The 576,716-nt window shown below is 40.2% G+C and overlaps 4 protein-coding genes and 2 pseudogenes across 10 annotated transcripts; 4 read left to right on the top strand and 2 right to left on the bottom strand.

Annotated features, from left to right (window-relative positions):
- Window positions 1-39,679: 39,679 nt before the first annotated feature.
- Window positions 39,680-47,444, bottom strand: VIM (vimentin). The gene is made up of 9 exons (XM_024576032.4): window positions 46,729-47,444; window positions 46,013-46,073; window positions 43,341-43,436; window positions 43,093-43,254; window positions 42,479-42,604; window positions 41,908-42,128; window positions 41,419-41,462; window positions 40,933-41,018; window positions 39,680-40,039 (listed from the first exon to the last, which is right to left on the bottom strand). The coding sequence occupies exons 1-9, from the start codon at window positions 47,289-47,291 to the stop codon at window positions 39,998-40,000; spliced, it is 1,401 nt and encodes a 466-aa protein (XP_024431800.1). The 5' UTR covers window positions 47,292-47,444; the 3' UTR covers window positions 39,680-39,997.
- Window positions 47,445-72,085: 24,641 nt separating this feature from the next.
- TRDMT1 (tRNA aspartic acid methyltransferase 1) lies at window positions 72,086-115,486 on the top strand. Of its 3 annotated transcripts, XM_024575825.3 has the most exons (11): window positions 72,086-72,198; window positions 87,292-87,401; window positions 96,508-96,584; window positions 98,690-98,761; window positions 99,380-99,445; window positions 100,730-100,799; window positions 102,188-102,271; window positions 103,595-103,938; window positions 106,496-106,553; window positions 107,613-107,742; window positions 115,174-115,486. In XM_024575825.3, the coding sequence occupies exons 1-11, from the start codon at window positions 72,135-72,137 to the stop codon at window positions 115,272-115,274; spliced, it is 1,176 nt and encodes a 391-aa protein (XP_024431593.2). In that variant the 5' UTR covers window positions 72,086-72,134; the 3' UTR covers window positions 115,275-115,486. The 3 variants fall into 3 exon arrangements, with proteins under 3 accessions (XP_024431593.2, XP_045039606.2, XP_045039609.2); XM_045183671.2 differs by lacking the exon at window positions 99,380-99,445; XM_045183674.2 differs by lacking the exon at window positions 107,613-107,742.
- Window positions 115,487-133,033: 17,547 nt separating this feature from the next.
- Window positions 133,034-377,888, top strand: CUBN (cubilin). Its single transcript, XM_024575816.3, has 67 exons — window positions 133,034-133,332; window positions 133,721-133,850; window positions 134,759-134,854; window positions 135,424-135,462; window positions 137,706-137,807; window positions 138,477-138,580; window positions 144,751-144,877; window positions 145,824-145,986; window positions 147,970-148,101; window positions 148,982-149,077; window positions 150,804-150,922; window positions 151,361-151,547; window positions 152,690-152,802; window positions 155,606-155,840; window positions 158,326-158,507; window positions 160,278-160,440; window positions 161,540-161,727; window positions 170,263-170,407; window positions 170,632-170,810; window positions 173,912-174,077; window positions 174,419-174,635; window positions 177,520-177,650; window positions 190,260-190,452; window positions 191,729-191,889; window positions 192,303-192,484; window positions 193,307-193,463; window positions 195,801-195,988; window positions 215,310-215,460; window positions 235,124-235,305; window positions 243,762-243,936; window positions 245,380-245,549; window positions 267,849-268,008; window positions 269,735-269,848; window positions 271,735-271,845; window positions 273,162-273,290; window positions 274,275-274,407; window positions 280,265-280,470; window positions 281,318-281,502; window positions 282,900-283,092; window positions 285,861-286,058; window positions 292,879-293,025; window positions 295,058-295,248; window positions 295,409-295,592; window positions 299,421-299,595; window positions 300,773-300,951; window positions 302,130-302,339; window positions 302,921-303,061; window positions 304,458-304,639; window positions 308,909-309,080; window positions 310,164-310,370; window positions 312,153-312,302; window positions 314,133-314,254; window positions 314,735-314,960; window positions 316,548-316,735; window positions 319,505-319,661; window positions 321,088-321,237; window positions 331,569-331,769; window positions 334,211-334,340; window positions 337,991-338,208; window positions 354,443-354,651; window positions 362,718-362,880; window positions 363,226-363,431; window positions 366,090-366,237; window positions 367,145-367,326; window positions 370,697-370,862; window positions 373,183-373,418; window positions 377,409-377,888. The coding sequence occupies exons 1-67, from the start codon at window positions 133,220-133,222 to the stop codon at window positions 377,514-377,516; spliced, it is 10,863 nt and encodes a 3,620-aa protein (XP_024431584.2). The 5' UTR covers window positions 133,034-133,219; the 3' UTR covers window positions 377,517-377,888.
- On the bottom strand, window positions 298,343-298,493 carry LOC112319629 (U4 spliceosomal RNA; annotated as a pseudogene).
- On the top strand, window positions 371,228-371,762 carry LOC112318770 (V-type proton ATPase subunit e 1 pseudogene; annotated as a pseudogene).
- A 7,450-nt stretch (window positions 377,889-385,338) lies between the features above and the next one.
- Window positions 385,339-574,647, top strand: RSU1 (Ras suppressor protein 1). 5 transcript variants are annotated; one of them, XM_024576023.3, is made up of 9 exons: window positions 385,342-385,584; window positions 385,835-385,946; window positions 408,582-408,632; window positions 427,431-427,551; window positions 435,414-435,532; window positions 437,432-437,514; window positions 437,793-437,907; window positions 477,067-477,199; window positions 570,059-574,645. In XM_024576023.3, exons 2-9 carry the CDS (start codon window positions 385,838-385,840, stop codon window positions 570,159-570,161), a joined length of 834 nt encoding a protein of 277 aa, XP_024431791.1. In that variant the 5' UTR covers window positions 385,342-385,584; window positions 385,835-385,837; the 3' UTR covers window positions 570,162-574,645. The 5 variants fall into 5 exon arrangements, with proteins under 5 accessions (XP_045039604.1, XP_045039599.1, XP_024431791.1 ...); XM_045183660.2 differs by having other exon boundaries at window positions 385,342-385,605; XM_024576014.4 differs by having other exon boundaries at window positions 385,344-385,599; window positions 570,059-574,643.
- The last annotated feature ends 2,069 nt before the right edge of the window (window positions 574,648-576,716 follow it).

The raw sequence follows: 576,716 nt of genomic DNA, 5'->3' as shown, positions 1-576,716 counted from the left end.
CCCAACACTGCTCCTCACATGTCACTGGCAGAGTCACGAGGCCATACCTACTGCACAGAGGGTAAGAAATGTCATCTATGTGTATAGGAAGGAACAGGAACAGGCTTGGGTGAGCAGCTGGAAACCTCTTGAAATCAGATACCTTTCTTGCACGCTTTTCCTCCACATGCAGAATGTATTTATTCTCCCCAAAGGAGGACAACCCAACAACCCAAAATAATATCCATTTCCTAATAGACCTTAAAGATCAGAGTCTCTGGGTGGAGAACAACCTTTTCCTTAAGGCCCAGGTGTGGCTTTTGTCATTTTGAAAATATATGAATTAAAGGGCCAGTTATCTGCACCCTTTGCCCTCAGGGTCAGGATAACCATAATAAATTATCTGTAGGAGAAAAGGAAAGACTGAGACACAGAACAGTCGCAGCTCCAATGCAATAATGAAGTCCTATGGGGACTGGGGAGGCAGAGTGAGGTCTTTTTCTTTGAAAGACATGAATTTTATCTTGGTCTCTGAAGCACCTTGTTAGATATTTCCCCTATTAATGACCACTAACATAGCCTTCTAGGAGATTTTTCCTTGTACAGTTTTCTTCCACAATTATGTGTGTGCATGTGTGTGTGTGTTATATATATGTATCATATATTATATATAATACAGTGTATAATGTACATTATATATAACATACAAATATGTATATTTACATGTTATATATATGTACATGTATTTGTATATTATATATTAGTGGTGTGTGTGTGGTTTTCTCTTTGGGGGATATACGTTGCTTATATGGTCCACTTCCTACCAGTATAAATCTGGGAGAATAAGGAATGTTTTAAAGAGTGAATAGTCAAAGGTATTTCTGTTCTTCTGGGTTCATGACTTCTGTGGCAATGTGATTCCTTCAAAAACTTTAGAAGCCTTTGATTTTTTACTTCTGGTCGATTTTTTGTGATAGTAATGAAGCCCAAGTTTGGAGTTTTTTTCCCTAGATATAATCATTAAGTCTAATTTTCTTACTTCCTCGCTTGCCTCTTTCTCTCACCTTTTTCTTGGTTAGCTTGAGGCCAGGCAAAGAAACCATAGCAGCCTAGAAGGTGGGAAGGGTTTGGTAAGCTGAACCAAAGCTTAGGCCAAGCTGACACAGCAACAGCCTAGAGAGCAGACCAAGTGCTCTAGCTGTAAGGCAAGAACTTGGAAAACAGAACATTAGGAATGTTAGTTAGTTTTCCCACTTATATTTAGTGAAGTATCACAAGGAAGAAATGGCTGGTGTGAGACACAGGTGATGGAAGAGAATACGGTGACACCATAGATCTGGTGACTGGAAAGATGAGAAAGCCCTTGCTCCTGGACCCTTGAAATATGAGGCAAGACCAATTCTTTTTCCCCAAATATTGCCACTGGCCAAACATCATGATTTTAAAGTATTAAATGCTGCTACTAACTACTTAGTTTTGGTTGAAACTTCAACATTCATAAATATAACTTGTAATTCCCAGCTGACTTAGTGATTGTATAAATGGAATAGGCATGTAATGAGATCTAATGTAATCTTCATTAGATGGTATTCAATTGCCCTCATTATAATAGTCATCCGATTTCAGTAGGTGATGAAAATGTATTATCTTCATCTACAAATATACCCACCCATCCACACTCACATGTTTGCACGTTCACAAGCAACCATGTGTACACCCAAATAAGAGCCTTGTGGCCCATTAGCAGTGTCACTGAGAAAGACAGATACCTGGGTTACTAGGAAAGTACATTAGCATAATGTACTTTCCTAGTAACCTAGAAAATTGGTGTTTTCTACCAATTTACTGTTTTAGTCTATTAACTGAGCATACTTTAAATCTCTAATTTTTGTCTTTATTGCAAGTGTTTTCCCATTTTACTCTAACAAAAGTGACATAATAACAACAGCTACCATTTACTGAATGTAATTGAGTGAGCGTTTTATTTGTATCATTTAACTTTCTCAATTGCCCTCTTCTATCCATACTATTATTTCTCTAGTGGTCATGGTTATTTTGATTTCTATCAGCAGAAATTCACTTTAAACTGTCTAAAAAAAAAGAGATTTACTAAAATTTACTATCTTACGCAAGCACAATTCAGCCTCATGTGTGAGTTGACCCAAGAAAGGGGAAGCCATTGGATACCAAGACAGCCACTTCAGTCATTGCTCCCTGTTTCTGAACTACACGGATTTTTATGTCTACATCTGACTCCTTGTTACTTTTGTCTTTGCTATGTTTCTCTGCCTCCCCTTGCACACATTTCCAGCCACAAGCAGAGGCTCAGTGACAGCTACTCCATCTCAATGGTAACTTCCAGAGAGGAGATCAGATGGTCCTGGTGCAGGGTCAAATGTCCATTTCAGGCAATAGTCACACAGCCCAAAACATGGCCCCTGATACTGCAGAGGAGAGGCCTACGAGGAGGGGCTGTACTAAGAGAATGGGAGCCGTCTCTCCTGAGCTAAGCAGACACGCTAAACCACCATTCTAAAAATAAGGAAACTGACACGCTGCAAGCCCAAAGCTGCTAACGGGGAGAACCAGCAGGATTTCAACTTGGGTCTGTGTGAATCCCAAACTCACATTGGTGAATTTTCGCTCAGCTCACTGTATAGAGTATTAGTGGGCAGCTCTCTGAATGACTGTCTTCTGTTTCCACTATCTGGGTTCAAGTGTGTACACATCCTAAATGAATAGATATCCCATTATGGTCCCAATTGTTAGGGATTTTAGTAAATTTTCAAGGAACTAGTTTTCTCCCTTAGGATTTTTCCAACACTAATACATGCTGAAGAAATAAAAATGAGTAAGACTTAAAAGCCTTTCTATTAATTTATTTTCCCTCAAACCATTTCCCCAAAGTGGTTTTCCCCAAAATTAAATATTAAAAATATTTAATTCATCAATAGGCAGAAATGTGAGGCCTGTTGAGTAGATACGGTTCTCCATGAAGTGACACTTTTTAATTCCAGAGGCTGGTTATTGGCTGATGTTGGAGACTTGTAATTGTCCTTCATAACCAAAATGAAGAAATGCATTTTGAACTAGCTGGCTTCCTAGCTATAATACTTCTGCTCTATAAGGAGAAGTGAAGGGGAACGAGAGTGAGATGTTTGCTGTTATCAGGAGACTAAGATTTTGTGGCCAGAAAAACAGAAGTAATAAGTAAAAGAACACCAGGCAAAGGATTCTGCTCAAAAATGATTCCATTTCTAGGCTTACAAGGGGAAGAGAAGCGATTCTGGTCTGTGGTGCTTGGACCTGTCTAAATGGAAACCAGCTGTCCCATAAAATCAGCACAAATTCATACATACAATGGCTTCTTGATATGGATTTACCATCTTGTAGGACCCTCTAGAGACTGCACCACAATCTCCAAAGCTCACTGTAATCAGTACCCAGTAAGCAGGGTGAAATGATAATGTTTCAGGCCATGCAGGTCTTCAGCTCAATTTGCTGTCAAGAGACTTTCTTCAGTGTGTTATTTACTTTGCTCACTGGGTGTAAAACAAAAATTTAAGGAATGAAGAAAGGGAGCAGTCATATTTTCTTAGAGGATTATTCTCTTTTAGCTGATGGTAGCTATCAAGGGACAGAAGTTTCACAATCACCACTATATTCTAATAACTTGCACTGTGGCTAAATCAGATTTGCGCTTCTATTAAAATGAAGGATTAGTGGAATGGAAGGTGCTGAAGTGGCGATTTGAGGTAAGCTTCTATTTTCTGCAGTTTAAGAGAAACAAGAGTCGCTGGCACTGGATGGGACTCAAAGGTGGCCAGCAGAATGCAGAACGCTGGCAGCCACTGGAAATGCGTTTACTCTCTTGTGTGCACACAAAATAATCCGAACACGCTATAAACTCTGAGTAGTTTAAAAGTTGACACTCCTACTTTGTAGATCACCGGGATGGGATTCAAGAATTCAAGCAAATTCTCCAGATTGTTCAATGGTGATAGGAATCCGCAGTGTCTGATTTTCAAGGGTTTCTATGGATAGTTCGGTTTGCTCAACACTCAATGCTCCTTTTTGTTTCATAGGGAAATAAAATTCTCGCCTCCTCATTGTGGAGATAATTTTGCACCCTCAAGCAGAAGTTCAATAGAGGAATTCTTCAATTTACTTGCTGGGGCATTGGCTTGTAAAGCCTCCAGTACTCATAAATCTCAGTTCATGTGATCTTTTTTGTAGACAATCTGAAAAATTCTAGTCTGTATCTCTTGGATGAAGTGAGTCTTCTGTGTTATGTATGAGCTAGAGGGAACTAAAAAATATTTATTGATTCATAAATTTATAATGTGATGAAAGTGACTGGTAGAAATGAAAGAATAAGTGTTTCTTTTTAAATAAAATAGCACTCAATAAAAAGTTCCCTTTTTTTCCCAGCTTTCTCAGGCTAGACACGGTAATCCTGTCATTCTGAAATATAGTAGTTCAAAGGGCATATTTCTTGCTTTATATATATATATATATGTGTATATATATATATTTGAATGTGTGTAAGACACTGCCTGTGTTTTTAACCAATTCTGACTGTTACTACGCAAACAGTAATAGTAAGTGCTACAAAGAGCCGTATGACCAGATAACTAATATTGACACCAAACGGTAAAAAAGAACTATGACCTACTGCCTTCTAATGCATTCTGCGAGGCCTTTGGGGTAGCAGCTCTGAATCAATAGTTAAAAGAAGTTTTATATTGTGATTTAAAAGGAAAAGACTAGGTATTTGCCCCAACAAGGCTGACCCAACATGTTTGAAAGGACGACTGAGGAGGCGGATCCCTGGGACTTGCACCAGGGCCCTAGCAGCAGCGTGTGTTTGCCTGTCTGACTGTGCACCTGACATGGGAGGGAAGGAAGAGCTGAATTAGGGTTATTCAAACTACAAATATTTCCCGAGTGTCTTCTATAGTCTGTGCCAACTGTTCACCTCACTTGAACTCTTACCAGGTACGTGGTTAGATTCAAATAAATGTCTAAAATTAATGTTATACCTGCATAGCATCAAACAGAATGTTCCTCTGAGCGGCTTGGGAAATGTGGTATAGATTAAGGACACGCTACTACAGATTACTGGACTCCCCTCGCCTCCCGCCGTGATGAAGAAAGAGAAGCATTTCGGCAGCGGGTGAAATCTCTGACTCCCTGGTAAAGAAGAGATCACTGCCAGGACACGTAGCTACCGCACAGCACTCAGAAGGGCCCACGGGCAACCACTGAGCAGTTGCAGCTGAGGACGTCCCGACTTCACACCATGAGGCATTGTGTTAGAGAAGTGGAGATTATTGCAGAAATAAATTCCTGGTGACTGGTTGTATGTCGTAAGTCTCTAGGTCTCTCCAAGACTGTCATAATTTTGCACATTTCCAAGAATAAATGAGACATGGATCTTATGCTCCAGCACCTTACAAGCTAGTTAGGGGTTAGGAAATCCTGCAGAGAAAAGGGACCATTTGAGGTGGGCCTCTCTCTGAGGTGGATATGCTGAAGAATAAAATGAAGTCTTGGCATACTTAAAAGTGAGTATGAAATTGTTTAAAAAATAAATGTTAATGTCTTTCATTAAGACCGCTACAGTGATACTCCTTGTCTTTTAACACCAATTCTTACTGAATTCATCAGTAAGATTTCATGAGGTTTCTTTCCCACCAGGTATTTTAGAATGTAGTTTACATTAACCTCTTTTCTTCTCCTTGTTCCAGGGATAAGGGAACTACAAAGTTATAAAGTTATATAAATCACTAGGGGCAATCGAGTGACAAGTGAAGAAAAAAATGTTTCACTGATGATCTCAGCCTGTGAAACACTCAGCTGCCAGGTGGGGACTTATGTCCTTGCAAAGAAAAACCATTAGTGTATAGCACAGCGATTTTCAACTGGTGTGCCACAAGGCTTTTTAAAACATGCAGTACATGACTGTTTAGTCAGGAGCACTGACCACTTTCCCCTTAGACTGTTGAATTTAAAAAAGACAACAGCCAGCACAGCCGCCATCGGTGCGAATGCCCTGTCTTGAACCGTAAATACCCAGGTCGTATGGTAGAGCTGCATCATATCAGTTACATTGCAAAACAAGGTTGCATCTGATTGGTTAATTCTTGGTGCCAGAAATCCTTATATACAAGTATAGGCAGCTGATTTTTTAAGTCACTTTGGAGCAAAAAGGGTAGGTAATTACTATTATTATTTTTTGTAAATTAATCAAAATTATACCTATTTTTGTTATATCAGCAAAAAACATGATGTATTTTTTGGCGTGCCAGAAAATTTTTGTAATGTGTGTGCCAGGAGATAAAATAGGTTGAAAATTGCTGGTCTAGCACATTGCTCTATGTTATTTTCCTAAAACATTTACTTACCTGTTCAAAAGCCTTCAGTGGCTTTCCCTTCTCTAGAGAAGGTCTAGGGAATACTAGAGCCCCCAGGTGCTCCTCATTTCAAAAAGACAGCAGTCGGGGAGTTCTGTGGTTAAACTGAGGTCAAGAAACATTTGTACCACATCTGATACTGGGGGACCGACCGTGCACATTAACACATGGAAGGCTCTGAAAGATCCAAAGTCAGTCATTTGACTTCATTTATTGCAGTGTTTCCTAAACTTGATCATGGAGTTTTTAATTCAGTGACATCTAATAAATATCTCACAGCATTTGTGTTGTTTAAGAAATACTCGCTTAGAGAAGAAAGTAAAATTTACTGCATGGATATGTGTGTATGTGTGTGTGTGTGTGTGTGAATGTATATACATATGCAGGACAATGACCGAGTGTGAGGCCAAGCAGACCCAGACTGACACACATAAAACTATGGAGAGCCAGGTATGTCAGCATCATGGATTAAATAGAATCATCTTTTCCCTCTAGGGAATTGAAAGTTATCTTACATTAGACTCCCATATGTCCTACATAGTGAGATACGTATCAAGGAAATCTGTTCTGCTTCACAAATGTATTTGTCTAATCGAATGAAAATAACATACTATTTTAATTACGACTTTAAAATATTTGGAAAGTCAAGTTTCCTCTTGCTATTTATTTTTATAACTTTTGACTAGTCTCAAACACTTGTTCTTTTATATAAGCTTGGATTATTTATTTAAATTAAATTCCAAACAAATTATATTCATGTGAGAATTTCACTTATAAACTATTTGCGACATTACAGCTTTGTCTTCCCACAGTGTAGCTTTTTGTGTATTCTGTTTACTTTTATGTCCTTCATTAAAACTTTATAGTTTTGATTATTACAGATCCTTGCTAAAATAAATTTACTTTACATATTTTAAAATTTGATACAATTGAGAGTCCAGTTTTCCATATCTCAATTTGCAGCTGATTATTATGATATAGTGACAATTATCACCCTAGGGATTTTTGGATATTTTTCTTGTATCTATATACCGTAAATAATTCCTGTATTAATCTACTAGTTTTTGTTTTTGCTTTAACTGGGGCTTTGGGGGTTTTTAGGTGTACAGTCTTATACAGAACAAAAGCTTTTCTCTCTTCAAGCACATTATCATCGCCCGGCCCGTGCTGTCTCACCAGACTTCCCAAAGCAGCGTGTGTCTCAGTGTGAATAGCAGGTGTCCTCGCCTTGTGTCTGGTTTTAATGAAAATGGCTGTAGTGCTGCACCATTTCGGGCCACATTTGGTATTGCTTTGTAAGCAGGATTTATCTTATCTATGTAGCTCTCTTCTATTCTTATTATTTAGAATTTTATTAGATGAAGTTGTTTAGTTTCATCAACTGACTTTTCATCATCCATTGCCATGACATAAGCTTTTCCTCTTTCATTTGTTAATATAATGAATTGCATTGATAGATTTCATAATATTAAAACATCCATGAATTTATGAAATAAGTTTTATCAATCATAATGTATTTTATTTCTTTAATATGTTGCTGGATTCTATTTGCTAATAGAATATTTTGCATTTGTATTTCTGTAAAATTGGTCTATATTTCTTTTTCCTTTCTTTCTACTTTTATGTTTTTAAACAGAATTAACCATATAATGGCTTCATAAAATGAATTTGGAAGACTCTAATCTTTTTTTTAGAGTCTAGAATTCTATAAACAACACCAAAATTAGACTTTTTATTGTGGGAACTCAGCCATGACAATAGTACTGCTGTCGTTTTTATGGTAAATCGTTAAGCATCTTTTCAATCCACTCTCTGGTAATTTGTTTGATCTGGGATCAATCCTAGAAGTTTATATTTTGCTCAAAAATATACATTTCCTTTAGATTTTGAGCTTTATTGCTATGAATTATATCTAGGATTTTCTTAAAATGGTTTTAATGTCTTATCTGTTGTTTATGTTTTCTTTCTCAGTGCTAATCCTATATATATTTTATCTCTTTTATTTTAGGAAGCTAGTTATTTTATTTTTAACAGCTTTATTGAGGTATAATTGATATACAAAAAGCCACACATATTTAATGGGTACATTTGATGAGTTTGAAAAAGTTTCAAAAGTTTCTTTCTATCCACACCCTATTTTGTAGTAAAAACACCGACCTTGAGACCTACTATCTATCCAACTCCTCAGTATACAATACTGCATTGTTAACCACAGGCACTATGTTGTACAGCAGATCTCTCAAACTTACTCGTCTCGTATAATTGAGACTTTATACCCACTGAACAACAACTACCCATTTCCCTCACCCCACTGCCAGCCCCTGGTAACCACCAATCTACTCTCTGCTTCTATGACTTTGACTGTTTACAACCCTCATACAAACAGGAGCGTGCAGCATTTGTCTTTCCCTAACTGGCTTATTTCATGTAGCATAATGTCTGAGTTCACGCACATTGTTGTATTTGGCAGGATTTCCTCCTTTTGATAGACTGAATAATTAGACTGAATTTCCACTATGTGTATATACCACAGTGTCTTCATCATTTATTCCTCAATGGGCATATCTTAGCTATTGTGAACAATGCTGCAAAGAACATGGGAATGTTAGTATCTCTTCATGATACTGATTTCAATTCTTTGGGATAAATATCCATAAGTGGGTTTGCTGGGCCATATAATTTTTCACTGTTGAGTATGATGTTAACTGTGGACTTCTCACATATGACCTTTATTGTGTTGAGGTACATTCCTTCTATACTTAGTTTGTTGAGGGTTTTCTTTTTTATCATGAAAGAATGTTGAATTTTGTCAAATATTTTTTCTACATCTAATTATTAAATCATCTAATTTTTATCTTTCAATCTGTTAATGTGGTTTATCACATTGATTGATTTGCATATATCGAATTGTCCTTGCATCTCAGGGATAAATCCCACTCGATCCTTGTGTGTGATCCTTTTACTGTGCCATTTAATTCAGTTGTTAGGTTTTGTTGAGGATGTTTGCATTTATGTGTGTTACCAGGGACACCGACCTGTAGTTTGTTGTTGTGGTTGTTGTTGTGTCTTTGGCTCTGGTGTTGGAATAAAGCTGGTCTTATAAAAGGAGTTTGGAAGTGTTTTCCTCTGCAATTCTTTTGGAAGAGAATAAGAAGTATTGATGTTAATTCGTCTTTAAATGTTTGGTAGAATTTACCAGTGAAGCCACTTGGTCCTGAGCTTTTATTGTTGGGAGATTTTTTATTATGATTCAATCTCATTATTGATTACTGATCTATTCAAGTTTTCTATTTCTTCATGATTCAACCTTGGCAGGTTGTCTATTTCTAGAAACTTAATTCATTTTTTTCTGTTATCCAATTTTTCAGCATATAACTGTTTATAATCACCTCTTAGAATCCTTTTTATTTCTGTGGCATCAATTATAATGTCTATTCTCTTTCTTTCTTAATTAAGCTAAGGAGAGTTTGTCTATTTTATTGGTCTGTTGGAAGAACTAGCTTTGGGACATAGTCAACCTATTATGAGGGTTTTTTCTCATAATGAGGGTTTCTCTTTGTTATCTTAATTTTCTTTCATGCTATTTTGTTTTTTATTTTGTTTCTAATTTCTTAAAGCTATCTTACAATTCCTTCATTTATTTACTTATTTTTTATAATCATGAAGGTATTTGTGCAGGAAGGTGCTAGCAAAGCAGGTCTGACTGCTCGAACTTTGGACGTTCCCAAGCAGGGCCTGTTTCCGGGCCTGGCCTTTGCCTCGCTCTGGAAGATGAGCTCCGAGCTCTTGGCATGTTCCACCTGACCAGAATGTGTTCTCATGCCAGAGAACATGCCTGTAAACTGCCCAGTTTAATCAGGCAGTTTCTGTGAATAGTGTGATTTTTTGTGTGTGTGAATGTGCATTTTTGCTTTGGGGAGCTGGAGTCTGAAGAGCTGAGGCCAGTCACCTGAACACCGTGTGCCTATGTTTCTGACCCCCAGTAAAACCCTTGGGCACCAAAGATCAGGGGAGCTTCCCTGGTTGGCAACACATTGCTGGGAGAATGAAGTGAATCTGTGTTACTGCCCTGGGAGAGGATATGTGAAAGCTTGCTCCTGATTTCTCCTGGACATCATCTCATGCACTTTTTCCCTTTGCTGATTTTAATCCATATATTTTCCTACAGTAAACCATAGCTATGAGTATAATAGCTTTTATGAGTCCCCTGAGTCCTTCTAGTGAATCATCTAGCCTGAGAGTGGTCTTGGGGACCCCAGACACAGCATTCCAGGTTATAATTTTCCACTGAGTATAGATTTCACTGTGTTCCAGAGGCTTTAGAATGCAGTGGTCTTCCTTTATTACTTCTTCTTCAGTTCATGATCTCATACTGATTGTTCTCTTCTATCCAAGATATATTCAGAAGAGAATCTCTCATTTTCTGAGTAATAGAGGCATATTTTTATTTTGTATCTAATTTTATTAGATAATAATCAGAGAATGGGATCTTTAAAATTCCAGTTTTTGAAAATGTGTCTGTTTTTCTTCTTTGAGAAGAAATACTCTGTAATCAAACATATTTTTTTACTATTATATGAAAACAAGATACTATTTCTTCACAGTTAGATATTCTATTTCTTCCCTGTTTTTTCCCATGCACTTGACAGAAGATACACTCAGAATACTTATAATTTTACTTTAATCTCTCCCTCACCTCCTAAGTTTTGCTAAAATATAACTTTTAGTACGAGACTACTAGCATTCCATTCACATTGAGTAGAGGAAAGAAACTTTGGGCTGTACATGGATCAGGTCTATCAAAAGCAGCCTGAATTACTTCTGTAGCTGTTAGGAAGAGACAAAAAAAAAAGCTTTCTGAAAAACAGAAGAAGGTGCAGTGTGGTAGATTCATTATCACAAGGCCAGAAAGTTCACATTCAGAGTGTAGGCTATTATTTATCACAAGTCTGATGAGTTCATTTACAACTGAAGTGAACAAAATCAATTTCCTATAACAATGTTTTTAAGCTTTGTGCTTAAACCATTATATTTACAAGCCTGATTGCCAAGTATTTCTATTTCTCAAGAAGTCCTCTTTTTTTTTCTCATGACTGTCAGTAAGTATAAGGACAGTAAGCAAGCATCTCTGAGTAAATTTAATCTGAAAGACCATGAACCCTTCTGAGTAGTTTTCGGGCACTGCTTGTTTTTTTTTTTAATTTTTTAAATATATTTAGAGTACTCTAGTAGTCACCATAATGTAAGTGTATTTCACCATTCTCTTGTTTGTCTTACTAAAAAAAAAAAGTAATATCAATACAACCCTTGAAGACTTACATCATCAAGACTAGTTTCCTCTCAAGGCTTCCCATCAATTAAGATTGTAAATTAGATAATTAGATTTCTATAACTAGCGTCAGTCAAAACGTTAAATCTCTAATTTCTAATGTTCATATTCTACCCTTCTTCATTTAGATTTAATGATTTATAAACTTTAAGATTCATTACTGATCACTGCTTTCTTCTTTCACCTGTCTTCTGATCTTAGTTCTGAATATTTTTCTGTTTTTCTAAACATTTTTTCTTGAGTATTGACTTTGGATTAGGTTCCTGGAATATATTTTTAGAGTCCTTGCATATTCATAAATACCCTTGTCTTCCTTGAGGGGTGGATGATATCTTGGACAGACACATGTCTCTTGGGTTGCCAGGAACTCTTTTTCCCCAATAATCTCCAGGTGTTCATCATCTTCCATGGTCATCCTACAGATGAGCTTAATGCCAGCCTGGTGTGTTGTGTATGTGTATGTAAATTATTATATTTTCTGTCCAGTGTCTTTTAAAGATTTATTTTGATTTTAGAATTCAGGAATTTGACAAGACATGCATAAGGATGCCTCCAGAACTCTTGGTAGTGAAAATCTAGACTCAGTTGTTGTTGTAGGCTGAATAATTGCTCCTCAAAGATGTCTTAATCCCCAGAACCTGTGAATAGGTTATATATATATTTTTTAATTAATTTATTTATTTTTATTCAGTTACAATTGTCTGCATTTTCTCCCCTTCCCTCCACCCCACCCCAGCCAGTCCCACCTCCCTCCCCTACCTCAACCCTCCCCCTTGATTTTGTCCTTGTGTCCTTTATAGTAGCTCCTATAGACCCCTCTACCCATTATCCCCTCCCCACTCCCCTCTGGCTATTGTTACAATATTCTTAATTTCAATGTCTCTGGTTATATTTTGTTTGCTTGTTTGTTTTGTTGATTATGTTCCAGTTAAAGGTGAGACCATATGGTATTTGTCCCTCACCGCCTGGCTTATTTCACTTAGCGTAATGCTCTCCAGTTCTATCCATGCTAAATCACAAGGGGAAATTAAGTTTTTAGAGGGAATTAGTCAGCTGACCTTGAGATGAGATTATCCTGGTTCACCTGGATGGGCCCAGGTAATCACAAGGGTTCTCATAAGTGAATGCAGGAGGCAAGAGTGTCAAAGTCAGGCAAAGACTGAAGATTGTACTGCCCTGCCTTGAAGATGGGGGAGGGAGCCAGAGCCAAGGAATGTGGGCAGCTTCTAGAGACTAGAAAAGGCAAGGAAACTGATTTTCCCCAGATGCCTCCTAAAGGAAGTCAGCCCTGCTGACCTCATGATTTTAGCCCAGAGACCCATCTTGAACTTCTGACTTCTGGAAGTATAAGATAATAAGTCCACGTTGCTGTAAGCCACTAAATGTGTGATGATTTGTTACAGCAACATTAGGAAACTAATACAGTTGATCTGGCATCAAGAAGGAAGTTGCCTCCTGTTGGCCTGGTCAGAGGCTTTGCTCGCCTCCTCCAGGTCTGCTCATGGAGAACAGGTGTCAGGCTGTGCAGAAACAGTGGAAATTAGAGTCAAGAGGGGAGGACAGTAAGAAAGGACTCAAGGTATCATCTTTCTAAAATTCTCATCACTTACCTTGTCAACCTTACACCTGCCATTCTGTAGCACAGTACCTTCACCTGATCTCTAGACTTTACAGTAAAACTAAGCAAGTTTTTGTGTCATTGGTTTGAATGTTAATGTCCTATTAGGTTATAAAGGTAGAGATTGCAGGCAAAAAAGAAAGAGGAAGAGGGAGGGAGAGAGAGAGTTAGAGAGTTAGACCTGAAAAGTAAACAAAGCCACAGTCAGGAATTGCTTTTCTTGTATGAGGTAAAACCAGTAGAACTATGGGTCAAAGAGATTTTGACATTCCCCGAACACTATGGGCTAAGAGTTCCTCTACCAGAGGTAAGTGAACCCATAAGTGGGAATAATTAAATGACCCAGAGTACAACCAAGAGTAAGCTAAAGAAAAGAACTGACTGGAAGGGGATAAAGTCAAGCTGAGACTCCTTGCAGGGGAATTAAAAAGCAACAGATCAAATTAAGTAGTCCGGCTCACCATTTAGAATTTGGGATTTGATTGTTAATTAGAAATCCTGCTCTCTCTGGCAATAATTACTGCTGACTGGAAAATTTATAAATGCAGTAGTTACTCTTTTTAATGGGGAAAATACACTCCCACTTACTGAAGGAAATGCATTTCTCTATTAAAAGTATGTACTATAATGGGCAGAATAACAGAAGGCATAGGAATATGTGTCAGGATCAGATTGAAGGAAAACAGCAGCTTAAGAAATGCAAGTAAAACATTAGGTGTTCAGGAAAGAATAAAGTGCATATTGGGAAGGCTTTGTTTGCGGGGGAGAGGATGGGGTGTTGAATAAAAGGAGGGAAGGTCGCCAGAGATGGGTCAAGGCTAGATGAGCGGGGAGGGGCCCTGCCTGAGCCTGAGAACGGGGTGAGAGTCAGTTGTCAGGGAGTCAGCAAACTATGGCCCATGGGCCTAATCCAGCTGGCTCGTTGTAATGAAAGTTTCACTGGAACACAGCACACTCATTCAGTTAGGCATCATTTATGGGCTGTGGTGACAAAGTCTAATGGTTGCCATAAAGACTGTATGGCCCACAAAAGTGAAAATATCCATGATCTGGCTCTTTACAGAAGCTAGCTGGCCCGTTGGTTAGAGAAAGGTCTCTGGTAGGAGTTCTCAATAGAAACATCAGTATTAGCTGTGAGGTCCATTCTGAGTAAGTTGTAACTAATAAGAGTTAAAACTGCTCAAGTTAGTAAATGATTTACTTTTTCAAAAAAAATGCAGTGAATTTAAGGTTATCTTCACAGACAGCTCTGGAGTGCTTTCTCTGGGAAAGAAAGAGGTAGTTACAGCTACTAAGCAGACCTGGATGTGTCCTGGGCAGCGCTGAGTGAGTCACCTGATAGACTAGACTCATCTATCACAAATATCAGTTGAAAGGACAAAATTGAAAACTGTTTACCTAGAGAAGCCAATGTTAAGGGTTTGGGGATTTGTAAAATGTTTTAAAGGTGTCAGTGATGAAGAGACCTAGCATCTTTCTCTGTTAGCAGCCCAGCCTGCAGAAAGACTCTCCCAGCAGCCTCAGGCTCCTTCCTCTCTCACGAGAGCGCGTCCCTAGATTGCCTGTTTGACTTCCCTTTCCCCTTGTCATCCATCAAAAGTCCAGCATCAGGTTTTCATTTAGACCAGTGATTTTCAACCTTTTTCATCTCATGGCACATGTAAGCTATCAAAATTCCACAGCACACCAAAAAATATATTCTATGCCAATCTGGCACAAAAGAGGTATAATTTTGGAAAAAAAATGTAAAAATAATAGTAATTACCTACCATTTTTGCTCCAAAGTGGCTTTTTAAAAATCAGATACCTACAACTGAATAGTGTTAGGATTTCTGGTACCAAGAATTAACCAATTAGATGTAACCTTATTATGCAACATGACCAATAAGACGCAATTGGACAGCTATTGTTGTGTTGGCTGTGGTCATTATTTTGGTTTGACAATCTAAGGGAAAAAAGGTCGGTGCCCCACAATAAATAGCCAGGTATTTCATGTTTTGAGAAATTCTCATGGCACACCAGTTGAAAATCATGGCTTTAGACCAGTTGAAAAGGCCTAACATGATCTCAGGAGTCCCCTGGATTCTGAGAATGTTATAACCAAAATGGTTCTAATAGCCATGGCTGGTGCAGCTCAGTGGATTGAGTGTGGGCCTGCAAATCAAAAGGTCACTGGTTCGATTCCCAGTTAGGACACATGCCTGGGTTGCATGCCAGGTCCCCACTGGGGAGCACATAAGAGGCAACCACACATTGATGTTTCTCTCCCTCTCTTTCTCTCTCTCTTCCCCTCTTTCTAAATATAATAAGTAAAATCTTTAAGAAAAAAGGTTATAACAAAAAGTTGATAACAAAAAGTTGCACGTTGGGAGTGGGGGCATTGCAAAGAGATGCAGGGTGGGGAAAGGCACAGGATAAAACCTTTCAAGAAAATGCAATGTCAGGTTGGGCAAACATTTTAGAGTGAACCGTTTTCTGTCAGAGTCTCTTGAACTCTCTCTTGGGACTTTCCCAGTTTGGGTTGAAGGAAGGGAATGAAAAGAACGGAGATATATGGGGTGCCTGAAAACCAGCGTATCACAAGGTTTTCCCATGGCAGAAGTGGGGAGGTGCAGAAGCCGTGGATGGGGCCCAAGGATGGGAATTCTAGAGGCACGATAATTTTATGAACTGCTGGACTATTTACCTTCAGCTAGACCAAGGCCAAGGGAAACTGTAGGTCAAACTTCCTCACTCATGTACAGGCAGATCCTCTGCTTTACATGACATAGAAAGATACTTCAGCAACCTTAGCCTCATGTGTTTGGGTCTCATATGTGTGAATTCTAGCTGCCTTGCAGGCGAGGCATCCTACCCTATCTCACATCAACTGCATCTGTTCCAGTGCCTAACCGCATCTTTCATATGGCACTTGATAAATTAGTTCATTGCAATTAATCACAAGAGTCTCACAAGTGATCATTTACCCAGTGAGTGATGCTGGTACTGGTGGTTAATACAGAGAAAAGACTTCATTCCTGGAGAAAGGGGGGATTAATGCTTCATTTGTGGGGACTGGAATGTTTTTGGTGTTCACCTCCATGAATGTATTGTTTCAAATTCTCTCTTCAGCATATAGTCTGAGAAAGGAAAGAAGTAAGAATTGAATATCCGTTCTTGAGTTCATGTTAGCAATATCTGAAGCGACCCTGGAGGGCACTCTTTGTTCACTGTGTGTTCCCCGCACATACAATACTGTCTGGAGCACAGTAAGGACTGGGAATTTTTTTTTTAATTATATTCGTGGATTTTTTTTCTTGTGATTTTCTTGCTGTAGCTTCAACATTTTGAGTCAAATATTTTGATTTTTTCAATGTCTTCCTGCAACAACAAAGAATTCCTTATCAGGTAATAACATATATATCAAATTTCAGATGCTAATAAAAACAAAAATGGAGGAGACTGGCTATGTTTGAGTTCTCATAAAGCTTTCATTTACTTCCTGGCTTTATGATGTTTCATCTTATTTTTATTCATTTTGCTTTATCAATTCAAAGATATCATTGACAGTGTTTATTTTCATGGGAAAGCCCATGAGATTTGCACAGTTACTGCTTATTTAGGGAAAACCAAGCAACAACTGTCACAACGTATAACACATTCCTGCATTTACACAGCAAGGGTGTGGTTGGTAAAGAGGGACTACGACCGAGCTGAGGTCACTTACGTGAGTCGTGAGGAGGAGGGGCTAAAAGGCGGGCTTCCGAGGAATCTTCACTACGCCTCATTTTTTTTTCTCTTTAACAGGAAATAAATATGTGAAAGTAGAATCTAAAATAAAGCTAGTATTTTAGGACTATTCTGAGCTCATCTGTTTGGTAAGAGAGAAATAGGACAAGCTTTCATTTTTAAATTTTTTTTGGAAATATGTAAAGTAAGTGCAAAAATGTAAATGTACTTCACAATTTTGATCTATGACAGCAACAGATGTTTTAGGGTTCTGTAGGAGGGTTGGCACATACCATGGCTAAGCAGGCAGAAGCAAAGTTCGTCCACAGGCATTTGCAGTGTTAGGTCACCTCCAAATCTGAGATACCCACCCACCTGAGATTTTTCTATTCACAGTTCAGGATAGATGGAAGGAACATGAACCAACAAAAATATGGGGGTAAACAGGGAATAATTGACTTCTGTTTAGACCAATGTATGAGTATGACTTCAGATTTTAGAATAAACAAAATAGTAATAATGTGGTTTTAACATTAACTTGGAGACCATAGGCTGAATTTTAAAGAACAGAATAAAAATTTTCATTTTCTTAATAAAACAAGTTGTAAAGGCTTACACTTCTAAATAAAGGAAGGTTCTGTTTTATTTCACTTTGAGTTTTTTTGTTTGATCATCTCCGACTCAACTCTTTTTGGGGTATCAAAATAAAGTGGGATTTAAAGTCCTATTATAATACTGGGCTTTCTCCATCTGCAAAATGAAGAGTTTGAAGGAACTGTAAAGGGATGTCATTCAAACTTTGAAATTCATTTCATATAAACTTTTTAAAAAGTCATTGTAAATCGAATGGAACTCAAGGTTAAGGAAACAATTAGAGGGTTTGGAGAAGAGGAAGGAAATTGCTATTTTGACTGAGCCCATTTCTTTCTGTATAATGCTATAATTTGGGTTTAATCTTCTGTGGTTATGTGGTAATGTGGTTTATTACACAGTATGCTTTAAGGCTTCCTCAAAATATTGAATATTTTTATGGAGTTTTCAATGTGCTAACTACATATCATATCATGGTATAATGGTTTTTATTTCAGAGGTTAAAATGAAACTCTTTTATTCTTGAAGGAAGAAAAATTCATCATATTGATTCTTCTTTACTCATGCCATAAACCTTGCACCATCACAGTAAAACATAGTTGCTTCATTCTTTTATATTAAGTGCTTTGACATAAAATGTGTTTAATTATCCAGCTAATAGAGCAGCAGTGTGTTCTTATGGGAAACGAGGCCGCCCAGCTTTGTCAGGTGCATTTGGAAGGAAATAATTGCCCTCCCTGCACATCATCTCAGCTAAATGAATCTCAACTCATTTCTGGGATATTTTATGCACCATGACCAGATGAACTTGAGAGGAACATAAAAGTTGGCCTGTGCTGGCAAATCTCTTCATCCTTGATTATTTAAATCTCTAATCCTCATTAATTTCCTTCAGTGAGTTTTCACCCTTCTGTGGACCATAAACCAGTCTTTTCTTTCCAATGCATTGGTCATCGAAATTATGAGACACTGATAGGTGGGTGAAACATTGTTGATTTCATAGTGACTTTACATATGCCATTGCCTCATACAGTGCATTTGGGTGCTGTTCTCTGTTTCGCAAAGGGAAGCTGCAGCTCAGTGTGGTCCGGTGACTCCCACACCAACCCCGCAGCTGGTGGGAGACAGAGACAAAAGGCCAGTGTGGAGTTTCGGGCCTTGAAGCTCATAGAACTGTGTTGATCCATATATTGAGGTTTTAAGATGCCCACTATGAAACGCCAGTAACGATAATCTATGTTAGTCATTATGGGGTTGGACTGAAGCTTCAACTTTCTAGAAGCATTTCCTGTAAAGGACCACTGTTGTATCGTGCAAGAGCATTCTATTTAATCTTTCAGTGTCATCTTGGAATGAGAATTCTTTATCCTAGAGTCTCCAGAAGGTCCTAAATTCTTTAAGCCACAGAAGAGCTGTCCTGTGGAGGGCCAGCAAGCTACCTGAGAGATGAGTTTAATGGAGAAGGAAAAAGGCCCAATTTGCTCACTTTCAAAACCCTATCAGTAAGCCAGGAACTAAGCTAATTAAACCTCCAGCATCGTGGTGTGCATTGGAGACTGAGGCTCCACCAGTTGTGTGGTATCCGTTCTCCTGCTTCAAGAGCACATTTCTCTTAGCGCAGTTTGGACGATTTTGTCTCTGGGATCACTGCCAGCTGCTGACCCTCATTCTGTGCCCTTTTGTGTTTAATAGGCCCGTAAAAGGGACTCCCTGTCTCCTGCCACTAAACTCTCTTTTCTAAGGGACATTTAATACCTAGACTGTTGTGACACATGCACATTTTGCCTGTGTCGAACTACACATTTCTTGAAAAGATGTATTGCCATTATGAAGTTCTGCAGCCTATTCAGTTGTTCTTCACATGAGTGTGTGTAGTAGTTCGTGACTGGTGGAGTGGCATTTATCTGAGATTTTGAAGCTGCTTTTGGCAAGCACCAATTTAAGACAAATTACAGAGATTTATAGGGACCACACTGAAATCAACTCGGTAGTCTACAAAAGTGAGGTCAAGAGAAGCTAGTTCAAACTGCTTGCTTCATCCAAAAGAATTGTGTTTACTTGCCTATAAATGTTCTTACTACAAAGTGTGAATCCATTAGTGATGACTCTCCTTGATGTTTTTCACCTGTGAAAACACAGCTCCCAGAATTAATGTCCTGATATTAATTTCTAGGAAATATCAGCTCTGAGCCTGGTTATACCCCAGACTTAACAGAGCCAAATAAAGGTAAAAATGAAGGAGGCAATTGAGGAAAGACTTCCTTGAATAATTCACATCATAAACCGTCATGCAAAAAACCAACTGAATTCATTTCAAGCTGGAAAAAGCTCTGAGGCTGACCTCTAGACGACTGGATATATATTCCCTAGAGCAGAGTTTGATACTAGGTAGTGTGATTACTCCAATTTTGTTCTTCTTTCCCAGGATCACTGTTGCCACGCAGGGCCTTTTGTGGTTGCACGTAAACTTTTGAAATATTTCCTCTAGTTTTGTGAAATACATCATTGGAATCTTGATGGGGATTTCATTGACTCTACAGATTGCTTTGGGTAACATGCACATTTCAATGATGCTAATTCTTCCTATCCATAAACATAGTATGTACTTCCACTTATTTGTATTTTCTTCAGTGTCTTATTTTTCCCAAGTACTGGTATTTTTACATCCTTGGTTAATTGTATTCCTAGGTATTTTATTGGTATTTTTGATTTGATTATAAATGGGATGGCTTTCTCAGTTTCCCTATCTGACAGTTCATTATTGGTGTATAGCAATGCAACTGATTGTTTAAGATTAATTTTGTATCCTGCTACTTTGCTGAATTCATTTATCAGTTTCAGTAGTCTCCAGGTGGAATCTTTAGGGTTCTCTCTGTAGAGTATCATGTCATCTGCAAATAATGACAGTTTTATTCCTTCTTTTCCAGTTTGGATGCCTTTAATTTCCTCTTCTTGTCTGATTGCTGTGGCTAGAACTTCCACTACCATGTCGGGTAAGAGAGGTGGAAGGGGACATCCCCTGACTTTTCCCATCTAAAGGGAAATGCTTGTAGATTTTGCCCATTGAGCAGGACGTTGGCTGTAGGTTTGTCATATACGACCTTTATTGTGTGCAGGTATAGTCCCTCTACTTCCACCTTGCAGAGAGTTTTGATCATAAATGGGCGCTAGATTTCGTCAAATGTTCTTTCTGCATCTATTGATATGATCATTAGCTTTTTGTCCTTCCTTTTGCTTCTGCGGTGAGCCACATTAACTGATCTGTAGATATCATACCAACCTGGCATCACAGGAATAAATCCCACTTGAGCATGGTATGTGATCTTTTTAATGTATTGCCAGATTCAGTTTGCTAATATTTTGTTGAAGATAAATGCTTCTTTGTTCACCAGGGATATTGGCTTATAATTTTGTTTCTTTGTAGTGTCTTTGTCTGGTTTTAGTATTAGAGCCTGGTAAAATGAGCTTGGGAGTGTTCCCTCCCGTTGAATATTTTGGAATAGTCCCGACTGGCTTCTGGCACCAGGGCCACACTTGGCACAGTGGTCTCTACCACAAGATCATGACACACTTACCAAAATGGCTTTTTCTTTGTATTTTTTTAACCCATGATCACTAATCCATCTGGAATTTCCCTTTGAAATAATCAAAATGCTTTTATTTCAGATAAAAACAAACAAAATATGTGAGAGGACACAGAAACGTACCTACTGCAATATTCCATGGATAGGAAACTCCCAGAAGAGGTAAAGGAACAGAGACAGAAAGCAGATCAAGGGTTGCCAGGGGCAGGAGGAGTGGGGAGCAAGCCCTTCCGGAGCAGGCATCCCTTTGGGGTGCTGGCGCGTCCTGCAGTTACACAGGGGCGGTGGTGCTTGCAACTTGTTGTGAATGGACGTCATGCTCAGGAAGGGCACACATACACTTAAAATACAAACAATATCTTTTATTTATTATTTAAAATGAATCACACCAAGGAAAAACAAAGGATAGAAAAGAAAAAAGAAAACAAGAAAAAAACCCAAAGAACCCCAAATAATAAAAATAAAAAATAAAAAACTGAATCGTGCCATGGAGAAAAAGGAAAACAAACAATGAAAGCAAATAAAAGAAACAGGTCAGAGAATGAAGGTAAAACAAATTCAGCAGGTTCAACAGGAGGCCCTAGAGCTGGCCCTGGAGCATTTTGCAGAGGTAGCTCCTCTGTGGTGGGAACCAAGGCAGGTTCGAACGAGGGAGGGCGCTTCAGGCAGGGCTGGTGGGGCCTCAGTCATGTCAGGAGAGGCTGCACAGGCCAGCCCAGGCTCCAGAGTGGCGCAGCTGTCAGAGGTGGCATGACCGCTGGAAACGGACATCTCTCTAGGTCTGGAGCAGCCTCCTGGTCTGCCTCTGTGTTGGGCTCCTGGGGCTGGATGACAGGTGTTGAAGCAGGAGCCGGCTCTGCCTCCTGGCTGGTGCTGGAGTTGGAGAGGAGAAAAGGTCATCCCTGTGCCTGCATTTCCATGTGCCCCCTAAAGAGAGAACACAGCCAGAGGAGAAGACCCGCCCTAGGACGTCCTCCTCGCAGGCAGTCCAGGACTCAGGTGGTCTGAGGCTGGTCTTTGCTCCTGGCCAGCTGCTGCAGGTGCTCCCTGTGTGTCTGACACTGGCCCCTCCCCGTAAGCTCACATGTGCCTCCACCCCCATGCCACCCCACCTCCACCACCTTCTCACCCTTGGGCTCCACCTCCTTGGGCTCCATGCCACCCAGCCCTGTGTGTGTAAATTGGGCACCATGCTCCAGGCTGCAGTTGGAAATGGTGAGCTGGCTGTGGAGCCCAGGTGGCTTTGGGGGTGGTGTCCTTCTAAGCCATCAACCAGCCCTGGTTCCCAAGAACCCCAGGTGGCCATAGTCACCTTGAGCCTGCTCTGGCCCTTGGATATGTGGCACACCTGCCCCTCACTGTGGACATGGGCCGGGGGTCTTCATCAGCCAGCTGCCATTCCTCCATGACCTGGTGGGAGCTCTGAAATGACAGTGACAGGCAGCCGGCCCAGTGGCTTCAAGCCCTGCCTGGCCCTAGTTGCTTAGTTGCTGCTGCTTCTGCCCACTGGACCTTCTGGTCCTGGATCAGGGCCAGACCTGTGTCTACACAGACCTCCACCCACGGGAAATGAGATTCACCGCCAGGGCTCGGGACAAACTGCAAGCAGAGGGCGCCCCACCCATCACCCACGTGCACCCAGCCAGCCTTGACATGGGATGTGAACATGATCTGCCCACCAGGCTTCTGACACCCCCAGCCTGTTCCCGCTCTGGCAGAACCTCCCCATGTGAACCCCCTTCCACACACACACATGCACACACACAAGGGGAGGGGACATAGAGCTGCTCAGGTGGGATTAGAGTGGTGGCCTGGCCAGAACAAAACGGCCCTGGGTCACCCTGTGCTACCTCTGGATCCCTGCTGTGAAAATGGCCGCAGGCATCTGGGGTGAGTGTGGACCTAGTGCTGCCTCTTTCCGGGCCATGCCTTGGGGACACAGGCAGACAACATGAAAACATCCTGTCAGGTGTCAAAGTCTACACCAAAGGAACTGAGTAGGGGCAGGTTTAGAATGTGGCTGCCTGGTTACCAGGGTTCTAAGTTCTGTTGGGGTCTATCATTAGGAAGTGAGGTCACTGCTCAGTATAGCTCAGTGTAGTGAGGTCACTGCCTGGGTCCCCTACCCCAAGCATCTCCTCAGACAAGAGCAGGGACTTCACTTCTTTTTTTTTTTTTTTTTTTGCACAATACTTTTTTGTATTTTTCCCCATCACCATTCATCCCCCTAAACCACACCCCCGCTGTTGTCCTACCGCTCTCTGACTGTGAGCCTGTCTCTATTTTGCTTGTTTGTTCATCTTGTTCATTACATTCTGCATATGAGAAATCATATAGTATTTGTCTTTCTATGACTGGCTTATTTCACCTAGCATAGGGTTCTCCAGGTCAACCCATGCTTTCACAAAGGATAAGCTTTTCTTCTTTTTTACATCCAAGTTCTATTCCATTGTATAAATGTCCCATAGTTGTTTTATCCATTCATCTACTGATGGACACTTGGGCCGCTTCCATATCTTTGCAATTATAAATAACATTGCAACAAACATAGGGATGCTTGTGTTCTTTTGAATTAGTGTTTTGGGTTCCTTTGGATATAGTCCCAGAAGAGGGACTGCTGGGGCAAAAGGCAGATCCATTTTTTTTTTTTTTGAGGTATCTATCTCCATGCTGCTTTCCACAGTGGCTGTACCAGTCTGCATTCCCACCAAAAGTACAAAAGGGTTCCCCTTTCTCCGCATCCTCACCAGCACTTATTGTTTGCTGATTTATTGATGATAGCCATTCTGACTGGTGTGAGGTGATATCTCATTGTGGCTTTAATTTGCATCTCTCTGATGATTAGTGATGTTGAGCATCTTTTCATATGTCTATGGGCCATCTGTATGTCCTCTTTAGAGAAGTGTCTACTCCCATCTTTGACCTGAATTTTTCAATTGGATGTTCTAGGATTTTATTTTTTTGGTGTTGGATTTTATAACTTCTTTATAAATTGTGGATATGAAACCTGTATCAGATGTATCGCAAATATGTTCTTCCATTCCGTGGGTAGTCTTTTTATTTTGTTGATGGCTTCCTTTGCTGTGCAAAAACCTTTTAATCAGAAGTAGTCCCATTTGTTTATTTTTTCTTTTATATCCCTTGCCTGAGGCAATATATCAGATAAAATATTGCTATGAGCAATATCTGAGATTTTACTGCCTATGTTTTCTTCTAGGATTTTTATGGTTTTGAGCCTAATATTTAAGTTTTTAATCAATTTGAATTTATCCTAGTGTGTGGCCTATGAGGGTGGTTTAGTTTCATTTTTCTGCAGGTATCTCTCCAATTTTCCCAACACCATTATTGAATAAACTGTCATTAGTCCATTGTATATGCTTGCTTCCTCCATCGAATATTAATTGACTATAAAGGTGTGGGTTTATTTCTGGGCTCTTTATTCTGTTCCATTGATCTATGTGTCTGTTTTAACACCAGTACCATGCTGTTTTCATTACTATGGCCTCAGAGCAGAGGTCCCCAACCTTTTGGGCACCAGGGACCAGTTTTTTGGAAGACAGTTTTTCCAAGGCCAAGGTGGGAAGTGGGGCAGGAAGAGGCGCTCAGGCAGTGAGGCAAGCGGATCTTGGCTGGCTGGTCTCTCCTGCTTCTCAGCCCTGTGCCTAACACACCAGGGACAGGTACCAGTCCTCGGCCTGAGGATTGGGAGGCCCTTCCCTAGAGCCCTAATGAAAACAGAAAGAATGAAAAAGAAATCAGATGAAGGACAGTTTGCCAGAGATAGAAAACCAATATATTTTTATTTTGTTATCCCTTCTAAAAATCATGAGCATTTTTTTCAAAATTATTATTTCCTTCTGACAAAATTCATTTCCAAGAACCACAGCACAAGGCATAGCAAGTCCATGAAATTCAGAGATGAACTTTTCTTAACCCTCAGGTTACAAAAATAGAATTTACTCTGCCTACTAGGTGAAAGAAGTAAGGTTATCTTATCTACGAAGCCCTCACTGGAGGCTGGCCCTGTGCTGGGTACTTTTGTATGCACTTGTCTCTGAAGCGAAGAAGAACCCTTGGAGGGGAGAGCAAGGGAAGATGACTTGGAGCTACCAGTGTGCAAACTGCCTGCTTGAGTTTACAGCTTTATTGCAGAGTAAAGGATATAATCTTTAACTAGAGAAAAATCTTTAATATTCTTCCCCTCTCTAAAATATTATTTCTATTTAGACAACTAATGATCCTTAAAACGTCTCATCAAAGAAGCTATAGAACATGTTTAAAGTGAAGAGCTGTTTTTTCTTTCTTTTTCCAGGCTATAAACACTTGACATTTAGGAAATGAAGTTCTAAATTTACGAAGCACATAACATTTTTTCAGCTATCCTCATAGTATTGTAAGGTACCTGATTCATACATAAATACATCCTATCAAACAGAGTTTCATTTATTGGTGTGGTGTTACTTTTTTTTTCTTTTTTTTTTTTTTTTGGTGTGGTGGCACATTTTTAGAAAGGGACATGAATGCCTGATTCACAGAAAATGAAGTGACTTTCAAATTAAAAATTTTAAAAGAAGAATAACCACTTTTAATTCCTTACTCTGCCTTTGTTGGTGCCTCATGTACGCTGCACAATTTTAAGCTACGGTTTGAATTGTGTTGGCTCAGCTCATTACAAGAATGTTGGCAATAGCTTTGGCAAAGAACAAAATGCAAAGCAGATGCTAAGCTCCTGTGCGTTAGTTAGGCTCTTAGTGGCAAGTAGCAGAATCCAACTTGGGCTGTCTTAAACATAAAGGGAGTTTGCCGGAATGATAGGAGAACTGGGGGACCAGGTTTGGGGAACACCAGGAGACACGGAAGCATGGGAACGCGAGACAGCAGGACCTGTGCAAGAGGTTTTGTGTAGTCTAGTCACAGTCATCAATGACGAGGCCGTGACTATGGCCGCTACCCATCCCTCTGCTCGCCTAACGCTCCCCTTGGATCTGAAGTCCTGCTTTGTGGTATAGAGGCAAAGGGACTGGTCACATAGAAAAATTTCCATAGAAAAATAGGAGATTTCCTAAAATGGAGAATAGGGTGCTAATAGGGTAGTTTGGGTGTGGGACAACCCCTTAAATGGCATAAGTTCCTGACATTCAAAGAAAGCTTATCTGAGATTGAGAATATAATATATTCTTCCATTTCATCTTATCTCTTTTCCTCTAGCAATGACCACAATTCATGAACCTAGTTAAAAAGAAAAGAAGGATCTTGGATATTATCTAGCGCAAGGACCTCCTTTGACAGTTACTGGGAGGTACTGAGAGATTGGGGTTTGTCTAACATACCGTGGGAAAGTAGCAGTTCCTGAACTTGAACCTGTGTCTTCCAAGCCTACAGACAGTGCCTTCCTCAGCCCGTCATGCTGATCAAGGCACTGCCACCCAATGTTAAGTTGTCACTTCTGTGGTGAAAACATGGAGCATTTCACTTGCTCACTGCAATGGTACGTTTTTGCTCTGCAAAGTTCTGAGAAGGAAGAGCCCCTGAGTTCCAATTTCAGGGTTTTTTTCTTTTTTTTTTTTTTCTAACTCTGTAATCTTAAACAAGTTATGTACTCTCTCTGAACCTCTGTCCTTTTACCTGTAAAAAAATGCAAATATACTCATCCTTCTTAACTTATGACATTGTTGTACAAAATATTTGTGATAAGACATAAAATATTCTGTATGCTTCAAAAAACTACATGCATGTAAAAATACTTTATAAGACAACTTAACTGGTTACGATAATAATGACTTTTTAAAAACCTGATTCACACAGTTACCCTGTGACCAGCACTTCCTGTCTCCATTTTGTGGTTTACTAGTCCAAGGATACTAATTGATTTACCTAAAATGTCATGTATCTTGAGAAATCAGAAGCATGAGGAGATTTAGAACCCACATCTCCTGATTCAGAGTATAATGTTTTCCTCATTGATACTAATAGCAATGGATTGTGAGGGCTTATTATCCATCAAGAGCGCAACTAACATTTCTAATCCTCATATCAGCCAAGTAGGTTATAATGTCCCTGCTGTGCAGACGGACCCAGAGGCCCGGACGTATTACATAATTTTGCCTGAAGTTATCCCAGCTGGTGGTGGAAATTGGATTTAAAACTACTATCTTGCTTCCTCCAAGACCTTGTTCTGTGCAGTTGCTGCACTGAATTTAGGAAATAAAGAAAACAGCAGCTCCGCTATTTCATCATAAACACAGTAACAATACTGTCATCTGCTGAGCAATATAGTACATGGTCTCATCTGTATTATCTTGTTTGACTTCCACATATTCAAACCTTGCCCAAGACCTTGCAGATGGCAAGATGGCAGGTGGCAAAACCAGGATACAAACTCGCTTGTGACTCCATACTTCAGAATCTTAATTGGTCACCGCTGCCAAAGTCTGCAGAAAGCCTACAGTTCAAATTAGCTGCTGGGGTTTAATTCACCAGACCCGTCCTCTGGGGACGGTTTTGATTTAGAACCAAAATACCTAGTCTGTCTCATGAGATGTGGAATCCATAAGCTGGAAAGGGCTGAGGATGAAGTTTTCAAGTTTTATACATTATCCAAATTCACCTTCACCCAGAGCTTTCTTATGAACTCTTTCATCCATGAATTAGAATAACTGATGTTTTCAGAACTATATACGCTCATTTAAAAATTTCTCCTCAGAGAGGAGGACAATTGATAGAGGCCATTTCAACACTCATGGCCACCAGAGGGCACTGGACCTCACAGATCTTTGCTCCTCCTTGCTGTCCCCACCAGGAGGCAGCACCTGGGAGAGTACTTGCCTCTGACTGATGAATCAGAACCTTCATTTTAACAAGATTCCCTGGTGATTTGTGTGCCAATTAAAGTTTGGGAACCAATCTCCTACGTCTAGTCTGGTTCAGTCAAGAACCAATGCACGCCCCACACTAGGGACCTGGCCTGCAACCCAGGCATGTGCCCTGACTGGGAATCCAACTGGCAATCATTTGGTTTGTAGGCTGGTGCTCAATCTACTGAGCCGCACCAGCCAGGGTTTACGTGAATATTCTTAATCCTCTGTTTCAACTGGAAAGATAGAGAGAGGTTCAGAGAGAACAAGTAAATTGGTAGAAATCACAAAGCCAAGTGAAAGGTTCCTGAATTTGAACAAAGGTCTATTTTCTGACTAAGCATTATCACTTCCCATTTTTTCTTGCTGCTTTGGAAGCACTGTTTTTGAAGGGGTATGTTTTGATGATAAAAAGTTAGTATGGAACTTGGTTCATTTTGTTTTCTCGGTGACTAATTGTCAGATGTAGAGAATTTAGTCAATGATTATCTATCCCGTAGATAAAACGGCTGAAATAAATAATAGAAAAATCAGAAAGAGTCTTATTGTTAATAATAACTTTATTTATTTACATAGAATAGTTCTGAGTTGGATTCGTTGGATTTTAATCCCTCTAATTTCTAACCGCTGAATGTGGCCCATTGGAGAGGCCTGTGGCTCCTAGACCCACCAGTAGATGTCAGTATTTCTTCGGGCACCGCAATGACCTCTCAGGTTCGCCCTACCATTCTCGGTCAATGGCTCACTTTGAAGAATGGGCAGTGGTTTCTTCTACGTTTTCATTTTGTTGGAGCAATCTTCTGAGATAAATATCTTCAAGGGTGTTAATGACCCCAAAGCAATTTTTTTCTCTCTGTTTCTGTCATACACAGAAACATACGCACATTTTGTGAGAAAGATACAAATGGAGGATTTTCTCCCATGATCCTTCTGTGCAGAGGTTGGGAAAAAACACTTGAGGATACTAAAGGCAGATTTCATCAATCCCTCTGGCTGCTGAATCAAGCCCACCTCACTCTCCAGGAATGAGGCGACCAGGGCATGCTGAAGGCCAATCCAAAGAGAACTGTCCTTTGAAGAAGGTGACTGGGGAATGAATCAGCAGGACGGAGAGTTAGCCTTGAATACTTTTGTCAGAGTTAGCTTGGGCAAGACCGAAGCTTTCTACCAAGGCTTTATTTATTTCTCAAATTATGTTTTATATGCAATTTTTTCTGGGACCTGTTTCAGAGAGTTATTAAATGTGTAAGAAGGCTGAATAATTTATCACGTTAACAGAAGACTAGAATTTAAGTTGACAGGCATTTGGTTATAGATGCTGGTATTTGATTTTTGTGTGCCTTTTTCATGCTCCCGCTGGTGGTGGATGAACAAAAACAACGACCCTCTTCCCAGCTGAGGGCTTTTTCTTATTTGCTTTCTGGAATGATTCTACTTTTTTTAAAAAAAACGTTTGCTTTAGAGTACCCAAATAAAATCATTTGACAGGTATCTGAAGAGACTAATATCCCTGACAAGGGAAGGTATTAGTAGCTTCTTGGAGAGGAAAAAGTCCTGAGAGGGATTAAATAAGAGCAACACTTTCTGAGTCATTACCTGCTAGACAGCTTAAAATACCAGAAAAATACACCTCAGCGTTCAATTTGGCACTAGGTAATGACTTAATGGTTCTGTAGATTTCAGATACTGGTATGGCACATTTAAGTTCTACAGAAGCCTGGCTGGCAAACAATTCTACTTCACTGCAAGAAGAGGGTGTATTCAGTTATTAGCTGGAGTATTTAGAAGTGCTTTAGGGTTATATGCCGGTTTTGTAATTTAGCAATTATGCCAATTGATGGTGAGATTCATTCTGTTCAAGGATTTTGGAGATGAGCTAGCGTCTCTCAGAACTCGTGTGTTTGCAAGCCGGGTTTGGGGCTTTGTTGGTGGTGGTGCCCTACAACGGTTGAGAGCATACCCTTTGGGTTTGGAGTCAAAACACAGCTTCATAATTTCCTAGCTAGATGACTTTGTGAATGTCACCTGTTTTCTTATCTGCAAGATAGGGACTATGTAAATCCTATGATTTATAAGATTGTGAATTTGTTAAAAGATTTTTTAAAAATTTATTGATTTGAGAGAGAGAGAGAGGGACATTAGTTTGTTGTTCCACTTGTTTATGCATTCCTTGGTTGATTCTTGCGTGAGCCCTGACTGGAGACTGAACCTGGAGTGCTGGGTATTGGGACAGTGCTCCAACCCACCGAGCGTGCAGCCAGCGCTCTTGTGAGCTGGAAGGGAACAACACGTCTCTGCTCTGTCACGCTCCCTAGCACGGCCTGGTTTTAGGGATGTGTGGAGGAGGCTGTCCTGATAAAATCTGGTGTATGTATTCAATAGGCAAACATCAAGCACGTACTGTGTCAAGCACGTGCGGGCTGAGTACTGAAGATGTGGCCATGAGCAAGACACAGGAGGTTCCTGCTGGCTTGGAATTCACACAGAAAAGTGATCAAGTAAACAAACACCCATGACTGTGATAGCGTTGTGGACAGTAATAAGTGTACTGGAGAAAAATAAGGTAGAGAAAAGGAACAGAAAGTGAAGAAGAGGGGCTGGGGTGGAGGGTTTGAGCAAAAAAGGGGGGAAAAAAAGAGAAAGAACTCAAGGACACAGGCAAGAGTATGGTGATCGCGTGGGAAGGGTGTGGGTGGAGGTGGAAGGAGGTATGGGGCCATAAGTGATGATGGAAAAAATAAAATAAATAAGTAAATAATGTACAAACAGATAGTGAAGAAGAAGGTCCAGGAAAGTCTCTCTGAGATGATATCAAAGGAGAGTGATCATTTCAGAACTCCAGGGTCTTCACGTCTCTAAGGAGAGGCCATCAAAAGATGAATGGGCAGGTTACAGGATTTCTTTCCTCAAACACAGAGTCAGGCATAGTCTAAACAGTTAGAGAATTAAAAAGGGATAGACTCTGCTCTGTCTAATAGTGTAACATTTTACCCCCAGTGGAGAGTCAGAGGGATCTTTGCACATTATGCTCTATAGGGAAATAGTCTTTAGCAAGAATTATTGTGTGGTCCTGGAAGAGATGACCATGGAGGTTCCAAACTCCCTTCAAGAGAACTCACTATGGAGCAGAGCTGATGACAGTCTCAAGCTGTCACACTCAGGGATCCACCTCTGTATTCATTCTCAGTCAATGCTACCCCTAGCCTGTCCCAGCTGACAACTGAGCATGGTGTGTGTGTGTGTGTGTGTGTGCGTGAGAGAGAGAGAGAGAGAGAGAGAGAGAATAGGACCATTTGCCAGATGCAAGATTCCTCTACTGGACAACTTTTTCCCCAAGATTCTCCATTGTTCCAACCAACCTTTTTTTTATTTTTTTATTTTTTTTTTTTAGAGCAGCATTGTAATCTGAGACTCTTTTCTTTCTTTCTTTCTTTTTTTTTTTGAAGATTTTATTTATTTATTTTTAGAGAGAAGGGAAGGGAGGGAGAAAGAGAAGGAGAGACACATTAATGTGTGGTTGCCTCTCACACACCCCCTACCAGGGACCTGGCCCACAACCCAGGCATGTGTCCTGGCAGAGAATCAAACTGGTGACCCAAATTGGTTCACAGCACTCAATCCACTGAGCCACACCAGCCAGGGCAAACTGAGACTCTTCTAAACCAATGCTCCCTACCGTCTGTCCTTTCATAGACATCAGACCAGCATCACAGTCTGAAGTTTCTTCCTCCTTACTTCTTCTCCAGCCCTTTTTATCTTTCTCAGGGATTTGTTCCAATAAATCATTTGTACATCTAATCCTGTCCTGGCTTCTACTTCTTGGAAGACCTGAACAAACAGAGTTAATGTCCACAGGAGCAGTCAGAGAAAAGAAGTGGTTAAGATGAGATCTGTGGGCCAGGGCTGATGGTAGGTGAGACAGCCACGAAGCTGGGCTTGTTTTCAGACCTAAGGATAAAGCCATGAGGGTCCCTTATTCATCAGAAGCCAGGGAACCACAATTGCCATGACAACCAGCAAGGTTGAAAGAGCAATCGAAAGAGATGGTTAATAGACCCAGGCTTCTTTAGGACCAAAATGGACAGTCAGCCGACAAGGATGCTTCTTAATTTCTATAGACCAGAGAAGGCAAGAACGGAAGAGCAGAAGACTAGTGGCAGTCACCCAATAAAGAGTTTTGACCTGCCCTGGCTGGGTGGCTGAGTTAATTGGAGCATCATCCCATACACCAAAAGGTTGCAGATTCCATCCCTGATTGGGGTGCATACAAGAGGCAACGATCGATGTTTCTCTCTCTAAAAAATCAATAAACATATCCTTGGGTGAGAGTTTTTTAAAAACTTAGAAAAAAAGTTTTGATGCCTTGCTCAGCTCTCAGACTTCAGCCAATTTTCAGACCAAGAACATGTTGGCTGAAGGGGTGACTGGGTCTTGAGGAGAAAGAACCCTGAAGTGTTATAACAATAATTCTTGTAATTATTTTAAGTCCTTCCTCCAAACAGACCTGCAATTATTTACTTGAGTGACTGGAAGAAGGAATATCCAGACCTTTTGAGGGCTTTTTAAAAAAGATTTTATTGATTGATTTTTAGAGAGAGCGAGAGGAAGGAAGACAGAGAGAGAGAGACAGAAAGAGAGAAACATTGATTTGTTGTTCCAGTTATTTATGCACTCATTGGTTGATTCTTGTATGTGCCCTGATTGGGGACTGACCCTGCAACCTTGGTGTATTGAGATAATGCTCTGACCAACTGAGCTACCCAGCCAGGGCTTGAGGACTTTTCACATGAGGTCTGAATTGACAAGGGTATCCAGAGATCCAAAGCAGTATTGTGGCTCCTGCTGGAATAGAGAGTTACAGGGGCCAGGGAACAAACAGAATTCTGGAGAAGGCCCAGCTACAGGGGGTCCGCAGTCTCACCACTAATCATTCTCCCCGACTCTGAGAATATAATTAAGATAGACATACTAGACTATTGGAGTGTTCACATGTTGAGACCGTGGGCTACAAACCAAGAGGGATCACTCACTGTTAGGAGAGACCAAGTGGGAGTCTGTGAAGTACCCTGCCTTCTCCACACTCCCAGCCAAGACAGTAAGTCACAAACAGTATCACCTCTCAGGGGAATGGCAAAGATAAATGCCACCACTAAAATCCAAAAAAATGCCAGGGTGACGGTCTCGATCATATCTTCATTTAAGTCACCAGTCTGAGCCTTGCAGAAAGCAGCTGCATCCAGGACAATGACTGTGGCTGACTTGCACACTCAGCCAAGTAGTGGCCCCAGTTTCAGTGGCTATGCCAGACACAGCATTATTGCTAAAGCAGATTAATAATGCCTCAGGTAAATGGTGCACAGCCGTTGATCTGGCGAATGTGGGGCAGGGGGTGTTTTTCCAGTCCTATCAGAAACAGTTGGCATTCACATGGGGTGGATGGGAACTATCATTTACAGTTTTGCTCCAGGCTTTTGTTAGCTCTCCCACCCCCAGTCATGGTGTAATCCAAAGAGATCTAAGCCATCGCATGGATCCACCATACCAATGCCACCACACCGGTTGTGGGGGCGAGGAAGAGGCAGCTGGTACCCTGGAGGCCTTGTATAAAAAACATGCACTCCAGAGGGTGGGCGGTAACCTCTGAGGTCACTTCGGTAAAGTATTGGGGTCCAGTGGTCAGGAGCATGCTTGGGTATTCCCTCCAACCTGAAAAACAATTACTGCAGCTTGCGTCCTTTTCTCCGAGAAAGAGAATATAATACCTGTCAGATTTCTTTGGGCCATAGAAGCACCATGATCCTCATAGGCATGCTTCTCTGGTCCAAACACTAGGAAACTCAGGGGGCTGCCTGCTTTGTGGGGCCCAGAGCAGGGAAGGGCCCTGCAGTGGGTCCCGACTGTGGTGCCAGGGCCTCGATGCAGTCTTGCTGACTCTACAGTGTTGGAGGGCCTGTGGTGAGCAAAGACACAGTGTGTAGTTCATGGAAAGCCCTAGTGAGAGAAAGGCTACCCAGACCTCGGGATTCTAGAAGAGGGTTCGGTCATCTGCAGTGAAGAACTATTTGTCTTCAGAGGAACAGTTCTCATTATGGTCCCCAGGAGAGATGGGAAGGGCACATCCCAAATTAGGTCTAAGAAGGACCAGAGAGCACAAGTAAGCTGCTGGTACAGGCAGCCCAGACACCCATGTCACTGTCTGTGGTTGTATTAGTGTCCCTTCCCCGGCTCTCCCCCTGCAGCCATGTGTGGACAAGGCACCTTACAACCAGCCAGAACTTGCACTTGGTTTACAGATGGGTTGGCTCAGTTTGTGGGTATAAGCTAGAATGCCTGGTGGGCCCACAGCAGCCACATTCAGAGGTGGCCTTGAAAGATAGTGAGGAGGAAAAAAATCTTTTTAATGAGCAGGGATGCAAGTAGTGCAGCTGGCACACACTGGAAGTGGCCTGAGGTGAAGCTCTATAGAGATTCCTGGGCTAAGCACAATAGAATGCTGCCTGGCCACAGGCCTGGAAAGGGAAGGAATTGGCCTGCTAGACCCAGGAGGGCTGGAGTAGAGCCCCATGACAGGCACTTGGGAGATGCACAAAGTATGCAGACTTGTATCTCTCGTATTAATGCCCACTAGAAAGCTTCCCTCCACAGAAGGGACACTGAACAATGAAGTTTAGAGAAAATGACTGGCCAACTCATATTGGCCAGTCATCGCTATGGATCACCCTGGACCTGGAGCAGTGGTCACAGGAACAGAGTGGTCTCAGCGACAGACTCAGAGGCTATACTCATGGGCCGATGGCACGGACACGCACTTGCCAAGGCCGTCTAGCTGCTGCTGATTCTGGCTAGTACAATCGAGAAAGCCTGCCCACTGCTGGGCCATGTTACAGTTTGGGGGGTCCTTCACCTTAAAATGCATGCTTCTCTCTCTTCTGGCCAGCTGGTTGGTTGGGTGTTATACTTCATCTTCTCTAGCTTTGGCCTAAAGACAGTAGTCCATCCTTGGCAGGAACATGTTTACAGCATATTTTTAGAACACACACACAAGCAATACTTGAAATTTAAATATATGTCACTCTGATGGGCTCAGATTTTATGAATTCAAACTGTATGTACAGATATCTGTTAAAAAGAAGGCCCACTAGCCAAATTCTGTGAAAGCAGAGCTGCTGTGGCACAGGCCGCCTGGTAGTTTTTCTCATCAACCATTTTAAAAGGTTGATCCCATTACAAAATCTCACTTGTCCATTCTAGTGAAAATCATAAAATACCATCAACACAGTATTGTCAAGAGAACCTTATGCAAGCCAGGAAATGTCATTACCCTGTGGTACTGAAAGCCAGACCTTGGTCTGAGTCTGTCAAAGTCTTGACTAGAACAGACTGGAACTGCACGGATGCCGTTCTGCTTCCACTTTGCTATGTCCCTTTGAGGCAAAGGAACTAAATGGTGACTCATGGGCTTGCAAGGAGCCTGGACTCCAAAGAACCAGAATGATTTGCTGAAGGACATGGCAATTGGAACAAAAATTGCCTGTTTCTGTCAAACCCCATGGGGAGAAACATTTCGAAATGTATTCCGCCTGGAGCTGATTGCATTGTTTCCTGGGCAGTTCATCCTATCTACCACCTGGGGACAGCTTCCTGCCCATCCATTTCCTCTTCTTGCAGTAAACCAGTTTCCGATCAGTGACTCCCAGAGGGGAAGGGAGTTTATCTGGAGGTGCTGAAGGGAACATTTGATTAGCTGACTATGCCCATAACCCTACACACATTAGAGTATGCAGAGGTGGTTTATATTGCCCATATTTCATCGGAATTGGAAGATGGGGTTGAAGTAGGTAATGCATAGGAAGAGAAAGGATTTTGCTATTGTTAAACATGATGCCTGCTTCCAAGAGCTAACATTAGATTATATATTCATACAAAATTAATCTTGTTCATAGATGGTGAGCAATTAGGTATGGAATTTTTATGTTGTCAAAGAAATCTTTGTGAGCTCTTAGAGGGACATTGAAACCATTCAGCCATCATGTCTTGTCCTCAGGGAGGCACATACTGCTTCAGGTTCAAGACGAAAGAGGCCAGAAAGAGAATATTGGGCCCACACTGCAGAAAGCCTTCAGAAAAATTTTTAAGGATCCTTCTCAAAATGATTTTCCAGTTAATGGTAGAACAATGCTCACTCTCTCAGAAAGTGAATTTTCATATACTTGGTGTTATGGGCTGAATGTGTCCCCTCAAAATTCGCATGTTGAAAGCCTGGAGCCCTAACGTGATGGCCCCTGCAGAGAGGCCTTTGGTGTTGTGGGGCCTGTGGAGACCATCCGGGTTAGGTGGGGCCGTGAGAGCAGGGCCTCAGGATGGAATGGGTGCTTTGTAAGAGACCAGAGAGCCGTGTCCCTCTGTCTCCACCACGTGAGGGCAGAGCAAAAGGGTGGCTGTCTGCAAATCAAAAAGTGGACCCTCACAAGACACTAAATCTGCCGGTGCCTTGATTTTGGACCTTTAGCCTCCAGGGCTGTGAGACATAACTGTTTGTAGGTTAAGCCACCCAGTCCATGGTATTTTGTTGTAAGGGCCCAAAGTGACTAAGATGCATGAGTTTATTTTAGGGTACTCTATTATATTCTCTTGACGTCTATCGCTGCACCAATGCCACACTACTATGTTTCACTATTGCCCTATCTGGACATATCTTCCTATCTTGATGCTCATCTCGTTTCATCTTATTTAAAAGAGTGTCTTATCTCTTCTTAAACTTTGCTTTCCTTTGCATATAATTTGCCTGTAGAGAGTTTTGGGTTAGCCAAATAAGCAATAATAATATGATTTGTAATTAATGAGAGTTTTATCTTTTTTTCTATTACTGTGCCTTTTAATTCTTTTTTCCCCTTATAGTACAATATTGGATATGAGTGGAATAGTGGGTATCCTTGTTCTTCTTGATCTTCAAGGGAATAGTTAATTATTTCACCATTGTTTCTGTTTACTCTTGGTTTCTTATATCTACCTCATATCAAGTAAAAAAGGTCCTTTTTATTCCTATTTTTCTAAAAGTTTCTATAATAAGATGTTAACTTTTATGGAATGATCTTTCTTTATCTATTAAGCAGAACATATGGTTTTCTCTAATATGTCAAAATGTTAAATTATGTTAATTATAATATTAAAATAATCTTGTATCCCTGAGCTATACCCAACATTTATTATTTTTTATATTTATAATACATATGTATGTTTTTTCAATCTCTCGCTAGATTTTTGTAGCAGGAGGGAAAACACATGGCCTGTTTCAAGGAGCATAACTGACTGACAGGAGCAACGTCTGTGGGGCGTGGCTCCAGACTCCCCCTGGCGGACAGGGCCTCCCTCCGCGTGCACGATTACACCCCAGGTCAGCCACTGCTGCGTTTCGCCAGGAGAGCCTGTCTGTCTCAGGTGCTACACGCTGGGAGGGCCCTGCAGCCCTCCCAGATGCAGCCTGATGGTCTCAGAGTGCATTGCTGTAAATTCTTTGTCGAGGACACAAGCTCCTGTGCAAGTACATAGGTCCACAGGAGCTACCCGAACAAGTATGAAGTGCTCCTGCCACTTCAGTGAAAGCTTTCTGTGGTAGGGTGGGGCCAGCCTGTCCCTGTACTTTGAAAACGTTTTCAGGTTGTAATGATGTACAGCATAGATAAGTGTTATTTCTTCCACTAAGTCAATGTTGGAGAGAGCCCTGCATGCCAGTCAATGGAACCAAAAACAAATTTCTGAAGTTGAGTCCTCAGTTTATACCTTCTCCATACTAAACACCCTCTTTTGTTTTCGTTTTGAATGCCACAAAGTTCCCTACTCTGACCACTGCTCCAACATGCAGTAACCAAAACCACGTTGCCATGGCCATCCCCTCCATCTTCCTTTATTTCTCCATCTGGAGTTCTTATTCCCACTGATTGTCAGGCCACCTTTCACGCCCTCCTGACGGTCGCTAGTACGGTGATCTCCACCTTACTCAGCCAGTTTCTCCTTGGTATTTCCAGTCAGTCCAGCTCACATCCCTGTTCATGGAGTAGCATTGGCACCTTCCATATTGTATCTCTGACCCTGTCAGAAGGAAGCAGGAGGGCCTGTGGGACAGGGAATAGAGCCTAGAGTAGTGGACACTAAGGGCCTTGGCTTTCACATTCACTCGCCACTCCCTGACACCCAGAGCCACTTCCGTCTTGCAAGTGCACTCTGCAGGTGTACCATTTGTCTTCTGTACTGTGCCCTTCCTATGTTTAGATATGTTCAGATACAAAAATACTATTGTGTTACAATTGCTACTCTATGCAGTATAGTAACATGATGTACATACAAGTTCACAGCCTGGGAGAAATAGGCTATGTCATTCGGCCTAGGTGTAGTAGGCTATGCCATCTAGGTTTGCATAAAGTGTGCTCTTCGAATGACAATATAGCCTAAGGACACATTTCTCAGAATGAACCCCCATCACTAAGCAATGCATGACTATAGCTAGTTCCCTAGTAAGAAGCGTTTAACTAAGGAAAGAGGCCTTAGAAGAAACCAACCCTGCCAACACCTTGATCGTGGACTTGTAGCTTCCAAAGCTGTGAGAAAAAACTGGGTTTATGCCACCCAGTTTGTGGTGTTTTGTAATGGAAGCCAAAGGGATTAATGCACTTTATTTAGCTGAAGTCTTGCAGGTTGGAGAGAGAGCCTTCTTGCAGGCACGTCTGCTTTATCCCTGCTTCCAAACAAGAAAGCTGGTATCCTCCCAGTCCCCGCCCCTCCCACCTCAGCCTCTCCCCCACCACTGCGCACTCCTAGTCTCACCACCTCGGAGAAGAGACTGTTTCCTAGCACCTCTTGGAGGCTGGCTGCTCTTGGGAAGGTGGGTCCGACATTAGGCATGCTGTAACTAAGACCCTTGTCTCATTCACTGGCCACCTTTTCCATCCGTCACTGCTGTTAGGAAATTAGCAGGACTTAGTTTCACATTATTTCCACGGACTTCAGTTCCCCTGGTAATTTTTTTAAGACGTAGCTTCATGTCATCACTTCCTTCTCGCTAATCCCCTCTCTTTTAATCTCAGATTAATGTTGTTATAAATAAAAGAACCAAGCATTAATCTTTGTTTCACCCTAAGTGGTGAGAACATAGTTTCTATTAGCTTTTCAAAATGGGGGATAAGAAAAATGCTAATAATTAAAGCTAAAAATTTAAAAAAAGACTTAAATAGATTTGAATTCTGAGGCGAGCTCCTGTGAGGCTTCCCATTAAGGGTTAATCTCTGACAGTCACAGAGCAGGGGGCCAGCTCATCTTTCCCATTTCAGGGAGGGGGATTTACAAAGAACTGTAAGACCCAGCTAAACTCATTTTATGAAAAGACCTATCATCACTTTTGTACCTTATTATGTATCATTTATTTGTAAACAAAAAAATTAAAAAGTGAAATCTACCTAAAAAGACCAAAATAAGAACTATACCTCAAACATAATTTATTAATTTACACTTGATTTTTTGTGTCAAATTAACAGGACAATATTTAACTAAAAGAGAGTGCTATAAAATTGAGAGAATTGTGTAGATATTATCAAATAAGACACCAAGAGTTTTCCAAAGATTTATTGAAGCAGAAACAAATTGGTCAGATACTTGTTGGAAAAAAGCAGTTTTTATGGTATTCAAAGTTACTTTTAAAAAAGTATCCTAGCACAAGGCTTCTTCGTAAACTAGATTATGGTGTAAACTTTTCTCTAAATCTCTTAGGAGTGTTGGGTCTTAAGAACTAGAGCTTATTCCTATTCCAAACCTAACTTGCGCTCCTGGAAAACTGCAGAAAGGCACTTGAAAGCTGTTTCTTTAAGATACGAATTTCTTTTTTATTCTTGCTGGTAATATATTGCTGCACCAAGTGTGTGCAATGTTTATTCCAGATCCTCATGATGCTGGGAAGTTTCATTGATGACCTGTTAAAAAAGGTAAAATTCAAATCAAATATAATACCACATGCTAAAGATTAGATTCCACCACTAAGAACGACAAAGAGAATCCTCCTAATTATAGGTCACTTATTGGGAAAGTTGGAAGCTTATGTTGGTTCTGCATGACAAGGGTTTCAGCGAGGGAGACAAATAACATGTGAGACACTCTTCGCCTATAAGCAAAGTAAGTATCCAATGGAATGTTATGACTAAAAAAAGAGACACTTTTGGGGAAAAAAAAAAAAAAAGGTCTGTGTTTATGAGGAAGGATGCTGTAGTAATTCTATGGAGCAAAGTTTAAAAGTAATGAAAATATTTTAAGTTCATGTGCAAGGGAAGATCACGTCAAGATTATAATAAATTTCGACCATTTTTAAGTTTTTGGTGTACTTTTAAGTTTGTGTGCAAGGGAAGATGACGATAAATTTCGACCACTTCTCTGCTAGCACAGAGAGGTAACTAGAAAACCACTTGACCGTGTGGCATGGCCTTGTACCATGTAACAGGGCCTAGGAGTGTTTAGGGAAGGCCATGTGTCCAGGGTCAAGACATTTCTGCAGACTAACGAAAGACTTCATAAAGCTAGTCTAGGAAGGAACTTAAGGAAGCCAAACTCCCATTTTAGATTAAGGACCACAGAAAACTCACTAACTTCAGGCTGCAGAAAAGATCACCGCCTGGCCTTCACACCCAGGAGCCAATACTTACTTGGCCAAGCACAGTGCTGGAAGAAGAGGCCTACTCTCTTTCCAGGAGGCACGAGGGAAAGGGAAACCTTCCAAATCAGCGGGCTGTATCTGAGGTGGACTTACTGATTTATTCAAAAGGCTATCAGTGCCTATCTGGGATTACTCTAGTTTTGATTTAAAGATACCAACCTGTCCATCTCTAGTTTCGACTGTCTTAATCAGAAGTGTCCTTTTTGAGTGGGTGTCAACCAGAGGGAGTGAATCCAGGTTGGTTTCTGAATAAGGAAAATAGGCCCAAAATGAGTAAAAAAGAAATTTCAAAAAGACAAGTATAACCATTTTCCCCAAAGAGTTATGATTTTTGTTCAATTGTAAATTTTAAGCAATTGCTTAAAGCACCACTCCCCAAATAATTCTAAAGACTATTACCTATTTTAAAACCCAATGCGACACCACTGAAGCATCAGGATAGGGTAAACTACCATAGTGTTCGCTCCATCAGGAGGAAGGCCAATGGAGTTTGCATAAAAGGTGAGACATTTTGAAAATCGTGGCTGTTTTATAGAACTTTCCCTTATATGGCATTTTTCAAGTATCATTTTAAAAATGCATGCTTTATAAACAGATTGGTAACAAACTGCTCAAAGTTTTCATAAATGGCGATCAAATGCTTACCCCTCAAGTTCAGGGAAGAAAAGTTGGGAAGAGGCAGAGAAATCCTACGGAAGAGAAAGAAAATCCGTGAAATGTTTGAAACAAATTTATGCACTCTAGTTTTCATCAAGTAAAAAAATTTACTCTTGGATTTCATAAGTGAGGGATTAGCATCAGAAGCATTTTTCTCTGATGGATCTTATTAGTACATTTAAATATTTTACTGCAAGCGTTTGTCTACAGGGGCATGAGCTGGAGGCCTTATAGAGCAGGAAGAGCACTGGCTTTCACAGTCATGGGTTCAAATCCCAGCTGTGCTCCTGATTAACTGGCTAGGGCAGGATACTCAATCTCTCTGAAAATAAGGTTCCTTATTTATAAAAAGTGATAAGCGGCTACCTTGAAGAAATTCCCTAAAGATGAAAGGAGATACTATATGTAAAGCGAGTGGCGTGACACCGAGCAAATGGCAGCTGTTAATTTGTGCACACATGCGTCCTTGTTTTATACCTGCTCTCCTCTCCTTCCAGCAGCTTCCTGTAGGTGGCAATCTCAATGTCAAGAGCCATCTTAACATTCAGCAGGTCTTGGTATTCACGAAGGTGGCGAGCCATTTCTTCCTTCATGTTCTGAATCTCATCCTGCAGGCGGCCAATAGTGTCTTGGTAGTTAGCAGCTTCGACAGCAAAGTTCTCTTCCATTTCCCGCATCTGGCGTTCCAGGGATTCGTTCTGCAAGAGGTGGGAAAGGCTTCCAATGTCACGTCCCAGAAAAACCCAGCTACTCCCAGATTCATTTACAGACCACTGGGAACCATTGCCCTTCCTGGCAAGTGGGGAACACTCCCATTTTAAGTGAGGAATACAAGTACCAATCCCTTTTTAATAGAAACAATAATATAAGCTAAAACCTTCAGATTCCAAGTGCTTTTTTTTTAAATCTGTCTTGAAAACTCATTTTCTTTGGATGGAAATACACATTTCTCTTCATTTGAAGTTTTGCTTAAATGTTGCCATGAGCTTGGTCAACTGAATGGATCCAAGCGAGGTATTTCCCCTCTTTACTGCAGTGTGATACTCACAGTTCCTTTAAGCGCATCCACTTCACAGGTGAGGGACTGCACCTGTCTCCGGTACTCGTTCGACTCCTGCTTCGCCTGGCGCAGGGCATCGTTGTTGCGGTTAGCAGCCTCAGAGAGGTCAGCAAACTGTCAGAAAGAAGTTAGAAATGCAGATCATCCAAGTGGCTTGATTCTATTTAAGATTCTACCTTACCTCAGCAAATGAGAAAGCTTAAAGGTCACAACCAAAGGGATGATGTGATACAAACCAAGTTTTACATTTTAAGCTCAAATCTCAACACCTGCCAAAATGTCTCTAAATTTCTACTTTGAAAATGAGACAAAACGCAGTGGAATGCTGATAGGGTGGTTTCAGCAGAAATTCACTCTATTACCCATATTTTAAAAGGACAGAAGTCAAGGGCAAGGTGTTGGGGTTTATCTGAAGTAGAATCAAAGAAGAGTAATGGGAAGGGAGTCTGCTATGAGTGGTGGAGAGGCTGTTGCAACAAATAAAACTTGAAGTTAAATAAAGCCAGCTTTCTGACTGGAACTAAAGGGTATTTAGGAATGAGACAGGTAGCGTTTGCAGAATACAATGCACTTCTTTTGTTCCAGCCACACTTTTTTCATACCTTGGACTTGTACCATTCCTCAGCCTCCTGAAGGTTCTTGGCAGCCACACTTTCATACTGCTGACGGACATCACGCAGTGCAGCCGTGAGATCAGGCTTGGAAACGTCCACATCGATTTGGACGTGCTGCTCCTGAATCTGGGCCTGCAGCTCCTGGATTTCCTGAAGAAAGAGCAGACAGAAGGTCAGCCGTGCCGAGTACGGTCGCAGCTTCCCTACATTTATACATGGGTAGTGGCTCCCCTTACCTCATCGTGGAGTTTCTTCAAAAAGGCAATCTCTTCCTGCAAAGACTCCACTTTACGCTCAAGGTCAAGACGAGCCAAAGAAGCATTGTCAACATCCTATTTTGAACAAAGAAAAGATGGAATATGGAGGATGCTCAAGTCTATGGTTTATCTCATTTATTTTAAATTAACCATATGAGCTATGTCTTTACTGTAAAAAGGATCTTGACCAATTTATGACCTTTGAATAAGCTTATAAATCACTCAGTGCTCAATACACTATTATCTTCTTTTCATTAATAAATGTAAATTGTGACAATATGTTGTATTCGAGGTAGCTAATAGCCAATTTAAAAATAAATAAATGTATGACAACATAGTAAATTGCACTCGATTAGTTATTATTGAATCTCCATTATACTAGTGAAGTTTTTTTTTTTGTAATCTAGAAAACCAATGCTGTAACATTGAAGGGATTTTTGGTAATGTCATAGAACATCGTGGTGACAGGAGGTGACCAGATCTCCTAACTTCATAAATACAAGTCCACGCAGACCAGAAATTCCCACATGCAAAGTTTCGGTGTAGACCTAAACCTTTTTCTCTACTCAAATCACCTGAAAGGAGTCCTTATGATCGAAAGCAAATATGTAGTCATCTGACATTCACATTACCAGGCTAGATTTACACTCCAGCTTAGGATGGGCACCGGCGAAGATGCAGGTCAGGCAAATCAAGGAGAAGAAATGCAACTCTGAACTGTATTTGCTTTTCTTTCTCCAGTGGACTTTTCTTCTGAAATTGGCATCTCATCCTACAAGGGTGTGCCCATCCTTTTCAGTTAGCACTGTGTCAGTCATTTCAGTTGCTCAGCTTGTTTCAGAATGACTGGTAAAAACACTTACATGTAACGAAACTACTGTGTATGTACACTTCTTGCTGCTTTGCCTCTCCTTCTGAGTTTCCCCCATTTGTAAACTGCTACATTCCAAACAAGAATGTGTAATTTTGCAACTCAGATTTTATCCCCTCAAGGGAATATCATGAGAATTTTTATACCTCTTGTCTTATAAGCAATTGTATTGGAGTACAGTTTACAGCCTCAGTCTTAAGAATCTTGAGATACTTCTATCACCTTAATGGAAATGTGAATGAGGAATTGGTGATGATAAACAAAAATCAGGCTTGGGGAACAATTATTTTTGCTTGTTGCTAAGCCCTAAAAAAGATATAAAAGATAATTTACTAGTCTCTATAAAAATGCAATATGACATTCTACTTCATTAAAGATAATGAGGGATGTTACCTAATCCCTGAACAGACCTTTATACTAATATTATTTTATATTAACTCACTACTCTGCAGAAAACATTATAGATACAATGATCATAAATGTTCAAAGACTAAAATGAACCGCACATTGCTATGTTTAAATTAATTTGGCAAATGTATTTCTGCTTAAAATGTTATTCTAGACTTTTCATGTGAGAGGGTTTTTACAGCTAATCCCAACAAGAATAAAACTATGCTGGGAACTCTTCCTGCTTTTGAATTCTAATTTTATGTTAAAAAATCCTTTAAGTCCATCTAACTTTGGAGAAAAACAAAACAAAACAAAAACCCTTTAATTTAAATTCCATTCTTCAGCCTTATGGTTATTCTTTATTTATGGAGGGAATACTAAATACTGTAAGGACCCAACAAAGAAAGGCTTTCCCTAATGTAAGGCGTGACTGTAGCTTTAAGAACTATTGACATCACATACTTCACAAGTCTGGGCCAGATATTAGATAAGGGATGTTAGCAAATACTTGTGTCCAATTAGAACTGTGCTTACATCATTACACATTCAGTAAGAAAGTAGCCTGTTGCAAAGCTTCTCTAAGAACACAAAGACTCCTATTATTTCTGTCCAGAGCCACCACACTCGCCAGAATGTCTGTATCTACATTCCATAGTGAAGCCCAGAGAAACCATTAATACCTTTCAGCCAGGCGACAGATGGCTCCTTTTCACCCTTATTAGATCACAAAATAGTTGTGCATGCTGATACTTCCATCTAACTTTAGCACCACAACAGAACTTGCAGAGAAGAAAAGAAACTTGCTGGCTTAATGCCAGTTAAACGAAGTTTCTTATGCTCCACAAAGGTTAACATTTTTAACTACAGGGCAGAATCCTGCTTTTTGTGGCCTTGTAAAAGTTAGCTAAATTAGCCAACCGCAATCTAACTCAAACTGGAACTGCTCGAAATCAGAGTATCCGTGTGTTGCAAAATCAAAATATAAAAAAATTATTTCTTTGGAAGAAATCTGGAAACAAAGTAAAAAATTAGACTCTATGTCCTAAGGGACGGTTTAAATCATCCAATAGTTTTTATCCTGAGAAGCCCCACTCTGGGGCCTTTTTGCCACTAGGGGGCCTTGCGCACAGACGTGCAGTTTTGTACTATTTTAACTTGGGGTAACTTTTATTTGTTTTTTAGTTTTATTGTTTATGCTTTTACAGTTGTCCCATCTTTCCCCCTTCGCCCCCCTCTACCCAGGCCGCCTCCTCAACCTTGTCCATGGGTCCTTCATTTGTATTCTTTGACTAATCCCTTCAACTTCTTTCAATCAGTCCCTACCTCCCCCCTCCCCACAGGGTAGGGTGGGTGTGGTCCAGTGGTTGCGAGTAGGAGAGGATTTACAAACCTGTCTGAAGGACTGCAGTGTACCCTCGGCTTCCTCTCTCTGAAGCATCTCCTCCTGCAGCCTGTAACAGTTGCACATTAACCAAAAGTGAAATGGGAAACCACCGCCAGGGGCGGGGCGGCCACACCCAACCACCCAGCCGCAGTTTTGCTTTACAAAAGTAGAGAAGCAACCTCCGCAGGCAGCCAGCAGGCACTTGGGCTTTTCAGAACTACCACTCTCAGCAAGTTTTAGCTGGACTTGGGCCGCAGCGTGGAAAAGCAATCACGGTGGCTGCACTGACCGCACGGCGAACGCCGCCACCCAGCCCCTGAGAAGCCTCGCTACCCTTTGTCTCCCTTGCTGCACAGCCATCCTCTCCTCCCTCCTCCGCCCTTGGGCTGGCAGCCCGCCAGAGGGGCCAGGAAACTTTCTAAAAGTTTGGAGATACCGCGCAAAAGCTTTATACTACAAAGTGGTATTCATGAAATCTGAAAAATTGAAACAGGCGTTCTTAGGCAAGGAGTGGGGGTGGAGGGGAAACACTAACTGTAACTTCTGGGTTCCTGGCGGGGCTGGCCACAGCAGCCACATCCCTGCTGCCCCTCGGTCTCCGCCCCACCCCCACAGCCGCCGCTGATCGCACCCCCTAGGGCGTGGCAGCTCTTTGGGCGCAGGGGTTAGGGAGGGCGTTCCCCTCTTCCTCCCTCCCCGGCCCCTTGTGGGCGCAGCCTTACTTCTCCCGGAGCCGCATTACGTCCTCCGCCAGGTTGTCGCGCTCCACCTCCACTCGGGCCTTGTCGTTGGTGAGCTGGTCCACCTGCCGGCGCAGGTCCCGCATCTCCTCCTCGTAGAGGTCGCCCAGACGCGACTTGCCCTGGCCCTTGAGCTGCTCGAGCTCCGCCAGCAGGATCTTGTTCTGCTGCTCCAGAAAGCGCACCTTGTCGATGTAGTTGGCGAAGCGGTCATTGAGCTCCTGCAACTCCACCTTCTCGTTGGTGCGGGTGTTCTTGAACTCAGTGTTGATGGCGTCGGCCAGGGAGAAGTCTACGGAGTCCTGCAGCAGCCGCACGCCGGGGACACTGCTCCGCAGGCGCACCGCAGAGGAGCGCGTGGCGTACACGCCACCGGGAGACGAGGCGTAAACGCTGCGGCTGATGCTGGGGCGCAACGCGCTGCCCAGGCTGTAGGAGCGGGTAGACGTGGTCACATAGCTCCGGCTGCTGCTCGGCCGGCTGGCTGTGCCAGGACCGCCAAACATCCGGCGGTAGGAGGACGAGGACACGGACCTGGAAGACATGGCTGCGGAGGGTGGCGGTGGGCTAGGCGCAGCGGCGGTGGGACTGGCTCCGGGTGGCAGGCGAGCGAGGCGCGGTGGGTGTAGGCAGTGGGAGCGCTGCTGCGTCTCTGGCGCGAGGACCCCGGTGCGAGAGTAGCAGAGGACTGGACCCCGCCCAGGGAGAACTTTTTATAACCTGCACCTTCCCTCCCACTACCATCCCAGCCAATGGGGACCCGGCAAGTAGCGGGGGGAAGGGTGGGCAGGGAGTTGAGGCTGGGGCTCCCTCGCGTCTTCCTCCTCCCTACTGCTCAGCTCCTCGGGACTGGGCACTGTTCCGTTAGTTAATTCTTGGTTGGACTGGGACTTTCGGGGGCTTTCCTGATGGTGATGGCCCAACCTCTGCTCACTCCGTGGGTGCTGAAAGAGGCGGGGTCGTACGGTGGTGGGGGAAACGGGCCTAACACTGGATCAAAGGGGTCTGGGGCACCCCGCAGAAGAGGTTTGGGAGGAGGCGCGCGGGTGGGAGGGGCGCGCGGCTACTGGGCAGCAGTCAGCGGCGCGGAGCGGGTGGGTGGGGAGACCCGTAGGCAAAGGAACAGGAAGAGGGGGGAGTAGGGGATCCAGCAGATGGGAAGGCTCCGAGAAACAAAGAACGCCTGGATTGAAGCGCGCAGCCCAGGACTCAGGGTCGGTCCTGCGCAGCCTTGTGCACTGTGCGCTTCGAAGGGGGAACCTCTTGCGCCCGCATCTCTTTTTACCATCTTGTCTTGGGGTTCCTGTTTAAGAACCTAACGGGCTTGGTTCGGCTTTGGACCGCGAGAGCAGCTGGGCGGCGGCTGAGTAAAGCCCCGGGGGATCAGGGTGGGGTCGCTGAGTCAAGCAGTGAGTCACCAAGCCCTCTGTCCGCCAAAGTTGAGGGCTGGTAGCGGTTCTCCGGAACCGTTAGACAGGATCTGCTCAGGTTTCCCCGGGCTCTGCGCGAGGTTTGTTCCAAGTTTTACCCAACTTTAATCTGGGCCTTTGCTTTTTTGTGTACCGCTCGCCTTCGGGAGAAACTAGAGTACTTCGAAGTTCTTACGAACTCACCATAGCCAGATTTTGCTCCAACTTGCGGACTTCTTAGCAAGAAACTTCTGCAGACCATCCTTAGGCGTCCCTGACGGGTTTTTCTTGCTAAGTTTCCCCCCACCCTTCCCTTCGGTCTCCTTTCATCGCCCACCCCACCCCCCACCCGGCCCAACCCACATCCCATGAAACCACACCCGACTTTGAACACCATCTGAAAGTTCTGGGCGAAAGAGGAAATTCAGAGTCTGTGGTTTCACAATCAAATTCAGTGATCACTGGTTTTTGTGCTACAGTGGAAATCATTGAAGGTATAATCTGCACCAATTATGGAATTAATTAGGTGTTGCTTTGAAACTCCAGTTTGCTTAATGAAAGGCATTTATATAACTCGAATGTCAGAATGGCGGAAAAAATTTACGTGTTCCTTTTAATTCAGCAATGCACAGGGCCAGATCCTGGTGACTTGACTGGGAAATGTCACAAGTCATGTTGGCCTGTTTTCCAGAATTCGTGCAGATAAAACTGCAGAGCCAAAAACTTCTGATCCGGGGCACCAAGGCAGTGTTCAGATTCCTCAGATGCACCACCAAAACCTTTTTAGGTAAATCACTCCAGGGCTGTTGCTGCAGTGTTAGTAACATGCAAAACAGAGCGGTCACCTCTAAAGGGAGATGAAGGCAGCCAAGGCACGCAAGCCAGGCTTTTTGTTATTTAGTTTAGAAATCACAGGGGTTTGGTTTGTTTGTTTGTTTTCAGTATTGAGAGCACTTAGGGAGTACAGAAAGGATGAACTGCAAACCCTCTTGATTCTATAGTGAGTAGATAGGGGGAAAAGGTAACATCCTTCCCTTCCAGGGTCTTGTACTGGAGGTTACCTGGAATTTAAGGAAAATAGTTTAGAATCAAATGAGGGATTTATTCTAGCGTGTTGGTGCAACCCACATTTAGGCAATATTTTTCTTACCTCACTTCAGTTGGATCTGACTGATGGTGTTGCCCAGGTCTCTGCAGGACCCTTTGCTGCACAGCTCTGCTGTTGTGGATTTTTTTTTTTATTATTATTCTCTGGGCAGTGGAGGCTTGAGTCTATTCCAAGGAGCAATCCTTGGGCCCTGTGCTTTGGCAGACTAGCTGTGATGCTCCATGTTACCATTTTGCTCTCTGGGAGACCTTTATTCATGCCACTACTCAGCAAATGTCACCATTGTGAGTTTGCCTGGAACCCTTAAGATAGAAAAAGCATCTCAATGTGGGGGAAGACCTTACTCCCACCTCAAATGCTGATCCCAGGGCAGTGCTATCAGAGGATGCTTACTGACCAACTCACCGTGGAAAATGAGGGCCAGGATCTGGTGTGGTGCAGCTGTGTGCCCTGTTGGTGACCACAGCAACTACCTTAGGGCTGTGGCAGCTTCCTCTGGGATGACCTGGCCCTCCTCATCATGTCAGGGGGATCCCTTCTCCTTTCCAAACTGTGCCCTCTGTGTTCTCGGGGCTGTGATATGTCCACTTGTGCTTGTAGCTCAGGCTGCTGCAACAAAATACCGCAGACTAGGTGGCTTAAACAACAGACATTGATTTCTCACAGTCCTGGGGACGGGAAGTCCAAGATCGAAGTACAGGCAGATTTGGTGTCTGATGAGGACGTGCTTCCTGGTTGGCAGAGGGCTGCCTTCCTGCAGTGTCCCCCCTGGGGGAGATGCAAGCTCTGGTCTATCCCTTTTCTTATAAGGGCACTACTGCCATCGTGGGGCTCTACCTTCCACATCTCCTCCAAACCTAATTACCTCTTGAAGCCCCCGCCTCCAAAACCATCCCACTGGCAATTAGACCCCCAACATAGGAGTTTGGAAGGGGGGAGGGACACAGACACTCAGTCCACAGCACTCTCCATAGAGCGCATGCATGAGGGTGCTCATGCACAGTGTCCAGCGTGTCTTTGCAATTAAAAATTGCTGTACCTTGGGGTGGGCTGAAGATTATGAAAGCACTTTTACTCCCTTGTGTACACTGTATGAGACTTTGGGAAAATTAATTTCATTGTGAAGTAAATTGTACAGTGCCTGGCACAGTGCCTCAGCCAGTGGGTGACAGTTATCACTGAGGGCTATCCCTGTGTCTGAACTATGTCCTTGAGTGTCAGAGCCAACCCTTCTATATATGCAGCCCATGTTCTTTCCTTATGGAAGTAAACAGTATGCGGACATAGCTTTCTCAGTTTTCATATTTATTTTTTGATTGCTATGAAAACCTATCTCAGGAGTATTTTTAAATGCTGGACTGTGAAACTGCTTCAAACACTGCATGATGCAAGTTGTGTATAAATAAGGACACAGTGGTACAATTGGTAAGCCAGGCATAAACATTACCAAATCTAAGGTACCAGCAGTGATTTTGGAATTTGCAAGCTGTGGTGATGTCATTTGAAGTTTGCTGATTTGAACCGACGGACCAGCCAGCCATGCGGAGAGGAGCTTAGTGGCCTGTGGGAGCTTTAGGAGAGCGGGCTGGCAGGTCCAGCTCCTAGCAGGACCGCCTGGGTGGAATGTAACAAATGAGAACATGGACTAAGTGAGGTGGTGGCGGGCATGGCAAAAACTACAAGGCGTGGTAATAAAAGTAATAGTAATAATCAGTACTATGATAAATAGTACTGTGTGCCTAGTGGATGACAGGCGCTCTGCATGCGTTCAGGTCAACTTCATTGCTCCTGTAGCATGCTGCACAGACGAGAAGTCTAAGATGCAGGCTAACAATTTGCTCCTGGGCTTCTCACTAGTAGGGGAGGGAGAGAGGAGGCAAGAATTTGAATTGAGGCCTGAGTCCAACACACTTTTCTCTTTGCCCCGATGATGACATTCTGCTTTCTATCGACCAACTCAATTCACACATGTTATTTAGGGCCCTACTGTGTTCCAGTAACTGAAAAGATGGAATAATTATCAGAATCTGTTGTGAAGGAAAAGATTCCTAGAGGAGTTTGGCAGATACTTAGAATATCATGCTTGACGTTATTCAGATATTGTAGTAGTGACAGAACAGGAGTTTGGTTTCCACTTGCACTCTAAATCCTTACTCTGAGAGTTAAGCATTTTCACATAGATTCCTTTCCATCTCTTCAGAGGTATCATATCCAAAACTGGACGTGGTGCATCCCACCCTCTAAAACCCACAAACCACAGCAGCAACTTCCCCTCTTAACTTCCTTGTCTAATCAGGGCCACACAGCAAACTAGCAAGATTGGAGACTTTCATCATCATCACCACTTCCTTAGTCTTGGGTGACACACATCCAGTGAGTGTCCTGTCCCACTGCTTCCTTATCCATTCCTGTTGTGTTGCTGTCACTCACCCAAGCCTTTTCCACCTTGTCCCTGCACTGCTGTAACGGGCTTCCCTTCCTCCAGGCTCTCCTTAGCCTCGCCATTGTGCTTGTCTTCAAGATACAACCCCTTTTTCCTTTATAACTGCATTTGTAAGGCTCCCTGAAGATCCAGAGTGAACCAGTCGGCCCCTCAGTAGAATGTAAGCTCCATGAGGGCAGGGTTTTCTCTCTTTTTTTTTCACCATCCTATTTTCAGTGCCTAGAGAGAAGCCTGATGTGTTTACTGAATGTGTGAGCTGATGCAGGCATAGTTCAGAGAGGGAGGGAAGGAGGGAGGGAGGCTGATGTGTGTATGTGTAACTGAGACAATACTCAGGGAAAAAAAAAACAAAGTAATTAACAATTTGTCAGGAAGATGGTAAAGGAACAAGAAATTTTGCTGCAGAGGAGGTTGAAGTGCATAGTTCAACTGTGGCCTTTAAAAGCCATGCTGAGTCTGCACAGACGTCTTTATTCCTACTGCCCCCACCAGACGGCAATGTCAGTGGGGCCCTAAGCTTCTCTCTGTTCCACAAATGCACCACATTCCCCCATGCCCAGGTCTTCACGCATATTCCACTCAACGGGCAGGTGTTACCCATTTTCTGCACCGCCTGCGATGCTTCTTAGTATATTCAGGCAAATGAGAAACTTCTAGTGCCCCAAGGAGCTCCTAACCTTGTGAAAGGATTCGGAACCCCATAAAGAGTTGTCATACACAGCAGAATGTGCTGAGGGACTGATCCGATGGAGACATCAGTGAAATACTGAAGGCTTTCGATGGAGAAATGCTCATATCCATTTGAGGGAGATCAGAAAACGTAGTTAGAAAAGGTGATATTTGAGGAAAGGGGATGATTGTTACAGCTTACCATGGTAAAGAAAGGATATTTAACACGAATGAGACGGTATAAGCAAAGATTGCCTAGATGACAGTTCTGGAGACATTTAGGCGATAACGGGAATCCCGATGTGGCTGGGTTATGGAGCAGTTGTAGGGGAGAAAGGGAATTGAAAGCTAATTTGAGACCACGCATTGGAGGACGAAATGCCAGAGAGAGGAGTTTGTAATTAATGTGGTGGGCAGTGGGAATTCACTGCATTTGTGGCAAGGAGAAAGGCATGCTTGTAGCTGCATTTTTAAAAAGATCGTTCTGGCATGCTGCGGAGGACGAGCTGGGGAGACCAATTTGAGGGCTGTTTGCAGTAGATCAAGTGAATAGAGAAAGGAGTCTGACCTTGGGGGACACAGTGATGATGAAGGGGGATGATCGGTAGAGGCTGTGAAGTTAGAGAGAGGACAGGCAAGTAACAAGGGCTCTGAGCCTTCTGAAGAGAGTGACAGAGAAAATGGAGGTGGTAGACACAGAAAGAAAAGACAGGTGGGACATTAGTTTGAAGTGAAAGATAATTCATTGGAATCCCAGCACCTGGAACTGTCTTCCTTCTCTAGTCTGTATAATATACAGTCAGAGTTCATGGGAAAGGTTGGGGGTACGCTGAACCTTGCAGTTTTACCCTTTACAGGAGTTCCAGTCTGTTGACACGTTGGTATCGATTGCTTTGCATTCTTCCGTATCTGATGCCAGTGTATTGGTCTGGTCTCCACAGTCGATGAAAAATCAGGAACTTCTTCAGTTTCCTCTAAAACAGTTTTTTTAAGTTAAGAGAAAAAGAAGCTTAAAGACAAACTCCTAGAAATCTCTTTGAATCTTATTTTTTTGGCAAAAACACAGATTATAGTTTCCCATAGAACTATGTGTAACTTACAATGTCATCAAAGTCTAATGCACAGTTTATGAGTAAGGAAAAGGAAGGTGGTAAGTATGTGCATAGCACAAAAGATGGTAATATATGGAAAACCTAGTGCCAAAAATAAAATCAAGTCAGACGAAGATGTGAAGCTACCCTTTCACTTTTGGTGCACCTGATCCAAAACACAAAGCAAAACCAGCCCAGTATAAAAACCAGACCGTATTTGAAAGAGACCTCAATAGCTCTGGCACAGTTTAGTGAGACTGCCACAAAAACCGTGCAGGTGTCTGACCGTTGGCCTATAATGTCGTTTATACCATTTTTCAGGGCAGAGAAGAAGGTCCTGTCACTCCAAGAAAATTTGCCAAGTGCTTTGGCGTCCTAGAAATTTCCTTGCCTGTTTGGATGAGGTCATCTAGTTCCCAAGTGGTTGAAGGTTTTTTCAGGAGATATTTAGGTAAAGGGTCTGATGAAAATAACTGTTTAATAACATGGTTTTCTTTGAAAGAACTGAACAAGTTAAAAAAATAATTTCTGATTTGTATTTATGGTAACCTGTGAAGTTGGAAAGGAAATATGAGTATCTATATAGTCAAAATCTCCTTCCTGTATATTTGGAAAAAATGAAGTAAGTCTGTCCCACATATCTCAAAATTGATTAATGAATTGACTGAAGCAAAAATTTGGGGATGCTTTTTAGTTCTGGCATACCACATTCATTTAGCCAGTGAAATGATATGCTTTAGAATCTTGAATATTCAGTTTACTTTTGAATATGTTTTATAAACCCACAGTTTAAACTATACCCCATCAAAGTTTGGCCTCTGTATGCATATGCTGACAGAGATCATTAAGGTTTATAGAGGTTTGGCAAAAAAGTAATAAAGGAATTTGTTACTAATAAAAAAAGATTTATAGAGGTTAGAAGTGACAATCAACAGACCGACTATTAGAAAAACTATAAACGCAGAAATCAAAGTAACACTACATGATATCAATGTGGCAAATGGAGAACCCCTGCTAATCACAAGTAAAGTTTTAAGTGTCAGTGTCTTTTTAGATGTTTATATTTAATCTTTTCCTCATAGGCAGCTTTCTTTTTAAAAAAGCAACCAGTATATCACTTGGGACTAAATTATGCTGTTGTTTTGGAAGCTAAAATGTATTTTTAAATTAAGTTCACATGAAGTTAAAAAAGTGTTAACTTTTATCAGTTGTAAGATAATCCTGGATTCCCATGTGTATTCACATAAACTAGTCTTGAGACAAATTAAATAAAATGTTATGTATTATGTTTAAATTATAACTTTTTTGCATTTCTAGCATAACTTTTTAAATGTGAAAGTTCAGGCACAAACGTGTGTGCAGATATATGCAGTTCTGAGCTCATGCCAAAAACGTCCTCGATTGCCTTGCGATGGCTTGGGAGGGGGGTTACCTGGGTATGATAGGCACATGTACTTGTAACTGGAATATCGTGTCAGTCTCTTGTGTTGATGTGCTTGTCCTTGTGGATTCCAGATACTGTTGTGCCGATTATTTAAGATGCCATAATGATAAAACTATGCAAGGCAAAATATAATTAAAATGTATTAAAATTACAAGAAATAAGTAAAGAAAGACCATGCTGAGTAAACTGTAGCAGAATAAAAGGGAGTGACAATCCTCTTTATAATTCTATTGCAATGGTTTCTAAAAGATTGCATAAGTTTTCGTATTTCTAATTAGCTAAGTATTGGAAATAGGCCCTCTAACATGACTCATATGGATATGTGGAATAACTGCAAAAAATATTATAGAAGTTGAGCCAAATACAGATTCATACATTTCTTCATAGCACAAATTATGAAAAATTGTTCTGATACAATATTGAAATTTATTCCTTTGTCCTCTCTAGAACTTTAGGAGGTGCAGAGATATTTGCATGTCTAGGTCAGGGTTTTTATTTTGCTAACTCTGCGCTGGTTTTCATCATCCATGATAACTGGGCGTACTGTGGTTTCATTATTAGGATCAGGCTGACCCAGATAGGAAAGCTAAGGGTGATCACGATGGCTTGCATATACTGAGCCCCTGTTGTATGCCAAGTGTTAATTTATTTGCCATGTGTTAATTTATTCAATCCTCACAACAGCCATTTAGACATATGAAGAAAGTAGGTAACATTAAATTACTTTCTCTGAAGCACAGAGAAAGTAAGTAACTTACTTAAGCTCACACAGCCAGGAAGTGGCAGACCTGGGATTTGAACCCAGGACTTCTGGTTCTAAATTCCACACTCAAAGCTTCACTGTGCTCTGGTACCTCACATGCCATGGTGTTTTTGTAGTACTGCTGGTAACCTCCTCAGATCTCTTTGGCATTCTTTTCATGGTGTCTCTCTCTCTCTTTGGGCTTTTTTTCCCTGTCCTATTGTAGTGATAGGACCCCTTTTTGATTTAGATAATACGATGCCCTCAATGAACCGCCAAGACATCTATGGACAGTTTTAGGGGTTTTCTTTGGGGATCTCATTTCTTAATTCTGACTCAACCCACCAGAATGATTTCATACATATGGCATATGACTCCTGCATACAATTAAATGAGTAAAAATCCTTAACCACACTTGCTAGTGGAAAAGAAAGAAACTGCCCACAGTTTTGGAACACATAACCCTAACTCATACTTACTCTCTATTAGCTTGAATTTTAGGGAAATTTATTAGCATGTGGGGTACTAACGGTCTACCGTCCAAGAATCATGAGGGAGTTGTGAGAAATGAGAGGTTCAGTGAAGTACAGGACAACCATATTCTCAAGGCCAAACTACAGCAACGGTACTGATGACACATGAGCTTATTACCCAGCTTTTGAAATTTCTTGCACAATACTAATCTCATTGCCCTTGCATGTAGGCTTCTCCAAGCTGTACTCATTAATACTAGCTCTTTTTTAAAATAGAGCATCTTTAAAGCACTTCACATGTATGCAAGTGTGAGAGCAACAAAGAGTCACAGTCCTTGTAGATCTAAGGGTAAAAAAGAATGCATGGAAGTGTTAAACAACCTGACGAAATCCTCACCTGGTACTGGCTCAGTTACTGAATAGGCTGGATTACTCTGAAGAGAGCTAGTGACCCTCTTCAGTCAGTGTATTTTGAGTCCCACTGTGTGCCAGGCTCTCTGCTGGGTGCTAAGGACCCAGAAATGAATCGATCACCTTCCTTGTGCTCAGAGGGCATCTGATCTACTTCTCTCTTCTCTGTTAAGTCATTTTGTCTCCAAGTGTTACATGATCATTCTGTCACGTGGAGACCTAGTTTAACAACTATTCCCCCTTAAAGCTAGAGTGAAATAACACTGACTTTTACTCTGAAATCCGTGGAAATGTAAAGTCTCCTGTTTTGTTGTGCTTGATAAAAATATAGCAGAACAACTAGTTGCTGGGTTACTACATAAAACACAGGCCCCAAACTGCAGCGGGGAAGAGCAGTTAGCAATTAAATAACGGAAATGACTAGTGGGTTTGAAACCCAGAACACTGCCCATGTATTTCTTAGCATAGCTGGGCATCTAGGTTACTTAGGCAACTGTTATCACTAAGGAAGTAGTTCTGGTGACTCATGCTCACACAGAATGACTTCTTTCAAAATCAGTGTATTCAGTAACCTTACCATTATGTGTGTGTTCTTTTCTTTGGAACAGGACAGAAAAAGTACACTTGAATGGCATAGGTTTATTTTTTAGCATATTATTCACTGGCTGACCCATATTTTGAAATTTAATGGACTCGTGGTGATCCAAGTAAAAGGTCAGTAGTTTCTGCAAAATATTGCTGTATTAAATACAGGTAGAACTAACAGCTTGTTTTCCAAGCAGAAGTATTATATCTCATAATAATATTTCTTCTCAGTTTTATTTTTATTTAAAGTAATAGTGTTATTTAAAATACGAGTCACCCATTGATAAACTAGAATCCTGAACTATTTTATGCCACTACATAAAATGCCTAATTTTTTCCGAAGAGATGAAAGATGGAATTAAAGTCTCCCCTGAGAGTTGTCGAGAATGATAATTATAAAAATAAAGAAACTTGAGGGAAACTCCTCTGCCAGCATCTCTCTTCGAATTTTCTGTCTGCTTGATGTTTCAACAGTATTTGCTTATGACAATTGATTTTTTTTTTTTCCTGTGTTAAAACCTAGTGGAGAAGTTGTGGAGGCAGGCGGTTAATTCAAAGAGTTTTAGGTCGATCATGAGTTTGGAGGGCTCTGTGGAGGAACTTACTGTTGACAGTGAAAGGGAACTGGGAGCCCGTGCCTGCCGGGCTCCCGGGGTTCGGACGGGAGCCCTGGGCTGTACTGCTGGCCCGGGGCGCCAGCTCTCAGTGTGCTCAGCCTGCGGTGTGCCCGAGTCGCTGTCACAGCTTTTGTCCCAACGCCGCAAATCATGCTGTAAGTCTCAGATTTCAGACAGTGTAACTTCAGCTGTTTTCATTTTGCTTTCCGTGTAGCCCTTTTCTGTTTTTAATTTTGTGGCTGGCAAAGCTTGAAAAGACAGTGAGTCATGACAACCATTCTTTCCCCTCCAGATAGAAGCCTTCCACGTGGGGCCACGCACTGGCCACCATGTGTGCGCGTCGGGAACCTTAGGCGCTGAGCGCTTTACTGTGGGGGCCCTTTAAGGGAACGTGTGGGAGAAGTATTCGTCCTGTGGCCCCCAAAGTGTGGTCCCAGACCAGCAGCAGCAGCACGTGGAAATTGGGTAGAAATGCCCGCTATCCTTCCCCACGCCAGACTGACTGAATCGGAAACTCTGGGGGCGGGGGGGAGGGGGGCGCCCAGCCGCGCGTGTTTTAATGACTCCCAGATGATTCTGAGAAATGCAAAAGTTTGAGAACTGTTGTGCTAGTGAATTATTAGTACTGTGGCCATGGGGAGTATGAAAAAATACAGAGATTGGAGAGTGGGCACTTGATGAGTCTTTGCTTAGGAGTAAATGAGGAATAGGTAGAAAAAATATTTTACCTTTTCGAAGTCCAAAAAGAACTAAGAAAAAGCCTGGAACTTAATTAGCAGAACTAATTGCTTGCATGCACCTTTGCTTTCTCAGCAAAGGGCAATCTCTCAGATGACTAGGTTACTGTGAAATATGTTGGCACAGTTCTGAAATTCCAGAATAATCTCTCTAGTGAGAAAAGGCATGGCTTTTTATATTAGCACATAAATTCAACTGAAGTTTTACAATTATATAAGATTCTTGTATTTCCTTGAGTCGGCCGACTTGGGTGCCTCTTGAAGCCCCAGTGCCGGCATCTGAAAACCACATGCATTGTTACTCGGCACGAATTATCTCATCGGAATGAAGTGAGGGAGGCAGTGTATGTAAGGGAGTTTGTGAGGCGTAGGGGGCATGGAAAAATGCAACGTGTAAGGGTCAAGGATCGTTACTATAAATATTGATGGGACAGAGGGGTTTAGAAGCTGGTACAAAAGCGGGTTGGTATTTCCGCTTCCCTTTCACTCTGGCCCTGTTAGTTCTGGCGCTGTCATGTATTAGTGTTTGATGTTAAGTGAAAGCTTTTAATCTTAGTTTCCTCATCAAGCACGTAGTATTCATGATACCCACTCAGAGGATTGTTGTGAGAATAAAATTAGATTAAAATGTGACAATGCAGGTTTTTAAGGTCAAACATTACGAAGTTTAGATATGGTTCTCAAAGTCTGGATGGAGGACACTTTGTGAGTGTTGACATAATGACGTCATTATCCAGGAGTCTGGAATTAGTGTGCACGTCAGCAGATTGTCGGAGTGCAGAAAATAGCTGTGTTTACTTTTCTACTAATTCTCCTTGAGTAGAATGTTTCCATTTTCTCACAAAACAGGGGAGACCTACGTGTTTTATTAAAGAAAGCGATACTTTTTATCCTTTGAACTAAGAGACGACACTTCACTCATTCTTTCATGGGAAGATGACAGACCCTGGAGCCAGGCTATCTGGGTACATTGCCCGGCCCTCCACTCACTAATGGTGCAACCGTGGGTAAGGCTCAGCTCCCTCATGGGTGAAGTGGGGGTGATAATACCTCGGAGCTTATGAAGGTGAATGTGAAATGTATATAAGATATACAGTAGAGTGTCTAGCACAGAGGAAGGACTCAGTAGTGTGGGTTGTTGTTAGTGTTAAACTCCGGCCTGGAGAGGAGGATAAAAGCCTGTGTCTGAAAGTCAAGGGCAGGGGAGGATAAAAGAAGGAGAAGCTGAGGGAATGGTTGGATTACTTTACAAATTAAAATTCAAGGAGTTCCTATGACTATTCTGGTCACTCTTATTAAAATCAAGTCTCCGATCACTTCTAACTGAGAAAATTAATCACATAATGTATAATTTTCATGTCCATGTAATAATCAAAATTTCAATCTTGTTTTTAAGTACATGTCTTCCCTCAGCATGAGTGCTGGACGCAAGGAGCCATAGAAAATAGGAGTACTGGATGTCCCCTCCTCTCCCCTCCCCTCCCCTCCCCTCTCCTCTCCTCTTCTTCTCTCCTTCCCTCTCTCTCCTGCCCATCCTCCTTCCCCATCTTGCTAACTAAGGCTTAGAGCTCATGGACAGAAGAGGTTAGGGAGATAAAGTTCTTACTTGGCAAGCACTGTTGATGATGTAGTGTTTGTTTACACCTCTGGTTTCAGCCTGCATTCAAAACTGGCCTATTTTCTGGCAGGTGCTTCTTTGGAGACTTCTCATCATTGGGATGTCTCTGCCAAAGTTCCCTTGACACGCAGAAGTGCATTTTTATTTCGGCTTCCACAGCACCTAGTAGTTTTACTTGTTTGCTATGGTGTCTTCTTTCCGGTGGGCGATGCTTGAACAGCATGTGAGACAGCAGCTCTCTGTGCATGGCTTAGAGCTGCTCCAAGGGAAACACTGTAGCCTCGCAGAGGGTGCCCTCTGGATGGTATTGCACTAGGGAGAGTAAGTCAGTCAGAGAAAGACAAATACCATGTGATCTCTAAGGAAGAGAATGAAGGAATCTAAGGAAGAAAATAAAGGAACAAACAAAACAGAAGTAGACTCACAGATGCAGAGAACAAAGTGAGGGGTGTCAGATGAATGCAGGGTTGGGGCACTGGGTGAAAAAGGTAAAGGGGTTAAGAGGTACAAGTTAACAGTTACAACATAGTCATGGGGATGTAAAGTACAGCACAGGGTACAGAGTGAATGATGCTGTAATAACTATGCGTGGTGCCAGGTGGGTCCTAGAGTAATGGGGGGGAGGCCACTTTGTAAATTATATAATTGTCTGACCACAATGCTGTACACCTGAAACTGATATAAAGTAGTGTTGAATGTCAACTGTAAATGAAAAATAAAAGAAAAAAATATCAGCGGGTAATGAGGAAACAATCTTAAACTTTGTGGGTGGTCCTGTGAGCAAAAGGGCCCCGTAGATCTGGGGAGAAGCTTGCTGGGAACTTTCTCCAAAAATCTTCATCTTCAATGATCTCCAGCTTTTTACTTTCCACACAGATATATGGTTGTAAGAGTTATGAAACTCTTTCTGGAATCTTCCTTCAGAAACATTGCATTATACTGATGTATTTCACTTTGTAATTGGTGTCTTTTAGTCAGAATTTGTGCTTCAGCTCCTCTTCAGGGTAAAAGGAGAGGATCACCTAGATCTCCGCCTCCACGGACCAGCCCCCCAGAGCTGCTGGTGCCTGAGGTGGGTTCCACAGGCCAGGGTTGTAATCGGGACTCTCGGGGGGGGGGGGGGGCATGCTAATCACAAAGTATTTCTTGAAATATGAGTGAGTGGTCGTTTAGATATTGATATTTAATCTTTTCCTCACAGACAGCTATTTTTTAAGAGACTGACATATCACGTGAGGCCAATTTATGTTATTGTTTTTGCAGCTAAAATACATTTAAAAATCGTGTTGGTGTGAAGTTAAAAAACTTTTAACTTTTATCCATTGTAAGATGATCCTGGATTCCTGCATGTATTCAAATAAACTACTCGAGACAAATTAAGCAAAATATATGAGGTCTTCCCTATGTCTGTGCACTATGTTCCACGAACTATGAAAAATAAAGACATTTATTGAAGATGATACAAGATAAAAGAAACGTTGTACTTAGGACAGTGACACCCCAGGCCCCTTCAAAATAGGCACCTTGGGACCTCACACAGTTCTCCCAATCACCATCAGCTGCCCAGTTGTATTTTCCTGTATCTCACTGATAGTCTGAAATGTCTTCCCTCTCTACGGTGATTCTAGTACAATTTGTGAAAAGCCGGAAATCTCAGGGTGCCAAATCTGGGCTGTAAGGGGTGCTGAGTCACCCAGATGATTTAATGTTTCTCCTAAAAACTGCAGGAGATGTGATGCATTAGCAGGTGCATTGTTGTGATGAAGCTGCCAATCACCAGTTGCCAAGATCAGTGGCCTTCTGAATAATCTGAATAGTTTCCATAGAGGAATGTTCAATCTTATGCAAAATTTGATGCAGATTCATTGCTCTACTCACTCAGTCATTTTGAATGTGACAGCCACACAGTACACATGCTCACTCAACAGTGTCTACCACCCCCACTGACTAGTACAGTGAAGTCGTCATTGTTCACGCATATGCATTCCAGTCCACTCTCCTTGGCTGCCAGATTACATGGATGTCACTCAAACTGCTCTCATTATATTAACAATGGCTGGACTTTTTCTGGACAGATCTGATATTTTGTATTGTGCTTAAATTATTATTTATTTGCATTGCAGGCATAACTTTTTTAATATGAAAGTTCAGCCACAGACATATGTGTACTGATATATACAACTCTGAGCTTTTGCTAAAAATACCTGTGATTGCTTTGTGATAGTTTTGGAAGTGGGTACAAATACAATATGAACACGGACCTGGAATGTCACATAGTCTCCTGTGTTGGCGTGCTTGTCCTTGTGGGTCCCAGGTACTATTGTGACAATTTTTGCACAGCTTCCTGGGAATTTGATAATTTGGTGTGTTTGGTACATTTCTCTAATAATTGTTAATATCAACTTGATTATTTTTGAAACGTGCTTGATTGGCATGGCCAATTTAGGGTAGTAAAATTCTGAGATGGTGAACAAATATCGACTAAGCATCCATCCATCCAAGGGACTTCTGAAATATTAGAACGTACTACTAAAATTGCCCATAATTAAAATAATAATAATTAAAAAACATTGGCACAACTTTGAATTAACAAATGAAGCAAAGTCTGTGATTTTGTTACTAATTATAAAAAACAAGAGAAAGGTTTTATTTTATATCTTGAATACTTTCCATTTTATTACTTTGAATATTAATATGCAAAAATGTGTATTATAATGTCCATATAGTTAAAAACTGAAACCTCTTAAATGTTCATTACCGAGGGAATAAACAACAAATTATTGTGGTTTAGGTACTACAGAAACAAGTCAGGGAAAATGCCGAGTGAGCTACTACAAGTGGCTGTGTTTTAGGGGTAAGGGTAAAATCAAAGCTTCATGGAAGGATGTGCTTTTTCCTTTTTTAAATACTTTTATAATTTTGTTTTGCCCCTCAAAATTAGCATGTATTACTTCTAAAATTCAGAAAAATCAAGATAACACTTAAAAGCTGTATGTTTCTTTGATACAGTAAATGAAATTCAGAACTGGTAATGATAAAATGTTAGGTGAAAACGAGTTAGGGTGTGAAATATATATACAAGAAGACTGAGTTTGGTAAAATATAATTCATTCAAAGACCAGAGGGAGGAACATCAAAATGTTAGCCCCAGTTCTCTCTTGTGGTTTTTATTTTTTTATATATTTCTTTATTTTCCAAATGATTAGTTAAAAAGACAGGGCAGAAGAGAGGCTCTCACAGCTGAGCTGGGCTTTCAATACGCTGGGTACTTCTGATGTGTGTTTGTTGGGACTCTTCCACTTGTGGTGATCAAAAGTCTGGTTTTCAAATAACAAGGTCTCATCTTTATGGGGAACGAGTCATATAATGGAACTGCCATCTGACGGCTTTGGACTTTAAAACTGTGAACGCTACAGGGATATATAAGTAACGCTCTTTGTTGCGTTCTTTTCCCACCCTACTTGAGCGAGGAATTAGTTCTGAAATGAATGGAGTAAAGAAAGAAATGACATGCAGATTCCTGACATTCTTTCTGCACCAGAATGATTTTTAACTCCTAATGTGAATTTTTCCCTCAATGTATATGCTGACTCACTTCTTCCACTTATTATTTGATGCCTTCCAGACATTAAACAAACAAATACTGAATGCTTTCTTCCAATTTCTCTTTTTAAAAATGTGATTGTGATTTGTAAATAAATCTGTTAACCTGGAGAATATTGAGCACTGACCAAATTACATGAAGTTTTTTCTTTTTTAAAAAATTCCTTGTAAAAAAATAATAAAAAAGAAAAACTGATAGGTTTAAATTGAATTAATAAGCATTTTAAACATTCATGAAGTTCTTTGAAACTTACAGGCCTATCATATCATTTATTATTGATGTTATCCTATTATTAAAATGTACTTTTGCCATCTTCTAAAACATAGTCAATTTTAGTCATTATGAATTCTTTGAATGGCTAAACATAGAACAAATTCCTTCGGGACTTGTATGATATTTTAACTTCACATTTGTTACCTTAGATGGGAATGAAACACTGATCGTCTTGGTTTGGAGAAATAAGTCTAACTCTCTAATGCGAGGGTTGTTAGCCTCTGGTGCATTCCAAATGGGAAGTTGCACTTGTGTAGTATAATGTTCACGTAAGTGACTGAAAGCTGACAAGGTAAATTTTAACAATTTCAAGTAACCCCAAAATCGGCTTATTCTTTCTTACATGGGGAATAGATACAGTAAGGGAGGTACTATGGATCTGTTATTACATGGCAGTTATTTTTATCCCTGTTGGGTCAAATGGGAATGATACTAATTGATACTGCTGTGCCTCTAAACTTGTACTTAACCGGCAAGGGTAAAATACAAAACCCTCAGGGAGGATTTTTCTCTGGATTTTGGTTTGCCAGTACTGATAACTGTAGCAATTAATAAAAACAGACCATGAAGAAGAATAAGGGCTTTTATGGGGTTTGTGTGTGTGCATGTGTGTGGATACATGCTGTATGTGTGTGGTGTGTCTGGGGGGGTGTATATTTTTCTTTTTCTGGACCTGCTGGTTCTGGCTTGTGGGATTTGAACAGTTCTGAATGTTTGGAGAAAGGGAGCAAAGTAATAACAGCTCCCAAAGTTAATATATTTTTTTCTCCTTTACTCCCATCATGGGCCTTGTTTTTCCATCTGAAATAATGAAGGCTATGAACAATAAGGAAACAATAAAGGAATATGTCTTGTTAGATATTATGCAAATTAGTCTCTTGGTAGCACACCCTTTTTGAAAACATACTAAGAAAGTGGTTTTCTCTATGTAATTGTTAGAAAAAATAGTTATATCTTAGTATGACAAAGTTGTTAAGTAGAAGGCGTTCTATACATTACCTAATCTATTCAAGTAATATTTGAATACAGAGTACCACCTTGGTAACACATATTACTCCTATTTCATAGATGAGGAAAGTGAGTGCTGGAAGCAGGATTCATACTAATCCATCTGTTCTAAGGACCATGTTTCTTGCACTGTATCCAGTTGTCTTTGCAGGAGTGACTGGGAAGAGAGCCTATTATAAATGTCTCTAATTAGGCTTTGAGATTGTTTCTTTTTTGTGAAGCAGAATTAACCTTTTATCTGACTTTTATGACATGCATTGCCATATCACTTCAGGTTTCCTTCACTGAGCTCACAAATTGCCTTCATGCCTCAGGTCAACTCGTGTGTTCTCAGAAAGCAATGTGTTCTGTTGACTAGGGCTGCTGTCGTCTGGACCCTCGGCTGTACTCAGGGCACAGCAGGCATGTGTTAAGTTATGGTTCATGGAAAGACCTCTGGAAGAAACCTGAGTTGGAATTCCCCGTTCTCCACCTAGTTGTGGGCTGAGGCCTTGTTACCTAAACCTTCTGGATCTCTGTGTCTTCATCTCCAAAACTGAGGTTGGATGAAATCAATGGTTTATGTCCACGTCTTACACCTGCAGGATCACTTAAAGATAGCTATGGGGGTTGTTGGGGTAGGTGATCAGGCTTTGTTCCAGGCCTCCTGCCATCCACGCTTCAACCACACAGCAGCTCCATGTGTGCGTGCGTGCTCACGCTACTTCTCCCTGTCTGCCCTGATTCAGGATGCCATTTTGTTTGAACAAAGGGTTCTTTTTGTCAAGTACATTTTATTGATTATGCTATTACCGTTGTCCCATTTTTTTCTCCCCTTGTCCCTCCTCCACCTGGTACTCCCATTCCCTCCAGCAGTACCCCCCCACCTTAGTTCATGTCCATGGGTCATACATATAAGTTCTTTGTCTTCTCCATTTCCTGTACCATTCTTAAGCTCTGCCTGTCTATTTTGTGCCTACCATTTATGCTTCTTATTCCCTGTACCTTTTCCCCCATTTCCCCCCTCCCCATCCCCATTGATAATCCTCCATGTGATCTCCATTTCTGTGATTCTGTTCCTACTCTAGTTGTTTGCTTAGTTTTATTTTGTTTTGCTTTTAGGTTCAGTTGTTGATAGTTGTGAATTTGTTGTCATTTTACTGTTCATAGTTTTGATCATCATCTTTTTCTTAGATAAGTCCCCTTAACATTTCATATAATAAGGGCTTGGTCATGTTGAATTCCTTTAACTTGACCTTATCTGGGAAGCACTTTATCTGCCCTTCCAGTCTAAATGATAGCTTTGCTGGATAATCTTGGATCTACGTAGGTCCTTGCCTTTCATGACTTTGAATACTTCTTTCCAGCTCCTTCTTGCCTGCAAGGTTTCTTTTGAGAAATCAGCTGATAGCCTTATGGGAACTCCTTTGTAGGTAACTGTCTTCTTTTCTCTTGCTGCTTTTAAGATTCTCTCTTTATCTTTAATCTTTGGCAATTTAATTATGACATGTCTTGGTATGGCCGTCTTTGGGTCCAACTAGTTTGGGACTCTCTGAGTTTCCTGGACTTGTATGTCTATTTCCTTCACCAGATTGGAGAAGTTTCCTTTCATTATTTTTTCAAGTAATTTTTCTTTTATTTCTTGCTCTTCCTCTTCTCCTTCTGATATCCCAATGATTTGGATGTTGGTACGTTTAAACTTGTCCCAGAGGTTCCTAAGCCTCCCCTCATTTTTAAAAATTCTTATTTCTTCTTTCTGTTCTGCTTGAATGTTTATTTCTTCCTTTTGTTCCAAATCATTGATTTAGGTCCAACTCCTTGAATAAGAGTTTTATGTCCAAAAATACTTTAAGAAAAAACAACCCTGAAAAGTAGTTCTTCTAGCTGGGGTGAAGGAAAATACGTTCCTTCCAGCTCTAATTTTCCATGAGTGTATGAAAGCAGTTTTAAAGATAGAGAACTTCACTATTTTTAATTTAACTAAACTACAATGTTTAAAATTTGCTGCAAACCATTAAAATTTTTTTTCAGAAATAACCTCAAAGAGAAAAATGAATGCCAAAATCTTTCAGTACTTTGAAATGGAAAAAGTATGAGACAAATTTCATGGTGTCTATGCTTTTTTTAGCAAAATATCTATAAATATATTCCTCTTGATTCTAGTTTTGGAAAACATTTATTTTTTCTTCTTTAGAAGTAAGTGTAAGATAGTATTTACAACTAAAAGTCACTAGAATCTACTTCACAGCAGAAAAGTAGCAATCCTTTAAGACACCATGAGGTTCATCATTTTCCATCTGTTCTTTTTCTCTTGGAAGTTTCTCATGTCATTGAGAGAACACGTCTGCTGTTTCCTGTTTCTTTTCATTTTTGACTGTCTATGACTAAGGTGACTAGACACCAGAGAAAGAAGACAAATGTTTGACTACAAGGTCTGCTTTTTTTGAGTTCCTTTTATTCCATGTTTTGGGGACACTTATTTTAAAGAAGGGTTCAATATGCAGTAATTAACCAATGGCTGCACGTTTCAACACTGTTCATATGATGACCTACCCAGAAATGTCCTAACTTCAAGAGACTGTTACTCTAGCAGCTCTGTCCAGCAGAACTTTCTGTGGGGATGGAAACGTTCTCTATCTTTGCTGAGCAGTATAGTAGCCACCAGCTGCGTGTGGCCACTGAACACTTGAAAGGTGCCTAGTGTGCCCGGTGAGCTAAATTTTGGAAGTTAATTAAACTCAAATTACCAAATATGACTAGTGGCTACCCTATTGCACAATGTAGCTGTAGAGAATCAATGAAAGTTTTGCTTTTACTTTTGAAATTTTTTAAATAGTGCTATGCTTCAGGAGTAGAAGGTATTAATTTTTTAAATTATTGGCTCCTTTATGATCAAAATAAGTAAAGTCATTTTGATGAAAAATTTCTTTAGTGCCTGGCATATAAAAAAGTCAATAAATGATTGGATGATATTAATAGGTTCTCCCTCACTTCCACCACAGATGTCCCCAACTCATATATCCTGCTTTTAAGGTCACTTGAACAATTTTGCCTTAAGATTGCCAGCCCCATAGACCTCTAAACCCACGGGTGGCAAACACAAGGTCCACGGGCCGAATCTAGCCCTCCACCTTGTTTTATCTGGCCCGGCACCTTGTTTCTACCCAGTGGCAGCACCAAGCTCTCGCTTAACTGTTAAGGAGTAGTTATATAGTCCTAAAATTACATTTGGCCCTTTGAAAGCAACTGGGAGGCTGATGTGGCCTCTGGTGAAAATGAGTTTGACACCCCTGCGTAAACCCATTCACACCTCTCCTAGTCTTTCCAGCGGTTAACAGCTAGAGACACCCAGTATCTCTCTTACTGGGTGTGCTGCTGTCTTCTCACTTCCCGTGTTTATAAGCTCAGCACCCCCTTCAGTCATGCCTATGGTTTCCAGACTTCCAGCCTTTCCTTTGCTCTCGTCCAAGACCTGGCTGCTCCTCCCACAAGATAACCTAGGGCCTTCGATGTCTGTGGCGATCTGGACCACTCCATAGCATGCTGTTCTGACCTTGTGTAGGACCCAGTGTTAAGTTATGGCTCCTAAAATGGGCATCACCAAACTGCAGTGGGATTGACTCCAGGGATCAGAGTCATGCTACATTATACAAGTGAAGGGACTGAGAAAGCATCATTCACAGAATGTTATTATAGAATAGTATCTACTATTTATAAAACATACACGTATATTGTGCTAGGCACTGGGCTAAATGCTTTCAATTGTCATTGAATCCTCATAGCAACCACATGTTCTGTTTTCACACATTTTAGACATTTGCTAGGCTCTGAGAGGTTAAGTGACTTTCCCAAAGTCAAAAGTTAGGCAGCAGCAGATCTATGATGCCTACGTATACTGTTTGGTTCTGAAGCTTGCAGTTTTAGCCACAACATAATTCATTGCAGAGCAGAGAGAGTTCCTTAAAATCAGTGCAGAGGGCACATCTTAAAGGACTGGATTTTAGGAGACTATAAAAAAAGAAAGGGTTTCTAATAATTCCAGCTCTTCAGCACCACCTCCCTCTGTGAAGTACACTGTGCCTCTCGTTATCTCATTAGCAGCTCACAAGCCAAGGACTCACCCTGGCTGATCAGAGACACCATGAAATGCATCCTGCAATAAATGGAACTTGCAAGTGGTAGATGAGCCCTCAGGCCTTTCCAATTCAAATTTCTTTTCTTTTGAATATGATTTTCTCTCTTCAGGATATTTATTGCCAATTTACTCCCATGTGACTACTTTTTTATTTTTCATGCAATTCATAGACCATTCTTTTTCTGTGTAAAACCAGAATATAATTTATTCATTATCCAAATTGGCATAAGCAGGGTATGCTGTCCCTGTAGACAAGCCTGTATAGGAATCCGCATCACGTTTCACAGGGGAATAAAGTATTGTCTGGATCGTGGAATCTCAAAGAGGATTGCAAAAAAGTATTTTAAGCATTTGGGAGATGTTTGTTTAATTTTGTTAGATATTAATGATCAGAGAAATAACAGGCAGGAGAAGAAGGATAGAATATCATTAGATTTCAAGTTATATAATGATCCCTTAAATAATTGAGTGTATGCTATTATCATTTTAATATAACCTTTAGAATTATACTGTGCCCCTTAATTATTTCTGATATGCTTCACATATGCCAGGGGACAAGTAGCATTTTTTTTACAAGTGCATTTTCTTTATTTCTCTATTTTCTCTATTTGCACCAAGTATCCTGAAGTCCAAGTTTTGATATTTGTATTTTCAAAAATGCATTGAGTTTCTCTGATGAGAATATAAGCTCTATTAGGTTTATCATTGAAGATAACTTTATGGGAAACTATAGGATTAGAAACCTTTTTATTTTTAATCCTTTGAGAACATTTGGGATTTTCTTTGGGAAAGAGTAATCAATATATGTTTTCTTTTAAAAATTTATCTGCCCACCCTACAGTCACCCTCAGCTAGTCCTGATTGTGGCACCCTTTCCACACCCCCTCCTCGCCCCCCCCCCATTCACGAACGTGTGCCAGTGATTGGAAGAGAAAGCATACATAACTCAAGGGGGCATAACATCTACAGATGCTTCCGTGGAGATAGTTGTAAATTGTGGTTGTGGAGAAAGTTTATATTCTTGAAATGATTATCATGCATGATAGGCTTTAGAGGAGAAATACTCCATAAAGAGGTGATGTGGCATATCAGAAGTCAAAACTGGGCTAGAGAGAACTGAAAGGAGTTAGTGATAGAAGCAGGTGGAATCTATGTCACAGAACTGGGATGGGGATGTGTGTAGATTGAGGAAGTGAAACAAGCTGGGGGTTCTACCCTGGGAGTCTGGAAGGAAGGTTCCACGTGAAGTATGGGTCTTGAAGAATTCTGTGCAGGGTAAAGAATGTGAGCAGGAAATGGTGCTTGGGGAATGCTGAACAGTCTGGTTTGCAGCAAGTTCAAAGGGAGAAAGCAAAGTTAACAAATAAAAGTCAAGTGTGGGTTCTATTGCGAAGACTCTTACATACCAGAATGAGCAGTTTGTAATCAGCCTGTGCAGGGATGGGATTCTACCTCCTGTCTTCTAAGGAAGTTGGTATTTTTCATGAACCCTCCCACATATTTCCGTCCTGTCTCTCCCCTACAGGGTAGGATTCTTGATGAATTTATTTGGACTCAGAGCACTAATGCTAAGTAGATTCTAGATGTATTTAATATGTTGATTGTTGACTGTATATAAATCATGGTGACCAAAAAGCTCCCTTTACATGTCCTGATATATATATTTATGGTACTGATATCATGTAATAAATATTAGAAAAAATGCTTCATGCATTATATATATTAGTGTGTGTATGATTTCTGAGTTGTTTTAAGAGTACATTTGCTTAAAGCAGATTTTAAAAATACCTACTTTCTAGATGATTTCAATTTGAGCAGATAACTAACATGCGGCCAAATCCAGGCGCCCTTTTCAAGTACTGAGACAGCCACAGAAACCTGGAACTGCATGGCCCTCAGCAATCATTTCCCTTTCTTCCTTCCCCTTTATTTTGCACAGGAGGAAACCAGGCTCAGTACAAGTCACACACAGCCAGTTACTGGCGATGCCAGGGCTAAACTCAGCTCTCTGCTATCTTTCTACCACACAACCCTTCTTATCTGAAATAAGTGACCAATAAATGCAAAACATTTAAAAGCCAATACATGTTTACAATTTAAATATTCATTGGACACATCAACATGTTCAGCAATTCAGGTAACAGTCGTCATACTTTTTAGTTGTTATATTAGCACATGTGCAAAGTTTCTAACAAATCAATTAACTTATTAAAAGTGGTCCTTCCTAATTTTTTCTGTGGCTGTAATGGGAACAATGGAAGGCCACTTCAAAATGAGAACATTTCCTCTCCAGCATGTGACCATTTTCTTCTTCATTTGTATCACAGCTTCTAATAATTTGGCCACTGGACTGTCTTGGAGATGCAAGGCCCTAGCACTTGGAGGTTCATAAGTAGTCCTACTTTATATATTGATAGCAGATCCTATGTTGGGGGTATTTCCCAAGCTAAAATACAATTAACCCCACTAACAATTATAGCAAGCACCAGGGGTCTGCTGCACCTGTGCTATTTCCACACTTGTAACTCTGGGACCTTCCCTGGGGAAGGGGCCGATCCGATTTATCACCGAAACCTGAAGCATGTGTTAGTTATGTGCTCAAGGATAACGGAAGAAATGTTGGAACAATTCAGGCATTCGAGGGATTTTTGGAAAAGCGGCATGCCTGAAAAGTGAGTTTTCTAAATTCTAACCTTTGTTAATTTGAGTCAAAGGCAAATAGTGCCCCTCCACTGAGCTCCAGAATTTTCCCTCCCAAAGCCCCTGAACAAAGTCTTAAAAAGATAATGAAGTGTAAACGAGGCCACGGAGTGGCTGCTCTTAATTCGGGAGCCCTCACTGTTATATACCCTTTGTTCTCCAGCTGACCCCTGCCAGTCCCCAGCCCCATTGCTGCCCAGGGAAGTCCTCAGCCTGCGAAGGGGGAGGGGGAGGAACTGAAAAGCCGCGGAACCCGAGGCCAGGGAGCGGGGCGGCCGGAGGGAGGAGAAAATGAGGGACCGGCAGGCCTAGTTTCGAGGAGGCGGCGGCGGCGGCGTGGGGATGGAGCCGCTGCGGGTTCTGGAGCTGTACAGCGGCATTGGGGGCATGCACCAAGCGCTAAGAGGTGAGAGTGCACGGAGCACCCCTCCCTTTATTCCCGCGTGGGGGCCTCTCAGAGCTCAGGCTCCAGGCAGGGGCGGAGCGGCGAGACGCGAGGGGCGGAGACCGCGGAAGGGGGAAGTCGGTTGTCCTGGAAACTGTCCCTGCGGGCCACCTCCTCCAGCTGTTCCGGCCGAGGCTCCCGGCCGAGACTCCCTTCTTCCCATCCCGAACCTTATTCCCAAGGCAGTTGCGGCACCTTAGAGGACTCAGTTTGTGAGTCCTGGTCTGCAAGGCTAGGATATAAAAACAAATTAAAATGATGCCCACAGAGTGGGGTGGCGAGGCCCCTGCCTAGTGCCAATCCCCAATTCCAGTGTCGCAGTCACCGAGAGGCTGGGAGAGTCGGTCCCTGCCCCTCGGGGAAGTCACAGTGGGGGAGGGGAGGTCGCCGAGTAGGTCTGGTGTGGTGACGCTTCGCTGGCTCATTAAAGGGATAACTAAAAGGCAGAAGTTACTGTACACCAAGAACTGTGGGGAAGCGTAGAGGAATAATCTGGTCGCTTCTGATCACTGAAAAGACTCGGTACATCGTTTCTAGATTACATTTAAGTGTGAGAAGAGTTGAGATCAAACTTAGTTGCAGTATGACTTTGGACTAGTTCTTTAACGTTTTTGAGCCCGTTTCCTGGTTTTAAAATGTGAAGTAATTCTTTCAGCTAAAGATTTTTATGAAGAGGGAAGACAAAGCGCATAAAATGTTTAATAATAATTGGTGCATTGTAGCCACTCAAAATATTATAAATTGCTGTTATCACTATTGGTTTTACGTACCTCTTCCATTTTGACCTTTTAAATTTCTTTGGTGCTAAATTGAAACTGAAAAGGTTTTTTGTTGTTGTTTTGTTTTTTTGTGATATTCACTCAAAAATGTGGATTGAGCAACCTCCTGTTCTGTGCCAGGTACTGTGTAGGCATTGGAGGTACAGTAACAGATTTTGAATTGCATGTTTATACTTAAATCACTATGACAACCACAAAACTGAAACTTCCCTGCTTCCTGATTTAGTGCAAGGGTAACAACAGGTTGATACTGTAAGATACAGACAATGTGTAATGGGTTGAGCATGTAAGTTTTCTGAGAATATCTATTGAGTTTTGATTCTAGACTATTGTTAAATTTTTATTACCAGTTATTTGCTAGTTCTCAATATTTAGTTGTCATATCATAACTTACTAGCATGAAAAGAAAACTTTGGTACTATTTGCTTCTTTAGTTAATTTTATAAGATTGTATAATATCAGCATTTTCCCATATTGTGAACTGTGATTTTGAATGTTGCTTAGTACTTTAAGCTATAATTCATCCAGTCCTGAAGTGTTGAATATTAGATAATTCCCTGTCTTTTTTGCAAGTATAAATGTGATACAGTTAAATCCTTGAGCCTTTCTCTTTAAGTATGTTTTCTAAAAGTCAAATTAATTTGTACAACAAAAAAGACTATGTACCAGTTACTAAGTCAAACCTTATTAGTATGAGTGCCTCCCTCAACTACATAGTCATCAGAATTTGCATTACACATTTTTAACTTTTGCTAATTTGATAGGGGCAATTGTATAATTTTAATTTGAATTTCTTGATTAATTAAACACAAATATTTTCTCTCCTATCAGCCAATGAAACCTGAATTTGTATTGTACACATATTTATTTCTATTAGCACTGCCACCATCCTGAATCTAAGCTATACTATCTTTTATTTTAAATATTAAAATAGTTTCCCAACTCCTTCCCTGCCTCCACCCTGCTTTCTGACTCCACCCCTTTCTCCACAGAGCAACAGAATGTGCGTTTTGCACAGTAAACTGGATTATGCCACTTTCTTGCTTAACTGGCTTCCGTTTGAGGTTAGGATCACAGTCCCATCGTCTCACTAGACCTGTGAGGACCTTCTGTCTGCCTCTTCAACATTATCTGCCAGTCTTCCTCCAGCTCTTTTTCAGGCTCACTTTTCTTCTTTCTCTGTATTCCTCAAACCTTCCATGTTCCTCTACTTTCTGGCCTTTGCTATAGGCTCCACCCAGAGTGCTCTAACCCCAGACTTGTCCAAAGCAGGTGCCTTTCATTTTGCATGTCTTGGTTCACATGTGGCCTCTTCAGAGTTGCCTTCCTTGGATGACCCTGTGATCCACAGAGCCTTCCTGCTGCCTCTCTAATGAACTAAGTTTATATCATATGAGGTTACTTAAATATTTCAGCTATGTTTTTTCATCATCTATATTGAAAATGGCCATACATTTAATTTTGGATATCTTCGTGGGGAATATGATGGTGGGGGTGACTTTTATTCTAGGTGTCTTATATTTGGGTGCATGCATGCAGTGTGTGTGCACGTGTGCACGTGTGCACGCACGTGTGTAGGTAAGTGAATTTGGCCTTAGAAAAAGGTTGGGAAGAATGCACATTGTCCTGTTACCAGAATTAGCTCCCGGAGAGTAGATTAGAGATGATAGTCTTCTTACTACCGGTAAACACGCCAAGAACATCCCTGCTTCGGGGCCGTTGTCCTTGCTGTTCCCTCTGTCTGGAATGCTGTCCCCGAGGTAGCCACATGACTGGTCCCTTGTCTTTAATGTCCTCTTCTCAGGGCTTCTCTGACCACTGTCAGACTGCAGCCTGTGTTCGTCCGCTCTACCCCGCTTGCTGTTTTATTTTCCTCTTAGCGCTTATTGCTGCCTGTTATACTATATATAATAGTATGTATACTATATATTTTAAATATATATACTATATATACTTTACTTGTTTATGTTTTTAATTGACGGCCAACCTTTCTAAAATGTAAGCTCCGTGAAGGTGGAGATATTTTTGCTTGGGATTTGCATTTGTTTTGTGTGGGGATTTGTGTATTTTCTGTTTTGTTCACTGCTGTATTCTTGGCACCTGGAATAGTGCTTGCTGCATAGCGGATGCTCAGGAAACATTTGCTGGATGAGTGAACAAGTTCTAGAGCATGAACCTTTTAAAGGTTGATGACATTGTCAGCTTACGTTTTAAAGGGATATATCCAATGAACTGTGTGACCATAAATATGCTAATATAATATTTAAAACTATATAATTGACTCAGTGTTATTATTTTAATTTTTTGAGTAGTAGTGAAGTTGAATATTTAAAAACACCATTTTACATTGATATTCTTTTTGTTTTTCACTGTATGATACATTTGTTTAAAAATTGGGAAATACTGAAAATGTATGCATTTATTCATTCGGCTCATAACTAGTGGGTGGTTTTTGTGTCAGGTACTGTGCTGTGTGATGGGGATACAGCTTTAACAGGATGACCATGCACCTTTCCTCCAGAGATTACGGTCTGCTGGAAAATACTGAAGCTGCACAGACAAAGAAGGAATTTAAAAATAAAAATCATAGATGATGCTCATACAGAAATAAAAACTATTAAGGATTTAGATTCTGTATTTTTAATCTTTATTCTACATGTATCCATGAGTGTTAAAATAAATTATAGCTTTCTGGTTTCACTTTGAATATCTTGAATTTTATTCTTGCCATTAAATATATTTCAAAACTTGGTTTTTAATGGCTGTGTGATATTCCATTTTATGGAAGTTCCATACGTGTTCAAAGCAATTACCTATTTTTAGATATTTAGGTTGCTTATACTTTTTTACTATTGTAAATAAAATAGCATATATCCTTCATATAAATATTTTCCTCCACATCTCTATTATTGCTGTATACATCAGTTTCATATTATTGCTATAATAAATTAGCACAAAATTAATAGCTTAAAGCAACCGAAATCATTATCTTAACGTCTGAAGGTGTTGCCAGGGCTGTGTTCCTTCTGGAGGCTGCAGGGAAGGACCCATTTCCTTGCAGTTTCCTTGCCTTTTCCAGCTTCTAGAGGACACTGCATTCCTAGAACACTCACCTCGCAAGGGGAGCCTGTACTACAAGGGGCCCACCCTCCAGAAAACAAGTCCAGTATTTTGGGGTTCCTCCTCGTACAAGTCCAGGAAGTGCAGAGAGTCCCATTCAAGAGGAACCCAGATAGGCCCACACCAAGACACGTTATAATTAAAATGAAAAAGCTTAAATACAAAGAGAGAATCTTAAAAGCCACGAAAGAAAAGCAGTTAATTACCTAAAAGGGAGCTCCTATAAGACTGTTAGCTGGTTTCTCAGCAGAAACTTTGCTGGCCAGGAGAAAGTGGCAAGAAATATTCAAAATGATGAAAAACAAGAACCTACAAGCAAAATTACTCTATCCAGCAAAGTTATCATTTAAAATCAAAGGGCAAATATTGAGCTTCCCGGACAAGAAAAAGCCAAATGAAGCATCCCTACCAAAGCAGTATTACATTAACTGTTAAAGGGTCTTCTTTAAGAAAAAGAAGAAAAAAAATATGAATAATAGAATGCAATAAATACATATCTATCAATAATTGAACCTGAAAAACAAACTAAAGGAAAAAGCAGAACAGAAACAGACTCACAGATACAGGGAACTTTTTGACAGTTGCCAGATGGGACTGGGCTCTTCTGTCCCTGATATTTACTTTACTTTTGCTATTTCTCGGGGACACAAGCAAGAGAAGTATTGAATTCTTTTGTTCCAAAATTTAAAAAATTGTTTGCTTTCTACTGATTATAAAAATACTATATATTTATTGTAAAGAGAAAAACCCAAATAATTCAAAAAAGTTTAAGGGAACAAGTAAGAATTACCTCCAAATTCCACCTCTAACACCAAGAGAGCACATGTTGACATTTGCTGGGGGGGGGGGTTCTCAATGTGCGCGTACATATACACATACACGTCACAAAACTTGGGTCCTTACTCCACAGGATATTTAGTAACTTGCTTTTTGTACTCAGAAATGTGTGTGCCACTTCATGTCAATATATATGGGTGTCATTTGCAACATGTCTAGTCTCATAGGTATGTGGTCTAAACAGTCACACCTTTACTTTGTTGTCCAAATGTGTCCTTAGCATAAATTGTTAGAAGTGGAACAGTGAGGTCTAATAATAGAAAGGTTGAGTCCGTGTATACTACAGCCAACGTGGGGAAGGGCACATATTCTTAAATACTTGCTAGTACTAGACAGTGTTCATCTTATAAGATCTGTGCTAGTCTGATAGTTAAAAGTGATTAATGTGGATTTTTGTCACTATTAGAGAGGTTCATTATCCTTTTATATGTTAACTGATCCTTTTAAATTCCTTATTTTTGAATTGTCTGTAGTTGAGGTGTCTATTTTAATTGTTTTTACTTTCAGAACTTGAATTTTATAAGAACTGATAAGACTGTACAGCTGAAAATATTACGTGTTTTTTAAAAGACATTGGAGATAACAGGTTACAGAGAATTTTCTACATATTGGTTTTATTTAGAGTATGTATATAAGCTTAGGTAATTGGATAGCCCCATAATGGAGCCCTGGCTCCCCAAATTGGGACTCCTGCCACTATTGCCTCAATTTAGGACATTTAAAGAGAAGTGCTTCTATTTTGTAGATAGTTAGTTACTCATTCACAAAGCTTTTGGCATTCATGTTGCTCTGCTTGCCAAGTTGGAATGTGAAATGCATTTCCTCATAGTGACAAATGATATTTTAAGTGTGTTCTTTTGAATGCCTATTAGAATTGTTATTTTCAAGTTCCAGAAAACTCAACCCAAAGTGGTCTACATAAAAGTTATAAATACTCCTCCTGTAATAATGAAGCTCAAATGTAGGCTTGGTTTGGGGTAGAGTTTGAAGACGGGGCTTAATTCATGTGACCAGAAACCCTATACATCTCAGCCTTGTTCCTTCTGGATTGAGTGTATTTTTATATACACACTTCTCCTGTTGCATGAAGTAGCCTCTGAACTTATATCCTTCCAAGGCTAAACTCTGTAAGAAAGACCAAGTATCTCTTCCTAGTGACCCAAGGAAAAGCCAGCCATTCCCCCTTGTGCCTGATTATCTTGAGTTCTGTGCCCATCCTGAAACCACTCTGGCAAGTCTCACTGGGCAGGTCCTTCATGTTTTCATAGACTGGGGGTGGAGAGTTTGAGGCTGCCTGAACTACTGTGACAGATAGTGAGTGAGGGAAGATGCCCAGAGAAAATCTGGGACTGTCACCAGAAAAAGGGGAGTAGATGCTGGCAAAGCAGAACACAAATGCCCACTTGTCTTATGTTCTCAGTACCTAGCTGAGTGCCCGGTGGGTGCATGATGTAGGTACTCTCTCATAAATGCTGACTGCTGGGCTGCAGCGCTATTCGTGCAATATTTAAGATATTTGTAAGGTCAATAGAATTTTGTAGGCCATTCTGGAAACCTACTTTGTTTCCAAGGTAAATATTTGACTTAAATGTCAACCTACTTAAAAGTGAACTTTGTGGTAGACATTGATGATCACATAAGTACAGGCTTACTAGAGACTCTTTAAGCTAGTTCTGTTCTCAGGGATAGGACAGTGAAGAAGGTAATCAACAGTATTCAGGAGCTGATTTTAGAAGTCAAATTCACTCATACTCATGCATCTCTTTAGTCAAGAGGTGTTTATTGAGTGCCTGTGGGCGCCATTTACGGCGGTGTCTGGGTAGTGAGAGCGCCCAGATGCATGAGGCATGGCTTGAGCTCTGCAGATCACATAGCCGAATGAGAGAGACAGTGTCCTGGGATAAATGAGCAGCTTTCCTTCTGAAAGCTTCCTGGAGGAGTCCTGCCTGAGCTGTGTGAGCCCTGAGGGACCAGTAAGAATGACCAAGAACTGGAGAGATGATGTCAGAGGTTGCGTAGGGTCGGATAGGTCTTTTATGGGCAGAGACACTGAGATTGAGAAATATCGCCCCTTGGGAACATGATGAGTAGTTTGCTATTACCTGAGGGAAAAGTGTATATGATGAACATGGCAGGTGTGAATTGGAAGAGAGTGTAGGGTTGGTCAAGGGACAGTGTTGAGAGGGGAGGTTATATAGGTACTCAGGGTGCAGATTATGCTAAGAATTGTGGATTTTATCAGGAAGGCATTTGGTGAATTACCAGACTTGTAACCTGTAAATGATTTGGCGAGAATCTAGAAAGAACCCTGGCAAACTCCTTAATTGTAAATTTACTGATGTGATTTCAGAAAAAAGAGCATTTGATACTTTCATTTTTTAAAAAATTGACATTGTGTTACATATATTGATACATATAGTTTATAAATAAACATGTCCGTAGAACTCTGACCATCTCTCGTTATGAAATATAGACGTTCATGCACACCATCTAAACACTTGAGGTACCTGTTAGGGTCAGGTTTTTATCATTGACAATTGTCAGTGATACAATACAGTACAATACAGTAATTACTGAAAGAAGGTAGAAGTTTGTTTCCTTTTCACAGAAAATAAGTCTAATTGTGGTAACCAAGGGCTGCTATGGTGACTTTGTGAAATCATTCAAATCCTCAGTCCTTCTGGCCCTTTGCTTTGCCAGTCCTGTAGAGTGGCCCTCCTCTTCATGGCCTAACATGTTGATTAGAGCTCCAGCCCTTACGTTTATTTTCCAAACCAAAAGTACGAAGGCCAGAAAGCATAAGCACCTGTCACCCTCTTTTTTAAAAAAAAAAACATTTCCTAAGAGGGTGATATACTTCTACTTATATCTCAGTGGTCAGAGCTTAGCTCCTAGCCTTCTAGCTGCAGACAGGATGGGATATAGTCCTTTCGTAACCAAGCAAACCGGGGCTCCTGTATGTGGCATCCTGGTGCATGACCCAACAATTAGTGTTGAGAGAAACAGGTTTTTACAGGATTCCAACCTCAGAGGGGCTCTTGCTCAGAGCCCTCCTCTTCCATGAGACCCAGCACTTCCCTTGCTGTCCACCAGGCCATAAGCCAAAAACATGCCCTAAAGTTCCCCATATCCATATCTCTTCTTAAGCCAGCTGTGCAAACAGTTCTCCAACCCCTCTGAAAGTATACTGGTGGGTTTCAGAGTCACCATCCTCTCGCAGCAGCTGTCTCCTTCAGGACCGGGGTATGTTGTTCTCAGCCTCCAGCGGTAGTCCAGGAAAACATGTGCCAGGCTACATGGATCATGGTGGAGTCGGGAAACCACGTGTCCCAAGAAAGTGTCTTCTCTGCAGGTCCTGCAGATGTACAGAAGTCCTGCCGCTGCAATGCCCACGGGTTTTTATGGCCAGAGGTTTTGGGGCTTTATTTCTCTGCACTGGAACCCTGGGTTGTGTGGTCTGTCTTACTCCCCAGTTTTTCCTCCTGGTTTATCTGCATGCAGATGTGGGACTGCTTGGTCTGCCAGCTGCCACCTTGACACATGTCCTCTCTGCCCTGGCTGCCCATCTTGGCCCCTCCTACCAGTCTGGATGAAAATTTCTTGTTTAACTCCTTGGTTGTTGGACTTCCATACAGTTCAATTTTCTGGTAGTTCTGGTTATTTTTTGTTTTTAAATTTGTTGTTGTCCTTCTTTTGGTTGTACGAGGAGGCAAAGTGTATCTACCAATGCCTCCACCTTGGCCGGAAGTCATTTTTCCTTTTATTAATGCTGATCTTTTGGAATCAAATTTTAGTCCATTTTCTCTTTGTGTTTCATAGTAGAGATTGGAACCATCTAGTTATTGTAATTTGTGAAGGTCCCTTCTTATGTCACCCTAAAATCTTTTAGAATTGTTTTTCCTGAAATTTTCACCCAGGTGAACAGTTATATCTCTTAAACTTTTCTCACTAGTATAATTTGTTAGCTGTAATAAAGTATTAACAACAATTAAAATAATCATAATTATTGTTTTGTCTATATAGTCTATAATATTCCAGTTAGAAGTCAGGCAGTGAATAGGAGTTTTAATAATTATTGCTGATCTATTATATACTAGGTATTTTACATATTTTATTTCATTTACATTTTTTAAATCCTCACACAAGGGTATGTTTACTGATTTTGGGGAGAGAGAGAGAGGAAGCGGGAGTGGGGGGAGAAACATGAGAAACGTTGATAGGAGAAGAAACATTGGCCCATTGCCTCCATACACGTCCTGACTAGGGATCAAACCTGCAACCTTTTGGTGTATGGGACAGCACTCCTTCCCACTGGCTCAGCGGGCACAGCTCTTTTACTTTTTAAAGCAGCCCTTTTTGGGAACCGCTATTATGTCCACTTCGTTGGTAAAGAATTTGAGGCCTGGAGAGGAAAAGCAAATTTTCCAAGGCTATATACCTAATAAGTGTCAGATCCAGAAACTGAACATGAGTGGCTCTGACTCCACGGGCTATCACGACACCCCTCTGCACAACGCCTCCGTCCAGGACTGCTGCTGATGGCACCCCCAGCCGCTGCCGAGCTGCGCTGCCCAGTGTGGTAGCCTCAGCATATGGAGCTGTTGAGGTTTAAGAAAATTAAATCAAATTACACTACATTAGAACTCAGCTCCTCAGTTGAACTAGCCATGTTTAAGTCACTCAATAACCACATGTGGCTAGTGACTACCATATTGAACAGCACAGATATGGAATATTTTCATCATTGCAATTCATTACCGACGTACTAAGCCAGCGCTTTCCAACCAGTGTGCCACAAGAATTTTAAAAACACATAGTATCTGACTATTTAGTCAGGGGGCACTGACCTCCTTTTTCTTATATTTTCAAATAAAAAAAATGACAACAGCTAGCACAGCCATCGCCATCCAGTGTGAGTGCTCTGCCTTGGACCATAAATACATAGGTCGTATAGTAGAGTTGCATCTTACTGGTCACATCAGGTAATGAGACTGCATCTGACTGGTCAACTCTTGGGGCCGGAAATCCTTGTCTATAAGAATAGGTGCCTGACTTTTTTGAAAAATCACTTTGGAGAAAAAAGGGTGGGTAATTACTACTATTATTTTTTGCAAATCAATCAAAATCATACCTTTTTTTTCATCAGGTCGTCAAATATATTTTTTTAGTGTGCTACAGAATTTTAGTAATTAGTTTATGTGTGCCATGAGATGAAAAAGGTTGAAAATTGCTGTACTAAGCTATTCTAGAATTTCAAGTTAACTCTAATTTCAAATACCGGTTAAACTTCCTTTGGAGACCAGATTATGTCCCTGGAAACAGTTCTATAGCCTTGGGGGGTGAGGCTCCCTGCACCCCCCAAGGATATACAAGTGATAAGGGTAATGCAGGGCTGTGCAGGGTGTGTGGCCTCTAGCAAAATTGGTTTTTCTCTTGCTTTTCTTCTGCACAGGGAAATTTATGGTGTGGTATAGCGGGGAGAAGTGTGGGGGAACATTAGCTGTACTAACTACTTCATTATGCCAACACCACTTTAAATGGATTTTTCTAGAGGCTTACTAGAAAGATTTCTTACACTTTAATATCTTCTCTCATGGTCCTCTTCAAGATTCATTGCCTCTGCTTCTCTTTATACTATCTGACAGAGCATCTTTATTTTCCTCTCTATGTAAACTCCCTCAGTGTACCTTTTTAAAAACATGAATTTGACATTCCACTTCCCCAGCTCTGTTCTATACACACATCTCAAACAGTCCCATCCGCTTTCTGATCGATGGGCTCTTGTATTTAGTCAGATTCTTAGTAACAATGATCTAAAGTATGCCTTTACCCAAAGTAAATTAGTTAGGGTTGACTACTAGCTAAACTTCTAAGGATTAAATTTTTTTTCAAACTTACTTATTTTATTTAATTCACAGAAATAATTTACTTCTTATTTTTGAAATGCAAAACCTTCAAAAATGGAACAAGAAATGTATTTTGCTAATAGTGATAAAATATTTGCCAATGAGTTTACATTTAGAACCCTTGCAGGTTTGTTTCTTTCTTAGTACTTTCATTCTTAATTAAGCTATTACTTTAAATGGGAGGAAATAGACATTGAAGGTATTCAACTGATCTTCCACTTGACAACTAGATGTCAGTGTTAACATACCTGATTAGTTGTCTCAGGTGTGATTTTTGAGGAGGTAAGTCAAATAATTACTCACCTATATGAGGTGTAGATCAGAAAATAAATTATAAAGAAGGAAAAGAAAAAAAGAAATGTATTTTTTCTTTTTATTACTGTCAATCAGAGATTCTTCCCCATAATTTTTCCAGAAAGAGTGATGAAAATAAGAAGGAACATTATTACTATTCAAATGATGTATATGATGTGTGTGATTCTTTCCTACCTTAATAAGAAACATATTTGAGAGCAGGAATTATGCGTGTATTGTCAGTGATATTTCTGACATCTCACCTAGAAGTTTCTCTTATGTAACTAAATCTTTTTTAGTTCACTGATCATAGCAGTGGGAGCATGATACCCCTTATCCTTTCCTTGCAGATCCAATCTGACAACCTTTTAAAATTATTTATTGGGAAAACTGTAATAATATAATCAATAAAAATACCTTAAAATAAATAAATTTTAAAAAATTTATATTGCATTTCTCTAACTTGAGTGTCTCACCTTTTATACTCATGCTTCCTGTGGGTAGATATGCAATCTGCAATAATAACTAAAATATGAATAAAATCAAGCTATAGCAATAAATCAAGATACTGAAAACACATCCCCTCATTCCATCTCCATCAAAAGATCTTGATGGGTGCCTTTCCCCTGGTTCTCTCTCCCCTTTGTGAATTACTTCTGGATCACTTAAGTGATGGAGCTTACTTAGGCAAAATTCTGTTGAATTGTATTTACTTTGATATTTTTAGTTAAACCTTTTCCAAACTCACTGGCAGCCTAAGATATATTTTGGGGGGGCTATAGATTTAAATACAGTAGGAAATATCAGGACAATTTATCTTTGGAAATCAAGTTAATATTTTGATAGAATTGACAGATTTTCTCTTTTAAATTGTTATGTGTTTAACATTTTCCTTAGAAACACACCCATACCCCCAAATAATTATTTTGAAAAGGCAGAAAAATTAGCATCAGTACTACCTTAGTACATCCATTTCTCATCACAGAAGTAACTTTTTAGGCTCCACAGCAGATCCTATCGTGGAACAGCCTGAAACATGTGCATCAGTCAGTGCAGACAGTGACTGCTTTACTGACTTAAAAGCCCGTTGTTCCTGAGAAAGAGTTTCCAGTTCATCTGTTCTTGAGTCACCACGGGAAGCAATCATTTGGCAATTGCTGCTTGTCAGATTTTATATCTTCCAGGCACGTAAAAAAAGAACAGAAAATTAATTATCGATCATAGTACAGACCCAGCACAACCCTGGATTTTCAACCAGCCTGAAAGAAAGAAAAAGTGCTGTTTACCAACTCCACACTCCCAGTTTGCTGCACATAAAGTGAGAATGCAAGCAGGCTACATCTTGCAAATCACATCTTTTATTTAGCAAACCAATTAAATAGTTCTCTAAAGTTTATTTAATTCTGAACTGTTATGATTGTTAGTAGTAACTTAGTTCTTGACCTGAATTATACAAGGTCTGTCCAGAAGGTATCCAGCCATGGAATGTGAAAAATACAGACATTTATTGAAGAAGATACAGGTCGTACATAGGACAATGATGCCTCAGTCCCCTTCAAAGTAGGCATCTTGGGACCTCACACAGGTCTCAATCGCCATCAGCTGCCCATCGTATTTTCCCAAATCTCATCAACTGTCTGAAATCGCTTCCCTTTCAAAAGTGATTTTAATTTTGGGAAAAGCCAGAAGTTGCAGGGGACTAAATCTGGGCTGTAGCGGGGCTGAGTCACCTGGGTGATTTGATGTTTCACAAAAATACTCTGTATGAGACGTGATGCATGAGCAGGTTCATTGTAGCCATGAGGCTGCCAGTCCTTCTGAATCATCTGAATAGTTTCCTCAGAGGAATGTTCAAGCTCAACACAAAATTTGATGCAGATTCGTTGCTCTGCTCACTCAATCATTTTGAATTCGATGGCCACACAGTAAAAATTCTCTCACAACGACGTCTACCACTCCCACTGACTAGCACAGTGAAGTGGTCATTGTTCACACACATGCAGTCCAGTACATTCTCCTTGGCCATCAGGTTACATCAATGGTGCACAAACCGTTCTGTTATATTAACAATGGCTGGACTTTTTCTGGACAGACCTCATAAATAACAGATTTGTGATTTTACAAAGTGATTTTTTTTTGTTAAAGATTTTATTTATTTATTTTCATAGAGAGGGGGAGGAGGGAGAAAGAGAGGGAAAGAAACATCGAATTGGTTGCCTCTCACACTCCCCCAACTGGGGACCTGGCCTGCAACCCAGGCATGTGCCCTGACCCGAAATCGAACCAGTGACCTTTTGGTTCACAGTCCAGTGTTCAATCCACTGAGCCGTATCAGCCAGTGCCAGTGATCTTTATATACTTTCTTTTTGTTTGTTTAAAAGCCTTCCTTATTTATGTTTCAAGATCTCTCTAATGCTTTTGACAAAGATACAGTTTATAGTTAAAATTTATTTTGTATTATGGCAAGTAACTAGTTGTTGAATTTACACTCAGTTGGAAGTAACTTCCTATGATATTACTAACTGGATCTCAAAGTTTCTGGAGACCTATGTACAAGGCAGCGGGGTACTTAGGAGATGATTGGTCCTAGCCGAGTGTCTTGAGCCTAGCAGACATTTAGTATATATTTACTTAGAGACATACGTGCCCTTGTTTTTTCTCTGGCGTCATCTCTAGGCATCTGTGTATGGTTGTGATTTCTGAATGTGTGTGAGCCTTCCTCTTTTCCCATCTTCTGTGATCTGGTTTTATTTCCAGATGCCTGCTTCATGAATCCTGGCTTCTCCTATTTCCTTCCTTCCTTCCTTCCTTCCTTCCTTCCTTCCTTCCTTCCTTCCTTCCTTCCTTCCTTCCTTCTTTCTTCTCTTTCTCTCTTTTTTCTTTCTTTTTATATATATTTGGGCTATCTAAGCTGTTAACAGCAAATGGGTATTAAAGAAATAGCTATTTGGAGCTACTATGTAGTTTTATGATATTTTATCTGATTGTTTTCCTAAGAAGTTTCAAATACCTTTATTTTTAAAACTCTTCATATTTTCTTTTGAATTGTTACAGGGTATACACATAACTGATTTTGTGTGTGTTTGGGGGAAGAAAGAGGGTGATAATTGCAAAATATCACAGCAGCTATGCTTACAGAGTTCAAATTTGGACTGCCATTTAAAGACTATGGCAGAATCTGAGAAGCATTTTGAACGCGCTTTTCTTTAGCAGAAAGACAGCGAAGGCATGCCCTTGCAGTTACTTCCCTTACTCTTCCCATAGTCTCTCTTGGTCTGTCCAAATTTCTATTTGGTCTGTGAACTTTTCATATTTGGGCACCTATTAATTGTTTCTCTCACTTAAAAACTTACCTAAACCTTAAACAGGTGAATTTTGTGGTATGTGAGTTATTTCTCAGACTGTTTTTATTTAAAAAACCCGAAAAACAAAAAAACTTTCCTTGAACTTACCTAAAAGCATTTTCAGTGATATTGGGAAGCAGCTTTGTAGTAACGTTAGACGTTGAGGAACAAATAGTTATTTATCTAAGGTTCCGAGTGATATGGCTTGTAAGAATTACTTCTCTTTCCTATTTTTTGTATAACTTAAGCCTATATATTAATGGAGGGTAAAAGCATGTATAAGAGACAATGACTAAAATATGTAAATCTTATTTTTAGCATTGGAATGCAGTTAGAGAGACGAATAGAAGCGCTAAATGTTTCACTTCATGCCTGGCCTGGGCAGCAGTTGGCAGTTTGAGATCCAACTAGACCAGCGATTTGCAGCCTTTGTCCTCTCCTGACACACATAAACTAGTCACTAAAATTCTGTGGCACGCCCATCTGGCAGAAAACAGGTGCAGTTTTGATTCATTCGTGCTGGATGGCTGTTGTCATTTTTTTATTTGGCAGTCTGAGGGCAAAGAGGACAGTGCCCTGACTAAATAGGCATTGCTTGTTTTAAAATTTTTGTGGCACAGCAGGGTGCATGCCTGCACTGGTTGAAAATTGCTGCAGTAGGTAATGAAGGCAGTGAGGAATGTGCTGCAAAATTTGTTGTTTTGACTTCTTTCTGTTATGAACAAGTCGATATTAAGGACTTTACATTTGAAGATATCCCACTTCTCCTTACAGAAAGCTGTGTACCGGCACAGGTGGTGGCTGCCATTGATGTGAACAATGTTGCTAACGCAGTGTACAAGCGTAATTTCCCCCACACACAGTTACTGGCCAAGACCATTGAAGTGAGTAACTATTATTATTGTCTTCATAAGTATAAGCGAGGAAAATGCGACTGACAAACACTGCAAGACGCTAGTATCCAAATTCAAGGATAAGTCATATATAAATGAAAAAGTTTAGGAGAAAGGAATTAGTGTTTTATATTCTATCAAAGGATAACATGCTATTTTCTGCATTATTATTTTTTTAATCTCCAACTTGAGAGAGAGAGAAAGACCAAGACCAGTATTTGGGTGTCTGAGAGAAAGGATTGAAATGTAAGAAGATGCTTGACTTCTAAATGCCTGGCTTTGTAGTTACATTAAACTTTGCTTGAATCTTCACTTTTAAGCAATACTCATGTACAAATTATATGTATGATATAGAGGGAGTGAAAACAAGGGAGGCAGTCACTGGATATTACTTTTGGGGGGAGTAGGGAGGGGAAAGGACATGACAAATTCGTTTTCTGTCAGACAGCATCAGCAGGTGAAACTACAGTGGTTTCTCTGTAGATCATACATTCACAAGGCTTAGCCTGACCGTGAGAAAGCTCCCGTGTGTCTTTAACAATACCCACTTCACAGTATAAACAGGCACTATCATTGTGTTCACTTACAATTTCAGAAAGAAAGGCCCAACTGGGCAAAAAAATTGCTATTACTTATTTTAGCCAGCCTGTCAAAGGTAAAGGTACTATTTCACATATGATGAGCTAAGCAGAAGTATTTAACACTGAAGTACATTATTTTTAAAACAGTACGAAATTGTTTTTTTCTCCCAATTTCAACCAGTTGCACCCAGTTGAAGGTGCACCCAGTTGAAGGTGCAACTTGAGTTTTGACCCATCCATGCAACAGTGTAACCACAACCATCGTAGTCTACACCTAGGACATCCATCACCCCTGGGATGTTCCTTAGTGCCCCGTTTTAGTCAGTCTCTGACCCCGGCCCCAGCTAACGGATCTGCTCTGTCACTACAGATCAAGTTTTTGATTTCTAGTATATCATAAATAAAACTCTTAAGTGTAATTTTTTGTCAGTAACTCTTATTTAGTGTACTTTTTAGTGTACAAAAATGTATCCATGTTTTGTGTTTATCAGTAGTCTGTCTTATCACTGCTGAGTAATATTCTGTAGAATGGAATATTATATACTATATTATGTATATCCACTCATATGATATGGATAGACATTTAGGCTGTTTCCAGCTTTTGACTATTATAAAAATGTTCTTATGAACATTCACGAACAAGCCTTTGTGTAGACCTTTGTTATTTCTTGTGGATAGATACCTAAGAGCAGGACTGTTGGGTTATATGGTAAGTTTCTTTACCTTTATGAGAAAATGCTAATTGTTTTCCATTGGGTTTGTACCATGTTACATTCTCAAAATCAGTGTTTAATTGTTTCAGTTGTTTTACATTTTATCAACACTTGCTATTGTCAGTCTTTTACATTTCAGCTACTCCATGAGCATATAGTGGTATTGCAATTTTTTTGTGTGGTATTGTGAATTTAATTTGCATTTTTCTGATGATGAACAATATTAAGTATCTTTTCACATGCTTGTTGGCCATTTCTATGTTCTGTGATGAAACTTCTTGCCCGATTTTTATTATTTGGCATATTTGTGTTATTTAGTTTAAAGAGTTGTTTAAGTTTTCTGGATTCAAGTTGTTTGTTAGAAATATGTATAAAATTATTTTCTCTACTTTTGTAACTTGTCTTTTTATTTCCTTTACTGAATTTATAAAAGTTCAGAAATTATTTATTACTTTTTTCTTTTATGGGACACTTTTTTGTGTCCTAAGAAATCTTTGTTTACCCCATTTCCCCCTGCTTCTTCTGAAGTCTACTTTTCCTGATTTTAATATAGCCACTTCCACTTTCTTATGATTAGTATTTGTGCATATATACTTTTCCTGCTTTTAATTTTATCCTATCTGTGTCTTTATATTGAAATTAGACTTATTGTAGACAACATACAGTTCAGTCTTGATTTTTTTACTTATCCTGAGAATCTCTGCCTTTAATGGGAGTGTTTGTACCATTTGCTGTTAGTCTTATTGTTAATATTGTTGGACTTAATTCTTCGTCATTTCTTTTCTGTTTTTCCAATCTTTAAAAAAAAAATTTTCCCTCTTTTTCTGCCTGCCTTTTGATTTTTAAAAATATTTCATCATTCTCTTATCTTCTTAGGTATATCTTATTATATATCTTTTATTTCCTTAGTGACTCTTCTAGGGTTTACAACATGTATGTTTAATTCATGGGAGGCTACCTTCAACTATCATTATAATATTTCGTGGGTACATTGTAACAGTGTACTTTCCTTTCACCTTCCTGTCTGTTTTGCTATTGCTGTTGTGCACTTTACTGCTGTATGTGTTACAGACCCCAAAACACGCTGTTGTTGTTGTTTGGATTAAGTAGTGCAATATTTTTTAAAGGGTTTTAAAAGGGCAGGTAATATTTTATATTTACCTATGGTTCCACTATTTTCTGCACTCTTCACTTTTTATAATCAAAGTTTTCATGTGATATAATTTTTTCTTCCTGAAACACCTCCATTAGCATCTCCTGTCATGTACATTTGGCAGGTGACAGATTATCTCATCTCTTTTAGAGTGGAGAAGAATTTTATATATTTCTATTGTGAAATACAATTTTCATTGACTCATTGGTTGTATTCATTTTTCAAGGACATTTTCATAGCATTCAATTAATTTAAAAGTCTTTTCATTGTTACCTGGTTTGCTTAAGTTCTGACTAGAAGTTATAATCTTTTCTTTTCTCCTAATTTATTGTTTATTTCTCTGGATGCAATTAAGATTTTGTCTTTATCACTTACTTTCATGAATTTTATTTTGATGAGCTTTTGTATATTTTTCTTTATTCATACTGCTTTGTCCTCATTATGCTTTTCTTATTTCTGGTTTTTATCAAATTTGGGAAGGTTTTGGCCATTATAGCTTCAAATATTTTGTCCGTCTCCTATCCTCACTTACCTCTAATTTATATGTGTGCTTTGGGTGTGGGTATGTGTATCTGTGTATATATAAATATTTCTTTCATATTATTATTCTACTGGAAACACACTGTATTGCTGTATCTTCAGGGTTTTGTGTGTTTTTTTCATTGTGTAATTTTTCATTTCAGATGTTTTTTCATTTAATTCTTTTTTATATTTTCAATTTTCTCATATGTCTCATTTTCTTTCTTTAGGTCCTTGAACAAATTGATAATATTGATAATGACTGTTTTAAAATCTTGGCTAATTTCATCATCTCTTTCATTGTTGAATCTGTTTATATTGGTAGATTCTACCTCATATTTAAAAAGGGATAGGAGGTTAATGGAGAACTTAGAAGTGATGAGAGGCTTTAGGGATTCTGTGTTTAATAAAACAGCATATACTGATCATTTGAACATTTGCTTTATGCAAGGCATTTAGCTTTTCAAGGGAAGACAGATATAACTAAGGTACAGTCTTTGCCTTTCAGAACTTACTATTTAGTGCAGAAGTTGGACTTGTAAACCATACTCTTTGAGTAGACTGATTGAATGTGGCATAAAAATATATTTCTACTCCAAAACTTTATTCCTTTTTCTAATAGAAATAAGAAAAGAATAGAAAAGAGGGGATGGAAAATCATTATTAATTAAAATAGGATTTAGCCATAAGCCCAAACCAAAAGCTGTGAAGAATATGTGCAGTGGAGCTGGGACAAAATCGAATGAGGATGGCAAAACCGCATGCAGACCTCTACATAGTTTGTGCAGCTTGAAAAAGGATAGAATGGCAAGGGAGGAGACCAATATGCCCAGCAATTATTTGTTCAAAATTAGGAGAAGAGACACTTAAAAATTTAAATCACTAGGCTTAAAGGGTCATTGCAACCTCTGCATGCTTTCTGCCTGCCCTCCATGCGACCTGGGTTAGGGACAAAGGCATCATGCTCTTAGATGAAAGGGTATTGCAGGTTCTTCCTGGGAACAGTGCAGCCACAAACTACCTGAATAGGGCTGCCACAGTTTCACCTTGTCTTTCAGCAAACTCCTAGGTTTACATATAGAATGTACAACAGAAAAATACCAGTAAGAAGCAGAAGAAAATTTCAAACATGTCTGTGGGAGCTTGAAACATTAAAATAAAACATGATATATGCAAAACAAGAACTCAAATAAATACATGAGTATATAAAGTTCAAAAAGCAATAAGACAATAAATAGTAGGGCTTGAAAAGTATCAGTGGTCTGAAAAAAACAAAACAGGAGAAAAATGAAATAACTATAGAAATAAAAGTCATGTCAGAGTAGCAAAAAGTAAAATGGCTAGTGCCGCAAATAGGTCATGAAGGGTGGAACTTGAGAAAAATGAAGCAAAATAAAATGGAAAACAATACAGGTCAGAATGTTGCAGAACAAACAACTACTGAAGACAAAAGTGATCCATGAGAAACATAATTAGTGCCCCTGAAGATGATAAAACAAATGTAACAAAAATATTAACAGAAATAGATGAAAAATTTCCTAAAATAACAACCTATAGCAACTCATGAATTATACTACCCACGGTGCTTTATTGAAAAAAATTACTTGATCACTTAATCTAACAAAGCAAGAGATGAACCAAGTAGAAAACCCAGGAATGAAGCTGCCTTGTTAGGAAGAAATTATGGTTAGAAAACAGAGTGAAAATGTAAACCTTTGCGGTGTAGAAATAATAATGTAATTGGAGTAGGAAAGGAAAGTGAGACTAAAAAGTACATTTATCTTCGAAGGGTGAATGAAGCTATAGATTTTTAGGACAATATTTAGTGTTATTGTAAGGCACTCAGTTGAGCTGGGAACTACTGAGCTTTCAGGGGTTAGAGTAGCTGATTAGAGCAACAAGGCAAATGAAAGAGTGAAACCTTAATTATGTACTGTGGTGATAAATGCAAGTCTCTAAAACGCAGAAGAAATGCAGACACCCCCGTTTTATTTCTCCATGTGACAGCACCCTGGTGGAGAGTTGGTGGATCAGCACAGACGTGGGGTCAGCTCCCTGTTGAGGGAGCCCTCGACGTTGCGGGAAGGCTGGTCACGGGGGATAAGGCCAGGTGTGGAAAGTACTGTTAGTGGAAGTGGGGAGAAATATCTTCAAGGTTTCTCCCTTCTCCCCTAAGGAGACCTTGGCGGAAATAGAGGGTGCCTGAAGAGCACCTCTGCGCAAGGTCTCTGATAAAGGATAAAGGGACCTAGGAATGCAAATATGTGAAGAGCACCACTGGCCCAGGGACCTGAGACCGTGACTGCAACCGCCCTCAGAGGCTGAGGTGCACTGCCCTGCCCCCATTCTGCAGCCGTTGGGCGGCATCCCCAGTGAAGCCTGTCCCCTCCCGGGCAGAGCTTTTGTGATCAATGGTCATCAGGCCTGAAAAATCACAGAGAGGTTTTCAACCAGGAGCGGGACCCCTCTGTTATAAAGAAAACTAGTAATAAAACTCAAATCTGTGATTTATTTAGGCAGAAAATGAGAAATTATAAGTCACGATTATGTAAACTTTATGTGAACAGAAACCTTGTTCATTTTTGTATTCCCAGACCTAGCACAGTGCCTGGCATATGGAAGATACTCAAAATATTAATGAATTATGAGCATTGTTTAATGAGCAACATATTGTACTTAAAAATGGGCAAATACCAGGCAAATGCCAACAAAGGATAAACAAGGGGTTCAGAATTAATATTAGAAAAGATGGGCTTAAAGGCATAAAGCATTTAAGAGTCATAGAAAGTTACTTTTTAATGATAATTAGTACAATACTTAAAAAAACATTCGTCATGAATATTCATGTACAAAATAACATCAGGGTTCATAGGGCATGAAACGGTAGGAAATACCCACTCAGTAAGCTTTATCGAATGCCTATTATATGCTACAAAATAGGCAAACCATTGTCTTATGAATATGTAAACTCAGAAATTCTGTGTAAAATATGACCAAATGGATCAGAAGCACATTAAAAGAATAATAAAGCATAACCAAAATGGATTTTATTTTGGGAATACAAAAGTAGCTTAGTATTTAGAAATTCTATTAATATTATGTAACATGTTGACAATTGAAAAGCGCAATCCTATATGCTAGAAAACATTTGACAGAATGTAGTGTCTTTCTGATCACTTTCAGTTTCTCTTAGTAAAATTAGAACAAATGAATACTACCACAAGATATATGTAACACTGATTTTATGTGAGCAGGTATGCACACACACACATACACATGTCTCCAAATCCAGTAACATGTTAAATAGTAAATCCTTAAAAAAGCATTCTCGTGAAGATAATGAATAAGACAAGGATGTGCACTATTATTTAATATTGTTGTAGATATTAGCTAATGCACTTACATAAGAGGAATAGTGTATGTTAAGGAGGATTCCAAAGAATAATTGTATATGCCTGCAAAATACAAAATATATTGTGCTAAAAAATAGTATAAGAAACTATTAGTATATTTAATAGTCAACTAAAATAATATGAACAATTGGTACACTTAATAAGGAGGCTGGTTACAAGGATTTGATAGCCAGCAGTTTACTATATGTAAGTAAAACACATTAGAAAATACAATAGAAGAAAGTTTTTATTTATAGTAGCTAAGTGAAAGTTACAAACACCAAGAAATAAACTTTACAAGAAATCTGCATGACCCGTATGGGAATAAAAGAGATTTGAGAAACAGAAGTATGTTGCACAGGATGACAACATTGTACAATTTTTTTCTTTCTCTTCAGATTAACTATATATACCCTAAAATAGTCAAAAGTTGTTTTCTAATCTACAAAATTCTCCCTAAAGTTTAAGTGAAAATTAAATATAAGAATACCCAGGAAATGTTCTAAGAAAAGAAGGAATAAAGAAGTAGAGAGACAAGTAAAACTGCTCGTTAATATGTGATAAACATTGTTACCACACTGAGTTAATCTAATGTTCTATGAAAGCAAAGCTGTTTTCATTAACCTGTATTGCCAGCTTACGGAAAAAGAATAGATTTCCATTAGCTTTATAATGTCAAATTACAGCTGACCCTTGAACAACATAGGGGTCAGGGGCACTGACCCCCGTGCATCGAAAATCCACGTACAGCTTTTTTGTCCCCCATTCAACCTTGGCTGCCGCCGTCAGACAGAAAGAGTGAGGACCCCTTTTTCTTGAGTCTGCATTTGGCAGCAGACAGTAACTGTAAAACATGCATCCCATACAACGTTTGACTTTCCAAAAACTTAAGTTGTCCCTCGGTATCTGTGAGGGATTAGTTCCAGGACCCCACTGTGTCTACCAAAATTTGCAGACGTGCCACAAGAATTTTTAAAACATGTAATACCTGACTATTTAGTCAGGGGCACTGACCTCTTTTACCTTAGATTGTCAAATTAAAAAAAAGACAACAGCCAACACAAAAATAACTGTCCAATGTGAATGAATCAAAATTGTGCCTATTTTTTTGTCAGATGTGCCGCAGAATTTTAATAATTAGTTTATGTGTGCCAGGAGATCAAAAAGGCTGAAAATCGCTGGCGTAGATCAATGCATATGGCCAGCCCTCCAGGTCTGTGGACTCCCACATGTAGTGCGAAAACGTTATTTATTTTAAAAAATCTATGGATAAGTAGACCCGTGAAATTCACACCTATGTTGTTCAAGGGTCAACTCTATAAAGATAATTTGTGTATATCCATAGCTTGAAGCGCAACACATTTATTGACCTAGAATGCCAGGTTAAAGAAAGTTGAGTCATGTGAGTGATTGTTTTTTGCATAACTGCTCTGTCATTTGGATTGCGCTATAAAAAAAAACAGTTTTCAAGAATCCTTTAAATTTGTAATTTTTCATGTCTAGCTGTATTGGAGCTATTAGCTCTGTTTACCTCAGGATTCTCCTGCTGTAAAAGATTGTTGTTTAATTTTACCTTGGTTCTAGGAACTTAGCCGGCATCAGTCCACATCTAAGTTAGGAAATCAGGAAGCTGCGCATCACATGGCTGTGTGCTGACCGGCTAACTTGGGTGTGATGTGCAGTCTGGTTGTTCTCCCTGCCGCGTGTTTCTGACGGACTGTTCACTGTACGATTTCCAAATTGTTTTTTGTTAGGACCCAATGTTCCAGAGGTGTTTAGGAACTTTTTAATATTAAATTTTGATTTCATTTTACATGTATATCCTGAATTACTTAAAAGCCTGTGAGTTAAAAATGGTAGACATGTACATTTAAACTTTGATACAGTAGAGACAACTAATGTGTTCCCCAGGTTAACTCAGTCTTTACGGAACTCAGAGTACAGCTTTTCCCACTTATTCGTGTACTCAAACTCCGCAGATACGTGTCATGATCAGGAGCGGTGGGTTCTGGGCTTGCTGCTTTAACTCCCTGGTTAAGAGTGCACACTAGGAGCGCTTCATGAGACCTGGCAAACTCGTGACTTGTGTTTCTCTGTACTTTATCTTCTGATACGTAGAACAGAGCAAAATAGCGCATTTTCCAACTGCTTAGCTCAGTAGGGGTTACTTTGATGAACTTCATCTACAATCTTTTGAAGTTCTTTGACTAGACACGACTATAGAACAACATAATTTTGCATAACCGACAGCAGGACCAGTTTCCATTTGGTGTTATGTTGACAGACACATACATGAAAGGGATGGTGACTGGTCAGTACATCCCGTTTCCTAAGTAGAAAATTACTGATGGGGAGGTGTTTAAAACTTCTTTGACCCTATGCCGAAAATCATTTGTTATAAAATAAAGCTCTCCATGTGTGACTCTGGAAAACACAACGGTATCTTGGTGGCAAGAAATGCTTAGGACCCAGGAGAGGACTGCTAGAGCTCTGCTTCGGCCGGCTCTGGGGCTTGGGGAAAGTTGCTTAATTTTTCATAATCTTGGTTCCTCCACAAGATTGCTTTGGAAAGTTAGTTTAACTGAAGTTGATTTGAAAAGTATTGTGTTACATAAACTTTTAGGTATTGTAAATAAAACTATTAACTGTTATAATTTCTGATATATTTATAAATAGCATTTTTACTCCTTTCGCATTCTATACCTCTTTACATTCCCCTCCCAAATGTTTGTTCCTCAGGGCATTACGTTAGAAGAGTTTGACAGATTATCTTTCGATATGATTCTAATGAGCCCTCCCTGTCAGCCGTTCACAAGGTATGTACAATAAATATTTCTCTGTTGAGAAAGAGTACTTTGGAAGGACTAGTTAAATCAAAGCATACCATAGTTTTGAGCATGGACACTTTGAGGTGTATCACCTGCATTTTCATAGTTTTGAAACTTTTCAAAAATAATTTATTTTACCTATTCATATTTATAATTCATTGTTAATTATGAAGAAAATAGCAATTACTGCCACAGGAGCGAAGTGATTTGGTCAGTAGTGGATGTGCAGTGGCCACATGGGACCTCTGTTGTACTGCCTGAGAAGATACAATCTGTGCCTCCTCACGGGAGGGGTACGTTCTGAGAAATGCGTGGCCAGGCGACGTCGTCCTTGTGTAGGCGTCACGGAGCGCACTGACACACGTCTGGGTCCTCTGGTTATGTGCTGCTTCGGGCCACACACCTGTACAGCATGTACAGTACTGAACACTGTAGTCAATTACAACACAATGGTAAGCATTTAGGTGTCTGAACATATCAAAACATAGAACAGGTACAGTAAAAATATGGTGTAAAACATAAAATATGGTACACCCGTATAGAGTATCTACCGTGAGTGGAACTTGCAGGACTGGAAGTTGCTCTGGTGAGTCAGTGAGTAAGTGACTGTGAGGGCCTAGGGCATTGCTGTGCACTTCTGTAGGCTTTATACACACTGCACCCTTAGGCTACTCTAGGTTTATAAAACAACATGGGATTAAATCAAACAAAACAAAACGATGCAATCAAGGGACATGCTGAAAACGTTATATAGATGAGGCTCTTGCCAAGGTAACCTGGCATACTGTTTTACAGCAAACTTAGCTTAAAAAGTAAAAAAGGTACACTCTAAAATGATAAAAAAAATGTATAGTATAATAAATACATAAGCCATTATTTAACCAACATGGTCGATTATCACTTGGTATTATCACTACCAAGTATTATGTACTGTACATAATTATATGTGCTGTTCTTTCATAGGACTGGCAGTGCAGTAAGTCTGTTTATGTCAGTATCCCCACGAACAGGTGATGCATTGGCTATGTATGATGCTATGATGGCTACATCACTAGGCAATAGTTTTTCAGCTCCATTATATAGCCTTGTGCTGGCGGTAGCAGTAACTGATTCTGTACTACTGTCATCGCTTGGATGCTGAAAGGGAAGGGCCAGAGTGAGAAGAACACAAGATTTCTGAGGGATCTGTTCAAATCCACTCTAATCTCCCATTTAAACCTCAGGCCCACTGATGGTTTTAGCCTTGCTTTCAGGTATGAGGAAACTGACACGTGATGTTAAGTAACTTATTTAAGAGTAGGAGGCTAGTAAGTTGCATGGTCCTCTGTTTTCTACTCCTGTGGCCCAATCCAAGTCTTTCTTCCTGCTTGATAATTTGAATGTTTTAAAAAAAAATTTCAATTACAGTTGGCATTCAGTATTATTTTCTGTTAGTTTTGGGTATACAGCATAGTGGTTAGACAATTAACTATTTTGAATCTTATTTGTAAGAAATAATTGCTAGTCCAAATACTGCCTATTTAAATGATCTGTTTTGATCTAGTTGGTGTAAGTAACAAAGTTGCAACTCCTGTTTGTAGAATCAAGACTTCAGCCAGCTTAAGTCTCTCCTTTTTACACTGGACAAGATTAGCTTAGTTTTCCCTACTACTTTGATCTGCTTAGATGGTGTTGCCAGCCTACCCAAGCAGCTCATTCATTGACTGGAACTTTTGTTATCTCATTTGGGGCAGAGCAAATATTGCCATTAGCTTGTGTGTGTGTGTGTGTGTGCATGTATCTTTCCTAATCCAAGTTATTTTAAGAGGGTAATTGACTTTATTCTTCACCACTGACTTCTTGGTCTTTGCCTTATGCAAGTTATTGGCATATTGTTTTGTAAAAATAAATTTTAAGTGTGTTTATTAGATAGATAAGGCTTTCTAAAAAAAATTAAATGAATAAACTCATTTTGTTCTCTGTAGCAACAAGGATGATCATATTTTTTGTGAAGACCAACTAATTTTAATTCACTAGTTTTGACTTTTTAAATGTAATCTGGTATCTTTATGTAAGATTCTTGATAAACTTATGTGTTTTCTCAATCCCTTTAGAATTGGTCTGCAAGGTGATGTGACTGATCCAAGGACAAATAGCTTCTTATATGTTCTAGATATCCTCCCAAGGTAAAACTCAGATTCCTGTACAGACTTACCCTAAATTTAAAACTCTGGACCTGGGGATGTGATGTTGGTCATTGTATAGGAATTAGCATTGTATGCGTGCTGCCTCGAGATACTGCGCAGTCATTTATCCTCTGCCCTGACTAATAACTGCAAGTGTGTTCTGATTCCACAGTTGCCACTACAGTGAGTGACAGGGGATTATAGCCAATAGCTGAATTCTATTGCCTGTGCTCATAGTATCAATGCAGATGAAGCTTTTGTTAGCGAATGCCGGTGCCCATGGCCTGGAAGCTTGCGCCAACCCTGGGAGTCACCATTCGGTGTACAGGGCAGCCCTCTGAGCTGCGGTGCAGAGGCTCTGTGTGAAACCATGTTTTGAGATAAACTCAATGGAAATTGACATTTCAGATGTTAACTTTATCAGGTGTGCCACTATTAATGGGAAAAAATGAATAAAATGAGTTGTTTTCATCCCTTATACAATTCTTTTATTAAAAAAAGAGAGTTCAGGAAATTACTTACATCGTATTTCCCACAGTAAGGATTTTCTTTGTATCTTACTTCTTAGAAATGAGATTTTTGGAATTCCATTTGTTTTTGTTTTTGTATTTTTTTTAGATTACAAAAATTACCGAAGTATATTCTTTTAGAAAATGTTAAAGGTTTTGAAGTATCTTCTACAAGGTAACAAATGTATTTGTCTTGTGTTCATCTTTAACATAGTATAAATATATTAAATAGTGTTAAATATAGTAGGAGCTATTGTGAAATAAAGATCTTAGAAATAAACGTGTACATTCTGAAATTTTATATCATATGTTACTTACTTTATTGAGAATGTTGATTCTGACTAATTAATAATATAAAGCATCACAAGGTTAAGTTTAACTGAGTCTTTCCCATTCTGATGTTTGAGTGTTCACAGAATGAGCACTCACTTTAATGAGAAGATATTTCTCAGTTTTAAGTGTGTATATTGGTGCCTATTTCTTTAGAAGCAGGAGTGTCTTCGGTAAGAATTGGTCCTAAAGGTCCATCCATGTTGTCACCAATGGCAGTATTTCATCTTTTCTTATGGCTGAGTAGTGTACCACTGCATATGTGTACCACGTCTTCATCCAGTCATCCACTGGAGAATCTTGAGAATATCATGTTAAGCAAAATAAGTCAGTGAGAAAACGTTGAGTCGTATGATTTCACTCATGTGCAGTACAAAACTGAAAGCAACAAATCAACAAACAAGAAAAACAAACAAATGAAAACTCACAGACACAGACAATAGTATGGTGGTTACCAGAAGGAAGGGGTGGGGGGATCAAATAGGTATATAGTGACAGAAGATTTGACCTTGAGTGATGGGCACACAATGCAACATACAGATGATGTATCATAGAATTGTGCGCTTGAAAGCTATACAATTTTTATTATTTACTTACTGCATTGTTTTATTAACTAGTGTCACCCCAATAAATTTAATCGACAAAAGAGAAAAAGAAAGATTTGGCCTTGTGGACAGGCACTTTCTGTCACAGTCAGACGGGAGAAGCAAGCCCGTGTCAGGGCCCTTTCCGATGGTGACCCAGCTAGAGAGAGAGAGCACATCCAAGTTTTTGATTTAGCTGCTGTCTCTAACAGTGTTGCCCCATCTGATTTGCCACAGATAGTTCCAGTGCACGTAGCAAATTTATTATCAGTACATGAATGATTCTGTTTCTCACCAGTTTGGATAAATTATTTGATAACTGTATTTATTTATAATGGAAATTATCTCCTTTGGGGGGAAATATAATTTATTAAGTACTGGACTTAATAAGGACCTAGGATTATTCTTTCTAAACAACTTGAGTGGAGGTACAGTTTTCACTTAAAATGCAGTTTTATGTATGATATTTTATGTAAGAACTCCATTTTCAACTGTAGGATGAAAGCTTTTCTTTTTTCTTTCCTTTTATATTTTTGTCTTTTCAGAGACCTGTTAATAAAAACAATAGAAAATTGCGGCTTTCAGTACCAAGAATTTCTATTATCACCAACCTCTGTAGGTACCAACATTATAAACTCTTATATAAATTTTCTCAAAGGGAATTTGAATCAGTAAGAAGAATGTATCTATATGGATAATATAGGTAAATCTTACAATTAGTTCAGACATGGGTTTTACTTTCAAAGAATATAGTACAGGCCTATGGATTCACTTATACATATTTTATGAAAAATATATATTATATAACTTGAAACTCACAGAGAATATATTTTTCTTTCTACACAGAAAAAAAAAAGATGTTTTTTCTTTCCACACACAAAAAAAGATGTTTTGAAAAATATGTGAAATACGGTATTTACAAACTAGGTGTGCTGTAGTTTAGTAATGCTTCAAAATAATCCAGAATAGAAAACAGAATGAACATAGGATACTTTCTAATTCCTTTGGGGGGGCATACCATTAAAATACAAACATTGCTTCTATTTCATGGCTGAGAAATTGATTATGATAAGAATTTGGTAGATTTTTGATATTATAAGTATCACTGTCTATTTTTTAATCTTTGTGTTTATTAGCCTTTTACCTATTTTTACAATTATCACCTTTTACCTATTTTACAATGCTTTGCCCTAACATTAGAAGAAAACCCATTTCAAAAATTAATGTCCATATTTTTGTTTTTATTTCTGTTGTTGTTACTGAAATTAAGTACACCCTAAGACTGCAAATCAAGTACATTAAAAAAACCTTACCATTCACAATGACTTCTCTGTAGGATCCGAGGTATCGCACTACTTTGTGGCCAACCCACATTGCACAGGGCCGGGGTGATAGATGCCCTGGGTGGTACGGGGCTTGTAACCTCCATCCGTCTTCCTCTTTTCAGTCCGTTCCTTTATTTAATAAATTTTTATCGAATAAACACTTACTTCATATGTGGAACTATCTTTAATGGACTGTATAGGCTACTGTTATGCTTTAAACCTAAAACTAAATTAACACCAATATAAAAAAATTAGATGTCCAGCTGTGGAAATTGGCAATATATCAAATCTCAAATTTTATTTCATTTTTATTGCCTTTTACTTTTAAAATTTGGTGAATCCTTTTTTAATAAAATGAGGAAATAAATAGCTAAGAATAGCTGTATTTTATTTCTTTATAGGTACATAGTATCAATAATGAATGTAAAAATGTCTATATAACTTCTTTCCTGGGAAATATAAAATGAAAGTGACTCATAGACATATGATTTATCAGATTCAATCTTTATTTCATTCAAAATAAGGTATGAAAAAGCAGTTTAAAGGGTTTAAGGGTTGGTGCAAAGAAGTCTTCCACAACTCAGTAATAGAATTTTTTTATAGCAGAGGCTAAATGTATCCCTCTCTGAGTTTCTTTACTAGATGCTAACGGTTGATACAGATGTCTTTAATTTCCAGCTTGGCATTCCAAATTCAAGGCTACGGTATTTCCTGATTGCAAAGCTTCAGTCAGAGCCATTACCTTTTCAAGCCCCTGGTCAGGTATTATTGTTGTTGTTGTTGTTATTTCATTATTATTATTTATCTATTGGAAATGTATCTCAGCGTGCTAATTTATTTCAAGAACTACTTTGTGGAAATTATATATATTATATATATATTATATATAATATATATATATAATTGAACCTATGATATAGACCATGCCCTAGGTCTATCCCCTAGGCACTTTTTTCTAATGATGCCAGTTTTATTGCTTTAAACAAAACACTTTTCTTTCATCATTAGAAAAAAAATGAGTTAAAAGTTTTTAAAAATTACCATTAATGCTGTTATCCTCCTTTTCCTTCTATAATTTACCTTCTGACCATTGACTATTTTGCATTTATCATAATTCTCCCAACAAAACCCATTGACTACTTTTGATAAAATTCAATTATACTATCTTTAAAAAATGGCTTAAGAGTATTTTCATGCATTGGTTGCATTTTTGTTGAATGTAATTTAGCCTTAATTGATTAAAAGTAGTAATGATGGTACAAACTAGAATAAAATGCTCAGTTGCTATAATAGGGTATCTAATTATGGAGGCAGTTGTACATGCTTTGTCAGCAGCTGGTCTGAATAATAGAGCTTCAGTGGTTCAGGTAAAGCTCTCCATAGCCATCACAGGTAAGAACTTAAAGTCATGTCCTGCTAACGGGGTCAGTAGCGTAATTTCAGTCCCCTGCATTCCAATATCAGCACAGTCCCCGTCCCATAGTGGGCGATTCCAAAAAGAATGTATAAAGTATATTTACAAAGATTCATCATTAAATATTCCTGGAACTTTTTTCCCCTCCAAAATAGGACTTTATACATAGTTATATGTTTTGTAGGAACAAGTTTTTCCTTATGGGACTCAAGAGTAGAAATAACCTTTCAGGGTGAAAGTGGTTTTTTTTTAGTTACTACTTTTTCTTTAGATCATGGGTATGTTCTAGTTTTTCTTCTTTGATAAAGGGGTAAAGTGGGCTTTTTCAAAGCACAGTTTCCAAAAATGCTAATGTTGCTTTCTAAACTTTTTTCACAGATATGTCCTACATGTTCTACATTTATTCAATATCTGTTACTTTGTTGAATGTTTATTAATAAATACAGAAAGTAGTAACTCCATGAAATAAATCATTTGCAGCCAGATGACACAAAAGCTGTAGAAGAAAAAATTGTAATAATTTGCATAAATGCAAGTAAATCACAGTTTTTATCTTCTTAATGACTCTATAAAGACTAAAAGGTTTTTTGTATAATGTTGACTAGATGTTATTAATTTCTTTTATTTTTAATAAAGCTTTGTACAATTTGTGTATTTTTGCTTAATGCTAGGTACTGATGGACTTTCCCCAAATTGAATTTGAACATCCTCAAAAACATGCAATAGATGCAGAAAAGAAAATTGAAGGAAAGAAAACGGAACCAAATGTTTGCTTTGATAGCAGCAGACAATGTTCTGGAAAAGAAGCCATTCTTTATAAGCTTGAAACTGCTGAAGAAATTGACCGGAAACATCAACAGGACAGTGACCTCTCTGTGCAAATGCTACAAGATTTTCTTGAAGACGACGTTGACACAGATCAGTACTTTTTACCACCGAAGTCATTGCTGCGATATGCTCTTTTGTTAGACATTGTTAAGCCCACGTGCAGAAGGTCCATGTGCTTTACGAAAGGGTAGGTTTTAAGAGACTCTATTCATAGTATGTCCACAATAACCAGGTTTTTGTACCCATTGTTTTGTGTAGTTCTTCTCAAAACAAGGAGCATTTTACAAAATGTTTCTGCTAGAATGAGTTTTTCCCCTTAATGGTCTGCTTTCATGTTCCAATAGAGTGCACAAGTAAAAATTCCTTCTTGGCAGAACATTATGTGCAGAACCCACAGAAGTGCCCATAAAAGACGATGCTGTTTGTTTGGTGACTTTCGTATGAGCTTAATTACCCGCGGTAGAAACATTATTTGTAAAGATGCTGAATTGCTGATTTTTAGCACTTCTTTTTCATGGCACATCAGACCTCAAAAATTTATGTCCACTCATGATCAGTATAGAAGAAGAAATTAAATTTTAGTATCAAAATATAAAATTGAATCATCTGGCACATGTTAGAGTATATTTTAAATTTTATTCAGTTTTGCCCTCGCTGGGTGGCTCAGGTGGCTGAAGTATTGTCCCATATGCCAAAAGGTTGTGGAGTTCCGTCCCTGGTCGGCGCGCATGCAGGAGGCAGTCGATCAGTATCCCTTCCTCTCTTTTTCTCTCTCCCCTTTCCTTCCTTTCTAAAATCAATAAACATATACTTGGGTCAGTATGAATTAATTAATTAATTTTATTCAGTTTTAAAAATAAGTAACATATTCTTATGGTTCAAAATATAAAAGGTATTAAGATTTTAAGACTCTCTTCTACTCTTGTCTTTTCCCCATTCAGTTTCCCTTTCTACATGCAACCAGTAATTTCAATTTACTATCTAATCTTCCAGAGGTAGGTCCTATGTGTGAGGGTGTATTTAAATATACATGTATATTTTACCCCCTTCTTTAAGTAAGTGGTAACACATTAAATACATTATTATGTGCCGTTTTTTATTGCACAATATATGAATCGGATATTATTGCATGTAAGTACATAAAGAAGTTTTCTATTCTTTCACTGCCTGGCTTATTTTACTTAGCATAATAAGCCAGCTAATAGTTAGCTCTCCCCTTTAAGTGGAACCTAATCAACAAAACAAACAAGCAAAATATAACCAGAGACATTGAAACTAAGAACAAACTGACAGTAATCAGAGGGGAGGAGGGAGGGGATGATGGGGGGAAAAAGGGGTATGGTTTCAGGAACAACTATAAAGGAGGACTCATGGACAAAACCAAGAGGGGGTGGAATCAGGGGAGGGAGGTGCAGATGGCTGCGGGGTGGCCGGGGTGGGGGGGCGGGGGGGGGGGGGAGGTGGTGGGAGGAAAATGCAGACAACTGTACTTGAACAACAATAAAAAAAAAAAAATTCAGAACTAAAGAAGATAAAAGCATAAGATAAAAAACAACAACAAAAATAACTTTTCTTATGGTATGGGTCTATCATAATTTCTTTAACTGGTTACCTTTGGGTTATTTCTTAAATGTCAACATATTTTTCATCAATTATTTAAAACCTAGAAAGGAGGGAAAAATTGGACCTTTCTAGAAAATCTTATAAAAGATTTCTGGCTCTGCTTTGTTAATTCCATTCAGCTTCATTGCATAAGTATTTGTGTGATTTGCAACTTCAAGACTTCTTTTTTACCTACTAGCCCTCTGTCTTGCACAAGACATTATGCGTCTGATATAATCATACCAGACTCATTCTGATTTTATCACACTTTGACCTTGTACTCCCAGGGGAATGGGTTTATTTCTTTTCATTACCTTAAAAGACTTCACTCAGCTGTTGTCTATTTCCAAGTCCAGTATTTTCTTTTTAGGATTCTAATAAAATAAGACATCAATTTTGTAATAAAAGACAATCTTGAGATTTTTTGTAATTACATAGTATGAAAGAAGCGTTACTGTAAAAGTCTATTTTAGTGTAGATAATATATAAAAATACATATATAATGACATATAAGAAAACAGTTTGAAAACAATTGTTCCCCAATGTGAATTTTTTCTCTAACTTATATTTAATATTGATCTATTAGGAAAAATAATAATGATAATATGTTGAACAACCAGATTGGCAATTATCTTAGGGAAGAAATATTAGTGACACCTTGCAATGGCCTCATGTTTGCCGTGGTCCCAGAGATCAGGGTCTGTGTTCACGAAAAGAAACGGTGGCTCCGGCATTGTAAGAAAGAGCAGCACCTTATTTCCCCTACATAACATTTGGCTTTAAGTGGAAGGGGTGCAAATATTGAGTAGTATTTGTATATAAAGTTGTAACAAGTGCATACTTACTAGTGATGAACATTTAAAAATGACAATACAAAGAAATGACAATTGATTATACATGATTCAGAATAATATTTACACTGTTCACAAAACTATGCCAAGTATAGTGTTTGAGAAGTTTAAATAGAATGCTGTTATATCCCTCACCTAGTAATCTTCAATTCCCAAGCATATTTATGTGATGATATTCAGAATGTTTCAGAAGGATATAATTATATATGATTAATTTATTCAGTAAATATTTTTTTAAATTTCATTAACAAATACATTAGGTGCTATATAATTTTTGTGTTAATTTTTCAGTTACGGAAGGTACATAGAAGGAACAGGATCTGTGTTACAGACCGCAGAGGATGTTCAGGTACCGTACGCGTGCTTCAGAAGTAAATTGTTTGACAGTTATTTTAAGTAAAATGTTTAATACTCAAAATTTGATAATGTCAAAATAATTGTACATGTTCCACTGGGAATATATATATATGTAAAATTCATATTTATATTCAGATATAGTAATTCTTTACTACAGAAAATTTTCTTTTTCTTCTCTAAGTTTATGTACAAAAAATATTTTATGTTTTTATTTTCTTTTTATTCCTACCTTCTAGATTTTTTTATTCCATAAAGAGTAAATTGACATGCAGTGTACAATAGTTAATTTCTCTAAAATTATGCATATATATCTTAATATTGGAGACTCCCTTTGGAGCACATACTATAAAACTGACTTTTAAGGAAAGAAATCTATGTTTTAGCAAGACATTTTATTAATATTTCACTTATAAACTCTTTATGATGTCCTGGTTGCATATAAGCTTAATATATTACAAGTTTTATACTTTTGAGTAAGTTTGAAATGAAACCACATTATCTTCTTTTACGCTGATTTAAACTCTTACTACTAATAAAATTTACCCATTCTTTTTTACCCAAAAATCCTGTCAGAGCCATGAATGCCTGTATTTGTGAGATTATATTTATTAAATATATTTTCTCATTTTAAGAAAATAATTTGATGAAATTGATCATAAACAGTAAACATTTTGAAGATGTACTTGTTAAGCATTGTAAAATCGATTTCATGGTTGATTGGGTTTCTTTTTTTTAATCTTTCCCTATACTTCCTTTATGTTATATCATCATTTATTGTTTATATTTGTATAATTTAATTTTTGAGGGATCAAAAATGACAGATACCCTGCAAGTGTCCTGATCTGTTGAACATTAGCTTTTTGTTCATTTTCGAAGTTTATGTTGCCACTGATGAGCCAATTGTGTAGGTAATAGAAGAGGCGTTTCTCCCTCTGCTGCCGCCTGCGATAGCGGACTGTGTGCCTGTCTTTTTAAACTGTCTCACAGTGGATGATCTTAACAAGTCTAGCTGCATTCCACTTTCTCAGTTATCTTGGATTTTTTCTTACAGATTGAGAATATCTACAAGTCTCTTACCAATTTGTCACAAGAAGAAAAGATTAAAAAATTGTTAATGCTTAAACTTCGATATTTCACTCCTAAAGAAATAGCAAATCTCCATGGATTTCCTCCAGAGTTTGGTATGTGGGATACAAGCGGACAGCTCTCATTTATTAAAGGTCCCAAAATTCATTAGGGACTCATATGTGTAGTTAATGAAGAAACCCTTGCTCAGCCAGATAGATGTAAGAAACCTTTTTGCTTTCCCGATTGTACAATTTTGACATTTTCCTTCTCTCACCCTTCCACATTCATTTATAACCTGCCTCAATCCATTCCCTTCAGACTTAATTCCTCTTCTCCCTTTATTCCAGTAATGGTCCTGAGGGATTTTCAGGCACTGTGGACCCAATCAGTAATTCCTCACCTCTCCCATGGATGGTTGTTAACAGTATCTCTATTTCCAGCTTATTTTCATGCGTTTAGCAGTCCTATTCTAATAACCCAATACTAAATCTTGTGAAAGAAGCCCTAAAATTGTCTTTTTGTATAATGATATTAAAAGGTGGTTGAGGAATTTATTATTTTTGTGTAAGGGGTTTATTCTCCTTGAAGATGCATTCTTACCAAGTATGTGCCTTTGTCCTTCCCTACAAGGTTTAAGTGTAGAAAAGGGAAGGTGGAGAAATGGTCTAGGAAGGAGCTGTACTCATGGGAAGAAAGGGTGACTCAGGGGCACAGATGCCAGAACTGACAACCATGAGGGGATCCCAGGAACAAAAATAAGATAGATACAGTTACAGAGTAAGACAAGACCCAACTCATTTGCAGTCCAGGAATTCCAGGGGTTGTTGCTGTTAAGAAATGGGACACATTGCCGTTGCTTCTCAGAGCAGCCCTGCTGCTGTTCCTGATCCCTCCTCCGTGGTGCCGGTGCTCTCCCTCTGTGGGTGCCTTGTCTTCGGGTGGGGTGGGGTGTTCACGCCCCTGGCTCACGAGAAGGTGAAAGACAGCCTCCTTAACGTGCTTCCAGGGCTACACAAGGAGCGAATGTGTTTTCGACACTGACTGGAGTTTGAAGGCAGAAAAGCCAAACTACCAAATCCAATGTTGCTTTAATAGTAGTATAGTACTACTCCTGAAGCACATAATGGGCTGAATGGGTTATGTTTTAAATTCTAAGTAATGGATTTACAGAAGAAGGGTTAGAACACATCCTTTTGTACAGTGTGAACAGACTGCTAATATAATCTGACCACCCTCTTGGTAATCGATTCTCTGAGTGTAGTCACAGCAAACAGGTTTATTTTGTACTCTGTCTTTTTCTTGGTGATCTCATTCAGTCACAAATATCCTGGGGAGTGTTAAAGAAAAACACAGACTTTCCTTGTCTTAGTTTATGTCGCAGAGAGAGTGAGAACATCATAAAACAAAGAGCTGAGGATTAAACTCAAGAATTTAATTCCCAGTCTGCTTTCCTTGTTAGTTTTGTTTCTTTTTTAGAAGGAGCAAAGGTACTTTCGATAATACTCAAAAGAGAAAAGAAATCACTATCTAATAACAACTGAGTCCTAGGTTTTATGTGAGTGCTTTTGCAAACAGTAGCCATCACTTCCATAATATTGAAACTTAGCACGGACCTCAGAGTCAGCCTGGTTGAGTTTGAACCCTGGCTCTACCTAAACCGCTCACTGCCTTAGTTTACACATCTGTGAGATGGCGATGGTTGCACCACATTCTTAGGGGTGTTGTGATAGTTAAGTAAGTCAGGATTTGTAAAATGTTTACACATTTACACTTAACATAAAATATGTGTTAGCTTTTATTTTGTAAATCATAAACTTTTATTTGTTTTTGTAGCCTTTACTTCATATATATATATTTCCCATTACTTAAAAATTGTGGATGGGTGAAATATATGTATAACACATATGAGAAAGCCTTTTTCATTGCTGACCTTCTTTGAAAATATGTGATCTGTTTGTGTACCAGACTTGCCCTGATGTCATCAGTAAGTGGCTCTCTGACAGACCTGCCCTTCATGTGTGCTTTTGCCCTTACCGTCTCTAGCTCCAAAATGGGTATTGTTCGACCTGCCTGTCCGCTGGCATTGATGGGTGTGCATTGATTTTCCCGTCCATTTTGTCCTGGTCCCCTTTGTGGCCAGTGGCATGCACTTGTGAGAGAGCAGGCTTTGGAAGAGAAGAGCACTAACCTACACTTACTAAATGACAGCTGCTAGCTTGACCTCACTAATTCTATGTTTTTGTTTATGAGGATTATTATTATTTTTAATGTACCTAAGTTTTTTAAAAGCCACCTTTAAAAAAATTATGTAATTTCCCCATAACCTGGATTAGATTTTAATATCTATATTTATATATAAAATGTACATACATACAAAATTTTTACAAATCTGATTTATTTCTTTAAAGATTTTATTTATTTATTTTAGATAAAGGGGAAGGGAGGGAGAAAGACAGGGAGAAAAACATCAATGTGAGAGAGAAACATCAATCAGTTGCTTCTCATACCCCCGACCGAGGACCAAACCCACACACCAGGCATGTGCTCTGACCAGGATTGAACTGGTGACCTTTTGCTTCGCAAAAACAACACCCAACCAACTGATCCACACTGGGCAGGGCCAAATCCGACTTATTCTCAAACGTTTCTTCCCCTCTGATGTAATCTTAATATTGCAAAAGATCATCTTTATGATGATCTTTTTGTAGATGTATTTGTACCTGTGGCTACTTTGAACTTACTATTTTTTGAGATAACTAATATGCTTGCCTAAGATATATTATCTTTATAATAGCAATTTTATGATTATGCTTAATTGCAAATATAATTTTATTATGGCAATCACGGTTACTTTATTGTAAGTACAATGTCAAGTGTTGATGAAGCAACTTTATCCTCATCAGATATCTCAGCCTTTTGGTCCTCACTAGTATATGAAATTTTGCTATTCTTAAAGCTCTTCATTATTTTTAGTATGTAAACTGCTTTTCTTTTACATAATTGTTATGTCAAAGGGTACTGAGTGTGAATTTCCAACACTGTAACTAACATTATGCTGTACACTCTGAGGCACAGAGTCTTTTGTGTTGATACTCACAAGGCTTTGTTCCAGCAAATGTAGTATCTGTGGGCCATGTTGTTTTGAAAAAGAGTGTAGCAAACAGAAGTTCCCCATGAGAAAGTCAGTTTGTACAAGCAAAATATAAAAAAACAACTGTGAGGAACTTGTATCCAGAATATATAAAGAACTCTTACAATTCAACAATAAGAAGAAGAAGAATCAAATTTTTTAATGGGCAAAGGATTTGAATAGACACTTCTGTGAAGGAGATAGACAAATGGCCAATAAGCACATGAAAAGATGCTCAACATCATTAGTTATGAGGGAGATGAAAATTAAAACCACAGTAGGTACCATTTCACAGAAAGACAATAACAGTGTTGAAAAAGGTGGAGAAATCCCTTGTACCTTTGGGAATATCAAATTGTATAGCTGCTTTGGAAAATAGTCTGAAAGTCCCGCAAATGGTAGAAATAGAGTTCTTGTTTGACCTAGCAATTTCACCCCTAGGTGTGTATCCAAGAGAATTAAAAATAAATGTCCACGCAAAAACTTATACATAATGTTCATAACAGCATTGTTCATAATAATCAAAAAGTAGAAACAACCCAAGCTTCTGAATACGTAAATTAAATGTAGTATATCCATACAATAAAATATTATCTGGCCATAAAAAGAAATGAAGTACTGGTACTTTTTATAACATAAACGAACCTTGAAAACATTACGTTAAGTGAAAGAAGCCAGAAACAAAAGCCGCATAGTGTATGGTTTCGTGAAATGTTCAGAATTGTCAAATCCTTAGAGACAGAAAGTAGATTACTGGTTGAGGGGCGGGGAGGGGCAATGGTGAGTGACTGCTCATGGGTATTGATTTTTTTTTTTAATTGAGGTATAATGAACATAATATTGTCTCAGTTTCGGGTATACAATGATTGGATATCTGTATAAATTGTGAAATGGTCACCACAATAAATCCACTTAACATCTGTTACCATACACAGTTATAATTTTTTCTTTTTTCTTTTTCCCTGTGATGAGGGTTTTTAGGATCTACCCCCTTAGCAGCTTTCAAACAGGGAATACAGTATTATTAACTATAGTTGCCTGTGCTGTACATTACATCTTCCGAGCTTCCTTGTTTTATAGCTGGAGTTTTGTACCTTTTTACCCCCTTTCCCCATTTTGTCCCCCCTCCCCCGCACCATCACCATCAATCTTCCCTCTGTATCGATGAGCTTTGCTTGTTTTCTTGCTTGGCTTGTTCTTTAGGTTCCACGTATGAGTAAGATTATACGGCATTTGTCTTTCTCTGTCTGACTTACCTCTCAACGTAATGCCCTCACTTTCCAACCAGGTTGTCACAAATGGCAAGATTCCATTCTTTTTTTATGGCTCAATTGTATTCCATTGTATATACTGTATATATGACATTTTCTTTTCCATTCCTTTATTGGTGGACACAGGCTATTTCCATGTCTTAGTTACCATAAACAGTGCTACAGTGAACGTGGAAATGCACATACCTTTTCTAATTAGTATTTTTGTTTTATTGGATAAATACCCAGAAGTGAAATTACTGGATCATGTGATAGTTCTATTTCTTAATTTTTTGAGGAGCCCCTATACTTTTCCCACAGTGACTTAACCTATTTGCTGATGCGGTCACCAGCAAGCAGTGTCCCCAGCATTGTGGCTGAGACGAGACAAATTCACATGGACTACCGAGTCCTGTGGTGGAAAAGGGACAGCAGGGCCACTCTCTGAAGGGGAGAGCATCCCTGACCCTTGCCTTGACAGGCTTTTATTGGCTTAATTTGCATAGGAATATAGGATGTATATGGAAAACTCATCAATCATTGTCAGGCAGTAATAATCAAATAGATAACATTCAAAGAACTCTGAGGGCTTGTTTTGAGTCAGGGTCAGATAGCTAAAGGACCATAAAACCTTGGGGAAACAAACTCATTTCATGCTTGGACCCTTATCATTTAAATTGAGGGTATTAGCAAAGCAGATTTCACAGGATTTTCTGTATTCTTTCTTAGGCCTGATTGCCCCAGGGAATTTGCCCTTTCCAGCATAGGGCCACACCCACCTCCAGCATTGTTTCAGGCTTAAGTCAGGCAGGTGAAGTAAGGCAGCCAAGAGATTAGGAGACTTCTGGCAGACAGAATGAGGACTCAGGCCATGTCAAAGCCGAGGGGGAGGGTCCATCACCCCCTTTTTCTGTAGCCCCCCCAAGTCCTTCCCTGTGGGCCTCTTCATGACCATGCCTGTCTTAAGTCATCCCTCCTTTGAGGAACTTACCCATCATTGGCTAACCAGTCATCCACTGGGGGCCAGGCAGGGTGAAGTAAAGTGGGCAGAGGCAGTGCTCCTGCCAGGGAGATAAGCTTTGTCTCCTCAGTGGCTTAGGGTCCCAAGGTCTCTCACTCAGCCTTAGCCATGGGGGGTTACAGTCTCTGAAACTAGACAGGGCGGTTCCCAACAATTTGCATTCCCATCAACAGTGCACAGGAGCTCCCTTTTTCTACACTCTCACCAATACTTTTTGTACTTGTCTTTTTGAAAATAGCCATTCTAACAGGTGTGAAGTAACATCTCTTTGTAGTGTTGATTTGCATTTCCCTGATGCTTAGTGATGCTGGGCTCCTGTTCACAAGCCTGTTGACCATCTGTATGTCTTCTTCCGAAAAATGTCTGTTCAGATCTTCTGCCAATTTTTTAATGTAATTGTTTGGTTATTTTGGTTTTGGTTTTTGCTATGGAGTTATATGAGTTTTTTATATATTTTGGATATTAAGCCTTTATCAGATTCACAGATATTTTCTCCCATTCTGTAGGTTACTTTTTGTTTTGTTTTGTTGATGATGTCCTTTGCTGTGCAAAAGTTTTTTATTTATAGTCTTACTTGTTTATATTTGCTTTTGTTGCCTTTGCTTTTGGAGTCATATACAAAAAAATTATTCACAAGACCTTGTGTCAAGGAGGTTACCATCTATGTTTTCAAGTCTTTAATCTATTTTGAGTTAATTTTTATGTACAATGTAAGATAGGGTAGTTTCCTTCTTTTGCACGTGGCTGTCCAGTTTTTCCAACACCAGTAATTGAAAAACCATCCTTTCCCCCATTTTATCTTCTTGCCTCCTTTGTCATAAATTAACTGATCACAGATGCACTGGTTTATTGCTGGGTGCTCTATTCTGTTCCATTGATCGGTGAGTCCGTTTTTATACCCATACCGTACTGTTTTGATTACTGTAGGTTCCCAATGTAGTTTGAAATCAGGGAACATGATGCTTCTAGCTTTGTTCTTCTTTCTCAAAATTGTTTTTGCTATTTGGGTCTTCTGTGGTTCCAAATGAATTTTATGATTGTATGTTCTATTTCTGTGAAAATAGCCATGGGAATTTCATTAGGTATTGGATTGAATCTGTAGAGTGCTTTGAGTAATACGGACATTCAAACAATCACAGTTCTTTCAATCCATGAGCACAGAATATTTTTACATTTATTTTTGTGTTCTTCAGTTTCTTTCATCAGTGTCTCAGTTTTTACAGTATAGATCTTTCACCTCCTTGGCTGAATTTTGATGCAGTTAATTTTATTAATTTTGATGCAGTTGTAAATTGGATTGTTTTCTTAATTTCTCCTTCTGATAGATCATTATTTGTATATAGAAACAACAGATTTTTGTGTGTTGATTTTGTATCTGCAACTTTACTGAATTTGTCTATTCTAACCATTTTTTGTCTGAGTAGTTAGGGTTTTTGTATACAATATCACATCATCTACAAATGGTGATAGTGTTACTTCTTCCTTTCCAATTTGAATGCCTTTTTTATTTCCTTTTCTTGCCTTATTGTCTGGCAAGGATGGCCAATACTGTGTTGAATAAAAGTGGCAAGAGTAGACATCCTTGTCTTGTTCCTGATCTTAGAGGAAATTGTTCAGCTTTTCCCTATTGAGTATGATGTTAACTATGGGCTGGCTTTCTTTTTCAGGTCATTAAAATGTTCTGGAATTAAATAGTAGAGATACTATTTAATAGTAGAGACACTATTATGACTATACTAAAAATTACTGAATTGTGCAATTTAAAAGGGTGAATTTTATAGAATGTGAATTGTATCTTCATAAACCTGTTATTAGATAAAATAACTGTAAAATAATGGTAACCACTGCTCTTCCTAACGTGCACTAACATGCAGATTACTAGGAGTTTTGCAGATGTTAAATGTAAATATGTGTGTTCACTGTGCATAATATGATATGTAATGCGATATGACAGTATCACAGCAAGTAATATACTGTTACATAATGGCTCTAAATTCTCATTTGTTATTTGAACTTCGTGGGGACCTTAGGGACTTATCTGCGTGTATGACCACTGTGCTTTTACTAAAGGATATATCCTTTTATCTCTGGAAGTTATTATTATAAGTGATTGTATCATAAATTGTTCTCTCTCTTTTTTTAGGATTTCCTGAGAATATAACAGTGAAACAGCGTTATCGTCTACTTGGAAACAGTCTCAATGTGTGCGTAGTAGCTAAACTAATCAAAGTCCTATGTGAATAATTTTAAAATGACCCTGAGAGATGGTCACAGTATTTTGTCATATCCAAATGCTAATTCTGATATTCTAGTTTGAATTAACTTTGATGAAATTCAACTAAGTTAACTTGTTCTCTCTTTAATATAAAACTTGAATTTATCACACAAAAATGACAATTTATTTCCTTAAATTTACACTACTGTGTTTTGTAAAGTGAAATTGTTGCTATGCTTTAGATGAATATATTTTAGGTGAAATTGTTAAGTATATATGTAAAATATTCTCTTTATAATATGTATAAACTAGTTTAAGAACATTAAAATTTTAATGTCTACATCAATATTTTATAAAGTATCATAATAGGCATATTATAATGAACCTGAGAAGTTGTGTATTGTGTTAATTAAAAAAGTTGCTTTATGAATCTTGTCATAGTATTTTTTGTCACATGATTAGTCCTAATTCTAAAATAATGATTCTAATTCTAGTCTGTTTCGAATATTAAGTGTTTTCCTTAGTTTCAATACCTTAAACATTCCTTTATTTTACTTAAATGCTTATAATATTTTAAGCCAAATTATCATCATTCACCTTATATAACAGTCTGAAGAAAATGTCAGAAAAACAATCCTAAATTCTTGATTGCCGCTTTATCAGGAAGCCAGAGAACATGTGGGTACATGCTATCTTCACTCCTCCCTGTGCTAAAAGGCAAAACTCGTTCCTTCTTCATTTGTGCGTATTTCCGTCTAGTTGCTGTTAGCAGAGCTTGCTTTGGTCTTTCTTCTCGGCTTCTTGCTGTAGTTGAATCTGCCATTACATTCTAAGGGTTGTAGCGCGACAGTAAGATTTTAGGGAGGAAACCCTGCCTTCTCACCCCATTCCTTCTAACCATTCTGTGAATTAACTTTTATAAATTTTAACTTTCTCTGTCTCTCCCTTCCAGTAGACTTCTTGGAATTAGGGTTTCTAATCACACTAAGTCTTGCATCAAAAATCCTATGTTTTTGATTTCAGTGGTAAAAGCAAGTGACAAATGGAGGAGAAAATAAACAGAAATATGAATAGAAATTGTATCACAAAATTTTAATTCATATTTTTATCATTTAAAAAATAATTTGATGTGGAGAAATTGGAGCCCTGTGCATTGCTGGTGGGAATGTAAAATGGTACAGCAACTGTGGAAAATAGATGATAATTTCTTTAAGAAAATATAGAATTACTGTATAATCCAGCAATTCCATTTCTGGGTATTACCCAGAAGGATCGAAAGTAGGGACTTGAACAGATAGTCATACATCAATGTTCATAGCAGCATTATTCACGTAGCCAAAAAGTGGGCACAACCAGTAAGTCCATTGATGGGTGAATGAATAAACAAAATATGGTGTAAACCTACAATGGAATATAACTCAGTCATAAAAAGGAAGTTCTGACATACGCTACAACATGATGAACCCTGAAGACATTATGCTCGGTGAAATAAGTCATGCACAAAAGGACATATTTTCTATGATTCCACTTAAATGAAGTATGTAAAAGATCCCGTCCATAGAGAAAGTAGACTAGTGGTTTGGGCTTGGGGTCCTTGGGAACGGGAGATGCTGTTCAATGGCTGTGGAGTTTCTGCTTGGTGTGCGGAAAAGTGCTGGACATGGGTGATGGTGACAGTTGCACCACAGTGTGAATGTGATTCATGCCACTGAACTGTGAACACTTAAAATCATTAATGTGGCAAATTTTTAAGTCACGTACGTTTCACCACAAAAAACCAACCATCACTCCCTATCACCATGTTTTTTCAGAAGAACTCATAGACAAATATGGATAAAGGGCAGTTGTAGGTCAATGCATGTACAGGTGTGGGCCAGAGTAGGTGTACAGTGTGAGTACACAAAGCAGTTTATACTTGTATTATAATAACGCTATTATAATAAGCGTAACCTGCATATCTTTGGGGAGACATTTGTTAACAAACTAGAAGATAGAATATAGCTTTGTGAGATATTTTAAACTGTTGAAGTATAGTCATGGGCAGAGAGCGATTCTTGCCCTTAACTCATACTTGAAAATACACAGTAGCAAATATAAAACTCATGCTTTAATTTATATATACATGCATAATTAATTTAGAAATGTCATTTTATCGAATGCCTGCCAATAAATGTTATTGAATGTTATTGGTAATATGCATAAAATTTGCCAGGGAAATTTCTGACATTTGGATTTATTATATATTCAATATTTTGGAAAATATAGCCTCTTCTTTCAAAAAGAATTACATGTAATTAAATCTGTGTCATTTCTGACATGATTGTTCATTCTCCTCTTTGCATCCCTTATGTTCTTTTAACTGGCTTGCCAAGTAACTTTATTTATTAACCTGCCTCATATTTTAGTAGGTTTTTCAGGCCCCCAAATAATGAAGAATAAGAGATAATCAAATGAGTTGATACAAACAAGATCAGTCATAGTAGAAAATGATTTTGAGGAGATGGTTGGGTAGTTATCATAGGAGAAAGAGCCAGAGCTTGATAACCCTTTCATGAGGGGGTCTCAAATTGTTCTTTACTAATTTCTTTTGGGTCACTATACTTTCGCCTTCTCAGGAAACTTATATTATTGTTTCTTCCTCCTCTTAAATGTTCAAACTCACCTTTTTAGCATTTACTATGTTCCAGTCTCTTCTATATTAAAAACAGTGACCACAGTTAGAAAGCTTCTAGATCCTAGGTCCTATAGTCTTTGATCTCTTCCCACTGGTAGCCAAATCTCTTAGAGAGGTTATCTGCAACTTATCTCCACTGAGACCTCTCTGCTAGCTCTTCCACTGCTGCACTGTAACTTTGGCCTTGGTCAGACTACCAAAAGAGCGTTTATTGTCCTGGTCAGGGATCTCTGTGTGCCTGAAGTTTTCAGTCCTTACATTCGCTGACTTAACTACAGTCAAAACTCCCTCTTTCTTGATACAATTTCGTCCCTTGTCCTTCACGGTATTATGCTGTTTTATTATTATTTTTAATTAAAGTGGAGTTGACATACAATATTATATTAATTTCAGATATATAACACAGGGATTCAACATTTAGATGCCTTAACCCTTAGTGGTAGACAAGAGAGCCAAATGACAGGTAGGAGGGTGTGAGTCACCCTGAGGGATCAGCTGCCCCCTTCAGAGGACCCTGAACATTGCGTTCTGGCTAGTAATTCAGGTCTGCACGGTGGACATGGCCCTGTGCCTTAGAGAGTGAGAAAACATGTCTAACCACCAGCCAACTTGCTCCCCGTCACAAGGTAGAGCCTTTAAAAAAGATAAAACTAGTACTTGAAAATTGTGAAAGTTTGAGGGACTACCCAGCACTTAAAAAAAAAAAATGAGGGTAGTACATAGGATCCCTTAACAAAAATCACAGTCTGTCTTTTGTCCCAATTTCAACCTACTTCAAGTCTGAAGTTAATGAATTAGAGGCTTCTGAGGACAGAGAACTGGAGCTGAGAGCAAATGGAAACGGTTTGATTCTGGCTATGGCAGTGCCGAATGAAAAAGAGAGCAGACTGACAGCTGTCAGAGGGGAGGGCTGTTGGGCTGGCTGAAGAAGGTGAAGGGATTAAGCAAAAACAAAAACCAAACACCCCAGTCCCAGAACAGTAGGATGATACCAGAGAGAAAAAGGTGTGGGGGGAGGTAGTAAAGGGGAAAATGGGGGTAAATGGTGATAGAAGGAAACTTGACTTTGGATGGTACACCAATCATGTACCATAAAATCGTACATCTGAAATCTATATAATTTATTAACCAATGTTGCCCCAATAAATTAAATGTTATTTTAAAAGGAAGTAACCACTATGTTGTCAACTCAAGCACATACTGAAGGATGCAGTCTGAGGCTAGCCGTTGTGTCTGCACCCAAAGTAAAGTAGCTCTGGTTGCTCTTTTTGTTTTGATAACTTTACTTTTTAAACCAAAAGTTAGAATCACGAGTTTCCCAAATAAGCCAAGATAACACAATCAGGATCTAATTTTAAACCCATAAAGAAAAAGTAGTTAAAGTGTGTTTTCCTGAGTTGATTATGTTACTGAAAAGAAAGTTAACTTTTCATAATTTCATCTTCAGCTTGGAACTATGACTATTTTAGGCTACCGGTTATAAACTAACTTACTTACAACTTTGGACTTTGAAGTTGAGTGAGGGTCATACAGTCTCAGCAGTTTTTTCGTAGCCTGTGACTGAACTCATTATGTAATTTGTCAAGAGAGCCTTTGAACCTTCCTGTCTTGAACTCTATGTCTTTCAACTTCTGTCAAAGCCTTTGGCATGCAGCTGTCGTATCAACTTCTTAACATGCATTTTCTGATCCACCTCCAATCCAGCCTCTTCTTTCTCCATTCGCCACACTCACTGAGATACCTAGCAATGCCTGGAGTATTTCATTTCATTAGAAGGCAGTAAGAATGCTGAACATGCTCTTCAACTTCAGATTATACCAGTGAACCTGCCTGCACATTTTTCCCTCTCCTGTTACTCCTTCACTGTGCTTCTAAAATTTTAAAACTTCAGTTTTAAAAAAATGTGTTTCCCACCCTGGCCAGTGTGGCTTAGTTAGTTGGAAGGTCATCTCCTACACTGAAAGGTCACAGGTTTGATTCCCAGTCAGGGCACATACCTAGGTTGGGGTTTGGATCCCCAGTCAGGGTGTGTACCAGAGATAACCAATCAATGTTTCTCTCTCTCATGGGTGTTTCTCTCTCTCCCCGCCCCCCCCGCTACACACACATGCTCTTCCCCTCTGTCTAAAAAAAAAAAATTAAAAACATGTCCTGAAGTGAGAATTTAAATTTTTCCCCCTAGCCTCTCTGCCTCTGTTTCTCTCTTTAGGACTTCTACGAACATCTTGCATGAAGATACTGTGCTCTTCAAAAATCTTTATGAAGCCATGACCCCACAACTGTATTACTATTTTTGTCCTGATTTGTGAATTTGTTTCTTTTAAAATTTCTTTTCCAATAAATATGAGCATATGCAAATAACTTTTCTGGCTTCTTACTCCCCAACTTCTCAGATAAATTGGTTTATATTTATCATGGTTAAATGCAGGTTCTGAGTCCTATTTTCAACTGCATCCAACATTCACAACTCCCCCTCAAATACACCATTATTTGATTCTAAAAGCTTTCAAAATCCTATTTTTCTTACAAATTTGAACCTAGATACAAATTTTCACAAAAAGTAGAAGATAGGAAGTTGATTTTCCCATAGAACTCTTCTTTATAGGCCTCCGCTGTTCTCATTTCTCTGCAGTACATACTGTGGTTTCTTTGTTTACTTCAAGCATTTGCCCAGTATTTTATTCTGTTTGCATCTTTATTCATATCAAGGCAGATTTAAATTATGAGTGTAAATAGGGAACATGTTTATTTAGCCAAGTCGGCCCTATAATCAGATGAGATCATAATCTAGAGTATACAGAAGGAGAGCGAGAGAGACAGAGGACTGCAGAGGTTTGGAGCTGAGCTCTGTCAGAACTTCAGTCCTCGGGAAACCCCTTCAGTGTCCATACATTTTTCTCAGAGATCTCACTCTTTCCTACAACGTTTACCTTTTCGCCCATGACGCTCAGATGATTCCTGATCTGATATTTTTCCTAAGCCCTATTCTAGAATTTTCTTTATTGTTCAAGTACAGTTGGCTCCACTTTCCCCCCACCACTCCCCGCCTCCCTACCTATCCCCACCTCCCACCCTCAATCCTAGAATTTTTGTGCTGCGACATTTTTTACTTGAATATCTTCCTGGCACATCCAATTTAGTATATTTGAAAACAAATCAATTGTCCTCCATTATAAAATCAGTTCCACCCATGACTAATTTCAATATTTTTCTTTATGGTACTGCTTCTGTGCCAATGTCCCAAGTTCATACCCCATCAGCCAAGACCATTTTCACCTTCTTTCTCCTCTATTTCTGTTAAGAAAGCCACCTTCCCAAGAAGGCCTTCCCCGCTGAACCATGATTGATTTTAGGAAAACTGAGAAAACGTCATTTTAAAAGTCTTGATATATACTTGTATATTTGCAGTCAGATTTGTGTGCTTGGCTAAACATGTAGACATTTTATAGATTTTAGCCTTCTCAATTTAATCTAGCACAAATATCATTTTTACTAAAATAGCTACTTTGCTCACTTAGCTAGTTCCTTACACAAATCCAGTTACATTTCACACACACAAACACACAAATGGTTGCCAGTACCTGGGGGGATGTGATGTTCCGTGTGTAGCGTCTGGAAGCTGAGGGGGCCATTTCAGCGCTGCCCTCCCAGTGGCGGTGAGTGTGGCCCCCTGTGGATTGACCTGACAGCTGCATCAAGGCCCCCGTGCTGTGCAGTGTAAACAGTGTCTTCCAGTCCCTCTCCTGGGAATTACTTACTTTGCTATGGCCACTTCCTCCATGCACAAAGGAATAGGCAAGTTTACTCAGCTCTGACACATGCGATTTTAAAAATAATTCCAGTATAGCACTTGCACTTTGCTTTAGGGGTATGTACTGAAGAGCATAGAAAACAGACGCCTATACATAAATTTGTAAATGAATGTTCACAGCAGCATTATTCATAGTAGCCAAAAAGGGGAAATGGCTGTTACGTTTATCAATTGATGAATACATAAGTAAAATGTGTACATGCATGCAATGGATTCGTCATCTAAAGGAATGAGGCACTGATGCCTGCTACCGCGGGCAAACCTGGAAAACAGCATGCTAAGCGAAAGAAGCCAGCCACAGAAGAACACAGAATTATACTTTATCTGAAATGTCCAGAATAGACAAGGTATATTAGTGATTTTGAGGAAAGGGGGTTAAGAACGGTACAGGATTTGGGGGGGAGTGATGAAAATGTTCTAGAATTAAATTGCGGTGATGGTGGTACAACTCTGAATATACTAAAAAAGATTCAATTGTAACCTTAAATAGATTGAACTTTACGGTACATGAATTGTATCTCTCTGAGTGTGTGTGTGTGTCTGTGTGTGTGTGTGTGTCTGTCTATATGTATAAAACCTTGTACAACTTTTTACACTTATTGTTAGGGAGACCAGGTAGTGACATTGAATTAGGCTCATGTGAAATAAAACAAAGAAGAAAGGAAGGGACACAATTTTATGCATGTATATCCTATAACTCTGTGCAACTATTCATTGGAAAATAGATTGGAATAAAATAATAAGTATGGGTTAAATGAGAGTAAATGACTTCCAAGTTTTCCTGTTTATACTTTGCAAATTGAACCTAATATACTTATATTACTTTTATAATTAAAAACATTCCTTCACTCAGAGTGACTTGTACTCCAAGTCTTTCCATAGACTCTGATCATTGTAAACTAGCTTTCACATCACTATTTCGTTTGCATTCTGATGGCTGGTCATTCAGTCTCCTTCCCACACTTTCTCCTCCAAGACAGAGACTGTATCTTACCCAGTTCTGTCTTTTCAGCACCTCCCTCAGATGATGACAGTGCTGGGCATCTCATATGTAACCGTCCGGCTAGCCTGACTTGAATATGACTATGCTGAGTATTACAGCAGAGTCATTGTGGTCTTTCAGGACTCGTTGGACTCTGTCAGTCACCCTAAACAAGAATTGCAAGTAGATGTTACGGGGAAAATGTTTAATAACAGAATTGTGTATAACTCCCGGCGATTGTTTATGTGTGCTCTAAACATAACCTAGCAATGGTTGCACAGCCTAATTTAGCAGTACTTCTGTAATAAACATAGCCCACGCCACTATAAAAGAAAACTTACGAAGGGACAAAGGCTTTGGTTTTACAGATCTTAGCGTAATGGCACTGAAAAGCTGAGAGGTGAGGTCATCTCATCTTCTTCCTGCCCTGGATGACAGCACCTTAAATCTTCCCACTGATCCGTGTGGCACTTCAGTTTACAAAGCCCCTGGGAGTGATGGCCCTTTGTTAGGCATCGGCCTTGTTAAAACTCCCATCATAAATCACATCACCGAAGCAAAGCCTCCCCCACCAGACAAAGATGCCTCTGCCCTGCTCCCATTTGTATCTTCCCAGTTAAAAGCACAGGAGGCAGAGCTCTGCAGCGTGCCGAGTACCCCTGAACTCTTCTTCCTTCCTTCCCCTTGACGGTGACCCACCTACCCCCCACTTGGCCTCTTCCTCTCATCAAACACAAACCATTGTTATAAGAATTCATTTTCCCCTTTTCAAAAGATCCAATTTCATATAAGTGGCAACTGTTTGTTTACCACCTATACTTCTACAGTCTCCCACGTTGAAGTGTTAGTGTGACTTGGCATTTTCCTTTCATTACAGTACGAATGTTGTCTACATCTTTCCCTTTACTGCCTGCCTTGTTGAGGGAATTTTAGGAGTCACCGGGTAGGAAACTTATTTTGTTCTTTTTAGATGGTGGGGATGGGGATGTTGGGAACGTCCCCGGGGAAGGAATGTTGGGAACACTTAGCCATGGTAAACCCGAGCTTGGATGAATCCCATGGAGGAGTGGAAGTGCCAGTGACTAGTGCTGTTGGAGGCAGAGCAAGCTGTTAGTGTCCTCACAGGCTGGAGCCGTTAGCCTGGCCATTTATGGTTCCTCTGCCAGGTGCCCCGTCCTTCCCCGGTCTCTGTCTCACAGTGACACGAGATCTCCTAGTCCACAGTTTATGTTTTCTAGAACCTGAGCAGATACGTAGATTTTCAGTGTGTGTGTGTGTGTGTGTGTGTGTGTGTGTGTGTGTGTGTAACCCGTGCCATTAGCACGCCCGCCGTCCTTATCAAAACACCTATTCCCCTTTTACATTTCTCGCTCTGGATATGAATTTTTATGATATTCTCTTTATTATTTTACTTCAGAAAAGATCTGGAAAAAAAAAGCAGAAAAGTCCTCCAAACTCTCAATAATGTGTAACAATCTACCTTCTCAGGAAAATCTCTGCCAAACCTGAATTATTCAAATGGTAATGATTAACGCATAATTCTTTTTCATTATCCTCAAGGATAATTACAATCATTGCAGTAATGAGCATGGAGAACAAATGCCCGGATTTTGTTCCCGGAGTCAAGACCACCCCGTGTTCAAAAAGATCAGTTCATCGCAGTAGTGGATTTGGTCATGTCCCAGGAGGTGGTGCCTGTCCCATGAAATGAGCAAATGAATAGTTTTAAAATTACATGAATTTCCATAATTATGTAATGTTTCATGGAAAATGAATAGAAAACTGCAGCAATATTTTATTGCCCCGAAATTTTATAGAGAATCACAAAACTGGCATATGTAAGTGTACTGTTTAAGCAATGTTATATCCCCAAAATAGAGAATGAGTTAAGCATTATAAAGGTTAAAATAGAGTATTATATCCACAAATGTTTTTACTAATGGCTAAAAACACAGATTAATTCTACAGTATTATGTTTTAAACTGATATGAAAATGCAAAGGGGCTAAAGAAAGCACCGAAGCCAGACTGAAGCTGTAAAATGAGATGCAAGCTGGAGCACAGGGTGTGGGAGTCTTGTCTTTCTTCCTCCGAAGCATCTCTCACTTCCACCCTCTCCTTGTCTCAGGGCTGCCACACTGGTCCCGCCCCCCAGATACGCCCAGCAGGCCCACCAGAAGTACCACATACGGGTTAGGTCACTCAGGATAGATGGGCAGCCCCTATGGAATCAAAAAGATTAAATAAAAATTCTTTAACCTGCCACTTAAGGCCCATAATTAATGCCCCCGCCTTTACCCAATCACCTTTCTCCAAATGACCTCCTGGACTTACAGGGCCACTGTGCCCATAGTCTGCCCAGACTGGGTTTAGAATTTCACCTGTCATTTGGTACATGGTGTTTTCTAAGCAGCGTATTGGTATATATTTTGTCTACTGTTATCACACCCATCTTCATAGCGTTGCTTTATTGCAGCTCTCTAGATTCATACAGATGCCTTTCTTGCAAACCAGAGGTGGTTATGGCCTTTATTTCTTTTGAATTTCCCTTATTGTTGTGGACATCATATGCGTGCAACAAATGCTTACAAAGACTATGAAACAATGGAATTTGGATGGATCTAGCAGTAATGAAAAGTGAAAACTGGGTATATTAATGTAGTATTGAGGTACTCTCTAAGAAACTGGAGAAAAGATGAAAACAAAGGACTACGTAAAGTCCACACACGTAGCAATAAAATTTCCAGTAAACTTTCCTCATCCAGGTAGAAAACTGAAGAATTTTTTTTTTCTGAACAAAATGAATGTCCCTACAGGAAATGTCTTCAAAAATTGACACTTGGGCTTCCCCAGTGAAATTCCTTGCTTGTCACTCACTCACCTCACGACAAATCCTACTAGTTACGGACATCATGTGCACACAGAGCTCGTCGTCTGCACTTGAGTGTCTCACTCCTAAATTCAAAGGAGCACATAGGATCAATAGACGCTTCAGGAAAACCTCCGACAAGGAATAGAAAGACCCACACAAGCCGACAGGAGAAAAAGCACTCAGAGAAATCAAAGACTACGGTGTAAACAGCAGAAAACTTCAAAAGGCAACTATAATATTTTCAGAGCAATAAGAAAAAAATGTTACAATCATGAAACGAGAAGAGTTTTGAAATTAAAAGATAAGAAAGTTTTAAAAGTCAATATAAAAATAAATTAAAATCAACATGAAATGTAAAAATACAAATGTAACAAATACAAAGAATTTCTCAGAAAGTAGAACAAACGAAGATAAGGAGGTAGAAAAAAGAAAAATGTTATGGAAAATCAGAAGATCAATCTACAAAGAAGAGAAGCAGAAACACAGCTGCAGGGGCGGGGGTGGGGGGGGCGGGGGGGGGGGGGGGGCGGGGGAGGGTGGAGCATGTGACTCTCCCCAGTGAGATACCATCAGCCTCTGGAGCAGAAGGGAGGATATCTGTAAAAGGCAGATTTGGATTCAGTAGGTCTGAGGCTGACCCTGTGATTTACACTTCCCACAGGCTCCTGGGTGATGCCTGTGCTGGACCATGGAGTGAGGCCTGGAGGCAGCAAGGGGTGGTGAATGTTTCTCATATAACTGTGCAATCACACCTGAGCTCATAATCTTTTCTCCAAAATCTCCTTAACCTAATCATTTTCTTGTACTCAAAACTCCTATTCTTACAACTTTTTAAGCAAGAAACCAGAGCCTCAACTTGCCCCCTTTCTTAATTGCTCAAATATTCCTTTGGTAGATCCTGTTTCTAATGTCTCTCCCACCATCTCCCACTCTCTCTGTCCCAGTGTTGACTGGGGCCTCCCCAGGTCACACCTCCTCAACTGTGCTCCAACCTCCTCCTCGCTAACTCCGGGTTTGAGACCTGGCCCACAAGATGCTTGTAAAATGCAAACATGATCATGTTAAACTCCAGCCTAAAATACTCTCATAATTCTCCATTATTTAAAAATAAAATCAGAGCCCATTAACATGTCATTTCATGGTCCTTCTTGCTCTGACTTCCTGCCCATGTAAAACATTGAATCTCCTACAGATACACACTGCTGTGGCCATGCTGAGCTGGTTTCTACCTGGAGAGCTTTGGATGTGCCATTTTTTCTGTCTGAAACTTTGGACCCCACTACTTTGCCTGGAGAACTACTCTTCATTCTTTAAGTCTCAACTAGTCTCCTGGGAAGCCTACATTGCCCTTCCTTCCCAGGAAGAGTTAATTCTGTTCTCTATTGTTTTCCTGGTGGGGTTTTCTTTTTTTTTTTTGTCCTTATCATTTTTTTTGGTTACAATAATCCCTTCTTAACCAGCAATTCACATCATGTGAAGTTGTGGTTATTGGGATTTACTCTCATGCATGTTTTTGATGACCACAGACTTTTTATTTGTGAATTGTGAGTTATTTGTGAATATCATTTGTTCATTGTTGGGGGGTTATTATAAAGAATGGGGACTCAGAATAGAAAAAGGAGGTGAAATCTACGGTGCAGAAGGAGCAAAGGTCGTGCAAAGAGGTCTCGGAAAAGTTAAAGGAAGAAGAAAGAAGAAGATAATTCTGATTTTCATGATTGCATTCTGCTGGTTTTGTAAGGAGGGAAGGAGGAAGAGAAGGGAGCTGCGACTTCTGTGAAAAGAGCTGTGGAGCCAGGCGGAGAAGAGGTCGGAAGGTAAGACCGTGCAGCAGGACTCGGGACACAAGTCGATAGGTCATGAATTACTGATTAGCAATACACTGAACCTGCAAGTGGAGAAACAGATACAACCCTAATTCCATACACCATGTGTAATATCTGCAACAAAGCAAGACACATTCGTGAGCATCTTGCTGAAGATACAAAAGACAGAAAGGCTGGTCAGTAGAGATCAAGAGTACAAGAGACCCCACTACAAACATGAGATGTGTAAATGTCATTGATAATATTAGTGTTCTGAATTAATAATTTTATCTAGTAAATGCAAAAAAGGTGTATAAGGGTTTTCTTAGGTGTACGCTCACACTTGGTTCCCTCCCCCATCCCCAGCAGCTTCAGAGCAAACCCTCCCTGTGTCTGTTTTCTCAGTTCTGCTTTCAAGAAGACATAATTCCCTTTGGGTTGACTGCTCTGGAAGGCTCCTGGATTTACACCTAATCTTGCTCTCCACCCACCCACAGGAGTTCTTCCTTGCTTCCTAGGGCCACCTCGCCTGGCTCTCAGACATCAGTTTGCCTTTGCCTTGCCTACCGACCTGCAAGTCAGTTACCATCTTCCTCATTCAAAGTCCCCAGTATTTATCTCTCTTCTGGACTCTTTTCTGTGACAGAAGATGAAGCACCCCTGATTTCCCTTGTACCCAAGATTTTAAGGTCAACTGAATTCTATAATTTTTTGCTTTAAGGAACCAAACCTATGTGTTGAAAGAGGAAGGAGAGGTATTATTATATTTATTTACATGATAATAACAGTTTGTATTTAGTGTACGCATTATGCACCAGAGAGACCAAATGTGCTAAACATTTCATACACCTTCAGTGCTGTTATAATCTCCCTGCTGGCGAAGAAACAGGGTCACATGTTCGGGAAGTGATGGAGCTGATTTTGAATCCAGATGAATGAACTTGAGAGGCCGTGTTCTTAACCCTTCAACCACGTGGTCTTCTCTAGACATGACTTCAGTGGGGAAAATCTGCAATGTATCCCATTTTGCATTTCTGTCATTTTGTAGCATGTCTAATACATAAAGGGCACATACAGAATATTCGTGGGATGCATTCTGGATTAGGGAGGAAATAGGAGCTTTTCTAGTTCATGAAGGATGGGATTTTAGGCCTCTAGAATATTTACCTTGGGAGAAGGGAGAAGGGAGATTATTCACCTTCTAAGGCTGAAGGTCATGGCTTCTAAAACTATTTTAATTTGTTTGCTGAAGAAATTCCAAGTAGGGCAGGTAAACAGAGTGAGTGATAGTGCTGCAGACACAGCAACTGATTTCATATTGCTCCCACGGCGTCCTCCTGCGCAGGTGGTCTGCCTTGCCTGCTGATCTCGGTGGAGGTTGAGTAGGTGAGCTGGAGGAAAAGCTCCCCAGCTCCACACCCGAAGTCAGTCAGATATTGAAAGGATGTTTCTTTCCTTTCTTTCTCACATATGAGCAATTAGGAATTGTATGCCCAGATTGGGAGCAGAGAAATTACCTATTTTTTTGTTTTATAATATACATATTAGTGAAACAGGAAAATACAGTAAAAGAGGAAGTTCTTATGGAGATCATGCCGGCAACCTTTTCTATTTCACTAAAAGATTTGCTAGGTGCAGTGATCTTTAAAAAAAATATAATCCTGAACATAGTTATGTTATGAGCTCAGGGAGTTAGAATTGTCCTTTGTTGGAAGATTCTAACTCATTCTATTTTAACCTAAAGTTGACAAACAGTTCACAATGTCAAGCTTTCCCCTCACCCCTAACCCAAGTTGTTAAGACTTTAAACCAGGGTGTCAAACTCATTTTCACCGGGGGGCCACATCAGCCTCGTGGTTGCCTTCAAAGGGCCAAAATAATTTTAGGACTGTACAAATGTAACTACTCCTTAACTGTTAAGGAGTTGAAATTACATTTGGCCCTTTGAAGGAAATCGTGAGGCTGAAGTGGTCCCCAGTAAAATGAGTTTGACACCCCAGTTTAAACAAAACTTGGTCTCATATAAAAGAAATGTATTCAACTTGAAATACCACTTATTGTTATTACCCCCATTTCTTAAAACAACAAAATAACAAAGAACTCATCACTTGACCCCAGTGTCACCTCACATAAGCAAAAACTTGCCAGCTATTTTTGCTATTTTGTTGTTGTTCTCGAGGCTGAATAAAACAGGTGTAAAACAGTGTTATACTTTTCCATAATATTAAATTGCACCAACTTTGTAGGGGGGGTATTTTATAGATACTATCTAAAATTTTACATAGCACTTCAAAGATTTTCACACTATTTTTCTAAAGTTGTAAAGCCAATGGCTCTACATGCAAAAACATCCTTTTATTTCTTAAGAGAATAATTCCCATCCCATCTCCTAACTCAAGATTCAGTTTTTAAAAAATTATAAAATATACATAGCATGAAATTGTAAATTTTAACCATTTTTAATTTAGTGGCATTACATACATTCACGTTGTTGTGCAACCATTATCACTGTTCATCTCTAGAACTTGTTTTCACCTTTCCGAAGTGAAATTCTGTGCCCACTAAACACTAACGCCCCACGTCCCTCCCCACAGCCGCGTACACCCCGATTCCACTTTCTATCTCATTGATTTTGACTACCTTAGGTTCTTATCTAAGCATAATCATAGAGTATTTGTCCTTTTTCGTCTGGCTGATTTTTGTTATGATTTACCTCTTCTTTTTTTTTAAGTATATTTCATTGATTATGCTCTTACAGCTGTCCCAATGTTTTTCTCTCTTATATGCCCCTCTGCCCTGCACCCCCTGACTCTCCAGCATTTCCCGCCCCCCTTAGTTCATGTCCATAGGTTGTGCATATATGTTCTTTGGCTTTTCCATTTCCCATACTATTCTTAACCTCACTTGTCTATTTTGTGCCTGCTATTACGCTTCTTATTCCCTGTACCTTTTCCTCCCATTCTCCCCATCCCCACTGATAACCCTCTATGTGATCTCCATTTCTGTGAGTCTGTTCCTGTTCTAGTTGTTTGCTTAGTTTTGGTTTCTGTTTTTTAGGTTCAGATGTTGATAGTCGTGAGTTTGTTGTCATTTTACTGTTCATAGTTTTTTATCTTTATTTCTTAGATAAGTCCCTTTAACATTTCATATAATAAGGGCTTGATGATGATGAACTCCTTTAACTTTACTTTATCTGGGAAACACTTTATCTGCCCTTCCATTATAAATGAAAACTTTGCTGGATAGAGTCATCTTGGATCTAGGTCCTTGCCTTTCATGACTTCGAATACTTTCTAGCCCCTTTTTGCCTGCAAGGTTTATTTTGAGAAATCAGCTGATAGCCTAATGGTAACTCCTTTGTAAGTAATGTCTCCTTTTCTCTTGCTGCTTTTAAGATTCTCTCCTTATCTGTAATCTTGGTTAATGTAATTATGATGTGCCTTGTTTTCCTCCTTGGGTCCAATTTCTTTGGGACTCTCTGAGCTTCCTGGACTTCCTGGAAGTCTATTTCCTTTGCCAGATTGGGAAAGTTCTCCTTTATTATGTTTTCAAATAAGTTTTCAATTTCTTGCTTTTCCTCTTCTCTTTCTGGCATCCCTATGATTCAGATATTAGAATGCTTAAAGTTGTCCCAGAGGTTCCAAAGCCTCTCCTCATTTTTTTGAATTCTTGTTTCTTCATTCTGTTCCAGTTGGATGTTTATTTCTTCCTTTTATTATAAATACTTGATCTGAGTCCCAGTTTCTTTCCCTTCATTGTCGTTTCCCTGTATATTTTCCTTTATTTCAGTTTGTGTAGCCTTCATTTCTTTCTTCATTTTGTGACCGAGCTCAATCAATTCTGTGAGCATCCTGATTACCAGTGTTTTGAACTCTGCATCAGGTAGATTGGCTATCTCCTGTTGCTTAGTTCTATTTTTGGAGTTTTGGTCTGTTCTTTCATTTGGGCCCTATTTCTTTGACTCAGTGCACCTGTTACATAGAAAGGGGTGGAACCTTAGGTGTTCGCCAGGGCGGGGCAACCCTCTTTTTTCGTGGTGTCGCTGTCTGTGTGGAAGGGGTCAGAGAGGGAACAATGCTGGTACTCTGCTCTCCTCCCACTTTCCATCACCCCCCTGGAATCCTACAAGCAGACTGTGCCCTTTCAGATGCTGATTCACAGGTGGGTGGGTTCGCATATGTTTTAGAATCCCGTGGCCTCCTCAATGGACTCTCAATGTGAGACTGGGAGTTTCCCTTGTTGCTGCAACCCCCACACATTTTTTACAGCCAGTAGTTTTGAGTCTTTAGTTTCCCTACCCGAAACCCTGGGTTTCGTGGTCTGTCTGGATCCCCTGTTGTTCCTCCTGGCTTATCTGTGCGTGAATGTAGGATCGCCTACATGGTCTCCCACCTTGCCTTGCTGCAGGTCCTCTCTGCCCTGGCTGCCCTTCTCTGCCTCTCATACCAGTCTGGATGAATGTTTCTTTAACTCTTTGGTTGTTGGACTTCCAGGCAGTTTGATTTTCTGGCAGTTCTGGTTGTTCTTTCCTTTTAAATTGGTTGTAATCTGTGCGAGGAAGAGAAGCATTTCTGCCTACCCCTCCACCTTGGCTGGAACCCTGATTTCTGGCTTATTTTAGTTAGCATAGTATCATTTAGGTTGCAGCATGTTTCAGAATTTCCTTCCTTTTTGAGGCAGGATAATATTTCATTGTGTATGTATGTAACACATTTTGTTTACCCATTCATACCTGTCAATGGACACTTGGGTTGCTTCTACCTTTTCACTACTGTGAATGATGCCACTGTGAACATGACAGGAAAAATGTCTCTGAGTCTCTGCTTTCGATTCTTTTGTGTATATGTCCAGTGGCTGCCATTTTCCATTCCCATCGACAGTGCACAAGGGTTCCAATTTCTTTCTACTTCCTCACGAACATCCCGTTCTTTTCTGTTTTGTTTTGGTTTTGACTGTGGCCATTGTAATGGGTCTGAAGGGTCTGTAATGGGTATCTCATTGTGGTTTTGATTTGCATCTCCCTAAAGATTAATGATGCTGAGCATCTTTTCATCTGTTTTGGGTTTTTTTTTTTTTTGCCATTTGTATATCTTAATTGGATAAATGTCTATTTCCTTTGCCAATTTCTTAAGTTGTTTTTTGTTGTTGTTCAGTTATAGGAGTTCTCTATATATTCTGAATATTAACCTCTTTTCATATATGTGATTTGCAAATATCTTTTCCCATTCTGTGAGTTGCCTTTATAATCTGCTGATGGCGACAAAAATTTTCAATTTATCCAGTTTATCTTTTTGTTGCTGCCTGTGCCTTTGGTGTCATATCTAAGAAATCATTGCTAAATCACATGTCATGAAGCTTTCTCCCTATGTTTTCTTCTAAGAGTGTTATAGTTTCAGCTGTTATACTTAGATGTTTGATTCTTTTTGAGTTAATCTTTAAGCATGGTGTAGTGTAAGAACCTCATTCTTTTGTCTGTGGATATGATGCAAAACTTTTCCCAGCACTATTTGTTGAAAGGTGTGTTACTTCTTAGCAAGGAGTGTTTTAGTGGGTGTTTCCAAAGCAGTGTGTTACCATTTCAAAGGTCAAACAGATAATGATTAAGTTGTGCATCACTTAAAAGTTGAAGAGTAAGGAAGATTAAGATCATTTACATCCATGAGGAAGACAAAATAACAGCCTTCCAGGGCAAAGAAGAAAGGACTGAAAAATTGCAGGACATTCCACAGGTCAGAGTACATGTGCCTGGTTTACTTTCTCTGAACTCCCACTCTCAGTAGGTTGGAGAAGCCTCTCTCTTCCCTGGCAACCTGTGAGGGTTGGTGAGGACCATGTCCTCACCTTTTCTTTGGAGCGTGGTGATTTTATTGGCATTTGCGGAATTAAATGGTGAAGATGGAAGGCTTGAGTTGCAGAGACAAAAAAGGAGCACTAACCTCCAACAGTAAGTAGCCACACACGATTGTTCCTGTTGATAGACTAGGGGAGTTCCTCATCGGTTTTCACAAAGCAAAGGTATAATTTATCTTGAGGAAAATAATTGTTTTAAAAACAAATAGGGGAACACATTTGGGTTGATGTATGGAATTGTCTTCTTATCCACAAATAATTTCTTTATCATTTTGCAAATAAGGCAAGTATGCAATTACTCGGACCTATCTTTAGGAAATTTGCAGAGAAAGAAATGACAGATGAACAGGGAAAATTTGGTTGAGTTGACCACAAAGTGGAGGTATATGCAGTTTATAGTTATTCAGTGAGAAACTTCATTCTTTGGATTTGAAAACTGTAAGTGCTAATTACTGATGCATTCTCTGGTTTGAATTATATAGGCCTCGAATGGCTACAGAAAGAGGAAATCTAGTGTTTCTTACTGGGTCTGCTCAAAACATTGAATTTAAAACTGGATCCCTGGGGAAAATTAAATTAAATGATGAAGACCTTGGTGAATGTTTACATCAGGTAATACATTGGAGATACATTGAAGTAATTGTTTATATCCATACATGGTGACGTAGCTGAACAAGTCTATATTAATTTGGAATCTTTAGCACAGAGAACATCATTGGAGGGAACACAAGTCTGTGTATAGAACAATGCCCTCGGGTTAGTGATGGGTAAAGAGAATAATGCCAGCTTATGTACTCTGGTCCAGAGACGGTGCAGAGGGTAGTACTGGGACTCCTCCACAAGGGAACAAGGAGGATGAGGGACCAGAGACAGGAGTAGAAGTGACCAGTTCACTCCTACCACAGAACAGAATTAGCCAATTACCTTCCTGCCTTATGGCGAGTTTTCAGCATTCATTATTTGCTACGTCGTGCTGGTGTATCCGTCATAGTGTGGAAGCTGGCATTGTGTCAGGCCTCCTGTGGGCCGTCCACTGTGCTCAGGACTTATGCGCATTACCTCCTATAACCCTCACAGCTGCCCCATGAGGTTGGCTTGATTATGACCCCATTCATAGGGAACGTACAGTAACCCTGTAGCAGTTCCATCACTTGCCCACGGGCACAGAAAAAACGGCTGAGCCAAGATCTAAAATCTCAACAGTCCGATTCCAAGCCAGGCTTTTAACAAGCACTGTAAACTGTTATTACGGGGAAAATATGCAAATGGAAAAGGCTTTCATGAATTGTTGCTGACAAAGGTAAATGGAATTATGCCATGGCTATTTTAGCCTGATGTTTATTATACATGGCACTGTTTGGTTTTTATAATAACCAATAATAATGGGCAAGATCTTAGTGCTTAAAATAAAATACTACTCATTTCAAAGTTCTACTCCTATAGAAAATATATAAATTTTTCACCAGCATTCTCTTCCCCCTCCTCTTTCTTTTTCTCTTCCATCTTCCTTTTAAAATTAGATCCAGAAAAACAAAGATGATATTACAGATTTAAAAAAGAGTGCAATTGGTCTGCCTCAAAATATTTCTAGTCAAATCAATCAGCTTAATTCTAAGGTAAGTCTTACGTCTGTACCATTAGAGCAAATGGGTTCTCCTTCATTCAACTTCGTAAGTAACCATTTTGCAAGATATATGCAAACCTTCTGTCCTCTGTAGAAATTGAACACTGAAATTATGGACTCTTTGGTTATACGACACAGCTCTGATAGAGGATGTGGGTGTGGTGGTGGGCAGAATATTGGAAATGCTGTGGCCAGGACTTGTTGCCTAAGTAGCCTTGCTCACAATCTGACAAGGACCTTCACATTGGAGAAGTGGGTGAATCTCTGCCATTTATAAGAATTCCCACAGTCCCTGTGTGCAGAAAAGCAATGAATCAACTTATCAGTGGGTTGTAGTTCTTTTTTAAAAATGCTTTTAAAGAATCTATGTGATGAAAGAGAGTAGGAATGAAGGGAAGCTTGGAGGGGAGAGGACTGAGGGGGGTATGGCAATAAAAAAAGAAAGAAACAGATAAAGTCAGTCCCCAAAACAGGGTATTAGGAAAGCACGTCAAGGGGATAACATTTTGTATAAAATGCCTTTGAACCAGTTAACAGATGCTCTTTCCTCCCAACTTCTAGTTCATGGATCTTCAGAGAAAATTTCAGAGCTTACAGCAGGTAAGTCCGTAACTACTAAGTACATGTTTTGCTTAAATACACTAGACTCATTGGTGGATCTAGTGTTACCTTAAGATGGATTAATGATTAACATCGAGGACTTTGATTTTTCCTGAAATTTAATTCTCATAATAGTTCATGCTTCCCAGGATATAGACTAGGAACCTGAATCTCAGAGAGATGGAGTGACCAGCCCAAGGTCACTGGGCCTGTGAGGCATGTGAGCATGTGAGGCCTTCTGACTGAGTTCAGCCGTCCACATGCTCTTCCTCTTCTACGTCACCCTTTAATGTTGGGTGGTTGGCTTATGTGTGCTGCATCTGGTCAGCTAGTGGCCACCTAACCTGCTGGTTCTGGGGCCCAGGACTACGTTTGGAAAGGTCATGTACCTCTCTAACCCTAAATTCAGAAATCTGGGCTGTGACACAAAATATTCCAAATGTCCTTAAAAGTGCATTTGCTGTTAATTACATTTGAGCAATTTCTAGAATATACCTTGCATTACTTTACTACATGCTTATAAACTAGTCCTTGTAATTTTAGGCTTTTTACTCCTTTTGTAAGTAGTTGGCATTTTTAAGAGTTTCATGGAAGCCATGACCTTCTACTCAAAGAAATGAACAGAATGTCCCAAATTTAAATAAAAGTCAAGAGATTCCAGGTTAATAATTCCTGCCCTAATGTTCTTGATCTGTTTTGATTATACTTCAAATGTTGTCTTCTACTTTGGTGTTTTAAATTTGGCAAACAATTCATATATTCCTTTTGCCAACTTTGATAGTAAACTACACACTTAGCCTTGACCTTTTAAGGGACTGAGTGAGTGAAAATGAGCAAGCAATCATACCTGTGGAGCAAGACTTGGCCCTGGAGTTCTCAGTCTCCTAGAGTGATTCATTCTTCCTGCCAAATGTCAAGGACTAGAGGCCATGATCAAAACTAGCTCAGACTGACCCTCTAGCCATCCTCCAGGAAGAATTTTTAATGATGCTTGAATGTAGGTGCCTGTATCCCTGGGGACAAGGCGAGTGCTCTCTTGCACTACCGGCTGCACTGTTGCCTCTTGTCTTCCTCCTGACCGCTTACTGATTGCATTTCCGTTGGGCCCCCATAGGCTTTTGTGTTTCTATTCCCCAGACAGAACTGCTTTTGTACACCAGAAAAACTTGTAATGAGATTGTGGTTAGCTTTCTTAGTAATGTCTTTTGATGAATAGGACCGATTGTGGTACTGGCACAAAGAGACAAATAGAATAATGGAAGAAACATAGTCCAGAAAGAGACCCTCACATGTATGGTCACCTGCCTTGTGACAAAAGTGGAGAGAAATGGGCTTTGCAATAAATGGCGCTGAGACATTCGGGTGGACATCCTCTGGCTCCTAGTTTCCTCTGTAAAATGAGGGAAACAGACTTGATTTTCTTTGTGAGTTGCTGAATATTTTTTTAAAACTGCAGTAAATAATTTGCTCCTATTTTAATTTTTAAAACATAGAAGTAGACTGTGATTAAGTAAAATTAATAGAATACTTATCCTTACCTAATCACTTGTACTCTCTAAAGATAGTTTCTTTGCCCCCAAAGCCATTAGAAGTCTTACAAGATTGGAACCGGTAGCTGACCTGCTCCCCAGGTGTAGACAAAGACGGTCTGTTTGTGACCCTGTCTGAAAGCAGTCACGTGAGCCTGAGAGTGGCGGGTGTATCTAAGCTGGCCACATTTCAAACAAAGGCACTTGGATGAAAAGAGTTCAGTCATCTTAACCCTCGGCAGGGGGGTGACAGCAAAAGATGATCATATTTCAAATGCTTATCTGGAGGCACCAAAGACAACAATAATGGCAAAAGAACCAGAATTTCCATTTTATTTTCTTAGCACAACAGGAATGTCCATTATTATTCCCACACCTGAACACTTTACACTTGTCTACCAATCCATGTTTCTCTGGTGAACAATGCTTTTCCAAAGAATAGAATGAGACTCTTCTGGCCTCATGCTTCATCCCATCCATGGTTAAATGCATGTAAACAGTGAAGGACTATGAATAGGACCTCTACGAAACACTTTGTTTTTCACAAGAGGATCCATCTGAAGAAGAATTTGAGTAACTGGGTGAAGGTCTGGAGGAGGGCCCTGAGTGACCGCAGTAAAATGTGTTTTGTGCACGCACCTGCACTGAAACTCACCGTTCACGGCTGTCCACGCAGGCCCGATGGCCTCGCTGACCGTCCTGTCTTTGTTTCAGACAGTGGACAAAAAGGTTTGCAGCAGCAATCCCTGCCAAAACGGTGGAACCTGCCTCAACCTTCACGATTCCTTTTTTTGTATCTGCCCTTCACAGTGGAAGGTGAGTCGCTTGCCTTTGGTTAAAAATGATGATGAGTCGGCACCTGTGGTTTCCTTGGAATCATTCAGACATGTCTAATTTTCCATCCAAAGTTTCTAGGACTCTGTGGTCTTCTGAGTCAGAATGAATTACACTGTGTATGTCAAAATCCAAACAACGGCCAGCAGGAATACGGACCCCACTAAATGCCAAGCCATCTGAAGGAGGGGTTCAGTTGAGTGGATAACCACATGGAGGCATGATATTTCAGCTAACATTAATTTAAATTACCTAGTATCAAATGTACTCAACAAATCTGACATAGCCAAGTATATTTTTTCTTGTTCTTTTCTATTAATGGCAAAATGTTCCTGATATGCACATTAAAATAAAATTGTTAAGTGAGCATTCCCAGGCATAGCACCATAGTGAAATGAGAATTAGTTTGTATAGGATTCTTCTTGTGTGACTGGTGCTTTTTTATAAAGAGCTTTTTGACTCTATTAGGCATAATCTGAGTTCCAGAGGAAGGATAACCAGAGATTAATATTTGTATTAGTGTTATTATATTTGGCTTGACTGAGGACTTCTTTACTATCCGTGTGGAGATCCTTAAACACCTCACTTGAATGTGGGCCCCAGATTCCTCTGTTACCTGTGGCACTCACTTTGTTCCTTGTGTGAATGCAGGGTCCTCTGTGCTCTGTGGATGTTAATGAGTGTGAGATCTACTCAGGAACCCCCTTCAGCTGCCAGAACGGAGCCACGTGCATAAACACAGTAGGGAGTTACAGGTAACTGCTTTTTTCTTTTTTTAAACAACAAGCATTTATTTTTTCATACTCCTGGGACTGTAGATTGGTCACAGGGCCTCTGCTCCAGTTTAGGTTTGGTCTGCGTGTCTCCTTCTTCGGTTGGGGCCTGAGGAGCAATAGCAGCCTGAGGAGTGTCCTCATGGCTGAGGTCAAAAGCCCCAGAGGGTTGAGCAAAGAGACATTTAAAGTCTCTTAAAGCTTTGGCTAAGAGCTATCACTTTTGCATATTTAAAAAATATATATTAGTGTGTGGTTTTGAAGGACTAAGACATCCTGTAGTTAAGAGCATTTGAGATTAACTATCTGTATTAGCAGCAAAATTAGGAGCTCCCTGGGGAAATACGTGGCTCTGACCTAAAGTCCACAGAATGGTTTACGTAGAGGAAGAAAAGCTGTGCCTCCTCAACTCCCAGCCCACAAAGGAATCCTGTCTCTGGAGGCCTTGAGGAGCTGGAAGGAGGCCACTATGGCTGGCAGAGAGGAAGGACAGCATGGTGGGAGATGAGGCTGAGTTCGAAGGGGCAGCCTTTTAAGAGTTTTAAATAGAAGAGGGTGTGGATGAAAATGGGGTTCTAGGGAAACTAGGGAAAGTGACCTCTCAGGGTGGTCTGATCCGAAATCCCTAACTGGGCAGGTTATGGTGGGTAGTCAGGCAGATAACTTCTCTAGGAAAAGGCTGATCTCTGCCTTAAGCAAGCCCTGTCCATTGTTTCTGTGCATCTAGGTGAACACACCTTTGACATGCCCCCTTTCAGATCCCCGCTAAAGCAGGACCGCCCTCAAAACTTAATCTTAACTCTCCTGTAATCCAGGTCTTGCTTTTCTTTCTCTCACTTTCACTTAATCGTCCTTACATTCTCTGCTTAATCTCAAGTGCATAAAAGAAACTGCAAACTGTTATTCTGGTGAGCATTTCTCTTCAGTCTGTTGAGACTGGCTTCCAGGAATATCCAGGTTTGACTGGAACAAATTGTTATAAAAAATTCCCCACATATTTGGACATTCTTACATCAACAAGAGCTCCCCCACCACAGCAGTGAACCACTGCTGTGCTCGTCAGTAGGCTGAGTAAGAATACCTGCATTCAGTTCTGCTGTGCATGCATAACAAGAGCAGAGACGGCCTGAGGTTGTTTCAGGTAGTTAACCCTCACTGCCTTTCTTCAGTTAGTTACAAGGCCCCTGACCACACTCATCACGTAGCTCCTGCCTTCTCTCCTTATTGACTCTGTCTAAAGGCTTGTCCACAGCATCCTCCCGCCCAGCTCAGGCACTGCCCTCTCCAGCAGACTTCCTCCATGTTTCCATCCAATGCTAGGAATGCTGGCTGACACATTCTCTTTTGAAATAATCCAGTCCAGAAATTTATGGCACATCAACCTCAAACTTACTTCTGTATGGTTTCTTAAAATCACTTTCTAAAAAAGTCTCTCAACATGATCTTTCTCATATACGGGTTGGTCTCTTGTACTCTGTGATTATTAAGATATAAAGAAATTGATTTTGTCGTGGCATGAACGGTCCTTCAGTACTCTTGGTGTCATCTCGTGGCGTAAAGAGTGATTATTTGTTCTCTTACCAGTATCTCTGCTGTCATGTCCTTCAGTTCCCTCAAAGCAATATTCCTTCTGTTCTTTCCAGCAAAAATAGTGCAGTAATTTTGTTTTTCTGTCCTGGTTATCTGTAAACACACTGTATTTTTTTTTCCAGAAAACAGTCACAAACCTTCTCTTTTTCATTTAATTAATTCTTTTGTTTTTTTGATCTGATCTTAAATTTTTTTTGCTCCTTTTAAGTTATAAGCTTAACTCATTGAAACTTCTGATAGATATATCTATGAGTTAATCATTGTGCGAAACCCAAATTATCCACCTTTAACTTAAATTAAGAATTATATTATTAAAGAGCTTTTTGCTGTCAGGATTTTGTTCCTTATTTAAATGACACTCCCCCTCCCCCCCTGCTTTTATAAACATTAAAGCTTGGACAAGATCCAGAATGTGGGTCTAATCTTTCCCTTTCTTGAAAGCATTATCTCCTGATTTATGTTTATGGGCATTTATCAAGGAGAAGTGCTGCTTGCAGACATTGGTGGCAAATGTCCCAACTCCTGGCACTAATATTTTATTGCCTTCCTGATGATATCTAGGCATGGCGTGGATATTAGATGTCACTATGGCATTCCTTTACCATCACTGTCTCCTGGGGTCTCCCCAGCCAACAGAATATCCAAGATGTTCAAGCGGGACGAGGTCCATGGAAACAGGGCGAAGTTGATCCTCCCCCTCTTCCCCCCGCCCATCCCCCCACCCCGCACATTACTTCCATGTGCCAACCCCCACCCTCGCCCCTGCAAGAAGAAAAGAACGACTTGAACATAACACTTTGCTGCGTGACAGGGGTGAGAATTCATTGTCAGATGCAAATGGGAGAGGGAGGATGTTAGAGATGTTTTTCTGCTGAGGGCTGCCCAAACAGCACACAGCAGATTCCACTTTCAAGCGCAATGCCGAGCTCTCTCTCGCACCCATCGATGAGGGAAGCCCACAGACTCGGCGTGCTGACTCTGGAAATGGTTCTGGTTTCTAATCTCTGCCCTCGATAGCTTCTTCTTCTTGATCTGGGATAGTTTGTGAAGCCTCACGAAGCCCACTTGATTTTCTACAACATAAACACTGCACTGTAGGCATATCAGAGAGACTTTTGAAGGAATTAAAGTGCAAAGAAAAATGTGCGTGAGAAATCCTTGCTTTCCGTCTGATAATGAGACAGCAATCACTTAGATGCTTCTTTGAGTTCTATTAATTATGTGAGATTAAATCCTTGTTAATCAAGTAGCTTCTGTGAGGCTAGTAACCCCTTCGGCAAACTTCGGCCGTTTGCTAACGTTAAACTTGAGAGGCTGTTGAATAATCTGAAGCTGCAACAATAGGGTCACAGTGGGCAGAGTTTGCTCGGGGTTTGGGGCCTCCTTCGGTCTCTGACTCTGGGAGGCCGGAGGAGTTGATTTGGGGAGACAAAGGAGTCTTTGTGTAAGGGGATTATAATTCCTACTTTGAAAGATAAAGCACTATGCAAATGCTAATTACCCGAAAACCCTATTTCGTAGGAACACTTCTGGTTAAAATTATTTGTTGGAGTAGTGAATGTAGAGAGCAGGGACTACTATTGCCTGTTTCTGCGTAGGAGGGTTCCTGACTACAGGTCTTGCCCTCAACTCCTCCGCTGACAGATAATAACGTTTAGCCACTTCACAGTGCTGTTACTGCCTCTTTGTTCTGAAACACTGGTACTGCTCCCTGCTTACTTTGGACTAAGACAGCCCATGGGCTCCAAATTTGCCACACATGGCTGGTGCATGTAATACATCCTTCAGACTCAGATTGAGAAGGCTTTTCAGAAAAAAAAAAAGTTGAGTTCGTTGTTGTTTTCTCCAGGAGCACAATGATGACTAACTAGCATGTTTTATTTAACTTATCTCTCGTGGATTTTTATTTATCACTGGTGCGTTTTAAAACATGGAGAGCTTACACCATGCAGATGGTCTGTTTTTGGCTCAGGTGGTAGTTAGGTATTAAACTTATTACCTCTTTCAGTTAGTCAGTTATGTTAATATTGAACCATGGACTCTAAAGCAAGTTAAATTATGACTCTGGAAGTATAGCTGACCTCTCTCTAGTGCCAAGTGCGCTTGCAGTGTCTTGAAGACCGAAAAGCCTAGTTTTGTTCTGCTAGAGCCAAGTCAACAGTAGAAGGCATTACAAAAGTGACATGTATTATTCTTTTTCTTTAAAAGCCATATCCAGATACTTTGAGAATACATTTTACACACAAACAGTTATGTGAAAAAGACATAAAAGGGAACGTCTTTAACTTTGCCTTGTCTTTGAGGTCATAGCAAGGAAGCTAATAATGCAGCTTCTTCCTCTCAACCCTTCTTCCTATCAAATGATCTAAACTTAAATGAAACAAGTGTACTTTGTAGCTGTTTAGAGAAGAGTATAGGATTAAAATTAACTTAAATCCAAGTGATAATAGCAAGGGAGAAGGAAGAGAGAGATAAAGTGAGAGGATTTAACTGCAAGTCCACATATTAGAATCTCCTCTCAAATCTTAAGTCATTTTCTAGTAGTAAAGCACTCAGGGATAACAGAAACACAATTCCCTAAGCACTTGCTACAGGAGAGTGCCTTTAGATCCCAAGGTGAAATAGTGTTTATAGATTGGCACTACTAATTTATAAGAAGCAGAAGCTGAGGGAGTGATTGCAGTGTCTGAGATGAACAGTTAACAGGTATGGTCAGGATTCGAACCTAGGCAGCCATGTCCCACAAGGCCAGAATACTCAGATCTCTCACACGCGATAGACTCAGAAAGCTAGTAATAGTTTGTACTAAAGATTTAAAAACTGTTTTGGCAGGTGGGTGGAGGTGGTGATAAAATAAACTTTCAGCAAGGGAGCCACCTGGATTAAATATTCAAATATGCATATGAAATTGTCTGAAGTTCTATAATCTCTAAGAATCTAATTAAATTCTCTGACAGATTTGTCTTTCTAAGGATGGGAGAGAGGAGAGGGATGAGATATGAGAGGGATAGTATGGAAAGAGAGAGGAAAGGAAGATAACTTTTGGTAGGGAATAAATAATTGAATCTTTTAAAGCTTAATCATCTATTGCTATTACTCTATGACCTTATCTTAATGAGAAAGGCAACCATGAAATGCTCAAAAATGTGATTTCTTATTGGAACAACTTTTACACAATCACATATTGGTGTTGTGAATTGCATGGGCCATACACGTACCAAAAAAGTATTCATTTATCTGAAATTCAAATTTAACTGGGCATCCTGTAAGTTTATTCACGAGGTCTGGCCCTACTTCATGTGAGTGCCCGAATGGTACTCTCCCTATTCTTACTGTCCACCTCTGGCCACAGTCACTGATATCTTCTTCCATAGAACCCCTTCAAAGGTGCCACCCCAGCAATTGTTTCTGGGATTCGGTACACCAAGTTCTGTGCCCAGAGTGTAACTCTTGATGCTTCTCAAACAGCCAAACTCTCACCTCCCACACTGTCAGTCACATGTCTGTGTCATCCATGGACATCAGCTGAGCTCCTCGTGCCTCGATGTGTGTTGTTAAAAGAGCGTCTTTACCTTGTAGAGCGGCCCCTTTTCCAGAGCCCTCAGAAATGAATTCATGTTGCATGTCCATCAGGTCCTTTCCATTCCTTGTCTCTGACCCCTTAGCCCCAGTAGTCAGTTTCCTCTATGAGGTCAACGATGTTTGACCTCTGGCAGGCACTGACCTCTGGGCCAGCCCTCCTCTCCATCCACCATGCTGAGTTATGTGTAACTAAGATTGGGCTCAGCGACTCCAGCTTCCCCAGGTGCCAATCTCATACCCTCCACATTCCCTTTGAAGGTGCTGTGCAGGTATAAAGCTCATTCAACAATTTTAAGAATTATACAAAGCTAAAAGAAAAAACAATTTTGCCTCTTTGGTTATTGTTAACTGAAATGTTCTTGTAACAAAGCACCCATCACTGGCTTAGGTATTATGTAATAATTACATTTTTGTGAGTTAAAATGTGACTCTGGAAGAAATGTTACTATGTTAACTACATCTCATGGGTAGAAGAAGTGTTGCCCTTTGTAATATAATAATAATTATCATAAATGTGGATATTACATTGCTTGTTGGGTTATACAGTCAGTCCTAAAGAACATTCAAGAATTTATTAGTTCAGTCAAGGTCACCTGTGGGTATCAGTGGGTCCAGCTGGACAAACAATGAATGGACTCATTGATCTCTCTCTTGACCATTTGAACAAACTATTAGTTTATAGATGTCTGACCTTTGAAAAGCTGGATGACATGATACCAGAGAAATTTATGGTGACACCTCGCCCAGATAGTAAGTTGCGCCCCTCTCACACCGATTTGAGAAGATGACACATTTCCTAAACGCACTGCTTAAAGCAGAGCAATGTTCTTTCACGACTTCAGCTGGTGTATCTGGTTTGCTGATTTATGATTCCCTGTGAACGTCATTGGCCTGCAACGGGAATTATTTTCTTAGTGATGCTAAGGAAAGGCGCTCACTCTGACATGAGCCCTGACATCATTCTCTTGTGTGACTAACAGGTGTCTCTGCTCACCTGAGACACACGGCCCCCAGTGTGCCTCCAAATACAATGACTGTGAAGGCGGCTCCAAGGCGCTCTGTGTCCACGGCATCTGTGAGGATCTCGTCCGCGTGAAGCCTGGAGAGGTGGGTTCTTTCCGGGCTGTGACTTCATGGAGGGAGTCAGGGTCACTTGTCATCCTGGGTGACTGTACGCAAGCATGGTCCTGTGAGGCTGCAGAGAGGAAGTCACTTCCTGCCCTTAAGCAGAGCCCTGGCGAGGAAAGAGATGAGAGTTGTCCACAAATAAGCAGAAAGCTGAATCCAGAAGTTAAGACTTCATTCCATAAATTTACTAATATTTCTTATGATGCTTTCATGAGTCTCTCTGTGAGACAGGACTGTCTCTTGGCCTTGTGGGTTTTAGCAGTGACAAGACACGGGAACACAAAAAGGCCACTCTTGTCAGCAACATGCACTTTTAAGGACTCTGGATCTTTTTCTGGCCCCTGTGGCTGCTGCAGACTCTCTGAACCCACTTCCCTGAGTGCCCTGCACTCTGGGTCCTCACAGCCTTGACTCCCGACCCTCAAGGTTGCCCAGGCCCTGTGGCTTGGCCTGGCATGAGATCTTCGAGTCTTTATTTTCAGTTCTCTTTTTTCCTGCTTACGTGATGGAAAATGGTTCCCTTCAAATGATGGCGGATGGGGGGGAAGGGGAGACTTGCAAAAAGGAAACAAACAGAATTGATTTTCCAGGGTCTGTGCCTACATGGGTGTTTTCCCTCTAAAAACCCAGCAGGCTGAGTTGATTGACTTTAATTATATTGACTTACAGTCCTTGATTGTTGTTGCTCTTTCCCTGGCATCTTTGAGGCAAATGATAGGTTTCCCTTACTCTGAAATAAAGATGTTTCTCTTTTTGCACAGTCTGGTCTAAATGCTTAATCACATAGGAGGAAAAGAGAAGCCACTCAATCGGCCTTATGGAAATGAAAGTGAGGGGGTAAACACTCGGGGGCTTGGTGAGATTTTCAAAGGTTTTCTTGCTCATTTCCCTGATTGTCTTTATTCACATTTTGTCACCCTGCCAGCCCGAGTACAGCTGCATCTGCGATGCTGGCTGGACGTCCCCACAGAACAGCTCGGCCTGCACGCTGGACAGAGACGAGTGCAGCCTCTGGCCCGCGCCTTGCTCGGCACTGGTGCAGTGTTTCAACACTCCGGGCTCCTTCTACTGCGGGGCCTGTCCCACAGGTATGTGAGCGCATCCACACCCAGACAGAGACACTGTGCTCGTTCTGCCGGCCAGCCAGGCAAGGTGCCAGGACCAATTCCCTTCCATTGCCAAAGGATAAGACCGATCTTAGGAGGCATTCCCATCTAGTCTCATGTCCTCTTTCACTAGTGCACACCCCACACCATTTCTGGCTTTAACAATTCAACAACAGAAACGGGAGGTTTGCCTGGGCTGTGCTAGAGTCAGGCACTGGGGACCAGGTTAGCCATAGTTTGTGAGGTCACACATTCTGAGTTGCCATCAGCCGGCTAGATTTGAGATCAAAAGACATGTGCTCTAGTCCACCCTTCATATTAGCCAGAAATCTGTCAACTTGGGCAATTTATTTGCCTCTTAATGTCTCCAGTAGAGTTCAGTAGAGTTCTCATCTGGGTGTGTCATTAGAAGATCCCATGGCCTTGCTGTTAATAGGGACATCCAGCTGCATCACAGACACACAGGGACCAAGTCTGCAGGGGAGGTCAAATGCAGATTCCTGAAAGACATGGACGCTGGACTCACAGACTGCCTGGGTTGGAGTCCAAGTTTCATCCCTTATTATACAGGATCACTTTCACCCATTTAATGCATATTTGTCATCCACCTACTCTGAGCTGGGTACACTGGTAACAATTAACCAGAACTCAGAGAGTTTACAAGGCTTGTCTGCACTCCTTGGGTATTCTTAGAAAGTGGAGCACAAAAGGAATATAATAATAGCAGCTATTCTTTTATGGAAATGTCATTAAGGTACTGTGCTAAGCAATTTTTAATTCTTTCAACTACAACAAAGACAAGAAATGGTACCAATTAGTATTATCCCATTGTAAAATGTAAGAACCTGGGGCTTAGAGAAGGTAACTGATTTCCAAGATCACATAGCTTATAAGCAGCCAGAACTCAACTTTGGTCTCCCTGAGTCGGGATCTGAGCCGTGCGGCTTCAGACCCTGTGGTTCTGATTCACCGAGGACTGCCGCCCTCCCCCGGCTCTGTTGGTTTATTTAGTGGCTTTTGGTTTAGTGAATTCATGTGGAATGTTTGAAATGTTCTTATAGTTTTCATCATTTAAATTATGAGTAATAAAACTTGTAACAATTGAGTAAAACAGAAATGTTTGAAGTGATGGGATCTTCCCTGTTTTCACCTCCAGTCTCCTTCTAACGAGACCAGTGTGAGCAATTTGTTCTGGCCCCTCTTCTACCTCTCCCTTCACTCAAACAAAAACTCAGACACGCATGCAAGTTAAAAAAAAAATCTTTCCCCAAATTGGGCTCAATCATAGTTTGCATATTATCCTAAAATTTTGTATTTTCATTCATTATTTCTATATGTGTGCGCATGTTATGAAACATAGTTTGTGTGTTCAGGGCTATAGATAACTCATAATGTAATCAGCTGTGCCCCTGTTGACCACTGGGCTTCCCCCATGAAACAAAGTGCAGTGGACACCTGCTTGCCTATATTTCTATATACTGTGGGTTTATCACTGTAGAATAAGTTTTATGAAGTGGAATTGGTAGTCAAAGGTATGTATTTTAAGAAATTCAATGAATAATGCTAGATCTCTTTCCATATAAGGTTTATTAATTTAACTTCTGACTAACAGCATATAAAAGTATCCCATTTGCCCACCTCTTTGCCAGCATATGATTTTAAAAATTTAAAAGGGTCAAGTCAAGGGGTGCCTGGACAAGGACAATGCAGGGGGGAGGACTGACCGTGGGAGAGGGGAGGTGGGTAGGGCAGAGGAGAGTCACAGGGGAAAAACGGGGATAATTGTAACTGAACAATAAAAAATTAATTTTTTTGCCAATCTGATAAATAGAGTGTATCTCATTTTAATCTATAGTTCCTTGTAGTTAATTAAGCCAGCTTTAAAAATATGTTTTTGACTATTTGCTTTTCTTCTTTGTTGACTCATCCATAGAGCTAACTTTTCAAGTCTTTTTATTTTTCTAGGCTGGCAAGGAAATGGATATGTTTGCCAAGATATCGATGAATGTGCGGTCAATAATGGCGGTTGTTCGGTGGCTCCAGCTGTTGAATGTGTGAATACACCTGGGTCTCACCACTGCCAGGCCTGTCCACCAGGTACTGCACTAAATTTCCCAGCTCCATTGCAGGCAAACCATACATTTGAAAACAAGATCATTTCTTCTATTTTACATATGACTCTGTCTAAGGAGAGAAACTGAGTAGTTAGGAAAGTTTTACTTAACTTATGGATTCTGGGCACATTAGTATAGGTGTATTATAAGAAAGAAATAAACAAAGTTGAATATCCAAGGGAAACAATAAAGATTTACAAACTGTGAAATAGCCTACCAAGATAATGCAGAATTTGAAAATTTTTCTCTGTGAATCACAGACCTACAGCTCCTTTGCCCCCACAAATAATTTATTAATATAGTGTATACATGAGGTGATTTACATATAAAGCTTACTAAGATAACAGGCATCATAGTAGGCATGTAATACAGGTTAGTTTTCTTTCTCTTCTGGAAATGTCTTTACTGCTATTCTCTAATCTAAATTGAGTTACTCGCCAGGAAGTTCAAGGAGTTCGAAGAGATTAACTGAAATGCTGTATGTTTCATTAACACAGAACAACAGTACTTTGGACTTCTACAGTAATTTAGCTCTAAGATCATCAAGTCACTGTAATGAAAAATGTCAACTTTTTTTACTATCAGCACTTTCTAAGTCTACAAGTAGTTTCATGCATCCTTTTATTTTTATTTTTTTGTAATTAGAAACAACCGACAACATTGTTTCTGAAATTAGGTTCCTAATTCTTGTTGTCCTTTTTCTTAATTATGGAAATTTGTGTATGACACTTTAAATGTAGTTTCTGTTTGGTGGTAGAGGATCTCTGGTGGGTCAGGTTCGTGATTTTGGATTCCCGGATTGGGATTCTTCCTCTTGAATATCCTGAATGTTGTTTGCCACGCCCCGCTCCCGCCATGATCAGGGTACCAGGGCGACGGAAGAGTGTGCACTCTCGTAGACCTCTGCTCGGTCAACAACGGAGGCTGCCACCCGCACGCATCGTGCTCCTCGGGTCCAGGTAACGACTCCTCGTTGCCTCTGCTTTGGGGCACTTGAATATGACCCTAGAAAACAAATCAACTTTTTAAAGCCAAATTCCTCTGTCCTCAAAATTCTCATTTTGATCTTCCAATCAAAATCCATGTTATAAAACTATACATTGGGATTTTTAAAAATGCAACAGACTGCACTCATTTATGATCTGTTCGAATTTAACAATTACTTTCCAAGATAACTAGTCAGCTAAAGTTCATAATTGTATTTCAGAAGCAGGAAGGAGGAAAGGAGGAAGGCCGACAAGTCCACTTGCTTTAAGGATACTTTTGTTTCTATGCTTTTGGCCGGGACTGAGCCTGGTGGCTAACCCAGGCTGCAAGGGAGACTGGGATATGTAGTCTTTATTTCGGGTGCCCAGACCTCCAATTAAAATAAAGAATAAGGGAGGAAAATATGGGGTTTAGGTAGATAAGCAACAGTGCCTGCAATGCTGTGTAAAAGAAGCTTCAACTCCAATAATTTTTAAAATGTGTATCACTAAATTTTCTCTCAGAAATGTTGTATCAATTTATATACTCACCAACAGCGTATGAAAATATACATTTACTCTGCCCTTAACAGTAATGAATACTATTGTTATTTTTTATTTTAGTCAATTTTATAGGCAGAATTTTGACTAAATCAAAATTAAGATTTTGATTACTGGCCATTTTTTTTTCTATTCATGTCTTTGCTCATCTGCTTTGTTACTGATTTGTAAAACCTTGTTATGAAATTATCTGTTTTATATTTCACGTGTATTTTTCCTGGCATGTTGTTTATATTTTTTCATTTTGTGGTGGTATTTTCTGTTTAGAAGTTAAACATTTTATTCTGTCAAAAAGGTAACTATTTTCTTCCCCTTAATTACACCTTTAAAAATATTCAAGTTTAACACGTTCTTTTATATTTTTCTTTATCTTAGTTTATATATTAAGATCTTTGATCTTTTTAGGATTTATTCTTATCTGTAACATCAAACAGAGATCTAGCTTGTTATTTTTGTTCAAATGGGTGGCTGGTCCCAACTCCATTTATTGGATAATGTATCATATAGTTTGCTGTTTCAAAATACCACTTTTATTTTTCCTAACATGTTTTATATATATATATATATATATATATATATATATATATATGCACATATAAAAGCATACATATATACATACACTTGTGATCATTTAAATATTTATTAAATGACTAACAACATACTATAGTAGTTAAGAGCATGAATTCTGGAAAAAGACCACTGGGATTTTCATTTTTCCCTCGGCTCCACCATATTCTAGCTTTGTCTGCATCTGTAAGTGGCGATAATAAAGTACCTATTGCAAGCATTAAGTTAGTTAATATATGCACAGTGTTTGCAGCAGATGCGATCATCTTGCTAATCCTCTTTCCTGCTGTCAACCCCCCTGGGACGAGAGACCCCCTCTCCTTGGGGTACCTCACAGGTGTGCACAACTGAGGACCGTGGCATGTGGACCGGTGTCAGTCCGTATGTAAAGTGTTGAAGCCATGCTATGCCTTTCTTATTTTGAAGATAAAAATAGAAAAATAAATATTCTAGTATATTCTCCTTATACTCTGTCTTGCCTGCCACTAGAGACATTGACGGTTTCTGATCTAGACAAGGGACCCTGAGTTTTGTTACTGGGTTTGAGTCAAGGAGACCTTGTATTTCCACTTTCATTTTTATTTCTGAACAGGTTCCTTACCTCTCTGTACTTGCCTGCCGGGATATACTGGAAATGGTTTTGGCCCAAATGGATGCGTGCAACTTAGTAATATCTGCCTGAGTCGCCCCTGTTTAAATGGACAATGCATCGTGAGTCCTTTATTCTTTCTGAGGAGATAGAGTACTTGAGAATAATTTTAGGTTCACATCTATGCAGTACATTTTCTATGATTTATTAATTTTAAAGTAATGATTAAGCTTAAGATAAGGAACTGTCAGTAACTTTGAGACGAAAGGCAGATAGTGACTTTAGTGCTCAGGAAAAACCATTGAGTTAATTTTTTCTCTCAGTGATCTACAAAGCAGTAAAACAAAGCCTCCAGTTTGCTCCAAGTAGATCCAACTTATACTTCCGTATTTAGCAATCACCAGTTAAATGAATTAATACAAGTTAGGCTACTGGAAGCTGCTTGTGGCTCAGCACCTGCTGCATATATCACATACCATCACTTTCCTTTACTATTTGGGTGGGTTGGAATTTATTGTCTATCCATTTGTTGTATGGCGTTATGTTTTTTCTTTCCTTAGGAAACAGTGTCTGGTTATCTTTGCAAGTGTGACTCAGGTTGGGCTGGTATCAATTGCACAGAAAACGTCAACGAGTGTCTGAGCAACCCCTGTTTGAATGGGGGAACATGTGTAGATGGCATTAATGCTTTCAGTTGCGAATGTACACATTTCTGGACTGGGTTCCTCTGTCAGATTCCCCAGCAAGGTATGCTCAGCATTTCTTCTACCACAGATGCTCACAGCTTAAAATTATAAACATTTAATGTGCTATACTGCAGATTTCTCTGCTGAACCTACTTTCTTGTCTAGTTGCTCAAATGCTTAGAACTAAGTGTTTCCTTGCAAAAATTGTATAGAATTCACAAGATCAATGTATATCTCAATTTAAGCCAGAGGTACATTTGCCTCAAAGAAAAAAAACTGCTGTTTTCATTATGTCCATTCTGTAAAAAAAATATGCTAAGGTACTGTAGTTTTCTAAGTTTGAGTTTTCTCTAGAGCAGCCATTTAATTTCCTTACAATATTCCACTTAATCATGTTACTCCTCTGCTTTAGAATATACTGTGCTCCCCTGTGCCTGTTAAATAAAGATTGGGACTGTTTTCAGTTATCTTCTATAACCAGGCTCATCTATCCCCCTTACCTTATTTTTCATTAGTTCTTTAAAAATACTTTCTTTTGACCCAGACATCTTTCCTTACTACCTGACCCCATGTGCTGGCATGAATACTTCTGCCTTGTTCCTTTGTTCCAAATGTTTCTCCCTCGAAACCTCTCCAAAAATCTCTGTCCCTCAGGAGTATGTCACATTCAATCTCTGCCATAAAACCTCTTTTAACTTCTCCACTCCTCAGTTACTACTCCTGATTCTGAGTCAGCACATTTACTGAGTCTTCACTATGTGTTTAGGACTGTGGTAGACCCTGGGGAGACAGAAGCAAGCATAAAATGCTGTCTCCACATAGGAGCTGCTTATCTTCCAGTTGAGGAGACAAGACTAATACAAAACGGCAGAGAAGAGACAAGAACTAAAGATAAGAACTAAATGGTGTTGGGGTCAAGTATCACAGAGGTAGAGGGACTGGAAAGCAGAAAGAACACAAAGAGGCCAGAAGTTCACGGCAGAGATAAGGAGACATGAACATGTGAACGGGACTTTGAACAAGAAGCAGGATTGGGGTGGGTGTCCAAGGAAAAAGGGGACGGGGAAGAAGAAAGAATAGCAGGGCTTTGTATCTAGTGTTAATTGCTCAGCCTTCTCCAGATATTTCGTCCTCCGGGGTAGTTGCCTAGCCTCCTCCTCTGTGCGGTCTGGAAAGCATGGTTCACCTTCTTTTCCTTTGCAGTTTGTGGAGGGTCCCTCTCAGGGGTGAATGGAAGCTTCAGCTACAGGAGCCCTGATGTTGGTTATGCTCATGACGTTAACTGCTTCTGGGTAGTTCGAACTGAAGAGAGAAAGGTAAATGTAGTGTCTCCTGTCCCGTGTAGGTTTCATGTATATATATGTATCTGTAATACACGTATAATACACAAAATATATACAGTGATAACTCATACTTCTTTTATTGAGGCTTTACTAAATGTCAGGCTTCGGGCTAGGCAATGTAAGTGCCTTTCTGTAATCTTACAGGAACTCTTTGAAATAAGGAATAGTATCCTCATTTTATAAATGAGCATGGAAACTAAAAGAAGTGTACTAATTTTTTTAAAAACACTCCTTAGCTGCTAACTGGACTAGCTGGGTTTCAGTCGTCTGTTCCCCAAGTTCCTGCTTTGACCAGTATGGATGATTCTCTGCATGGGTGGCTCAGCTGCAAGCCAGCGATTGCAGAGACGTGTTCTTACTGAGACAGTAGTGTTGGAAGATGATCACCCAATGATGTTGGTTATTGTGCAAAAATGGGAACTGCTATTAAGAAGATTTTCTTATCAGTGTCTTCTCTGGGCCGCTGCATGTGCCAAAGTCCTATGCTAATTGTTCCACAGATTATATCATTGTATTTTAACTCAAATAACCCTCAAAGATAGGAATTATCTATATATCATCATTTTACATATAAGGACAGTGGAGAACTTCATCCAGAGGCATGTGGTTTGTAAGTGGCACGCAGTCACTCGAACTCAGGCCATTCAACGTCAGTGATTCTGAGCCTGAACCGCTGCACGAACAATCTTCAAATTAAGATCTGAGCCTGAGGTTTTTAGTGCTTTTATCCCCAATATTTATTATTCAACTTCCCCAAATATTTATTTTTCAGCTAGCTCTTAGGCTCATTGTAATTAAGTTGTACTTCTGAACAGATAAGATTTTGCCTTGAAATCCTGGTAACTTTTTCCAGCAATATTGCAGAGGTCATTGTACAAGGTCAGGAAACATGTTTCTTCTGTTGAGGAGGGAGGACTCTTTGGAGTCTGGTAACCCACAATAGAATAAGCTCCAAAATCAATTTCCCAGTGATTATGTTATGTGAATTTCCTTCCTTCCATTTAGTTTTCATGAGTTCTATTTCCTGACATTGAAAACAACTTTCCTGGAAAAAAAATTTGTGAAAAATTTTGATATTTTTATCAATTCTTAAGGAAAATTTATGCTGTCTTTCATGATTATTGTGATTCTGTATCTATTTATCCCCAACACAATTTACATATTACACTGGAAATTATGTAGAAATCAGGATATTTCAATTCATGAACATTTATTTTATTTTTATTAAAAATGCTTCAAGGACACACATGATGTAATATTGGGTAACAGATATTAAAAATACCCTATCATGAATTTCAAAACTATTCTGACATCCTTTTTCACTAGTCGAATGCTGTTGTGGTTTTAGATCATAATGGAAATTAAATTGAATAGCCTTCTTTTGGTTGTTTGGTCTAAATGAAGTCAGTACAAAATCTTTTATATGTAATTAACTATAGTACTGTATTTTTCTGTGTATTCTAAAATTTTAACTTATAAACACACTTTTGTGTTTATTCTTTCCTACTTATATGCTTAGAACTTTTCATATTACCTTTTCCCACTCTCTGCTCTCATTACTCATCTCTTACGATATGCAACACTGAGGACAGCGGACTTTACACTTGCCTACACCATGCCTACTCGGTCTGTGCTTGAGACTGCCAATCTGTGCTGAGCATCAGTATCTGGTTGAAAGGTTCAGAGATCCCTAAGGAATCAGTATCTCTGGGGTCAGTGATGAACATCTGGTGTGGGTTACATGTTATTCAGGCAATCAAGAAATAAATTCTTGTGAATGATATTAATCAGTTAAATTTAATTCAAGGTAGATTGTTCAAATGTCCAATGTACTTCACTGATTTGGAAGCATTTGTTTAATGGACTTAACAGTTTAAAGAAATCTAGGGCCCTAGCTGGTGTGGTTCAGTGGATTGAGTGCTGGCCTGTGAACCAAAGGGTCACTGGTTCGATTCCCAGTCAGGCCACATGCCTAGGTTGCAGTCCAGGTCCCCTGTTGTGGGAGTGTAAGAGGCAACCACACATTGATGTTTCTCTCCATCTCTTTCTCCCTCCCTTCCCCTCTCTCTAAAAAAATTAATGAATAAAACCTTTAAAAAGAAGAGAAATCTAGGTAAATCTATTTCATTAACCCATTAGAATTTAAAATTTCAGTTATGCTAGAATGAATCCCTTCTTAGAGATCTGCTGTACAACATAGTGTCTATAGTTAATAATACAGTATTTTGCACTTCAAAATTTGTTAAGAGGATAGATTATGATCTAACTATAAAAATTGAAAGACAGAAACGGAGAGAGAGAGAGAAGGAAACTGGGAGCGTTGGATATATTTGTCACATTGATTGTTGTGACAGTTTCACGGGTGTTCATGTATGCCCAAACTCGTGAAATTTTACACATTAAATATGTGCCCTTCTTGGTGTATCAATTTTACCTCAATATAACTGTAACTCTATTTAATTAACATTAAGATTTTTGCATAATTGGTTATGTATCTGGAGGAAAAATAGATGGAATTTTCCCTCCCACATTTTGATATATGTTGGTATTAGTTGAAGATAAGTCTAAGCAATTTTTAACCTAAGTCATTTAACCAATGGAATCTTCATATGTATTTGTGGGTAATTAGGATTTTTAAATACATCTTTCAAAAGTGACTTACTACATGTTTCCTAACTATATGTTTCCTAATAAACATTTCCTAATTAGTGAGAGACATGCTTTAGAATTAACACCGAAATGAAAAATAATTATCCTGTGACCTTTATATTTTCAGGTGCTGCGGATCACTTTCACTTTTTTCCAGTTAGAATCAGTGAGCAATTGTCCACATGAGTTTCTTCAGATTCATGATGGAGATTCCTCTGCAGCATTTCAACTTGGAAGATTCTGTGGCTCCAGTCCCCCCCATGAGCTCCTCAGTAGTGACAATGCTCTCTATTTTCATTTCTATTCTGAACATTTAAGAAACGAGAGAGGCTTTACAATAAGATGGGAAACACAGCAACCAGGTAGGGATAAACATGGAGAAAAATGAAGCAATATCTTGAGAATATTAAATTTCTTGATCAACATTTAACTTTTGGATACATTAAGATGTTTGAAGATCCCGTGTTATATAATATTTTTAGCATTATTTTTATATCAAATAAATGTACAATGAATATGTATTTGATTTTGTGTTCAGAAATAATAAAATATGGATGAAATTGAAGGGATTAAAAAACACAAGTCTTAATGGGTATCTTATGAAATTATCCAACAGCATTTTAAAAATGTTCTTTTAAAAAAATTATTTATTTATTTTTAGAGAGGGGAGGGAGGGAGAAAGAGAGGGAGAGAATCATTAATGTGTGGTTGCCTCTCACACACCCCCTCTTGGGGACCTGGCCTGCAACCCAGGCATGTACCCTGACTGGGATTTGAACCTGTGACCCTTTGGTTCACAGACTGGCACTCAATCCACTGAGCCACACCAGCGAGGGCCCCAATAGCATTTTTATAAACTCAACAAGTAATTTACTGCAGGCGTGTTACTAAAGACACTGACCACTCCATCGCTTATTATTTCTTATCTTAATGACAATCTGATAATTTGGTTTTTGTTGTATTTTTGTTTTTGGTGGTCTATTTAAAACATTTTTTTTTTACTATGAGATTTTTACACATATAAAGAATAGAAAAAACAGTATACCAAAACTCCAATTCATTTATAAATAAATCTGTGGAACTATTTCTCAAATTTCCTATTTTTTGCTGTTGGTCTATTTATCTATCCTTGTGCTACATTGGCTTGATTAATGACACTCGAAGTCTGGTTGTATAAATTCTCTAACTTTGTCCTTTCAAATATGCTAGGTTCTTTACATTTCCGTATAAGTGTTAGAATCAACTCGTTGATTTCCTCTGGCAGTCTGCTGGGGTTTTGTTGGCATTGTATTGTGTCCATAATCAAGTGGAAGAGAAATAACTACTTTAAAATTTTGACCCTATTGATCCGTGAACTTGGACGATCTGTGTATTGATTTAGGTCTCTATTAATTTATCTTAGCAATGGTTTATGATGTCAGTGTTTACTTATTCCACATCTTGTTACTTTTTTCTAGATATTTGTTATTTTATGTTATGTTAAATGACATTATTTTTCTAAGAGTTAACTTTATATTTGTACCCTTATTATAAATGAGGGTGAACATCTTTTCATATGTACTTTAAAGGCCATTTGAATTTTTTCAGTGAACTCTGTTTATATCCCTATTTTTTTAAAAGCACTTCACATATTAGGAATTTAATTCTTTGTATTATATTGGGTAAAAATTTGTATTTTTCCCAGTTTGCCATTAATATTTTACTTTATTTATGGTGTTATATATTTTTTACCCATATGATGATTTTTTTAAGTACTAAGTTTTGAAAAACTCTCTTCTTCTGAGCAACCGAGATGCTTTCTCATTATAAACAGTGAGAATCATGTATCTAATATGTTTCACTTTTTGCCTTGGCAGCAACAATTTTGTCTAAGTAACGTGCATAACTATATAAATCTCATATCTTGCATGTTTGAAATGCCATTGTATTTTATTATTTTCTAATTTATATTTACAGCTGTCTAGATTTTTATTTAGTGTTTTTAGTTTTTGATTTTGCAGTAGCACTTCTAATAAGCCACCACTGGTTTTCTGTTAAATACATGTAGGTATTAATAAAGAAATGATTCTTCCAGTCATTGATAAGCACCTCAGCAGGGCTGGTGGGGTGTAGTGGAGATGGTGGCGAAGTAGGTGTCAGAAATCCCCGCCCAGTCCTTCACTCGCTCCATCCCTGGGCGAGTGGCTCAACCACCATAGAAATTTGAATTTCTTCCCCTGTAAAATGAACGTTTTAACTATGTCAGTGTTAAGAAACCTCAAATGAAAATTGATCTGGTTTGTTGAAAGACACAGGGACTGACAGAATTTCTAGAATTTTTAAAGAATAAATGTACAGCCCTGACTGCTATGGCTCAGTCATTGCACAAACTGAAAGGTCATGAGTTCAATTCCCGGTCAGGGCCTATACTTAGTTTGTGGGTCAGGTCCTCGGCTGGGGCCACATGAAAGGCAGCTGATCGACTGATGTTTCTCTCACACGTCAATGTTTCTCTTCCTTTCTTTAAGAATAAATAAATAAAATCTTAAAAAAAATAAATGTACAGAATGACTCTCCCTCACAGTTTAAAAAGTGAATCTATCATCATATTATTCAACCCTTAGATGGTTCAGCTCTGCGTTTTAAACCATATATAATCATATGATAGCTGATAAGTAAAAAGCTCAGCACATGGGTGATTTATTTATTAATGTTTATAACTTGATCAACCAGAAGACTGAAAGACTTCTTTAAAACTACACATAGTTATTTAAGTGAAGCGGGTCTTCTCACAGCAAGGGCTATGATAATTTCGCATGAACTGTACCTTGTACACAAATGTGAAGTCATTGTTCTTTCTTCTTTTAGAATGTGGAGGTATACTGACTGGTGCCTATGGGTCTATTAAGTCTCCAGGATATCCTGGAAACTACCCCTCGGGGAGAGATTGTGTCTGGAAAGTCATAACCAGCCCTGGCCTTCTGATAACATTTACTTTTGGGACCTTGAGTCTGGAGCACCATGCTGACTGCAGCAAAGATTATCTTGAGGTAAACAATTGCATTTAGATAGCACTTACTATGATACGCTCAGAACTCAGGGAACTCTGGTTTGGTGATGCCCATGGATGACCAGAATTTATTAGCAATAATTGGATATATTCTTCAATAGGCAGCTAATGTCTAAGTCTTGCTAAGCCCTTTTTCTTAATTGTGCCAGATTGTTACTTCTTCTGAGTTCCATTTGAATCTGGGAAAGAGACTGCCTTGCTTGCCCGGTCATTTCCTGGAAGCTCAGTGCTCAGGGATTTGCATAATTAATGAAATAATTACTCCGTAATGGCTATCTTCTCTGATGCAGATTCAAATCTCCAGTTGTGTGTGGTCAACTGCTAAGGTATTTCACGAATCGACCATAGTGTTCCATGAAGAAAACTAGTAGCAGTTGTGTTGAAATAAATTGATAAAGGAGGAGCCTTGCTGTAATGTATTGAATGATTGTCATTGGGAAGAACAGAGTCAGCCTGTGTCCCTCCCACTTACCATTAATAAAATATGGGAAAAGAAAAGTCTGTTATAGTCTAATGCCATTGGCATATAAGCATATAAAAATATGTGCTCTCCATTGTAGGCTGAAAGATCATTGAGAAGATTGAGTTCTTATGTTGTTCCTGTCTTATCACCATCAATCTCAGTACCCTTTGCAGTAGTGACAAAAATCAATATGCTTTTCCAAGTCCATTAGAGAAGAATGTAATTCTGTGGAATTATTCATAAAGGATGGAAGGGTGGGAGTGTCAAACAGGGATCTCCACAAGTTAACGCATCCGTAATTTAGCAGCTGTAATGGACTTGAGACATCTGGGGATGGTTGTCTGGAAGAGCTTACTCTCTCAGGAAAATTTCATGAAGATAATTTTTTGAATGTTGACATTAAAGTGAACTTTTTTGAAATTAATTTTCAGTAAATTTTGTCAAATTAAAATTAGGAGCATCTTTTCACTTCTACATATTCAGATATTCATAATAGAAAATACCAATCACTCTGACAATATTTAAAGGCCTCTCATTTCTCAATAAGCTCTAATATTTCAAGAAATGAGTTAAATACAGGAATAAAGTAATGCTGCCTTATAACTTTACTGACAATGGTGAAAGTAATTTGAATAGACAAAATAGGCCACATTAAAAAATTATTCAGTCCTTTGCTGCCTTGCACAATTATAGAGAAGTTGACATGATTTCTTCGTAGGTTAAAAACCAACAATTAAAAAAGGGTTTGATTTCTAAGGTCACATCATTATTGTTGTGGTACTTAATTACTATTAAAGTTGCATCTTTTAAATTTCATTTATCCTTCTGTTGTTTCTAATCTGATTTCACTTCCTTTCCACCTCTGGTCCTTTGTAAAGTAAGCTGTGAATCCATTGATGTTGCCAGCATTCCTTCTCCTATTTTCTTTGTATATATTCATTTTCTTCTTCTATATAACGAGGGGCTCATCATTTCAAAAAAAATGGCTGGGGAGAAAACATAGTAAAGAAAACAGTGAGATTAGTAACACTGTGAGAAAAATTCAAAGTATACATCCCGCCTGTGCACTGAAATTCAGACAGAAGATGAGGCATCAGGGATGGTGGGAGGAGGAGACCACGGTTTACTGAGCCCCAAGCTTGTGGTAGACACCTATGGGAATGCAAAACTTCCCAGAGCCATTACTTCTAAATGACAGGTTTTCTGAAATTAACGTACAAAATCATGCGGTTTGTTAAAATTGGACCCTTAGAGTTTAATGATTCATCTTTTGAGTTGTTGTTTTAGATTCGAGATGGTCCTTTGAATCAGGATCCTATTCTTGGGAAATTCTGCACCACACTGTCTGCCCCCCCACTCCAGACCACAGGTCCCTTTGCCAGAGTTCATTTTCATTCTGACAACCAGGTTACCGACCAGGGCTTCCATATCACCTACTTAACATCACCGTGTAAGTAACCTGGCAGAGCCTAATATGAATGTGAAGGATCGTGCTTTGCTTGTAGCTGTTTTATCTTTTACTGTGATCGTGCAGATGACTTACTTTCTTAGCCTAATAACATGTGTTCATAAATCTTTCTGTCACAGTTCCAGGTGTTGTTTTCCTTTATCTTCCCAGTGTTCTATGATCAATGCTAAAATCCCCCTCTGTCCCCACATTATGGGGTCCATTTTACAGTAAGTATACACAAGGCACCTAGAATTAAATGATAATTAATTAATAATTAAATAAATTCACACATTGGTTTCCTAGCTGTTCTTTAGTGCTTTGTTGAGAGAGATGTTGTTCATGAGAGAAACTATAGTCTGTTTTGAAATATGTCAGATTTTATAGTTAGCATGCCTTTAATTTACATTGATACCTTAGAACAAACCAACATCCCAAGCAAAAAAAAAAAAAAAGAAATGCTCTATGATTTTTATTTTAGGGCTGTAGAAGATTTTGTTCTTAACATACCTCATTGCACCTTGATGAGAATTCACAGGAAAAACATCATTTAAGTCTCAGCACCAGGAAATAAACAATGACATGTTTTTACTGGTCCCCTTTCTCTATTTACTTTGGCTTTAGGCTGAATCTGCAGCGGACCTGTAACTTCTGTAGTCCACACCTGTTTCTGTGTGTATCAGCTTTCCCTGGACTGCATTTGCTATTCTCCATTCATTACTCTTTTAATCTGATTCATTTTTCTAGTTATATAGTTTATGTTTTTACATGTGTATAACAAGCAGCCTCAGATCTTTTTGGAATGAAGGAGGTTATAAATGTATTTAAAAAGCAATTTGTACAAAAGGATGTTAGATTGGAATTTGGATTACACATCTCTACATCCATTTCTTTAGGTACTACATGGCCGTCCCACAAACACATGTCAAACTGAAAATCTTACAGTTAGATACAGTATATAAATATGTAAACCTGTATAGGGTGAATAAAGTGGGTATATGATCACATGTGTTTGCGAGTAAGTTTTTCAAACTTGTATCTAATGCCTGGGAGCCAGAGGAATGTCCATCCACGTGACCTTCTCCTTTTCCCTTCTCTTCAGCGGATCTGCCTTGTGGAGGAAACCACACAGACCCAGAGGGTCTTCTCTCTCTTGATTTGTCTGGACCTTTTACGCACAACAAACATTGCATCTATATCATAAACCAGCCCCTGGGAGAACAAATACAGATCAACTTCACCCATGTGGAGCTGGAAGGCCAGAGTGGCTGTTCTCTGAGTTACATTGAGGTAACTGCTAACTACTTACTAGGTGGCTCTTTGATGGTGTTTTTCCATGTTTTTATGTTCTGAAGAGCAGTGGTCTTCAAATGGTGGCTGGGCCAGCAGTGCCCAGATCACCTGGGGATCTGGATGTTAGGAAAGCCATTCTCTACCCTATTTCAGACAGACTGAGTGAGCACCTCGGGGGGTGGGCCAGCCATCTGTCCTCCAGGTAATTCCGAGGCAGGTGGGAGTCTGAGAACAACTGTTCTAGAGAGGATGGAAGAATTTGCCAAAAAGAGATGGATGGACGGTGAAGTGTGATGGAATAGCCAAGGACAAAAATGAAAGTGGACACCAGAAACTCATAAAAATGCTAAATTACAAGCAATTAAATTGGCTCTAATAGCTAAGGTGACTTTGAATAAGTAAGAACAATAGGATTTACTAATGGGATACAGATTTCAAAGATCCTCCAGGGCAATTTTATTTGGGAGAAAACTCAACCCATAGAGGTAAAAGCATTTGCCCAGGTGAGCTAGCTAGTCAGTGGCAGAGAGTTAAGTTAAAGCACAAAAAAACTATTGTTTTAAAGTTTAGATTTTCTTTCTTCATTCATTCTACTTACTCTCTTCCAAAAACCTTTAATTCTGATTTAAATGTGTGTGATAATTGTAACAAGGATATCTGAAACAAAAAGGCGGTTTCTCTTTATCTGGTCTGATATTTCTTTTGCTTAATTATTGATCAAGCCACAAATTAAAGTGCTGACCAAGAGAAACAAAACACTTTTTGCTGCATGCAACCATTTTATATAAACTCAGAGAGGCTATGACAATTTTGTTTGCTCATGTAAGTTAAACCAATTCATGTTACTAGGAAAAACCTATACAACCTCTTGCACTCTCTCCTTCACATGTAGAGAAAGCAAACATAGGGTTTTAATAGCACACGATCTGGACTTAGCAGAAGAATGAGGTCCATTGGCCAAAGCACTACAGCAATATTTTTTAATCCAGAGATTTTTGTCTCAGATAGTGAGATGAATGTGTATATTCATTCAGTTTATGTTTTCTAAAGTCTCTCATAAAGTGTATTCAAGTTTTATGCTGAGGAGCAATTTTAGATATTTTTATGTAAATAAAAATTAAATTTCCAACTTTTTTTTACTTTGACAACAGTAAAAATAGCTCACACTTAGAGAGCACTTATGCCGCAGGTGCTATTTAAGACTTTAAAATACTGTAATAGGTTAAGGAGATAGCAATTGCTGGCATCTTACTGCTTGTTGGGTATGGTACGTGCTTTACGTGAATCAACTCATTGGATCTTCACAACAACCATCATTCCTATCTTCATAATAGGAAATGGAGGCTTAGAGAAGTTGTTACTTGCCCACGGTCGCACGTCTGGGGAGCGGGGGAACTAGGAGTTGGAATTTCATAGTTCCAGGTGTACTGTTCTCCGATAAGAACAGAAACACAGTAGTGTGGCTGTGACTACAAGAGGTGGCTCACCTTCCCTGTGGAGGAAGCTCCTGTGGATTTCCCAATTTCATAACTGGCTCCCTGGCCACAGGACTATACCATGGAACTAAGAACAGTGCTTTTCTCAGACAGGCAAAAATGTAACTAATTTTCAGGGAAACCTGAGTACCTTTCTCTTAGGTTCGTTATGATGATTCTAATGGCTCTTAGGAGTCATCAAAGCAAATGAAATGATATACCCTCCCTGACTGTGCAGTACACTTTAATTGAATTTCATTAAGGAGTTATATGAACTCATAATTGTTCAGAAAACTTATCAGAAAAAAAATCATGAAAGATTAAACTTGGGTAAAACATTTGGGAGAATGTTTTGTAGCCGGAAAGGGATGAGAGTTAATTTCTTACTTTAGTTCAGTCATTTGATGACTGTATGACCTTGGACAATTCTTTATCTGGATGCTGCAGATCCTACTTTCATGAGATGCCCTACCTATTCCTCCCACCTTCGTGAGGATAAATCAAAGAAATGAATGATAAAAGAAGCTTAAAGAATTAAAAACGTTATAAAGTGCAATGTTTTCCCAAGCCAAATTCCAACTCTTGCCTTGGACTTAGCAGTTTACAGACAGCTGATGGGACCCTTTCAAGGTCGGCCATTGAAGTATCTTATTCTGATATGCACACATACCCAGTCTCGACCAAATTTCCCTCAATGGTTGTTGATGGAAAAAATAAAAGTCTATTGTTAGAAGGATGGGTCATGTATAGTCATTTGAATAATTGGGCGGACTTTTCTGTATCCTTGACCATCCATCCTCAGGGAACACAGCCAATTGATTTGTAGGATTTCAGCACCATCAGGAGCCTCAGAGATCATGTAATCTAAATCCTTAATGTTACACATGAGGAAATTGAGGTCACAAAGCTCTAACTCTACTTACTGTCACAATAGGATTTAGATGTATCTCTCTGGGATTCTAGATAGACATGTATTGATTTAGGTCATAGTTCTTACCATTGAATCTTATCTACTGGGATAATTGGTGAACTAAGCCCATTTTGTACAAAGTATATCCACTTTTATTCACGTCCTTCAGAGAGTGGGCATGGAAGAAGGTGATACTAGAACCAAATACAAATAACATTATTGTGACTCAATATATTGTTCCCCAAAACAGTGGTTTTATTTTTAAAGGGTATATCTGAAAAGTGAAATGTTTAAGCACAGAGATGAAAAAAAATAAGAATATGGTATTTCAGATACATTGGTGGTTTGGAGGGGAGTCGACTGCCGTTTACTAACTCTGTTTGTGACAGAGAGAAGATACCGAAAACTTTTGGAAGAATGACGAGCAAAGAGGGAATTCTAGAGAGATGTGGGAATTTTGTTTTGGTGTGACTAGATACACCTCTAGAACCCCAGATCTGGATGTGGCCCAGATATCTTGTTACCATATGAATATATCCTTAAAATGTATGGTTTTAAAAGACTTAACTTTTTGCTCAGTCAGGGAGCTCCATAATAATTTTAGAATAAAATTTAACTACAAAAGATAATAAATGTGGTATTGCTCAGATCCATATCTCTTTTTCCTTTTAACAAGAAGCACACATTTTTGTATTAATCATTGGATTTAAATTTTCTGCTGCTAAAAACAAACATTGCCCTTGGGTGGTGTGATGTGAGTATAGCAAGAACAGAGCGCCTGTTAATTCATCTGTTTTTGTCTAAGAGAGCTTTTATGCTAATGAAAACAAGATTGTGTGGAAACATGATAAAGAACTTCAACTCTGCTTTACTAAAGGGAAGATCTTTAACATCAGAAAGCCTCAGTTTCCTCATCTGTAGTAGGAACAGTATTATTGCCCTTCTTAGAAGGATCAAAAGAGGTCATTCATTCATTTATCCATTCTCTAAATTTTTACCAGACAACTTAGACACCAAGAACTATGCTAATGGGTGTGTACAATAGATACATATTAAGCATGTAAGCAAACAGATACATAATTTTGAGTTGGGAAAAATATCATGAAGGAAAGAGATAGTACTATGAGAGAATAACAGGACTATTGACGTTAGTTGAATGGCCAGAGGTAGCTTCCCTAAGGATGTGGCATTTTTGGCCTGAACTTGTGAAGTATTAGAGTAGTTAGCATTGCAAAGAACCAAGAGAAGAAGGAATCCAGGTTAGAGGTGCTAACATAGGCTTGGAGACTTGATTGAGAGAAAACTTGATAAAGTCCAAGAATTGAAAATAGATCAGTGTGACTGGAATCACAAAGGAGAGGAAGAAACAGACAAGAGTTAGGCAGGAGCTAGATCTTTTACAGCTTTGTAACTGCAGATAGAGAACTTAGCTTTGCTAAATGAAAAGGGAAACAAATAGAATGTTCTTAGCCCGCTACTTCACATACCAGGGAATAACTACGAAAAGTTAGCACGGTGGTGATGAGGATGATGGGGAGAAGGTGGCATACCAAAGTTCTCAATCATGTAGGGTCAAACTTCTCTGCAAAACTAGACAAGTATTCCTGGATATAGAAAAGCAGATTTTTAGAACATCATATAAAGGATAAGTTTATTGATAGAAATGTTAGAAGGGGCACTGTTTCATGAGGGAAAAGAAGCTTTAAAATTTCAAACGTGAAATCATGAAAGATAATAATGAGTACTGAAGGGTAATACCTAAGAAAATAAATTTCAGTACCTGTGTAGCTTCTCTCATGTCCTATCCCTCACCCTTCATTCTCTCATTCCGAGTGGGGTCACAACCCCTTGCCTGTGCACCCACATTAACCCAAGGCTAGTCTCCAGGATCATCCTTATTTTACATAAGGGGCATTTCAACCCAAAGTTCACTTCGCAAGAAGCTACAAGTTAAACACTACTGTATGGCAGGGTTCTGTTTTCAGCCCTTGGTTGGGTAAAGCCCAAGTGATAGCATATTCAGCTTGCTTTGAATTAACATGTAATACTGAAATAGATTTTTGAAATTACTCTATAAAAACAAATCTGGGTACATAGCAGATAAGAACAAATTAACACATGCATTGGTGGCTTTGGGACCTGATCCATTGCAGATGTTAAAGCTTGCACTGACTGGGCTCTAGATTTCACTTTTAAAATTTCAGATAAATTGTGCTTTTCTGGCCCGGTTAATTTTAGCTCTCACTACAGGCTAAAAGTCACGGGTCAGAGGTCATCTATTGGGTCTCTGGGACTGAAACAGTCAGTGTTTGCTGGATGCATAAGGCGATCAGCGAGAAATCTGCGTCTGGTCGGCAGAACACCAGAATATTGAATTGGTCCTTGGCATTCCTTTGTGTATGCGATCCACTGTAAAGAATGAATTTGGTGTGATACTGCAAGCGACTCTGGCTTGGCTTCACCTGACTTCTTAAGAAAAACTCTTTGTTATTACAAACCATGTTCAAATGACTCATCTTTCTCTGATGCTCTAATAACAAACAGTCAATAACAATACAACAAATAAAGAACAGTAACAAAAATTTCTGTGGCTTAAAACAATGCCCATTTACTCTTTGCTCATGTTAGCCTTGGTCGGGGTCAGTAGCAGCTCCTTTGATCTGTTCCCTGCCCCATCGGACCCTGGAACCCAGGCTCTTGGTCTTGTGAGCAGGGCCAGTAGGAGATCATTGAATAACGTACCGACTCCCGAAGCTTCTACTCAGAAACTGTCTGTCACTGCTGTTCACATACTGTGGACAAAGCAAGCCTTGTGGCCAAATCGGTGGGCCGGATAAGTCTTTATTTTCCATGGGGAGACATGGCAAGTCACATGGCCGTGAGCATAAGGAAATAATAAAGTCTATTCCAGTGTACAAGCACAAAGGGAAGAAGGTTTTGGGGGAGGATGAGAGGGGTAGGAAGGGGACATGCGAATTCTTAAGTCCTAGAATATTGAATGCAAGATGTGCTACAAAAGTATTTGGGGTCACTTTAGAACATTTAATGAATTTTATTTGAATGTCTCTTTCAAAGAGGTTGTGGTTAAGGTATTGCTATGTCTGGGATCCAGGGAGAATATTGGCTTTCAGAATTAATGAGGTTTCATTTTCACACAGAGAGAAACCGCAGCCCAAATCAATTGTGCCTGCAGGTTTAGAGCCCTCGAGCACTGTAAGTTCCTTTGCAAACATTTGGACTGCAGCTGCAGTTCTCCTTGCTAGTGCCCTTGAATTTTATTAGTGAGGCCCAGGGGAACGGCCCACTTGATCGGGCTCTGATGACGTTGGGCTGTTTTTCTTCTTTCTGGTCATCTTCTAATGGGCAACATAGAAAAGAGACCACAATCTTAGCAGATGCCAGTGGAACCCTGGAGAATTAGAAAGCAGGAAGGTATCTTGCTCTGTGTTTCATGCTTTCTGGTTTCTAAAAACCGTCTGCATCATACCCTGCCTTAAAATTAGTGGATCAACAAGTATTTGTTAAATACCTGTTTATACAGTTTCGTGTTTAGGTGCTAAAGGAGATTCTAAGCTTTTTCTTCTTTCGGAGATTTGCTGTGTGGTTAGAGAGGTGTTTAGCATGCCTCGATGACAGCATGCAAGGAGTTTGGGTTGCAGCCCTCAGAAAGGAGCTGGTGTGTTGTGAGGCATGTGATTTTTAGTGGCTCTGTAAGACTACCATATGGCTGTGCCCCAACTGATGTAGTCACCCTGCTATTATTAGACATTTGGAATATTTTAATTCTTATTACAGAACATACTTTGATGTGGATCCCTGTGTATCTGCCTGTATCTCAAATGATTGATTTCTTTATGGTAGTGTTAGAGGGTCCAAAACTAGGAACATTTGGAAGACTCCTGGTACATACTGTCAAATTATTTTCCAGAAATTTATACGTCCACCAGTTACAGATAAGAGTAACTGTGTTCCTATATCCCCAGCAGCTTGGAGTATCATACATTTAAAATGTTCCCTCTACTGCCTGTTCCCCTAGGCCTGGATAGTCCTTTAAATCTGTTCAAGGTTTTTCTGCTGAGAAGTATTCCATAATCCCCTGTATGAGTTCAGAGTTCTCGGTGAAGTCAAGGGTTCTTTATACTTTATGACCTTTTTATATTGCCCCTTCCCTATTCTGAAATGAAATCCACAGATGACATAACCTCAATATGCACACGTATATAAAAAATTTAAAGTTATAAGTATAAAGCTTAGGAGAAACAAATTAAAAACTTTATATTTGTTTTCATATGTTAAAAGCCTGGGCAAGATGCACTTAACAGTGAAAGTAGTAAATTGCTTGTTCCCGGAGCCGCTATGAATGCCACGCGACGAAGCGGGCTGACATGGCTGGGTAGGTTGGTGATGAATTTTCCAAAATGGTGACCCGCTCTTGGCAGATTCCCAGAAGAACAACAAAAAAAGAACTTCTTTTGATTTACACTTGACTTGTAATTCTGGAAAATTCAGTGTGTATTATAATTGGGCAAATATATTTTGTGTTCACTATGTAAGATGGAGCTAGATTTTATACTTAGTAACAGAACTGTCACTTACGTGAATGTCACACAGGACATAGAGTCCTTGTTGTGTGTGACTGTTTCTCACATTTCAGGGTATTTAGTATCTTTGGTCCCCAGCCGCTAAATGCCAGTAGTACCTCACCACCGTTGTGTTAATAATGAAAACAAAAACAAAAAATGCCTTCACAGATTTCCGAAATGCCTTTTTATGGTTCCTATCGAGAACCACTGTAAAGTGATGATACAGCACCCTGCGCTTTTTCAAACATGGCAGTCGCGCTTTCAAACAAACAAAAATGGGCTTGCTTGTCGTGAGTTCCTTGTGAATAGTGGCCCTTCCACAGTTCCAGCAGCAGGGGCTGGCAGTTACTCAGGCCTTGATAATGCTCATCAAGGGAATGAGTTAATATTTAGATGGCTAGATCTTGCAAAATAATTCTCTGTAAGGAGTAGCTTGTATACCCATGGAATAATTTCTGATTTTGGTGAGGAGGCTCTAGTGTTAGGACTAACAATAGTCCACACTTTCTATTAGTAAGCATTTTGCTAAGGAGTTCATTCACACTATTGTCTTATCTGTTTGCTTCAACAACTCTTTGAGCTAAGCTTAGACTTAGTACCTTGTTCCAAGTTATTAAGGGAGGAGTTTGGCGACCGAGGTGGGAATGGAGCCCAGGCCGATGTGACTCCATAGGTAGTGCTCATGGCCACTGTACTATCAGATATTTACTGGTGATTAAAACAAGTGGTATTTATTATATGAACAAAATTTTATTTTGATCCTAACTTTCTAAGTTTTCTTTGTAATAAATAAGAATGCTAACAAACTTTCTGACATCTATAGAGATATATGGTTTATCTTATTGAACCTGTTGCTGAGCTTAATTTATAATTTGTCATTTCAGACAATCCTTGCATTACATGTATTCTCACATTTGATTTGGGATATGAGCCTAACCATGGAGTGAATTCATTTTTCTACAGCTGGGTTTAGGATTTTTGTATCTATGTTAGTAAGTGAGATAGATCCATAGTTTCTATTTGTATTTATTTTAGGACTTGGTAAGATGGTTCTGAGAAAAATTAGTTGGAAATCATTCCATGTTTGAGGGTACCTTAAAACAAATTATTAATGGGAATTATTTGTTCCTTAAAAGTTTAACTTACCAAGGAGTGTATCTTCTAGTCTAGTTTAGTCTGTGACTTCTTTTGATTACAGATATGGCTGAAACTTGCATATATTGATATGCTGTCTTCTCATATTTTGTTTTTTTCTAATAGCCCAAATTATACATTTATTTTTCTTCTTGATATTGTACATATTATAAGGAAAACATTTCTGCTTTTGAATCTTATGCTTTTGGATCTTTTGGGCATACGATTTTGTTATCAATATGTAGTGTTATCCTATTGCACTAAAAATGACCCACTGACTACTTTTAAATATAATATAAATATGTAACCCAACTTAGATTCTAACTCATTTTGAATCTGTCATTCCCCCCTCTCCAAAGAATACCACCCTGCCAAGGCAGTTTTTTTTTTTTAAATTAGAACTACAGCTCTATTTTATTTTTCTGTGCAGGTTCGAGATCATGATACCTTACTTGGAAAAGTCTGCAGCAACGAAACCCTCTCACACATTAAATCCATCACGAATAGTGTCTGGGTCAGGTTTATAATCGATGCTTCCGTTGTAAGAGCTGGCTTCAGAGCTGTTTATCAAGTGGGTAAGAAAACTTATGCTTTAGTTTTTAATTGTATAATTTCCATGATTGTAATATTTTTAATTTCTTGAAATACTTTTGTCATTTTACATTTTCAAGTGGCAACAAAAAATTCTAATAGTAATGTCACATTACATTATATCCTTGCACGTAATCGGAATTTGTGATAAAATTAAGGACAAGGACCATTTTTCTGACAAACACCACTCTCATTTTCATATTTGCAGCTTGTGGAGGTGAAGTGACTGGAGAAGGCGTCATCCGCTCACCCTTTTATCCTAACGTGTATCCAGGAGAAAGGGTCTGCAGGTGGACTATCTACCAGCCCCAAAGCCAGGTAGTTCTTCTCAACTTCACTGGCTTTGAAGTCGGAAGTTCTGACCATTGTGACACAGATTATATTGAGGTAAGTGTAGAGCACCTTTGAATATTTATATGTGGTTGTATATTATTAAAAGTATTAAAGTTACGTTGTCTTCAGATCAGTTATGTGAAACAAAACTAGTTTGTGCAGACCACTATTTCTTACGAATATACATGTAAAAATCCTCAAAACAATACTAGCTAACTCAATCCAGTGGTATATAAAAAGAATTATGCTCTTGTATACCATGGCCAAGTAGGGTTTATCTCAGGAATGCAAGATTGGTATACACCCAAAAATCATTTTGCGTAAAATGAAATAAAGGAAAAAGCCACATGATTACCTCAATAGAAGCTGAAAAAGCACTTGACAAAGTCCAAAATCTTTTCATGAAAAAAAACACTCAACAAATTAAGAATAGGAGGATACTCCCTTCATCTGATAAAGGGTATCTATATAAAAAAATCAAAACAATAGCTAACATCATATTTAATGACGAGACACTAAATGCCTTGCCCCTGTGGTCAGCAAAGAGACAAAACTGTCCATTCTTACAACTTCTATCCAAAATTATACTTGAAATTCTAGCTAGGAAATTAAGCAAGGAACGGAAATACAATGTACCCAGAATGAAAAGGAAGGATTTTACACCATCTCTATTCACAGATAACATGATCTTGTGTTTAAGAACATCCTACGGGGTATATGCACACACAAACTATTAGAGCTAATAAGCAAATTCAGCCAGTTGCAGGATCCAAGATCAACATGTGAAAGTAATTTCTTTTTCTATATACTAACAATGAGCAATTGGAAAGTAAAATCAATAATTCTATTCATAATAGCATGAAAAGAATGAATATTGAAAAGTACATCTTTTAAAAGACATGTAATACTTGTGTTCCAAAACTATAAAACATTGTTGAAGGATATTATACACCTAAATGAACACAGAGATATCTCATGTTCATGGATTAGAAGATTTAATGTTGTTAGGGGACGATACCTCCCAAAGTTATCTAAGGCTTCACTTCAATCCTTATCAAAATTCCAGCTGGCCCTTTTGCAAAAATTCACAAGCTGACTATTAAGTTCATGTGGAGATACTGTACAAAGGAACTAGAATGACCAAAGCATTCTTGAAGAAGCAGAACGAAGTTGGAGGACTCACACATACTGACTTCAAAACATAAATCAAAGCTACGGTACTCAAGAAGTGTGTTATCTGAGTAAAGACAAAACAATGGGACAGTAGTGACCATCCAGAAATAAATTTGTACCTTTGTGGTTGATGGATTTTTCAAAAGAGTGAAAAGATGTTCAATGAGAAAAAGTAGCTTTTTGAACAAATGGTACTGGATATCTATATGCGAAATTATAAAACTGGACCCCTTTCTTACACCATTCACAAAAATTAACTCAAAATGAATCATAGAACTGAATGCAGGAGCTAAAACCCCGAAGTCCCAGAAGAAAACATAGTAGTAAGTATCTGTGATTGGCCTAGACAAAGCCTTCTTAGATATGGCACATGAAAACACAGCAAAAGAAAATACAGAAAAATTGGACTTGATCAAAATTTTAAAAAACCTAACTTTAAAAATGCAGAAAGAATATGAATATATTTCTTCAAAGAAGATATACAAATAACCAACAAGCACATGAAATATGCTCAACAAAACTAATCATCAGGGAAATACAAGTCAAACCTAGTGGGTATGAAGCACCGCCTCCTTGTGCTTTGACTTGTTTGCACGGATTTAAGACATTGGAATCCTTTTACATTTGTGCACTGCTGGTGAGCATTTAAAATGGTGCAGTTACTTTGGAAAAGAGTTGGTAATTTCTCAAAATGTTAAACATAAAGTTATTATTTGATCCAGCAATTTCACTCCTGAGTATATGAGGTCTGGCCAGAAAAAGTCCAGTCATTGTTAGCAGAATGAGAACAGTTTGCACGACATTGATGTAACCCAGCAGTCAAGGAGAGTGGACTGAAACACGCATGTGTGAACAATGACGGCTTCCCTGTACCAGTCAGTGGGAGTGGTAGATGCTATTGAGTGAGCATGGGTACTGTGTGGATGTTCCATTCAAAATGACTGAGTAGAACAACAAATCTGCACCAAGTTTTGCGTGAAGCTTGAACATTTCTCTGTGGGGACTTTTTGGATGATTCAGAAGGCTTTTGAGGATAATGAAATTAGAGCAGCTCAAACAAAAGTGTGGCACAAACTCTGGAAAGATGGTTGAGATCCTCCAGGAAGCGATCCATGTTCTAGAAGGCCTGCGATCACCCAGGTGACTCAGCCCTCCTACAGCTCAGATTTGGTGCCCTGCGACTCCTGGCTTTTCCCAAACTAAAATTACCTTTGAAAGGGAAGAGATTCTCTGTGTTCTCTCGTGTTTCTGAACATTGATGAGATTCGGGAAAATATGACAGGGCAGCTGATGGTGATTCCAAGAATTTTGTAGAGTGTTTTGAACAGTGGAAGAGATGCTGGGAACACTGTGTGAGGTCCCAAGGTGCCTAATTTGAAGGCGATCGAGGCATCATTGTTCTATGTACAATGTTTCTTGTACCTTGTATCTTCTTCAATAAATGTTTCTATTTTTCATATTACATGGCTGGGTACTTTCTGGGCAGACCTCTCGTATACCCAAGGGAAATAAAAAATGTGTCTACACAAAAATTTATACCGAATGGCTAGAATCATTATTCATAGTAGCAAAATGGTATAACAATGTAGGTGTCTATCAACTAATGAATGAATTAATGAAGTGTGTTTTATCCATGGAATGGAATATTATATGACATTAGAAAGGAATGGCACATAACTGAACACATTTCGCTAAGTGAAAGAAGCTTGTCACAAAAGGCCACATTTTGTATGATGCCATTTATCTGAAATGGAGAAGAGACAATATAGAGAGCAGAGAATGTAAATTAGTGGCTGCCTGCGGCTGGGGTTTGGTGGGAATGGGGAATGACTAAGGGGCATGGGGTTTCTCTGGGGATGACAAAAATATTCTGAAATTGACTTTTACTATATTAATGAAAACAGTCCAGAAATTATCCTTAAAGAAAATTTTTCAAAATAAGTATCTAACAATGAATTGAATATATCTTTTTTTAACCTTAGATTGGGAGCAGTTCCATTTTGGGTTCTACTGAAAATAAAAAATACTGTGGCACAGACATACCTTCGTTAATAACATCCATGTACAATGTTCTTTATGTCATGTTTGTGAAAAGTTCTTCTTCTGAAAACCATGGTTTCAGTGCAAAGTTCAGTTCTGCAGATTTGGGTAAGTGATTGTCTTTCTTCTGCTTTGTCTCTCAGGCTTACATCAGAGAAAATAAACAATGTAAATACATTATTATAAAAATTTTATACTGTATATGTATACTCATCTACACTGTAAATTTTTAGGGTACACTCAAAGGCAAAATATGTACTTCTTAATCAGCATATAGTGATAGTTAATTGATGTCTACTAATAAGGGAAAAACCAAGTTATCCGAAGTAGTGTATCGGAAAAGTTTTTCTTTTTGAACTTTTAAGAGGTTATGAACAAATTATTTTATCTTGAATATCAGGTAGCTTGTTGGTTACTTGTTCTGACAATTATTATTTTTATTTCAATAGAATGTGGAAAAATTCTCACAGAGCCAACAGGAATCATTCAAAGTCCTGGGCATCCAAATATCTACCCCCATGGTATCAACTGTACCTGGTATATAGTAGTCCAGCCAGGCTACCTGATAAGTTTGATATTCAGGAGATTTCATCTGGAGTTTCATTACAATTGCACAAATGACTATCTGGAAGTTTATGACACTGGTTCTGACACATCTCTTGGGAGGTGAGATTATTTTGTTTTTATTTTTTTTCACACAAAAATTTTCTTGCTTCGGTGAAGGATGTTAAAATCCACCATGTTGTGTTATATAAACCAGGTGAGTTAACATGCTTCTCAATGACCATTTCTACATCACTACTCTGTTGCCTTGGCCTTTTACAATTAAGTTTTGACATATGTGTGTACCCAGGAAGGCATCACTAAAATCACACCCATTATCGCCTAACCCTCCTTCCTGCCCCAGGTCATTTCTCACTTCCGCTCCTTATCCCCATCCTCAGGAACCCCCTAACCTGCTTTCTACCACTGTAAATTAGGTTGCATATTCTGTGGAATCATACTGTAAACACTATATTTTTTCTGGCTTTTCCCAGTCAGCATCATGTTTTTGTTGAGCTTCATGGATCTGAGGGCTTATCATTTTATCAAATTTGAAACATTTTTGGCCATTAGTTCTTGAAATACTTGAAATTCTGTCTCCCCTTTCCTGTGAGGACTCTGATTACTTGTATCTTAGGCCATTTGATATTGCGCCACAACTCATGGATACTCTGTGCATCTGATTTTGAGTCTCTGTTCTCCGTGTGTTTCATTTTGGAAAGTTTCTATTGTTACCTGGTCAATCAAGTGCCCTAATCTGTTCTTCTGCAATGTCTGTTCTGCTGTTTACCCTACCACATGCGTTTTTCTTCTTAGACATCATAGTTTTCCTTTCTAGAAGTTTAATTTGAAACATCTTTTATATCTTCCATGTTTCTACTTTGCACATTAATTTTTTCCTCTGGCTTCCAAAATCTGTGAGATCCAGTTACAACTGTTAATGTCTCTGACTGCTAATTCAGTCATCTGTGGCATTTCTTGCTATGTTTTGGTTGGTCAGTCTTTCTTATTATGGGTTATATTTTCCTCTTTCCTTTCATGCCTGGTAATGTTTGATAGGATTCCAGACATTTTCAATTTTGTGTCTTTGTGCAATGGACATTACTATTCCTTTAGGTATTCTTGAGCTTTTTGGGGGGATGCATTTAAGTTACTTAGAAACAGTTTGATTGCATCCAGTTTTGCTTTTAAAGTTACTTGTTTACCTTCACTGCTTGCTCTTCAGTGTCTCGAAAGCCATTGTTTTATATATTTCAGTTGTTTCAGGTGCAAGTTTACATCCAGACCTTGTTATAACACTTTTGTTGGAAATAAAAATCTCCTGATTTTTTAATTTCTTTTTCTTGTATTTCATTTTTTCATCTATTTTTAAACATTTTTCCTTTATTATTTTCTTAAGCTTGTTTTTCTTTAGCTTTTATTCTTCCTCTTCATTTTTTCTTATTTATCTTTCATTTTTTTAAATCATTTTTTTCTTTTTTATGGTACTTGATTCATAATCACTGAAAAATACAGTTTTGCTGAATAGCATAAACTACTATAATAGTGTTGCCCAATTTGGCAGACATAGATAGGTGTATACAGAGACATTTAAAATACTGATTAGCAGACTGACAGATCTCAGAGGGGAGGGGGTGGAGGCGGGACTGGAAGAGATTAACCAAAGAACATACATGCATAGCCCTGGACACTGACAGCAATGTGCCGTGGGCCAGGGGAGGGCTGGGGCTGGCTGGAGGAGGGCAAAGGGGAAGGAAACAGGGGGATCTGTAATAATGTGGAAAATTAAAAATAAACAAATAAATAAAATATTAATGAACTGATCTATATTTTGATCAAGATATCAAATCTATTTTAACACTGAAATGGCATTACACACATTTTTTTCTTTTTCTCCCTCAGAAATTAATTAATCCACTTCCCATAGTCAACATTTTGCCTTATTTTGGTTTCTGGTTTTTCCCTGTCATTGCATTTGGTTAATTTTACCGAGTGTGCTTCGATTTGTGATTCCTCTTTTCTAGCTGCTCCTTCTTACAGGTGTTCCTCCAGGAAAGTTCTCGCGGCGCGCCTTCGGTCACAGCTCTCCGGTTAGCATTCCCGGAATCGTTCTTCTGTGCGTGACTGCTGCTATTCAGCAAAAGCGGCGTGCGCCTTAGTAATCAAACGCTTAACCTCTGCGCGGCTGGCTGTTTAAAGATAGTAGATTCTACCTGTATAGGGCTTTCTATTCTGGGCACTTTTCTAAGCTTTTTTATATACAGTATATTAACTCATAAAATTCTCAAAACAACCCTATAAAGTAGGTACTGTCATCATCCTTGGTTTAATGAGGGGAGAACAGGCTCAGAGGTTGAGTGATCTGCTCAGAGCCATGATGGCTCTAAGTGGTAGACCTGACCTGAGTGTATGCTTTATGTGTTTATGATCTATGGTTTCACTTTATTGTGAGAGTTTATTACATTTCTGTTAATAAGTTCAATAGTAGACTATATGGCAGCCTAGTATAGCTTGTAATTTCTAATTTCACTAAACTTATAAATGACAAGTCATGCAGCTAGATACACACGTAAAACTGTCTCAGGGAGCCCAGGCCCGCGTGGCTCAGTTGGTGAGAGCGTCCTCCCATAACAAAGGGCTGCAGGTTTGACTCCCGGTCAAGGCATATACCAAGGTTGTGGGTTTGATCTGGTCCGAGAACATACTGAAGGCAACCAACCAGTTGATGCTTCTCTCTTCCCTTGGTGTTTCTCACTCTCCATTCCTCTCTCTCTAAAAGCAGTGAAAAAATGACCTCATGTGAGGATGAAAAGCAAAACTGTTTCAGGGAAGCAGTCATGGCTAAGAAGGTCTTCACAGCTTTGTACATGTTTGTGCCTAAAATATCTTTGTATTTTTTAAGGGCAATGGGGGCTATTGTTGCTTTTTTTACATATCTTAATTTTGGTTTATCATTTCCAGTGTACTAAAAAAATTTAAACTTATGTTCTTTCTTGGTTTCAAATAGATATTGTGGAAAATCGATCCCACCCTCTCTTACCAGTAATACCAACTCATTGAAGATTGTGTTTGTGGCTGACTCTGACCTCGCTTATGAAGGCTTTTTAATAAACTATGAAGCAACTAATGCATCCACAGGTAACAAAACAGCATTTGTATACTCGTTTACCTTTACTACATTACAAAATAGTACTATGAGAATACTTTGTTCCCAAACCCATGGCACACAGTGAGAGCTATATTTAGAACAAAGTGTAGTGACTTCAGTGTCTTCCCTATTAAAAGAGAATAATGATTAGACAAGAGTATTGTGGCAGTGTTAAATTTTCTAACTTTGATCATTGAAAGGTGGTTTTGTCAGAGAATGTTTTTGTTCTTAGGAACTATACATTGATGCCTTCAGGAGTAAAGACAAGCAGTATCTTCAAATTACTTCCAAGTGGCTGAGAGAATAAGAGAGTGAGCAAGTCAGAGTGGGGAGAGGGGAGACAGGAAAAGCAGTGGGGCAATGTGCAAATATGTAGTAAATCTGGGTAAAAGGAATTCAGGGGCTATTTCTTACAATTTTTCTTTTTTTAAAATGACTATGATCTTTTAAAAAAGATTTTATTAATATTTTAGAAAGAGGAGAAGGGAGGGAGAAAGAGAGGAAGAGAAACATCAGCGTGCTAGAGAAACATTGATTGGCTGCCTCTCGCACACCCCCATCTGGGGACCTGGCCCGAAACCCAGATGTGTGCCTGACCAGAAATCGAACCAGTGACCTTTTGGTTCATAGGCTGCTGCTCAACCCACTGAGCAACACCAGCCAGGGCACAATTTTTCTATGAGTTTAAAGTTCTACCAAAATAAACCTCTCTCTCGTACCAAAGAAACCAAATATGTGTTTTGAGAAATTAGAAAAAGAACAACAGCAGATAAGAATAGTCACCTACTACATGGAATTCTATGGCCAGAAATGGAAGCTTTCATGGCAAAATGTACATTTCTAAATTTGACTTCATGAAATTAAACCTTTTCAGCATATATACCTCTTATTATATTTTTTCTATTATTTAATTCTCATCTTTGTTTTGCTCTTTGTAAATGTAGCATGGGAAACAAATATCCTTTGCAAGGAGGGTCTTTGAGGTAATATGTAAACCAGAGATGCCTCAAACCCAAAGCCTATGGGATTTATGAAAGTGTTCCGTTTCTTTAGGACTATGTTCCCACCTGGGATGTGTACCATTTTAGAGAGTCTGAGTTTTCCTTTTGCATCATTTTTAGAGAGAGATTTAGTGCTCCAAAATACTATAGAGTGTGAGTCTGCAGGAGACAGGTGCAGACTGAGCGTCCCAGCCTGTGGGGCGCCCGGAAGCATGGTGCAGTTCACTGCTGCTCCCTTGAGAAAGCCCTGGGAGCTTTTCCTGTGCCGGATGCACTCTCATTGCGTAGTCATGCATCTGGACAGCTCCAGGTGCTCATCCTTTAAAGTTCCCACTCCCATGAACAATCAATTAACTAATGAGTGAATTGATTTTTAAAAATCTCTCATTCAGAATCTGTACCTAATTTCTCATTTATTTCTCCTCAGAGTGGATAGCTGCTAATTTTCACTTCGGGCAAAACTGCTGTTCTCTGCAGTTATTCGAGTGCTATGCTTTGGTGGCATGGCTTCACATCTCCTCAGAATCCCGAGTGTGAGAGAATCATATGCCTTTCTCTCCCGTGGGGTCCTTTCTAGGAAACAGTTCATTATCCAGCTCAAACCCATGGGAAATTAAATCCACAGCGATTAAAACAGGTTGTGTTATACGATTGACATATCTGATGGACTTCTTTCAGGTGTTTAATATCCAATAACCAAAACTGACTTTTCAAAAAGTTACAGTGTGCACACAATTTTCCATACTTTTGTAGTTTTTTCTGCCTCGTGTATTTGGCCTGAATCACACTGAACATTAGATTATGATTTGGAGCAAGTTGCTTGAACTCTCTGGGCCACAGTTTTCTCATCTGTAATAAGAGTTTGGATTTGATGATCTTTGAGAGCTAGCTTTAATCAACTATATTCATGCAGTTTAATTTGCTGCATCAATAAACTAGCTATATCTTAGATAACATACAAAGCAGGCAGGAACTCCTGAAAATGTTATGGAAATCTTTGTAACAATAGGCAAAGTAAGACATATCTCCGTAACGACTAACAGCCCTGCGCACATCACACTAGCTAGCAAGGCAGTATCTAGTGCAGGAAGAACCAAGTGCAGGCAAAATAATCTGGTGGGGAGGATGTTAAATTCTAATTAATTTTTCTTCAAAAAGATAAGATGCAGGTAGAATAAAAGTAAGTCGAGGAAAAGGAAAGAAGCAAGCTGGACAGAAAGGGAAATTGATAGAGAAAAAGAACACAAGACAAGTGATAGAAGGGAAGAGGACCCTTAGGTGGCAGACTGGAAAGACTCCAGTCCACCTCCCTGAGTGCTGATCCTTACTTTGGCCTTTGGTCAGACAGGGCTGAAATCACAGACCAGGGAGTGTCTGCTTTCCACCCCTTGGCTAAGCCAGGCTGGTCACTGGGCGCTTGCCTTTTTTGCGCAGGAAAGAACTGGCCGGGGCTCCGGAAGCTGCTGTGGGGGTTGGGCTGGTGACAGCCAGGTGGTGGGGGAGCCCTCCAGGCAGCCTGTGCCCCAGTGAGATCCCACCTGGAAATAGAGAGGTGTTAGGACACTTTCTTTTCAGTTGTCACCTTTTATACTTTCTGCAGAATAAAACAGTACCATGGAAAAGTGTTCATGGAAGCTCGATCATCAGCCTTCATTCTATTTTATTGCTCTAGCAGAAGTTATTTTCAGAGCAATAATGACAGTTTTGGGTTCTTGATTTCTAGTTCCCCGGCATAACAGGTGTGAGAGTTTCTTGGCCGAAGTCTTGCCTGTCTTGATCTGATAAAGGTTCTATTTCCTGGCTTGAATCCTGTTACTTTTCCATCTGTAGTGCAGGCCATGGGGCTGTGAAGTCAGCCTGTAAGTATGTGTTTGGGAGGACAGAGATGGGCTTTGGGTCATTACTTTGACTCTGTCCCTCATCACTGTTTCTGTCCAGATGTGCCTGGGCAGATAGAAGCAAAAAGTAGCAAGTAAAGAGCTTGTGGCTAGAAACTCAAGATTTTCTTAGTAACTGATCATAAGACAAGGTTTTAAATGTTCGCTAATGTAAAGTATGAAGTATTTGAATTCTGAGAGATTACCTGACTCATTTAATTTGTAAATTAAATCCAGTAATGCAGTGTTCCCAAACTCTGCTGTTCATAAGAAACTTGGGGTGGAATTTTCTTGTTACAAATTTAATTGATTAGTTAACGTTACTGATTTGAATGGTGATTTTATAGCCTCTCAACATCTATTGCATATATATTAATACAATTCTGCCAAGAGAGAACTTTAAAAGTATAAAAAAGAACTGAAAGATGTGCCTTATGTATTTTCTACTTGAACATTAGATGAAAACCCATGTAATATCTAGTTCAATGTTTTTCAAACATTAACACATTCATGATTCATTAGTGGGCCGTGACATTAACTTATTAGGTTACTACCTACGTTTGCTAAGATTATGGAGTAGCATAGAAAGTATCAGAGTTTGCTGAACCAAGTGAAGTATTATCTCATGAAACCTGTTTGCAGTATCTGTGAGTGTGTGTGATTGATGTAAACGTATTTTTATGGTGTGTCAGAAGGTTTGAAACACTACTCTAGTCCAATTACCTGATTTTTTACATGAGGGAAAAAGTCCAGAATTGAATTCATCCTCTGAAGAAGACACAGCTCATTGGTTTAGAAGCCAAACCCAAGCAATCCAGTCCCAACATCCAGTCTGTTTTGCCATCTCTAGACTAGCTTTTGGAAATGCTCTAAGAGTGTCCAACCTTTTGGCATCTCTGGGCCTCACTGGAAGGAGAGTTGTCTTGGGCCACACATTAAATACATTGCGACATGTAATCACAAAAAAAATCTCATAATGTTTTAAGTAAATTCACAGTTTTGTGTTAGGCCACATTCACAGCCATCCTGGGCCGCATGCGGCCCACAACCACGAGCTGGACACCCTGCACCTGGCACGTTGCACCGCTGGCAACGTTCAATTCACAGCTGTGGCAGAATTGCGGTAGACTTTCCTGTTCTCTTAAAATAGAATGCTTTATGATTGTCTGGCGGGATGGCCAGGAAGTATCAGAATCACATCCAATAGGGTTAAAAATGGGCCCTAGTGGGTTTCCCAGTCTTCTTCCCAGCGGAGAGTTCCCAGCTACCCCCACCCCAGGGTGTGTTCAGGGCTGTTTCTCATCAGTCACCTCGGAATGATGAAGATGCATCTGGGGGAAGTCAAGAAATAATTGCCAGAAGGGCACAAGAATGTTTCTTTAGAAAAAATGAATAGAGAGAGTTCTGATTCTATTTTAAAAGTTAAATCCCCTAGAGCAATGCTCGCAAGTTCTATTGTTCATGAGAAACTCAGGGTGGCACTTTCTCGTTCCAAATTCATGTATCAGAGGCCCACCCAGAAATTCTGATTCAAATAGGTCTAGGGTGGCTTTTCGCTGAGCAATTCCAATGATTCTAATGAAACTTCGCAGCTCCTCAAGACTCTGACAGTCGAGTCTTAGCGTACAAATTGCTGTGTGATTACAGGGGAGATGCAGTTGGGGCCAGGGCTGCAACCCCTCCTGGGGGAAAGCACCTCCCACGCTGTGCCCACAGACGGCTGACAGCGAAGTGAGAAGTCTTGGTCCCAGCTCCCGCTCTGGTACCAACTGGGAAGGCTCTGGGCACGTCAGAGCCTCACTGGTTCTTTCCACCTTCCATTCTGTGTTTCCCACTAGGAGATATTCAGGTCTTTTCCCCCTCTGGAAAGGGTTTTTAGAAAGGCTATTGGTCTTTTAACAATTTACTTTTTTTTAATGGTCAGAAGTTTCTCATACTTTTATATACATGTGTATCCCATCACTTCCCAGCCCAACTTATTTATTATTTAATTCTTAATCCTTCAGATGAAAATGCTGAAGAAAACATCTAATCATGGTATTCCTAGTCTTCTACTCACTCTCATTTATGAACTGACATTTCCTGCACAGAGAAACCAGGGATTATTAAAGCACATGGGATTTAGAAAGGGAGGACTTGGGTCTGAATTTGTATCTTTGGCATGTGCAAACTAAGTGATTTTAGAACTTAACCTCCAGGAGTCTCAGATCCCTTATCCGCACCTCTCTAAAAATCAGAGGTTGTGATGGCCGCTGTTTCACAAAGTTGGGGAAGACGAAATGGTGCATTCTATGAATATTACGTAATAGCTGTAAAGCACAAGGACCGTGCCAGGTTTCAGATATAATGACTGATGTCCAAGTGCAGTTGTACAATAGCTGCTTTAGTGAGTTAGCTGATACTCCTATTCATGTGAATTGGTCATCTACGAGGAAAAAATAAAAAGCCGTGCCTGTGACCGCCTAGCAGCAGATTGTAGAGTGAAATGTTAGATTTCACTTAGGGAGGCTTCGTCTTTCCTCAAGGAGAAGAAGTGCATCTGTAATTTCACCTTCCCTCAAGGATTCACTTGGGAGAATGTTGTGTCAGATATGCTAACAGAAGCAGATGGTTCCTGCTTTGACTATTATTTAACCGATATCTACAAAATTTGAAGTCATGTGGATTCATGCAGACACAAAGTGACTCATGACTGATTTCAGAAAGTACCACTTACAGACCGATCCCTAATATAATTGGATAACCGTGTCACTACATGAGGCAAAGAAGGGAGGTGATGGGGCAGTTACCCATTCTAGGGTCTCCCTAAGAAATACATCCTCAAATCCACAGGATCCCTTTGTCCTATCCCTGTCACCCAAATTGTATGATATCGTATGGGACTGATAGCATCAGTGCTTTGTGGGTTGGAGGGGTTGTCCGTGCCTTGGAATATTTCCCTTTCATAATGAGTTGAATGCTCTTATTAAAACTTATTTGAACATGCTAAATGGAAGCAAAGATACATTGTGATTTTCTAGAAAGATATAGCTTTGTGATTTTGTAATGGTCCACAGAGGAAATTTGTATATTTTCTCTTTTCTTTCTTAACTTATTTTTTTTGAGGTTGGTAAGAAAGAAAGATATGCGAGTCTTATCGATAGTTGCCTTTGATCTTCAGAGACGTGCTTTTCCATTGCTAGCTCAGTTGAATATAGTGGGTGGAAGAAATAATATTTTTCTTTCTCATCTTTTTGTAAAAGTTGTTAGGGTATCATATAAGGCAAACTGCCACTGGATATGAGTTTTCCTTTGGCAACATAAGTTATTAACAAAAGGCATTTTTTATGTTTGCATTTTGTATTGATGTAGTAAGAATTATGCCAACACATAAATGTGGGAATATATTCAGTTTTAATTATTTGTGCTTATTGCAAAGTACAAGAGGAAACCAAAGCGTAACATTCATATTTCTCTGTATTAGTATTGTTCTAAAAAGAGCCACTTATTCTGTGGAGGGAAGAAAACATAAACATTGTATTTAGACGTCAGTGTTAGGTAAGAGGAGTTACTAGCCTTTTAAGCAATAGACACAGTAAGTTCAGTGAACCAGTGTTTTTCTCTATGTAACATTAGATACGTGAAACTCATAACTACAACCAAATTTTAATATTAAATATTCTATTGTTAATATTTATAGCAGGTGTAACTTCAAAAATAATTTGTATTGCTCTGTTTTAAATTTATATATTAATTAGGTATTTGAAATATTTAGTGGATTTCCTTTAGAGAGCTCAACCTGTTTTTGCACAGAACTTACACGCTTTTAACCCTGTGGAGGTCACGGCTGATCTGAGAGATACAAACTCTTTTCTTAAATATTGTTCCGTATATTGAGTGTGTACATTCAATGTCATGACTAGCTGCATGTTTGTAGGTGACTAATGTCAAGCCATAACGTTTAAGCTGTTGGTTTGCTTATAACACGTGTTTTGTAAGGGTGTGAGGTATTGGATACTGAAGCATCTCTGAGAGACACCGGGAACCCCAGTCTGTGCTGGTGCCTTCAGCACGGCAGTATCGTTGCGATCACTCTTAGAGATGCTCTGCAAAGCCAGCTATTAGACGTTCTGATTAATTAATGCTAAAGAAGTTTTTTGCTTGCATTTTTATCAATATCCATGTTTCTACTATTTGAAAAGCAAACATTGTATTCTTCATGGTTTTATTTTTATTTATTTAATATTTTCTAGATTGTAACTGAAAATAAATTTAAAATCATGTATTTTATCATATAAATATAATAAATGCAAATTTGCAGTGTTTTTAAAGCTTTTTCCGCATTTCAGCACATGCTAGTAATGAATGTATCTCTCAGATACACACTATCTATGCTGTTAATTTTTTTGACTGCGACCTCCACAGGTTTTAATATAACAAATATTTATTTTGTAATTTTTTAGGTAAAATTCATCTGTCGTTTTAATAAATGTGTGTATCTATGTAATCACTACTCCATTCAAAATATATAACACTTTTATCATCCCAGAAAGTATCCTAGGGTCTCCTTGATCGATCCCTCTACATGTTCCATTTCAACTCCTGCAAGCCTGATTATTATCACTATTGATTAGTTCTGCCTGGTCAAAGACAGGTATGAGTGAGAAGACACAGTATGCACCCTTTTATGTTTGGCTTCTTTCTTTTTTTCTTTCTTTTTTTTAATTGATATTCTAATACAGTTGTCTCCATTTTCCCACCACTACTTTCCCCCACCCTACCCACGCCCACCTCCCACCCTCAATCCCACCCCACCCTTGGCTGTGTCCATGGGTCCCTCATTCATGTTCATTTACATCTCTTTCCCTTCTTTCCCACATATTTCCCTCTCCCCTCCCCTCTGGTTACTGTCAGTTTGTTGTCAATTTCAATGTCTCTGGTTATATTTTGCTTGCCAGTTTGTTTTATTTATTGGGTTCCACTTATAAGTGAGATCATATGGTATTTGTCTTTCACTGCCTGGCTTACTTCACTGTTTGGCTTCTTTCATTTAGCATAACGCTTCTCTAATTTTATTTATGTCATTCTATTTATAACTAGTTTTTTCTTTTTATTGATGAATAACCTTCCATTATATGGATATATCATAATTTGATTACCTGGACAGTTGAATTGTTTCTAGTTTTTAGCTATTATGAAATAAGCTGCTATGAACATTGACATAAAAGTTTTTTGTGGATTTATGTTATCCTTTCTCTTGGGCAACACCTAAGAGTAGAATTTCTGGGTCACATGGTAATGTCATATTTAATTTTATGAGAAACTGCTAGACATTTTTTCCAGAGTGGTTATATCATTTTATATTCCTATCTGCAATGAATGAGAAGCCTACTTTCTCCACATCTTTGCCAACCCTTGGTATTATTAGTCTTAATTTTTAGCCTCTAGTAGTTCTATAGTGGTGCCTCACTGCTGTTTTAATTTGTATATCTCTGGTGACTAATACTGCTGAATACCTTTTCACATACTTATTGATAATTTACATGTCTTGTTTTGTGAGGTGTACATTAAAATTGTTTTGTTCATTTTTGTTTGTGTTTTTTGTCTTGTTGTATGTTATATATTCTGGATACAAGTATGTGCTTTCTCAGATAAATGTATTGCAAATATTTTCTCCCAGTGTGTACAGCGAGCCTTTCCTTTTCTTATGGTATCATTTGAAGAGCAGGTACCTTTTCTTTTGTGGTTTGTGTGTGTGTGTGTGTGTGTGTGTTGGCTAAGAAATGTGTGCCTACTAAAGTTGTGAAGATTGTCCCTTGTGCATTCTTATATAAATTTTATAGTTTGATTTTTTACATTTATGTTTGTAATCCAGTTTGAGTTAATTTTTCTATATCATATGAATTATGTATCCAAGTTTGTTTCTTTGCTTACTTATCAAATGGTATTTAATTGTTCGAACATTATTTTTGAAAGATTCTTATGTTGTGTGCCATTTTTTGTTAAACTCAGTTATTAGTTCTAGTAAAATTTTAACAGATTCCTTAGTCGATCATATCCGTGAATAAGGACAGTTTTATTTTCTCCTTTTTAATATCTCTGTTTCTTTCTCTTTGCCTTATTTGCCATGACTAGAATCTTCTGTATGATGTTGACTAGAAAGAATGAGATTGGACATGTTGGTCTTGTTCTTAGCCTTGAGGGGAAAGCATTTGGCCCTTTGCACTGAAAGGTGACATTATGTTTGGGTTTACATAGATGTCTTCCTCTTTGTTGTTCTTTCCTGCCTTTTTTTGGACTACCGTTCTATTTCCTTTATTGGCTTTTAAATGATACCTTGTTTTTGCAGGTTTGCTCAAAGGCTAACAATATACATTCTTAACTTATCAGTAAGTCTGCTTAGAGTCAATATGCTACTACTTCACACTTCACATCTTCTACTGAACCTTGCACTTTATATTTCACACATGCCTCATTCCATTTCACAGAAAACATGGGACATAAAGAGGAAAAGGACACCTTGCATACAGGGAGACCATGGTATGAAGGACAGCCGGATTCTAAATAGAGACAATGGTGGTAAAAAGAAAATGGAACACATTATTAAAGGGTTGGGGGGGGGGGGGAGATTTAATTGTCCAGCAAAAAGTGTTTTCAAATTAATAGGGCAAAAAAGACATTTTTAGACAAACTGAAGTTGAGAGGATTAATTGCTAGAGTACTTCTACTACATGAAATACTGATGCTGTCCATCACACCGAAGGGAAATGACACCAAAGAGAAATATGTATCTACAAGAAGGAATGAAGGATACCAGAAATGGCAAATAACTGGAAAAATATAAAGATTACTTTTTCTTCTCATTATTTCTTTAAAAGACAACTAATGATTCAAGGCAAAAATAATAGCAAGCTAGAATTTTAATATAAATAGAATGAAATGATATAGCTAAAATTGCATTAATAGGGGGCAGGTAGACAGAATTACATTATTATTATGGTTGCTATGGAGAGGGACTAGTCTAGTACCAGTTACTTGTCATTGCTGGAAGCAGACATTTCTACAATTGAGAGTTAATACACATTATAAAAACATTAATGAATCTCATCTGACTCAGGAGAGAGGATAGGAAGGAGAGGAAAAATGAGGTGAGGAAAGTGGAGGGAGTAATAGGGTGGGAGGAAATTAGATAGTTGCCCCACCCCTCTCAGTTTTCAATACATTGTGCAGTAGAATTTTAACAAATGCTTACTAGATGTGATCTCGGCCAATACTATGATAAGGGAAAGTTAATAGTTAATAAGGTGCTGTTTATATTTGAGGACCTAGTAGAGGAAATACATTCATATAAGAACAACTGCAATAAAATATGTTTGGGACTCAAATTACTGTTTGCATAAAGTTTTATTGAATAAAAGGAAATTAACTTTACTTGAGTAGGAAAGGCTTCACAAAGCAAGAGGTACTTGAATTTGACCTTAAATGACAGGTAAGAGTTTATTTGTTAAAGGATGTGTTGAGAGAGGAGGGGAAGTTGTTAGATAAAGCATTTCAGACAAAGTGAAGTGTAAATATCATTTGAATACATTAGGGAATATGTTTATCTTTGTGCCAGCAACAGGAAAGAAGATTGATATGTAAATCAAAGTTTCAGCAAGGACTAACAAACAACCACCTTGATGCGGCAATAATGACTTGCATCTGGGCAAGGTACAGGAAAATGACTCACCACTACTTCTCAAAACTTCATTATATTAGGTTTCTTTACAGGGGAACCTGATTATACATTCCATTCTGCTGCAGACTTATTGCAAGTTGCATTAGAAATATTCAGTACACTTGTATGTCCCCTCTGGGAGTAGAGTGGGTGAGCAAGAAACATTATCCCTTTAACTACACATGACAGGAACAGATAATTTGCTCGACATTTGATTTACTGGCTAAAGCTATCTGCATGTTGGAGTAGTCAGTGGTCTCAGTTCTGCCAGCTCAGCGAGGCTGGGTCATAGCCTTTTTTAATGTCCATGTGCTCCATGAATTTTTATCTTAGTAACTCTTATTACTGGGTCTGAAATACTTAATCTATCACCTCTGTTCTCACTGCTCTCTCTGCCCCTCTTCCTCCCTCCCGTTTTCTCCTGGTTTTTGTCCCCCCTCCCTCCCTCCTTTTCTTCCTTTCTTCACCCTTGAAGAAATATCTTGACAAATTATACAAAAACAAAGAAAGGCCGTGATCAGTGTGGCTCAGTTGGTTGGGCATTGCCCTGCAAAGCAAAAGATTGCTGGTTTGATTCCCAGTCAGGGCTTGTGCATGGGCGGCAAGTTCTGTCCCAGGTTGGGGCATGTGTGAGAGCCAACTGGTCAATGTTTCTCTCTCACATCAATGTTTCTCTCCCTCTCTTTACCCGTCCCTTTCCCTCTCTCTAAAAATAAAAGAAATAAAATCTTTTAAACATTACAGAAAAGTATACAAAAATATTACTCTTTATTCCTTTAATACAGTAATGCCTTGATTGCTTGCTGCTTAAAATAGAGTAAACTAAATAGTTGGCGAATGCCTGTTACTCCGAGAGCTATACGGTAGAACCTACAATATTTTCTGTAAGTCTCTATGCACTCAGTACCAGAGGTTCCTCTGTTCTTTAATGAGTATGATTACGCAATAGCAGCTGGGGAAATAGCATACCTAAACATCCTTTCTTTTAAACTCATGATTAAGTTAAGAGTTTATTCTCCCCCCAAGCCTTTCAGTAGGAGATCTGTGTCCACTCCTGCACCCTACACTTATATTAGTAGGGTTTAACGGAAGATACATTAACAATGCTTCCAAACCAGATTTTCTTTGAGAAATATCTCAGATTTGGAGAGCATAAGGATTGAGTGGGTTGGGTAGTAAATACGGAGTCTGAAGGACTGACTAGGTAAAGTTAAACTCTTCAAGTATTTCAATAGAACAGTTAATATTTATTTAGGACAAAGATTGCCCAAGTACTGTGTAAATGTTTTATGTGATCTCATTTATTCCTCATAATTTATGCTCGTTTTTCTTACAACTTTCTGGTCTAGTTTGAACCCTAATGGTGATTACTACCATTTGTTGAGTCCATACCCCATGCCAAGGCCTGTAATTGCATTCTCTCTAAGTTTTACATGCGTACTCAAAGTCAGGTACCGGCTCCACTTTAGAGGTGGAGCCCAGAGAGGTGAAGTAACTTGTCCAAGGTTCTCAGCTTGGCAGCGTTTGAACTGGGCATTGATTTGTGGTCTTTCTGATCTCGAGTCTCCTCTGTTCCTCACCTCATGACTGAGGTGTTTGCTTTGTCATGTCTCATAAACCCACACTTTGGTGAGAACCATTTCAAAGGAAGCTTATGAGAAGAACAGAATTAAATTATTTCTAGGCCCTGTCTATGATTTCTGTAGTAGAGCCTCATTTTTAATGTTTATGGTAATTTGCATGAATTAAAAAAAATTGTAACATTTCCAAGAACATAAAAATTTGTTCGCTTATATATATAACAAATTTCCACTACTTAGCTTAGGTTTACTATTAATAATTGTTTTTGACTTTGAGATTGCAAAAACTTCATTTTGAAATAAAATTATTCTTTGAACATTCCAGAATGGCCTATTAAAAATCAAGTGCATTGGCATCAATTAATCAAGTGTATATTGCTGAATGTTTTATGGATGTAGCGTAATGTTTTTTATTTTCCCTGTCACGGTCTATTTCTTTTCACAGTGTGCTTGGAAGACTATACAGAAAGCTCTGGTACACTCACTTCCCCCAACTTCCCCAGTGACTACCCCAACAACTGGCACTGCATTTACAGGATCACGGTGGGAACCAGCCAGCAGATCGCGCTGCACTTCATGGCCTTCAGCTTGGAGGAGGCCATTGGGGGAGAATGTGTAGCAGATTTCCTGGAAATCAGGTAAGCACCTTTATTTCATCATAATGTTTCTCATTGTTTTTATTCATAGTCTTTCCGGGAAAGGGTCGTGAAAAAATATAGAAATTCTCTATAAAACTCTTTGTAGTACTCTTTCTTATAAGATAGAAACTTTGTTATTTGGAGTCTGACTTACTAGAAGAAGAACAGAAAATTGTGTAAGATTCCGTGGTTATTTTGAAAGGATTCTTTTACTAGGACTATTTGAAAATAAGACTCCGGATTTTATTTGGACAGAGTAAACAAATGTACTACCACTCTGAAATTAGATACTTGTTGTTGTTGAATAATTACTTTATGTAAAATCAGTTTATCACAAAATGATGCTAAAATAGCAACTTTATCTTGAAGTTTTCACGGAGCTCATGTGTTCAAATAATAGAGGCCTAGACTTACCAATTTCAGTGTAAGACGAATTTTCTTTACATCTTTGCTACTTTGAAAGAATGTGGTTAGCAAGCTGCATTTGCAGTAAAGGTAAGTTAACCTGTCTATTGATGCCTCTCCAGATCTTTAAACTGAGTTAAATGTGGCTAATCAAGTATGCATATGTGTTCAATATTTTATTTAGCATTTTAAACACCTGGAATCTTACACTATATTATGGTAAATTTTATTCTATGATATAAAGTAAGGAACTAAGAAGAAATCACAATTGTACCATATCATTCTAAAATAACATAATTATCTTAATTTACAAAAATTAATCATTGGATTTTAATGTTGAGCGAATCCTTTTTCTAAAAGAAGCTACAGATTATAAACTAGAATTAAGACTCCAAAAGTTCTTGAAGAAAGAATTATTTTAAAATTTTGCTATATAAATCAAATATGATATATTATATTTTAACTATTTTCTTAGAAGAAAAATTTTAAAAGGAAAACATGTCAGGCTTCCTCTGTAAAATTAAACAACATTTTTTTATACTTTTAATAATTACGTTTTTTTTATCTGCTGTTCTCTGACATTTGCCAGGCACTTTACTTGAGAAGGAGAAGACTAAACACTTTGTCTCAGTTTGCAGTTGACTATGGAAAATGTTGTGTCAACCATAAATGATGGTTATTCTTTATTAAATTATTCAATACTACTTAATAAATTGAAAACTTGAAATGATGCTTTTTTAGAGTATTTTGGGGAGGCATTGATTGGCATAAACTAATCTGTTTGTAATCTCAAAATGCAAATAATGTTAAATGTTTATACAGTAATATTATCAATAACCCAATGAATGTTCACACCGGTATTTTGTTACAGAGATGGAGGCTATGAAACTTCACCACTTCTGGGAAAGTATTGTGGCCCAACTCTACCTCCGAGAATCATCTCTCACAGTAACAAATTATGGTTGCAATTTAAGAGCGACTTATTTGACTCAAGGTCTGGATTCTCCGCTTACTGGGATGGGTCATTAACAGGTAAATAGCAAAGAGCTATCTTTTATTGGTGAGTCCAATTGAGTTGGTTTCTTGGTTTTTGCATTGCCATACTCTTACCCATATGTTTCCATCTGTATTTTGTGATTACCATGTGTACTAAACTTCAACATTGTAAATATTTCTGAATTAATAGCAGCCTTTTGTTTTTGAAAGACAACGTAAGGGAAAATGTTCTGGCTCCCTGGTATATTTCATTCAGCTGGTCATCTGGTCAGGAAAGGGAAGTACATTGACAGGAATTGGGATTTTAGGCTGGCTACTCTTTGGTGATGTCGTTGTTTTGAAATTTGGTTTAAAGGAGGAGTAACAATAGCAGCAGTTCGACATAGAAAAGAAGGTTCAATTTTACCCAAAAGAAAGGCTCTGCATCATCGCCTCTCTTTCTCCGATAGGCTGTGGAGGCAACCTCACCACTCCCACGGGCACGTTCACGTCTCCCAACTACCCGATGCCCTATTACCACAGCTCCGAATGCTACTGGTTGTTGCAGGCCAGCCACGGCAGCCCGTTTGAACTGGACTTTGAAGAGTTCCACTTGGAGCATCATCCGAACTGCACTTTAGATTTTCTGGCTGTATGTATAAAAGTTTCGGTGGTACCATCCACCGCTTCCTCCTCACCCAACACACACAAGTGCATTTATTTTTTATTTTTGATATTTGAGAAAGGGGAACATTTAAACAAAACATCTGCATAAACATTTTAAACAGAATAAAAAATTAACATAAAATTTGATCAAAATGACTTGTCTTCTAAGTGTAGCCTATATTACTGAATGACTAAGTATCTAGATATAGAAGTTTTAAAATATGTTGAATGGAAACTGTATATGCACTAAATAATAAAATATATTAAATATTTGATTACAAGCCTATAAAAGGAGTTATGTGATGTATCACAATTATTATCTGTGTACTTTCTGTATATGCAGTGCAAAATTACAGTTTAGAGGACTATGTGGTGAGTTAGAAAAGGTAATCGAAGTCATCCCTGTATGACTTTTTATAGTGCCAGCAATTCTGCCTTTTCCATTAAAAACAATCTAAATTAAAAAGTTTATTAAAGTGTTATAAATTACCAACTATGAAATAAAAAAACCAGGAGGACCACTGATAACAGGTATGCTCTCAAAAATAGGTATTATTTTTTTATTCTTCAATCTTCAGATTTCAACCTGGGTTTACACCTCTACTATTATACGCGGCCACGACTAAGTGGCTCGAGTTCATGGTCCAGGTCTGTAGACATTTAAATGTAATTTTTAAAGATATTTTGATTCAGGGCTAGTCTCTTGTTATGTCCTATATGCATTTCTTCCCCAGTTCTTAAGGACTGCAGTTGCCTTTACATAGTATTTAAAGCCATGTCATCTGACATTTACAATGTCTCACTACAGGTGTATGATGGCCCAAGTTCCAGCTCTCATCTGCTCGGGCAGCTCTGTGGGAATGAGAAGCCGCCTGTCATCCGATCTAGTGGAGACAGCATGTTTCTAAAACTGCGGACAGACGAAGGTCAGCAAGGAGGTGGCTTCCTGGCCAAATACCAGCAGAGTAAGTATGTGTACTGGCTGCTTGATGCCCGGAGTGGGCCTTCAATCGTTTGATGAATGAAACAAACTCAAGTAAGGATAAGCCACTGGTTTGAGACATTAAAATAAATCTTATTTCCTTACTGCGAAAACTGTAACTACTTGAGGGAGAAATGCTCATGCATTAAATTTATCATATAACTAAAGCTTGTAGTAAGCTATAAAAACTTAGAAGAATATTTAACATGCTGAAATAGTTGCAATTCAGCTAAAGATCAGTTTAACAGATTAATAGCGAATGAGTTTTCATTCGTATCAAACATTATGATCTTCTAATTAGACATTATTCCATTGTACATACTATCTCCCATACATTTTTTTTTTGTCTTGTACAGCAAAAGGTACTATGGGCCTTGTGAGTCACACGTAGAATGGGCACATCCTCTGTTGTGGAAAAATCTGGTCTTTGTAGGGATGTCATATTAAAATCTGCTTCCCTGTAAGGCTGCCTGGTAGAATTAAAGTTTTGAGCAGAAAGTCCAGGGGTTTGTCCTGCCTGGGAATGTCACTTTTCTTCTCTGGGGTTCCATGACTTTTTCTCTTAAAAAAACATTCAATTAGGTGATTGTGAAAGCCCCTTTCTAGCTCTAGAATTAAATACTTTCTAGCTAGCTTCAAAACGGGCATTCAAGAAACAAGGTTTTCTGGATTTGTTACTTAGTAAACACTTCTGTTTTTGAAAGTACATTCCTTGTCCCACTAAATCTAAGTTTATTCATAATTTTGACACACTATCTAAAAATGGAATTGAAGTCACAAAAGTGTAGACTGAATTTACAATATTCCTTTGGATTAGTTGAGAATATTAATGTTTAACTTGGTGTAAATTTGAAGATTCACATTCACTTATATCTGGGGGTTAGGCTGAATTGTAGAGAGATTTGAATACTGAGTTTTAATTACGTATAGTTTATTCTTTAAAAATTCATCATTAGTGCATGAAAAGCCCTCCCAAATTTTAGCAAGGTATATCTGGTTGAGCATATAATACTTTCTCTCATTTTATTATTGCTGTGCTAATTTGTTTCTCAGTTACTTTTTATTTCTATGATATTTTATTTTACTCCCATAATTTCAGAACACTAAAGGAATCATTTAGTGCACACAGCTCCTTAGAGGTAAAAATCAGAGGTAACCAGTGAGATTTCCCATGTAATTCGCCATTTGAAATTGGAGGTTTGCAGGTAGTATAATCGTTGAGCACTGACAGCAGCCCCTGTGAGGTAATGAATAGACTTTCCTGGGGCCCACGGGACCTCTCTGCCTAACAGGTGTAACTTCTTGCAGGCATCTAAAACCACAAGATCGTTCTTTAGAACTCTTGTGCAGACAAAAATGTGGCCGAAAAATATTCAAAGAGAAACAGTTTGAGCCTTCCCCCGCTCTGGCAAAGGAAGATTATTTGAAGAGCCACACGTGTCTACTTTCTCAAACCAAAGTTTAGAAATGGTGCTGCAGGCACCTGCCGGGAAGCTGTGTTGTCGGAGAAATGCATACGAACCACATTCTTCAGAGACAACTTTTTTGATGTAATATTTATTTTCCTATTTTTTTTTACACATCATGCAGACAATATAAAAAAGACAAGTCATTGGGTTTGGGCGAATTTGGCACTGACTGCCAGGACAAACCATACCTAGTCCACAGGTACCTAGGATAGTTTGGTTGAAAAATAACCTGAAGAAAATGCCACCATTGAATTGAAGACTTTTTTTTAAAAGTTTAAGATTTTCATTTTTCTTTAAATCCTGTAGATTCCCCTATTCGTTTGGCACTTCCTGATGACTAACGAGAGGAATAACGGGGCCTTTCTTGTGAATTTCATGCTGACTTTTGAATTCAACAAAGCCGGGTTGTTATTCATTTTTAGCATTCACATAGAACTTTGTGTTTTTAAACTGTTGAATTTAAAGGTCAAGATTTCTGTCCCTTCTAAATGTTAAAGTTAGACAAACAGAAGCATAGAATGTTTAATACACTTCTCTAAACAAACAGATTTCTGACTAGCGCTGAACTGTTCTGCATTCCAATTCGTAGGAATCGGATGCCCATGTAACAGAGGCAGTTTTCATGATTCTTTAAAGTTGGTGAATTCACTTAAGCATCATTTCACATTTGTTCTAGGGGAGACCCTTTCACTCTAAAAATACCACATCAAGTGTGTGTGTGTGCGCACACACACACACACACACACACACTTTTTAAACCTAGATGGTAAAAAAGGAAAACTCACACACATCTTGGAGCAATTTTGACATATTTGATAGTGGTTCCTAACAATCATGGTTATTTTTTCCAGCATGTCAGAACGTGATGATTGTGAATCAAACCTATGGCATCTTAGAGAGTATACATTTTCCAAATCCCTATTCTGAAAATCAGCGTTGCAGCTGGACCATCCAAGCAACAACTGGCAACACTGTGAATTACACATTTTTAGACTTTGAGTTGGAAAATCACATAAACTGCTCCACAGACTATTTAGAGGTACGTATTCTGAAGCTAAGTAAATCGCTGTCTTTTCAGATCATGTTTGGCAAGCCAAACGAGGAGTAGTAATGCTTTGCAGAACAAAATCCCTAACCCTATCCTACACACCTGTAATACACCAACTAGCCATGGAGTTTAACAAGAATTTCATGCATATTCTCTGCATCATCTTAGTATTTAATTTCCTAAATTATATACACAAAGAACTATCTATGTTTTTAGGTTTCATTATAATTTCTAGACTGACTGGCCCCATATTATTGAAATAATACAGAAGTAGAAGAATAACTTCTATTGTTGGTTGTTTTTATGTTTTCTCTCTATAAACAAGAGATCAGAAAAATGTTTGGATTTCATGACTTTATTTAATTTGCCTGATACTAAGATTCATGATTTTGATTTTTGTTTTCATTTGAATTCATGCTCGTTTTAGTTAATTTCTCTTTTTTGTAAAACAGAAGTTTCTGTTTGTTGTAATAATGACCACCACTGACACTTACTCAACTCTCCATATACAATGCTGTGCAATAAAAGTTGCTTGAAAATTAGGGAACTCAAAATATGAGGTAATCTGCTATTTTTATAAGATATTTTATTTACAAGAGCCTTTTTACTAACTTTTCTATTCAACATTTTAGGGCTATAGATTGTAAAGTGAGGCACCTAATTAATTTTGTTAAAGTAATTATGCATTCATGTATAAAATATGTTTGTAAACTATCATATTAATTTAGAAATATTGATTTCTACTCTCATACTTCATGAAGTAATTTTTCTCAAACAATTTACATGTATTTTGACATCTAGTTTTCACCATTAGTAAAAAATCACTTTTTGAGTCATCTAACATGTTATTTTTATATCCATCTTCATTGTTAATATACAATACGATTGAATCCAGATGTGATGTTTTCACTAGAAGTCTTTTCTGAAGTAACAAGTACCAACTCAGATAATACTAGGACATTTCCCCCAAGACACAGAGATTCAGGGTGTTTCTCTTTAAGGCGATCAGTGACTTTTAGAGGCCTCTCTTGTAAAGACTTCCAACATCCAGCATTTGTAATTTTGATGACATATTCTCAGGAAAAAAAAAAACTTTATCCTTGTAACATTTTTAACCCTCTTTTTACCAATTCTTTAAAAAAAGTACCATTGATTGGGGTTGTTCGAAGTTAGCATATCTTTTCTGAATAGCACTTTTCTCTTTCAAAACGAAAAAGAGAAACTTCCTATACTTTGAGAGGTTTTCTGAGGTCCTGAATACATGGACTGCCTTGTTTGTGAGGGACAATTGTAGGGTTAAAGAAAACCTTGCCTTATATTTTGAAAAGTTCAATATTATAGAAATAGTAGCCATGGTGTTTACCCATTAGAAAGTTGTATTTACTAGTATTTAAAGACAATATGATACAACATAAAACAAACAAGTATGAACTTGACAACAGTTTTCAAGCCCACTGCCCTTGATCTAGTGTTTAGAGGGTCTTCGCAAGCTTAATAATGGTGTGCTTTTCTCAGTTACCTGGAGTGGCCACTTTTTCTTTTTCTAAAAATTTTTAAGTTAAATTTTACAGAGAGAGAGACAGAGAGAGGGAGAGAGAGAGAGAAAGAGGAAGGAAGACACAGGCAGACATGGATTTGGTGTCCCACTTATTTATCCATTCATTGATGATTCTTTTTTAAAAATATATTTTATTGATTATACTATTACAGTTGTCCCATTCCCCCCCCCTTTATTTCCCTCCACCCTGCACACCCCCTCCCACCCACATTCCCCCTCTTTGGTTCATGTCCATGGGTCATACATATGAGTTCTTTGGCTTCTACATTTCCTATACTATTCTTAACCTCCCCCTGTCTATTTTCCACCTATCATTTATGCTACTTATTCTCTGTACCTTTCCCCCCTCTCTCTCCCTCCCACTCCCCTGCTGATAACCCTCCATGTGATCTCCATTTCTGTGATTCTGTTCCTGTTCTAGTTGTTTGCCTAGTTTGCTCTTGTTTTTGTTTTAGGTGTGATTGTTAATAACTGTGAGTTTGCTATCATTTTACTGTTCATATTTTCTATCTTCTTTTTCTCAGATAAAACCCTTTTAGATTTCATATAATAAGGGCTTGGTGATGATGAACTCCTTTAACTTGACCTTATCTGAGAAGCACTTTATCTGCCCTTCCATTCTAAATGATAGCTTTGCTGGATACAGTAATCTTGGATGTAGGTCCTTGCCTTTCATGACTTGGAATACTTCTTGCCAGCCCCTTCTGGACTGCAAGGTTTCTTTTGAGAAATCAGCTGACAGTATTATGGGAACTCCTTTGTAGGTAACTGTGCCCTTTGCTCTTGCTGCTTCTAAGATTCTCTCCTCTTTAATCTTGGGTAATGTAATTATGATGTGCCTTGGTGTGTTCCTCCTTGGGTCCAACTTCTTTGGGACTCTCTGAGCTTCCTGGACTTCCTGGAAGTTTATTTCCTTTGCCAGATTGGGGGAGTTCTCCTTCATTATTTGTTCAAATAAGTCTTCAATTTGTTGCTCTTCCTCTTCTCCTTCTGGTACCCCTATGATTCAGATGTTGGAATGTTTCAAGATGTCCTGGAGGTTCCTAAGCCTCTCCTCATTTATTTGAATTCTTGTTTCTTCATTCTTTTCTGGTTGGATGTTTATTTCTTCCTTCTGGTTCACACCATTGATTTGAGTCCCAGGTTCCTTCCTGTCACTGTTGGTTCCCTGTATATTTTCCTTTATTTCACTTAGCATAGCCTTCATTTTTTCATCCAGTTTGTGACCAAATTCAACCAATTCTGTGAGCATTACCTGATTACCAGTGTTTTGAACTGTGCATCTGATAGGTTGGCTATTTCTTTGTCTCTTAGTTGTAGTTTTTCTGGAGCTTTGATCTGTTCTTTCATTTGGGTCTTTTTGTTTTTGGTCTCGGTTTGCCTGTTATGTAGTAAGGGGCGGAGCCTTGGGTGTTCACCAGGGCAATGCAACCCTTGTCATTGCGTTGTGAGGCTGTCTGTGGGGGAGGGGTCCAGAGGGAACAGTGCTGCTTGCTCTGCTCTGTGCCAGTTTTCAGTCGCTTCCCCCACTACCCACAAGCAAATTGGGCCCTTCTGGTGCTGATTTCCAGTGGGTGGTTTTGTGTACATTCTACAACCCTGTGGCTCTCTCTAATGAACTCTCCTTTGAGGCTGGGAGTTTCTCCCGCTGCCTCCTCAACCCCCACAGCTGTTTTCAATCAGAGGTTTGAGGCTTTATTTCCACACTCTGGAGCCCTGGGTTGCATGGTCTGTCTCGCCCCCCAGTTGTTCCTCTCAGTTTATCTGCACTTGGATGTGGGACTGCCCACTCCACCAGCCACCTCGCCGGGTCTGCCAGCTGCCGCCTTGCCCACCCAGCTGCACAATCTGCCGCCTCACTGGGTCCTCCAGCTGCCACCTTGCCAGGAGTCCTCTCCATCTGGCTGCCCTGTCTCCACCCCTCCTACCGGTCTGAATTAATGTTTCTTTATCTCCTTGGTTGTCAGATTTCCATACAGTTTCATTTTCTGTCAGTTCTGGTTGTTTTTTGTTTTTAAATTGTTGTTGTCCTTCTTTTGGTTGTGTGAGGAGGCACAGTGTGTCTACCTATGCCTCCATCTTGGCCCGAAGTTCATTGATGATTCTTGTACGTGCCCTGACCAGGGATCAAACGTGAAACGTTGGCATATCGGGAAAACACTGTAACCAGCTGAGCTACTTGGCCGGGGGAGCCATTTTTACTTTTCTTCACATGTGAGATCTTGAGGATTCTTTACAAAAAAAGTTGCAAATTTGCTTTCAAAGCCCCTGTTCATACCACAAACACATCAGATTGAATTATAGTTTTACAAGTTGTGATTGCGTCCATAGGCCCTACTGGACTCTAAGATTTGTGTAGGTAGAAGCTGTCTTCTACTAACTTTATAACCCAGGGACTGCTTATAGAGTTGGAATCTTATAAGAGTTTAGTAAGTTCAGGGGAAATTGAGTATCACAGCCATATTTTAACATCAACCTAATGACAGCTATTAACTAATGAGAAAAAACTGAATTCCCAACTGGCCTTTTGGTACAAATCCTACACGGTCATTGCAATTCTGTCAGTTTGAGCACAAACCGAAATAGAACTCACAGCCTTGCGGAGCACTGCATGTATTACAATGTGCAAGGCCCCAGGTAGTGATGTGATAAAACATGATGGAGAAAGCTGCAGTGAAGGGGAAGCTTTTGAACTAGACTTTAAAGGAGGCTTTGGCAGTAAGAATAGGGAGGAAATGAAATGAAACCTTTCCAGGGCCTGGACTGCATATCTCTGGACTTTCTTGAGGAAGGAACAGGAACAAGGCCCATCAGATAACTTTTGGAGGTGTTTGAAAACTGTCAGATAAAAAAATACTTGTTCCAATGACTGCAGAGCAGCTCATGAGAGGCCCTTCATGGATGATGGTACAGGCGTGCCATCTGTCTTGTGCGACAGTGATGGGGAAAGCAGCAAAAATACAGACGAGAACCAGAAGTTCAGCAAAGGCTTCCAAGGAATGACGCTGTTGCCAGAGGGAGGAGATTTTTTTCCATTTCTTTAAGCCAAGAGGCAATAGCAATCTCTACAATGGCTGGTCTATGATGGAAAATTTAAAAACACAAATAACCATTAAAGGCGAGCAAAGCCACAAACACAAACTCTAGTTTGCATTATTTTGATAACTTGGAGTTAAAAGTTCTTTTTTTCAAGTGACTTAGCCAAGTCTCAATTGAGTGGCTGTTACTGCAGCCAGAATTGAGTTATTTTGAATTAATAAAACTGAAACTATGAAACTACTTGATTAGGTGCTGGTTGGACATTGCGTCCAACTTTGCTGAGAGGTGTGGGTTGGTATAAGTCCATTGGGAATCTAATCCATCCTTCATTATTTTGTCTTCTGGGCAAAAATTAATGATTAAGATTTGGAAATGAAATATTTAATGGGAGGAAGGGTCATTTGCTTAAAGAAGTAACACCATATTGCTCATGCAGTTATGGGAATTCTTCTGTATTTTACAACTTGATTTCACTTTTTCATTTTTATTTTGACTCTGAGTGTCCATATGGAAGAGGAGACTTTTATAGGTGATTGCATATACAAGCAGAAGTGATGGATTTGGGAGAAATCAGCACAGAGGTGTACAGGAAGGCCAGGGCATGTATTAGGTCAACTTGGAGCATGTGCATGCTGAGAAAAGGAAGGAGGAAAACAAGGAGATTTTTATGTTATGGAAACTGAGGGAAGAGATTATACTAGATGGTGACAGCAATCAATCAGGTGAGATTCTCCCACAGGGTCAAGAAAGGTCAGGGTGGAGCAGTGTCCCTTGGAGATCAGTGTGACTCTGGGCAGAGCAGTGTGTGAGGGATGGTGGGAGGAGGAACAAGACTGCAGGGTGAAGAGGCGTGAATGCAATGTCTGAGCGTGCTCAAACAAATCATCATTAAGTCTTGGCCTCTGTTCCCAATCCTTACCCTTCATTTCCCTCACTGGTCCTCAAGGGGGAAGTTTCCATGGCACACCCACCTTTTCATGTTCTCTTGTATGTCAGTGTCTCTTAAAATTGGCCCAGGACTGGATGCAACACCCCAACTAACCTATCCAGGACTGAGTATGCTGGGACTGTACCACCCAGGTCACATACTTCTGGTGTATGTAGGCTGAGGTTAAATGAGTTTATTGTTAGTCAAGTCACAATGCTGGACCATATTAAAAACTATAATCTCCAGGTAATTTTTACATGAATTGCAATGTCTGCATAGCCATCCCAAGGGTATTATTCCTAGTAAGTCATATTTGACTGCTTTGCTGAGAATTCCATCATTTTACAATTCCTCTAAATCCTGACTCTCCGGTCTTTAGAGCACTATTCGTTTGTATATAGACCCTTTGACCATTGGCCTGCTACTTCCTCAAAAGTAATTGATAAAAACATCAGATGAAACAGTGCCTGTTTCCAATACTTCAAAATGATAGGTATCTTTGGTTAAAATGATCTATTATTGAACACTTTTACAATAGCACCATTCAAACAACTTGGTAATAGTAATGCTGATCTTTATTGAGCACTTATTATTTGCTAGGCACTTATGACAGCAACCCTGTGTACAGGAATATTATACCCATTGTGCAGGTGAGACAGTTGAGGTAAATACCCAGGTTGTCCACAATCACAAAGATCATAGGTGGCAAAGCCAAGCTTTCTACCAGGCTCTGTGGCTCCAGGCGGATGCCCTTAGCTCTAATGCCACACGTCCTCTATCTACACACTCTTTCACAAGTTTCTGCCCCCCTCAGGGGTGATAGAGGGAGTGTCCAAGAAACCCTTGGATCTACCACTTTAGTGACACTGTCACAAAGAGAAATTATGTTATTTTAGCATGGCTTCTTTATGGAGAAGCAGTAGTCATTTATTATAATCACCTCTTTGTTATTGCAGACAAATTATTTTTAGCATACAATCTAGAATTTTTCAAAAACTTACTGTCAATTTTTCTCATCTGTGAGGTTCCAAAATAAATCTTTCCCACATTTTGGAAGTTGAATAACTTTTCCTTCAGACCTCTGGATGTCCTGTTTTTTTCATTGTTCTGCTTTGTCGTCTCGGTTGCAGGTGCACACTCAAACTGAACCCTGTGCGGAAAATTAGTGTTTGTGAAAGGGCTGCTGCTCTGAGGAAAGTGAGAAACCTAATGGCACTCAGAATGAACTGGAAAGCTGGGAGAAGGCAGAAGCGAAAGCAGCCTAGTGGTGCTCCTCTGCTCTCACTGCTTTGCTGCTTCTCCCAGCATTGCACATGCCTTTCCCATCTCTCTCCCTAAAAACGTCCCGGGTTTCTGCAGCCTCACCATGTTAGCTTCAATACGGCTTCCTCAGCCATGACTTTCCATCTGTACGTGACCTTCATCTCAAGTCCTTACAGCCAACCAGATCTTGCCTGGCCAACAAATTCCCAGCACAGGTGGCTCACCTTTTTGAGCGTGACAGCAAAGGCGTGGGTCTAGCTAGTTGTGGACAGGTGCCCTTCCAGGCAGCATGGCCAGATCACACACCTGTCTCTGCCCACCGATCACGTGTGTGGGCAGAGGCAGGGGCTCTACGCCGGGGCGTGGATTCTGCTGTCACCCTAAAACGTTTCTTCCACGTGCTTGGCAAGATTGCAAAGTTAGTTCTGCAATGACTAACTTTCAGTGCTGCAGCATGCAATTCCTTTAGACCTGAAAAATTCTTTTAGAAGTTTGATTGTCTCATCTTCTAAATTGGATTTCAGTGTCTCTTCTTCCAGTTTCAAAACCACATGAGGCAAGTTTCTACTTCCCCTTCACCATGCTATGCTGTCTTCTGCAGGTGTTGGCCCAATCCACATCTCTCTCTTTGCACTGATGACTGCTTCAAGAAGCAGACATTTTTCCCCTAACTGTGCTGTTTCCCAAAGTTGGCTAACTTGGGTGTACGCGCATAAAATGTTCAGAAAGCTCTTATGTAGCTGTATGAATTCTTCTTAATTGATTTTTTTCAGAAGTTTTTCCTTTTATTGCTGTAAAAGTTATTCTTGACTTGGTGGACTCTTTCCTTTCCTGGCGGCTTCCCTTTTTTCTTCCACTGGGGTCTATGGGCTCAGATCTCTTTGGAAGTCAGGCTCCCCCAAACCTAAGGCCTATGACTGATGTGCACAGTGATCACAGCCACTAAGGAACTCGATCCTGCTCTCCTGATATTTTAGTCACTTCTGTGTTAGCAGCCACTTCTTTGCTGGGCAGAATTAGTACAGGGTAGCACTTTTCTTCACTGCTTACACTCTGAGAGAGAAGAATGTAGAAAGAATTCATCAGATATCACAAAGAGACATCTGAGAGATGTCTATATGGTTGAAATTATCTCCCCATTGTCATCCCCGTTATCTCTTTTTGCTTCCCTTTTTCCTTTGTTAAACATTGTGGTCTCTAGTGAGGAACAGGCTGATACTAGAGGATAAAGCCCCTACACCCAGCTGCTAAATCTGGCTGCATTCCAGAATCACCTGGGGATCTTGATGTAAAAACATATTCCTAGACCTCACCCCCGACCCACTCAATCAAAATCTCTGGGGATTTCAGTAGGGGAGCCCACCACCCCGAATCTGTAGCCCACCTCTACTGTGACAGCACGTTGTATCCTCACTTCAAAGCTCTGTCCTGGGAAATTATAAATATTTTATTAGGTATCCTCTTATCATATACCTTTGAATGCTACTAAAGTTTCTTTTTCAACAGGTCTTATTTTCCCATTGCTATAGCTGAATTATACACTTTATCTCATCAAGGCCTGGAGATATTGTTATTATATTTATCTTATTATGTAGAAATGTCAGATATACTTTAAAATATTTGAATTCTGATTCTAAACGTCCTCCCCTCTTTCCTTGTTTGGCACCTTCGCCACCATTGTCTTCCATCACGTCCTTTCATACCTTTTCCTTTTCCATTATGTCAGTTTCAGGCCCTCTTCGTTGTGTCAGTGACTTCTGTCAAATGCATTTCCCACTACTCTTTATAAGATTCATTTCACCTCTTGCCAAATCCTCTTGCTGATGTCATCATGTTCACCAGATGTTTATATCATTCTTTGTTACGCTCCCAGTCCTCCTTTCAAGTACAAAATAATGCATTTAAAATAAAAGAATGGATGAAAATATCATTAATACCCCTGTTTTCTAAGTCTGCAGCCTGAGCAACGCTTTCCAGCTGTGACTGTAAAGCGTCAGGCCCCAGTGACGTTGTAGTTAGTGAAGGTAATTCTAGAGTTGTGGAGAACTCTTAAATTCTCAGACACTTAGTACAAGTTTGCTTCTCAATCATGTCCGAGTTCAGTGCAGGTATTCCTTGCTTTCCAAGTGGTAATTCAGGAACCCAGACAAGGGGAAGTCACAAAGAGCTGTGGGAAAATCCTATAGCTCTTTCTGCATAAGTGTTTCACCAAGATACCCAAATTCTAATAAATCTGGGAAAGCTGACTTAAACACAAATAGGGTTTGTTCCTTCGTTCTGTTTGTGCTGTGGCACTTCCTCAAGCTGTCACTATCACAAATACGCATTGCTCGTTCATTTCTCCATTCACTCAGGTATTCAAATGTATTTTAGACACACAGGCTATGGAAATATAACTGTTTTAGCATCAGTTTTTCTTGTCTTCATGGAGGAGACAGGTGTTAATCAGTTTGTCACACAGTACAAATTGAATTACAAGCTGTGTTACGTGCTATCAGGGAATATTACTGGGTGCGCTGATGGCCTGAGATGGGAGCACCAAGCTCATCTGTGAGTCAGGGAAGTGGTCCTGAGTAGGAATGACTGAACAAGATGTGAAGGAAGCTGGAGGTTTGACTCAGGAAAGTTGGGTTTGAAGGACTGTGGAGGATAAAGGCAGGCACTGGTTACAGTGGGAAGGGCAGATTTTGATTAGTGATGTACTCCTGCAATAGGGAAGAGGGCCCAGTAGGAACTGAGTGCAACTTCAGTGTGTACAGATACGAGCGGGCCTTTTAAGGGGAGAATGAAGGAGTTGGGAGGGCGCCGGTCAGGATCCCGCAGAGTCAGGAGGTGAAAGACTACAAAGGCTCAGACCGTGCAAGTGCGATCAGGCCAGCCGAGTCTGGTGAAGTGAGGCAGTGAAGGGAGTTAGGGTTCTTCCTCCCACAGAGACTGGGAGACGGGGCCCTTTCCTTCCTGATGATGGCGTTTCAAAGGAATGGTTTTCAGATCCTTGAGAAAGACACTCCTGAATTGTTAGAGATTCATATACTTCTCAAAGGGACAGTGGAAGACTCAAAATTGTCAGCTCTTGTTAGTAAGTCTTGGCCGTCCTGCAAAAGTCACAGGGATTCTATATCTGAATCTAAGAAGTGTGGTAGTTAAAATCCTCTTGGCTAGTTGGAGAACTGCAGGGAAGCAGACATGATTTTATGTCGTAGCAGCAGCGGGTCTGAGCTGCCTTTTATCACCATGGCGCCTCCTCAAACGCTTCCTGAGCAGATGAGTCATGCTTCCCGAACTGTCTGTAGGAGAAAGTTTGCTTCTAAGACGCCTGGCGTTTTGCTTAGAATTCGGAGATAAGTTATTTCAGTTCTGAGTACAACTGCTACTCAAAAACTTGCACCAACAGTGACAAGAGTATACCAAACAACTGTATGTCTCTATACCAGGCATGAATCTAGCATTGCACTAAGCACGATCTGGATTCCAAAGGAGTTTCAAGGTAACTAAGTGTATCTATTGGTTAATTAGGACAAATACTTTGTAGTGTCATTAAGGGTAATAAGAAGCATTTTATAAGGTTTTTTAAAAGTCTAAAGTTGCCCGAGTAAAATGTTATTTAACTATAAACATTAAAAAGAGATATTTCAGTGTGATTAACATCCCTTTTCTCAAGAGGAAATGCTGTTCATTTTTGACCATCCCTCGCAATAAAGAATTTTCATGCCATTGCGTTAATTTGCTGCAGTTAATGAGGCAAACACACCAGCCTTCAAAGGAGAGCCTCTGCTCTCAGATTCAAAAGAAACTGTGTTTCCCTTCAGTACTCTCGCAAACATGAAGGACAGAGTCAGGATGAATAATAATCCGAAGTACTGATGATTTCCACACTACTCAGAAGCCACTAAAAATTGCCTTAGATGCTCAGCACTCAAAAGTGCTCTATCCACCTTCCTTTCCTGGTGGTCCTTACCTAGCTCTGCTGAACTAGGCCACCAGAGGCGGGAAAGGGGCAGGTCTCCTCCACCCTGTAACAGGCACATGGCATGAGTAAACACATTGATCAGAATGCTAGGTTTTAACATTGGAGATTGTTATGGGTTCGGTGAATTGCATTGATTGTCTGCTTTAAAATAGGAAAGATTTCCAATTGTAACATTTCAGAAGTTTTTTTTTTTAAACTGGCATCTTTACCCTTTAGGTCTAATATTTACTATTTCCCAGGCGTTCTTTCCCCACCTTCCCTGAGTTGGGGCAGAGTCTGCGTGGCAGCTCTCAGAGCCTTCCCCGCTCAGGATCCTGTGATTCCACACTGGTCTACAAACCAGATTCCTTCCTGTTGCTGAGTCCATCGGTAGCAGATGGTGAGGCTTTTAGGAGGCAGAATAATTTTTAAAGAATGTTTAGTGTTTCACTGTAATGGTCCAGTTGGCAGAAGGAAGGCTGCGGTTTGTGGAATTAAACGTTCGTGTGCCCATGGGAGAGTGCGCTTGGCTTGCAAAGCCCTTCACGTACCGCTAAGGGAGGGAGATGGCACTTAGACCCCTACAGTGACTCGCACAGCGTAGGCTTGTGAGAAGTATTCGGTCCGTGAACATCTGAAGAAATTCTTTTTTAATAAAGAATTAGTCTAATTAAGAATAAAAACCTAGTTACTATAAAAAAGGAAGCACTGGAGACAAAATATGGTTTTAAATGAATAGTGGGGGAGATGACCTTACATAATAACAGTTTAATGAACTAATTTTCCTGCATAATCTTGAGATACATATGAAAGATCATGGAGGTAGACAATACTATGTTTTTACTAGACCAGCTGGATGCTGAGAACCTAAAAGGGTATGAAATTTTGAGATTGGAAAAACATCACCAGTGCCCACCTACACTGTTATGTCAATCGGTTCCCAGAGATAATGCTTTAAAAATAAGCTTATCTGATCACACAGGAGTATGCATACAGTCATTGCAGGAAATTTGGAAAATCTAGAAAAGCCTAGATAAAATAGAAATAACCTACATTACATCACTACTGATAATATTTGGTTGTATTTATTTCCTGTAGTCTCCCCTATGTATTTACTTTATGTTAATATGCAAGAGGGCATCATCCTGTACATACTATCCTAGAAGGACTTCCTTTTCCACGTAGCAAGAGCTTGTGAACGTTTCTCCAGGTCATTTACTAGACAGACCATGTCAGTTACAACGATGCTGCATCTTCCAGCATCGAAATGCAGCCACCAATTCTTGTTGTAGGGCATTTAGAATCTTTTCACATATCTGCTGTTCTAAACAATACAGGCATAAACATCCTTGTAGTTACATTTCTTGCACACAATCATGATTAGACAATGATTTTTAAAAATGAAAAAAAAAATCCCAACCCAAATCAGCCTCTGTGGCTTCTAGAATGAGTAATAGGAAGAAAGCAGAAATAAAAATGTAAGTGCACTATTAAGAGCAGGCAACAACCAGCCACTGCCTGAAAAGGAGACTCTGGTCTGTGTTTGAGACAGACTCTAACTCTGAGTGACACAGAGTCACTGCGAATGTGGTCTCTTGGTGGGTTTCATGCTGTCGTGCAATGCCCAGCATTCTGAGTAATGGTTTAATTTTAGACGTATATTTCACATTTCCTGCCCCGCCTGCTCAGCACATGGCTGCATGGCTTTCCTGCGCCTGTGGGAAGATGTCTGCCTGTGCGTTGGAGTACACTGTGCGTGGCCATGGGTCTAATTGTTGGCCGTGAAACAGCACCAGTTGTTATTGGTGATTGGACCTCAGTTCAGCAACCTTGGTTCTTGAGTTCAGCTGAGAGAGAAGAATTCAGAGCCAAGGAACTGAAATCTCAGTGAAAGTTTATTAAGAAACTCACAGAAGTAGGAAAAGTGAGCCAGCTGGGCGTGGGCTCAGCAAACAAGTTACAGAGGTAAAAGGAGGACCCTTGAAGCTTAGGAGAAAGAGAGCAAAGTACACTGGGCACTAAGAGTGGAGCAGGAATGGTCTAGAGAGTGAGAGCTCGCCCTGGGCTCTTCTCCTGAGGGTTTTAAAGGCCAAGAGTTTAGGGGAGATCTCAAGGGAGGATTTCGGTAGAATATTCATTAGCTTTCCAGGTGTGTCCTTTCAGGGTCGTGGTCAGTACTGACTGGTCAGCACTTCGGCAGGGCATCATTAGTCATCGCAGCTGGTCCTGATGTCGGCCATGGTGTCACCCAACCTGGCCTTGCTGCTTTTCCGGACCTGGAGCTGAAACAACTGAGACCTAAATGTCATCTCTAGTTTGAGCAAAACTGTCTCTGTGGTCAACAGATGCAAGGCTCTGCCTCTGAGATCATTTGATGCAGGTCAGAACCTCATTGTTCTGAGGTCTCAATGCCGGAGGGAGTGGTGGTGCAAGGGCCTGTGTGGGAGTCCTGAGAGGCTATTCTCCAGCCCCCTTGTTCCTCCTCCCAGGCAGTGTAATGCAGGACTTGCAGCATGCTAGGGGAAGAAGGGTCCGGGAAGGGTCCTAACCACATGACCAGCAATAATAGCAAAGGTCAGGGGTCTAAACTGCATGCCCAGGGATATGGTAGGGGAGGAAAGTCACCCTGGGGGCAAGGTCCTAGTTTTCCCAGTTTTGCCTGTTGCTAAGCACCCGGGGCTTTCTACCTGGTGACATTCTGTGCCTGGCCTGTTGTCCTTGCTCTACTCATGTCTGTCTAATGCGTAGACGAGACTTTACCTCCTGGGGCCATCACGGAGCCACCTAGAGTCTGCCATGCTCTGCTTGCTAGCTCTCCTCTTCAACTTTCATCTAATTTGTGCCCCACAGTTTGATTAGTTTTTGCCCGCTGGGCTTTTCTCCACGAGGGGAGCATTTTGCTCTACTCTACGATACTTGTTTGGCAATTTCTACTGTTGTTACAGGAACAGTTCAAAGCCCTTCAAATTTAAAGTAAACTCTGGAAGTGCCAAGTTTATCCAGAAGATTTGTGAGTAAAATTCGGCAATAACATTCTTAATAAGTGGTCTAGTGAGGCAGTTCCCATGGATCCTGTTACAGTTGTTTTTCAGGGTGGGGACATCTGAAGAGATACTCCAAGAATTCACCAATCTCCACCCTGTTGGAGCTCCCTCGGTGAAGCAGCAAGCACTGTGGGTGGGCGGGGCAGAAAGGGCAGAGGAGTCTGTGACAGGAAAAAACACATGGAGACACTTTTCTCACCGGTTGTCTCTCCTAGGCACTTCACCAGGGCAGCCCTGGCAAATTTTCTAATGTTCCCTTCACTGCCATCTCCCATCCTGAGCCACCATCCCCTCCACCCGACACACACACACACCATGTTTACTTTTTCTCCACGATATGCTTTGTGTTGGGCTGTGCACCCCACCCGTCAGGAGTGGGCTCAGTGTCCACGTATCACTGGGCTGTCTTAGCAACGAGCTGCAAGCCACGGCTGTCTGTCTCCTCACAAGTGATTCACTGATCGCTCGTGCTTCCCTGTCTGCTCAGTCAGGGCTGGTTTCGGTGAAATGTACTTAAGTCAGCTCGAGTTCTCGCTAGGCATCATAGCTTTTCTCTCAAAGCTATTTCCGGACTGGTTTATTTGGGAAAAATGCTTTCCTTTGCCTCTAACCAGGAGTAAGAATAACATTTTGAGCATATTCCACATGCCAGTCCTCACACGTAATCTCGTACATGTTTGGTCTCATTTGCTCTTTAAAACAACCATATAAGAACCATCATGATGCCAAATTTATAAAGAACTTTTAATTACAGGGGTTCAGTAATGTGCACAATATGATACCTAAACAAATGTCAGAGCCGGACTGAACAACGAACCTGGGCCCCGATCACTGCGTCTGCCCTGCTGTGCTCCCGCAGCAAAATTTCTTTCCTGCTTCTAGTTCAATTCCAATCTTCTATTAGAGACATTGGCTTTCAAGAACTACTGTATGCACTTGTTAAATATAGTTCTTAGAAATTCAACTATCTTCTTCACACTGACTAGAATTTGTGTTCTTTACAATTATTAGGGGATTCTCTACTGCACCTGGAGCTCTCCCTCATGGCAGGTGAATTATCCCAATTACATATTAGACTGAAGGATAACATTTTTGGAGTTTCTAAAGATGTATAGTAGAAGATGTACCATTTTTTTCTCAAAGTTTCTCCATATTTTAATGACATTATCCCAAGAAATTCTTGATTTAATTTATCTACATGGACTGTATTTAATTAACTCTTAAAATTAATACTTCACTATAAAAAAGAATCTTTTCCCAGAAAATTTTCAAATAAGAAAAACAATAGTTTAAAAAAGTATGAATTAGATGCCAATCAAAAATAGAAAGGGCTGAGTCTTAGTTGTTACTGTGTTTCTAAAATGAGTTTAGAAGTCAATTTATACATCCAAACTCATACTTATGGGACAATTAGTTCTAATTTATTCACGTCACAAATTTTCAAAATAAAATACAATTTAGTCATGAAGAGGCACTTGAAGAGCATGTTTCTGTTCCGAGTGCTCACAATTTATCCACTTGATTCCCACTGAGAGAACATTAGCTGCCTCTGGGTTCTTCCAGACTTGAGGTCCAGGGACCTGTGAAGTACCTATGAAACCCTTAGTCCTACAGAAATGGCAAGTCAGATTTTCTGTCAGTGATGCGCTTTTGGCTTTATGTCCTCCACCCTAATATTGAGTAGGAATCCACAAACCATTTCATGCTGCAACTGGAGTCGGAAGTCACTAGTGGTCAGACAGCCGATGCGTGTGTCAAATGATCAAACCCATGTGAAGGAAGTAGATAAAAGTTGTTAAATGTGGCTAGGCAAGAGATTTCCTTCCTCTCTGAATGTCCTAAGAGTGGTTGAGATATTTTGGGGTGGGGGAAGGACCTAAACCGCAAAAATCCTAAATGAATAGACTCCTTAAAGGACTACCTGCAAACATTTTACAAAAGAGGTTTTGTATAAATACAAATCCACATTTGAAGATACATTTAATGGCTACCTTGAAAATATAAGCATCATTTCAGATATTTAAGAAAACCTCTAAACACGATATACAAATTAAATGTGCGTATTCAAAGTGAGATTCTCACTCTTTCTCTTCTTACTTTCTACTAGTTGCCTTTATATGGATTTAATTCCAACCTCAAATATTTGTTCTGACCTAGTAGAATCTTTAGGCTTTCCAAAAGCAGGGGAAATCATACCCTTAGAAGGACCAATGCTTGCCAGTAGTTGCAATGAGTCACAGCTGGAATGTCCTGTGGTTAACATTTTGCTCTGAAAACAGAATCAGAGGGCTCTGACTGGTTGTCATGGTTACTGGTATTTGTATACTTTGAAAAATGACTGTTCCTGTTTTGTGTGGTAAATTCACACTGGAATGAATTGTAGAGGTGACATTAGCCATCTGCGTGAATACAAAGAAAAAAACCCTGGATTTAATTACATGTAAATTTTAGGACATAGAATTGGGGGTATAGGACTTTTTTGTACAGAGGTATTATTTTATACTAATTAATGTATCAATTTATTGGACATTATATTTAAGCATTTTCATCAGTGTCTATTTGATGTTTATTTTAATGTATCATTCTGTCCCTTCCAAAGGCAAAAAGAAACTAATTGTCATTCATCAGTGCTCCCCCAAACCCACTCCTTTACTGCTGCCCCTATCCCATTCACAATGTGTTATTTCAGAACTGCTTTCCTGGCTTCCCTTCAGTGAAGTAATCCCCTCCGGAAGGGAAAAAAAAGTCTCCTCAAAGTTATGTGAAAATGTCAGGTTTCTCAACCTTGCTGAGCTGGGAAACAAAAGTACTGCTTATGACCCTGAGTAGAACCTGACGTATGGTTCTTCCAAATGTCACTAGCTGGTATTTCAGCAGATCCATCAAGGTTAGAGCAACCGTGGCTATAGAGAAATCTTGCCTTAAGCTGTGCTGGATAAAAATGAAATAGCTAAAGGTTTGGTCACTGAACTACAATTCAAAGTTAAGAATGAGCCTTTTGGAGTGGAAAACAGTAGAGTGTTTTCTTGCTTATTATGCCTCTGCTTGGGAACAGTATGTTTATTTTTGTATTAATTAGTTTTGAATTGGAATTCAGACACTGAATCTAATAAAGTGGAGCTGAGATAAATGCCCTACAGTGAAGCAGTAATTTAGCAGTAAACAGATTGCAACATGGGCCTCCGCTCCCACCTCCACCTCCCACATTAGATGGTGGGGCCTCCGTTCTGAGGCCAAGGGCCTTGGTTGTTTTTACACGTTCTTTTTATGTTGCTTTATTCCTTTTCTTATTTTTGCTCCTCATTATGGCTCCTGTTAAATATCTAGAATATTAGGAACTTGATAATAAATTTATACTTTTGAAGCAGCTGTATTAAAAAAGTTAAAAGGAAGCTGAAGTGATAAACCTGAAAAATAAATCTCATCTTTATTCCTTTGCTTAAAATGCTTAGGGTTAGTACTTAAGAGTGAGTGATGTAATAGGTTTCCGAGTTTCTTTTTAAATCTCTGCTGACCTCCCCCCGGTTCTCACAAGGATGTATGTCTACTGCACAGCCATTTTTGAAAACTCAGAATGAGACAAGCCATGATTTATAAATCTGAGATTTATTATGGTCTTGACCAGGCCCCGCCCCACTTCACAGAATGGCCACAAAGGATTTAGGTGCTTTGCTGCCTAAAAGGAACACGCTGACATTTAGGACTGTAAGGCCCTAATATGTATCTAACTGCAGGGCTCAGTTAACAGTGCAGATAAGTCCCTTTAAAGTAAATGCAGTTGTGGGGAAATCACTGTGTTCCCTCGAGGAGGATGCCCTGCACGAGGTGCTGAGGGGAATGCAGGGGCGGTCTGGGCTCTGAGGAAGCTCACGGTCATCGAGGGACCTAAGACACGTGTGCCTACGGCTAGAATGCAATGGAGTGTGACCATCCTTACACAGAAGCTCAAGTAAAGAGCTGAGGCGTTTCAAAGAGAAACTTACACATGACCGACTCTAGGGATTAGGGAAGAATTTGTGCTTTGCAGGATTTGAGGTTTTTCATGCTCAAATCAGTATGCTTCAAACAGTATCTTCCATCATCACAATTTAGGAAATAGGAATAATTTGGTCAATATGGCATTTGTTGAATGCAGATTAAGCATGTCCCTTACAGACACATGCAAACACGTACATGCCCCCGCAGTCTTACACCTGCGATGCTCCCGAGTCTGTGATCAGGTATCTTCCGCTTGGTTGTCCTGAGCCGCGCTTCCTGAGGGGAGCTGGGACCAGGGTTCACAGCGTTGAGAGACTAAAAGGAAACATCGTGGCCTGAGTCATGAGAAAGCCAGTTTTCCGATCATCGTCCCTGATTGTGGGGATATGGCAGAGAGGTTTATTTATTTATTTATGTCTTAGTTTAAAGCTGTGTATCTGATGAAATTATCAAATGAGACAGGTAAAGGGTGCCTAACAGGATGTATATATATCTTAGTGAGAAAATGGGCAAAGGCCTAAGCAGAAATGTTCCAAGAGAAGAAATATAATTGACCAATAAACATAAAAAAAACTTCAGTCTCAAAGTACCAGAAATTAAGACAATTACTAAAAAGCCCCACAGATTTTTACTGTCAGCACCAGCTTTAAAAACAATAGTCGTAGTTGCCAAAGTTCCACTGCACAAAAAAATTTCTGTTAACTGCCGGCGAGAGGGTAAATTGGCATACACTTTCTGGTAAGAAATTAAATGATGTACTTGAAGAGCAAAAAAAGATTTTACTCTTTGAATCATTTCCCTTACAGAAATCTTTCCTGGGGAAAATTCAAAATATTAGACAAATATTTATATTGGCAAAAATATTGGAATTATCTAAATGAAGAAAAACAATTATAATATAAATAATGTATTACTAACATCTTATGCTACCATTCAAAAAGTTTACATGGACAATTTAATGACATGCTTAGTATAAAACAGGGAACAATACAATGTGTAGACCAAATTTATACATACACTTATATACCTATGCTCATACATATATACACATATACAAATGAAAAAATGATGGCCATAATTATCAACAATAATTATCTTCAATGGGATTTTTTTATTTTCCTTTTTCATAATTTTCTAAAATGTCTGTTTTTTACTGTTAGTATTTATTTAGAAATTCATATCTTATCATTATAATACTATTATTTATTGAACATCTCTTGTGTGTCAATGTGTCAACATATCTCATTCAGCCTACTTTTCCCTTATTCTGTGTCTGGATGATACTTTGAAGGGAATTTGCTCGGCTGACAGAAAGCCAAACAGTATCTGGATTTCCAGGTTATTTGGCTTAGAAATCAGCCCTACAACTCCTGCAGTATAACTTGCTGTTTTGAATTCTTATGTTAAGCATCCTATACTCAACCCACCTCAGCGGATTAAACCTTAACTTTGGAGCCAAAGAACAGCTTTTGCTATATGAGTAGACTTTGCCTTTTCCATCCGACAAACCATGTGAAGTTTGTTTACATTGGAAAGTTTCTCTTTGATTTTAGCTCTATGATGGCTCACGGAGGACGGGACGCTACTGTGGAACAGATATGCCGCCTTCAGGGAGTACCACAGGCTCCATTCTTCAAGTGCTATTCCATACGGACGGGGTTGGTAACCATGAGAGAGGATTTCGGATGCAGTGGTTCATTCACGGTAAGCCCAGTACCGACTTCAGTCATATTTTGTAGTTGCTATTTGTCTGAGAATTGTCCCCGTTCCAGTTCTGTATTTGGAAACAATTCCATCAATACTACTTGAGCCAGGACAGTGATCTGGTGCTAGGCCTTAGAAAGTTTACTCAGATATTGGTGGCTCTTGGAGAGAGAAGTCTTGTAGGGCTAAGAGAGGAAGTGACATCAGAGTAGACAGGATTTGGATAACTGCTTATTAGTTATGGCGATAGATTGCTTAAATTAAGGGAAAGGAGGAAGCAGAATGTAGTTTCTAAGGATGAAGACCTGTACCTGAGTGTGGCAAGCAGATTGCGAGGTAGGATGGGGGAGTGGAGTAGGAAGAGATCTAAGGCTTACTCTGACAGTAATGAGAGAAGGAATGATAGGCTAGAAGGGAAAGAATGAGAGTCAATCAGAGAGAGAAAGGGAGTGGCAAGGACTGCACTGAAAGGGAGCAGGAGCAGAGAACACATGCTAGTGATGCACTAAGTCAGGATACCTGCCACATAGGTAGGGGCCTGCCAGAGCCCACCTATGCAATGGTGGGTGGTTCAGAGAGCACATAGCAGGGTTCTGGCTGGGGTGGCTCAGTGGACTGAGCACCAGCCTACAAACCGAAAGGTTGCCAGTTGGGTTCCCAGTCAGAGCACGTTCCTGGATTGTGGGCATGTGAGAGGTAATCGATCTCTGTTTCTCTCTCTCACAATGATGTTTTTCTCCCTCTCTGTCTCCCTCCTTTCCCCTCTCTCTAAAAATAAATAAAATCTTTAAAAAAGAAAGAAAGCAGGTAGCATAATCATTTCTCTGAAGATGAAAATCCATTCTTAAAAAGAGTTCTGAAATTTTTTGACTGACCTCACATGGCTCAGTCTAAAAAGAAAGAGCCCTAAATCAGTGGTCTCTAAACATACTTCCCCAAAAGCAGCATCAGAATCACCTGGAACTTGTTAGATATGCAAATTCTCAGGCCCCATCCCAGACCTACAAAATCACAAACTCCAAAGGAGGCCCAATAAATTGTCTTAACTGGTCTCCCTGGTGATTAATGTTTGAGACCCACTCTCCTAGAGTGACCCAGACTTGAAAATTACAGTCCTGGTGAAAATTATAGAGGCAGTTCTCAACCAAGGCTCTAGGGCTCACTGGTCTGTTTCAATCAGTTTGAAAGAGAAGAGGAGTTGCAGTGTTAGACCAGGAACCACACACAGACATCTAGGCCGTGGCCTTACTGTAAAAATCGGGGTGAGCACAGGTGAAGGCGTGAATGTGTGTCACGGCTCACTCTGGGGGGTTGTTAGTGTGACTGTGCCTTTATTATGGGAATCTCGGTGCTATGTATAACTGAATAGCCCCATTATATATTTAAGTATTAGACATTCTGATATTATAAACTGGAGATTTGAGTATATTTCTGTTAAAAAATAAGAATGAGGTTTTCAGTGTTAAAAACTATTCAGTGGGTATCCACGGAGCCACTTCTAGCTTGAAATACAGATTGTGAATTCCCAAAGTGAATGAACTGTAATGATTAAGCCTGCAGAAGTCCTCCACTATCCTTTTCTCAAGTAGGTAGATTTAACCTTGGAATGTCAATTTATTGACCTATTAAATGAAGGCACTGGATTGACTCATCTCTATAATACAGTTCATCTCTAATATCCCGTGATTTAAAAATTGTGTGATTCTAAGGAAACTAGAAGCAGTGTGAAAAGACCTAGAAGAAACAGGAAAATCTGGGAAAATGACCCAGATTTGCGAGGGCTAGGGGTTTTTCCAGAGCAGGGTTTCTCAGATTTGCATGTGCGTATGAGTCACTTGTTAAAATGCAGACTGTGATACAGGGGGTCGGAGGTAAGGCCCATACATCTGCATTTCTTAAGAGCTCCCAGGTAATGCGGATGGCGCTATTCTGTAGACCACACTTGGGAGGAGCTAGTCAAGAGCAGATATTATGCTGAAGAAATAAAATGATAGCAAGGCAGCATCCATTGAATCTAGAGAAAGCTTTGCGGTGCTCCCAGGGCTCATTATAATAATAGCAGAATAATGTCTTCAATCTTTCCATGTCAGTGATATAAGAGTGGGGACCCTGCAAGAAAAAGAACCTTATTGCTTAAGTGATCTAAGGGGAAGGGTGGGAAGTGGGGATGGCTGGTGTAGGGGGCGGGGTGTGGTGGGGGGTGGGAAATGGAGACAACTGTACTTGAACAGTAAAAAAACGTGGAAAAAAGAAAAATAAATAAAAAATAAAACAAAAAATAAATGGAAATATCTGAATTAAAAAAAAGAAAAAGAGACACGAGATGGAAAGTTAGAAATGCTGACCAGGAGACTGGGCCTTGGGGCCCAAGGGAGTGATTCTTGGCCCTACATATACACTCAACTTGCCTGGTAGTTTGTAATGAGCACTGTGCCTGGGTTCCAGTCTCCAGAGGCAGGATTCCATTGGTCTGCCGTGGGACCTTGACTGTTGCTAATTTAAAAACCTCCCCAAGTAATTCAAGGATGGAGAGTTTTAGGAGTTCACTTTGCTGGTTATGTCTTCCTCCTCCATGGGCTGCTTCCCCTCCCCTCCAGGCTGCTCTAGCCAAGGCCACCCTAGGGAGTATGATTTAGCGGTCATTGTTAACCAAACCGATTACTGTATCACTGGGTTCTTCCAGACAGCATGCTAGACATGGCTGACTCCTCTGCTGACAGCGCTGTGTTTTTCTTGGGAAAATATTTTTCAATCAGTTCCATTTGAAATCTGTCTTCATAGGGAAGTCAAAGACACCCTCTGTCTATTGTCTTTTCCTGTTTACTATTTCAAAACTTTGCTGAAAACTTGCTAAGCTTGGACCCAGAATTATGCAACAAATTTTTGCCAGCTGGGACCAGAACTGGAAAAAAAAAGAATTAACTCTGCGTTACCCACTGTCTATAAATACATGGGAAGAATCTTCTGGAAGAGGATGGTTAGTGATCTACATCTGTGCAAAATTAACTACTTATTATATACTATAGTCATGCAGTGCCACAAGTACACAGTGTTTCTACTTTGCATGTGAATTAGGTCTTTAACTTGAGATAATGGCCTGAGAAGATTGCCAACAGAATAGATGAGGATCTGCGAAAAGGTTTCAGTGGGACACATTGCCACACTTCTTACTCATTGGAAGTAAATGGAAGACATAAATCTGATTTCCCAGTTATCCAAGTGTTCATTCCACAGATGTTAAGGAACTCTTCTGGGCCATTTGCTGTGTAAGAGCTGGGGACAGTGTGTGACTCCTACCAGCAGGCCTGGGTCCTGCTCTCCTAGAGCTTGTGGGTGACTGGGAGAATACGTTTTTTTCAACTGGACAATGAAATTACTAACACAATTTCGATGTGACTGAACTTGTATGATAAATACATATTACTTTTATAGTCAGAAAACAAGACTTCAATTAAAAAAACTATAGAGTAATATAATATTCTTGAATGTGTGTTTGTGTGTGCACATGAATGTGTGAACGTGTACCTGATTCAAAATGACTGTCTCTGTAACACCTCTCCAAGACTCAATCTCAGAGTCAGGTTCAAGTTCCAGGGCCCACCCAGCCGGACACCTCATTTTCTGAGCATTGCTGCTGAGAAAAAATTCATTTTGCCAATTAATAAATAAACCCGTTTGTGAAATGTGCTTCTTTGTTGACTGCACAAACCTTCTATTTGCTCTGAGAAAATGGATCTAGAATCAGGCTTTATTTGTGGGCCCATTTTTAAAGTGGCGCTGTAGACATGAGATTAAAGCACACTGCCTGGCCTTTATTCCAGCCATCAAAGGGAGTCCCACCCTGGAAAGAAAGAAATGGCCACAGTTGCCCTGCCTGGCTGAACCGTTCACAGTATTCAGTGTTGACAGCATTGTCCAGAGGCTGAATTCAGCCTCAGGGGGCCTCTGCCTGGGTTGCTGAAGGGAATATAGAACTTTCCACGAGCTGTGTGAATAGGGGCCTCCCTCCCAGCCAGCTGCGCACACCCCTCTTCTCCTGTCTCCCAGAGGCCCGCTTTCACTTGGCAATGGAATCCCACATACAAACAAGGTCAAGGAGCTTTGTGAGTGAAAGAGGGATATTTGCAAAGGAAGAGGACCCCTCAGCTGGCAGGAGCAGGGGAAGGGCTGAGTGGCAACGGATCAGGAGGTGATGTCACCCTGGATTTTCACAAAGGAAAGGGTAGCCTTTTCTTTGGGGAGATAGATGACATCAGCCTCTCAGATGGGGGCTGGTTTCATTTTATTTTCTTTCTAGCTATTAATGAGATTTCTCAAGCCTTGAGGGCTTTCAGCAATTGGCTTGCAGGGGAACACTTTAAAAATCAAGATCCTCCATGGCCGGCTTGGTTTGAACATGGGCCAGTGCTTGCTGGACTGACTACCTAGGGACATGCAGCATTGTGTCAATGGGCTTCTGTGAAAATGTATCTTTTAGGGCCCTGGCAAAGAGCCTCCGTGAGGTCAGCAGTGTTTCTCGTAAACCTGCCCCCAGTTCTCTTTCCCTCACTTGGACTCTTTAATAGTCTGTTCATTGCTGGCCTTTCGGGGGAAGTCCTTCTAACTTGTCATTTTTATTCCTTTTAGGACTTAGAGTATGTGGGGGGGATGGGGTGGAATGGGGGAATTCAGGAAGGTTCACCCTTTGAGGACAAAGGTTTTATCTTTTGTAATTTCATTATCCATTTGCCTTTTATGTGAACGCCGGTAATCACCTGGAGGGTGAGGGTGAATAAACTGGGCTCTATCAGATCTGCTGGGCCCACCCTCCGAAGGACAGACAGTTTGCCCCTGCCAACCATGTTATAGTGATTACACGCACCCTCTGCAAGCAGGTATTTTTTGAGAACATGTTTTGCATTCAGTCTTTCATTCAACCAACTGACACATATTGATTCACTACGAGGTTTCTGGTATTGGTAATCAGAATATAGAGAGTGTATTAGTTAGCTCAGGTGACCATAACAAAAGATCTCACATTGGGAAAACAAACAGCAGAAATTTATCTCTCACTGTTCTGGAGGCTGGAAGTCTGAGACTGGGGTGTGAGTGGGTTTGGTTTTTCCCGAGGTCTCTCTGGTTGGCTTGCAGATGGCGCCGTCTTGCTGCATCTTCATATGAGCTTTTCTCTGTGAGTGCACATTCTGGTGACTCCTCATGTGTCCAGGTTTCCTCTTCAAATGAGTGTATCAGGTAGATTAGATTAGGACCCTCCCTGGGGGGTCTTATTTTGACTTAATCACCTCTATGTCCAAATACAGTGATGTTCTGAGATACTAGGGAGTAAGGCTTCAATATGTGAATTTTGGGGGAAACACAATTTAATCTATAGCAGAGAAGGGGAAGATAGCATCCTTGACCTCAAGGAGTTAGTCATTTAGTACAGGAAATAGACAAATAAACGAGTGTGGGAGTAAGTCCATAAGCCATGACTAGGGGGGGCCAAGGAGTTCTGGGAGAATCTGCAGGAGTTCAAGAGGCCCTCCAGGCGGCTGTAATACAGGAGCTGGTGAGTCAGGCAAATATCCAAGACAGGAAGACATTTCTGAGTAGAAGCAGGGAAACTTAGGATAACACCAAAGTTTTGCAACTGGCAAGTATTTCAGCTAGAGCACATATCCTCAATATCAACCCCAAGGTGGTGGAAGTTGGTTCTTGGAAAGGTGAAGAAAGTTGTATGCTTTATGCATAAAGTACAGATATATATATATACACACACACACATATACATATATGTGTATATATGTATGTATGTATAATACATAATGTATATATATAAAATATATAACAGATATGTAATATATCTGTGTTATTAAAATTTCATGGGGGGGAATTGGGGAAAAATAACTAAGATGGCTCCTTAGAAGGGCAATAATTGACCAAAAATGGTTGAGAAATACTGGGCTAAAGGGAGCGATTGAAGTTGAGGCAAGACAGGTTGTCAGAAGCCGATTGATGAGAGCCGTTGGGAGAACTTGGATTTATTACTTGACCATCCTGAGCCTTGCTGCTGCGCAGTGCAGACATTCACAGTCTGGAGGTATGATGTTCACAATGAAAGTAAGTTTATGAATCGTGGTTTGCAAAGATTCCAGGGCGTGCTCGCAAGAGCGGGATGTGAGTCACACTGTCTGGTCCTAATCTCAGGCAGAGACCTTTGCTGGTGATGAATCGCCTTCATAGTGTTACTTCCTGCTAAGTGATGATATATAATACCCAAGAGAGAGCAATGGTAAAACACCTGTCCCAGTCTGCCTCTAAAATAACCTTATTTATGATAAAAAGTGCATCCTTTGTTCAGTGAGTCTGTAAGCAATCTTTTGATATAGACAAACATAGACTCTTGGGATTGTTTTATTATATTGTGTGAAATAAGATAAAAGAAATGCCGTTCAGGTTGGGTAGAAATTTAAGTACAACAGACACTTTTAAGAAACAGTTCTGTTTACACTGAAACTGATTTCCCTAAATGCTGGCTGGGCTTTCTCTCACATCTCCACACCCTATGTCCTGTCCTGCTCATTCTAGCCGCTTCAGCCTGTTTGACATTTTGAACCTTTGTCTCTGTGAGACTCTTAGAAAAGTCTTAAGCATGGAGACCACGAATGAATGTAGTCTTAATGGAGAACTAAGGCAAAGATTTCTGCATTATGACACTGTGCCTGATTTTTATTTTTGGCAAATTCTCACATCTTTTTTTGCAAAGAAGTACTTTATGGATAATGCTAATTAAAAAAATTGTTTATAAAGTAATTCACATTTGTAAAACTGGGATCATTTACTAAAAAAAAAATCTTGCAGTTCTGTTTTGCCTTGGCTTCAGAAATTTTCCAACAAGGCCCTAGCAATCAGAGGCGGCATGAAGCAAAGGCAGACATTTCAGAATGAGTGGAAAAGCTGAATCCTGACATCACTTGCCTCCTTGACAACAGCAGAATATACACATACACATAGTTGACCTTCGTTTAATGTTGGCCCTGAGTCTTGTAACCAGTGGGTTCAATTCCCATGTCACTAGTCCTTGAAAAAGTTGTAGTTCAATTTCCATCGCTACTTTTTGAAACAGTTATATAAAGAAAAAAAATAACTCCCAAGTAACCATGACCTTCCCAAATCATACATTGCACAACTTGTAATCGTCCTTGAGATTTGGGCCAAAGAAAGGGCTTTTAGAATCTTCTGTTTGTGTTCTGGTTCCCTAGTAACAGTATCGCTCACATTGCACATACTTTCTAGGGGATTCCACACTTTTTCATACAATGTGAAAAAAGAAACCACACATTTTTTTTTCACAGTTTCAGATTTTGTTGCATCCAAAAATGACTAAACCTGCACAGAACAAACATGAGGTTCATTGGAGAACCTTAATTTTTGTCCCCAGACGTTTCTTTTTTGAGCATTTATTTAAATATTGCCGTATTTGTCTCTAACACTGCGTACCCAAGGACTTGTGTACCGGGCATGTCCCTGTGTGCTCAGAGAAGCTGGTGCCAGCCCGCAGTGGCAGTGACTCGCAGAGCAGAGATTGAATCTCCGGTATAAGACAGTGATAACATGCTAGAAGATTCAATAGAATTGTATATTCTCTATATAAGCAATGACATTAATTTAGTTTGTCCCTGATTTTTCTCCTTCTAATTATACTTATAGACTACTCTCAGGCTAAATAATATTGTTTTTACTACCTAAATATAATTTACAATTTATTTTAAGACATTAGTTATGATAAAAATAAACCATGTTGCCCTGTACACAGTGAATGAAAATATGATTTAAATGCTTAGTGCATTGATTTGATTGACATCTCATTTATTATTACTGGATCAAGCAGTTATTTTTAAAATATTGAAGTTACTTAACAGCGATGTGATCACTTAAAAATGTTGATGTCATTTAAAAAAATGCACTTGATTTAAAAAATAATGGACTGGGTCCTTTGGTTAGAGTTTTAAAAATATTATATCATGTCTCCTCCCAATAATTCTCTGAAATACACATCATCACCCCCATATTACAGACAAGAAAACTGAGGAAAGGGTTGTAGAGAAGTTAAGTAGCTCCCCCAAACTCATAAATCCAGGAAGTGATAAAATAAGAACACAAAGCAAATGTGCGCTGTCAAACTCCAGAGCCAGTGTTTTAATTGTTGCACTCTGCTTAAAAGTCAATAATTTTTCCTTACAACTTTTCATTGCAAAAAGATTAAATGATACTATAATGAGAGAAGTTTAGAGTTTACAGCAGGTAATTTTGCAACTAAATTCCCACTGAGGAAAATGAATGGTTTTTAAATGATTGTATGCTATCTTTCCCATGTAAAAAATGTTCTGGTTTCCAAGTCTTCCCACTAAAATACACAATTCACTCTTTCTTCGGTTCAAGTAGCAATAATGCCTGAAAGCACATTACTTCGCAAATGATGAGTTCAAAATCACAGATGTTTGTCTGTTCTTCAGTACAATAGCTGCTTTATTTGTTATTTAAAAGTACTTGTCTTTTGGAGTTGCTACATATGGTTGATATAGTCCACAGAGATGATTTACTCTGTTACCAGTAGTTTACAAGGGGAGTGAAAGGATAGCTGCCCACCCCACCTAAACAGGTTGGTTTGATAGAGGTAAACAGTGAGGGGTGGGGTGGAGCTGGGGTGGAGCCCTTGAGGATTTGGTGAATTTAGGAGCCCAGCCAGAGAGTGTTGTGCCGCCTGTAGGCTAAGGACCTTGTCTGGTTGAAGCCTGCGGCATGTGCCCTGCGAGGGACCCTCATCCTGGTATCGCAGTCAGGCTCGGACAGAGCTCAGAACCAGAGGACATCACACCTGTTGGCAGGTGCTGCCTGTATCTGTGCATTTGTCCACGTAGAGCAACCTCTATGTGGGAAAACGGTTAGGGGTCAGGGAAAGGTGAGAGAAGGAATTTGCGGGGCGGCAGGGTCAGGGGGAGAGGTCAAGTGATGCAGAGCCCTAGGGGAGAGGCTTCTGAGTTCTTTCCTGCCAGAGCACTGTGTACCAAAGTAATTAAACTGACAGAAAGCAGGGTTAGAATGAATACTTTTAAATAACAGTAGGAGGGTTGAACTTGGAAATCACATAAAGAGAACACATTTCCTCTGCCTTTGCCTGTTTGGGGATTTCATAAAGTAGCCTTAGGCATGGCTACTTATTTTAGGGGACATTAGTCCTGTTGCCTTGGTCTCATTTCACTTCCTTGGAAGATATTTTTATATTTTCTAAAAATATATTTTGTTCAGAAATCTTCAATAATTTTTAAAAATACCAGAGAGAGAGAGAGAGAGAGAGAGAGAGAGAGAGAGATAGAGAGAGAGAGAGATTGATTTCTCCTGAACTGTAAGCAAAGAATTTCTGCTGGGAAGTAATTTTTTAAAATTTGGTTAAAATGAGTAGATTAGACAGAAAAAGATATAGTCAATCAAAATGTAAAGATGATGAGATTGGCTATAATTTTCTGGGTGAAAATGCAAGATTTTTATTCTTTAATATGTAGGAAATGAAAATTTATATTTTATGAAAAGTTCTACAATATGGCTCAATGAGTTACTTCTCTTTAATGGTGCGCTGGGGTAGAACATGGCAATATTAAGATTCAGGACATCTCAGGATGTCAGAAGGCTCTGAGAATCTTAACTTTGAATATTCATATGACATCTTATATGGTAATTTCGGTCATTTTGTAGCTATGGACAGCATTGATATTTAAGCTCCTTGTATCTATTTTACAAGTCATCAACTTCATGTTATGGCCTTATTCTTTCACTTTTAAAAAAATTTGTCTCTGCCATGGGCAGCAGATAACTCTACTCCATATCTACGGCTATATGGCAATCGGTCAGACAAAATGATCATCACAAAGTCTGGGGCTGGGATGAAGTCCTTATGGAAGGTGAAACTTTCTAAACCCTTACTGACTCCTCAATTCTACAAATCATTGTCCTTAGTTCCTGAGTTTGCTTGTTTCCTCCTAATGTGGTACCTAGCCCTAAGTTTGTCTCTAGTTTTCTCAACAGTAGACTCACCTGAGTCTGAGTGTTTGTGTCCCCTGAAAATTCCTGTGTTGAAACCTAACCCCTAAGGTGATGGAATGAGGAAGAGGGGAATCTGGGAGGTGGTTAGGTGATTGGGATTAGTGCCCTTATAAAGGAGGTTTTAGAGAGATCCCTTTCCCCCTTCTACCACCTGTGGTCTCTGACCCAGAGGAGGGCCCTCACCCAACAATCAATCAATCAATAGATAAATTTCTGCTGTTTATAAGCTACACAGTCTGTGGCATTTTGTTACAGCAGCACAAACAGGCTAAAATAGACTATCTTCTAACCTTATCCTCAACCAGCCATCAGCTAAACCTCAGTAGGATAAATGGGAAGTAGTTAATATAAGAGGGCGTAAGGCGAGCTTACAGGCTCAGACTCGTTCAGATGTCACATTCACAGTTGCTACCCTTGTTTGCCTGCCTTGGAGTTGTCTACCTTGTTTATCAGGAAAGAATGGGAGTATATTAGCCTCCTAGGGCTGCCATAACAAAATACCACCCACTAGATGGCTTCAAAGAGAAATGTATTCTTTCAAAGTTCTGGAGGCTACACATCCAAAATCAAGGTGTCAGCAGGGCCACCCGTGTAAGGCTCTAGGGCAGAATTCTTCTTTACCTGTTCTAGCTTCTGTCGGTTGCTGGCAATCCTTGGCTTTCCTTCGTTTGTAGATGTGTAACTCCAGTCTCTGTGTCTGTCTTCCTATGACCTCCTTCCTTCTATTTATGTCTGTGTCCAAATTTTCCTTTTCTTACAGGACACCAATTATATTGAATTTCAGTCCTGCTCCAATCCAGTGTGTCCTCATTTTAACCTGATAGCATCTACAAAGACCCTACTCCCAAATAAGGTCACATCACACATTCCATGCAGACATGATGTGTGAGGACTCCATTCAACCCAATACAGGAGGTTCTAGAGCTTTGGGTAACTTTCTCAGCTCCTGGAGTCACCTTGCTTTGTATTTTTTCTTCTTGCTGTCTTCTTTCTTCTTCCCTTTTCCTCAGTAGAATTTCACTTTCCTTGGTCTTTATATTACTTGGTTTTCTTTTCTGATTTCATTGCATAATTGCTCCAACTTGTGTCTTTGTCCTCTCGGAATAATTGCTAACCCACAGAGTTCCCCCAGAAAATTGATCTGCAAATCCTTAAGATCAGATGAATTCTGGGCCTCCATCCTTGGCTCTGCCTTCAGAGAGGACTAGTGATCTGATTTTAGTCTTCTCTCTTTGTAGGATACATACCTATCATTTGCCTTTCTCCAGAGAGTGGCATACACTTTTATACTATTGGGGAATTCACTGGTAAAATCAAACCAAGAATCGCTGACTTTCTGTGGTTCTTATACATGCCACAGTCACCTTCAGACAACTTTGGTCATTTTAAGGAGTTCACATTCTTCTTCACCTCCACACCTGTCACAAGCATATGTTCACAATACAGTCTTTCCTATAAGTCCACCAGGCAACTCCTGGGCTAGCTGCCTACTGAGCCACCTGGCACCATGGAACAGGCAAGAGTCACACAAGGTAATGATGCTATTTGCTCAACTTTTACTGAATGCAGGTTCACTCAAAGTGGACATACACTAGTATCCTACTCACACTCTAACAGTCTAATGGAGACATAACACACACACAGCAATCAAGCGGGGATAACGAACCCGAGTCCCCAAGTCTCAGTCAACAGGTCTGGGAGATAGCATGGTGGGCAGGGGAGCCATCAACGTCTTGCAAGAAAGAACCTCCAGAGCGAGGCGGGCGGTGGGGCAGACAAAGTCCTCAGTCCAGCAGGGCAGAGCCTCTAGCAGCACGGCAGTCAGGAAATCAGCGTGGCGTGGAGCAGCACTGTGGTCTGTGGAGCTCAGCTGTCTCAGCAGTGGTCTGGAGCCTGCCTCAGTTATACCCTTGACAGTGGTGTACTCCACCCTTCTGGGTCTCTTGATAAGTATCTTGGTACCCCTGATGGCAAGTGGGGATTTCCCCAGGAGCCTATCTATGGGTGGTCCCGCTCTGCAGACACAGCTGTTCTGATCATGTGTGCAGATGTCTTAGGTGCGTCTCCTTGCCAGATGTGTCTAGGGTGACTTAGGTAGTTTCCTTGAATCAAAGCATCATGGCTAACTCTCAGCCCTCTTGGTTGACAGGAGTGACTCCATTTTTATATACTTTATGCTGTCTTGACCAGACCAATGCCAATTTATTGGTCCTGCTCTCCACAGCACCCTACCCCTGACCTGAAAGTTTCTGTTCAAAATCACCTTAATTGTATTATTTGCATATCTCATATCAGAAGTGAGGCCTGTTTACTCTAGAAAACAGTTCAACTCTGCCTTGATTTGGATCTTCCCCAAATTCTGGGCGCTCAGTGGCATTTCACATCACACCTGCCCCACCAGAGGGATTCTTATCGGTAACTTCTCCCCGCAACTCCACACCCTCCACACGCTTCCCTGGTAAATTTCAGAAGGAAAGTGACTAACCAATGAGGTGTTGAGGAAGAGAAAGTTTCTATTTTTAAATAATAGGAAATTACTAAAATATTAATCAGTCATTTTAATGAAGCATGGGAACATCATAATTTAGAGTGTGTAAGATTTATGCTTTTGTTACACTTATGCTTTTCAACTTGTTTTAAACATTGACCACTAATTTCTAATTTTTGAGGTGTTTTCCTCAAAAATTAGAGGATAAGGTATGTGAAGATGTCTCCTTCGGGCTGTGCTCTGCTCCTTTTTGTCTAGCCTAGGTGGGCCCCTCAGTTCCCAGCTGGCAGCCTTCCCGCTGCTATTGGCGTGTGGAACATAGTTTCAGAAAAATGCCAAGTGCAGAAAGGCGACTGCGTTTGAGCAATCGTAGGGAAATACGGAATGTACCTTTGAAACTCTGCCTCTGATTCCATTTGGCTGTTTCTTTGCCAATTTGCTTTTATTGAAGCTCTTTCACTTAAAAACAACAACCCCAAACCTTGAAGATAGAACATGAATTATGTTCTATCATCATAATATCAGAGTATGCTTAATTTTTTTAAAAAATTATAATTCATTTCTTGCTGTAGACCAAAAAACAAAGTGTTTGCAAAGTCCTGTTATGAAAAAGACTTAAATTATCTTCATAAGTAAACAGGTTTAGGAACAGCTTTTAACTCTTCCTTGGTGTGAGTTCAGCACATCATTGCTTCCTGTTGATAAGGTAAGCACTTCCTTTGCTCATGACAGGGTGTTTGGAGGGAAATAAAATCACATAGATTATCAGTCACCAGTACTAAACATTTTGTAAGGATTAACTAATTAAAATTGAAAAACATAAAATTGTCTTCAGGACATTATTTTATTCCAGTTCAGCTGATGTCTAATGATGTTAATATATTAGATTTTGTCAGATTTGCCTCAAATTAAATGGAAAAGACTTTTGCAGCATTTATTATTTTCAGGTTGCTATGGTGATGTTTTCCTCAGTAGATGGACAGAACAGTAAGGAGGGCAGTCAGTGTTCAGCACTGCCACTCCAGCGCCGGAAGGCTGCAGTGCCCAGGAAGGCGGAGTGGAGAGAACACAGAACTGGGAGTGGGGCAGGGCTGGGGTGGGAAAGGATCGGGGTTTAGCCCCAGATCTTCCCTTTGCTTGTGAGCTGCAAGTCCAGGAGCTTTCTTGAGCCTCGCTTTGTTCATCTCTAAGATGGGCCCACCTTATAAAGTGGTTATGAATTTTAAATAAGATAATATGCTTAAAACCTCTCTGAATTACCATGCAAATATGACCTACCTTTATTGTAGCTTAATGAATAATTGATTTCTTACATCTCAGCTATTTATGATGGTTCTTCACCTGGTATGGTAATTGCTCTTGTAGCTACAAGTATTTCTCTAGTATCATCTCATATCTGGATAAACTGTTAATTACAACACATATACAGGGAGTATCATATGCAACACTTAGCTAAAAACCTTACTTTAGTTATTTCATTTAATCTATATAACAACCCTATGATGTTGCGTACTAATCCTGTCACAAATGAAGAAATTGAGAAATTTCTTGTATATTTTATCATTCATTCAACCAGATAGCATGATGATGAAGATGGTATTGGGAGTCTAAACATCACCTCTTATTTTATTTCCTGGTAGCTATTGGTTGATAAAACTTATTTTATGTCCAGACTTGTCTCTCTTCCATTTCTCTTCCCTTCCCTTCTGACCCCCCAGTCACCCACCCAAACTCAAAGGCGTGACTGACAATGACATGATTTTTAAAACTATTACATAGGCTGCTAAACTGTGTGTTTTCTCAGCAATTTCATTTGCAGATATGGTTGTACCATTATTTTTACTCTAAATGATGCAGACACCTGAGGTTTTCCAGAAGCCTTGTTGTTTTTGTCTCCAAAATGGGCAGACGGATTTAGAAACAGATTTCCTTCTGTGACTCATTCAGGAGAAACTGCATTTTAACACGAGGTTGTCAAATCCTAAGCCCCACTCAAAGGGAAATAGTGCAGTGATCAAAACACTTGTCCCCCTTCCTGGCCCCAAATGAAATTAAGTTTAATAGGAAAGTAAAATTAAGACACTTTATGTGGAAAGCTTTTTGTATTAGACATTAGCAACACTGAGAACAGCTAATAGGTAAAGCAGCTTACCAAATTAGTTTTTTGAATTCCACAGTTTTTATTAAAACTAAAACACAAAGAAATCTTGTCTCTACCACAGGAAATGGAGAGAGAGTAAATCAAATAAGACGAACAGCTTTGCTACTCAATATGAACAAGAAATTGTTGATGAGGCAGCATTAAATCATTTAGCTGGTGATTCATTTCAGCATTTAGAACACGTTTCTGATCTTCAGAATCACACACAATAGGATTTTTAGATGATCTCGGTATGTCTTGTTGACAGTGAGTTAGTGTGTGTTGATACAGGTTCTACATCACATTTTCTGTATTGTAACTGACTCCCTTTTCTGCAGCTAATGAAGTGGAAACAATGCATAAATACGATTCAGAAGACTTACATTATACATTTAAAAAACTCTACCATCTATTGAGTTATAACTATTTGCTTTCATTTGTAATTTTAAAAGTTCAACTCTTCATGTGAATTTATATTTTTTAAATTTTTATGCATAATTATATGATCCCAAATTCATGTTCTAATGTTTCACAGTTAGCCTAATGATAGCTTGAGTTTATGAAACAAGTATCAAATAGTTCATTACATATTTACTTTTTTGTTACTAGAAAATTTCCTAATTTTGTTGTGAATATGTTTTCCCTTGTCACTCAAAAAGAACATAGGGAAAACAGACATTGTTCATTTTTTCAGTTTTAAAATAAATATTTTGGCATATTTTCTTTTGCCTAGTGCCAAGCATACACTTGTGGAAGTGTCCCAAAATCTAGGAAAAAGTGATGATGCCCGAGAGAGTGAAGCGTAACTGGCTGGGTCCTGACTGACCAGCATCTCTCTTGTGTGGACTGGGAGTTAGTGCTGAAAAGCATCATGCTAATTTGTGCCACTGAAACTAACAAATTAAAAAATCTCTTTTCGTACATCAATGTGATGATTTATTTATTCTTATTTGTAACTTAGCACCAATTAACATGTGAAGAATAAAATATAACTCCCCGATCATTTATTTTAAAATCAAAACTTACTAAAATTATTCTTTGAAAAGTGAAGGAGAAGCAAAAAGAGTTTAATGACTTGCAGGGTGCACGTGGTGGTAGCACTGTGTGTGTCTCTGACTGAGTTTTGATAGGCGTCAACCACACCTGGCTTCCCCAGCACAACTTGTACTATGGCATATGCCCAACAAATGTTTGTTGAATGAATGAATGGTAATTGGAAATTTGCTTTTGTCTCTTTTAACATTTACATATTCGAAGACAGAGTTTCTACCATAATTATCAGAATAAACTCTATTTTCCAGTACTTTGTACTTTTTACCACAGAATATCACTACATTAACTTATACTTTTTGCATGTGAACTTTTAAATCAAAATTGTTACCTTCTGATGTGTTAAGCCTTAAAGTAGTGACAGCATGGGGGAGACGTGGAAGCTCCAGGAGTTTTTCTGTCCCTCTCACAGCCACACAGCGTTTCCCACCAGGACGGTATCACTGCTAATGATCCTGGAATTTCTCTGTAGAAGGCACATACACAAGCCCCATTGATGAGAAGAGAGAGTAAAATTTGGTTATGTTTTTATAACCCTTGTTTATGTTTGTTTAAAATCTTAGGGAAAGTACACTGTGGGTCTTTAAGAGCTATAAATGGGTAAATAGAAGAAGTACTGTAATTTTTCAAAGCATTACTGAATGCCAGGAATCTGATATTATCATTCCAGTTTACAGTGACTAGTTAAAGGATATTGGCATCCTGTTATTTGCAAAGGAATTTACAAGGAAACCTAAAACAATTGGAAAAGACAATGGAAAAATGTTATACAGATTTTTAGATGAATCAACTGTGATGAAAAAATTGTATTAGATGGTCTGGTGAATTGAGGCTAAATAAAAAAGCAGAAATGAGATACCCAAGCTGCCTTTCTTGTTCTCTCTTTTACATTATTTGGCCACAGAGTTATTTTTCTCCAAAGACTTTCCCATGGAATTATTTAATATGATACAACTGATACCAAAAACTATAGGAGCTGAAAATGTACGTTAAAAAATATTGGGGTAACAGAATGGCTTTGCTTACCTATAACCTCTTTTAGTAAAAGGTTTATATGTTAAGATGGTTTATACAGGCCACTGCTTTGGCAAACTTTAAAAAGTGTCATTTGATGAAGTATTCTGTGACTGGTGCTCCCCTGGAGTTGTGCAGTGGTACTGGGGATATATACAGTCTGCTGATTTTGGCTTCAGGCATACTTTCCATGTGTAATTGTAGCAGGAAAAACATTTTCATATCTTTCATGGCATTTGTGTTTTTTTAACATTCACCACAGCCTATAAACAATGTCTGCATGTCTAATTTTGAACGGCTTTTCCACAGGGCTTTAAACAGAAATAAAACTAGGAACTTCATAGGCCGTAGGAAAGATACTGCTCTGGGCAACAAATTTAAAGTCTGAAAACACAGCGGTTTTCAAATGGAAGCAGGAAACCAACAACTCAAGGAGGTGGTAACATGTTGAGTGGGGATCAGATTTCTCTACAGCATCAGGATTCTTAGAATTCCCCTCAGTTCTTTTCAGTTAAGTGGAGATTCTGTATAGAGAATATAATTTTTGAACGTTTTAAAAACTGTTTTCTAAGTCACTATGCAGGACGAATGTGCATAGGCAGGCAGGGCATTACCTCAGCTTTAGTGTCTTAAATTTTCAGTCGTGGCAGTTTAATTTCCGTTCATGTGAGAATGCACATGTGCTCATAATGGAACTAGGAGGCACTATTATGTTTAAACATGGAAAAGCCTCGATTCACAATAAGGGAAGGTACTTATAGGAATTTACCCACCAATAAAGAATATTCTGAAAAAAAAATAAAAAGAAATGGAGGTCCAGCTGTGTTAACAGAGCAAACAATGTTTTTCAATCATCAAAACTTGCTATTAGGAAACAAGATAATCTCTCTCTTTTTTCCTAATTTTATCTTTAATTATTTTCTAATTTTATCTTTAAAATTTGAGCCTTCCTCAAATTTTATTTCTTCCATAAAGTTTTCTCTCCCTCTCCATTCTGAAATCTGTCTGAATTCCTGCACATGATGGGAGTGTATAGGATGTAGGAATTAGGTTCTCTGGCCCGACCACCTTGCCTGAATCAGTGTCCTGGCTCAAGCCAGATGACCTTGGGCAAGCCACTTGTTTGCAATGATTTGTTCATTTGAGAAGTGCAAATACTAACAGTATCTGCCTCGTGTGGTTATTATATGAATAAAAATAGGAAATATGTGTAAAACACATCTAAGCACTCAGTAAGTGGTGCTCTTTCTTTCACTGTGTACCACATTGTAGCATTTGGTTATTTGTTGTAATGATTTGCCTTAACACCTTCTACAATATTATGTATAAACACTCATAAAACATATGCTGCAATCTTTTCCCATGCCTGAGTTTGATATATTGGTTTTTATTTGTTTCTTTGGCTTTTAGATACAAGTTGCCTGGGTCAGGACATATATCATTTTTTTAAAAGATTTTATTTATTTATTTATTTATTTATTTATTTATTTATTTAGAGGGGAAGGGAAGGAGAAAGAGAGAGTAAAAAACATCAATGTGTGGTTGCCTCTCACGCGCCCCTACTGGGGACCTGACCCTCAACCCAGGTGTGTGCCCTGACTGGGAATAAAACCAGCGATCCTTTGGTTCTTAGGCCTGCACTCAATTCACTGAGCTACACCAGCCAGGGCTCCTTTATTTTTTAAATAGAATCACATTCTTAGAAGAGTTTTAGGTTCATTGCAAAACAGTGGAAGGTAGAGTTCCTGTATCCCCCTGTCCCCACACAGGCACAGCCTCCTCTGTCATCAACTCTCCCCACCAGGTGGGACATTTGTTACAATCAATGAACCCACACTTGGCACATCATAATCATCCAAAGTCCCTAGGGTTCTCTCTTAGTGTTGTACATTCCGTGGACTTGGTTGCTGTAGGGTAAGTGGAGGCAGTCTGGCTTCCTCACCCCGGGGTCTAAGTAATGAAGGGAAGCAGCGCTCCCGTGGCCTTGGAGGGACCTGATAACTAGCATTCTCCCAGCCTTCAGACTGGGTCCGATAAACTGTTCCCCTAACATGAAGTGGGCTCACACATGCAGAATTATGTTATGTCATGTAATGTTCTGGCCCTTTTCCAGCTTTGTTCCCCTCTAGTACTTAAGTAAGTAGGGGCTTCTCACTAGTTAGATACATGTAAGGGGACAGGTGCCACGGGTGCCACAATGGGAAGCAAGGGCCATGATGTGTGACATACAGGGAGACATACAGCTTGCACGTGTGTGGCTCACTCACCCATGAATAAAGGCATGCCAGACATCCCAACAGCTCCGTGAATATTTTTCCATCTGCACAAATATCATGAACCTGCCGGCCTTGAAGGGTCGCAACACAGTCATGTATTTGGAATCATACCTTTTCAGACTGGTTTCTTCCCCTTATTAATATACGCTTACAGTTCTAGGCCTTAGGTCTGAAAAGCACTTAAAAATAGTGTTAAATGCAAGGAGACTGAATGAAGACTGAGGGACGTGGTGTTCACTGTGGAATGCCGCTCACTCAGTCCACTGTGCTTCTTACTAGGTAATTCTTACCTAAACATGATGAAAACAAATCTGGAAATTAGAAAGACATTTAAAAAATATTACTAAAAGCTCGATGTGGGGAGAATAAGGACTGAAAATTATTGCAAAATGATGTAATCAATACATTTTAAAAAGAATAAATTTAACAAGTTGTAGCCATGACTTTTCCTCATTGTTTCATAACTGCTTGATTATAACTATACTCTAACTTTAATGGTTCTTCTCCTAAATTAGTCATTTGCTTTTTCAATGATCTTTTGGTTAGTTGAATTCTTAAAATGTTCCCAGTGGCCAGCGCTCACCTGGAACTGATTGAGCCTTGCTGACTTAACAGGTTGTGGTGCGGAGTTGGCGGGGGACACAGGCTCCTTCAGCAGCCCTGGATACCCTAACACGTATCCCCCCAGCAAGGAGTGCATATGGTACATTCGCACTGCGCCTGGGAGTAGCATTCAGCTCACCATCCATGACTTTGATGTGGAGTATCACCAAAGCTGCAATTTTGATGTCTTGGAGGTAGGAATTTAGATTGCTTTTCAGCACATTCCAAAATTTGGGGTAGAACTGGAAGTCACTGCAAAAATTCCTAAATTCTTTCCAGTGTTCAGAGCAGTGTTCTATTTTTAGAAATTTTGATGAGTATCAGCTTTTCGTGAATGAGATTTGTAGACAATTGGGATTAATATCTTGGGTTTGGGTTTCTCTAAAAGCTTGATGGTGGTGGTTTAATCGGGAGTGCAGGGAATCCCTATGGACAACCTGGGCTTGATCCTGCCAGAACCCTCTGATCCCCTGTGAAGACTGCACCTTAGAATCATCCCTCTAAGGACACCAGGCTGAGGCACTGGTGCCTGAACTCACACCTCCAACGGTGGAAGAATGCCTTTGGCCTTGTTAACGCCCCACACTCCCTGTCTAAGGAAGCTCGCTTGGGAGAGGCAGTGGCGAGGCAGAGTGTAGAGAAGAGGCACTGGGTGGGGCATGGCCATAAGCAGAGGCGTTGCCCACCTCAACTGCAGCTGCAATCAGAGAGGGCCCACCCACATGGAGCAGGGTGCAAAATGCATCTGCTACAGAAGGTTTTTCAAAAAATGGTCACTGAGGTAGTTTGAGGCATTTGAAGATAAGAACTTTTCCAACACTACTGCAAAGGGTTTATCTCAGGTAATTATGATGGCCTTTGAGACTCAATTATAATCTGCTTTTCATTGCTTGGATCTAGTCATCAGGAGATTATACATATGGTATATATATACATGCTGAACTTTGACCTATCTGCAATATGCAAGGTTTCTAAGTATACACAAGACTCCTATCCCCATAGGAAAAGGGACTGTATAGCTCATCACGACACGGGTTCTATATCTGGTAGAACTTAGACTCCATGAGGGCTGGGTATTTGTCTGCTCTTTTTGTTTGTTTGCTTTACTGCTCTGCCCCTGGGGCCACAGAATACTTGGCAAATAGTACACACTCGAATGTATTTTTGGAATGAATGAAAACATCCAAACGTCTCTGTGATTGACACACCAGTTTGCAAAGCTAGTTTGGCATCCATTTTCCCATCTGAATGTTCCATAATCCTGTGAGGTAAGGGGAATTTTGTCCACATTTTGCCATTGTCAAACAGAGGCTCCAAAAAATTGGCAGGTTTTCCCATAACCACCAGGGTGGGGAGTGGAGGAGCTATGAACTGAATGCATCTGCCACCCAACACTCCGTGCAAACCAGCATGAAAAGATAGAGGTGGGCCTGTACTTGATGAAAACTTTAACACTTAAAAACTTTATTTAATTACAAAGCAAATTCTTTCCTCGTAAAGAAATGAGGTTCTCAAACTGTGCCTTCACCAAGTGATTGCCATCGGTAGGAATTGTGCTTAACAGCTCAAGTGTCTCTAAAAGAGGGTGATGCTGCAGTGAGTGGATTCAGGGACAGAGCTGGTAAGCCCTTGGGTTCACACCCATACCTTCATCCTCATGTAAGTGCTTTTGCCAAGCCATGACTCCATCTCAGAAGAGGAACTGTTTTTTTAGGAGGAGAGAACAAGGTGGCAACTAGAATTCACACTCGCAGTATGAAGTAGGACCGACACTCAAATGCGGAATCTTCAAATGGTCTCTCTTGCTGGCAAGGACATTTCTCAGTTGCATAAACCCCTTGACACTTACAAAGGGCTGGCAGCAGACTTCTCCACAGTAATGTGAAATGTTCCAAACCTTTCATTTTCATGTTCCAAAGTGCGTGAGATTGCTGCCCACTTGGCAAATGTAAATGGGTCCATTGTGCTTTGGGTTTTGTCACACCCACTACGTGAGGAAGTAAAGACCATAGCTGTTCCCTGCAGCAGGCTTGGGGACAGAAGGACAGGGCAGGCTCTCCAGGCCTCAGCACTCAGGTGGGGCACTGTGCCTGGGCAGAGAGGGCTGGGAGAGGAGGCTGCAGTCTGGGTAGGGCTTACTTTTATTAGGACAAGGTTGTATCCCAATGTTTCATGAAAATCAGCATTTGGAGGAATATTTTGAGGCCCTTAATTATTTTGAGAGTTTTGTTTTTTTCCTTAAGGCTGAAATGTGTAACTTCCTTACTTTTTGTTCAGAAACCTAATTTGACCTCTCTGAAAATGCTCAAGACAGGTGGAAAATGTTATAATAAATTTGCATTAATGACAATTGATGTAAGAATGTCCAAACCTAGAGAGAATTTTTATGAGTTTATTTGAGTCAAACTGTGGACAATTGCTGGGAAGCAAAATCTCAATGGGGGAAGGGCAGTTCTGCCGCGTGTTTTATACATTAGAATTAAAGGAGGAGACATAAGGAGGGTTACATGAAATCCACTGGTGCTAGATTAAGGGGGTGGGACAAAATAAAGAGGGAAATCTCTGGAACTGGATAAAGAGTAAAACAGAGAGCCACATACTTCTCTGACATTGGTGGGTATAGGATAGTCAATAATTAACATTTACAGCACACAGAAACAGTATTGAAGGAACAAGGGAGCAATGAGGGGTTCTTCAGTCTGGTGCTCTGGTGTGGTGGATTGCCCTGAGGGGGTTGGAAAAGAGGATTACTCTGACATTTCAAAGGTATGTTATCTTAGATGCAAAAAGACAATGGACCAGGCTCACAGCAAAGGTTGACCTTTGTCAAAGCTACAGGCCTTCTTTTTTATGGTGGAGTAGAATTCCATTGTGTAAATGTCCCATAGTTGTTTTATGCACTCATCTACTGATGGACACTTGGGCTGCTTCATTTTACCCTTTGCAACAGTGTGGATGGACCTGGAGAACGTTATGCTAAACTAACAAGCAAAATAGAGATTCATAGATGGAGAGCAGGCTGACAGCTAGGGGGAGAGGGACCCATTGAGCAAAAGGGGGTGGAGAGATTGAGCAAAAACGGAAAAGGACTCAGGGACAACAGTGTGGTGATTGTGGAGGCGAAGGAATTATAAGGGGGATAAATGGTAATGGAAAAAATACACTAAAAAATTATTCATAAAAAAATTAAAAAGCTACAGACCTAAGATGTGACTGCTGGCCATGACCTGCTTTTAGTTAGTAATTTTTATGTTCAGACCATCATAGGGGGTTACTTTGGTCTCTGAGTTTGCAAGGCTGCCACACAGGCCTCCCCTGAGCTTGTCAGGGTTAGTATGAGGCCCTTTTCCATCTACACAACAAAATGACTTTTTCTATCCCTCATACCACAGATGCTGATAATGTGTTAGCAAGTGGTTTCAAAATTTGTTACCCCTGGTGTGTGTGTGGCCTGGAAACATTGACCCATCTGTTCTTAGTTTGCACATTAATTATCCTTTCCTGTTCTGCTGAGCAGAGCCAAGTAGGACCTCACTGTCACCAGGTATTGGGCGTTTTGAGTTTCACCGAGTTAAAGGAGTCAATATTTTTCTCCCTCAAAAATCTGTGTCCAGCAAGTGGCCAGCTGCATTAATCAACAGCCATTTGGTTACTCATGACCCTGGAATGCTGACTTGATTGTAACAATAAATGGAGCTAACAGAGCAGAAAGAAATGTTCAAAACAGATTAAAACCATAGCCTTTGAAATGTTCTATATTCTAAGAATTTGCTAAAAAACACATTTTTAAATCTCTAATCATCAGACCAATTCCTTTTCCCCTAAAGTTTAGTCATATGCTGTAGTCGAATGAGCCACACCCTGAAATTCTTTCCAACTTTTTCCTCTTTTGAAGAGTCATGTGCTAATTATTGGTTTTATTTGTGGAAGACAAAAGTACCATTTTATTGTTTGGGTCATGGAAACACTCCGGCTGATTTTTCTTCAATCTCCGAGAAAGGAGCTTGAACTGGCATAGAGCAGAAAAGGAAATCCACTCCTTGGTGCAATAAACCTGGACAATTGCTCGGTGTGGGCAGTTAGCTCCCTCTGGTCTCTCTGTGATGGTCTTTTGTGAGCCCAGCCCAGTAAGAAGGGAAGCACAAGTGATGGTGTTTATTCTTCTGGAGGCTTCTAGGCCTAGCTGACTCATACCCGTTATGTTTGTATTCTCAAGGGGACCCACGAGCAGGGAAAACAAGGACGATTTTGCCAACATGCAAGTTTTTTTGTTAGAACTAAACCCTTTTGCCCAATGTTCTCTCCAAATGTGCGCTGCTTATTGGGCGTTGATGATTAGGACACACACTGGCAGTTTCTCACTCTGAGGATTGTGCTGGGCGAGGGGGTAGGGGAATCTTCAAAATGGGAAGGACACCCTAAGCAAGAAGTAATCTTGTTTCTTGCATTTGCATATGTGTACGTGTAAAAGGCCACACAGGGCTCTTCCTGAAGTCCTGCTTTAGATGGGACTGAGGGGACCACACAAACATAGCTCCTCCTGATGAAAATAAGCATGAAGCTGTCAGCCTGCTTCATTCCTTTGCAATTACAGTGCTTGTGCTCAGCCCTCTGTGGAACAGCAGTTTCATTCATTTTGGCCTTTCCCGCATGGCTGGGGGAATTAATCAGACAAAGAAATCATTATAGATTCAAATCACACAGTTCCCAAAGCTAGGCTTGTTGTTCTCACTCTCTCTCCCCAGAGGACACTTGAGTGTTTCCCCTATCAGTCAACAGCACCCCTGAGGGTGGGCAAGGGCTGGGGGCCTAAGGAATGGGGGTGGGAGGTAAATGGATGAGGAAAGCAGCACAGATCACATGGGTGGGAGGGTGCCGCACACAAGTCTCACTGAGCCCAGCTTTCCTGGTTCTGGTCCTGAGTACAGAATTTTGAGCATACGTGTGGGGCAGAGGGACTGAAAACTGTCCCTGAAAATGGTCTTTCTTCCACAAATTTAAGTTTCGCAAGACCTGAGAGTAGGGGCTCAATATCTTTCTTAAAAATTCAACTTAATTAATTGATTTTTTAAAGTTCAAAGTGCTACCATTTATTTCTCTAGGCAACCATATCAATGTACAAATATGATAAATATAAAAAATCATGTGATGAATTCAGAAACAGCCTCTGATTCTGAATTCCATCAGTTTCCTTGCAAGATGTCATCTTACCTCTCTCTCTGAAATGAGGGGAAACTGCCTTATTCTTTGTTGTTCAAAATCCAGAGCGTCCTGTTTGGTGGTGTTTTACCTAGTTTCATATATTTGTCAACTTCTTATTTTATGCAATCCTTTTCTTTATTTTTTGACAGCAGTGTATTTATTGCTATTTTATTATTCATATTTTCAATATTTTTTTTCCTTCTTTTTAAAGAAGACCCTTTAACATTTCATGTAATACTGGGTTGGTGATAATGAACTCCTTTAGCTTTTTCTTATTTGGAAAGCTCTTTATGTGTCCTTTGAGTCTAAATGATAGTTTTGCTGGGTAGAATAATCTTGGCTGTAGGTTCTTGCTTTTCATGACTTTGAGTATTTCTCGCTAATTCGTGTGGCCTGTGAAGTTCCTGGTGAGAAATCTGCTGATGGTCTTATGGGAGCTCCCTTGTGGGAAACTGCTTTTCTCTTATGGCTTTTCAGATTCTCCTTTGTCTTTAAACTTTTGCATTTTAATTATGATATTTTTTAGTGTGGGCCTCTTTGGGTTCATCTTGTTTGGGACTCTCTGTACTCCCTAGACTTGTATGTATTTTTCCTTCTCCAGGTTGAGGAAGTTTCCTGTCATTAATTTTTCAAACAGTTTTTAAATTTCTTGCTCTCTCTCTTCTCTTTGGCACCCTCATGATGTGGTGTTGGTACTTGAAGTTGTCCCAGAGGCTCCTTACACTACCCTCATTTTTTTAAATTCTTTTTTATTTTTTGCTGTTCTGATTGGGCGTTTTTTGCTTCCTTATATTCCAAATCACTTATTTGAATCTTGGCTTCATCTTCTCTACTGTTGATTCCCTGTAAATTGTTCTTCATTTCAGTTACTGTATCCTTCATGTCTGACTGGTTTCTATGTCCTTTTTATGCTGTTGAAGTTCTCACTAAGTTCCTTGAGCATCCTTATAACCATTGTTTTGAGCTCTCTATCTGTTAGTTTGAGTGCCTCCATTTCATTTAGTTCCTTTTCTTGTTCTTTGACTTGGGACCTGTTTCTTTGTCTCCTCATTTTAGTTTCTTCCCTGTGTTGGTTTCTATGTGTTAGGTAGAGTTGCTATGTCTCCCATGCTTGGTAGAGTTGCCTAATGTAGTAGGTGTCCTGTAGGGTCCAGTAGCATAGCCTCCTCTTTCACACAGAATGGGCACTCCAGGTGTGCCCCCTTGTGTGGGTTGTATACACCCTCATGTTGTAGTTGAGGTTTGATTGCTGTTGGCACCTTGATGGGAGGGATTTGCCCCCAGGCCAATAGACTACAAAGACTAGCCAGGACCACTGTGAGGGATCAGCTGTGCAGGGGCCCACCCCATGGAGCAGGACTTACTTCAGCAGGGCTCTGGTGCCTGCTGAGTCCATGTTTCGGTGTATTGTTTGTGGAGTTGGTTGGGTGGTACTTGCAATGGTCTAAGGCTCTGGGGCCTCTCAGGAGGTACATGCTGAGATCAGCCACTGCCTGTGTTCTGCCCAGAGCGTCCCAGCATGAGCTATAAAGTGATCTTCATATGGCTGCTACTTGTGCTGGGCTTGGAGGTGTTCAGGATAAGCCAACCTGCAAACCAAGGGTGGCTGCTGCTAGTGCCAGGCCTGGGGCCACTAAGTGACATGTATGGGTCATGCCGAGGCCAGATGTTGCTTGTTTGAGAGATTTTAGGAAAGTCTGAAGCCTGAGCCAAGACAGGCCACTGAAAATTGTTTCAGTGGTCCTGCAAGTTGGTGGGTCAGGGTCTCTGGGAATCACCAGGGTGAAGCTAAGAGCCTTAGCCAGGCTGATGGAGACTCAGATATGGAGCCTGCCTGCTGACTCAGAAAAGGAACAATGGCCTCTGCCAGCACTTCTGTTTGGGAGAAATATGCCCTTCCAGCTCTTGCCCTTGAGGCAGACAGTTCTGTTCTTCCCTGTATGTCCCTGGTGCCTTTCAAGTTGCTGCCTCAACACTAGAACTCAGAGGGAGTGAGTCCAAGTAAGTTCATGCATTGAACCTTTAAGGGGAATATATGGTGCTCCAGCTACCCTCAGTCTTACTCAGCCACAATCCCTACTGGTTTTTATAACCAGAAGTTGTGGGGTCTTCTCTTCTCAACACTGAAACCTGAGGTTGGGAACCTGATGTGGGGCTGGGAGCCACCACTCCTCAAGGAAAACCTCCACAGCCAGGATATCCCTCCCAGTTTTTATCTGCCACTTGTGGGTGTTGGACCAGTTTGTTCTGTGTCTCTGTTCCTCCTACCAGTCTCGATATTTCTTCTTGTTTATACCCTTAGCTATAAAATTTCTGTTTTGCTAGATTTCAGGCAGTTCTGAATGATGGTTGTTCCTTAGTTTACTTGTAATGTTGTGTAATTGTGGAAGAACATGAATACTGCACTTACTAATACCTACATTGCCATCTTTACCGGAAGCCTAATTTTACTCTTCAGTATCTTCTGTTTGATTGTTATCTTCCCCACATTCCTCACCACCCACCCCCTCAACACATATACTGGATAAGCAGGCCCACTGGTGATTGAGCAACCTGTGTGTGAGGTGTGCTGGAGGCCTGGCCTGGGCTGAGCTGGACTTGCTTGCAAGATGCCGGATGTGAGACCAAGGGGCCACTTGCTGGGAGGAATGGGTCACTGGGGTGTCAGATCCCGGTTAGATAGACAGTTGCAAATGGGAGGAGCCTAGGTCTGAGGAAAACTGAGATGGATCTGAGGGACACCATCCGGATGCTGAGGCAGAGTGTACGGAGCACTTCCGGACTGGAAGCTGGATGCTCTTAGTCATGTTCCTGCAAGTGGGCATGTTAGGAGTAGGAGTAGAGAAGTATTCCTTTCTTGAAGGTACCACAGAACACATTGATGGAAATTATATTTTCAGTCCCTCTGAACAAGCAAAAATATTAATTACATGCCTCATGTTATAATATGTTCAGATTATAAGGTGGAAAATCCAACAAATGTAACTGGAAGATAAATGGCTTTCAATGAACCTGATATTCACAAATGAAATGGCTTCATACTAACTCTATTCTAATGTGCCTGAAAATTAGAAAATCAGACTTGAGGCTGCATTATCTGCAATGCCTCTGCCGAAGAAAGCAGGAAATCCAGTGAAGACATGAAAAAGAGGAAGAGGGGAGATAGGGAAGATTCAGGAATTATGCATTCAGTTCTGCTCTACAATTCTGGCTGACAAAACAATCAGGAATTTTGGGGGTGGTTAAACTTGTGTGTTCCCAGGGCAGAGGGAGTGCCTTTGAAAATTCAGCTCAAGTTTACAGTTCATCCCCACCCAGGAAGCTGGGATTCCAACCTCTAATGATAATAAAGCCCAAGAACTGGTGGTAAAAGTGAGTCAGGGGAGGGCTGTAATTGCTTAAATGTATTTCTTACTTTAAGTCCTTTTTTTTCTACATCCCATCCTAGATCTACGGAGGCCCTGATTTCCAGTCTCCCAGAATAGCCCAGCTATGTGCCCGGAGATCATCTGAGAATCCCATGCAGGTCTCCAGCACAGGAAATGAGCTAGCAATCCGATTTAAGACTGACAGCTTCATAGGTGGGAGAGGCTTCAATGTCTCATGGCAAGCAGTCCCAGGAGGTGAGTGAACCAAAGAGAAATCTATAGGTACTGAAGCCGAGCCCTTGTTAACTTTCATGAAATGAGTGGACAGATGTGTGAAGGCTATATCCTGACAACTCTGTGACTTCCCAAAGGGCAAATACTGCTTTGGCATATACTGTTCCCTAAAACATGGGATAGAGTTTAACTTCTGAAGAGTCACAGTGTATGTGAAAACAAGGAACATATGTGAATCCATGGTGAGAGCAGGAGTGGGGTGATTGGTCAGATTCACTTTCTCTCTAAGGACTTGTGCCACCTGTTCACCAGCCTCCAACAGCAGCGTCAGCAAAGTGCTGAATTACTTCATGCCACAGTTCAGACCTTTGGATTTGGGCAAATGCCAAAGCTGTAAATGTTAAATGAGTGAAATCCATGGAATTACCAGTTGTCAGACAGTGACATTCTGCTTAAGAATTTAGTCAATCTGAATAAATTACCCATTGCACATAGTTTAAATAAAAAAAATTAATGCATAAAATATTTTAGCAAATGTTACCCCATCGAATGACTCATAAAGGTTGAATTTATTGAATATTTACTAAATGCCAGGAACTTCCCTAACTATTCTATAGGATCATCTCATTTCATCCTCACGACCACCCTGTGAGGGAAGTTCATTTCATATATTCTTAATAGTAAAGAACAAATCAAAGCTTAGAGAAGTTAGTGACTTCTAGAAAATACCAGAGCAAAATATAACCTAAAGCTACTTAATGGTCCTACTTTTACAACTTTAAGGTAATATAATAAGTATATCATACATGTATTTCCAGGAGTCAATAGCATATGAATTTAATGAGAATTATAAATATGTATTATTTAGATTACCCCCAAATGATTTGCAGTTATTAGAAAATAATACTGAATTTTTCCATTATTGGTTTATATCATCATCAATCCAAGAAATGATGGGTCATACAGGTAAGAATTGATAAATATTTGATAATGTCATAAGAATAAACAAACTGAATAACTGTACCAGGTCCAGAATATTAAATTTTAGAAAGCAGATATTAAATTACTTATAAAAGCATATATCACTAAATTATTTAAAATTCTTGAAAGGAGATGTGTTCCTAAACTTTGCTACATTTTTAGAGAACCATGGTGAGCTACTTAATGGCTTTATGAAAACATGATTTCATTTGCACTTTTCAGTATTTTAAAAATAAATCTAGCATCGGTATTTAAATTATTTAAAGTATTTTCTTAGTTGTATTTCTTTGTTTTGTTGGAATGAATGAATTAATGGTGGATATTCACATCTTCAAAATGTTTAGCATAGACTACATAAAAGTGGTAGCCAAACAAAATAGCAGCCAAACAAAATAGCATATTGTCCTATGCTACCAGGTTATGGGGTAAAGTTTTATGGATCAGGGATTCCTCTCATTATTGAATTGGGTTTCCTACCTACAGGTTGTGGTGGAATTTTCCAGGCTCCCAGTGGAGAGATTCATTCTCCAAATTACCCCAGTCCTTATAGAAGTAACACTGACTGTTCCTGGGTCATTCGAGTGGAAAGACATCACCGTGTTCTCTTGAACTTCACTGACTTTGACCTTGAACCTCAGGATTCTTGTATTATAGTAAGTAACAGAAATTTCAAGCATTGTGTGGAGTCAAACCTGGGTAAAAAACATTGCCATCTGAGTATATTTAGCAAATATATTAGTTATGGGTGTTTTCAACATTAAACCATAGGAAACCTACAAACTGGCAACTTAAAATATGAAGACATTTATTTTTTTTACTTATGTACAAATCAGAAGGTAGAAAATCCCAGGATTGCTGAGAAACTCAGTTGCTGCTCTGCTGTTCTTAGTGTACTGCCTTTTCACTTTGTGTTTGTTACCTCATGGTCAAAAAATGGCTGCAGCAGCTCCACACATTTTGTATGCGTTCAAACCTGGGGAAAGGGAGAAGAAAGAGTGTTAGTTGTTTCCATTTTGTATTTTGTTAATCAAGAAAGGGAAATTTGCCCTGACTGGTGTGGCTCAGTGGGTTGGGCATCATCCCATAAAGCGAAAGGTCACTTGTTCAATTCCCAGTTGGGGCACATGCCTGGGTTGCAGGCCAGGTCCCCAGTTGGGGGCATGAGAGAGGCAACTGATTGATGTTTTTCTACCACATCAATGTTTCTCTTGCTCTCTTTCTCTCTCCCTTCTGCTCTTGCTAAAAATAAATAAATAAAATCTTAAAAAAAAAGAAAAATTTTCATAGAAGCCCCCTTACATATCATTGTCCAGAATTGGCTGCAATAGACACCAGGAAAGTATATTTGGAATGGAGGAATAGATTTATCATAACTTTGAATCAATTTTTTTAAGCCTTTGGGAGTTCTCACAGGATTCTACTTTTCTTGACATCAGTATCTCTATCTGCTATTTGAACAAATCAGTGTCTGATAGGACAGAATATATTGGGAGATTGGGGTGGAAGATAAGGGATATGGCTATTAGTTGATTAGATGACAAAAAGGTTCTCTTATTGCCAAAAACTTTAATACATTCTCGCCTGTGATTAATGCTAGGTGCTTAATTTATGATTGAATAAGGTTTATTTTGAGGCTTTCTTTTTGGTTTTAATTTAATTATTTTTAACTAAAGGTTTTCCATCTTTTATTTGTATTTTTGTAATACTTTATTAAAATGCTAACCTGATTTTCCTAGCTAATGTATATTTCTATTTAAGTTTCTGGACAGATTCTTACGTGAACCCCAACTGGCTAGCTTTCAAATTTAACTCAAGGGAAGTCAAAAATTGTTTTACATTTTTCAAAGTAGCCCAATCCAATGGCATAATTTTAAGTATTTTTTTACAATATTAAGTCATTAATGTACTTAAAAGTTCAGAGAATTATGACTATATATTAACCTTCTAAATGAATCTTCAGAATCTAAATTAGCAAAGCGTCATGCAAACTTAAGGTTTAGGATGTCTGCTTTATGTAATGGTACCTCAGACAAACTCTCCTGACAAAGACAATCTAAAAATTTTGGATGATATTTAAAAACATCTTCGTAAGTGCAACACAGACCTCACACATAGTGAGAAATTCCAAGCTAACATCAGAGTGAGATGGGAGCCTAGTACTTGGGACTGCTTTTGTCCACTGCACGCGCGCTGATCCTGAAGGAGCTGGCAGCACTTCAGAGAGCCTCTCAGGGCAGAAGGAGCAACGTTTCAGTCCAGGGCCTGAGTAGAGGGAGCCCCTGGTAAACTCTCCTGAATTCCATGTGAAATGAATGTAAAACAGCCTTCACAGAAACTGCATCTCAGCTTCAAGCCACCTGAGGGGCCCAAAATCTGAAGCCATAGAATGAGAGGAAACCTGTAATGCTAATACATTTAGGCATTGGACATCCAGTCAAAATAATTAAAAACCTTCAGAGAGAGATAAAAATCATCCTACACCTCATTTCTACTGATAATTTTCTCTATACAATGGCCGGTACACTGTCAAAGATATTCAAGCACATGAGAAGACAACAGAGCACAAATGAGATGCAACATTGTTTATTAACAGACAATGGAAACAAATGCACCCATATTCCAGACACTAAAATTACCAGGCACAAGTGGTTAAGTAACAATGGTCACTAAGCTTAGGGAGGTAAAAGTAAAAATTTTAGCAGGGACTGCAAACTATAAATAAGTGACATTGCAAGAAAAAAAGAGAATTAACTGAAAATTTGTAATTGGATAAATACAGTAAGTAAAATTAAATTCTCAGTAGAACTTTATTTTTGACATATTAGACAAATTGGACAGAGATGAAGATATAAATAGTGAGCTGAAAGAGAAATCAAAAGAACCTATCTGGCAAAAAAAACATGGATAAACAAAAGGATAAAAAATACAGAGGAGAGGTTAAGATACATAGAGGACAGATATAAAAGGATATAACATACATTCAATTGTAATTCCAGAAGGGAAAAAGAGAAAATGGAGCAGAAGCAATATTTGAAGAGCTAATAATTAAGACTTTTCTGAAACCGATGAAAGACATCATTTTACAGAAACAAGAATTCCAATGAACCCAAACAGTCAAGAATAAAGAATAAAGAGAAGGACATATTATTTTTAAAAAATAAATAAAGATAAAGAAAAAATGTTACATTCAGCCAGGGGAGTAGGTAGGTGGGAGAACGGCTTACCTTTTAGGAGGTGGCAGACTGAATGCTGACTTTTCAATAGTGATAACTGGAAGCTAAAAACAGACAATGGGATAGTATTTTCAGTTTGAAGAAAGAAAGTAACTACCAACCAGGAACTCTGTACTTTCCTAAATAGCCTTTTAAAATGAAGGCAAAATAAAGCAGAGAAGCAGGAGAGGGGGCCTTCAAGTTTGAGTGGGCCAAAGAAAAACTACCTCATAGTTTTGCCTGTGGTGCACATTTCTCCATCACTTGTTCCCTCCCTCTGTATGGTGCCAGCTAAAGTTTCTTGTCTTTGATAAAGTCCATAAACCATAGAATTCAACATATAATGGTGTGTGAACAAAACAAAGCCTAGGTCAAAGGCACACGCAGCATGGAAGCATTATTTCCCTCCTGTGGTCATGAGTAGGATTTTCTACCTACCCGACATATAAATATACAGTGTGGCTTTTCTATTCACTGCTGCCGTATCTCTGCATGCAGCTGGGCTGGACTTAACTGCAGCAAGAGAGAACAGATTAGAGGAAGTGAAACCTCAAATACATCTGGTCACAGGCATGGAGATAAGAAAATAAACCCAAAGACAGGTGCTGGGAGGAGTCCCGTGTGGCAGATAAGGTAAAGTACAAAAAGTAATAGTCCAAACAAGTTGTTGGAATCAGGGAGTCCTGCATGCAGTGGCTGGAGTATCCCCACCCGTGGGCAGATGTGGCATTCAGAAGCTAAGGTCACTAAGCACTTGAGTGACACGTTGATATACAACATGAACTACACCAGCGATGTAAGACACCACAGTACTGTGGTTAAGAAAGCTAGCTCTGTGGTGGGGTGGACCTGGAACAGAGTCTGAGTTTTTGCCATTTTCTACCTGTGTTGCCTAGAAGACAGTTAATTATTCCACTTCAGTTTCCTTAACTATGAAATGGGGATTGTGCCAGTTTGTTGTTGGGATACCTGAGATGATGCAAGTGACCTGCTTGTCATACAGAAAGTTGGCAATTTGTGCTAGCCATGATCCTACTGGTGCTGATGAGGAGTACGCTCAGAGGCATGTTCACCTGGCCCTGAAGAGAAGAAGATGGCGTGAGCTGTTAGGAAGGGCAATGGCCTTAGGAGCCAGGACTTCCCACTTGTGATCCCAGGCCTCACGGTCTTCACTAAAAGAAGAGTCTACCTATGATTCTCTGTCATAGCATAGCACCTAGCATTTAGCGGACCCAGCACTCAATAAATTGTAATAATAATCAGGGGAAGGCAAGAATGATTCATTTAGGCCTGGAAGCCAGAGAAGGTTTCACACTGAAGATGACATTAAAGTGGCAGAATTTCCATGGTGGAAATGTGGTGGTGAGGCCTGGAGAGGAAGCCTTAGGGAAAGAATGAGGGAAATTGGGCACCGAGGTATGAGCATGCACGGACGTTTGGGGATAGGAAAGGACAGTGTGTGCCTGGAGTGTAACTATGTGTTGGAGAGCATGTGGAGACCAAGGGTCTACAGGACACATCCAAGTTGGACAAACTCTTTTTTTTTTAAATTATTTTATTGTTCAGTTATAGTTGTCTGCATTTTCTTCCCACCCCTCTATCCCACCCCAGCCACACCCACCTCCCTCCCCTGCTTCTACCCTCCCCCTTGGTTTTGTCCATGTGTCCTTTATAGTAGTTCCTGAAAATGTTTCTTCCCACTGTCCCCTCTTCCCTCCCCTCTGGCTGTTGTTAGATTGTTCTTAACTTCAATGTCTCTGGTTACATTTTGTTTGCTTTTTTTCTTCTGTTGATTATGTTCCAGTTAAAGGTGAGATCATATGGTATTTGTCCCTCACCTCCTGGCTTATTTCACTTAGCATAATGCTCTCCAGTTCCATCCATGCTGTTGCAAAGGGTATGAGCTCCTTCTTTCTCTCTGCTGCGTAGAATTCCATTGTGTAAATGTACCATAGTTTTTGGATCCATTCATTTGCTGATGGGCACTTAGGTTGTTTCCAGTACTTGGCTATTGTAAATTGTGCTGCTATGAACATTGGGGTGCATAGGTTCTTTTGGATTAGTGTTTCAGGGTTCTTAGAGTATAATCCCGGCAATGGAATTGCTGGGTCAAAAGGCAGTTCCATTTTTAGTTTTGTGAGGAAATTCCATACTGTTTTCCACAGTGGCTGCACCAGTCTGCATTCCCACCAACAGTGCACTAGGGTTCCCTTTTCTCCGCATCCTCTCCAACACTTGTTTGTGGATTTGTTTATGTTGACCACTCTGACCGGTGTGAGATGGTACCTCATTGTGGTTTTAATTTGCATCTCTCTGATGGCTAGTGATGCTGAGCATCTTTTCATATGCCTCTAGTCCTCTGTATGGACAAACTCTTTTATGCTCTGTAAAGAATTTGAAATAATCCTATAGGTAGTATGGGGTTGATGAAAGTTTTCTGTAAAACAGAGGAATAATATACTCAAAGCCACTCTTTATAATGGAAACAGGCAGTTGTTACATATAACACGGTTGGCAGAGAAAGAAAAATGAGATAAAGGCTCTTTGGGAAGCTATGGAGAAAGCTCAGGCAGTGCCTTGGGGATGGAAAGGCCATGTGGAAAACTCTTAGAGTGGTGTAGTCACCAAAATGTCAAGGCTAATTCCATGGTGGAGGGTGGGCTGGGTGATAGAAGGAGAAGAGGTAAGACTGTTCTCTAGAAGAATAGGTGAATGGTGATGCCGTTAACTAAGTGAGAAAGGAGTAGGCTACTGAGGCTGGACACTTGAGCTTGAAGGTCTGCACTATGTCCTTTATATAGTTCAACACTTGAATTCAGTGCTCTGGAAGGTGTGTGAGCTGGCCATACCCATCTGAGGATGATTTCTGTGTAGTCGGCTGGTTGTTCACCTCACAGAAGTAGGTGTGGCCACTTATGGGAATGTTTTGTAAAGAAAAAGGGCCAAGTACACTCCTTTGGAAACACCACCATTTTAGGGGCAGATGAAGGAACAGAGGAGAAGGAGACCGAGGAAGGATACGCAGAGAGGTGGGTTGAGAACCGGAAGAGAGTGGTAGCATAGACTGAAACAAAGCCACTGGATTTGGTCTTTGATGACCTTGTAAGAGCCAGGGTGGTGTGCGTCGTAGTGGGAGACTGCAGATCACGGTGGGTGGGTTAGGAGGTGCAGGAACTTCTTAGCTTTTTCCCAGAACTATGGAAGTGATTGATATAGAGGGAAAGTAAGATCAATGGACAGTTATTTTTTTTAATGATGAAAACTTAGGCATGTCAAAAAAGAGAGGTGCTGGTGGAAACAGAGCAACTGAATGTAAGAGGTAAATGGAATGAATAACTGGTGAAGGCATGTTATCAGGGCAGAGACCTAAAGAAGAGACAGATCGGTCCCATAAATTTCATATTTTCGGAATGAGAAACTGGAACACACACTTGTCCATAAGACATTATTGACTTGCAAATTTATTTATATAGAAAATTGCATAAATCATATACAAACTAAATCATTTTTGTTTTTACAATTTAAAGTCACCCGTACCACAAGGTAAAGGACGGTGGAAAGGGACTGTTCAGGTAAATCGGGATGGAGATCTGCGGTGGATGGTTGCCAAGTGGACTCAATTATGGAGATGGCAGGTCGGCAGCAGTCTGGAGCCAGGCAGGCAATGCCCTGGCAAGGCCGGACGCTTGGCTCCGAGTTGCGGTTGGTTGTCCAGGGATTCATGAAGGCAGGCACTGAGGCACCAGCCGTCCAGTCTTCAGAGCTAGATGGACACTGGATGTGAAACGTACCTTAAAGTCCAATATCGTACACAATCCCTCTGCAGTTCAGTTCGTACAAAGCCAATCATTCATTCTGGAGACATGCAAGTTAATTTCATGCTCCTGTTGCTTAGACAGAGTCATTAGCACAGAGAAAAACATTTAGCTGCCAGTAATGCTGCCAATAGTGTTTGTGTTCATGGAATTTTTAATAGACCTCAATACTACTTAATACCGAGGAAAATTGTGCTTGGAGGAGACCAGCCTTTGTGATTTTTTTAACTCCCACAACAATTTGGATTGTCAGAAGTAGAAATGTTAATTTTAACAGTCACTATGGTTAATAGTCAGGAACACATAGATACATAGAACGTTAAAGTTGGAAGAGGAGAGATTAGAGATAATTTACTGTCATCTCCTGATTTTAAAAATAAGAAAACTGATGTCCAGATGGGTCAGCATCGACACCAGGTAGAACTTCATAGCAGGATCAGCACTAAAATGTAAGCAAGCCTGAAGTAGGAATAAGTATTTTGGTAAAATATAAAAATTATAGCCTATGTAAAAGGAACTGAATAGTAGAATATAGGACAACTGGGAAAATACGGAGAGAAAATCAAATTAGTGTTACTTTGGAACCATTGTGAATTCTCTTTAAGATGAACCCAATATAAGGAAAAGTGTTAGGATTTCAAATATGGAGTGGATGGTGTTGGTGCTTTGAAGTGGGGTGGTCTGCATTCCATCCATTCAACCTGTGGTGTCAGCTAAGGGCTGGGTACTGCTGGGCACCAGTGTCTGTGCATGGTACCTCCACTCACTCTCTTCATGGCCTGGGGACCTTACATTTCTCATTTATAAAATTGAGTGCCTGGGGGCCCAGGCGGGAAGAGAGAAACTAGTGAGGGGTTCCTGTTTGGAGTTGTATTTATGGGTAGGAAGAGAGCAAGGTGGGAGTTGAAGGGATGGACACTAAGGGACAGGTTATGTCAACAGTGGGTTCATTCCGGAGGTCACCATCATACTCACACACACTAAAGCTCTGGTCACCCTGTGGGCCCAAGTCCACCAGGCATCGGGCAGGAGAATAACTACACATTCCACTTGCTATACAGGAGAGAGCTCTTCCTATAGTTGGCCTGATCCCCGGGGGTCCTAAGTAGAGGGAGGGTAATGCCATGGGCAGTCCCAAGCCATCACAATTGGTTTCATGGAACTAAAGGCAAAATTCAGCAAGTGGAAGGAAGGAATGAACATTTTAAAATGGAACAGTAATACACAACCTGCACCCCTTCCCATTCAACCCACAGCAGCAGTCTTTGTATTTCAAAGACACCCGTCTGCACAATGCATGGACTACTAATAGATGCGTGGCTGAAGAGAGGAATACATTTTTGCTGTCTCTGCTCCTGCAGTGATCAGTGGAAAATTGCAGATGACACATTTGGGAATATGCTGTGTAGAGTTCACTCCCTGGCACAATTACTGATAGACAATCTCACTCTTTCCAGCCACATGAGAACTTAGATAATATCACAGACGTTCCTTCTCTAGGATTACATGCTGTTATAATGAAAAAAGAGAGAAACTAAATTTTCTGACTTCTTTTGAAATGGTGATGGCATCATGGAGTGCTAATGACAGTGCTCGACTTGCACTCAAGTTTCAACTAATTTGGTAATGTGTTTGCTCCGTGCCTTTAGAGTGGCCAGTTTAATTAACCTCCGGTGTTCTGCTGCCGAATGACCGCATTCTTGTTCAGCCGCAGTGGGACCCACTGGTCAGGCTTGACTCTGTATGGTCAATGTGAAAATGGCTCCATTATGTTTCAGGAAGGCTGAGTTTTAAAGTGACCTCTGACTGATAGTTTAATTGCTTAATTAGAGTCTCTCTGCTGAGCCTCAAATTCATGTAGCCTCACAAGCTCTTTTTGATCTCTGGGAAACGCTGCTTGCAGCTCAGTGGGAGAGTGGGAGAGAAATCAACTCAGCAGCACCAGGGGGCCCCTGGAGACTCCGACCTCTGAATTCAGCATCCTCTTGCTCAGCACAATGGAATGTCTGCCTTGTGAGAATTTGTAAGAAACAGATAAAAGCAAGCAGACCACAGTCCGGAGCCAGGCTCCACTTGGAGAAAACACACACTAGGGCTCACCAAGCCTAGTACAAAGGAAGGGCACGTGATAAGTAACCGTTTTCTTTCCTGAGCTTGTGCTGATCTAGGAGAAAGAAAGCAAAGTATCTGGTTTAAACTGAAAAAAGCCAGATGCCCCCACCCTCACCCCAAAGTGGCCGTGTCTGTTGTTATGAACGTTATTTGACAATAAGGTACAGGGTGGAACAGGGCAGTTTCCACATTTTGTTTTATTTTTTTAAGACACTACCCACGATGTGTTTCCTTTTAAAACATCAATCATTTCCAAAACAGAGCAAACAGACACAGGAATAATAGGACTCAGTGCTTCAAAGAGATGATGGAAACAATTCCTCCTTAAATATTTGTGTTTTTACAAATAAATCCAAGACAGAAATCAATCTCTTCCCCTCCACCCTCCCCCCCCATTTCTTCTTTCTCTCCTTCACTCTTCACTAATGGAAAATGTAGTTTCCATTTGATACTTGAAGATGATCTCCCTAAAATGTTTAATTTGTGCCCTGGCTGGGTAGGTCATTTGGTAAAGCATTGTCCTGATTTGCGGAGGTTAAAGGTTTGATCCCCTGTCAGGGCACATAAAAAAATCAACGAATGAATTCTTAAATAAGCAGAATAGCAAGTCAATGTCTCTCTCTCTCTTCTTCTCTCTAAAATCAATCAATAAAAAATACATAAAAATAGAGGCATTTTCTATTAAAATAAATAAAATTAATGTGACTTACTTTTCATAACCTGCTTAGCCATTTTGCATTCCAGTGCCAAATTAGTCACCAAACGCTGTGCCAGTGCTTTGCACCCCCAAAGCAAAGAGCAATGGCATTGAAGCCGCTGTTCTCAGATGTGGACACAGGCTTTGTTTTGTTTGGTTTATATGTCGACTCAGAATCTCCTTAAGTGCTTGTTTATTGGTGAATAAAATACATTTCTTGGATTTCTTTTATATTAACACTGGAGTTACTACTTAGAATAATTGTAAATTATTAGTCTTTATAGTCTCCTGCAAAATTTGAAGACTGATTGTGATAATGTAGAACAAAGGAATAGGAGGGACAATGTCCATGAGATGTGTGACTATATATTTAACTTGGTATTTAACTTCAGAGGAGCATAGCTGGAAACTATCACTGACTAAGGAAACCAATGCTTCCCACTTCCCCACCCCAGAGAAAGGCTGCTCGAATGAGTAATGTTTTCATTTCTGTCCTCACATGTATGACTTTAACAGCTTGGATAATGGCCTGAGGGGTTCCCCTCGCTATCATTTAGTATCTCCTCTATCTTTGAGCAGTTCGCATTCCGAAATGGGAATTCCATCAGCAACGGCGCTACCATATGTAGTGTGTGAAAATATTTCATGGACTTTCATTCTCAAAATTGAGTTTGCACCCTCATGGAAATGATCTTTTCTGTACCCTAAATGTCTTATTTTTCACTGAAATTTTTTACCCGGACAAACTTTAAGGCAATCTAAAGCAGTAGACATGTGTTGCCAAAAGGAGTTAAAAATGAAGTAAAGAGTAAAGACCATGTCGAAAGCCAAGTTATACCAGGAGCAGGGTGAGAAAGAGGCCGTGCTGGACCAGACAGGTTATCATTAGGCCAGAAAAGGACAGGAGTGATTTATATCTGAATTCAACAACAGAACTGAGCTTAGAAATTGGGGGTATAAATTTGAGGTTTATTTGCTGGTCCCAGACACTGTGCCCTTTGTTACACATTCTGCTAAATTAGCTGTGCTGGGAATCCCATGCATGTGCAGTGGGATGGAATGCGTGACAGGTGCCAATGACTCTGAAATCCATAGGGGCCCCAAATAAGAATTTCTAAAATGCCACTGAGGATGCTTTATTGTAGGGCTGGATAAGTGGGAGGAGCTTCCATTCTCTACTTCCAGAGCTCCCAGGATTTTCTTTCTAGGAGGCTGCAGACATCTTACTTAGCTTCATAGACTATAGTTAACTCAATATTCTATTCTCAATGAATGACATTGATTTTATCTTTCCAGATGGTTTAGTGATAATCGATGAGATGTCAGATGGATGCGATCAGATGGGTGCTGACTAGCTCTATGCTACTCAGAGTGTGACTGTGAGCAAGTTAATGATGTTTTCTGCGTCTCAGTCTTACCAACTGAAAATAAAATTGTAAGAATGATTGAATTTTAAAAAATGTATTTAAAGCATTTATCACAGTGTATAGTAGTACAGATAAGTGCTAGCTGCTACTCCTAATTCTTATGTTATTTCAACTACTGCTTCTATCACCACTCTATGCGAAAGGTCCTCTTCACCTTTTTAAAAATCGTGAACCTCAGGCACATAGAACTACAGAACTGGATTTGTAATCCTCAGTTCACTGCTAACTATCATCATTAGTTTAGAAATAGATTCATTTTGTTTTCTCTTAAAGTAGTTTTAATCTTAAAATATACATAATAATTTTTTCACACATTCTTCAGTATATCATCCCAGTGTACTTTATTACTTCATAAGTTTGTTATTTTGACACCTCCCAGAAGATCCAAAAGTGAGTTAAGAAAAAAAAAGTAATAGTGCAGAAAATGAAAATAGAAGCATATATTCATATACATTTGTAATTTGCATGAAAACCTCAGCATTGAAGCATTGTCATACTTTGAGGACTGTAAAGTATGCTGTAATTTCCTTTCAAATTAAAATAGTTTTTCTTACTCCAATTTTGAATAATTTTAACCTGCACATTTATTTGGTTTATTTTCGCTATGAGCAAGATGAAAGTTAGTAAAACAAGAAGATAGACCATTCAGTAGAAATGTTTTGCCACCACCTACTCTCCAACAATCTGAGGGAACGGATTCCAGTTTCTAGACATGAAAACACAAACATTACAGAGGAAGCTAACGTCCATTTCCCCCCACTCAGTCATGTGCTCGGGGCTGTAAGTAGTGACTTGCAGGAAGGTGACCACGAGTCACTCGGTCAGCCGGGGTTCTGGTCACAGAGGAGGGCTGTGGGCTGAAGGGCTCTGTACTGCATCCATGTCCCTGCCTTGCTCTCCGGTTCTCAAGGAGAGCATCAGTGATTGCTTGTCTTTATGCAGCTCAGTTTTTTGAAGGATAGGTATGCCTAGCTTTCCTTTTGCATCACATTTCACGTTTTTGAAAGAACAACACACTGCACAGTGGCAGTCACTTGGAGTCTGAACTGACGAGGGCACACATTTAGGCAGGGAGAATTTCAGGCTGCTGCAGTGACTTCGGCAAGATGTGATGCGTTCCCACGCCAAGACACCAAAAGGAGGCCCTGCAGGGCAGGTGGTGGGAAGGCATCCAAGAGATACATCAGAGGGCGAGTTGACAGAACACAGGATCCATTGGACTGGGGGATAAGGGAGAGATCTAACATGGCTTAGCAATTGGGTACGTGCTTCTGGCATTTCCTGAGGCAAGAAATGAAAGTAAAGAAGGAATTAGGGGGGAAGGAGGGAAATGACTTCAGTTTGAGATGTTTACTTTCAAGGTTTATGGGACCATACAAGCCATGGAGTCTGGAATGCCACTGGATATATGAGCCTGGGGCTTGGGGAGAGGTCTATTGCAGTTGTAGATATTGGCCAACTAACGAGTATCTTGCAGATCGTAAAGCAGAAGCATGCCCATGTGACTCGATACATTCCTGTCAGGCAGGAAAAGGCTGGATTAAGCAGCATTAATACCCATCTGGCCCACATACTGCAGGACTGTCACGTGAATTGCAGAGTGTCATGTCTGTGTATGTGACCGTTTACATGTCTGATTGGCTAAACACTTAAACATTTTAAGTATATTATGTTATTTAAAATTTTCAAATGCTCCTCATCTTATATTTTTAAAATACAGAAAAGAATAAGAAATTAATGCCATCCATAATTTTGCAATACAGATACAAACTATTAAAAGTTTGGCTTATTTCCTATACAAACAAATACATGTAAACACTCACATGCACATTTACGCACATGTAAACATGGATGGTTCAGGTGATACTGCACTTCATGTTGTGTCTTGCCTTTTAACTCAGCATTATTTAATATATTCCTCTTAAAAATATTGTCTTTGGCTACATAATCAATTATATAAACATACCAGAATTCAGTTAGCCATTAGCTTATTATTGTTGCTTAGATAAACATCTGGGCTTTTTCTTCTGATTATAAAAATGCTATGAAGAGCATATTTATATGTGAATCTTGGTGTACATTTCCTATTTTTTCCTTTATATAAATTCTCTCTTCTTTTTTGAAAATATTTTGAAATATTTTAAGTATATAGAAAAGTCCAGCTTACATAATGCATGTAAAGTATATAAGGAACAAAGACACCCCACTGTCTCGGCTTGCCGAATATTAGTATTTTGTCATATTTGCTTCAAGTTCTTTTTTTCCAAAAGAAAGAAATTGCTAAAAAGACAGTAAAGCCCCACGTGTGGCCCACACTGACACCATTCCCTGCCCCGACCCAGAGGGGACCAAGAGATTTGGGGCTTATGATTCTCATGGCTTTTTTTTTATTAAAATATAGTCAATATACAATAACATATTTGTTTCAGGTTAGTATTAAACATAGATGTTTTGCATTTTCGGCCTCATGATATGTTGGCTACAATAAGTCTAGTAACATCTGTCACCATACAAAGTTATTGTGTTACTGACCACATTCCCTGGGCTATGCATTACATCCCCGTGGCATTCATTTTATACCTGTTTTCACCCATTCTTCTACTGTCCTTCCCTCTGGCAACCGTCAGCTTGTTCTTTGTATCTGTGATTCTGTTTCTGTTTTGTGTTTGTCCTGTTTTTCTTCGGGTTCCACATTTACGTGAAATAATACAATACTCGCCTTTGTGTCTGACTTATTTCACTTAGCATGGTGCCCTCTAGATCCATCCATGTCATCACGTATGGTAAGATTTCATTCTTTTTGTTTTCTGAATAATATTCCATTGTATCTAGTATTGCCTAATAATATTCATATATATACATATATTACTTCTTTATCCGTCTATTGATGAATACCTAGGTTGTTTCGATATCTTGTCTATTGTAAATGATGCTGCAATGAGCACTGGGATGCATATATCTTTTCAAATTTCTGTTTTTGTTTTCTTTGGATAAACTCCCAGAAGTGGAATTTCTGGGTCGTATTGTAATTCCATACTTTTTTTTTTTTGAGAAACCTCCATATTATTTTTCATAGTGGCTACACTGTGTACAATCTTACTAATAGTGTGGGGGGTTTTTTTCCTCCATATTCTTGCCAGTGTTTGTTATTTGTTGACTTTTCGATAACAGACATTCTGGCAGGTATGAGGTATCTCATTACAGCTTTGATTTGCATTCTCTGTTGTTTAGTGGTGTTGAGCATCTTTACATATGTCTATTAGCCATTTGTATGTGCTCTTAGGAGAGATGTCTATTCAGGTTTTCTGCCCATTTTTTAATCAGATTGTGTTTTGTTTTTGATGTTGAGTTAGATGAGTTCTTTATACATTTTGCATACTCACCTCTTATCAGATATGTCATTTGCAAATATCTTCTCTCATTCAGTAGGTTGTCTTTTGCCCATGGCTAATTTTATACTTTTTCTTATTATATGTATGCATCCATATATAGTATATATTATTATTTTTGCATACTTTAAAACTTTATGTAAATAATATCTCACAATACATATTCTTCCATTTGCTCTTTTCATTCAACAATCTGTTTTTAATATTTTTTTGAAATGATAATGCATTCAGATCTAATGCATTCTTTTTGCCGTCATGTAAAATTTCATTTTATGAATATACCACGAGTCACGTACCCATTCACCCATGTACCCGATGCACATTGACAATAATCTGCACTTCAAGTTTCTTCAAAACTGCTTCCAATATTCAATATTTTGCTATTGCATTCCTTATGACAATGAATATTCTTGTACATATTTCTGAATGCAATCATGCAAGATTTTCCCTAGGATAGGACCTAGAGGTAAAAGCGCTTAGCTTTTATATTTATTCTATGTTGTCAAATTCCAGTAGAAAAAATATATATGAAAATTCCTATCAGGAAATAGGAGAAACTTACTGTCATATTCATAATAATAATCATAAAACTTTCAAGACATTGTCTTATTTGATTTTACAGTGATGAGGTAGGCAGGAGGGATTATCAATGCCTGGTTTTAAGATGATATAACTGATAATCAGAGGCTTAAGAAGTGCCTTGGCAAAAACAGATACCCCAGGTGAATTGAGGACTTCGTCTAGGTCACCTGACATCAGAGTGCTCCGAAGTGTTCCGACCAGAAGATTCCTGTTCTCCAGGTGTTCTGAATCTGTGTTCAGAATGCTGTCTGTCCGCTGGGCCTTCTTGGTCAGGTGGAAAGCATCAGATGGGCTGGACTCTGTACGTGGCCTGTCAGTGGAAGCTGAGCAACTGGAAGAACATGAGCAATGTGCTTTGAGCTGAGCGTGGATGTCCACATCCATTTGGGCTCCACTTTTTGAGTATTTATGAAGTTGTTTTGTGGAGTGGGGCAGGTGTTTTAGGGAAGATGTTTGGAGAGGAACACCAATTTTTTAAGAAAATCACTCCTCTTCCTGAACTAGACTGGATGGATACCTTTTGTCATCCACGCCTTAACCTGGTATATTAATGGATCTAATAAATTCCTGTGTAATTCATGATAGCCTTCCTTTCCAAAGACCTAAGGATGAAACAAAGAAAGAAGACTTGGAATTCCCCAGCAGGGTAACTGGCACTCATGGAGAACTTACCAGATGGCAGGTACCACGTATTACCTCAGTGACTCCTCACTCTGACCCCGTGAAAGCCAGCTGGGGAAAGGAAAGTGAAGGTGTCACAATGTCTCAATGTCCTCCCTTTGCAACAACAGTTCAGCCCACTCAGTTCATGTGTGCTCCACAAGCACACCTTAGACCTCCAGAGACCTCCAGGTCACTAAGTCCCATGAGTAACTTGTGCTTCCTTCATGTGAGTTTGACACAGTTCGTCACTTCAGGTGAGGCAAAGGAGACTCAGAGGTCTGGGAAACATATCACCCCCATAATATTTTCAGGAATTCTTGTACAAAGAATTGAAGAGAGAGGGGAGGTGGTCACTCAGATGTCCCTTTATTGCCTCTGTTAAAATTTGAAGTCATCTGTCTCTTGCTTCTTATGGCCATTTCTTTTCTCCCTGCCCCTTATTAAGAGAAAGTTAGAATTTACACCCCTTTTATTTATTTCTCTAAAATATCACATTCTTGAGACTCTTTTGTATAGTGGACTTTCATTGAATAGTTTAGGAACTGGTAGGTGATTGTGCAGAAAGCAGCGTAGAAGTTGAATGAAAATGTTTTATTAGACTTCTGTTTCATTGTTCATTTCTTCTTCAGTACCACACTTCATCCCCCCTGTATTAGTTATCTATCACTACATAACAAATCACCCCAAAACTTAATAGCTTAAAACAACAGCATGTATAGTTTCTGTGTCAGGAATCCAGGTGTGGCCTACGGGAGTCTTCCCTAGCTCCCTCACAGGGATTTTGGCAGGATGCAGTTCCCTGCAGACTGCTGGCTGGGGGCCTCCCTCCCTCAGCTGCTTGCCATGCAGGCCTCTCAGAGGCCATCTCATGCCACAGAGATTGCTTCATCCGAGCAAGCAATGGGGAGTGGAAGAGAGAGTGCCAACAAGCGGGAGAGTTCCATAACCTACTCATGGAAGTGGCATCACATTACTTTCGTTTGCAATCTATTTATTAGAAGCCAAGTCCCTAGGTCCATTCCACATGCCAGGGGAGATTACATGAGGGCATGAATCATTGGGGCCAAGTCAGAAGCTGCAACTCCCACAGTCCCAGCTGAGTAATCTCCATGGATCGTGTCTCCTGCTTAGGCTCCTGCTTCATCCACTTTACTGGAAAAACCTTCACCCTTGAGACTTTCTGTTTTTGCCTCCATAGATTTCCAGTTCTCTCCCTCCAAAGCTTTATTCATTTCTTAAATAGCAATGTAGCTATCCTTCTGTCTTACTTTAGTAGTAGAGGCTAACATCTATTAAGTACTAACAATGTTCTAGGAACTATACTAAGCACTTTATATCTTTTAACTCAATGAACAATATGAGGTATGTCCATCCCATTTTCAGATTAGGAAGCTGGAGGATAGCAAGGAGAGAAATTTGTCTACAATAATATAAAAAAATAAATAAAAACAAATGTCTCTCACAGTCATTCTCTGAGAGTCTGTGAAGGTGTTTTGCTAAATGAAGACTTTTTCTCTCTCAAAGAAATTCTGGCATCAGCTTCCAAATAATTCATACAGAACAGAATGAAGAAACAAGAATTCAAAAAAATGAGGAGGGTCTTTGGAACCTCTGGCACAACTTTAAGCATGCCAACATCTGAATCATAGGGGTGCCAGAATGAGAAGAGGAAAAGCAAGAAATTGAAAACTTATTTGAAAAAATAATGAAGGAAAACTTCCCTAAATTGGCGAAGGAAATAGACATGCAAGTTCAGGAAGCTCAGAGAGTCCCAAAGAACTGGACCCAAGGAGGAACACACGATACATCATAGTTAAAATACCCAAGATTAAGGATAAGGAGAGAATCTTAAAAGCAGCAGGAGAAAAGGAGACAGTTACCTACAAAGGAGTTCCCATAAGATTGCTAGTTAATTTCTCAAAAGAAACCTTGCTGGCAAGAAGGGGCTGCAAGAAAATATTTGAAGTCATGAAAGGCAAGGACCTATATCTAAGATTACTCTATCCAACAAAGCTATCATATAAATGGAAGGGCAGATAAAGTGCTTCCCAGAAAAGGTCAAGTTAAAGGAGTTCATCATCACCAAGCCCATACTATATGAAATGTTAAAGGGACTTATCTAAGAAAAAGAAGAAGATCAAAACTATGAATAGTAAAATGACAACAAACTCACACCTATCAACAACTGAACCTAAAAAACAAAACCAAAAACAAACTGAGAAAACAACTAGAACAGGAACAGAATCACAGAAATGGAGATCACATGAAATGATATCAGAGAGGAGGGAGAGGAGGGGAAATGGGAGAAAAGGTACAGGGAATAAGAAGTATAAATGGTAGGTACAAAATAGACAGGGGGAGGTTAAGAATAGTATAGGAAATGGAGATGCCAAAGCACCTATATGTACGACCCATGGACATGAACTAAGGGGAGAGGGGAATGCAGGGGGCCTGCAGGCAGAGGGGGATAAAGGGGAGAAGAAAATGGGACAACTGTAATAGCATAATCAATAAAATATACTTAAAAAAAATTCTGGCATCAGCTTCCGAATAATGCATACTGTAAAATAATGCGTATTTCTGTCATCATTAAGTGTATAGCAAGGTAAAATGTTCCTTTTACTTAGCTTCTTTATTTTCTCAAATGACCAGTTCTTAGGCCTCTGACTGTAGGCTTCTATAAATCTCATCAGAGAGGGATACTGGTTTTCGTCCCCATATCACTTTATGGTGGAGATGACATGTGCACTTTGGAAAAGGGCTGACGTTTACCCAAATCTCCTTAAGATTTTAAAGCATCAGTATTAAAATTCATAAATGGTTGGCTTAGTTTCAACTTCTGGCCAGAGCTTAGGGCAGTGATGTTCAACATTTCTCATTTCCTGGCACATATAAACTAATTATTAAAATCCTGTATCACACAAAAAATATACTATTTTTTATGATCTCACCAAAAAATAGGTACAATTTTGCTTCATTCACACTGGACAGCTAACATCGTGCTGGCTGTTGTCATTTTTTTTTTTTATTTGACAGTCTAAGGGAAAAGAGGTCAGTGCCCCACCGAATTGTCAGCTACTGTGTGCTTTAAAAATCCCTGCAGCACACCGGTCGATGATCTTCGGCTTAGGGTATGGAGGGCTCCCGACAGCATGGTGAATGTCCTGTGTTCTGAATACTCTGGGCCTTGGGGATGGGTCTGCTGTCTTCCACCCACCTTCTGCTTTTCATGTCCTCTCACAGTGGGCGACAGGCTGGTGTAGTCAGTGAGAAGGCACCTGGAGCGGCATGTGAGGCCTGGCCTGTGCCCTGTGATTGGACCCTCTCCACTGCCCTTCGGGGCCTGAATGTAGGAAGCCTGCCCAGAAAGCAGCCTCATCTGACCTCTTTCCCACTGTGAATAGCCTCTTATGCCCACTGTCGTGCCTGCTATGCATTCATAGACACTAACCTGTAAGTCAGAGGACAGTTTTTTCCCTCAACCTTATCCTCTGTTCTTAGAGGCCATAGAATCTTATGTATGTTATTCATTTATGTATTTGAACATCAAACTTTTATTGCTTGTTGGCATGGAATGTTTTCTTCTTTTACAAAGGCTCCTATTTTTGATATTGTGAATATGTATGCTGGTATCGGGAAATTTCACAGAACTCTGGATCCTTTTAAAGACACCAACATTTTTTTGTACAAATTAAGTTACCACATAATTAGATCTGCCTGTTTCCAGAGCCCCTATAATTCTAACTCCCAGGGATGGTGGATACTTTTTCTTTTGTGGATTCAACTTTGAAATTTTATTTTACTAATATCAGACCAGAAAATCACTGCCCAGGCCTAGAGAACTCTTGGCAGTAGACTTAAATAAGAATTATATATCTATAAGTCATATGAATATGTTATATGGATAGCCAAAAGTAATATAATTTGCTAGCTCTATGTTGGGCACTAAATGGAAGTAAGGGAAAATGCATATTAATGATTTTCTTGACTTTAGAATTTTTAACAAATGGGAACAAAGTTTCCCATATTTTCTTTCTTGCATTCTTTTTTTGTAACTTTAAAATTAAAACTTAAATTGGCTTGATATTAAAAGTGTTAACAACACTCTGAAATAAAAGACTTGTTATTCCAAACTGTTAAAAAAATCAGTCATCTTCTTGTAACCTGTGGTGTTATACTTTTATATAATGACAATTAGGTATGTATACCTTAATAACTCTCAAAAGCATTTTAAAGAGAAATAACATGATATAATGTTGAATTTGGAGAAAGAGCCCTGGCCGGTGGCTCAGTTAGTTGGAGTATTGTCCCATACACCAAAAGCTTGTGGGTTCGATTCCTAGTCGTGGCACATATGATATGACAGGCAACTAATTGCTGTTTCTCTCACTGATGTTTTCCTCACTCTCCCTCCCTCTCTGTCTAAAAAATCAATAAATATATCCTCAGGAGGGGATTTAAAAGAAAAAGAATTTGGAGCACGAATTGAGTTCCTGACCCTTGCATCACTAGCTCTCATTGTCACTAGCTTCCGCTGGACGAGACAATACTTTAATAGCTAGCACACTGTTAAGTCTCTGTTAATTTATTTTTTAAAAAATCACGTGGTGATAAGGACTAAGTTAGGATGTTTGTGATAGTGCTTGTACAATCGTTAGTCCAACTTAGGGTGCCATGGGTATATACTTTTGATTCAGGGACATTTGGAAACCTTCTAACTTGGATCCATTCCCTATGAAGAAATGCTTAAGCCATGTGAATTTCAACAGAGGTCCTGCAACTCCAGGGTCTGTAGAAGATGGGGGTGGGGCTGGAAAACATGTAGACCCCCCTGGCAGGTGTGCTGCTCTCAAAGGATCCCCAGGCACTGGCTCATTCATATGACTTTCTGAAGTTTCCAGCCTTAACTTTTTACCTTACTGCTTACATTTATTTATTTATTTATTCATTCATCCATTCATTCATTCATCCATCCATCCATCCATTTATTTATTTGCCTTGAGAGGATTGCAATCATTCATAGAAAAAAAAGATAATTTTTAAAGGCAAGGAATAATGTTCATTTACTCACTAGAGCTCTGAATTTAGGGAGAAATAAAGGAGACTGGTAAAAACTCTCTGAATGAGTGTGTTGTTGTTGCTTGGTGGGGGTGTCTATAAACCTCATAGAACCCAGTGTTCCACTAGAGTTTAAGAAATGTTGTTCAAAACAAATAAACAAGTCACCTTAAGAGAAGCAAGTAGTCTTGTACAAGTAGGCTTGACCAAGAATCACCTGGTGTATTGCCAGGCCTTGTAACCCCCGACGTTCTGGAAGGCAGTAGTCTCTATGGTGAGGCAGTATTAGTATAACATTATTGAAATCCCAGGTTGTTATGGATATGACCTTAGGAAAGTAGAAAACTAAGTATGGAGATCAGTAAGTCTTTAATTACACCAATGATGGTAATATTTGAAAGTAGGGTGAAGTGTAAATGTCATAAGATATTTTGTAATGATGTTTCATATGTTATTTCAACTACTATTTAAGGTCTCCAACATGTTCGAAAAAGCAGTCATACTACATGGAAAGTAGATTTTGAATTGGTTAAGAAAATGTAATTTAGAGTTTAATCCATCTTTAAATGTTGAATAAAAATTAGTTTTAATGTTTTATTTATTGGATATATAGATGTAAAATTTGAACATCAAGTAAAAAAAGAACAAGTAAAAAGAAAAGAAAAGAAATGCTGCTTCAGAACCACAGTTATTTAAAATTTATTACTGTAAAATCTTTAGCCCCCCTTGTGAGTTAAAAATTATCTTAATGTTTGATTCATGTACTCGTATGAACTCAGCTGAGAATAGCCTCCCAATCGTACTCTCGTGCTAAAGACAACACCGACGATAATAATCACTAGGTACTTAAAGTCCCTTGCATATATTAAATCCCTGAACTTTACAGTTTTCCCAAGATTTCTTATTATACGTAAATGATAATTTATTTTGAATGAAACAGTATATTTTAGTTTCATATTTTAATCCTCCTGTGGTAGTTGGCCAGTTTATGCATCTCTTCTACTTATCTTGCATTGGACACACTGAGAGTTTCAATCTGCATGCTGGAGCCTCGCTGTCTGTTTCCGTGTGACCTGCTCCCTCTCAGGAATTGTGTGACTTGACCACATTACTTAGGCTCTCTGTGCATCAGTTGTCTTCTTGTTAAAAATGGAGGGATTCTTGGGAGGGAAAAAATGGGCTAATGTATGTGAAGGGCTGAAACCAGTTCCTGGTACATAGTAAGCACTTAATGAATAGTTGCTATTATTATAATCACCCAAAGAAAAAGAATTCATTTACCACTGGTTTGCACAGAAGAGCATTCAAAATTTCACATAGACACACAGAATTCAAAGAAAATGAGCAAGCTTCAATTTTGCCAACCAATACAGCAATTTTGGGTGCATGTAATGTAAACTCTATCTCATTGGTTAAGTACAGGAGGTCACCTCATTCCAGGCTCATACATACTGAGCAGACACAGAGCCCGATCTACTTTCTTACTTTTGATGTAATTTTCTAAATGAAACTCACATCACTATGTCATTTTAATGAATTCTGCCATTTCTCTTGCTTCTTGAGCACAGTCCTGTGAAGGACAAAAAGTGCTAGCAAATGTTGGTTTTCTGAAAATGAATGGTGACTCATCATTAGTTTTCATCGATTTGCTCCTGTATCCATTCTTGCATCAAACATTTTCAGTACATGGGGTGGGTTTGGCCTATGATGTGGAGTCAGAGGAGGAAGGAGGGCTATCAAAGCGATGGTATTAATGAAGACATCGGAGCTTCAACAGTGGTTCTGGCAGAGACACTCCTACTGAAATCCCTAGTGGGTCCCTAGAAATGGCCTCAGACGCTCCCGTGGAACTGTGTGACAAGACAATGAAATAAAGCGCTCGATGTGGCAAATGTGTGGTTTTCCACTAGCTCACCAATGTGCAGATAGTCCACGGCTGTTGAGTGTAAAGTTCTGGACCATTACTCCATTATTTTCTCTGCCATCTCTCTTTGTAGGCGCACGATGGTTTAAGCTCTGCAACTGCCCGCCTTGCCCGTGTGTGTGGAAGACAGCAGCTGACTAACCCCATCACCTCTTCAGGAAACGGCCTCTTTGTGAGATTTCAGTCTGGCCCTTCTAGACAGAGCAGGGGCTTCCGAGCTCATTTCCAGCAAAGTAGGTACCGGTGGGTCTCTCAGAGGTGCAGGTCCTCTGTCCTTAAGCACCTCTCCTGGTGCCGCACTAAAGGGAAACCTAGCCTTAGAAATTGGTCCCAGCTTTCTACTTATTACGCAACAACTTAAATATTAGAACTGAGGAACTATGATTTGCAATTACTCCAATTATTGATCCTTTCATTTTACCATTGTCTAACTTGGTGCTAAACTCCCTTCCAATGTCTGTAGCTCTCAAACAAGTTTTCAGAATTATACTTAAAAGTAGCTTTAATACTAGAGATATGACTTTTTAAAAAATGTCTATCCGAATTCATTTACCCCTAGATAAATTACCTAGCATTTTTCCAAGGTTATATGCCAGAAGGAAATATGCCTCTGTAAATTACAGACTTGCTGGTAATGTGTTGTAGAGTCAGATTCGAACCCCTGAGGCAGCAGTTGCCCACAATTCTGGATCCTGCCATTGTCTGCCTGTCAAGGTTGATTTCCATTGTTTGTGTTCTTCAATCACCACTTTCCAGTTCTTCTCACTAGACCTTTATACCCATTGCCTTTTATCTGGTAATTCTTAGACACGAACCCCTATCCCACTGTCTGAGACGGACCCAGAACAGGAAGGGTTGTTGGTCAGCTTCAACAGGCCTCTGATTCTTATTCAGATGTCCTTGTCCTTTCAAATAAGTTTAGTCCGCTTAGCTGTTTGTCTGTTTCAGGGCCCTTGCTTGCACTCTGTTGTAGAAGAGCCCTGGCTAGGCATAGCTTCCGGACTGAGGTCTCCCAAAGACGCACTGCACACTTCGGAGCCAGACAGACTGCACAAATCAATCACTCTCTGTGCTTTCAAAGAAAGAACACTTTCTGAACACATTTTTCCCCATTTAATTAATTGCTTATGCTTTGCTTTAGAGATAAAAAAAGAAGTCCCCAATACTTACCCTTTCCACATCGTCCTTTAAAGTCCACTCCAAAAAGCCTCGTTCTGATCGTGCCTTTGAAAGTGACACTATCCGTCCTGGCACCGCACTGCCTTGGGAATGGAGCCCGAGCTCCTCCAGATGTTACCCAAGGGCCCAGGTACCTGCTCTGATCTTTTATTCAGTGTCACTTCCAGCACCCCCAAGTGCCACAGGCTTCAGCCAAGCCTGTGTACGTGCAGTCCTTACCGTCCTCTGAGTCTGTGCTCGGGCTGCCCACCCCCCACCCCCGAACTACCTTCCTCACCCCCAGTTCCTCCTTTACTGCTTTCTCTTCCGTGAGGCTCCTCTTACACTCTGACTGGTAGCACACTGGCCCCTCCATACTCCCACGGAGCTGTGTGCTTCTCTGATAACCCACAGCCATCCTGGTAAAGTCTTGTTCAACTGCATATTGATTTTTCTAGAAAAAGTTCATAAACAGATGATTTCTATGCATATAATTTATGAGAAGGCAGAGTAAGTGGATCAATGCCAGAGCTTTGTTTCAGTGATTCAATCAATTCATAGCCATTTAATCTGTTGTTCTATGGCACTCCTCACTTCCTGTAATTGAAGAATATTGTTATAAATGTACAGTGCATTCCCATTTTCTCATGGTTTATGTGTAGCTTCCTTGGCAGATTACTTCCTTAGCCTGAATTTCGGAAATAAGAAAAAAGCAGTTATGTTTTCATTCATCAAATAATTGTTGCGCATAGTAAGTGGACATCAAAAGTATATAACACGTGTGTGTTTGTGTGTCCTCAGTCTGTGGAGACTATATCCTCACCAACTCATTTGACACAGTATCCTCTCCATTGTTCCCTGCCAAGTATCCAGACAATCAGAACTGCAGCTGGATAATTCAGGCTCAACCTCCATGTAAGTAACAAAAACAAAGAAGAAAAGGAATCCAGGATGGAGGGTGCCCGTGGGAAAATCTGCCTATGACTAATGTTCCTTATCTCCTCTGAGGTAACAATTGATGGCCTTCCTCTTTTTTTTTTATTTATTTATTTTGGAAGTCCCAGTTCCTGCTGTGCTCAAGAACAAGCATTTCCTAATTGGATAGGGGAGTTATTTACCTTGTATTCTTAATTTAAAATTTGTTTTAAGTTTCAAGGCCTAACAAAGGGGAAAAAAACCAAACCCTATAACCTTGCTATATTAACAAGTATGTGAGATTGGAGATGAGCAAAAATAATTGATAAATAAATAGTTTTGACACGTATGCACAAAAATAGTTGCTAAATGAATAAAGAAATAAGAACCACAGTCTAGAAAATTAATGCCATGATTTGGGGAAGCAATGCCATGATGTATGGATCTTTAATCAAAGTAGAAGTCAATTATAAAACTTGGTCTCTCCTGTGGTGCATGTATTAAAAAAGAAAATCTCGGCACAGACCTGGAAGAAACATTTAATGAGCACTTATATCATGTTGGTTTTGAAATCCTAGAATCTTATTTTCTGACCTAGTAATAATCTGGTGGTAAGGATTGCTGTTCACATTTTACAGACGACAAGCCTGAGGAGACCCCTAAGGACTCAGGCAAAGTGACGGCAAAGAGGGTGGCCCCGGGGCTATTAGGAATCTTGTTGCAGATGAGCCCTGCCTTTCCTTCAGGTTTTCAGGAAAAATTTATGATTTCAGACATAATGTGAGAAAAGCATTAAGCTCTCGATTCCAATCTATAATTAATGACCTATGTGATCATAGGGAAGTCACTTAAGCTAATGAAGTCCCATTAGCTAATCTAAAAAATGACAAGTTTGGCTTAAATATTCTGCAACGCTATTCATAGGGATGATAAGAGTTAACAAATGGGTATGTGTACTGACACGCATGTGATTTGGAGGCTGGTGATAGAGTCCTCAGCCAATTGCAGCCTGGAGCATGGATCCCCAGAGTGAGTTGCCAGCCCTCTAGAAACTGAGCCTTAGGTAAAGAGGCCCCACCACCCCGCCTTGAACCAGCTGTTCTGCACCTAGGGATAATTTATAATGAATTGTAAAGCATTTAGATGAAAGATCTCATTGGTTCAAGGCAGCAACAAGGACAGATCCCATTCTGAAGACTAGGGACCCTGGAAGAACAACAAAAGGAAAACATACCCAGGCATTGCTGTTGAGCAAGTAATTCGAAGCTTTCTTTCTATTTATTTATTTAATTATTTTTATTGTGTTTTTTTCCATTGCCATTTACCTCCCTGATGCTCTCCTCTTCCCTGCCTCCCCAATCACCTCACTGTTGTCAAAGCTTTCTTCCTCAATGACTCTGAAACTGGAGGGCCCGGGGCTTCAGGTGGAACTGACAGTGCTAGGTAAGATCTGTGTGGCAGGGAGAAAAGAGTCTTATTTACAATCGTACATAAAGAACCATGACTTAAGCAACTATTCTATTGAGAAAAATACTTGGGAGAAGAACATAGTTATGGCTGATACAAAAATGTGTAAAGACTATCTGTTCCAACAAGCTATTCCCCGTAGTCCATGGAGTAAACCTACCCAGGAGTCCTCGCTTTTACTGGCATTTCAGATCCTATAGGCACTTTCAGACACGTGGCCTCTGTTACTCTGCAAAGGAAACCTTCCAGCAGGACAGTTGTCATTTTCTTCCTCACCCCCTTGCCCCCTGTGCAAACCTGCCCTTTCGTTGCTGCCCTGCTGGAGAACCCGCGTAGGAAATCATCAGAGGTAAAATTTCTCTCCCTGTATGCTTTGTTGGCCAGTTCTTTATTGAGCAGACTTCTCTTTTTCCTTACAGTCAGTCACATCACCCTCTCCTTCACCCACTTTGGACTTGAAAGCAGCACGGCATGCACAGAGGACTTTTTAGAAATTTTGGATGGCAATTACGATGACGCGCCCCTCCGAGGTACTGTGGCTGGTGCTCTCTCGTCTCCACCTGTGGCCTCGCCTGGGTTTTATTTGTGTTCTTGCATATGTATGTGCTGTTATTCACAGTTAGAATGTTTACTTGGTGGCAGTATAAACCAAGTAAAGATAATTAGAGGGTAAGAAGCCAGGATTCAATGTGGGGCTCAAAAAACTCAGCTTGTTCATATGCAAGGATGTGACTAGTTTCTGTCTTTTTTTTAATTTAAATTTTTGATATTTATATAGTAGTAAAATACAGTCTACCCCAGCATTAAAAAACATTCTGTGAGAAATTTCTTATTAATATTTGAACATAGTTCTTTTATTCAAATGAGCATTGTTTTTCTGGTTTTGTTTTCAGTGGAAGCAAAAGAAAAAATCAGAAATAAGTAAATAATTTGGAAATTGGTTTGTAAGCTATCCCAGTAAAACTAAACATGGTTGCTATCTAGTTTCTGAAATGTCCTCAAGTAAAATGATCTCAGGTTATTTCTATTTGCTCATGAGTGGCTCATATTTGAACATCTCATGCTGGTCTGGAAGATGGGCTGGGCTTCCTCACGGAAGGGCCCTTGTTCTGCTCATTGTTTATTCCCAGGGCCCAGAACAGAGCCTGAGGCAAGAGAGGGCAATCAGTGCATACTCTCTGCTCTGTGAACACTTCTGATTGTACTGCTTTTTATCTGTGAGCATTTGACCAGTCACGATGGTATAGGATTCAACAAATACATTTAGAACTCACCTTGTGCTGAATACGACTCTAAGAACTTAATAAATAGTAACTCAATTAATCCTCATACACTTATGATATAGTTCTCATTATATATCAATATTATCTTTTCTCAAGAGGAGATATGGAGGCACAGAGAACTTAACTTTAACTTGACCAGGTCGCATAGCTAGTAGATGGCAGAGCCAGGCATTCAAGCCAGGTATTCTGGTTCTAGCATCCACACTTTTCTCAGCTATAATATTTTGATTTTAAGTATTACTGCATTTATCTGTGCAGGTTCCTACTGTGCTACGGATTTTAGGGTTAGTTACAATTGGAGCCAGGCCATCTGTGTTGTTCTTACCTTCTCCATTGTCCTTTATCACGTTTTTATAAATCATCTCTCCTATGCTTGTGTTTATATGTATTTTTTAATTCTCAGAACTGTCTCAAACACTGACTCTAATTTAAGTGGTTCTCCTAATAGTGATTTCTTCTCTTGGCTTTGGTTGCTTGTGATTTCAGGAGATCCACGTCCACTAGAAACAGTGGCCCATGCCACATTACCGTTCATTCTCTTTGTCATTATTTTCACCGTGTAGGCCGCTACTGTGGCAGCTCCATGCCCCACCCCATCACTTCTTTCAGCAATGCTCTGACGCTGAGGTTCATCTCTGATGCTACTGTGAACGCTGATGGTTTCCATGCGACGTACGCCGCGTCGTCGTCAGGTAAGTCCAGTTAGTAAATGGCGCTCCTGGGTTAAGAGGAATGGGGTCTAATTCCTAGGTTTGATTATTTGGGACTCTTACCATTAGAGTTTGGAAGCTAGATTCCTGAGATCACCTCTGTGCCTAATCTTCCGTTCTTCCAAATTAGGTTAACCTACTTAAGAATTCTGGCAGTAGTGAACTCTATCCCACAACTTCTGCACACGTTCACTCACTGATAGGCACTCAGCTTGTTTCTGTACCTTGGCTATTGTGACTAAGGCTGCTAATAACGAACTCTGGAAGTGAGGAAAGTTGACTGGAATGATCTTGGATGGCTTGCTTGCAGAGTATTGGTGTTCTCCTCCACGACAAGTTGGTGAAGGCAGCCTCTAATTGACGGTGTCCAGTGGCATCTCATACCAAGGGGCAACCGCTGTTCTCTTGTCTCCCTGGCCTTGCAAATGGACTCAGGCAGGGTCTGTGTGTCCTCACCGAAGGCTTGATGGATGGTGGCACATGGGCATGAGAGGACAGAGGAGACCTGATACTGGGTCTCTCAGACTGTGCTGTTTGTTAGCTGCCCGCTTCCTTGTTATTAACATTCAGAAGCGTGAGAACAGCTAGGAGATCTGTGTGTGTGTTTCAGTCTCCTGAGAGGAAAAGGCTGGAAACTGCCTTCTGTTTAAGGCCAGAGTTGAAAATCATCTTGGTCAGAAATACTGAGTCGTTGTAGGATTAAAACAAGTCTCTTGTTATATAAAGTTATAGTGCACAGGGAGAATAGCCTTTTAGAAAAGAAACTGCAGAGATTTCTTCTGATCTACCATACCGTGCTGCTTTTAGTTTTCAGTTTTCAGAATCTTTTCCTTATTTTATATGACATGCACTTTTTAAAATGTGAAATGGATGCTGTTAACATCTCTAGTACTCCTTCTTCTTTATCTTGTGGTGTCTTGTATTTGGTCTTTGTTCCAGCACTCACTTTAATCTTTGTCCTTCCAGCATGTGGTGGAGACTTTCACATGGTTGAAGGCATCTTCAACAGCCCTGGCTACCCGGAAGTTTATCCCTCTAATGTGGAATGTGTCTGGAATATCATCAGTTCCCCTGGCAACCGGCTGCAGCTGTCTTTTATGTAAATCGTTTTTTATGGTGTATTGTTTCAGTGAATCTGCAGGAAGGAAGCACTGTTACTAATAGGATGGACAACTAATAGCATGTGTCCAAGCAACTATTAGAAAATACATTCAGAACTTTAGGAAGTCTGTTTTCAAATTTCCTCTGTTTTAGTCATAGTTTGGGTTATAAATAGTATTAAAATCCTCTTGAGAATGGTTCTAGAGTCCTGCCTAATATTACCAGAAGCTCATGCCTGAGCATTAATTTGTGGAGTGTTCATTTTCAGAGAACAATAATTTTGTTTTTTTTTAATTACAAACATTTAGATTATTCCCCCAAATCACTAACATCCTTTCTTCCAGCAGAAATCCTATCTCAGTTAAGCTTCTTACTCATATACCTACTCCCCCCACTCCAATCCACCTTTCCTTCTGCTCCTGCAAAGAATAATTTGGTAAGTTTTTTGGACTTTTGGAACTTAGTGGTTTAGTTGTAAAATCACCCTTAGGTTCCTCAGTGAACTGTAAGACTTTACGAATGTGGACTCTGGATATGGAATTAACCATAGGATCCCACCATGATCTGAGTGGTCTCAAATGAAATTGAACAACAATAATGTTTTGCCCAGAAGCAGATAGTGAAAAGCATGTGCTAAGTGAAATGGAACATCTCAGTCATCTGTACAGAGGCGCCTGTGACTTGCCACTCTGGTAACGAATGCTTAACAAATACTGAATGCTAAGACTTTGGTATTTAAATTCACACATCAAATTAAAAGTTATTTATTACACTGTATTACATATTGTTGGGCTTTGGTTGGGATTGCTAATTCTGTTTTTGAAGCGAATATAATAAGTTAGTGTTGAGGGAAGAAGATTGTTTTGAAGACACTTGGCTGTTTATTCAAAAAAATCTTGCTCCTTCTCCTAGACATGCAATTCTGTGCATCAGGAATGAATTAAAAAATGGATTTAAAATTGGACCACGTTCAGAGATCTCAAGTTTCTTGCTTTCAGTCCATCAATCAGACAGTGCCTCTTCAGCGTACCAGTGGCATTGTGTTAAAGCAGAGCCCTCTGACTACCTGAAAGGCAGTGAAGGTTTAAGTTGCCACATAGAAAAGAGAGGTTTTTGTTTGCTTTGTCTTTGCTGAAAGCACAAAGTTCTGTATGGGAAGAAATATATACAATTTTTACCTAGTATATATCTGTATTCCTTTCTGCAATATTTACTAAGCCCCTACTATGTACTAGGCATATAGTGGCAGATGCTAGACATTTGGTAGTTGCCAGGAATTGGACCAGGCACTATAAATGTTTAAGACCAATAAGATTCTATTTCTTGATAAGTTATTAATAAAGTAATGTCAAGAAACTATTTATTTAAAACATAAAAAGATTCATTTCATCTGTAGCAGATAATCATATACATATAGGGCCACTCTTGAGATTAAAGATGTCAGATTTAAAAGGCATAGCATAAGGCTTACGCATACCAGATGTTCAGTGAATGCTAAACTCCCTCACTTGGCCATTTCTAAAGTATCTTGAGTTGTAGTTCAGTTAAACTCAATCGAACAACACTGGGCTCTCCTGGAAGATGGGAGATAAACACCTAAAGCAAGTTTCATCCATTTTACTTCCTAAGGGACTAAAATCCTAATTTTTGTATAGGCACATCTTAATGACTCAGCCTTTTCCTTTCTTATCCGTAAAAATTAATTTTATTGTTTCTTGTTACTTGCTCGAGTTTTCTTTTTAAAATAAATTTGGTAGAATGCAAGATGTTCCCCTCTGTGCAGATGATAATGAGAAAGGCTTCATGGCAAGGCCTGCGAGTTATTTCTGCCCCCTCTAAACTATCTCCAGATGAGTGCTTGGAAACTTCCCTCTGGGGCTGAGAGGAGCAGATGGAATACGTCAAGTTCCAAACCATGGAGCTTGGACTGTGGACACTGTGGTGAAATTGAGTAGGGAGAAGAATTGAAGAAATTATGGTTGCATCTGCAACAAAAAGGATGGGGGGGGTGAAATATAAATTAAAAAGGAGTTTTTTTGTAAAGGAGTTAACAAAAAATTATGTCTTATGCTTGCAGAGTGCTTTTTGAAAGTGATTGATCTTGGTTCAAGATCAAAATGAGATAATGAGAAATAGTGATTGTACTATTTTTGTTCCCATCAGAGTTTTACTAACAGACCCTAGCCAAAGTGTTTGGAGAAAAGGGAGATTGGCTTCTACAATGTACTGGCCTAAGTTTAATTTGATTCTTCTGAGTATCATCTTACCATCACTTCTAATAAAAATGTCTTTTCTGCAATGTAGCACTGGATCATAGCAGTCTGGTACTAAAACAGAAAAGACCTGCATTTAGTTATCTTCTGGACCTGCGCACCAAACTTTAATGTGCACACTGACTGCCTGAGGTCTTGCCAAAATCCACAGTCTGACTCCGTTGGTTGGAGGGCCCCGATTCTTCATTTCACACACGCTCTCTGTGGTGCTGAGGCTGCAGGACCATGTACCACACTTTGAGTAGGAAGCTTTAGAAGCAATTTCGTGTAAATCATGTGCTGAGGAAAATGATCTCCCTTTCTTTCTCCCTCTCTCTCTCTCTCTCCCCCTCTCTCTCTTTTCCTGAGAAGCAAAATAAAACAATTTCAGCATATTTTCTAGTGTCGGTACCGTTATGGGGGAAAAAACTGACCACCAAACTTCTCAAACCACGCCTGGCCTATTGTTTTCTCTTCCTTTCACGCTACTCAACATATGAGTGGTCCCTAAGCTGCTGCTCTCACCTCTTCTCTCTCTACTTTTATGCCCAACCTTTGGTTTCTTAGCCTCCAGTCTAGCCATGCTTCCAACTATTACCGTGTACATATAAGTGATTTCCAAGTATAGCCCCAGAGTCTCTTCTGAAGTCCACACCTGCATATTGGCTCCAATAGATAGCTCCACTTGGGTGATATACTGTCCTTTTAGATTCTATATAGCAAAAGAAACAAAAAAAGATATTTTTCTGCTGCTGGCAGTCATTACTACTATATGTCACTGCAAGATAATATTCTCAAGCAGAGCTCCCATTATCTAATTTTACCATCCAGAATTCCTCAATACTTTTTAATGTGGTGAAAAAACATAATATAAAAATTAGCATTTTACCCAATTTTATGCATATAAGTCAGGGGCATTACATGTATCCACAATTTTCTGCAACTAGCACTGCTCCCATTTCCAGGACTTTTTCTTTGTACTAAACAGAAACTCTGTACCCACTGAGTAATAACTCCCCCTTTCCTCCGCTCCCAGCCCCTGGAACCTCTGTTCTATCTTCTGTCTTTATGAATTCCCCAATTCCGAATTTCTCATGTAAGTAGAACCATGTAATAAGTATCCTTTTGTGTCTACTTTATTTTACTTAGCATAATATTTTCAGTGCTCATCTATATAGTAGCATATATAGCAGAATTTCACTCTTTTTAAGGCTGAATAATATTCTAGAGTATTTGTGTACATATATAAATGTGGTATATATGTAGTTGTATATGTATTTTTATGTATTGTTTATTAAAGAAGTTGTACATATATATTTTATTTATATCTATATTATATATAATGGTATACAAGTTTATTTGTTTATATATAATATATACATTAACTAGGTTTATATATATATATTTTTAACATATCCTTTGGGTATATTTAATTATATATACTTAACATATATACTTAGAAATGGAATTACTGCATCTTACTATAACTCTATGTTTCAGTTTTTGAGGAACTGCTAAATTGTCTTTCACAGTGGCTGCATCAGTTTTTATTTTCACCAGCAATGCACAGGAGTTATGATTTCTCCACATCTTTGTCGGTACTTGTTGTAGTCCATTTTTTAGATAATAGCCATTGGAATGGGTACGAAGTGCTATTTCATTGTGGCTTTGATTTCTATTTCTCTAGTAACTAAGCACGATGAGCATCTTCTCACGTTCTTATTGGTCACTCATGTATCTTCTTTGGAGAAAGGTCTGTTTAGTCTGTTGCCATTTTTAAATTGAGTTATTTGTATTTTTGAGTTGCAAGAGTTCTATTATATTTAGGGTAATAGTGTGGTCATGTGTTTTTATTTCTCTTGGGTAAAAATCTAGGAGTGAAATTTCTGGAGCACTAATTTTGTGTTTTTATAAGAAACTGCCAAATAATTATTCTAAGTGGTTGTGTTAATGTACATTCCTACCAGAAATATATGAAGCTTCCAGTTGCTGTGCGTGCTTAGCAACATTTGATCTTGTCAATCTTTTCTAGTTTAGCCATTCTAGTGGGTTTGAAATGGTATCTTATTGTAATATTTAATTATAGTGCTGTGATGACTAACGATGTAATATACTTTTCACATTCTCACTGGCCATTCACTCATCATCTCTTTTAAAGTATATGTTCTAATCTTTTGTCCATTTTTTAATTTGCCTATTTTTTCATTGTTTATTTGTAGGAATTCCTTTTATATTCCAGATCTGAGTCTTTTGAGTCTTTTGTTAGATATAGGATTTTCAATGCTCTACATCTCCTTTCCCAAACTCTTTGACTTGTCTATTCATTTTTTAACTCATGTGTTTAGTCAGGAGAAACTTTTAATTTCTATTGTCAAATGTATTAATTTTATAATCTTGTATGTAGTGCCTTTTGCTTTCTGAGAAATATTTGCCTATCCCAAAGTTAAAAAGATAGTCTGTGTTTTCTTCTAGGAGCTTTATGGTCTTAGGTTTTACGTTTATACCTATGAGAAATAGTAAATTCGTTTCTGTGCATGGAGAGAGGCGGGGGAGAGGTTCTTTTTCTCCTCCATAAAGATATCCAGTTATTGCAGCACCACTTGTTCAAACAACTTCTTTCCCCATTGAATTGTCTTGACGCTGTGGATTGGGTTGGACTGGCTCTCTATTTGTGGGCTTTTCTCTGGACTTTCTGTGCTATGCCATTCACTTGTCCACCCGTGCACCAATACCACACATTCCTAATTACATCCAAATTTTGAAAGCATGAAAACCAAGTTTTAAAAGCATTCATTTAGTACCTATGTATTTCAGTCTTTTAATATATGTTACTAATGACCATTATATGAGGTAGATATTATTTCCTACCCTTCATTCTCCCATGTCACAGTGATTGCAGAATACAATACAAATGGAATAGGACATGCTTGAACACTAGCCTGTGTAGTTACAAATGCCATATTTTTCTACCTTCCTTGAAATTGTGTGTGTGCCTTTGATTGACATTTAATCTCTGCCAAAATTAGCCCATCATTCTGCTCCCAGCTATGTCTTTTTTTGAGTACTTTTCTTAAAAGTACTCAAATTTCTAACGAAACCAGACCTCTCACAGATTTCTAAATATGCCCCACCCTTTTTCACATCTGTGCTACTGCTGTCATGTGTCCTCTGCCCACCATTTCCGCACCCGAATTCACCCAATACTTACATTTCCACCTAAAAAAAAATCTCTCCATCAAGGTGTTACTGAGCCCAACAATCAGATGTGGTACCTCTGCCTCAAAGTTATTACACCACTTCGTAGCTCTGAATGGCACTTCCGATATCCTCCCTTATAATATATATTTTTTCTGTATTCTTGACCAATTTTTCCCCCTAAAGAGAAAATTCCTAGAAGGCAGTATATTAATTATCTTTGAATCTCTTGACTAGACATTCCCACAGATTTGAATGAAAGACATTTTTGTTGGCAACAAATGTTGTGATGACACTTAGATGTATTTTAAAGAGGGAGCAGTTTAGCCAGCCTGTGGTTCAGGATAATCTCTAAGTTTATTCTGTCTACTTAATCCCCCTAAATTTTATGTTTTCTTTTCAAATCAGAACTTTCCAGTTGGAAGATTCTCAGGACTGCAGCAGAGATTTTGTAGAGATCCGGGAAGACAACGCCACTGGTCACTTGGTGGGACGATACTGTGGCGGCGCCCTGCCCCTCAATTATTCGTCCGCTGTTGCGCACGCGCTGTGGGTTAGGTTCGTCTCTGACGGCTCAGGCAGTGGCACAGGCTTCCAGGCAGCGTTTGCCAAGAGTAAGTAGGTTCTATTTTAGTGATGGCTTCCAGAACGAATCCTGCAAACTAGAAAGGATAACACTGTTTTACGCACATATGAATGGCTCATTAAAGCCAGTGAGCATGCTCAAGGGTTCTAATATTTTTCTCAAGCTTTAGTTCCATTGTTAAACTCTTTTCATAATAGCATGTTAGTCTTTAAGATATTATAGTTCAGCTTTGTTGCATTTATGTCAAATGTCTTTCATTTGATCCCATAAACTCTATATTCTTCAAATTAAAAACATTCAGTATTATGTTGGGATTGACTTTAAATGCTCAGATATTAGAATAGGGTATTCTTTTAATAGCATACAATGTTAAGTATGTTTATTTTCTAACTCAGCTTTTCCATAATTAACATATCTATCTATCTATCTATATATAGATAGATAGATAGATATAGATATAGATATATAGTCCTCAGAAGTCATTTTCTCTCATCTTTAAAAACATGTTTTATTCTCTTGTAAGACAAAATAAAATAGGTAAACCAAATCAGAAAATTAGAGAATGGGGCTGGTCACCCCCATCTTCCTTTTTCCCAGGTCCCCTGGGGTATGGGAATCCCATTTCAAATGGGGAAGTTACCCTTGGTTTTCACACCATGCAACTTTCTGTAAGGAGATGGAATTCTATGCACAAAATCACCCTTCTCCAGGAATTAATATATAGCACAGAAACCTAAAGAGAAGCAGTATTTCTTTCAGTGTTCAGAAAAGAAATCACGGCCAGTTGAAAGTTATTCTTTTTCAACACCCCTTGCCTGTTGTTTCTTCCATTTGATTAAAGAACTGTTCTGAGTCTCCTCCATTTTTCCTCCTAGTATTTGGCAATGATAATATTGTGGGAACTTATGGGAAAGTTGCCTCTCCCTTATGGCCTGGAAACTACCCCCACAACTCTGATTACCAGTGGATAGTAAATGTGAATGCCTCTCAAGTCATCCAGGGTAGAATCTTGGAGATGGACATTGAATCAACATACAACTGCTATTATGACAAATTAAAGGTGAGTTTCCAAGTGCAACTGATGCTTATAACTTCAGTGAATTGTTATTGGCAAAATAAATCCAAGTTAATACCTATTCAAGCACTTGCAAATTGTATGGGATGGTCTGTTTGCCTTAACTCAGGATTCCCCCCCTCTGGATGACCTGTGCAGAGGTAATTCTGGTATTATATTTATTTGTATTTTTTATCATTATTGTAATTTACCTCCTGAGCTTTGTCTAAGCATATATGTATAGCTTAATTATTTATTCTATCTTATACATCACTTCCTGTTTATTCTTATGCTAGGGTATTAGAATTTGAAGAATCATTTAAAAAGGAGGAAATAAAAATATAAAAATTACGGTAATCATTGCCATCTAGACATTGACTACTGTATGAATTTCATAAACACCCTCAGATTTCCCCCCCACCCCAGCTTTACTGGGGTACATTTGACAAACAAATACTGTATATATTGAAGATGTACAACTGGATGTTTTGATATATGTGAAATATGTGAGTTTTAATATTTCGTTACCAGATCCTTGAAGGTCACAATTCCATCTTATTAATCTTAGGTTCACAATGGCTCACATAGAACTCAGTACTTGACACATGCTCGGTATGTGAGAAAATAATTATTACATAATTTGAAAAACTGAGCTTATATTGTAGCTTCTGTAGAGAAATTTATGATAGCAATTACAATGAATTCGTTCCAAACTATTTAGAAGAAGATGGAGGGAAGGATAGGGAATGTGGTTGGATAGCATCCATCCACATGTGCAATTTTTAAAAATGTGCTCCATGCTGTGCGTTTGGGAAGAATCATAAAATACATCTCTGAATAGGCACTTTAACACTTTGAGCCAATTGAAGAAGATTTATTGAGTGCTTTGAAGGTGTGCTGAGCAACATGTTGCAAGCTACAATCCTTTTGTTGTCATTAATTCTGCTTCTTTACTTCAGTGGCGATGGGAGCCCCTTTAGGACACCTATGTTCACTCTCTGTCATTTAACCTTTCCTATTTCTGGTTGCTCTTTCTCTTTCTTCCTAATTCCCTTTGAGACCCCAAAGCAATTCAGTGAGTGATGTTTGTGTATGATTATCTTAGTTCCTACTTTTCCACCACCAAATTTACTGTAAGTCACACAATGAGCTATATCACATAGAATATGTTTATTAATATAATTCAGCAGCAACGGTATAAGAAATTTTAAAACATATTGAATTGTTGCAATCATTATATATTTAATGGCATTTTAATTTTAAAATATATATGTTTTCTCATTTATTATTTTTCCCTTATGATAAAATTATAATAACATAAGGCGTTCTTCTCGTTTTTTTAATGAAGAAAATAGAGGTAATTGCCTTAATTTGGGGATCTATTATCTATTTTTTACACGCAGATTTATGATGGTGTTGGCACTCATTCCCGCCTGACTGGAACTTACTGTGGTACCCAGACTGAATCCTTTAGCTCCACAGGAAATTCTTTGACATTTCGATTTTCTTCCGACTCCTCAGTCTCAGGGAAAGGATTCCTTCTGGAGTGGTTTGCAGTGAATGCCTCTGTTGGACCCTTACCTACCATTGCTACAGGTATGTTTGGTAATAAATAAAGTTCTTTCCAGGAGCTGGCATGTGTAAACCAGTATTTCAAAGGGTCCTACCATAGTAGGAGCCAAATACACAAATGAGTAAGAAGAATAAAATCAGCCCCCAAACCTTCCTCTGTCTGTTCAGGTGTTCTTTTAATTTCATAATATGTAAAAATTGTGTGTTTGTTTCTAAAAATGCCAGTTTCCCATTATATTTTTCATATTAACTAGGGATTTAATATCCATAAGATAATTCTACTTCCAATATCTAGAGATCACCTTCGAGACCTCTGAAAATTTGATTTACAAATACCACACCCACATCCAAACACAGACACACACATGCACACACTCGTTAAGGGTCCACTAATAGACAGAAGTAACTATTTGCCCTCTGTGCTTCATTTTAAATTTGCTTTAGGAAGTGCTTCACTTTCCCCTTGGCTGGTTGTAAACCTTCATGTTTCAAGGTAAAATTGGTCTAAATGTTAAGCTTTTATTTTATTATTTTTAAGACTTAGTTTCCTCAGTAAGCAGTGTTTTGGGAGACCATGTATTTTCCTTAAAGAATTGTTTAAACAACTTTGAATGGCTTTTATGGGTTTGAGGATTGATATAGAAGAAATTCAGCAGATATTTCTTGGAGGATATACTTAGTTCTTGAAATATTTGATTGGGACACATTATCATAGGATCCCATTGAAGAATATTCAAACTGTGAACTTATTGTAGTAATAAACAGACATTAAGAGATTAGAGTTTGTTTGCTTCTAACTTTTTGAGAGTTTTTATCGATGAAGATCACTGAAAGTATAATTCATACTTATTTTTATTTGATGACCCTTAGTATTCTGTTCTGAGATGTTATTTTCACCTCCTTTATAAGTTACTTTCCTAACAATGAATATGAATCTCTTTCTTAAAATATTGATCTATTTATTCTAGAGCAGAGAGCCATCAGCAAGATTGCCAAATGTAATTTAGAGCTATTCATTTAAGTTTGGATAGCCCTTGTAAGTAAGCTTGAGTTAAGCTTTTTTATATCCACAGATCTTAAGTTGGAGAAGGAATCACTCATGAAAAATATCATATCTGCAAATACAATTCAGTACTCAAAATAATAAGTTTTCTTCTCACATATATTCTATAATTACATAATTGATGTGGAAGAGTAAATATAATATCATAAATCTCATTTTTCTAATCGAGAACATGGAAAGGAGAAAGTAAGTAGGTGATGGAATTTTACAATTTACTAGTTATCTAAATTATATAAATGATTATTTCATGTTGACATAACATTCTGAAAGTTTCATTAAAATTCAGAAAAGCCTAACATTTTAAAACTTATTAGCATGCTGAACATTGTATCATCAGCATTTCTAATGCATACATATACTTAATTTAATTCAACAAATATTTATTGGGGATTTATTGTAGATACACTGTGCTGAGTGTGCATTGACTAAGAAAGGGAACCAATATATACTCTTGACTCTCTAGGAGCTTAACAGTATTTGGGAAAGATAAAGCATTCATTATGTCAGTTAAATGACAATATAGGGCTTAAACGATTAAATGACAAATCAGGTGGTATAGGCAGCAAAAAAAGCAATCGAAGGAAAATAAGCCTAATGTGGACTAGGGTCATCTGAAGGAAAACGTGTCAAGTAGAAACCCTTGTGCATTGCTGTGGGAGTGTAAAATGGTACAGCCACTTTGGGACATAGTCCAGCAGTTCCTCAAAAATTGAAATACAGTATTACCACCATAATATCCAGCAGTCCCACATAAAAATTTGTACATGGATGTTTGCAGAAATATTATTCATAATAGTGTAAAAGGGGAAACAACCCAAATGTCAAACAAGCGATGGATGGAAAAACTAAATATAATATATTCATGGAGTGTAATACTATGTAGCCTTAAAGCGAAGCCAGTACTGATATAGGCTAGAATATTGATGAACCTTAAAATACTATGTTAAGTAAATAAAGGCAGGCACACAAGGCCACATGGTGTATGATTATATTTATATGAAAAGTTCTGAATAGGCAAACCCGTAGAGATAGAAAGTAGGTGAGTGGTTTCCATGGACTGATGGTGTGAAAAGAGAGAACCCAAGCTAATGGGTATGAAGTTTCTTCTGGGCATGGTAAAGGTGCGACAGCAGGCACCAGTGGCGGCTGCAGAACCTGCTGAGTGTACTAAAAACCACTGCACTGCACCCTTCCAAAGGGAAAGTTTTGTGGTGTGTGAGTAATAGCCCAATAAAGCTGCTCTTTAAAAATAAATAAATAACATGAAGGCTGCTATCATTATAAGCTCGTGTGCTGTTTTAAATATTTCAGTTTACCAAATTGAAAATTGTTTCAAAATTGCCTAGATATAAATTACATAATGAGTAGCTGTACTAAAAAGGTAAAGATTAAAGTCCATAGGGAACAGAGTTCTACCTAGATAGTAATAATAACAGGGTCTTCTACCTGGGCTCACTTCATGCTCAACAAATACTAGGCACTCATTCATGAATGGGTTGTGTCACAAAATTAAGGTGAAAAAGTAGAATACAATGTGTTTTTCTTCGCAAAAAGTAAATTGTTGATCACAGCTGTCTGAATCAGTGGGTCTAATAAAATATTTATAGATTTCTTTGAGAAACTTGATTTAATCGGCTGTTTCACTTTAGCACAGGACTGTCGCGGAAGTGAAAGTGCTACTTTCTTTTCATCAGCGGTGTTTGAAAGATGCTGCCTTTCCTCTCTCCAGGTGCTTGCGGAGGGTTCCTGAGGACGGGCGAGGCGCCACTCTTTCTTTTCTCCCCGGGCTGGCCTGAAAGCTACAGCAATAACGCGGACTGCACGTGGCTTCTCCAGGCTCCTGGTTCCACTGTGGAGCTCAACATCCTCTCCCTGGACATTGAATCTCATGGAACATGCAACTATGATAAACTTGTGATACGAGATGGTGAGAAACATTAAAAAAAACAAAAAGCAAAATAAAACAAAAAAACTACCAAGTTTCCACCCTGACACATATTTAGTTACATTCCATTGTAATTATATTTGTTTACTATCTTCATCCATTTGCATGGAATCTCACAGGTATTATGGTCAATGAAGGCATCGAATACTAGAATTGGCTACAGTTTCTGAGGAACATAAGGAAACTGTGAAGTTAGCTCTAGAAAATCATCCACATACTGTGTCAGGGACAGCATTACATTCCTAAGAAGAAACACAACCTGTGGCTTAGATAGGAAATAATAGTCTGAGTTTCCAGGTAGTGCTGCCATCTTGTTGAAAGGCTTTGGAAATATATCTTGATATTTTATACCTATGACTTTAAGATCCTAGTGTGAGAAGTATTTATAATTACAGTGTATTCAATTCTCTTTGTCTACTGAATCTCTGGATAGAATGGGTAGAATTAAGGGCCAATATTTTTCATTTTTTCCTCTATACACAGGTGTGGTATTGCTAGGCGTTGACTGAGGCATGTGAAGAGTGCTAGGAAGCAACGAGCACAAACTGCTTCACAGTTTGCACGGGATGGCGTAGAGTAAGGAGGCCATATCCTGTGACCAGACCAACGTCTCTCACAGTGTGGTCCCCAGACCAGCAGCATCAACAATTGGTTGGAAATGCAAATCCTAAGCCCCACCCCAGACGACTAACCTAGAAACTCCCAGGATGGGTCCTAGAACTGAAATTTGAAGAGCCCTCCAGGCAGGGGCAAGATGAGGGTGAGGAGAATAAGGCCAGGACCAGGCAAAGTGCAGAGTCAGATCTTGCCTTTATTTAAAATTCTAATAACTTGTTCATTTTACGTTAAAACATTGCTCTAAAATATTGTTTATCTTGATTTCTGAGGTCTGGCACCTCCTTAAATTTTGCCCGTGACTCGTGGAGGTGCTTCCTGGCCTGACCCTAGTCCCTCCCTCCAGGTGGTTCTGATGGTGTGGAGTTTGAGAACCACTTCTCTGCACAGATAGGTGCTGCAACTTCAAACGCCGACCTAGCCAATAGCTGACACAACGAGTGAAGTGTTAAAGTGGAGAACAGAAGTAAACAGGTAGCTACTAGGAATGCAGGCTCAATGTTATGGATCTTATTTTTTAGGGTATGTGAAAAAAACAGAATTTTGTATGAGTTTCCCAAATGTTAAATTTTCCAAATGTTAAGTTAATGTAAAATGCTTCAGGGCATTTTTGTTTGTTTGTTTTGGATCAAACAAACATGTGTTTGCTTTTGGCTCACAGGTGGCTAGTGTGAAAACTCATGTCCCCTTATCCCCTCAGCTCTAGATGCAATAAGTACAGTGAACACAGTCAAATGGCAAAGGTGCTTTATTTTTCTTCTGTGGAGGTTGGACCCTAAGTAAAGATTCAAATCAGCCATACAAACAGGATGAGATAATAAATCACAACTTTCCCCTCTTTTCCTATCAACAATCAGCTATCAGCACATTGCCCAGAGAAACTATTATCTTTCCTCATATCAAGGCATTTCTATGGATGTTAAAATTTTAAATTGCTCATGCAATTAAATTTGTGTGTCCTTTTACACATATTCTGAATGTTCAGAACCCAGTGGAAACTTTAAAAATATTTTAGTAGGTAACTGCGTCAATGGGCAGATTATGGTTATTTTTTTAAAAAATCACTTTTAATTGATTTTGTTCCACCAAGAACTTTTCTTGGACGCCTCAAACCTAGGGAGCTGTCCTTTTCTTCTTCTGTGTGACCCAGCACTAATTACTAAATGGCTCCATGTCTGTTTTATTGTTTGTGAAAGAGACTAACATCTACCTCGTGAGGTTGTTGTGAGGCTCTGGAAAAGTGCAACATTCTCTAGAAATTTCAATTTACTTTGATACAGATATTTCTAAAAGAGGTTTTGTCATATCCTCTTTATAGAATGAAAGTGTTCTTGCTGAGACATAGAGCTGTTTGAGAGAGCTCGGTGAATTGAAGTATATGCCAAAACAATGACAATATTTTTAATTGATCGTGTGACCTATCCATATAGATGATTTTTTGTTCCCTAACAATGTGAGCAGTCACCCAATAAGCTTGTTCTTTCCTTATCTTTTTATTTACTCATCCATGAAATAGCTATGGAGTGCTTACTATGTGTTAATTGCTGGGTATTTTTTTTCCATTTGCACAGTGATAATATATTTTTAGAATTAAATTTTAAGTCCCATTTAAATGATTTGTTCTTTGTCCAATCATATTTTTGCTTCTGAGTAGCAAGGTCATAGAACAGTTTGAAGCAAATGTCTAGAGCACATTGGCCACAAGCAATAATAGCTGGCTAGTCATCGTAGCCTCTTAGCCTCACGGTGGCTGTGGACATTCCTGGGCTTCCCAAGAGAGGCCCCTGTGGCTTTTCTAGGAGAGCAGAGTCACTCTTCCACCTGCTTATTCATTTTGCAGAGTTGTCATGATTCAAAATTGAATCAGTCCTTTCCGGGCCGTGTACCAACAAGTTTTGCATACCGAAGATTTTCACAAACTGAGATTCCACGATGCTACATTGGACCTAAAAAATGTTAATAAAAGAAGGGAAGGGAGGGAGGGAGAGAGGAAGGAGAAAGAAAAAAAAATTGTATAAAAAAATCAGTGATCCTTTTAATCCTAGACCTTACTTTCTTTATGATATTAAATACATCATTTAATAACATCATTTGGGCATCTAGAGTTAACTGGCCAGAGTTTCAAACCCTTGCTGACTCCTTTGCTCTGTGCCCTTGGGCAAATTATATATCCCATTTAAGACTGTTTCCTATCTACAAAATGAGCATAGTAGTAATACCTACCTAATCAGGTTACTGTGAAAACAAAATTAGGCATCACTTATAAAGCATTCAAAATGGTAACACTGTAATTGCTCAATAAATATCAGCTACTAATAATCTTGGGGCCTTAGCTTCCACTTCTCTAAAATAAGGATGCTGAACTGGAGAGTGACTCACCAAGTTACCTGCTAGTCCTAGTCCTTTACTTTTCTTTGACTCGCTGCTCTCTTTTAAAGATCAGGTTCAATCCTGACTGGGTAGGTCATTGGTTAGAGCATTGTCCCAGTACGCCAAGGTTGTGGGTTTGATCCATTGTCAGGGTGCATGCGCGAATCAACCAATGAATGCATAAATAAAAATCAGGTTCGTTCCTACTACTTTCCATTTGTTGAGGTTGTGGAAAGCTCTAGAAATACTGCAGTATTTATTATGGCTTTAACGGGAGGGACAAACCATCTTGTGGTTATGGGGTTATCTTCTAAATCAGCTAATAAGCATTTATTTAGAGATAAGCATTGTTGCATCGATCTGGGCAAAGTTTAGAATAGAAATCCCCAGTCACACTGAGAGAAAATATACACATATGAAGTAAATACTAATATATAATAACTTCAGAATTTGGCAATACACATGATAGAGAATAAGGCAACAACAATAATTTGGGGCGAAATGTGTAGCAAAATTGCATGGTGAAGATAAACGCAAAAAAGATTAGAGACAAAATTTTAAACTAAAAAATACAAAGGTTTTTAGAAGCCAGAAACCCTCCAAAGAATGTCTTTTCAAGCATCTTGTATTTAGAGCTCTGCCGTTACCTTTGTAATTACAGATAATAACTTGTTTATTAAAGTAGTTAATAATGAGTGAGTTTTAGATAGTAGTCAGTGACCAAAAGGGTTCATTTTGCTGGTTGTGTGAAAGGGCAAATTAACTCATGTCTTATATTTTATTTTTATTTTTTATAAGCTTGAAATTCATTAATTTTCATCCTTTGGGAATGAATAGTGTGTTTTCCCAGCCAAGGAGTCCAAGCCTGTTCTAATTCCCTTTGCTCCATTCCGGCTTTGACTGTCATGGTTGCTTTGACTGAACCTATCTAATGGAAGCCAAAGGAAGAAGAGCCATGAGGTGACCCAGCTATCCTAGTGTCTCTGGAAGAACACACCGGTTCAATCTACTTTTCTCTCATCTTCCATCTATGGACATAAGTGTGTCCTTTTAACGGCAAATCAAACAACAAACAAATGAAGGGTGAAAACAAGAAAAACAGAAAAACACAAGCTGAAGCTGAAGGCACACATCTTGGCAAATGACTTTATAACCTTAGTATATGAATTGAGGGTGAAGAACCAACTTTTCCTCCCTTTTAGATACTTGACATTGAAAAAGCTTTCCCACCAAGATCAGGAACAAGACAAAGATGTCTGCTTTCACCACTTCTATTCAACATAGTATTAGAAGTCATTGCCACAACAATCAGACAAGAAAAAGAAATAAAAGGCATCAGAATTGGAAAGGAAGGAGTAAAACTGTCATTGTTTTCAGATGGCATGATAGTGTACATAGAAAACCTATAGACTTCACCACAAGTTACTCAACCTAATAAGTGAATTTCACAAAGCAGTGGGATACAAAGTCAATATTTAGAAATTGAAGGGATTTTTGTATACCAACAATGAAATACCAGAAACAGAAATCAGGAAAAAAATCCCTTTTGATATAGCAACAAGAAAAATGAAGTACCTAGGAATAAACCTTACCAAGGAAGTAAAAGACTTATACTCACAAAACTACACAACACTGAAGAAAGAAATTAAGGAAGACACAAACAAATGGAAGCATATATCATTCATAGATTGGAAGGATTAACATCATTAAAATGTCCATACTGCCCAAAGCAATTTATAGATTCAACACATTCCTTATTAAAGTATCAATGACATATTTCACAGATAGAGAACAAACATTTCAAAAATTTATATGGAACCATAAATGACCCTGAATAGCTGCAGCAATTTTGAGAAAGAAGAACAAAGTAGAAGAGAACATAGTATCTGATATCAAACTACATTACAAGGCCACTGTAATAAAAACAGCCTGGTACTGGCATAAGAACAGACACACAAACCAATAGAACAGAAGAGAGAGCCCAGAAATAAACCTATGTCTCTATGATCAATTCATATTCAACAAAGAGGGCAGAAGCATAAAGTGGAGTAAAAATAGCCTCTTCAACAAATGATGTCAGGAGATCTAGACAGTTACATGCAAAAAAATAAAACTCAACCACCAACTTACACCATACACAAAAATAAACTCGAGATGGATAAAAGGCTTCAATATAAGTCACAACACCATAAAAGTCCTAGAAGAAAACATAGGCAGTAAAATCTCAAATATTCCATGCAGCAATATTTTCACTGATATGTCCCCTAGAACAAGGGACATAAAGGAAAGAATAAACAAATGGGACTTCATCAAAATAAAAAAGCTTCTGCACAGCTAAAGAAAACATCAGCAAAATGAAAAGGGAACCAACTGTGTGAGAAATTACATTTTCCCAATGATACATCTGACAAGGGTTTGATTTCCAACATATATAAAGAACTCATATGACTGTATTCCAGGAAGACAAACAATCCAATTAAAAAATGGGCAAAAGACCTGAACAGACACTTCTAAGAAGACATACAGAGGGCCCAGAGACATATGAAAGGATGCTCAGCATCACTAGCCATCAGAGAGATGCAAATTAAAACCAGGATGAGATACCACTTCACACCGGTGAGAATGGCCCTCATAATCAAATCAACAAACAGGTGCTGGCGAGGTTGTGGAGAAAATGGAACCCACCAACAATAGTATATTGTTGGTGGGGATGAAGGGCTGGTGCAGCCCTGTGGAAAACAGTATGGAATTTCCTCAAAAAACTAAAAGTGGAACTGCCTTTTGGCCTGGCAATTCCACTGCCAGGATTATACCCTAAGACTCCTGAAACACCAATTCAAAAGAACCTATGTACGCCAATGTTCATAGCAGCACAATTTACAATAGTCAAGTGCTAGAAGCAACCTAAGTGCCCATCAGTAAACGAGTGGATCAAAAAACTGTTGTATATTTACACAATGGAAAACTACACACCAGAAAGAAAGTAGGAGCTCCTAGCCTGTATAGATGGAACTGGAGAGCATTATACTAAGTAAAATAAGCCAGGCGATAAAGGACAAATACCATATGATCTCACCTATAAGTGGAACAAAATCAACAAAACAAACAAGCAAGAAAAATATAACGAGAGACACTGAAATAAAGAACAAACTGACAGTACCCAGAGGAAGGGGGAGAGAGATATAATGGGGTAAAGGAAGGGAAGGGTCATCAAGGAACATGTATAAAGGACCCATGGACAAAGCCAAAGGGGGGTAGGATTGAGGGTGGGAGGTGGGGGTAGGTGGGGTGGAGGAAAGTAGTGGTGGGAAAATGGAACAAAATTTAAAAAAATAAAATAAAAATAAAATTTAGATGGATGTCTAATGCACACATCAACACTGTTCCACAGTTACTCCCAATCCAGTGTACTCTAATGTTGATTTTTAGTGCAAGGAAGCTGTCAGGCAGTTTTCAGAGAGACAGTGGGAACTGTCAAAGAAGACTTTTTTTTTTTTAAATGTAGTCTTTGTAGTATTTTTTTCCATTGCCATTTAGTTCCCTTATACACCCCTCCCCTCAGCAATCACCACACTATTGTCCATGTCAAAGAAGTCTTTTTCAGAAAGAGTAAAGGAAAAGGCAGGTGGCACCATGATGAACTGGAGCCATAATGATGTAGTCCTTGGAGTGTCCTTGTATTAGAGAACCCCATATGTGCTAGGGACCGTGTCATTCTGAGAAAAATGTGTGAGCTGCTTTGGTTGGGTTCTAGGTGATGGTGGAGGTGATTCTGAAAACATACTTTCACACTGATGTTTCCTTTCTTTGGTCCTAGGTGACAATAACAGGGCCCAGCAACTGGCAGTTCTCTGTGGCAGAGAGATCCCTGGACCCATCCGGTCTACTGGAGAGTATATGTGGATCCGGTTTACCTCGGACATCAGTATAACCAGGGCGGGCTTTAATGCATCCTTTCACAAGAGTAATGTGTTCTAAGACTTTGAATTTATTTTGTCTCATCTCGTTTCATCTCACCTATCTCTTGCTTGCTCCCTTATATACTCTGCTCATTTTTCCATGCCAGGACACATGTTTATTATAAGTCAGAGCACACGGGTCTCTGCCCAGCCTCTGGATGGCTATCCTTACATCAGGTACCGAGTCCTGATCCAAGACACTTGCCACATTGTAAAAAGAAGGCCCAGCCTTCAGGTCTCTGGGTGGTCTGTCTTCTCTGCACAGTAGGCACACGAGTAAGATCTTTAAAACAAATTTTCAGCCTAGCTGTGGCTGGAACTAGGAGACAGCACAAAGCCATTGCACATCAAAGAAGTAATAAGTCAGAGTTATCATCAACCTAAGAAATAACCAAAGTAATACAGAAGATATCTTCATCAATGCCTCGTCCAGAATAATTCAATGGAAGGGTGACAGGAAGAGCTTTTTGGTCTTGAAAAATGCATTTGATGAGCCAGAGAATGTGCACAGTGTATGACAGGCTGTCATGTGTAGTGTGATTGAGATTTCTAAAACTTGACAAAATGTGGAGTCAAATGATAACCTTAAATCCAAACTAGATTAAAGTTTAAGAAGTAGACTGTGAAATATGGAAAGCAAAAGACTCCTGTGATTTTTAACTGAAAAACATGATTTTAAGGTAGATTATCAATCTATACCTTAAAAATTAATATTCACTATTATGTATGCCTTCTGTAGAGTAGAGAACAATTGAAGATAAATTGTCTCCCTCACGGGAGGCAGGCTGCACAGTGATTTAACAGGACGGGCTTCGGAATCAGACCTAAGATGAATTTCCACTCCTGCGATGTAGCTACTTGAAGGCACTCTTCTCTCACTCACTGACAAGCTGCTCAGCCCCTGGCAACTGGCGAGTTATGCCTGCTCTGGCCACTCTCTCTTCCTAACTCCCGACCTCACACCTTACACCATGCATCGCATGTATGTGTGTCTGACAGCTCATGATATAGAAAGTTGCCATGAGGAAGATGGAACTCCTGACTCCCACCATTTTCCACCACCTCCCTCAAACTTTCTCACACCACTTGCTTCTCCATTTTAGTAAGTAAATAGTACTTTCTTCTAGCTATTTAAGCCAAAAAGCTTGGCAATCATCCTTGATTCATCTTTTCCCACTCCATAAATCCTAATCATTAAAAATCAAAATGGTTGTACCCTCACAATAAATCTAGATTCCCACACCTTCCCACATGTCTACCGCACCATCCTAGCCCAGGCATCTGTCCTCTCTCCTTGCACTCAGGAAATCACGCCTTTGTTGGGCATCCTGCTTCTGCTTTCCCCCATGCCCCCACTTACAGGTTAAGTATTGCAGATGGAATGATTCTCTTAAAATTTAAGTCAGATCGTGTCATTCTGATGCTCAAAACTCATTTCCAATGTCTTCCTTTTCTTATTAAAAATAAGTCGTTTAGTTTCCTGAATGGCCTACCCTGCTGCCTTTTGGATCTGTCACTCTGCCTCATCCATTCCGACTTACATGATGTATTTACCACTCACATCCAGACTTTTTGCTGAAAGTTTTCTCGACTGGACTGCCTGTGGCTCAGCCCTCATTTCGTTCAGGTCCTGCCCCGACAACACGACCTTTTCTAACTTCCACAGGCAGTACAGTGCCTTCCTCATTCATTTTTCTTTGGAGAAATTAACACCATCTCACATATTATATGTTTCTTGTATGTCTTCCTCATCTGTAAAGTAAGCTTCATGAAAGTAATTTGTCTCTATTGTTTACTTAACTTTCCCAATCTTAGCAACAACAAGTACCCAATGGTGTGAACTCACAAAATGCTTCTTGTGCTAATCATTTCCCACACTTTGGCCTTAGTTAGTTCCAAACCACCACTTCCATTGCCTAAGTTTGAAAATCCTCAAGAAAAACAGAACAGCCCAAAAATCCAGTTGTAAATGTTATTTAAAGAGTTTCTTTAATTTTTCAATTAAAACATTAATTTTCTTTCTTTCTTCTTGGGAAGGTTGTGGTGGATATTTGCATGCTAACAGAGGGATTATCACATCGCCCAACCATCCCGAGACCTACCCTCCCAATCTCAACTGCTCCTGGCACGTCCTGGTTCAGAGTGGTCTGACCATTGCTGTCCATTTTGAACAGCCCTTCCAGATTCTGAACAGAGACGACTCTTGTAACCAGGGGGATTACTTGGTGGTAGGTCTTGTTTGCTCCTTTTTCTCATTATTTTCTTGGCAAATTTCCTTCAGAAAATGAAATGATGATTTATCTCTCCTGGATCATAAATCAATAGAACTTCTGGACTTCACCTTTATTAATGTGAAGGAATATATACAACCTTAATTTGTGTTTCTAGCTAAAAAATGGACCTGATGTCTCGTCTCCACCCCTGGGGCCCCATGGAGGAAATGGCCATTTCTGTGGCGGTCGCCCTCCATCCACTCTGTTCACCTCGGATAACCAAATGCTTGTTCAGTTTGTTTCTGACGATAGTAATGGGGGGCGAGGATTTAAGCTCGAATATGAAGCAAAGAGTTTAGGTAAGTATTTTTGTTGAGAATAATGTTTGTACTTTTCCTGCAATTGTTTGGTCTTCCTTGTGTAAAGAAACTTGAGAAAAATAAAGTTTTCTTTTCTGAAGTAAGAGTAATGAGAATAGCTACCTGTTATCAAGCACTTACTTTGTGCTCAGTACAGTCACTATCTCATCATGACTACTTTGTAAGAAAGGTATCATCGTTTCCATTTTACAGGTAAGTAAAATGAGGCTCAGCTTTTTCCCCCATGGCTACATAACAAGTGAATAAACAAAGTAAAATTCTCCATGACCATAAATTGAACTGATTTTAATGATCCCCTGAAATCTTTCGGCTTCTCCATTATAAAGTATCTATTATGTTACATTCACTTATAGAAACTTTGTAAGAATGATAATTGCATTGTTTTGTAATCATGTGGATGTTTTCTTTTAAATGAACACATGACCCTCTCATTCTATTATTACCCATTTAATTATATATACAGTAGTTATCTTGACTTAATTACCTTTACTTAATTATACTTGATTATAATTATATTTAATTCTACTGTAATGATTTAATTTTGTGATATTTATTTTTATATAATATTTAATTGAATAAATAAGTAAATAAGCATAACTTCAGACAAAGGAGTAGTATGAGTAGAGAGTATGTTTTTGCTTCAAACTTAGATAATATGGGTTTCAGGATAATCCTGTGATCTCCATTTCAGATTTTTGAATCTATTTCAAAATATACACTAATTTATGGAGTTATATGTTTTATTGCACACCCTCCAAAGTACGAGAATTTAAAATGCCAGCATAATTTCCTCATTTGGGGAAAGGAAAAGTAATAAGTCTCTACCAACGGATACAAAAAGTCAGCTAATCGCTCAAGTAGGTTCTATGACTACAGAGAATGTCCTTCTGTCACTTCTCAGCACACGTGGCTCTGGCACTTGAAAGGAGCCTTTAAAAATACAGCTCTGTGACACCAGCACCATTACATTATAGACCAGGAGTCCGTCATCCATCCCTGTCTTGACGCAGAGCTCTGCTGCTGAGTCTTGAGTGGGCAGGATTCCACCCGGTCCCAAGACTTTGTAGCGTAACAGTGCCTGTGTCTAGTGAAGAGACTTCAGCCTGCTCCACAGAATTCCACTTCTCCATTTTTACCCATGCTAGACTCACTCTTGAATTATATTTTTAAAGTCAATGTTTAGTGGGAATCCAGATACACTATAAAGGTCTATTTGCAAACACTGACTTTTATTATCCCTTTGTGGACCCTCTATGCATGCAAGAATGATATGGCTATTACCTTCTCCCCATCTTTCTGACCTTAATATTAGACTTAGCTGGCCTTGGATTTCAAAACCTACTGCTGGGCAACCCCAACAATTTAATCACTCTTGTTTCTCTGGACTTTCTAATTTAACCATTTTCCCTAACTACACAATCAGCCTTCTACTTCCCCCATCTGTCTTTCCACCACACTTCTCTGCCACTACCATTTCTCAGCCTTTAACATGGTGTTGGGAAAACAACTTTTGACACCAAATCCTCCTAGTTCTATACCATCTTTCTCTGGAGATACTCCTTCAGTATGGTCGATTGAGAGTTCCATGTTCCTATGATCAATGCTGTATATCTTCACCAATTAATTGGCTTGTTAATTAATTACCAAAACATGTACCAAGTGCTTTACCCCTTGAAAACTGCCAAGTTTTATCAAGGAGTTCACAGTGCAGTGGAGGAGCCAGACAAGCGAAGTCCAATTAGAACATGGCACTGCAAGTGCTAGAGAGAGGAGAGCTTCGGGAGTTACGTGGACATGTAAGAGAGACCCTAGCCCAGCTGAAAGGGTCAGAGGAGGCTCCAGAGAAAGTGGGTGAATAGAGAGATGCTAATCAATGAGGAAAAGGTGTGACCACATGTGAAGTCTCAATGGTTATGCGATAAGGCATATCCATGGACTTGAAAGAATCCACTGCTGCTGGAGAACAGAGTCAAAAGGAGGTAAATTTAATGGTGACGAAGCAGGCAGGAATCACAGTGCTAAGGGCCATAGCGGCCACCGTAGGGATTTATGATCTTAGCTGAGAGGCAGTGGGGAGCCCTTGAAAGATTTTAATGCAAAGCATGAGAGTGGGATGATCGGATTAGCAACATCAGTGTGGTTGCAGCACTGAAAAGACATTGAAAGGGAAAATACTAAGGTGGGGAGGCCTGATGAAAGACTAATTCAGGGAAAAAGTATTAGGCCCTGAACTAGCGCAGTGTCAGTAAGAATGTAGAAGAGAAGGCATATTGAGAATGTCCAAGAAACTGAGGGACAGAAGTGTAAAGAAGGAAGATGCGGCCAACCATGTTAAATGCTGTTAGTATAAGAAAAAGATTTAAAAAGACCTTTGGGTGCACAACTGTGAGGCAATTGTAGCCCTGGACAAGAGTGCTTTCATGGGGTTGAAAAGTGAAGGGAGAATGAAGAGGATAAAAAAAGAGGGTGGTGAGGAAGTCAAGAGAGCAACTGTAAATTACTTGAACTTATAATATATAGAAAGATCAAAGGAACAAGGAATGATTGAAAGGATAAGTGGATGGCAAGGTCCCTGAAGAGACAGAAGACAATGGGAGCCCCAGCCAGAGATACAGGAAGACAGTATACAACGAATGACTATAGGAGGGTAGAGAAACAATTGAATTTATTAAGGATGGTAACAAGTGAGGGAGTAACAAATTCAGAGAAGTCTCATCTGACTTCTACTGTCTTTAAAAAGTAAAACTAAAAGTCTGGGGCTGAGACCAGTAAGGAAATGGAGAGAATGAAAGGTTTAGGGCATATAGTCAAGTTTTCAATTAGCAATAATCGTGCCTCAGATAAACCTCATTGGCTACGATACTGCCACTGCGCAAAGCTTATAGTCAAGTTTTAAATAGCTGTTGTCATTTGAAAAATTTTTATTTTAATCCTCCCCCAAAGATTTATTTTTTATTGATTTTTAGAGAGGGAGGAAGAGAGACATTGATTGATTGCCTCCCATATGCACCCTGACCGGAGGTCAAACCCACACCCTAGGTATGTGCCCTGCCCAGCCAGGGTCGAACCCACCACCTTTTGGTGCATGGGACGACGCTCCAACCAACTGAGCAATCTGGCCAGGGCTGTATGAAAAAAATGGGGGTATTGCTTGGCAGTGTTGAGACTGGAGAACATGCATTTGTAATGGCAGAAATTGTGATGAATGATTTGATTATGTTACAACCATGAAACTGAGATTTTGCAAGAATTCTGAAGGAGACACCAGGAGCAAAGCTCATTCATCTTCTTGCAAAAACTGGCTAATAAATTCTCTCATGCCAGTCATCTCTTGCTCTGCAAATGTGTCAAAATCCTGAAGAAACATAATAAGTGAATGCCCACACAGTTGTGCAAATATATATCTGCTAAGTCTTTTAAACACATAAGATCAAGGCTCTGCATTGTTCTGCTAAACCAGATAGTCACCGGGCAGTTACAAGTACTAGTGCATTTACACGCTCATTGCAGTGGCGGGTAATAGTGCCTCGGTGATGTTCTACTGCATGCACTGTGCACCTTGATCATTTTGTTGGCTTTACGGAAAAGTGAAACTTCCAGAGAGGATATATGGTTTGACAACTTAAAAAGTGCCACACTTGGTAGCACCCTTGATAGCAAGTTCAGAATTTATTTGCTTAAAAAGTAAATAAGGATAATTTTAGGGGAAAGGAAATATAGATAAAGAGATATTTTTAAATGATCATGGCGGTTGATTGTGTCCTCTTTCCCCAGCCTGTAGACTGACTTAACTGTGTTTCCTGACAGCCTGTGGGGGCCATATCTACATCCACGATGCGGACTCCGTTGGATATGTGACCTCCCCTAACCACCCAGACAATTATCCCCAGCACGCTGACTGCATTTGGCTCATAGCTGCTCCTCCTGGAAAGCTCATAAAGCTTCAGTTTGCAGATCAATTCAATATTGAAGTGACACCCAAGTAGGTCACCTCCATGTAATTTTCACCTAGTCAGAGCTAGTCCTTCTTTTCAGCTGTCCTGTCTCAGCACAATTTCCGTCTTCCTTTCGTGGCAACATACACTGCACAGGCAGTCTAGGGATGGAGAAGGAAAATGTTTTAACTCCTCCAGCCCCAAAACATTGCCTGACAGCCTCTCTCCCGTCAGCTGAGCAGATCCCGAACACAGATACCGTCCCTCGTGACCCCGTGCACATCCTCCAAGAGACACTGAGGATGGCTGTTTGAGATTTATGTGATCTGCCCTTCCTCTCACAGGAAAAATAGTGTCTCTGGTAGATGAGTATTTATTTGCCCAGCCTCATACTGAGTGTCATAAATGATAAAACATTTGTTTAAAAAATGGAAATTTATGTTATGTGACACCAGGGGTGTCAGAAATAGGACTAAAGCAAGTACAGTACAAATTCTAACTCTTATTTAATAAGAATTCTGAAAGATAACACACTAGAAAGTAAGTCTTACTATGGTGGACACAAAGCAAATGACTACATAGACAAAAGAAAAATCTATGTTTTTTTTCATTTAACAAAAGTGTGCATGCATTTGCATGAATAGGTGTGTGGTACAAAATATATACAAGAGGGTTTTTTTTGCCATTTCTGGGCATCTTATACGATGTCACTCTTCCCCTCAGTGGGCATTAACTGGCTGATTGACTTTCTCAAGAAATATCGGGTAACTACTTGCCCTCTTTTACATACACAGAAAATTCCAGCTGAGTCTTGCCGTTAGCCCTGGTCACAGAGCCGTCAAGAGAGAGTCCATCTGTGTCATGTGAAATGTGTTGAATCACCATGTGAAACAAAATACTTAGAGAAAAATTCCTAGGGGGTAATTTGAGAATGACTTTTAAATTTGTAAAACTAATACAGAAAATAGAAGGCAAGTGAATATTCTTCAGTGTGGTACATGTGGAACCCATCTTTTTGAGCTACTAACTAAATAAAGGGTGTGTTATAATTAGGAAGAATATTCTAAAGTGATGCCGCACTTAAGTTGACTCCATCACAGTGTCTTCTGCTCCAAAAAAGGTAGTTTAATAATGCCCTTGGAAAAAGTGAGAAAAATCTTTTTTAAGCAAAATACGATGGTGCAGTTGTCTTTATATATTAAACAGAATTTTCTTTCACGTTAGCTGTACATCCAGTTATCTTGAATTGCGAGATGGAGCCGATTCAAATGCACCGATAATATCCAAGTTTTGTGGGACATCTTTGCCCAGCAGCCAGCTGTCCTCAGGAGAGGTGATGTATTTGAGATTCCAGTCTGACAGCAGCTCTACTCATGTGGGGTTCAAGGCCAAGTATTCTATAGGTAACAATACTTTTTATATTCAATAAGAAAGTAGTGATAGAATAAATACCTTAAAACTTTTCTAAAAACACACCATTCATTATAAAAGAAGTCTTTCTATCTGCCTAATTTTAATAATTATTTTAATGATAGAAATAAGTAAAGAATATAAATGTTTAAAACTCCAAGTTATTAATTTTAATTTTTACTTTGATTTCCATTTTAAAACACTATTTTTTTACAAATGTGAATATTCTGTATTTTTTCCTAAGTTGTTTTTGAAAAACACATACAGTTAAATCCTTGTTTTTTCCTGTTATCATAAAATATGTATTACTTTAAATAGTAAAACTCTTTAGTAAATATTAATTACATTTAGAACAGTGATTTTGAACTCCTTGTCATTAATAAATAATTGAGATGTTTTTCTCCTAAGCCTTTAGTGCCAAATGAGTCACTAGACAAAAAGCAAATGTATTTTCAGTGTTTTGATTTCCTTCTTAAAAACTGAGCAATAAATATGCATACCAAAAATTCACTATAATATGATGCAGTTACATAGAATTGAAGGTGGGTCTGGACACTAACTAAATGTATCCAACACACCCAACACTTGCAAAGCCTCGTTGTGATAACATTTAACTTACACCACAGGTTTCATAGCCTGAAGCAAATTGTATATAATTCAATCTGTCACATCCACCTAATGAAAAATAATTGAATAGTAATTTTCAAGGCCCTGAGATACCAGTTACTACAGTGAAATATGGATTTGATAATTAAACTGGAAACAGCAGGCATCAGAAACAAACCACAGCACGGTTTCCAGCAGAATTTCTACTCAGCCTTCAGAATCACCAACACAGGATAGAGGCAAGCCCTATCCACCTATCCGTTGGTTCTTGAAATAAAACATAATTACAACTAATAGCTTTTACATGGTGTCCCAAGAGAATTGGAGATATTACAGAATATGCCTTCAATAGTCTCCCAGTCTTTCATTTCCCATTATTGGATTGCACTTGTGTTATCATTTCTCTTTACTCAAAAATAGATTTCCAATAGCAAGGGAAGCACTAACCAAACATTTTCAGAATTTTTAAAACTTCAATTCATGTTCACTTGACACCTGAAAGTTTTCAGATGTGCTGGTGAAGTGTCTTAAAACTCTAATAGAATATTGTTCTTCGTTTTTACAGCCCGTTGTGGGGGGACAGTGACAGGGCAGAGCGGTGTCATCCAAAGCATCGGCTATCCAACACTCCCATACATGGATGATTTATTCTGTGAGTGGCACCTCCAGGGTGCCTCAGGGCACTATCTCACCATCCACTTTGACGACTTTAACCTTCAGAACTCCTCTGGCTGTGAAAAAGACTTTGTTGAGATCTGGGAAAACCATACCTCTGGTCAGTAAAATATGTCTGCTGTCTTTTGGGGGCTGTTTATTTTCACACGTACTCATTTAGCCTTTGAAGTGTCCTCACTTCCAAGAAAAGCAACACTGTGTCTGTTCTTGGCAGAGAAATGCAGGTGTGCCAGCCTTGCTCTCCCTCGATGCACCCGCAAACAGCGGGTGTCCTGAGCTGCAGGTGCCCTTCTACAGCCACCCGGAGACCCCACTGAGAGGACACAATGTAGGGAAGGCTTTGTCTTCCTGCTGTGACATTCTAATGTCATATGCAATTATTTGAGGGACATCCTGTCCCATAGGAGAGGAAAGGGTAATTTAACCTGGGAACACTATGAGATGGACACATGTCACTCTCTTTCCTCAGACCATTTCTTTAACCAAATGAGCTAGCCTTCCTCATTGCCCAAGCCCTGATTGGTTGCCGTTTTTGTTACACTTCATATCTTTGAATATATTGATTTTTCTTCAGGTTTGGCCTGCTTCTCTTGACAGAGATTATCATTTCTTAGCGGACTGGGTCTTATCTTTTATTATCTCCTTCACCTGGACATATACATACTTATTTGACTCTCACAGGAAACTTACTGGGCAGGTACTGCGGAAACACCGTTCCTGACCGCATAGACACTTCCGGCAATGTTGCTTTGGTCAGGTTTGTCACAGATGGCTCTCTTACTGCCTCAGGATTCAGACTTTGGTTTGACTCCAGTCTGGAAGGTAAGTTCATGGATTTATTTAAAGATACGTATTATTGAGCAACTACACTGGATAGACACTATGCTAGGAACTGATGTTGTAACAGTTGGACAAAAAAATGGCCCCTATCTTCTTGGACCTTACAGCTTAGTGTGGAGGCAGACATTAATCTAACAGTCAGCAGTGAGAGAAAAACCACAACTGTGAGCAATGCGTCAGGAGGGGAGCCAGCACTCAGGGGACATGGGAGGGGATTGGAGCTGCAGGTTACTCATCTTAAGGAAGCCAGCCCGTTAGTCCTACTCAGAATTTGCATTCCAAATTCCCTGAAAAACTCAGGTAAAATAAAGATCTTGTCTGAAAAAAATGCATAATTATTTTAGCCCTATTACTTTCCTGACTCTATGATTACGACATTTATTGGTCTGCCATATTTCTTGGGCCATGATGATAAATGCTGTGAACTGTCATCCATGGAAACAAAGATCAAATATTAATATTAGAAATAGGAAGTAAATACAAGTGTTCTAGAAAAGCCCTCACATGTATATAACTAGTTATAAGTGTCAACCAGTGGTTGTTGGCACCAGTTCAATGCCAGCAGGAATCCTCAGTTTGGGGTGTGGTGAAGAGGAAACTCGATTCATTGCAAAACAGCTCAATAGTGATACAGCATGGCTGTGAGGTGACCCTGAGGCTAGGCAGCCCTGGGGCCAGGCCCCTCTCTGGCTGGGCAGCTCTGCTGTGGACTTCACTGGTCTTCTCTGCCCTGCACTGGTCTGCCCCATTCTACTCTGGTGAGACATCTTCGGTGTTTCAGCTCCAGGAGGGGAACACAATCTTGGGTGGGAAGGGAAACTGTGCTCCCAGAGCCACAGGGAAGCTGATTTATATAGATAGAAGTCCCCACTGCTGGTCCCTGATTGGTTTGTCCTCATGCAAATGAGAACTCCAAATTTCACAGTTTGATTAGTCTACAAGGCACTGTCCTAATTGGTCAGAGTGGAGCCACTGATCGGTTGATGAAGAAGCTGATGGGGGTATGGCTATGCAGCTCCAATTGGATGGGGAAGCCTCAGTCCTACTGGTTGAAATAGGGTCCCAGGAACTCCTGTGTAGGGGCTGGCTCAGCCTGCAGAAACATAGTGCAGGCAGGCAGTTCAGTAGTGCAGGCTTCTCCCCAGGAGACCCCTGTGCAGAAATGGCTTCTAGGCTTTGTTTTTTAAATTTGAGCCCAGTTAGCCACTGAGATCCCCTCTTAGTAGGCGTCTTCTTTTTTCACGGTTCACATAAATAAGAGCAATGATTCGTCTAGTATGAGAATGAAAAAAAAAACCCTTTAATTTTGAGAACATTCTTTATAGAAGGGGTTGATTTGGTTTCATTGAAAGTTCCCTTGTTTTTTCTCCCCCTTCAGAATGTGGTGGGGATCTACAGGGCCCTGCCGGAACATTTACGTCTCCCAACTACCCAAACCCAAATCCTCATGGCCGGATCTGCGAATGGAGAATCACCGTGCAGGAAGGAAAGCAGGTCACCCTAACTTTTAACAACCTGAGGCTGGAAGCTCATTCATCCTGCAGCAGCGAGCATGTGACAGTAAGTGTCCTGTGCAGTCAGAGATATTATATTCCATTGGTAAAGGAGTTAATTGACTCATAAATCATAGTCAGAAAACTTGGTCAGGAATATTCCCATTGTGCAACTGTATTTCAGGAAAATTCTAAGTATTTTAAGTAGGACAAAATCACAGTAAACTGCTGCAATATTTGTAAAAGCTGTTTTAAGAAACTATTAGAGGTCACAACATACATCAGGGTCATAGGTAGGATAAATTTTAAGAGCTCATGATCATTATACACGGCAAAATGGGGTAAACAGAGAAATTACGCCTGTGGGTAGCACATGGCTAAATGAGGCCAGAGTCACAGAACAACCCTCCATCAAAAGTGTAAAGCAGATGAGTGGCTCCGCATAATGCTGTTCTATGCAGAGGTACTGAGTGACTCCTCTGAGAGACCAGGGTTGCTTGCCCTCCATGTCGCCAAGCTCAGATGCTTTGATGTACACCCTCAGCATTTTTACCGCCCGTTAGCAAAAGACTAAGTGAGACGCAGGCGTGTAAAAGAAGATTGTTAGTTGTGAAATGACAGATCTAAACGCATATTTACTGTGGTCGTGGTAGATTTATATTAGACTGTTTTCCCACCCAAGTTGTCCTTTCTTCAGGGTTTGTTATCTCAGTAAATAATATAATTCCAAACTCCTGATTGCTCAAAAACCTTGATGTGTGTTTGGGAGTCCTTTTCCTCACACCTCATATTACATCCATAAGCAAATCCCATTGGCTGTATCTTTTAAGAGGATCCAGAGTCTAGCCCCTTTTCATTATATCCACTATTACCACCATCGCCACTCAGATTAGTTTTAATAACTTCCACTCTCGTCTCCCTGCATTCTCAACACAGCAGCCAGTGTGATGGGTTTAAATGTAAATCACATCACGTCGTTCTCATTGAAAATCTTCTAAGGGCTTCTCATCTCACTCAGAGGAAAATCCCAAATCTTTACAATGGCGCACTGGCCCTACATTATTTTCTGCCCCTCCCTTTCCTGCCTCTGCATCTTATCTCACACTCCCAGGATCCAGCCACACTGGCCTCTTTTCAGTCCCTGGAGTATGCCGAGACCCGCCCACAGCCCACTTCACGGGCACTATTGCCTTTGTCTAGATGGCGGCCTGGTTTATTCTTTCACTTCATTGAGGTCTCTGCTCAAAACTTGATCCATTAAATAGACCTCAGCGTGGCCTCTCCCGTTCCCTACATTATTGTTTTCACAGCACGTCTGACCAGCTGCCAGTCCGAGTATTTATGTGCTTGCTGTTTATTGTCCGCTCCCCCACCTAGGGTGTGACCTCCATTAGGACATGCACTTAGCTTCCTTCATTGCCGTATCTCCAGTGCCTGGCACATAAGGAGGACAATAATTTTTGAATGAATAAATAGAAGTACTATCATTTTTCTTTTTAAAAACAAGCCGCTTTTCTTTTCCATTTAATTGTCTCCTGTTGGATAGTGTGTTTCAAAAACATAAAATACCTTGGTGTGTTTGTACCACTATTTACTACCCTAAAATGATCATATTCAAGCTTAACATTTTGCCAAGTTCTTGTATTTGAAGGAAAAAATTAAGTACTCCTACTATATCATATTTTGATACATTTTCTTTTCTTGCCAATGATTAACATTATGTAATTATAACCATGTGACATAAATTCATTTATATATTATTTTAATCTATGTTGCTGATTATAAATACAATGCATGCTTATTGGCTAAAATTAGGAGAGTTTAGAAAAATAAAAAATATAAAAATACTTGGAATCCTACAGACACATTGTTAAAATTCTTCTGTGTATATTGGCTTATTTTTCCTTTGAAATGGTTTTCATAGTTGAGATCATACTGAATGTAATGATTATTAAGGATCTTACCAGCAGAATTTTCACAGGCCCTACAGGAAAGATAATATGAAGAGTCATAGTTTTAGAACTCAAACAATTAAAATAAAATTTACAGTGATAACCACATATTCAGAATTATGTCTTGTCATTTCCTCACTTCTGCATCATCGACGCCAAAGGCATCTACTTTCAACTCTTTTAGCTACTTCTTGTGAGATTTCTGTCATTATTTCAAAATAATATTCCTATTCTGTTACTTCTTTATTTTTGGATCTTAGGCATTGTCTATCTGCCCCCAGCTACGGACGGTGAGGGTTTAGCTCTCCTCACAAAGCAGCCCCACCGCCACCACAAATGCACATGTCACATGCTCCCCCAACTCCTCCAAAATACTTGAGTCACAGTTTGTTTAAACCGTTATTTAATGTTTCCATTACCATAATTATGTAAATACCACTTTCAACTAAGCCAGGTAGCATTTGCTTTTTTTAATGTAATAATAATAATAGGGTCCTTTTTACATTTTCTTGTTTTTCTATAAATTCATCCCTAATTCTTTCTTCCACACACCTTTTGCTCCAGACATATATCCCCACCTTATATAATGAAGCACATTTATTATTTTCATTCATTTTCCTTAGCAATATTCTTTCCTGAGCCTTTGTTCATCAGCTGCAAGCCTGATGCCAGCTGCGTGTAGGGATTTCCCTTCAAATTTCCAGGTCCCTCTGTTCCTCTCTGGGGCTGGATCCCTGGCTTTACGATATAAGAATTTCCCTTTCTTGGTTAATTTCCTGTTTTTGGAAAGGCATATGTTCTTATAGCTTCTTAAGGGTTAGGAGGTGGAGACGGGTGATAAAGTTTTGAGAATGTGTATACCTAGAATTGTACTTATTTTACTCTTATTCGTTAAATATATCATATATTTAAAATAGTTAATATGTGTAATATATTCACATACACATATGCCTATATTAATCATAATTTTGAAGTATTTGCTTTTTTGCAGCCTATTTTCTTTAAGTTCTTGTTTCCCATTTACTGTATTTGTCTCTGCCTTTGACATTAGATGTTTCCCTAAATGTCTGATGACCCTTGGCTGTTCGTTTCTATTTAAGAACGAAGTGCTCAGCGGCTGATTGGAAGCTCTGTGTGCGTGACTGGGGCTGTCAACTTGTGGGCTTCATGGGAGGTGACAAGGGAGGAGACTTGGCTATTTAATTAGTGGAAACTACAAATGTCGTATGTATAGGTCTTTTCTCCTGGGGAGGTTAAAACTCCAACAAAGGAACACTTTCAGAATTAACTTCTGTATTTTCAATATGACATCCATATTCCTTTTTTTTGCAATATATTTTTATAGGTTTGATGTTTTTTTGTTTGTTTGTCTGCTGTTCACTCTACTCCAAACAAGGGGATGTGGGTTGCCCTTTGCTCATCCTTTATTTATTTGAGAAATTCCCAGAAAGAAAGGAAAGAAGGAAGGAAGAAAGAAAGAGGATGGAGGGAGGGGAGGAGGGAGAGAGGAAGGAAGGAGCTAGATTTCACGATAAATTATAGTAAATAATAAAGCCGCTATCTTTTGTGATGGAGTACATTCTCTTTCTCCATAGCTATTACTAGCATACTGTGAGTCATTATTTCCAATTGAGAGACATTCAAATCTTTTTTTAAAAAGGAATGTCAATCACTCACTCTTTCAATGACTGTTTAGTTACTTCTAGATCTTGAACTGTGAACACCATGCATCCTAAAACATGCGCTTGGTTTTATACAGAAGTGAAATAATACTTTGCCGGTTGTTAGAACTATGTGCATAATGGGTTATTGTTTAATATTTTGGAGTCAACAATACTCTAATCTACTTTTTAAAATTCAAATTAGTAAAGGAATTGAAGCTTGAATCTATTAGTAATTAGGAAAGAACTATTGACAGAGATTGGCTTTTCAAGGCATTTTAAAACATTTGATTACGTTCTTCACAGCACCCCAGACTGAGACTTAAGTCCTCATTCTGAACATCAAGGGTGCCGGTGCACTGTCAGGGAGAGCTGCCCATCAGTGAGTCTGTGAGCTGACATGGGAGGGGGTTGGCATTTCTGCTTCACGTGTGGAGCACGGTTCCCCGTTGCAAAGCATACAGCAGTTTTTCATTTGTCAGCGCCTGGCAGGAGGGTATGAGTGCTGTACTGTCATTTAGTGAAATGACCCTGAGGCCACAAAATGTGCTCTGGGTAATATAGTGGTTTGTGGCACTGGGCTAGGAGCCTGTATTGTTCAGTAATTCATTTTAGCACAGGGTTTCCTGAGAAGGAAGTGTTTCTGGACTCAGAATGTAATCTCCTAGGAAATATTCAGTAAGATGGACTGTGTGTCTAAAGGTTAAACTGTTTTTCTAACAGGTATTCAATGGCATTAGAAGTAACTCACCCCAGCTGGAGAAGCTGTGTAGCAGTGTGAATGTAAGTGATGAGATCAAATCTTCAGGAAATACAATAAAAGTAATTTACTTCACCGATGGATCCAGGCCATATGGAGGCTTCACTGCTTCCTACACATCCAGTGAAGATGCAGGTAATAGAGGACGTTATGAATACATATGCATTGCAGATGTCCCCGCAGCTGCTGCCTCCAACAGCAGAGCCATCCGTTTTCACTTTAGTGTTTAAAGTTACACCTCGGATCTTCCGCATTAAACAGACATATGTAACCAGACAGAAAACCCATGATGGATAAGAATTTATAAAAATTAAAAAATAATTGGTTTTGGAGAGAGAACTGCCATTGTGAATTAAAACTTTAAAAAATACTGTTAGAAAAGATGCTAGCTCAATTCCATGCAATGTTGCCATTAGAGTTGGCTTCCAGTTCTGCAGTCTTCTGTCATTCTTTTGTGCTGAGAGCCCACCTACCTCTTAGAAGGTAACCCATTTCCAGGGCGTCACTGCATTGATTTAAGACAGATTTTATTGTTTCTTAGTCATCTATCTACATACACATTTCCAGTGTAAATGAGGAGGGGTTCGCATTGGACATAAAGTATTTAAAAATTAAGCAAGATATGGCTTTCCTATTCCAAATACCTTCTACTTTCCAGATTGGTGTTATTATCCAAGAGGTTTTAAATTTAGGAAGATTGGAATTTAAAAAAAAAAAAAACCCTGTAAGTTATTTTATTGATACGTAGAGTGTTTATTTCCTATTAAAAGGGGCAAATTCATTGGCCCTGCAATGTTAAATGATCTGTTTGATCCAATTAAACTGTTAGATAAGTAGAAAACTGCTAAGTAGAAGCAATTGGGACCACTGTTATATTTTGATATTCCTTTAAATTAAATATTAATAAACAGTAGGCTCAAATGAGGAAATATTAATGCACAGCCAAACCCCACCCACTCACCTATTTTTCACCTACGGGAAGATAAAGAAGGGGCCTTTTTTGGCACATATTTTGTTCTAAACCCACTGAAACTTCTCCCAAGGTTTGCATCCATGAGCCAGCCCCTCACCCACAACCTTTACTTCACCTAGAAAAGAAAATGAAAGTAGTAAACATGTCGCTGCTCTCGTGGTAGAGATCGCTCCTGTATTGTTTATATCTTCTGTTGCGGCATGAGTTTTACCACTGCTTCCTCTGTTGCCCTTTGTTTCTTTTAGTGTGTGGCGGGTCCCTTTCAAATTCCCCTGGAGGAAACTTTACTTCTCCTGGTTATAACGGAGTCAGTAATTACTCAAGAAACCTAAACTGTGAATGGACACTCAGCAATCCAAATCAGGGAAATTCATCCATTTACATTCATTTTCAAGATTTTTACCTGGAAAGTCACCAAGACTGTCAATTTGATGTCCTAGAGTTCCGAGTGGGTGAGTTCAATCAAGGACATTTCTCCCATTTATCTACACTATTCTTCTTATTGCTGCAGACGCCCAGCGATGAGAGGATCAGATGGCTGTAATACACGCACATAAGATCCTGAGAAATGTTGTTCAGACAGAGCCATAACTCCGTGTGTGCTCAGCTGAGGAAAACATACCTGTGGACAATGAGAGGGATGGATCAGTGTCTAAAACCTGGTTGTATGTCTCAGTTGCATGAGATTTACCCAGGGGAAATTCTGGCCTGTCTTCCCTCTCTTACTGAGTTCAGGTGCTCCCTTCAACTGAAATCTAGTACTCGAGACTCCTCTCTTCAGAGAGTGGAACAAAAAATGGTCAGAATGTCAGTGGTTTACTGAGTTTACTGAACTTACAGGATTCACAAAAGCGGCTGTGGAATTCTGCTTAGTCCTTTGAAGTCAAAGGAAACTTTGAGATGCACCAGATGGAGACAAGCCCATGGGAGCTCTGCGAGAAATCATCCCCAGAGCACTCAAGTTTGTCTTTGAGTTCATGACAGAAAGGGACGGAGGTGTAGTTGGTAGTCCATACTTCTCTTAAGAATGTTTAAATATCTTCACTCAGGAAAGATGAATCCATTTTAGTTCTTTCCTATAGTCAAGGCGTAGGCTGTCCATTAAATTGCCCGGATCAGCACATTGACACTCTTTTCCACATTAAAAAACAGAGGAGGAAAGTAACATGGTAGACCATCTATGCCATCCAAGGTTCACCAAGTTCCTGTTACTGCAAAATTTAAAGAAAAGGAGGCTGAAAGCAGTGACAGCTAATGTAGTTTTCTGGTGACAATTTTAGGAATCAATGATGGGTTTGAGAACATGGAGGACAGAATTTTCTAGAAGGAGAAATAGATAAAGTCTGTGATCACAGACCACCTACCTCAGCAGGAGAATCACGTGGGCTCTGGGAGACCGATAAATCCAGAGGAGGCTCATGGGAGAAATGGAAGTTGCAGTTTGAGACTGTTCTCCATGTGATTCTGGTGAACCCTCACCACCACCACTGGCTCAGAGCCTCTGGCGTGTAGATTCAAATGAAGCAGCTGTATGCCAGTGAAATGCAATCTTCTCTCTAGTCCTTCATTTTAGAGACAGTCAAAATACTATATTTTGTTGACTTTTAAGATCAGTGATGTTGTTTTACTTAAAAAAAAAAGCAAGTAAGTGTGAGCTCTACAAGTGCTCTATAAATGTTAATCAAATTACCATGAAAAGTAATCTTCATGAAAATATTCAGCTTCGAATACAGTTCTTGGTCTGAGTACCGAATATTCCGTGTGTTTTAGTTGATTAAATACAGTAAAGAAATCATTAAAATATTAGGTACTTACCACTTTTATCTTGTTTATTTAGTTTGTTACTGTTGGGATTATATTTCTTACTTCCTAAAAAAACAAGGTACAACCAAAAAGTTTTTTTAAAAAAATTAATTGCATCTCTATTTAGATATACTAAAATAATTATGAAAACAAGTTGGAACATAATGGCACCTACATTAGAGAAAGAGGCCCATACCAGAAAAGCATGCTTTTTTGTTGTTGTTTGTTTGCTTTTTGTCTTGGATAGTCTCTTTCTTTTGAAGTTGACAGAGATGGAGAGGAAATTTTGAAATGTCTGTTACTAATGAAAAATTTAAATGTGTGTTAAAGAATACCTTGAAGATTTCTTACTATTGATTCCTACTGAATTCACTAACTATATTTCTTAAAAGCTGTATAAATCATGGCGCTTGATGTGTTATTTTGCTCAGGTAATGCTGACGGGCCTCTGATATGGAGGCTCTGTGGACCTTCAGCGTCTACAGTGCCGTTGGTTATACCTTATCCTCAGGCATGGGTACACTTTGTCACCAATGAGCGCATAGAGCATATTGGATTCCATGCAGAGTATTCCTTCACAGGTAAGACTTATGATTAAGCTTTCAAACTCTGGCACTAAAACAATAGGTAACATTTTTATAATATTTTCCCTAAATATCTCATACATATTTTGTTGGATTTATTTCTAGGTTGCTATTGCTTTTGTTGCTAATGTCAATAGGACATTCTGAATTACATTTTTTTGATTAGATATTGCTGATATCTAGGAATTTTTTAATTTTTATATTGGTTTTTAGCCCAGAGATCTTGCTATACTTTCATTAGTTTAGTATTTTAACTATCATTATCTTTGGTTTTTTGTATAAATAATCATATCTTCTGCAAATGATAGTGCTTTTTTTTTTCCAGCCCTAATACTTCATTTCTTTTTCTTGCACTATTTCACTAGTTAAGCCATCATCATAATTTTGAATGGAAGAGATGAGAGCATCTGGTCTTGACCTTAATGTCAATGCCTGTGACGTGCCATTGTTAAGTACATGGGCTGCTCTTAGGTTTTCAATAAATACTCCTCATCAGAATAAAGAAAGCCCCTTAAATTTGTAGTGTACAAAAAAGTTGTGTTTGCTTTTTTCCCCCTGGGAATGGATGTAAGATTTTATCAAAAAATTTTTCTGCATCTATTAAAATGACTATTTTCCTCTTTTAATATGCTAATGTGATAAATTATTTTGAATTTTTTTTCTCTTTAAACCACTCTTTGATTTCCAGGATAAACCCTATTTAGTCATGATGTATGTTTTGAACATATTGCTAGGTATTATTTGCTAATGTTTTGTGTTAGATTTGCATCTATGATACTTAGTTTGCACCTGAAAATTTCATCCAGGTCAGGCAGGACTACTCCTTGCTGCTTCTTTGGGCCCTTGAAGTTTTTCTAGTTCCTTTCCACCAATATAGCAGTCCTCTCAGATCCGCGACTTTATGTCAACTCTCGACTCCACTTCTTGATTGTGTGGGGGTCTGAGGTCATATGTTCTCTTTCTGTCTGGTCATAAAAACCTTAGACCCCAACCCCTGGGACCCACATCTTGGTTCTCTATCTTCTCAGACTAATATACTTTCGGTGTGAGATTACCCCTCAGAATTTGAGTGCACTTATTTGTTGATTTTGGAGATCTCCTTTCTTCCCATTAAGTTTGGATATGAATCAAAATATGTTTTGGTTATAGTTTTATCTAACATTTTTTATGCTATAATCAAATGGTTGATTGGGAGGAGGAATGAGGAGGAATGACATTAGGACAAGCACTGTCTACTCAATTAATCATTTTGCCAGTTTATTTTTCTTTATTAGATTGAAATAAAGGAGTCAGACTTCAGGAAGCAGTGTAATTTGTGTGAAACATCATACCATGCTATGCTTTATATGTGTATCTGTTTTTCAACTGCTATGCTAATATACAAGTATACTTTGACAGCTGGCTGCAGACATATGTGCTTATTATCAAATGACAAAGTCTTTAGTTATGGAAATAATCATATTCTTCCAGCTTATATATTCCATTGGCCTGGCTTTTTCAAGAGAGGCAATTTTATTTATTTTGCCTCTAGTTCATTCACTCTCAGTTATACACACACACCTAATTTTTCTGCATGATGGTACAGTATTATCTTCTTTCTCCCTTGTACTACACCTGAGCCTGTTCACTCTGTGGTTCTGTATATAGGAATCTGCTTATTCTAATCTTGCACATGGTTTTACATTGCTCTTATCCAATTTCATTTATTTATTCATTTATTGTTTTTTTAATTATAAAATATGAGAGCTTTAAGTATAATGTGCCCTGGTTTTGCAGGGGTTTCCCCCCCTCCCTATCTTATTTAGAAGGTTACAAATCTAATTTCAGACTGCGGTGGAATACAGATAGGTGAGAGTGGAGTGATCACAAGCCCCAACTATCCAGCCTCTTATGACAGCTTGACACACTGTTCTTGGTTGCTGGAAGCCCCGCAAGGCCACACCATCACTGTGAGTTCTGATGACTGAGAAAGTTACTTCTGAGACTATAATGTCATATCCTGTGTGGGAACAGAGTACTTGTAATAAGCAAATATTAGCCTGTGATTTTGCAATCAGATTATTTTCTCCCTAAAATTCTCTCATAGAATGACATCTGTAAGTTTGCAATTAATGAACAATAAGCTCTCTTTCTCAGGCACTGGAAAAGCTGTAAGTAGGAGATAATTCCGCACCCAGGAGTGACTGAGGAGTTCTCCCTAGTGATTCTAGTTTGGAGAGGAACATCCTTTTTCACAATTTCTGAGAGAAACTTCAATAAGGAGAAAGAGAGGAGAGCAAGGGAGAATTAAATAAGAGACATAAATACAAAATTATATAAATTAAAACAAAATAAAAGGATTTGTGGGGACCTTAACTAACTCTGGGTAGATAAACTCCCAACTCGTAAAATAATAAGGAGGGCCTCATTACTTCTTTCCTCTCCTGCAGCTGACATTTAGTGACTTTGATATTGAAATCCATGCAACCTGTGCTTGGGACTCTGTCACTGTGAGGAACGGTGGTTCTCCCGGATCGCCCATAATAGGACAGTACTGTGGGACATCCAGCCCTGGGCCCATCCAGTCTGGGTCCAACCAGCTGGTGGTGATTTTTAACTCGGACCATTCAGTGCAAAATGGTGGATTTTATGCTACGTGGAGCACACAGACTTTAGGTAAAAGAAACATACTCTGCACTTACCATCTTTTTTCTTTGAGTCAAAAAATTTAATAACTAAGTCAGCAAGTGTAGCGTTTGTATACTCTCTGTAAGACTCAGGTCTAAATGCATCAACTCATGTAGCAACACTGAAAGGAAGACACAGCACCAATACATGTTTTTTCCATTTTGCACAGGCAGAAACTTAGGGCACGTGGGTTAATAAATTGCCGAGATTGTGTAGCTAATAATCGGTAGGGTCAGGGTTTGAATAAAGACAGAGGAGCCCAGAAACTTCGATCTTAACACTTCACTGTTCTGCCCCCGTAGGCAAAAGGGCACAACCACAGAATCACAAAGTGTTGGAATTGCAAGGAATTTAACATTTGGCAGCCTGGAGGAATACTGATAAGTGGTGAGCTGATGGCAGGAAGATAAGGGTCCGCATCCTGTGGAGTCTTGGCTTCCATATTATCCTTAAGTAGTGGGGAGCCAGTGAAAAGCGCTGAGCAGCAAAATAACAAGATTTGTGATTTAAGAATGAGTGCTCCGCCTGTAGTACATGACAAATAATCACACATTTGATTTCAAAGGATGCAACATTTGAGTATATAAAGTATGAACTTCATGGAAGTTCCCATGAAATGTAAGAGCTTGCATCGGATACTTTTAGTCAGGAGTTTTTTAGAGCCTTGCAGTGTCACACACACAGGGAAATTCTTTCCAGGAGAGTCAGAGTTATTACAAAGGTCTTTATGGAATGAGTCGAATGTTCCCTCTTTAAAGCACTGGTTGCTGTGAAGTCAGAAGGGAGTTTTTTCCCTTTTTTTTTTTAAGATTTTATTTATTTAGTTTTAGAGAGAGGGGAAGGGAGGGAGAAAGAGAGGGAGAGAAACATCAATGTGTGGTTGCCTCTCCCATGCCCCCTACTGGGGACCTGGCCTGCAACCCAGGCATGTGCCCTGACTGGGAATCAAACCAGCGACCCTTTGGTTCTCAGGCTGGCACTCAATCCACTGTAGTTTTCGTCATGTCTTAAGTACATAGTTCAATAGTATAAAATAATTCTAGATTTTTTATGTCAGTCCATGTACTTTATTTCCATTCATCAATATTTTAATATGAATGAACCAGTGTGATTAATGGAAGAATGTTCCCCTCCTCAAGATCACTTTCTCTAGCCCAGTGTGTTAGAATAAAATTGCAAATGAGTAAGGACTTGTATTCTTGTGTGTTTGTGGTAATAAAACACACAATTTGGGATTGCTGGACCACAAATTGTAGCCTCAAAGGGGGTATATCATATTGGTATTGTCTGAGGACAGGGTAGAAATCCATCCTCTTTGTGACAAGGATTAGAGTTCTCAGTTGAGTTCCTACAGGTGTGACAACAGAGTAGCAGCTGACGCTTCCTGTAGATTCAGAGCGCCTGACACTGACTGAGCACTCTTGTTGTTTGCCTGCCCCAAGGGCCCGGGACTCAAACGTAAGGAGGGGCGAGCTAAAATCTCACATTTAGAAATGTGTCTTCTCTGGAAGTCCTGGCTTATCAACATTGTTATTTTCCTCCAGATTAATGACTTTTTCCATGACAATTTTTAAGGTTGTGGCGGAATACTTCATTCAGATAATGGAACAATCAGATCCCCCCACTGGCCTCAGAATTTTCCTGAGAACAGCAGGTGTTCCTGGACGGTCATTACTCATGAAAGCAACCACTTGGAGATCAGCTTTGACAACGACTTCCTCATCCCCAGTGGTGATGGACAGTGTCAGAACAGCTTTGTGAAGGTTAGTGGGCTCTTTATTGCAGCAGAACTGGTTTTGTGAACATAAACATTTAGAGTAGAAATGACTCATTGCCTCTCAAAGTAAGAAAAGGACAGTTTTGCTGCTTGGATTTCTTGAATTAAAAAAGTGAGAAATCTCGACTATTAGGAGTTAAACTTTGAACCACAATGCGCATATTGCCATGTGGCTTTTTATTTGCTAAAACACAGGAAAAGTAACTTAAGGAGATTGTTTTCTGGCCTTATTAAATTCTCATGAGCATTAATGGTTCTTCCTTTCTGTAGAAACTGAAGAGAGAAGGCCAGATTTTGTTTTCTCTCTCATTCTCTCTGCCTCTCTCTCTCCTCTCTCCCTGATAGATCCTCTGGGACAAAATGAATGTAAGGCACCATTACGAGCACCATTAAAGTATACTATACAAATTACAGAAGGCTAGAGAAGTGGCTATTGTCGCCTTCACCTTGGCCTTACGAGCCCACAGACTGAAAAGACCACGAGAGAGACCCAAGTCGAACAGTGGCAGAGAGGCAGTAGAGAGGCTGCCTTACAGATCCTGCTCATGCGGCAGTGGCCCCACTGTCACTGGCTTATGACCGTGGTGACTGATTGGGAATTCATTCTGTCTGTTCCGTCTGTGCTCTTTTCCATCTTATGTGTGTTATTTCTAGTAGGCTATGCCTTTTAGTGGGAAGGACATCAGCCTTAAATCCACATTAGTCTGGACTCTATTCAGATCTCTTCCATCTGCCACCTGCTTGTTTCTCTGTGAGCTGATTAAACATTTGAACTTAAAATTACTCAACCATAAAATAAAGAGAACAATTCCTAGTTCAGTAGGATTGTTTTAAGCATTCGAGGTAATATAATATAACATAGTGTTCAGTACTGGGAATATAAAACCACCTAATGAATAAAATATTTATTATTATTATTATTATATCATCTCTCAACTCATGTTTTATATCTAATTAATCTGTGCTTACTGTGTAAATAAAAATCCTGTACTTATATAAAATATGTGTATAATAAAACACGCTTAATATACACTATTCCTCATTGCTTTTCTCATGAAACAAATGCACTCTCTCACTCGTGGACTGAGTCAACACCTAATGTGTAGATGTAAGACTCGAAAGTTCTTTAACTGTAAATAGGGATATGAAAAATTTCTTTGGCCCATCTTTCCTCTGGTCGAACTGGAAGTCTCCCCGACATCAGGCCAAGGCAACCCACTAGCAGGCGGGGGCAGGTCAGAGCCCTGCTGAAACTAAGTGGCCTGGGGAGGCGCCCTTTCCCCTCCTTACCTGAGACTCCTATTTCTGCCAACAGTTACAAAAGTTGGTGGGCAAATCCAGCAAGAAGGATCCACCTATAGCACGCAAACTTAAACCTCACACCTTGTATAAAAATTAACTCAAAATAGACCACAGACTGAAATGTAAAATATATAGCCATACACTTTTAGGGGAAATAAATAGCAGAAGATTTTCAGGGCCTAGAGATAGGTGAAAAGTTCTTAGACTAAACATAAAAAGAATGATCTGTAAAAAGAAAAATTAATTAATTTTATCTCATCAAAATGTAAAGTTTTTGTTTTGTGAATGCTTCGGTGAGGAGGGTGAAGAGACAGGCTTCAAGGAGGAAAGATCACAAACCTGCATCTGACAGCAGGCTACTATTTAGAATATATACTGAACTCTGAAACCCAAGAGTAAAAATACAAAATTTCTATTAGAATATGGGCAAAAGATATAAACAGATATTTCACCAAAGACAATATACAGGTGGTAAATAGACCTAAGGAAAGATGAATGTCTTTCCTTAAGTCTCTTTAGTTTTCAGAAAAGCTAGAAGTTGCAGGGTGCCAAGTCTGGGCTCTAGGGGGGCTGAGTCACCTGGGTGATTTGATGTTTCACCAGAAGACTGCATGAGACGTGATGTGCTAGTGGGCACGTTGCCAGGATGAAGCTGCCAATCACCAGGTGCCCATAGCGGTGGCCTTCTGAATCATCTGAACAGTTTCTGCAAAGCAATGTTCAAATTTAATGCAAAATTTGATGCAGATTCATTGCTCTACTCACTCAGTCATTTTGAATGTGACAGCCACACAGTACACACGCTCACTCAAAGACATCTACCGCCCCCACTGACTAGTACAGCGAAGTCGTCATTATTCACACGTGCACATTCCAGTCCACTCCCCTTGGCTGGCAGGTTATACTGATGTCATGCACACTGTTCTTGTTATATTATCCATGGTTGGACTTTTTCTGGATTGACCTTGTCTACTTGGAATTCGTGTCCACTTTCTTTATGCTCTACAAAAATATTAATTTTGACAGGCTCCTTACTTGGTAGTATTCTCTACTCATAACCCACAATTTCCATCCACTCAACAAACGGTAAGCCCCACACACTTCTCTCTCTCTGTCTCTCTCTCTGGGCATCTAGCAAGCTCAGCTAACTTAGATTAGGTCAACTAGGAGAAGGTAAGAGGAAACTGAGTAGTGATTGATTTTTCAAAAAAAATTACTGTCTAGCAACACAAAAATAAACACAATGTGCTTGGAAAAATAAAAAAAATGAGACATGCTGTTAAAATGCAGCTTAAAACTATTCTCAAAAGAAAATGTTGCAGATTTGCATGTGTTTTATTTACTATTATGTTTAGGTTGGTATACACCTTCATACCATGATTTCCCAGCATGGGCACATTAAAGTGTCCACAGGAAAGCCTTGAGCATTAAGTTGTGTTTGTGGCTGTGCTAGGTGTGGGCAGCAACTGAGGCGACAGACACTGCACTGTTATCCACGAGCTGTGGGAACGTGGCTCCCGGCACCATCACCACACCGACAAATGCATTCACAGCTGTGTTCCAGTCTCAGGAGGCACCAGCCCAGGGCTTCTCTGCTTCCTTCGTAAGCCGTAAGTGGCACTAAAAACCAAACTTAGAGATCCTTGAAAGGGTGTGGCTGCCACAGGCAGACCTGGGGAGAGTGGGGCACTGCACCGGGGTTGGCTAGAATGGGGGGTCCATGTGGGAGAGTGTGGCTTGGCCACCTAATCCTGAGAGTATGCCCATCCTTCAAAAATCAGTGAGAATGGAACTGAATTCAGTGGGAGGCCAGTTGAGAATTGATGTAAAAGGCCTGAGTGCCAGTAAGACATCTAAAATTAACCCTAAAATCCCAAGGGGCCAGGAATTTGGCAGGTGCTCAGGAGGCTGATAGTTACTAGTCAACCAGGTCCCTGGCATGTGGCACATTGACTACCTGCGCTGAAATTATCTGGGCCTTTAAAAGCACATGGATTCTTGGGCCTCAACTGACCCATCTGAATTCAGAATTTGCATGGCTGTGGACGGGCATGTTTTAGCTCCCATCCAGATGATTCTCATGGCCAGTAAACTGTGGGAGCCACTTGCTTCAGAATTTTCCCTTCCTTCTCTTGTTACCACTCACAAATGAGGTTAGGGGGAAATGTAGCAGTGTTTAAGCCTCAGAGCCAATGGTGTGTGCCTGTTGGCTGAATTGAATCAAGTAGCTACTAATTGCAAACCACTGTTTAGGAAAAAGTTTGATGGAAGGAATTAGTGGGAATAATGAAGTGAAGGGGTACTTTAGACACAAATGAAAGAAAGAGTGGAGGTAATGAAAGTCAAATCGAGACCTCACCTTAGGTCTTCACTGGGTTGCTTGTGTATGAGTGTATATGTGTAACTGAGTGTGCGTAATATCAGTGTAAAAGGACACTGATATTTATGAACCTGATAGATCAGCACGTGATGGGGGTTAACAAGTTAGTGTCGACATGGAAACAAAAGTCATTTTAGTGGTAAAAACATAGCTCTGTTTCTGACACCAGACATTCCGAGTGTTGGGATTAGTACATTCAACCATTAAAAAAAAAGGCAGGTATTTTTAAGGTCAGATTATAATGATAATTAAATAATAGAGTGTTTTAGTAACATAATAAGATATTTTAAAAGCATCAGGTGTACCAATGTGATACCAGTCACTTTTCATCAGTCATTTCTTTATCTACATGAACCATATTAAGTCTTTGCTAAATTATCCATCCTTTACTATCTTAAAATTAAGTGATTTATAACAGATTTGTGGTAAAAATTTCAACTACTTAGTTGAAAACCCTGCAGCATTTTCTGAAAAATATGTTTTCATTTATTTTTTAAATGAGAATTCCATTCTCTTAGTTATTGTTTCTTCTATTTGGAGTGCCGCAGAGAACACGTCTCTATAGAATTGAGGACATTTGAGTCTTATCCTCACTGATAAAAAGATACCGAATGTAGGAACAAATGTTTTGATAATGCTTTTTTCTTCCTACACAGGATGTGGAAGTCATTTCACTAAGCCTTCAGGTTACATCATCTCTCCAAACTATCCAAGGCAGTATGACAACAACATGAATTGCACCTATTTCATAGAGGCCAGTCCTACGTCCGTGGTCCTCTTGACTTTTGTATCTTTCCATTTGGAAGGTAAGTTTATTCTCATGTAAATTACAATTGATTCTTAATAAATGAATGAGGAATAACTAGAGGCATAGATAGTCTAAAATAACCATTTGAAGAAAATATTTTAAATGTTACAGAATGCCTTTGATATAAACTTGATTAAAATTCCATCCAGTGTTTTAAGAACATAGATACCGTGCTGTTCCCTCCAGAAGTGAAACAAAATAACACAAGAGCTTTAATAACACAAGCCCGAAGTTAACACCTTAAGGAAAATAAGTCTGGAATGTATTACATTTTAATAATAGTTTTTAACTTATTCACTTGCACTTATACTCTATGGACACACGTGTGGATATACATACCCACAGTCATGCACACACTGTAACTGGTAAGAGAAACTATCAAACTAAAATTTATCAGTATTTGAACTGTACTTTTAAGTGTTGTCATGGGACACTCTGTATCTCCTATCTCTTTTATTGTCTTCATCAATCCCGTAGGTTTGTGAAATCTCTAACCACAACCACCTCATCGGGTTCATTACAACTCTAGGGGATGGGCTGTGACTGAGAGAACAGTGGAGCTTCTGGTTTGGGCTGGGCTGTGGGTCAATAGACACAACCTGATGTTTAATGGATGCTTTGACCCTGCATGAGACAGATCCCTCCAAGGAGATGGGTGTTTTCAACCACTCAGTCATACTAGTATTTTTTACAAATTAAATTTTCATTGCTAACGTATAATTAATCAGTAAATTTACCAAGCTACCTCTGCACCATTAAAACTTCTTTCCCTTTAGGTGGTCTACCATGGCAATGAAAAGCTACATTTAGCAAAATGTTCTCCAGTGCTCAGTGTCCGGGAATTTAGGTTTCATAAAAGTGACAATGACTTGTCCTCATACCCTGATAAATTACACAAAGCCTCTCTCTCATCTGATCCTTTTCCTGTGACCTCCTTTTCCTAACTTTCACAAGTTGTGGTTTGGGGCCCCTGTGTTTGCTAGAAATTGCCAAGTAAGCATAGATGTATGTCCCTGTAAAAATGGAATATGACGTTTAATGTGACCTTCTCAGCATTTGCTAGCACCAAACCCCAGCAATATGAAAAGATGTTCATGATGTGTATGGCATTAGGAGCAAGGAAAGCAGTTTATGTAAGATGATCCAGTTTTCTCTTTCAAATAATGTGCAAGTGAATAAATCTGCAGGGTTCTTAGGTCATACTTGAAGAGTTGTTACCACTGTGCCATAGGTTGTCATATTTATTTTCTTCTTTACACCTTTTCTATTATTTTTATACTCAGGGGAAAGTTGTTTTAGTAATAGGGGGAAGTGTGTGGCTTGGACTGTGCATTTCTCCTCTCATTAAATTACAGAAACAGAAGAATGTCATATGCCAATGTCATTTAGAGTAAACAGGAGACTCTGTCCGATGTACTGTGTACAATAGCCACAACGAAGCACTGCTGTACCCGTGGGATATGTATTATTACAAGGGAACCCACACTTACGCTCAACAGGAGCTCCCCGACTAGATGGGACCCAGGGACAGCATACTCCAAGTACTGGACGTGGGGTGTGGCAGGGGCGGGCGCGGCATTTCAGATGGGTCCCCAAGGCCAGGTTGACCGTTCACCAGGCATCTGACTATGTAAATTGCTTAACCTTTTTGATAATCACTTTCATCTTTTTAAAATATAAAATAGGCATTTAAAAGTCAGAAAATGCCTAAAGAAACAGATTTTGTGAGCTATAATTCACTGAGTGGCCACTGTTTTGTCAGACCCCCAGATGTGCCGTGACACAGGATGCCTGAAGGCAGATTAAGTGATTTCAGCTTCTACTAATGGATTTGCTAATCATGACCCAGTTGAAAAGACTGATTTTTAAAAAATAAGATAATATCTTTATGATAATGCCTTGTGACATTTCCAGTGTTACAAGTACTCAGTATTTTCAAACCGCTAAGTAGGTAATTTCTGGCTACCGTTTAACTAAATTATGATGATTACCAGAAAGGGCAACATTAATCAAATCTTTAATTAGATTCTTATCCCTAATCATATCAATGCTGATGTTCATTAAATAACATCAAGAAGCTAGAAATTCGTTAGCTACAGTAAAATAACTTTCTATCCCTTCTAGAATGGGCCCAAAGAATTCACGTGCAGCATGCTGTGATAAACCTGGGAATTGCTCTCAGGGTGAGTCACAGCCTGTGTGTTTCAGGAGCGTTGGCCTTTCAAACTGCTCTTGTCCATAGGAACTGTTGAGGGACTAAGTCCCAATGACTAAACATTTCTGAGCCCAACATACCAGCAGAGCCATCGCTGACCTAGGAGGAGATGAGGGTTCTAGATCTGCTCTTTTGTTGGGCTCTCCCAGCCAATGCAACACTGGAAGCACATTTGTCCGTACATGGTGATTGCTAAACACTGACGTCTGGTTAGGAAAGGTTTTCTCTTCAGGCTGGTATACTAAGTATCCAACTACATACCGGCGGTTTCTGTACAGGGAGGTTACAAAGGTTCAGTAACTTCTTTCTTAACTACTTTTCACTGAAGCTCCTCTAAAAGTATGTTATGATGTTTTACGTTGGCCTAAATTTCTCCACCTTTCTTATTATTATTGCCTTTCCAATACTAGTCATTCTATAAACTACAGACTTATCTTTTCTATATAACCACTACTTAATATAAAAATTCCAGTGAAGTCAGTTAGAAGTCATGGGAGAAACTTTCATTTAAGCATTTATTTATAAGACAACTTTTTTTTTCTGAAAGTAAACTCAACGCTAATATGGCTCTTGATATTCTGAACAGTGTCTTCAAAAGTTGTGAAGTGGGAATTAACAAATTCAAAATGGTTTTTTTTTCTTTTGTCAAAAATGAAACCAGAAACAGATTAAAGTTAACAGGAAAGGATGAGAGAGAAACGTCCAGTGTTTGTACTTATTTTGTAATCTGATGTCATTAAATAAATACTTATTTTATTTTCCCACCCATTGAACAGTCTAGAAGTATATTTTCATGTTCTTATTATTCGTGTGGCCAAGTAGATGCCTCCAAGTTGCCGGGAAGATTAAAGGCCATTTTTTTCATTACTCTGTAAGGTAAAGAAAGCAGTTAGCAGACATAGTAACCTAAGGCAGTGACTGCCTTCTATACATTGATTTTTCTATTATTAAAATTAGATAATAACATTGATTCACCTTGGTAATGATAATGAAGAGTTTAGAAATTGTTAACAAAAAAATTCCTGTAAATAGGCAAATTCAAAACTCAATTTCCTGAGGTCCAGAGTATCTTTTGATAAGAACTGGACAGAAGAGTAGCACCTTAGCACAGACAGTGGAGAGAACTAGAAAGGCAAATGCTTTGGCTCACTGTCCTCTAGGGATGGCCTCAAAAGCCCCCAGGGGAATAGGGCTAGATTTCCAGAACAGCCCGATAGGAAGTCCTATATAGTAGTTGCTTGAGTTCTCTTTTTCTTAAATTAGAAATACTGGTTTACAAGCTACATCTAGTATAAAGCTAAAAGGAAAAAGAAAAATTAATTTTAGACTTTTCCTTTAGCCCTTTTTTTCCCACTAAGAAGCACAAAAATTGAGTTTTGCCAGTTGTCTTAGTTCACATTCCATCCCCCCATTTAATCGAAGTTTTTTAAGTGGCATTACGCAACTACTTATGATTTCTTCTCTTTGCCTTCTCAGTCATTCTGAAGAAATCAGTATGTAGGCACATTTCACAATTCATTACCTTAGAAAGCATTGGGCAATGGTTCTTTTGAAATACTTTCTATGGATATTTTATTCAAATTGGTCTAGCACCGGAGGACAATCTCACATAACATTGGTTATGTGAGATTCTTCACTTGCCTGTGTTTTAAAACTTTGGCCTGCATGCTCTATGGAGCTTAGTTTAATCCTAGCACATGCTTCTTCCTCCCTCTGATTCACGCCCTTCACTGAGGTAACCAGCTACTTGGAGCACAGATAATCAGACAGACAATAGAGCTCATTCACAGCTGCCCCCTAATTCACCTGCCTTGCCTCTCCCTTGCGGCCTTTGCCACATTACTGAAAAACTTTATCTTATCTACAATATTAAATTGTTTCAACCAAAAGAATTTTTCTCTCTCTACTCCTCTTAGGCAGCTGTGCCTCTCTATGACTCTCAGGAAAAAATTGCAATCTGAATCTAAATCCCACAAGTTTATATAACTTTCTGATTTACTCATCCCTGTTTCCCTTTCAATTCTCTCCAAGTTCTCAGAATCAGAATTCAGAATCAAACATTGCTCAGTAATAAAGTTCAATGTAATGAAAATTATATTTTAGTATGTTGAATAGAGCCCTACTCATTTTAAACAATAAATGGGTTTTAAAGGTTTTTAGAAGGAAGGAAAATAGTTATGAAAACAAATCATGGAGGGTCACCTTACACATCAGAGATTTCGTAGTAAATGTACAACAAATTGTTTATGGAAGGTAGAGTTAAGAATAAATGTGGCTCTTTGTTCCATGAAATGGGCTCTAGTTGAAGGAAAAAGTACTATTCAATTTCAGGATATTTCTCTTCCTGACACGTTCTCTTATGTGTCATTGAATGCTACCTCTTGGTCGTAACCTCAACTTTGGTATTCATCCTGCTTCTTGAAGAACATTTTACAGGCCTGAGTTCCTTTCTGTCTCTAACAGGCAATCATGCTGGTTGCATTTAACTGTACCTATTCTACTTAAGAGCTTTGTATACATTTCAGTTAGATATTTAATTGATTCCCCCTATGCTTATAGAAAACTGTTTAATATCATTATTTTCTGATGCCCGTGGTCTTTGTCACCAAGTGCCCGCCCATTGAAAATGAGGCTGTATCTTTGATTTAATACAGTGATGGGTTATGTAGAGCTTGAGGAAAAGCTGTGTATGTGTGAATTATTTGACACCTAATGGCATCTTTATATATCAATTTCTTGTATATATTACCTTGTTTATAATAATCCTTGATACGTTCTCAGACTTTAGGTAACTTTATAAGACCTGATATTATGTAATGTATGATTTCTCGTGCAAAAAAATTGGAAGGACACACTGCTTTAAAGAAGTGACTACTGGATAGGAGAATGTTTTAATCCATCAAGCAACTTTCCGAATATCTTAACTTCCACAGTTTATTGAGTCAGGCTTTGAGAATGGGCAGATTATGTTTAATGGTTTATTTAGTTATTTGATTTTGTGTTGCTATCTATGAAATATTAATATCCCCTCTCAACTTCCTCTGCTTCTCCCCTGCCTAACTTCCTTATTGTTAAATATAGACCTTTTGTAAACAAATGAATTTTGATTATGTCTCAATAGAGATATACCACCTCTATTTTATGGTGACATTTCTATAATTGAACTAGTTCTTTTGATTAATTATTTGAGAGAATAATCAAGCATGACACATCTTACCTTATTTTTCACAGTCTTTTTATTATTTTGTAAGATAACTATCACTATGATAGTCTACGAGGTCTGTCTATAAAGTATCCAGCCATGTATATGTAAAATAGAGACATTTATTGAAGAAAACACAAGAAACAAGAAACGTTGTACACAGGACAATGAAGCCTCAATCCCCTTCAAAGTAGACACCTTGGGAGCTCACACAGTTCCCCTAATCGCCATCAGCTGCCCCTTTGTAGTTTCCTGAATCTCATCGATGATCTGAAATCTCTTCCCTTTCAAAGGGGATTTTAGCTTTGAGAAAAGCTAGAAGTCACAGGGCGCCAAATCTGGGCTGAAGGGGGGCTGAGTCACCTGGGTGATTTGATGTTTCACCAAAAAACTCCGCAAGAGACATAATGTATGAGCAGGCCTGTTGTAGTGATGAAGCTGCCAATCACCAGTTGCCCATAGCCGTGGCCTTCTGAACCATCCAATAGTTTCCATAGAGGAATGAATGAAGCAAAACTTGATTCATACTTTCTCAGACATTTTTAATGTGACTGCCGCACAGTACACATGCTCACTCCACAGGGTCTACCGTCCCCCTGACTAGTACAGTGAAGTCGTCATTGTTCACATGTATGCATTCCAGTCCACCCTCCTTGGCTGCCGGTTACATCGATGTTGTGCAAACCACTCTCATATTAACAATGACTGGACCTTTTTTGGACAGATCTCATATATCAGGTTGCCAACAACTTAAATACAGAATAACTTCAGAGAAGGCTGTTTCTGTCTGATCAGTGCAAGGCCAAGACTGTGATCTAGCATCAGCAATATTTCTCTTAATTCTGTGGTTTTGGATTTATAACTTTATATATTTTTGCAGGCTAAAGATATTTTTATAAATAATACATAACTTTTTCTCCCTCAGACTCACCTACTCTAAATTTTTAATACTCCAGTGGGGCTATTAGTATCTTCATATGGAATTCTGAGTTTATAATTAAGGTATATAATCTGGCAGTATTCAAACTGTAAATCTGAGTTTAGTCTACTTCTTTTTCGTCCTATGTTTCTAACGTTATATTGTTTCTAACTACATAATAAGGTCATTGAAATTAAGTATTTCACATTTTTAACTTGTAGATTAATGCCCACTTAGGAGCATTTCTCTTCTAGGACTTTCAAAATGGAGGAATTCTTTCAGGATAATTTGATAAATATATCTTGAATTGGTACCTCAAGATTTCTTCAAGCTAGATAGAAACTTAGCTGAGAAGCCAAATACATTCCTAAAATGTCTTAAGATTTAAATTGCAGAGATATTTTCTGATAAAAATATCAATTTTATCTAAGAAAGTACTTAGATCTAAAAAGGGGAGAGAATATTTTAATGTATAGATATGTAAAAAATACAAGTGTGTTCACCAAGGGTCTTCCAGTTTAAAGTGGTAGGTTATCTCCCAGTTAGTTTGGATATAAATGAAAATTTATAGGAAGGACACTGGGTTATCTCATCTCCTCAAAGGAAGGTCTAAAAATAGGAAGGGCAGTAATGGGCTTCCAGAACATGTGGAACAAGAACCCTTCAGAATGCTCTCTCTTTCCCCCTTCTTGTTGCTGCTTTCTATATGACAGCCCCATTTTCTCCAACTGCAGCCTGGCTTCTGTCATGTGTCAGGAGATGGTTGCTGATATTTTCCAAGTTGAACATCTTCGGCTTTTACTACTGACTCCCTCTTGCTAAGTTATAGTCTGAACACAGTGGGTCGACGTAGACTAGGTCCGATATTGTACCTTGGAGTAATCAATTTATCAACAGTGCCCAGGATGGTGGAGTTCTATAAAAAAATAAACAACGATTATGATTATGATAATCCATGCTATATTGATTAGGAATTTCTATGGTATAATTAACAGGAAACTTAGCTCAACCTGATTTACACATAAAAGGTCAATTTGTTGGCTTTACTTCTAAAGACCTCAAAGTTGGGTGTGCCTCAAACCTGCTTGATCTATCATTTTACTTATGTCATTAAATATTCTACTTTTTCTATTCTCCCTCTGTGCTTCCCAGTGTGAGCCTTGCCCTAAGGCCGGTTCCTCTCCTGGCTGCAGGTGGCTGCCCTCACAGCAAGGCTGCGTGCCCCTCAGGCACATCTAGGAAGAGAGAGAGCAGCTGTGCGGTGGCCTGCAGGAGTGGGCTCAGGCCGTCCTGCAACAGTCCGTCATGCTATTGACTCTATTCCAAATTCTGCATCTGATGACCGCATGTTGGTAGCATGAAACTGGCTACGGGGGGATATTTATATCATGGAAATTGGCAAATGCTACAAATCAGAGCTTTTTTTTTTCCCTTAAGAGAATTGATTGTTACATTTACCAGCACACTACTGTCTATTCCAGGTCTTGAAACTTACCCTAGTTGAATTGTCTTAGGTCACACGCCCCCCTTGAAACAAGGTCTATAGCCTGGGGACTTGAAATTATAAAGTAAATGTATATCATACTTTCTTTAATTTATAAGAGTGTTCTGGCAGCAAACAGGTAATCTGATTTCAGAGTCCACCATGTATGCAATTATACAAAATATTGCAGTGTAGTTTTGGCCAGTTCCAATGGGGAATTTATAAGTAGGTAAATTTTGTGTGTGAGAGGGAAGGAAGGGTGTCAGATATATGCTCGTTTTAACATCTGTGTTAAAGAAAAGCATTTTGTCAATGAGAACATGAAAAGTATTCTACATCATTAGTCATCAGAGCAATGTAAATTAAATATCACAATGAGGTTCCACTTTACACACACTGCAATGGCTGAAATTAAAAAGACTGACAACACCAAGTATTGATAAACATGCAGAGCAAGTGGAAGTCTCATACATTCCTGATGAGAATGCATACAGATATAATTACTTGGAAGAATTGATTGGCAGTTACTAACAGAATTAAATACACACCTAATTTATGACCCAGCCATTCCATGCCTAGGTATTTACGTAAGAGAAAGAAAAACATGTTATCATACTGATATCCAGAATGTAAAAGAGCAACTCAACAATAAATGACATACAACCAAATTTAAAAGTGGCAGAATAGACATATTTTTCAAAGAAAATATACACATGGCCAAGTAGCACATGAAAGGCTCTTAGCATAATTAGGGAAATGCAAATCAAAGCCACAGTGAGCTACCACTTCATACCCACAAACATGGCTACAGTAAAAACAGACAATCACAAGGGTGGGGGTTTCTGTGGGAAGTTGAAACCCACATGCATTTCTGGTGGTGCAGGAAAATGGCACCGCCTCTTTTGAAAACAGTTTGATAGATCCTCAAAATATTAAACACAGAGTTGCCATGAGAGTCAGCAGTTCCACTCCTGCCTGTATACCCAAGATTACTGGAAACAGATATCCAACAGAAAACTTTGTACCTGAATGTTCGTAGCCATATTATTCAGAATAGCCAAAAGGTGGAAGCAAATCAGATGTCTATCAGCTGCTGAATGGTTAACGACAATGTGTTCTGTTCGTGCAATGGACCACCGGTCAGCCTTGGAAGTTATGAAGTATTGACACGTGCTACAGCGTGGATGAACTCTAAAACATTATGTTAAGTAAAAGCAGCCAATCACAAAAGGTCTCATGTTATGTGATTCTGTCCATGTGAAAGGTCCAGATTAGACAAATCCATGGAGGCTGAAAGTGGGTTATTTGTCATGGACATAAGGTTTCTCTACTGGGTGATAAAATGTAGGTTTGGGGGAGATGTCAGCTATCTAAAGTTATGGGACTGAGTTGGTAACACCTTCTAGAAACCTGAAAAAGAAACTTACCTTAGAACCAGTAACTTACCTCCTAGAAATTTATTCTCATGAAATAATGAGAAACGTACATAAATACTTATGTATAGAATGTTTGTTGCAGCAGTATTTTTAATCATGAAAAGTGGGAAATAATGTAATTATTAAGCACAGGGGATTACTTGAACATGGTGTGATGCATCTGAATGTTAGAATTTGTTATATGCATTAAATTTGATGTTTTAGAAGAACATTTAATCACATAAAACGCATCTTATTTTATGTCAATAAAAATCAGGTTATGACAGAGCATGTTCAGTATGATCCCAATTAATGTTTTAACAGTATAATTCATATATAAAAGTGATGTCATAAGTTGTGGTAATAAAAGGCTTTGTAATTTTTGTTTATTCTGTTATTTTATTTCTCTTTAGGGTGGGTTGCAATATATATTTATTTATAATTAGGAAACAAAACAACAATATATATTTTACGATCACTAAACTTAAGCTAATAATGTTTGTGTGAACATGTATATCTGTTGTTCAGAAAACATTAAGGACTTTCTAACCGTCTCTCCATCATAGGAGTTCGTTATCTGTACGTAGCTTCATGTTAAACTGGGGTTTTCAACAGCAGCACTGCGGTGGTTCGGGGCCAGGCAACTTGCGCTGTGGCTGCAGGACGGGGCTGCGGGACTGCCTGGAGCACTGCAGCGGGTTCAGCAACACCCCGGGACCCCGCTGCTCAATGCCAGGGGCATGCCCCAGTGTGACAGCCAAAATGTCCAGCAGTTACCGAATGTTTGTGGGAGGCAAAATTCTCCCCAGTTTATATCACTGAATTAAAAAAAAAAATTGATGAAGGAAGAAAATTCTGGGTTATTTCAAAGCGAATTTGTCTATTGTGAAGTTCTACCTGTGTTCACATACCTGTGCTTGTTTTGTATCTAGGATAAACCTCACTTCATCAGGAAACCAAGTTTGACCGAGACTTACCAAAATAGCTCTTGATTCTCATTTCTATTTCTATGTAAAATGCATGAATCTTCAGGAACAGCATTGATTGTTTATATTGCATCTGATTAAAATGCTGGTTGTTTCATGCTTTGTACAGCGCGCTCAGCCATAACGGGAAGCTGTGACGGCGACGGTGTGCGCATCATCAGTGGGCACAGCGCGGCCTCTCCACCTCTTGCTACCGTGTGTGGGGACGAGAGCCTGGCTCCTATTACCGTCTCTGGTCCAGTGCTGCTTAACTTCTACTCCAATTCACACGCCACCGACTTCGGTTTCAAGTTTTCCTATCAGATAGCCTGTGAGTAGCCATGGCGATGTGTGAAATTTCCTTTTCTTCTTAATTTCCATAAGGAGTTCTAATTGTGATTCATAAGTCACCAACTTGAAGATTCAAAGACTTTCAGGGTAAAAATGATCAATTAAGTTCATGGTCTAGAAACATTGAATATTTAGACATTTTTCTTTTTTAAAAAATGTCTGAAAACTCCTCATGAGCTTGGCTAGAACTACCTTTCGAAGATCAAATGGAAGTTTGAGACTTCTTTTGATAATTTAAGTTACACGAGCATTTCTGCCATCTGTAGCTGTGTGTGCTAAGACGACTGAGATGACCTTGGCCTAGGCTATCCAGATGCCTGCTTCATTTTCCCAAGTCATTTTGCTAATGTGATAAACAATATCGTATAACTTTAGAAAAAAACGAAGAGAATATCTTTATGATCTTCTGGTAGGATTTTTCAACAATACATAAAAAGCGTGAGCCTTAAAGGAAAAGGAAAAACTGATGTATTTGACTCCGTTATAATTTGTAGCTTCTCTGTGTCAAAGTCAAAGTGAGAAGACAAGTCACAGGCTGCACAAGGGCCTTTGTAGCAACCAGAACTGTTTCCTTCTTTCACGACAATTCAGTTAACGTTTATTTGTAAGTTATGAAAATATATTTCCCTATTTTGAGTAGCGTTTTCCTCTCCTGCAATAAATCTGGTTAGTTAGTTTGCTGACAGTGTTTTCCCACTTCATTCATCCCAGCTTCCATGAAAGGGGTGCAGAAGTCTTGTAAAACCTTCATTTTCTTTTGTCTTTACTTGACCAAACTCATTTCTAAAAGTAGGAAGTTAAATAATTAACCTCTCAAATAAATGACTGTTCCCGTCCACAGAGAAGACTGCAAATGTTAGTTGTGCATGAAGAAAGGCCTTCACAACTCATTCGTGTGAACTGCCACCTGAGTCCCTGCCCCACTTGTAAAGCGTCTGCCTGTGGCTCTGTGGGTCTGTTGGTGCAACCCGAATAGAACCAAGCAGTGAATGACCCCCAGTTGTCTTGTTGAATAAAGAAAAAGATTGAATTGTTTTACTCTTTTTGTACAACTGTTTTTCTGGAATGTTATATCATTGCTTTATATTCTTTTACTATTCTTTAATCCCTCAGTTTTTAAAATACTGTGTGCAAAGTTCCACATATCCACTAGGAGAGTCTCATTTAAAGAGTGTTGTTGATAAGATTTCAAATCCTGACAAGTTACAAATTTGGGAGTTACTCAGGCTTTGATAAGCTTCCCAAGGCCACGTAATTATGTACAAGATGAAGTGGAGTAATGGCCATACAAATCTGACGTTTAATTCACTGCAGATGTCCACAGGGGTCTGAGCACATGAATACTCAAGGACCTACAGGGAAGGGCTTTCGCTGCAAAGCGGGCTCAGCTGAGGTGAAGTACGTCCATAACTGAATAGCCCGAAATGGCAGCCACAATTTGCTTCTCATTTCTAAGAAATATAAGTGGAACATGTCCACTGATAGTTAATAAACTGTAGAAATGACATCAAATTATACTAACCCCATTCTAATTTTGGAGCCACAAAATAGAATAAATACAAATCTTTCTCACTGCAGTGAGAGGAGGGCACTTTCCAACATTAGGCTGCACAACCTGATTCTCTTTATATGTAGGTCCAAACAGAAATAATAATAATTTTATATTTTTATAATAGGTTTATCATATTGTTATGGTTGTTGTTTTGTTGACTAATGGCCGTAAGTCAGGGCTCTGGGCAGCAGATTGCTGGAGTCAGGCTGGGGAATGGGCTTAGCCTCCTCATGCTTGCTGGGTACCAGTGAGGTAAATCTGGGCAAGTATAGTCCTTACCAGTCTCACATCTGAATGGAAATACAGAGGACCCAGGAGCTATACATTAGAGCCCACAAAGAGTACTAAGCTCAAACGTTCCAAAAATGATGTCCAATACTTCACGTTTTAATAGTCTCTCTTTGACAGAGGAAATTTGAATCTCTGTTACTGAGGATTTCTAGATCGCAGACCTTCCTGGGTTCATATGCCCATAATGTGCCTTGGATTCTGCACACCTTTTCTAAATTTCCAGTCTTCACTGTACCCCCCTAAACCTGTGAATTAAATGTAGAGAAAGGACAGCTACACCCCAACATATGAAATGTTTTCTTTTCTCAGCCATTAATTTGACTCAGACTTATTCTGTTCCAAGATGTGCCTTAAAATACCCTTCTCTGCTTCTACTCCCTTACTGCTCCTCCTTCCACCTCAGTGGGAAAATCAGAATTAATTGTAAACACAATGAAGGGAGCTTTACGTTGCTTTAAGGAAAATAGTTATTATCCCTCATAGAGAGAAAGATACAATGGTAAAGATTATCTCAGAGTTATTTTTCCATGGCGCGAGGACTAATTGTTCTCTGCACATTCCCCTGTCTTCTGTTGCAGCCTGTGGCGGTGCGTTCAACTTCTCCACTGGACTCATCACCAGCCCTGCCTATTCGGTTTCGGACTACCCTAACGACATGTACTGCTGGTACAACATCACTGTTGGAGACAACAGAGTGATTCTGCTCAAGTATGTGAGACAAATTTACCTTCTTAAGAAAACCATTTAGCTGTATTTACAGCAAGGTGTTCCGTAACAACGGTGAGCATTGATTCTCATCAGAGGTATAGAAGACAATGTTAACCTCCTGTGTGGGAAATGGGCCTCCTGCCCTCACACTCGCCAGTAGTGCATGGCTGCGGGGAAACAGGCCCTCCACCTGTTACAATGGCTGTTACAATTTTCCAACATTTTCAAGGGAGCTTCATATAATACGTGCAAAGTTATAAGCCTATCTTGAAATGGAGGGTGTGGGGAGGGAAGAGAAAGCAGTTTCCATTTCTTGGGCACTTATTATACTCACAAAAAATACTCGAACACTTTTTGTAATTCTGTTATTTAATTCTTAAAACTGTCATATAAGGTCTATATTATTAATCTCATTTTATTAATGAGGAAACTGAGTCTCCAGATGGTGAAATAAGTTCCCAAATTGATACATTATTCAATGCGGAGTCAATATCTGAATCCATATCAGATTTCCTCCCAAAACTATGTCTCTAATATTTCCCTGTGCTCTCTCTGAATGGGTAAGTTTTCTAACTACTGAAGAGATTTACTTTTGTGTATCAGAACACTTGTAAATCGGTGCTACACAAGATAGCTGACATCAGTAAAATTCTCCCCTAACCCTACTTACTCCCAAGTCTGATGAAGGAAATGCAGTCTCGAGTTCTCCAGGGTGACAAGTTCCACATAGCTTTCACCTCATGTGGGAGGTTCTAGCTCAGTGGTCCCGTGATACATGGCATGTGGTGGGGAACCCTGAGAATTGGCATAGTTCAGCAATATTTATTCTTTTTACAGAAGCTCAATGGGTTAAGTCCACTTCTACCTACCTCCCCCCTAAAAATCATGAAGTCTCTGCAGTTTACCTCCAGGGGCCTGCCATGCCAAATGGGTTCATGGACTGTAAGACAGGTCTCATCGAGCTTGATTTGGTTCCTGTATCAACAGTATAGACACTAAGGGGTCTATAGGCAGGACCTTGAAGGAAACTGCAGATCTTACCTGGGACTATTGGTAAGGAAGCTGTGCCCTAGAGCCAAAAAGTCCTTTAAGTTCTAGGAACAAAACAAGGTAAACAAAAATTGCCAAACGGCCAGGAGCAGGAGGCCTGTGAAGGGATCACATGCTCAGAAAGGAAGCATAAGGATGGTTCTTGTCACTTGCCATCATATCCCAGTATTTGTTTCTTACATGTGTAGGATTATAGTTGGTGTGTGTGCATATATTTTTTTCCTTTCTGTTTCCTGTCTGGGCCTCACGCTATATGAATGTTCACATCGGTATGTTTGGACAATTATTTATTATACTATTTTTAAGAGCCTACAGTCTATGAAACAGATACTATTCTAGGTGCTGCAGAAGTTGTAGAGATCAGCAAAACATAAATGCTCCTAGCAAGGCTCTCGGTGGACTCCAGCCATAGAAGGTCTTCTGTCAGTGGATTTTCCAGATAGCTTCTGTGTTCTCCTGAGAAAATGATGCCAAACGAAAAGCCAAAATAGCTTTGTTTTCATTTTTTATTTTTGTTTGTATATTTATGGTGTGGAAAATCAATGTGTTGTCTATGGAGAATAAAAATGAATGTAATGTTTGGGAAATTATCTAGCTATTCTTTGGCCCTCATCTTCTTTTACAAGAACATTCAATGTTACAAGTGGTTAAATAACTTTTTCATCTTGTTCTTCCTCCTCAGTTTGAACAAATTTAGCCAATCAAACATTTTTGAAAAAAAAAATTGATTCTTTTTTTTCTTAAAGTTCTTAAAAGGAAGTATTTCAATTGTTAGATATTTTCAAATTACTCTGTATTATGTGTTATTTATTACAACTGCTAGCAAAAAAAATAAACTAAGAAAGCAGAAGAACATAGCAATAAGGACAGGATAACAAATAATTTAAACTTTTTTAAAGTAAGCATAGTAAACACACAATAAAATCCTGAAGAAAACATGTAGGATGGCCTCAGAAACTATGTTATGGACCTGGCCTGTGTGGCTTAGTTGGTTGGAGCATTGTCCTATACACCAGACGTTGTGGGTTTGATTCTCAGTCATGGCACACATCTAGGTTGTGGGTTCGATTCCAATCAGGGCATGTATGGGAAGCAACCGACTGAGGCTTTTCTTTCACCTTGATGTTTCTCTCTTTCTTACTCTCCCTTCCTCTCTCTCTAAAATTAAAAAAAAAATTGATACTATGTTAGGCCATAATAAAAGTTAGAGGTGTATCTGTCAGGATAGGTTATAAGTGGTAACAAGCAGCCCAAAGACACAGTAGTGTAACCCAACAATTTTAGTTCTCACTCGTATGAGCATGTCCAGTGTGACCTGCCTGAGGCTTGGCTCGTAATGGTCACTCAGTGGCTCAGGCTGGTGGAAACTTCATTTCTGCATTTGCGTCCAAGATCATCACTGCAGTGGGCAGGCAATTGTGGCAAACTGAGTAGTAATTTCATAGTATCCTTCCAAAAAGTAGTACCTACCGCTCCCCAGACTTGCTTCAGCCATGGACATGTGGGTCTCAGGACCACATCAAACCTCGGAGTGTGCACAGCAGGGCAAACCTAGCCAGCACCGGAAGGCAGACAGTGGGGCTGTGTGGCGCCGTTCCCAGGACCACCACAGTGATCTTAAATGTGAGTTTCTGCTATGTCCATCATGGAAGATTCAAGAGAATTTAGTTCATTCTTTTCTACCATTGATTTTTAAATTTTAAAATTTATTTTATGAGAAATAACATTTCATATCTCTGATTTTCAAAACAGTAATAATGATCACTTGTTTTGTCTTTTTTTTAAAAAAACATCTGTTATATGCCAGACACCATAGTTTGTTTTTTGCATATCATTGCAGTTAACTTTACTATAAACTCCAACTTTTAAAGAGGAAAACAATGACTATGAGAATGAGGATGGAGCTCTGATTCTAGCACCAGCGTTTCTTCCACTGCATTAGCACCTTCCCATAATAGGTGGTAATACCACTTAATGGCACAAAAATAACAAGAGAACAGAGTAAATGCTATATTTAAAAATTATATTTTATTTATTTATTTAGAAGGGAAGGGAGAGGTGAAGAAAGGGAAAGAAACATCAATGTGAGAGAGAAATGTCGATCTCTTGCCTCCCACAGGTGCCCCAACCAGGGACTGGCCCACAACCCAGGCATGTGCCCTGACCAGGAATTCAACTGGTGACCCTTTGCCTTGCTGGATAATACCCAACCAAGGCATGCTAGCCAGGGCGAAAAGCTATACTGTTAATGAGACTGAAGTGAAAAAATTATATATATCAGTTCAACTTGTCATAACTTAATCTCAAATAGACTTAATATGTCCTTGACTCTAAACTCCTAGATGTCCACATCTAACTCATTTTTATATCCCCAGTGCTTATCACACTTTTCGACATATTGAGGTCACTTAGAAACTATTGGCTAAACTTTTGAATGGATTAGTAAAGTAATATTTTGTTTCCAATATTTCCTATCAAGAAAAGCCTGTATGTTCTGCTTTTAGCCTTTGTTTTTTTGTGGGGAGGGGTCAGGAAATAAAGGTACTATTTAGCGTGAACCCAAGTGGAGAACATCAGTATTAACGAGGTTCATTTCACAGGTTCATTGACTTCCATGTGGTTCCCTCCACCTCCTGCTCCCAAGACTACTTGGCAGTGTATGATGGTTATAACATCAGTGATCCCCTTCTTGGCAAATTCTGTGGTTCCAAGCTTCCGCCAAACGTTAAGAGCAGCAATAACAGTATGCTTCTGGTGTTCAACACAGATTCATTTCAAACAGCAAGAGGTTGGAAGGTATCTTTCAGGCAGACATTGGGTAAGAATTTTGGACATGTAAATCTATTTTTCATGACTCTTACTTCTTGCTTTATTTAATTTTTTTTTCACCTGGCTAAAGTTGCTTTTCACTGTAGGTTTAGAGGAATATGTCACGTGAAGTTGTGGGTTTTTTAATTATGTATAATATATTCCGGGTTTCTTTTTTTTTAAATCACTCAACAAATGTACTTCTCTAGTATGCTAAGGTAAAGTCTGTCTATACAACCATCTCAAGTGAGACCTGAGCCTTAGTTCATCACCCATGGAAATGGTAGAAGTTGAGCCTGAAGGCAGTGCAGGGCCAGATTACGAAAGGAAGTCCTGTGTTGACTTTATCCTTAAAATGGTAAGGACTGAACGGCCAGATGACTCCTGGGAAGGGCATAGTGGTACCAGTGTGGAAAAAGTCTCAGGGGGCCTTATGACCTGAGAAGGAAGAAGCTTATCATAGAATTCCAGATGGGAAATGTTGAAGGTTCAAACTAACGCAGCGCACATGGGAACAGGAGAGAGGGCAGAGATCACAGGGGTACTCAGAAGATACGCTGGACAAGCAGCATTTGGAACTTGATATATGACACAAGGACATGCCCTGTTGATGACTTTTTATGAGTAACTTGTTGGGTAGTGGTGCCTTAGGACACTAAGATTTAGTTTGGAGCATTTAGGGTTGGAAGGCCCATGAGATACCTAAATTAAAAGGTATAGGAAGAAGTTGAAGCTTGAGAAACAATTTGGGCTGGAAATAATGATCCAGGCACTATCTAGAGGTAAAAGGAAAAGCTAAATGTGAGGATAAATCAAAAATAGCACCTCAGTTTAGCCCCACTGCATGTGAGAAATAATATCTGTATAAAATTAACAAAGGACTTTAAATCATATCAGGTAGTTTAAACAATCCTCTGTTTATCTATACTCATAGCATTGGTGGCACAATCCAAGATAATTCATATTTGACTCTGGAAAACATTTGGATGCTTCCATTTGAATAGAGGTGTGATTAGTGTTCTGAAAATGAACAGCTCCCCAAACAAATCATGTATTCTGTGAAGTCTCAGCGAAGCTTGGGAAATTTACTACCAAAAGAATACTGACTTATTGTTCAAACTCTTTATTTCTCTTTACCACATGCTGTGGATAACCCTCATCCCTCTGATTCAAAGCAGAGCTTACCTTCAACTTCTGTGCTCCTAGAGTGATTTGTGTGTGTGTGCATTTCTTCAGGGAAGCAATTAGACATTGTGTTTTAAGGCTTCACAGTAAGCCACAGTCATCATGACAAATTGTACCTGTGAAAATCGCGTTCACCGCCTACCCTACTTGGCTCTAACAATGATAACTTGGAAGCAAGTCTCAGGGGCAGAGAGTAGTTCCTTAATAGCACCACCTAAGTGAAGTGGTGTTTGTACAAAATGCAGGAGGCTGTTTTGAAAGAAAAATGAATTTTCACTTGGCGATTGTTTTTGTGCAAAAAAACTCGTATACTCTTGCCTTTAGCACAGATTTAGAATCAAACCGCATATATTTGCATTTGCTCTTGTTACGTGCTTTCAAGTTGTTTTCTTCTCCCTCCTATTTGCTCACATGACCATTGAAGAAATAGTCTTAAGCACCCCACACAGTTGTCATCTGCATGAGGCTTGCCAAGTTAGCCAGTGTTCTCCAGCCTCATTAAGTCACTCTGTTTTTCTGGGCAACAAAAAAGATACTTTTGGAATTATTGTGATTTTTACTGGACTGAAGCGGCACAGGAAGAAAAATCTTACACTGTCAGAGGTGCCGTTCATCCATGAGCCCTGGACACTTTCAGTCAATTACCATTTCCCTGTGGTCACAGTCAGAGAAAAGGTTCAAGTGTAGAGAGCAGAGGTGGAGTCTCGCTACTTACCAGCATTGAAACTCAGCGCTGAAACTCACGATGGTGACTTTGACCTCTTTTTCATCTTTACACGCCATCAGCTCCTTGGAAATATTTGGGTAATTCTAAGTAATTTTTAATAATAATTTTTTATTGAAAAGTTAAAAGTTATAATTTTGAATTGTATGGTGTCACAAAGCTTTCAAGGCCACACAAATGAATTAGACAATCACTCTGCTTAACTCTAATCTTATTTTGTTTGTTTTTTGTTGTTTGTGGTGAGGAAAAAGGGAGGGAGAATAAGAGGAGAGTGAATTCTAGAATTTACGGAATCTTTTAGTTAGCGATCGGGATAAAAACTTAGACTTGGCTAACAGGACGCCCTTCACGCCCATCTCATCCACTTAAAACTGCCCTGTGTTTCCTGCAGAGGGGAAAGCGACCTTGTGGAACGAACAGTGGATTTTTGTATCCAATGCTGTCAGGTCAGCCCGGAAAACAGTATCTTCACAGTGTACATAATTAATGTAAAGAGGAGACCGTTTTAATCTCAGTTCATCTTGATTAAAACACTAGAGTTTTGCTATTTAGATTATGCACTAGACGATTAGAAACAGTAGCTTTAATTTCTCAGAAATCAGTAAAGAGCCAGCTCACATAATTGTGTGATTATTAGGTAAATGTCTCCTCATGTGTGTGTTCTATTTGCATTGCTACTGGGTCTAAACACATTTTGTGGAAATGTCTCCTAGTTTGTTATTAATTACTAAGTATGCAGTGAAATTAGGTCTTACTCTTTCACAGAACTGCAGCTGCTAGGGGCCCACCTGGTGGGATACCAGTGCGGGAAAAGCAAAGCAGGCACTTCACAGGAGCTGGCGTCTCACTGTAACAGAAATCTGTCTTCCCCTTTCCCGCTGCACCCCGACACCACAGGAATAATGGATCACAGATGACTGACAACCAGCAAAGTGATCATACTGGGCCTTGGGGATCTGTGAAACCCTGGAATTATCTGCAGATCTGAGCATTTTTCTCCAGGGACTGCATAGCTTTCCTCTGATTGTCAGTGGTGTCTATAATCCCATCGAGTTTAAAAGTCATCGGTCTTGTGGATTTGGAGAAAGTGGGCGTGCTCCACAGTGCAGAATCGACACAAGTATTCTTCATTCATTCTTTTAACTTCTGCTAGTTGAGTTTCTGCCCCTCCTTTACCACCAGGGTCTGCTTTGATCGTGACCTTGCTCACCTGCATCACTCGTGAAGCATTTCAGACTTGTGCACATGTTTTTAAACCAGCAAAGCCCCCACATCCCTTTACTGCACTGGTACATGACCAAGGGCTGCTCAGGCAGTGTAATCGCGACATGCTCACCACCTTACACACCAAACTTGTAGATACAGGATTAGGCTGAGGATTTACAGTACATTTATTTACTGTGCAGCACCACAGTCATTTCATTTGCTTCTAAAGCAATGTTTTCTATAACACTTTGGCAAAATGTCAAGGTCCAAAATGGAACTCAGCCCAATTAGGTATGATGTTCATAGATACTTGGGTCAGTGAATTGCCAAGGAGAGTATGAAGACCCCTTCAGGATGACATGTCCTAGAAGGACAAAGCATTGCCCTGGAGAAGATGACAATATTAGGGACAAGGGGGCATCAGTGACAAGAGGTTCATATCATCTAAAGCTGTGAATTCTGGACACATGACTAACATTCCTGGCCCCCTGTTGCCCACGGTCCACCTTCTGAGGATGAAGGCCACTGTCTGTCCTCCTCTCTCCCGAGTATGTGTCATACAGAGGATGAGTCAGCTGACATCAGGTCAGACTCACAGACCTCTGCTGTGAAAGAAAGGCAAAAATGCCAAAGTGCATGTTTAACAAGGACAAAGTGAATCACGACCCACAAGATGGGAACACGCCCAGAGGGCAAGAGCTGTGCACTAGGAAGTAGGTGGCTGAACTCCACTTGCTTCATCACGTCCTTGCCTGGTGAGATGCTTTAGAAAAGTCCCATAATAGACCCGAGCTCAATTTTATCCGCTAAAAAGAACAGTGTGAAGTATTACCCCTTTCTCTATCTTTTAAGAATATGATAGGGATAAAGTAGACAATTCCTGCAAAGTACCATACATGTCAAAGAGAAAGACTTTGTATTAGAAAGTAATATTGAAGTTCTGGCTTTCTACAGGGCTTCCTGGCCCACACCACCTCATCTCTGAAGTGGGGCAGCGGGTGACAGGTCATTATTATCAACAGGACGACTTCATGGTACAGTGACTTCTGGTTCTTACTCATTTTGTAATGAAATCTAACCAGCATACCCGAAGGTACATTTTATCATTTAAATCTGAAATCAAAAGCTAAATTCCAATTAAATTCTAAGGCCCTGCAGAGGCCTAGCACGTAACTGTCACTTCAACAGTATTGGCTGCTGAACAAATTAAAGGATAACAGAATAAATTATACCTACTTTATAATTAAATTATAGTATACATAATATATATAACATGTTATATATTATATCTAAATTTACTTCACTTTCAAAATGCAACTATGGTTCATAGAGTTCAGCTATTCCTTGGTGCAGTAAATTGGACCACTTCTGCTCTTAGAGATTTAGGATCACGGGATCAGATCAACATTTGGGTCCTGTACGTCTGGTCCCCGGTTTTCACCTGCTGCCTGAACATCTGGAAAATGTCTCTCAAATGTGCTAAGGGAAAACATGTGCCACTGCGGGATGAAGTTGAGGGAGTTGAACAAGGGTTTACTTGTGAGAGGGAATCAAAAGGAGGGAAAGGGAGACAAGAGAGAGCTGAGGAGACTGGGGCCCCAGTGATGGGAAATACAGTCACAGGAAATGGAGAAAAATATAACAATGTGTTAAATTCCCTTTGGCTTCTAGTTGTTTTTAAGTCTCAGTGTTGGTGTTACGCTTGGACCTTGAGAGGCATTCTAAAATTCCGAGGCAGAACAATGAAAGAATAAACTTAAAAATATTCAATGGCACTAAATATCAATGTGTATATGTCTCTACGCACTTCTCAGCAGCCTTATGTAAGTTGCCAAACCACATTACTTTGAAAAGTGCAAGTGCAATAGATAGTTGAATTATAGCTTGGGTAATTGTGTAAGTCACCGCTCACATAGCTCTGAGCTTAGCAATAATGGGGGCATTACTTGAAAGCAACGTTGTCTATTCTCTTTACATCATTTTCTCCCTCTGATAAAGTCTGACAATGAGATGAGCTGAAATTGTAAACCCATTTGCAGAAAACTAGACTAGGCTTATTTCAGCCCTTCTTAAGTCTTGTAACTTTCACTGATAATTGGGCTTCTCTTGGGAGCTGATTCCAAAGATAAGGTTATCTGCAGTTCACTCTCTGTGTGTTGTTACTGAAAAGGGATTTTTGCTGAGCTGAGAATGTAGAAATACCATGAAGAAACTAACACATGCTTAGTTCACCAAAACCTTACAAAAGCAAGTGGATGGGAGTAAAATTTGACATCAGCAAAAAAAAAAAAAAAGGTTTTTATTAACATATATCCCAGCATCAGGGTCTGTGGCGCCCCCAACCCTGACCCCCCACACATGGAAAGGGCCAGATTGCTGACCCTGGTCTTGAATGGGTGACTGTTGCAAGATAAAACTAGTTGGTATGGTGGAGACCAAGCTGAGTGATAGAAGTGACTTAATGGTAAATTATAAGATAACACTTTGAAAAATATTCAGGTAAACAGGAGCTGGGAAACAATTATTCTTTATACTTTAAGCCACAGGCCTCCTTAAAATGTAACCCAGTTTTATCTCAGATAATTGGATGTTTGGGGTTAAATTTTTTGTAACCATAGATTCTCTATAATGATCATTATTCTTACTCAGCTTGGCCTGGCTTTGCTGTAGTGTTCCCAGGAGCATACAAGCGAAGCACATCTGATTAGCAGTAAACATTTAAAAAATTCTTTGGCTGTGAATCAATTGTTTAGAAACAAAACATTATTAGGACTACAGACTGTATTCTTGTCTTCATTCTGATACACGAAAACATCTGTTAACTTGGTGCGGTAGCTCCACGTTCTTCTCACTCTCAAGAGAAGATTTGTCACAAAGTCCCAGGGATAGTGATAACGACCCCCTGTCATTGAGCATCCACACCAGGCACTTCACATAGGTCATCTCATCTAGCCCTTAGACAGGAAATAAGAAGTAAAGAGATTAAATTGTACACAGGCCAGGGTTCCTAAGAGGTAAAGCCAAGCTTTGGACCAGGTAGCACTGTCTCCCCAGTTCATTGGTTTCCTAATCAGCCCAGCTCACCGCTGTGGCCATCAACGGATTAACCCAGGGACACAGGGAGATTCTAGGGGAATTTTCTGAGAGGCAAGTCATTTCTTTTCTTACTTGTTTGGGTAGGTAGAGCTGCTTTTCTCCACTTTTATCTTCTCATTTGACATTGCCTGCTCTCTCGTAAGGGCATTTAGATTTGTACCTAGTCCCATATTTGGTAATATCCTATTGTATCTAAATATCTCACATAATACAGTAGTCACTCTTTCCTCCTTTCCACAAAGAAACATATCATATATATTTAATAAAGTATATTATTTATAAGTACTAGAACATAGTATATTTATAACATTTATATACTATAATTCTGTATTATAAATAGTCATATACTATATAATGTTTACATTATATAAACTTATTATATAATATATACATTATATTATATTTATAATATAACCCTAACATAATATACATATATAATATATTTTATAATACAGAAATTTCAGTAATGATAGTATTTATATTATAAATAATATTTATATTTACAAATAATATATTTATATATGTACTATATATGTATTTTATAATATAATGTATATTATATATATGCAGCAAAGCCAAATATCTTTCTGATGTTGACAGACAAATGTCACATGTCTTCTTGGCTTTGCATGGCATAATGGTAAATAATTAACACAGTTATGTGAAGTGTAATTGAATTGGAATATAACAGTAATAAATCTCTGTATAACAGAAGAACTCTAGCCCCAAATGATGGCCTCCGGTGTAGTAAAATTCCTTCCCACAGGATTTTAATAAAATGAAGGAATTTGGACACTTATTTTTATGATTGGTATTCTTATCATATAGTTTAACTTACAAATTGGGGAACTAAGTTGCAAAGAAATTAAATGACTTGCCGAGGCCCTTCAGTAAGTCTTGAGAGGAACTGGGAACATAATCCCTGTGTCAGTTGAAGGATACTGCCACCCTAGTAGTAAAGGTTGAAATAGCCATAGAACCATGCACAACCTCATATATCAACAAGGACAATAGAACGATTCCTTGCTCTAATTATTATTAAAAAGCTATTGGATGCTTGGCCTGACTTCATGAATTCCACATCTTTTTTATTGTAACCTATTTTACGACGACTGAGTAGCACATTGCTATTTTTCCTCATCTCTCAAAACAGTACATTTTCAAAATTTTGATAACTTGGTTTTGCTATTGCTAATGTCAAGTAAATAGTGTTTTACTTTTTAAAAATAGTGTTGCTGCACACTAATGTGTCCTGAATTTTATAAATTATTAAATTTGCTCTGCCTGCTAAAATCTAATACTCAGAGATTAAATTTTCTTAAGTAACAGACCTCTAATATCATTTATCATTGCAAATTTTTAGCTAGAGAAGCATTTTCTACTGAAAACCTACCTCTTAGGCAGCATTTTAAATCTTTTGATGACACTTTTATTGTTGTTCTGCTCACTGTTTTTTCACAATCAAATATGACACAAAAGGCAACTAAACTAGCTTTAAAAACAGGTTGATACATAGAACCAAAAAGTCATTTGTTTAAAAAATTATGTATATTTACATACACTCATACACATGCACATAATGTTTATAATACAGTAACAGCTTTATACATTAAGAAATATATTTGATTTAAAAATTTCCCTTATAAACTTATACTAGAAAGCAAAGATCCATCTAATAAGAACTATTTATATTTTCTGTTTATTCCTTTCTTGCTTGTTCAATAATAGTCACCAGTTACTTTTTATGCAGGCAATGAGCTTTTCCCTGTTTTTGAGACGTTTACTTAAGTAGAATGGTCAGCAAATAATTGTAAATTTGGTGTGGTAAGTGCTTTTTAACAACAAAGAAAGGCTGGGTGATACTTTGGTACATAGTAGAGGATGCGGGATTGTTCGAGAAAGCAGCACAGAGATCATGAGCCCCGAATTTATATTGGGTAATTGGTATGAATGCAAGCTCTGGAGCCGGACTTCCTGGGCTCAAACCCAGTTCTTATACATCCCCCCAAGTTTGACCTCAGACAAATCACCTGTCCTTTGTCTTGATTTTCTCTGCTGTGAAATGAGCACAGTAATAGTAACTACTTTACAGGGCTGTTGTGAAGATTAAACTAAACTAAACATTCTCTGGCTCTCATTTGGCGTGCAAAAAATTTTAGCTACATAGAGTATTAACTTGGAAGGGTGAGAAGGCCTTCACTGGGAAAGAGGCATTCTGTAGGGAAAATAAAGCAGGCACAAAGTTACAGATACTTTGCATTTCAAAGGCTACAGACAGACCTGCACGTTGTTCCGTGCTGCTTCCGGGTATAAGGTGGGCAACAACAGACTCTGAGAAAGGAGAGAGAAGCAGGGCTAGAGGTGGAGGCTCTGCTTTGGCAAAGTGGAGCTATTGATTGTCATTAGCTGAAGAGCACCATGACCTAATTAGATTTGTTTTAGAAAGCACATTCTTGCACGTGTGAGGATGATGATTTGAAGTAGGGGCAGCAATTTTAGGCAGAAAAAAGGAAGTATTGCAATAGGTAAGCAGGGGGTGATGACAGCAGTGGCGATTTGAAAAACGAGAAGGGGATCGAAAAGGAGAAATTCTGAGTATGTGGAGTCAAGAGGACACGACTGGATTTGGACAAGGTAGTGAGGGGACAGGAGAAAATGATGATCCTAAGGTTTCTGGACAATATGCCACTACCAAATATAAAGTTAATAGAAAAGGACCAGATTTTGTAGGAAAACTAATAATTTTTTTTTTTCGGTATGGAGAATTGGGTGCCTTTAGGATATCCAGCTAGTGTAAGGTAATCCGACGTGAGAGTTAGAAAGAAGCTCAGTAGGAAGGTCTGGGCTGGAGGTTTTGTCCTTGTCCACACGGCACATATACATTAACAATTATTGTATCTTCCCAATGAATTAGCTCGTATCATCCTGCAGCTTCCTTTTGTAATGCTTCTCGCCTTATTGCCTACTTGCTCAGACATAGTACAGCTTCCCAAGCTTTTTTTCAGTTTATGTTGGCTTAGTATATTGTTAACCCCTTCTCTGTCAACTTTTCCCTATCTCAAAAATATATTTGTATTTTGTTTTGTTTTATCTTTCAATTGAAGAATTTAATGTGCTTATATAGAACAAAATTACAAACATTATTGGATTTAAACAGACCATTTGTATTACATGGATACTTTTTGTCCTACTTGTTCTTATGGTTTTTTTACCTGTTGTGTCTTGCATTTTGGAATTGATCAGTTTTTGTTACTCTTTAAAAATCATTACTTATATATTGTTTTACTCTCCTTTTGGTTGTTATGTTAGAAATTACAATATTCACTCTTGACTCATTAGAATCTAACTTAAAACTAGTTTTCACTACTTCATGATAAATGCAAGGACCTTAAAACCTTAAATTCATTTACCCACTTCCTGTTTGGTGCTACAGTGTTAATTATATTAATTCTATGTATATTTTTCCCAATTGAGCATTTTCATTGTTTTATGTAATTAGTAATTATATATACTTACCATTGTTGGTTTTTGCTTCCTGAATTTCTATGCTTCCATATGGGATCAATTTCATTCTTTTAGAACTCCCTTTAGTGTTTTTTCATTTATTGCAAAACTCCTGGTTGCATTTTTTGGTTGTTTTTCTGAAAAAGGCTTTATTTTGCCTTCAGTTTTGTGGGATTTCTTTTTCTGAATGTAGAATTTTAGTTTGGCACTTACTTTATTCCTCACTTTAAGATGCTATTCCATGTCATCTGGATTCTATCATTTTGATTACGAAGTCACCAAAAAGTACTTTCTGTGCTATCCGGACTTTGGGACCTCCCAGCCCTGTCACCCCACTCTAGAGCGCCTGTTCTACACTGAGCTCTCACTGTGTGTGTGTGTGTGCGTGTGCACACGTGTGAACGTGTGTGTGGGTTACTTTGGCCAGAGTTACCGGATGGTTTTCATTTGCATTTCCTTAATGGTGAGCAATTGTCATGTGCTTTTGTCATGTGTAAATCTTTGCTGAAATACCTTTTTATATCTTTTGCCTATTTTCTAGTTGGATTTTTTGTTTTTTCACTATTGGGTTTTGAGAATTCTTTATGTATTCTGAAATAGTAGTTTTATGTGGTTTACAAATATTTTCTCCCAATTCATAGCTTATCTTTTCATCCTCTTAACATGCCCTTTCTTAGCACAAAAGTTTTTAATTTTGATAAAGCCCAGTTTACACACACGCACTCACATACACACAATGCTTTTGGTGTCAATGGTAAGAATTCTTTGACTATCCTGAGGCATTAAAGATTTTCTGCTCTGATTTCATGTGATAGTTTAGTTTCATGGTTTATATTTTTCATTTTCTGTCTATGATCCATTTGAAGTAATTTTTGTTTAATGTCTGAGATTTAGATTGAAGTTAATTTTCTTTTGCCTTATAAACTGATTCCCCTACTTTATTCTTCTGTGTCAGGATTGTTTTAGCTACTCAAAGGCCCATGCCTTTCCATCAAAACTTTATGTAAACTTTTTTATGTTGATAGAAAAATCTTGCTGAGGTTTTGCTAGGAGTTGCATTGTACCTAGTCATCAATTTGGTAATAATAGTCATTTTTACTATGTTGAGTTTTCCAATCCTTGAACACATATATCTCTTCATTTCTTTAGATCTCTGATTTCTTTTATCATTTTGTAATTTTTAGTACATGGACCCCATACATGTTTCATTCTGTATACCTAAGTATAACCCTTTCTTTGGAGTAATTGAATGCTTAATTTTGGTTTCCATATGTTGTTAGTATATATAAATGTGAATGATTTTTTTGTGTATTGTTCTAGCCAATGTTTTTGCTGAATTCACTATAAGTGTTCTAGCAATTTCTGTGCAAATTCCTTGGGATTTTTACATCTATAAACAGTGGCAATTTCACTTTTTCCTCTCCAGTGTGTATACTGTTTTCCTTGCCAAGTACACTGGCAGGAATTTTCAGTACTATGCAAAGTAACAGTTGTGAGAAACAAATATTCTTGCCTTGTTTCTAATCTTGGAAGAAAAGCATTTAGTTTTTCCCGATTAAGTATCATGTTAGCTGTGGAACCTTATGTAGATACTCTTTGTCGAGTTGAGAAGATTCCTTTATTCCTGGTTTGATGGATGTTTTTATCATGAGCATGTGTTGGATCTCGTCAAATCCTTTTATCTGCACCAGTTGGTATGATCATGTCATTTTCCTTAGTAAATCATTTTTTAAATTTCAAAGTTGGCAAGAATAATTCTCATGACACATACTTATGGTGTTTTCTATAATACCCAAATAATGCAAAATAAATTAAAATTAATAAAATTATCATTATCCTAAGTTTTTTTATACACTGCATTACTCTTTTCCTCATGACCCTAGCTACTGATTAGCTGCTGAAATTATTTTTCTTTTAGTAAATTACCTTTCTTTTAGTAACTTAGTTTTATGCAGCCCAAATATTACCAGACTAAATGCTTCTAAAGGGAGGGGAGGGAGGGAGAGAAACATTGATGTGAGAGAGAACCATTGATTGGTTGCCTCCCATAGCCACCCACACTGGGGATCGAACCCCCAACCTTTTGATTTTGGGACAACAAACAACTGAGCCAAATTGCCCAGGGTAATTCAATGTACTTTTAGAGAAAAAGACAAAACGGGTTCATCTGGAACCTAGTTGAATTTTTAAAATGAGTTCAACCGCTTTAGGGCAGTTGTATACTGCAGCTTTGAAAATGATAAGCTCTCTTGGTTCACCCCCATTTCTCTAAGGCAATAGCTTTAAATGCTTTTATGTCCTGTGCAAAACTGAGCTTCCTTCAACTCTCATCTACAGCTGCAGCTGGCTCACTGGGGAACAGGAAAATGCCTTAAGTCAGGCCAGTCTTTATCATAGGTATGTCGGCCGCCTACCGTTTGTCCAAGCAGTAGTTATCTAGAGGTGGATAAAGATGCTGTCCAGATGACTTCCTCACAATACCAGCCACGTGTTGTGTCCACCACAAAAATGCCAGTTCTCAAGTTAATTATTTAGAATTGTATCTGACTCCACAAAGTCTTGCAGATGTTTTTTTCACTTAGTAATATAGCTATTTCTTACCTTATCAGATTTATCCTGGCTGAAGCTTCACTCTGAAGTTTAATCATTGGAGAGAAGTAATTTTAGGATTCAGTTACTGATTTTTAATTACATAGTTCTTGACCCAGATCTCACTGCTTACTATGGGTTTATATTTCCAATATTTTTGTAGCCAAACACCTTCTTTCTCTGGAGAAATAGCTCTTCTGTCAGAAGTGCTTCCAAGTTGGCGAGGAAGGTTAGAGTGACATGACAGAGGGCTTCTGCCGTGCCTGGACTGGCGAGGGAAGGAGGTGCTGATGGGCGGGAGTTCACAAGGCGGCAGGAAACTGGGTAGTAACAAGGAAGATGATGGATTTATGGTGCTGAGCCACAGGACAAGGTTAAGGTCTAATACTAGTTTTTGCAAAGAATTTTATAATACCAGTATATTTATCAGTAAATATATATTATTTTCTTATGTAGGAAACTTTCATAGTCAAAGTTCCCCTATTCTACTCAACTATTGTCAAAATACAGCAATAGTAATGCAGTAATAATACTTTTTTGGGGAAAACCCTTCTTTTGATAATGTTCATCTTTATGTTTTCCAAAGACACACTTATATTCACATTTTGCCATAGGGTGAACAAAAGCACAGAGCATTTGTACTTTATATGTTTAAATATTAAAATGAGGAAATATACAGAATAATATTGAATGTGAACTATAATTGAAAATTTTTAAAAGAGTGGGGGGATCGGGGCACGTATAATAATCTCCTGTACCATACAAACATCAAAGGTGTTTCGTCATATGTTACTTTACTCATGTTACTCATATCTTTACTTCAATCTGGATTATTCACTCATATAATATTAAATTTGCTCATCATCATATAAATATGAATTATATAATTCGTATAGTGTTTTATTTAATATTTTGACTATTTTGGAAAGGATTGTCTGTGATGTGAGTTTTTCATTTTTTAAGTTTGTGTGTATATTTTAAGAAGTAAGCGATGTGCTTTATTGCAGTTTGATAACTCAAGCTATTTATTAGTCAGCTATTACCACAATAATGGCACATAACAAACCATCCAAATTTTAGTGGTCTGCACCTGCAGCATTTATTTTTGTCATGTGCGTGTCTGCAGACTGGTGTGCCTGCAGGTTAACTGCCCTTGGCTCTAGACTTCAGGCTGGGTTCACGTGGGCTCCACTTCCACTCTCTCTTTTACCGGCAGTCACCTGCAGCATGAGCGCTGGGGGAAGCACGGGAACACAGAAGGCCACACAAAAGCAGAAGCCCATGTCAGGCCTCTTTTCACTTCATGAGCACTAATATTCCAATGTCTAAAGCAAGTCATATGGCCAAGCCTAACATCAGGTGGACAGAACAATATGTTCTGTCCATTCTAGCGTACTTCAAAGAGAGAAACTGAAGACAGAGCGGGTGGAGAATTAAGAATCATCCTACCTACCTCTCAGTCTGTGCCAACACATGCCAACGACGTCTGGGTGCTTGCTCTGGGGCCCCCCGGAGGAAGGGCCTTTCTGTCTTAGGACATTATTGTTAGCAATAGTAGTGGTGGCGGTTTTGTATAATAAGTGTGTTTAATGGCACTTACTGTGCCCAGCTACAGTTTTCATTCTGCCCTTATCAACTTATTAGTAACAATTAATAAACAAGCAGTGATAAAATATATAGCTTGAAGTTTTAAAAATAGCACTCAGTTTTCTGGAGCTGACGCATTAATAGAATAAAGTTAAGCAGCCCCATTTTCTGGTAGACAAACCTCCGAGGGGCAAACCTCTTCCTTGCCCCTTGCTGCCCCCCGCCCAGGCCAGGACAATGCCTTCCTACCTGCTGTCATCTGCGACAGTCCCATACTACCGGGTACAATTTTAGATCAGACTTGACTAGAAAGTGCTTTCTGACCCTACCACTCCCCTGATCAAAAATCTTTCAAGTGGACCCCACTGTCCACAGACTAAAGTCTAAATGCCAAGTTCTCCGCTCTGACATTGAGGCCCTCTATGGAACAGACCATGCTATTTCCCGGTCTTACTCCTCATTATTCTCTTTCAAGTCTCTATTGTTTTCACAGGCAGAATTATGGTTTCCTGTGCACACAGTGGAAATTCTCATCAATTTAACATTTGGTTATGAGGTTCTGTCAGCCTGCAATTGCCAGTACCAACCCCATCTCTACATGGTCTTGTCCTATTTATCCTTCAAGACCCAGATCACAAGTCACCTCCTCCTTGAACATTCTAGATCCTCATAGCCTGAAGTAACCTCCCCCTTCTTACAAAACTCATAAGATTTCCCTGCCTCTTTCCTGGCGCCTGTCAGTTTCTACATTGTACTGTCATCATTTATGTTCTACTATTCATCTTTTCCCCACTAATATGCAATACTAAATATATTTCCTTGAATGTTAAAACAGTATTTATTGAATAAATAAATACATTTGTTAATTAATTAATACCTTAATTGTTCTTCCCTGCTCTGCATGTTAATAAGCTCTTAAGTGGTTTCCTTAAGTGACAATTAGTTGATACTGAGTAAAAGCTGTGCAAACTCCAGTTCCTGTTTTTACTTTGCAGGCCTGTTTAATATGAAAAGAACTATTAGAGTTAAGTCATGAAGCACTGTGCATGGCTTTGGTTTCAGAATAATTTCATCCTAAATACCATATATGGAAATATCAGAACATGGGCCTTTGGAAGCATTTCAGTTCCAGGAAACAGCTGTGCAAATAATCTGTAGTTTGCCCTGACTGAGAAGCAGCGGACGAGACAGTCTGACCTACTGGATAATGCGTCTCTCCTGAAAACCACTGCCAGGGGTGCCCTGTGTGGTTGAGGAGGACTGTTGTCCTGCGTGTTTCTGGCCCAGCTCGGAGTCCAAAATCGTAGTGCCCCCCAGTGTTGCAAGCAGCTCTTCCACTTTTAAGAGCTGAGTAAATGGAATGAGAAAAATAGGGAAGACCAATTTTAGCGCAATTTAACTTTGAAAGTAGTAATGATCTACACTTGTGTGGAGTGCAAGCTTTGTGAGCATAACTTTGAGCAGCTATGTAGTCCCTAGTCCTCTTCGGGCTATTTTGAGTCTAATTCACCCTCATTCTTTCTTTTGAAATTGTCCATAGTTTTTCTTCCTTTTATATTCTTCTTATATCATTTCTGAGGTATTGGCTTAGGCTGTGGAGTGAATGAGGCTAAATTCAATGTTCTGAGATTTTTCCATATTTTTTTCAGAGTGGATCATTTAGTTATCTCAGGGGTGTGTTTTAATCTCTCTCTTTTTATTCTGAATTTAAAAATTTTTATTTCGAAGTAGATTTTTTTTTCAATAGAGGTCTTCTTTAGCTTACCTTTCTTCTTGGAAAAGAAACAATTACATATAGAGTGTGGTTTAATATAAACTGGACCATAGTGTTAAATGCCTCTCAGCCTCTTTCTGACAGATTATTTAAATAAATGGTTTGTTGGGAGCCAATTTTATTGGCATGCTGGGTAAATCTTCACAAATTTAATTTGCAACTCGATAGTGTTCATAAAAGCAGAACATAAAAGTAAAACATGTTCACAGTTGCCACCAGTTTATTATGCAGAACACTATCTTCTATAAAATTAGATTTTTTTGAGGCTGGAGAAATCATTAATACATCACCTCAGCAGGTCTAAAAATGCACACAGAATCAGTCTGGTCACCTGCTTTTCTAAGCAACTGTGTGCAAGTGACAAGAAGCGAGTTGAGGGGTTGGTGCAAGGAGCGGAGAGGAAGTAGGTGATGAAGCTAAGGCCATGAACAACCACACGTTGCTCCCACAGAAGCTCACTGGACAATCTGATAATGTTTACAGAAGTGCGAGAGAAAACAGAAAGGATGTGATTTTGTAAAGCCGCCCTGTCGCTCTGCTCTCTTCCGTCTGCTTAGTGGAGTCTGTGCTTTACCACAGGGCCGCAGCAAGGGTGCGGCGGCCATCTGACAGGCCCGGACCAGACCTTCGCCTCTCCTGATTCTGACTCAAATGGGAGATACGACAAGAATTTAAACTGCATGTGGTTCATAACTGCACCTGTAAACAAAGTCATTAAGCTCACCTTCAGTACATTCACTCTGGAGTCAGCATCGATTATGCGAAGATGCATTTACGATTACGTAAAGGTAAGGCTGTTATATTTCTCGGCACAGCATTCAAATCTAGACTTTCATATGGTATATTCCCCTTTATGCCACACAGGCAGTTTTGAAAATTGTGAGTACCACCGATTTTTAAAATGGCTAATTCTTCAATAATACGATGTATGATGTTACAGATGCTCTATCTTCATATCTAATCAATCTTTAACATGGACGAATCAAAAACTTTATGTGGCTTCTAACATTAGCTCTAAGATGCACTGTCTATCCATGCCTTGTCAGGAGATGGCCTGTGGAATAAGCTTATAGAGAAAGAAATACTCATGGGACCTTTGGAAAATCCTACATATAAATAATCACCTCTTAATGTATCTATTTTTAAAGTTTATATATTTATTTTTATATTAACTTTAGATGTAGGAAATAGCTCAGTTGTAAAGTCTCACTCAAAATAAATCAAGAGACTTCTCAGTTTTCAATGACGTCAATATTAAAGTATTGTATATTATCAAGCTATATGAAGTTAAATTAAAAGTTCTAAGTTGTGCCAATCAATATATTCTACTACATTCTTGGGGGGCGGGGGGAAGAACAAGTATGGCGAGATTTCTGACCATGAGGAGGTTAAATCAGTTTACCAAATTAAGGTATGGCCAAGCAAATCAATACTAAGCAATCAGAATCATCAATATTTAAGTACTAACCAACGCATTGGATGCAGGATGGAAGCAATGTGCAAGTTTAAAAGGTTAGAAAGTTCATGATATCTGGTGCGGACAAGACAGACTTCATAGGGTGAGGGGAAACTTATTCAAGTCAGGAAAGAAGGCCTTCTAGGCCAGGGGCACATAAAAGAAGGCATAGAAATTGGGATGTGTACGCTCTTGAAAGAGAGACGAGGCTGGCTTTGTTAGAGCAGAATATTGCTAAAGTGTAGCAAGAAATAGGATCACGTAAGTGGAGGAATACTCAGATTATGAAGGATCCCGAAAGTCAAACGGATGAATTTAGATCTTATGCAGTTAGACATAAGGAGTGATGGGAGGTTTTCCAGTGAGTGGTATGTTGAGAGCAGAGTATAAGCAGTGTAATCTGGGACCGGGATCCCGGGTGAAAGGTCCCAGGGAGCCCATGGAGAGGGCACCATTATGTCAGGAAGGTACGGAGATGGTATGGATGACAAGCCTGGTGCAAGAGAAACTTTTACCTTGAAAATCATGTTAAAGTCTAAAGAAATTGTTTTCTTTAAAACAGGGAAGGAAAAGTCCTAGGTGGGACACAGGGGAGCGCTACATTGTACACGGTCTCCTACTTTCACTGGGAGGACAGGAGAAAGTCCTTGCTGTCGGGAAAAGACAGTGCTTTTGTGAGGGACTGGGGCAGGTTGGCTCAGAGCGGGGCTGACCCACTGCATTACTGTGGGCAGAGGGTGGGCTGAGCTCCGGCAAGAGAACAGACCAGAGTGGAGACAGTAAAAGAGCACTTCTGAAACCAGGGGAACCAGTGCTTTCCTTTAGGGGGCCGACCTGGAGCTAGAAAGCCAGGCTCCCACTCAACCCCAGGAAAGGTTCACAGTGAGGCAGCAAAAGAACAAAAGGCAAGAAACACGAGTCCTTAAAAAATAAAAAACAAAAAAACCCCAACCAGGAATAGTGTAGTATCACTGAAGTCAAGTTGAGAGTCGTTTACCAAGGATGGGTAGGCAATATTTTCAAATTGTAAATCAGAGGCCAAGAAAGGTTAAGATGAAGGAAAAACTCATTAGACTGGATGACAACCATTTAAATTAAGTATTGGCATAGCGGCAGGATCAGAGGGAGTTCCTGAAAAACCAGTGATAACGAGATATGTCAGTTCAGGTTGAATTCTCCCTTCCTAAGATGAGACTGAACTGGCTGGGAGCAGCAGTAAAGCTGATGTTCAAAATGGTGTGAGAGTTACCTTGGTTTTACAGAAAGGGAGTAAGTATTAGAGGCAGATAATATGGTCCCAGACCCTGTTTTGCTACCCGGCAAATTTCATGTCTCCCTGATTTTTATCACTGCATCTATTAAAAAACATACAAAAAAAAATCACAGAGCCATACCTATCTTGCAAGGTTATTCTGAGGATAAAGATAATGTATGCTAGGGTGTTCGGCACTGTGCCTGACACAATTTGTAAACAAATTTATTTCTTTATGTTTCCCTTTGTGAAATTACAGATGGGCGTAAGGCTTTACAATCTCATTTTCTTAAAATAGTAAAAATAATTGATTTACATATACATTATTTTAAATATAAATTCACATAAGGGTTTTGGGTTTGGTCCTTCTAGGAAGATTGATAAGATTTATTCTCAAGATCCATTTTTATATAGAGGATTGTGACCTGATAATGTCATTAAAACAACTAGTACTTTTAGGACAGAAACAGCAATGTTGAAAACAAGGAGTTGTGTTCTAGCTTTGAGATATAATTATTTTTTTAAAAAGAAACTCTGTCCAGATCTACTCTTATTTTCCTTCTTGGAACAGCAACTTTCCTCACTCGGCCACTTTTTCATCCTGCACTAAATGGCAGATCAAAGAACAGTCCTGGAATAGGACGCCTGGGGGTATCTTTACTGAAGAGAGCCTGTGATAAATGGGACATTTGATTCCTTTTAGATTGTTTCTTAGATATTATAATCAAATCACTTTTCAGAAAAGCTGTCTTAATTCAGTTCTGTAGGTAGATAGATATACAAGTGAAAACTTGCCAATTCCATTATTCATTCATAATTATATCTCTATTGTTTTTAAAGGGGTTGACTTGGAAAGTTGTAAGATACATAGTGAATTGTGTATTTGACTGAGTTGCTGTTGTTGAAATCAACATCACTCCATAGAGATGTGTGCTGAGCATTGTCCCCTGCACTAGAGATGTGGAAAGTAGAAAACACTGTTCCTCAAGGAGCTGTAGAGTGAGGAAACCAGACACGGAAGCACAGAAATTATTATACAACATGACAAAAGGATAAATATGGACAACGTAGAGAAGTAGAACAGAAGAGAGAATGATTGACATCAGTTTGGGGTTGGGAAAGGCTTCCTAGATGGGGTTGCTGAGCCAGGCTTTGGAGGGATATCACAAAAGCAGGCTTCCAGTGGAAGGCTGGCAACCAAAGGGAAGGATGGAGTGGCTGTCAGCTATGCAGAGTATGCCCAGCTTCCTGATACCAATGTGCTGATCTGTGATGCTCAGTGAGTGAAACGGCAGACAGGGCTCAGAACTGGGACCCTAGCTGGAGTGTCTCCGCCAGGAAATATGGAACTAGCAGAAAAAAGATGGCTTCTTCCTAACATTTTCCACCAATATTTTGTAAAACTTCCTTGACCATCGAAAGTGAAAGTCATCTATGCTATAGCCTACCCATACACATAGTTTCAAAGAATCAGTGTAATGTACTAACAGCAATGAAAAGGAGAAATGAAAGTAGTATATTACATAGTGCAGATTTCAATATATCAACTCTCTGACACAACTGCATTATCAGATGATAAATGGTTGGATTCTTCTTCTATGTCGAATCTTGGCAAATGTAAAAGCATAAATTTAAATTAGTATTTATATAGGAGCATCACCATCTGCAACATGAATTTCTAAAATGGTGGAAAAACTAAAATAAAATAGTTCTAAAGCAAATAAAGAATACTCTTCCTTCAACTTACACAGCCATTACATTCTTTTAAATTTGGTGAATATTAAAGCTATGCAAAAATATTTTTGTGTTTATATGTTGAATGAATTTAGGTTCTGAGATCAAATAGTTATAAATGGTTTTTTATACACAAATGTCTAGTGGGACATTCAATTGTGTGGGACATAGAATAAATCTTCACTCTGCATAACTTTCCTGTGAATTACACAATGGGATTCTGCCATGTGGCTGCTGAATATTACATGTCAGCTATAGCACCAAATTATTGTGATGACCCCAAAACACCACACTTTTGCAAAACACTCCCCAGGGGACAATACTGTCCCCACTGACAGCATCTACCTCAACCCACTGGGCTTAATCATTCAGTCTTTGATCAGCCACTGGAGAGGGGTATCCGTCTCTGGGGAGGAGATCAGCAATCTATCAAGGCCTCAGGTTCCTTTCCTTATGAGGCAGTACCTACTGTCTGTTCATTCACTCATTCACTCATTCATTCATTCAGTAAATGTTTATTTGAGTGCTCATTTTGTTCCAGACACTATTCCAAGTACTGCAAAAGAATATTGAAAAAAAATTAATAATAATAGTTTAAAAACTCCTGCATTATACAGCTTATTCTAATCATTGCTTCTAATCATTGATTTTAATCATTCCTGAGACCATTGGGACCAGTATAACATTTTTCCCAGATGGTTCTGAAATAGATCAGAGTTCAGCTCTAAGCCTGAAAAACCACTGTATTCTTTTCTCCTATCCCCAATTATGCCCAGCCATGTTGTCCAGCAGACACTTACAGAGGGTCCTCAATGAAATAAAAGAATGTGTGAAGATACTCTTAGATGTAATGTGGAGATGCTTCAAATAAGAAGATAAAAATCTTCCTGTTATCAAATTTCTATGAAAATATTAAAAGATAAAGTCCCCCTAAAATTAATGTCTAAAATGAAGCCAAATTGGAAAGAACTGAAATTCAATATCAAAGTCTATTGCCCTTTTGCCTGAAAAGTTCATAGAAATTAAAATTCAAATATTTCCTTCCCCACTTTCTTCCATTGCTCAAATCAATGGTTGGCTAAATGCAGGATCAGGTAGTAGTTGTAGTCAGAGGCTGTCTTCTCCTAAATTATTTGTACAGTTCCTTCTAATATGCTCCACTATCAGAGTTTTAAGAGCTGAGAAACCACAAAATTCTTCCCAGAACTTACCTACATCCACAAGACTTAGAACATAATGTAAGCTCCAGGTCTGAAGCAGCTTTCCAGGCAGCATATGCGCCCACAATGCAGTAAGTCGCAGCGAGTGATTGTGCAGGTCCCAGGGGCACCATTTGCATCCCAGTCCACGTGACTCCCATCTCCAGCACTGTACAGCATCCTGCCGTCTCACACGCCGGAGCTGCCCTGCCAAAGTCCACAGTGGAGATTTAGCTGTGTTGGGGGAATGGGAGAGCGGATGGAGAAGATCTTGGCTTCAGCTAAAAGGGGCTCAGGAATCCATGTCAATTGTCTGGAGGCTACAACCTGTCTATTTCAACTCCATGAAGAGAAGTCTTATGGCAGCGAATGAACTAATGCAAACACCAGCCCGAGGCTGGGCATTCTGCAACTCCCTTCCATCACTTTTACCAGCTATTTATTCAAAACCCAAACCAGATCTTATAACTTCTACAGCAGAACGTGCAAACCCCTTTGCATGAAACATATGGAACTCGAGTGTCTTCCCATTGTGCTTCCCCAGTCCCGAGCCTGTCCTCTCACCCAATCTCCAGGCACGTCGGAAGGTGGCGAGCGGTGGAGACGTGCTGTGCCTTTTATACTTCGCTGGCCTTCTGCTTCGCGGTCGGTCTGGTGGGGACACACTTCCTCTTCTGCTGGGCTGGAAGGTCTCCACTTCACTTTTAAACAACAATGAGGTCTTTTCTGACTCCATCATCTGGGTTCCTCTATTACACTTAATTCTTCTATTATAGCACTTAGTTTTCTTTATTTTATATATAAATCATACATACACAGATATACATGTACCTTTAACTTATGGCTTGCTCTCTCCCACTAATTTTGAGTGTCAAATTAGTGTCTTGAATGTATGGAAAGTGCCTTATACACCCTCGTATGTCCAGGACCTACAACAAGAGGCCTGGCAGGGAGTTCATGGAATAAAATGCCTGCTAATACAAATGTGCTGGTAAAGGCAGCAATGTTTAAAATAAAACTTTAACTCGCTTACCAGAAAAAGTACATTAGCTAAAACTTGGCCAAACTACTCTTTTATAAGATGAGGGGACAGATGGCTCAACTCTTGAATTTCTTCTGGCTCTAAATTTACTGAGATTGTGTTTAAGCAGGTGAGACAGTGCCATCTGGTGGAAATTTTTTTCTTCTGTTTATTATGAAACTAACCATTTCTATATTATATATTCCTAGCATTTTAAAATGTATTTTACAATACATTTTAAAATGTATTTTTAAAAATACATTTTAAAATGCTGTGGCCATGGTTATTCTCAGGTTTATAACATACCACAGTTCTTTTAGAAATTCAATATTTAGATCTACACACATACTGATTTTAGAAACACTATGAAGATTACTCAGCTGGAGAAAACTTTATTTTCTAGTAATCGACAGAAATCCAAGTACCCACTATTTCAACAGGCATTTGTCGAAGGCTTGTATGGCTGGGACTCGCTCTGGGTGCTGGTGATACCACAGTGAATAATCAGCCTTCCCTTCTGTGGCATTCACAATCTTGTAGGGAGAGAGTCCAGAAAAAGTAAATAAGCAACAAGTAAGATATGTTTTGATTATAGTAAGAAAATAGAACAGGAAGGCATTGGGAAGGGGCCACATTAGAGAGGGCTGGCCTCTCTCAAGAAGTGACATTTGAGCTGAGATCTCGTGAATGTGGTCTGTCCTCCAAGAGCTGAAGAGAGAAGCTTCCAGCAAAAGAACAGCGAGTGCCGAGGCCTGTGGCCCAGAGCCTGCCAGGGACTCGTCCTGGGATGGAGTAGTTACAGGAAGCAGAGGAGAGGGAGCGGGCTGAGAGTAGGCCTGGGCCAGACCAGGTAGGGGCTTGCAAACCCCATAAAGAGTTTGGGTTTTACATTAAGTGCAATGGGAACCCACTGGAGCGTTTTAGGCTGAGCAAGCGCGTGATCTGACTTAAGTGTGCAAACACTCAGGCAGCTTGGTGGGCAATAGTATGGCTGCTCTGTGGAAACACATCTGTCAGGAAAGATTTTACAAGAATAGAGGTGAAGGATGATGGTAGCGGTGGAGAAGGAGCCTTCTCGGGTAGGTTTTGAAAGTAGAGTGGGATAGATGTCGGGTAGGGGGAAAGAGACAGGCATCAAGGTGACTGAAATTTTAGGGTCAAGCCATTTGCTGCTGTAAAGAAACCCCTGATACAGAGCAGGGCTGCAGGGGGTGGATATTGGAAGATAAGAATCAAAGCACTTACTCATTTACTAGCTATTGAGTGCCTCTTCTGTGCCAGCCGCTCCTAAAAACAGGACCAGCAATGCACGGAACAAACAGCAATCTGTGCTTTCGTGGAACTTGCATTTCCTGCAGAATGCATACACAATGCATACAGTATGTAGAGGTAACACATGTGCTAAAGAAAATATGAAGCAGGAAAGAAGAAAGAATGACAGCAAAGTTTCCGTTTTAAATAGGGAGGCCAGGGAAGGCCTTACTGTGTCAGTGCTATTTGAGTGAAGACCTGAAGGCAAAGGGCACAGACCATATGGTTGTGCAGGAGAAGAGAGTTCCAGGCCAAGGGGACAACAAACACAACAGCTATGAAGCAGCAGTATGCCTGATCTGCTCAAGGAGCAGAGAAAACCAAGTGGGGACAGTAAGATGCAGATTGGAAGTTCAGGGGCAGAGTGAAGAACAGACTCTATTAGGCCTTCAGGCTAAATACTTTAATGGGTTGGCTTTTGTGTTGAGTGGATGGCAAGTGAGGTGGGTTCTTAGTGGAGTGGTGACCTGGCCCTACTTACACGTGAACTGTATCCTCTGGCTGACCCGTTGAGGGCAAGCTAAAGAGCAACAAGGATGGAAGTGGGACGCTCCATGGGGAGGCTGCAGTGGCCCTGTGGGGTGGTGAGAGCGATGTCAGGATAGTGCTGGGTTTGCCAACTATAGTGACCCATTACGTTTACAGTCATATGTTACTTTCACAATCAGAAAACAATTGTAGGCATCATACCAGGGTTTTACTGAAACTCATTGTATTATAATGAATTGAACAGCCATTCTGTTCCTAAATGAAATCTAGTTCTAAGAACATCAATGTAATCATAACCTATTCGTAACCGATTTGGACTTCACATCCACTTTAGTGTAAAATCTGTGACTTCGTTGTGAATAATGGAGAGTTAACGCACTCTTTCCTTTCAGTTGTACGACGGGGAGAGCGAAAATGCCAAGTTGGCTGGAACATTTTGTGGTTCCATTGTACCTGCTCCCTTTGTCTCTTCTGGTAACTTCCTGACAGTTCAATTTGTCAGTGACGTAACTATAGAAAGGGAAGGATTTAATGCTACGTATTCCTTCATCAACAGTAAGTAAACTGTGTCATTTTAATGTATTATGAAATGTGTGTATTTATGCACTAAAAATAATGTTGCGCTTATATCTAAATTCAATATTCATTACTAAACTCAATGTTAATTATCATCTAAGTTCAATGTCAGCTACTAAACACCATATCGATTACTCTGTGTTTAATTCATGATACAAATTTGGTACAATTCTTAGTCAAGAATATGTATTCTAAATTCTTCACAGAGTGCTGTAAATATAGCTCCTTTGTGCTGGAGGCCTAGGGAAGGCAGAATTTTAAATATTTTATGTGTGAGACATGACTAAAATTCATCTTCAAAGTTGTTCTTTTTTCTCATCTTAGTGACTTGCGGTGGAACATATAATGCAACTTGGACCCCACAAAATATCTCGTCACCCAATTCATCCAACCCAGATGTCCCAGTCTCCACCTGTGCCTGGGTCTTTGAGGCCCCTCCACACCAGCAGGTCGAGATAACCGTGTGGGCCCTGCGGCTGCACTCGCAGGACTGCCACCAGAGTTACCTAGAGTTTCAGGATGCACGGGAGGTAATAATTATAGTTTCAATGACCGTCACCTCAGTGACCTTTTTGCCAGTACGTGCAAAACACTTGAAATAATGAGGATATAGTGAAATAAACTGCCAAAGTCACTTCTAGCTTAATGTTCTGCTTGGCTATGTGCAAGCCTGGACTTGGTCTTTTGGTGAGGAGCTCTCACGCTCTCATGTACCTAAGAAGCGTCTGGGTGTCTTGCTACAAGTACTTACCCCTGGGCATCTCCCTCAGAGACTGACTTCCCCACATAGCACCTGTCCTTCTCAACTTTTGATGAGCATCTCTGGTGTTCTGATACTGGTTCTTCATGGGCCATGCTGGGAGAAACACGTCTATAGCCAGTGGAATCGATGTGTAGGGTTAACTGAAGGGGTCAGTGCAGAACACAGGGAAATCAATTAAGAGGCCAGATGGCCCTAGTCTAGTGGGATCATATTTATGGTGATGCAAAAAGAGAAAAAAAGTTGTTTGGGTTAAGGAAAGAAAAAGATGACTCCAAATTGCCCATGGGAAAAGACATTGAGGAGACAGTTGGACAGGAGGAAGTATGATAGAGGTAGCAGGCCTGAAGGTTTGGTTGTCAGCACCAGGGAAGCCAGTGGTTAAAAGATTGAGAGTAACGAGATTACCCAGGGGACATCTGGGAGTGCCTGGACTATCTCTCTGTGTTTGAGATCAGTTCATCTACCCCAGCTCATTTTAGGAGCGTCATGTTCAACCCCTCATGTACTCGCTGGCAATAATAGAAGATCCAGTCTATCTCCTTCTGAGTTTTCAAATTCTCCTCATTCTAAATACAGGATCCCCTGTACTGCCCATGTATCTTGGTAGAAGTGGAGAAATTCATTTTGATTGACTCCACCATGGAGAGAGGTTTGAGAAGTCCTGGCTGCTGCATAGATGCTGGATTGGCTGAAATATTACAAAGCAGAGACACTGAAGTACATCCCATGCCCCCACTTGGTCAAGATGCTAGGTTATCATCATCCCACTGGTTTCAGAATACTGTTTGTATACCCCAGTGGTACTCCTCCTGGAAGGAATAGAGCCAAGTGGAAAAAAACCCTCAGGTTAAAGCTCTTTTAATTTCCTTTGGCTTCATGAATCCAAACTTCCCAATGTGGATTAGGGCAGGTGACCTTCTGGGCGCAGACCTGCTACCTGTATGACCCAGACAGCCCTGCATCATAATGGCATCCAGAGTGGCCTCAAATAACACCCAGTATTTGCCATGAACGAATAATGTCCTTCAACTGAATGAAGGAAAGAACAAAAGGTGTCAACCTGAGTAGGGAGGGAGAAAAGATAAGAAATTGGTTGACAACTAAGAGAGACTGGAAATCTCAAGGTGCCCAAGAGTAGAAAGAGAAGGCATAGCTGGAAGATCATGCAGGAATAATATGGTAGAGGCATGGCAGGTAATAAAAAGAACAGACTAGATAGCTGGCATTGGGGTGGGCAACCACAGTGAGTGGAGATTGAAGTCACTGGTACTAAGGAATGCAAATTAGGATGGTCAGTGGGTTTTCTGTGAGAACACTGAAACCTCCAAGAGTTCATAAATGACTGAGCTGAAATACCACAAGTCTTTAATTAAGGAAGGGAAGTAACCAGAAGGAAGGCAAGTGAGAATGATGAGAAGGGAGTACCTTCGGCCAGGTGTAGAGACCCTCAAAGGAGAATTAGCTTTGATGCAGGAACATATGCTACAGTGAGCAGCCTGGAAATCCCTGTCCTCCACCCCCGCCCCCACCCATTCCTACTCAGTGAACTGGAGTGTGGAGAAAGAATGGCCTCCACCAGGAGGCTGCTGGAGACCCAGGTTTCACTCAAGGCCACAAGTGGAGAGGCTAAGGATGTATATAGGAGTGGTTAACACTGCAGTTAAAGTTCAGAGGATACAGTAGGCAAAGTTTGGAAAGGACAAACGGTAGGGGACAGGGTGGGGAAGAAGCACAGATCAGTAGCCAGGGTTTGCAGCAGGACTGGGAGTGGGCGTTTCAGGAGATGCCCAGGAACTACAGGTGTGAGGAAGATACATGAGAGGCAGCAGATGTCCTGACTTCAATTCACGTTGTTTTTGTGCAAGGATTGATAGGCATTAGACTGCATTTATCTTGTCCTCTTGGGAAGTGATGGGGGCTGCCCAGGAGTTACAAAGGGGAAACAGGGACCTCATTATAGGCACCAGTAGCCCTTGGTGTTCATAGCAGTCCTGAAGTTTCTGGTTAGACTTGCTAAAGGGTAGCAGGGCTAGAAGCAGGGCTGAGTTAGTCTTAGGGATTTCTGCTCTATGGAAACCGCCCCCCGCCCCCGCCCCGTCTGAGAACTGCAGTGAGCTTGGACAGCGATGTGCTCAGAGCAAGGGCACAGATCTTGGCTTTGTGGAGAGCAGAAGGGGCTCGTTTGCAGGAGGCAAGTATCTGGTGCTTTCAGCATAAAATTGACCTCCCGCTTTCTGTCCCTGAGAGAATGTGAGACAGTTGTGGATTCCAAGGCCAACGTCAGTCTTATTGCTGAATGCTTCAGATACGATACCTAGTTTCCATGGCTGAATATCTAAGTGCATTTTAATGCATTTAATATCTCCTATGGCCTGTTCTCTTTTGAAGCAAAATCTAATGTGATTTGCCTTCCATTTCATTTCAGAGTAATGGACATCCAAGAATTCACTTCTGTGGCAGAAATGCTTCAGCTGTACCAACATTTTATTCCTCCATGAGCACTGCAATTGTCATTTTCAAATTCGAAGTTTTTAATGAAAACTCTAGAGTGGGCTTTACCTATCAGATTGCAGGTGAGCCATGGCTTTGTGTTCCGTGCAGAAAATCTGCTGCCATTACAATTACTGCCAGAATGGACTCACGTGGGAACGTCAGGGCTTGTCAACATGAGCCACACGCGTACGAGCTAAGGTCTTCCAGTGGAAGCCAGGCCTGATTAAGCAAATTAGTAAAGCTGGTTTCTGAAGAGGTAAAGTGAATATAATGCTAATTAAAATGTTTAGAATACCAGCATATTCTTCAAAATTTCTGTTGTTGCATAATTTTAAATTATACCAGTTATTTTATTAATTATCCACTTGAACATATATAGAAAACACTGTATCTTAGGAAATTATTTTGTTAGAACCAAGAAGTTTTGAATGGGTGACTTGATGACTAAAACTGAGAAGTTTATTTCCCAAAAACACTTTATTTAATGTTCATTTCAAGATTGACTGAAACTAACACTGCCTTTGATTAAAACAAACAAATACAAACACTCTGGGTATTTTTAGCAAAAATAGTAAAAAACAGCAATTTGCTGGTTCTACCAGAACAAAAAATTCATTGAAGGTTTTAAAGGGAAATCCTTAGACTATCTTGGAGGTAGAGACTTTGCTCTTGAAAAAAAGTCCAAATGTCAGCCAACTCCACCTCAGTGTGACCAGGACAAGCACAGAGCCTTCTAGAATATTCATCTTCAAAGGCGAGAGCTCGTATTTCACGTCTCACGCGGGGGTGTCCCCATTGACCAGACACCGCACTGCACCAGCACCAGTGCCGTCCACCTCACCTCCGTGGAGCTCAGGGCGAATGCAGATGCCAGGGTGGCTTTTCTAAAGTGCTTAAATTTAAGCATTTCTGAATTACTCCTGAAAGACTAAAGGAACACTGAATATTGGGAGACACACATTAATTGTGAATATTGTTTTCTTTAAGATTGTAACAGACACTATAGCAAGGCATTTGGCCACCTGAAGAGCCCTGGGTGGCCCGATAATTATAACAACAACCTGGACTGCACAGTGACCCTCTCGGCCCCGCAGAACCATGCGATTTCCCTCTTCTTTCATTCGTTCGGCATCGAGGACTCAAGTGGATGCAGACGTGATTTCTTGGAGGTAACATACATGTGGATCTCATGTGAATGAATTATAAAAAGATGACGGATCACTTCAGATTTTTCACCCTTTTCTCTGCTACCACTAAAAAATAGATCCCTTATTCATTTTGTTAATGTATTCATTATAATTTCATTCCATAAAAACCTACCAAGCATCTTCTGTGGCCAGGCATTAGAAGGAAACCCACTAGGGAACAAGATACATTCAGGGCTCCCAGGATGCTCATGGTCCAGTGGAAAAGACAGACAGGAAATAGTCAACTGCCACTGAATGTGCAAAGGAGTAACACTGTCACTTCGGGGACAGAGAAGGCTTCGCAGAGGTGCTGACGTGGGCGTTCAGACTGCAAGGAGCAGAGGGATATATAAGTGCTCCTTTGGAGGCGGGCCATGGCACTGACTTTAAGAAGTGCTTTGTGTGGCGAGGAAAGTAAAACCAAATGATACTAAATCGTTGGCCTAATGTCCCTGACAGCCACAGGAAGTGTGGGGCGTCTTCAGTGTTCTCTAAGGAGAATGATTCCTTGACCATATGTTTGGCAGAGGCAGGAGGGATGTGTTGTCCCTTCTCCCCAACCACTACTGGACAGCTCTAACTGGACAAGGAGGCAACTTTGCCGTGCCACCCTCCTCTCACCCACCCTGCACTCCGTCTCCCCAGACACAGCAGGAGAAGCCTCCTGGGCCTGGAGCAAGCAAAGCCATGCTCCTCGAGCTCTTGCACCCCCTTGACTCCCCGTAAACCAGAAGAGCCCCTCTGCATTCCTCCTGCCCCTCTTCACCTATGTTGTATAAGTGGGAGGACTGTTATGCTGTTGTTCGTGGGAAGATGTCCTGAATGAGCCCGTGACTGACGCAGGCTGTGTGTGGAGCTTGGCGCCTCTATTTTTCCATGAAAATCCCAGGGCTCCCCTGAAACTTTGCAAACTCTGTGGAAAATGAATTTATTCTCAGGGAATAAAGTTGTATACACAGGGGATGCTGAATTCCTCCGTGAATTGAGTTTGAATCTTACCCTTACTGAAGCTCTCTTTGTTTCATGTACACGAGAGTTTTCGGTAAGGTTTCCCAAGTTTGTTTGCTCCTTTACACCTGTTATGGAGTTTTGTCTTCCTGGAAAGTTCTCTCCTATATTCTTCACCTGGTCATTTTTGATGACTAGTCATAACCAATAGTGTGACAAGTACTGGAGGAAGCTCATGCCTTTATGTTGGGGAATCCTTGCCGTGGTAGGAAACCGGAGGTGATGGAGGCAGCAGGGAGGAAGTGAGGAGAGAAGTACAGTGTTGTCGTGTCCATCAGGGTGTTAGACTCAGACCCATAGACCTCGCCCACCACAGAGTCCAAACAGTTGTGTGAAGTGCAAAGCAGAAATGAGGGGAGGAGTGGGATACGGATAAAGGACAGAATTATCTTGTCATTTTGAATCCCCCCACAGCTGCCTCCCCCTCACCTCAAGCCTGAGTTGACCGTTACTGACTGGCGTTCAGGCCAGCTCTCGGGCATTGAAGGGTGAGACCTCCTCCTCCCAGCTGTCCTTCCTTACCCCCTAGAGATGGGTCGGAAACTTTCTGTCCAATGAGCAGACAGGAAAGTGCGACTTAGGCCTGTCAAATGCAGCTGTACCAGCAAGCCTCCGCACTCCATCTATGCTAACTACGGCAGGGACGGAAATTCCTCACTGAGGAGTCCAGCTGCATTAATACCACCTGGGGGCCAAGCCCTGGACCACATTTGGAGTTTGCATTTGTCTTCGGAATTTGTCCCTCCCCTTCTAGGGTCCTCCAGTGTCCCAGGGGTGTCTACCGCTCTCATGGTTCCAGTGAAGAGAAAAATGACTAGAACAAGTCATTAGCATGCTCACTAGGAATTAATATCTTCCTCTTCCTCTCAGAACACCAGCTTTCTAAAAGATAATCAACAGGAACAAGACCCAAAGCCAAGAATATAGCAGTGGCTGGTGTGGTCTTTCAGCATGCTTGGCTATGGCACTGCCTCTGTCTCCTGGTAAATAACTGGCTGCTCTATCCACGGCAAGACACGTTGTTTAAACACTTAGCAGAAAACTCCAAACAGCACCAGAAAGGCATTAGTCTCTCCCACGGGCAGTACACAGACCTGGATCAACACAACCCAGCAAGATTAGTCGCTGTGCCTGAGGAAACTATGACTTCAGATAATCAGCAGCTGACCAAATGTTAAATTATGAAATGATAAAGGGGATGGAGGAACTTCCAAAATTTTGAGTACGTCCATCAATAAAGCCGTCATTGAGACAAGTCGAGGTGGCTCACCCCTGCATGCCTGGCGTACTCCTCGGAGGCGGGCTGGTTGAGAATGCACAGCGGGAGCCAGGGGTGAGGACAGAATGCGGTTGTGTTCACAGAGTGTAGGAGGTTATACACATGCCGACTCGTTTCCAGTTTTTATATGTGTCTACTGCGCGCAGTCCATTAAAAAAAATTATTCAGCTACAGAATGTGTTTTTAAAATATAGAGTGGGGCAAAAGTAGGTTTACAGTTCTTATAGAAAATAATACAATAATTAATAAATAATAATACAAGAATAAACTCTGTGTTTTGCATACTCACAACTATAAACCTACTTTTGCTCCACCTTGCATATCTTAATAGTCAGAAATTTTGTAAATTTATTAAGTTGTCTCCTCTTCCCATACAAATATTTCTTTTGGTTGAACATTATTTCATACAAGGGGGGACCCCAAAACACTAGTATTATCTTCTGGAGTTCAGGCCCCTTGTAGTGCAGGCTTCCCCTGCTAGAAGTGTTTTAGGAGCCCATGTATATTACTATACTAGCTGGTGTTGTTGTGAGAGGCTGTGTTTGGCTTCAGTGAATTTTTTTTTTTGGAGACTCTTCCAACATGTTTGCCCATTTCGTGATGGGTGACTTATGAGCACACCTGCCCACACCACGCTGAGTGTTCAGCAGTTTTTGACCTAAAATGGTATTACCCCTGTGCCCCAACCTCCCTATTCACCTGATCTTGCCCCAAGTGACTACTTTTTTTGTTTCACCTGATGAAAAAAGTCCTCAAAGGGAAACATTTTGCCAATGTGAAAGAGATGAAACAAAAAACAGCAGAAGCACTAAAAGGCATCAACATTGAGTAGGTCAAAAGCTGTTTTGCGCAGTGGGGAAAAATGTCACGATAGGTGTACTGCAGCAAATGGGGAGTACTTTGAAGGTGACTGAAGTGTAAACGTGTAAGAATAAACACACAATTTTTTATAAATAAATTCCACTTTTTGGGTCCCCCCCCTTGTATGCTAATGTATAGCAATACTAAATTAAAGAAGAAAGTATAACATGCTCAAGAATAATAATCCATGACTCGTTTTGAAAGGTAAGAAATGGAAGTGAGAGCAGCGCGCCGTTACTTGGCACATACTGTGGAACGCTGTTGCCGAACCCTATCTTCTCTCGAAATAATGAACTCTACCTGCGATTTAAGAGTGACGGTGCCACTTCCAGTCGTGGGTATGAAATTACCTGGACCTCGTCACCCTCTGGTAAGACTTCACACCTTGTGTGGTAAAGCGATGTCGGTAAGAAAAACGCCATGTACCGGAAATGAAAAGGCCACTAAAATGACCTTGTCTTTTTAGCCATCTGTATGCTTGATTATTCTCTGATAAAAATAGAGATTTTTAACAATGAAACACAGTTCCTTTTCAATTCTACTTTTACCCATTTCTGTATATTACTATATATTTAACATGTACTTTTACGCATAAAGAAAAGATGAAATGTAAAGATTTTTAAAATGCCTTTATAAATTCTGATTTCGTCACGTTCGTACCACTTGGTTTGACCATCACGGTAGTTCTCTGAGTATTGAAGAAGAAGGTGCACCCGAAGGGCGCAGTAGTAACACATGCGCGTGCGCAAAGAAGCCGCCGCGCTCCTTGTAGTTCCAGACCTTTCTTGGCGGTTAATTGCTTCTTTTAGGGCAGTAAGTATCTCTCTGCACTTTTGATTGATTGTTTATCAAGTAACTGAAGGAAATTTAAGTCGTGTCAGTATCTATAACTCAAGAGAGGAAGAACACTTTGTGAAATGTCCTCAATATATCTGAACACTTTCAAAATAAGAATGATAAAAATGACCCATTTTAAATAGACTGAAGACTGGGTGGGACCAAAGTGCAGCGGTAGGGCAGGGGCCAGCAGCCGAGGCACAGAGCGGCCTCACCATGCCTGTGATCGTGGTGAGCGTGTTCCGGAGCATCCTCGGCCTCCCAGTGCCCTGGTTCACCCCTAAAGGCCCCAGCCAGGGAGTTACCATCACCACGTTGGTGACCTGTTCAGTTTGCTGCTATCTCTTTTGGCTGATTGCAGTTCTGGCCCAATTCAGTCCTCCCTTTGGACCACCGCTGAAAAATCTGGTTTCTCAAGTACTACTGCCCTTGAGGAGGAAGACCTGCTGTCAGGTGCTCAGCCCCAGAGGTCTAGATGCAAAATCACCTCCAATCCCAGACCACCTTCCTTGACTCACCTGGTTTGGCCATCAGCTGCCTTAAACATTCACACCGCAGCTGAATACTTTATTTAACAAAGCAGTGTTTTTTCCTGTCACCATTTGTACACTTTGATGAATTATGTGCCTCCTTAGTCTGACCTGTGCTGATGGCATAAAGTGTTCATGCACTCTTCTGAGATTGAAGGTGCTATTCTTCTGAAAAACACGCACCCTCTCTGTGCGACCTGTGGATCTGAAGGCGGCTCCTACCTGCTTGCGACAACAGAATCTGAAGTGATTAACAGCTGTCACGAGACAGCAAGACTCCAGCGCAGCCGCTGGTAGGAGAGCATGTTCAAGGGGAGATCCGTCCCAACTGAACTACACCAAAGTATATTTTCAGGATGAATTTCTTACTTCTTCCATCTTTGGGAATAAGTTATTTTCCTGCTTTCTGTGGAAAAAATAAATAAATAAATAAACAAACTGAGGAATAAGAAAAGGGTTCTATCAAGACAATCATAGATGATGAAATCTTGGCACCTAAAGGTACTTAAAGATGATCTTAGTGCCCTAACTCCGCAGATGAGGAAATAAGACACCCAACTAATGAGCTGCCCGAACAGCAGACCATGGCAGAGGGAGGGCCGCACTCCAGCGGCCAGAACCCAGCCCGGCTTTTTCTTGTAGGCCCTGTGTCTTCTCCCTGCACAGTTCCCCATCTGGATCTCCAGGGCTGTCTGGTTTAATAATGATCGTTTTCATATATAACTTAACAAATGAAACAAATTAACATCAATACTTACAGTGTTTTGTCTTTAAGTTTGTTAATCTTGGAACTGTCCATTGTAAGCCTGATAAAGTCCCCGTTGTAATAGTTACTGCCCAAACCTCCAAAGACACATTTATTTTGGTTCGGGCCCAGAATTTTACTTTTAATTTACTTCACCCACATCATTATCAAGAACTCACTACTTATGGAGAGATCTACACCATCAAAAATGCACAGCAACTTTAATTACTCTCCTCTCTTCCACTGTTATTTAATCGAGCTCTTGGTTTTCCCATGGTGTTCACAACTCACTGTTTTCAAAGAGCAGACCTGGACGAAGCTGTCCCTAAGTCACGTTATAGAGGGAAAGGACTAGCTGGTTGAGAAAAGGCGGGGGGACAGAGGGAGAGGCCAGGTGGTGACGGATTTGGAGGGATTTGGCCCCAGGGAGAAATGGGTAAAGGGTTTCCGCCTCCACTACTCTTGCAGAGGGTCCCAGCCCCTGAAGGAAACAACAGCCCCATCTTACTTCCTTGCAAGTGCACTAAAGGACTCTGGGTATGTTGTTGTATCAAACTTCCTGCAATTATTTCTTTCAGGGTGTGGTGGCACTCTTTATGGAGACAGCGGCTCCTTCGCCAGCCCTGGCTACCCCAGCACTTACCCTAACAACACTCACTGCGAATGGGCCATCATCGCTCCTGCTGGAAGACACGTCACCGTCAGCTTTTACTTCGTCAGCATTGACGATCCTGGAGACTGTGTCCACAACTACCTTATACTCTATGATGGACCAGATGTTAATTCTCCATTCTCTGGACCGTATTGTGGCACAGTGAGTAAAGCAAGATTTTAAAATTCCCATTTATTATGTTTAAATAATGAAAGTAACATAGTATACACCTTTAAAGACAGACACTGGCGAAGTACAAAGCACAATGTACTTTTACAGTCTACATTTTTCTGACTTTTCTCTTTTGGCGAGCATGAGTGCCACCTAGTGGACTTCGCATTAAATTAATAGTAATATAGTTACTAAACTAAACCCTGCATTGGAATTACCTAGACAGTTATTTGCAGTTTTTACATAGGAATCACCTATTCAGCTACAGTTACGGTTATTACATCACAGACTTCCAGTACCCGTACCTGCCGAGTCAGAATTTCTGGGGGAGGAGCCCTGGCACGTTTTTTAAAGGCCCCATTCCAATACAGCACTAAAGGTTGAATACACCTTTGTTTCCCCATGATTAGAACTGTAGAAAATTTGGACACCCGGATCCATTTCATTTACTTCTTGAAAATTATAGAGATTCTTTGAAGAAATACAGAGATATTAATGACTGGTCTGGTGACCAGTAGTTTGATTGATTTGTAAAATTCTGATGGATTATCCAAGGTGTCCAGACTTTTGGCATCTCTGGGCCACACTGGAAGAAAAAGAGTTATCTTGAGCCACACATTAAATACATTGTGACATGTAACCACACACAAAAAAAATCTCATAATGTTTTAAAGTAAATTTACGACTTGGTGTTGGGCTGCATTCATAGCCATCCTGGGCCATATGCGGCCTGCAGGCCACGGGTAGGACACTGCTGGTTCCCTAAACAGCAAGTCAGATTTCTGATATTGACTCAATATTGCTTGCACGTGCCCTGCTGGCCCTCTCATTTCACTGCAAGGAGATACTTACGGAGCTTTCAAGTAAAGGAAATGTGACTGCTGATGAGAGGGTATCTACTTCTCATTGTCCTACTCTCTATGTATTTCTTTTCCCTTTTTTATTGATGTTCAAATACAGTTGTCTCCATTTTGCCACCACCACTTTCTCTCATCCTACCCACGCCCACCTCCCACCCTCAGTCCCACCTCCCCCTTGGCTCCGTCCATGGGTCCCTCATTCACGTTCATTTACGTCCCTTTCCCTTCTTTCCCACGTTATTTCCCTCTCCCCTCCCCTCTGGTTACTGTCAGTTTATTGTTGATTGCAATGTCTCTGCTATATTTTTCTTGCCAGTTGTTTTGTTAATTAGGTTCCACTTAAAGGTGAGATCATATGGTATTTGTCCCTCACCACCTGGCTTACTTCACTTGGCATAATGCTCTCCAGGGCCATCTATGCTGTCGCGAAGGGCAGGAGCAGATGACATGACAGTGTACATAGAAAACCCTACAGACTCCACCAAAAAACTACTCGACCTGATAAGTGAATTTTCCTACTCTTCAGACATTTAGGTTTGCTAATCAAACCTGACGGAATTACAACATCTGGAAATCTAGATACTTTTTTAAAAAATATAACACTATTTATAAAATTGATAAATGTTATTTTTGGAATTATCAGAAAATAAATAAATTTTTCCAAAGCCCTGGAAGTTCTGCCATGTATTTTTTCAAACACACCTTTTTGGGTATGTTTGCATGTGCACACACTGTTTTGTGGTGTTTTTTTTCACTCACCCAAATATCATTAACATCTAACCATACCAATAAAATCACTGGTGTACAATGATCGGATGGTATTCCATTGTATGTGCGCACAACCTAATTTATTTAATGAAACCTCTCTGGTTTATAGCCAGCACTTCTGAATACTCTCTAACACAGGAGGCAAACACAAGGCCCATGGCTGAATCCGGCCCTCCACCTTGTTTTATCCGGCCCAGCACCTTGTTTCTACCCGGCAGCAGTGCCAAGCTCCTTGCCCCTGGTTGAGGAGTAGTTTACATTTACACAGTCCTAAAATTACATTAGGCCCCTTGAAGGCAACCGCGAGGCTGATGTGGCCCCACGTGAAAATGAGTTTGACACCCTGCCGGGTAGCTCTATTCTTACATACAGAGTTAATTTCCTGGGGAGCAATTTTAGTCACCTGGCCCTTCGATACTGAATCACCGTTGTTCGTGAGATTCACAGAAAAGAGAAGCCAGTCAGTGTTCCATGCTTCAGATTTAGAGGCTGACTAGCTCTTTGATTATTTAGTTGAAGTTTGCAAACATTTCAAAAAGAAGAAGGGGAGTCCATTTTAACACCATTAATTTATATCCACATGGCTTTTTTGTTTTGGTTTGTTTTGTTTTCAGTGACTTTCAAACATACAACCTGCTTTGCTCCCCACAGTGACAGTTCTGTGATGAGGAGAGAACAATGATAACTTGGGCTTTTCCGATAAAAGAAAACTGAGACGCTGAGACAACCTAACTGCCACTTAAACCGACATCACATTAAATCAAAATTTACAACTAGATATGTCAGTTTTTTGAAACTGTGGGTGTTTGCAATATTTTACCAGTTTTACATTTTCTTTGATAAATGTGGACATCATTTTCAGAGCAATTGTTTTCTTTTTAAATTAAGGACAGCACTGATTTCTTTAGCATTCCAAGCCCAATAAAATCAGTTTACTTCCAAAGTGAAGGTAAAAGTCTCTCCTTAGACTGGTGACTGTATGATGATTTGAAGATGTTGCTTGCATGAGAAAACAACTGTCATTGGTCATGGGGGTATCCTGTATCACTCTCCGTTATAAAATCTGAGCGTGAAAGAATAACAGAAAAAATTGGGAGAATCAAAGGAGGGCTTAAACTTTGGTTAACCGTGCACACTTGTTGGTCAGTGTAAAATACTAAGCAGAAATCTGGGAGCAGATTAAAATGGAAAGAAAAAGTTGCATGCATGTGAGAATATATGATATTGTCTAGACCTTGATATAGCTCTTCAAAAAAATTCTCTATGCCACACTCACTTGAATAATTTACTGCCTTGGAAATGTCTGTCTTTTGATGGCTGTTGAGGAGGACTGATGCGGTGAGGCCAGCAGAACAGGGGAGCAGGCCCCAAACTGCCAACCCCAGGACCCTCTGGTCCGGCTCTGCAGTTCACTGATTCAGTGGCTCATAGTTCACCTCCTCCCATTACAGTGTAGCTTCATGAGAGCAAGACCTTGTAACTGTTTGGTTCATTTTTTGTATCCACAGTGCTGAAAATAACACCTGCAATGTGGAAGTCTCTGGATAAATATTTGTTAAGTGCGTGATCAGGAAACGAGAGAAAGCTGAGACCCATTTACTAGCCCCAACCCCAAATATACATTGTTCCACAGGAAATGAAGATAAATCCTCATTTTATCAAAGAAAAAATGCTCAAAGAAAACTATAGATGTTAAGGGGAGAGAACAATATACTTTACTCATATGATTGCTTTAGTTGCAAATATAAATACTATTTTGCCACGTATAATGTGCACTTTTTTGCCAAAATTTTTGAGAGGAAAATAAGGATGCACATTATACACGGGTATAATGACTACATACCATGGGTATAATGATGATGGGCATGGTAATCCATGTATAATATGCACAAAAACGTAGGTGTGCATTATACATGGCAAAACATGGTATGTGTTTTTCAGAAAAATTAAAAAATTAGTGAGAACATGAATTGGAAATTCCATTTTTAATGACACTTTTACTTGAGATATAATTCATGACTATAAAGTGTATAATTCAGTAGTCATTAGTAGATTGAAAGTTTTGTAGCCACCGTCCCTACAACCAAATTTAAAACACTTTCATTACTCTTCAACCCCAGTGGTGGAAACTCTGTATCCACAACACCCCATTTCCACCCAACCATTAACTCCAGCAACAGTCTTTATAAAGTATGGGCGTTAATTCTTAGCAAGATCACCTCGAGACACATACGATAGTTTACTATAAATTTGTACTGCTTTATGTAATACTTTTTTACTATGCTAACATTTTTTAAAAATATTCAAACCTGTGAAAAATGTAACTTGTTCCTTCTTTTCTTTTCAATTTTAGGACACTAACATAGCTCCCTTTGTGGCGTCCTCACATCGGGTCTTCGTAGAACTTCACGCAGAGTATGCAGTGCGCCCGTCAGCGGTCCAGTTGACCTGGGACAGCTGAACCGCAGCGTGCGGTTAACAATCAGCCTTGTGGCTCTTCTGCGGGTGCCGCCAGACAGCGCCAGACGGGGCTCTGCCCCCCGGTCTGTGACCCCCGCCTGCATCACTGATGAGAATTTTAACATTTATATTTTCCTCCAAGTATTTGTGGGATCAACATTCGTACAGTTTTTTGAATGTAGAATGTAGCTTCTTTAGTCTCGGCTGTGCTTGTTACCCTTAATTCTCATATTTGAGCTGAAATTTTCTAAAATCCCCTAAAGAGTTGGAAATGATCATGACGTATGTGCTGTAAATTTTCAAATGTAAATGATAAAATAGAGGTATGATTTTCTTTGTGAATGTCAAATTAGGTATAATAAATATTGTTAAATTGTACACAAATATGCTGCATTAATTTTTAACTCATTCAAATTTAGTTTTCCACTATAAGGTCGGCATACATTTTCAAGTTGAATTTTTACATTTTGACAAAGTATATGAATCCTTCAGGGAAAGAACTCGGGAGCCAATCGGCTGCATTTGGATTTAATTCTACTCGTTAAGTGTTCACTTAACTTCTCTCTGCCTCAGTTTCCATTCAGTACCAGCATTAACTGTTCCTAGTTTAACAATACAATGTGGGATGTTATAAATAGTTAAACAACACTTTTTACACACTTTTCTGCTGCCTTTAACAAAGCAAGAGACTTTATGCTAAATACGCAAAGTTAAGCCCTATTAAGAACATGGGACCAAGGGAGTACCAGATGCTTTGGGGATGTTTTACTGAATTATATTCATACTGAAATGCCACAGAATCTGTTCCTGCACAGAGTAGAGAGCCGCTAAGTAAGATATGTTTACTTTAAAAACTTCTGCTTCCTTTGACTCTGTATTATGGATAGGTGTGTCAACTCTATGGATGAGGTGCTATTGGAAGGAACGGAGGGTGCAGTGAGGAGCACCAAAGCCCCAAAGAAACCAAGCACTAGAACTCCCAGGATGAAATCTGCAGGGGTTGGTAGAAGATCCAGCTCTTTTCTCTAAAAGCAAATCACAAAGATACAGAATAAGGAGAGAGTTTAACCATAACCTGTGAAGTGACGAAGGAGTTTTGTTTGAAAGAGAGATTGACATATGCAGCTGTCAAACAATAAAAGATAACTTGATCTTACATTATATCATTAGAGAATAGTTTCTATGAGAATCATCTTCAAAGAGATATGCTTTCCTAGGAGGCATATTAGAATATTTAGGAGGTGTATAAAAAGTTGAAGAAAGCATTGTCAATATTATTATGAAATTTAAAAACTGAAAATTCAAACAGGAAAAAAAAATTTTCTCCCATTCTGTAGGTCATCTTTTGAATTTATTGGTTGTTTCCTTCTCAGTGAAGAAGCTCTTTGGTTTAATGCAGTCCCACTTGTTTCTTTTAGCTTGTGTTGCCTGTGCTTTGGGTGACTTATCCAAGAATTCACTGCCAAGACTGACAGAGGTCTTTTCCTCTGTGTTTTCTTGTAGGAGTTTATGGTCTCAGGTCTTATATTTAAGTCTTTGAGCCATTTTGAGTTAGTTTTTGTGAGCGGAATAAGGTAGGGTTCAGTTTCTTTTTTTTGCATGTGGTTGTCCAGTTTCCCACCACCATTTATTGAAGAAATTGTCCGTTCCCCGTTGTATGTCCTTGATACCCTTGTCAAAAATTACTTGATCATAACGTGGGGGGTTATAGCTGGGCTCCCTATTCTGTTTCACTGATCTCTGTGCCTGTTTTTAATATCAATATCATACTGTTTGATAGCATTGTAACTTGAAATCAGTAAGTGTAATGCCTCTAGCTTTGATCTTCTTTTATTCAATTATAATTTTTATTCAGTTATTTTTTGTTAGTTTCAGGCATACAGTATAGTGGATAGACAATCATACACTTTACAAAAGGTTCCCACGGATACTTCCAGTACCCACCTAGCACCATACATAATTATTACAATATTACTGACTATGTCCCCATGTTGTACTTTATATCTCAGTGACTATTAGTAACTACCAATCTGTATCTCTCAATCCCTTCCCCTTTCTCACCCAGCTCTCCAACCCGCCCCCTCTCTGGCTACCATCAGTCTATTACCTATAGCAGTGAGTCTGTTTCAATTTTGTTTGTTTATTCTATTCTTTAGATTCCACATGTAAGTGAAATTATATGGCATTTGTCTTTCTGTGATTTATTTCACTTAGCATAATGCTCTCTAGGTCCATCCATACTGTCGCATTGGTAAAATTTCATTCTTTTTTATGGCTCAGTAGTATTCCATTGTATATACACACTACTGCTTTTTTAGCCATTCATCTATTGATGGGCATTTGAGTTGCTTCCATATTTTGGCTGTTGTAAATAATGCTGCAATGAACATAGGGCTGCATATATTCTGTCAAATTCGTATTTTGGGTTTCTTCAAATATACACCCAGAAGTCAAACCACTGGGTCATAAGGCAGTTCCACTGAAAAATTTTGGAGAATGCTCCATACTCTTTTCAAGAAAGTCTGCATAGTGGGCCCAGGTTGGCTGCAGCCAGCAGTCTCCTCTGCAGGGTGTAAGTTTACAGTAAGGGGCCACCAAGGGTTGGGAGGGTGTGCCTGGTAGATCTTTCATGTGGAGGCTACTCTGATCAGGTGTGTGGAGGGAAAATTGGCCCTTGCCCAAGAGTCTCACAGTTTGGTCTCTCCCCGTGCCCGTCTCCAACATCCTGAGTCTGCCCAAACCTCCTCAAGAGCTCTCCCGGGAAGTCTGCATTGAGGCTCTGACTGGCCGCAGCCAGCAGACTCCTGTTCAGGTCACACGCTCAGCAGGGTAGGGCCACTGGGAGTGGAAGTGTAGGACTAGTGTAACTCCTGTGTAGGGATGATCCGGTCAGGCCCACAGGAGGGGTGGTAGGGGGAATGGCCCCCACCCCAGAGCCACACAACTTAGTCTCTGCTGGTGTCTGTCTCTAACACCCCCTAAGACTGCCCAGTCCTCCTCAAGAGCTCTCCAAGGAAGTCTGCATCGTGGGCTCTGGCCACAGCAGATGGACTCTTCCACGGGGCTCAAGCTCATCCAGGAGGAGCACCGGGGAGTCGGGAAGATAGGGTTAGTGCATTCCCCTAGGATGGTCCCTATGGATGGTAGTGCTCCACCCAGGAGAGATGATGTCTGCAGGAGGTGTGGGAGAGGGCCTCAACACCATGACCTTGATGGTTGTCGCTCCAACCCTCTCCTCAGAAACACACGACCTAATCCTTCTCTGAGTGACTCTAGTCCTCTCTGAGCTGCCTTCTTCCTAACAGAGCCCAGGGTGAGTGCCGAGAATGAGACTCTGTGCCTTGGCCCTTTAAGGGGGCATCTGGGTTCCTAGCAGGCTACTGTCTCATCCTGGTGTACAGAATGCACACTGATTTTCACATCCAGATGTTATGTGGGCTCCTCCTTCTGGCTCTGATGTTCTGAGCTGGGTAACCTGGTGTGGGGTTGAGACACCACACTCCTTGGGGGGGACCTTTGCAGCTGAGATACTGATTCAGATTCCCAACCTCCCCACGTAGGTGCAGGGCCAGCCCGTTCGATGTCTCCACCCTTCCTACTAGTCTCAGTGTGGCTTCTTCTGTAAATTCTTGGTTATAAGACTTCAGCTAGTCTTCAGATGGTTTATTCAGGTTGATTGTTTATAATTTAGTTATAATTTTGGTTTGGTCCTGAGAGGTGGTGAGTGTAACTTCCACCTACTCCACCATTGTCTTTGGAAGAAACTAGCTTTGTTCTTGCTCAGGATTTCTTTGGCTATGTGGAGTCTTTTGTGTTTCCACACAAATTTGGGGATTGTTTTTTCTATTTCAGTGAAAAAATGTCACTGGAATTTTGATTGGGATTGCATGGACTCTGTAGATTGCTTTGGGTAGTATGGACATTTTTCACAATATTAACTCTTCCAATTGAAGAACAGAGGGTATCTTTCTCTTTATTTGCATCATCTTTAATCTCTGGCATCAATGTCTTATAGTTTTCAATAACCAGGTGTTTTGCCTACTTGGTTAAATTTATTCTTAAGTTTTACTGTTGTTTTTGATGGAATTGTAAGTGGAATTGCTTTCTGGATTCTTCTTCCAGGTAGTTTATTATTAGCATATAGAAATATAACTGATTTCTGTATGTTGATTTTGCATCCTGTTACTTTACTGAATTCATTTATTAGTTCTAACAGTTTTTAGTGGACCCTTAAGGTGTTTTTATTTATAAGCTTATGTCATCTCTCGTTAATATGACCCATCTCATTTCATATAGTTCTGCTTCACAATGTTTATTGAGCATTTACTATATGAATCTACTAGGCACACTGTGGATAAAGTGGTGAACAAAACAGCCACACAGCTTGTAAACTGTCTCCCTACTTCAAAAAGCTTATTCCACAGCTCCATCTTGCCTGGTTTTCCGAGCCTGTCCTGAGGCAAAATCCTCAGTTTCTTTATTTAGTGAAATTTTACATTAAGACAGTTTCTCAGATCTAGTAGCTAAGCGATGACTTTCCTGCTCCCAAATTGCATCACCAAGATGCCCCATTGTTAGCAATCAGGCCCCTGGACAGAGCTAGCGATCAATTAGTTCACATAGGTGTAGGCATTCTGCTTGTCAAAATATTCAGATACACCAAAATGCTGCTTTCAGGCTATAATGTAAAACACATGGGTTTTGAGGGATGGGGAAAATGGAGGTCTTAGTTGGAAGTTAATGGAAAATGAAATTCTACATGGGTCTGAAGGAACCAAAACAAGCACAAATTTAAAGAAAAAGAAACATCTACTGTTTGCAACTGATCCTACACTAAACTAAGAAAGTTTTATGGTCACCTTCTAACCCCATCCCACTCTAGGTGAGAGTGGGAGCTTCAGACACCCTGTTTGAGAAAGTACAGGGCAGGCAACACTAGCCAAACCCAAAGAACTCCTCCTCCTCTGGCTTCCTCATGATCCAGCAAGCAAAGGACTAATACCAACATAGCAGGGGGCTTTAGGACCTTGTTCCAGCATTAACTGATGGTCATTTTGATTCATTTCTCCTGGTAATACCCACCCCTATATGCTCGTAGTCTGAGAACCCAAAACTGGGAGGATATGTGTGGTGGGAGTAAGGCAGGCTTCCACTTGCCATCTGATCTCTCCACCCTCTGATTTCCTGTCTCCTGAAACAACTGGACGTAAGCATGAAGAACAGAGTTCATGTCCCTTGGTCTTCAAGGTTAAGTGTAGCCATCACTGGTCAATAGGGTACTTCAGGGTACTGGCTGGGATAGCTCAGCAAGAGGCCACCACAGGCTCTCTCCAGACCCAGTGGCCCCCCCAGGCACTTCTGGTACTCTTGTGAAGAATGGCCCAGGGGATAGATGGGGCTGGTGAAAGTTTGAGGCTGAAAGATGCCCAGGATATGGGTTCGACTCCACTTAATGGAAGGATTTTGATAAACATCTGCCAATCATTCACCAAGGGGACACTAACCTCATTAATTCTATTAAGAAAAATGAAAACTAATATCTATAAATTTGCTCTATGCCAGACATCATTCTCATATATCACTCACTGAAATAGAATACTAAGAACCAATGATCCATTTTACAGATTAGAAAAGTGAGGTATGGAAAAGTCATATAAAACTCGATCAACAAAACTGTAATTCTAATCTCAGCAACTGCCCAAGAGAGAGCCTCCCATAAGATCTGAAGAATTAGGTGTGAATTAATTAAATATGATAGTTAAAATGTTTTCATAGGTCTACTGAAGTTATTTAAAAATTGTCACTGTTAAATGACCTAGAAAAATGTTAATTTAATTAAAATTTGAGTTTTGCAAAACTTAGAGATTATACAACATCAAAATAATGTTAATGGAAGAAAAAAAATTTTAACTTGAGATACAAGTCACCCCATGGCTATCATTTAATGGGGGAAATTGTTAGAATAATTGTTGGATATTTGATGAAAAATTTTCTTTTCAAATTCTAATTTGAAAACTTTATACATATCACTTAAGTTTGTAGTGTATTAAAAATACAACTTACAGAATTAAAAAGGTGTTTTTAAAATTAATGATTTATATAGTAATTTATGTAAATTGAGCTGCTGTCCTAATCTAGTGTGCCTGGTGTGGACTAGGCATCTTCCGCATTCTGTGATTGGCCCACTCTGTGGGATGCGAAGCACTGAAGTATGGACCGTATGGAAGCAGAGCACTTGGCAGTGATACTGCAGAAGTGATTTAAACTCTGATAAATACTGACTTTTCCACGCAGGACTGGCTACATCATTTGTAAGGCTCAGTGCAAAAACAAAATGTTTTTAAATTATTAAACATTTCAGGATGGTGACAGCAGAGACCATCTAGGCATGGAGCTTTGGGTAACTGCATGGGTGGCATGTCCAGGAAGCTGGACCTGTTTCCGTATTATAGAAATCTGGAACTCAGGGACACATTTCGTAAAGAATTGCACTAGGAAATTGAAGAGGAGAGAATTAGAAGGGAGTGAAAATTTCTGGAAGACAGAATGTGAATGGAAGCATGCTTACAAATGAAACAGAAAGAAAAGAAATTTCAGCCCAAAATAATTTCAAGAGAGAAATGCAGCAGAACTGGGAATCAATTTTCCAGGTGCTATCTAGATGTGGGGCCGAGAGATGACCCAGAAGTAATAGAACAGTACTAGCTGGTGCTCACAGTTGACCATTTCCCTCCACCAGCAAAGACAGTCTTGTGATTACATGCAGGCATAACACTGGGTTCTCACCCCTAAAGAAATTTAACAAACAGCTCCGGAAACAAATGTTGACTAGGAGGGAAACAAATACACATGAACGTAAGTGCTAACACACCAGCTATCTAGGAAAATCCGCTGGACCTTCGTGCTTGAATACGAAAGGACAACCAAGAATCGTCAGACGGAGAAATAATTACAGCAGGAAGAATGGGAAAGAACTCGATAAACACACACAAAACAGGGATACTTGAGGGAACATAACTTAATAAACAAAGGTACTCCCGCAACATGTATACAAAGAGATGTCCGTCAAAACCCAGGAACCAAGTGGAATCTGATAACCACTCGACTGGAAGGACAGAAAGAATCCCGCTAAAATCGGTAAGTTAGTGGGAACATTGTCTTCAAGAATAACTCATTGGATTTCAAGAAATGGAGAGGAATGTAAAGCTGCAAGATCTTAGTGATACCGTAAAAGCGGCTAAAAAAGAAAATCAGAAAGGCTAGTAAAAAAATGAAAATTGTATAATGAAATCATCATTCACTAGAACACAAAATAAAACGTGAAACAATTTTGGGTGTAGTACTAGAAAAGAAAAGTCATTTATTTATCTTGGTATTTTCCTCTTATTGTGAGACAGAGGTCCATGGCTGGGCGCTGGGGACACACAGCTCATCACGTAGTTCTTGTCTTTGACGAGCTCATAATATAGCGGGAGGCACAATCAGATCTAGAGCTAACGGTAGCAACTTTTAATAAGTGGATTCACAACTGTAGAAGCAGAACACCGAGAAAAGTTTACTTCTAGTTTCCCCAGAACCCAACCCCAGGCACACCACTCCCTCTACAGTCGCTTCTTAAGGTCTCCCACTTCCGCCCACACCACTCCGCACTTCTACCTGCAAACTGATTCTGCGCCAACACTAGTGCGCACGCACCAACCGCGGTCCAATCAGAATCCCAAAGCCGGATTCCAGGCGGAGGGACTACTCTAGGATGGGGCGGGGTCTCGATGCCAATCCCTCCCGCCCCCACCCCCCCCCAAAAAAAACAAACAAAAAACGGACTCATTTTCCTATAGGCGGAGCCTCGCCCTAAGGCCAAGTCTACTAACTGTTCTCCTAATTTGGGAAGGGTCGGGCAAGAACGCGGGCTGGGCGTGGAGCTGAACGTAGCACCGAGTGCGCCTGCGTGGACTGCCGGGACCGGGCGTGTACCTTGTTCTAGTTCCAGTTTAGCTGCGGCGGAGTGCATCTTTCACGCGCGAAGTGCACCGTGCGGAAGCCTGCCGTTTCCACGCCCAACCTGTTAGGTGCTGCCCTCCGCAGTGAGTGTGTGTGGCATTGCATGCGACTTTGATGCCTCCGGGCGGCCGGAGGGGTGCTGGACCCTTCCCACTCCCCTGCCCCGCCCCGACCTTCCCCCTGCACCCGGACGCTGCCCGTTGATGCTCCCTTTCCAGGGCCAGGGGAAAACCGAGAGTGCCAGGCAGGGTTGACTCATTTCTGTCCCCGCACTCTCCTGCCTTCACCCACGTGCTGTGTTGTTGTCGTTTGGTACAGATCATGTCCAAGTCTCTGAAAAAGTTGGTGGAAGAAAGTCGGGAGAAGAACCAGCCGGAAGTGGACATGAGTGACCGCGGCATATCCAACATGCTGGATGTCAATGGCCTGTGTGAGTTCTCGGGCAGGGCCTTCGCATTGGAGGAGCTGGAAGGGCTTCTAAGTTTTCCAAGGAACTGCCGGTCATGGTGTGAGAGGTTGTAATGGTTTATATTCCACCCTGTGTTTGTAGACGTCACTTGTCAAGACCTTAGCTCAGAAAGTTTGCAATCAGAACTCGTTCTGTTTTGGCTGGAAAACGATCATGGGAGCCAGGGCAAGAATCACACAGACGCTCGCTGCTGTGCCTCAGTACCTCAGCAGTTTATGCTGGCGTTTGGCATTCCGGTGGATTTTGTCCATACACTTTACCTATAGCCACGTTATTTTTTAATTGAAAATCATTTTTGAATCATTCTTCTTTTCTTATAATATAGTCTTTGGTCCTTAAATAAACGTCACACAAATGGTATGTGATAAGTGTTCTTGTGCCTGGAGCACATTAAACGTTTCTTGACTCATTGTCGTTTTCTGGGTCTGTGTTCTCTGTAGTTCAGGCTTTTGTTAACTCCAACTTGGTAACTTTGATGTCTTACTAAATTTCCCTCTTGCCTCCATTTTTACAGCCCAATCAATCACTATTGCTTTTGGTGCTATTTTTTCAGTAGCACAGGTCTCTTAGGGTTTTTTGTTTTTTAAACCAGGGATTACAAACTCAAAGGCCCGCGGGGGACACGTGAGGATGGTCATGAACTTCTTAATAGTATCCCATCTGCTACTCAGATACAAACAATTGTTACCACCTGGAGATGTTGGTTCAGTGTTGCCCCCTCCCTTTTTTATTTTTTTTTTAAAGAAACCAGGTGCCTAGATGAAGTTTACTAGTGTTTAGAAGTTGGCAACTGATTTCATTATTTGAAAAAACACTTTTTAAAGGTGAAACAAAGCACCCCTTAGGTTGAATGTGCCTTCACTTTGGACCTTCTCCCTTAAACACTTGTAGTTCATTACTAACAGTAGCGTACCAGTTTCCTGGATGGGACATGCAAGGCCTTCTTGAATCTGACCACCACTTGCCTTAGCTCCTATCCCTTCCATGCATTTAGCGTCCCAGCCATTCTACCTCACTGCCCTACCAGAACCAGAGCACACACTTCCAGGATTGTGTGCCTTTACAAGTATTGTCTCCTCCCTCTCCACTCTTCTGCACCCAAAATATTTGTACCTTTTATCAAGAGTCAGCTCAGACATCACAGCCTGGGTAAAGCCTCTGTCTGTATCAAGTTGACATAGTAGGTGACCCTCTGTTCTGTGAAATTAGACATCCCTTGCTTCATGACTCTTGTTACACAGGATTGTAGTGTGTTTTTAATGTAGGTGTCTCTCTTCTCCGGAGGGGCAAAGCTGTGCAGTATTCGTATTTGTCTTCTCTATAATACTGCCTGGAACACAGTGGTGCGCAAAAATGTGTGGTGGATGGAGGAAAGAAGGCTAGATCAGGCCTGTGAGTTAATGAGATCCAGACCCGGATGTGACACTGCAGAAGAAGGGGAGGGGTCCAGAAGACCATCCGAGATGATGGGTGTCTTGTTAGGCATGGAGAGAGCAGAGTCAGATTGACTGTGACTGCAGGGTTTGTTCCTGGGACAGAGGTTGGGGTTGGTGCCATTAATGCACCTCCTGCCTGTGAAAGGAGATGGAGAGTTGTAGGCGATTTGTATTTGCTCACTCTTAGGAAGATACCTGCCATTAAGCTTACCTTTTGTACTAATTAGCATCTCAGCCTTGTGGTGTGTGTTGGCCTCTCTCAGCGGTGATGGTTTCCTGGTGGCAGCACCAGAACAGCTGTCTCTGGTACTGAATTGGCACCTGTGGATCTGGACGTGTGCCCGAACTGCCCCTGCCTGGCTCCGCCGTGATCCTGCTGCAACAGAGGGGAGATGGCGAGCGTCCAGGAGAAGGCCTGGCTCTGCTGTGCTCTTGGCCTAAGGCTGTCTGCTCCTTGACACCATGTGTCCCGTGGGCTTGAGGGAAGAGGTGGTTTTCATCAGAAGAACGTTTTATTAACACTTCTCAGGTTAGAAGAGGATTTTTTCTGTAATATGGTATAGTTGTTTTGGTTCAGTCGTATTATCTCTTTGAGGCCTTGGCTTTTCTTGAAGAAGAAAAGATAGTCACTTGCTTCCTGAGAAAGACGTTTCCGGTGTAGTATGAGGTGGTGAAAAGTAAGTTTTATGTTTATTCTCATCATGTGACGTGTCCATCTTACATTTTCCTAGAGAAGTAGCTTATGGGGAAATTCAGTGGAAGTGAATTTGGCCTCTGTGGTGTGTGTAGACTCAAGGAGGGGCTATAACTCCCTGGCTGCTGGACTCCTGGAGCCTGGAGGATTCCAGAATGCCTTCAGAAGCTCATTCCTTAACTGAAGTTCATGTATCAGTAGTGCACATAATGCTTACTATTTATATTTTAATATTTCACATATTAAAATGTTTAGCATGGTTATATTAATTGTAGTGAAATAAGTCCCATATTCCTTTACTCACACCATTTTGACTGTCGTCATTAGGTTTTGTGGATTAGTGTGGGGATTAAACATGGGGAATAGTTCATTTGCATGGGCTGAGAATGATTATTATGTCTCACACTTTCCCTTCATTGTCCTTGCTTTTCAGTTTCTCAAAAGATAAGCAAGAATTAAGTTCCAAAGATAAGAGTGGAAGTTTTATGTTTGTTCTCATCATGTGACATGTCCATCTTTCTGCTTAGGAGAATTATATCTTGTAAGTGCAGCACTTTGAGACAGTGAATTGCCTTAAAGAATGTTTTCAGGAGCTTGGGTACCAAAAGCTTTCTGATGGAGAAAACTTCCTAGGCCAGAGACAGCCAGCAGACAGGTTCTAGAGTTTTCTCCCAGGTTCTAGATATGGTCACATCCTGCCCTGAGAGGCAGAAGAGGGCAGTGCTTGTGAGTGGGGCCTTGAAGTTGTACAGAGTGGCTTCAACTTCTCCATCTTTCCCTTACTGCTGTGCACTTTAGAGGCCGCTTAACCTCTCTGAGCCTCAGGTTCCTCATGTCCAGTGGAGAACTAAGTACCCCTTTGACAGGATTGTTTTAGTGCTAAGTGCACTGGTGATTGGGTTGGCCAAAAATTTCATTTGTTTTTTCCTGTATGACTCTAGTAGTGCTTAGGTGTCTTTAACTTCATTTGAAACAATTTTGTTAGATTGCATTGTGACAGCTGTCATATCAGTGTGCATTTAAAAAGAAACTTACTAAAATTGGTGAATTTTTGTGCAGCCATTTTAATATTGAAGATGGAAGAAAATACGTAACATTTTCTGTGTATCATGCTTTATTATTTCAGAAAAGGTAAAAATGCCACTGAGACGCAAAAAAAGATGTGTGCAGATTGTGGAGAATGTGCTGTGACTGATCAAACGTGTCAAAAGTGGTTTGCGAAGTTTCTTGGTACTTTTGACATGTTGGCCAAACAGTTCTTTGCTGTGGGGCTGTCTTATGCATTGGAAGATGTTTAGCAGCACCCCAGGCCTCTACCTACTCTAGAAGCCAATAGTGGGGGGTAACCGACATGCTCGAAATAACCAAATCAATACAGTTATTGGTGAAAATGGAAAATGTGTCTTTTATTTTATGGAAAAAACTAAATGGACTTTTGGGCCAACCCAGTATGTCAACTGCTGAGCACTGTGCCTGCCACTGAGTGTGTTGGTGTGAAATGTTAACTGTTAATGGGAATTTCCAGATGGAGCCTGATGAGCCTCAGATGTCACCAGCTCCACCACACGGACCTGAACCAAGAATGTCATGGTTAATTACCCTGAGTGAGGCATTTTGTCCCTTGCTGATGTTTTTACGGGGCTTGTTGGGACCTGAAGGGCTTGGTGCTTTTGTCTAGGAGTCTTACAGATTTAGATTGCTGTTATTTTTTAAATTATCCCTCAATTTTTATTTTTTTCATTTTCTTCATTTTTTTCTATGTGATATGTAATCTCCAGACATGTTCTCCATAAAGCTTCCAAGAGTAATGACACTGATTTTGTTCTTTTTATTAAAGAAATTTTACTGCCGAAACTCTTCCACATAGCAGCTGTATTCACCTGGATGACAAAGCTACTTTTAAAGGGCCTTGTAATCAGCTTCCAGGAGCCGAGAATCCCATTAGCAGCCTGGAAGACTTTTCTTATTTCTTTTAAGTCTTTTGTGACGTTTTAATCTCTTCAAGTTTACTGCCTTCTGGGTGTTCAGGCCTTTATCAGTTTTTTTCGTTAGACTAACATATCTTTCAGATCAATCTTAAAGAAAAATAACCTGCTTCAGAGGAAGTGGTCTTTCTAAAGGACCCTACAAAATAATCCACGGAAGTACTCACAGGTGGTTATCTGGAAGGGCTGTTTCAGAAGCCGAGTTAAACCTGGAACTAGCCACCTCTTCGGAATTACCAGTTACAGACATACCTTGTTTGATTGCACTTCACAGATGTTACGTGGTCTACGTATTGCAGGCAAAGGCCCTTTAGCAGCAAAAGATTACGTCTCACTTTATTGCGATACTTCTACTTCTCTAAATTGTCTGTATAGGGCCACCTTTGTGGGATTTTTCCTAATCTTTTTTTGTTTTTTGCATTTCCATTTAACCCCCTCATGGGCCCCCCAGCCCCTGCAGTCACCACACTGTTGTCCATGTCCATGAGTCCTTTTTCCTTCTTCCTCTATCCTCTAACCTCCCCCCACTCCAGTAGCTGCCATCCTGCTCTCTCTCTATGAGTCTGTCTCTGTTTTGCTTGTTAGTTCAGTTTGTTCATCATGGGCCATTTACATAATGCAATACTACTCAACCATAAAAAAGAAGAAAATTCTACCCTTTGCAGCAGCATGGATGGACCTGGAAAACATTATGCTGAGTGAAATAAGCCAGTCAGAGAAAGACAAACACCATTTGATTTCACTCATATGTGGAATCTAACGAGAACCACCTTTGTGTTTTGAAACCTGCGGTATCTTGGCCTGGGAAGCCCTTTTGTCTCTCTAGCTAACTCCCCTCTCCCTTGCCACTTAATGCTAATTAAAGAAGGAAAGACTTATCCATCCACATGACTCCATTCTTAGGTCACCTCCTCTGAGGAGCTCCCCTAACATCCCATCCAGCCTGGTTTAAGTACCTCTTGCGCCGGTGTGCTTGCTTTTGTTATATGTGTACTTGGCATTGTGCTTGGGGAAAGTTGATTGAAGAAGGATGCTGTTGCCTTATTTAAGAATTCAGGTGAGCTAGGGTGGAACACATAGCACAGGTAAGTGAACGTAGCCCTTGTCGCCCTGCCACAGGCTTCTCTCTCACTTTCCAGAGAGAGCACAGTGTACAACCATCAGGGACATGATAGAGCTGCTCAATCTTCAGTCTTTGATTTTAGGGCAGAGTAGAATCTGAAAATGTTTCGTCCAGGTAGGAAATAAAAATAAGGAAAAACTGTGACCCCTTTGGGGTAACCGATCTAATAATGAATGGCCTTTTACAATTTTTCAATCATTTGACATTTCAGTGCTAGTCATCTGTGGCTTCTTTTTTGTTACTAATGGCCTACCCTTGGGCAGGTCACCTACCCTCTCTGTGCTGCAGATTCCTCATCTGTGAAATGGAAATAGTAAGAGCAGCTACCTCCTAGAATTGTTCTGAGACATCATTTATAAAGTGCCCATTCATTTGGGCTGCTGTGACAGGACTCCACAGGCTGGGTGGCTCGTGGCTCTGGAGCCTGGAAGTGTGAGATCAAGGCCTGGGCAGGTTCAGTGTCTGGTGTGGGCCTGCTTCCTGTTTCAGAGACAGCCATCTCCTCACCGTGTCCTCACAAGGTAAAAGGGGCAAGGGATGTCTTTGGAGTCTTTTATTAGGGTACCAATCTCTAATTCATGAAGGCTTCTCCCTCATGACCTCATCACCTCCCCAAGGTCCCACTTCCTAACACCATCACAAAATGGGGGTTGGGTTTCAGTACATGAATTTTAGGGGGAAACAAACATCAGTCTATCACATGGCCCATATTAGTCTTAATATTCACTATTATATTTTCAGCTCTGTTTTGTCTGTGATTGTATAGAATACGCAGTTTTTGGAATTCTTGGTCAGGGCACTTCTCCCGTGGTCTTCACCTGCTTGTCTCTCTGTTTCATCCTGTCTGGGCACGCAGTGCTCATTCCTCAGAGATGGAGGCTTCCCCAGGAGAAGTTAGATGGGCGTGTCACTGTGTGGGGTTAGGGAGAAAAACTGGCCTCACACACACGGCCACTCTTCAGAGCCGTGGCCAGCGCGGGAGGTGGCTGGGGGGACAGCAGCGTACTTCACAGGATTTTAGTTGTGTGCTTGTGTCTCTTGAGAATGACAGACATAAGCATAAAAACTGTTGGCAATTTTTCAACTATTAAGATACCATATGTCTACCAATAGCTATTACCAATAGCTATTCATTGAGTGTTTTTTGTTTTTCTTTTTTGTGATGCACACTATCTAAGCTGCATCTTTGGGAGTTTCCTCCCTTTTGAATCTTTAAATTACCCAGTGATAAATTAGTATTTGCTATATTAAGAAAGCTGTAAGCTATTTAATGGATCAGAAGTAGTTAGATTTTTATCATAAGAAACCATAACACCTATTGCTTTGCCATTATAGCCAGCTTTTAATTGTGATATTCAGTTCTGGGGTTGATATGGATAATAATGGAAGGCCAGATCCTGGATCCTTTTTTCATAAATCTACATGAACTTGATTTAAAGAAGTCCGATCTAGATACGTGAGACCTACTGTTACGAAGCAAAAACCAAAATTGGTTTCTTTATATAACATAGAGGCCTGTTGCTCTATTGAGTAGCAAGTTTGTGAAGGTTGACTTACTTTTTTATTTTAAGGGCATAAAAATGTGGCTTTCCAATTTTCCTAGCACCATTTATTGAAGAGACTTTTCTTTTCTCTCCTTAAAATTGAAAAAAATTTTTTACCATTACTGTTTTCCTCCTTATACCCCTTACCCCACCCTCTGCCATCCCCACACTGTTGTCCATGTATCCTTTTTCCTCGATCCCTCTCCCCTCTCCCCAGAGCTGTCATCTGCTCTTCATCTATGAGTCTGTCTCTGTTCTACTTGTTAGTTCAGTTTGTTCATTAGATTCCACATCTGAGTGAAATCATGGTATTTGCCTTTCCCAGACTGGCTTATTTCACTCAGCATAATGGTCTCCAGGTCCACCCATGCTGTCACAAAGGGTACAATTTTCTTCTTTTTCTGTGGCCGAATAATATTCCATCGTATAAATGTCTCATAGTTGTTTTACCCACTCATCTACTTATGGACACTTGGGCTGCTTCCATATCTTGGTGACTGTAAATAACACTGCAGTAAACACAGGGAAGCTTATGTTCTTTCAAATTAGTGTTTTGGGTTTCTTTGGGTGAATTCCCAGAAGTGGAATTGCTGGATCGTAAGGCAGTTCCAGTTTTTAATTTTTGAGGAACCTCCATACTATTTTCCACAGTGGCTGCACCAGTCTGCATTCCCACCAACAGTGCACAGGGTTCCCTTTCTCCACATGCTCACCAGCACTTGTTGTTTGTTATTTATTGATGATAGCCATTCTGACTGGTGTGAGGTGTTGGGAAAATTGGACAGAGACATGCAATGAAACTAGACCACTTTCTTATGTCACAAGAATAAATTCAAAATGGATTAAAGACTTAAATGTTAGACCTGAAACCATAAAAATCCTAGAAGAAAACATAGTAAAATCTTGGACATAGCTCATAGAAATATTTTTTCTGATATGTCTCCTCAGGCAAGGGAAACAAAAGAAATAATAAATAAATGGAACTACATCAAAATAAAAAGTTTTTGCACAGCAAAGGAAACAGTCAACAAAATAAAAAGACAACCCACTGAATGGGAGAACATTCGCTGATACCTCTGATAAGGTGCTAATATCCAAAATGTATAAAGAACTTATAAAACTCAACCCCAACAAAAAAAGCCCCAAAACAATTAAAAAATGGGCAAAGAATCTGAATAGACACTTCTCCAAGGAGGATATAAAGACAGCATATATATATAAAAAGATGCTCAATGTAACTAATGATTAGAGAAGAGGCTTTCTTTCCTCCATGTTTTCTGGCTTCTTGTAGAAAATTATCTGCCCGCATATGTGTGGTGTTATATCTTGGCTTTCAGTTTTGTTCCATTGATATGTTTTTCGGTCCATTGATCTGTGTCTGTTTTTCTGCCAATACAATAGATACTATTTTGATTATGGTGGCTCTGTGGTATAATACCTTGAGAAGAGTATGCTAAGTAAAATAGGTAGGTCAGAAAAAGCTAAGAACCACGTGATTTCACTCCTTTGTGCGATAGAAAACTGAAACTCATGGACAGACAGAAACTCATGCAAGAGGGAAGGGGGTAGAGGGAGGGGGATGGAGGGGACACCTAGTATGCGGTGGTGGGAGATGGTTTGACTTGAGGTGATGGGCACACGGTGCAATATACAGATATAGTATAGAAATGTACACTTGAAACCTACTGGTATATGATCTTAGAAATCAATGTCACTTCAGCAAATTAAATAAATAATAGATACGAAAAAAGTGTGGTCAGGAACAGGCCATGTAGATCACGTGCTTGACCAGTAGGGGTCAGTGTCCAGCCTCTGCGGTTTCCTTAGGCTTCCTCAGACCACACTCAACCGTCATTCACTCCTGCCTGGGCAGTTGCTTCCTCGTTCTGGTCATGCCTCTTTCTTCTAGTAAAGAGATATATTATCTCTTATGGTACTTTATCTAAGAAGCTCACAGTCTCTCTGACCCAAAGCACCTTTAATACCTTAATACCGGGGTTTTTCATAACTGCAGTGTGTGCCTGAAGCCTCTGCTGCGGTCCCGGGGCTTTTGGATAGAGAGGTGCTGATTAGTTAGTGAGTTTCCCAGTGAAAGATGGGTGAATGGAATTTGCTGTTTCCCCTTTGGGCATATTTCATCAATGTGTGATGTTTAAAAGTGAAAGAGTATTTTGGATTTGAGATGCTGGTAAAGCCAAAAAGACAAGTGATAGTATAATAATTACTTTATTAGTTTGCTAGGCTGCCATGCACAATACCACAGACTTGGGGACTTAGAACTACAGACATTTGTTTCCCACAGTCTGAAAGGCCGCAAGTCCAAGATCAAGGTGCAGACAGGGTGCGTTTGTCCTGAGGCCTCTCTCCTTGGCCTGCAGATCCTGCCTTCTCGTTGTGTCCTCACCTGGTCTTCCCTCTGTGTGTGTGTGTCCCTGGGGTCTCTTTGTGTCCACTTTCCTTGTCTTAAAAGGGTTCCAGTGAGTTTGGATTATGGCTCATCTTAATGGCCTCATTTTAACTTCATCACTTGTTTAAAGGTCCTGTCTCCAAATACAGTGACATTCTGAAGGTTAGGGCTTCAGTGTAGGAATCTTAAGAGCCACAACTGAGCCCATCACATCTACATTAGAGGTTCTGATTGGTTCACACTTGAGTGCTTACACTGGGGTAGGTGCTTCTCACACTTAAACCATCACCCTTTGGTGCAGCGTTTTATGGATGAGAAAGCAAAAGTTTATCTAGAGTACGTAAGTGCCGGCATCACACAGTTAGAGGCCACCCTTAAGTGTATCTGACACCTTTGTTCTGTAATAACTGTGCTGTGTTGAGCCCCACCCCGGAAGTGTAACGGGGGCCTGGCTCAGATGTTGAGGAGTGGAATTTCCAGGGCTGCCTGGGCCAGCAGCCCTTACCTCAAGACATTTACTTTCAGAATTCTTGAAAACACTGGGCAAATAAAATGCATTATTTGGACAGCCTGCAGCCTGGAAATTTAGTTTTATCACATTGTTGTAGAGCTTTAACTGTGGAGGAAAGCACTAGAAGCAGCTTACTATCTGGTCAATGTTAACTGTGCACCCTCCCCTTTTCCTTATGGTTTTCTAAAAGATTGTTAATCTTAACTGAATTTAACAATCAGTTATGAGGTGTCTTTACACTCTATATTAATTCATTTTTCCTATTTTCAAACGTAGAACATTAGCTCCAAACACTTCATGAAGTGTGCTGGAGACGATTGTGCTGGGGAAGTACTGGGTCACATATCATACCAGAGTAAGCCTGAATTACATGAAATGGCACGGTAGGTTTAATTTACTTGTGCTTCATAAAGAGGCTTTTCCTTTAATGTATTTTTCTGCATATCTGCTAATTATTGCTTTGGACTCAATACTGTATTTTGCTGTGTATAATGCACATTTTTTTGCCCCAATTTTTTGAGGGAAAAATAAGGATGTGCATTATACATGGGTGTAATGATTACATACCATGGGTATAATAATGGGCATACTAATCCCGTGTATAATGTGCACAAAACATGGGTGTGCATTGTCATAGGAGTGTGTTACACACCACAAAATATGGCAGGTCACAAATTTAAGGGTAAACAGGGCCAAATGAAAGACATACATCAGACAACACAGTTAACTGGAAGGGGTCTTAGCCTCTTGGTTTTCTTAAGGCACAGTGCAGACCAGAGACTGGTAACATGGTTTGCAACCTCAGTATACAAGATTGTCTTGCAAATGTTCCTATGCAAGTTAGTCTTTTAGACCTGTAAATATTTAAGTCTTCAGGCTGAGAGGCACCTATTTAACCTGTTATATATTTGTATTCTATGAGTTGTGCAGTCTTGATTAGAAGGACGAATAGATAATACAGTTAAAATGCCTTATACACATGGAGTGTATTAATGCACACACACGCACACACACGCATGCTTGCCTTTTGCTTGACATTGTACTAAGCTCTCCTTATGGATTATTTCCTTTATATCTCCCAGTTTCATTAGGATTATCATCCTTCTCCTCCTCATCCAGGTTTTACTGGAGGAAACAGATTTCTAGAACTTACGTAACTTGCTCTAAGCCACACAGCTAATAAGCAGTAGAGCCAGGATTGGGACTTGTGCAGTCAGACTTCAGAAGCTGTGTTCTTAGCTTGTGCTGCCCTGCCTTATTTATGTCACGGATGCTTTTGACAGACTCGTGCACATGCAGAGATAAACAGCGAATTTAGCAAGTGTGCCCTGAGTGCCTACTGCAAACCAGGCCCATTCTAGGCCTGCCGGTGTGGGCTAATGATCCTGTATGGGTTTAGGAGTGTGTCTATGGGTGTCCACGGAGGTGGACCCGCCCGTGCTCCTGCCGATTGCCTGAGGACATAGGAACCCTCCTTTCAAAACACACATACTTTAAGAAAAATCTACTTCAAAACAACTTTGAGGTATTTGTATAGGTAAGTGCATATGTGGCAGTACAGCTTGATGTATTTTCAGACCAAGAAACGGAACATGATCAGCACCCAGGGCCCCTGCGTCTCCCAGTCCTGTCCCCTCAGGGATTGTCCCAATTCCGAAAGTATAGATTAGCTTTGCCTATATTTACGAATCATTCAAACAAAGGATTGTGCAGTATGCACTCTTGAGTGTCTGGTTCTCTTTTTCAGCAGCGTGTTCACGAGACTCATTCACGTTGTGAAGTTGGTTGTAGATCCAATGAGTGACTCCAGCAGGTTTTCCTTCGTCCACTGTTGACGGACATGTGGGTCATTTCTAGGCTCGGGCTGTTATGGACAGTGCTGCTGTGAACTCACGAATACATTCTTTTCGGTCAACACATATATTCTTTGCTGTTGGTTGTATACCGAGGAGGAGAATTGTTGGGTTGTGGAGTACTGTCTTACATACTTTTTTAAATGGAAGGGAAGAATCACCAAAACGGGGGAACTATCTGACACTCACAGTAGGCCCCCTTTATCTGTGGTTTCATTTGCTGTGGTTTCAGTTACCTGTGGTCACCCTTGGTCCAAAAATATTAAATGAAAGATTCCAGAAATAAACAGTTCATAAGCTTTAAATTGTCTGCCGTTCTGAGTCTTGTGAGGAAACCTCCTGCCATCTCCCTCCACCCTACCCTGGACCTGGATGGTCTCTTTGTCCCTTGTCTCCATGCTGTATGTGCTCCCTGCCTGTCAGTCACCAAGAAGCTGTTGTTATCGTGTCTACTGTTGCAGTATTGCAGTGCTTGAGTTCTAGTAACTGTTAATTAATGCCCCAAAGCACAAGAATAGTGATGCTGGCAACTTAGGTGTACGGGTACCAGAGAAAAGCCCTGAAGTGCTTCCTGCAAGTGAAAAGGTGAGAGTGCAGTTGGTAAGATATTTTGAAGAAAGAAGGAGAGACATACACACATTCATTATAATTAACTGTTTTACTATTATAGTTATTAATCTCTCCTGTGCCTAATTTATAAATTAAACTTCATCATAGGTATGTATGTATAGGAAAAATCATAGTATGTATAAGGCCCAGGACTATCCACTGTTTCAGGCCTCCCCTGGGGTTTTGGAACGCATCCTCTGGGGGGAAGGGTGCAACTGTAATAAGGGAGGCAGTAAAAGGCCATGGCACATTCTAGAATGTAAGTGCTATAATGGAGGTAAGTTGATTTGAAACTCCCATTAAAAGGGAAATGTTCAGCAGTTTTTTCAGGGTTAGTAAAATCTTCAAGGTTCAGAGTCAGCTTTATTCTATATCTACCTACCTACCTCTCTCTCCCCTTTCTATCCTCCTTCCCTTCTTCTTCTTTGTGTTGTCTGTATGGACTAATTTTTCTTGCATAAACTATTTTGTTTGTGTAACATAAAATAGGTGTATTTTTAGAAATCAGTTGTAGAACCCTAGAAATCAAAAAGTTAAACTCCTCATTTACAGGTGAAGGGACTCTGGGAACCTCAGAAGTAGAGTGATTTTTTCAGGTTCCACAGATACGAGAAACAGAACTGAGGCTGCGGCCAAGGTTTCTAGATTCCAGATCTTCAGCTGCTTCTTTCCAAAACGGGAAAATAATGTTCACACCTGGGTGGAGTGTTCTTTTCAAGATGGGGGAAATTCCTGTCATAACAAAACGAGTATAAACCTGAATGGGAAGATTTCTTTCTATTTTGAATGAAATATGACAGTTACATAAAGTGACTCAAAGCAAAGCCTGAGGCCCAGATTGTAGTCACGTGAGCCCGATAAAAATTGCTGGATCCTCTAGAGCACAAATACCTCATTTTGAAGATGAAAGTCTGAATTCAATTATCGATTCTGTGAAACATTTTAAAAAAGAGATAAGAAAGAACTAATATTTATGTGATGTCTGCTATATCAATATGCTGTGCTGGGCACTTTACAGCCACTCATTAGAATCCAAAACATTAAAATAAAGTAAGGTAATAACGTTACCAGGTAATGTTTACCAAATTCTTAAAACATGGCTGGCACGGTTGTCAAAACTTTGTTACCTCATCTCCTCCTCATAATAACCCCATGTGATAGTACTCTCTTTAACTGTATCTCTTGCAGTTTTAAATGAGAGAAATGAGGCACAGAGATGGAGTAACTTGCCCGTGGTTTCGGGGCTAGTGAGCAGACAATTCTCTGAAAGCTGTTTTCGAACAAGAAACTGATTCGTGCTGACCCTGTTTTGTACTGGCCAAACAAGTACAGCAAACGAATATCTGCAAATGGCCCCATGGTATGGCATTTAAGGTATCGGAAGGATATAAGGGATATTGGTCTCCCCAATATCCCTTATATCCAGCGTCTCCAGGCTGCAGACGCCCCACGCTCCAGTCACTTGGCAGCCATCTCCGTAATGGATATTTATCCCATCTCCAAGGGATATTTTTCTCCCCAAGTGAGGATGTGAGCAGTATCAAAGGGCATGCTTTCCTTTTCAGACAGTACAGTGCATTCTCAGCTCCCGTGTGTCTCTGGAGATGAATGAGGCAGCTGGTGGGCATGGGCACTTTTTTCTTCTCAGCATCTGCTGTTAGGCATTTCTTTCCGATTCCTCATTTCTCTCCTTGAGCAGCCTCCGCCTCCGACTCCCTCCACACCTCTTACCTCAACCTAGAGCCTGCTTTTCTCTGGAAAGGCAAGCCCCCTTCAGAAGCAGGGAGAATGGAATCTAGACCTGCTGCCTGCACAAGAGGTGGTTCTTGGAGGTCAGAAAGCTGGAAGTCCTTCGGCAGCCACTAAATACAGCACTTGAGAACCTCTGTGCCACCGGTCCTCACCGGCACCCATGGTTTGTTCTCGAGGGCAGTTCATATTGTAGTTACCCTTGTCTTTGAGTTCTTTCCCATGCCATTCCTTATCCTGACCTCCAGGTGCTGCCTTCTCCAGTCTCAGATAACTAACTAGTCCGATGGACTGATACTCCTCAGCTGCCCCCAGCTCAGAGCTGGGGTGGTTTCTTTCTGACCGGCTACAGAGTCTCCCTAGATTTCCTTCCGGCCTGATGTCTGTCCCCACGATCCTGCTCCATCAGCTTCCCCAGATCCAGATAGAACCTAGATGGACATAACCTAGATGGCGCCCACAAACCCTCGCCTCCACGGCCCCTCCAAATACTGTTAGACTCTACCTCCTGCCCCACAGAGCTCTCCCAGTGAGATCTTCAAAATGGCCTGTGTGTCAGCTGAGCAAATGCAGAATTTTCTAACTATTGATCATAACTGTCATTTTTGAGTGCCGACTCTGTACCAGATACTACTGGCATTAGCCTTTATTTGAGGAGCAGTGTATTTTTTTCCATTTTACCAATGGGGAAAATCACTATGTGTTAATAAGAACATTAAGTGTTTGCCTGTCGTACACAGTAGTCCCCCCTTTCCTGCAGAGGGTGCGTTCCAAGACCCAGTGGATGCCTGAAACACGGATCGTACCAAACCCTTCATATATGTTTTTTCCTATATGTGCATACCTGTGATAGAGTTTAATAATTTGGCACAGTAAGAAATTAACAACAATAGCTAGTAACAGCAACCAACAGTAAGTGCAATAAAAGCTATGTGAGTGGGATCTCCCAAAAATCCTGTACTGCACTCACCTTTTCACTTAAGGGAAGCACCGTGGGCTTCTTTCCGGCATTTCTGAATTGCAGCTACCACTACCCGTGGCCATCGCCAAGTACAGTAGGGTTACTTGGACGCAGCACTGCGACGCTGCGGCCACAGTCGTCAGATTACGGAGGTGGCTGCCAAGGGACTGGAGCGCGGGGCGTCTGCAGCCTGAAGACGCTGGACAAAGGGGTGACTCACGTCCCAGGCGGGACCGAGTGGAACTCGCAAGATTTCCTGTGAGTCTACAATGGTGGGGAGTTTTAAAACTTAGAAACTGTTTATTTCTGGAATATTCCACTTAATATTTCAGACTGTGTTTGTGAGTAACTGAAACTGCAGGTCCGGGGGCACCTGTAAGTGAGGTGGTTGAGGGCAGTGACCGTGCTTCCCTCATGTCACCCCCTCTTATACCAGGCAGGTAGTCTTGCAAAGTGGTCATAATTTATGGAGCATTTGATAATTTCGCCCTACTTAAGCTTCATGAGCAGTGAGAGGCTGCGTATCTTAGGTAGCTCTCTATGTTTTTTGCTTTAATTTTCCCAGGCAGCTTCAGAGATGCAGTTTGTCTTTGCATAAAATGGGTTTGGTTGGGAACAGCATGGGCTCCACGTTGTCAATGACACAGTGCCCTGGGTCTGCTGTCTTTTAACTTAACGTCCCAAATGGTTCAGAGCCCCGAGTCAAAGGCCAGCTCACGGGAGGTTCTCACACGTGAATCTCTGTGCTTATTTACATATAGAAAGAAGTATCCCTACCCCCCACCATGGTTGCATACCATAAATTGCTTTCTGTTGAGTGAAAGAGCAGTTCACTATGGTTGATAGACCCTTTATCTGTAAAGGAATTCAGTCAAGTAATCAGTTTTGAAAACTTGCTCCTAAAGAGTCTCCAACTCTCCAAAATAATTAGTTGTGAAGAAAAGGAGGGCTTTCATACCATGGCGATTTTCTTTTCGAAGTTTTAAATTATGAGCAGAATTTGAAAGAAAGGTTTTTCTGATTCTGAGCGTGTTGATGAATATGATATTTGTATTATGTCTTGGTACCAAACATTTTATTGTCTGTCTTCACTTTAATTTATTGTCAGAAGCTGCATATTTAAGAAGATCTGAATCTATATCCTACTACCAAGGGTGAAATAACTTCAGCCATGTGACACGGGCAGGCATTTTAATCACGCAACGTGGAGACGCAAAACCCAAATTGGTCAGCACTGCTTCCTGATGCTGACGTCCGGCTGGCTCCCGCATTCCCGTGGAGTCCCTGAACCGGGGTTATTTAGGGCTGTTGCTGTGTCCAACCTACTGGGGAGCCAAAATGGAAAAGCCATTTGGACCATCTTTCATTTTTGTTCAAATTAATTCTTTTTGGTCTACAACTTTGGGAGGAAACGTATTAACATATAGTACTATTTGCAGTGTAATTCCTGGGATGGCACAGAATTTGAATGGTGTCCCCTGGACTTGTCAAACAAGGTGGCTGTCTTTGAATATCTCAGGGGGGGATGGTGGCTCTTCAAACATAGCACTGTTTGGTACCACAAGTGCTATCAAGAAGGGGTAAACCATTTGCCTTCTGAGGATTGCAGTGTTTCTGTGATTGCTTCAACGCACAACGCAGCCTGTGAAGTGACCTGGTGGCTGCAGTCCACTTCTCGTGAGCGATGCTACAGGACCTTTCATTTGCAACCCAAAGGCAGCCAGTTTCGACCTGTGACAAGATTGCGGGAACTCTCAAGCCTCATACCGCTTCGTGTGTTTCCAAGTCTCAGTCCCCTAGTGTCATCCGAGCTGTGTTTTTTCCTCTGGAAGTAAATGTCATGCTGTAAAGCCAGAACTTTCTACCCTCTCTGAAGTGCTACCAGAGGAATAATTTGCTTTCTAATTTGCCAAAATGAAACTGTGGAGACAATTTCCAGTGTGCCACATCTTTGTGATATGTTGGGCTATTTTGAAAGCAAGTCTATAATTTCATCTTAGGGGGCTGCGGATTTCATCATGCTTATTTTTCTCTTCTGATGCTGCCTACTTTATGCTGAAGAAGGAGGGGAAAACCAACATATTTTAAATAATATCTTGCTCCACGTGTTATCTAGAAAAGATGATTCTTTTTCTAGAAGTGTTTAGTTAGTCCTTTGATTTTTCTGATTTTATTTCATTAAAACATTGGCTGCCCCTCCAGTCCTGTACCTTCCCCGTTTTCCAGCTCTTTGCTCAGATAGGGAAGCTGCGGCTGCTTCATAGCCTCCAACTTCCCTGCCTTCCAAGTCTAGCTCCAGTGCCTGGTATGCCTCTGCCTCTGCAGCGTTTTGGGGTGTGTCAGCCATCCCACAAGAAGTCACGTTCCCTCCTGAATTGCTGACATGTTCTCTGTTGTCACAACCCTTTTATACCTCGCATTTGAGGGTTTTGGTGCATGTTCTGTGTTCCCTAAAATGAGTGAGAATGCAGTTTATTACCCAAACCAGGGTTGTTTTGAGAGGAGCAACAGACACCACCCAAGACTGCCCCAGGCTAACCAGGGGGTACGGTCCACATTACTGCTCTAAGGGTCTCCAAGGCAGAGATTTGACACTCTCAGTGTGCTGTGCGAATACCTGTCAGTGAATCCTTGGTTGTCTTTCTTGTGAAATTCTTGAACAAACCAGGTCCTCTTTGTGCATTTTCCTGCTGACTTCCTTTTTGTCTAGACAGCAAATGATCACTGATCCTATACACAGCGCCAGCATCCTCACCCCACCACCCCTATTCTCACAAACACCTCCCTCCCAATGATTCTGTTCCCCACCCCCCGTCTGTTTTTGGCCTGATACAGTGGTGTGCACCCAAACCCCATGTTAAAGGCCAGAGACGGAGTGGCAGCCGTGGCACGGCCACGCTCAGCTGTGTGTGTCTGCATGCCTCTTGGTCATTTAGTTGGCTTTGGAAACGTACTCAACTTTGAAAATGGCTGGGGGAAGAATAGTGTAATGTTGCTCTAGGAATTTTAATAACAGTTTTCACTGTTCTGGCGGTGCTCACTCTTGATGGTTTGTGGCCAGCAGGACCACTGGCGTCTGTTCACACAGCGGAAGGTCTCCCAGGGTGCGACTCAGGCTCGCAGCGCAGGTCACAGGGCGCGGCCCGCGTCCACTTTCCCAATGTGTTTGACTAGAGTGGCTTTTGTACTTTAAAGTAATTTATCCTATCTTGGTGTACCTTTTTTCCCCTTCCTTTTTCTTTTTTGAAGAATTTTTCTGAGTTTATGTGAGCCAAACTGACAATTGCGGGCAAGCAAAGCCTCACTGGTTTAGGCAAGTGCCCCTCCCCTCTTATTTAACAGTGCAGTTTGCACAACGTGAGACTCACGTTGAATCTCTGTCGCCAAGTGGCGGGGAGTGGCAGCTCTGTGAATACGCCTGTTGCCGCTCTGCTCTGTCTTTGCCTGTGATTCGCTTTGTGATTGGTTCTGTGATTTTGATTGTGTTCAACCACACTTCTCTCCCCATAAACTGAACCAAGAGTCCTTGGTTGCCCTAAATATTTCCTCCAAGATTTTTCTATTAACTTTTTCTTTTCTCCTCTATTTTTTCTCCCTCTTACCTACTTTAGCATGTAGCCCTATAACAAGAGTGAGAAAGATAAAAATACATTCTAGTGATATGATCAGCTGAAGCCACAACTGGATTTCTGTTCTCTATTAAAAAAAAAAAGAAGGAAACAAGTTTTAACTCTTTCTTTCTTGCTAAGCGCTTGTTGAAATGGCAGAGTGAAATGATTGGAAAGAACCAGCTTTCCCTAATTAAATCTTTCATTATGAGTGTTACCTAGGAGAAGAGCAAAGTTTCTTTCTTTTTAATTAGTAAGTTGTGGTATTTTAGGAAAAATTAAGGCAGGAGTATAGGACTATCCGTGTTCTTCTGTAATCACAACGGATTTCTGTGACACTTAAATGGAGTAGTCTGCCAGTGTATGAGATTGCTAGTTGTCTGCTCGTTGTAGTTTGCCCCACCCTTCTTGGTAGTAAAACCCCTAATCTTAGCTGGCATGTGGTCACTTGGAATACAGACTGCATTTCCCTACCTCCCTTGCAGCTAGGTATGACCGTATTACAAAATTTGGATTAATTGCTTTTAAGTGGAAGTGTCCTGTGCAACTTCTTGGAAGTTTCCTAATAGAGGAAGTCTTTTTTTTGTTTTCTTTCTGTCTTCTAAAGGGACTGCAGATGTGATGGCTGAGCTTAGGCAGCCATAGGGATCCATGCATTGGAGGTGGTTGAGCAACAAGATACCAAGAACCCCTGGAGTGCCTCTGTGTAAATGAGAAACTCCTGTTTCATGTGACCGTTCTTATTTGTGGTTTGTTCTCACATGAAGCTGGTCATAATCTGAACTATGAATCCATTTCATCTTCTTAGGTAGGAGGGTAGGTCTTTGAGATGTTTTTTATCAGATTATATAACTGAGATAAGGGAACGCTTTACCTGATGGACAAGAAAATTGTAACTGATAAGTAAAAATGTATGAGCTGTTCTGCAGTCTCTAAAATCTTAATGTCATGTGAGAAGACACTGTTGTGACTCTTAAAAACCACAAGAATGTTCTTCTCCTACTTTTCCTTTTCCTTCCCCTTCCTATAGTTGTTTGGTCCTAAACTCAGGACCAAAAAGAGAGGTGTGACTTAGAGTGGGGGTGGGGACCTGTGTGGGGTGAGGAGCCTGGCCGGGAAGGTCCAAAGCAGGGAAGCAGGGCAGGCGAGGAGGGTGGAGGCAGGTGTGGAGGGTGTGTCTGAGCAGAGTGGCCGTCCAGGTGGGAGGCAGGGGTGGAGCGGGGATTGGTTACTGCATTACTACCCTGGATATTTCAAGAGGCTCAGAAGAATCCAGAGTCTGCTCATACATGGTTTAGCAGGAATAAGAAAACACAGGTGAGTCTCAGGGGCTTGAGAGGCTCAGTGGTGATTCCTTAGGGTGGATTCTTAGGTGCTCAGAACATATTTCATCTGTAGATATGAACCATTAAGATATACTAAGAAATCAAGGTTTCAGGAAAGCCCAGTCAGAAGTGTCCAGCAGTGTCCTTTATCCCCGACTGGTCATGCACCTGTAGCCTGGCATAAGCCATCAATTTGCATGTCCCTAAACATGTGAACAAGTTGGCCCTGGGCACTTCGGGGCATTTTCAGCTTGGAACAGAACATCACACATCTCTAGCTAACCTACTCGTCCCGATCTTGACCAAGAATCAGTATCAGACTTCCATATTTCCCTGCAGATAAGGGTAGAGCTGTAGGATAATTCTATGCAGTTACATGTAGAGCTATTGGTGAAATAAGTAAGTAGGTTAAAGGTAATGGAAGCCAGACTGTCACTCTTAGGGAAGGGAATTACACATTTGGTGAGGGGATTACCAAAGAGAGGAAGAAAACTTGAATGAACAAGGTCATGCTGCATTGGAATTGGGTTTGTTGGTGTGAACTCATGGTTTTCAAAAATAGAAATAGTGAAGTCAACATATAGGTGTGTGTGTGCGTGTTCACATGGATGCTAGCACTCCCACTGCCAGGGCCTGAGAACACTGAGCCCTAGAGAGCAGTGCTCACATCCAGTACCCAGATTTTGGCTTATGTATACATTTTCCGCAAAAAAGGAACCAGAGCTTATTACAGAGGTGGCTGATTCCAGGGCTGTGGCGAAAAAAGCACAAGAGGAGCTTGACTATCTTGTGCGAGAAAGCGAGGCAGTGCTCGGGGTGACGGGACCTGCCAAAGGGGCTCAGCACCCAGGTTGGATGGGCTCCAGCTGGCCAGCTGGGTCAGTCTGAACATCAGCGTCCATAAGGATGATGGACTATAATCCATTGACTGAGATAGGAAACCACAAAACTGCAAAATAAATAAATAAATTGTGATTCTCAGCAGCAGCACTGTTGACATTTTGGACTGGATGAGGCTGTTGTGGGGGCTGCATTGCAGGAGGCTGAGCAGCATCCCTGGCCCCTACTTCCTGGATGCCACTGCTTTAGAGCAGTTCTATCCAAAAGAAATATAATACAAGCCACATATGAAAGTTTATATTTTTTAGTGGCCACAGTTGTCGGGATTAAAAATGTTCCCAGACATTGCCAAATGTCCTGTGAGGGTCAAAATTACCGTGGCGGGGGACCATAAAATGCATGTGGAACAGGATATTGATACATAAAGTCTTCCCTCCCACCCGCCCCACAAAAATACTAATCACAGAGGGGAAAAGAATACATTGACAGTGGACAAGCCTGGCACACATAAGTGATCACGGTGAGTGGTCAGATGAAAATTGTGTGCCTCCTGGCAGGATGCCTTGAGAGCATAGCGTTTCTCCCACACTCCTGTTAAAGATGCTTAACGGCAATCTAAACAAGAAACAAATGACAAATCCATACGGAGGGTATATTACAAAATAACATGGCCTGCAGGCTTCACAATTGCCTCGGTTGGTAATGTGGAGAAAAGGGAAACTTGAGGTAAAGGTGGCTTGAACAGACCCGGCAGCTGCCTGCGACATGGTTTCTGGCCTGAATCTTTTCTCTAAATGATCAGAGCTTTGGCGAGACTCGGATGAGGGCTGAGCATTGGATGGTAGTGATGTATCATCTTAAGTTTTGACATTGACGGCTGTGTCATGGTCACATTGGAGGATGTCTTTGTGAGAATGCCCCAAGGTTTATGCGGTGCCAGGCCAGCAGCTTAAATTCAATGGTTCATGGCAGAAAAATAGGTCTTCTGTATTTTGAAGTTTTCTATAGCTTTGTGATGGTTAAAAAAAGGAAAAACACTCAATAGTTGTGGTCAGAAGTGGTACAAATTTTCTTCTAAGCCTGGAGTGGTTTAACACTGTGGCCCTTTTTGAGAAGAATTTTTGCCTTCTCATCTCCTTAAGGAAACAACTCCTCTGCATTTTTAGTTGCAGTAATGTACTGTGTGTGTGTGCGTGCGTGTGTGTGTATGATCTATGTATGTATGCTGATCACACAGTGAAGTTTTACAACCCAGCATAAAATGAAGAGCATGTCCCTTTCATGTTGGGCCTTTTTATTTTGGTGGATCTGTACAAATTTTTGTTTTCTTTATAGTTGGAAAAACCATCTTTTAAGCAAATCCAACCTTGTTCAGCAGGTTAAACCTCCATGATGTTTGAAAACTGGCACATAGTCTGTAGGTGCATTAAAATGTTAACCAAACTTTTTTAGAGGAAAATTTTTAAGTTCTGATCATCTGATAATGTGTAGACGGATTTCTGGGTCGACAGTGGACATAGATGAAGTAAGGTGCTGCCATTCTGTTACGGGGGCTTTTTGTCCTGATCTGATGGGTTCAGCTCAGGTGAGGGCCTGGGGCCCTGCACACTCCGGCCGGTTCTGACTGGCACAGTTTATTGAGACAGATCACTGAGGCTGGGCTGGCAGAAACAGGTTTCTGAGCAGAGCTAACTGGCCCTTGAAACGTCTGGTCCTGCGACATTAATCTCATTAGCTCTAACTTGCCGTGCTGATTGCTCTGCTAATTGCATGACTTTTCTTAATTTGGTTTAACATTTAACAGACAGTGTTATGTGAATCCTTGAGTCTATTTCTGTGAGCGGTAACACTTCAAACTGTGAAAATGATTTAGCACTTTACCTTGCAGAGGTGTAGCTGTAATTTGGGTACACTAACTGACTGTGTGATTTTTTTTTTTTTTCTTTTGCAGTCTCCTTAGCCCATATCACACAGCTGGTGCTCAGCCACAACAAGCTAACAAGTGAGTTGAATTTGCCATTTGTTTCACAGTTTCTGACTTGTAGGTAATGTAGTGATCTGCTGACTCCTGTTTCCTTAAAAACGCTAATGACAAATGTTTCTTTGAGGAACCCTAGAATTTGTTTTGGTGACACTAGTTACACGAGCATGTTGTCTTCCCATATTTTGTACTTCGCTCTAGTTTGAAGATTCTTTCCTATGGTGTGTGTAAACCTAAGACAGAAAATGACATTGTTTCTCCAGAAATGGTCCCGTTCAGGGATGATAAATGCTGCAGTGACCTGAACTGCTGGGCCGTTCATAAGTATTTCATGAAAAAGAATCATAAAAAAATTAGAATAAGAGTTTTTTGCTTTCATCTATGCTTCCTGTTTAAAAGGGAAAATTTACCTTTTGAAAATTTCCTTGTTTAATAAAGAAAAAAACACAAAGTTGCCTGAATTATGTAAATTTGAATCTGCATTTTTAAAATTCTTGAGTCTGGTTTCTATTGGGCATCGGCAGCGTCATGGTGTGCTTAACACACAGTCGATTTAATACCTGCTTGTGTAAGAATATCTCGTGTGGATGATTTGGGACATTTTATTCTTAGAGCTGTGGCTTTAAAGATTTTAATGACAGGGACCCACTCTCCTTTTTCATTCCTAATTGACTGTCACTTCTTTGTGCTTGCCATATTTCCTGCAGACTTGAATGGTTTTCTAATCATGTGGCAAGAATTTGTTCGGGAGCTTTCTGAGCCCAATGAAATTGAGCAGAATGTCATCTTGAGGGATTTGTGTCGTGAATTTATGTGTGTATGTGCATTATATACAGCTCGAAGCAATGTCACAGAGCTGTTGATTACTGAGAATTAAGAGTGGCAGGGCCCCTCGTGTGAAGGAGACAGGCAGATTAGTTCATTTCTAGCAAAAAGTGCGTATTTGTCAGGCAGAAGCAGAGTGGCACAATTGTCGCATCTGCGTAGCGGGGGCTGCAGAAATGCAAGTGAGGGCTACAAGTCACGTGTGGTCATTTTTGTAGCAGGTAACATGCTGCTGTTTTTATTGTTTTTGTAGCAAATGGTCCTGCTGTCCACTGAGAGTCTAAGCCCAGTCAGAGGGGATTTCTGTTTGTTTGGAGAGGTGGATGGCATTATCCCTCAGTTCCCCAAGATTCTGTGAGCAGAAATCCCTGGAGCCGTGTGCCACATAGTTCATAAGAATATTTCTTACTGCCAAACTTACATTGTTAAGAGCTGTGTCGTCATTAAAATGAAACAGTTTACATTTAAGCAAAAAAGCAAAATGTGCTTTATTCCTATTATATTGTTAATTGATCTGTTCTTCAAAATTCTTTCAGATAGTAGTAGTTTACTTCTTTTTACATGTCCACAAAGATAGAAATTTCAAGGATTGGTGGATCAGTTTCTTAATCCAGGCTTGTGATAAGGGATTAATTTAGAGACACAAATATGGAGTTAAATTGAGTCTGTGAAGAGTTTGACTGAATGGATCCAAACTTCGTATTTCTTCCTTCCCGGTTTCTTTCTCTGTTTTTTCCCATTTGAGACACTCTTATCCAGTAAACTCTAATTAATGCTCTTGGTAAATGCTGTTTCCTGCCATTGTGAGTAGTGTCAGTGACACCTGGTCTGTTCTACTAAGGTCAAATTAGCATCTTTTACTATTTTTCTGGCATTTAAATGAATGGCTTTGCAACGGCTTTTCAAGTGTTTATAGTAAATATGTCCATTTGATGGCAATATAAATATGCATTATGTGTAAGTGGCCGAGCACACCCTCCTGTCACTTTCTGTTGTAATCAGTGTCTTTCACTTTCTGTGGTTTTTAATAGGGACTGGCTGACAGCACTGCATTAACACCATTGGGACGCAAAAGCTAAACCCCTCAGCACTGCTTTCATCTTGCAGAAGTATTTGTGTTTTTCTCTCAGCATTCCAATCTCTGACATTTCTACTATGGACCTAAGGAATGAATGACTGGCTTGCTCATATTGGGGCCTTGATCTGGGGACACCAATTGACTCCACGCACTTGAGTCAGTATCTACGGGACCATTCGAACACTATGGCATTGAGTTAACTTGCTTTCCCTCTTGGTGGTTTTGACATTGACAGGCCCACTCGATGCTTTACAAATGAGGCCACGAGGAAGGTAAAAGTGGGCTGATGATCCTTAAATTCTCCAAGATTTTGTGAGCAGAAATTATTGAGGTTTTCTCAATTATCATTCATTAAAAATGCTTCAAAATTGTCAAGCTAATCACTGTTAGAGGTTCAGCATTATTACAGTGTCACTGCTGAAACTTACACCTGGCGGACTGGGGCAGTGTTGATGAGCTTTGGAAACTGAGCAGTCGGTGGGAAATTGCCCTGCCTGCAACCACTTTCCTAGGACATATTTAAGGAGGCTGGAGGCAGAGTATCAAGTGAACCTTTTCCTTCTGTTGTGACCTGACAGGCGCAGTCTGGGAACCCAACAGAGGTTCTCCCTGGCCCAATGGGAATGGTTTCAGAGTAAAGTCCACCAGGCCACCCCTTTAGAAACACCACGTTCCCTGCGATACTGCACACTTCCAGTCGAAGGCGTTTGCCCACCTTTCTGATCCAGCTCTGCTCTGGCCCCACATCCTGCAGTCAACCGTTTCTCCCCACGTGCTGCTGCAGGAAGATTTCTCCGCCTTCTTTCCCTGTTGCCTAGCCTTGCTCTGTTCTAGGCCACCTTGCCCACTCCCTTCTGTTCTGCAGAGGTCTTGCCCGATCCTCTCCCCAGACTCCCCTACTGCCCTGGCCAACTTGAAATCTTTCTTCCCCAAACTCCTGCTGTTCATAGACTGTTCACACCAGTGTTGCATTTCCTTGTTCTTTTACTGCTTCTTGTTTCTTCTCTCTCTCCAAATACATCTTAGGCTTTATTGAAAGCACGACTATGTCCTTGTCTTCTTTCATATCCTATTCTTGCTGAGCACAGAGTGGCTTCCCAGTAATTACCTGTATAAAGCATTTGATAGAAGGAAGCAGTTGATGAGGAGGAGGAAAAGCTGGCCTGAGGAGAAATGGTCAGGTGGGAACTGGACGGTTTCTGGTGTCTTCAGGCTTCCCCAGGGGACTTGAGCAAATGTGCAAACTTCCGTTTCTAACTCATGGTCTCATTTCAAATGCACTGGACAGTGAGAGTTCTAAAGAAACTACCTTATGTCCTGGAGGTTGGTGTTGCAGCTCCTTTGGAGTTACTGGGACCCTTTCAGCCTTGAGGAATGATGTGCTGGGATGGCACTCCTCATGGACACCTGACAGTCTGCAGGCAGGGCAGGCTGGTACCATAAGGAGCACAGGGGCTGCTTCTGCCCCGTGACCTTGTGGGTCTTCTTTTACTTTCTACGTCTCACGGCTTCTAGGCTTGTTACTCCTTCACTTAAAGTTAGTTTTATATACATATATAAGGTCCAAAATTATTAACTATTTCTTCATGTAATTAACTGTATTTTATATTTTATATATTTCTTGATGTGAGGGGCTCTGTCTGATGCTACTTTGTATCTTACCCCCTCACCTCGTCCCAAAAGTGCCCAAAGCATGGTGAACGTGCACTAGATACTCAGTTAATATGGGTGGATTAATGGATTGGTAGGTGATGAGTTGTGCCAGGTCCCAGTGGACGGAGATGATAACACCCAAGTTCTGGCTTTGGGTTTCTAAAGAAGGGAACATAGTTATTCCATAGGCTATTCCATAGCCTTCCTCTGTCTCTGCCCAGCTCCTGCACCCCTGCCTTTGTGATTACCCTCTTATAAGCCAGTGTTAGCTAAGATTTTTAAAAAAAATCTTTAACCCCTGCTTCTTATGGTGTTTGGAAGTGTTAGTTTTGTAAATATTTTCCTATTTCTTTTCAGTCTTAAATTTTTTTTTGAGATAGCCATTTTAACACTGGTCCACTAGAGGTCACTGTTGAGGTAGGTATTTTTTTTCCCCCTCAGGTCTTGTGCCTAACTAAAGATTAAAAACCAAAATTGCATCAGATGAAATTTTTTGCAAGCTCTTCAACTCTGTTCAACAGGGCATGTTGCTCTTTTCATTTACATAGTGCAGTTTAGCATAATTAAAGTAGACCATCTTCTAAGGAGCTATGTTATTTTTCTGTTTTGCTCCTATAATTGCACATTCATTTTTGTATATCATTTTTCTGTGTTTACTATGGCTACTTTCTCAAGTTAGAAAATTTTCTTCCAATATCTTTAAATTGGAAGTATTTTATTGCCTTTTGTAGTATTTTGTATTAAGTATGTATGAGGTGGAAGAAAGTTTAAAAAAATATATTTATATATATTTTAAAATACACATATATGTAACCACATTGTGATTTGAAAATAACCATATAAAACTCAGGAAAATGTGAATTTTGTGCATATTTATAGCGATTTTTCTACCAAATACCACTGTGTAGGAAAGAATACTGTACCTTATAAAATGAATTACATTCTGCATCAATGATAAAACAATCTCTGGGCATTAAGCTTTTAACGTGAAACTTTCTTAATATTAAAAATAATTTTATTCTTACAGCAAAACCCATATACGGATATTGCTAGAACCTTAAACATAACAACAATATTTTTCATTTTGTGACCCATTCATATTGAGGGTTAAGCACTCATTATTTTGTGCAAGAAATACAAAGCATATCTTTTTGCCTTGTGCAAACCCTGAGCAGCCAGCTCTGTGTAAACCTTTCATAAGTGTGGGTCTCTGAATGTAGTAGTTTAACTTTATATATTGAACTTTTAACTGCCATGTAAAATCTTTTTTTGAGGTATTAGCAGTTTTGCCTGCAGTTTCAGGCCTAAGGTGACCATAGCTTGTCATTTAATGTATCGGAAATGGCTAGGCAGGCAGTAAACTTAAGTTTTATGGCAAAATGTGTGTTTTTTTAAAACAGATTATTTCCTATTACTTAGCTGGTGTGTGAATTTGAAATTACAGTGAACAAGAAATGCTAGGTTTTTTAGTGATTTCAGTAATTTCTTTATCAAACAGAATGTTCTAAATACAAGTTAATATAATGTTTTAAAATTTTATGCAGATAGTATATATTGATGGGATTTCCATAAGTGTTGCTATAAATGAATTAAGCACCATGATCTACGTAAAATAATGCATTCTCAAAATATGCAGATCCAATTGTAATGAAGAAAATTAGCAGTTTTTTCAAAACATAATAAATGGAAACACTTTCCTACAGACATAATAGATTGTTGAGATGAATGAGAAAACTTAACTATCCCAATTCATGAGAATGACCTTCACCAGTCTTTCAACACCTTCCTGTTCCGAAGTCTCTAGTTATTTCCTCTTTCATAGATTATTTGTCATACCTTATGCAAAAGTTCTTGTGCATGGCTTGTATGAAATTAAACTATGAGGAGAAATATGCAAAATAAATCATCTCTATGTTATGAATTTATCTTGTGACAGTGTCAAAACAACTTGCTGTTTGCATTTTAACAAAGTATAAATGTATTTATAATACAGAGGCTTTGATCAATAGCTTATTTTTTTAATTTGTGTACATTTATCACTTTGTTACCATGTCATCATTTGAAAGGTTGGGTTTGAAAGAACATATATGTAGCATTTTTGAGTCTGACAGCCGTGAATTACACAATAGCTATTGGATGGTACCTACCAGTGGGTAGGTTATCATGAAGTGCTGCCTGCAATTGGCAGCTTGGTGGTGTTTCCGGTTTTAGAAAGTAAGCACGCGAGAGCATCCCATGAAAGAATCTGCTGACCCTGTAGTCCAGAAGCAGCACACTCCACGGTCGAGGGGTGAAGCTGGAGAAACTGGGTCTCCATGGTGTGTCCTCAGCTCAGAGACTGTTGCCCCTTGATCTCCTTCTCGCCAGCCCCACCAGCCACAGTGGACCTCTTCTAGAATCCCTTTTCCTGGAGTCCTGCTCTGTGCCAAGAGGAAGCTAGCTGTGTGGTGTATTAACCCTTCCACTGTATATTTCTAAAAGGGAGACTTCAGTTGTGAGAATTTCAGAATGCTGGTAGGCTGTGGAAAAAATAACGTGGTGGCAGATTGAACCTGTCTCTTTCCAAGTCATAACTAGGTCATTTGGAGGAGCCGATGTTGAAAAGGGTTTCTCTTACCATTTATAGAACTTTCAAACAGAATTGATTTAGTAGCAAAAATTTATATCTAAGTCATCTGTTGACAGTTTGTCTGAGATAATGTGTGTGTGTACAAGTGTGGAGTATGGTAGGAGATAATATTCTACGAGGTGCAGTACTTACCTATATACAACATTCTTTTAGAGGAGCTTTTCTCACCATTTTGTAAGTCACTGACCTTTTTAAAGAACACGGTGAAGGCTGAGTTCGTGATCCCTAGAAATGTGCACGTAACGGTTTTAACTTCAACAGGCTTGTGGATCCTGTTGAAATTGTCTATGGAGTCTTCGGGGATGCACGTAGCTCAGATTTAGAAACCCTAGAACAGGAGAAAGATACCATTAGTGTACAGGGTGGGGCAAAAGTAGGTTTACACTTGTGAGTATGCAAAACACAGAGTTTATTCTTATTTGTTCGTTATTGTCCTATTTTTCAAACGCACAACTCCAAACCTACTTTTGTCCCACTCTAACTGCAGTGTGCATACACTGATACTGTTTCTTAGAGAAGATGTTTCCTAGAAATTCGTATAAAACTTTAAAAAGATGATATTTAATGTAATGTGAAATTCATTTAAAAAAATTTGTATTGTATTTTTTCCATTACCATTTATCTCCTTTATATACCCTCTTCCACCTCCACACACACCCCTCTCCCCATAGTCACCACACTGTTGTCCATATCCATGACTCCTGGTTCTTTTTTGCTAGATCCCTACACCCCCTAACCCAACCCCCCAGAGCTGTCAGCCTGCTCTCCATATATGAGTCTGTCCCCATTTTCCTTGTTAGTTCGGTCTGTTCATTAGATTCCACATATGGGTGAAATTGTATAGTATTTGTCATTCTCTGACTGGCATTCTTGATAATTTTTTAAAAAAGTGTTCATAAACTGCACTTAATTTAATTTACCTGCTTAAATTAAAAATTGTAGATAAAATAAGTATTTATTTTTCACTATATTTTATTGATTATGGTATTACAGTTGTCCTGATTTTTCCTTCTTTCCCCCCCTCAACGCAGCAACCCCCTCCACCTCCATCCTCAGGCAATCCCCCCACCATTGTTCATGCCCTGGGTCATGTGTGTAAGTTCTTAGGCTACTCCATTTCCTATACTTACTTTACATCCGCAGGGCTATTCTGTAACTGTTTGTACTTCTTAATTCCCTCACTTCTTAACCCATCCTCACCTCTTAACTCATTCCCCCCACCCACCCCAATCTGGCAACCATCAGAATGCTCTCTGTATCCATGATTCTGTTTCTGTTCTTATTATTTGCTTAGTTTGTTTATTTTATTTATTTATTTATTTTTGAAAGATTTTATTTATTTTTGGAGAGAGGGGAAGGGAGCGTGAAAGAGAGGGAGAGAAACATCAATGTATGGTTGCCTCTCCTGGGGTACCTGGCCTGCAACCCAGGCATATGCACTGACTAGGAATCGAACCAGCGACCCTTTGGTTCAAAGGCCAGCACTCAACCACTGAGCCAGGGCTTTCTTTCTTTTTTAGATTCAATTGTTAATAGATATTCATTTTTTTGCCATTTAATGGTTTGTAGGTATGATTTTCTTCTTCTTAAATAAGTCCCTTTAACATTTCATATAACAATGGTTTGGTGATGATGAATTCCTTTAGTTTTTTCTTGTCTGGGAAGCTCTTTATGTGCCCTTCGATTCTAAATGATAGCTTTGCTGGGTAGAGCAATCTTGGCTGTAGGCCCCTGCTTTTCATGAATTTGAATACTTCTTGTCAGTTCCTTCTAGCTTGCAAAGTATCTTTTGAGAAATCAGCTGACTGGCTTATGGAAAATCCTTTGTAGGTAATTACCTGCTTTTCTCTTGCTGCTTTTAAGAGTCTCTCTTATCTTTAACCTTTGGCATTTTAATTATGATGTGTCTTGAAGTGGACCTCTTTGCGTCCATCTTGTTTGGGCTTCTCTGAGCTTCCTGGACTTCCATGTCTACTTCCTTCATCAAATTAGGGAGGTTTTCTTTCAGTATTTTTTCAAATAGATTTCTAATGTCTTGCTCTTTCTCTTCTCTTTCTGGCAACCTTAAGATGTGAATGTTGGACCTATTGAAGTTGTCCCAGAGGCTGCTTATACTATCCTTGTTTTTTTTTTAATTCTTTTTTCTTCTTGTTTTTCTGATTGATTCTTTTTGCTTCCTTATCTTCCATATCATTAGTTTGATCTTGGCTTAATCCACTGTGCTGTTGTTTTATTGTAAATTGTTCTTTATTTCAATTAGTGTATCCTTCGTTTCTGACCGGATCTTTTTTATGCGCTTGAGGTCCTCACTAAGTTCCTTGAACATTCTTATAACCAGTGTTTTGACTTCTGCATCTGATAGACTGCTTATCTTCATTTTGTTTAGCTCTTTTTCTGGAGTTTTGATCTGTTCTTTCACTTGGGCCATGTTTCTTTGTCTCCTTATTTTGGCAGGCTCCCTGTGTTTGTTTCTGTGTATTAGGTAGAGCTGCTTTGACTCTGACTTGGTAGAGTGGCCTAATGTAGTTAGTAGGTGTCCTGTAGGGTCCAGTGGCACAGCTTCCCCTGTCACCCAAGCTGGGTACTCAAAGTGCGGCTTTCATGTGGGCTGACTACATGCTCCTCTTGTAGTTGAGCGTTGGTTGCTGTTGGCAGATCAATGGGAGGAATTTACTCAGACCAGTCAGCCGCAAGGACTGGCTGTGACCACTGACCACCAACCTCCACCCCCTGTGAAGGATCAGCTGTGCAGGGTCAGGGTGGTGGTGCTCTGACATGGTCTGTAGCTGTCCACTGGGTGGTCTGGCCCTGGGATTTCCCTGGGTGGTGCAGGTCAGGGTCAGCCCCTACCTGTGTTTTGCCTGGGGTCACCATTCCTGAGCTATAAAGCAGTCTGAGATGGCTGCTACTCGTGCTGGGCTGTGAGATTCCCAAGTGAAGCCAAGCTGTGAATCTGAGCTGGCTGCTGCTTGTGCCAGGCCTGGGGCTCACTGAGGCCAGGTATTGTTTGTTTGAAATGATTTAGGAAGTTGTGAAGCATGAGCCAAGACCAGCCATTCATATGGAAAAGCAGCTTGGGTGGGCCCATAAGTTGGGTGGGACTGAGTCTCTGGTGATCTTCAAGATGGGTCAAACAGTGTTAGCCAGGTTGGTAAAGTCTCAGATATGGCACCAGCTTGCCAGCACTGTCGGGGGAGGGTATAGAAAAGGGACAATGGCCTCTGCTTGCCTTGATGCCAGACACTTCAGTTTCTCCCTGTATGCCACTGGTGTCTTTCAAGCTGCTACCCTGGTGTTGAAGCTCAGAGGGAGTGAGTCTGAGTAGGTGAGTCTGTGTATGGGTTCTTTAAGAAGAACTGCTTGGGGCTCCAGAAGTTTCTTCCGACTCAATCCCTGCTGGTTTTTGAAGCCTGTGGTTGTGGGGACTTATCTTCCTGGCACTGGAACCCTGGGCTGGGAGGCCTGGTGTGGGGCTGGGACTCCTTGCTCCTGAGATATCCCTCCTGAATTTTTATCCACCACACATGGGTATGGGACCAGCCAGTTCTGTGTCTGCACCCCTCCTTCCAGTCTGGATGAATGTGGTTTCTTTAATTCCATAGTTGTCAGACTTCATTCAACTCGATATCTGGCAATTCTGAGTGATGATTGTTCTATAGTTTAGTTGCAATTTTGATGGGGTTGTGCGAAGAGGCGAGCTATGTCTACCTATGCCGCCATTTTGATTGGAAGTTTAATAAGAGTTTAAGAATTTGCAACCTTGAGTAGAATACATATGTATTACATATACGTATAGTATAAAATACTACATATTATATGATCTCTTAAACTTTAATAAAACCTCGGGAATCTTTTTCCACTTGAGTTTTTCTTTCTCTTTGTCACTTAATGGGACAAAACACCACTCTGATATGACTGACCACTAGTTAAACTCATGGACTTTTTTTCCAGCTATTTTCAGTGAACACTTTTTGTCTAGTTTTTTTGCTGTTTCTTTAGCCCTTTTTTCCTGCCTACACATTCTCTGTTCTAATCATCTGATTCTTCTCTGATTGGAATACTTGGCCCCCTCCAAACCTTGCTCTTTCTTCAAGAAATTGAGGTGCATTCTTACCTTTCTCCCTGAAGCCCCCTGAACCAGTACCATGGAGGTTAAGTTAATACACCCCACAGCTTACAGACTTTGGAGGGCCACACTCCACATATACTATGACTTCAGGGTGAAGGATGGGGAGAAAAGAACTCGCGTTATTGATACCCTCCTCTGTCTGGTGAGAGCAAAATGCTTCAAGTGGTTAGGTAAGGAGAGCTGGAAGGTGGGGTTGGGGGCTTATGGCTTCCAGGCCTGCCATTCCCCTGCTGCCTCTGCCAATGATGTATATGTGCAGTTTTAACAGCCCATGAAGCAAACGTAGGAGTTCAGGGTCTTCACTTATTCAAATAGAAGAGCCAAGAGAATTCCTAAGGTTCAAAGGCATAGTTGCTGTCGTTGGAGGGGGACTTAACAAAGCTACTGTGTGGATTTCTCCAGCACTGGGCGTCTTCCTCCACCCTGGTCCTTCCTTCTTTCCTCGTGTAATTACTTCCTTTCTCAGCATTGAAACATAAGGTGAGGAAGGAAGCGAAGCAACCCAGTGTGGCCTTTTGCTGAAATAATTCTTAGCTGTGAAAGAAGGCAGGGACTATTGGCAGAGCATGTGGGTATGTGAGAATTTGACTCGTTTACTGTCTGCCTCTTAATGTTAATAATCACGAATTGGGAGTTTATATGTATGAAATAATACATTATAATTATACTTATTTATTTAAGAGCCTAGAGAGCTCTTCTATGACCCTGAGCTTGCACCCTGTTGTTGGAGGGAAGTTTTCTGTGTTCTCCTCTTTCTTCTTACTCTTCGCAGTGTTTCAGAACTTCTTAGGCATTTCTCCTAGAGAAGCCACTGTCAACTTCTTGCCCTTCAGTAGATGTCACTTCCTTGCAGGCCATCTAATGCGTTTCCTCTTAGGGCTGTTTCTCTGAACCTGCTCCCAAAGGAGAGCTGTTCGGCAATGTGGGGCCCGGAGGGCAGGGCAGCGCCTGAGCGCGGAGTGTCATTTCAGTGGTGCACTCCTGGAGGAGTTTGGGGCTTGGAAGTCCTCCTGAAGATCGCGTGGGCTGTTTTTCACTTCTCTCTGGGAAGTTAACTGGAGATTCGGACATTAGCTAATTTTTGCGTCCTCAGAGGAGCAGAAACCTGTGCTTGTCAGCTTTCAGGAGATTCGTTTGACTCTGTGTGCACACTTTTTATAGCCCAGGAGCACGTATTTCTGCATGTCTGACTTTATGCTATAAAATCTGCCTAGTGCTTGTTTGTAACTTTTCCCCCTAATTTTTGTATAATTGATTATTTTTATTGTTGCTGAAAGAGTAGTATCTTTTTATTTTTTTGTAGTGGATTAAGTTGGATATTTTTGGTTAGAATTACTCAAGCCGCAGAATCTTAGGAGGCTTGTGCTGGGATACAATGAGTATGTACTGGTAGGTGCGGATGCTCAGTAAATACTGCTGAGTGACTGAAAGCAGCATTGCTCTCGTCATCCATAAAGCTAATAAATATTTGGGGGGGGGGACTGGCCCTTATTGGGTGGATGTTTATATAAAATAAAATATTTTGCTATTTTATTTTTACCTCGAGGATCATGCAGATCATATTAAATGAGAATTTGCTTTACTGTTTCATAAACTTTATGTTTTTAAATAACCCCGAACTACTCTAATTCACTGCTTTAATACCTGCTTTGGGGGAAATTCCATAAACCCTGCAAAGTTACTTATCATTAGTATACTTTTGAACTTCAAATTCTTATGCTAAGATAAAATTAGGTCACTATTTACCTTGTGTTTTTTGGCCACAAAACAAAAGTTATTGATCACTACAAGTACAAATGAACTTTTTTCCATATAAGATTCTGAAGAGCAGATTTGTGTGTGAGAGCGAAGAGGTTCTTCTTTTACATGTGATCATCAAAATGGCATTCAAGACTATGGCTCCTAATTGACTGAAAGAATTGGCGTCTGTATAATTAGTCTAGACTTGCCTCTGTGGTGTGAATAGACTAATGTCTTGTAGCCATTGTAGCTAAGGATTAAAAGGACTGCCCTTTCACTCTGGACAACAATGTGTTGAGTCATATTGTATATAGTTTCTGTTAATTTGGCTTCTTCCTGCCTTCCCTCATTCAGGGCAAAGGGGGAGGTGGTTATTATCCAGTGACCTCTTCATCACACATGGGGCAAAGCAGTGTTTGCTTTCGCCATTTTCTCTCAACTGGTCTTTCTCCCTCCACTGTGTATGTAATGAATAATCTCACTCATTTTCATGTATTCTCATGTTTTTTGTAATTTTTGTAATCACTTTGTTGTTAGCAGTGTAACTTAGGAATCTAAACATCCAGCCTCATTTTAATATCCTCTGCCATCCCCCTCTTTTACTTTATTCTTCTCTGTTAAAGACATTTTTTTAAGGAAAAATTTTAAAGCATTTTAAATTAAAAAATATTTTTAAAGCAACAGAAGCATATAAAAATCTGACCAGGCATATTTCTGTATTACAACAGACAGAAGTCTCCTATATTTAATATAAATACGCCCTATTTGGGGCAGCTATGCTGTTCACTGCATTTCGCTTTACCTTATCCCATCTCTGGTGTCTTTGGTTGACCCATGGGTCTGTGGCACTTTGGAAATAAGCACAAGCAGCAGGGAATAAGTCCACCGTCGGGTCACGTGCTGCTGTCAGCCTTCAGCTCCCAGTAAGGGTTCCTCTCCTTGCACAGAGGAGCTTCGCCATCTCTTCTTGGTTTCACAAGAAGGAGGCAGTGGGTGAACCCCAAATTCGGTTTTCCAAAGAGGCATATGGGGGCAGAGTTCCCTGGTTTTCATGCTCCAGCCTAGTACCTCTCCTTTACAGGAACTACCAGAGCTAAAAACAGTCTGGGTGCTTCTGTCAAAATAGTTGGGCAGAGGCAGAGCATTGTTAGCTACTCAGAAGTTTGCTGAAGTGGTGATGGAGTTCACCCTGCACGTGCTTATGACAAAAACTTACATGTGCTCTGCGCAGCTTCTGGCTTCCCAGCAGCCGTGGGTGGGAACTTGGTGCCTGGTCTATTACCAACCATTTGTGGCTGAAGAGGAGCTGGCTGCTAGTGCTGACCATATGGCTCTGGAGACCCATGCGTGCCCCACCGGCCCTTCTGTGGGCTGCACGCAGGCGGGGCTGCTCGCAGGCGAGCTCCTGTCCTTATGTTTTGCGTGGTGCCTGCTGCTCCCAGAGCCTGCCACTCTTCACAGTTTTGTGTCGTTGCCTCAGGGGCCACAGCGTGCTTGCTTTTGCTCAAAAAGCCCCCCAGAAGGGCTGCATCCAGCTGGTCTGTCTGTGCTGTCTGCCGCCCAGCATTCTGCAGTTAGCCTCCATGTTTCAAAGGCCAAGAGAACAGCAGAGGGCACCTTGCCATGTGAGCACACTTGGGCATGATGAGGTTGCTGCAGAGCAACTTAATTCGGTGGGCTAGGGGATTCAGTGTTTCCTTTCCCCTTGAATGCTGCCCATTCTACTCCATGCTGATTCACCATAAAGATCTGTGTGGGGAAGTGGAAGTCCACCGGAAATGGTGTGATGGCAGCCTCGAGGTTGGGTGCATCAGCCACCTAGATTGCCTTTTGTTGCTGTTTCTGTTCACCTTTATGCATGTGCAGGCTCAGAATTCATTGAAGTGACAGAGGAGTCCTAGCTTGGGTAAGATTGGTTATTATGATCTTACCCAGCATTATTGTGTGGGGCAAGGCATGTGCCTATTGGTTAATGATTTTGATGTCACCAATGAGTTAAAAGTTTTCTGAACCAAAATATTGTCCCCAGACAAGCAGCATCACTATCTTCTGGGGACTTGTTGGAAATGTAGACTCTAAGGCCCTGCCCCAAACCTACTCAATCACAAACTGTATGGTACCCTCTACCCCAGTCTGTGTTTTAAAAGCCCTCTGGTAATTGTGATGTACTTGAAGGTCTGTGTGCTGCTTTAAAGCAGCCCTGTCTACAGGAATGTTGGTAGTGACGGCCGTGTTTCATATCCATGCTGCCCAGTACAGTCGCCACGAGCCACATGTGGCTGCCAAGCTCTTGAAACATGGCCAGTGAGACCAAGCAGTTGAGTTACTAATTAATTAATTTTAAAAATATCTTCATCCAGTTCCTTCAGCCCCCAAACTCTGACTCTAGTAGCCACACATTTTATCTCTTTTCCTGTGAGTTTGTTTTAAAAAAAAATTTTTTTTAACTTCACATTTAAGCGAGATCATACAATATTTGACTTTCTCTGTGTGTCTTATTTCACTTAGCAAAGGTCTACCTGTCTCACAAATGGCAGGATTTTCTGATTTTCTTTCTTCCTTTTTTCTTTCTCTTCTCTCCTCTCTCTCTCTCCCTCCCCCCTCTCCCTCTCTCTCTCTCTCTTTCTTGGTTAAACAATATTCCATCATATATATATATAGTACATTTTTTTTTTACCCACTCGTGTGTCAGTGGACACTTAGGTTGTTTGGCTAAATACTCAGAAGTGAATTTGCTGGACCATGTTTTTATCTTTTTGAGGAACCTCCATACTGTTTTTTAATGGTATAGGTCTCCAGAGCCATATGGTCAGTGACCACCAGTTTACACTCCCAATGTAGATTTAAATTTAACTAGTGGCTGCACGTACTCTGCTATTTATTAGTGTGTGGGTAAAGTCCTAAAAGGCTTTACACATAAGTCACTGGCTGTAGAATTATAATTGCATATTTCAGAGTCAACGTCCTAGAATGGATCTCGTAATTATTACAACAGCAGTTTATTTAGGCTCTCCGGTTAGGAGAGGTCATTGGCTGCTGCCGGCTAGTCAGGGAGGATGTTCCTGAGTGGTACACGGATTTTGTGGCTATGCTTCAGCTGTGCAGCACCTGGTAGCTCTGCCTATTGCACATGTAACTGATGAGGACGGGTGTATAACCTTCTGGAAGAAGTCAGGCTGTTACGCAGGAACAGAGCTGGGTCGCTGGTGTCCTACAGTTGGAGCCAGTCTATCCACCGAGTCCAGTGAGTGCTTCCTGAAGTTTCCTGCCTGAGGAGGCTTTTAAAAGGAACTTTAATGTAGGAGATTAGCTGGGTTTCCTGTTGACCCCCACTTCTGAGCCCTGCTAGGTACTTTTTGGGCTTCTTGTGGAACCATCCAGAAACCAATCGGGGGCTGCCAGCTGAGTCTGGGGCTCACAGGGTTCTTGGATAGAGAAACTCTAGCTAGAATAGAATTCTGATTCTTAGATGGCCAGAAGATATTTTGAGACCAGGCTCTGGGCATAATTTTTGGGGTGACATCTTCAGATCTTTGTCACCTTTTTCAAACGTAGTGGAAGCTCTGGGCTGAAAGTGTCCCCAGCAGTCAACCAATCCTGTGACCAGAGCAGAATGTGGCATTTGGGAGCCAGGGACCACCTGCGAGTAGTAGTTAGGGACTTTTCTCCCAAGTCCAGCAACTGAAGTCTCAAAATTAAAGCAGCCACCATTGCTAGACAGAAAATGGTACTAAAAATAAAATAAATTCTTTGTCATAAGCAAAGTTCTACATGACTGAGCTTCCTAATTGAGGGTCCTGTTTGTTGCATTATTTATATCCATATCATTGATTTTCATAATCCAGCTCTTAGAGTCACAGAATGTCAAAGCCAGGCGGTAGAGAATTTAGAAATGGTTGTAATCCAGCCTTCTCATTTTAGTCTGGAGGAAGCAGAGGTTCAGTGAGGTTGAGTTGAGTGAGGACACACAGCGAATTTAAAGGCTGATCAGGGAGGCCAAAGCCAGCCTATGATGACCAGGCTGGGACGCCTGTCTCCCTATTGCCACACTGCCCTCTCCTTGCTGTGCTAATAAGCTCCTTGCTGTCATTGTAGGCTGCATGTTTGCTGCTGGGGTCACAGAATCTGGACAGATTGATGAAAAAGGGACCTTCTAAACGCATAATAAATACCTTGATGCTTATTGTTTAGTTATATTTTAAACTACTACTTCTTGACAATGTGTCACACAGAAATCTGAAAAATTCCATCAGAATATTCTGACCAGTGCAGTATTGCTACCACCTTTTCATAATATCATTTCATAAATTGTTCCTGCCATGTATGTATATGGTTTAGTTATTGTACAACTTATTATGTTAGCTGGTTATTTTTTTTGTGGACAGTTTTGTTGGAGTTAGTTTGTTTTCTGAGCACTGGGCCTGTGTTCATTTATTGGCTCTGATACTCCTTCTTCTGTAGGTTACTTTCTTTAAATAGTATGCCTCTCTTACTTTATCCCCAAAGTATTGAAATGCCAGGTGCTAAAAAGTATGGTGCTGTGCACATAATAAGCATTCGCCAAATATTGGTTGAAAGAGCAAACGTTATCCTTGCCAGACAGGTCTGAATGTTAATTTCTTTTGCTTTTTACTGTGGCCGCGGGAAAAATTACATAGTTTAGGGAGAATATTAGCTGTGTAATTTTTTTCCCCTCATCTAGCTTGAATGGAGTTTTAAGCACAAAATTCACATGTGTACCAAAAGGCTGGGAGAGGTTTAGTAAATTGAATGTGGGGTTATTGTTTGTGTCCACAAAACAAAGCCCTAAATCACATTTCGCATAATTTGTGGTTTTAAATTGGACTGATTTAGCAAGGAGAGTGAAATAATCTCTCATTCTGTCAAAAAGGCGATACCTTCAGACCAGCATTTAATTGCATTGGCAAAGTAACTTTGGGGAGGGAGCAGTAATTCTGGCTGCATTATTCTTGGTTTGTGGCTAAATTGAGATCATCATTTTCTCCTGGTTGTACTAAGTTTCTTCATTGCTCCTCAAACTAATCAGATGAATGCAGGGAGAGCAACTTTATGGTAGCTGGAGGGGGAACAGGGAGGACGGGTGGGGTCTCTGAGCAATATGTTGTCATCTGTGGAACTCACACACTTGGTGGTCCAGGTTTAGAGCAGGTAAGCTGACACCTGCTGACTCAGCAGGCACAGCTTGATTTTCTTCATGATCCTTTACACAAAGTAAATACCATTCATTTGCACAAAAGTGTCTTACGACTACACATCTAAAAACATGCTCTTGCAGTCAGATTGTGTAGGCAGGGCTCACACGCATCCAGGAGCATGGTTTCTGGGGGCAGTCTCCCCCGTCTTGGTTATCCCCTTAAACTCTGCCCTGTTGCCTCCATGCCCACCTCCAGCCACTTCGGTAACAAGCCCGCGCCCTCCTCACTTTCTGTCCAGATCACTGCCTCTTCCCACGCGCCTGCGTCTAGAATGATTTGTATTCTTCACAGTCCCTTCCTGCAATGAAAGCAATTCCCTTACCTGCTACCAAGCCTTCTTCCCTCTGAAAGAAATCAGGTCCTCGATACCTTAGACATTTTATAACGCTGAGAGTGATGACCCCAAACTGGATTGAACAAGTGTGCCTGTCCTCTACTTATGCCTCGGAAGTTACACACCACAGCTGCTGGAATGGCTCTCTCTGTAAACGTTTTACATGTGTGTTTGCACTTTACACACACCTTTGTAGTGGTTCTAAGCAAAGGTGCCGCCAGGTTTTCTCAGCTTTCTGGAGCATTCCCTGGAGGGCACTGGTGGGATGAGAAGTAAATGTACTGATATGAGATGAAACCATTTCCTGTGTTGTACCCAAGGCCCATGTGCATGGTTTCAGTTACCTGGGTAGTCTCGGTATTGGTGTTGGCATAAACCGTAGGCAACAAGCTCCTGATCGATAAAATCTTTATAGAAAGCTTAAATTAGCAAATGAATACATGAACTACAATCTATGGGAAGTGTTTCTGCTACCATTTGAGAGTTTGTACTTTTGAGATGCATTTTCTTTTAAGTTTATATTTGCAGGTGTATACTCTAGGGAAGAAAGAACCTTTGAGGACCCTACTGTTTTATGTTAACCTTTGAGCTGCACACGAGTATTCATACCATGCTACTGAGTTGGTTTTTCATATTTCTATGTAATAACAGTGCATTGATCTGTTGCTAATCTGTGTAACGTGTGTGTGTGTGTGTGTGTGTGTGTGTATTGCTCAAGGTGCCAAGGCCAGAGGCCAAAATCAGAGACCGGGTAGGTTGAATATCTCCTCATTTAAGGTCAAACTTGAATCGTTGTGAGTTAATGCCGTGTGAAGAGAACAGCTCTTCACATATCGGATTATTGAAACAGCTCGATGAACATATTGTCACTCAGGAAGGGATGTGGAGTTTGCTGCTAGGAAATGAGAGGGAAGGAAGCAGTTGCACTTACTAGACGTTGTATGAAAATTATAAAAGTTTATATGCTGCACAATGTTCACTCACAAGCTGGTAATGGCACAGAAATTCTCTTTTGCTTTTGAAGAAACATTTCCCTTTCTGCTCAAAGGTGAGTTACAACGTAAGGAAAACCTACACAAAACAAGTATCCGTGAATTTGATGGTCACAGAGGATGGTCGGCTCTCACTCACGTGAAGAAAAATACAATGTGTTGCTGGCATTCCTTGTGAGTAGTTATGTTCCTGTGTTCACAGTCGGCATTTTTGTTTCTGTAGCTGTGCCACCAAACATAGCAGAACTGAAGAATTTGGAAGTGCTTAACTTTTTTAATAACCAGATTGAGGAGCTGCCCACGCAGATCAGCAGCCTTCAAAAACTGAAGCACCTAAACCTCGGGTGAGTAGCAGGGAGAGGAGTGAGGGGAGTGTGCAGGGAGGGCGACCGTGGGCCAGGACGGGTGCTGTGTGCGTTCCTGCCTAGGAGACGCTGATGGCTCATTTCTTTTCATGTTTTAGGTTTTTAAAAAGTTTTATTGTTTTAATACATCCTTGCAATGGCCTACATTAGTGCATATCTATTTGAAAGCTAATTCAGAAGCTAATTGTTGGTGCAATAGGGATTTTTTTTTTTTTACAGTATTTTGTTTCCAATAAAATTTTATTTCAGTGATGTTAACCAAGAAGGGACATATTTGCATAGCTTTAGCTGTTCAGACCAGTTGTTAATAGGGTTGATTTTTCCCTCTGTGTTAAGTAAAGGTAGTTTACAAAGCACCTTCCTTCCAAGGAGGGGAGGGTACATTTCTTAACATGGCCTTAGTGATTCTTGTACTCCTGTTATATAGTCAAGAGGTTCTCCTCCTATGTCTGCCTTATACAAATGTAAACAGAGGAATTTTGATTCAGTTGAAGTTGCAGAAGCAGGTAGCAGCAAATAATAGTAATACCTTGTATCTGTATATTACTTTACAGTTTTGAAAGTCCTCATGCTAGCATTTGACCCTGTCAGCCATGATGAGGGAGGGCGGGCAGGCATTACTGCTTTCATTTCCAGGAGAGGAGGCCAAGACCTTTCCGAGAGGCGAAGTGACTTGCTCCTGATTGCCCCAAGGTTGGTGGCCAAGCTAGGCAGAGGAGCCCTTTGAGACATCAGAGATGCACCCAGAACTTGGGCTCCTGAATTCCAGCCTCGTTGCTGTAGCTGGTGGATGGAACTGCCCACTCATGCTTCATTCACGAAGTAATGTATTCATGAAATTATAGCCATTAAACACTCTAGTAAGGTGGTGATTTACATGGATAATAATAGAAGCTGGCCAGGTATTTATCAATTTAATAAGAAGCAGTCATAGGAAAAAAATTTCATTCATGGAATAAGTTTTAGTTTAGTTCATTCTTTCTACAGGGAGTTTGGTTAGACACTCTTATTTTGATGTTAATTCTGGTTGAGAGGTGATCTTTTTAAGTTCCATGAGCATTCTTTTTCCTAATGTCAGAGGAGAAGTAGCATCTGAAGGAGGGGAAATATCACTTTAAATCAAATGGCTTTTTCCCTGTCAACATGGAGACTATATACCCATTAGAAAAGAAGGGATCTTCCATTTATACCTTTGTGTTAAAAATGATTATCATGCTATTTAACTTGCATGTGAAAAGAAGCTAGACACATATACTAGATATATAAAGCTAGATCCATTTTTACTGTTAATTTTTTACATTAAATAAGTTGTTATTTACATATAAGGCGCTAGGAACAGTAGCTGACACACAGGAAGCAGTATGTAAGTGTACTATCACTTATGGCCATTATTTCATTTATTAATTCATTTACTTTGGGACTGTGGAAGTTCCTGTGCTGTGTCAGGAACCTTGCTTGTGCTGGGGCCGCTGGCAGACACCGCGGGCCCTGGCCTTCAGTGTGGGGGAGGGCCGCTGTCAGTGAGCCGTGAGCAGTGACAGTGTACAGCTGGGTCCCTGATGTGTGGCAGGCTCTAGAAGTGCAGAGGGAGAGGGACCAGGGGCACGGTAGTCTTCAGGTGAGATTCTCAGGGGAAGAGTTCCTGCAGGGGTAGTATTTGAGCCCAGACTTGATGCACCAGAAGGAATTGCTCGGGCTCCCAAGCAGAGGGAGGACATCTCAGACTGTGAGAATGCCACGCATCAAAGCTCAGACTCTGCGCATCCTGGGAATTGCAGGTTTTTTGGTGGCACTGAGTGTGAAGTGTGAGGGAGGGAGCAGGAGGGTAAGAAGTGAGGAGAAAAGCCTGAATGTCTGCTCTTCATTTAATGAGAATTTCTTGAGCTCCCAACTACGTACCAGGCTGTGTTGTACGTGGTGGCCATCCAGCCCTTACGGGGCATGCATCACAGTTGCGGAAAGAGATTGTACACAAATAAATTGTCAGCAAGGGGTCAGTGTGCTAATGAAGGGCCTTGTGAGCCAACTGAAGGAGCTCCAGTTTTATCCTGCTGGCCATTGAGGAGTTTGCACAGCCGAGTAGCTGGTGTGAGATGAGCTCAGAAGGATTGTGTGGAGGAGGGGCTGCTGGGAGGTATGGCTAGAGGTCAGGAGCCCCGTGAGAGTGCTAGCTAATGTTCCAGGTGAACTTGGGCAGTGACAGCGGAGGCAGGGGAGGGATTGTATGTGAAAACTATAGAGGAGGTAAAAGTGACAAGACAGTGGTGTCGCGGAGCTTTACCTCTGAGCCCCGTGTCCGCCACGGATGAAAATAAGTCTACCAAGACAAGATCTGCTTGGGGAGGAGAGGTGGCCCATCTCTCAAAGGGGAAGGGCCAAGAGCCTTTTCCTCTATGGGCTTTTATTAGGTTTATTTTGCACAGGAATACAGATAAAGCTCATCAATCATTGTCAGGCAGTAAGGGTCAAACAATACATAATTTATAGAGAACTTTGAGGGCTTATTCTGAGTTACGGTCAGTTAGTTAAAGGGCTATAAAACTTTGGGAAACACTGGGGTGGGGTGGAGGGATGGGGAGAAAAGGCATACAACTGTAATTGAATAACAATAAAAATAAAAATAAATAAATTAAAAAAAAAAACTTTCGGAAACAAACTTATTTCAGGCCTGGACCCTTATCATTTAAGCTGAGGGTATAAACAAAGCAGGTTTCACAGGATTTTATGCATTCTTTCTTAGGCCTGATTCCCCAGGGAATCTGCCCCTCCCAGCACAGGACTGCACTGCCCCCTGTCATTGTTTCAGGTTTAAGTCAGGCAAGGGAAGTAAGGCAGCCAAGAGATTAGGAGACTTCTTGCAGACTAAATGAGGACTCAGGCTATGTCAAAGCCAAGGGGCGAGGGTCCATCACCCCCTTTTTCTATAGCACTCCAAGTCCTTCCCTGTGGACCTTTTTTGTGACCATGCCTGTCTTAGGTCGTTTCTCCCTCGAGGAATCTTACCCGTCATTGGCTAACTGGTCAGGCTCAGGGCCAAGCAGGGTGAAGTGGGCAGAGGTGGTGCCCCTGCCAGGGAGATAAGCTTTGTCTCCCTAGTGGCTTATGGTCCCAACTCTGACTCAGCCTTAACCATGGGGGTTACAGGCAGGGTGGTTCCCAACACAATGGGATGATACCGAAATGTCTCCTATGGGCAGCTGAAATAGAAATACAGACGGAGACAGGTTTCGGAAGATCGCGAGCTCAGGATTTGTTCCCGTGGGATCCAGATCTCTTTGGATGGAGTTGTAAACCCTCAGTCTTTGTTGAATGTACCTTAATCACACCTCTTTGTAGTCCTGAGAGCTGTTTGTTAGAAGCTCTCAGTGCTTTGTGGATTGCATGAAGTTTTCTGTAATTATGTAGCTACATAGATGGGGTTGCCAAAGTTTGAATAAAATTTTTAGTTCTTTGGAAAAGGAGTTAAGATGGGTTTCAAGAAAGGATACTTCTGTCCTTAATGGCATAGAATTAATTACACCTGCACAGTTCTATTTAAGGCAAGATATATAAAGCAGACGCCTTAGAATAAGCAGCTAGAATAAAAACATACACACTGGAGACCCTGCAGTATAGCAGTTAGGCCATGTGTATTCATAATCCAAGTGGTATGCTCAACCAAAAGTTGCTTTTCACGTTTTATGTAGTATTTGCTATTTATTCTGGTGATCACAAGACATAAAAGGATTTTTAGTCCACCTGAATAAATAGAGTTATATTCTTAATTCCTTAAATGTGCCTCATACAGTTATTTTCCAAAAAATGTAGCTGCATCGGTTACCTATTTGTAATTATTTGGAGATAATCTTACTTCAAGAGAACCATGGCCAACTGTCCTGAGATAATGTTCCACTAGTGAGATGCTGGAGCTCCACTCTTGAACAGTTAGAAGTTTCCACTAAGCAGAGCATGAGCATTCATGGATTTGGGGGTTTTTTTTTTTTCTATTCTTTTTTTTTTTCTTTGCTATGTGTGTGAGCAGATCACTGTGGAGGTGAGAAAAATTCTTACCTTTAGTCAGCAAGGTTTTACTGAAGCAAGAGGAGCCCAAGAGGACCTCAAGAGATCCAAGTGTTCCAAAAGGGAAGCATATGGACCTTCCTATTGCTTTTGAAGAAGAGAAAGGAAAAAGATGCTGAACAGCCCAGGCTGGTGTAGCTCAGTGGACTGAGTGCCGGCCTGTGAACCAAAGGGTTGACGGTTCGATTCCCAGTCAGGGCACATGCCTTGGTTGCAGGCGGGGTCCCCAGTAAGGGGCACGTGAGAGGCAACCACACATTGATGTTTCTCTTCCTCCTTTTTCCCTCCCTTCTCCCCTGTCTAAAAATAAATAAATAAAATCTTTAACAAAAAAACCTTTAAAAAAAAGGATGCAGAACAGCTATCTAGTTTGTAAATTTCTCTGTCACATGCATGCACTTTCCTATTTCCAGTACACATTTGGAAAATGTGAGCAGACAAACAAAGAATTCGTTTGCACAACCATGGAGTGACTTTAGGGTAAACTGGTTTGGTACAACTATCAAGGGTAGAAAACCACCCTGGATAGTTGAGGCTTTCACCGTGATATTCTCTTAAGACAAGCTTTTGCCTTTTGGAGGCTGAGTCAAAATTCCTCTCAAACCTCCTGAGAAATAATTGTAGTTATAGCTGTCATTTTTTTTTGAGAACCCACTTGTGAGCCACAAATGTGTTAGCTGCTTCACGTGTTCTCTCTCTCACCCTCCTGGCAATCCTGCCTGGAAGGTATTTCTAGCCTTATTTTACAGAGGAAGAGGATTTGGGTCTCAGAGAAGCCGAATAAATTCCCCAAGATTGCCCCACCAGCAGGTGCTACAGCTGAACCTCAAACCCAGCTCTGTTCTCTCACTGCCCCTGCTGAAACCTCTCATGGACAGCTTGAGTTCCAGCACTCTCGGAGGGGGGCCCTGAGGACACACGCCCCACCCATGTAGATGGAGGTGCACTAGTGCCCACTGTGGGGAAGCCAGTGCAGGCTGCACGGCATTCTGCAAAGAGATAGACTAGTTGTTACATGTGTGCTGGTGTCGAGAGAAATGGCCAGTAGTCCTTACAGCTTCCTGCATTGTGTGTAGCTGGGCCTTTTCCCAGCACTGTGCCTGGACCTTCTGAAGCATTTCAGTTCGGGCTTCCCTTTACCCATCAGGCTAGTGGGTTTCCTACTGTCACTTACTGGTGTGAATCAGCTGAAAGGGGCTCTGCTGTGTTCCTAATGCTTTGGGATATTGGTTCATTGTTCAAAGAGAAAGAAAGCTGACAGTTTACATTAGACTCAGGCTTGCTCTATACTGGAAATCAGGTGGGAACTCTTTTCTGTGAGATTCCTCTTGCCCCTAAGGCAGCAATTTTCAACTAGTGAACTGCAAGAATTCTTAAAACATGCAGTACCTGACTATTTAGTCAGGGGCACTGACCTCTTTTCCTTTAGATTGTCAAATTAAAAAAATGACAATAACCAATACAACAATAGCTGTCCAATGTGAATGAATCAAAATTATACCTTTTTTTTTTTTTGTCAGATTGGCAAAATATGTATTTTTTGGTGTGCTGCAGCAGAATTTTAGTAATTAGTTCATGTGTGCCATGAGATGAAAAAGGTTGAAAATTGCTGCTCTAAGGAAGTCTCATCATGGATTTCCTGCACTGTGTGTTTCAAAGTGTGCTTCTGTGTTTGGAGAGAAAAACTTTAGTGGTGATTTTTAAAGATGGGTAAGAGCAATGTTGGGAGAAAGAAGCACCTGAGGTGTGCTTCTGTACCTTTCCCACTGTCCGACTTGTCCTTCAGGTGACTCGCATCCTCGCACCGGAGTCCAAGGATCAGGAGTGCCTTGGCCCCTGTGAGGTGCTGGGTGCTCTCGGGCCCCTGTCACCCCTTCACTTGAGTCAAAAGTCTTCGGTACTTAACCTGTGTTGGCCTGTTTTTCATTTCAACATTACAGAGGTGATTATAAGTGCTGTCCTGTGTATGTTACATATGTTTTGATGATTCAGGTGAAATGCTTGATATAAATGTGCTTCACAAATTATAAGTTCATAGAAAGTACCAGTTATTATCATCACAGCAAATTATCATGGATGTTATTTTATTAAGTGTAAAGTTAACCTAGGACTTTTCTGCCCATGTAGAGGAAGAGATCACTCCTTTTTGTGAGGCCTGGTTGGTGGGTGTGGACAGGATTGTAGCTCACAGGAGAAGGATCGATGTCTAGAATTATTTGTAGTTCACAGTCCCTCCCACCTTTTAACATGTCAGCCTTTATTAGATATTTTAAAAATCATTTAAAAGTCAACTTTTACCTACGCTCAGAGAGAATAGTGTTAAGAAAAATAGGATCTTAGGTTGCTTCCAGTACTTGGCTATTGTAAATTGTGCTGCTATGAACATTGGGGTGCATAGGTTCTTTTGGATTGGGGTTGCAGGGTTCTTAGGGTATAATCCCAGTAACAGAATTGCTGAGTCAAAGGGCAGTTCCATTTTTAGTTTTCTGAGGAAATTCCATACTGTTTTCCACAGTGGCTGCACCAGTCTGCATTCCCACCAACAATGTACTAGGGTTCCCTTTTCTCCACTTCCTCTCCAACATTTGTTTGTTGATTTGTTTAGTGGATCAAAACATTATGGTACATTTATACAATGGAATTCTACGCAGCAGAGAGAAAGAAGGAGCTTATACCCTTTGCAGTGGCATGGATGGAACTGGAGAGCATTATGCTAAGTGAAATAAGCCAGGTGGTGAGGAACAAATACCATATGATCTCACCTTTAACTGGAACATAGTCAACAAAAGAAAAAAGCAAAGAAAATATAACCAGAGACATTGAAATTAAGAACATTGTAACAATAGCCAGAGGGGAGTGGGGAGGAGATAGTGGGGAGAGGGGTCTATAGGAACCACTATAAAGGACACAAGGACAAAATCAAGGGGGAGGGTAGAGGTGGGGGAGGGAGGTGGGTTCAGCTGGGGTGGGGTGGAGGCATGGGGAGAAAATGCAGACAATTGTAACCGAATAAAAATAAATAAATAAATTTAAAATTAAAGAAAAGAAAAATAGGGTCTTGAAAAAATTATAAAACAGAATAATAGAAGAATAATTTGCCTTACATTTCATTGGAGATACATTGTTTTCTATTGCGGTAAAGTTCACATAACATAAAATTTACCATCCTAACCATTCTAAGTGTGATTCAGTTGTGTTAAGTGCATTCGCATTGCTGTGCAGCCGGTCTGCAGGGGTTTCTCATCCCGCAACACTGCAACTCTATCCCGTGACACAACCGCCTCCCACTTCCCCTCCCTCAGCTCCTCGAAAGCGCCTTCCTTATTGGAGATCATTTTGAATGTTAGAAGTTGCAGAATAAAAAAGTGATTTTTTTCCCTTTCTTTTGGGAGGAATAAGTGAAATGCGGCAAGTCTGAAAGTTACAAAGCTTACTGTGTCTCTTTTTGAGGTGTTATTATTGCTACATTTGTAAGGAACTTTTTCTCTGGAAGGACAGATATTTTGTGATGATTTAATTTTCTTTGTGTAAAACAATGATTGAGCATCACCACTGGTGAAAATGACAACTAAGACATTTTCAAATGCTTCACAGCCATGTAGGTTCTCAGACTAACATTATGAGGTTGGTGAAGACAACACAGAGTGGTTGTAGAACTACGGCCCCTTTTAGAGTTTCAGCCTCTCACACGTGGCTCTTAGGCTTGTGACACATTGGTGATCTGAGTATCTGTCTAAACGTGTTTCGTATGTGACGTCTTGGATTTTTTTCCCCACCGACAGCATGAATAGACTAAACACTTTGCCTCGAGGATTTGGCTCTCTCCCAGCTCTTGAGGTCCTTGATTTGACTTACAACAACTTGAATGAAAATTCCCTTCCTGGAAACTTCTTCTACCTGAGTAAGAAACTTTTAATTCTATAAATCTTCTTAACACGGTACTTTGCGTTCTAAAAGTGAAATTTATTTGCCAGGGCCAAAACTCCAAGAGAAATTATTGGACATACATTTTTTTCCTTTACAGACTCCTTTTGAATATTCCTTCGTAGCTCAGCAGTGTGTGTATTTGGTAGATAGTCGTCGGACACCGTTGCGCTGCAGGGGACTTAGTGCTGTCGTATTAACTTTCTGACAGAGGTTACTTATCTAACTGAGATCGTCTCACATTTAGCTAAGAAGTTTGAGTTTCATTTTTAAAGTACATGCAAAATATGTAATAATACCTGTGCCCTTCCATGTTACAGTTAATTATTTGTTAGTTATAAAAATACCTATTAATAAACCACTGACAGAGGTTTTAAGATTTCTAGCCATAATTCTTGTTCTAAGCCTTTTAGAAAGTGCTGTTATTGATGTAGTCCATTTTATTGATAGTACACAATTAAACACACTTTATTTTTTCCTATGCAAACAAATTCTTGTTGAAAATGCTTATAAGAATTAGGGAAAACTGATTTTTTTTCAAGAACTCATGCTTTCCTTCAATGACTGTTCTTTCTGCTTCTCCAAATAGCGACATATGTGTCATCCAGAAATACTGAATTTTCTGAGCTAGGCTCTAAAATTACATTTTTAAAAACCTTATCTATACCCTCTCTCAGACTTTCTTAAGCATGTGAAAGCAACTCTAAAATATTTTCTTGGGCCCTGGAATAAATTTTTTTTTTGTTATGTAAGTTAACATACAATTCTGTCAAATTTTAAAACATTGGAATGTAATTGAATACCTGTAAACAGACAAAAAATACATATATCTGGTTATACTCCTTTTTGGTTGAGGACAAAAAGATTCTTTAGGATTTTTGCCTTTAGTAATTCGGATCATGTTATCATTGTGAAATATTGTGAACTAATTTCTGATTATTGGTATTCTGCCTAAGTTAGGCTTTTCTCTGTTTTTGAACTCCACGTCATTATTTTAGCCCCTTTGTCCTAATTTATTTTTGTTGTTAAGGCTATAAAAACAAGTAATGATACAGTTCACCCTTGAACAACATGGGTTTGAACTGTGCAGGTCCACTTATATGTGGATTTTTTTCAGTATATACAGTAAACATACTTTCTTATGATTTTCTTAATGACATTTTCTCTTCTCTGGCTTACTTTATTGTAAGAATACAGCATGTAACACTGTTACATAGTTAATGTGTCCATTGACTGTTTTCAGTGAGGCGTCCTGTCCACAGCGGGCTGTTGGCAGTTCAGTTTGAAGGTCAGAAGTTGAACTGTGCAGGGGGATTTTTGACTGTGCAGGGGGTCATTGCCTCTGACCTGTTCCTTTTCAGTGTTCAGGGGTCATGAGTAATTAGTCTGATTATGAAAACAGTGAACAGGGATTTTGGCCTCCACGACCACAAAGCCTTTTAGTTGTTTGTTTATTTTTAACATAGTTCTCTTTACATGGAAGAGCCTTTTGCCTGAGCATTGATATAAGTGACACAGAGTTTTCTTTGCTTTACTTTGGATGCAAATGGAGTAATAAATGTGAATCGGAAGTAAAAGAAGAAGAATAGCTATCTCTTCTGCAAATGTATTGAGACTTTGTGTCAAAAACTCCGGTGCCCACAGTTGTTAATTGCATCAGTGCTCCTGGATATAGATGTTTTCCTGAACACACCAGCCCCACAATAAGCCAGTAAATCTAAGTTTGACCTGCTTGTTATTATTGCGAGCCCTGGGTGTGTCACGGGCTTTTCACCAGGCCAGGGTCATTAATCAAAGCTGACTCCCTTGTATTGATCAGACCCCAGATGGTTGGGTTCCATGCCACCCTGTTTATATATTGCTGTTTAATTTGCAGCCACCCTGCGCGCACTCTATCTAAGTGACAACGATTTCGAAATCCTGCCGCCAGATATTGGGAAGCTCACAAAGTTGCAGATAGTAAGTAATTTATCTAAATTCTGAGAAAATCAATTCACCTCTGCAGCCCCTGTAGAAGTTGAATCAAGTTGATTTGAGCAGGAGTAGGTTTGTTTTGCAGGAATAAACCACAACTCTCAATACTGTTTTTGTTCATCTGCAGACACTTGTAAATAAGTTGGGAGGACTGAGGCTTAAAGAAGAGAGGGCATGGAAGAGGACAAGAGTTTATGTTCGGTGCCTCTTTATGGGAGTTCATGTGAAATTGTTTTGACAACCCCTTGTTTTCTTATATTTAGCTCAGCCTTAGAGATAACGACCTGATCTCGCTGCCGAAGGAAATCGGGGAGCTTAGTCAGCTTAAGGAGCTCCACATTCAGGGGAACCGCCTGACTGTTCTGCCCCCAGAACTAGGTAAGGTTGCTGATGAATGAGTTTAGTTCTGGATTTAATTAATACCAATTACCCAAACGCAGCAATTCTGAACAACCCTCTCTCCTCTTGTTGGCAAATACTCCACCGAAGACCCCATTCTGATCACTTCCACTAGCATTTGTTACTGGCCAGAGTCCAGCTGTGACGGGCCTGACCTGCTGGACGCCACGGTCAGCAGCCGCAGCACCCGGAGTCTCAGAAACTGCCGATGAAAGTGGCCTGCTGTAGTGAGGGGCCTGAGATCAGTGGGGATGGTCTCCTCGGTGGCTTCTCCTCTACTGGCTGGGGGTGGGTTTTGTTTTTGTAATCAAACCACCACTTTTATCTTTTTAATCCCATATGTTTTTTATTTTAATCTCTTGTAAACCTTTACCAAATAGTGTTTACTTACAGCTGTTTGAAACTCCTTTTCCAGTATTGGTTCTCTCCTGATTCCACCACCATTGGGAATTTTTAAGTGTGTTCTAGCTGGGAATTCCCCAGTCCTATCCCCCTGGCAGTGGAATCTTACCCTTCTGCCTGGTCACTCAGATGGCCCAAGGCGGGCTCTGACCTTCCTCGGAGAGAACATCCACGCCTGTTACTCTGTTAGTGAGGTTAGGCTACCCTTCTGGAAAAGGCTCGTGAGTTCACTCTGCTTGTGCACACGCTCGGTAACCTTTAAAGTCTTCTACCTGTTGAACTGCACTCTTTCTCAATCTATGGCTCTTTGCTTTCCTCCCAAATACCATCATTTAAAAAAACACATTTAGCCCAGAGTTCTTGGAGGAGGTACCTAAGATGAGCCTGGTGATTTTAAAGACACCAAGTTATTATAAATTGGAATGTAAGCTCACTGAGAGTGGGGGGGCGGTTCTCTATTTGTTTCTCCTTGCCTACTGTGTACACGGGGTATGTGCTTATGGAATGCGTCCTGGACGAATTAATGAAATGAGGCCCTCAGATAGGATAGCAAGGTTTTGAGAAGCCTATGAGCAGGCAGAGTCTGACTTCTATTCCGAGTGATGCGTGCTGTTCAGCATGGAAGCCACGAGCCACGTTTCATGTGCTCAGTAGCCACAGGTGGGAAACGCAGACAGAGGACTTTTCCATCAGCACGGGAAGCATTGCTGGTGCTGTTCTAAAGGAGAGGAAAAGCATTCACATGATTCATGGAACAAATGGGAAGTTTTTCTGTCCCCACCTTATCCATTTCCTTTCGCTCCTTCGTTGGTGTAGAGAGGGAGAGAGCCTAGAGAGGGTTGTGCTGTTTTAAGGGCAGAAGAATAACTCAGCACTTTCCCTTCTCTGAGTTACAAGCAGTCAAGTCTCCCTTTTGGAGCAAATACAGGACCAAGAACATGTCTTTACAAATGCTTTTAAGGCAGAAAACTTCTTGTCAAAAGAAAGATTCTTTACAGTGATTGTAAACCATAGGTGTTAGCGTTACTAATACCAGGAGCGATTTTGTGAATACAAATACCTCCTCCCTCCCAACCTGTTGAATCAGAATCGCATGCAGGAGAAAAATTCTTGTCTAATTTGGTAAGGCTCACTTGTCGTGTCTGGCCTGCGTCCCTAGTGTGATTAGGAGAAATGAAAAAAAAAGTGTATTTTATTATTTCATTTTATTTTTCAAGCAGTGAGGCAATGTAGGACATTATATTGATCGATGATTTCTATTAGATTATAATTTGTTAGAGAAAAGACCTAATTGAACCTACATACACCTGTGTATTTATATGTTAAAATCTTACTCATATTGCTTATCCTTTTTACGTAGGGCACATTATCATATTTGTCTAACATTTCTGTTAAGTTCTCTGATAACAGCTTACATGGTTTTTATTCAGCAGTAGAATTAAGGGGAAAGTCTTTAAATAACTTTATTTTTGTGAGCTATATCTAGAAAAGCTTAATCTTAATATCTGCCTGGTGGCAGTTTTCCCTAATTACAGGTAAACACTTAGCTGGAAATAAATGATAAATCCCTGGGAGTTTCTGTTACAAATCTAATTCAAGATGAAGACAGATGCATTATTTATTTTTAAACAGTGATTAAAAAAAAAGTCAACTATAATCGATAGCAAGATAACAATAGCCAGTAGGTATTAAGGCCTTGTGGGCGGAGACACAAGTATGAGTGCTTTTCCTATACTCGCTCCTGTTACTGTAATAAGCGTGATAAGTTAGAGGTGAGGAAACTGAGGCTTGGAGATGGTGACATGTTCTTAGGGACACAGTTAGTGAGTCACAAAGGTGGGAATGAAGCCAGAGAGGCTGTCCTCCAGGTCCGCACTGCTAACCACCGTGGTGTACTCCTTCCCATGTGTGTCAGTAGAAGGATTCCTAGAAAGCGGTTTCCAAGTGTGAACAGGATGCAACACTGGCTCACTTCCCGGGAGGGTAGCGGGAGGACAGGTGACACAATGTGGCCATTTGCATGGCTGACTGGGGTGATGTGTGAACAGCAGGGCCAGAGTAACACTTTGCAAAATGCAGATAAGATGGCCTCTGGGAAACCAATTGCTGTTCCCCTGTTCCACTCCAATCTAGTCGCATTGTCCCCGGGGTTCTATCCTGCACTAAACACACAGCCACAGCAGGAGTATCCTTTGTGAACCGACTCTCCTCCGTGCTCATGTGGAGCTGCTCTGGGGTCAGGGCCAATGCACTTGAAGTTCATTATGCCTGCTCTACCAGCATCCACTGGCTGCAGGTTTGCTCCGGGTGCATTTTATTTATTTATTTATTTAGAAGACTTTATTTATTTTTAGAGAGAAGGGAAGGGAGGGGGAGAGAGAGGGAGAGAAACATCAATGTGAGACAGAAACATTGGTTGCCTCTTGAACTCACCCGACTGAGGACCAAACCTGCAACCCAGGCATGTGCCCTGACTAGGAATCAAACCGGTGACATTTTGCTTCACAGTGTGGCACCCAACCAACTGAGCCACACCAGTCACTGCTCTGGGTGCATTTTATTTTTTTTTATTTTTTTATTTTTTAAATTACTTTATTGTTCATTTACAGTTGTCTGCATTTCTTTTTCACTGAAAGAATGACAAAAAAAACCCCCAAGACTTTGGAAGTAGAGATGAATGACTATTTCAGTCTGGAATCATGGGGAAGATTTTTGGAAGAACAAAGATAATAAAAATTTAGTATTGCTTTTATCTAACAAAAGTAGAAAATATATAAATAGGTAATTATAACAGATATTGCTATGAGATATATGAAATGACTTCACTTAGAAGTGGAAATCTGGATTTTATTTATTTTCTGGGTGCATTTTAAAGTGTGGATAATGATCTCTCCCCTGTATGTTTTTTTTACAAATCGGAATAAGCAAGATAAATGCTTTTGAGATTTCTGTGAAATTTCCTTTAAAAATAAGTTTGGAATTTATTAACTAGAAACCTTGTTGGTAAGAATATTTGGCCAAGCAAGGGAATCCAGCTGAGTTCTGACCTGTCAGGTAGGAGAACATGCGGGGACACGCGAGAGAAAGCCAGGGGCTTGGGTGGGGTTCCAGTGTGTAATCGTGTGGCTTCCTTTTGTTGTGTACCCGAGTTACTTTAGCTGCTGTGTCTGATTCCTACACCATAACCTGCCTGATTTGATGTTAGTCCAATTTATCCTTATAAAATCAGATATAAATTGGGTCTGTCACTTACCAATCCATTTATTTATTCATTCAGACATTTACTGCGTTTCTACTTTAGGCCAGGTCTTGTCTCCAAGGAACTTACTTTTCTAATAAAGTAAAATTCATATATTCAGCAACTGTTTATTGAGCCCCAGGCTTCATGTTTATTTCCTGAAGATACAACAAGAGACAGAACAGCCTTTGTGACATCCTAGTGGGGGAGGGTGGGTGGGTACCAGACGATGATAAGTACTCTAGGAAGAAAAATAAGCATGGAAGGTAGTGTGCAAATGGGGGTGAAATTACTGCTCTATTAGAGAGTGAACAGAGAACACCTCACCCGTAAGGTGGTGTCTTTTAAGCAGAGACCTAGAGGAGGGAGGGAGCTCCCCTGGCAGAGGGAACAGCAGGTGCCGAGGCCTGAGATAGGCTTGTGTGTTGAGGAATAACAGTGAGACTAGTGTAGCTGGAATGGAGTGAGCGAAGGGGAGAGCTGGAAGAGGTGAGCTTAGATAGGAAGTGGGGACTGCCTCCCATAGTCACTTGTGGCCATTGTAAGGACTTGGACTTTTACTTCGGTGCGATAGTGTAGGAGCGTAAATAATAGCCTCCCAAAGCTTCCCCATCCTAGTCACCAGACCCTGGGAATACGTTACCCTGCATGGTTAAAGGGCTTTATAAATGTGATGTAGACTCCTGAGATGGGGAGATTATTCCGCATGGCCCAGGCAAGCCCAGTGTAGTCAGGAGTCCTTAGAAGAGGGAAGCAGGAGGGGAAGAGAGAGGAAGTAGTAGTAGGGGTGATGACAGAATCACAAGGTTGGACGCGTGCATCGGGGGGACCATGAGCCAGATAATGCAGGTGGCCTCCAGAAGCTGTAAAGGAAAGAGAATGGATTTTCCCCTGAAGCCTCCAGAAGGAATGCCACCGCTCTGTGTTAACCCAGCTGGTAGTAATGGTCAGATTCTGGGTCTGTCTCAAAGGCGGAACTAACAAGAACTGTTGATGACTTAGACGAGGGGTGTAAGAGTGAGGATTGACTGTGAGGTACTGGTCCTGGGGAACTAAAAGGATGGGGAAGATGATGGGAAAGGTAGGTTGAGAGCGGGGAGGAGAGGAGCTAGTCATGAGCAGAGTTTGGGTGTCTTAGGTTTGAGATGCCTTTGGATTTTTAATTGAGAAGGCAATTGGAAATTAGAATCTGGAGTTTAGAGGAGAGGTCTGGGCTGTGTAGATAACTTTGTAATGCCACAGATTGGATGAGATTCCTCTGATGTGACTAGAAGGTGGAAGATTGGCCCATGAAATGTTGTGCGTCCTCAATGCTGGAGCTGGAAGATGGGGTACCTTTGTGGGTCAGGCTGGCTCCCAGGCAGGAATCTGGCCAGGTCAGGGGCTGTGGCTTTCCCTGGGTGGCCCACAACAGCTTCATTGCTAGTGCAATGGGATGATGCTTGTGCTTCAGAGGAAGACTGTTTTTCCCAGCATCTGTAGATGAACTGTGCCAACAAAGAGTGAAACAGACACGACTCATTTCCTGAGCCTGCCTGAATCCGGAGTCTCTTCTGGACCAGTATTTTCAGCCTACAGCCAATCTCTTCCTCTAACAAAGCAGCAACGTGATGACTAAAGTTTCACCCGCTTTTCATCACTGGGATGGAGAAAAGGCCTGCATTTGTAAGGGAGGGAGGAAAGGCAGACATACCTCCCTACCCTCAGAATAGAGAAGGCCCCTGGATAAACAGCCTAATGGGGATTTCAAAGCCAGTAGCTCTCTGCCAGTCATCTGTCCCACTTTTGCATTTTCGTATTCACACATGAGATGGTCTTTGTCTTATGAGTTGAGAATGTGAAATGTATGTTTTTGCCTGGTCTCTTTTCTAAGTTCTCCAGGATTCAGTTATTTGTTCTGGGTGGAATCACTCCTGGTTTTGTGGCTTTTGCACAGTCGTGGGACCTCCTCTTCTGCAGATACCTGCTTTTGGAGAAGGATATTGCTGAGTCGGCTAGGCATGCAGTGAAGTGAGCGTTTCAGATGTCAGAACCTCCTCCACACCAGGTGGAGCAGTGACTGGGAGGGAAGTGTGCAGAGCTGCATGCACCTGGGGCCGCGGGCTCCGTGTCCTGCTCAGTGTGCCAGCGGTCAGTGGCAGCTTTCATTCCAGAAATAGGAGAAGCGCGTGTATTCTATCCAGTGCGCCTGGAAGGGTGGAAACAACTATTTATCGTGTTGAGAAAGTAAGTGATGTCACGAATTAAGAATTTCCCTCCAATTGTATTCTGTGGAATGAACAGAAGTAAGAAAGAGTAGATATACCAGTCTAAAATCCTTCCTGTTATACTTCTTAATCCTTTTCTTTATGGTAGTTGAAAAGCTAAAGAAAAAAGACTTTCTTTGGTGGCAGGCAAGAAGGAAAGGCAGTATTCTCTTTTTGGTCATCAAGTTTCTGATTTTAAGTGTTTTATTGTCTCTTGTGTTATTGTCACTCTGTCAATTGACTCCCAGTTATCCAGATGTTTAAACATTTTAATGTGTTCTGTAGATTGTAGAGGTTTGACTCCTCGTCACTAGGCTTGGGTTCAATGCTCATTACCCCAAGTCCATGCTCTGTGAATGTGGCTAAGTTATTTTACCTTCTATGTCGTGTGTAGAATAAGGGTAATAATAGCCCCTTCTCATAGTTTTTTTGTAGGATCAAAAGAATAATCTGTGTCAAGATCCTTGCCTTATGCCAGGATTAAGCAAAAATTAAGTATCAGGTAAATGAACGTGCACGCAGGTGCGTGGGTATATGTACACACAGCATTTTTATACTATGAGACTGTATTCAGAGGCTGGTTTTCTAAATCTCCTGAGCTCTTCTAAGACAGTCTAACCTGAGAGGTTGCCCCAAGTCCCACCCTTTTGACATGGAAGAAACACAGTTAGTGACTGGACACCTGGTGAGAAAGAATAACCGAGAAGGTTCAAAGGCCAAAGTCTTCATCCCACACTGTGGTTGGTTGGTTTATCACATCGATAAGAGAGAAGCTGTGAATTAGCTTCTAGTATGAAAACTGAGAAGCAGCATTGGAGGTATCAGAAGAGATATGCAGGGGAGGAGAAGGGCAAGAAGAGAGTGCAGGTCAGATGGGGAGCGGCTCCGCATGGTGAATGCTCAGGGCGGATACGACGTCCTGTAGGAAGCAGGGTTTCCTGTGACCCTTTCAATCCCGTCATCATAGTTTTAATAATAGTCTCTTAATTTCACAAATGATTTTCCAAGTCTATGTTTTTTTGTGAGTTTTATATTGAAGCTGGGAGCAAGTCACCTGGTTCTTCTACCTGGAAAGTTCTATGGTTACCTTTTGATTGGACCATTGGTGGCTTGGTTGCTTACTTCATTGATTCACTCATTAATTCACTTAATTATTCACTCCTTTACTTTTTGACATCCTTTGACTATGAACTTGTCCCTAAGTATTGGATACTTGGTGATGCTTGCACCGACTAATTAGATTCACTTGTTAATCCCATGTGGAGATCTCTGCAGGAAGCAACTTCCTTTTCCAGTCGTTCACTTTGTGGCTGTCTCATGTTACCTTTTGCGACATGAGTGCTCATTGCGTTGGCGACATTTTTCTTCTCCCAGAATGATTTCGCATGGTAATCACTGATCTGAACTACTTGTTGTCATTTTTTAATGTTACTGACGTGTGCATACACCGTAGTCCTTTTGTCACTTGTCTCGTGTTACTAATTGGTTTCATGTTTAAAGCACACCATATGAATCCATTTTTCTAAATCTTTCCTATTTTGTTAGAAATTAAAACCATTAAAGATTCAGAGTGTGAAGTCTGACTGTTCTGGATTTGGGCAAACTAGTGTAGCTGCCGCCTGAAATCTCTTAAGAAAAAGTGCAAGGGCGGTTGTTACCCGTCTCCAGGACAATCAGGCACCAAGGGCATAATAAGTTAAAACATTTTTCCTAGTCTAGATTATCCCTTTTGGACAACTACCTGCCCTAACCTGAGGCATCTTTATTTATTTATTTAAACTTTATTTTTCAATTACAGTTTACATTTGATATTGTTTTGTATGAGGTTCAGGTATACAGCGGCAAGGCATCTTTATATTGTTGCCAGACCTGGCTTTCTCTGCCTAAATCCAGTTACTCGTGAAAGCTGGAGTTGGATGGCGGTCTACCTAATTAGATAGAGAATTAGCACTACAGAATTCGCCATCTTTTCTGCTTCCGTTCTCCTCAGTTTTATTGATGTGTCTATCTTAGACTTGCCAGTGAAGTCAGGACGTGGCGCAGCGTAGTGGAATGCAGCATGTGGCACCAGCCTGCCCGGGAGACAGTCCTTTCTCCACGCATTGCCAGGTGGATGACCTTGAGCAAGTCACTGACCCACATGCTAATCACTGGCCGTAGCGGGTGGCAACTGGCCTTTTTCCAACTGGGGGTGCAATTTCTAGGTCACCAGAACCTCACCTGAGCCACTTTGATTATGTATGATTCCTGGTAAAATGAAAATGAAAAAATTACATAACAGGGTTATGCAGTGTTTCGTATATTTTGTTTCTATTTAAAAATCACCTTTTAATACATAAAAAGAAGACATGATATCCCTTGTTCACTGGGCCATTGTAGGATTTATAATGTTCAGTGTGGAGCACTGCTGGCGACATCTGAACAGCGGTGCACGGGTTCAAAGATGCACACTTCACGTGGTCTCGTTTTAGACTCTCTCCTGGCAAATGCCAAGGAAGTCCACTTGAGACTAAGAAAGTGCCGTTAGTCTAGTCCCCTCCCTCACATCATTGTTTCCTCTGCTCCTCTTACTGCATTAGTTTCACTGCCCCTTGTGTACACTGGAGTTTGCAAACACTGACTGTATTCCTGGACCCTGTCTTCTAATGCAGGAATCGCCAGCCAACAGGAGTCCACTGACCTGCTGGCAAAAAGCACTGGGCGAATGTTGCCTCCATAACAATTGCTCTTGCTCTTACTCTCCTCATTGTTATTTTAGCTATACTGTACTCTTAGTCTCTGTCTCTGCCCTTTGGAAATAGGGACTGATTTGGGCTGAGATGCACCTACCCAAGCCTTCGGGGAAAGCTGCCGTCAGGCCTGGGTGTGGTTGAGGCGTCTGGCGCTAGGGCTTGTGATCAGCAGGGAGAAATGGGTGCTGCTCATCTGAGAGGAGCCAGGGAGGAGGAGGAGAGAGGAGGCAGGAGGTTCCTGCAGTGGGAGCCAGGAAGGGGCAGAACACCTGTTCGTATGTTTACATTGTTTATGAGTTAAAACTTATCATTTTGTTTTTATTATTTTAGTTTCTTCTGTGTTGGTCCAAAGAAGCCAAAAAGATATGAGGGGAGAAGGCTAATATTTATGTAGCACATGAATAGCCCCATTAGACATTTTATATGTATCTTCTCACTTAAATCTCTACAGCCATGGGAGGTTGGGGGCTTTCTCCCCATTTTATGGGGAGTGGGGAGCATGAGGCTCAGGGAGGGTTAGTAACTGCTGAGGCCCCGAGGCTGGTCAGCCCAGGACCTGGACGGAGAGCCCATGCCACAGTCTGTGGTAACTGTACCAGGTTAACCAAAGATAGGACCGTTTGCTGCTTCTGTGTTATGCTAGGACAAAGTAAAATGTAAATTAGTCTTTATAAAGAAATAGCATTTTGTGGAAAAAAGGCTCTCTGGATTAGATATTAACAAAGATACATCCAAAGGCATAACTGTTAGTCTGTGAAATGGTTGCCACGTGCCGTGATGTGTTAGGTTAAGAAGCTGTAGTGGCACTTTCTCCGTGGGATATAAACTCTGCTACTTGCACAAAACGGAATTTGTCAGTTGATCACAAATGCTTTTGCAGTTACTTTTAAGCTAGATAGAATTATAAGTACCTCAGTTTATTTGCAAAATAATTTCATAGACTTTGTCTTAATGCTGGTAACATGGGAAGGGAAGTTCTCGGCCACTTTTCAACAATGTTGAAACCAAAGCATTCAGGGGGTTGTGACTTGCCCAGAGCTACAGTATATTGACGTGGCTTGTGACTGGCAGAGTCAGATTTTTAGTTCAGGTCTTTTGATTTCAAAAATATGCTTCCCAATAGGCTATCCATAAATGTATCAATATTGAGGCAATAAAAAGGCATCATTTATCTTTAGATGAGAGATTACAGTGATTCCAAACATATGCCTTGATTTTTTTTGTTTGAGACAAAAAAATGTGAGGGATAGAAAGGCTTTACCCAACTTTAAGTTTTGACTTCAATTACATGATGTGCTCTTACATTTTTTAAAATATATTTATTGATTATGCTATTACAGTTATCCCATTTCCCGCCCCCCCGTGCTCTTACATTTTATTTCCATGTTAATATACCTTTTGCCGTACTTCACAAAAAATTATATATCGTATTCTTTGACTCCCATGCTTAGTTGATAATCAAAAAATGACTCCCATTAGGTCTCCTACCTGATCTTTTTTAACAAGTTCCATTTTCTGTATATTCCATTTCAGTGAATTTTTAGCCTTGGCAAATGCTTTAACTGTGGATTTTAAAAATGTTAAGTGAATTATATTTCTACCTGGTGAGTTATTGCCTTAAAGGTGGTGGGAAGATGCAGCACATAAAACGTTTCCATTCCGTGTGATAGATTTCGGGAAGCCCAGTGTCAGGTTAAGTGTGATTGAACACGTGCATCAATCTGTGTTAACACCAGCTGGTAAAGCATGCCACCGTTTGCACTGGGCCATCCTTTGATTTAATGGGACACTAAATGTATTCTTGCCCTGGGAGAAATGCCAGCAGTGTGAGATTCCAGATTTAATTTTTTTTATTCCAGAGGCATATCTGTAAATACAGTTTCTATGACCTGCATACATATATATCTTACTACATTTACGTAGCATCTCCCTCAAAGTATCTCCTATGTATTATATTATGCCTATATGAAAAATAAGCAACATTACATGGAGCCAGACTCAAATGGATTGTATATGTGCGTGTGGGTTTCTTTTGCCGGGTCGGGGCTAGGGAAGGAGTGAAATGGGGGATGACGTCCTTCATGTTGTCAACACCAGGTCTTAGTGACAGACTCATGGTAATTATGTCTTGTTAAAACTTGTCATAGACCAGCCGTTCTTATTCATGTTTGTTTGGCCTTTCCTGTGGTGTTCACATTTTCAGCTGAGTATTCTATAGTTTGATCACCTACTTACTGCACAGCAGCATCTAATGGGGCCATTAGTACTTCTGTAAAGTTTTAGGCAGTAGCTACATTCTAATGGTAGTAAACAGGCCCATGCTCATTCTCAGCGTACGTTTAATGATTTTAATGGGCCTCAGTACTCTCTTTGTTACCTTTTATATTTGCTGTTTTAAAAAGAATGGCTCTTCTCCTTGGACAGCCCCAGTCGGACTTAGCATGTCTGATCCTGACCTCTGGCCCCGTGTACAGAATGTTCCTGTAATCTGTTGGGTTTGGGGAACAGGCGTAAGTGAACTAGACCCAATCCCTGCCCTCATAAAGAGAATCTTTGAAAGAAACAACGGAACAAACAGTTGAAAATGACAAAATGAAAATCACAACTATACCTTAAATCTACTAGAATGCCAGCTCCAGTGTAACCCTGGAGTGTCCACCCTAAGTAGAAAGAGTATGTCACGCTCTTCTCTCAACTGGGTGACTCTGCAACCTCACAACTGGTTTCCCTGCTCCCTACCTGGTTCCTTCCACAGCCAGCAAGGTGATTTTATAAAATCACAAACTGGGTGATGTCACTTCTGTGGTTAGACTTCTTCAATGTACTCTTTGAGCTGGAAGACCCCTTAGGACCAGGCCTCCGTGTTTTTTGTGCCACTCTCCCTCCTCACTCACTTACCGGCTGCCTCTCAGTTCTTTGTGGTCTTTACTCTCAGCTTAGCATCTCCTGAATATTTGCACACCTGGTCAGGTACCAACTCATATGATTTTTCCCCCATGAGCCCCTTGCCTTACCATTCGCAACGGTCTCCTCTGGCTCTTTTCTATGACGGCATGTTTGTTTGTTTGTTTTTATGCATACGCGTTCAGTACCAACTGTGTGTGTTGTGCGCCGTTCCAAGTACCTGGGAGGTGTCAGTGTGTGGTGGGAAGGGAAGAAAGAAAAATCCCTGCCCTTATGGAGGGTTAGGCCTATGATGAGTTCAAATTAAATTTTGTGTAACATGTGAGATCAATTTTTCCATATATATTGCTTTAGCACAATTTATAGAAAAGAATTTCCTTTTCCTATTGAATTGTTTTAGTGCTTAGTCAAGGACCAATTTACTATATAAGTGTGGTTCTAAAAACCAATTTACATATGTGTGGGCATGAAACCAATTTACTATATGTGTGGGTATATTTCTAGACTGTGTTCATTGTTAAGCCTTTATAGCAGACCACATTGTCTTCATATGTAGCTTCATAAGTAGTCTTGAAATCACATAGTATGTGTCTTCTAACTTCTTCCAAATTCTTTTGGCTATTTGGCATCCTTTGGACATGCATATAAGTTTTAGAATCAGTCTGCTGGGATTTTGACTGGAATTTGACTGAATTGATCACCTCGAGGAATCTTGCCCTGGGTACTGCAGTTATCATTCAGCCAGACTCATGAGGACTGCTCTGCAGTTTTCTGGGTCTCTTTCTCATTCTTTTTTCCTACTACCCTGTCCCACAGATCCCTGCCTCCTCAGTAGCCTCAAACCCTTATCTCTCTCCTGTCAGCTCAGCGATACCACTGTATTGTTTGATCTCCTGCCTCCTGCCTGGCTTTCTGGAAAGGCTTCCAGGAGAATAGTAAGGCGATCATGGGTTTCCACTGATTTATTTCCCTTCTCTCAGGTATGAACATCCCGTGCTGCCTGTGGCCCAATATCTAGAAGCAGCTATATCATTTATTTTGTCCAGTTACTTCATTATTCCTAGAAGCAGAAGTCAGGATTAATTTTTGATAACTTTCCCTGTGGGCAGGTGTAATAAAATTATTTTTCTGCCTCTTTCTTGCCCATGTACAGGCAAGAAGCAGTTATTTTTACTCAGTTTATCCCTGGAACCTCATACTCAGTGGTCGGGTGCCGTGGCAGACATGGAAGTGCCTTCATACATACCATCCTCCATATTTCTTACAGATGGTCGTCAAGACCATTTCCACTTTTATTCTTGGTATTAGCACATTTTAACCCTCAAAATAATCTCTTGGCCTTTATCGCTTTTTGAATTATCTCTTAACCCACTGTTATAGCTAAGACCAATTCTATAAAGTTTCTAGGCTGCTGTAACAAAGTCCCTCATACTGGGTGATTTAAACAATAGAAGTTCATTTTCTTACAGTTGTGGAGGCTGGAAGTTCAGATCATGGTTTCAGTAGAACTGGTTCCTTCCCAGGGCTCTGAAGAGGGGATCTGTTCCCCTTGGCAGGTAGATGGCCATCTGCTCTCTTTGTCATCACATCATCTTCCCTCTGTGGGCGTCCGTGTCCAAATGTTCTCTTCATATAAGGGCCCTGGTCATACTGCAATAGTGCCCACCCTAATGACCTCATTTTGACTAAGTCACCTTTGTAAAGAACCTGTCTCCAAATACATACAGTCACACTGACACGGCAGGGGTTAGGACTTCAACATGACTCTTTTGGGAAAGGACACAGTTCAGCCCATAACCCCAACCATTTCTCCCACCTCTTACTTTTTATGTAGAACCTTTGTATGAAGTTTGATGTTTCTTGATATGGTTTCATTGTTCAGATCCTAATTTATGCCTTACTTCCCTTCTGTTTTGCTGTAATAGGTCAAGTCCCTATAAGCCATTATTTTTAATCTCTTTAAGAATTGCTGATCCCTTTGAGGAATCAGTGAAACCTCTAGAGCTACTCTCCCCAAAATGTATATTTTCGCATATAAAGATGTATTTATAATTTAGAGAATTTTAAGATGCCCCCAGGTGTATCCATAGACCCTTAAATATAGAACTCCCACCTCCAATACTCTTAGTTTTAACCCTTTGTTCTAGGTTCTGTTAGCTGAATATCATGGGCATCATTTATGTGTACCTCCCAAATTATTTTCTGAATCACATTAGATAAAGAGCAGTGAGTGAGCCCAGAATATAGGAAGGGATTGTGCATTAAGTTATAGCTACCTAGAGAGAAATCCATCACTTATTTGATTGGTTCTCTTTTGAATCTAGTTCATAGGATATAGTGGTAGATGGCCATATATAAACTTTAAAGAGGTGTTGGCTTTTTTCCCTTGCGTTTAAAAGGTTATGTGCTGCAGTGTGAGACAAATAAATCATGATTCAGTACAACAGCATTGCATTCAGCTGTATAAATTGCCAGTGAAACACTAAATCTGTCACTTGTGTGTTCTGACCATTTAACAGTTGGAATAGTGTTGGAAAGGAGGGCTGCCTGGAAACAAAAGAAGCAAATATAGTGGCAGATGCAATTAGCAAGATCAATGGTTGGTGTTAAAGGTTCGTTGTTGGGTCATTTCGGGTGACCCAAGTGAAAGCAATTGCTATCCAAAAGACTTCCCTGCTATAATTTGCTGTAAAATAATGCAGAAAAGTGAGTTGCTCAATTTTATAGCATCTTGGAGAATGTTATTTCTCAGCTTACTGTGTTCCTAGGACAGTAACCAAGAGATCAGCCTTGTTCTTTTCATTCATGCTTTTAATTGATATTCCAGAACTGCTAAGTCACTCAGTATGCTTTTTGAAAAAAACTTTAGCAGTTCACATATTTAACACAATTTTTTGGTGTGTGTTTGCACCCTTCATAGCAGTTCTTTGAACCTCAGTTTGTCCCAACTCTTTCTTCACACCAGCAGGTTTTGCGCTGTCAAATCATCCCCTCAGGATGACTGCATGGACTGTAGCGAACATCACTTGGAATAGCATTGCGTTTTCTGTGTTGCTAAGATTGTTTTTTATAGCTTTGTATTTTATTGTCTTGAATTGATCAGTTTTTATAAATGAATAAATTTGAAAATGTCAATAATAACGATAACTAATAATTACCATTTATGAGTGTTTATCTCTTCTAAGATATTTATTTGTAATGAAGGTATACCTGTGAAGTGGCGTTCCCGTTTCTCTGTCTTACAGGTGAGCAAAGTGAAGCTTAGAGAAGGACTCACTAAAGTTGCACAGGTAGAATCTTTATCTGTCAAACTCCATGCTTTTCACCATTACTCATGTTCCGTGACAGTGATTAGGAATCTATTAAATGTTTATAAAATTAACATCTAATGTCTTCCCAGTCCTTGTGAAGGACACCATGGTCTCCCGTAACAGAGCTATTCACCAGGTGAACCTAAAGAACAGCTAAGGAACCGTTAGGTTCGGGCACCCCGTGGAATTGTAGTAGGATTGCCGGCAGGGCAACAGTTGTCGTGGCTTCAGAGCGTCGGAAAAGACTTCAGTTTAGGCTGCTTTACGGAGGTGTTTGAAAAAGTTCATTGGGGTGACACTGGTTAACAGGGTCACAGAGGTTTCAAGTGTACATTACTATGATGCGTGATTGGTATATTGCGTTGTATGCCAGCTACCCGAAGTCAAATCATTTTCCATCACCACATATTTGGCCCCCTTTATCCTCTACCACCGCACCCGCTTCCTTCTGGTAACCACCACAGTGTTGTCTGTGTCTCTGAGTTTCAGTTTTCTATCCCACGTATGAGTGAAATCATATGGTTCTTAGCTTTTTCTGACTGACATTTATCTCTCACAGTTCTGGAGGCTTGGAAATCCAAGATCAAAGGTGCTGGCTGATTCTGGTCTCGGTAGGACCCTCTTCCTAGTTTGTAGGCAGCTGCTTTTTTTGCTGTGTCTTCATGTGGCAGAAAGGGAGGTCATTCTCTGCAGTCTGTTCTTATAAGGGCCCGAATCCCACTCAGGAGGGCTTTACCTCATGACTTTATCACCTCCCAATGGCCCCACCTCCTAACATCATGTCACTGGTCTCTGGGGCTTCAGTTATAATAGGACAAATAGTCAATTCATAGCAAGCTGACATGAGGCTTTGGTTGGCCTTTAGCAGAAACAACAGCAAGGAAAAGAAGAGGGAAAGCAATGGCATATATTAAATTTCATGACTTGAATACAATTTATTGTGACATCAACCCCATTTCCTCGTATACCTTCCTTCGGCACTCATCAGAACTTCTGCTTTCCATTTATTTAGGTATTCTGTGCCTGGTTGGACACCTTTGAGTGTCTCCATGCTGAATCCTGCTAATACTGTTCTTCCTCACTGAGCTCAGTGGGTTCTCAGTATTTATGAGATCATGGGCCTCTTAAAGAAGTTGATGCAAGCTATGGGTCCTCTTGAGGGGAAAATGTGTATACATGATCTTTGGACCCAGGGTTAAAATAATCTCTGCCTTGGCTTCACAATATCTGCTTATCTTAACTGCTCTTGAAGGTGTTGGCAGAGCTACCTCAGTATGAAAAAACTAGCAAGAACAGATAGATGTTCTACAAGAGATTGATGGCCAAGCGTATGAAAAACTAGTCAGCCTTATTAGTAATCAAATACAAATCAAAAGAATTTGCCATTTTCTAGTGTATCAATTAGCAAAGATTTTTAATAATCACACGAAGCGACGTGAGGGTTTGGTGAAACGGACATCTCTGTGCAGTGCCGTTGGGTTGCACAGTAGTGTGGCTGTCCCAGACTGGATGTCAGCCGTACATACCTGGCTCCATAAAATCTTTCCGCCTTTGGGACCATAAGTTCCCTTCTGGGATACTGTCCTCAAGAACTAATCAAAACTCAGACAAAAGGTTTTATAGCCATGTTTTTAGCAGCGGTATTTATAATAGTGAAGTTTTAAAGGCAATTTAATATCCAGTGATGTAAGAATGGTTAAATAAACTATGGTAAATTATGTAACATAAAATCACATGGAAATGCTTACTATGTTATAAGGTGGATCTTATGGTGTGGTTCCAATTATAGAAAATATTTACATAGCTACATAAAATGAATTAACTAAAAAGTTATTGATTTATGTGTTTGTATGTTGGGATTCTAGGTGATTTTTTTCTACTTGTTATTTTCTTTTTCCATAATTTCTGCGATGTGTTTTTGTTAGGTTTATAAAGTATATCAAATTAGCTTTTACTGCATAACAAACTACCCCAACAGATAGTGGACTAAAACAAAGCCACTTTATTTGCTCATAATTCTGTTGGTCAGAACTATCTCAGCTGAAAATTACTGACTTTCTCATGGGTCTGCAGTCAGCTGGGGGTCGGCTGGTGGCTGGACGATCTAAGATGGTTTTAGTCACGTGTCTGCTGGCTGGCAGGCTATCTACCAGGGCTCACCTGTGCCCTTCCATGTGACTTTCATCTTCTGGAAGGCTAGTTTGGGTTCATTCACGTGGTGTGATCCCAGGTATATAGGCACTTTGTAAGTCTCTGCTTGGTTCACATTTGCTAAGGTCCCATTGGTCAAAGCAAGTCACATGACTCAGCCCAGAAACCCCCGTGCAAGGGACTAAGGGTGTGGTTATGGGGAGAAGGGAGTATGGCAGCTATCTCTGTAAGCAATCTTTGACATAAACACTGAAATGAATTCCATAAAGAAAAGTTAAAGGGAAAGAAACCCCTAACTAACCTGGAGGCCTTACTTTACAGCTTTGAGAGCCTTTATCATTTGTAGACATTCACTGTCACCTTATCTTCTCTTTCCTGTGGTTATGATGAGTAAGGAAGAGAGCAGCGAGCAAGTAACTGGCACACAGTTCATTTCCTCTGGCTTTCTTGCCACTCCATTCCCCAGACTGCGTAGCCAGGAGCTCGGACTTATCCATTAATTTTTCTTTCTCCTTGACTGAAACTTTCTACCATGCACAGAAGAAGAGTCAATGGAAAGAATGACTTGGGGGTTAATGGAAGTTTAACAGAAGAATGCCCATTTTATGGGTCTGATATGGAAGTACATTTTTGTTTTTGTAATGCTGCTAAGGTTATATAACCTTCAGTGAGAAAAAAATGTATTTGTAAGTTCTCTGTGCTGAGATAAAAATGTACTATGTTATTCTCACTCTGTGTAACAGGAGGCACCAATTTTCATAGATATTTAAGAATAGTACATTGAGAACTTGAAAAGTGTCCTACACTGAAGAAGGTGACTCTGGGAATAGTGGAAGGAGTGAATGTAGTTTAGCACTCAGAATGCTTTTGCTTAGTGTAGTAGTTTCCCATTGCTGCTGAAACAGGTTACTACAGCTTAGTAGCTTAAAACTACCCCAGTTTGTTCTCTTACTGACTGTTCTGGAGGGCAGAAGTCAGTGAGTTAAAATGAAGGAACTGGCAGAGTTGGTTCCTTCAGGAGGCTGGAGGAAAGGATCTTTCTCTTTGCCCTTTCCAGCTCTAACGAGTCCTCCATCCTCTGTCTCCATCGTCACACTGCCTCCTCTCACACTGGCGCCCCCATCCCTCATAGAAGGTCCCCTGTGATGAGATCAAGCCCCCCCTGATAATCTCCCATCTGAGCATCCTAAGTCACACTTACAAAGTTCCTTTTGCCATGTTCGTTGGGACTGAACATATCTGGGGGTAGGGGGCATTATTAGGCTGTCACACAGAGTCATGCACACGTGAGCTGTATAATGCGGTCACATTTGTGAAAATAGTTTTCTTCCCTCCACTTCCTGATGAGCCCACTTCTCATACTACAGAAACACGTAAGCTGGCTGGTTTTGTGGTGCTTTCTTTTGGATCCTGATTCCACTGGGATTTGGTTCTGGGTTTGAGGAAGGAAGGCTGTAGGTGTATATATGACTGTTTCTCATTATTCATATTGGGGAGAAATGAAGGTTGTATTGCCTGCTTCCTTTGTTCTATATATTGATATTATGATTAATAGTTTTTGATGTGAAACTGCTTTGAAATAGGAGTCTTTTATGACGTATTTTGACAGCAGCAATGTCGTGCTTTTAGCCGTTCTAACAGGAGTGAGTTATGGGGACTCCGAGCTTAATATTTCATACCTGAGTAATCAACCAAAGATGGCATGGCCAGAAATACCACTCAAATGTCAAGCACAAAACCTCTAAAATAATCTCATTCAGAGGACTTGAATCTTCTTCACTTGCAGTTTTGAAATATCAAATGTGTTAAAGACAGGGAGCCCTAAGTTCGTTCTTTCTTTCCCAGAGATGCCAGATGGATGTTGAATGAAGTCCAGTTTTTAGTTTTTTCTTCAGATAATTTTTTAAGTGTGTGATGGTGTTTTGGATCATTATCGGTATATCGAGTGCGCTCTTCCTCCCCCAGTCCCCCACAGCTCCCCACGGCTCCCCACCGCCTGGCACCAGCGTGGTTGCCTTGGTACCTGTTCCTGAAGGATGTCTGCAGCGAACTGGGTTGTTTAAATAGCACAACTTGTCATCTAAAAGTAGAAATCATTAGCATGACATCATTTGGCTAGTGGTGTCTTAAGTACTGTTTTAAATTTTTTCTTATTTTATCACTTTACTGTTAATATTTACTCATGTCACCGCTGGAAATTTCAGGGCCAGGTTCATGGTATGGATCTGAAGTGAAGAATGCAGAAAGTTATCCTTAAGACTTGGGGGGTGGGGTGCAGGGATTCAGTAAAATAGAAGAAAACAGACACAAACATGGACAACATTGTGGTGATTGCTGGGGGAGGGTGTGGGGAGATAAGTGGTGTGGGCGAGACGTGACTTGGGGCAATGAACACACAGTACTGGGTACAGACTATGTGTTGTGGAATTGTGTACCTGACACCTGTATGATTTTGCTAACCAGTATTGCCCCAATAAATTGAATAAAAAGGAAAAAAAATCTCCTGAAACTTGTGCCCAGAACAGTGGGCCATATTAGATGTTTTGTCTATTTTGAGAGAGTCGAGCTTTGAAATTCCAGCTCCATTTTTACCCTGTATGTTCAGTAATGTATACTTAGATGTTTGTAGCTGGAATCCACAATTGAACAGCCTTCTGCTGTTTGAAATCGAATTCTAAAATTCTTGCTAACTTCTGTTTGAACTTTAATTTGGCTTCATTTTAATTGCGAATTTGCAAGGAACATATTTATCTCAGAAAAAAATAATGCTTCTTTTTGTTTAATATAAAAATTGAATTGGCGCTTTAGGAGGACTTGTCTCCATGCCAGTTATCAGCTCCCATAATTGCCACCAAAGATGCAGCCAGGCGGAACATTGTTACTCTTCCCGCCCAGGTGAGTTGACTCTGAGCTGATGCCTACTGTCACTGCAGGTGACAGGGTAGCAACTCCCTGCTCCTACACTGGTAGGCACCTCTGCAGAAACCACCAAGTAGCTGCATGTGTTGGGAGGGATGTGCATTAATTAGTTGCTTGAAAGTCTTCCCTCATTAATTCCAGGTAAATTGTTAGAGAAAATATTCTGGAGTTTAGAGTGTTAGTTTTGATAACAGGAAAACAAGTTTAGTAATCAGAGCATGTCATCTTGTTTGTAAATGTAATCAAATCATACATAGTTCTTTCCTTGGGGGAATCCCATGTTCTCATTCAGGTACTGATCTTGAACCTTGGGGCTCACATCATCCAGTGGGTACAGACTGTAGAGAATGAGGTCTATGTTTTAGGTACATTAAATTTTGTGGGGGGTTTTTTGGGGTGAGAGAGGGTGGTGGGTCAAGGAAAAGAAACAATATTTCGGTATCAACTAATTCAATTTGGAAAAACATACTGTATTGCTGTTATACAATAATTTGTGTTCATTATTTTAAAGAACTGAAACAGTCGTAAAGCTAAAAACTTCAAAGTCTCACCAATTTGAAATGACAATTATTATGTTTTGACAATTGCTATTATTCTTGATATGTCTGACACAGACCAAAGAGTGATTCAACAAGCAGAAAGGCAACTATATATTGATAAGTATAAAATATAATATTTTTTAAATATTAAGTTTTATTTGAATTTAAGAAAGCAAAATTAGATGAAGAAATTACTGGTTTTACTACTTGAGACCAAGAAGTTTAAGGTATTAATATTTTAATATTTACTAAAATATAGTATTTTATATCAAATATATAAATTGATATTGAATATTTAGCATTCACTAAAATATCACTATAAAATGAAAATTATGGGCAACACTGAGGCACTTTATATATAGATATATATTTTATATAATACTATATATGTTTTATATATAAATATATGTATTTTTAAACTGCATTTTTCAAAATAGGTTGATGACTTTTTGATTTGCTGTTTAATTGCTGGATTTAGCTGTCAAGTAGTTGTTTTTCAAAGAGGTTATTTTATGTCCTGAGTTCTTGCGTACTTGAGAGTGTGTGCCCTTTCTTACTGGATAGATAACTTGTCTCGGTATAAAAATCTTGAATAAGCTTTCTTTCCCCCCCTGGAATTTTGTGGACATTCTCATTTGACATTGAATGTTGCCAGAGAGACATCAGACGTCAGCCTAATTTTTCTACTTATTGGGTGACTTTCCCTCTCTCTCCTCCCGCCATGTTTATTGAAATAGCACACATATGTAAATGTTCATACAACATAAGCCTATAGCTCAGTGAATCATCAGCCTACAGTGACTCAGGCAACAAGTATACAGGTCAAGCAATAGAATACCACCAGTCTCAGGGCTCCTTCCAATCAATCATTAGGCCTTTCTTTCTGCTCCAAGGTTACCGTTCTCTTAACTTCTAACATGATTACTTAGTTTTACTGTTTTTGAATTTTATATAAATGGAACCATTCAGTATGTATTCTGGCTTCTTTCTCTTGGCATTAGGTTTTGAGATTTATCTGTATTGTTGCATATAGCTGTATTTCATTCATTGTCGTTCCTTCCACAACATGACTTGTCTATGCTTCAGTTCCATTTCTCATTGGAGCTATGTATTTGCTTGGGCAACATCCCTCTCACTTTTTAGTCCTTGCCCATTTGGGGCCAACAGTGGAATTCAGGCTCCTAGGGTGCGGATGTGGCCCCCTGTCATTGCCTGTCAGACAGCTCAGGTGCGTGTGGCCCGTCCCTCCCCTTGCAGCTCCTCTTCTGTTGATTGCTGTGGAGCAGGGTTTCTCTGGGGATAGCCACTGCTCCGTTTTGCTTCTAGCAAGCTTGTGCGCTTAGGTTTAGTGCTTCAATCAAAGACTCATTTGATGGGGCTTTTTTAAAAATTGAGGGATAACTAACATGCAGCATTAGTTTCAGATGTACAGCATAATAAGTCGGTATTTGTATAGATTGTGGAATGATCACTACAGTAAGTCTAGTTAACAGCCATCATTGTACTTAGCTAAAAAATCTTTTTTCTTGTGATGAGGACATTTAGGATTTACTGTCTTAGCAACTTTCAAGTATATGATGCAGTATTATTAACTATAGTCTCCATGCTGTACCTTGCATACCCAGGAATTACTGTCTCTGTCTTTGCAATATAGGCATCCTGACAGGTGTGAGGTGATACCTCACTGTGGTTTTCATGGCATTTGCCCGATGACGGTGGGTTCTTTAGGACTGCTATGAAGATCTACATCGCGTCTGAACTTTGAGGAGCTGTATGTCAACCACAAATGTTCTCCCTCTTTTTGGTCTACATTTCTGGGAATTCAGCTACTGATCATCATATTCCTGATATGAGGTGGTGATTTTTTACTTGTTTTATTTAAGAAATCATTCTCTCCCTTCTCCTAGTAGATTTTAAGGAAGGGGGAATATAGAAAAATGCTTTTATTCCATCCTGTTTAACTGCATGTCTCATAAGCAGCCTTAGGAATAAGTAGTTTTTAAAATCTAGTGTTGGTAGTGTAGATTTACCAATAGTGAAGAATAGCGGATCAGCACTCAGGTTCCTTTTGGGGCCATCTCAGTCTGCATTCTTCCCCCTCACTCACCCCGGTACTGTACCTGCGCCCTTTGGTGTCCATCTCTTTACAGGTCCGTCTCCGTCCTGCATTAATCCCAATACCTGCCACCCTATCTGAGGCTTCCCATTCTTCTTTGAGGCTGGTGATCTCAGAGGCATGCCTTAACCAGAGGGGGTAAATTATAGTTTGAGCCTAGCTTTATGCTCCTTTATAGGTTTTTAATATCATGGAATGGAGAATTATTGTATGCTGCCTTTGAATAGGAGCTTAATATTATCATTCATCATCAGAAAGCACCTGAAAACTGCCACTGGAGCTCCTGCGCCTGTGCTTCCTTGGATTGTATGAGGTGGTTTTTGTTGTGTGGGGTGTAACTTGGTGCCAGCACGGCAGCCCCCTGAAGATGGAGCTGTAACTTTTACAAAGGAGAAGTACTTCTTTCAAGAATATACAGTTTAAAGATTTAAAGGGACAGCAACATTTGGGGGGAAAAATTTTATCTAAAGGATGAAAAAATACTGGATATTGTATAATTAAAGAGAAATTTAACCTTTATGTCTAGTTGTATCCTTTTCTTTCTGGTCTACCAAAATAATACCCATAGATAGAAATGCCAGTAAAAATGATGAAGTCAGATTGCCATGCCCTTTACTCCCCTGCTCAAATTAGGTCTATTAATATAGTAGATTGTGTTTTATATAAATCTGTGGTAGTTTGAGTTATGTACAAATAGTGGGCTCTTCAGAAAGCTTGATTTTTCTCTAATCTATTGTCTAGGGTATTGTCTGTTTGGCCCATTTGTTAAGTGTTACATGGGCCCATTTCTTGAAGACGCTTAACTTTAATTCTGAATCGTTTTACCATGACTTCGAACTCCATGTCCTCCACCTACCCACTCTCCTTGACTGATAATCCCGACTATATGCCTCCCTGCCTGGTGGCTCTTCCCACGGGGACATCATCACCTCGAACATGCCTGAAACTGTGCTCTTCCACTGTTCATCCGTCCGTGTTGCGGCGGTGACACCACCGATCAGGCCTTGACCAAGTGAAGGCCCGGTATCGGTTCTTGTTTTTTCAAATCAGTTTTCTGTCAGGAGTTCTCATCTCTATCTTTTTGGTATCATAGTGGAGTAGTGGTAGCAATGAAATGTTTTTGTTGTACTTGCTGTGTGCCAGGCGCTGTTTTAAAAGTCTTGCATTTATGAAGCATTTTAATTCCTCAGTAGCACTGTGAGGTAAACGCCATCATCACCTCGTAGACGAGGCAGCTGACACACACACAGGATACATGACATGTTTAGAGTCTTCGTGCTGGCAAATGTTGCATCTGGGATTTGAATGGGAATGTATAAAAATGGCTAAGGAACACCAGAGAATTGTTTTTGCATTGCAGTTGTTGACACACTAGCTGTTTTCCACCCATTTCTCACCCAAGTGTATGAGCATGTTGACATTAAAGTTAGTCTTGGATCTAGCCTGATTTATAAAGAACATTTTACAAATCACTCAACCAGCATTAGGAACAAATTGCTTGGGAAGCAGCTCGAGGCCACATACCAGTGTGTCTGTGTAGCGGACTGCCCTTCTGCACCGATGAGAATGACTAAAGCCGGCTCTCACAAAACGCTCTGATCTTCTGACTCTCGGGCTTTAACCCTTTCCTGGTTTCATAGTATTTGCAGATAAAACCCAAGCTCCTCAGTGTGGCTGACAAGGCTCCTGATGACCTAACCCCTGCCTACCAGTCCAGGCTCATCTCCCATTCTTTGCTGTTCTCACTGTGGTTTTTATTTTTTGTCTGTAGAGATTTCTCTCTCTTTCTGGAGACTCCACTGAGATCCAGTTAAGTACCACCCTCCCCACACCCCCCAGAGAGTCATTTCTAAACCTCTGCTGCCATCTCCATTCTGGATCAGCTGCCTGTTATGTTCTGACTGCTTGTCCTGTGCATCCATTTGAACCACTAGACCGTGAGCAGCTCAGGGACAGTTCCTTCTTTATCTCCGTGACACAAACTGTATTAAATGAATGTTTATGAATGAATAAATACATTGATCAATTAGAACCACATATGTAGGACAGACTTCTGCTACTCCAGTTACTCAGCTATTAAGAAAATAAAGATAGTAGCTGTTATGGGCTAAATTGGGTTCTTCCTTGAATTCATATGCTGAAGCTTAATCCCTAGCTTCTCAGAATGTGACTATTTAAAAAGGTGATTAAATGAAAAGGAAGCTTTTCAGGTGGGTCCTGACTGAATTTGACTGGTATCCTCATAAGAAGAGCACATTTGGACGCAACGGAGAGACCACAGGGAAGCGCATGTGAGAACCCAGCAAGAAGGCAGCCATCTGCCAAACCAAGGAGAGAGTCCTCAAGAGAAACCAGGTCTGCCGGTACCTTGGGCTTAGACTTCTAGCCTCCAGAACTACCAGATAATAAATTTCTGCTGTTTAAGCCACCTAGTGTGAGACATTTTATTTTGGCAGTCCCAGCAAACTAAGCAGTGGCATAGAGACAACTTCTGAAACCAGTGTGGTGTCTGGAGGTGGCGCCTGCGTACACACGTGAGAGAGAGTCGCAGGCCTTGGGGTACTTTCTTACCTAGTAGACTTACTAATGTGAGAAACTCCAGTGCGTGAGAAATGTTTAGCAAGAAGAAAAAGGGAAGATAATTTTCTGTTTAACCTGAATTAACTATGAGACTAATAGGACTTTTATTTTTTTACTCTTGTTGGTATTATGCATGTTGTTTTCTATTGTGAAATAGTCAAAGATCATCTATGTAATTTGGTGACTGTAGTGATTTAGTGATTTTGTGCATTTCTATTTGACAGTTGATTTCTGTTTGGTATTTTAGTTGTAGATATATTTCTAAAATATATGTGTACATCCGCTAGCCAGGATATTTTATATGATGCGTCTATACTTTATATCATACCATGGTTATGTAGTATTTTAGGCATAATTAGCCAGGTGTCCTGACCCCAACACATACCCGAGTATGTTTGCCATCAACACTGTTTTTTGGTTTTTTTTTTTTCTTTTTAAGAAGGGGAAAGAGTCAATGGGTCATGGTTGGGAGAAGGAAAGAGAATAAGCAAACTGTTTTATTTCTGACAGTTGGCCGTGGCCTGTAGAGAGGAGCAGACTTTAGTTCGAATCCCAGCTCTACCATTTACTGGCTCTGTGGCCTTTGAGAAATAGTGAATTCTCTTGGAACCTCATTTTCCTTAACTGTGAGGAACCCCTCAACTTACAGGCTTCTTGGACACCTGAAATTATATACATAAAGCATCTAGACTGGTCTCTGATACATAAATGCAAAACAAGGAATTTTTACCTTTTTTGAACTATTTATTAGATTACCAGTTAAGCCAAAAAATTTTGTTTCTTTTTTATGTTTGGGTGAAGTTGAGTTGTGCATACAAACAAACACTAATAGTCTTCCAGTTCTACACTCCTTGGAGTGGTGGGGCAGTGCTTTCAGACTCTTCCGTGTCCGTCCATCCCTGCCCACTCACGTCTCCACTGTGCCGTTGCTTTCAACTGGGGTGGCAAAGGGGCCCCCCGGAATCTGTGGTGGGGGCTGGTGAGTGTAGATGCAGCAGTGTGTAGATGTGGTAAGAACCTTTTCCCTTTGGGTTGAGTGAAAGACACCTTTTAGAGGGATCAAACTTCACTCTATTTGAGAAGTATATCCCTACTATGTACAAGTCACCAGCAAAAAAAGAATGGGTAAGACAAAATGCCTGTCCTATTTAATGAGCTGAAATGGAAACAGTTGGGTTCTAATTCCAGTGATGTTACGTAGAGGGAGGGAAGACAGCAACCAGTGCTGCAGAGAAGGGCTCTGGTTACCACCCAGAGCACGACTCACATGCGCTCCGTGTCCATGGCGCTTACAGTGAGGTTACAGGAACAACACAAAGAAAAAAAGAAAGCCAACAAAATGATTATAAAATGTAGTAGGTATTACAAAATAAGTAAGTGCTGTGATAGACACCGGTCGAAGGGATCAGATTTCAGTGGGGAAGTACAGGCAGACTTCTCTGAGAGGGGCATAGAATGAAGTTCCCTTTTATCAGCAGTCGCAGGGGAGAGGGCACTAGGGAGGTTCAGAAGCAAGAAAGGCCGTGGGGAGTTTGGGCCGTCACAAGCAAGTCACACGTCTGATGCAAAGTCAGGGTGTGCTGTGGATGACTTTGCACAATATAGTTTTTGAAGTATAGCTTCAAAAATCGAAGCTGTGATTCTGACCGCTGTGAAGAGCCTTTTTTTTGGAGGGGGAGGTAAATGAGCTTACGAAACACCTTCACACATTGAAAATGATTTTGTATTGATTGTTTATTCCTTTGAGTGGAGTATTGTAGTACTTTCCTTTTTTATTGTTTGTTAACTATAACAGTATTTCATGTTTTTTATCCAAGATAGTTGGCTTTCCCAAACTACTAGAAACAAATTAGTGATGTAATCATCTTCACCCAAATCTCAAATTGTGGTAAATCTCCACTTTCTGTTATTTGTGGATAGCGCTTTTTCAGATCTTACATTAGGACTGGCACATTGTCTAAGTAGATCCTTGGGCGGGGAGGTGGACACTTTTCCCTTCAGTAGTATAGTTATTTTGCTTTGATTTTTCTTAAGCCTTACTGTTAAAGTTTTTAAACATTAGTTTATGTTTTGGCCTATTTCTTACCTCTGGATTAGCGCTAGAGAATAAGATAATTTTGTTTGTGTTCGTTTGGGGTAGTTACTTGCTTTTTATCACTTATACTGAAAAAAGAACATAGTTTTCTCTAAAAGTTAGGCATCACTGTTTTCTGCTTTTTCCCTTACTACATTTGTTCTTCTAGAATGTGCAGTTTTCACTTCTGTTATGTGTCTGCGGTAGGGTGTGCGTATGTGTCTGTTTACACACGTGAAAATACTGCTTTCAGACAGTTGTGTTTTCTTCCTATTGTCTCTTACTGCAGAGCTCTTACTGTTGAAAATAAGTTTTATCAAAATGTATTAAAATACTGTTCATACATAACCTGAACATTATTTGTTTTTTTTTTAACATGAGCAATCTTGGATTCACTGGAAATTAAGTTACAGTTATTGCTGTTTTTCATGGAGACAGCGTTTGTTTCACTCAGAATTCTTAATTATCTTAGTACATATTTTATGTGACATAATATCTGCACTCTTACCACCTACAGCCTCTTCAGAGAGTGTAACACATGGCACCAAAGTAATAAAAATATAAGCTCCAGAGTGAGAAGCAAAGCCGAAACAAGCCATTTTTACATATAACTTAAGTTTAGGTTCTGTGTAGTAGGCTGACACCTTACTTAACCTTTAATAAAATTGGGTTCAAGGGTATTTATATATAAATAAAAAATAAAGTTAACTTTATTTCATGTTTCCATATGAGCAAGTGACTAGTAATGTACTATAGCATTTAAACTTTAGTATCATTCCTATTGGTTGGAAAATTGGCATACTTTTTTATGAGGATGGGCATTAAACAGTTAAGTTGTTATCATTTGGGAAGGTTATTAAGATGATTATTAAGTTTATGTACTCATACACAGATTGAATCAGTCTGTGTTTGTCTGGCATTGTGTCTCCTATGAAGTTATCTCAGAAGTCATTTCCTTTTTTTTTTTTTTTTTTTTACAGTTTGGAAATTAAAGTTTGATAAAAATCTGGATATGTTTAAGACTTTATCTGCACTAAGTTCTCACACTCTCCAGATTTCCCTGAATGGGCCCTTGAGTTGTACATTCATCTGGGTTTTGGTTCAATTCCTTTTTAAGGAATGTTCCAGTTAGCCTAGAGATTTTCCCCATTCACTGAAAGTAGAACATTCCTATGCAAACTTCTGTAAACCTAAATGACCAAAGCAAAGAAGCAATTACCATTAATTTATATTGAAAAGTTTTCAAGTGTTTCTAGACCCCCCAAATAACCAACCATGTCCTCTTAATTACATCCAGTTTTATGCTAAACTTAATATCCTTGTAAGAAGATCTTTGGGGCTTTTCTCATTACATTAGGATGCACCTTGGTAAAGGATGCACAGAACCAATAGAGATAAAGCACAGGTGCTCACGGGCATTGTTCTAAGCTCTAGTGTCCAATGCTGAGATGCTGAGTGTGGTTCCTGGGGAAGAAGCTTGGCTGAGCCTCTCTCACTGCTGGGCTTGCATGCTGCCTCTGTGAGGCTCATGCAAATCAAACACAGGATGCTGTTTTCACTTTTTGGCTTTTTTGATAAAAGTGAAAATCCTCTTTGGATTTCAGCCAGTTAGCAAAAACAGATACTAATGTAGGTGTTTTCTAAAGTGGTATAAAGTGAACTTACAAAAAACAGGACATACCTGTGTTTGTGCATGTGGAATCTCAGAGTATAGATCTGGGTGAAAGGGGAGGAGTCTCAGATCTGCTTGATTAGACACGTCTAACCAGCGTCTTCACGTGGTGCTGATTCTGTGGTGTGGAGGGAGGTGACAGGAGATGGAAGTGAAGGGGGCGTAACCCCCTAGCCTCCCACTTCTGGCTTCCCCGGAAAGCAGCACTTGGACACTGTCAGGAACACGTGAGACCTCTCAAAAGTGCTTGTAATCAGCCATGGACAGTTTGAAACTTGAATCATGGTTGTTTCTTTGCAATAGTGTAGATGTTTCCATTTTTTAAAAAATCTCTCACCCCTGCCCCAGCAGTCACACCCTGGCCTCGGCACACTGGGCCCTTGGCCCGCCCCTGACGGCTTGCCTGTAGCGCCCTGCCCAGACCCACGCCCACTCTACCTTTTCCTGTGACCGGATTTCCCCTGGGTCATTTCAGTTCTCATAATTATGCACTGGTTTTCCTAAACAGTTCTGAGTTAATGAAGTTTTAGTCTTTTAAAAGTAATGTTGTGTTCAATATATAATTACATGAGATTCTATTCTTTGTGAAAACTATATAAAAACTAACTTATATAGCTTTAAATTTAATTAGTTTTAATTTTTAAATAAAAGTAATCCCTTGACTTGGTGGTGTTTTGACTCTGGAGGAGGGAAGTGCATGTCTCTGTTAATGCCCCTGTTAAAAGCACCCACTCTGTCACATTAATGAAAGTGTTACTACCCCAACTCACTTTGCCGCCAGGGTATTTCAATTTCAAAAGAAAATTCCTGGAGGCAACAAGGCTTTCAGCCCAGAAAATGGTTCTGATGATAGAATTCTGGGCTCTGTTCAGGGGAGGGGAGAGGGATTTGTCCCATGGTACTCCTTACACCTGGTCACATTATTGACTACCCAAGGATGTCTCAGTACCTTTTTGTCCTAGGAGGACATGTGCGAGTGTCATGTATTGGAAAGACCCAGGCTTTGGATGAGCCAGATGAATTGTCCTTGGAATCCTGGCTCTGCCTTGTACTATGTATGTGACCTTGCATGTGGGTCTTAATATCCCTGAATATTAGTTGTTTTTTCTTTTTAGAAATGAGATAGTAATACTTCCCAGGCAGAATTGTTGTGGCTTCTTGGAATAATGTATGCAAAGCTCCTGGAGTGACATTTGTGCATAATACGTGTTCAACAAGTAATAGCAATTATGATGGTGATAACGATAAGCATTCGTTAGTTTGTGGGTTTATTTTTAATACCTTTAATAGAACTGCTAATAGTATAAAAAATTCAGATTTCTTTTTCAGCACTCTAAATAGACTTAATGTTTTTTTCTCGTTTTTGCTGTTTGATTTAAAATTTTAAAAACTTTTAATTCTTAAAATATTTTAACTTTATTGAGGAATAATTGCCAAATAAAACTATATACTGAAAGTGTGCAGTGGGATGATTTGGTATGCATATATGTGGTAGAATGATTACCAAGATTATTGTTACAAATAGGCAGTGACTTTGCTAAGTGTGGTCCCGGGACCAGAAGCATTATCATCCCCTAAGAACCTGTTAGAAATGTAAACTCCTGGGCTTCATACAATTACTACTGAATCGAAAACCCTGGAGGTTTTAACAGAGCATCCAGGAAATTCTGATGCACAGTCTAGAGAACCACTGCTTTAGAATCTCTGGGAAACAGAAAAGGGTAACTTTCCTGAACCTGCCATGCAGAAATAACCAGTTAAAATTACGATTATGTTTCCTTCTAGTCTTCTCTTTAGTCATATGTGTGTACACTTATTTTTTAAAGATGATCGTGCTATATGAGTCTTACAGCCTGCTGTTCAACTCAGTATTATGTCATGGTTGTTACCCTGTGTCATTAAATTCTATTCGAAAACATTTAAAGTCACGTGGCTGTGTAATGTGCCATCCTGTGAGTGTCTCAGCATTCATCCTCCAACCCCTGAGACATCGCAGTTTTCCAGATGTTCAAGAGGAACTTAAGCAACGCAGAGTTGAAAATTTGTATTGATAAACTCTCGTGAATATCTATGATTATTTCCTTAACATGAATTTATTACTATGGTGAATTACTGACTCAAAGGGTATGGATATTTTTATAGCTCTTAATGTATATTGACAAATTACCTTTGAGAAAAGTGCCGATTTGTACTCTAACCAGCAGTACAGAAAAAGCATCCATTCCCAGAACCCCGGCCAAGCCCGGGGTTACAGTCCTTTTGAATACACATCAGTATGATAGGAACTTGTTCTGAATTGTAACTCAGTAGGATATAACTTCCTGTTTTCTAGGCTTTGTACTGGCCTGCACTATCGTAGTGACAGACATAAGTGGTAGATGCTGTCTATTAACTATACATGTGAAGGTGGTTAATTCCTAAAGTGTACTCTTCCAATACTGTGACCCCACATCTCACAAAGACTCCAAGTTCTGTTGAGAGGGAGCTGCAGCTCTCACAAAGGTGTGCGGTGGAGCAGGAATAGCTAGACAGCAGGGATGAGCGGGGGAGCTCCCGTGCCTCGGGCTTTAGAGAGTAACTAAGGACTAGAGTGCCGTCTAGGGAGACAACAGCAAATTATTTCTGTCTGTAGAATCACAAGGCGATTAAGTAACACTATTACTAATATTAAATATTGCTAGGGTGGGAGTCATTGATGGGGTCTGAGATAGAATGTTAAGTAAATGCTAAACTAGCAGAAAAAATGTTTTATCATTATAAGGCAGCCATCCTATACAGGCGTACCTCAGAGATATTGTGGGTTCAGTACCAGACCACCACAATAAAGCAAGTATTGTGATAAAGTGAGTTGTAATCGTTTTGCTGATGGAATGTCTTGCCTTCAGTTTGTAAAACATCCAACATCTGTGAAGCACAATAAAATGAGGTGTGCCTGTATATGTTGAACTTGAACAGCTATGGTGAAGGCTGCTTTGTGATACCTTTACTGATCCTAAAAAAAGTTTTGATTACTGAAACTTACTCTTTGAACACATATTTATTTTAGCTTGTGCTACATTCATTAGTGACTTCTCCCTGGGGTCTCCAGGACAACAGGGCTCCCTTGGTGCTGACATTTCCAGGATCCCAGGTGATCAGAAGGATGTTGTGAACTCAGTCCCTATGAACTGGGGAACGTGAGTGGAGTGGGGGTTGAAGTGAGGAGGTATACTCTGGGGGCCAACCTTGGGGTGGATGCTCGAGGCTGCTACTGTTCATAAAGCTTTCAATCTTCTAGGAAATGAAATCAGTGTACATAAATTTTATCTTAATTCTACTTTTGATCATAGGCCTCTGAGAAGCGTATGATCAGGGGCCCTTTTCTCAGAAGAGTGCCACCATGGGAATTATTGTTCATTCAGTGTCAGGAGGCTATTAATTTCTTGAGCAAACTCTGGATTAGGCAACCTGCTTTCTATGATATATTTTCTCTCCTTTGCAGATTTCAAGTCAAATAGTAATGAACAGTGTAAAGAATAGTATATATTTATATAGTGATTTCTAGTTTACAGAACCAGTTTATGTGCTTTTTGGCTCCTGTCCACAGTCCATTGTCCATTAGTACTGTTATCCCTACTTTGGCAGATGAGGAAACTGAAGCTCAGAATAGCACGGGGATTTGCCCAAAGTCTCTTGGTCACAAAGTCCACGAATGTACTTGGTATCAGGAACCAGGTCCCTTGCCAGGTCTCCTGGGGACTGATTGAGAGCTCCTTCTATTCCATCTTCCCCTGGAACACAGATACCAAACGGCCAAGAAGAGCATCACAGGGAAACTGTGTAAAATGCTAGTTTTCTTCATTGTTAAATGGGCTCCTGGACCTGTTCACACCATCATATATGTAAGTTGGATGCTGTTTTTGTTGGAGCCATTTGGCAGGATAGGGCTTTTTATTTATTTATTTATTTATTTTTTACTTGTAGTCTCCCTGCCTAAATCAGAAGAGTAACAGTTCATTTAAGTATGTTTCCTAAAGCAACAATGCATTGTAATTGTTAAATGAACTAAATGCCTATTTTAAAACTGTGATGCCAGGATGACAGTGTGGCCTCGAATTCCCCACAGAATCAATTTGAAAGCTGTCATGAGACGGCCCAGCTCCCCGGGATTGCACTGGTGCTGCACAGACAGAAGCAGCCGCGGACCTAGCGTTTCGGTCCGGTTAGGGCCTCGTCCACCATCATCTGTAAAGCACGGTTCTCACTGCAGGAGGATGCTGCCACTTGAAATAACATGCACTCCTTTGTGCTAATTAGTGTATGCCATGTATCTTGAATTTGTTTTTGACCATTTTTTTCAATGCATTTTATTCTTTTTTAATTATAAAAATAACCCATGCTTGTAATCACATAAAATTCTCGAAAGAGAAAATGAATAGTGGGTACCCCTCATTCTGCTGGTTCAAATCTCTATCCCACCTTAATTTCCCCTCTGAGGAAACCAGCATTTACAATTAGATGTGTATCCTCTTCTTTTTCTTTCTCTTTTTCACATACACGTGTCTTCATACACACATATGAGATTCCTTTCTTCTGTATTGTTTTCCAAAAATTAAATCATAGCAAAGTTAGTATAACTTTAGTTAGTTTGTTTTTTAATTACAGTGTAGACCTCTTTCTAAGTCTGTACAGGCAAATAAATTTATATCATTTACTTTAATTACTGAGAAACATTTTACTGTAAGGCTGTAGCATATATTATTCAGCTTCTCACATGTTGTTGAACATTCTGGTTGCTTCCAGTGTTCTGCTACTGCAAACATTTACCATTATAATATAAAACATCATTTTGTAATCCTTATGGTCATTTTTTACTCAGTAAAGTATATTGCTAAAGAAATGAAAAAGTAGGAACCTTCCATCTTCAGCTATTATCTATAATCGTGCATTTTATAATTAGTAGCCTGTTACCTAGTAATAAGAATTATAGAGATTTATGTGTAGAATATCTCTTTATGTCTGGAGCAGCTGCAAATGTAGCTTTTATTTTGCGCTGGAGTCATTTGTGGTTAGCTTCTGTATGTGGACTCACTGCAGAGCAGAGGTGATCTTTCAGCTGTCACTGTGTCCCATCTAGACCTCTTCAAGGGTGAATAATTACCTGGGTTTGGGCAAATCTAGTAATCTAGTGATAGACTACCTAGTCAGCCAGGGTTTGCGAGCTTTACCTTCTTAGACCGTGGCCTTAGATTTTTATGAGTGACAGAGCCTGGCTTTCACAGTGCCCTGTGGTATTTTGGAATCAGGAAGGGAGGAACTCCGGCTTCGGTGATGTGCAGAATTTGCCCAGACCCCCTCAATTGCTTAAAATGTGATCAGTAATGTTACTGGCCAAATGTTTCAGGATTTTCAATATTCAGAAATAATTCTTAGCTGTGTGATTGTGAAAACAACCAATTTCCATACGTGAAAATGAGCATGCTTATTAATGGGGCTGCAATTGCCTATTGCATCCAGTCACATTTGTAACTCTCAAGGAAAATGATTGTTTTACATGATTTAGTGTTTACAACTTTACAGCCACACAGCAAAGCTTACTGTATATGAAGCATATGTGGCCCTTTTGCAGGTAATAAAATGGAAAATCCAATTTGCAATTGCAGAATAAGCCTCTGAGTGATACATGATTTTCATAGCAGCATCGGTCAGAGGGTCATTGCTAATCACAGTGCTGGCTGGCTTCCCCTGTGGCCTGGGCCATCCCACTGAAGAGTGAGCATAGGGAATCTCTGTCTGGGAGCCAGCCAGCGTGTCTGTAGATGCACCACTTTCTAGCTTATTAGATCCTCTTTGTCACCGTGCTTAATCCTGCTGCCTGATCCTTGTTAGAACAGCACCAGAGCTCCGCTCAGGCTTCTAATAAAGGAGCTGGGTGAGGGCTCCTCACTCGAACGCATTGGAGCGTGCAGCAGTTAGGGCGATTGCAGCCCGACTGACAGTGGGGCAGGAGGCTTCCTGCATGTTATTACTTGAAAGGGAACCTACCTCCGATAGCTGACAGATGAGCTTTGCTGAGGCAAGGCTAACTTGTTGTTAGGCCAATGCGAGACGGGTGTCATCTTTTCACACAGTATAATGGCCTAGCTTTACTCTAATTATATTAACCCTCTTCTGAAATGGCTGCATTCCAGGCTGGTGCGGAGTGAGGTGGGAAAGCCAGAGACAAATAGCTGGCTGGGAGGATTACGGCTGCACAGAAACAGGTATTGTGTTCTCCTCCGGTGACATTAGGTTGAAAAACAAAATAAGCGCACCCTATTACGCCAAGCCTGGTGATAACTCTGGAGGGGCAGAGCTCGGTTTGGCTTTCACGGTTTCCATCTCAGTCATCTGGAATAGTCGGCTGCTTTAAGGTCTGCTATGGACATGAAACATGGTTTTCACGGCTCTTTGTTAAAAAGAAAACAGTGTCAACGACAAAGCTGTTGTTTCGGGCTCTTTTCTTCCCCCGGTGAATCTGAATCATTCTTTTCTATCCGGCTCCCTATTTCTGGTGGCTGTGTGCAGCCCCTGTGAATGCGGCTGTGCAGCATTGCGCGAGACTGAAATAAATGGCCTGAGTGTACAGATGAGTCTGAAGTGATGTCAGTGAGAGTGCTCGTGAAGAGCCCGTGGGCTTTTCTGTGTCCCCCAACTTCTCAGACTCCACTGTGAGGCTCCTCTTCCCCGGAGGGAGCGTGTCCAGCTTGCATGCAGCTTTTCCTGCCTGCTCCAGTTAGCAGGCGTCATTAGCAAGCAGTCCCCTACGCCTCTTCTGTCTCTGTTGACAGCACTTTAATAGAGACATTGCTGGGGATTGACAGATCTCCGGGGGTTAGAGGCTTCAGACAAAAGGGCCCAGAGAACATGGCTGACCTTTCTTGGCATTATTCCCCTCAGTCTGTCTTCCATGTGTTGCAATCAGGGAGCATAGAATTTAGTACATCATTTTCAGAGATGATTACTGAGAAGGCTGCAGGCTTAGTAAGAGGCTGTTAATAAGTTAACAAGAGGCCGTGTACGTTCCAAAGTGGGTACGTAGATAGTTGGTAGTAAAATGTAGGCACCTCTTTTACATAGAAATATTCACCTGTACCTTAAATTCAAGGATAATTAAAACCTGCGTTGCTCATAACATATCTATACTTTGGGATTATTGGACCTCACTGGAAGGGAGCTTGTGATACAGCCTGGGAAGGAAGAGTCTTCTTTCTCTCACTGTCCCACGGAAGTCATCCCTGGACAAATTTGAACTACCTGAGGCTTGTCTGTGGGGTCCTTCCTAGACCCTTTTCTTGGTCCACATTCCTCTCCCACTGACCTAGGGCCCTGAATATATAGCAAGGTGAGAAATGCTCTGTGCTCCCTCCTCTTTCCTCTCTTCCTTCCTGAGTAAAAGAAATCACATTCCCTTATCCCCATCTGAACTAGATGTTGAGAGGAAAGCAGTCTTTTTGAGTTAACTCATTATACTATGTGAATAGTGGGGAGTTCCGGATGCACGTTCACCAGATCAGGTTCTGCCCACGAGAAATTTAGACTGTGTTTCTTATTAGGATGACTGCCTATGCGGGACGAGGAGGGAAAGTATTGGGGGCACAAGTTGCCACTAACAGGGAGATCCTCTTTGCTTAGGAATTGGTTTATTTCTTTAAGCAATTTATGTTTTTCATGGCTTCTTTTCTTTTTTTTCTTATTCACTTTGAATTAATATATTTTCCCAAAGGTCTTAGTAATTTTTTTAATAGTTGACTCCATGCAGATGTCAGTGGGCAGGGTTTAAAGGCAGAAGGATGATGTGTAAGCATAAGTTGTTAATTAGGTGAATGTTTGAAGAGAGAGGCGCTCACCTCCAGCGCCTCCGCCCCGGCTTACGGGGGGGTTGCTGCAGCCTGCCTCCCGTCCCCTGGGGTATGGGCCCTGCTCTCAGGGGCCCTGCATCCTGAGAAGAGTGGGCAACATGTACACTGGGCATTTAAAACTGGACACTTCAGAAATAGACTTGTTTTTAAATGGAATACTTTTCCAGAAGTATCTATTATTTATTTTTAGGAAAAGTGGAAATGGAAAGAAAAAAAGAATAAGAGAATGAATGCTATGGAAGAGAGGACATAGACTACAGCAAATCACATCCTAAAAGGAAGTAAGAATTATTGAGAAGCTTAAACTGATCAGTTTGATTGTTGTAAAGCTAAAACCGCCTCCCCAAGTAAAGATAAAAAAAAAGGTAGAAAGCAGCCCATTGCTGGCAAGGTCACACCTAGGTGATGCCCAGCCGAGCAGACCAAGTGCGGCCCTTGGATTTTCACTGCCCTGGGCAGTTTGCTGACTGTGGTTCGGGGAGTACAGCCCGTTAACTTCCCAAATGATTTAATATCTGACTAGCGATGTTAAACCATGAAGATGAGGGAATTGACATTATTGATAATCTTGGAGACAAATGTATCTGTTTATTTTTGTACTTAACATCAACAGGTTCTACGTAGCTTTGGACAAGATCATGGTCACTTACTCCCTCTTGATATTTGGTAATGTCTGTTTCCTTTGAAAGCATTTTTTGAAATTATAATCACTTTTATATTGGTCTTTCTTTATTTTTCTGAGTAGTTACAAGTTCACATAACAAAAAGATGAATTCAAAGTATCAATTATTTTGTTTTAAGAAGAAATATCATCCTAATAAAAATATTAATTTATTTTCATTTCTAAAGGTCAGGTTGGCTAGGAAATTTTGTGTTTCATGGTATACTTGCATCCCAGAATGTGTTTTCATTATCCTATCAGTTATGACAAAATTGGCAGTAGAACCTCAGAATAGGACAAATATATTACTTTGGCTGTGTCCTGGGAGGAACAGTTGCTGAGAGTCTGTGTTTAAAAAGCCATGGACTGTGGACCAGGAGTGTGAAAAGAACTGCTTCAGTAGGTCTGTTAGGGAAAGGCCTTCGGTGAGTCTGAGCCAGGTAAAACCATGTGTATCTCTGCTGCTTAGCTCCTCTGTCCTTGTCCCTTTCATAAGCAAGCAAATTAAAGGGAGCTCTTTTGCACACTGTCTTCTTCATGTCTGAATATTCCAAACCAAAAAGAAAAAAAAAACCCAAAAAACAGTTATCTGATCATCAACTGACGGGTGGCACCTTAATGGCCTTTTAATGCTACCTTCATGGCCAGATCCGTGGTTGATCTAGGCTGACATGAAACCTGATCGCTTCACCAGGCATTAGAGAGAAAATGTGAGATTTGGAGTCAGAAGCCTTAGGTTCACATCCCCACTGTGACATTTTCTGATCTTGTTACTTAATTTCCCCACATGTCTATTTATTCATCTCTAAAGTGATGTTAATAACTGACCTTGAGGATTGCTAGAGAATCAAATGAGGAAATGCTTTGAACAGATAATTCGTAAGCTGATGAGGACTATACAAATGTGAGTGTCTGTTGTAACCATGTTAATGCTATTCATTTGGTGCTGATTCCGACATGTTCTTATGGTACCTGAGTGACACAATGATAATTTCCTGTGGGCAGTGTTTTGTTTGTTTGTTTTTTTATTCGGTTACAATTGTCTACATTTTCTCCCCATCCCTCCGCCCCACCCCAGCCAGTTCCACCTCCCTCCCCCACCTCTACCCTTCCTGTTGATTTTGTCCTTGTGTCCTTTATAGTAGCTCCTACAGACCCCTCTCCCTACTATCCCCTCCCCACTCCCCTCTGGCTATTGTTACATTGTTCTTAATTACAATGTCTCTGGTTAGCAACATTTTTATCTTTCCTCATTCATATTGTTCTTTGGCTGGTGACAAGAGGTGGTGTTGATCGGACGGTCTAGATGAGGTCAGACTAGCAGGAATTCACGCTGTTAAGATAGAATTTCAGGAGGTTCTAATAGCACTTCTCCCAGTTTTGGACGGAGCCATTTTAGTCTCCTAAGCAAATACCTAGGAAAAATAAAGCTTATACTACCTTTGTAAGAATTCTTTCCAGGTTTACTTTCTTGCTACCTCCTTCCCTCCACTACCTCTCTCCTTCCTTTTTCTGTTTGTTCTTTATTTCTTGGACTAGGGTACTAATTGCTTGAGCACCAGTGTTGACTTTGGATAAGACATTTTAAAAAATTCAAATCAAATGAGCCAAAAGCTACTTAGGATTGCGCTGTGGTTACTGGGCAGGACTTCTTAGTCCTGATCTGTGCTGGATGAAAGAACCTTCACCTTTTTTTCTTCTCCATGTTTTCAGGAAACCTGGATCTGACCGGTCAGAAGCAGGTATTCAAAGCAGAGAACAACCCTTGGGTCACCCCGATTGCCGACCAGTTCCAGCTTGGCGTGTCCCACGTTTTTGAATACATTCGTTCTGAGACATATAAATAGTAAGTAGACTGGTTTCCCAAAATAGTACACTGGTTTCATAGCATTTGTAATTATGCCATTTAAAAACTGTCATGTGACATTGTCATCTTGGTGGCAGTTAGCTCATAGCATTTTTACCTGTTTAATAACCACATGTAGTAATGTCCTGATAGATTATTTTAATTGACATTATCAAAGGGGATTTATACCAAGTTTGTTTAGAAAATTTTTAAGGTGTTATATTAGGTGACTATGCATGACACTAAGGAAATTTGCCAGACACGTGAAGATCAGAACATACTTTTTTTCCTCCTTTGAATGCAAAGAACAACAGCTGTTACAAACAAAATTGTTAAGCAGTTTGTTTACAAAATGACTAGAGAAGACTAGGAACACATCATTCTATTCTCTAGAAGCTTTTACTCTAGCGAGATGATAATATCTCTAAAAGAAAAAGGAACGGCAGAAAAAGAGGAAGCGGAGTCAGCTTGCTTAAGTCATAGCATCAGAATCCCTCAACTCTTCCCCCCAGGTCAAAGGTGATTGTGGGAACACGCCCTAAAACCTGACTGTTTCCACCTCCTTCTTCACTGTGCCCTGGCCGGCTTGCCCCACCTGCTCTGTTATTTCTGCTGTCACTGTTTTCGCTTCATCCCACCCCCACCCCCATATCGAGATGATCGTTTATCTTACACCTCATTGAGCCCCTAATGCTGAAATCTAGTCACCTTTGGTTTTAAGCAAATGCAAAGACTTGTAAAAATCCATAGTCAAGTTTAATCTTTTTTTGTGCCCTTAACCAACATTTGAGAATTTAACATCTCAACTGTTAGAGAAAAATTAGAGAATTGTTGAAAGTCACCTTCAGGTAGGTGTCTCCCTCTCTCTCTCCGTCTCTCTCTCTCTCTCTTTCTCTCTCTTTTTTTTTTTGGTATCATAAAAATGCCCCACACTCAACATGGCCCTCACTAGACCTGTGCTGGGCCAGTGGGTCATTGCCGACTGACAGGGCAAGGTCCCTGCTTAGAAATGGCCATCTGTGGTGTTGTAGCCTCTTCCCTGGACGCCATGCCCCTGGTCACACGATCTAGGGCTTGGGATGCTCATAATTTCTTGTCTGACAGAATCTCAGAGAAGATGAACTCTCAAGAGCGATGGAATTAAAACTAAATAGACTAAAATTGCTGAAATTATAACCTGTCTTCATATGTGAAAGCAGCTTAGATCATGGTTTAGATTTTTTTAAAGATAATACTGTGGCATTGACAATATACCTTAAGACTTGCCCTAAGACTAAACTGAGAAAAGTATAGGATGTGTGTTGTTTCACGGGCCACAAGTTATGTGCAACATATAGATTCTTTAATTATGAATATAGTTCAACCTTGGAAATTGGCTTAGTTATGAAAATGTGTGAAAATCTAATTGCAAATTAGCAGATTATTGTTCATTTTTTCCTCTTAAATCGTTAATCATTGCTGTCATCAATTAGAGATAGAAGTTTAATTTTTTTTGTTAGTAAATGGAAGGCTACTTAGAGCTTGGTGTGTAGGAAATTGTTTTAGAAAACCATTCTACTTATTTTAACATATAGCAAAGTATACGAATGAGCTATTAATCCAGAATTGGGGGAAATACTGTTTATTATTCTGGTTAACAGTTTTTTATTTTACTCTCTAATTTATAATTTACAGAAAATGAGAATATATTACATATGAAAGTGCTTCTAATTTTAATGTCATTTTAAAAGATGAAGTTGTGAATTTGTTAGTTTTGTATTACCTCAGTCATTATTGGGCAATTAGTCACCCTTATACGCTACTGTGGACGATTTCTGTTTATTTGATGGTGGTGAGGACTCTGGATGAATGAGAGGCATGTTGCTTTGATTGAGTTCATTGGGACATTATTTGGAAGGGAATATATGACAACATTTTAATCAAGAACCTACTTAATGTATGTATTTCTGTGTCTATAACTGTTATCCTGTGTTTGGGAATCAGAGTAATCTAAGCAATTTTTCGACTAGCATACTTTTTATATTTGACTTCCTCTTGAACAGTTATATTATCTTTTATATACTTAGATCAGTATCAAAAAGCTTAAGCACAGGAGAGTCACTGTCCCCTTTGTAGGGAGACCAGTTCATACCCTGCTCATTGCTTTTAGAGGAGCGTGTGTGAGCCTCTTCTGGGGGAACACACTTGACACGAATCCCCCAAGGGCAGGGACCTTTTGGAGGTCACCGAGAGACCTCTTCTCCCCTGGAGAAGAAGAGTGTGGACCTCCCCCTGTTTCAGCTTTTCTGCCCTTCATCCAGTCTTCGTAGTTATCTTCACTCTTTTATCAAACGTACTAGCCAAACCACGGACTAGCAACCCAGCAAGACACTAAATCCGAGTCTGAGCCTTTTAAAAAAGTACTTGTGTGAAAATGTAACTGACTTTATGTTTCACTGATTTTTAAAATTTAAGGTCCTCTTTTCTGTGAATGTAGTACTCTCTCTCTATATACACACCTATTAATGTATATTAATGACATTGCTTTTTAAAATTCAAGTTTTTTTTATATAAATGAAAAATTATACCATCATGTAACTAAAACCCAATTGAATTTTTTAATATTCTTAAGCAGCCACTTCATAGTTAGAGGACTTGTAGTATCCTTTTCAACTATCTAAAAAAATAATATTTAATTAGCAAGTACTTGGCTACATTTTAAAAGTTGTACGTGTAGCGACCTTCAAGAAGGCAGTGTATTCATTACACTCATATTTTTAAAAAAGAGCACATTTCACATTTTGTACCTTTGTCGTAATTCTCTAATCTAAAGCCTGTAGTTTCCAATCTTCACTTGTCTTTGTATGTAAAACAAACACCCCACCCAATAAAATATCCTTTTTAAATATGTGGACTTTATCATGATAGCATGTTTTTCATTTTGTCTTGGCCCTGAAAATACCAGTGAGTCTCCTTTCTTTTTGAGAAATTTCTTCTAACCCATTGACCCATTAACTAAATGAAAGTAGTAAAGAACTTACCAGAGTGTTTTGTTTTCGCTCATATTTGAGGTCGACTTTCACAGTGACCTTCATGTTCTAAGCACGCCCTCGGACGCCTTCTGCGTCTAGAGCAGCGGCAGGCAGAGAAGATGGATTATCTGATTTCCAGGCCCTAATGGACTCCAAGAGGAGACAGTGAAGTTTGAAACTAAACCGTGAATTAGTGTTCAGGAAAAATTAAAATACGGGGAGATGATTGAAGCTTGATGGAGAGATGAACTTGCGCAGCGAGGCCGGAGGAGGGGTGGGTAGGCGTGGCTGGGAGGATGCTGAGCCATAGTGCTTCGGGAGGTGGTCCTTTTGAGTACATTTGGAGCATTCATCATGTCTTCCTCAACATTCCTCAAGTGGAGGTCACTGTTCATTTGTTGTACCGTCAGCAAAGGGAACATCCTGGCTGGTGCCACAGCATTGCCATTCATTATGAGTTGTTCCTGCTGTTAAAAGTAAAATAATTTGCCTGGTACGGTGGTTGAGGATCAAACTCTGCAGACACATTACTGTTTTTAGGCTGTTTTTGAGTTGTACACTCACCTCTTATCTGATATTTGATGGTTCTCATCTCTTTGTGTGACCTCTTTCACTCCTGTGAAGCAGAACTATGATAGAATAGTCACCACGTGTTAAGTTTTCAGAAGGTAGGTTTTTCCCCCCAGGGGAGAAGTCAGATTGGAGTCGGGATCCTTGACAAGATTCTCTGTGAAAGGGAGTACCTCGCACCTTTCACATTTCTATCAAGGAAGGTGGATAGAAACCGCAAGCCATTTTAAAAGCTGACAAGTTAACTCTTAACAAAAGGAGAGGTTTGACAAATGTTAGGCTGAGATGTGTCGGTTGAAAGAGGCATTTGGAAAACAGGCACCCTCATGAAGGCTGCAATTTGTGAAGCATGGCAGTCCTATTCCAGGGTGGCGTGACTCAGCCGAGGCCTCTCCGTCATTCTTCCTGTCTTGTGACTTTCTTTTCTCCCTAGAGAGAGATGCCACACTTACTTGTTTTTTTTGTTTGTTTTGTTTTGATTTTTAGTCATAAGTGAAGACTGGCCGTACTATTATTCATGTTAGTTAATGGAAACATTTTAACAAAGTAATGCTTGGTGAATGGTGAGCAGTGATGAGGAAAATGCTGGCAATTTCTCTTCACTAGAAATCTAGCAAAATAAATCATCCTGTTTGATTTGTAAGGAAGGATACTTTTATCTACTGGTATTTGTTTCTCAGGTTGTTTTACTTGTACAATTAAAACTAAGTAATAGTTTCTTTCTGTATTGTGTGCAAACCTATTAGAGGTTGTTATGAACGTAAGTGGGCTTTATTAAACAACTACTGTATCCTCTAATGGCTTCTGAGTTAGTGGCCTGGAAGATCCTTAAAATAACAGATTTGTCTGATCTACCAAAAGGCTAGAGCATTCAACCTAATCTTCAATCCCATTCGTTTTAGGACAGCCCTTTGCAGAAGGGATTTTTTCTGACCCCAACTGTGTAAACCGTGTTATTTTCTGGTGAGGTGCAAATGGGTGCACGGAGCCAGCAGATGGTTTCATGAATATCCCAGAAGGGTGGGGGAGAGGTTCATCCGCCGGGGCCTTTCCGGCAGTGAGTGAACTCGACAGAGGGGCAATCGGCATGCAGAGCAGTGCAGACTTTTGTCTTTACTGTGTCTGAAGAGAGCTCAAATTAAACCACAGAAAAGCAGTATTTCTTTATAGCAGACATGATCATGAAGAACCAATTTTTTTCTAAAGCTTCTGATATAGAGAATGTTTTTATTTTTAAAAGTTGACTGTGTATTTTGTTCCTGGTAATTTACATTTCCTTTATAGATACTACACATGTATATTTTGGTTCCTTTTTTAAGCTAATAAATGTTTTATCACATTCCTCCATAATACAAAAAATGATTCAAACTTTTGACATCTCTGGAACTATTTGTATGCAAATATGTTGCATATAACTGACATTGCCAAGAAATATCTAAGAGAAAAGGTAACCCCATAAAATGTTATGTTTTGGGTAGTACTGTGTCATATCCCTTGTTTCACGTTCACTTTAACTGGTAAAATTGCGTAGCATTCATTTTACTCCAGATAGTATATCACCAACGCATGGAGTTGAAAGTGCTTATTTCGCTGTGGAGCATATAGAAGAAGTCGGGGTGCAGCGGCAACCGCTGATCTTTGGCGGAGTCACTCGACTGTTCCTGAGTGTGGCCATAAGCGATTAATTGCCCTGGTAAATTAGTACTTTAGCTCCTAAGGTAACAGGAAGAAAACAGACTACTTGAGGAAGAGTACGTAACAGTTTTCTACCTCTTTCAAGTGTTTTTCCACTTAAAAGGATTTTTGCTTTTCTGCTTTAACTTAATTTAGCCCTATTATTCAGATAAATTTCACAGGTAATTCATAGCGTTCTTTTTTCTGTATGCATTTTCACTATTTTTTGATACATAAAGTTTTTACAAGTCTTTGAAGCTTTACTTTTCTGTGATTTTATAGTTCATGCAAAATGCTTCCCTTTTTTAAAATGGAAGGTGCTCCCCATGTGACATTTTCAGTGTACCTGGATTCTGGGAGAATCACAGTAGGGAACCTCCACCCTCCCCACCTACCCCCAGGCCAAACCTGTGAAGGTCAAAGTAAACCCTGTTAAGCTTTAAAACCAGCTTCAGAGTGGAGATCACTTGGAGGGTTATCAATGGGGAGGGGGACAGGGAAATAGGGGGAAGGATACAGGGAATAAGTAGCATAAATGATAGGTACAAAATAGATAGGGGGACAGGTTAAGAATAGTATAAGAACTGTAGAAGCCAAAGAAGTTATATGTACGACCCATGGACATGAACTAAGGGGTGGGGAATGTGGGTGGGAGGGGGGTACAGGGTGGAGGGGAATAAAGGGGGAGAAATGGGACAACTGTAATAGCATAATCAATAAAATATATTAAAAAAATAAAAAATAAAACCAGTTTCAGGAGGTTAGCTTGTATTCCTGAAGGCTTGTAAGAAACCCCATCTTACACATATTCTGGAATGTTTTTCACGCTGATGTACATTAGAAACAAATCCAGACGTGGAAGAGGTTCCCTCACATACCCATGTGCATTCTCTGGCGCTCTGATGGGCCACACCTCAGGCACACTGCTGGCTGGCGAGCTCTGCAGGCACCTCCTGGGATCAGGCTGGACCGATGAGCAAGGGCTGTGTCGGTGTTTCTGCGTTTACTTCACTGACTAGTGCACGAATCATTAAAGAGTTGTGGATGAATTTAGAGGGGCAGAAGGGAAACCAACACACTGCTACAAACAGCAAAGGGAGAAGAGCCGTGCCTATTCTGAACCTTGCTCTACAAGACTTTCACCTGGGACTTGAAAGAGCATGGCCTCTCTCTGCCTCCCCCGTCCTAGTCCTTCCTCACTTGTGTGTTGGCCAGCAAGCTTGCATTAGGCATGTTGTGCACAGCCTCCAAGTACAGTGTGGTACATTACAGTCTCAGTTTCAGGTAAATAGAATATAACTTGTCCCACGTAACAAAAGGAAAATAAACAGGCTAGACCCAGTCCACACTCCAAGAAGGAAGTGTCAGGTTACTCCCTATTCCCGAGAAGCTATTTTGAATTCCATTTTTAGATGTTACTCATTTGCTATTATCATATGGAACTATTGAATATTGACCTACTCAATGAGATGAAATTGGTCAGCCCTACATATTGATAACCTTTATTAACTCCCAGTAATCTTCAAAAATTCAATGCCTGATGCTTTCTGTCTAGCTAAGATGAGTTATTACCAGCACTTGCTGTTTTTATTTGACAGATAAATTAACAACTGGTGCTTTTATAATCAAACAGAACTGTCTGTGATTTCTATTCTTTATGCAATAATATCTTGCTTTATTACATGCTGATTGTTTATTGAGCTCTGGTCTCTTATTTTGGGTTGGGCATTGTTGGGTTTTGTTGTTGGTTTGTTTTGTTTTAATTTTTTGGCAGTTAAAGGTTCTTATCTATTGTCAGATATTTTGGTTTAGAAAGCATTACATGAAAGGAACTTTAATCAGCTTTATTAGATAAAAAGCTTAAAAGTGAGTTCTGTTCAGAGGCATTTGCTGATGCCTCAATTCATTCATCAAACGTTAATAACTTCACATATTTTATTCTATTGTGCTTCTACATTATTCCATGTGTTTTTAAGACTTGTAGTATAAGAAGTTTGTGGTGAAGAAAATAATTGTTTCCCACTTTACTAGTTAATTTTTAAATAGTCTCCCTTGAAACATAATTCCATCACCTTCAAAATGTGTGGACTTTTTATTCTCCATCCAATTGGATAATGTTTGTTTAGCAAGTAAATACATTGTTGTTGAGTTTTGCTTATTTAACATTGGCGAGTATACTAAGGAAGCACTGTGGCTTGTTTTCCCCTTCTGATATCTAATTGTGATTGGTGAGGCCACTCAGCAGAAGTGTGTTGTCTCCCAGTTCCAGAGGCTGGAAGTCTGTGTCTACGTGTCCGCAGGGTGTCGTTTTCCGAGGGCTGCGGGGCAAAGATCCATTATTCCAGGCCTCTCTCCTTGGCTTGCTGATGGTCCTCTTCTCCCCGAGTCTTCGTATAATGTCCCCTCTACGTGTGTCCATCTCTGTATCCAAATTTCCCTTTTTTAAAAGACTCCAGTCATACTGGATTGGGGCCACCCTAATGACTTCTTTTTAACTTCACAATTACCCCTGTAAAGACCGTGTCTTCAACTATGGTCACATTCGGAGGTACTGGGGTGAGGACTTAAAGATGGATTTTGCAGGGAGGACACAGTTCTAACCCGCAACCGTATTGTTTCCCAAATGCCCAGAAGTAACATTCAGTTCCTGTCAGTTTGTCCCGCCACTTGCCTTCACTCTCTGTTTCCACAGCCCCACACCTTCCTGGGTAGGCAGGTTCTCTTTATCACTGACTGTGCTCCGTAAGGCTTCATCCCCAGCCCCAACCCCAAGGCCTCTCTCACTGCTTGGCTTTTGGAGTTGTAGATTCCTCCAAAACACAGTTCACCACTGTTTCATTTTAGGAACACACTGGGTAGGCTCTTATTCTTGAGAGAGCAGTCTCCATAATACTATTTTATATCTTCTTTTAAGAAGGGACCATGTTAAAATAGAAGCTGGTTAGAATTTGAAGATCCTTTGGGATGGGAGGGCACTTAACAGAATCCCCTGCTTCATCCTACTTGGCTAGAGAATTCAAGGAGGGAGGGTCACATGGATCTCCCAAGCACGGACCCCACGTCGTTTTGTTCACAAGAACCTTACGGACAGCAGAAGCAGTGCGGAAGGCCTTTGTGGGGCACCTCCCTCCAGTAGGCTTGGACTGTCCCTCTGACTTTGCTGTCCTCGGTGGTAGCCACTGGCGTCTTGCTCTGTAAGATGTGGAGTCAGGGATTTCCTGTCTCATCTTGGAGTTCCAGTAACCATACCTGGAGCCCTTATAACTTCTGTTTCATTTTCCTACCTTGTCTCAGGAGAGCTCTGGAGTCTTAATGGGCAAGATCAAGACTGCTAAAAACAGGGCACCCAATCCTCTTCTCGTGTAATTAAAGCTAGTTTGCTTCCCCAGAGGAGGGAGGGACATCAGAGATGGAGCACATACTTTCCTACGGTGCTCCATCATATGAAGATGCAGGGATGTACTCTACTTTGGAGCTGTGAGGAAAAAGAAGGAAAAATGAAGTCCATTCTTAGAACACTATCTTAGAGTTGGCTTCCTGTCCCAGCTCTGTCAGTGGCAGATGACCTCAGCACGCCCATCGTCAGCCTTTCCACCTTAAAAACGAGGTTCAAGCTCAATCATCTCGGAGAGTCGCCCCAGCAATGATTTCTGACTAGGAGTTCTTTATTTTTCTGCGAAACTGGTTTTATGGTAGGTATCAACTCATTATTTTTAAAATTTAGTTTAATTTTTGAATTTGCTCCCCATCTAGATTTACTTTATTGATTTTTTTTCTTTTAAGGGGAATGGAAGATGATGATGATCCTGAATATAAATTGTTACAGGAAAATGGATACATGCTAAAATGATCAGATCAACCTTTTTATTCTGTATTTTATTGAATACCTAATATATGTTTGGCAGTAACTTATTCGTACACATGAATGCCTGACACCTTTGATTCTCCACACTTACTAATCAGGGTAGTCAGCACCAGAGCAATTTTATGAGACTTACCAGTCATCAAAAATTTATTATCAGATAAATCAAAGAAACAATGAGCATCTTAATAGGGTAGAGAAAGTGGCATGTAAAGGATCGTTTTAGACTATGCTTTCTGTCGGTTGTGGGTTATATTTACAACCAGTATCAGAGAACTTACTCATAATTTCATGCAAAGAGTCACCAGGGTGACAGTTATCTTCTTATGTAAAGCCGCCTCTGGTTTTTCCAGTGGAATGTTGCGTTTAACTGTAAGACTGAGAATGCTAAATACACACATGGTAGGAAACATCGTTAAGGTTATAACATTTATTTTAAAACAGTATCTATAGTTTCCTCGGAGTTTTATTATAGTTGTCATCCAAAGCTAATAATTGTCAAACCCGGTCTCTTCCTTTGGGACAAGATTACTAAACTTGAAGTTAGTGATATGGCTTGGAAAATAGCAGTATGCAAATTGCATACTTTTTTGTGGACACGTTCCATGTGTACCTTCTGCCTATGCGAGGCACTGGCTTATGTCTACCGTATTCCCGGCACAGCTTGGACAACTTTCTGAAGGTGTAATAAAAGACTTAGAGTTAATCATGTGAGCGAAGTTACTTGGAAGGAGGTTTTTCCATAACCCAAGCCCTGTCCTGACAGTACTGGAATCTCAGTGTCCTCCAGGACAGATGGACCATGGCAGTGCCCCAAGTCAGAGCTGAGCTGGCCCCATAGAGCCTTCGTACAGATCCACTGGGAATGGACCCAGCAAGACAAGGCTGCGTTACCTCCCTTCAAAGATACAACCTGTTTTCCACCTCAGGTTTCCATCAAGTGCTACATTTTCTGTCTGCTGTGTTCCTTCCTCCTCCATTTACCTATTGAGTGTGCAGTTGTTCTCCAAGTATCAAGTTAGATATTGCACCCCCAGAGACCTTCTCCTGAGTGTTTCCTTACTGCCCGCCCATCTTCTCTAGGTCCCTTTTATCATCTTTCTTCAGAGCCTTTACTTTTCCTTAGTAGCAATTTTAATAATAATAATAATGGCTGCCAGTTAATGAGTACTTACCATGTGACAGAAATTGTGCTCCACTCATATGTGCTATTCATCAATTTGTAACACAGTATTTATTTCTGCGAATACTACTTATATTGGGGGGGGGTAGTATTTAAATGCATGTTTTCTTTCCCTTAAGAGACTAGAATCTTTTTTAAAGCAAGACACAGGATTCCTTTGTGACTGGGCTTTGCATGTGGCATGTCCTCGTGTCTTATATAAATGACCTGTCTCATGCAGAGGAGCCTGACAGGTTGTCCTGATTTCTGAAAGGAAAGCTGTTCTGGCGTCCACAATGGGCCACAGCATAGTTCTTTGTTTTTGCTGGTACATTATGAACAATACTGAAACTATGAAAACATGCTCTCATATATCATATTAAGTGAAGATTTTATCTTCACAACAGTCTTTCATGGCTTGTATGGATCTCTGTTTACCACACCGCTCTCATATTAGAAATGAAACAGTTCCTTCACTTCACAGATGAATGAATTATGTTTCAAAATGAGACTTTCTTTACAGGAATCTGCAAGCTCTGTGGTCATTTTCTGTGCCTGTCTTTGTCCATCAGGGGAGTGTTTCCTGGGGTGCGGGGGCGGGCGATTATGTCTGTGGTAGCTCTGAGAGGGGTGCGGTAACCCGGTCCTGGCGGTTATTGTACAAAATGAAATTGGGTGGCTAGAGGCATGGAGGCGGGGCGGGCATGTTCTCTTTCATTCTTTGAATCTATTTAATGCTCAATTTTTTACATGTATTCTCTAAGAGATTATTGGAAAAAATAAACCCCAACTAGTAACCAGTAGGGCCCATGAAGTTAAGAAGGAAGAAACCACAAAAAGCGTAGCTATATAATTGATTTTGCACTGTGTTGTGACCCCTTTCTATTCATTCGTGTCATGGGCTTCATTCTTACCAGTCTTCCCATAACCGGGTGCACCAAACGCCTTCCAGGTGATGTAGCCCCTTACACGGTGTCCTGAATCTTGGAAAGGGACTGTCTGAACGAGAGCTTGAGAGAAGGTTTCTCGCCGAACACATGGCTGTTTCCTATTCCTGGCTTGAGCGCTGGGAAATCTTACATTGCTTCTAACTCCTCTCAGGCTTTCCTGCATCCTTAGACAAATCTATAGAAATTGTTTCTCCTTCAGAATCCAACGTGAAATGGAAAAAGTGATCATTCACGAAGATCTAACAAAAGAAAAAAAAAACACGAAAATGTACTTTTTCATTGGGTTTCTTCATATAGGGGTATTTTCCCACCTAAGATTGTAAGTGATTGTAAGGTAAGCTTTTCTATATTTGAATGGTCATGGCATTTTGAAATAAGGAAGAACGATTCTTGGAAGAATTGGTGGCGTATTAGAGGTTCCCATTCATGGATGTGGATTTTTTTTGTTTTAATTTTTTCCCTTGTTTGTTTGTTTATTTGGCTGTAAGCTGAGGTGATGTGTGTGAAATCATGAGCATTTCTAACCTGTTTTTGTGCATTCTCAACAGAAACTGCATGAGTGGTGATCTTTTAATAGAATGTGTCTTATAACTAGCAAATTTATTTTGGTACTAAATTCTAGATAATTCCTAATGAATATAAATTTTGTCAATAAAAGTTTTTGCTTTGGAATACTTAATCTTGGAACTGTGTTTTATAAGTTTTTTTTAAAGATGGCTTCTGCTTTATTTTTATGTTTAACAAGATAGGGCAATAAGAAAAATACTGGTCATAAGCTAATGGAATAAAAATAACCTTTATTAATTTTATACTGAAACACAGTTAGGAAAAGGAATGGCACATGAGGAAAATGCTCTTTCAGTACCATGTGACTCCTTTATACGTTACTGAGAATCGAGAGCAGCTTTTATTAGAAAAATTCAGAACATGCATGGTAAAGTCACCACTCCCCATACCTTCCTCCCCCAGTTTTCTTCTGCTCATGTGCTAACATCCAGGTGGGTTTCTGTGTGACACAGTTTCCTGTGTCACACTAAGGAGAGAGACAGGTCACAGTCACTGACTTTCTGCTATGGCCCAGGCCCTGGTGGGTTCCTTACAGGCTTTGTCTCCCATAGGGTCATGAAATGTAGGTGTTCCCTCAGCTTTCAGATAGGAAAACGAGAGTCACAGAACAAGTGAAATGACCAGTAGTTTATCCGAGTGATGGAGCCAGACACCAGAGTCCATCTGTCCTGCCTCTATCTAATATTCCTTGTTGCTTTTAGGTAGTATCTAGGAGGAAAATGAGGAAATGCTGAGTTAATGAGGACGTCTTCAGTGAGAGGTCTGTGTACGGAACTTAAGTGTACCTACATGTGATCATTTCACTTGTCTGATTCTTGAGTTAAACTCAGCCTCCTGCTAGGCCACATCCTCACCCTGGAGCAGCCGAAGGCACAGGCAGCATTCAGGGGTCTCGAAACAATATTCCTGCTGCCAGCTTTTCAGTACCTGTAAGTCTGTCTTCCTGCATCTACCCTGATTCTGATTTGTCAGGCTCTTATGTGGGTGGTTCTGGTCCAACCAATACAAATCCATTTTCCTGCCAGCTGCACACACACTCTGGCTCAGTGGTTGTGTATTTATCTACAGAGGGCTACATGTTTACACTGTGTAGTAGTTGGAGTTCAAACAATTAATACATATCCAAGGCTGTGACCTTTTTCTACCATACTTTGTATGATTTATCTGTTTGGGCGTCATCATGGACTCCTGGTCTTTCTCAGCTCATCTTGTACCAGTGACCAGTATCAGGCTTTTTCTGTGGTTTCTTCTTTGTGTTTTTGTATTCTTATTAGCCCCGGACTGAGTTTATAATTCATTTGTCCCAACAAAGAACTGATTCTTCTTTAAGGAGCCTTGTTTCTTTTAAGCAGAAAATAACAGTAGAACCCCAAACTCGAGGTCTAGAAGTGCACGCTTTCCACGTGAGTGTCAGAGGTAGAGTAGGTGATGTGAGGTATGCCAGCCACTTGAGTGACAAGCAGAAAAATTACCTGTATGCAGAAGAGCATGCACGCATGTTAATGCTTCCCATTTCTTTATATCTTTGTCAAGTTTATTTTGCCCTTGCTCTATTACTGGAATTTATTAATCTAGTTCCCTCTTTGCCAAGCTGTACACACTAAATTATTCATGTGTTCACATGACAAGTGATCCCACATTTGCATGTCTTCATTTTCCTCTCTCCCTGGACTCAAGTGTTCTAGAATCAGCTGCTAAGTGGATAAGTACAGAAATCTTGTCTGTGTCCCCAGAGCACTTGAAAAGAAAAAAGGAATAGTAACCCCCTGCCAGGTTTTATACTAAAGTAACCAAAACATATGCCACTCAGTAACGTAATAGGTCACCGGCGGTGAGACAGAAGAATCCTATTAGGTTAAGAGACAAGAACAGTGAGTGACGCAGGAAAACATATCAACACAGCCTTTGGAAGCTTTGTGTATTTCCTCTTCATTTCTTGGGCACTAATGTTTGTCTTTTAACACCAAATTTTTTACTCTCGCTTTCACTTTTGTTGTTGTTGTTGTTGTTTGTTTGCTTTTGGTTTGTTCCCCTACCTTATTTAAGTTTCTGCTCAGATGTCATCTTCACAAAACACTTCCATGTCATTCTGTCTGATACAGCCCATCACCCACCCCGCCCCTAACTTCTTTGTTCCTCTCACACTTCTCTGCCTGCTTCTGAAATGGAGGTTCCCCCAGTAGCAGGGACTTCGTTGCACGCACTGCTGTGGCCCCAGGAGCCTCTGACACAGTGCCTGGGACTAGTGGGCTCCCAAAATACTGGATGAATGAGAGTTGTTCTTTCAACCATACACTGCATCCTTCAGTTTAGACATTTCTGCTAAAAGAAATTTAAAAAAAACACAACAACCTTCCATCACACATTCATTACACATTTTTAGCGTTTCCCTTTTTCTTCTTGTGTCTGGAGATGCTAAGACTTCATGATATTATTAGTGCTCCTTCCATCACTATGAATGTTTCTGTGATGTTTCCAAGGCTCCAGCCTTCGCCAGCCAGCTATTCCCATCAAATCTAGTAGCTCCTTTTAGCTAGGCTGAGAAAGAAACTCCATGCATGAAATTTTAGAGGGTAATATGGAAAAAGAATTACCAGAGCTGTAGGAGGATATTTGACCTGGACTCAGCCCAACAGCCTGGTCTGGGTTTGGATTTTGAATCAGCCAGCCTTTCATCCTCTAACAGACCCCTCTCTGTGTGGGACCTTGATGTGAGCTGCTGAGCATCTCAGGATATAGGTGTGGCTTCTGTCCTCCGCCAAGACGGAATGAACGAGTCTATAAAAGGTGAATTGGCAGGCTTTGAACTGTAGTAATTGCTTAACAGTAAACATCAAGGAGAGAAATGGGGAGGGGAGGCAGCTCTTTCTCCCAACCCTCAAAATATGTTTTGTGGTCAAGTCAGAAAAAACTTTTGGAACCTGATCTTTTCAACCCAAGAAGCTCAGAGCAAAAGGGTGTAAGGTAACCAACCCTTGGCACTCACTCAGTCCTGGGGAACCAGATGCCTGCCCGTCAGTTAGCTGCATTGAGGAGTCGTAACCTGCGGCAGGTTGAGTGCCTTTTGAACTGTAGTCTGGCCTGTAGAACTTAGGAGATGCCCAACAAAGGTGAGGAACGATGATGTGCTTAAAGAAATGTTTGGCTTGTCTGCACTGAGAAGGATCTTGTCATTAATACCACTTCCAAATTTGATACTAAAATTTGTCACAGGCTGCATTAATTTTCTGTATTTTAAACAAAGTTCTCCTATTCACATTTTCATTGTTAACTGTGTCGAGGAAAAAGATGACATTTTAGTATTTTCTTAAGACATGGAAATAATATGAATTGGTTTTAATTGCACATACCACATAATTTTTTTAAAAAAGGAGAGAGAATTGTAGCTGCTTTGTGTACATTCTGCCAAAATTCCTGCTTTTGAAAATAAGCGTAACTGCCTCCTTTACAAAGGATTCAGAATCATGCAGCCAGAGTCACCACCTTCTGGGCTCAGAGCCTTGCCAACTCCTGGACGGTGAACTTCTGCCAAAGGAACTTGCTGACCCTGGAGAAGCATATTTCCAAGGGGCCAAAGGACTTCTGGATACCCTTCTGAAGGAAATGTAAACAAATGGTGACTGTCTGGAGGGGAGGGAGCACGGGGAGGGCTTAGGCTTGGAGAATAAGCTAGCTCCGGAGGCACGCGGCATTCCCCCCATCATACAGACCAGTGGGTGTTCATTGATCGAATCCCATTCTTAACTTTTGCTAGCTTTGTGACATTGGATCAATTAGATTTTTTCTAATTTAACATCTTCTTGAAGCAGTTGACATACAATAAACTGCATATTTAAGGTATGCAATTTGATACATTTTGACATGTGTATACCCTTGTAAAATAGTTACCATAATCAAGATAGTGAACCTATTCCTCACCCCCAAAAGTTATCTTGTGCCCATACGTAAACCATATTCCTCCTTCATGCTCTGCTCCCACCTTTCTCCCCCATCCCCAGGCAGCCACTGACCTACTTCTCAGCTTTGTGTTAGTTTGCAAGTTGTGGAGTATTATATATAGACATGTAATGTGTACTCATTTAAAAAAATTAGACTTCTTTTATTCAGCATAATCATCTTGAGAGTCATTGTTACATATTATCAAAAGCTCATTGAGTGGATATATCACAATTTGATTATCTACTTGTCTGTTGATGGGATATTTGGGTTAGTTCCAGTTTGGGGCCATTACAAATTAAGCATCTATGAGCTTCTGTGTGAATACTTTGAACAGGTGCTGTCACTGTAAATACCTAGGAATTGAACGGTGGATCAGATAGGAGGTGTGGTTCCTCTGCATTCTTAGTTAATTTTGTTAACTTTTGTTATAATATGTTCTCATGTCATTTTTAATGTATATTCAGCTGACAAATAATGATGTTGAATTTTTACCACCCCAAATCTTCCTTAGTAACAATTTTGTTCAAATCTATTGATTTATTTTTTATTTTTATTGCTGTTCTGTTACCGTTGTCCCAGTTTTTCCCCTCTTCGCTCTCCTCTGTCCCATCCAACCCCTGCTCAAATCCATTAATCCATTAAATTTCTAAAATTAAATTTCATGTAATTGTATAAATTCTTTTTAAGAGATTAATCCATTTAACCTCATTTGGAGATTTTATTAAGTTCCATATAGAACTTCTTTACCAGATATATACTTTGCAAAGCTTTTCTCCCTGTGATTTATCTTTTCATTCTCTAGCAGTGTCTTTTGAAGAATAAAACTTTAATTTTGTTGAAGTCTAGTTTATCAATTTATTCTTTTATGGGTTATGCTGTTGATGCCTAATTTATAAGACTTTCTCCTGTGTTTTAGTCAAAAGCTTTCCATTTGGGGTTTTACATTTAGTTTTGTGGTGCATTTTGAGTTAACCATACATCGTACATATGGTGTAAGGTATGGATCGAAGTCTATATTTTTTGCTTATAGATATCCAGTTATTTTTGCACCATTAGTCTGCAGGTTGATTGATATTGTCATTTATATTTTTTATATCCTTACTGATTTCCTGTCTACTTGTTCTATCAGTTATTGAGAGAGGAATTTTGCAACCTCAGACTATAATTATGGATTTATCTATTTTTCTTTTCAATTCTATCAATTTTTGCTTCGTATTTTGAAGCTCTGTATTTATATCCATAAACATAGAGTTTGTTTATATCTACTTTATTAATTGACCATTTCTTCATTATGAAATGGAATTCCCTAACCCTAGTAATACTCTTGGACTGAAATCTACTTCATCAAATATTAATATAGCCATCTCATCTTTATTTGAATTAATGTAAGCATGATATATTATTTTCCATTCTTTTGCTTTTAACATATTTGTATCTTATACACGTGTGTGTGTGTTTGTGTGTATTTTTCAGGTTTATTTTATTCTCATTTGAAGTCATTTTCATTGATTTTTTTTAGAGAGAGGGGAAGGGGGAAAGAGAGAGAGATTGAACAGTTGCCTCCTGTACACACCCCGACTAGGAATCAAACCTAGGTGTGTGCCCTGGCCAGGAATCAAACCAGAACTTTTTGGTGTACAGGATGATGCTCCACCCAACTGAGCCACACACTGTCCAGGACTGGATTTTTATATTTAAAGTGGGTTTTTTATAGGCAGCATATAATTTGGTCTTGCTTTTTTATCTCATCTGCCAAATCTGCCTTTTAATTGAGGTGTTTTGACCATTTACATTTAATGTGATTCATGATGTGGGTGATTTGAATCTATCTCCTTACTATTTTTTTTTCTATTTCTTTCATCTGTTTTTTTCCCTTTTTTCCTTTTGTGCCTTTTAGATTGTGTATTATTTAGGACGTCTCATTTGCTGGCTTATTAGCTATTGTCTTTCATTATCTAATGTTAATGTATGCTTTGGGGTTTATAATTTACATCTTAGATGTTTCACAGTGATGTTACACCACTTCACATGGAGTGCAGGCACCTTAAAATGATGTGATTTTATTTGTCATCTCTAGGGACTCATGCTTCTGTTGACATACATTTACTTCTACTAATGTTCTATACTCGAAATATAAATAAAAATAAAGCATTTAATACATTTTGTAATGTACCTACTACTTATAGTACTCGTCATTTCTTTGTGTAGATCCATATTTCTGTCTAGTATAGTTTTTCTTATAGCAGAAGGTCTCCCTTTAACTTTTCTTGTCATGTAGCTCTTCCGTGTGTGAATTCTTTGTGATTCTTTATATATGTAAAACTCTTTATCCACTTTTCACTGGATATAGAATCTTGGAGAGTTTTTATATTTTTATAATTTTAAAGATTTTTTTCTCCACTGTTTTCTTACCCGTTGCATTGTTTCCGACAAGAAATCGGATGTATCTTTGTCTTTGTTCTTCTCTCTGCAACTCTTTTCCCACCATGGCTGCTTTAAAGACTTTCTCTTAATCCCAAGTATAACTGAAAGCAGGTCTGGCTGCCTGCCCCTACGAAAGCCAGTGCTCTTGAGGCGGGTGCTGATGTGAAGGACAGTGGTTTATTCAGATTCCAGCCATCTGGAAGATGGGGAACTCAAGTCTCAAAGCCCACCTCCCCCTCTCAGTGGAGGCAGAGGTTTTTATAAGGAGGGGGAGGGGAACAGCAGAAAGAGATCAAGGGAGGGAGTTGCAAAGTTCTCTGTGTGCAGAGGAGCACAGTCCATTCTGATAAGGCAGGTGGTGGTCCGGTGTGCCTCCTCCTGGTTTAGTCGTCCTGGATTCACGTCACCCTGGTCCATGGTTGAAGGTCAGCAAATACTCCAGAACAGGGATGCCTGAAGGTTAGAGTCTGTATCTTTCGAAGTTAGTTCCTAGGATTCTTACACAAACATGTTGTTTATCTACAAGCTACCTATTAGTCAGAGTCAGCACTTACAGAAACAAATGTCAAAAGAATGCTGGGGTGGCTTACATTTTCGCACTGTTACAATTTTCTAATGTTACATCAGTTCTGAGCATTTAATTTAATGTGCCTTAGTGCAGTTTCCCTCGTTCTGTGTGTGTGTTTGGAATTTGTGGAGCTTTATGTATCTGTGGGTGTTAAATTTTCATTAAATACGGAAGTTTCAGACACTCCTCCAGATATTTTTTTCTGGTCTCCCCTCTTCCCATTTCTGTCCTCTCTTTTGGGGACTCCTTTTTTGCATGTTTCAGCCTCTTAGAGTTGTTCCTCAGCTCACTTATGTTCCATTTATTTTTTAATCCCATTCTCTCTCTGAGTTTCATTTTAGATAATTTCTGTTACTTTGTTTTAAAAGTCGCCAATCTTTTTATCTTATGCATTTTTATCACGTAATTATTTTGGGTCTCTTTTATATCATCTAAAAGTCCGGTTAGTACTGATTAACTCTAAAGGAAAGGAGGGAGGTTTCAGAGCCAGGGCTCCACCTCATTCTTGTTCATGTCCTGGGTGATGATTACCTGGTCATGCATTTTTAAACTCTTGTTAGTTAAATGAATGTATATTTTTAATGCACTTTTTTATAATAGTTATGTGCAGAGATTTGGTTGTATATTCTGTTGGATCAAACTTCAGTGACAAAAGAACTGTAAAAACAACTGTTTGTAGGTATATTATTAATAATAACATTTTTATTATTTTTTGAAATATATTATAAAGCAAACATGTAATTATGCTAATGTTATTACAGACTTAGATTTTCAGCAGAAGAGAAAGGAAGTAAAAATTAGAGAAGTTAATTAAATCAAATTTGGATTTGTAAAGCAGTAAGAATTTGTGATGTTATTTTTTCCTTTAAAAATTTTCATTTTTGTTCACCACCAAAGAGGCCTAGAAAAAAATGACCAACACAGTAGAAGTGAGCACTCCTATTTCCTGGATCATTTTTGTAAATACCATTTTCCACAAAGAGAACTCTGAGACCTGTAGAAAAAAAATGTCTAATTCCAGGTCTCTATCAGGGTCCTGAAATATCTTGTCACTTCAGAAAGCAAGGAAGCTATCAAAGGCTGTGTCAGAAAGAACTCGGGGTGCCGACTTTAAAGAGGTTCCATTGGCCAAAAATGGGACAGTTTGGTGGTTATCAGTGACAATATAACTAAAATGTTAAAACATCCAATGTGCTCTTAGAAAATCTAAATCAGACAAACGTGGTGTCAAAAGTTTTCCCCAGATAATCATGAAATTTGAATACTGGATATATGAAGACATTAAGGAATTACTAACTTTTTTATGTGTGGTAATAGTTTGTGACTCTGTACTTACGGATGAAGTAACACAATTTCTGAGGACGTGAAAATAAATGAAACAACATGCTTTGAATAGAGAATTTTTCAAGCTGATGGGTATGTGAGGAGTTATATTGTTCTTTTGACTTTTTGTATAGGTGAAATCTTCCCAAATAAAGTTAAAAAATATTTTAAATATAAGATAAATTAATAGCATGTCTACCATGGGATTGTAAGGAAAGTGTCTGTAAAGTCATTATACTACTTGACCTTAAAAATGAAAATAAAAATAGCTCAGATCCCATGCATTCCACCCCAGCCCCTGGCCCCCACCCAACCTATAAAAGATTCTTTCTTTCATTTCAGTTCCCTGAAGCTGAAATTCCCTGCAGAGCTATCCATGGTGCTGACTGTTTGTTGACCAAGGACACAACTAGGAGACAGGGGAAGAGGCAGGGCAGGGTGGTATGAAAGATAAATTGGGTCTTATGTACACTGAATTTGAGGTTTCTGATGACCCCTAGATGTAGAGATATCTAGTAGAGAAGAAGTTTGATGGACCCAGATTTCAGGAAGCTCTCTTAGGCTGAAGGCAGAGCCTTCTAGCTAAGTTCTCCTATGGCTTTGACTAGTCACCATCCTGCCAGCCCCTCACTGGTGTGCAGCCCAAGACAGGCAGCAACAGAGTATTCTACTGCTAGGCGTTTTGCCTTTAAGAAGTAAGGTACGAGTTTATTGGCTCATCTATATGTATGTATCTTTAGCTGAGTTGAGGAGGTTGTTTGTCAGAGATTAAGTGGCTATATTTTGGATCTTACCAGTGAATAAAAAGGAGTCCAATGCTCCACATATTGGATGGACTCTGTTTCTTCTCCTTGTAGGTTCCAAGCTAAATCTATTAGCCCCTGTGCTCTCCTGTTTAATTTAAAATGTATCAGAATGTCCTACTCGGTTGGTTTCCAGCATAAGTAATGGGAAGCAGACATTCATCTGGTCAGCTTTAAAAAACAATTTATTGGTTCATATTACTTGGGCTTGAAGAGAAACTTTTTAATGTGCATCTTAGTTTTATAATTTAAAATTCTGACCTGGAAACTAGTGCGGTTAGGCTGTACTCGTCAGGGACCTTTTACAGTCCGTCTGTGAGGCAGTACGTGCTGGACAGTTTCGCTTTGTGCTGACGGGGGCGTATAAACACGAGTGAGAAAGAGATGAGGAGGAAACGTGGCGTTTGTGTGTATGTTGTCTTCAGGCAGAGTTCTCTCTTTAATGAGCCGGGAAGAAGACACTGGCTTCCACTAGGTGCGTACAGTAGCAAAACTCCGGGAGATCAGCAGCTTGTGGAAATTCCAAAATGGACGTTAATGAAAAGTGGTTAAAAAGCTATGGAGTGCATTGAAAAAAGGGGATGAAAGTGTGAATTTCAAGAAGACATGACAAGATATCTTGCAGCACTGTCTTAGCACGAGGCAGGCCTGGGTCTGAATCACAGCTCCACGGTCTAGGTGGCCTTGTCATTTAAATGCTCTGAACCTTTTTGTTTTCCTGTAACATTTGAAGGACTGCGGGCTTATGGGCCACACTCTGAATGACGCTGGTCTAACGTTTGGTTATTGAATAGAAGCTGTGACATCACCGGTACCTCACAAAATCTGAATTTTGTGTAAGTGTTCATCTTAAACAATAGAAATTTCCAAACACGTCCACTCGATTACAGGTTGAGGTCAGGAGGCTTGAACTCCTACAGAAAGCGATGCTCAACGGCGTGGAAGGAAAAGTGTGTGCCTGTCGGTGAGCTGGCACTATCCTATGGCCACAGATGTATGGAATACCGTATCGGCAGTTTGCTTAAACACGCACCCATCCAACTTTCCAACTTTGTACACCACAGGCCCTTTGGTAGGACAGGGCTGCCTGGAACCATGCCGGAGGTCGGTAGTCCTGAAACAGAAAATAGACGCTACAGTTGGAGAGATGTAACCCACCTTCAGAGGCAGAAAATGAGGTCGCTGCAGTGTGATTTCTTTTATTTACAGATGTAGGAAATTTAATAATGCGAGAGATCAGAGCAAGGGGAATAGATAAGAGGTAAAATGGAAATGTTCTCAAAATGTACTGCAAGGACCTTTTGGCTGCAACCAGGGAAAGGAGTAAAACATGTTCATTGAAAGTCTGCTTCAAATGCTTTGTTTTATTGTGTTCAAATTTTATAGAATTACAAACATTATAAAACCGTAGAAATAACCTAATTTCCCTCCCTGTTTTTAAGATGATGAAGTTGAATCCCAAAGTGGTTAAGTGACCTAAGATAGCCAACCTGGTCGAATTAACATCATATTGTGCTCAGAGCGCCTTTTCAGACTGTGGTTAAAGTGCTTTTCCACTGTCTGAAACACTTGGCCTCCCCCTTTGGTTAATTCCCACTGTTCTCGCTTTCTCTCAGGAGTCTACCCTTCCTGACATTCTCCCCACCCCTCATCAAGGTCAAATAATAACAGAAATCAGGCACAATTGTTTATTCAACACTTATTTAATCATCATACAAACTCTGTGAAGTAGGTACTCTTGTGTCCCCATTTTAAGAAGGAGAAAAATACAAGAGGGTTAAGTAACTTGTTCAGGGTTCCAATTCATGTGTGGTAGAGGCAGGATTCAAACCCAGACATTCTTGCTGCAAATCTCAGCTCAACTCTTAAACAGTATTCTACTAGTTGTTATCAGGATCCCTTGTATCATTCTTAGCACTTATTGCTCTTAATGATGTATTTATTTGTGTGATTATGTAATAGATTTCTTCCCACTAGATTGTAACCTTCAGAAGGGCTCAGATTTTGTATCATTTGATTTGTCATTTTTGCGTAGCTTCCAAGTGCCTAATGTCTAGAAGGCTCATTACATACATTTTTCATATGTGAAATTGAGTTGATAATAATGTGTTTTATGGGATTGTTTGTTCTGATTGCATTGAACTGTGGTGCCGTTGCATAGAGTCCTGTAATACAACCGCATTGTTACGAGAACTGAGAAAATGCACACACTCAGTAAGTGCAGGGCTATGGTTACAGTAAACAGGCTTAGCAGTACTTAAGACCACAACACAGAGTATCTACTCAAATGTTTAGTGCTCTTAACTTTAATTTCCTAGTCCACTTTATGCCTATAATGAACATAGTTAGAAAAGTGAACCTTAGAAAATATATTACTTTTCAGAGCTGATTTCTTAACCAGATAGGCAAATAAAGTACAAGTTTCATCCTTGGCAAGTATTAGTTTCATCCTCAAGTCCAAGACAGGTCCAGGGTCTTTACGATCCAGTGGGGATTCACAAGTAACCTTCCAAACTGGTCTCCTGAGCATGCACCATAAGGAAAAGCTAAAGTAAGTCTTTTTACATCGACACATTACGGCATTTTTCAGACTATAAGACGCATCGGACCATAAGAGGCACCTAGGTTTTAGAGGAGGAAAATAGGAAAAAAAAAACCCACTCCACCGACACCCGCCCTTCCCAGTGAGCCAGGTAAACTACATTCAGACTATAAGATGCACCCCCATTTTCCTCCCAAATTTTGGGGGGAAAGTGTGTCTTACAGTCTGAAAAATACGGTATTTGTGAGTAGTTTTTATGTCTGCATTAAAATGCAGCAGATGAGCGCTTGCTGCTTTAGCCTTTCTCCGGTCTTTCACACGCGTTTGTTTTTACATGTATTCCATGACTTCCTGTATATATTTTGTGTGGTGCAGATAGGATTTACTATTTCAAGTCGTATCTTTGTAGTTAGTTCCGCCGTGTTATCTTTGGGGCATAGAGATGCATTTGGCAAGTGATCAGCAATGTATTCTAGCAGGACTGAGCTGTAGAATAAAATTGAGCTATGGAGTTAATCTGTACAGTAGTCACAGATAAATGGTGAAGAGATCAGAATTAATCTTAAAGCACAAGACAAAATGCAGATATCCTAGAATCAAAAATAATAGTATTCATGAAAGTGACGATTAATTATTTAATTCCAAGGGCAGACACATTATAGTCTAAATATATATTTCAGGTTCACAACTGACTAGGTATTTTATGTGGCAGAATACCAGCTTTGCATATTTATTAAAATTATTCATAACTGCATAGCTGCCTAGATGAACTGTTGAGCTCTTATTCTTTGATCCAGTATATTATCTTGTTCATTTTATCATGGTACTGTAATAAAAATTTATCTAAATTTTAGAGTGATCCATGGAATATTTTCAGTATCAGCATCTCCTAAATACATATTTTATCATTTCCATTTTACCTAATGTGATCCTTTATGTAGGTTCATAAGAAATCATCTATCTCTATAAAAAATTAGTTTTTTTTCTTTAGGGAATAAATTTTAGACAAATCTTTATTCAACATGATGTTATAAATCATTAATATTTAGGGATCAAAATACTCCTGTTACCTAAAAATTTGGACAAGATGTGAATTCTTTGGAATAGTAGAAAAATTGTGGAAGTCCACGTGGACTTTATGAAGAACTGTGTTTGGTTCTGGTATTACACGCATACGTTGAGCATGTAACGTGTTGCGGTAGCCAGTGTAACGGTGTGGTTGGCATCGTGAGTTTAGATCCAGACTACCTTCAGTTCATGCTCACCTTCACCACCTGTTACTGACTTTATCTAACTTTTGAGCATCGATGATGCCATCTGTAAAAATGAATGATGATGTCTATCTTAGAGGGCTGTCAGGGGAGAGTATATGGCAGCATATGAACCACAGAGAGTACTTAGAACTGGGTCAGGCACATAGTAAGCACTCAGTGAATATCAGGTACTGTAAATGTTAATATATCATGAAATGTCACAAAAGGGTGGGCTGGGGTTTTAGCAAGAATATGGTAAAGAGGTGTTTTATCTCCAGTAACATGTCTCTAAACTGGCAAAACCATAGATCATGTTAGCAAAGAAGAGTAGGTGCAACTTTTTAAAAGAGAATACTAATTATAATGAACTTGAGTTCAAAAAAATCTTAGATAATCTAGATTAATGCCCTCTCTTTGCATGGGTGGAAAGTGCAGCTCCAGAAATTCAAGTGACCTCCCAGAATTACCCAGCCAGGGTCGGAGGCTCTAACTCATGTCTCCCAGCTCAGCATCTAGGTCTCATGCTATTCGAAAGCACCAGTGTGCTCTATTTGGAAGTACCAACAGGAAACATTCATCGAACCCCTTTCAGATGTGGTCATTGTTTTAGGAACTAAGTGTATGACATCTTATTCAGTACATAACTCTTCTCGCTCCTCTTGGTTTGGTGTCCTAGAGATTATTAATCCTCTGGAAGTATAATTTCATGCAGAAAATGACTAACTCAGTGAGTATGTGCAGCTCTATTGGACGGCCTCAGTGGGACAACAACTGTAGCTCGGTGGAGGGGCACAGAAAAGGGAACTTCTGTGACGTTGTCGAGAATTTTCCTTGGGACCTCATAAACTTCTGAATTTAAAACGAAGCCTTTCTTATGAAATTGAGTCCTGTGTTCAAGGACATGCATTATATGTTTCTGAGCTCTGTTTCAGTGGTTTCTATAAAATACTCAGTAAAGGTCAGTGTTCGCACTATAAACAGTGTCCATGGAGGCATATTTAGCCCCAGTCTCTTTCTTATTTCCAGAGTGTACAGTAATTGAACTGCTTTTCTTTGAAAGTGGCTCATGAGCCATCACTTCTTCAAACGACCCCACTGCCACCTAGGCGCTCTCTTCCTTAGAGGTACTAACCCACTGTCTCAGCCCCCTTTTACCAAAGGAGATTTCATCTTGTTAACAGCATGGGCTTAGGAGCCACCCTTTGGGCTGGGCTGCAGTTTTGCATGTCTGGTTGAAGTGAAAAGATTGTGATCACACCCATTCGTGGGGTGTGCTGAGTCGACTCCTTTATTTTCACGGAGACCACCGCACGTGAAACTAAGAGAGACCAACGGGTGAGTGACCTGTGCATGCGAACAACACAGGTAGTTGCTCTGCCCGACGAGTGGCGTTTTCTGTGACTTTCTGGTTGTCAGCACAGCCTCCCAGCTCGCCAGCCTCCTGCCCTGCACAGTGGCAGAGCGAACGGTCTCCGGCTTATTCCTCAGAGTAATGAGTGGTAAGGCTTAATTGGAGAGTATTTTTAACCCATTATCAAGAGCATTAGGAGGAAATGTTCCAAGAATCTTGATGCAGCTCTTTCCATTTAAGAAAGTAGATATAACCAAACAAGCAAATCATACCCCTTAATAGTAATCCATCTTTATTTTCAATTCATTCTTCTTTCCCAGATACAGAGTCTTCTCTCTGATGCATGAAAAGGAGCAGAACAAACTAGGTGTTACAAATGATTCTTCCCCCTGGTGTGCATGTAGCGCGCGTGTTTAGAACAGGGTGACTTTGAATGGACCATCCTGAATAAGTTTTTCAGGATGGTAGTGAATGTGTCTTTAGCAGGCTGGCCACAGATCAGCTGGAAGGTATTTTGGGGTGTACAGGCCACGTGAAGTGAAAGCAGCAGTCTGAGGAACATGAATGGGCTTTTCTTCACGTCATTATTTCTGACTCCTTTCTCTTTTTATATTGAACAAATATGCCTTCATTCTTTCAAACTTACAGGATTTTTTTGAAGGGTTGCTGAGAGATGTCCCCAAAATTATTATCCTTAGCACAGCCAAAGTATCAGTCATGGATTATAATCAAATTTAATCTTATCTTAAACTTCAAAGAAAAGTTACCTTTTGCTTGACTTCTTTGATTATTTTATCTTATAGTATTAAAATGGCAGGAAAAATTGTTTTCAACTTTTTCTATAATTAAAATAAATTCGTATGAATTAGTTTGTGAACTATCAGAGAATGTCTAACTATTTGAAATTTGGAAGCTCCTTTGATCTAAATACACAGAACATTCACAGCACTTTCATTTATTGATTCCTATGTTCTGGAATTTTAAAAAAGTATATTTAAAATCACCAAAAATACACTTCTCAAGCTGGGACTAAAATTTGCCACAATCAAGACACCCAAGAGTCTATTAAGAGTGAAGGTGGGTTAGATCATGTACAGGAAGGACAGTCAGAAAGTGGCAGCGTAATTTTGTCAGGAAAGCGAACACAGAAATGTCCTTGTGGGATCATTAAGAAGCTGTGTTGTGAATGTAACAAAATATAAGGTAACTTCCCTTTCAACTACAGAGTGGAGTTTTTGGTGTGTTAAATAAATGTTGGTTCAGGAGAATATCTAGTCTTTCGTTTCATGAGAGGTCATTCAAAACAATTCTCTGATGCTTCTGAAGAGAAGTATTATAGGTGCCATGGGCACATTGGGTGAAGTGGTCAGTGAAAAGACTGTCCTAAACTTGTGAAAATAGGAATGTCCGTGTGACAAATGTGTTAGATTACACTAGCTGTATAGCTGTTGCAGAATGCTTTTAACCTAAATTTTGTAATTTACAGGAAAGCTATTATTTTAAAGTCTTCCCTGCCTGCTTGTGTGATTAACTAATTTAAACCATCTCTAAAAGAAACCCATTGGGTGGGGCGTATGGGCAAAGAACAACAACAACATAGAAATAATAGTATGTGGGAACCAGATATTCTAAAAGCTTTCTCAACACGGAAAACAAGCTGTAGACTACACCAGAGAAACATACCTATTGAAAATATTGTTAAACTTGTAAGAGACGAAGGGACATCCCCAAGGGACAAACCATCTATCTAGTAATTGGAAACCAAAGGGGTGTGGTAAAGAGGCTGGAATCTTCTCAGTGGCTGTGCTAGTGTGAGGAGTTCAGAGCTTCCCTGGGGTGTGGGGGAGGTGGGAGGGCCAAACCTGGAACAGTCTCACAAAGCTAGAACATTCGCAGAGGCCACACCCTCAGTGAAAGACAGAGCTAGAAAAAAAAATTAGCTTACCAAGAACAGGAGCAGAGGAAGAAGTCTGGTTTTTGCTGTCACTCTAAGGGGAGAAAAAATAGTGCTCTTCTTTCCTGAGTATTTGCTACTGTAAGCTTACTTTGGGATGAATGTGTGGTATAAATTTATAATTCTTGCCGGGTCATATAAACCCTAGCCTAACAAATTTAAATATCATGGTTCCAGATCATGGAACCCGCTGTCACTTGGTAGAGAACTAAGCATGGATCCTCTCTAAAGGGACACATTAGCACCCAGTTCCCTTAGATTGTTGCCAATTCTGCTTCTATGAAGTTACCATAAAAAATATTCAACATTCAACAAAAACAGTTACCAAATAGGGAATAACATAAACCAAAATGTATAAGCATCAATAGAAACAATTAACAAATTTAGATCTCCTATGCCTTTTGAGATTCGGATGCTGAGTACTGAATATAAAACAAATTCATGTGAAAAAATATAAAGAAAAAATTGAGCAAGGAATAAGAGACCATGAAAAGTGATCAGAATAATTTGAACAAGAACCAAATAGAATTATAAGAAATGAAAACCAAAATCATCACAATTAAAAATTTAGTACATAGGTTAAATAGAGGATTACACACAGCTGGAGAGAGAATTAATGAACCTGAAAGTCAAGGAAAACTTACTCAAAATGAAACTCACAGAGACAAAGGAGATGAAAAGTAGTGAAGAGAGAGTAAGATGTATGGCTGATTTAATAAAAAGATCTAACAAATGTCTATTTGAAATTCAAGAATGTTAAAATATTAAAAATGGATGATGTCAAGAACTGTGAAGGGTCTAAAATATTACCATAGTACACATTTATAAATAAATTTTATGAATAAGAATATGTATTTTAATAAATGAGCTTGTTATAATTTTATGGATGCTGTTTGAAGACATGACACTCCTGGGTCAAACACAAAGGACTTTATTACTCAGCACAACAAGCAACGTAGGCATTTATTCAAGCCAGTTTGTCCTGTCCTGACCCCTAGTCCACTGGGGGTGATGCAGAGTGGCCCCGTGGACCCTGGCTGTGCACAGAGTTTCAGTCACACCCAAAGACACCTGTGCTTAGGCAAACACAGCCTTTTAAAGTGTTACGTAAGCAGATATGCTCTTTGCCTGGGAGAGAGACATCATCTATACTCTCTAGGACAGGGAATAAATCTGCCCTGTGCACCACAGAGACTCTGCCTCTGTTTCCTAAGGCTGTTCCCTGTACAGATGTCCTTGACTAGTTATCCCAGAACTAAAGCTTTCAGTGCCTCTGCTTACAAAATATGCAGAACTATGAGAGCCCTGTGGGAAATTATTTATTGGTAGTGCTGAGGAAATTTGTTTAAAGCATAAAGAGAATTTTCCAGAAATGTTGAAATCTTGGAATCATCTATTAAAGGAACAATACACTGTATGCCAAGCAGTATAAACAAATACATATTTAGACATACCATTATGGGACTATAGGATATGCACCCAAAGACAAAAGAAGAGACATTGAAAACAACCACAGACAAAAGACTGTTCAAGTTGACAAGCTAATTCTACAATTGTTTAGAGGAGTGAGGGGTCAAAATTAATGAAGACATTTCTAGGAAAACCAGCGTAGGAGATAAGGAGGTTCCGTGTGTTACAGAGAACAAGGTGTATTAGAAACCTGTAGTAATTAAGACTGTGATATTAGGGTATGAGTGTAGCAGTAAACAAAGAGCCCAATGGAACAGGATGGAAAGCCCAAACATAATTTCATGCATATGCGCAAACTTGACTTATGACAGGATGAGTATTTCAGATAAATGGGGAGATGATAAACTATTTAATAAATAATGCAATTACAAGATTATACCTGTGGGGGGGGGATTCAACCCAACTGTGACATATGAGGTTTGTCCAGAAAGTACTTAGCCATGTAATGTGAAAAATAGAGACATTTACTGAAGAAAAGACAAGCTACAAGAAACATTGTACATAGAACAATGATGTCTCAGTCGCCTTCAAAGTAGGTACCTTGGGACCTCACATAGTTCTCACAGTTACCGTCAGCTGTCCCGTCATATTTTCCTGAATCTCATCAATGGTCTGAAATCTCTCCCCTTTCAAAGGTCATTTTGAGAAAACCAGAAGTATCAGGGAGCCGGCCAAATATGGGCTGTAGGTGGGCTGAGTCACCTGGGTGATTTGATGTTTTGCCCCAAAATTCTTCATGAGACGTGAAGCGTGAGTGGGCATGTTGTCATGATGAAGCTGCCAGTCACCAGTTGCCCATAGCTGTGACTTTCTGAATCATCCGAAGAGTTTCCAAGGAGGAATGTTCAAGCTTGATGAGAAATTTGATGCAGATTCATTGCTTTACTCGCCCAGTCATTTTGAATGTGACAACCACACAGTACACATACACAACAGCATCTACTGCCCCCACTGACTAGTACAGTGAAGTCATCATTGTTCATGGATGTGCATTCCAGTCCACTCTCCTTGGCTGCCAGGCAACTTCGATGTTGCTTAAACCATTCTCATTATATTAACAATGGTTGTACTTTTTCTGGACAGACCTCATATACAAAAAGTTGTTTTCAGATATTCAATACTTGAACATTTAAATCACCAACAGGAAGTTTTAAAAAGAAAGGAAAAGTATATAACTTTGTCTTTATTATTGTTCAAGTACAGTTATCTCCCTTTTCCTGCCACCACTTCCCCCTACCTCCCACCCTCAATCCTTCCCCGCTTTGGCTTTATCGATGGGTCATTTATACATGTTCCTTACAACCCTTCTCCTTCTTTCTACTGTTATCCCCCTCACCCCTCCCCTCTGGTTACTGTCAGTTTGTTCTTTATTTCAATGTCTCTGGTTATGTTTTCCTTGCTTGTTTGTTTTGTCGATCAGGTTCCGCTTGAAGGTGAGATCATATGGTATTTGTCTTTCACCATCTGGCTTATTTCACTTAGCATAATGCTCTCCAGTTCCGTCCATGTTGTCACAAAGGGTAGGAGCTCCTTCTTTCTTTCTGCTGCATAGTATTCCATTGTGTAAATGTACCACTGTTTTTTGATCCACTTATTTACTTATGGGCATTTAGGCTGCTTCCAGCACTTGGCTATTGTAAATTATGCTGCTGTGAACATTGGGGTGCATAGGTCCTTTTGAATTGGTGTTTCAGGGTTCTTAGGATATAATCCCAGCAGTGGAATTGCCAGATCAAAGGGCAGTTCCATTTTTAGTTTTCTGATGAAATTCCATACTGTTTTCCCTAGTGTTGCACCAGTCTGCATTCCCACCAACAATGCACTAGGGTTCCCTTTTCTCCGCAACCTTGCCAGCACTTGTCTGTTGCTTTGTTTATGATGGCCATTCTGACTGGTATGAAGTGGTATCTGATTATGGTTTCAACTTGCATCTCTCTGATGGCTGGTGATGCTTAGCATTTTTTCATGTGTCTCTGGGCCCTCTGTATGTCCTCCTTAGAGAAGTGTCTGTTCTGGTTCTTTGCCCATTTTTTAATTGGATTGTCTTTCTGGAGTGGAGTCATGTGAGTTCTTTATATATTTTGGAGATCAAACCCTTGTCCAAGGTATCATTGGAAAATATATTTTCCCATATGGTTGGTTCCCTTTTCATTTTGCTGATGGTTTCTGTAGCCATGCAAAAGCTTTTTATTTTGATGAGGTCCCATTTGTTTATTCCTTCCTTTTTAATGTCCCTGCTCTAGGAGACATATCAGTGAAAATTTTGCTGAATGTCATATCCGAAGTTTTCCTGCCTATGTTTTCCTCTAGGACTATGGCATCACAACTTATATTGAAGTCTTTTATCCATCTTGAGTTTATTTTTGTGTATGGTGTAATTTTGTGGTCGCGTTTCAGTTTTTTTTGCATGTAGCTGTCCAGATCTCCCAACACCATTTGTTGAAGAGGCTATTTTTACTCCATTTTATGCTTCTGTACCCTTTGTCAAATATTAATTGACCATAGAGACATGGGTTTATTTCTGGGCTCTCTATTCTGTTCCATTGATCTACATGTCTATTCTTATGCCAGTACCAGACTATTTTGATTACTGTGGCCTTGTAATGTAGTTTGATGTCAGGTATTGTGATCCTTCCTACTTTGTCCTCCTTTCTCAAAATTGCTGACTATTCAGGGTCATTTATGGTCCCATGTAAATTTTTGAAATGTTTGTTCTATATCTGAAATATGTCATTGGTATTTTAGTAGGAATTGTATTGTATCTGTAAATCACTTTGGGTAGTATGGACATTTTGATGATGTTAATTCTTCCAATCCATGAACACGGTGTATGCTTCCATTTGATTGTGTCTCCCTTAATTTCTTTCTTCATTGTTGTGTATTTTTCTGAGTACAGGTCTTTTACCTCCTTGGTTACGTTTATTCCTACTTACTTTATTTTTCTTGTTGCTTAGCAAAGGGATTTTTTTCCTGATTTCTGTTTCTGATATTTCATTGTTGGTGTACAAAAATGCCTTCAATTTCTCAATATTGACTTTGTATCCCACTTCTTTGCCAAATTCACTTATTAGGTCAGGCAGGTTTTTTTGGTGGAATCTATAGGGTTTTCTATGTACACTATTATGTCATCTGCAAACAGTGACAGTTTTACTTCCTTCTTTCCAATTTGGATGCTTTATGTTTCTTTTTCTTGTCTGATTGCTGTGGCTAGGACTTCTAATACTATGTTGAATAGAAGTGATGAAAGAGGACATCTTAGTGGGAAAGCTTTTAGTTTTTGCCCATTGAGTATGATGTTGACTATAGGTTTTTCATATATGGCCTTTATTATGTTGAGGAATGCTTCCTGTACTCCTATTTTTCTTAGTGTTTTTATCATAAATGGATACTATATGTTATCAAGTGCTTTTTCCACATTTATGGATATGATCGTGTGCTTTTTGTCTTTTGTTTTATTTATGTGATGTATTATATTTATTGATTTGCTAATACTGTATCAACCTTGCATCCCTGGGATAAATCCCACTTGATCATGGTGTATAATCTTTTTAATGTATTGCTGGATGCGGTTTGCTAATATTTTGTTGGGGATTTTAGCCTCTATGTTTATCAGGGATATTGGCCTGTGGTTTTCTTTCTTTGTTGTGTCTTTATCTGGTTTTGGATCAGGATGATACTGGCTTCCTAAAAAGAGTTTGGTACTTTTCTCTTGGAATTTTGGGAATAGTCTGAGAAGGATAGAGGTTAACGCTTTCTTAAATGTTTTGTAAAAATTCTTCTGTGACTCTCTAGTCCAAAGCTTTTGTGTGCCGGGAGATTTTTTGATTACTGCTTCAATTTCAGCTGTTATTGGTCTGTTCAGGCTTTCTGCTTCTTCTTCAGTTTTGGAAGATTATATTTTTCTAGAAATTTGTCAATTTTACCCAGGTTTTCAAATTTCTTGGTATATAGTTCGTAGTAATTTCTTACAATCCTTTGTATTTCTGTGGTATCAGTTGTAATTTCTCCTCTTTCATTTCTGATTTTGTTTATTTGGGTCCCCTCCCTTTTTTTCTTGTTGTGTCTGCTTAAAGGCTTTTCAATGTTGTTTATCTTTTCAAAGAACCAGCTCCTGGATTTATTGATCCTTTGACTTGTTCATTTAGTCTCTGTGTCATTGAATTCTGCTCTGATCTTTATTATTTCCTTCTTTCTACTCTCTCTGGGCTTTGTTGTTGTTCCTCCAGTTCTCTTAGGTGTATGGTTAGGTTGTTTCTTTGAAATGTTCCTATCTTCCTTTAGTAGGCCTGTATCACTATGAACTTCCCTCTCAGGACTGCCTTCACTGTGTCCCATGGGTTTGGGACTGTTGTGTGTTCATTTTCATTTGTTTCCAGAAACTTTTTGATTTCTTCCTTGATCTCATTACTAACCCATTCATTGTTTGATAGCATGCTATTCAGTCTCCATGAGCTTGAATGTTTTTGAGTTTTTTTCCTTGAGATTGGTTTCTAGTTTCTCGCCCTTGTGGTCCGATAAAATGCTTGATATGATTTCGATTTTCTTGCATTTGTTGAGGCTGGTTTTGTGTCCCGTCATGTGGTCTATCTTTGAAGATGTTCCATGTGCATTTGAAAAGAATGTGTATTTTTGTTTCTTTGGGATGAAAGGTCCTATATATATCAGTTACGTCCATTTGATCTAACGTGTCATTCAGTCCCACAATGTCCTTGTTGATATTTTGTTTGGAAGATCTGTCCATTGTTGACAGTGGGGTGTTAAAATCCCCTACTGTATTGTGTTGCTGTCTATACCTTTCTTGAAGTCCTCCAAGATTTTCCTTATATATTTGGGTGCTTCTATGTTGGGTGCATATATGTTTACAATATTTATGTCTTCTTCGTGGATTCTTCCCTTGAGTACTATGAAGTGTCCTTCTGGATCTCTTTTTATGCCCTTAGTTTTGAAATCTATTTTGTCTGATAGAAGTATTGCTACCCAGTTTCTTTTTCCTGTCCGTTTGCTTGGAATATTTTTTTTCCAACCCTTCACTTTCTCTTAGTGAATTACAACAACAACAAGGAAAAACTAAGAGAATATCTTTATGACCCCAAGCTCTTTGGGAGTTAAGGAAGAACTAGCTATGAAGGTGATGTTACTGAGTGGTTACCAGCTGTATTTATGGGTCCAGGTTTATCAAACTGTACCATACACATTGTGACAGAAACTATTAATGGAGATGAGGCTGACAATTTAAGAGCTAAGCCAGAGCCAGGACATGGAGAATTTGTGGTAGTAATTTCTTTACCACAGAATGACCTGCTGAAGAGATTTGATGCTCTGGTAGATGAAGAATAGCTTACTCTGTATCCAAGAGTCGATTCCTATGCTCTGGCATGGAAACTTGCAAACATAAAGCCATTTGAAGGATCCTTCCTGAATTTTGAAGGCCAAGGACATTGGTCACATATTTTGTAAATGAGACCACTATGTAATACAGTAAGAGTCTGTATTCAGCTTAGTTTAATGATTTGAAATGAGCTTTTTTGTAAAATAAAAGCTACACAGAATGTTTAAAATAGAAAAAGGGCCCTGGCTGGTATGGCTCAGTGGATTGAGCTGAGGCCTGTGGGCAAAGAGGTTACTGGTTCAGTTCCTGGCCAGGACACACGCATGAGTTGCAGGACAGGTCCCAAGCTGGGGGCGCATGGGAGAGGCAACTGTTTTGCTCTCACGCAACAATGTTTCTCTCCCTGTCTGTCTCCTTCCCATCCTCTCCCTCTAAAAATAAATAAATAAAATCTAAAAAAATAAAAATAAATAAATAAAAAGTAAACAAAGGATTTCTTACCCTAAACATAAAAAAAACACAAAAAATAAAGGAATAATGTTGATAAATTCAACTACATTAAAATAAATTTTCAATTTGACAAAGAATACCGTTAACAAATTGAAAAGACGTGCCATGAATGGGAGGGATTATCTGCAACACATTCTCTGACAACAGGTTAGTGTTTAATGCAGATAATGAAATTATATGAATAAAATACAAATAGGTAAAATTTGTGAATAAATATTTCAAGGAGAAATTATTAATGGCTATTATTCATGAGAAATGATCAACCTCATTATTATCAGGGACTACAAATTGAAACCACAAAGATGCCCTTTTACAGCTACCAGGCTGGCGCAAGTAAAATTGGAAACACCAGTGTTTGCGGGCAAGGACGGGGTCCGCAGGAGTTCCCGTGCTCTTGCCATTGCATTTGTTCAAAAACCCAGGTAGACAAATAGACTCCACCTTCTCTTTCGTTGTGTGTCGTACATGAGAAAAATAATTCAACAAGTTGTTTACTCTTTTTTTTCTTAACAAGCACCACGCAATCTTTTTAGCCAGAATATTCTCTGGTCAGACCTTGAACCTTCTGATAAACTTGATTTCTGTTTTCAAGGGGAAGGAAATGTCTTCAGAGAAAGATCCACAACATAGCAGATGACACCAGTTTGTTTGTTTGTTTGTTTTTCATCCCAACCCCTACCGTTAGATAATTCAGAAGAGAACATTAGGGAATAATCTTCTAAAATACAGCGTGCTTTTATTTTTGTTGTGTTAAAGTCACCAGGTTGGCATACGAAATGACAAAAACACAAGATATACAGTGGTTAGAATAAAGGAAAGGGCTCTAGAATTCCTTGTGTTTGGGATGAAGAGAGATCATGCCACAAAACCCAATTAATCCACCAGAGGAATCCAGTGGAAGGTCAAGTTGGGTCTCGTCCTGAGTAATGAGGAACAGTTACAGAACTGGATGGCCGTGGGCACAAGTGCTGTCTGCGGGATGACCTCTGGGCAGCTGAAGACTGTGTGGGGCAGCGGAAGTGAAGAGAATTTTCTGAACTCTTAGTTTATGCGATCACCCAATTTTAATATACAAGAATAAAATCTAACTTGGAGTTGTTCTTTTTGTTGGGCATGATAAAGATTTCATAGTAATATTTAAAAATGACCCCAAACTCCCCACAAAGCTAGAAATTTAACATAGAATAATGACATTGACAATGCTTAATTTTCACGTAACTTGCTACCTAGTGAGGTATATATGTACATAATCTTATTAGTTAACAGCTTGTTTGAAAAACCTTGAAATTCTAAAGGTTTGAATTAAACTAGATAATCAAGATTAGCCACAAGAAGTACTAGAAGTTATCATTTGGGGGAGAAATTTCCCAGCACAATGTGAATACTCGTCAAACTTTGTGGCAGCAGGTCTGAATCGATACTTCTGCCTGTAAGTCACATAACCTCAATGAGAGATTAATGTGGTTGCTGTTGGACTCTGTGTTCTCCATCAACTAAGTATGTGCACTTGTCATTCATGTTTTGTTTTCAGCTTGTTACACTGACAGAAGAATCTCTTTGGAATAAAGAACCAATTTTCTGAGGATATGAAGCTGTATTGTATTTGCATACTTCTAGGATTTTTAAAGGGAAGCGTTTTTTCTTTGAAACATTACTTACCTGGTTCTTCTGCTTATATGGCACTGGAAAATATTGTTGACAGATACTAATATGTCCCTCATTTTGTTTCTGCTGATGGTGAATTTTGTTGATTGACTAATACAAGAACTAAGGAATTTTTTAAATTATATGACTCATTTCCATAAAATTTTCAGTAAGATTTCTGATTTTTGTTAAAGCCGCTTTTTCTTTGAATTACATAAAGTCCTTAGTACCTTGTAAGCCGATTCTGTTGGGTAAGTCATTCCAGTTTTACCTCTGTTAAGTCAAGTGCACAGTTGGGCATGTGCTGGTGTGCACTTGGTTGGTCAAGGATGCATGCTGGAGAGGGATTCTGAAGATGCCAGAAAATCAGTTCTTTGATACATTGATTTTATAACAACCCCCTACAGTCACCAGCTGAAAGCTGAATGGAAGTGGAATTTTTTTAACTGGTGTTCATTTTATTTTACATATGAAATAATAATCCTTTAACAAATACACAAGCAAACAAAAACTCACCCTCATTTGTAGCAACAATAATTGGGAATAAGGGAGTGCTCCACGCTATGTAAGTAAGTAAATAATTGTTCAACAACGTGATCAAAAGAGATGCAGCCATTTAAAGTTGTGTGGTAGGAAGAAAATGAAAAGAGTTTTGTTATATAAGACTGTCTAATGATTCGGAGAATTTTTATAATACATTATAAATTTAAAAAGCAGGCTGTATTCCTATACCTCTAAGCAAATTGTATTTTAAAAATAGCTTTAAATGATACACATTAAGATTAATAGAAATTCTCAAGTGGCAGGATTGTGTGTGGTTTTGGTTCTTTCTTTATGCTTTCAGTTTCTCCTTTTTCTTATTATGTGCAACTTTTATAATTTATCATTTTCACTAACAACATATAAATTCCTAATAAAACTTCATAATTAAAAAGTACTATGGAAAAAAGGAACCTCATACTCTTCTATTTTTATTATCATAGCAGCATTTAGAATAATTATAGAATTCTCAATTATAGATGCATTATTATATATGCATATATGTAAAATACAAAATGTAATTATATAATGATTGAACAGGTATATTACATACTCTGCTATGTCTTTATGTAAATTTTTATTGATTTCTCAGAATAATCCGAGGTGGCAGAAAATATCATTCCCACTTTATGGATCAGCAGACTGAGGCTTCCCCTCATTTGGCTCTTTGCCCTCAGTAATGCAGCTCCTTTGAACAAGTCCATGATTTTAATCACCACATTTTTCTTGTACTTCTTGGGTTATTGTTGTATGTCAGCAATACTTTTGCCTTGATTATTCCATTTCTTAATTTTCATTCCTCATTGTGGAAAAAGATACAGATTTCATTTGAGAGGAGATTTTCAGTATTGTCACAATTGACTTGAAACAGGTGATTCACACCTATATTATATCCTCAAATATTTCCTAAGCATTTGGTGCATTTTGCACATTTTATCAGATACTGTATTTTTTGGACTATAAGATGCACACCCCCCCCCAATTTGGGAGGAAAATGGGGGTGCGTCTTATAGTCCGAATGTAACTTACCTGGCTCACTGGGGGTGGGAGTGGTGGAGTGGGTTTGTTTTTTTTTTTTTTTTTTTCCTATTTTCCTCCTCTAAAATCCAGGTGCGCCTTATAGTCCAAAAAATACGGTAGTACAACATACATTTTTTGAAGTCATAGCCTTTTATTTATTCATGTAAAAATTTTTAAATTTGAGAACAGTTGGTCAAAATGCATTTTTCTTTTGAGGCAGGGAAAGGTCCACATGGGTTGCACCACTGGTTGTGATGATAAAATGCACACTAACGACTTTCCTCCATTATGGGGGTGTGTCTGTGTGTTTAAACCAGGAGTAAGCACAGTGCGCCCAACATGCAAACCATCTGTTTCAAGGTCATGCTGCCCATCTTAGGCTACATTTTGGAGTTCCCTGGATGCTGGACAGAAAGAAGACTATTGTATTAGTGCAGAAAACTGCTTCTGTATTTAGGAGTTCAGGCGGTGGAAGTGAGAACACAGTGTCCAGGATGGGCTGAGGCACCCATTAGCTCCGGTGTCACATTTGGGCCTCAGTGAACTTCCGTGAAATCCCTTTGGACGTACCATTTTCCCCTACTTTTTACAAAGCTTCCAGAAAGCACATCCTAGTTACTAATTCATAGAAAATGTAGTCTTGTCTGGTATTTTGATCTTCTTCCTGCTCTTCTGGAATCAAGTACAATTAACTTCAATCAAATAATAGAAATACTGAAATAATAAAATTATACGTAATAATTTCAGTCGAAGAGCCCTTTGGGCTCTAAGTATTTAGCTGATCCATATTTGCATACCCAAAAATAGCCTGTGGCAGATTTTTAAACCAATGAGTGGATGAATGTTTCAGAAAAAGAGATTCTTGATTGCTTTAGTTTATGCACTTAGTTTCTAGAACATTAACACTCGCCAGTCCTGTGTGGAGGTGAGGCAGGGAAGTTTTATCACCACTGCGTGAAGCTAATAGTGGCTTTTACTTTATACATCACACACACAGTATGCATGCCGAGTATTGTTTTACGAGAATAATTACGAGTAGGAGATCTGTTTGCATCCTGGCCTTTTGTTAATTCTGTATCCTTAAGCACATCACTGAACTATTTCGTGTATTTCGTCAACTTTAACATGGGGATACTGTGACTAGCCTACTAGAACATACATCAGAGTTGTACAAATACAGGACATTATGCCTTTTCTTTCCTCACTTGCCCTCGTGAGCACTAAATAGCTAAGCCTTTGGAAAGATTTTATTCTAATGGTAACTCAAAGTTCACTGATTTTGTCTCTGCTCTGCTCCTGTTCTTTTCCCTAGAGGTGCTGTGTTCTCCCTTTTAAATTTTTCTATTTTTAAAGAAAGCTTTATAAAAATTATTAACAGAGATTCTTAATTTTGCATCTAATGCATTAAAATTAGCATATAATTTTTGAGTTTTTAGAAATTTGAAATGTAATTACATAAACACAACACACAGGCCATAATTGTATAGTTAGTTGTATAGTTCCCTGAGTGGATAAATGAGTATATTCGTATAACCAACGCCCCAGTTAAGGTACAGTAGTTGCCCTTTTTGTTCCATTTTGCTTTCCTCACAGTTACCCGTGGTCAACTGAGGTCTGAAAATATTAAATGAAAAATTCTTGAAACAAACAACTTGCAAGTTTTAAATTGCATGCATGTCTGGGTAATGTGATAAAATCCTGCTCTATTTCACTTGGGTGTTCCCCCGCCCCCCGCCCCCCCCCCCCCCCCCCCCCGTGTGTATGTGAGTTATCTCTTTGTCCAGCATCTTCACAATGAACAGGTAGCCTTTAGTTATCAGTCAGATCAACTGTTGCAGTAATCACAGTGCTTGTGTTCAAGTAACCTTTATTTACTTAACAGTGGCCTCAAAGGGCAAGAGTAGTGACACTGACAATTCAGATATACCAAAGAGAAGCTGTAAGCTGTTCCCTTTAAGAGAACGGGTATGTGTGTACTGGGAGTATAGGAAAAAACATAGTAAGTAGGCTTCAGTGCTATCCCAGGTTTTAGGCATCCTCTGGGTGGGGTCTTGGAATGCATCTCCTGTGGATTAAGGGAGATAACGCTATAGAACATTTTCATCATCCTCAAAAGTTTGTCTGTGTTTGAGTATGGTTCATTTCTCCAGATTCTTACCTGATTTTCTTGCCTTGGGGCAGGTGAATCACTTACCTCTTCCAGCTGTTGGTGTTCCACCCTGACCCGCACGGCATCACAGCAGCCTTTTCTGAGTTAACTCTTTTGCTGATGACATGTTTTGTATGGGAGAAAGTCTGCTTGCTTTTTTTGTATGAATTTTCCTCTCTTTTCTGCCTGTCTCTCTTCCCATTTCTAACTGCTATGGCCATATACAGGGTCTGACACCAATAACACCCCTTTTTATTACAAAATCTTTTATTACAAAATTATAAGCATGTAATTCTGCAACATAACAATGTCACTCTCAAGCACACCATATGACATTTTAGGTAAAATGTTCAAATTAAAACTATAAATTATTGCACCCATATTATTGCCCACCAACCACACTTCTGCCAGGCCCTGTATTTTACGGTTTAGCACCACTGAGAGTCGGCCTCCAGAGAAGTCATTGGGAGGTCATGAAGAGTTCCATATGAGGAATGTTTCAGTGTCGTCTCTGAAATTTATCTTACATTATCTCACCCCTGCCTCATTTGGGAGGATACATAAATGCTTTCTCCCCTCAAAACATTTGGTAACATGTAGTAAAAGTCTGGGTTACTGTCCATTTGAGGAAATTCTACTCAATAGCAAACCAGCCATTTCTGTGCAGTACAAATAAATATTTTGTTTATTGACTATTTCTTTTCCTACTTGCAAGTATATGATTCTTGATTAGTTCAAAACTCCCCATCTTGTATTTTAAATCAATTATTTATGATTTTTTAAAAGCCCTTCCTTAGACAAAAAAGATACCCACAACTAAAATTTTTAAAGTGCTATTAAAAGTTGCCAGCCATCATTCTGTTTCCATTCTTTGCAGTAATAGCTAGCCTAACACCTTTAGAGTAATATTTCAAATGAGCGTTGCTTACTGGGGCTGTTTGCAAAGTAAAAGTGTGTTGCACCTTCTCTGTATATTTACACCTCTTCGATTCTGCTTTATGAGCAGCAAAAGCAGACGTGTCACTGTTTGCTGTAAATTGAAGCTTTTAATAACTATGTCTGTTCTACAACATTTGTCAGCTTTGAATATTCTGTCAGTAGAATATAAAAATAGCAGGGAAACTCAGAGCAGTGACATTGAGAATTTATTTGCTTATGCTAAAGGAAGGTAAAAAATATAATGTTGAAGGGTGAGCATTTGGCATTTTCCCTTCAAATAATGTAAATTAGAACGGGGTCTTCCTCAAATAAATTTTAGGTGAAAAGTTAGCAACATAAATGAGTAAGTTTCATCATTAAACACCGAACACTTTTTAACCTGGAAGAAAACCAGAACACCTTTAACCAGAAGGAGGTAATAACGAGGTCATTTCAGACCGTTGATTTAGTCAAATATGCCTTGTTCGACACAAGCGTGAAAAGCAGGTTTTATAAATACATGAAAAGAAACCTGATACCTCAGTAGTAAAAACTTTAGCGCATACAGCATTTAAATTTTTAAACTATCTTGTAGTAAAAATTCATGTGTAGATATATGACAATAAAAAATTAATTTATCTAATAAAGATGATTTGAGTAAATCAAATCTAAATAAATTCCATAGCCCACTTTTTGTAGTTTGCGTGTCAGTTAGAAATATTAAAAACATAATGAAGTATGTGTTATGAAAAATCCACTGCTTTCTCTTTTTAGATAAAAACAAAAAGGTTTTCATGGCTCCCTGTTGTTACTGAATTCGTTTGTTACTTCAAAGTCAGTTCTTACCGTTATGCCTCTTTCTTTTCTGCACCTATCTCCTTGTAAGGGTCTCTTCCCACAAGAAACCTTTATCGTTATCTTTGTCAATAACAGCATTTATGGAGCGCCTACTATGCGCCATGCTTGATAGACATTGACAATGGCTCAGCAGTATTTTAAGTAGGAAGAAAAGTGTCACTCAAGTCGTGCTTAGCTGTGCTACTGTCCAGTCTTAATTTAAACCTCTATTGCACAGAAAGGTGATTAGTGAGACTGTATGAACGTGCCTATTCCTGCAGACCTTGTGACATGCCTGCAAATGTAAAGAATTTAGAAAATAACCTCAATGAGCTAGAGAGGTGGTCTCTGCTTTTTCAGAATGGACATGCCTGCATATTTCAATTTAGTTTCATATTAGCATTATTTCATTATTACAGATTGAACCTGAGGGAAGGAGCAAATTCATTATTGTCAAAACTAATGACATAATTGCCTACGTGTAATTTCGCAAAGCACTCTACAAGTGTGTTTCTTTCTGGTGAGAAATGTCTAGTCCTAAGTCATCTTTTGGAGGGAGTGGGATTTGAAAAGAGTTTTAAATGGCAGGGTGTGTTTTTGGTTTTTTTAAACAAAAGTTCTAAAATAGTTAAACTCTATAAAAGTCTCTGACAATGGGAAATTGGGAATTTATCTTTGTGTTTGTGTTTATTCATTTTTCCAACAAATGTTCTTATGTCTCTTATAAAATTTCACCTCAGCCAAGATTAAGGAGGGATTTCCAGTAAAATAGGAGTGTGATTCAAACATTAACGGTTTGTGAAGGTAGTTTTATTCTTTTCTGCAGGGAATTTTCACACTGAATTTAACGAAGAATTCAGTTGTGCTGTCTGCCCTGCCTACAAAGAGCTTAATAGGGAAGACAGAATATAATCTTACTTCGTCAGTTTCCCTACCCTGATTTTCCAGATAGTGGTAACAAAGGCTTTGATATACTTTGGTTTTTTTTTTCATTTTGCGCCTCTCCCATATAGGAAAGTTAACATTTTTGTTTGTTTTGTCTCCTTTACTAGCTATGATTTTAAATACCTCTTAGGATTTACAAAGCTGTGTCTGAATTCTTTCTGGTACAATATTTCTTTTTATATTCTGATAAGATTCTTCTCCCCTTTGAATGTGCTTTTTCTTTTTAATTTTGTTAATTGATTTGGATAAATAAGTTATTACAGTTGTTTGCGTATTGAAGAAATAGATGCATATCTCACAGAAGGAGAGTAATTTAATCCTCAGTTTTCACACACACTGAGTATTGTGTTTTGGGAATTCACAGGGGCCACTTCTAATCTTCATTTTGGCAGGGTGTTTGGCTTGCTTATGAATAAATGTGAGTGAAAACCCCTTGAAGTTAAAGCTTGCATTGGTGATTCACAAAATAAATTAAAAATGAAGATGAGATTGCTTAAATCTCTGATTGAGCAAGCTTATAAGGTTCTCATGGCATATTTTAAAGAAATATTTAAATGGACTTCCCTTAACTATTTAAAAGTCTCAGAACAGAATCTCATTTTATGGAAGAGCTAATAGAAAGAGAAAGATGAGTTTACTACGGAAAAGTCTTTATAAATGAGATCTAAAAGTCATCTGCCTTAACTAATGCTTTTAAACTTTGTGACTTGGGCACATTTAACATTCTTTGCCCCGCTGTTTCCTATTTTTAATAGTCAGGTTTATGATAAAAAGAAAAACAGCATCTCGCCAGCAATTATAGAAACTCTTGTTCTATTCCAGGTACATGTAATTCTCTGTAAACCATTGCTTTTAAGTATAAGGTGCATTATTGAATTTCCTATTTAATTTCATAAAAAATAAATATGTATTGTTTTAGCCATCTCATACCTCCCGCCCTCACCATTGTCTCCCTCCTGCTTCCTCCAGGAGTTATGAACTTGACTAATTGGAGATGGCAGCTTCTTCTGAAAGTATCCACAGTTCCGACGTCCGAACACGCTGTGACATATCTTCACAGGCAATATGAGGGAGAAAACCAATAAGCAGTGTATCCAGAGAGGCAACAAATTAGTGAGCGTGAGAGAAATCAGATTAGCTGACCTTGATCGTTTTAACCATCTTTGAACTGCTCTAGTTTCACCCAAATGATCAGTCTTGAAGAAACTGAAGAAAAAAGTGGTTCAGAGAGACTTCCTTCTGAAGTTAGCACTTAGTTTAGTGACCACCGCAGTTCCTGCTTATGCGCCAGTGAAAAAATAGTCAGAGGCATCTGACCAACGTTTTTTAGTGGTTTTGTTGAGATACGATTCATAAAGCATACAGTCCATCCAGAGTGTGCAGTCGGCGACTCGCAGTATGTTCGCCCAGCTGTCAGTTATAGGACACCTTTATTACCCTGGGAAGAGAACTCCCGCTCCTTAGTGGCACCCTCACCCCTTCCCCCAGCCCCTGGCAACCCCTGGTCTACTTTCTGTCCCCACATACTTACCTCTGTTGGACATTTTATATGAATAGAATCATAAATCATGCGGTCCTTTGTGTCTGGCCTTGTTCACTTCAGCGTAATGTTGTCGAGATTCATCCATGTTTTAGTGTCTCATTCCTTTTTATGACCAAATGATATTCCGTTGTATGGTTATACCACATTTCATTTATCCATTCATCAGTTGATAGTTATTAAGGTTGTTTCACCTTTTTTGGGTTTTTTTTGCTTTTGTGAATAATGTTGCTGTGAACGTTTGTGTACAAGTTTTTGAGTGGACATATATTTTCACTTCTCTTAAGTATACACCTAGGAGTGGAATTGCTGGGTCTTATGGTAACTCTGTTTTTCACCAATTGAGGAACTGGCAGAATATTATCCAAAGCATGGGCACCGTATTACATTCCCACCAGCTATGTATGAGGGGGTTCCAATGTCTCCACCCCCCTGCCATTCCATATTGTTATTTGTCTTTTTTATTATAGCCTTCCTAGTAGATGTCAGTGATATCGCATGGTGGTTTTAATTTGCATTTCTCTAACGGCTGTGATATTGAGCATCTTTTCCTGTGTGTATTCCCATTTTAATATTGTCAGTTACAGGATCTTACAGACTGATGCCGGCACCACAGTATCTGATGAAACCACTACTCAGAAGTATCTGTGAACTGTGCTAAGTCTGTATAAGCCCTGAGGCCTTCTGCCCTGCCTCAGTGATATACAGGGTAGACGGAAGGAAAAAACATGTTAACTAATATATGAAATAGTTTTCAGGGAACTATGATGGAAGGAAGTGTGGGCAGAGAACACAAGGGTGGAATGGTTTAATTCTGCTGGAGGAAAAGAAGGGGATTGGTCAAGAGAAAAAGAGAACTCACAGAGGCAATACAGGTTTACCTGAGAACAATTATGTCTCAGGCACTGAACCAAAAAGGGACATATAAGAATGAAAAGACAGCTCCCGACTGTATTAAGAGCAATCAGTGGCTGTGTGGGTCTTGATTTTTCATAATTAAGGTGTTTTCGAACACAGTTTAACATATAACAGCACCTCTGACCTGGCGTCCTTTACCCCCCACCCCCCCACTGGGGAGAGAGCTTTCTCAGATCAGGTAGGAATGGGGCAAGATCTCACAAAGCAGCTGAGCAAGAGCAGTTTCTGTTTGGCCCAGAAACTGCTTTTGTTGTTGTTTTTGAATATACATGAGATTTCTTTTTAGTACCCAGTTGATATCTGAAAAAAATTCCTTTTAGAAAAAAATGCGACTTGTAACCTTCTGTTCATGAAATATGAAATGACCTCCCTAGGTCTTTTGCATATATGAAATTTTTTTCTTGTCTTTTTAATATTATTATTCTTTCTCTTTCTCATTGTGAGAGTTTTTATGATGGTTTTGGAGAAAAAGATCAGCTTTTGTGGAGCATGCAGATAAAACCACTTGATGTACTAAGTCTCATCTAGAACACCTCTCTTAAAAACACTCTGAAACGGTCTTTAAAAGATGTACAGAAGTGACTTCCAGGATTCTTGACAAGCTGAAACCCTTATTTATGTTTACTAAATCTGCAACTCTGAGGTGATGTTTTAAAAGCCATATAAAATGATTTTACCCATTAGTCACAATGTTTGATGGCTTAAAGAAAAACAGATTTGTATCTTGAAGCTTCTGTAACTTTTTCAACATCACTGCTTCCCCACCCCCCCTAAAAAAGGGGGTTCTGAAAAATCAAAGCTGTGAAATACACACAATTTCTTTGATTTTATTTTTCTTAGATACAATTAGACCTGGAGCAAAGAGTTTTCTGGGCTGCTTTCATGAAAAAAGTGGGCTGTTGCAGAAATGCCATGAAATAATTAGAGCTCATTTATTTATTTGTACTAGTGTTTTTTTTCTCCTTTCATAAACTTGACGTAATTTCATCTGGTGTTCACTTGTGTTACATTAAATATAGAAGTAATTTCACATGTACATTTTTGCTTAAAAATCACTCGTATTAGCAGCAGCGTGACAGTCTTGACTCCTGGGCCCTTTGCTCTGACCGCTAGTCTGGTTCGCCGTCAGCATTCCCCCCCTTCTCTCTGTAGACCAGCGTAGCGCACGGTGGGAACTCTGCTCTCTGGTGACCGCTGGTTCCGTGGGCTGGGAGACGCTCTGCGTCTGGGCAGATCCTAGCATCACCACTGTCCGGTTGCATGACCTTGAGCTAGTCCTTAACTTCTTTTACATCCCAGTTTTCTCACTGTCACATGTAAATTCAGTAACTGTACACTTCCCGGGGCTGTTGTGAGAAATAAATAAAATAGCACATGAAAAGCACCTGGCTCGTGCCACATACCCCCCCATGCAGTCTACAGCTGCCGTCTTTGTGGTGAGCCTGCTGTGGGGGCGGAAAGAGATGGTTTAAATTTGATCCCTTAGACTATCAAGAAACATATTTGTGGTGGCGATAAGTCACTGTGAAAACATGAACTTCTATGTAATTTTTAAGTTGTCTCCATCTGGGTATGTAGTGGGTAAGCTGATAATAGCCGCCACAGCTTAGATTTACTGAGGGCCATGCCGTGCTGGGCACAGCTCCAGCTGTGGTGAGAGAGCGAGGGAGAGCGGCAGGGAAGGGGCGTAGAGAGCAGTGCTCGTGTATTCTAGTTTAGCTTAACACTGACCCCACAAAGCAGGCGTTCTTACTGTCTCCATCGTGTCCATCTGGAAACTGAGGCACAAAGAAGTTAGGTAACTTTCCCAAAGTCACATCGTTACAGTAGATGGCACCAGATTGATAACTATACAGATCACTTTATATATTGATTACTTTTATTTTATGTGAATGGGAATGAATTATGATAAAGGAGTTGCTTGTTATTTTAATTCTTGGAAGGAGGCAGAAAAAAGGAATAAGAGTTCACCATATACTTGTTCCTAGTCTAATTTTTTGTATAATAAAAAATTCATGTAATAATATATTTTAGTTCATTCATTATCATAAATGAAGTATTGCTTTATAAAGTGCTAAGCTAACTAATCTAATGAGTTCTTTAATGTATGAGTATTACTTACATACTGGAAATACTTTCTGTATCTTAAGTGTCCACTAGAAATCCACTCGGAAGTGAAGGGTAGCCATCATTTTTCAGATATTTATGGTATGTCACTTCTCAGTAATAGACGACATCTGTTATCCTTTTCTATAAATCATTGTTATGTGTTTGATGTTGTCCAGAAAAATCCATGTGATCCACATGGCCGGGCATTATCGGACTGACTTCTCTAGTGTATTCCGATGCCTAAATAAAGCAGTTCTGCACAGATTCGTACTGTTCTTCGTGGCGGTATCTCTGAGAGCCCTCCTGTTCTGTAAACTGCTTCATTATGAAAAACTTGATCATGTTTTTTTGTCTCCTGAGTAAATTAAGCAATAAATCCATGAACTGATGAAAAAGGAGTTTTAACCTTTCACCTCTTAGAATTGTTATTTTAATTTTAAGCATTGGTAAGTTTTTGTTCTGGCTTGTTATTTAAAGAATAAGCATGAGATTTTACTGTACATAAGTTATATCTATTTTGAAACTAGCAGCAAAGAATCACATATAAATTCAAAATAGAAAATTCACAAGGATTTTGTTCTATATGTTGATTAGTCTTTTGGAAATAGGTTGAAGTTTAGTGCTTTTACAAAGTAAATTGTTATTTCAGGGCCATTTAGGGAATATCTACCTATGTGAGTAGAAAAGAATGTTATAGATTGGGCTTCACGAATAATGGTCTAGTTTTATATAACATTGATATTCCTCCAAAGCCAAGAATGATGTTTCCTTGTTTACTTACCATATGAAAACATGTCATCTTGGGTATAATTAATGGCCAGAAAACTTTAGACAAAAGAACGTGGCTTTTCCCCAGCACGCAGCAGACAGTCTGTGAAAAGTCACTGATGGAGAAAGTGAGAGACCCAGTTCTGTAGCTGGCAGTAGGTTTTATTGCTGACCAGAGTCCAAAGTCAAAGTCTGGCGCTGGTGCAGTTTCTCCCTTTGACTTGTCCTCCGCGGGCCTCTGCAGAGCAGCCCCTCAGTTTTCTGCAGCAGCTCTGCGTTTCTCGGGGTTTGGCTTTCCAGACCCTCTGTCGCCACGTTCATTGCTTCCTTTGCTTATCTCCTACCTGCCTGCCTTTCCACATGTGGTTGCTTTTTTAGTACCATTATTAAAAAGAAAGTGAGTATCAGTATTCTTCTGTATCACAAGGGTCGATGTTAGGTGACAGAGGAAATCAAAAGTAAACTAAAATCAGACTGATACCCATGATCAATTCCATCCCTGCTTCCTCGCCCATGAAAAAAATCAAAAGCAGCTTTTTTTTGTAAATATATGATGCCAACTTCACAAGAGAGTGCTGCATTTTAGGCTCTTAGAGCAGAAAAGAATGACCTAGGGCACTATGTAAACTGAAAGCAGCCAGCTTACAGGAAGCCCCCGGGCCAGGGCCTGGGCACTGGCCCCTCTGCCATGTGGTTCAGGTCTGACCCTGCCCGGAGAGCTGGGTCCGTGAACAGAAAGGCCCAGGTCTTTGCTCTGTGATTGTTCTAAAAGAGGTGGTTTGCGACAACTACCACCATGTATTGAAGTGTGTGTGTGTGTGTGTGTGTGTGTGCAAGTAACCTTTTTTAATTTTTTGAAGGAAAAAATGGTAACATGAACAGTGAGTGGAAGCTTATGTCAGGTGATTACTTACGTGGTTGTGCAGCACCTTGATTTTACTGGTGATGATGGTGGGAAGGGTATCAGTTACCTTCTTGCCTAACATTAATGTGGTGAGAGGACCCATTGTTCACTCCATTCCTCAGTCACCTGTGTTCATTGAGCACCCGTTTTACATTGACCACAGGCCTCTGCTAAGGGATTCATAAGTAAAGATAGATATGTCTCCTGCACACTGTATAGCTCAGTGGGACAGATGCATACTAATCAAATACATCTCATGAGTGGATGTGTGTTCTAAACGGTAGTTAAGTGTGGGGACGGAAAGGCACACCATGCCGTGAGGGCTTGTACTGGGGGACTTGACTACGGGACGAAGCTCTGAAGAGTGGCGGGAGCTAACCAGATGAAAGAGAAGGGTGAGTGGGTGCCAGCATCAAGCTTGGAAGGGTGATCCTGGCAGAGAACGCTGCACATGCAAAGTTCCTGTGGCAACAGGGCGGGCTCATCTGAGGGCCTGGCAGTGCTGCCATCCCAGGTGGAGTCCGAGTTCTGGCCAGGAACCCCTCGTGCTTGCTGCTTGCCCATGTTAAGGGCGTGTACCCAGAACAGAGGGGAATGGCAAGTGTGAAAGTGCGGAAGATTTGCTCTTTGCAAAGACCACTTTAATCTGTACGGGTAGAATGGAGTGCGGGGCCTGTGGTTTGGGATACTGACTGCTGGGCCATCCCAGGGGCCTAGGTGAGGGCCCTGGTAGCTCAGACCAGGGCGCTGACGAAGAGGCTGAGAACATTAGTGAGGGTCGAGAGTCTGGTAGCTCTTGTGGGAGGGCAGGATAGGAGGAAGGGTGAAGTGTCGAAGATTGTTTTGAGGAGCTGTGTTCCCACTGCAGGCAAAATAAATACAGGGTCTAAAATACAAATTAACCAGAATCCAACAAACCATGTGTTTTGTTCCCCCCTTTTTGCTTCCTCAGTCCCTCTCTCCCCCTTTCTCTTCTCTCTCTCCCTTCCTTCCCTGTCCTCCTTTTCTTCCCTCCCCCCCTCCCCTCCCACACTCCCTTCCTCTTCCTCATTCTCTCTCCCTCTTTCCCTCCCTCATAATTTTCTTAACTTTGTGGTTCAACTCAGGAAGAAAAAAGAAAGATTGGGTGTTTGTAAAGACACCTCAGTCAGGAACTTCGGAGACGCCCCAAGCATGATCAGTTTCTATTAACATGAAATGGGAGTTGATCTGAAATCGTTCCAAAAGATATTGTCTCATTCATATTAAAAGCATACAGCTTCTCAGTACGTACTGTAGAATCACTGGTGAGATAAACATGCGCTGGCTAGGTGGTTTCTAGGCTGTGAACTGACTGTCCGCATGAATTGCAACGTTGCTGTAAATATTTCCGGGCACAGACAGGGAGATGCGATAGGAAAAACCCGAACAAATTCTTAAAATGCCAATATTGTCGCAGAGCCTCCATGCAGAACGAAGTTGTTTGACAAAGTGTTTCCCTGGTGATTTGGCTGCAGATGAAAATGTCTTAGGCAATAAAATTCTGTGCTTGAGTCTCTACTCTGTGCACTCATCAGTCAGCAGATGACATATCAAGGATCTTTTCCGAGGTATTAGTTAATATGTTGGCAGAAATATGTGAAACATTGTTATTCCCCTCGATTTCTGTGCATGGATTTTTTCCTACCTTTAAACATACATTAATTTACCAAAATATTTGCCAGCTATAAGTCTATGACTAATCAATAGGATTGCATCAGAACAGAGGTGGGGAGGTATTTTTCGGAAGGGTTTTCGTAGTTACCCGTACTAGAAGTCTTACAATAATACCAAGAGCTGCAGTTTTGCCCTCATTTGCAAATAGTTTCAGGGAGATTTAAGGGTTGGTAGGGCAATTATGGATGAAGCATATTTTAATTATAGTAACTGGATAAGTTGTATACAGCTTTATGAATTAGTACATTATTGTTTAATAGGTCACAGTCATGTGTGACTTTAATCACACTTCTTACTGTAGCCAGTTTCATTAGCAGTGGTGTTTTATAACTTCATAATTTATGCATAATGAGTTCAGAAGTTGCATTTGCGTGACATCAAGGAAATAATTTACCCCATACATTACCGCCCATCAGCAGGAACAGTCCGGCAGGATCACAGCACTTTCAGTAATGAGGTTATTTTGCACTGCATTACCTTATTTCTGTGGGTGCCAAGTCTGGTTTCCCAGTCATCTAAGGAACAGGAGGAAGACGAATCACTGTCATTTCACACGTATTTAACAAGCACGAATTATCCAGTGAGGTAAACATCCATTCTTCCCGTTGTGAAAACGGTGAGGGTTTTGAATTCCTGCTCTACTGTGGAATTTTCTTGCCTAGCACTGGCCCCCGCCCCCACTCCCGCCGGCGTCAGTGCGCGTCGGAAGCTGTTCTGCAGACTGGACTGAGCTGTCTATTTTAATGGCACGTGTGTCATACGTTAGCTTCGGTTTTGTAAAGCCTCCGTGTGTCCTCGCCTCTGGGCGCCCATTGCCATCGCTGGGACAGCCCAGCCTCATCTCATCCAAACTAACATCTTTAAGAGCCCCTGTGAGCACACCTCAGGCCCCTGTCCCTGCGGGGAAGCCAGGAAACGCACTAGGCGATGGACAGCTTTACAGCAGGCATGGGGCTCATTTACACGTGTCATTTCGTAAAGATTTTATTTAAGATCATGCGCCCTAAAGTGATACTGGAGAACCTTCAGGCTAGGGCAGTCTGTATGAGATTCAAGGATATTAATAGGTTCTGAGCCAAAAAGGGGTGCTGTGTTCAATAAGCTTGAAGAACCTTGGGGAAACTGTTTTCTGATATGTAAGTGTTCATCTTTGTATCTAGCCAGTGCATATAGGGGCAACGTATTCTAAATTTTGTTGACATAGAATCCTTTTTGGAAGAGTGCCTTACCCTGTTTTTTCCCCCTTTATAAAATATGTAAGTATGTAAATGTATAAAACACAAAAAAGTACACAGTCATACTGTTTTGTCTTCAATGCAAATTTTGCCAGGGTAGAGGAAATAGTGTATGTTCATATGATTTTCAAGCTGTAAAGTGCCATAAAAATGTAACAGATTAAGGTTGTTTTTCTCCCTTGATCTTGTTGGAAATAGTGTCCAAAAAAACCATGTGTCACATTGTTTAATTGTTCAGATTCCAGTGATCTGCAGACTGTTCTCTGCGTCCCCTCTTCCTGTGCCTCTGTCCTCCATACTGAGTATATCACTTCTTTGTTTGCGGGTTTGTATTGCTAATTACAGGAAGTGATCATTAGCCTGTGGTTGATCTGAGTGTTCATTTTAAGTGGATTTTCTGTTGTGTTTCTGCCTTTGACACATTCACTGTCAGTTCCAAACACTTAGAATGGCTTTTCTTTTTATTAACGCAGCCGTGTAATTATCTGCATGTTGCCTCCGTTTCTGCCGTCAGCTTTGCCAGATTGGTCTAAACTTTAAAAAGACGGGCAAGGGGCAGTGAGGTCACAACGAATTCCTGCTACACAGATACGTAGACAGTGTGCCCTACAAGATACCTCCTTCTGGCTCCCACTGCCTCATTTTTCCTCTTTATGTTATGCTCACTGTAGCATATTCATAAGTGTTTATTGAATTAATAAGTAAATTTGCATGTCATAAATGCTATTTTGATTTCATGTGGAGGCAAGATTGAACTTCATGGTTTGATTCAGTGCTGTTGATTCTCTTACATGATTTGGAGAATGTACAGCTTTTCAACAGTGGTCTCAGCAAGCTAATTTATTGACAATGTAATTTATTCGTAATGCTTGCTTTGCAGGAAGTAGAAGGGACATGTTCCACCCAACTCAAAGCATAGTATTCTTTTGCTATTTGTTCACTTAACCAGTATTTATAGTGCCTATTAATGGTCCTGGATACCACAGAGAATAAAATACAACCCTTCCCTCTTGAAGTTTGCGTTCGAGTCGGGAGAGACACTCTGAACAAATTCGAGGCTACTGTGGTAGATGGTGGTAGGAGGGTCGGGAAGGGGTGTCAGGGAGGCCTCAGAAACCTGAAGGATGTGCAGAAATTTGGAGGAATAGGGCTCCAGAAGCAGGGTTGGCAGGTGCCCCTGCCCAGGGAGAAGAAGGCTGGTGGCACAGGGGTGAGGCCATTGTGAGGTCAAAGAGGTCACAGGGATCAGAGTTTGGTTTTGTTCTCATTGAGATAGGAAGCTATTGGTGTGTTTTGAGCAGAACAGAGACAAGATATGGTTATTCTTTTAGAAGGACCACTGTTACCTGAAGGTTAAAAGGGGGACCAGAGAAAACAATTTGGAGGCAATTGCAGTGAGTCACCCAGGCAGGAGATGATGGTGGCCAGACCCAGACGGCAGTGGTAAAATGATGAGAAGTGGTACAGCACGAGGTATTTACTTCCAGGGGAGAGGCTGACCGCATTGACTGATGAATTGGATGTGAGGTGGCAAAGAAAGAAAGGAGTCAGATTCGACTTCACTTTATAGCTGAGCAACCAGGAGAATGAAGTTGGCATTACCCAAACAGGGAAGCCTAAGAATGGGATGGATTTGAGAGAGGGGTCATTTTGGGAATGGCCAAGGTGAGGTGCCCTCAGACAGCCAAGGGGAGATACTCGATTGGCAGGGGGCCCTCTGAGTCTGGAGGGAAGATTGAGACCTTGGCTAGAGATGCAGACATGAGTGTCCATGGTGTTCGGAGTGACTCGTGGTCGTCACAAGTCTGGAGGACGCCATCTGGGGAGTGCATAGAAGGAGAAGAGAAGTCCAGAGGCTGAGCCCAAGGACCCCAGTGCTTAAGAGTCAGCAAGAGGTGCTCTGGCTGGGTGGTTCCTTTGGTTGGAGCATCCTGTTGTACACCAAAAGTCTGCAGGTTTGATCCTGGGTCAGGACACACACCTGGGTTGCAGGTTGGATGCCTGGTCTGGGCATGTATGGGAGGCAATTAACTGATGTTTCTCTCTCGTATTTGTATTTTTCTCTCTCTCTCACCAATAAACATATCTTCGAGTATTTAAAAAGGAAAAAAAAGTCAGAGCAAGGGTTGGGGGATGGAGAAGCCAATGAGGGAAACTGAGTCATTAAGTAAACTAAGAGAGTTTAGTGTTTTAGGAATATGTGAATTTAAAGGGTGTCAAGAAGGTGAAAATTATCAGCATCGCCATTTGTCATTGGTAACTGGAGTAAGATAAGAGGGCATTGACCTTTGGAGCTAACATTGTGGAGGTCTTACCAAGGCCAAGAGCTTGTTTTTGTGACAAAATAGAGTTGGAATAGGAAGTTTAATTAGCTGGAAATGGGTTCAACACAGATAAATCTTTAGAGAATTTGCTTCAAGTAAAGGCAGGGAGATGGGCCATAGCTGGAGGAGGATGTTGGGTTCAGGGATGGTGTCTTTAAGGTGGGCAGCAATACACTGTGTTTAATGTTAATGTGAAGAGCTAGCAGAGTTAGAGAACTAGATGATGAAGGATAAAGGGGGCAATTGCTGGCGTGATGTCATTGTGTAGGTAAAAGGGGTTAGTATCTGGAATAGAAATGGAGGGGTCTCGTTTAGGGGTCCAGGCAGTTCATACAGAGTGATAGGAAAGAAGGCAGAGGGTGTCATACGGGCACAGGAAGGAATCTGGGAATCTGGTGCTGGGACTGTATGGAACTTCTCTTTGCAGTGTTTCCATTTTCTCAGTGAAATAGGAAGCAAGGTTATCAGCTGAGAGGGTGGAAGGAGGAGGAAGGATTATAGTATTCCAGATTTGAGCGGGACAAGAGCATAAAATAGATGGCTAGCAAAAGAGAAAGAATAGCCTGAAGAAATGAGGTAGGAGGGCCAGGGGTACAGAGGGCTTCTGGTGAAGTCCAAGAGAACTGAAATATTTACTTTCTTCTTACTATATTAGGAGAACTTGCCCAGGACACCTACAGAAGTAACCACTATTCCACTATAGAAATATGCCACAGTGTGTTTATACATTTGCCTATCGTTGGTCATTAATGTTGTTTCCAGTTTGGGGCTATTAAGAATAGAGCTGCTGTGAACATCCTTGTACAGATATTTTTGTGGACATATGTTTTTATTTCCCCTGGGCGATGTCCTAGAAGCAGAACCACTGGATCATAGAATAGATATATATTTAACTTTGGAAGAAACTACCGATTTTCTCAAGTGGTTCCACAAAAGTAACCAGGCAAATGCTTCATCCTCTTCAGTGGAAATTAAGTTATAATAAATGGAAAATGCAAGGTAGTAGAAATTCAGTCTCAGCTTAATCATTAGTTAATCTTAGGGAAGTCACTGAACTTCTATGGGCTCAATTTCCCCAAAAACTACATGGAGAAAATAAACCAGGTAATCTACTATGTCCCTTTCAGATCCCAAACTGTAAGAATTTTGGTGAAATTCAACTACATGGTGATAAATAAACAGAAAGCCACATGTCTGCACATTTTTATTCTGTGGGAGTTGAGCTACATTTAATATACTGGACACGGGAAGAAAATCTTAGAACATAAGGTGCAGAGGCAAAATGATTAGGCTTATACGAAGCACACAGTTGCCTGTGGAAATCACATATTCTTTAAAAGAAAACATTGTCAGGTGATAGAGGATTCCACTCAAAATTTAATATAAAGAGTTGTTATACCTATGAATAGCTCCCACTCTGTTTTCATTAGAACATACACTAGGAGATGCAATTAGATGGTTCCAGAACAAACTGCTCGCGCATCTGCTATTTGGACTGCTGTGGCTTTGAAACTAGAGGAACAAAACATTGGCTTCTCTTACTTCTGCAGAGCCACTGGGTCAGTGTTCTAGTCACGCGTGCTCCCTCAGCCAGGAGCAGAGAGACCGTCTGCATCCTCCAGCGCCGGAATGACGGCCCGTTGCCACCTGCCTCCCCCTTCCCTACAAACAGGTGTAAGTGAGCCCTGCTGCAGATCTGTGTCACTCGCTGGCTGCCCGGTAAAGACTGAGGAGTCACAGGTCCCTGGGTTGAAGCGTCTGATAACTAGAGGCTGCTAGGAAAGACAGATTGAACATCAGTGTGAGATCACGTACTTCTGTAGTTTGTCTTTCGGGTTAATGAGAATTAGGAGTGGGGAGGGGAAACCAGTTGGAGATAACCCCGAGCCAGGTGGGGAGCCTTGCCTAAGCTGTGGTTGGTGGGGAAGATAAGCGTCCAGTTGGTGCCCGTCACTATCCCAGGTCCTGGGGTTGTGAAATCCTGCCACCCAGGGCAGGATGGATGCCCTCTGCTTGTCACAGCTTTCTCAGAAGGGTCCCTGAAGAGTTTGGGCAGTGAAAGCAGACGTGGGCCTTCAGAATGTTGCATTTGAATATAATCAGCTCTCGTCACCTGCGGAGTCCCATCCACAGCATCTCTGGCCTGACTGTCATCTGGCCTCCACTTGAATACCTACAATGACCTGGAACACACTACCTTAGCACGTTCTCTGTACCACACGTACCTGTGCTTTTCAGAACAGTCTCTCAGGTCACAACCTCAGCCAGCCAGCGCCCTGTCCTTTTTCCATGGCGTGAGGAAAGATTCTAGAAACGAGAGCATCCCCACAGCTGCCTAGGGGATGATTTTGTGGTGGATTTTGTTTCTCTCCTCAGATGGGATGGATCGTGGGCACCATAAGCATTTTGTTTCTAGTCTTGGTGGTCCAAAGAAGCACAGATAAGCACTTTTTTCCCTTCCAGTCAGGGGCCACTGTATCCTCAGTGACCCTGATATATTCTTACAGTGCTGTAGAAGAATGACTCCTTCCTCACATTGGGTTTGTATTTTTAATATTGGTTCAAAAGTTCATTTATTTGTAATTTAAAGCAATGATTCTCAACCAGAGCAGTTTTGTTTACCAGGGGACATTGGGCAGTGTGGAGACGTTTCAGCTGCCGCATCTGGTGTAGGGGGTGCTACTGGTATCTAATGGGTTGAGGCCGGGGGTGCTGCTAAACATACTACAGTGCACAGCATACCACCCCGCCCCAGAAGAACCATCTGGTGCACAATGTCTTTGCACTGGGGTTTAGAAACTCCGGTCTAAAGAACCAGTAGTTCCAGCCAACCAGTAGTACCGTCCAGTGGTGGCCAGTGTAATTGGCTTGTTTTGTTTTTTTGCTCTGGCACAAAGCTTTATTCAGATCTAGGGAGGTTCAACAGTTTTAATTTCATAAGCAGAAGAGCTTCTACATTTGTATTTGTCTTCACAGTTCTCACAGAAGAGTAGACCCAAGCAGTTGGCTACAGAACGGATTCATGGAGAAGCAGTTGTTGGGAGCGTGGTTGTGATTGGATGCTGGTGGCATTGCCGTTTTCTTGCTTTAATCCACATCTGCCCTTATGGAGTGGTGGGCACCTTGGAATCCTAAATAGGGACTTATTTTTTAAAGGCCTTCTGTGTTTTTAACGATATGTCCAATTTACTGCTAATAAACCTGGGAGGTATAGGCTGGTGGTTGTTGCCTGCATTGAGCCAGCTGTGACTCCCAGTGACCTTGTGCATGCGTGATCGTCCACTGTGTCCTGAGCTCAGCTGCCCCGCTCAGCCTCTGTAGGCCCATGCCTAGGGCCTCCTTTACGGAGTCAATTCATCTCATAAAGGATGTATCCAATTAAGAGAGAAGAGTGGGCAGTCAGGATCAGAGAGTTGTAAAACACTTTGTTTTTTCAGTAGTTTATAAGTTTCCAGCAAACATTTGCTTTCCATAGTTTACATAGAATTTTAAATCTGGTGTATTGTTAGTTGTTGGTAGGGGTTTTGTATCATTGGTTTTATTTGTGTTGGAGGGGAGACAAAGGAAAAATTTTGAAGAAATCTTGTGAGGTTTTTTTTTTCACATTGTCTCAAGAAGGCATAAGTGTTATTGATGCCAGTTTTGATATGTAACAGCATCACAGATAGAAGCATTGAATAATTACCGCCTCCCCCCCCTCCACGACCCTTTTTGGGGTAGAACCCATGCTGTGAGAGGATGCAGAAGAGCCTGTCAGCCACAGCAGCGGCTAATTAGATTAGCTCCAGTGCTTCCCTGGACAGCTTTCAGACACTCGCCCTGTCACCCTGCCCTGTCAGCTCAGGTCCCTTCTTCCCCCGTTCCTTTGACTCAACCCAGTCCTAACTGGAAAACGAATGGGATAAACATTTGTGGGGTGCCCACTCTGTGCTGGACTGTGCGTGCTAGGTGTGGGTATTAGCGCAAAACAAGAAACATTCTTTAGGGCCCTAAAAGCAGGTGCCCCTCACCCACAAAGATGGGAATTCCATGAAAGAATGCAATGATAGTGAACCCGCAGTATAAACAGGACTGAATTGCTCCACCAGGAGGGTTCCTCCACCCCACCCCCCACCTCATAAGCAAAATTATTGAATGACTATTTATACTTGTAAATAAAAGTGGCAAAACTAAAGTTAGGGAACTATTGTTAAGTAGTGGTGGATGCACTGGAGCTTGAAGATGTTCTAGAAATCCTCCTTTGGTAGTGCTCTTTATTCAGAGTAAAAATACAGATATGGAATATACATCCCTTTCCCCATTTTCTTTTACTGTGCGGCTCACAGAAATATGGCCAGCAGGCCAAAGGCCCAGTGGTGATGCCACTGGGCAAGGGTCCTCTGTGGAGAGTGACTGCTCCCTGCTGTGCTGGCAGCACCCACCCCGAAGCACCCTGGGCTGGTTCTCGGCTCAAGTCATCTCAGCTCTGAATTCCTCCTTCTGGAGACGCGCTCTGAACCGTCCGCCCCTGACGGCGGGGCAGCTCTCGGGCAGAAGCTTGTCTGCTGATCCTCTCCCGTGGAACACGACGGTTTCCTCTGTGATGGTCGAATGGATTATCAGAAATGGTGTGCTGGCAGGCAGTTGGATGCTAATTACGATTGGAACCTTTGGGGCCCTTAAGCCCAAATCTGTTGTTTGTTGTGATTGTTATAAATAAAAAAATCATAACCCTTGAAAGGAATTGTTTTCAGCGACTGAAGCGCTGCAGATAGGCCGGACCGCTGTGTGCTGGACTGTGATCTGGGCTGAAGCTACTTAGTGCTTGTTTGTGGTGAAAGGGATGGGAGCAGTGGTCAATTAATTGTTCCTTTCTGGTAAAGAAGGGGCTGTGTCTGGGTATTTCAATGCACAGCAACCCCCCCACCAAAAAAAACAGTGGCATTGATTAAATTGGAGGTGACATTTGGGGAGGTGTCTTCAGAATTTCTAAGTTTGATTATCCAATTTGACTGCATGCTGCGTTCCAGGTTTGTGAACTCTTTCTAGCCAGTTCTACCTGGGAAGAATTATTTTTAATTAAATGGATCATGACCACTGGAGGAAGAATCATGAAGTGCACCTGTAGTGTGGGGCCACGGTGTGAACAAACCTGGCCGGCTCACAAAGGGACAGTTAGGAGTCAGCCGGTGCTAATGCGGGCTTTGGGTATCATTTCATTCTTCCCATCAGTAGTTAGTTAATGAGGTAGAGACATGTAGGTAGGCGGGCCCTGCCGGAGCTCTGTGACACAAGAAGGGGGTGTTTCCGTGGTTCTCACTGGGGAAACAGGAAGGCCGACAGACCCTTGATCATTGGAAGTAATGGTATCTATTGGGATATTGTCCAAAAAGTAGGGAGAGGGCCAAGTATTAATGGGAACGCAGAAAAGTAGAGAAAAGAACAGGATACTTCCTAGTCAATTCACATAGGTTTGTGAATGGGCTGGTTTTCTTTTGTGAGGCTTATGATATGATACAGGCAGTGTTTCAAGCATAAATCTGGAAAAATGTTGAATGAATTAGTAAACAAAAGGCACCCAATAATGCTTTACTTAGTGCAAAGTAAATATTTTGGGGGGGTTCCATGTTTTTTTTAAATAGGTTTTGTCTTTTCTCAAAGAACATTCAGTATTGTTTCTTGTTAAGTCAGGTAGCTGATATAAAATAAAAATATGAAGAGTAACATTACTGATCAGATAAGACTGCCTGGCAGAAACATGAACTTCCCTTGGGTCTCACTTAGGGACACAACAGTGCAGCGAGTCCCCACCCATGGGCCACTCTCAGTGCGGAGTCACGTCTCAGGAAAATTCACAGAGGCAAAGACAGGTGTGTAGAAGTAAACCGCACCGTTCCTTGCAAAACAGGCTGTAGTCGACACGTTTCTGTTATAAGGGGCTATTTTAAAGTCCCTGCAATTTTTCTCCAATTACACTTTGGTGGAATTTCCTGAAACTTTTTCTTGCTTCCAAGGTAGAAGTGGAAGATCAGCCAAATGGCAAGTTTAGAGCATTGTGCATATTAGATCTCATTCCTGTTTGTCTTTTCCATCTTCTTCTTGATGATTTTAATTCTTACCATGCAGCAGTTCAGTGACCTCAGTTTTCCCTCTCAGGAGCCAGAGGGAAAGCCCTCTCTGTTTAAACAGACTCAGCGCCTCCTGTTTGCCCTAGTTCTGCTCAGGGGTGCTGTGCCGTAGCAGAGCTCCACCTGGCACAGGTAGAGATTGAGAGTCTGGCTCTGTTGGGAGAGGCGAGGGGGTGGGGGCCAGGCCACCAGCATGAACACCTCCTGGATTTGTTCATGAGTTCCCTCGATCATTGGGTCACGCACTTGTTCACTCACTGTCTGGTTCACAGTAACTTGCTGAGTGTTTAAATAGTGTCTCTAACTAAACATCCGTCATTGTGAAGAAGACATGGGTCCCACCCTCAGGTGCAGTTCTCAGCTGAGCATTGCAGCCACCGTGTAGCCTATGACACCTCACAGCAGAACTCCCACAGAGGTAAAGCATGGAGGAACCAAGTTATACAGCCCAAGAGCTGTATTACCTGAGGGCACATCCTTTTATGAATGGACATGAGAAGTGTAACTGCACTCCATAGTTTTTGAATATTAGATGACGGATGACACACTAACATCAGTGGTTTAATCACCTTTGTTTGCCACCTCCTAGGTGACTTTGGGCAGAGTGATGCAGCCAGTTTGAAAAGAGCCTGGACTGGGGCTTCTGGTGGTTTTTTAATGTGTTTCTGATGCTGACCGCCTCTGTCACACTGGCAACTCATGTGTCCCAGCCAAGCCCCAGTTTCTCATTTGTAGAATAAGATGTTTAAACAAAGTAGGGTTAGGTCCTAATTTTTTAAATCTATGCTTTTTACCTTAATGGGTGAAATCATCCAGTGGTTTTAAAGTTTAACCCAATGATTTTGTTACCATAATGGGGAAGAAAACCCCACCAAACTTTTTTTTTCCCATTTAGGACAAGATGAATTTCAAAAATATCATCTGAGCTGCCTGAGGTCAGAGGTGGTATTTCAGTAATAACAGCTGCCATCTCTTAAGTAATTCCAGTGTGTTAACCTAACAGACATGATCTCATTTAATACGACAACCTTGGGGGGGGGTGTCTGTTATTACCCTCGTACCATTAAGATGTTTATACTGTCCCCCTTGTACCGATGAGGAAATTAAGACTCAGATAAGTAACTTCTCCAGGTTCACACATCAGCGAATGTTAAGGTGGGATTTGAATCCAGATCTTCTGTGTGACTCAGAGAACCAGAAGACGAACATTCTACTCAGTTTGCTAGCCATAGCACCCGTCACAAAGGAGGGGTCCAGTGCACGCACGGTGGTGGGTAGAATAAAAAAATAACTGAATGTGACCACTGCAACATATACTCATGGAGCCCTCCTGTATATTTTCCACTATCGAATATTTTGTGTTACAGGGCACACAGCAATCAGTGTTTCCAGATCATTTTCTTGCCGGTGGCTCTAGTGACAAACCTTCATTAATTAGAATAATGATGTGATCCTCTGGCACTACGATACTCAAGTGTAGCCTCCTGAGCCAGCAGCATTGGCATCCCCTGGTCACTCCTGAGAACCACTGAAGTGGAATTCGCATGTGCACAGGTGTCCCAGCGATTCCTATGTACGTGGAGGTTTGGGGAGCTCTTTACGTCCAGCACATTCCCAAGAGAACCCTGTGCTGCTGGGCAGAGGAACACACAGGCGATCACTTCGAGCAGCGCGGTGGTGTGGCACTGTGGCCTGGAGTGGCGGTGTGAAGAATGGGACACTCGGGCGGAGTGAGGATGACCTGGCCACAGAGAGGCTGGAAAATAAAAATCTGTTCCTGTGGTTGAGGAAGAAATGGTCTTTATTCTTTTGGAAAGAATCATTGTAGATTGTTCGGACGTTCAAACCTTGAAGTTCAATTAGCAAAAAGTAAGAATTAATAAAAAGAGAGATGAACACTTAGTTATAAAGCAGACTTCTCAAGTCTCATTTTAAGCTAGCCGTAGGACTCCTAGCTCCTTCCCCCGTAAAAGTTTATGTTTCCTATAGAACCACTCCAAAGTGAAGCGTCACACATGTCACACGGGATGATTGCTCGTACTTGTTTTAAGAGGAAACGCCCAGCATGCAGCCACAAGTGCCTTTCCTACCTATCTCATGCGGCTGTTTCTTAAATGCACAAAATTTTATGTCATAACGTAGAGTAAAAGAACATAAAATTTCTTGCAGTCAGGGTATGGTAACCAGTAAGTGAAAATGGAAGCTTAGCTTATTTGGAGGCAGGTAAATTATGTGTTCTGTGAAGTTTTTGAGGTTTACATTGAAAAAACTGAGAATTGTATACAAAACATAAACGGACTACAATGTAAATGAAATCTGTTGTGAGATGGGGGATGGGAATGTGTGTTAATATATGTGTGTACGTAATATGTTCCGATGTGAAGGAAGATTATCACTGACTCTTCGATTTGTAATGTGTCGATGTTTGATAAAAGGTTAAACTAATGGCAGTGCTACCAGGCTTTCCAGAGCTCTCCATTCCAACTTCTGGGGTCATGTTCTCCACGCTGCTAATTAATGGAAAGTCAGCTTCATATATTGAGATGTTTAATCAATTGGCAGATTGCTGTCAATAAATATGTCTCTTAAGTGGTTTGTAATAGACAGGCTAATGAAGTGCTCTCTGTGTGTTGTCAGGGCTATTGGGAAAAATCTCTCTTCTTCTGGGCGTCCTGCCATACGTCATTAGTCTCCCTCCGATGCAGAGGGCAGTGTCCTTCAGCATCGCCGCCTGACCTCTGAACGGAGTATCTGGACAACCAGAAAGTGGACTTCATTTTACACTAGTGGTTAGTGAAGCAGCGTGAGGTGGAAAAGATGGTCACTGGAGGTATGAGTGATACTAATAGTAACTAACATTTCTTGAATGGGCGCAGCATGCGAGGCTCAGCGCTCAGCACTCTAACCGCAGTTACCTCGTTCGTCCTCACGGCACCCCTGTGAGGAAGGCCACTGTTCTCAGACCTCTTGGTCCTGTATGGAACCAGTAGCTTCGCCGTGCCACTGCAACCCTGAGACAGAGCACCTGTTCCATGTGTAATTTTTCACAAAGTCATTGCAATTGTCCTTTTCAGGGCCTTGAAGAAGGAAACGCCAATTCATCTGTGATGCCCATAGGCAGAGCTAGAAAAGAGCCACCACATCCCAGTCAGAGCACCTTGGGCACTCTGCTGTCAGAGGCGCCTGCTGCCCCCAGGGGCCGTGACCATCTTGAAAGGGACAATAACTTTTCTCTTCGGAGATTTTTCCAGTTTAAAACTTCCACACCCCACCCAGCCCAAAAGCACATGAGGCTCGGTCAGGCAGACCTCGGATATTGCTTCTCAGGGCATCGCCACAGTAGGTGGCTGCAGGCCTGGCAGGGACACACTGGGCCCCCAGGGGACAGAAGCTCTCCATAGGGGGACACTGGGAAGGAGAGCCTGATTCCTGCATCAAATTTCGTCCGTGTCTTCTGAGAGGCAGGGCAAGAGAAGGATTCCTTCAGCATGTATGTAAAGTTTGTAGTAAAGGTGTACAAGTGACTAATTCTGCCTGAATTTCCCCAAGCTCCTGCACTTGCCTTTGTTTATCAATGAATACTGTGCAGCTAATGTTCCCATCTGGCAGGGTGCAGAAAGGGGCATCAAAATTAAGTAGAGGTTATAGCTCTTAAATACTAATGAAGGTGATACCTAGTTGGCATGGTAGAAAGGTGGGTCTTTATTTTAGAGTTCTTAATTAAGAATTGCCAAGTGACAAATATTAATTAGGAAGCCAGCTGTATCCTTCATTTCTGTGGTACATTTCTCCTTAGGAGCCTGTGAAGGAGTAAGTCTGAGCCTCTCTTAATCAATCAGCCCGTGAGCAATTATCTGTTCAGTATACTTGGTGTCTGTGGGACCAGGCTGTGTGGACAGAGATTTATAAGATACAGCGTCTGCCTTCAGGACCTCCACTTAACTGAGGAGTGTGCACCAACAGAGCCACTCTTCAGGACAGCGAGGTGCAGGCAGGCCCTGTACCCTGTCGGCTATGTGAGAGGAGGGCGGCGGTGTAGTGGGAGGGAGCTTTTTCAAACTGCCTCTGCCGGGTCTCGGCTGCGTGATGGGAGGGTAGGGAGGGTATCATACCCCAGGTGTGGTGGGGTGGACAAAGGCTGAGGACCACCCAGCAGACTGGAAAGTTGGAGTTCCAAGGAAGGGCCAGTGATCATGGGCAGAAACAGTGGGGCTGACTAGGGTGGGCTCTGAAGAGGAGGGACAGGCTTTCCAATGGATAATGAGCCGCGGGCAGCCTCAGAGGTGGCAGGTAAGGGAGCAGGCCAGTGGGACCAGAAAGGGAGTGACGGGCGGTGCAATGGGCGCTCACCCCAGCTGCTGCATGGGCAGTTCTGTTGGTGCCACTCATGCCTCCACACACACATTTTGGATGTGGCAATATTTCCTAAATGTTCTTGTGTTGGACACAGTGCAGTGGCCATGTACTATTATGCTGTTAAGTTTCATCTGCATTATTGACACATTTTTTATCACTTTCTTAAGTCTGGATATTCAACAATACCATATGTAAGCTCATGAACCAGTTTCCTACGAAGGCCAATTTCACACTGCCAACATGGTGGCACTGAACGTGGAGTTGGGAACAGTTGCCAGTGGCACGCACATAAGTGTGTTCTGTTTCCGGTGCACTGAACCAATAGCTGCAAATAACCTCGAGAGCGTAGAAAATGATGAAATGTGTAAGGACAAGAAAATGAGTTTTTCTGTTTGTTTTTAGACAGATTAATGGATGCATAATTAATTCAGAGTTAACTGCACATACTTAAAATGTATTTTAAAACTAACAAACTTCAAATGTAGCCTCCTGCAAGGACTTAGTCCTCCGCACTAGAGGGTGGGGGAGGGGCTGAAGGGCAGCTCAATGCTCTCAGGTCTGTAATCAAGTTACTCCTAGAATGAGGGGCTTTACATGAAGCACCTCAGCATCTCTGTCCATGTTTGTGTGTTCCACATCTCTGGACACGGATGTGTTACTATCCATTGAATTCTAGTTCCTTGAATCTCTAGCAATTGAAGACGGATTATTTGAAGATTGAGTAATAACGTACCTTCTTTCAACTTTGCCTGAGGAGTGTTAATCTTTTTTTTTTTTTTTTTTGCAAGCTCAAATTGCAGGTTAGGTTCCAATTCTCTCTTCATTTCTCTCTTAGAAACTCAGATTGCTGAGTTGTATCCGTGGATTGATGGTTTATCAAAACACCTGAGAGAGTGCTGTGGATCTTCTCCTGCAAGGGGCCTGAACCCAGAAATCTGCAACTCCTGTGCTCCCTCACAGACTTTCTGGGGTAGCGTTTCCCTCAAATGATCCAAGGAGAGCTCTAGGTCAGGATCCTTAGCTGTGAGCCTGAGCTGTGGTTTTCACAAGGGCTTATTCTCTGTAGATTTACACTCATTTCCGGGAGCTGTTCGATGTGTGCTTCGCTCTTCAAACTCTGCCACTGACCTCTTTCTTCTCACATCTATTCTACGGGTGCTAATTTTCATTCATGTCACGCTTGCGTGCAACTGTTTAAACCCTCTCCAGCGTTGGTTTATGAACAGGCTTTCATTTTATTTAATCTTTATTGTATTTTTCTCCATTACCATGGGCCCCTTATCCTCCTCTCCCCAGCAGTCACCACACTGTTGTCCATGTCCATGAGTCCTTTTTCCTTTTTGCTCAATCCCTCCACCCCCTAACCTTGCCCCCCCCCCCCCAGCTATTACCCTGCTCTCCATCTATGAGTCTGTCCCCATTTTCCTGGTTAGTTCAGTTTGTTCATTAGATTCCACATGTGAGTGAAATCACATGGTATCTGTCTTTCTCTGACTGTCTTATTTCACTTAGCATAATGTTCTCCAGGCCCATCCATATTGTGGCAGAGGGTGAAATTTTCTTTTTTTTTTTTTTTACCGCTGAGTAGTATTCCATTGTGTAAATGTCTCATAGTTGTTTTATCCACTCATGTACTGATGGACACTTGGGCTGCTTCTATATCTTGGCTACTTATAAATAATGCTGCAGTGAACATAGGGGTGCTTATGTTCTTTTGAATTGGGGTTTTGGGTTCCTTCAGATATATTCCCAGAAGTGGAATCACTAGGTCAGAAGGCAGGTCCATTGTTAATTTTTTGAGGTATCTCCATACTGCTTTCCACAGTGGCTGCATGAGTCTGTATTCCCACTAACAGTGCACAAGGGTTCCCCTTTCTCCACATCCTCGCCAGCACTTGTTTGTTGATCTATTGATGATAGTCATTCTGACCTGTGTGAGATGATACTTCATTGTGGTTTTAACATGCATTTCTTTGATGATTAGTGACGTCGAGCATCTTTTCATGTGTCTATTGGCTCTCTGTGTGTCCTCTTTGGACGAGTGCCCATTCAGGTCATTTGCCCATATTTAAATTAGGTTGTTTGGTTTTTTTGGTGTTAAGTTTTGTAAGTTCTTTATAAATTATGGATATTAACCCCTTATCAGATGTGTCAGTGAATATGTTCTCCCATTCTGTAGGCTTTTTATTTTGTTGGTCATTTCCTTTGCTATGCAAAAACTTTTTAGTTTGATATAGTCCCATTCATTTATTTTACTTTATTTTATTTCTCCCCTTTCCTGGGGAAATATTTTATTCCATAGCAGTAAAATATTGCTACAAGCAATGTCCGACATTACGTTGCCAATGTTTTCTTCTAGGATTTTTATGGTTTCAGGTCTAACATTTAAGTCTTTGATCCACTTTGAATTTATTCTTGTGTGTGGTGTAAGAAGGTGTATAGTTTGATATTAGGTAGTGTGATTCCTCCAACTTTGTTGTTCTTTCTCAGGATCCTGTTGCCATGCAGGGCCATTTGTGGTTCCATATAAATTTTTGAAATATTTGTTCTTGTTCTGTGAAATACATCATTGAAATCTTGATAGGAATTGCGTTGAATCTATAGATTGCCTTGGGTAGTATGGACATTTTAATGATGTTAATTCTTCCTATCCATGAATACGGTGTGTGCTCCCACTTATTTGTATCTTTTCTTCAGTGTCTTTCTTCAGTGTCTTATAATTTTCCAAGCACAGATCTTTTACTTCTTTGGTTAGGTTTATTCCAGGTATTTTATTCTTTTTGAAGCAATTGTGAATGGGATTGGTTTCTTAATTTCCCTTTCTGTTAGTTTGTTATCAGCATGTAAAAATGCAACTGATTTCTGGATAGTTAATTTTGTGTCCTGCTACTTTGTTGAATTCATTAATCAGTTCTGGTAGTTTCTTGGTGGAATCTTTAGGGTTCTGTATGTGTAATATCATATCATATACAAATAACGACAGTTTTACTTCATCCTTTTCAATTTGGATGCCTTTTATTCCTTCTTCTTGTCCGATCGCCGTGGCTAGGACTTCCAGTACTGGGTTGAATAAGAGAGGTGAAAGCGGACATCCCTGTCTTGTTCCTGATCTTAAGGGGCACAGTTGTAGCTTTTGCCCATTGAGTAGGATGCTGGTAGTGGGTTTGTCATAAATAGCCTTTATGTTGTTTAAATATGTTCCCTGTAATCCCACTTTGCTAAGAGTTTTTATCACAAATGGGTACTGGATTTTATCAAATGTTTTTTCCTACATTTATTGATATGATCATATGGTTTTTATCCTTCATTTTGTTTATGTGGTGAATCACATTTATTGATTTGCAAATGTTGTACCAAACTTGCATTTCCAGAATAAATCCCACCTGATCATGGTGTAAGATCTTTTTGACGCATTATTGTATTCAGTTTGCCAATATTTTGTTGAGGATTTTAGGATCTGTGTTTATCAGGGATATTGGCCTATAATTTTCTTTCTTTGTAGTGTCTTTATCTGGGTTTGGAATTGATTAATGCTGGCCTCATAAAATCAACTTGGGAGCCTTCCCTCCTCTCAAGTTTTATGAAATAGTTCGAGAAGTAGAGATGTTAGTTCTTCACAATGTTTGGTAAAATTTACATGTGAAGCCATCTGGTCCAGGGCTTTTGTTTGTTGGGAGTTTTTGGATTATTGCCTCAATTTCACTAGGTATAATCTGTCTATTCACGTTCTCTGATTCTTCCTGATTTAGTTTTGGAAGATTGTATGTTTCTAGGAATTTATCCATTTCATCCAGGTTGTCCAGTTTGTTGGCACATAGTTGTTCATAATATATTCTTAGAATCCTTTGTATTTCTTTTGTGTCAGTTGTTATTTATCCTCTTTTTCTCTTGATGAGTCTGGTTAAAGGTTTGTCAGTCTTGTTTATCTTTTCAAAGAGCCAGCTCATAGATTCATTGATCTTTTGTATCATTTTTTCAGACTCTATTTCATTTATTTCTTGTCTGATCTTTATTATTTCCTTCCTTCTACTCACTTTGGGCTTTATTTGTTGTCTTTTTTTCAAATTCCTTTAAGTGTTAAGTTAGATTGTTTATTGAGCTTTTGCTTGTTCTTTGAGATAGTTCCGTAATGCTATGAATTTCCCTCTTAGGATGGCTTTCCCAGTGTGCCAGAGATTTTGGATTGTTGTGTCTTCATTTCAATTTGTTTCAAGGTATCTTGATCTCATTGTCGATCTATTCATTGTTTAATAGCATGTTTAGCTTCCATGTCTTTGTGTTTTTTCAGTGTTCTTCTTGTGATTGATTTCTAGTTTCATAGTGTTGTGGTCAGAGAAGATGCTTGATATGATTTCCATCTTCTTAAATTTATTCAGACATGTTTTGTGTCCTAACATATGGTTTGTCCTATAAAACATTCCATGTGTACTTGGGATATGTGTATATTCTCCTGCTTTGAGATGAAATGCTCTGAAGATACCAATTAAACCCTTTTGATCCAGTGTGTCATTTAAGGCCAATGTCTCCTTGTTGATTTTCTGTCTGGACAATCTATGCATTGAAGTCAATGGGGTGTGAAAACCCCCATCTATGACCATATATCTGTCCATCTCTCCTTTTATGTCCATCAAGATTTCCTTTACGTATTTAGGTGCTCCTATGTTGCGTAAATGTCTAATAGGGTTACATCCTCTTGTTGGACTGTTCCCTTTATCATTATGTAGTGTCCTTCTTTGTCTCTTACTATATATAGCCTTGGTGTTAAAATCTATTTTATTGGATATAAGTACTGCTGCCTCAGCTTTTTTTCCTTTCCATTTGCATGAAATATCTTTTTCCATCCCTTTACTTTTAATCTGTGTGTATGTTTTGATCTGAGGTGGGTCTCTTGGAGGCAGCATATATATGGCTCTTGTTTTCTTACCCATTCAGCCATCCTATGTCTTTTGGTTGGAACATTTAAGATATTTACATTTAAGATGATTATTGATAGGTACATATTTACCACTAATTTATTGTTAGACTGTTTTCCTATGTATTTTTTTTCTTTCTCTTTTTCTTCTTCTTTTTCTTAAAGCAAGTGCTTTAACAATTGTTGCAGTACTGGTTTGGTGTTAACAAACTCATTAGCTTTTTCTTGTCTCGGAAGCTCCTTATTTCTCCTTTGATTTTAAATGATAGCCTTGCTGGGTTAAATAGGGTTGGTTGTAGGTTCCTGTTTTTCATCACCTTGAATATTTCATGACACTCCCTTCCACACTGAAATGTTTCTGTTGAGAAATCAGATGACAGTCTAATTGGTGCTCCCTTGTAGGTACCTACCTGCTTTTTTCTTTTGACTTTCAAGATTCTCTCCTTGTTATTAAGCCTTGTCATTTTAATTATGATGTGTCTTGATATAGTTCCCTTTGGGTCCAACTTGTTTGGTACTCTCTGAGCTTCTGGACTTGTGTGTCTTTTTTCTTCACCAGATTAGGGAAGTTTTCAGTCATTATTTTTTCAAATATGTTCTTGATCCTTTGCTCACTCCCTTGCCTTTCTGGTTCCCATAAGGTGGATGGGAACCTTATTACTCTTCATGTTGTCCAAAATGTTTCTTAAGCTCTCCTCATTTTTTTAAATTCTTTTTCTTTTTGATATTCTGCCTGCTTGTTTGTGTGTGTTCTTTTTTACCTTGTCTTCCAAATCACTGATTCAACCCTCTGCTTCATCTAACCTACTGTTTATACCTTCCAGTGTATTATTTATTTCAGATATTGCATTCTTTATTTCTGACTGGTCCTTTTTTATAGTTTCTATGTCTTTTTTCATGCTGTTGACTATCCTTATAATCATTACTCTAAACTCTCTGATAAATTATTTGCCTCCATTTCATCTAGCTCTCCTTCTAGAGAATTATTATTATTTCTTTGGGGTCTGTTTCTTTTTCTTCTCATTTTGGCTGCTTCTTTGTATTTGTTTCTATGTATTAAGTGCATCTGCAAAGACTCTGGTGTAGTGCTTTGTCAGATGCCGCTTGTGTTGGGCCTGGTCAACCTGCTTGGAGCTATCAGCAATATACAGCATGTGGCTCCCTCTGCTTGCCTGGGTGTGTGCAGAAAGAACCAGGCTAGCCACCAAGGCCACTTTTTATCAGCACTGTACTATGGTGTGGGTCTGCTGATGTTTCATAGATCTCCCAGAGATCCATCTTAGTTGTTAAACTAATGAGTGATATGGCCTCATGCTGTAAATTAGCAGCTGGCTTAATCTTCACAGAGTGGGACAGAGTAATTCCTGCAGGTGGGGCTATTGCTTCTCCTCAGGCCGATGCTATTTGGAGAGGAGTGCTCAGCCTGAGAAAGATGGCTACTGCAGTATGGGGGATGACTCATCACAGGGATCCTGCTCGGCTGTTCCTCAGTTCTCTCCCCAGAGACACCAACCCCAGACTCTCCTCAAGTGTCACTAGTCTGCTGGCCTGCTCTCCCTGTGCTAGAACCCAGGTTAAGTGACTACAAATGAAGTTTTGTGTGTTGGCCCTTTAAGAGGCTCTCTTGAGTCTCCAGCTGTCTCTCCCTGGGAGACAGAAACCTTGATGCTTTTCACAGCTGGGTATTTTCTGGGTTCCTTTCTGGCTCTGGTGCTGTAGGCTGGGAGCCCAGCTTGGGGTTTAGACCCCACACTTCTCAGGGGGAAACCCTCAGCCACTGAAATGTCCCTCCAGGACTTCAGCTGCCGCCTGTGGGAGCCCAATCAGCCCTCTCATGTTTCCACACTCCCTACCAGTCTCATTGTGATGAAGTGGTTTTTGTGTGTGTGTCCGTGGTTATCAGGCTTCTCTCCAGCTGGTGTGCAGTTGTTTATTCTGGATGATTTCTCTACAATTTAGTTGGAATTCCAGATTGGTCCTGGGAGGAGGTTAAGGTAGCTTCCACTTACTCCTCTGCCATCTTTGGTCTCAAACAGCCTTTTTCAATAAATCCAGACATCCAGAACAATCTTTTTCCTCCAATTAAAAAGCCTTTCCACTGAGGGTTTTCTGGAACCCTACCTGCTGCTGCTGCTGTAGATGAAGTCCTGATCATCTGTCATCCTTGGAACGCTGTCCTGATTCTGTGGCTCTAACATTTTTGAGTATTATAGACCCAACTCCCTTCAGAGGAAAAGGGACCTTGGAACTAGTAGACCCCTGCTTTTCATTTTGTTTTGCAACTTGGAGAATTTTCCTAACTTCATGCCATCATCAGCCTCAGATTCAACCTGTTAAATAGCTAATATGAGTGGAATGTATACAAAAACAAAATAAGCATGGAAACGCTATTCACAGAGAGTGATTTTGCCTGATAACCCCTGTGTTGTTATAAGACTTAATATTTTTCCTAAAATCAATTAATATCCTTAAATTTATTTCTAAAGGAAACTGTATTGCAGTATTCTAAACAATAAATTGGCATCACTTGCAATGAAATAAATACATAGTAATTAAAATTGGAAGCTTGCATCACTTATCTCACAGAACACCTCTGAGAAACACCCCTTGGGGGAGGTGTTCCATCAAAGGGGCTGAGGTGAGGTGAGGGAAGCAGACCCATTTATCCCTAGCTTTAATATTCAAGTTTAATTGCACTTGTGAGTTTTGTTTATACCACGATTTTTCAACCTCAGCACTACTGACCTTTCAGGACAGACAGATCTTTGTTGTTGGAGACTGATCTGTGTCGTTAAGAGTTGAGCGGCATCCTTGATCTCTAACCAGTAGATGCCAGTAGCTCACCCCCAGGTGTGACAACCAAAGGTGTGTCTAGACATTGCCAAGTGCCCCCCTGGTGGAGGCAAAATTGTCCCTGGTTGAGAGCTACCGTGTAAACTGAAGTCATTGCGTTGCCTTTACTATTGTCTTTGTTGTTGTCTTACATTGTTACTTTGTTAAGTGGGCATGTTTAAAATATACTGTAGTTTTTGAGATCATATAGCATTCTTGTGACTCCCCTGTTATAGGAAATGGAACTGGCCTTGGCCTCTCCTGAAACTTTCTTGGGGCACCCCTAGTCCCTTCTCTATATAGAGACAAGTTACTATCTTCCACTATTTGTTGCTTCCCAAAGGACTCTCCATGGTAAAGAGGGACTGGATCCTCTCTGCCTTCCTCATGTGTTTCTGGACTATATACGGATATGCATCATTTTAAGAAAATTCAATGATACATGACTTTATGTGTTATTCACTGTGAACATCAATGGAGGCCTACATTTTTGTGAGTTACTACTTTAAGTGTATTATCTTCTTTACTTTCACAAAAGTCTAGTGGTACCTGGTTAGTGTCATTTATCCTTTTTTTATTTTCCTGTGAGAAAAACTGAAGCTTAGATAGGTTGAATGACTTGCTCAAAGCCACAGTGTTGAAGGTGCTTTTTTGTTAAAATGGAAGCAGTCTGTCCCAAACAAAGGCATGTTCACATTAATTACGAAATGCAGTAGGATTTATAGTAATTTTGTATATGAATATGTGGTAAGTACTAATGCTATACCTTTTCTTTAAGATTATAAACCTAATTATAAATTATAAACTATGATCATTACTACCTAAAAAATACTTTGGATATAAACTTGAAAGAAATTTACCAAGGTACTAGTAAAAGTTATGTTTAAGTAGGAGACATCTGAATTTCTAAGTGGGTTGAAGACTATTCCTTTCTTTTAAAAATGAAATGTATAAGTTAAATAACAAAGGAAGATATAGTTCAAATTACTGTCAAAGTTCCGTTTTTCTTTATACTTCTAGCTAAGAAATGTCCATCCTCCACATGTACAAATGCTCATGTGACCATATGTCATGGGGTCAGCATTCTTTCAGCGTTGGTTTGATTTCTGCTGTGTCTTTGGGCAGAGGCTGGCCAGCCACCTCTCCTTGCGGTACCCAGCCCAAACAGTCTGTCCTGAGGGAAGCAGGCGGTGGCTCTGCTCCCTCTGTTTTTGGTGGTGGTTTGTTGTTTTTTAATGCAAATGCCTCTGGATGAGATTAAGTATTACCTACCTACCAAAAGAAAGGGCGGGGTGGGATGGGTGCAGGAGGGCAAAGAGGGAAAAATTGGGACAACAAATAATAGAATACCAAAAAAATCTTAAAAAAATGTTTTTAAAGGGCAAGTTTGTTTCGCTCTTAGGCTCTTAGTGACAGCCATTACTCTTGTTGCTGTCACGAAGGGGCAGTGATGGTAGGCTGTGTCACCACCTACTTTCTCACTAGTGAGGGCTCAGAACCAGAACCAAACTGAGGAGACGGAAGTGAACACGGAGCGTGCCCTGTTAGGTGAGCCAGACAGACAGCCGTTTGCCTGCAGGATGCATAGGACTTGTTTTTTCAACTGCGTGGGTATTATCGCACATGATATTTTTATTTAAACATTCTTCCATCAATGTCTTTTCATTCATTTTTAATTTCTTACTACTTCATAGTAGACAGATGTGCTGTGAGTGGAGTGTTTGAGTGATAGTCGCGAACCTCGTGCTCAAGATTTGCTCAGCGTCTGACATTGAACCTCACAGCCGCTGCGTTAGGTGGCGGGGGTGCCCACTTTATACGTGAGTACGAAGAGGCTCAGGCAGGTTAACAGTTCCTGCCTCTGTGGTTCTGTGTGGTGACGTATCCTGTAGTAGTAGTTCCTTTCGAATGTGAGGTAAATCTATTGTACTATTTTAGGGAGCTTTCTTTTTTGTGTAGTTGTTAAACGCTGTCTCTTCACTGCTAAGTTTGTAATGCTTTTTGCTTGTTGATGGTTTTCATGTGTTATACTCAATTAGAAATTGAGATTTTGGTTGAATAACTGCTCAGCATGAGTATTTATTTCCCTTCGGTACAGGAGGACTTTTCTTACCAGTTTTGTCCGCGTTCATAATGGGAGGGTGCATAGGGCTCATCTCAAGTTTAAAAGAATTACCCACCTTACCCATAGACTGAACTTGTTTTGTCTGGACTTGATGCTATGCCCACCCTGCCCACAACTACAAAATTCCCAAGAAATGTGGCCTGGTGTGAGATTGTTTTATATATGTTTACACACATGTGATCTTCACATCCATCAGTAGTCTTCTGCACTCACCAGAAGTACTGTGTAATGTCTGGGCAGATTTTTTAAATGTTTGAAAAGAGCCGTAGACATTTTAGTGCAAGTTTCTTCTCAGCTTTTCTCTGATGTGTATCAGGGGAAAAGAGCAGTAACAGAGAACGTGGGTGGCATCGCTGCCACAGGCCCGGCTGAATCCCCTTCGGTCCATCAAAAAAGCAGTGTTCTCAGCGAGGTCTGCACTGAAAAGACACCCAGGGTGGCAAGCCTAGATATTTGGTGCCTGCAGGTGTTGTTCTTAATATTTTAAGTTATTCTCTGGCACTGTAGCAGACAGGAGTGGAGCTCATGGCCTTAATGAGAAGTAACGAAGCCCAGTGCAGGCGGGGGGTGGACTAAAGCCTCAGACCCAGTAAGAGAGGTAAAGCTTGCAAGTGTTAGTGGCTAGCACTAGCCCATGTGGTCTCCGAGCCCTTGTGCTGGTAACATGAGCTGTGGCAGTGATGTGGTCTCTGCAAGGACTCACAACCTACTTATAAGCAATTCCAAGAGCCTGAAACACAGAGGCATATGGAAATTTCACTCTCAGACTTAACATACAATGTGCAAAATGAATTTTTCACATTGGTTTTTTTTTAATGGAAGAATTTCAGCTTTTCCTCACTGGTGTGCCTTTTGGAGTTAGTGCCCTTCAAAGTAGCTAGAGAGGGAAGGGCTGTAATGTGAGCAGAGGGGCGTTTGTGAGAGAGCTGCATAAGATGTGATGATGATTTTGGAAACTTTATTCTGGGTGTCGAATTTTGAGCAGAGTCATTACTGAAAAAACAAATTTCCAGAAACACATTGTTAACACTCTCACTGATTTAGGCCTGGAGAACCATACTGTGAATTGAAGGGAAGATATGTAGAGAGAAAAATAGCAAATTAAGAGGACAAAAAACCAGGGGGAAGGCAGGGCACCTGCTGGCATTGGCAGAGGAGAACGTGTAACTGGCGTCTGATGCATTTCCTTGAGATTCAGTGCGTTTGCAAATTGCTTCATTGCATCTTAGCAGAATCTAATCTGAGTAACGTAGAGCTGACTGGTGAACATAGTTGGTTGAATTCCCTCAGTACTCCTGAAATATAACAGAGCAAGGAACAGTATAATGAAAAATAACAGAGACAGTAGCTAAGGGCTTAACTTACGATCAGTGTTCATTACAACAAATGACACTTTCACTGCAGAGTTACCATAAAGATTATTGACTGTTACGTAACGTGGTTCCCGTCTGAATAGATTCAGGAACAGCTTAGTGTGTGAATGGGAGAGCTGAAGCAAGAGGAGGAAGGAGGATGTGCTCAGTACCCTTATGCATTTTTTCAGTTAGTACTAGTGAGCCTCCCCTTCAGAACCCTGGACAGAGCAAAGAAACTGGACCTTCTTCCTCTCTTCCATGATTGTCTTTGGCATTGGCCAGCATGTTAGATGAAGACCAGGCTCAAAAAGTGACTGAACCCTAAATTTTAAAATTTTAAATTACAATTGACAGGCAATATTATATTAGTTTCAGGTCTACAACATAGTGATCAGACATTTTTATATACTTTTCAAAGAGATCAGCTAGATAAGTGACTAAATTGTTGATAATTTTATATCCAAAACCCCCATTCACTGCCATTTGCTATTTTCCTTAAGCTTACATGTTACAATGTTTACAAAATATCTCTTTGTATAGAAACTGTCATTTATGTGATTTCATCCTCCTAATGACTCTGTGGAATATGTACTATTATTAATAGTCCCATTACCCAGAAGAAGAAGTATGCTCAGAGAGGTTAGGTTCACCAAGGTCACCCAGCTGCAGATTATTATTGATGAAATTCAGAAGTGGGTCTCTCCAACAGTCTGCCAGACATTTTCACTTCGCATAGGTGCTGAGCATAGAAAGAGATCCATGTTCTCTCTCTCTCTGTGTCTCCCCCCTCCCTCCATCCCTGCCCACCCGGTTCTCCCGCTTTGTTCCTCTTCCCTCTCTCCTCTCCCTCTCTCTGGACAGGATTTTGAAACCATACAAATTAGGGCTTGTACCTTTACTTTTTCATTTGAGATGAAATCCTGCAAAGGTGGCAAAGTAGGCCCTGGCTGGGTAGCTCAGTAAGTTAGTGTTGTCCCAAAACGCCAAGGTTATGGGTTTGATCTCTACGCATAATAAGAATCGACCAATAAACGCATAAATAAGTGGAATAACAAACTGATGTTCCTCCCTCCCTCCCTCCTCTCCCTTCCTTTCTCTCTCTAAAGAAACCAATTTTAAAAAGTGACAGAGTGGCCTAACCCCTCTTAACAGTGGTTGTAATGAAAAACGAAAGCTTGCCCCGGCTGGTGTGGCTCAGTTGGTTGGAGTGCCATCCCACTAACTGAAAGGTTATGGGTTCAATTCCTGGTCTGGGCGCATAACCTAGGTTGCAAGTTCATTGCCTGGTCGGGGTAAATATGATCCCCAGTCTGGGCATGTACAGGAGGCAAGCAGTTGGTGTTTCTCTCTCTCCCTTCCTCTCTAAAAGCAATGGGGAAAAAAAGTCCTTGGGTGAGGATTAAAAAAAGAGAGGGGAAGTTTATGTTTAATGTGTGGCTAGACACAGCGATGAGTTCTTTACATGATTTTCTCCTTCAGTCCTCACAACCGTAAGCAGTACAGTAGGCCTGCTCATAATTCCTGTTTTACAGATGGAAAAACTGAGGCCTGGGTGCGCCCAGGCCCCACAGCCAGTGTTCAGGGGTCATACCAGCCTTGGTCTCGGTGGGTGGTTTGTAAGTCAGCTCTGTCAAATGCCCTCCATAAGAGAGGCTCCCCCATAACATGAGCCAGAGGCGAGCGTGGCAGCCCTCAGTGATGCAGGAGACACAAGCACAGCCACAGGCCGGACGAGGCTCATGGGCGAGGGGCTGTGTAGCTGCAGGGAGAGGAGCAGTGGCATTTGGGAACAAGTCGACGTTTGTCAAAAGGATAATGAAGGCACCTATGGGAGCACAGTAGTAGATGGGCCTTTGGGTCTCCCCTTCCTTTTGTTTTCAATTTCATATTTCTGAGTTTTATGGGGAAAAAACACCTTGAGAAAAAATGGGAAATTTAAAAACACTATTACCTCAATGTAGGCAGCAGGTTTGATATATGTCTCCTATCTCTTCTAAGCACCTGTTCTCTGCTTTACAAAAGCCTGATGGGGCTGCCTTGTCTCGTGGCCGCTGCGGTGAGATTCTGTAGACCTCCCCGCGGCCCCCAGACTCCTGCCCAGCAGTCAGGGACGGATGGGGACGGAGCAGGAGCAGGGTGGAGAACCAGAGTCCAGACTTAGTGTTCGCAGCTTCACAAGGAGCACACAGCCGGGTGACACAGCCTGGTTTCCCTGGGGGCGACACTGATGAAGGCACTCAGCCTAGAGCCGCTGCCCAGTCAGCCCCTCCGAGGGAGAGCCTCACGGATAGTGCACTCCAGCCTGCATCAGGCTGAGCACTTGCGGCTCTTAAAGGTGTTTGTACGCGTTCTTGCTTTGGGAAGGAGAGGGACTGACTCTACTTTCCGCCAATCAAGTAGTGTTCGTGAGTTTCAGGAGTTATTTGTATTGGCCTGAAGACCTTTCCAGACTCGTACCCAGAACTGTTACAAACAATTAAAGATATTGGGCAGGCCTCTAGGTAAGTGAGATTACCTTTCAAGAAACTTTTTGGTGTATTTATGTATCCTTTTCCTAAAGCACTGAAAGTAACCATATGCAAAGAAAGAGTCCATCAACTTTCAAAAAGTACAAGAAGCTGCCTCATTCCACTGTGTTCAGTGGTCCGTCTGGGCCGTGCGGGGCGGTAGCTGCCAAAGACCTGTGGCTCTCGAGCTCTCGAATGCTACCTTGTCTGATGGGATGTGCTGTAAAATACGCACCAGATTTCAAAGACACGTAGTACCAAAAAATAATTGCAATGATATAACATACATACTGAATCAGTTATGTTTAAATTAAGGATAAAATTGATCCTTAATCACTGTTTATATTGACTACATGTTGAAATAATCATATCTGAGTATATTGGGTTAAGTGAAATATATTATTAAGTTCATTTTATCTGTGCCTTTTTACTTTCTAAATGTGGCTACTAGAAAAATTGAAGTTACATTTGTGGATCTCTCATTTTGATCAGCTATTCTATAGCCATATGAAAGTTTGAAATATGTTTCTATAAATTGGAAGTACTAATACGTGTTTTAGAATAAGATTTTAAAAACAGCTTTCTGAAATACTTATGAGGGAGGAAGGTAACTCACTGTAAGTAGTCAACATAGCAGGCACTATTTACTAAGATGGGCTTGTTTTGCCATTCTTGGGAAAATATGTTGGCAAAACTCTTCTTGGTTACTAATAGCTATTCAGGGAGAATATTTTTCCCTGAGAACATAGGTCAGCTTGCGTCAGTTATTACAGAACGTGGTTTGTTAGTATTCGAGAGAACTGGTGTGCGTGTGCTCCCTCTGGCTTTTCACACAGGTGTTGTCTGTCCCACTGGCCCCCTCATGACCACGCCCCTGAGGTGCTGGAGGCCCTCACAAAGAGCAGCCCAGGCGGTGCTCCACAGGCACTGCGGGCCTCCGGCGCCTCCACCTCACGCTTTGACTTCCACCTCACTTTCACTGTCTGTATTTAGAATGCTCTGACACCTTCCAGGGGTGTTTTGTGGGTGAGATTCCTAGATGAAACACTTGAGATTCTTAGATGACAAGACCTGTTGTGACAAGCTTTAGCTCTTCTCTCCCACCCACAGCCACAGTTTTGCTCTGAGTCGACGAGGCCTATGGGGGCATCAGGTAACTAAGGCTTGAGTCCCAAGAGAGAGTCCAACCCTCCTCTTGATGCCTGAGTCTCAGGGTCCCCACCCGGAGTTACCGCTGATGCACAGAATCTTCTACTATGTTGTTTTCACTCAGAAACTAACCACAAACATCTTAGTTTTACCCTTTTTGCATTCAGACCATAAATTTCTGAGACCTTTAAAAATCTGATTTAAAATAACTAGGAGGAATTGGATAACATCTATTAATATTTGCTTAATATATTAGGGCTAAAGTATTTTTTTTTTAATTTTAATTCCTTTTGGAGTATGTTTTTTTCCACAAAATTCAAAAACATGAAAGTTGAACTAAAGTAAGTTTGGGATCCAAAGACTCGTCTACTGTTGAGCTCCCTCAGATGTCTTCTCCACGATTCTTTTGACAGCTGGTGGCTTTTTCCCAAATACCACTTTGTTCCTTCGCCCATGAAAGCCTCGCTCCTCCTGGTCTGCCCGTCTCTCCTTAGCACTGGCCAGCAGTTCAATGACTGGGATCAGGGGTGAGGGGAAGGCACAAGTCAACCTGATATGTTTTCCAGGCATGGGGTTTGGCATTTCAGAGAGAGCCCAGCTTATGTGAGGGAGTTCAGCTTTGCCGGGATATGGCAAGAGGTCATGAGTGGATTTTACCTATAGCTGCTTCTTCCTGACATCTACCTGGTGAGAGTCTTCTGGCTCGAGCACTGTGTGGGTAAGTCCGCTTGTAGGTAGATGGATGCTTCCTGGGTTTAATTCCTAAGGTTATTATTTTTTTTTTAATCTCTTTGCCCTGTCTCTAAGTGGACGTGGCTCACCTCACAGAAAGCCTGTGGTGGACAGGGAGGAGGAACACATGGTACAGTGCTGTCTGAAATGTCAGGCATCATACTGTAACCTAACCAGAACATAGAAAGAACCTTAGCGGTGCGAGCCCTGTGAGGTTTCAGTTAACATGATTTTGCTTAAGGGTAAATGAGCTGATAAAAAACACAGTGCTGAACAAGTTGTGTGTGTAAAGTGTGCAAGTTCCACTCAGATGCCCGCCTCTGACCCGATCGAGGCCGTTGCCTAGCGTGCTCTAAGCGGGTGCAGCCTGACCCAGTGCCCCTCAGTGCGTGAGGGTGAGTGGCGGCACGCGGGCTGACGGTCACCGCCTGCTGAAGTCCACGTGCCTGATTGTCTGACAGGGAAACACAGACTGTGGATCAACCCCAAAGCCTTCTGAGTCTCATTCAGTGTTATTTGCCCTGCACTCCGGAACTACAGCTTTGTACCTAAATTTAACAAGATGTCTAGCTTTCCATTGACTCACCCATGAGTCACCTGCCATGGTCAAGTCATCAGGTCACCTGGGCCGAGAGAAACTGAGAGGGCAGTATGGTCCCAGGAGCAGAGTCTAATGTTAACCACAAGAGAAGGAGGAAGCAGAGGAGGAGGGGGGATAGCTCTATATTTTACCATTTGTCCTTATCTGAAAAACAAAGAAAAACCAGAGTATTGGTATTTGTGATACTGTTTACATCTAGAGCCACAGGACAAATACAGACCCCATAGGATTTCCGTCATTCCTGTGAGATTGTGTAAGTTTAATGAGGTAACATACGGAAAATTCCACAGAAGCTCCATGTGGCAATGCTGCTGTATAGTCAGCGCTACGTGAATTTTGCTATTGTGATCACAAGCTTAGTAATTTTAGAGGTCGTGCACCACGTAGAGCCACTCATGAAGGCACCCTATGAGACCAGACAGACTCTGACATATCCATAATAAAACTCCATTCTGATTTTAAAAACTCACTGGTTTTATGATGCTCATTTTAACTTGACTCTGTTTTATAAGCAATTACTATCTTCAGCTCGTTCTTACTAATATCAGATGTGATAAATATTCAATAAAACCCATTGTACGTTAGAGGGATTTAATGGAAACTCCTGGTCACGGCACTGTGAGCGAGATTCTCCATGAGAGGATGACACACCGGGCTCCCAAGTGGCCTCACTAAATGAAGGGCGCCGTGGTGCATTTACTACATCCCCAGACACGTCCTCAGCCTTCCAGACTCAGACCCCTGCAGAAACTGAGCAAAACACATAAGAAACTGATATAGCAACCAGAGTCGAACAGCCCCTTGGCCTGCACAGGACATATTCTCTGAGTACGCAGTTCTAGATGGGACACTGATAGACTATTGATGAGCATGGGAGTGAGGACATTGGGAAATGTCCCATGGCTCAGATATGCCCCTAGTCCGCCAGTAAATATTTACCGGCCACTATTGTGTGGCAGGCACCGGAGGAACAGACTGATTAAGATGGTCCCTGTTTCGAGGCACTAATGATCCAGTTGGGAAGGCGCTCTGTAGTTGGACACTTCTGGTACGTCCTACAGTCATTCAGGCAGGCAGCGACGTTCGTGGTGTGCCCATGGCGTAGCAGCCACAGAGCACACTGAACAGGGCAGATGAGGCCCCTGATCTTTCGGGCAGCAGGAAACAAGCAAGCAAATAAACGTGACCACTGCTGTGAAGGAAATGAATGTGGTCAAAGACAGATCGTGTGGGCAAAAAGACCTGTCTGCAAGGAGCACGGAGCCTCAGAGCAGTGGGGATTACTTTGTCATGTTACAGCGAACATCCTCCAGGACACAGCGGACTTCAGGCACGGCAAGAGAGTGGGGCTCCGTGTCATCTCGCTGCATCTTCAAGTTCTGCTTTGTCTGTGCGGGTTTCCTCCCAGGTGGGCTCTCTTCACAGGTGTCAGCAGGCCTGGCCTCATATCTGGCTCCTAATTTAACTAAAAGGGGAAGAAAGTACTTTTCTTCCCAACAGTTTGAACACCAAGGCCTCAGGTCTTTCTCTACTTGGTTCACACTGGCCACAGACTCGGATGGAAACCAGTTACTGTGCCCCGAGGAAAAGGAAAGGTTTGAGACTGAGTCAGTTCTGCTGCAAAGCTAAAGCTGGGGCGGCGTAGCTAGCTAGCCTGGAGTCAGGAGAGTGCCTGTATCAAATCAAAGCCGTTTAACCTCTCTGTGTATCTATCCCCTCACGGGTAAAATGGGGCTGGTCACTGAGCCTATCTCAGGGAGACCGGGAGCAGAACTTTTCATAGCATGTTCAAACCTCAGAAGTGCACAGAGGCCTGACTCGTTTGCCCTGTGCTGGGGGTTGGGAGTGTGGGGGGAGAGGTGGGGAGAGGGGAGAGCTGGACGGTGCAGGCGAGGTCAGCGTTTCTGTGGCTCAGGTGGCCCCACGTGTTTCTCTGCATCCTCTTGGAGACACGGCCCTGTCCAGGCATCTACAGCCTGGATCCTCTCTGCCTTGCTCTGGGGGCACTTAATTCTCACTGCCAGCATGTACCCCACCGCACTGCTGACCAACACTCTTCTGAGGGGCAGATGATCTCTGGCTTTTTCAATACCCATGCTCTGGTTATAGTCAAGTCTTGCTTGTCTAAGACTCGTGCTGGTATTATTTGGGGTGACGTTTCATGTTTCTGTTTGATCCATTTCGTGTTGATATTGTCACTCAGCACATAGGGCACCATCTTACTGCCTTTAGATTCAAATTTGGGTAGTGCCTCTTGCCCCACCTGTTGTAACCTCTCCAGCCAAGAATGTGTTGAGAATGAGAAATTGAAGGGGTTATATGATATGGACAAGAGCAGCAGTTTGTGGTTATGTAGTGTTAACACCCAGCTGTGCATGTTAAAGGATCTATTAGGTACTTATTACATAACCCTTGAGAGCCAGATTCAAGTTAATGACTTTTAAAATCGTGGGTTTTTGTTTTTTTAGGAATCATATTTAAAGGCAGTAAATGTAAAAATAACTTTTCCCTTTCTCATATTTACGAATAGGTCTATGTATCTATCTGTGTGTTAAAAGCACATAGCACCATATATGGTTGGATGTCTGTTACAGGGATCTCTGCAGATGCAGGTACTAGACTGCAAAGTAATTCTTTTTCTAATATATTTTTAAATCTTTAGTTATGAAATCTATTGAAGAAGTAGCTTGTTTAAAATCCCTTAGACTTGTTTTCGATTCCTTTTAGTTTATTCTGGAAATTGCAACATTTAGCACTTTGCAGTTTAATTTAAAAGGATTACCTATTTTCTTAAATGCTTAAGCAGGGAAGCAAGTTGCAGTTATTGATTTTTCTCTGCATGTATTCTGGGAAAGCTGTATTTGCTCCTTCCCCGGGGACCATACCTCTGAACTGCATGCTTGCTGGTGACAGCTCGGACCTCTGATACATAACCAAAGACCTTGCCTAATATCCTTGCAACTGCTCGGGGAATTTTTATTAAGTAAAAGCATCATTAAAGTAGACAGGATGATGAAGTTTAATGAGCATCTTTTGTGCATGAGATTGTTAGTTTTGCTCTGCCAGAATTCTTATTTCTTCCTTCCGGGGGTGGAGGGGTGGGGGGTGGGGGAGGGCAAATAGCAAGTCTAAAGTGTGTGGCATATTTTAAAATCTGCCTTATATTTCATATGTCCGTATAGCTTCATATCTGTTGTAAGGCAGCTGCAATTTTTTTGGCCGTTTATATGGATGCCATTGGCACGTGTTTGTTTATACTATTTTTCTATACTGCATGTGGGTGATGGAGAGCAGTGAGAGTTAAACGTGAAATGTGAACGGGAAAGATGCGTGTTGCGGTTAGTGGGTTACTTGGAACCATCTCCTGGAGGTTTGATCTTCAGAAATCATTGCCTTTTGAATTAGTGAGACTTCTCATAAGAATATGCTAACTTAATATTTGTTACTTTAAGACTCAGCAATTTGTGTGCTAAGGTTCTGTCACCAGCCTCGCATCCCTTCTAGATAGGCTAAATAAAGTTATTACAAATGCTTATTTCTAATCTCAGCTTCACACTCTGTCCACAGATTTATTTGTGGAGGTTTTAAATGTAGCATCCTGCCATAAGGTTACAGATTATAAACAAAATTACTTCTCTTCATTTGGTGTCACTGGCCATAGACTTAGATTTTAAAATTGGTTCTTTTCTTGGCCTGTGTAAGGACTTCCCATGGAAACCCCCAAAATAACAAAAGGGAGGCAGATGACATGCGCAGATGACTTAAGAACAGCATATTGTGCGTCTCACATACCTGGCATTCCGAAAGGCAATATTTACATAGCACACAGTGTGCTTCCAGCAGTGTCTTGAGTGTATAGAATACCAAAGAAGTGAAGTCTGCCTTCAAGGAAGTGGACAGCGTGTTAAGAAGACAAAACTGAGAAATTTACAAAGATGGGAGGCAAGATAACCTGGTGAATTAAGAGTTTGATCTTTGGGAGTGATTAGCTGGATGTGATCAGGCTCTACACTTGCCAAGCCTCAGTTTCCTCATTCAAACGATGAAGACCGTAGAAGCCCGCTGCACTGGGTGGTTCCGGCAGTGAACGCTGAATGAATTGCAGCCCGTGTCACTTGCCGCTGGAAAGGCCCTCTACTGGCACTTTGAAATAACGAGCCAGGGGCAGGAGCCACTGTATGAACCATCGAGGGCTTGGTGTGAAATCCTGATAGATCCCGCAGTATTTCGTGGAGGGGGGAGGGAAGTGGAGGGGCTGTGAAAAGCCTAAAAATACAATGAGATCTGAATTACAGAAAGAACTCAGGCAGGCATTCCAAGCAATAGTAACACAGATCAGCAAAAAAAAAAAAAAAGACCCAAAAGGAATGCTGGTGGGTGGGACAGGCCAATCCCAGGCCTCGGGTTGATTAGCACTTTTGTGTTTCTCAATGCACTTCCGTGAACCAAAGCCAGTCTGACTGTCGGATACCTGAAAGGCAGACATGTGCAGATATTCCCATTTGCCAGCTAAGACAATAGATATTCTCGAAAGAGGTGCAATGAGGTTACTCAGCTAATACGTGGCAGAACTCACACTTGATCCCTCTTTCCTACACTCCACACTGCTTGTCTCCAGACCAGCCTTACTGAACTCAGGTGTGCCGGGGAACAGAGAGATGAGGGTGGGTAAGTCAGGTGTGATGTAGCGTGTTCCGTGGCTGCAGTGTGCCACGCACCAAGCTGGGTACTCGATCCCATGAGCAGTGGATGGTGTTTTCCATGTGTGAACCAAGGAGAGATTATTCTGTCACTTGTATGTAGACACACTAGAGGAGGGAATGGATCAGCATCAGGGAGACCAAGAGGGGACCCATTATAATAATCCAGTGGCCATGTGATAGGGGCCTGGATGAGCACAGGAGAAAAAGAACGGGTAAGATCATAGGATGTTGAAAATAAGAATACACAGCATAAAGGGATTAATTAATCTACTGAGTTACGAACCTTTTGAGAAGCTAATGAAAATGTGTTTTCCTTTTGCTGAAAAATAAAGCTTTGCTGAGAGTTTCAGATACTTCCCTGGTCCCAGGCTAAGCACGTCTTTTGTAGAGGAAGTGTCAGTCACATGATTCATGTGCTGATCAAAAAAAGAGGCAGATGTCAGAATGACTTTAGTGACTTCAGTTTTGATCCTGAAGGTTTGGAGACATAGAGGGACATCCTGGAAGCTGGGGTAAAGAACTGGTACCTGTTTCCGTTGGGTTTAAGGGCAAAGTGTCCACGTGAGAACAGGCACAGCAGGGGCCGAGGATGGTGGTGGCGTGGAGGGCTGCCGCTCAGAGAGGATCACTGACGCTATAAAATCAGATGGTGGTTCTGGGGAAGAGAACACAAAGATAAGTGCAGAAACACAAGGACCAAAGAAGTGTCCAGAGAGAGAATGACAACCAGGACAGTGCCTTGCAACCAAAGGAGGAAATTTTTAAGAAGGAATGGGGCAGTCTGCACCGGCCTGCAGTGCTATGGCTGTGAAGGGGTTGAGAGTCTGCAAGAGACCCTTCCTTGGATCTCTAAAAATGCGTATGTGCACCGTAGATAAAACTGACCTATCCATGATAGAAAAGCATCATGCCATCCTGCTTAACATGATATTTGTTGCAAAATGTATTCTGATTCTGGTGGGCTGGGATTTCTTGCTGTGCAGTCTTGGGTGTCCCAGGCAGGAGTGCTCAGTTGCGTGAGCTTAGTGGCCCGGGTGCCTCTGCTTTCACAAGGCACCTCTAAAGGGGTCGGTCTGGTGACCCTAGAAGTCCCCAGAATCATTTCATGATGATTCCTCTAATGCTGGCCTTTGGCAAGGAGTTTTCCGGTGAGTGTCCAGGACAGGGCCCATCCCAAAGGGACGAATGGAAAGCTCATATGGCCTGGTGGCCCTGGCTCACTCACGACCCACAGCAAGAGCATCCACATGCTCCTCGCCTTTCATTTTCCCTTTAGCAACAGAAGCCTGTTCATCAGACTCCTGAGCATAATTGATCCCTTCCTGTCACTTTAGATTGTTCTTTGCTGGCTTTTTTCCCTCCTTAATTGTCTCCCAGTTATCGTCTATAAACCTCAGATTTCAGGGGGGGAGAAGATTTTCTAAGACTCTGCCATAGGTTCATTTCCTGGGTTACTTTGCCCACTGGTAGTGGCTGCCCCACTGGTGACCTGGAGCCAGGCTCCCTTTGTCAGCCCTCCAGCTGGCATGGCCGGATTGCAGTCCCCACCGGAAACCTCCTTGCGAAGGGAGCTGATGGCCGAGTGGCGTTCCTGGCTATGGTCTGTGCATGGAGGAGTATCTGAGAAGTGGGAGGAAACTGGCTGTCTGAGCCTTAGTCACCGACCTTCATGAGAGCTTGTGGTGGCAGGACCCGTCCTAGAACACCTGCCATGTGCCTGAACAGATAAGACCTTTTCCATAGATGCATGCCTACTAGTTTGAGTTAATCTTCTCCAAAGCCTTGTGAAGTAGCTGGAATTTTTTATTCTCATTTTGCAAATGAGTACCTCAGACTGTGGCAGGTTAATCACTTGCCCAAAGTCACATATCAGTCAGAGCCAAGCAGGGCGTGGGGACACGAGACGAGTGAAGACTGGGACTGCTCTCTGGGGATCCTCACAGCAGGGTGAGGCAGGTACCACCTGAGCAGAGCACTGAGGGGCTGTGCTGGTGTGGGAAGTGCCTTGTGCTAGGGTCGCAAGGATGGCTGGGATGTTCCCAGGTGCAGGAGGTAGAAGGGACAGGTCCAGCGCCGGTAGTCACCAAGGCCCTCAGGGGGGAAAACTCTTCATGAGAGGAGGATATGGGATAGTTAGGAGGACAAAAATCCATCCCAAATTAATTAATATAGGTGGGCTATATTAATTAATCATGTTTTTTTATTTGCTATATTTTATGAGGCTTTGACACATGGAGGTCTTGCTGGCTGGGGAGAGCCTGCCATTCCCAGGGTTAGCTAACTCCTGGAGACAGCAACCAACACGCCTGCAAGTACACCCTCCACATTCTAACCCACCACTCCATGGCCTGTGCCCCCGACCGCCTCCTTGTCTAAAGCACACACACTGAGACAGCATTTCCCCTCTCCCGGGTACCGGACAACCAGAGACCGTCCTGTGGCCTAAAGGCCACTGAAATTATTCGAACTATCCAATCCTAAACTCTCTCAAACTTGCCTACTCTTCCTCACCCATTCCTTTCCATGAAACCACCATCAAGGCTCTGGGCCAAACTCTCTTCCTTCCTGCTGCCTCCTGACCAACCTTGACACTTCCCCACATGGCCCTGCATGGCGTGGCGTGCCCGCTCCTCTTAGGAACTGCATACGATCAGACTTCTTTCAATGGCATTGAGCTCTCTGTGTCATCACCCAGTGACCCTCCATGGCCCTCTATAAATTAATCCCAGACACATTCAGACCATGAGTCCTGAGTGTTAGCTTCAGAGAATGGAGAGGCTGGGGACTGTCCAGTCCAACTACAGGAGAGAGGGGGCATTTGCCTCCCTGTTCCCATTTTTTTGGTAGAAACAGTACCCATTGTTCCTTTGGGCACACTTTGTGTCCTTTCAGAAACTTAGTCTTTAACTTTTCCTTCTTTCCTTTTCATTGAGCTGCTACCCCAGAAAATTTCTATTTTTTTCCCGCTGAAATTAAGCAGGATCTTCCCAATTGGCTGCCTTGTGTGGGCCCAGAGAGTTTCACTTACTGTATGAGTTCCCTGTTGCTGCTGTAACAAATTACCACGTACCTGGTGTCTGAAAACTTTTCTTACAGTTCTGGCTGTCAGAAGTCTGAAATCAAGGTATCCACAGGGTTGTTTCCTCTGGACCTCTAGGGAAGGATGCATTTCCTTCTGGAAGCTTCTAGAAGTCATCTGCATTCCTTGCGTGGTAGCCCCTCCCTCCATCTTCAAAGTTAGCAGTCATAGGCTTAGCTCTCTTCCAGACTCTGACCTTCCTGCCTCCCTCTGAGAAACTGTTGTGACTACTTTGGGACCACCCAAATAATCCAGGCTAATCTTTCCAGCTCAAAGTCCTTAAGTCCATCACCTCTGCCAAGCCCCATTTGCAATATAATATATTCACAGGCTTCAGGGATTAGGGTGTAGACATTTAGGGGGCATTATTCTGCCTGCCACCCTTCCCAAGTGGAGACCCAGGGCTCATCACTGGTAGAGCCAGGAATGGAGTCCCAGGCTTTGGGCCCTGAGACACTTGTCTTAGTTCTCTGCCACGGTGATGTCTCCACATGGGAATGGCTGCTTAGTAAAGTGCCGACTTGCATCCGCCCACAGAGCCGGAGGAGTGAAAGGATCACACAGAGAGGGAAGGGCAGTGTCATCCCAGCTCTGCCGTGACTCACCGAGGAAGTGGGGCACCACATTTAGCTCTGCCTTAGTTGCTTTCTTCAAAAAGGTTTAAAACCTTTCTTCCAGAGATGGCTTGGGGATTTGCCATTGATAGAAAATACCATGTTATTTTTTTTCAGTGGAAAAACCCTTAAGAAGTAAAATAATCATATAATTATCTGTATTTTATCACTCTAACTATAACCCCATGTCAGTCCTGTTTTTCAACAGGCATTCACTGGCCACTTGCAATAGGCTTGTCATGGTGCCGGCTCATTTGACTACCATGACCACCCTGTGAGGAAACCATGTTGCTTTTGTTTGTTTGGTTTTGGGGGGGTTTTTGTTTGTTTTTTTATGTAAGGAGGAACCTAGACATGGTGGGAATGAGGGATGCTAATCATTTGCCCAGAGTCAATAACTAGGAAGTGGCAAAACTAGGACTTAAGCATCGGGGCTGCTGTCCATCTGGCCCTTTGGAAGGACTTGCTGAGTAGTCGCAGGAACTCTGGGCACACTGTGGGGTCTGCACATGAAAAGGCAGGAATGGAAACTGGGAGCGTGCCAGTTCCCTCCTGAGAAGAGGAGCCTTGCTGAGTCCCAAGAGCTTCTGCACCCCTTCTGAAATGACTCTGCTAGATGACCACCCTCAGGGCCCAGGAAACTCCACCCCTTCCAGGAAGCCTTCCATGCTTACTAGTTCAGGACGTGGAACAGGCCTGTATCAGATCTTCTCTTGCCCTTTCTCTGACCTCATTTTTGTCGATACCACTTTCCTAGCACCTCAGTACTGCTGCATGGCCAAGTGCAAGAAGCATGGCATTATATTTAAGTGGATTTTTGTAACTCTTAAAGTTTGATGTTGTCTGTAAAATGTGTATGTTTTTATCACTTACGAGGATAAGGACTTGGAAAATAGAGGAGAGATGCATGAAGCTGTGAGAATGCCAGATAACTGAGGGTTCTGGGACCGTGTGGATGCAGAGCAGAGGGAGAGAGCTTTGCTCTGGGCCAAGTGAGAGGAGCCCGGAAACCAGAGGCCTCTCTTCCAGCATAGCACTGAGGCACTAAGCCCTGGAGCTTGAGGGAAGCAGCATCCTAGGAGGAGGAGAGGGGCAGGGCTGGTAGACCATGAGTATGTTTCAGAGCGTGTGATCAAGGAGTATAAACCAGTCTGCTCTGGCCCAGGGTTTCCTCTGCCCGTTAGATGCACCTATGAGAGATGCTGGGGCGGGGGTGAGAGAAGGGGGTGCACAGGTTGACCTTTCCCCCCAGATGACGCAGGATAATTTTCCCTCAGGACTGCAGATTCCCTTTTGCCATATAAAGTGACAGTCATAGGTTCCAGGATTAGGACAGGCACATCACGAGGGTTGAGGCAGCCAGAGCAGGGCAGCTGGACTGACAGGACTTTCCCCTTTGCCTGAACCTGTGGTTCTTGATCCTGGAGCCAGGTCCCTGGTGTCCATGACCCCTGTGGCCCTTTTTAAAGAGGGAGAGGGGCAAACGTGGGTTTAAAGATTCATTTTCCTGGGTAGCAGGTTCTCTTGAAGAAGGAGTTTTTCCTGTGGAACCACTGCTGGATTGGGTAGGCCTGGGCTTCTCTCTCCATTAGATTAGCCAAAAGTCTAAGCTTACAGAAGTTGAAAGCTAATTTGCAGGTTCAAATGTTACCTGTCCAGGACATGCGGTATCTCTCTGACCCAAGAGATGACTCCCCGCTTTCCCTGGAGAACATCCCAGCACCTGCTGAGCCTACCTTCCCCACCTTCTAGTCTGTCTACAGCCCATTCAGACCCTGCATTCTAAGCTCCGTGGGAGCAGAGACCTATCTTCACGATCACTGTTGGTGGAACCTGCCCAGACCACTTGCAAGTGAGAAGGAGAAGCTTGGAATCCTCTGGAGAAGACAGAATACAGGGTCATCTATCAAAACCCTAGTGTCCACTTTCCCCAAGCACTTGGCCAGTGGACCACCTTTGTGTGCCAGGTCCATCCCTCAGGCCATCACCCACAGCATCATCAAGAGATGGTCACACGCCAAGTCGTGTCACACTGTGCACCCTGCAAAACGCAAGCCACGGGAGAGGGTGTCGCTTCTGTGAGTGGACCTCAGAACAAGGTGGGACTTGTTCAGGGAGGCCAGCCTTTGTGTTCCCCCTCATTCAATGGGCACAAGTCACTGCAACAGGCAGAGGCAGCGCCAGGCAGAGCCTTTCCTCTCCAGAACTGAGACACCCACCGGGCTCTCCAGGGGCACAGTTTTATCAACGGAGGGAGTTGAGATTGAGCTGTGTTTATTTAGGGTGGCTTTTAATTTAGTTTAATGAGAATTACTCATAAATTATTGATTAATTACTATCTGCTGTTCAGTTCAGTCGTCTCAGCCACAGCGAGTTTGCTCTGCGATGAGTGCCTTCCACTGTAATTGTAGGGTACTTTGTCAACATTTAATCAGCGGTACTTATTAACATGACATTGATGTGTGGTTGCCACGCCAACACTATCAATCAGACACGAGCAGCCAGCGCAGCTCGGACACCATTGCTCTCTGTCACATTATCCAGCCCCTGGGCTTTCGGGCTGGGCGCGATGCTCACTTCTCACTAAATGGACACTCTATCTGTTCAGTTCTGTCGAATGTTTGTTGTTGTCGCTTAAACACTCACAGCCTTCGGAGCTTCAGTCCGGAACGTCAGTCCTGTATCTCTCCTCCCTGGGTGTTTCCACACTCGGCCCAGTGACTGTGAAATTCCAAGAGACTCATCCAGAATTGGACCTCCTGGAGTGCTGTGTGTGTGTGTGTGTGTGTGTGTGTAAGAGAATTTTTAATTCCTAAGTACAGTGTATAGCCCAGAGACAGCAGAATGATCTTTTGGTTTTCTCATCTTTGGACGTACTGGCTACCCCTGGAGATGAATCTGGTGTTTCAAGCTCTACCTGTAGAAGCTTGCCTTGTGTTAGTGAGGTAAATCTCACAGTTTCTCCCTCTCTCTTTTCAGTCTCTACGGCAGACACATGCAGGCAAACCCGGAACCACCGAAGAAAAATAATGACAAATCGAAAAAGATCAGCCGGAAGCCCCTGGCAGCCAAGAACAAATAAGGGGTTGGCATGGGCTGGACTTCTAGTCACTTTTCTCATTATTACTTCTGTCCTCTCTTGCTCTATCCCACAAATAAATACAACTAACCCTTGAACAATACAGGTGTGAACAAAGAGGGTCCACTTATATATGGAATTCCTCCCATAATACTAGAAATGTATTTTCTCTTCCTTATGATTTTCTTAATAAGATTTTTTCTTTTATTCTAAGGATTCAGTATATACTACATATAACATACAAAATACGTGTTAATAAACTGTTATGTTAGTGGTAAGACTTCTGGTCAATAGGAGACTCTTACTAATAAACTTTGAGGGGAGTCAGAAGTTATATGTGGGTTTTCAACTGTGGGGGTTGGTGTCTCTAACCCCTGCGTTGTTCAAGGGTCATCTGTACAGTGTGTGTGTGTGTGTGTGTGTGTGTGTTTCCGCCTGTCTTTCTAGTGCCCTCCTCCTTACCTTTTCATTTCTTTTGGTAAGTGGCAGATTTGTGTAAGTTTTTAAAACCATTTCCATTTGTTTTCTTAAAACTACCAAAGGCAGGAAACAGAGCTCTAATTCAGCTGCAAATTCCATGGCAGGCGCAAGCTTCGGTTCCTTGAATAGATGTTCACAGAACAGCTTATTACCCAAAGAATAATTAAACCATGTAATCATTTAAATGTCACAGTTAACACCGTTCACTCTTCTGTTTATTCACATAACTCATTCTTTTGCTTTATTAAAATTTTTTCTTAACCACTGAGATATTATGTTACAAGTGATTTTAATAAAATCTTGAATATGTATCACGTGTTGCTTCTTGAATAAAGATCAACCTGATCTTGGGCTGTATACACAGTTTTCCCCCAAATTTTCTTGTCCACTTGTCCACTTCTATTATTAGTTATAGATCATAAACTTTGCAACTTTCCATGAAAAAAAATGCAGAATTAGAGCCGGTTTCTTCTCCATCGATTTGTCAGGTTTGTTTTTTTTTTTCTTTGAAGATTGTTGCTAATTTAGGAAGGAGCAGAAAAACAAATCTCTGGGAGATTCTGCCAAAGGATTTTGGAAAGCAGCATTTCTTAGCTCGAGAGATGGTGACTTCTGCCCATGGCTGGTAGTCAAGAACTGTAAAGCAGAGAGAGAAAAAACTCAACTATGTTTCTTGTCACTGCAGAAAAATCAGCTCATATCAAGGCGTTCTTCTGAGGGGACTTAGTGATGCCAAACGAGCTGTGTAGATGTGCGCACTCTACCCCGCACCCCGTGCGGAAACCGCGCTTGCGGAGTCACCCAGCACCAGTTGTTTAACAGCTGTGACAGGTGGCTTTGTTCTTATCAACCCTGGTATGTGTGTAAGTGAAAATACATCCAAGCAGAACTTTTGTGCTAAGAGGGCTGCCAACGCCGGAATGCCTGGAAACAAAAGGCGTGTGGAGATGTGACACACTCTCGGATGGTGGTGCATTACACCAACATCATCTCCTTTCACAGCTGAACCCCCAAGGCCAGGGCTGCTGGAACGTGTAGAAAGCCAAAATCAAAACACAACAAAAAATTCCTGAGTTACTTAGGAAATGTGTGAATCAGAGCCGCCAATCAAGATCTGCACCTCTTGTTTCTGGATCGCCCCCTGGTGGAGCACTGGCTGTGGGAAGAGGAGTCCCCAGGTGCCACCACCTGTTTGGAGCAGGGTTGACACAGCTCTTCCAGGTGCAGTCTTTGCCTCAGCCTGATCTTTTTAATGGATGTGTTAGCTCCTGAAATGGCAAGGGGAAGAACAATGCTTTTCCTGTTGTTGACTGGAAAGATGTCATCTAAACTTAAACTAGCAACAAAGCAAAATAAATTATATGTGATACTGCATTTATTGTGGTATTTAGTAAAAATATCAGTACACTCTTGTGAATAATTTTTTAAAAGATGAACACTATAGATAGAAATATGGGTGATACACATAAAATCCACAAGGAGGAAATATCTCTGAAAATGTGAAAAAATAGTCCAGACTCACTAGTACTCAAAAAATACAAGTCAAAGTAAAATAAAAAAATACATAACAATGAAAATGTGCAAATATTTTAAGATTAAGTACTACAGGAGTAACAAGAGGTAAACATTCTTATACATTGCTATGGGGAATAAAAATTTCTCTTCAGGTAAGTGGTGGCAATTTGACAATAAGCAAAACTTTCAGCAAAAAGTTCAGACATTTCTATTTGAAGATACTAGTTTTGATAACTGGGAAGAATAAAAGAATGGAACAAAGGGGTGTCAGTATTTCTTTTTTTAAAGAGTTTTCTGTATTTTTCCTGTGTCTAATTCAATTTTCTAGTGTTCTTCATTTTTTTAATTTTCACGTCCCACTTCCTTTCCTTTGCCACCCATCAGCTTGTTCTCTATATACATAGGTCTGTTTATTCTTGTTTATTCATTATTTTATTTTAGATTTGACATACAAGTGACATCATACAGCATTTCTCTTGCTCTCTTCACTTCTCATAATACCCTCTATTTCCATGTTGTTGCAAATGGCAAGATTTCACTCTTTATTGCTGTATAATATTCCTCTGTGTGTGTGTGTGTGTGTGTGTGTGTATCTAGGCTGATTTGATCCAGGCTGCTTCCATCTCGTGGCTATTGTAAATGATGCTGCAGTTAACATGGGGGTGCAAGTACCTTTTTGAATTAATGTTTCTCTTTTCTTCAGATAAATACCCAGAAGCGGAATTGCTAGACCATGTAGCAGCTGCGTTTTTAATTTTTTGAGACTCCTCCATACTGCTTTCCACAGAGGCTGCACCAATTTACAATCTCACCAACGGTGCACAAAGGTTCCCTTTTCTTCACCTCGTTGCCAGCACTTTTTGATTTATTGATGATAACCATTCTGACAGGTGTGAGGTGATAACTCATTGTGGTTTTAATTTGCATTTCCCTACTGATTAGTGATGTTGAGCATCTTTTTCATAAGTCTATTCACCATCTGTATGTCCTCTTCAGAGAAATGTCTATTTAGGTCCTCTCCCCATTTTTTAATCAGATTTTTTTGAGTAGAATGTTAAGCTGTATGAGTTTCTTATATATTTTGGCTATTAAACTTTTTTCAGATGTATCACTTGCAAATATCTTCTGCCATTCGGTAGATTGCCCTTTTGTTAATGGTTTCGTTTGCTGTGCAATTTTTTTTAGTTTGATGTAGTCCCATCTGTTTATTTTTTCTTTTGTTACTCTTTCCCAAGGTGACATATCCAAAAAGATATTGCTAAGACCATTGTCAAAGAGTTTACTGCCTATGTTTTCTTCTAGTAGTTTTGTGGTTTTGAGTCTCACATTTAAATCTCTAATCCAGGGGTGTCAAACTCATTTTCACCGGGAGCCACATCAGCCTCACGGTTGCCTTCAAAGGGCCAAATCTAACTTTAGGACTGTGTAAATGTAACTCCTCCTTAACTAGGGACAAGGAGCTTGGTGCTGCTGCCGTTTAGAAACAAGATGCCGGGCCGGATAAAACAAGGGGGAGGGCCGGATTCGCCCCGCAGGCCTGTGTTTGCCACCCATGCTCTAATCCATTTTTGAGTTTATTTTTGTATATGGTGTAAGAAAGTGGTCCAGTTTCATTTCCCTGCATATCTGTCAAGTTTTGCCAATGCCATTCATTGAAGAGACCGTCTTTACCCCATTGTATATCTGTACATCCTGTGTCATAGACTAATTGACCTTGTAAGTGAGGGCATATTTCTGGGCTGTCCATTCTGTTTCATTCATCCATGTATTTGTTTTTATGCCAGTACCATACTTTTTTGATTACTCTCGCTTTGTAATACAGTTTGATATCTGGGAGAGTGCTTCCTTCCACTTTGATCTTTGTCAAGATTTCTTTGGCTATTCAGGGTCTTTTGTGGTTCCATATAAATTTTAGGATTAGTTCTAATTCAGAATGGCCTTGGTATTTTCGTAGAGATTGCATTGAATCTGTATATTACTTTGGGTATAGGCATTTTTACCTATATAAATTCTTTCATTTATTTCTATCTTGTTCAGTTTCTTTCTTCAATATCTTATAGTTTTTAGAGTACAGGTGTATCACCTTTTTGGTTAAATACAGGATTCAGCACAAATAACGTCCTTTTTTATTACAAAATCATAAACCTATAATTCTGTAACATAATATCACAGTCAAACACACCATGTGACATTTTAGGTGGAATGTTCAAATTAAAACTCTAAATTATTACACCCATATTATTACCCTACCAACCACACTCGAGCAGGTGTTACTTCTGCTGGACCCTGTATGTCCTAGATATTCTTTTGATGCAGTTGTAAAGGGCATTGTTTTCTGAATTTCTTCTGATCATTATTGGTGTAGAAAAGCAAGAGATTCCTGCATATTGATTCTGTATCCAGCTTAACTGATGTCATATGTTCTAATAATTTTTTGGTGGCATCTTTAGGGTTTTCTGTATATAGTACGTCACCTGCAAATAATAAAAGATTTACTTCTTTTTTTTCCAATTTGGATGCTATTTATTTATTTATTGATTCGTTCATTCTGCTTTCTATGATTGCTATGGCTGGCACTTCGAACACAGTGTTTAATAGAAGTGGTGATAGTGGGCATCCTTGTCTAGTAATAAGGAGCAAAACTTTAGAATTTTTATTTCTAGGCATTTATCCTGAGCAGATTGTCAGAGAGCATGCACAGAACTATTTGAAAGTTGCCCTCATAGCGGTGCCTATACAAATGGAAACACGGAGCACAGCTGAACGCCCACCAACGGAAGAAAGGTGGGTTGTCACGTGTCCACATGACAAACTTTGATGAAGACATTAAAAATTGTTGAACAATAACTAAGGGTAAAGGGCAATAGTTATAGCATCCACGCAGGGAGAGCAAGATTTTAAGAACTATATAAGAACAGTCCCAGTTCTGTAAAAACGAAATTTTGTTGGTAATAGGTATGTACAGAAAAATTAAATGGACTGGAATATTATGACCGATAAATTATCTCCATGGTACTTAAATATTTTTTGAACTTTATTTTTTATACTTTGTTTCTATAATGAGCATGTATATTTTTGAAATAAGAAAATGTTAAATGCCAACAAAACAAAAAGTCAGCCAACCAAATGGGAGATGTTTGCAAACAACAGTTCTGACAAGGGGTTAAAATCCAAAATATATAAAGAACTCATACAATGCAACATCAAACAAACAAACAACCCAGTTGTAAAATGGGCGGAGGACCCAAACAGACACTTCTCCCAAGAAGACATACAGATGGCTAACAGATGCGTGAAAAGATGCTCAACTTCACTAGCTCTTAGGGAAATGCAAATCACAACTACAATGAGATTCCACCTCACACCTGTTAGAATCACTGTTATCAACAAGACAAGTAATAACAAGTGTAGGAGAGGGTGTGGAGAAAAAGGAACCCTCATTCACTGCTGGTGGGAATGTAAACTGGTACAGCCGATATGGAAAACAGTATGGCAGTTTCTCAAAAATTAAGGATAGAACTATCATATGACCCAGCAGTCCCTCTTTTGGGTATCTACCTGAAAAACTTGGAACATTTATTTGCAAAGATGTTTGCACCTCTGTGTTCATTGCAGCATGATTCATGGTGGCCAAGACATGGCGACAACCAGTGTCCTTGCACAGGTGGTTGGAGAACGAGGGTGTGGTGCTTATATGCTGTGGAACACTGCCCAGCCATAGGACAGGATGAAATACTACCAGTAGCAACAACGTGGACGGGCCCTGAGAGTGTTAGGCTAAGTGGAATAATTCAGACAGGAAAATTCAAGAATCTTATGCTTTCACTCATGGCACAAATAAGTCTGAAACGACAGCATGGTGGTTGCCAGAGGGGTTGGGGTGAGGAGTGTAAATGATGATGGAAGATGATTTCACTTTGCGGGGGGAGGGCACACATGCAGAATACAGGTCATGTATCACAGAAATCTACACTTGAAACCCATATAATCATATTAACCAATGTCACCCCAATAAATTTTAAAATGTTCTGTTATCAGAAAGGTCTCTAATTAGGGAAAGTGCTCATCACCTACTACGAATGGAATATGTTGGCTCCTCATGTAACACCCGAGTGAGCTATTGGTCCCACAGCTGACAGGACACACTGCTCCCTGAGGTCAGGCTTCTGCTCTCTGGCACCAGAAAGCATCCAGTCTCCATAGTCTCAGAACCAATTTCATCTGTCTCTAGAGGCACCGTGTTCTGATGCCTCCGCTGCCCAGCACGCTCTGAAGTTGGCATTTTCTGTGTACAGGTGTTGTCAGCACTACTGGCTGGTGCCTGCCCCAGAGGAAAGCAGCTGCCACTGGCAAACAGCTGAAAGGAGGGAAAGCAGCCCGATCCATTCCTAACTCCCCCAGAGTGTCACCCAAAATATCCCTGCCACGCCAGGTGGACAGTCTCGCTGCTTGTGTGGACTGCTGTATTTGTCACTGTGCAACCAGGATTGTAACAAAGAGCCACTTCAATGACACCACAGACTTGAGACCAAGGTTTCCATGACAGGGACCCTGCCTGGAGAT

This window comes from Desmodus rotundus, chromosome 4, assembly GCF_022682495.2.
Source record: "Desmodus rotundus isolate HL8 chromosome 4, HLdesRot8A.1, whole genome shotgun sequence".
In the NCBI taxonomy this organism is placed as follows: Eukaryota; Metazoa; Chordata; class Mammalia; order Chiroptera; family Phyllostomidae; genus Desmodus; species Desmodus rotundus.
Note: the sequence above shows the minus strand (reverse complement) of the source record. Positions and strands in the feature narration are given on the sequence as shown.

Bases quoted from the DNA above. Each gene is read 5' to 3' on its own strand.
- VIM (XM_024576032.4), bottom strand. From the start codon at position 47,291: ATGTCTTCCAGGTCCGTGTCCTCGTCCTCCTACCGCCGGATGTTTGGC. The intron at 43,437-46,012 runs GTTTGTAAATCC...TGTTCAAAATAG, and splicing joins CACTGCAGTCCTTCAGACAG to GATGTTGACAATGCTTCTTT. The intron at 42,605-43,092 runs GTATGAAAAAAG...TCTTTCTGACAG, and splicing joins AGGAATGGTACAAGTCCAAG to TTTGCTGACCTCTCTGAGGC.
- TRDMT1 (XM_024575825.3), top strand. From the start codon at position 72,135: ATGGAGCCGCTGCGGGTTCTGGAGCTGTACAGCGGCATTGGGGGCATG. The intron at 87,402-96,507 runs GTGAGTAACTAT...TTTGTTCCTCAG, and splicing joins TACTGGCCAAGACCATTGAA to GGCATTACGTTAGAAGAGTT. The intron at 99,446-100,729 runs GTAACAAATGTA...TTGTCTTTTCAG, and splicing joins TTTGAAGTATCTTCTACAAG to AGACCTGTTAATAAAAACAA.
- CUBN (XM_024575816.3), top strand. From the start codon at position 133,220: ATGTCCTCACCTTTTCTTTGGAGCGTGGTGATTTTATTGGCATTTGCG. The intron at 174,078-174,418 runs GTAAGTGATTGT...TTATTTCAATAG, and splicing joins GTTCAGTTCTGCAGATTTGG to AATGTGGAAAAATTCTCACA. The intron at 192,485-193,306 runs GTATGTATAAAA...GTCTCACTACAG, and splicing joins GCACTTTAGATTTTCTGGCT to GTGTATGATGGCCCAAGTTC.
- RSU1 (XM_024576023.3), top strand. From the start codon at position 385,838: ATGTCCAAGTCTCTGAAAAAGTTGGTGGAAGAAAGTCGGGAGAAGAAC. The intron at 408,633-427,430 runs GTGAGTTGAATT...TTGTTTCTGTAG, and splicing joins CAGCCACAACAAGCTAACAA to CTGTGCCACCAAACATAGCA. The intron at 427,552-435,413 runs GTGAGTAGCAGG...CCCCACCGACAG, and splicing joins CTGAAGCACCTAAACCTCGG to CATGAATAGACTAAACACTT.